The sequence below is a fragment of the Bos indicus x Bos taurus genome, chromosome 14, assembly GCF_003369695.1.
Source record: "Bos indicus x Bos taurus breed Angus x Brahman F1 hybrid chromosome 14, Bos_hybrid_MaternalHap_v2.0, whole genome shotgun sequence".
Classification (NCBI taxonomy): Eukaryota; Metazoa; Chordata; class Mammalia; order Artiodactyla; family Bovidae; genus Bos; species Bos indicus x Bos taurus.
Genome location: NC_040089.1, coordinates 12,335,268 through 12,911,983, shown reverse-complemented (window position 1 = coordinate 12,911,983; position 576,716 = coordinate 12,335,268). Strand labels below are relative to the sequence as shown.

At 46.0% G+C, this 576,716-nt stretch overlaps 1 protein-coding gene and 1 long non-coding RNA gene across 4 annotated transcripts; one reads left to right on the top strand and one right to left on the bottom strand.

Moving 5' to 3' along the window:
- The first annotated feature begins 324,020 nt into the window (after positions 1-324,020).
- On the top strand, positions 324,021-330,460 carry MYC (MYC proto-oncogene, bHLH transcription factor). 3 transcript variants are annotated; one of them, XM_027560849.1, is made up of 4 exons: positions 324,021-324,317; positions 324,650-325,048; positions 327,404-328,170; positions 329,428-330,454. In XM_027560849.1, exons 3-4 carry the CDS (start codon positions 327,414-327,416, stop codon positions 329,988-329,990), a joined length of 1,320 nt encoding a protein of 439 aa, XP_027416650.1. In that variant the 5' UTR covers positions 324,021-324,317; positions 324,650-325,048; positions 327,404-327,413; the 3' UTR covers positions 329,991-330,454. The 3 variants fall into 3 exon arrangements, with proteins under 3 accessions (XP_027416650.1, XP_027416649.1, XP_027416651.1); XM_027560848.1 differs by lacking the exons at positions 324,021-324,317; positions 324,650-325,048 and adding an exon at positions 325,103-325,672 and having other exon boundaries at positions 329,428-330,460; XM_027560850.1 differs by lacking the exons at positions 324,021-324,317; positions 324,650-325,048 and adding an exon at positions 327,087-327,188.
- A 145,428-nt stretch (positions 330,461-475,888) lies between these two features.
- LOC113904104 lies at positions 475,889-479,806 on the bottom strand. The gene is made up of 2 exons (XR_003514409.1): positions 476,426-479,806; positions 475,889-476,294 (listed from the first exon to the last, which is right to left on the bottom strand). It is a non-coding gene; the product is annotated as an uncharacterized LOC113904104 (long non-coding RNA).
- Between the last annotated feature and the right edge of the window lie 96,910 nt (positions 479,807-576,716).

The following is a 576,716-nucleotide window of genomic DNA, read 5'->3' as shown; positions in this document are numbered from 1 at the left end:
TCTTTGAGACCCCATGGACTGTAGCCCACCAGGCTCTTCTGTCCTTGGAATTCTTCAGGCAAGAATACTGCAGTGGGTTGACTTTTCCTTTTCCAGGGTATCTTCCCAATCTGTTGATTGAACCCCAGCCCCTTGCGTATCCTGCAGTAGCAGGTGGGTTCTTTCCCACTATCAACACCTGGGAAGCCCCACTTTCAGGAATGAGGAAACCAAGTCCCAGAGATGTTAACTGACTTGTTCTAATCTTACAGCTAGTAAATTGCAGAACCTAGATCCAAATCAGGCAATTTGATCTCAAGGTCTATCCCCTTAACCACATGTTTCCCCTACTGCACACACACACACACACACAAAAGGTAAAATGATACAATATATAATTAAAGCCAACACTTTGGAAATATTTCCTCTGTGTCAAGTAATTTTGGGTTAAAAAAACAGTCTAATAATGCTCTTCAGAGCAACTGGAATTTTCAAAGTAGGAAAAGACACCATGGGCAAAAGACCATAACTCCCTCACCCTCAGATGCTGAGTTATCTGTGGTGTGAAAGATGACATATCCACCAATGAGAGGACTTGTGAAGGCAACTGCTTCACTAGGGAGTAGAAAGCCTTCATGTAGATCCAAGAGGTGATGGGACCTCTCAGAGAGGAAGTTTGGAACACAGAGAATTTGTTGACGCTTCACTGTGAATTCCAGAGAAGCTCGGGGTTTAAGAGGGCAGAAAAGCTGGGAATAAATCAATTTGGGAGGCTTAGTGGCATGTCCATTGGGACAAGCTGAGAGCATTGGTCTATGATGGTGACCAAAGAATAAAGGATGGCACGTATGATTGGACAAGTCCTGGAAGTGTGAGAGCATCAGTGATGGGAGTCTTGGATCTGGGCGGAGCTTCATACATGCAATGATGGGAGACTCTCAGGGCAAGCTATCTGGTCCACAAATGTGTTTTATTGGTCTTTAGAGCCCCAGCATCCAGCACCCAGCTTGGCTTCCAGCACAGAGCTGGAGCCTATGCTTTACAAGGAATTATCTTGTCCTACCTACTTCTTTCGGAGAAGGCAATGGCACCCCACTCCAGTACTCCTGCCTGGAAAATCCTATGGACGGAGGAGCCTGGAAGGCTGCAGTCCATGCGGTCGCTGAGAGTCGGACATGACTGAGCGACTCCACTTTCACTTTTCACTTTCATGCATTGGAGAAGGAAATGGCAACCCACTCCAGTGTTCTTGCCTGGAGAATCCCTGGGGTGGGGAAGCCTGGTGGGCTGCCGTCTCTGGGGTCCCACAGACTGGATATGACTGAAGCGACTTAGCAGCAGCAACCTACTTCTTCTGTTTCATCTTAAACTGCTACCCTCCATGTTTACCCAGCTCCAACCAACTGGGCGGCTCTGATGTTTTTCCCAAATCCACCAAGCTTCTTCCAGCCTCATAATTTATATGCTTATCGTGTTATCTGTCTGGACACCACCAAGCTACCCCCAACCACTTTCTCACCTGGCTCTTTCTTACCACTCAAATTTCTACTCCAAGGTTATCACTTTATCAATAACTTGCTTGACCATCAATCTTTAACATCATACTCCAGTTCAGTTTCTTCATTCTATTTCCTTCATATCTCACTTATCACCATTTACTTGTCTATTCAGGTACATATTACTTATTCTTTGAATATTTTGTCTGTACTGAAATGCCCATGAGGCAGAAACTTAATCTGGCTGCCTATCCTCTGCTCTAGCACTTAAAATAGTAAATGCAGTAAATGTTTGTTGAAAACAAATGCCTTAATGACTGTTCAAAAAAATCTTGTTGAAATACATACAAAAGTTTCAAGTACGAGAACTCTGGTATATCTGAAAAGCCCTCATAATTCAGAACAACCCTCTACAGTTCAGCAAGATCAAAATCTGGCTCAGTACCCCCAAGCCAGCTCATCATACTACATTTGCAACTAAGTGTGTGGGTTCAGGAGCTGAAGCTGAACAATTCATAAGGGAAGTAAGCAAATATTTGGCAGGCTCATTTGCCAGAATCATTGCCACCAATTAAAAAGCAATTAATTATGGGAATTAAGGGAAGAGAATGGCCTGTAGGTCCCTGGGCCACCTTTTTCTGAATTACTCATGTGTCCCAGGGCAAGTCAAGACATAAAAATAAAAATAAACCATGTGCTCTGAAGCCACACTGAGGCTTTGACAGTAAAACTGATGAGATAGCAGGTCACAGATAAGGGGACCTAACTGGGTAGAAGATTTTAAAGAACATGCCTTTGAACTTCAAAATGAACAGAGAGAGAAAAGAGTTCTTAGAATGAAAGGAGAAAAATAATATAATTAAAAAAAATACACACCATGGGTTAAAGAAAAATAAGATTTACTGTACTGGGAAACCAAAGAGAACCCATGTAAAGTATTGTTACGGGATGAAGCAACTAAGATGAGCCCTTTCCAGCTTTTTCTCTTCCGCTTGATCCATTTGATATTTTATTTTCTGGTTAACTTAACCTTTGAGTCTTATTCAAGTGATTTTTGACCTAGTTGTGACATGCGGACCCGAAGCTCCCTGAAACAGAACTCATTTGTTTATATTGCTTGGCCACTGTGCAATTTCTTCACTTTTTTCCTATTTTTAAAAATGTTTTTCCCACCTCAATTAAACCAACCTAGTCTTTCAATCCAGGGCTACAAACAATAGCTTATTCCTTTAGTACCTTCCAAGATTAAGCAGTGAGTTTACCAATCATTCAGTTAGTTCTCAACTCTCCACCTGTCTTCTGGTTGAGTAAAGGAAGCCCCAAAATGGTGAAGGTGCTGGCTTGAGAGCCCAGTTACCTAGTGACAGCTTGGAGGTGAGAGAATTCAAATACTGAGTCAGGAGTTCTTGAGTTTGAATCCACCTCCAATATGCACTAGCTGTGTGGCAATGACCATAACTTTTGTGTGTGCAACAAACAACACTATTTCTCCTGGCTGAAATATTCCTCATCTATAATACAGTGAGAATTACATCAATTTCACAGGCATTTATTGTGCACAATCACCATTCTGGGACCTGGGAATTCAGTACAGATACAACACAGAACAGACACATGCAGTTTACACTCTTTCCATACATTGGTAACTATGACTATTTAATTAGAACTCAGTTATTTGGAGCAGGGGATTTGGGGAAGAAACAAAGAGTGCTTTCTCCTACCCACTGCTAAGGCCATGAAGCCACAACCCAAGAGGAGTAGAAGGCTTGTCTTTGTCCCTGTTCTTGGCCCTGCTGAGAAGGCTCCTAGCTCCATCTCCTCCTTCCTAAGGGATTATTCATAAAATTATACATACAAATTATTCTCTCTGCATGTTGGTATGATGTATTCTAGAACAATGTCTTCCACTTGGTGGGGGTTTACTACAGACCTTCCCAACATTTTCCATATCATGGAACACAGAGAAAATTTAGCTTCTTAAAACCCTATGACCCATTAAAAAGAATATATCTGAATCAGTTCTAACGAGGTGGATGAAACTGGAGCCTATTATACAGAGTGAAGTAAGCAGGAAAGAAAAACACCAATACAGTATACTAACACATATATATGGAATTTTGAAAGATGGTAATGATAACCCTGTATGTGAGACAGCAAAAGAGACACAGATGTATAGAACAGTCTTTTGGACTCTGTGGGAGAGGGAGAAGGTGGGATGATTTGGGAGAATGGCATTGAAACATGTATAATATCATATATGAAATGAATCACCAGTCCAGGTTCGATGCAGGATACGGGATGCTTGGGGCTGGTGCACTGGGATGACCCAGAGGGATGGTACGGGGAGGGAGGTGGGAGGGGGGTTCAGGATGGGGAACACGTGTACACCTGCGGCGGATTCATGTTGATGTATGGCAAAACCAATACAATATTGTAAAGTAATTAACCTCCAATTAAAATAAATAAATTTATATTAAAAAATAAGTAAAAGCTCAATAAATTCTACTATTACTAATTCATTAATTCTAAAAAATATTTACTGAACACCTTCTTTGTGCCATACCCCATCCTAGGGCAAAATGTTGAGTGAAATGATGTAGTTCTTACCCTGACTGAGTTTGCAGTCTACTTTCTAAACAAATATTTACAACTTATGAAACAATATGAAAGAAACAAAGTGCAGTTTGACATAAAGAACAATCTAACATCAAAGGTCAAATACTAATACTGCTTATAAGCTCCCCGAGGGTGAGAAATAAATCTTCTAGTCCTGTGAAATCTTTTTGGCCTGGCACAGTACTGGGCACACATTAATCACTTCAATGAACACTTGCTGGCTTTAATATGACAGTAGAGGGTTTATGTTGTCGTGGAGACTATGGCAAATCCCTGCCTTTTCCTATCACTGCAACTTCCTCTCTCTTTGCAGAGGTAGCAAAAATGGGCAGGCTAATTGACATGACTAATTTTGTCCTTGGCTTCAAGGCCATAGGGCAATACTAAAGCAACTTGTTCAAATTTCAGAACTCAAATGACTTTGAGAAAATTTGATGAAAAATAGTGTATCATCTCAAGGCCTTGCCTTAGCCTAGGTTCCCCCTACCTCCAACTCCTGCAAGAAAAGTAGAGTCTGGGTAATGGGTTTCAGGGAGTTTATTCTGGAGAAGTGGTCCCAAGGAACAGAAGAGGGATTTTGAAGAGGGAAACAGAGAATGAAGAAAAGCCTATGCAGGGTGCACAGTTGAGCTGGTCACCACTGTGGGCAGTTTCAGCTCAGTTCTGCTACCTCCCTCCAGAGAAACCTTGTGGAATGTACTGCATACACGCTACCTAAGGGATAGATGACATTTATCCACCTGCTTCCATCCCTGCATTGATCAGGGGGCACCAACTCACTTATTCAAGGCTGCATGTGCCCCAAATGTCTGCACAGATTCCTTCAGGGACTTCACCTTGGCCATGTCATAGATGCTCCAGGGCGAAAAGTAAGGGTAGTAGCATGTAGCTGCGGCCAGATACTGTTTGGTTTGTCCTGCATAGCAGCTGGTTACCTCAGCAGTAGGTAGAGTAGGGAATGTAGACCAACAGGAGGTAAGATGGTGCAAGAGAGATGTCCAGTCATGTATATACATTCAGCCAAAGTATAGCAGGTGCACTGAGGAAAGACCTATGCTCTACAAACAGAGATCAGCCAGCCAGCTACCTGCCAGTGATTCTCATGCCAACCTTCCTCCACTGATTACATTGACTACAATAAGGATAACAATTCACCTTTGTGTAGCATTCATATAGACCTTTAAGAACAGCTGATTTACAAGACTTGTGATGTACCTGGAGACTGAATTATTCTTCTTCTCTTTCCTCAGATCAGGAAACTGAGCTTAAATAAGTTAGAAGAATCACTTGCCTAAAGCAGCAGCAACCAATGGAACTTTCTCTGATGATGGAAATAAATATTCTATACATTATCTAATATAGTAGCCATTAGTCACACGCAACCCCTGAGAGACTGGAATATGGTTCATATGATTAAAAAACTGAATTTTTCATTTCATTTAATGAATTTTAACTTGATTTTTTTAAGTTTCCTTCTAAACGAAGTATAGTTGATTAACTATATAAGTATAGTTATATACTATATATGGTTATATAGTTGATAACTATATAAGTATAGTTGATTAACTATAGTTTCAGGTGTATAACAAAGTGATTCATGGATATATATATATATATATATATGTACACTTTTTCAGATTCTTTTCCATTATAGATTATTATATGATATTGAATATAGTTCCCTTGTCATTATTGTTTATCTATTTTATATACAATAGCTTTAGCTAAATCCTATACTTCCCTGGTGGCTCAGACGGTAAAGCGTCTGTCTACAATGCGGAAGACCTGGGTTCAAGCCCTGAGTTGGGAAGATCCCCTGGAGAAGGAAATGGCAATCCACTCCAGTACTATTGCCTGGAAAATCCCATGGACAGAGGAGCCTGGTAGGCTACAGTCTATGGGGTCGCAAAGAGTCGGACATGACTGAGCGACTTTACTTTCCTAACAAAGTGATTCAGTGATATATATATATACTTCTTCAGATTCTTTTCCATTATAGATTATTATATGATATTGAATATGGTTCCCTCGTCATTGTTGTTTATCTATCTTATATACAATAGCACGTATCTGTTAATCCCAAATTCCCAATTTATCCCTGTCCTTTTGTTCCCCTTTAGTAACCCTGTTTGTTTTCTATGTTTGTGAGTCTATTTCTGTTCTGTAAATAAATTCATTTGTATCGCTTTTTAGGTTCCACATGTAAGTGATATATGATATTTGTCCTCTTCTGCCTGACTTGCTTCACTTAGTGAGATAATCTCCAGGTCCATCCGTGTTGCTGCATCTGATTTGAATTTAAATGGCCGCATGTGGTTAGTGGCTGCCATATTGAACAAAGCAGCAGTGGACACTGTATTTTTAATGTATTGTATTCAAAATGTTTTTCACTGTTGAAGTATAATGAAAGAAATCTGTTGGCTTTCTTCATATTTCATTCTTGTTTACAGATTTAATTCTAGGTGAAACCATTTTACATATATTCTTTCCAATTGTTCTCCAGTTTTATGACAAAAAAAGGAGGGGCTCACCCAGAAACAGTGCTGATTAACTAATTCAGGCTGGAGCAGCAAGAATCTTCACAGCAACAGAACAAAGGACAGCTTCTCCTCCTCCCTCTTCCCACCCTGCATTCTCGTTTTTAGTTTGCACCTGGACACAAGACCATTTTGTGCTTACAGTATTGAGCAAAAGCACCCTGCACATCTAAAACCATAGCGTGTGCCTTAGGGAACAATGCACCTCAGATACCATTTGTATAACATATAAGACTTGCGTAATTTGGAGGCATTGGTGACTAGTGGAAGATTCGACAGATTCTAATTCTAGCCTTCTGAGTTTTAAACCCAGGACTTTTCACTTCCTATCTTACCACTTCTTAATTCAAGTATGATAAGTATGTCAAATCCAAGTACATTCAATAAATGATTCACGAGCTACTAAGTTGCAGTACAATTGCTATTTAAACATTTATGTGATGTTTGGAGGGAAAGAGGCATTTTAAATCTAAAGACAGTAGCAGATCATCCATCCTGAATTGTTAGAGAATGAGGCACCTCTCCTTCATGCATTTTTCAGAAAACTGAAGCTTACTGTAACCCTTAAAGACTAAGAATTCTAAAATCCTATCCACTTTTGCTGGAAATATTTCTGAAAGCCCACTCTCACCTTCTTAAACAGAATACTTCAAACATTTTTACTCTTTCATCCATTCACTTATGTATTCATGCTTTCTACAAACATAAAATACACATTTCTCGTGGGCCAGGCACTGAAAGGCTCTGGCTTTGGGGTAGACCCTGTAAATAATAAGTTATTCTGCCCTCAAGGAACTCAATGATCTTGAATCACCACCCTCCTATCCTGCCGTTATTACTCAGAATAATAAAAAAAAATATTGCAAGAGCTGTAATATAATGACATGTTCTGAAGCAGTGCTTTCCCACAGAAATCAAATGTGAGCCACTGAGGTGATTTTTAATTTTCTAGGATCCATGTTTAAGAAAAGTCAAGGGAAAAAATGAAAAACAGATAAATAAAATTTTTTTTGTAAGTCAAGGGAGGAGACTTCCCTGGCGGTCCAGTGGTTGGGACGTCACCTTCCAATGCAGGGGGGCACGTTTGATCCCCTGGTTGGAGAGCTAAGATCCCACACGCCTCGCGGCCAAAAACCCTAAAACAGAAGCAGTGTTGTAACAAATTCAATAAAGACTTTAAAAAGTCAAAGGAACTAGATTATAATTAATTTTAATAACAGATCTTAACTTGATTTATCCTAAATGTTACCATTTCAACATGCATTCAGTGTTTAAAAATCATGAACGGCATATTTTACATTCTATTTCATAGTCTTCAAAGTTCCACATGCATCTTATGCACACAGCACAACTCTATTCAGACTGATCACGTCTCAGATGTTCAATAGCCACATGTGGCCAAAGGCTTTTATACTGGACATCAAATTTGAGAGCTAATAAAGTAATCATGATTAATTGCCCCTTCATTAAACCAGAGCAGGCACTTAAATATTTTAACTTCACACATCTGCTTTACCTAGTTTCTCACTTCCCTGTCTTTCTCAGGCAACCCATTTTCCTCCAGTTTTTTTTTTTTTTTTCACAAATGTTTTTCTCCAGTAAATGCCAGTGTTTCTCATTATTCATGTATTTCTATAATCTAGAAGCTAGGAAAATTGGTAATAGAATGATTCTGTCTAAAAACAGGGCTCTGTTACACAGAGTTATGCGTAAGATCTAAAGAGACACATTTGTGAATTAATCATATAAATAATAGTGCATGGATTTCCTAACTTGGGGTTTGACTTCAACAAGCCTTCACCTCTCTTTCAGCCTTCTCAGTCAGTGGTTCTCAAAGTGTAGTCCTCGGACCAGCAACATCAGCCTCACTTGGGGAGTTGTTGGAAAGGCTGCATATTGGTCCCCATCTCAGACCTTCTGAATCAAAAACTCTGGGGATAAGGTGTAGCGTTTTAACAAGTACTTTGGGTCAGTCTGGTACCTGCAAAAGTTTCATAACCTTGGCTCTAAAAACTTCGCAGACTTACAATAAATAAATATTCCTTCACACTTCCATATCAGAATTTTTAATATTAACATGAGTGCGCAATAGAGCTAAAATACGCCTTTTATACATATTTGTGTAAACTATTGTTTTTAAATCAAATTTTATTGAAAAGACTTCTCTTTGTTAGGAATGGGAATTGAGAGACAGAAAATCATGGCATCCTGATTGTATGAAACCTTTTAAAAACAACCATACTTCAAACAGTTCCTCTGAGGTTTCCACTCCTAGGGACAATCCTTTCTAGAACAGCAGCAGAGGTGGTGACAAACGGCCCAATCGCACACACATTCTGAAGGCAGGGCCAAGTGGGTTTGCTGATGGCTGGTGCTTGGGAGGCAGGAGAAAGAGAAGTCAAAGAGGCCTCCAGTGCTGCCTTTTGTTTTATTCGGGGACAGTGGGGGTTACCTAACAACTGAAAGAATGGCGTTTCCACTTACTCCACGGCAGCCATTGTTCTGGGTTATTTACACAAATTATCTATTATCTTCAATTCAACCCAAGCCTGCAGGCAAGAGAGCAGAGCCATGAGAATCGACAAGATCCTGCCTGTCCCAGCGCCCTCTGCGTCACACACAGTAGCACCTCCATCACCTTGGGCAATAAGGGTTTACCTTTATGAAGGACTCAGCTTGTGCCAGGCACAGTGCTAGACCTTCTTACATTAATTTTTCTCCATATCATCCTCAAAAGAACCCCCCAGTGAGTATTGTTATTGTTCTAAGGCCCCATCCTGTCCCTGCAGAGGCACCAGTACCAGCCAGTACCACCTCCCAGCACCTCTCTTCACCTCCCTCTTTCACACTTCTTAAATCTGATGACCCCCAGCCTCCTTTCTTTCCTTCACGCTTAGGGTTAATAACTGCTTCCTGTGGTTATTTCATTCTTTTTGCTTTTGCAGTCCTCTTACACGTCACCAATTGACTCTGTTAAATTCTGTCTGTTAAAATATCTAGAGTGGTTTCTATTTTCTGCTGATAGAGTGAATCCCCGTTTACTTCCACAGTGTCGTATCTCTGCCATGTCCCAGGCAATGTGCCAAGCACTAAAGACATAAAGATGAAAAAGACCGAAGCCCTGACCTCAGGGATTCTAATGAGCTAGACAGACACATATTATCAATTCCAGTCCCTATAAACCATCATCCCATGCTGTGATTTAAAATGCCAGTACTGTCAACAAAGTGTGGTGGCAACACAGTGTGGATAGGGACCGATTCTAAATGGAAGGATCTTACCAGCTGATAATGGGGCTGCGAATTGAAAGAAAAGTGGGATTTAATTGAGAAAAGAAGAATGGATGGAGGCAAAGGAAATGGAAAGATCCCGAAAGATCAAGAATGCTTAGAATATCAAGGACTCATGAGGAGCTCAGCAGAGTGGGAGCAATAAATACTGAGTGTGATGAGAAAGTGCGGTAACTGAGGCAGGAAGGGTAAGGAGAGCCCTGGGATGGCATGAAAAGAATCTGGACTCTTGTTCTCTCAACTGTAATGGAATGTCACCAGAGGAATTTGGTCAGAGAGCCACATGGCCAGATCTGCCTTTCCAAAAATCACTCACTCTCACCCTCAGGGAAGGAGGTAGGAAGCTGAGGTATGCATAAAGCCCCAGGGAGATACAATGAGCCATGAAGTAGCTAGCATGGTGGAGGGGTGTGTGGCCGAAGGGCAGGTCTGAATGGAATAATATGTGTAAGGTAATTTTGAAACATAGGAATCCCAATAGAAAATTCATGTGTATTATTCTCGGTTTCCCTCCATCTGCCTGCTACTCCTGGTGCCAGCAGTAGTCCCATCCCAGGAGGGCAGGCAGTGCAGTCAACTTCATATTCTTGGTCTTGCCCGCTCTTCTCTATTCTCCTAGAACATTAGTGGGCATTCTGACCGGAGGCTTTTCAAATCCTGTCTTGTTCAGTGTCTTTTCTCATGAGTATACCATTGGGTCGTACTCGGACGGTAACTCCCTCCAGAGCTCAAGCCCTGTTTTGGGGAACATAGTGGATAGTGCTTAGTTTCATCTCTGAATAACTTCCTCGGCTGAAGGATCATGAACAGTACAACATGGATTGGAACTGGACCCGACTCTGTCATTTACTCAATTCAGAGAGTCATGTCAACTCTCTAAACTTCATTTTCCAATCTGTACAATGGGAATCCCAGTACCAACTCATAGCAGGTAACTTACTGGGATATAAGAATGAAATCTGGGCTTACCAGGTGGCTCAGTGGGCTAAGAATTCATTTGCAATGAGGGAGATGCAGGAAGCATGGGTTCAATCCCTGGGTCAGGAAAATCCCCTGAAGGAAGAAATGGCAACTCAATCCAGTGTTCTTGCCTGGAGAACCCCATGGACAGAGGAGCCTGGTAGGCTACAGCCCATAGGGTTGCAAAGAGTCAGACATGACTGAAGTGACTAAGCACGCACACATGCAAAAATGAAGTTTATAAGATGCCTGACATGGAGCTCAGCTATCTTGAATGCGAGGTCCCTGGGAGAAGAGATCAGTCTGCTGTGCTCTCACCAATTCCATATTTACTGACTGGCTCACCCATTCAAATTAACGCTGGCCTCCCTCTTTTCCTTTTATTTTATATGTATATATATATATATATATATATATATATATATATATATTTTTTTTTTTTTGCTTACATTTGCATGAATGTCACAAGTCTCAATTCTGCTCCGTAGAGTTTTCGTAGGAAGCAGCAGTTCTGGAGAAAGCTCAGTCATGAATTCTTTATACCACTCTGGCATCACAACATGCAGCTTCCCAAAGCCTTCCGGTTACATGAAATGAAATGACCCTTCTAGGAAGCCAAGGATGGTTATACTTATGCAAGAGAGGAAAAGGAGATCCAAGAGGGGGAGTGATTTGGGAACTCACACAGGGCTAGAATAATAATGTTGGGACTAGAATCAAACCAGGGCTTCCCCAGTGGCTCAGTGGTGGTAAAGAATCCACCTGCAATGCAGGATACGCAGAAGATGCAAACTCGATCCCTGAGTCAAGAAGATCCCCTGGAGAAGGAAATGGCCGTCCATATTCTTGCCTGGGAAATTCTATGGAGAGAGGACCCTGGCAGGCTACAGTCCATGGAATCACAAAGAGTCAGATACAACTGAGCACACACATACATACAAGCACACACACATGGAAATAAGCACCTACCACAAAACATTACTATGAGGACAAAATAAGATAAAAACACAGTGTAGCCTTAAACATGGAAGAAGATTAATTAAATATGAGTGTTTCCCTTCCCTTGCTGAGATGGAAGAGTTGGCTGTCATGTGTGGCCCACTGAAACATTTTCTTTTTTTTTTAATTTTATTTTTTAACTTTACAATATTGTATTGGTTTTGCCATATATCGAAATGAATCTGCCACAGGTATACATGTGTTCCCCATCCTGAACCCTCCTCCCTCCTCCCTCCCCATACCATCCCTCTGGGTCGTCCCAGTGCACCAGCCCCAAGCATCCAGTATTGTGCATTGACATTTTCAATCAGATGTGACAGACCTGAGGCATGGGGACATGTAACCAAACTTAAGATATCCCCCCGACACACGAGTATCTCCCAACTTGTCTCAAAGCTGGGCACAAAAATTCCAGCCTTCTTACACTCTTCATGACTCTCTCAGGCTATATTACCAAGTCACGGAGAATTATGAAAATCATACTTTGTTGGTGCCCTAAGCCATGACCTTGGGCAAGTTCTTAAGAGAGATTAAGATCTCTGAAGATTAATTAAGATTAATTAATTAAAATTAATTAAGAGATTAAGAGATTAATCTCTCTTAAGCCTCAGTTTACTCATCTACAAAATGAAAATAATATTATTACCTCTAGCTTTAGGTTATAGTGAGGATTATGTGAAATGAAAACTGTGGATTGTTTAGATCACACTAAGTGCTCAGAGTTAATTGTTAACTTTAAGCCCAATAATAGTAATAATCGAACCTACACCCCCTGCCTTGGAAGCATGGAGTCTTAACTATTGCACCACCAGAAAAGTATAACTATTGTTATTCTTTACATTTTATATTACCTTAGCTCCTCTAATCTTCCCAAATTAGAAAGGAGCCATTATTATTTCCGTTTTGCAGACAAGGAAATTGAGGCTCAGATCTGTTTCATTACTTCTTCAACTTAAAAACTGATGGAGACAGATAGGAGCTGTTTGCATGTAAAGGTTTTAGAGTTGCTTAGAGTTACAGGATGAACCTGGAAAGTAACTCCGGGTGCTGTCAACACCAAATTTGGAATTTAACACTTGCAGGTCTAGGATGGAATGTCCATCACCTAACACAACACTCAGGTCATTGCAGGAATACGAGAATTGTTTCTTTTCTGAACAGCTTTTTGAATAATAATTGACATAAAAACTGTGCATATTAATTGTGTACAATTTGATGAGTCTGAATATCTGAAAACTCTCATGATACCATCACCACAATCATCAAAGTAGAAGGCATATCAACAACACTGCCTAGTTTCTTTATGTCCCTTTGTTGTTGTTATTCTTATTTTGTGGTAACAACACTTGATACAGGGTCTATTCTCAATAAATTTTAAAGCACACAATACCATATTGTTAACTACAGGCACTGCTTTTATAGCAGATCTTTAGATTTTGTTGATTAGCATAACAAGCTTTCAGTTCAGTTCAGTTCAGTTCAGTCGCTCAGTCGTGTCCGACTCTTTGCAACCCCATGAATTGCAGCACACCAGGCCTCCCTGTCCATCACCACCTCCCGGAGTTCACTCAGACTCACGTCCATCGAGTCGGTGATGCCATCCAGCCATCTCATCCTCTGTCGTCCCCTTCTCCTCCTGCCCCCAATCCCTCCCAGCATCAGAGTCTTTTCCAATGAGTCAACTCTTCGCATGAGGTGGCCAAAGTACTGGAGTTTCAGCTTTAGCATCATTCCTTCCAAAGAAATCCCAGGGCTGATCTCCTTCAGAATGGACTGCTTGGATCTCCTTGCAGTCCAAGGGACTCTCAAGAGTCTTCTCCAACACCACAGTTCAAAAGCATCAGTTCTTCCACACTCAGCTTTCTTCACAGTCCAACTCTCACATCCATACATGACCACTGGAAAAACCATAGCCTTGACTAGATGGACCTTTGTTGGCAAAGTAATGTCTCTGCTTTTCAATATGCTATCTAGGTTGGTCATAACTTTCCAAGGAGCAAGCGTCTTTTAATTTCATGGCTGCAGTCACCATCTTCAGTGATTTTGGAGCCCAAAAAAATAAAGTCTGACACTGTTTCCACTGTTTCCCCATCTATTTCCCATGAAGTGACTCATTGAATAACAACTTGCCACCTCCACCATTCCTCAGTCCCTGGGAACCTCTACTGTATTCTTGGCTTCTGTGAGTTTGACTTCTATAGGTATCTCATATAAGTGGAATCAGGAGGTATTTGTCTTTCTGTGACTGGCTGATTTCACTTAGTATAATGTCCTCCGATTTATCCATGTTGTTGCAAATGGCAGGATTTCCTTTGATTTTAAAGCTGAATAATGTTCCATTGTACATAGCGTAGACTACATTTTCTTTATCTACCCATCTGTCATGGACACTTGCTTTGTTTTCACATCTCAGTTATTATGAATAATGCTGCAATGAATCTGGGAGTGCAGATACAAATGAAGGCTGCAATGCAAAAGTGAAAACAACGGGTAAATGTAGAGTCACACTCGGGAGACAAACTAACCCATTTTAAACTAAGGAGACAATTACATTCACATCAGCTACTCCTGCCTAGAGCTGTCTGTTGGTCTCTTAAAAGAAAAATATTGGATGCCACTGAGATTGCTTCATCTTGGGGGCTTTGAAGCCAAAACAGATCTGAGCTTAAATCTCAGATTTGGTCATTGTTAACATATTAAATCTTTGTTATCCTAATAAATACCTGTCCCCTAGGTATAAAAAGACATAGGTAACACAACTACTTCAGTCTTGTACTTGAGACTGTATGGGATTCTGAGTCATATAAAAAAAGACTTACTCATCAAGGAATCCGAGACAGTTTCCTGTTAATGCAAGTTAATTTTCAAGACAGGTGTTGTAGGATTCACTTTATTTTCAGGGAAAGACTTGTAAATGGAGGGAAAAATGTCTTTTCTAACCAAGAGGGGACTAGTACATTTTGCATCTCTTATTCAATCATTCCATCCATTTCAATCAAATCACCACATTTTATCCTTTTACAAAAACATTCAACTTATCCATGCAGAACAGGTTCTAATATGAGCCATCCTGTCACATAAGGGAGATACCATAAGTATTATATAAACTTCCATTTCTGCAAATGTTTCATGGGGATTCTCATGTTACCTACTCCTTAGAGATGGAGAAGATTTGCATTGCCTTCATACACCCCCCAAACTCAGCATGATTTGTTCAAAATTTTACTAGTCAGCATCAGAATAAAAAAATGGTACATCATGCACAATGATAAACTACCCCATGTGGTTTGGATAAATTAAATACTTTAAGCTTTCAGTCTCCCTAATGATTTGGAAATGAAACAGCCGTGATTTATGACTCTAGCTGATAGGCTAGATCTGAAGTTTACACTTTGAAAAATGCCGTATTTAAATTCTCCTATAAATAAAAAATCATATTGCTCTGAAAATCCAGCCTAATATATGTATGCAATAAATTAGAGATCCTCATATTGGGTGGGGAAATCTTCAAGACTGATGGCTTTCTTCCTTGCAAAAATGCACTGAGGGAACCAAACCTAGGTCTGTGTCTGTTGCTGCCATTTAATCAACGGTGATTGTTCCTTTCTGTCCAATCATTCATTTTCCCATCTCAGTGACCACTATCAGAGCCACCTGCATCAAGCTGTAAGAGGAACCTGATGTGGTTTTTCTAAAGCCTAGATCAAATTACTTTTAATCAGGCAGTTTCCCAGATCTTGATATGAGTACTATTCTGGGTTCCTTGTGTTTTTTGTTTGTATGTACAAATGACACAATTGCTCCTGGGCTTGGCTTTGCTTTCCAAAAAATAAAAGAACAGAAGCAGTAAGAAAAAAGATGCAACTTGGAGAAAAGCACTTGGAGAGGAGTCAGTTAGTTGCCTGGGCATCCATTTGACATTCCTGCCTTGTCACTTTGTGCTAATTTCTTGCCCTCTCTGGGATCTTTATGTTGAAGAGATTGGCCTATTTTACTCCTAAATCCCCTTCTTTCACTGCCAATTATAGCCCAATGTTTAGAGTGGAGCCAAGTAAATTCACATCCTTTGGCAAATTATTTATTCTCCCTTAGTCCCAATTCTTCCAGGTATAATTTGGAGATAATTATTCCTACTATACAGTATTGTCAGGAAGACTGGACAAGGTATTATACACAAAGAACTTACCACAATTCTGGGCACGAGTAAGTACCCAGTAAAAAGTAGCTGTCTTCATTAATTTTATAATTACTGCTAACAATATTTTCATTATTCCTCTAGACAATAACCTGCCATTAAAGGAAAAAGAAAAGCTATGACCAACATACACAACATGTTAAAAAGAAAAGACATTACTTTGCTGACAAAGGTTCGTCTAGTCAAAGCTATGGTTTTTCCAGTAGTCATGTATGGATGTGAGAGTTGGACTATAAAGAAAGCTGAGCACTGAAGAATTGATGCTTTTGAACTGTGGTGTTGGAGAAGACTCTTGAGAGTCCCTTGGACTGCAAGGAGACCCAACCAGTCAATTCTAAAGAAAATCAATCCTAAATATTCATTGGAAGGACTGATGCTGAACTTGAAACTCCAATATTTTGGCCACCTGATGTGAAAAACCAACTCATTGGAAAAGACCCTGATGCTGGGAAAGATTGAAGGCAGGAGGAGAAGGGAACCACAGAGGGTAAGATGGTTGGATGGCATCACCAACTCGATGGACGGGAGTTTGAGCAAGCTCCAGGAGTTGGTGATGGACAGGGAAGCCTGGCATGCAACAGTCCATGGGGTCACAAAAAGTAGGACATGACTGAGTGACTGAACTGAACTGAAAGGAAAAAGTGAATATCACAACCTTCAGGAGGGAGGGGACATCAAAGAAAGATCCTCCTCTTGTACCTGTGTCACATGTATGCATCCAAGCCAGAAAGTGTTAAAAGAAATTAAGACATTTACTGAGTCTTCATGACCATCAAGACTGACTCGAGGGACTTTCCTGGTGGTCCAGTGGTTAAGAATCTGCCTTGCAGTGCAGGGGACATGGTTCAATCCCAGGTTGGAGAACTAAGATCCTACATGCTGCAGGGCAACTAAGCCAGGGCAACCACAGCTACTGAGACCCTGTGTCACAACTAAGACCCAAACCTGCCTCAGCCAAATAAATATATTAAAAAAAAAAAGATTCACTGGAAATTACCTAAGACCCTCTCAGTGCATCTGTTCTCAGTTACTCAGTCATGTCCAACTATTTTTGACCTCAAGGGCTATAGCCCACCAGGACCCTCTGTCCATGGAATTATCCTGGCAAGAAGACTGGCTGCTGCTGCTACTGCTGCTGCTGCTAAGTCACTTCAGTCATGTCTGACTCTGTGTGACTCCAGAGGCAGCAGCCCACCAGGCTCCCCCGTCCCTGGGATTCTCCAGGCAAGAATACTGGAGTGGGTTGTCATTTCCTTCTCCAATGCATGAAAGTGAAAAGTGAAAGGGAAGACGCTCAGTCCTGTCTGACTCCAGGCTCCTCTGTCCATGGGATTTTCCAGGCAAGAGTACTGGAGTGGGTTGCCATTGCCTTCTCTGAAGAAGACTGGAGTGGTTGCCAATTCATCCTCCAGGGGATCTTCCCAACCCAGAGACTGGAGCCGCGTCTCCTGTAGCTCCTGCATTGGCAGGTGGATTCTTTACTGCTGAGCCTCCTGGGAAGCCCTCACAGACCTGGACTCAAATTTCATCTCTGCTACTCACCAGGTTTCGAGCTTGGGCAAGTCATATAACCTCTCTGAGCGTATGCTCAAAATGCTACAAAAAGAAGTGGCAATCCCTACTTTGTACAGCTGTAGTCAGCATTAAGTAAAACTGTGCCTTGTTGCTGCTGTTGTTTAGTCACCAATTCCTGTCAGACTCTTTGCAACCACATGGACTGTAGCCCCTACAAAGAACTCTTTATCCATCTCATAATAATTGCTCAAAAATAAAAGTTGCTATTATTATTACTCTTGTTGTTATTACTGATTTTCCAGCATGACTTCCCTGACCCTGCTAAACCCCAAGCCTATCTGTTCTTAATGCTTTCGGATATCCTCAAGGGTCCCCTCACTTCTTGCTTTTACATCACTTGCCCTCCTTCTATTTCCTTAGTTCTATTTGCTTAGTTTTTACAGAAATCCTTCACTTTCTGAGAAGGGCTCTTGTCGCATTTATGATTTATGAGGCCCTGAGTATACAGATGGCATTATATAAATGTTTAATAATCACCATATGGTTCCCCTGGAAATTCTGTCACTCAATGAGGAATACAGACCGAAATAGATAAAAAGCAGATCTCCATTCTCCTATTCCCTCCGTCACCATGTTTTCCATGAAACAGAGGGACCCAGAGCAGACCAGCCTGGTAGGTGTTTAGAGACCACCGAATTTAGGAGGGTCATAAAAAATAAATGCCTCCTATCTCATTGGAAAAGACTCTGATGCTGGGAGGGATTGGGGGCAGGAGAAGAAGGGGACGACAGAGGATGAGATGGCTGGATGGCATCACTGACTCGATGGACATGAGTCTGAGTGAACTCAGGGAGTTGGTGATGGACAGGGAGGCCTGGCGTGCTTCGATTCATGGGGTTGCAAAGAGTCAGACATGACTGAGCGACTGAACTGAACTGAACTGATACTGGATATTACGCTCTTTTGTGTCCAAAACAGCTCAGTTGCTCCTGTAATATCTCAGTGTCTGTTTTAATTATTCTATTATGTGGCATTGTTTTAAGTGGCTGAGAAACCACGGAATTTTCAGTTGGGTCCACGTCCATCGTGGTCTCGTTTCTCATGGCTGTTCCCTTAACGGGCCTTGTGGCAGCCACTTATTTGTGAGGTTCTGCACCTGTGGATGGAGAAGGCAATGGCACCCCACTGCAGTACTCTTGCCTGGAGAATCCCATGGACGGAGGAGCCTGGTAGGCTGTAGTCTATGGGGTCGCTAAGAGTCGGACACGACTGAGCGACTTCCCTTTCACTTTTCACTTTCATTCACTGGAGAAGGAAATGGCAACCCACTCCAGTGTTCCTGCCCGGAGAATCCCAAGGACGGGGGAGCCTGGTGGGCTTCCGTCTCTGGGGTCGCACGGAGTCGGACACGACTGAAGCGACGTAGCAGCAGCAGCGGCACTTGTGGATGGAGTTGCATAGTAATGGGGAGAGATGGCATGTTTGACAAATGGAAACCATGATTGTCTGGCCTCCTGACAGTTGCTGATGTGTTCTCCTGACCTGCAAATGTTGCAGCTGACTGATTACAGTAATTGATTGAGAAAACATTTGTCAATAGCTTTATAATGAAAAAGAAAGGTGAGGAGGAGAGACTGCTGGAGCTCCTAGAAGCTAGATTTTGCTTAACAGAAGGAGCACTGAACCCTATTACAGACAACACTGAACTCCATATGCCCATGTATAAAATAGAAATAAAATTCATCTGGTCGTCATTTGTGGAGCATCTACTATGTGTAAGATCAGAGATCAGAAACTGGTGATTTACAAGTGGAATAGGGCCATCAGCGTTTGTCTGGGGGTCCTGCTTAGTTAATCTGTACTGTCCTTTTGTTACAATTGAGGCAATTTGCCAACATTTAAAATCAGAATATTTCACATTCAAATCTAGATTTCTAGTGTCTCTTGGAAAATATCAGTAGTTGGCAGCACTGGGATAATATTTCTGTAGGTCAATATTTATATCAACTTGAGTAGCTGTTGCCTCTTGGACATGGGCCATGTGATTCTGAGTATCCCTTGTCCCTACCATTCCAACAGGGACTTCCCTGGTGGCTTCCATGGTAGCTCAGTGGTAAAGAATCCACCTGCCAATGCAGGAGATGGGAGGGGAAGATCCCCTGGAGAAGGAAATGTCAGCCCACTCCAGTATTCTTGCCTGGGAAATCCAATGGATAGAGGAGCCTGGAGGGCTTAATCCATGCAGTCGCAAAGAGTTGGACAAAACAGAGGGACTGCACATGCACCATTCCATTACTTCATTCATTAGGGATAACTAGCTGGGCCCTATAGGATTTTCAGTTAGAGGTTCCTGATTTAGGTTCTGAAGACACATGAGAAAATATGATCCCAGACCCTGCCTTTAAAATACTCACAGTAGTATAACTGCTTACTGTAGTAAATTTAAATTTCTAGCAAAGAAGGAAGATTAGACATTCTGGCTTATTAAAGATTTTGTATAGTAAGACCATTTGTTATCTGCCATGATGGTTACCATGTGCAAGAAACCATTTTCAATTTCTTTGCAGTACCCTGTGTCTGGTGGTGGCTGGGATTACAGTTGAAGGGGGACGATGGTACATTTGGGCATGATTTGCAGGTGTGTCACCAGGTTGCTGGTGACCTCAAGGGAGTCACTTACTTTCCTAGAAATCCTATTCCTCTAGCTCCAACAGAGTAAGATTGGAAAGTGTACCATAAGCTGTATTGCTCTGTATCGTGAACCATAAACTATGGCAAACTGCCTTTATAAATAAAGTTTTATTGGAACACAGCCACATTCTTGTTTCTATGTATTGTCCGTGGCTGTTTTCACATTATGCCAGCAGTGCTGAGTGGCTGCAACAGAAACCACAGAGTACACAAGACCTAAAATATTTATGATTTGGCCCTTTAAGAAAACTTTCCAGACCCCTTCTCTATATAAAAATTAGGGATAATAGTAATAATGCACACTATTACTGAACCCGATTTCCTCTCCCTGAAAAGGCATTTCAATATTTGCAGAGTCTATGAGTCATTACAATAACCCCCACTTTTCATCAGATTCCAGATGTGCTGAGATGTGATATGAAGCTTTCTGCTAAAAAGAGCCACTCTTCTCTTTCTGTGGGAGAATTAACTTCCCAACTTCTCCCAAAGTTTGTGGATGGTACACAGCCATGAATGAAACTTGATACACAGCCATGAATGAAACTTTGTCCCCAGCCCCACTTCTCTTCCTGGAATGACTTACGGGACCCCCTCCATCCCCTGAGACATCAGGGAGTAGGAGTCAAAAGAAGTCTTTTGGAAAAGACTTAAGAAGTACTTAACATTATGGTGCCTCATTTTCCTCATCTGCACAATGGGAAAATGGTAAGACCCATCTCACAGAATATTATAAGAATTAAGTGAGACAATGATCAACAAGACAGGGAGCAGAGGGCAGTGTGCAAATGCCTTAGGTGCACGTAAGTTCTACCAGGTCTGGTGGAATGTGACCGATGTCATTATTTCAGAATCTAAACTCCAGTACAGTGCTCCTCCAACTACAATCACCAGGAACCTGGTTCAGAAAACTCTGGGCTTATAGAAAAGAATGAAGCAATGTCATTTGCAGCAACATGGGTGAACCTAGAGAGTGTCATGTTGAGTGAATTAAATCAGACAGAAAAGGAGAAATAGCCTATAACATCCCTTATGTGCAGAATCTAAAAAGAAATGATACAAATGAACTCATTTACAAAATAGACTTACAGACTTAGAGAAAGAAGTTATGGTTGCCAGCAGGGAAGAATGGGAGTAAGAGATAGGTAGGGAGTTTGGGATGGACTGCTATATTTAAAATAGATAACCAACAATGACCTACTATACAGCAGAGGGAATTCCCACTCAAAGTTATGTGGCAGCCTGGATGTATGGCTTTGCTGTCTACCTGAAATTATCACATTGTTAATCAACTATACTCCAATATGAAAAAAAAAAGTTTTTTTTTTTTTTTAAAAAAGAAAGAAAGAAAACCCTGGGCTTTGTTATGAATACAGACCCCAAGGCCTCACCCCAGGTGTTTTAAAACAGAATTTGATCTTTGGGGACCATCAAATTCCCCCAAATGGACTCTTTACTTTAACAGGATCCCCAGATGATTTTGTTGAACCCTAAAATTTGAGAACTGCAGCCATAGGGATAGCAGTTGCCTCTTTCTGCACATTGTGCCACAAAAACTCCAAAAGAGACAGGGAATTTGTGTCCAACACCATGCGTGACAGGCCTGATGAGAGCCGGTGGCATGAATTATGAATCTCCTCTTGTCATAGAAATCCCTTCAGGCAAGAAAACCCTGCGCGGCCTGTTAATGGAGTCGAGATAAACGGAGAACCTGTGGAGTTCCTCCTCCGGACAGCTGTCTCAGGAGGCCACTCTCAGCTCACTTCCTGCTCCGATGCCCAAGCCTACTCGGCAGCTAATTTAGTCCAGATGGATTCCCACACACTGCTCATCGCACAGGGGCATTCTGGTGGGTGTTCCCGGGACAGCTTTGCTTCCTCTCTTATGGGTCCTCTTTTAATGGATGAGGACACGTGTAATGAGGACACTTCAACATGCAGAACTCATAGGGCTTAGTCATAAAATCAGTTTTCTTGCTTTTGTGCCTGACTGCTCTCTTAAACCTACTCATAGGGATAATAGAAGTGTGACATGGCTCAGTGGACAAAGAATTTGCCTGCAGTGCAGGAGACACAGGAAACGCATGTTCGATCCCTGGGTCGGGCAGATCCCCTGGAGGATGAAATAGCAACCCACTCCAGTATTCTTGCCTGAAAAATGCTACGGACAAAGGAGCCTGGAGGGCTATAGTCCATGGGGTCACGAAGAGTCAGAGGCGACCAAGTGACTAGGCACTCAGGGACTGGGTGAAATTTCAGGTCGTCCCCTGGTCAGATCATTACTATACATCTCAAATGGATAATCTCCATTCATAAATTAAAATATCCAGCTGAATAAGTTAATCAAAAACCTTGTTTCTGTTCAAGGATAAGACACCCCTCCCACTGGATTCATCCCAATACCTAAAGCCTATGGTTGGCAGGTAAACTTTCTTGGAAAGACTCACTGCTCACCTTCTCATTGGCCACCTTCTCTACTGGCTATTTTTTATTTTTGATCCTCTGTGCCTTTCAGATGAGGGTGGAAGAAGAAAGAACGAGAAGTGAAGGGGATAAGAGAGTCCTCGCTTAGCTGGTACTACTGCAAAATATCTTTGCTCCCTCTGGGTCCAGCAGACAAACCCTACGAACTCTATGCTTTCCAGAAGATCAGCTCCTAAGTGGGCCAAATGCCCCAGCAGAACCTGTCTACTGCAACTTCAATTGCATGAGACACAGGTTCATCCAAGCCCCTGAATAGAGCTCTACACTCGTCCATACTCCACACACACAGACACACACTCAGGTTGCTTCAGGGGTAGGTGTTAAAAGAGCTTCAGGCCAGCTCTCCCTCCTGTGTGTCCTTATCTGACCCAGAGGACACTCAGGCATCTTTTTTGCCCTGACAAATTGACTGGGTGCAGGAAGGTGGAGTCACTTCCTTTCATTCAGGAGTCTCCTGGAGGGAGTCAGACATCAACTCACAATACAGCCACAGCTCCCAGCGACACACATCAAGCTTTCTGAGTGGTCCCATAGAAGACTCCTCTCACTAGGCTTGCACTGAAGGGCGGATCCGCCCAAAACCACTCCTTAGAGAGGGATGCGCAGGCTTTCAACAGCTCTCTGAAATTATCCTCACATAATTCTCTCTCTCCATTTGCTCCCAGTCATTTTAAGTTCCACTGGAGAGAGAAGGTTTTTAAAATTAATAAAAGTGATTCTCAGCTATTTCTTTTGAAATTCTTTGATATCAATGTCTGACATCTGCTGAATCTTAACCTCATTAGTCGAAACTTTCAACAAATGAATCATTGGTTGTTTCTATCGTCATGATGTCTTTTTCAGGATTATTCTTGAGAAACGCACTTCCCTGAATAAAACATGTAATAAAAGTTATGAAATCACTCCTCTAGAAAAATGATAGAACATTCTAAATACTGACGTTAGCTTGGACTCCCAGTTTAGGCTTAACCTCAGCAAAATTCTAGAGTGATGCCAACACATGCAGACATCTGGATCATTCCATTTTTCACACTAGGTCACCACACCGTGGATGCTGTGTTACCTCTAGCTTGCCCTTTGCCATCCCACAGTGTGACTGCTTCCTGCCTTTCCTTACCAGACCGAGAATTCCTGAGAACACACCTGTATCTTATCTCAAGATCTCCAAATACTAGCAAAGATCCATCATGTAGAAGGCTCTACATGAATATTGTTGTTTAGTTGCTAAGTTGTGTCTGACTCTTTTGTGACCCCATGGACTGTAGCCCGCCAGTCTCCTCTGTCCATAAGATTTCCAGGGCAAGAATACTGGAATGGGTTGCCATTTCCTTCTCCAGGGGATCTTCCTGACGCAGGGATCAAATCTGTGTCTTCTGCATTGGCAGGCAAATTCTTTAGCGCTGAGCCACCAGAGAAGCCCTATTTTTGGAATAAAAATATCTTTTCTTTCCATACTCACCTTGGAACAGTCCCTTTAGCCACAGTGAGGTAGAAATGATTGCTAGCAACTTAAAGGCAGACCTGTGACTCTATCAAAGCATTAAGGGAAAGGTATAGAGTTGATAGTGAAATCAGAGGGGTCAGCCTTTCTTATCCTCTAAAATCATACCATGAGTGGGCACACCAACAAAGAAGGGCCCTCCCCCTCTTACATTTTATTGTACACATCCAGGTACATCCAGGTGTCCACTCAGAACACATTTATTACATGAGCTAGGCAGCGATCTATCTAAGGCACAGATTTCTTGCTTGCTGACTGCCTATTCCTTTTTTTCAGAATGCATCCTTAATGCTACTTCTCATAGATCATTGGGCTGTGCAGAGATAAGACAAAGCAAGTGGGACAAGGGAAGGCTATCGCTCTCCTTTTGTGAAAGTCAGCCACAGACTGGAAGGATTTGACAAAGCTCCAGAAAGTGGCATCGACACCTGTGAAAACAGGTTTTCTTCTCCTGAGAATCACATTGCTTTACCGCACTGTTCACTTGCTCTGCACTTGCAGCATTTTGTTCATCCTTCAAGCAAAGCATTTATCATGCTCTGTTATGAACAGTTCACAGGTGCCTGTCCCTTTGAGACTTGGAGCTTTTGGGGTGGAGGAGCTTTGTCTCCTTTGTCTTAGAAAGCCGAGTATCTAAAACATAATTTTTGTTGGACACTAATATTTGTTGGATGGATGGATGGATGGGTTTATCTCTTGCATATTTGCTATGTGGACATTAGAACCACACAGTGTCTCTGGCTTCCCTCAAAACCAGACAGTGATGAAGAAGGATCTGGAAATAATACTATTCTTTATCAACTGCAGCAGCAATATCTCACAATGGCATAATGTTTTGAAATGTACATGTGTTCAAGTGAGTAATTTTTATATTTAATTTCCCTTGATATTAGCATGGGAACTATGTATCCAAAGCCCACATTTTTTTACCACAACACTCCTTCACTCATCTATTCATTTATTGTCACTTGGTCTGTTATTCTTTCAGTTAGCATTTAGAGGAAACCTGTGGCTTAACTCCTGGAACAGGAAGTGTCTACAGAAAGGAATAGCGACCTCAAGAGGTCAATGAACCTCCCTAGGAACACAACCGTGTGGACCTATGTGTGAAGGACAAATCTCTTTGGAACAAATCAGCTTGAGGGCATCCCAGCACCCCAGGCTGCAAATACAGCGACTGATTATTCAAACCTCTTTGTTCTGGGCATAGCAAGGTCCCTGTGACTTCACAGAAGGACACGCCACATAAATGATGCTGTGAGCAGTCCATTCTAGTCTTCTAACCTAAAAGGAAAGCTACACGCGAGTGCACTTGCCCCCATTCTAGTCAAAGATGAGGACAGGGGGTCAGGTAGGGTTTTCTTTTGGGGAAGGAGTACCTGGGAGAGACAAAAGGGCAAAGGCAGTCTTAGTGGAGAAGCAAGAGTTATCTCTTGGGCACAGTGACAGGAGTGTCTTTGTCTTGCTTGGTCCCCCAAACAACTCACCCTTTGTGATCAAACCTGCTAGCAGCTCCTGCTTGGAGAGTTGGAGGAGCCTGTCATCTCTGCCGACAGAGGGAGGCAGCCAGCGCCCGAGGCAGTGCGGTCACCGGAGGAGAAGAGAACAACCACCTTCTTTCCTCTGACCTCGACAGCCTCCTGTTTCAGGTGTAGCCCTGCCTCGTCAGAGATACACGCCATCCCACCATCTGGCCTCCGAATGTTGACCTTCGGGGAATTCTGTGTCCATCTTGCTTTGTCCACTCCGGGATGCTTCGCCCAGCTTGGAGCAGCAGTTGGGTTCCAACCTACATTTTCAGCTTCATCACTCGCCAGGACATGCAGCTCATGACCCTTTGTTGTAATCACAGCAGGGCCCTTACCTCTGGGCCTTTTCTCATGTAGGTACCTCTGCCTGGGATTCTCTTTGCACTTCGTCCTTTTGGAAAAGTCCTACACAGGTGTCAACTCTGCTAAGAAGACTTCCCACCGTACTGGGGAATAGAGTCATTTTTATAAAATTAGAGAAGAAACCTCGACCCCTTACTTTTATGATTTCATTCCTATTGCACTCATTTTGGGAGCTTAAATCATCTTTACATATTGTTTCTGGTGCCCCTCCTCCAGGATGTCTTCCTGGTGTCCTTGCTCTTTATCCTGGGTCTGAGGCCTGTAGAGCTGCCCTCCTTCATGCTCCCAGTGATGCTCATGCTACTGGCCCAAGGATCACACTTTGAGAACAACTGGCCTACACTTAGCTCAAGCGTGAGCCTCTCCTTGAACTTACAGTCGTGTTGTAAATTAGTTGTTTATAATACCACCTCTCCGACTCAGTCAACAAGGCAATATCAGATAATGAAAAGCATTACAAAGAAAGTAAATCACAATATGGTAGTTATCTATTGTTTTGTAACAAATTATCCCAAAACTTACTTAAAACAACAGATGTTAGCTCATAGCTTCTGCAGGTTAGGAATCTGGAAAGAGCTTAGCTAGATGGTTCTGGCTCACAGCCTCATGCAGTTTCAGACAGCTGGGTCCAGAGCCTCATCAGAAGACTCAACTGGGAGAGGATCCTGTTCCAAGTTCACACATGTGGTTGGCGGCAGATCTTGCTTCCTCACTGGTTGCTGCTGGACTCTTCAGCTGCTCTCTTCTCCACATAGAACCACTCCATTGGATGCATTAATGTCCCCAAAACATGACAGCTGGCTTCCCCTAGAACAAACGATCCAAAAGAGATAGCAATACCCAAGGTAGAAGCCATGGTCATCTACAACCTAACCCTAGAAATGACATAGCATCAAATTTTCCATATGCAATTGGTCACACAGACCAACTCTAGCTCAACTAGCTCAACACATAATGGGACCACAACATGGAGGTGATGTCCATTGAATGCTGGCGACAGCACAGGGGCAGTGATAGGGAAGGAGGCAATCCTGTTTATTTAAGGTGTCTAGAGAAGATCTTTCTGAAGACTTGCTGTGAAAACTGAGACCTAGGTGAAGAAAAGCAGTCAGCTGTGTAAAGACATAGGGGTCAGCTTTTCCAGACAGAGGAAAAGCAAAGACCCTAAGGCAGAAATGAGCTTGATGCGTTTGAAGAAAAGAAAGTCAGGTTGTAGCAGAACCTACAAGAAGTCAGAAGGGTAGCCATCACTATTAATATCAACGTCAGTAACATTTTTAGAAATACCTGATGTGCTCAGGGTCCTTTTGGCAGTAAGTAAAATGCATCATCGGAGAAGGTGATGGTACCCCACTCCAGTACTCTTGCCTGGAAAATCCCATGGGCAGAGGAGCCTGGTAGGCTGCAGTCCATGGGGTCGCTAAGAGTTAGACATGACTGAGCGACTTCACTTTCACTTTTCACTTTCATGCACTGGAGAAGGAAATGGCAACCCACTCCAGTGTTCTTGCCTGGAGAATCCCAGGGACGGGAAGCCTGGTGGGCTGCTGTCTATGGGGTCACACAGAGTCGGACACGACTAAAGCGACTTAGCAGAAGCAGCAGCAAAATGCATCATTCCTAATTTCAAAGAATGGGTCTTCCTGTTGAAAAACATTCAGTGTTTTTTAATTAGCGGAACAAGAAAGAAAGTTTATATAATTCAGTATCAATAAATTCCCATTACCACATCCATCATTTCTTCTTATATAACTTTCCAATTCTTTCTAATCAACCTAACAATGAGGATTTGAGGGGGAAAAAATGTACATTGATTGAATGAAGCTAAATCCATGCTTTATATTCATCAAATTCAATGAGCTAGGACCTTTCCAATATCAGAGAGCACACGACCTAGCATCAAACAAAGCTGGAAGAGACCTTGAAGATCATTCCATCCTTCCCGCTTCAACACTGCTTTGATTTAAAAAAAAAAAAAAAAAGGAGGAAACTTAAAACAGTGAGCTCAGAAACCAGTCCTCCATCCACTAATTGAGTCAATTGACTTAATGAGCACCCATCACGTGCATGGTGCTCAGAGTAGAAGACTGACTAAAATCTAGCCTCTGGATTTCTAAGGCAGCCTGATTCCATAACCAGAGGTTGCCTTAGGTGTGGGAGGGAGCAAAGAAAGAGGAAGGAAGAGGCTGAGAAGCAGCCTCCTGGCTCTCTTCTTTACCAGAGCAGGATGCCTTCATGGACGATGTGTTCCATTTCTAAATACATCCCCTGCTAAAAGAAGTATGAAAACCACTTCACCTATAGCCCAGGAGTCAGCCAACTCCACCCCAAGGGCCCAGTCCAGCCCACCGCCTGCTTTTGTATGATGTGTGAGCCAAGAGTGGTTTTTGCATTTGCAGGTGGCGAAAATTTAAAAAAAAAAAAAAAATCAAAGGAAAAACAGTATTCTGTTACACAGGGAAATCAGGTGAAATACAAATCTCAGTCTCCATAAATAAGGTTAGAATGAGACTCATCCTCATTTAAGAATTGCCGGTGGCAAGTGTTGGTGCTACAATGGCAGAGTTGAGTGAGCTGTGACAGACCATTTGGCCACAAGCTTAAAGTATTTACAGTCTGGCCCCTCAGAAAAATGTCTGTTGACCCTGGTATTTCCAAGTGTCTGATATACGCCTTCATCCTTCCTTCACATCCTCCTTTCTCTCTCTATCCCACTTCTTCCCAGCAAAACTTTACTACAGGTTTGTGTTCAGAATATGGTTAACTGGGACATACAGGTTGGTCGTGGATGCTAGTGTATTTTGGTTTGTGACTTGGGGACATTTAATACTGTAGGGTTAGGTTCTTGATTCAAATCACCCAAATACCTATCTGCTCTTCTAAGAGAATCTTATAGTCAGAGCAGCAGAAGGAACATCCCATGGCTCCCAAAGGTAGCATGTGCTAGATAATAAACATTGCTCTTTTCCTTTTACTTTAAGCCATGAAAAGCCAGGTTACAGAAGGAGCGGAGCAGAGTACCTAGACAATGCCCCCAGCCCACAGCTTACTAGAGTCCCAAATAGCTCGCTAGGCGGGCAGAAGAGGAGAAGGAGGACTATTCTCTTTGTTGCAAGAGTGGATCACTAGGAAGAGTTCATTACTAGTGATTATATGGCCTGAAGTCTCAGCCGATGGCTTTTACCTGCATCTGGAGTAAGACAGAAAGATTGCATTTTAAAGGACTTCTCACTGCTAACCAAAGGTATGCAAATTAAGACTATATCAAAGTATAACTTTTATATCCACTAAAATAACTTTAGAGAAAATTATAAAAGTATAAAGCCCAGTGCTTATAAGACTATAGGAGAAAAGGAACACAAATATATTGAAAAAATATCATTTTAGAGATCAAATCAGTGAAATAAATTGAGTCAACATAGTTACGCCTTTTCACCAAGGAATTCTCCTGGCAACTCAAGCTAAGGCACAAATTCAAAAGAAGAAAAAGGAAAAAAAAAAAAAAAACCTGTACAAGGAAAGTTACTGTAGCATATTTACAGTTTGCTATTTAATAAAAAGAAAAAAACCCATTGCCAAGCTTTATATGCCTGATGAAATGTTTTGATTAATTAAATTATGGTAAACTAACCCTATGGAAATACCTTGCAGTCATTTGAATGACCATGTTGCAATGTAAAATTTTCCTTTTAAAAATTATATTAAAGTAGAAAAAATAGAACATTTTATATATGTTGCAGTTAATGTAAAAATATGCATGCCTTTAACTAAAATTGGGAAATGAAATTTCTAACAGTTCTTGGTTAGGCCTGGGGAGAACATGAGCGAGTAGTTTTCTGTTTTAATTGCCATGAAAGTCATCGTAATAAACCCCTTGTTTTACTATTAAGCCCACGTTTTTATAAAAGAAGAGGACAAGGCAAAGAAGGGTGAGGACTGGTCTCTGTGACATTATTTTTAGAGACACTGAGCAACATTTTATTTAAGAAAGGCTGGAGGATAACTCCTGGGGGCACCTCTCAAGCCTGTGACACACAGAACAGGATCTGAGTGGGGAACAGGCTGGGTTCTACCCACGAGCTCTGGTAACCATGGTATCCATAGAGACAGGCGCCCCTGATGGCAGGCAGTGACGGGGGCCACTTGAGAAAGTGACACAGCAGGCCCAGATGGTATTTATTCAAGAGCTCATTTATTTGGATCAACTAACATACGAAATAGCAGGGATTCTGACAAGGACACGCGATACCTCATTTCTTTGAAGATTAAGAAGCTGAAAACGCACTATCTGCCTCAGAGAGACTGGGGAAGGCAGAGGGAAGCTCAGAGGCGGCCAGGGCCATGAGCAGAGCCCATCCTCTGGGTTGACAGAGACAGAAAGAAGTGTGTCCTATGTTATGGGTTGAATAGTGTCCCCCACTGAAAGCAAAGGATATGCGGCCGTTGTAAGTCCTAGTACCTCAGAAGGTGACCTTATGTGGAAACGGGATCATTGCAAATGTAATTTGTCAACATGAGATGAGGCCATACCAGAGTGGACCAGGCCTTAATCCAACGTGAATGACATCCTTAGAAAAAGAGACGAGCCCCTACACACACAGAATGCCATCTGACGACAGACACAGAGCTGCAGTGATGGAGATGCCAGCCAGGGGGTGCCCAGGCTGGGTGGCAGTCACCAGAAGCCAGGAAGAACTGAGGAAGGATCCCCTACAAGTTTCAGCAGGAGGTTGGCACTGCTTATGCCTTGATTTTGGACTTTTAGCCTCCACAACTCTGAGACAAAATTTCTGTTGTTGTCAGCCACCCAGTTTGTGGAATTTTGTTACAGCAGCCCTATCTAGAAGCCTAAAATATACTCTAAAACCACCCTAGCTGAGTGGGTCTGCTGAGCTGGCAACCTTTCATTGATGATCTTTTGGATTGCTAGACCTGGCTTCAGCTTGCGTCTTACTGAGGTAGGGAATAAGTAGAAATAACCTAGCAACTGAAGATCCAGTTTAGGCTTATGGTAGGGTGGACTCATTGGGAAAAACCCTGATGCTGAGAAAGATTGAAGGGCAGAAGGAGAAGGGGGCAACAGAGGACGAGACGGTTAGATGTCATCACCAACTCAATGGACATGAGTTTGAGCCAACTCAGGGACAGAGTGAAAGACAGGGAGGCCTGGCATGCTGCACTCCATGGCCGCAGAGTCGGACACGACTTAGCAACTGAACAACAGCAGAGCAGAACTGTGGGCTTTGAGCTGTGTACCTTCCCCACCCAGCAGGATGCAAGTGTTTAATAGCAGACAGCAGAGGAATGAAGTCACAAATATGATGTGTGTGGTGTGTGCAGTGGCTCAGCGCAAGGTTCTGAGCTACATCACTTGACAACCTGTGATGCTACAACAAGGTACCTAACCTCTCTGAGTCTCAGTTACCTGATCTGTAAAATCCCACTCCACAGGTTATTGGGAGGAGTAAGTGACTTAATACCTATAAAGTGCCCAGAATTGTACCCAGCGTACAGTAGGTTCATAATAAATATTGCCTGCACATTTCCAAGTACAGTATTACATTTAATCTCTTAATGATTCCATGATGGAGATTTTATTAGGTTTATGAGTAAAGACACTGAGACTTAAAAAGTGAAAGATGATATACCCTAAGTCACAGACAAACAGCATGGCAACGAGAGATTCAACTGAGGCAAGAAGGAAGCAATGGAAGACAAAGCAGGGATGTGAGACATGAGTCTGGGACCTTCTAGTAAGTCAATCCAACTCCGAGCTGGGTCGCCAGGCTCCATGGTTCGTCTTCCTCCACTCCTTCATGGTCCTGATGTCCTAATGTCTGGTGGATCTGTCACCAACCCCCTGCACAGCCTTCAGGAAGTTAGTCACAATTCTTAATCAAAACCCAGAGTTCCTCAACCTCAGCACCACTGGTGTTTCAGACCAGGTAATTATTTTAGTGGGAAGCTGTCCTGGGCATCGTAAGGTACTTGTAGCATTCCTGGTTTCAGCAGACTAGAAGCCAGTAGTACTCTCCCCCAATCAAGATGAGCACCAATGTTCCCAGACATTTTCAAATGTTCCCTGGGAGGCAAAAGTGTCCCCAGTTGAGAATTATTGACTTACACAATAGGATTAAAGTTACCTGCAAAACAGTTTCATTGAGCCATTCTGAGGAACAGATTTGATAAATATGTTTTTATCTTTAAAAAGAAAGAGAATGCATTTGACAATGTCTTAGAAGACAAATTTAATATTTATTAGTTGTCACTTGCCAAGTTCAAAAAGAAAGGAGCATAAAACATCTCTTTCAAAAAGATCACAAATGAGGAAGGGAAGGAAGAAAGGAGGCAAAGGCAAGGAGCATTGTTAGGGTCATAAAGGCCTAGAAAAAACTGCCCTCAATTCAGTCAATAAGGGGACTCTATAAAGAAAGTCCCCATGTCCAAGGAGCAGTGGCTGCACGGGCACAGGAGGGCCGAGAGGAGCTGCTCCACGTTCAAGGTCAGGAGGGGCAGTGGTGAGGAGATACCCATCGTCCAAGGTAAGGAGCAGTGACTGCACTTTGCTGGAGCAGCCGTGAAGAGATACCCCACGTTCAAGGTAAGAGAAACCCAAGTAAGATGGTAGGTGTTGTGAGAGGGCATCAGAGGGCAGACACATTGAAACCATAATCACAAAAAACTAGTCAATCTAATCACATGGACAACAGCCTTGTCTAACTCAATGAAACTAAGCCATGCCCGTGGGGCAACCCAAGATGGGCGGGTCATGGTGGAGAGGTCTGAAAGAATGTGCTCCACTGGAGAAGGGAATGGCAAACCACTTCAGTATTCTTGCCTTGAGAACCCCATGAACAGTATGAAAAGGCAAAATGATAGGATACTGAAAGAGGAACTCCCCAGGTCGGTAGGTGCCCAATATGCTACTGGAGATCAGTGGAGAAATAACTCCAGAGAGAATGAAGGGATGGAGCCAAAGGAAAAACAATACCCAGTTGTGGATGTGACTGGTGATAGAAGCAAGGTCTGATGCTGTAAAGAGCAATACTGCATAGGAACCTGGAATGTCAGGTCCATGAATCAAGGCAAACTGGAAGTGGTCAAACAGGAGATGGCAAGAGTGAATGTTGACATTCTAGGAATCAGTGAACTTAAAATGGACTGGAATGGGTGAATTTAACTCAGATGACCATTATATCTACTACTGCAGGCAGGAATCCCTCAGAAGAAATGGAGTAGCCATCATGGTCAACAAGAGAGTCCAAAATGCAGTACTTGGATGCAATCTCAAAAATGATAGAATGATCTCTGTTCGTTTCCAAGGCAAACCATTCAATATCACAGTAATCCAAGTCTATGCCCCAACCAGTAATGCTGAAGAAGCTGAAGTTGAACAGTTCTATGAAGACCTACAAGACCTTTTAAAAATAACACCCAAGCAACAACCTAGATGTCCATCAGCAGATGAATGGATAAGAAAGCTGTGGTACATATACACAATGGAGTATTACTCAGCCATTAAAAAGAATACATTTGAATCAGTTCTAATGAGGCGGATGAAACTGGAGCCTATTATACAGAGTGAAGTAAGCAGGAAAGAAAAACACCAATACAGTATACTAACGCATATATATGGAATTTAGAAAGATGGTAATGACAATCCTGTATGCAAGACAGCAAAAGAGACACAGATGTATAGAACAGTCTTTTGGACTCTGTGGGAGAGGGGGGCAGGGGATGATTTGGGAGAATGGCATTAAAACATGTATAAATCATATAAGAAATGAATTGCCAGTCCAGGTTTGATGCAGGATACAGGAAGCTTGGGGCTGGTGCACTGGGATGACCCAGAGGGATGGTATGGGGAGGGAGGTGGGAGGGGGGTTCAGGATGGGGAACACGTGTACACCCGTGGTGGATGCATGTTGATGTATGGCAAAACCAATACAATATTGTAAAGTAAAAAAAAAATAATAATAATTAAAAAAAATAAAACTAACACCCCCAAAAGATGTCCTTTTCATTATAGGGGACTGGAATGCAAAAGTAGGAAGTCAAGAAACACCTGGAGTAACAGGCAAATTTCACCTTGGACTATGGAATGAAGCAGGGCAAAGGCTAATAGAGTTTTGCCAAGAGAACACACTGGTCATAGCAAACACCCTTTTCCAGCAACACAAGAGAGGACTCTGCACATGGACATCACCAGATGGCCAACACTGAAATCAGATTAATTATATTCTTCACAGCCAAAGATGGAGAAGCTCTATACAGTCAGCAAAAACAAGACTGGGAGCTAACTGTGGCTCAGATCATGAACTCCTTATTGCCAAATTCAGACTTAAATTGAAGAAAATAAGGAAAACCACCAGACCATTCAGGTATGACCTAAATCAAATCCCTTATGATTATACAGTGGAAGTGAGAAATAGATTTAAGGGACTAGATCTGATAGATAGAGTGCCTGATGAACTATGGACAGAGGTTCGTGACACTGTACAGGAGACAGGGATCAAGACCATCCATATGGAAAAGAAATGCAAAAAAGCAAAATCACTTTCTGGAGAGGCCTTAAAAATAGCTGTGAAAAGAAGAGACGCAAAAAGCAAAGGAGAAAAGGAAAGATATAAACATCTGAATGCAGAGTTCTAAAGAATAGCAAGGAGAGATAAGAAAGCCTTCCTCAGTGATCAATGCAAAGAAATAGAGGAAAACAACAGAATGGGAAAGACTAAAGATCTCTTCAAGAAAATTAGAGATACCAAGGGAACATTTCATGCAAAGATGGACTCGATAAAGGACAGAAATGGTATGGACCTAACAGAAGCAGATGTTAAGAAAAGGTGGCAAGAATACACAGAAGAACTGTACAAAAAAGATCTTCACGACCAAGATAATCACAATGATGTGATCACTCACCCAGAGCCAGAAATCCTGGAATGTGAAGTCAAGTGGGCCTTAGGAAGCATCACTATGAACAAAGCTAGTGGAGGTGATGGAATTCCAGCTGAGCTATTTCAAATCCTGGAAGATGATGCTGTGAAAGTGCTGCACTCACTATGCCAGCAAATTTGGAAAACTCAGCAGTGGCCACAGGACTGGAAAAGGTCAGTTTTCATTCCAATCCCAAAGAAAGGCAATGCCAAAGAATGCTCAAACTACCACACAATCGGACTCAACTCACATGCTAGTAAAGTAATGCTCAAAATTCTCCAAGCCAGGCTTCAGCAATACGTGAACTGTGAACTTCCAGATGTTCAAGCTTGTTTTAGAAAAGGCAGAGGAACCAGAGATCAAATTGCCAACATCTGCTGGATCATCGAAAAAGCAAGAGAGTTCCAGAAAAACATCTATTTCTGCTTTATTGACTATGCCAAAGCCTTTGACTGTGTGGATCACAATAAACTGTGGAAAATTCTTCAAGAGGTGGGAATACCAGACCACCTGACCTGCCTCCTGGGAAACCTTATGCAGGTCAGGAAGCAACAGTTAGTACTGGACATGGAACAATAGACTGTTTCCAAATAGGAAAAGGAGTACGTCAAGGCTGTATACTGTCACCCTGCTTATTTAACTTCTATGCAGAGTACATCATGAGAAACTCTGGACTGGAAGAAGCACAAGCTGGAATCAAGATTTCCGGGAGAAATAGCAATAACCTCAGATATGAAGATGACACCACCCTTATGGCAGAAAGTGAAGAGGAACTAAAAAGTCTCTTGATAAAAGTGAAAGAGGAGAGTGAAAAAGTTGGCTTAAAGCTCAACATTCATAAAACTAAGATCTGGGCATCTGGTCCCATGACTTCAAGGGAAATAGATGGGGAAACAGTGGAAACAGCGCCAGACTTTATTTTTGGGGCTCCAAAATCACTGCAGATGGTGATTGCAGCCATGAATTTAAAAGACGCTTACTACTTGGAAGAAAAGTTATGACCAGCCTAGATAGCATATTCAAAAGCAGAAACATTACTTTGCCAACAAATGTCCGTCTAGTCAAGGCTATGGTTTTTCCAGTGGTCATGTATGGATGTGAGAGTTGGACTGTTAAGAAAGCTGAGCGCTGAAGAATTGATGCTTTTGAACTGTGGTGTTGGAGAAGACTCTTGAGAGTCCCTTGGACTGCAAGGAGATCTATCCAGTCCATTCTGAAGGAGATCAGCCCTGGGATTTCTTTGGAAAGAATGATGCTAAAGCTGAAACTCCAGTACTTTGGACACCTCATGCACAGAGTTGACTCATTGGAAAAGACTCTGATGCTGGGGGCAGGAGGAAAAGGGGATGACAGAGGATGAGATGGCTGGATGGCATCACCGACTCGATGGATGTGAGTCTGAGTGAACTCTGGGAGTTGGTGATGGAAAGGGAGGCCTGGCGTGCTGCAATTCATGGGGTCGCAAAGAGTTGGACATGACTGAGCAACTGAACTGAACTGAATAAAGAAAGTAGGATGCATGTGTGTGTGTTAACTCCCTTCAGTCGTGTCCAACTCTTTGTGACCCGATAGACTGTAGCCCACTAGGCTCCTTGATCCGTGAGGATTCTCCAGGCAAGAATACTGGAGTGAGTTACCATGCCTTCCTCCAGGGGGTCTTCCCAACCCAGGAATTGAACCTGAGTCTTTTACATCTCCTGCATTGGCAGGCAGGTTCTTTCCCATTAACAACACATGGGAAGCCCCAAAGTAGGATATGAGGCACTTATTGAAAGATGGGAACAATTTCTGAAGACTGAGGTAAAATCTCCCAGGGAATGGATGTGTCTAAACCCAGGATACAGTAGAAGTCAGGTGAGGAAACAACACGTGCTGAGCTGACTTAATCTTCCAAGATAATATGCGTTTTTCTTCTGCCTAGAATGCCTTTTTCACTTGGATTCACAAACCAGATCTTCCTCCTTCCAGACTTAGCGCATCACCACCTCCTCCATAAGGACTTGTTTGAACTCTCTGATATGATATGGTGCCCCTTCTCCTTGTTCCTCTGTGGTCCCCAGTACCTCCCATCAGTGTCTCCTGTGGGGTAGCTATTGATATTTGGGATGAGGCAGTTCACCATTGAGCAATCCAGCAGGACCACCTCATGCATGGCAGGAAAATCAGCATGTCTGATTCCCACTCCCTAAATATCTAATTATATTCCCAATCGTTATGACAACCAGAAATCTCCATGCATTTTTCCAAATAGCTCTGAATGGGCAGTACCAGTTGAAATCTACATCTAAATACTTACATTTTTTCTGAAACCATGTATCTGTCTCCTCCTGCCCATGGGCCAGCTACTTCAGAATGGAAATTTTTGATTTCACATCATCCCCGCAGTGCTAAGACCTAGCTCAGTGCCGAGTTTGCAGTTGGCCCTTGGTAAATATTTGCTGACCTAATTAAAACAGAGGGTTCATCCAGGGTAAAATTGGGAACTCAAAATTGAAAGATAAATCAGGGCCAGACAGAAGGGGACTTTGCCAGATGCTGAGGAACGTGGGTTTTATTCTATTGGGTGAAATCATATGAAATTGACATTTTTGTAAGTCAAAAAAGGCCAACTTTCAAGTTTCATGTAGTTCATCCTAACATAAGGCAGTATTTACTTAACTTTCTCTTTTTCTCCCTTTTTTTAAAAAAAAGGATATTTGAATTACAATATTGTGTCAATTTCAGGTGTAGAGTAAAGTGATTTGGTGTGTGTGTGTGTGTGTGTGTGTGAGGGTGAGTTCATCCGGCTTCCCAGGTGGCACAGTGGTAAACAATGTGGTGAAGGGAAAAAAAAAAATCTGCTTGCCAGTTGAGGAGACACAGGAGACACAAGTTTGATCACTGAGTCAGGAAGACCCCTTGGAGGAGGAAATGGCAACCAGCTCCAGTGTTCTTGCCTGGAGAATCCCATGGAGTGAGGAGCCTTGCAGGTTACAGTCCATAGGGTTGCAAAGAATTGGATAATCAACTGAGCACAGCACATAAAACACACACACACACACACACTATATATATATATATATATATATATGTGTGTGTGTGACACTTTCTCTTTAAACTGTGATACTCTGTTTTTGGCTTAAATACCTAACTTTGATCCCATCTTAAACATTAACATCCATGAAATAATAGGTTAAGTGTACTATTTTTTCTCTTAAAAAATTAAAACATTTAAATAATGGATTCCTCACAGGAAGCATGGATGCCATCACTTACACACCATCCATATTCCATGTAACATCACATCCTGTGCCACATAGTAGACACAGATCCTGCTGTTGGAAACTGTGCTCTAAACAGCTGAATGGATCCATTGTAGACTGAAGAGGGGTAACACTGGTGGCCGTGAGATGAGCGGGGGGAGAGTGGCATTTCAAGAAGGAGAAGGGACAAAGTGGGAGAAGAAAGAAGCGTGCATAAAAGGAAGAAATGGAAGGGGCAAAGAAGAAGAAAAATAAGAACAAGGTAGAGACAGGAGAGGAAAGAGGAGAAAGAAAAGGAAAAGCAGATGATGGCTATGGACTTGAATTAGCTCCTCACTTTGGTTTGCAGTTTCCACCCCAGAGCTGCGGTACAATCAATGCAGAACCTGATTATCATGGCTCACAGAGTGAGCCTATTTTTAGCTGAAATTAATCATTTTCTTGTGTTATTTTTGGTTCAGATAATGGCTGGAGTACACAACCGCTTCTTCATGAGCCGACAGCAAGAATGTAAACAAGGTTGAATCTCCGCTTGGCAGGTTCTATATTCAGCTCTGCCATCCTGAAGCTGAATTCCCTGAGAAAGCAGACTCTGCTATAAAGGATGAGGGGCTGCATGGGGAGGCTTAACCAGTCACAATACTGAACAAACCGGCAGGAGTGAAATAAGTCAGACAAAGACAAATACCCTGTGTCATCACTTACACATGAAAACTTGAGAGCCAAACAAATGAGTATAACAAAACAGAAGCGGACTCACAGATACAGAGAACAAATTAATGGATACCAGTGGGGAGAAGGGAAGAGGGAAAAAGCAGAGCAAAGAAGGATAGGGGATTAAGAGACACTACTATGTGTAAAATTAGTAAGCAATAAGGATATATTATCATACAGTACAGGGAAATATGACTTCCTTGGTGGCTCTGCCGTAAAGACTCTGACATGAGAACCTTTCCTGAGTGTGGCCACACAAGACATGCACATATCAGCACATATATCAGTGTGCTGACCTCATTCACATCCACTAAGATGGGCTTCCATGCAGTAGAGAGCACAACCAGAGGCTGCCTCAAAATCGCATTCTTGGGTAAAGAGAGAAAAACAGATCCTCGCCTCCAGTTTCTCTCTGAAATGACCGCAGCGAAAGGTGCTAATTGGTTTGGCTTAGGTCACATGCTCATTCCTGGTCCAGGCCCAAATATCTGGAGTATGGTAGGCAGAGGAAAAAATTCAGTAACTACTACTACAGATAGGCTCAATTTAAAGAACTTTGAATTTAAGTGAAATTTTTTAAACTTGAGAAATTAAAAAATGCATGTATGGCAGAAACCAGCACGATATTGTAAAGCAATTATCCTCCAGTAAAAAAATGCATTTTCTAAATCCCGTCATGGAAGCAGCATCTGTCTCTTTCTTCTGATTTCCATATCATTTCATCTGTAACCCCTTCATACTCTCCATCTCCCTGAAAACTTATTTGAACTTCCCTACAAAGTATTGAGTACCCCCAGATTCGATCAGATAAGAACTAATTCTTCTCTTCAACAAAATGTGAGCTTGCTTGTTTCCGCTCCTGCATACATTGCCTTCCTGCCTATTAACACATATAAATAGTCTTGCTTCTAAGTCAACCTCATGACTTATGTTCTAGATTCCACCCCCTGTTATCAACTCAATAATTTTGCATTTTAAATGATCTCACCTGACTTTTATACCAAGCATTTCTCCCTTTTCTTGGATTATTCCAATTAACATATAAATACACTATAATTTGGGCTTCCCAGGTGGCACTAGTGGTTAAAAAAAAAAAAAAACCGCCTCCAACGCAGGAGACGTGAGAGACTTGGGCTCAATCCCTGGGTTGAGAAGATCCCCTGTTGGAGGGCATGGCAACTCACTCCACTATTCTTGCCTGGAGAATCCAATGGCTTGAGAAGCCTGGTGGGCTACAGTCCATAGGATTACAAAGAGTCAGACGTGACTGAAGCGACTCAGCATACACAGGCACATACTATAATTTCTCCCATTTTAATAAAATATGTATCTCCCTTAACCCCATGTTCCCCTACAACTACTACCCCATTTTTTTCTCCTTTTAGATAAACTTACGAAAAGTGTAAACTCTACTATTTGTCTCCAATTCTTCACCTCCCCTTCCTCCCTTTAACCTTCTTTTATCAGGATTTTGTCTCCAACACCCGCAATGAAACGGCTCTTGTCAAGCTCACCAAAAAATTCCATTCTGCCCAGTCCAGTGGGTATTCCCTGTCTGCCCGTGACTAATTTCTAAGCATTGTTTGACACTTCACTGTCCTCACCTCCCTTCTTCACTTGGCTCTGTAACAACATATTCAGGTGGTTCTGCTCTTACCTACTTGGCTACTCTTTTGAATTTCTTTTGCTGGGTCCATCATTTGTTTGCAGCTTTAAAATGTAAGGTGATTGGCTGCTTTCTCACTCTACGCTTTCTCTGGGGAAACAAAGTAATGACTATGTAAATTCTATATGCTGACTACTCTAGTTCAGAACTCTCCTTTTTCAGGTTTGTGTTTCCACCTGCCTATTCAATGCCTTCATTAGCATGCCTAATGTTTGTGAACTTACTGGGGCCAAAAGAGAACTCGTCCATTCCCACTACACACTCATTTCTTTGCAATCTGCTGCTAAGTCACTTCAGTCGTGTCCGACTCTGTGCGATCCCATAGACGGGAGGCCATCAGGCTCCCCCGTCCCAAGCAAGAACACTGGAGTGGGTTGCCATTTCCTTTTCCAATGCATGAAAGTGAAAAGTGAAAGTGAAGTTGCTCAGTCTTGTGCGACTCTTAGCGACCCCGTGGACTGCAGCCTACAAGGCTTCTCCGTCCATGGGATTTTCTAGGCAAGAGTACTGGAGTGGCTTGCATTGCCTTCTCTGTCTTTGCAATCTACCCCATCTCATTTAATGATACCACTATTCACCCAATTGCTAAGACTATAATTTTAGGAACTGTCCTTTATTCTTTGCTTTTCCTAACCTTCCATGGGGCTTCCCAGGTGGCTCAGTGGCAAAGAACCCACCTCCCAATGCAGGAGACATAAGAGACACAGGTTCGATCCCTGGGTCAGGAAGATCCCCTGGAGGAGGAAATGGCAACCCACTCCAGTATTCTTGCCTGGAAAATCCCATGGACAGAGGAGCCTGGCGGGCTCCAGTCCATGGGGCCATGAATGAGTCACAACTGAGCACACACACGCATGCGTGCACACACACACACACACACAATCCAAACACTCCACATCTAAATCATCAGCTACTTCTATTGATTCTGCTTCAAGATACATTCTGAATAGGACCTTTTCTCGCCACCCCCAGTGCTACCAACCTAGCTAATATTATTGGCAGCTCTCACCAGGACCATTGCAAAAGCACCCTAATGGTTTCCTCACTTTCCCTCTTTCTCCTCTAGAGTTCATTCTCTACATTGCTAATTCTGTGGAAAATGCTTTCAGATCATACTCTTCACTTGCTTAAAATCCTGCATGAACTTAACAGTTTATTTTTACTTAAATTCAAAATCCCTGTGATAGCCCACATGATCCTGCTTCCTCTTACTTCTTCATCCTCCCTTCTCCCATTCCCTCTGTTATTTAGCTGTTCCAACCACACTGGTCTTTTTGTTGTCCCTACATCATACCAATCTCTTTCCTTTTTCAGAGCTTATACAGTGTTTCCTCTTGTGAGAAACTGCTCCTGCCACCCCAGTTTTTCACATAGCTCTGTACTTGCCATTCAAGTCTCAATTTGAATGCCACTTTCTTAAAGAACCCTTCTCTAATAATCCTACATACACATACAACAGTTACACTAACCTGTTACTTCAGAAAATCTTATTCTATAATGGTGTTTTATTTCCTTTATAGTATTCACTTAAATTACACCATTTGTTTATTTAGGTACCTCTTTTACTTTCCATCTTTCTTCACTGGAGTATGAGCAGGTAATGAGTTTGTCTGATTCCTTTGATTTCAACTCATTTTCTCATTTGTCTAAAAGGCCTTGATCAATATCTAGCAATAATAAATTCTAATTAAATACTTGTTGAATGAAAAAATAAACTTGTGTCTCTCACTGTTTTTTCAGAATAGATGTTCAGTAACCGTTAGATGGCTAGTTGGATGGATGGAATGTTGGGTAGAAGAACAGGTGAATTGGATGGATGGATGGAGAAATAGATAGGCGGATAGATAAATACAGAAAATCAACAATTTAGTATCACCCCATTACCGGCAAATATAGAGTGTTAATCATTTTCTTTTTCTCTTTTTTCCCCCAGTTTTCATATTAAAAAAACAGCCTGAAACTTACTTGATTATCTCTCACAGTTCAGGTAGTTGACTTGGTGACTCTTCTGGTGTTTCTGATGTTGGCTAGGATGCTAGGGTAGCTGCAATCATCCGAGGACTGGGTTAGAAATGAGCATTCATGATGGCTCACTCATCTGGTGGTTAATGCTGACTGTCGGCTGAGAGTTCAACAGGGACTGCCAACCAGGGCACTCACTTACACTCGTCATCTCCAACTCACTTGGGTTTCTCCCAGCATGGCAGCTGGGTTCTGAGACCTCCCAGGAGTAACTGTTCAAAGAAATTAAGGCAGAAACTCTAAGGCTTTTTCTGACCTGCTCCTGAACGTCCCAGAACATCATTTCTGCCACGTTGCATTTGTTAAGCAATCACTTGTGTCAGCCTAGATTTAAGGTTCCACCTCCGGAAGTGAGGAGCAGCGCTGACGGCAGCCATCTTGGGTACTGCCTACCACACCTGTACACAGGCCCGCTCACTAGGTTATCCAGGGAAGTCACAGTTACCGCACAGTGATCCTTCTCTACTCTTAATGGAAACTACTTTGAGTATATGTGTCTATGTGTTTGCCCGTCTTGAATGAGTAAAAGGACATCCTTCTGAAGTCAAGCCTTCATAACTCAGCGGTTGCATAGTCATTGTCTGGAAATTCTCTCTTCAGAATTCCTTACTCTTCTTTGTTCCAAAAAGACAGTCTTGTTTCACTTTCTTTAAACTCTTCTGCGTGCTCTAACTAGGATTCTCTGTTTTCCATTTCTTCATATGTGTTACCTGTCCCCTTCCCGCTCCAACCACATCTTCTTCTCATTAGGTTTATGCAGGAAGAAAAATCAGTTATAAAATAAGAGCTAGAAAACAGGATGCGAACAGCCAAATGTGGGTATAAATCAAGGCAGAGTAATAAGAGTTGAATTACTATTAAATCAATGATTGGGTTCTATTAATATTCAATTAGTATGCCACTATCTTCCTTCCAGTGGTTCTCACTTGTACATAAAAATCCCACATGGGTGCATGCTCAGTCACTTCAGTCACAATCTTTTTACGAACCCATGGACGTAGATTGCTAGGCTCCTCTGTCCATGGTGTTCTCCAGGCAAGAATACTGGACTGGGTTGCCATGCCTTCCTCCAAGGGATCTTCCCAACCTAGGGATCCAACCTGCATCTCCTGTGGCTCCTGCATAGCATGCAGATTTTTTACCACTGAGTCACCAGTAAAGCCCACATAAAATCCTATGTAGAGCTAAAATAAATCAAAAAATAAAAATCTTGAGCTTCACCCAGACCTATGAATCAGAAGCACAAGGGCTAAGACTGGACAGTTATATTTTTTTTAATATCCACAGGTGACTCGGATGTTCTTTCAGCGTGAATTACCTCTCTCAGATTTCAAGCTACCACCTTGAAAGGAAAACCTAGTTCTTTTGCAATGATGGGTCATCTTATTAGCACATACTTATCATTTCTTCTATTGAAGAAGTGACTAGAAATATCAGCTAAGTTTCTCAGTGTGATTATATGTCCCAGTTTCTGGATGAACATATTTGTACATTTATACGGAAACTTCATAAGAAGATAGCTTTCAATTTGCAGAGATTCACTTTCCAGGCATGTTTTCAACATTGATCCACTTCTGCAAAAGACATTGACCTCACAAGAAACAGTCACAGCCAGGTTCTCACTGTGCTGAATTTCCTCAAATGCACCCCCGTAAGTGGGCCACAGCTGCAGCCAGCAGATTTTTCACTTCTCTTATTCCTGCTGAGGATGAAATGTGCTGAGGCCAATAACCTGGTGAATAATTCATTTTTCCAAAGGACAATTTGTAAGCTTCGGGACTGCTTTTTGCCAAAATAAAGAGCAAATTTAAAAGATGGCTATACTTTCTGCGTGTGTATAACCTTTTATAATTTTCTAATCATCATCTTAACAATGAAACTGTTGACCATGAGCTAGTATTTAGTAAGAGCTTGTAATGTGCCAGGTTTTGAACTAAGTGCTTCAAGATAAATCATCTCATTTAATATTCATAACACTCTGAGGTGGATATTGTCATTTTTATCTCTTTCCAGAGGAAGCAACTGAGACAAAAGTTAAGTAACTTTCCCAGGGCCATGCAAAATTAGAATCTCAGTCATGGTCATCATGCTAGTCTGCCTTCCATTTCTATACATTCCTATATTTCTATCAATCTACCAGTCTATCTACTGTATATCAATAAATCGGGTAATAGCTAGAGATAGACATAGATTGATTTTTTTTTTTAAGTCAATTTTTTTTTTTTTACTTTTTCATGTGGTATGTGATATCTTAGTTTCCTGACCAGGGATCAAAACGGCACCCTCTGCAGTGGAAGTGTGACATCTTAACCACTGGACCACCAGGGAAATCCCAAGATAGATTGATTTGATAATCATAATATCCTGGGTGATAAAGAGAATCAAGAATTATGGTCCCGACTTTCCCATGAGAAAACTTAGGCTACAGAATTAAAGCAACCTGCCCTAGGTAATGCATAAGAGAGGCAAAATCAGATTTCTGACCAGAGTCCTGTGGTCTTCCTCCAGCCCGGAGGCCTCTCCAGCAAAGCCAGAGGGGTTTCTCTAAATCTTGCCTTGCAGTGTGAATGGGGGTGGGGTAGGATATGATAATATGCTAAGCCCAGTGATGACACTTTCAGCCAAGAAGAATTCTTTATCAAATCCCCATCAGCCTCAAGACCAGATCGTACCAAGATTTTGCAATACGAACGTAATGTTCCCTACTGTCCGGGATCTAATCCTTTTCCATCCGGGAGTACATTTGCAAACAATGGCTCCTAACTGACGAGGAACAAGATCCAACTCTTACTCCACACACCAGGACCTTTACACCGCATTGGAGGCAACAGCCCTGAGGTTAAAGGGCTGTGCTGTGTCTAACCACTGAAGCTCTTGCTTGAAGAAAGGTTTCCCAAAATGAACCCCCAAAGAAACTGAAAATGGCATGAATGTACATCCTGTTACTCAACACTCCCTGGGTTTCATAACGTGAAGTCAGGAAGAAAAGGTGCCAACATTCCTGAATGTTATAATCATTAAGGAGCAAACTCTAATGTTCCCACACTTGAAAGTTAAAGAGATGGGATTATTTGCTCTCCTCCTCACTTATGGAATCACTGCAAAACCATATGGGCTGAATTAGGCATCCAACGTGAATGTTCCCTTTACCATTCCCTGAGGGGAACCTTGAGGCTCATCCCAGGCAACTGGCTTTAAAGACAAGGATGTCCTATTTGGAAACATAACCATGAGCCCTGATATTAATAAGCACTTTCTAACTTCAAAGCATTTTAATAGCCATTACCCTAATTAAATCTCATAACCTCCCAGAGAAAAGGCAGGCTTCATCATTTCTTCTTCCAAATGGATAAACTGAGGCAGAGTCCTATGGAATATGAAACCTTGATTGTGGAACCACTGGACTATTTAATGAGTTTTATGCTAAATAGAAATGCCAAAGTTGAATGTTTTTCTGTTACTATTTGGTGAAAGCCCAAAATAAGCATTTAAGAATGTATATTATGATCATGAAAAGCAACAGAACTGGTTGTATGGTCTTGGCCTTGGGATTTAACTTTTCCAAGCTTTAGTTTTGTCATCTTGAAAATGGAAATAAAAATAAAGCCTACTAAGGACTTCTCTGGTGGTCCAGTAGGTAAGACTTCGTGCTTCCAATGCAAGAGTCACAGGTTCCATCCCTGGTTGGGGAACTAAGATCCTGCCAAGTTGTACAGCATGGCCAAAACTAACCAAAATAAACAAAAAGAACAAACAAAATAAAATAAAGCCTACCATAATTTCTTTTTGTTTGGATTAAATAAATTAATGTGTATTAAAGCTTCTGGCACATAAACATTCCATAAAGTTTCGCAGTTCTTGTTAAGCCAGTTCCTTTTCCTATAGCCACCCATTGATCTTTTCATTGATTCCCTAGTATTTATTGACAGCCATCAAGTGTCAAGGGCTGTGCTGTCCAGAAAGGATATAACAGTGAATAAGATAGGCAAGGTCATTCCTGCTTATGGAGTATATCTCATTTCTTACTATAAAGTAATTCATACTCAATACAGATTATTCTTCAATAGTGATTTTGGCCGGACCCCACCCTTCATGTGGCTAAAAGACTTCATTGGTTACGCTCCCACTGGACCTTCATAGACACTGGGCAGGTTAGGGAAGCTTTGATTGAGTTCTACTGGCAAATACTGGAGAATCTGAAGGCAGTGCTCTGATCTTGGCCTTCTAACTGAGATGACCAAACAAAGCCTTGCACAATTTGATACCTACTTATTTCTGTCTCAGAACATGCAGTTGGGGAAATCTGTGTTAAGCTTCCCTTGCTGCAGACACTGTGAGGGGCTTTGCAGTGGGAAGGAGAAGCAGAAAGGAAGATTCAGGCAATGCTTTAGGGTGCTCGTGGCCATGGAGCATCAGTAGTGGTTTTAAAATAAGCAGTAACAGTATGGCATTTCATACTGTGTGGGGAGGGTAGAGAGTGAACACTTGAGGTTCCATTTGCTAGAGCCTGTTGCTTGGGGATTTCAGTGGTCTTCTCCTATATCCACAACTCTTCTCCTATATCTTCCTAATTGTATTTATACATATTTATATAATTTGTATATGTCTGTATATGCACATACACATATATAAATATATATATATGTATTTGCATAATTTTCAACAAATGCTTTTTGAGTAATAACTAAGGGAGATATTAATTAAGCTTTTATTCAAGGCCAGAAATGCTAATATATGACATACATGAGTGCATTTAATCTTTCTGAGATTTCTATGATGTAAGTGTAATTAATCTTATTTTACAGAGGAGGAAACTCATGTTTGGAAACATGACACACACGTCTATGGGAGAGTTGGAATTTACACTTACTCAAGTGAAATTCAAAGCCAGTGTGGCTAGTTGCATTAAAGTTCACTGTCCCAAAAAGGACAAGAGGGAGGAAGGAAAGCAGGAAGTGAGGGAAGGAAGAGAAGAAGAGAGGAAAGAGGATCATTAGACAACTCTAACTCAGCAACTCAAAGGCACAGTGAAAACAAACTAGTAACTCACACCCATATTTTAAGGTCCAAGAGTTTTGTGTTTGAACCCATTGAGAGAAGGCAAGGAGGAACAAACTGGGAGAAGACATGTGTTGGGAGAAGAAAGAGGTGGTGGAGATGGAGACAGACTGCAGCCGAGCCTCCCCAAGCCGCATCTGGAGAACCCAACGTTCTGAGCTTCATGGCAGTGACCACGGAAATCATATCCCAGAAGAGGACAGATCTACGCCTGGTACCTCTGAATATATAGTGCCCCCAGCCCTCAGTCCAGGAGGAGGCTCTCAAGTGTCAGTCACAGCCAAGGAACAAGCTCTACCCTGTCAAATCTTCTCATCCTTCAAGATGTAAGTTTAATTCCTTTTCCTCTTTAGGGAAAATACTCTCTCCACCTATCCCTACTCCCAGGGCTCTCTCTCTCTCACCTGAAGTCCTTGTAATTATAGAATTGAAAATAGCCAGCATTTACTGAGCATTCACTATGTGGCCAGTACATCAGAATAAACTCTAGAGGAAGTTGATTTTTAGTCCCATTTGACTGGGGCCATGATGGTTAAATAATTTCTTAACATCAGTTTGCTGCCCATGGACAGAACAAGGCTGCTGACCCAAAGCTCAGATTCTTTCCCCTGCAATCTGGTCTTCCTTGTGCATGACGGCTTGATTTAGCTCAGGTGTTAAAGGAGCAATGATGAGGAGGTGGTAAGAAATGGGAGGCTGGTTCCAAAAGCCTTACAGCAGCAAAGAGGGAAAAGAGTGAACAACTCCACACACAGAAGTTTAACCTGCTCTGCGAAGGGCTCAGGACTGTCAACAAGAATCAGAGCTGCACAACCAAGGGCAGAGTCTGATTTCAATGCCAGGACATTTCTTGAAACAAAGTGTAAGGCAACAATTATCTGCTAAATAGAAAATTTGAGGCATGAGTAAAGTCAAAGCTTAAACCTGTGAGGAAAAAACTGCATGGACTCCAGTTTCCTTCTGCTACTTGTAACTGCCAATTCAAAAAGAAGAAATCATGGAGATAGTAAAAATACAAGATCAATGGACCATGGATGATAGATGGAATGATCGATGGATGATAGATGGTAGATGCCTCTGATTCCATATGCCCCACCTCCACCCCAGTATTAGCCCTTTCCTAGCCACTGTCATGGAGAAGGCGATGGCACCCCACTCCAGTACTCTTGCCTGGAAAATCCCCTGGATGGAGGAGCCTGGGGTGCTGCAGTCCATGAGGTCGCGGAGAGTCGGACACGACTGAGCGACTTCACTTTGACTTTTCACTTTCATGCATTGGAGAAGGAAATGGCAACCCATTCCAATGTTCTTGCTGGAGAATCCCAGGGACTGGGGAGCCTGGTGGGCTGCCGTCTATGGGGTCACACAGAGTTGGACACGACTGAAGCAACTTAGCAGCAGCAGTAGCAGCAGCAGCAGCCACTGTCAAAAGCCAAACTAGTTTAGTGGAATAAGATCTGTGAGAGAGTGATCCCTATTTCTCTTCATAGGCATTTCACTGTCCTGTGAATAAACTCCAGCACTGAATGAGTTTTAGTAAAAAGAGTTTTATTTCCCTAGACTCCTTGTCCCTCTACTTCTGCCAAAATGTATTTCCTAAGTATTGTAACCTTAAGCACACACGATCTCTTGGTATTTTCTAAATACTGACTTCGTTCCTTTCTAAAATTTAGTATCCAATTAAGGTTTCCTATTTGACAGATAAGTGGTGACACACGGAAAAGGTCTAAATTTTTATTTCCCCTGGGTACAACTGTAAGACACAAGGTCAAATGTTAAATGCTCTGGGTCATACTTTACAAACCACTGCCTAATGAGATCAAACTCTGATTGCAACTTCCTTTATCCTCTGTATTTATTTCGCGCCTTTGAATTCTTCCTACAGGTAAATCTCACATCTTCCTCCTCCTCTTAATCTTCACTGCCTCTCTTGCCTGGACCTTTGTGAAGCTAATCACCTCTATTGCACGCTCCATACAGTTGCAAGAATATGGTTGTAATGTTTTCTGATCCAATAATCCTATAGTATTTTATCCTTATTCAAAAAGTACAGTGGGTTCCCATTGCTCACAAGATATTAATAAAAGTCATCCTCCTTGGCCATGCATACCAGGACAGTCACAAAGTTTAACCTCCCCTATCACTGAGGGCGTCCGTTTATCTTTTCACTGATTCATTTAAAAACAGGAAGCACCTACTCTACACCAGGGCTTCCCAGGTGGCTCAGTGGTTCAATTCCTGGAGCAGGAAGATCCCCTGGAGTAGGAAATGGCAACCGACCCCAGTATTCCTGCCTGGAAGATCCCATGGTAGAGGAGCCTGGGGGGCTACAGTCTGGAGTCGCAAAGAGTCAGATGCGACTGAGCACACACATACTCTACACCAGCCGCGCTAAGACTTCTTGTTCCCAGATACTCCCTGGCCTCTCACAGCTCTGTTTTCTCTTACAATGTTCACTTTGCCTGCAAATCCTCTAGCCCGCCTCCATCAAATTCTCATCCAGCCTTCAAGATCAGGTTTCCATGGTGTCTTCTCTATGAAGTCTTGCCTAAGACAAACCTAGACACATGCACACACACAAACATGTCCCAGACAGCTCTTTCCTCTACCACCCACTCACCATTTGTACACAGATGGACCATAACTTATATCATCTTAGGTAATCATTGTTGGTTTATCTGTTTCCTTAATAAGGAATAGGGGGAGAAATGGTGTCATATCTCATTAGTCTCTTGGCAGGACACATCTTTAAAATATAATATATATATATCAACTTATAGTCATGATGGGATCACATCTCATTTCAAAGAGTGCCCAGGACTCTGCTACCTGTGGGGTATTAGCCCTGGGAAACCAGCAACTTCTAAAGAGAAAAATGTACAACCTGCTCATTATCCTACAAATAAATGACTTTGTTCCCCTCTCCCTTTTTCTCAGGCTTCTGTTTCCCTCATATTGTGCCAGTTCCTTGAACCCTGTTATTGTAGGATATTGTCCTGACATGCCATGACATACAGCATAGTACAATTCAGTGAATATTGACACAACCAAAATGTCATCATCATGGTAAAAACATGTGCATAAGAAGAGCAAGCTAAAGAGTTTGAATATTAACTCAGGTAGCAGAACAGCCTGAAACCAGGCAGTGATGTATATTTAATTAATCTGAGCACACCCAAGTCTCTTGACCACCCCCAGCCAAGCATTATCCCTGGAGAGGGAGCAGAAGCTAAGCCCAAAGGGGTCCCTTGGCAGCATGCTTATGCAAAGTATCAGATTGTTCATCCACTCCTGGCTCAAGCCAATTACCTAGACCTGGAAGGCCTCACCACTGGCCACTATCAAAGCCACCAGTTGACTAGAAATAGGCAATTGGTTTCATTCAAAATTTACTAGTTGCTTGGCTGAATTAAACCATATGTTTGTAAGCATCTCTCCTCACCTACCTAGTGTGTGTGTGTGTGTGTGTGTATGTGCATTAGTTGCTCAGTCGTGTCCAACTCTTTATGACCCCACAGACTGAAGCCCACCAAGCTCCTCTTGTCTATGGGATTCTCCACACAAAGAACACTGGAGTGGGTTGTCATCTCCTTCTCCAGGGGATCTTCCTGATCCAGGGATCGAACCCATGTCTCCTGCATTGGCAGATGGATTCTTTACCATCTGAGCCACCAGGGAAGCTCCCTACCAGTACAGCAGTTGCTTTACATATTGACACAGTTTCATGGACTGGCAATGAAAGTTTCTTTCCTGACTTCAATGATGATACATTGATCTGCATGACTACTAGAATTATATCTGTTTTCTTTATTAGTCTGTAAACTCCCTGAAAGCAAGTCTTTTTGTCTGCTTTTGCCTCTTGTCTGCTGCTACTGCTGCTAAGTCACTTCAGTCGTGTCCGACTCTGTGCGACCCCATAGACGGCAGCCCACCAGGCTCCCCAGTCCCTGGGATTCTCCAGGCAAGAACACTGGAGTGGGTTGCCATTTCCTTCTCCAATGTATGAAAGTGAAAAGTGAAAGTAAAGTCGCTCAGTCGTGTCCGACCCTCAGCAACCCCGTCGACCGCAGCCTTCCAGGCTCCTCTGTCCACAGGATTCTCCAGGCAGGAGTACTGGAGTGGGGTGCCATTGCCTTCTCCAGGGGATCTTCCCAACCCAGGGACTGAACTCGCATCTCTTACATCTCCTGCACTGGCAGATTGGCAGGCAGGTTCTTTACCACTAGTGCCACCTGGTATGCCCCACCCTGATAACATGTCCACCCATTTCCAGAACTGTTATGTTGAATACTAGATAAAACTCTAGCAAGTGTAAGCCTCTATATACATGGAGTCTATTTGTTGCAGCAATTAGTGTTATTTGAGCCAATATATCTCCTCCCTGTGATTCTCACCTAAAGAAGACTTTGGAGGCCACATTATAATTTATGAGAGAAGGAATGGTTGGGAAAATCTTCCCAAATGACTAAGACACTTCCACCTCCACGTCCCCCATTATAATCACTGTCTATGCCTTTTCCATGGTTTACCATGAAAGCAGGGGTTCAAAGATATAATTTGACTAGTTGAGAAGCTTTGCAGATGTATGGGACACACACAGCCACCCACATGTGTGGACATAGGAGGCAGACACAACAAAAACTGTGGTTCATGATCAGTAGTATCAGGTGATGTGTTTTGATCCATTTCCTTTCAGAGCAATCAGAATTTCATCAGTGATCATTGTACGTGTCCCTGTGGAGGTGGGAGAGAGAAAAGAAAGAGAGAAAGAAAGAGAACCACGTGGTTGGTGTCCCCAGAAGAGGCAGCAAGGTGAGGTAGAAAGAGCACAAAATTGTAGTGTAAAAGACTTGGCTTCTAAGTGACTCACCAGTAGTAAAGTTATTCTACCTTTCTCTTTATTTCTTAAAAAGGAGTTTGAATTGGCAACTCAAAATCGCTGCAAGGTTCTATGATTCAGTGCATATAAAAGGTCTACTGGGGAAGAGAGACAAGTGCATCATGGACCATGACTGATGATTCACATGCTGTGGCAGAGTTAGATATGAAGCATTGTAGGAACATAGCTGGTGGAGGCTGGAGATCAAGGGGAGAGGCAGGGACAACCAGAGTAGGACATTATGTCTGATGCCAGGGCACACGTGGGATTTAGAAGGCAGAGGGTAGAGCTGCTTGGAGGTGATAACACAGAGCTTCTCAGACGTTCTGGGTCTTGAACTGAATGCTAAAAAATGACTACAAAGGCATAGGGAAGGTGATAGCTAGTATGAGACTATCAAATCACCATCATAAGTTCTCGAATACCAATTAAATTGCTAGGTACTCTAAAGTTCTGATTCGAACAGCCAACTCATGGGAAAAGACTGAAGGCAAAAGGAGAAAGGGGCAGCAGAGGATGAGATGGTTAGATAGCATCAATGATTATGCAATGAGTATGATATGAATCTGAGCAAACTCTGGGAGAAAGTGGAGGACAGTGGGGCCTGCTGGGCTACTGTGACCATGAGATCACAAAGAGTTAGATACGGCTTAGCAACTGAATAACAACAACTCTAAAGTTTGCAAAGGTGACATAGACAGAGAAACCATAGGACAATAAAGTGGAAACCACCTTAGACTGGAAGCTAAGAGCCCAGATTCTAAACTGCTCTGTGACGAGCTAAATGTTTGACCTTGGAGTATCACAAGAAATTTCCCAAGCCTCATCTCCTCATGTGAGAAATGAGGACATTGGCAAAAATAATTTCAATTTGTGTGTGTGATATTAATGTGTGATTCCATTTCTACGTTTTTCTCTTTTTTTTAACTAATTGCATCTCTCAATATAGTCTGCAGGGGGCACTAGACTAAAAATTAGAAAACCTGATTTCTCTTCCCAGCTCCACCCCAAACCAACTGTGTGACCCTGGTCAAACTGTTTAACCTCTACATATCTCAGGTCCCCATCCATAAAACAGAAGGACAAGCAAACTCTCCACCTACCACTAAGGGGTGTAGCCAGAGTTAATACCCGCATGGTTCTTTGAGCTCAGCAGATGAAAGGCTCTGAAAAAAGTACAAAGAATTTTTATGTGCTATTGACTTTATTTTATTTTCTGTAGGGGAGGGAGTCTGCCCCAGCTGGAAGGCTGCTTTCTCTGAATCAAAGGGCAGGAACCCAGCAAGTTTCTCAGGATCAGGGCCTTAGCCTGGGCTGTGTATACTGACAGAACCAGCCGATCCTCCAGTTCAGTTTCCTTTAACCTGGTGCTCCAGGCAATAACTGTGCAACTCTGCAAGTTAACAATGTGTTCTTTGTCCCACAACTCTTCTCATTTCGCAACTGCTCAGGTAATATGTTTGAGCCTGTAGGAAGAGTCAAATAGTTAATGAGGGGAAGGGCTTGGCATGCCCTACATAGGTTCTACCACAAGTCCCAACAAGAAGGCATTCTTGCTCTCCTGGTTTCCAACCTACCCCCAAAATATACAAGTGTCCCTACCAGGAATGAGCCTTCTTTCTCAGCAGGCTGTAATACCAGTTTGGCTTTTATCAATGCATTCGTGAGCTGTGTTTTGTTTATGGTTTTATACTATCTATTTTCCCAGGGATATTATGTTTTCTACAGAGCCCTTGCATTTGCGTCAGCTTTTAGAGCTACCAGCACCTTTTCAGTTCTTATTAAGCCCTTAATATGGTATGAATAGGGGAGCTATTAGACTAAAGAACCATAATCGCCCCGAGGAAAACATCCATCACCAAGCTTTATGTGGTCCCTGAACCTCTAAAAGGTGCCCTCTCTCTGGGGCGTATCTGGTGAGAGCATTTTCTGGGAGATGCTGAGAAGCCAATGCATTAGGTGGGACTTAGAAAGGCATTTTCTAACCATTACAAATTGCCTCGTCTAGCATCTCAATTTCATCTATGTGATGAGCCTTAATTAAATTTGTCGGGGTTTGATTCTTCATCCCCAGATGTAGCACTGACAGAGATTGCTGACATAAATAATGTGTGCTCCAAATGCGCTCAGGCACCAGGATCACCCAGGACAGCTGTGGATTTTTAAATGTCATTCCCAAGATACCCTGGAGGTGTTCAGCTTCCCTCTTTCTAATCTGGGGAGGGAGCCACAGGCAGCGTTCTTCCAGATGACACTAATGCATCTTGACAGAGTATTCCTGCTGGACAGGTGGGCTACCTGCAGACGCCTCCAAGAGAGGAGATGGCTGCTGTCCACAAGGATGGTCTCCCCAAAACTGAAGGCACCCTTCACTTAAGTCTTGAGTCTGATATGCTTGAATAGGCTTCCTTTAAAACGATACACACACGCACACACACACAGATCTGTAAGAGTTATCAGGGCTTGCCTTATTTAACTATTATATTCCAGGAAACGGTCCAGGTGGCAAAATCTTCTCCCAGTGGTTTCCTGGTTCCTCATTCCTGACTTGTTCTCTTGATGTCAACTGGAGCCAACAACAGAGGCTTTCTCACCCTAATAGGTGTTGGCTCATTACGGCCCGGGCTGATTTCAGCTGGCTCTGGGTGGGTTTTCTTCTGGCTGCTGACTGGTAAAAGCCACAGCAAAGTGTCCGACAAGGCGTTCATCACCCTTGGGCATACTTCCGCCTCAACTCTGGCTTGAACTTAACTGACAGTCCTACCTATTTGCTCAGAGGAGCTTTTATTGAAGGCAACATAAACCAGTGAAAAGAAGAGGCATACAAATCTTGGGCTGGCGTCTGGCTCTGGGACATGCTCGCCATGTGTGGGTACATCACTTCATGTCTGAGCCTCAGTCTCTGGACCCATGAGCCCATGTGTCACAGTGAGCGTTCTCACACCTCCCTCACAGGACAGGGTGAGGCACACACAAGCTCACATTATCTCTCCATCTCAGTGACTCCGCTGCACAAGGACCAGAGTGACTCCTGGGCTGGGCTTCCTTCAAAGAATGCACAAGGCAATCTAATGCTGGCCCGAGAAGCAAAAGAGAACTTTTACAAAACAGTTGCAACAAAAAAATATGATGAAACACAAAGCCATTTGTATTCTTCTTCTGGTAGAAATCCAGCCAAGGAGAAGTTCATTGCCTTTGACACCATCAGCTACCGCTATGCCAAAGGCTGGGAATGCTTGTTGCTCCAACACTTTTTAGTTTGCAAGGCAGATTCCTATCTATGATGCTATTTGAAACCCTGACTCTATTAATAGGACTTAAGCTTGTTTCCACTTTACAAATGATGAAATGAAACCACCACGGGGTTAAATTGCAGTCCAAAGTTCACTCAGGTCTAAACCATGGGTCAAGACACAAGGCTACATCCTATGAAATCAAATCCGGGGTACCTTTCCTTCTATTGCACTGAATTCTTGCCTCATTGACCTCTTGGTGTTCATGATATTCACTGGTATGTTAAGTGTTAGGAGAAATGTATAGTAAATTAACTATCAAAACAAAACAAACAAAAATCCTGAGACTGGAGCCTTCTTAGCACAAGAAGGATACCATGGCAGATGCAAAGCCCTTTGCAAATAGACTGCCTGCATGGTTTTCTTCCTCTCGCTTCTTTCCAGGTATCCCCTCCCCTCCCTATACCCCTCACCAACAGACTCTAGTCTCCAGCCACAGAGAAAGACCAGAAAGTCATTCCCCTAAAGATCCCATACTTCCTGGCTTCTTTGACTTCCATAGTCTGAAACTGCTCTGCCTGGAATGTCCATCACCCCTCCCAGGCTGGCAAATCCTACCTTAGCCTTCAGTACACAGTGTCCAGGAGGATGGCTATAGTCCCAGGTCCTCTGGCAAGGTTGGGCCAAAAGAGCCAAAGAGCTTTTGAATCAGACAAATGCAGCTTTATTTTTTAGTTATTATTGTTTCATTGGACTATAATTGCTTTACTGTGTCATGTTAGTTTCTGCTGTACAACAAAGTAAATCCACTATGTGTCTACATATCTTCCCTTCCCTCTTGAATTTCCCTCCCACCACCCTCATCCCATCCTCTATGTCATCACAGAGCACCAAGCTGAGCTCCCTGTGCATTTTAACAGCTTCCCATTGCAACTTTAATGAGTTCTTAATCCCAGCTGTGTGACTCAGGAAAGATTGCTTTACCTTTCTGAGAATCAGAGAAATTTTTTTGTCCTCCAGGAGGTCTATGAAGATGAAACAAGAACAGTCATAAAGCAAGGAGCACAGTATTTGCTTCTCAGTGGTGTTAGGAGGTGGGGGCCTTTCAGAGGTGACTAGGTAATGATGTAGAGCCCCCATGAATGGATTAGTGCCCTTATAGAGGAGACCCCAGAGATCTCCCTTACCCCTTTGGCCATGTGAGAGCTCAGTGACAAGACAGCTGTCCATGAAGCAGGAAGTTGACCCTCATCAAACACCAGATCTTGATCTTAGACTCCCCAGCCTCCAGAAATGTAAGGAATAAACTTCTGTTGGGTATAAGCCATCTAGTCTCTGGTATTGTCTTACAGCAGCCAGAACAGACCAAGACAAGCTCTTTGAGGAACTGCTTGTATAAAGCTCTTAAGTTTTGGTCTCAGATAGTTTGTTATGATGCAAATGAACTTATTTATAAAACAGAAAGAGATTCATAGACATAGAAAACAAACTTGTGGTTATTAATGGGGAAAGGGGGGAGGGATAAGTTAAGAGGTTGGTATTAACATATATATACTACTATATATAAAACAGATAACCAATAAGTATAGGAAACTATACTCTCAATATTTTGCAATATCCTATAAGTGAAAAGAATCTGAAAAAGAATTCTTATATATTCTTAATATACATAATATATATACAGATATACATTCAGATCATTGGGCTGTACATCTAAAACTAACATGACATTGTAAATCAATTATGCTTCAATGAAAATAAAACATTCAATAAAAATAAAAATATTGAAAAAAAGATTCTAGACTCTCACTCAGCAAGTCCATCCATAACAGATATTTTTTAAACCCTAAAAGAGATACCATGCTAGCAACACAATGAAGTAAAGCAGTGAACTGAACATAATATCAGATAAAATCTATTTTGTCCTATGGAAATTTATAGTTTAATGCAGAACCATGAAATTAAAAGATGCTTACTCCTTGGAAGAAAAGTTATGACCACCTAGATAGCATATTGAAAAGCAGAGACATTACTTTGCCAACAAAGGTCCATCTAGTCAAGGCTATGGTTTTTCCTATGGTCATGTATGGATGTGAGTGTTGAACTGTGAAGCAAGCTGAGTGCTGAAAAATTGATGCTTTTGAACTGTGGTGTTGGAGAAGACTCTTGAGAGTCCCTTGGACTGCAAGGAGATCCAACCAGTCCATTCTGAAGGAGATCAGCCCTGGGATTTCTTTGGAAGGAATGATGCTAAAGCTGAAACTCCAGTACTTTGGCCACCTCATGCGAAGAGTTGACTCATTGGAAAAGACTCTGATGCTGGGAGGGATTGGGGGCAGGAGGAGAAGGGGACAACAGAGGATGAGATGGCTGGATGGCATCACTGACTCAATGGAGTTGGTGAGTCTGAGTGAACTCCAGGATTTGGTGATGGACAGGGAGACCTGGCATGCTGCAATTCATGGGGTCGCAGAGTCGGACATGACTGAGTGACTGAACTGAACTGAACTGAACCCAAATGCTCAATAGAACAGTGGAAAACAAGTTTTGATGTATCCACACAATAAAATACTATACTCCTGATGCATAAAAGCGTATAAACTTCTGATGCTTCCTCTAACATGGGTGGCTCTCAAAATTAAATCAAGCAAAAGAAATCAGACATAGAGAGCATACTGTATGATTTGATTTATATGAAGCTCAAGACCATGCAAGCTAATCTATGTTTATAACAACTATAATATTAGTTACCATCTAGTGGCTCAGATGGTAAAGAATCTCCCTGCAATGCAGGAAACCCAGGTTTGACCCCTGGGTTGGGAAGATCTCCTGAAGAAGGGAATGGCTACCCATTCCAGTATTCTTGCCTGGAGAATTCCATGGACAGCAGAGCCTGACAGGCTACAGTCCATGGGGTCACAAAGAGTTGGGCATGACTGAGCGACTAGCATGAACACTAACTAATTGGTGGAAAAAGTTTCTGGGATGATGGAAATGATCTGTATCTTAAACTGATTTATGGTTACACTGGAATATACATTTGCAAAAAAAAATCAATAGTATTCTTAAGACTGATGCAATGTATGTTTATATATTGTGCCCAATTTTTTAAAAAGTTAAATAGGAATGTTACAGTGAAATGTGCATACTCATTATAAGGCTAGCCTCCCAGGAGATTTCTCTGCTACAGGAAAATCCTGGGAACCTGCACATACATGTTTTGGGAGAGGAAACTGCATGGCTGTGAAGAGCATGGGCGTTGCTGAGTGACAGACCTTGGTTCAAATCCACTTGCTGATGTGATTTTGAACAAGTCACATAACCTCTCTGGTATCGAGCTTCCTCATCTGTAAAATCAAGCTCCAACTTAGAGCATCGCTGTGAGAATTAAACGGGAAAGTGAATAAAGGAATTCAGCAGACTCTCTGGCACAAAGTGCTCTAAATTTAGGTTATTATCATTATCAATATTCTGCTAATCTTCCCTCCATTCTTCACATGGAATAAGTTCGGAGAGAGAGGGAAGACGAGGAAGATTTTCAGAGGGAACGGGCAGTGTCTGCGAATTCTCTCTTGTTTTCTTTTTCGCCTCCCAGCAGTCTCTTGTAGGAAAGTTCAAGGCTGCCCCCTGTGGCGGGTGTGTCCATGGACAGGACGGGAAGGCATGCAGGCCCTCTCACTGAGCAAGGTAATGGCTGCACAGCTGTGCCCCTGTGCACGGAGGTGTGGGGCTCCTGTGGGCTCATTAGTGGCTCCCTCACCCACAGCCCTCCCGAATCTGACCTGAGTTCATTGCAGAGCCAATGTGCCTAAAGGCAGGAGGTGAAACTCCCACAGTGTCTGCCATCCAGTGGCTTCCATGAGAGAGTATCGATCTCCATCAGGAGTGTTGCAAGACTTACACGCCAGGCACTAGCCCTTAAAGGCAAAGCCTCTGCAGATGACAAATCCACCAGCCATCAGTTTGATATTAACAAGCAATTATAATGTAGTGCCAGCCTGTATGGGAAAAGAAGCTAAGAAAGACTGGATATACATTTAATAGATTCACTTTGCTGTCTATATGAAACTAACACAACATTGTAAATTATGCCGTTTAAAAAAAGTTTTTTTAATACTACAAAGAAAAAAAAATAAGGCAGTGCTTGTGTTATCTTCATTTTGAGAATATCAGGGTGACTGTTTTAAGAGGAAAAAGAGAAAAATACCAAAGCAACAATGACAAGAAAAACTCGATCTGCCCAGAATGCTCCTGTAGAATCCCATCTGATGAGGACAAGGCCAGCGAGCAGCAGCCCTGGAGTCAGGAACATCGTGAGCCCATAACTAGAGATCTAGGTCCATCACCTTCTCTGAGCCTTCTTGCCTTGTTTCTAAAGCAGTGGTGCTCAACCCTGGGTGCACCTTAGAATCACTTGGGGATCTTTTAAAACTCCCAGTACCAAGGCTACCCTCCAGAACCATTGCATCTAAACTCTGGGATTGGGACCCAGATATTCAGTTTTTAAGACTCCTCAGGTTTCAAGGCACAGTTGACTACCCTGAGAACATCCACAGTGAGGTGGCTGAAATCACTGATTTTTGTGGCAGTGGTTCTCAACCTTCTGTTGCAGGTCACCCGGAATCGCGTTACAATGCAGATTCTATGTCAGTAGCTCTGACATAATATGTCTGAGATGCTGCATTTTTAACAAGCAACCAGGCAATACAGTTGTTGCTACTTTTGGGAAAATATTTGGGGGAACAAAATTCTAAGATACTTTTCCCGCCAAACATTTGCAGTCTATAGCAGTACTGTCCCATAGAACTTTCTGCTATGGAGGAAGGTTCCTCTATCAATGCTGTCCAATATGGAACAGCAGCCACTAGCTCGTACAACTATCGAGCCCTTGAAATGTGACTGGTGCAATTGAATAACCCAATTTTTTAAAATTGGGGCTTGATTCTGTTTTCTAATGCTTTATTTAGGATTTTTACATTAATATTCAAAAGTGAGAGTGGGATATAATTTTTATTTTTTAATTTCAATGTTTTAAAGATAATTTTTTTAATGTTTTCTGTGTTTCTAGATAGAAATGGTTAGAGCTAACATACTCCCCAGTTTTGATAGTCTTATATCCACTACTTGATGATTCCTTCAAGGTGTACAGGGGAATCCCTTAGTCTATTTCAATATTTTACAACCCTACTGGAAATCACTTATTTCCCTGTGATTAGATCGCATAGGTTCAAGACATCACAAGGCTTTGATGTGACTGACGTAATGTCAAAGTACTATGGCAACGCTAGTTCTCTCGTGCTGATTAGAACCTCTATGTGGCAGCAGTATTTGCCCTAGATTCATTAGAAGCAGAAATGACTGGCTTTAACATTTCTGTGTGTTTGGTGCCTTATCAAAATATGAGTACCTGTGGGGAAGAGTGCAGGTGACATCCTGTCTGGAATCCTAATTACGCATGTGTGTATCTGTTTACTATCCTCAACTTCCAACTTCTGGAACCACCAGAAGCTCCATCAAGCTCTCTGCTAATTCTCAATACATCTAGCTCCTTTATAGTTATGGCCAAGTCCATGTCTCTTCCCTTATGATCTCTTCATAGCCCCTAACATTCATATCTAGCTGCCTATGAGAATCCTATGCCTTAAAGTCCCACAGCCCCTTCTTGCTTAACCAAGTGTATCCCCTCCTCTTACAACCATGTCTTCCCTCTGTGCGTTGTTTCTCAGTGAATGCGATCAGCACCCACATGGTCGGGGGCTACCCTCTCCAGTATTCTTGGGCTTCCCTGATAGCTCAGATGGTAAAGAATCTGCCTGCAATGCAGGAGATCTGGTTTCAATCCCTGGGTTGGGAAGATCCCCTGAAGGAGGGGCAACTGGGCAACCCACTCCAGTGTTCTTGCCTGGAGAATCCCCAAGGACAGAGGATCCTGGCAGGCTACAGTCCATGGGGCTGCACAGAGTCGGACTTGACTGAATGATTGAGCACAGCACCCACATGGTCACACGAACCAAGAACCAGAGAGTCCTCTTTGATCTTCCCTCTCCCTCCCCATCTCCAGTTCTCCCTCCCATCTGTGTGTGTGTGTGTGTGTGCATGCGTGTGTGCATGCTTAGTTGTATCTGACTTTTTGCAACTCCATAGACTGCAGCCTGCTAGGCTCCTCTGTCCATGGGATTTCCCAAGCAAGACTACTGGAGCGGGTTGCCATTTCCTTTTCCAGAAGATCTTCCTGACCGAGGGATGCTCCCAAATGTTTCTCTTAAAATTAACATCACCTGCATATAACAGAAAACCTAAGCATTTGTTTAACCCCATTATTTAAGTAATTCAGCTATTTAAATATTTTCCCAAGGTAGGAAGTCTGGGCTTGCTACAGTGGCATGATGACCATCAGGACCCAGGTTGCTTCACTTTGCTTGGCCTCATAACTTGCACTTTCTATCCTAGTGTCATCTCACAGTCCTGGGTGGCCCTCGAGCTCTTGCCATCACATCTGTGTTGTAGGCTAGAAGGAAAATGGTAAAGGGGTAAGAGGTGAAAGGCTGCCAGCAAATTCAGTTTCCTTTAATGAGCCTTCCTCCCAAATTTGACATCATACTCTTGCTAATTCTCATTGGCCGTAACTTAGTGCCATGGCAAACTAGTAAATATAGTCTTCAGCTATGTGCCCGCTGCTACCCCATTAAAAAGGAGATTATGTAAGGCAGAGGTACTAAGGCAGAAAGGGAGAACAGATCTTGGAATGCAACTAGTGGTTTCTGCCATCCCAAGAATTGTTGCTTCTACCTGCTTTAGATTTAGCATATCTGCCCGCTTCCCTACACCACCAACCCCAGAAGAAGAGCACCTTAAATGACAACTGACAGTGTATACAGATGTACAGAGCAAGGAAAACAGTCTTTGTCCGACATGGAATAGCTTTTACCAATTTGCCTGTCCCCACTGAAAAAGCTCTCAGTTCAGAAGGAGCAGTGATGTAAGAAGAACTAACATTTCCACCCGCCCCTCAAGTTAATAGCAAGAGATTCCACACATCAGACAGGAAAGAGCTTGGAAGGGAAATGTGCATTATGATAAATTATTGATGTTAACGCCAACAAGGAGACAAACAATGGTGATAAATGACACAACAGAACCGAGGAAATTGTTCTGCTGTGATGTCTTGATTTCAAGCAGATTGACTTTATAATCATCCAACGCAGTTTCATCAGTAATTTCATCAATGTCAAGGCCTCTGGGCTGCCAGTCTTCTGTGTTTACTATCAGTATGTACCTGAATAACACAAGCTGGCTTTCCATTCATCAGCTAGTTCACCAGGGTGGGCTGTCTGCCATTATCTGGAGACAAAAATAGAAGATTACAGTGAGCGTTCTGCCGCTCTGTATCCCTACAGAAACCCCTTTATCTCTCTGTATCCCAATATCTCACCCAAGCACATTTGGGGATTCTTAAGAAAAAGTGGTACACCTGCCCACCCAACCCCTGCTCCCTAATATATGGACTTTTTCCAGGTGATATTTTAAATATTTTAGACCTTAAAGGAACTGAAGCTAACCACACTTATGGTGAGAGTAAAAGCTACTGTTCACTGAGAAAGTTACAGACTTTATCTAACTTAAGCCTCACCATACACTTGAGAGGAAGCTAACGACCCTGAGGAAAGGGGGGGAAGGCTGTCTGCATAGCAAGTTCAGGAGTCTGGATTTAATCCGATGTCTCTCTTATCAGAAACACTCAAGAATGGCAACTAACCATGAGAATGTGGGCAAGATTGTAGAACATCTGAGTTCCCTTTCCAACTTGTATCCTGATTCTGGAATCTAATTTTTGTGACAAGTAACTGTAATCCAAAGTGCAGAAGCAAAAATGACTGTCATGTGAAAGCTGGCAGGATGGTGTGGTGGAGACAGAAGGGACTCCGAGGTGTGTGTGTGTGATTTCAGTATCCTGACAAAGACATATCTCAGGACTGGGAAGAGGGGGGTTGCCTTGTGAAAGAACACCGAGGAGCCCATTGCTTGAATACTTACCTTGTGCCAGACACGTTACAAACAGCTTTATCTCTATGACCTCTGATCCACCCAGAAAGCCTGGCAAATTGGTTTGATATGAAATTCATTTTATGGTTGAGAAACAAAGCTTGCAGACTTGGAATATTTACTCAGGATTCCAACACAGCCCCTTATTCAAAGCCCCGTGTCTTGGCAACACCCATGAGGAATGGAAATAGAGTATTTGAGTGTCAGATACAATAGATGACCTGCCAAACCCATGGTAGTGGCTTTAAGACATGTCCACCAATCCGGTGAGATTTTTCCCTTCAAACATTGAAGACTAATTCCCCTCCTTTTGAGTGTAGGCTGAATCAGTGAATTGCTTCTGATGAACAGAATATGTCAAAAGTGAGAGTGTCTGACCCTGAGACTAGGTAATAAAAGGCACTGTGGCTCCCTTCCTGCTCTTCTTTGGTTCACTGTGGGGGCAAACAGCTGACATATTGTGAGGACACTCAAGCAGCCTCACAGAAAGGTCTACCTGGTGACAAACTGAGGTCTCTCATCAACCACCAGCAAGGAACTGAGGCCATTTCCAACAGAAGTGTGAGTGACCATTGTGGTAAGTGGCTCCTCCTGCCCCTGTCAAGCCCCTGTGGTCAGATGACCACACCTCCAGAGGTCATCTTGACCACAGCTTCATGAGAAACCTTGAGCCAGAACCACCCAAGGAAGCTGCTCCATAATTCCTGATTCACAAAAATAGTGAGATAATAAATGTGTGTTGTTTTTAAGCCACTAAGTCTGGAGTGGTCTATTATGCATGATAGATAACCAATATACTACCCAGCAACCAAGAAAGCAGTCGGGGAAGAGGTGGACTAAGCCCCCTTATATCTTCATGCAGAGTACTCCAGTCCTCAACAGTAAAGATCAGACCAGAATTAAAAAGAAGGAAATAGTGCCATTTGCAGCAACATGGATGGACCCTAGAGACTGTCATACTGAGTGAAGTAAGTCAGACAGAGAAGAGAAATAGCATATGACACCCCTCATATGTGGAGTCTAGAATGAAATGATACGAATGAACTTCCTTACAAAACAAAAAGAGATTCACAGACTTAGAATGAACTTCTGGTTTCCTGTACACGCTGTTATATTTTAAATGGACTACCAACAAGGACCTACTGAATAGCACAGGGAACTCTGCTCAATGTTATGTGGCAGCCCGGGTGAGAGAGAAGTTTGGGAGAGAATGAGTACATGTCTATGTACGACTGAGTCCTTTTGCTGTCCACCTGAAACTATCTCTACATTGTTAATCAGCTATACTCTAATATGAGATAAAAGTTAAAACAAAACAAAACAAAAAAAGAATCAGTCCGGTAAGTTCCTTTTGTCTCAACACATTCAGCCTTGTGGTTCTCTGAGGTAGAGCCATTTCCCTTCAATCTACAGGAAATCACTACAGAAAAGAACACCTGCCAGTAATGTGCACCACAAGTAGAGACGTCTCCCATAAAGAGTCAGGCAGCAGGTCACCGTGGAAACAGAACAGACTCAGGAATCATGGCCCCTGGATTGGGATTCCAGATCTGTCGCTGACGCAATGCACACATCCGTTAGCTTCTCTAAATCTTGGTGTTTTCATTCACAATGTGGGGATAATTTCTAATTCACGAAGTGACTGAAATGATTTGGAAAGATCACTTGTAAAGAGCTTCTAGCACATTTACTCCCCAACAAACATTTAATCATGCTTTGTTGTTATCGTTCAGTGGCTAAGTTGTGTCCAACTGTTTGCGACCCCATGGACTGCAGCATGCCAGGCTCCTCTGTCCTCCACTGTCTCCCAGAGTTTGCTCAAATTCACGTCCATTGAGTTGGTGATGCTGCCTAACCATCCCATCCTCTGAATCTCTTTTCTCCTTTTGCCTTCAATCTTTCCCAGCATCAGGATCTTTTCCAATGAGTCGACTCTTCACATTAGGTGACCAAAGTTTTAGGCACTGTGTTAATTATGGATGAGAATATAAGATAGAGCCATATCCTCATAGAACTTTCAGTGGAAAATAAACATAATGAAGTAATAATTTTTTTTAAAAGCATGGTAAAATGTGTGATCCACTGTAGGTCCTCACGAAATTCTTGATTTACCCTCCCTTTTACCTTCTCCTAGAGTCCTTCTTGGAGAAGGAAATGGCAACCCACTCCAGTGTTCTGGCCTGGAGAATCCCAGGGACGGGGGAGCCTGGTGGGCTGCCGTCTATGGGGTCGCACAGAGTCAGACACAACTGACGTGACTTAGCAGCAGCAGCAGAGTCCTTCTTGGTGGTGGTGTTTTTTCTTCAAGACATCTTATTTGACCACTGAAAGCATAGTCACAGTGTCCCTCCAATTTCTAGCATATTCTACAAAAAACTGAGCATTAACCATTCCCCATGATGCAAATCCTTTATTTTTATGGGAACATAGAATTTATCTTTCAACTGTGTGCCAGACCTACGTCTCAGAGGCCATGGAAGGGAGGGTGAAAACATTTCTTGCAGAATTTGGTCTGAAACTGCATCATGAAAAGCTGACATTTTTCAACGGATGGCAACAAAATCCTCAGGCTATTTGGAACTTGATGGGGAGTAGTGAGCAGGAGCATTGGTGGCAGTCAGGGCACTTGTACAAATTTGCAGTGCTTAACAGATGGCATCTAAGTCTGAAGACTGTCCTGCATCTCCTGATGACGTGGCTTACTGCTGTCTGTCCACTGGTGGCGCTTCTGTATGAAATGGTAGTGCCGAGAAATTACAGTGGACCTCAGGAAACCCGGTTCTATGAAATAATGGGTTGGTCTTCGGTGTGTTACATTTCTCCTTTCTCAGCACCAGTTTCCCCAGACATAAAGTAAAGGTAGCGGACTCCATAAGCCTTTTTCCCAGATCTACATTGATTTGATAATAGTCCCTTGTCAACAATAAGCTTCTCAGATGGCGCTAGTGGTAAAGAACCCAACTGCCAAGGTAGGAGATGTAAGAGACGCAGGTTCAATCCCTGGATCTGAAAGATCCCCTGGAGGAGGAAATGGCAACCCACCCCAGTATTCTTGCCTGGAGAGTCCCATGGACAGAGGAGCCTGGCGGGCTACAGTCCGTAGCGTTGCACAGAAATACGTTGCACGTATTTCAACAATAACTGCTACCACTGCTGAGCACTCTTCCTTACCCACTTTGAACTTTATTTACATTGTTATCCTAATCTGTAAACAAATCTTGAGATAAAGGGCATAGTGATGTTCATTTTTTAGGCACAAAAGGTTGTGTGAACGACCTCCTCAAAGTCAGGGGCAGGACTGTAGTTTGGACACAGGTCCCTGCTGTTTTAACCTAAGTGATTCTGGAGCTCAGACTTACCGAATGACAAGATATTCCAGAAATACTCAGGGCAAGCGTCATGTCCTATATCACACAAGAAGGATATAAAAATGAAAAATAATTCAGCCAAAAATATTTTAATAGGGATTTTTGCATGATTTATTAGGATTTTTACGTAATTTTTAATGTCGTTTTTTCCAGCTCCCATCTTACCATCATAGAATCTTAGGAAGTAGATTTGATATCTGTGGACTCAATTCACCCACGAGAAAAATTTTAGTAATGCTTACAACAAAGACAAAAAGACTGTCAATTAGAATAAAGAGCACACTTTTCACCTGGGGGGACTCAATATTTGTACGCCCAGAGTACCTGTCAGCTCCTTTTAAGCTCCAGTATAATCAGAAGTTGAGGATCCCCACTGGACTTCAGAGATTTTGATTTGTCTACAGGAATTGCTGAATGCCTGCTATGTACCAAGCAATGTGTCTAGTCTTCTATACATACATATTTCATTTTATCTCTCCACATCTAACCAGTGAGAGAAGTGCAATGAAATTTCATTTTTCAAATGAAGAAAATAGGGCTCAGAGCAAGAAAAGGGATTTTTCAAGGTTATACTGCAAGTAAGAGGCTGGAAAGGGATTAGAACCTAAGGCTGACAGTTTCTCTTCATTACACCAAGCCTGCCTCACATGGACGCGGATCTCCCATTGCTTTATTTGGAAAGGTCCGCTCCTCTCCCATTCATGAAAAGGTAACTTTATCTAACAAACCCAGAAGCAGATATGAAGCATGAAATGATGAAACCCAGGTGGCAGCAAGCATGGCTCTTGCCTGGAGTCAGGAGCAGGGAAGTCCTGGCAACATAACCCTGAAAATAACAACAAGCGGCTGAAACTAAGAAGGAAGAATCTTCCAAGGATCCTGAAATTGGATATTTTCTCAAGCCTCACCTATGATCAAAAATAAATCATAAAGCAGGAAAGACGCCAACCTCAAGGAAACACCAGAGTTAAACTCGTGTTGAAAAATCTGGCATTAGGGAAACATGTCATGTCGACATTTCTGGGAGATTAAGACAAACCGAATAACAATGACATCCAAAAGAAAATCAATGAAAAAACTTACTTTAAAAAGAGACATCAGTGGATTAAGGTTCAGCAGCAGATGACAAGGAGAAATAAGACTTGTATCTTATTCATAACTTATTACCTATACCCCCTAACCTCCAGTACAATCTCTATAAGATAGGTGGTTAGAATTCCCAATTTGTAGATAAGGAAACTTATCTTCAAAGTCTTCATTTGCCCCTTCAGATCTTTTCTCCACCCATCTCCATCTGACCCTTACCCTAGGAAACTGACTTTTATGGACTACATCAATGAGCTCCTTGCCTTCTGGATTCCAGTAGGCTTTTAGTCCATGGGAGCCAGCAGGGAGATTGGAAGATAGGAGGATGACATCTGGCTTTTTATTGCTCCAACTCTTTTCCTGCCAGAACTTGGATTGGCTGCAATCTTCCATTGAAAGTTACAGCTCCCCCCAGGCAGCTCTTCCCTACAGCAATAACAGCTCTCCAAGCTCTGTGAAATGACTCTTCTGCTTGTCCTCCATCCCAGGCTCAGAGTGATAATGCTTGTACTGTCACTAGCTCTGAGATGCTTCACCATTCCTTATGAGGGTCCTTTAGCTCTGCCTGCATCTTTGCAAACAGTCTTCTCTTTGAACTTCCTCAATCACAGCTTTTAAGGGTTCACGCTGGTTCCTCTGGGAGAAATCCTGACTGATGCTGAATCCAAGACACAGAAAAGTTAAGTAACTGGCACCAAGTCATATAAATAGTCTTAAGTAGCTAAGTTGTGTCCGACTCTCACGATCCCATGGACTGTAGCCCACAAGGCTCCTCTGTCCATGGGATTCTCCAGGCAAGAAAACTGGAGTGGGTTGCCATTTTCTTCTGCAGGGGATCTTCCCCACCCAGGGATTGAACCAGGGTCTCCTGTATTGCAGGCCTATTCTTTACCAACTGAGCTACAAAAGGCAATGCTGTAACATACAAACCCCTAAATCTCAGTGGCTTCAATCAATATACACTGGTTTCTGACTCACCTGAGTCCAAGATGGGGGTTCCTGAGTGGTAGGTGGCTCTTCTCCAAGTGGTCACTTAGGGAATTTAACTCTGATTTTCTAGCTCCACCATATTCATCATTCTTTAAGGAATCAACCCTGAATATTCACTGGAAGGACTGATGCTGAAGCTGAAGCTCCAATACTCTGGCCACATGATGCCAAAACCTGACTCATTGGAAAAGAACTTGATCCTGGGAAAGATTGAGGGCAGGAGGAGAAGGGGACAACAGAGGATGGGATGGTTGGATGGCATCACTGACTCAATGGACATAAGTTTGAGCAAACTCTGGGAGATAGTGAAGGACAAGGAAGCCTGGCAGGCTGTAGTCCATGGGGTCAAAAAGAGTCAGACAGGGCTTAGCGACTGAAAAACAACATATTAACATATGATTTTCCAAGGTGCCCCTGGTCATTGGCATCAGACTGAAAGATATGGAACATTGAATATGGAAGTGGTGTGCCAGGCCTGAAAGTGGCAGGCAACTCCACCACCTCTATTCCATCAACCAGAGCTCCATCATGTGACTGTCCAATTACGGGAGGCTCAGAGAAGCATTCCAGGAGGATAAAGGAAAGGGTTTTGGGAAGAGCTGGTCAGTGTTTACTTTGCAGGCTCAAATCCAAAGCTTTCCCATTCAAAATTTAAGGCTTCTAGTTGATGGTATATGCTGTGTATTGAATACGTGCATCATATTAAATATACAGCATATACCATGCACATACTCCTCTGTGAGTTCAGAGGACAGAGAGAGAGAGTGAGAACAAATTGAATACCTTTGTAGATTCTGTCAAGGAAATATCTGCTCTAGAAAGAACAAGACGGGGAGCAAGCGGCCTCAGCCTGTCTCAGTGAGCACTCGCCTTCATAATTTCAGTGTCTCACTGCCCATGAGTATGATTCCAGCATTTGTGTGCATATGTGCTAAGTCCCTTCAGTGGTGTCTGACTCTTTGCCACCCTGTAGACCCTGTAGCCCATCAGTCTCCTTTGTCCACGGGATTCTCCAGGCAAGAATACAGTAGTGGGTTGCTGTGCCCTCCTCCAGGGGATCTTCCCAACCCAGAGATGGAACCCACGTCTCTTACATCTCCTACATTGGCAGGTAGGTTCTTTGCCACTAGTGCCACCTGGGAAGTCCTTCTAGCATTTAAGGATACATATTTTTCTACCATTCAGTCCCTATTGATTGCATAGACACAATCAGAAATGCTACTGTCATAAGATGGTATGAACAAAAATTTGCATTCTATGATCCACAGTCCCTTTTAGAAATGTCAAGGGTAATTTTGATAACCTATCCACTGAATTTGGAACTTGCCCCATGTATCCCGAATCTCTGCTCCACCCAGACTGTAGATCCTTCTCCCCACTTGCACCTCTGTGGATTTCTCTCTCCTGTGTGTGGGTTTTATAGTGTCAGTACACACCCTCTGAGAATACAGACGGTGCAACTTTTTGCAGTACTCTGTAAATCTGAAGATTCACTACTCAATAAGTATTGACCTGTTGACATCACCTTTTCCCCACCTTGAAGGCATTTCCAGTTATCCAGGAATTTAGAGAAAGACCATGTTTTATGAAGTTAACTTTTCCTACCCAAATAACCTGAAGGACTCATATAAAAAAGCAATGTTATTTCAAGATTAAACAAACAATGTATTTGAATCCTTCCTCAGTAAGTAAAAAGTTCCAAAGACCCACTGTATAGCACAGAAAACTCTGTTCAATATTGTGCAACAGTCTAAATAGGAAAATGAATGACTAAGTCACTCTGCTGTACACGTGAAACTATTACAACATAGTCAATCGGCTGTGTGTGCTCAGTTGCTCCAGTCGTGTCCGACTCTTTGCATCTTCATGGACCATAGCCCACCAGGCTCCTCTGTCCACAGGATTCTCCAGGCAAGAATATGAGAGTGGGTTGCTATGCCCTCTTCCAGGGTACCTTCCCCACCCAGGGATTGAACCCGTGTCTCTTGCATCTCCTGCATTGGCAGGCTGATTCCTTACCACTGAGCCACCTGGGAAGCCCCCCAAGGCTCATACCTGGGATCAACAAACAATTTTTATCCAACAAAAAATAAGATAAATACTGAAGGCAGTCAGATGTAAAGAACATTGAATCCAGGTGGCATGTTGAAAAGTGTCCTGATACGGAGGACATGACACTTTAGATAATGGTCAGAAAAGGCCCCAACTGTGACCAGTGGGAAGAAGGAAGAGAGGGTGGGGGCAAGACAGGAGTAAGAGATCAAGAGCTGCAAGCTACTGTGTATAAAATAAATAAGCAACAAGGATATATTTTACAGCACAGGGAAATATAGCCCTATTTGACAATAACTTCAAATGGAGTATAATCTATAAAAATATTGACGGACTATGTTGTACATCTGAAGCTAATATAATATGGTAAATCAACTATACCTCACTTTAAAACAAAGAAAGGACAAGACTCCTCGGAAGGAGCAGGAGTGGGTCAGGTGAAGAGTGAGGGAACGGTATTCCAGGCATGAAGATCAACTATTTTGCAATGGCCTTGAGCTCAGGTGATTTGTGGAAACTTGGGGAATAACCTGAGCCTGTGGGACTGCAACAGAGACATTGAACATGAGGTGGGAAGGTGACTGGAGTGTTTCCTTGGCCTTTAGAGCCTGTAAGTCAGGGCATCGAGGGTTCAATTGTTCTCTGTGTGTCATAGAAAACTACAGAGGGGAGGAAAGTGAGTGATGCAGAGTTATGATCTGTTTAGGGCTTTTTGTTTTGCTTTGTTCTTGCCTGGAGAATCCCAGGGACAGGAGAGCCTGGTGGGCTGCTGTCTATAGGGTCACACAGAGTCGGACACAACTGAAGTGACTTTGCAGCAGCAGCAGCAGGAATCTCACCATCCATTCTATGCAGAATAAGCTTTAGGGGATTGACAAGGGTAGAAGCAGAGAGGCCAACTAGGAGATGAGAAATAATGCCTTGAACTGCAGAGGTAGATTTGGAGGTGGTGGCCATGGTCAGACTGAAGACGCAGTTCAGGATCTGCTGATGGATATGACATGGGCTGAGAAGGAAAGGAGGACTTTCAGGGGTAACTCTTAGGTTTGGGGCTTTGGTATCTAGCAGAAGTGTTGGCTGTAGCTGACATGGAGATCCATGGAAGGGGTGTTCCACACTAGTGGTGGAAAATCCACCACTGCCTGCCTCATGGCTTTCAAAGGGCTTCTCCGGTACTAGTCACCAGGCATTTGATGTGTATCTATTCAAAGCAAACATGGGCCCTATTATCAAAGAGTCCTAGGCTGAAAGGAGAAATGGATATACAAACAGATCATCATGCTGAGAGAGAAAGCCCACAGACATTCTAGGAATAAAGGGAGAGACAATGAACCCAGAGTGTAGACTCCAAAGGGCTTTGTGGAGGAGATGACACCTATTAATAGATAAGACGTGAAAGATAAATAAAAGCCAAAGAGATTAGGAAGGGCAATCAGACAGAGCAAACACGTGAGCAAAAGCAGAGGGTGGAACGGCATGACCACAAAGTGCATGCATTTCACCAGGACAGACTCTAAAGGCAAAAGCAGAGATGGCATGTACATTCTGTTGCCATCTATATGGGTAATTCCATCATGCTTACTGTCATAAAAGCTAGAACTTGTCAAAAATCGAAAACAGGTTTGTTTTAATTATTAATATTTTAGAAGATCTGTAGAAACCTTTTTTCTTTTGCTGTTTATACAAAGATTAATTCCACCACACATGGATATGCACACCCAGCATGCATACACCATACATGCACACACCACACACACAAGCACACACACGAGTTTAGCCAAAACAAACAATAAAAGAAGCAATTTTCAGCAACTTCTGAGCCAAAGAAAATAGAAATAAACCAAACCGTGTAATACTAATTACAGCAAAGTGTGTGGGCACTAGGGTCAAACAGTAGAATCTTGGCTCTTTTGCTTGCTGGTGGTGTGATTGTGGGCAAGCTGATTAACCATGCCTCAGTTTCCTTATTTGCCAAAAGGGTATCTGTCTCACTTTAACCTGTAAGTATCTCAAGCAAGAGTCACCCTCTGAGAAGATTCATGATACTCTTAGGTCTTCATACTGAACTTTATAATGCATTGGCTCTTTTTTGCTCAATTTGACTTCTAATCGACTTATTTTATGTGGTTTGGAAATAACAGTCTAGAATAGATGACTACCTGTTCTATCTCCAATCCCTATTAGCTTTAGTCATGAAATTATAGAGATAAGCTAACCCAAGTTTCTCTTTTTACTTTGGAGAGGCTAACTGAATCCCAGAAGAGTCAGGTGCTTTGCCCAAAGTCACAGAGCAAGTCAATGATAAAGCTGAGACAAAAAATTAAAACTTCCAGTACCCAATTCAGTGCCTCTTAGCAAATATTTGCTGAGTGCATATTAATGACCCAGGGCTGGTGGATACAGAGATGATTAAAGCACAGTCCCTGCCCACAAATGTTCCACAGTCTGGCAGACTTTATGGAACCCATCAGGTGACCAGTTGCAATGCTACCTAACTTTTTTTGAGTGTGAGTTTGAGAGGGAAAGTAAGAGCCCAGTGATTTCCCAGCTTGGGCTTTGGGCTCTGGAGAGCTGACACCCAGCAACTCAGTATCTACAACCTGGAAATCTTCTAGCCCTCAACCTGTGCCAGTTCCCAGCAGAAACTGGCACATTCGCAGCTGTTTTGCATAAGCCTCACATGGAAGACTAGGTTGTTTCTGAGGCAAAAATGCTAAAAGTAAAAAATCAAACCAATCATTTAAACCTGACAGAAAGATATGATGTATTTAGCAAGATGTCTGGAGGTGAGGTTACCAGGACTGACTCAGTCCCTCTGTGACGCCTTCTGAACATCACATTTGGTCAGATTTTACCCACCATGCCTGGGTCCTCAGAGGCCTATAACGGAGCTCTGTGACTCACCAGACCCTGGAGTTCTGCCACGCACTAGGTCTCAGAAGTTCTATCAACACTTGATCTTCAATCCTATCCCCAAATGCTCTCTAGTCCAGCCATCAGTCAAGCCTCAGAGTCTGGTCATCCCAGAACCGCAGTCCACGCCCCTTCTGTTTCTGAGAACTTGAGAACAGGAAGAGAACAGGAAGAATGTTCAGACCCCAAATTAAGAACAGCCGACTCAGTACATCAACGTAGTAGATTCCAAGTAAATTGTCAGTTGCCGAGCAACCTCTCACGATGGCGTTAATGAAAAAACTAAATTCTCAAAGCCAACTCTGGGTCCACCCCTTTGTGACTCTGTCTCCTCCTCCCTCAGCATCTCACTTGGACTATGTCAAGAGTCTGTGCCCTGCGACGCAGCTTCCCCGAATGAGTAATGACTCCTGTGAGGGGCGAGTCAAGAGTGTCCTGACGGGAAAGTGTGGCCCCCTGCCAGAGGAACTTTTCCCTTTTTCCCTCTCACACGCCTCTGCTTCCCTTTTCCTCCTAAAGGGAAAATCTAAGGTAGGTGTTCAGCTTAGTCACCCAGGGGAGTCGTTTTGACTTGTCGAAAGTAAGGACTGCTCCAACCTCACTCTGACTGACAGACAAGCATGTTGTTTCAACATCACGCTTAAACCTGCTGAAACCTTAAGGCAGCCATCCGTGTTTACCGTGTTCCAATTAGGTTGGACAAAACACTCTGGGGCAGTGAAAGTTGATGGCTGGAGTCATTCAAAACAAGCCAGATTCCCCATTTTCCAGCTCTGAGTTATTGGCCAAGTTACTCAATGAGCTTCTCATTCACCCCTGCAAAACAGCAATGACAACACTCACATTATTAGATTGCTGTAAGGATTTTTAAAACATGTAAGGGAAGCAATATAAATGCCCATCAACAGATGAATTAATAAAAAAGACGTGGTACGTATCTAGAATGGAATAGTACAAGGCCAGAAAAAGAAACAAAATTCGGTCATTTGTAGTGATACAGATGGATCTAGGGATGGATCTGTCCTACAGAGTGAAGTCAGCCAGAAAAAGAAAAGTGAATATCATATATTAACACATAGGTATGAAATCTACAAAGATGGTACAGATGAGCCAGTTTGTAGGGCAGGAACAGAGAGAGATACAGACGTAGAAAATGGACTTGTGGGGAGGAGGAAATGGCACCCCACTCCAGTATTCTTGTCTGGAAAATCCCATGGGCAGAGGAACTGTAGTCTGGCGGGCTACAGTCCATGGACATGACTGAGCGCATACAAACCTTTGGAGAACTGAGTAAAGGATTCCCAGTAAAGAAAAAAAGTGAGAGAGAGAGACCTGTGGACATAGTGGGGGCGGGGGTGGGGGGAGGGTGGAGGATGAGATGATCTGGAAGAGTAGGATGGACATATATACACTCCCAAGCATAAAATAGGTACCTAGTGGGAAGCTGCTATATAGCACAGGGAGCTCAGCCCGGTGCTCTGTGATGACCTAGAGGGGAGGGATGGGGGTGGCAGGGGAGGGAGACTCGAGAGGGAGTGGACATATGTGTACATATAACTGGTTCACCTGACCGTACGGCAGAAACTAACACAATGTTATAAAGCATTTGTACTCCAGTAAAATCATTTTAAAAAACAAAATAAATAAATAAAAATAAAAAACATCTAAGTAAAGGGCTTATAATAGTTCCTGGGACATGGCAAGTAAACTTCAAAAACCCTTACACAGAAGTGCACGTAGGCTATGAGCATGTGTTTGTGCATGGACATACAGACGTATATTGACTCATTCATTCATATATATTCAACAAAGATCTTATGCCCACTAAATGCCCAGACTTAATTAAGGTGCTGGATATATAAACACTGAACAAAATAGATAGATGTTCATCTTGGGTGTTACAGAGTGGAGACAGACAATAAACAAATAAATATGCAGTTGACAGGTGTTGATATGAGCTGTGAAGAAAAATAAAGTGTGGTAGAGGAGTAACAGTACTGGAGGGGACAAGCTGTTAATTTAAACAGAGTGGTCAGAGGCAGTCTCACTGGATGGAGACGTGAGAGAAAGGAGGGAGGGAGCCATGTGGCTGAGAGGAGAATTCCAGACAGCGGGAAGAGCAGGGGCAAAAGCTGAGGGGAAGGGAACCCCATGGCCTAGAGAGTAAGAACAGTGTGGGCAAGAGAGAGCAAGGGGGTCATGACAGAAGCTCAGAAAGGCAGTGAGGGTTGCTCACATAGGATTTTGTAAGCCAGGTGAAGGTGAGTGGACAGAGGTTTGTTATGTTCTGAATTATGTTTTAAAGGACCTACTCTGGTTGCTCTGTAGAGGGAAGATTAAAGGGAGATTAAAGTACAGGAATGAGGGGAAGAGTTAGCAGGCCTCCAGCCACAGCACAACTGGGAAATGGTGGCTGTCTGCAGTAGAGTGGTCATAAAAGAAGTCCTCAGAAGGCATTGATTAATAGTAATTATTGAGCTTCTCAGGTGGCTCAGTGGTAAAGAATCTTCCTACCAATGCAGGAGATGAAGGTTCAGTCCCTAGATCAGGAAGACTCCCTAGAGTAAGAAATGGTCACCCACTCCAGTATTCTTACCTGGAAAATCCCATGGATAGAGGAACCTGGCAGGCTATAGCCCATGGCGTGACAAAGAGTTGGACATGACTGAGCATGTATGCATGAATTATATAATAAAGGAGGTAGATATTTAAATAATGATAACTATTGAAGTCAGAGCTGAGAGATGTTGCTATTGCAACAGGCATTACTGGGAAACAAAGCAGTCAAGGATGGCAGCACTATTTACAATAGCCAAGTCATGGAAGCAATCTAAATGCCCATCAACAGATGAATGGATAAAGAAGAGATGGTACATATATACAATGGAATATTACTCAGCCATAAAAAGGAATGAAGTTGGATCATTTGTAATAATGTGGATGAACCTAGAGAGTGTCATACAGTGTGAAGTATGTCAGAAAGAGAAAAACAAATATCATAAATTAACACATGTATGTGGAAAATGGTACATCTAGAAAAATGGTACAGATGAAACCTTTTGCAGGACACAATTAGAGACACAGAAGTAGGGAACAGATACGTGGTGGACATGGGGATGGATGGTAGTGGGATGAACTGGAAGATTGGGATTGGGGTATGGGCACCATCATGTGTAAAACAGATAACTAGCAGAAAGCAGCTGTACAGTTCAGGAAGCTCAGCTCAGAGCTCAGTGATGACCTAGAAGGGTGGGATGGGAGTAAGCTGGGTGGGAGGGAGGCTCAAGAGGGAGGGGGTATGTGTAACATACAGCTGATTCACTTCGTTGCCTAGCAGGAATTAACACAACATTATAAAGGAACTAAAACCTAATTTTAGAAAAAAAATTAGGTTAGGATTAGTAAGGATTTTGTAAAAAAAATTAGTAAGGATTTTGAACTGAGGAACTCCTAGAATGAAACAATCATTTACTGAAATTGGAAAGACTACAGAAGTAGTTTGGGGTTGGGGGGAGCAATTAAGAGTTCGCTCATCCAGTAGCACTGTTATGGTGGCCCTCTCTCATTCCAGGCATCATGCCTGGCAATACAGTGACGACTGGACAAAAACAGGTTTCATACTCATGAAGCTCAAGGTGCAAAAATAGACAACATTTATTGAGTCCTTACCAAGAGTCAGGCACTGTGCTAAGTATTTTTCCTTTAATGAAGCTTACTGTCTGGTGGGAGAGACAGCCATTAAACAAATAATTACTCAACTACTTAATTATGAGTGGAAAAGTACAGGACATATCCCTAGATAAAATCTGGAAGAACTGCTCCCAAGGCGTTTTAGGGAAGGTTATACTGGGCTGGAGCAGAAGATAGCTATTTTTAAGGACTGACCATCCTGGAAAGATTTTACGTCACACTCAGATTTGAGGCCACCGATCATGTGACAGGCATATGGCCTACCCAATGGTCCCTGGGAGAGAAGCCTGAATATAATCATTTCATTCTCAGACCCACTCTCACAACTCTGCTGGGAGCCATCTCCCAGCATGACCAGCCACCCTCTCTCCTCCCTGCCTCCCTATCCCAATGGGGGCCAATCCAGTTGGAAACATCTTAATTCCAGACTGTAATGACCTCTTCCTCTGACCACCGCACTTCTTCAAAAACCTTGTTCCCCAGTCTCCAATTCACCTCTCCAACCCCACTTGGATATATTCCATCCAGCATCTGATCATGTCTCAACTTATACAATTCTGAAATGCATCTTATTAGTATTTAGTTAGTATATTAGTGCTTATTAGCACTGATTTAGCTCATTAGTATGTTAGCGCTTATTTCCCAGCAAGACTGCAAACTCCTTCGAGACAAAGACAATTCCTTGTTCTGCTTTTGTATCCTCAGCAGAACATAGCACAATGCCAAGTGCTCAGAGCTGAGATCACTCAAGAGACTGTGAACTGAAGACCTTGCTTGACATCATCTAAAGGAAGATGCTTTGGGGGAAAAAAGTCATCTTGTCAGTACCTAGAGTTCAACCTGACTCAGGCTAATCAGTATGCCTATGAGCGCGAGAAGCACACAGAAAATCAGTTTATTCATTTCCATTGGGAAACATAAATAGACCTAAATGTTCAGGTTGGCCAGTCTGAGTTGGTATAATTCCTTCCTTGGAGCCAAACCATAGGAGAGCTAAGTCACAATTAGAAATCATTTTATTTTATTCTATTCTATGTTATTTTGTTTTTATGAGAAGTCATTTACACAGAAACCAGAAAATAACTGAGCTCCTTACAATGTAGTATAGTTTCTCTGAGGGGAATCATGGCGACATAAATTACCATTTATAACTAATGGACTTATTTCTCCAACCTGGATAATCTTTCCCATGTATTTTATGGAATCCCATGTAAGACATTTCCCATGTATTTTATGAAATCCAGATTTCTGCTAACTGGAATTGGTATAGGACCCCCTAGAGCTTCTCAGATTAACATCTTTAAGTTGTAAAAGATGACCAGTAAACAACGGGGAACAGATAAGGGGCCTCCCCCTACACTGGATAGAACCTTAAAATGGGCTAATTCAGGTTCCCCTTTCCTTTTACGCAGATTTAGGGAGAAAATCTACCACGATACAGATTTCTGACTCAAGAAGGAGAAGCCGAGGACTTGTGTGTTTTAAAAATAATCTTTAGATAACGATGTTTCAGATACCTAGTTTCTGAAACTAGTGGAAATACCTTATCATCAGCAACATCAAGAAACATTAGAAGCATTTAGAAACCATGATGATTTCAGATAGGCCACAAGAAAGCTAAGATTCAACCCAAAAAGTCTCTATTGAGCATCTAGGACTCTTTAGAGTCAATCTCTCTTTTCTGCATCGTCCATCACAATTGAGAAGGTGATTTCACAAAACTTTGGCAAGGAAAAGAAAACTCACACTCAGGAGCCAGATTTCATGTTCAGGCTTTTAAGGTGTTGGAGCATATGCTCCTTGCTATGACCCTGTTGCACTACGGGCTTCCTGTTAGAAGAAACCCACAGTGACGTTGGCTGAGTTACCTCTTGTCAATAAGTCCAAAGGGACAGAGTGAACAATTGACATCAGAGTTGGGGCCCCTATGACCGAGCTTCTCTCATAGCCTACTTCTTCACCACCTAGCAGATAGCGTCACTCAGATCTAGGTTCAGCTCTGCTGGGGCTGTGGTTTCCAAACTGGTTGCACACAAAATCACTTGAGAAGCTTGTCAGACCCAGATTGCTAAGCCTCACCTCAGAGGTTCTGGGTGTGGTGTGGGCCCCAGGGTTGGGATTTTCGCTTCCAGCCCAGATCAGGCCCAGGGGTCAGCCCTGGGAAGCTGTGGATATGGGCTTCCCTGGTAGCTCAGTGGTAAAGAATGCGCTGCCAATGCGGGTGACGTGAATTCCATCCCTGGGTTAGAAAGGTGCCTTGGAGAAAGAAATGGCAACCCACTCAATTCTTGCCTGGGAAATCTCATGAACAGAGGAGCCTGGTGGGCTATAGTCCATGTGGTCACAAAACATCAGACACGACTGAGCAACTAAACAAGAAGCTGTGGCTACTCCAGGTGCCTGCATTCATAGGAATGATATAACAGGTAAGAAACAGTCTGGTTCGTGCCCCCAGGGTGCATATCTGGCCCAATTCAAGAGTAGCCCTTTGGGTGGTTAGTGTACTCTGCTTCATTTGACAGACAGTCCATGAAATTGAGGTCAATGGAAAGTTCACTGATCTTGCCATGTACAGAGAGACCTAGACACCTTGCCAGGTACTTGGACCTAGACACCTAACCTCTCCAAGCTTCAGTGCCTCCTTTAATGCAAATGGGTTACAGTAACCACTCTTATTTAGGTGGCTCGGTGGTAAAGAATCTGCTGGCCAAGCAGGAGATGCCGGTTTGATCCCTGGGTTGGGAACATCCCCTGGGAAAGGAAATGGCAATCCACTCCAGTATTCTTGCCTAGGAGAATCCCATGGATAGAGGAGCCTGGTGGGCTATAGAGGTCACAAAGAGGCAGACAAGACTGAGTAACAAAACAGCAATACCAGAGGTTCAAATAAGATAACACTTACATTAGCATTAATAGCCAACATTTATCAGAGCTAGAGGTTAAGGGCAGATTCTCGAGCCAGACTGCCTGGATTCATTCCCAAACTTCCTCTCAATGACTATGTCAACTCAGAGGAGTCACTTGTCTGTGCTTTCATGCCATTATCTGTAAAATGGGGAATGATAGTCCTAGTACCGACTCAGAGATTGTTGGAAGAACCAAGTGAACTAACATAAAAAGTGTTTAATTCAGACCTTGGCTTAATGTTAATGAGAAGTTAAGAAATGTTATCAAGTATGTTTGCAGGGCATATACATTCTCATTTAATATTCACCAACACTTTTGGCCACCTCATGCAAAGAGTTGACTCATTGGAAAAGACTCTGATGCTGGGAGGGATTGGGGGCAAGAGGAGAAGGGGACGACAGAGGATGAGAAGGCTGGATGGCATCACCGACTCCATGGACGTGAGTCTGAGTGAACTCCGGGAGTTGGTGATGGACAAGGAGGCCTGGCATGCTGTGATTCATGGGGTCACAAAGAGTCGGACATGATTGAGCGACTGAACTGAACTGAACACTTTTGATATAATTACCATTAATTTTCCTGAATTTACATTCTATGTTGACCCAGACCTCACAGCTAGCAAATGGTGGAACTGGATTCTAAACTCAGGCAGGTTCCAGAACTTGGAAGCACGATGCAATATTGCCTCCCAATACAGCCCAAACATTTGTGACAGAAACTCGTTCATAATGCAGAGATCACCTCTCCCTCTGGCTGTAGGTTTCTGAAAGGGTAAACGCAAGTCACCCTGTGTGCGCTCAGTCCCTCAGTCATGTCCGACTCTTTGTGACCTCATAGACTGTGGCCTGCCAAACTCCTCTGTCCATAGGATTCCCCAGGCAAGAATCCTGGAGTGCGTAGCCATTCCCTTCTCCAGGGGATCTTCTCAACCCAGGGACTGAACCAGCATCTCTTGTATCTTCCGCACTGGCAAGTGGATTCTTTACCTCTAGCCCCCAAGTCCCATTGTACCTCCTGCCATTTGATAGAGGCTGGCTCATGTGAGAAGATTAAGCCTTGAAACAGCTAGAAAGATGGAAAACAGGAGTAGTATTTGCCTGTATAGTGGCACACATTTAAACAATTCTGGAAACCCAGAGGAGCACTAGCCCAGTTAGGGGCCCGTGTGTGCACATTTCCTTGACAACTTTTCTTCTCCAGTCAGAGCTTAATATGCTTCCACAGAGCTCTGCTAAGGAATAGTGTGCTGTGTTTTACACTCTGCTGCTAAAGTGAAAGTGAAAGTCACCCAGTCATGGCTGACTCTTTTTGCCCCGTGGACTACACAATCCATGGAATTCTCCAGGTCAGAATACTGGAGTGGGTAGCCTTTTCCTTCTCCAGGGGATCTTCCCAACCCAGGGATTGAACCCAGGTGTTCTGCATTGCAGCTGGATTCTTTACCAGCTGAGCCACCAGGGAAGCCCAAGAATACTGGAGTGGGTAGCCTATCCCTTCTCCAGCAGATCTTCCCAACCCAGAAATCAAACCAGGGTCTCTCACATTTCAGGCAGATTCTTTACCAACTGAGCTATCTAGGGAAGCTCAATAACATCCCAAAAACTGCCGCTAAAGTCTACTGATGTGACTCTTTATGGAAGTGAGGTCTTTATCCAGAAAAATGAGTCTCCTGTGAAGGAATGCTCATACTTTGCTACATCAAGTGTTTTCTTAGTCTTAGAACATGTTATAGGCAGAAGAGACCTTTCAGCGCTACAGGTTCTAGTGTTAGTCGCTCAGTCGTGTTCTACTCTTTGCAACCCCATGGACTATAGCCTGCCAGGCTCCTCTGTCTGGGGGGATTTTCCAGGCAAGAATACTGGAGTGCATTCCCATGCCCTTCTTCAGGAAATCTTTCTGATCAGGGATCAAACTTGGGTCTCCCACACTACAGGCAGATTCTTTACCATCCGAGGCACCAGCGAAGCCCACAGGTTATAGAGTCCAACCCATTACTAGGAAAATGAAGCTCAGAGAGAGAGCTCTATATGACATGGTGGTGGGGCAGTCAACCAGACACTCAGCCTTGTCTTGGGGCCTCCAGCTGTGGGCCTCTGAATCTCGGGGAGATTGAAATCCTAGCACCTTTGCTGGCTCCATCTAAAACTGGCCTTCCCTCCCGCCGTCTGCTTTTACATCCTGATGTTCCCAAGTCAGAGAGATTTCTTGGAAACAGAGCCGGCCCTTCCAGTAAGCATATATAACAGATCCGTGATGGCAGAGAGTGGGGCTCGGTGGAAACAGAACCCAGACAAGTAAAATTTGACACCTGAACCGGCATAAGTGCCCAACACTCCCTCACAGTTCCCACTGCCTGCCTCACCCCACCTTCAGGGTGTCCATAATCTTATTTGAAAGAGAGAGAAACCACAACCAGTGCTTATCACCAGGAGCCAAATTCCCTGGCAGCAGCTTTGGTTTTAAAAGGGAGAGATGAAAAAAATTATCAGTACCTATGGGGATTTCTAACACATTAGAAGGGCCTCCCAAAACTGAGCCACACCAAGTATAATATTTTTATTTTCTTTAAGAGCTTTCTTAATTGGTTCCATGCAAAAGGCCTGCAGGTAATGAGTTTTAAATAAATAATAATTATATTCCACAATCCTGTCTGGCCAAAAAGTCAATGTCTTTTGCCCTGACTTAGTTCAGTGTGGAGATAGGAAAGAGGCCTGTATAAGAAATGTGGGCCTCACTGCCAAAGGCAGGACCTCCATTCTTGGACTCAGATGGAACCCACTCTGACTTAGGCACTCAATTCTCTTTCAGTGATTTTGTGCCAAAGCCTGGTGCCAGGTATTGATGAGATGGAGATGACGGGCAGTATATCAGGATGCTAAGAAAAATTAAAATAGTAAGTGCATTTGGGCTTCAGCCTTTCTGAGCCACTGCAGTTCCTTCTTGGCCTCCAGTTTTTCCACGTGTTGATCTCTGGTCCAGAATACCCCCCTTGAATACCCTGTTTTCTTGAATACCCTCTTTTAGGCATGGTCATCATCCCTGAAAATTTTCTGACTGCTTTTCTTTCAGGATTATGGTAATATTGCACCTCCCATTCACTTGAACTGAGCTATGGCTGTGAAATTTGACTAGATTAATAATACATAAGTGAAAACAATGCAGAAGCCATGAGAATGAATGTTTATTTTTATCTCACTCTCTCTCTTCTTTTGCCACTTTCCAGATGGTAAATTCTCCATCAGCCTGGGTTCTGGAGTAAAGAGACAGAAAGCAAAATTTTCAGCTGACCAATTATGGGCCTACTATAAGAAAGAAAGAAGCCTTCAGTTCAGTTCAGTTCAGTTGCTCACTCGTGTCCGACTCTTTGTGACCCCATGAATCACAGCACGCCAGGCCTCCCTGTCCATCACCAACTCCCGGAGTTCACTCAAACTCACGTCCATCGAGTCAGTGATGCCATCCAGCCATCTCATCCTCTGTCGTTCCCTTCTCCTCCTGCCCCCAATCCCTCCCAGCATCAGAGTCTTTTCCAATGAGTCAACTCTTCGCATGAGGTGGCCAAAGTATTGGAGTTTCAGCTTTAGCATCATTCCTTCCAAAGAAATCCCAGGGCTGATCTTAATTTATCTTTAATAAAACTTAAATCTTCTAAGATCTAGGAGATGTTTGTTACACAGCATAACCTAGTCTAGATGACTGGTAGATGCCCCCTCCACCCATTCCCATTTAACTGGCCAGGAGCCAAGGGATACAAGTGGCCTCTGGAAGCTGCCAAAGGCAAAGAAACAGATTCTTTATTAGTTCCTCCAGAAGGAACACAATCCTGCAGACACTTTACTCTTAGTTCAGTGAAACTGATTTTGGATATCAGACTACTAGAACTTTAAAAACATTAAATTTGCGTTGTTTTAAGCTACTAACTTTCTCATAGTAACAGGAAACTAATATACTAATGTTGCCACCAAAAATACAGGGCAACTAGTTAGATTTGAATTTCAGAAAAACAGTGAATAATTTTTTTAGTCTAAATATATTCTACACAATATTCATGTGTCTTGTATTTTCATTTGCTAAATCTGGCCTACCTGACCAACCAAATCCTTCCCCATCTAGCCCCTGAGTCCCCACCAATCCTATTTTCCCCCATATGCTCTAACAGTATCATTATACCTGTCACTCCAGGGTTAGTCTATGACTCAATAGACTGAAATTGTTAAGACCTCAGACAAATGGCTCTGGGGGAAAGTTATTATTCTATATCATTGCCTATCAATTATTTATAGTTTATAAAGCAACTCCATTTGTAATGGGTAATATGTTTTTCTATTGCGCCGTAATATCAGCCAACTCATCACAACAAGCATTGTGGAGATGGATTGGCCTGGTGCAAACACCAATGCCTTTTTTAAAAACAAGCTGTATGCATTTTTGAATCTAAAAATTATTGCTATTTTAGATAAGAGGAAACTCTTCTTTGAATTCAAAGAAAAGGATAAAATTCTCCTTTTCTGATTAATTCATTTCTTAAGAAATAGGGCCGAAATTAAGGTGAGGCAAATGTGATACCTAGGGCACCAGATTTAAGGACGCTCTCACTTTTAGGTGCTGACACTGTGCTTGCATGACCCAGTGAGTGAGTGCTTCCTTAAATTTGGCATCCTGGTAGCCTCACTTGCCTCTCTCTAGTCCTAGCTCTGCTAGAAATCTCATGTCAAGACAACTAACAAAAAAGCAGAGCTCATCTGGCCTTTTAACCTGGCCTGCTGCTACTGCTAAGTCGCTTCAGCCATGTCCCACTCTGTGCGACCCCATAGATGGCAGCCAACCAGGCTCCCCCGACCCTGAGATTCTTCAGGCAAGAACACTGGAGTGGGTTGCCATTTCCTTCTCCAATGCATGAAAGTCAAAAGTGAAAGTCAAGTCGCTCAGTCGTGTCCAACTCTTCGAGACCCCACGGACTGCAGCCTACCAGGCTCCTCCGTCCATGGGATTTTCCAGGCAAGAGTACTGGAGTGGGGTGCCATTGCCTTCTCCCTAGAAGAAACCAAATTCCAGAAAGTTATAGACAAGCCAAGATCTAATTATCTGAGTGACTGTGCTGTTACCCAGCATCTTTTGTACCCATCCCCCTCTGGGTTATAGCCAAAATGTTGAGCTTTTTACTTCACTTCCAGTTCCAGGATTATGCCCTGTCCCAACTTGATTAAAGCAAATTAGTATAGTTGCATATCTCTAGCCTCAGTGATTACAGACCTAAGTCAGTCAACAGATGGTCTGACCCTGGCCACCATGGTTAGCTCCAGAGTCTGCACATGGCCAGAGTAAAGCCCATGCATTTTGACTCACGGATAAAGAAAAAGATTCTTCCAGGGGATGTGGAAAACAAATGAAAAGTCTGGAACTGCTGCAACCATTTTATTATGATGAGGAAAGCCAGCATAAGAATGAAGCTGTCACATATGGAAGGGCAAATGTCAAAGAATCATAGGAAGGATGCCAGAATCTCCATCAAATCTCACCTGAAGATCTGCTAATTTGCAATGGACTACTTTGGTCATTATGTGAAAAATAAATTTTTAGATTTCAGAGGAGAATCAAGGTGACAAGTTAGGCTACTTGCAGTGGTCCAGAAAAACAGCAAAATGATGGTGACAAAGTTCAGGGTGGTGGCATTTGAAACGATGGGACATTTATTGCATTTGGGATGAGAAATATGAGTTGCTTGCTTTCCTTTGTCTTGGCTCTCACTCCTTTGACCTCAGTCCAGATAAGATTCTGAGTCAGCCTACATCCTCAGGTATCCTCTGTACCCTCACAATAGATCTCCACTCTGTTCTCTCTAAGGAATAAGATGTACTCACCCTCTGGGGCTTCCCAGTTCTTTCCATCAGGATAAAATTCCCTCCTTGCTGAATCCATCATCAGAGCCAGGGTCAGACAAAAATTAGAAGAGCCAAGTCACTTTCCCTCCCTCTTGATTTGTTTCTCCTGTGGAAAATGAAAGATTGCATATGATAGACTTTGGTGTCTCTGTCAATCTAATATTTTATAGTTGTTTATGAAAGTTAAGTCGCTCAGTCGCATCCAACTCTTTGAGACCCCGTGGACTGTAGCCCACCAGGCTCCTCCATCCATGGGATTCTCCAGGCAAGAATACTGGAGTGGGTTGCCATTTCCTTCTCCAGGGGATCTTCCCTACCCAGGGATCGAACCCAGCTCTCCCGCATTGCAGGCAGACGCTTTAACCTCTGAGCCACCAGGGAAGCCCATAGGATAAAAATATAAGGAGAAGGAGGAAGAAGAAGAGGAGGAGGTAGAATCAGAAATTTATTTTATGAGGCCAAGATGAAAATTTCTCACCACAATAAACACTATTGTCTAAGACTTTAGAAACTGGCTAAATGAAACAATAGGAACATGTACACCCACAGGCGAGGACTATGCTCAGAGCAGCATCTTTCACCCGCCTCACTTCTGATCTCCATTCATAACTCTAAAAAGACAGCAAAGATGCTCCCTAAAAAGTCAGAGTCAGAAGCCAGCTGCCTATTCTTTTCCAGGTTAATCTGAGCATAATTCTAGGCTCTGGGCCCCACGGAAAGGATTTGTCTCCTAAGCTGTTTCTGCCTGCCTGCTTAGCAGGCACACTCAGAAGTAATCTCAAGTGTCCCCTCAACCTTCAGGGGGACCTCATGCATCTTAAGAAGCAGTCATGCGGGTGGCCCAGGGCAGCCTGCTTTGCACCAGTGTCCTGATTCCCAGGGCCCAGCCTGAATGTCAATGACCCAAATCCCATTACTGACTTTCTGCTTCACTCATTACCATGAGTTCCTCATTTCTCCCTGTGTTCAGGAAAATATCATTTCCATTTTCAGGAGAAACAACTCTGCTTTACACTTGAGAATTTGCCAGGCCTTGATTTTTATTATTGCTGCAATTTTTTATTGTATTCTTTAGGTAGGATTAAAAAAAAAAAAAAAAACCTTTATTTATGTAGCTGGAATCAGGGGAATTTTCTCATTAAGACAGTAGATAGAGAATGGCAGAAAAATAAAAATTTCAAAGATTGTTTAAGATGGGGAGGGAGATATGCCAAGATGGGCTTATATTCTAGAAAAAATAGAGTGTGTCCCTAGAAAGACTAGATGGAGAAACGATTATAAATGAGAAAACCCCCTCAGAAGGAAGAGACAAGAAATAATATCACCTTGGTCTTTCAGATTGGGCCCCAGGATGGACACAGGCGCGGAGCAGACTGCTCCAGGGCCACCAGCCTTGTTCTTTACGACACATAAGCTTTCCAATGAAGATTGAGGAAAATCATGAAATCACTTCTGAATGTGCCTGGGAACAACAGGGCATTGTAGATTGCAACAACAGAGACAAAAAGCCTTTTGCACACTTCCCATGCATTGTCCCAAGTGGCCTTACAATTGTCCTCCAGGGCAGGGTGTTGTTCAGTCTCTAAGTTGTGTCAGACTCTTTGAGACCCCGTGGACTGCAGCACTCCAGGCTCCACTATCCTTCACTATTTCCCAGAGTTTCTTCAAAATCTCGTCCATTGCATCAGTGATGCTACCTAACCATCTCATCCTCTGTTGTCCTCTTCTCCTGCTGCCTTCAATCTTCCCCAGCATCAGGATCTTTTCCAATGAGTCGGCTCTTCACTTCAGGTGGCCAAAGTATTGGAGCTTCAGCATCAGTGCTCCAGTGAATAGTCAAGGTTGATCTCCTGTAGGATTGACTGGTTTGATCTCCTTGCAGTCCAGGAAAGGATAGACAGACTCATTTTAGAGTTGGGGAAATATACTGAGTACCAGTCCAAGTCACCCAATCTGAAACTGACAAGAGTGAGATTTTATTTTTTCCACCCAATCCTTCTCTCTCTACAATGCAGGACTGCTTTCTGATTGGGAATGTACCAACAGTATTCATAACAGAAATGATAATATTTTTCATTTGAAAAAACTGTTAGATACCCTACAAACACTTCCACACTTATCTTCTCACTTGATTCTCACACTAAACTTGTGGGGTAAATAGCCATCCCCTCCTTCTTGATAAAGAGATCAAGGCTGACATTCCGTGTACCTTGTCAGATGGCCCAGAATAGAGCAAACTTCATTTCAAGTCCTGACTTTGTCATTTCCCAACCTTGTGACTTTGGAAAAGAAGCATATTTTCTCAGCATCTCAATTTTTATACTTGATAATTGGAAGAAAAAAGTACCACCCTCAGGGAAGTTAATTCATTCTATAAATATTTATGCAGTTGTACCATGTCCCAAGCTCTGGGGACACAGTTATGAAACAAATATCCCTATTCTTCAGGGGTTATGTACTAGTTGGGGGGTTGCATAAAATATATATCAAGGTAATAAGAGCTAAGGAGAATAAAATAGGGAAAGAGTGTAGGGAGTTTTGGGTTAAGGGGTTCAGTTCCAGTAAGATCACCATGGAATGCACATCCCTGAGAAAATGTCATTTAGTGAAGGAGGTGGGAATACCAGATCACCTGACCTGCCTCTTGAGAAACCTATATGCAGGTCAGGAGGCAACAATCAGAACTGGACATGGAACAACAGACGGGTTCCAAATAGGAAAAGGAGTACATCAAGGCTGTATACTGTCACCCTGCTTACTTAACTTATTTGCAGAGTACATCATGAGAAACGCTGGGCTGGAAGAAGCACAAGCTGGAATCAAGATTGCCAGGAGAAATATCAATAACCTCAGATATGCAGATGACACCACCCTTATGGCAGAAAGTGAAGAGGAACTCAAAAGCCTCTTGATGAAAGTGACAAAGGAGAGTGAAAAAGTTGGCTTAAAGCTCAACATTCAGAAAAAGAAGATCATGAGATGCCAGTCCAGGTTCGATGCACGATACTGGATGCTTGGGGCTAGTGCACTGGGACGGCCCAGAGGGATGGTATGGGGAGGGAGGAGGGAGGAGGGTCCAGGATGGGGAACACATGTATACCTATGGCGGAAAATTTATTAAATTTATTATAAAAAAAAATAAACTAAATCACCCCAATAAATCATTGTCACAGACAAAAAAAAAGAAAAAGAAGATCATGGCATCGGTTCCCATCACTTCATGGGAAATAGACGGGGAAACAGTAGGAACAGTGTCAGACTTTATTTTGGGGGGCTCCAAAATCACTGCAGATGGTGACTGCAGCCATGAAATTAAAAGACGCTTACTCCTTGGAAGGAAAGTTATGACCAACCTAGACAGCATATTGAAAAGCAGAGACATTACTTTGCCAACAAGGGTCCGTCTAGTCAAGGCTATGGTTTTTCCAGTGGTCATGTATGGATGTGAGAGTTGGACTGTGAAGAAAGCTGAGAGCCAAAGATTTGATGCTTTTGAACTGTGGTGTTGGAAAAGACTCTTGAGAGTCCCTTGGACTGCAAGGAGATCCAACCAGTCCATTCTGAAGGAGATCAGCCCTGTGTGTTCTTTGGAAGGAATGATGCTAAAGCTGAAACTCCAGTACTCTGGCCACCTCATGAGAAGAGTTGACTCACTGGAAAAGACTCTGATGCTGGGAGGGATTGGGGGCAGGAGGAGAAGGGGACGACAGAGGATGAGATGGCTGGATGGCATCACCGACTCGATGGACATGGATTTGAGTGAACTCCAGGAGATGGTGATGGACAGGGAAGCCTGGCGTGCTGTGATTCATGGGGTTGCAAAGAGTCAGACATGACTGAGCGACTGAACTGAACTGAACAGAACTGAAGGTCTCAAAAGGACAATGTCACAAACCTTACAGATGACTGGAGGAAGAGCTCTCCAGGAAGAGGGGACAGCAGGTGCAGAGGACCTGAGGCATGAGGATGGAAGGGTGTGATCCAGGAACAAGGAGTCCATGTGGCTGCGCTGGGATGAACGAGAGAGAAAAAAGTAGGAGAGATGATCAGAGATGTAACTGGAGGTCCAGAGGGTGGGGCATAAATTATGTTGTGCTTTACAGGATGGTTACATGGACTTAGATTGGGAGCCACCAGGAGCTTTTGACAGAGGAGTGCTACAATCTGACTTCAGCTGATCAGGATGCTGAAACTAGACTGGAGATGTCAGGAGTAGAAACAGGACAGTCAAGGAGGAGGCTTGTTTTATCCAATAAGAAAGGTTGGTGGCTTGGACCAGGGAGATGATGATGGCTATGGGGAGAAAATAGTGAGAATCCATGTTTATTTTGAAATAGCCAACAGGATTTGCTCATGATTGTATGTGACATATGAAAGAAAGAGTCAAGACTGGAACTTCACTGTTTTCTGGTCTGAGTCACTAGAAGGAAACAGTTGCCTTTCACTGAGAAGGGAAGAGCAGCTCTAGCAACTAAGGATGAATTGAGAAATGAATGGACATTTTCTCCAGGCATGGTACCTGGCACAGAACATGTGTTCCATAGCAGTTAGATACTATTAACAATCTTGATTCTGCCCCAACTGGTTAAATATTTCTGGCGACATTTGCCCTACATCTAAGCATTCTCAGAAAACACATGGCTAGGCTATTTTCAACCAGTGAACCACAGAATCTTGGTACTGCAGTGGTTTTCAAAGCCCACTGGCCTACTGGTAACCATTGGTTTGTTCTCTGTATCTGTGAGCCTGCTTCTTTCTTGTTAAATTCAATAGTTTACTGTCAGTTTATTTGTACATTTTTCTTTTTTTTTTTTAATTTATTGGAGTATAGTCAGAGAGAAGAGGGCAGGGAAAGATAGGGGAAGAGAATTTTTTAAAAGGTTATTATAGGATTATATGAAACCATGTATGATGCTTTTGAAAATTGCAGAGTATAGAATTTAAAGAATCTTTCACTCAATAAAAAAAGTTTAAAAATAAAATGCATGTAAGACATAAAGTTGAAGGCAGGAGGAGAAGGGGATGACAGAGGATGAGATGGTTGGATGACATCACTGACTCGGACTTGAGTTTGAGCAAGCTCCAGGAATTGGTGATGGACAGGGAAGCCTGGCGTGCTGCAGTCCATGGAGTCACAAAGAATTGGACACAACTGAGTGGACTGAACTGAACTGAACTGAGAAATAAAGTAGTAACAACATGGTAAGTTATACTTCAATTTTTTAATGAAAAGAATGTAAAAAATAAATAAAATATACTTCATTCATTAAAAAAAGGGGGGGCAAAACAAAAAACAAAGCCCATTGGCGACCCAAAGTCCCTTTGACCAATCAGGTGCGCGCTAAGTACCAGGCACAATAGTGCGCATGTGCACTGCTCTCTCCACGCCCACCCACTTTCCTCCCAGCTTCTGCATCAAGGCTAGGAGATGGGATGTGAACAAAAGCAAGAGCTGGAAGTCAGTGCAGACTCAGGCTTTGGTTTTGCTCAGAGGACATCCCTTAGTGCTCAAAGAAAATCTCGCTCAGCCTCCCCACATTACAAAAGAGAAAACTGAGGACTAGAAAGGTTGCAACTCATCGTCTATAAGATTAGAGAATTGAGTGAAATAATTTCTAAAGCTCCTCCCAACTTTGAGTGCCCTGGCAAATGGAAGGCAACTATAATAACGACCAAACACCCAGGAGTCACACTGATTCTTCTTTTCCTCATCAGTTCAGTTCAGTTCAGTTCAGTTGCTCAGTCGTGTCCAACTCTTTGCGACCGCATGAATCACAGCATGCCAGGCATCCCTGTCCATCATCATCTCCCGGAGTTCACTCAGTCTCACGTCCATTGAGTCAGTGATGCCATCCAGCCATCTCATCCTCTGTCATCCCCTTCTCCTCCTGCCCCCAATCCCTCCCAGCATCAGTCTTTTCCAATGGGTTAACTCTTCTCATGAGGTGGCCAAAGTATTGGAGTTTCAGCTTTAGCATCATTCCTTCCAAAGAAATCCCAGGGCTGATCTCCTTCAGAATGAACTGTTTGGATCTCCTTGCAGTCCAAGGGACTCTTTCACATCTAAACCACCAGCAAAGTTTGCTGACCTTAACAAAGAAACATGTGCCTTTCTGTCCTGCTCTTGCCAGGATGAGTCATCACCATCTCTCAATGAACAGCTACATAAATCTCTGACTGGTTTCTCCACTCAGATTTCTAGCCCTTCTCCTACCCATCAGTATGTGACAGCTTGAATGATTCATTTACAGTTTGAACCAGATACACTTACTTCCCACCAATGACTTCACACTATGCCTTACCTGGTCCTCTCAAGCCCTACCTGAACTGACCTCTGCCTCCCTCTTTGACCAGTCCTTGCACGGCTGGTCCCCTCACTCACTAAGCTCGAGCCTGTCTGGCCTCTTATCCATGCCATCAATATGTCAGGGTTCCTCCTCCCTGTTGTAGTCAGGCTTCTATGATGTGCCCCAACCCTTGTATTCATGCCCTTGTGTAATCCTCTCCCTCACTGGAAAAGGTCAGTTTTCATTCCAATCTCAAAGAAAGGCAATGCCAAAGAATGCTCAAACTACCGCACAATGGCACTCATCTCACACACTAGTAAAGTAATGCTCAAAATTCTCCAAGCCAGGCTTCAGCAATATGTGAACTGTGAACTTCCTGATGTTCAACCTGGTTTTAGAAAAGGCAGAGGAACCAGAGATCAAATTGCCAACATCCACTGGATCATGGAAGAAACAAGAGAGTTCCAGAAAAACATCTATTTCTGCTTTATTGACTATGCCAAAGCCTTTGACTGTGTGGATCACAATAAACTGTGGAAAATTCTGAAAGAGATAGGAATACCAGACCACCTGACCTGCCTCTTGAGAAATCTGTATGCAGGTCAGGAAGCAACAGTTAGAACTGGACATGGAACAACAGACTGGTTCCAAATAGGAAAAGGAATACATCAAGGCTGTATACTGTCACCCTGCTTATTTAACTTATATGCAGAGTACATCATGAGAAACACTGGGCTGGAAGAAGCACAAGCTGGAATCAAGATTGCCAGGAGAAATATCAATAACCTCAGATATGCAGATGACACCACCCTTATGGCAAAAAGTGAAGAGGAACTCAAAAGCCTCTTGATGAAAGTGAAAGTGGAGAGTGAAAAAGTTGGCTTAAAGCTCAACATTCAGAAAACGAAGATCATGGCATCGGGTCCCATCACTTCATGGGAAATAGACGGGGAAACAGTAGAAACAGTGTCAGACTTTATTTTTTTGGGCTCCAAAATCACTGAAGATGGAGACTGCAGCCATGAAATTAAAAGACGCTTACTCCTTGGAAGGAAAGCTATGACCAACCTAGACAGCATATTGAAAAGCAGAGACATTACTTTGCCAACAAAGGTTCGTCTAGTCAAGGCTATGGTTTTTCCAGTGGTCATGTATGGATGTGAGAGTTGGACTGTGAAGAAGGCTGAGCGCTGAAGAATTGATGCTTTTGAACTGTGGTGTTGGAGAAGACTCTTGAGAGTCCCTTGGACTGCAAGGAGATCCAACCAGTCCATTCTGAAGGAGATCAGCCCTGGGATTTCTTTGGAAGGAATGATGCTAAAGCTGAAACTCCAATACTTTGGCCACCTCATGCAAAGAGTTGACTCACTGGAAAAGACTCTGATGCTGGGAGGGATTGGGGGCAGGAGGAGAAGGGGACGACAGAGGATGAGATGGCTGGATGGCATCACTGACTCAATGGACAGGAGTCTGAGTGAACTCCTGGAGCTGGTGATGGACAGGGAGGCCTGGCGTGTTGCAAAGAGTCGGACATGGCTGAGCGACTGAACTGAACTGAATTGTATGTAGTATGGACCTGGTGACTTTCTTCTAAAGAACAGAACAAGGCAAAGGGGATGGGATGCCACAGCCAAGATTAGGTTACAAAAGACTGTAACTTCCATCTTGTGCGCTCTCTCTCTCCTCACTTACTGACTCAGAAGAAGCAAGCTACCGTGCTGTGAGCTGTCCAAAGGAGAGTCCTTATGGCTGTGGGTGAAGGGTGGCCTCCAGTCAACAGCCAACAAGGAACCCAGGCTGTCAGTCCAATAGCCCAGGAGAAATTGGGTTGTGCCAACAACCATGCAAGTGAGCTTGGAAGCAGATCAGTTCCCAGTGCAACCATACAATGACTACAGCCTTGGCCAATACCTTAATTGTAGCTTGGTAAGGGGCCCTGAGCCAGAGGATACAGATAAGCCAGGCCCAGATTCCAGGCCCATAGAAACTGTGAGATAATAAATGTTTATTGCTTTAACCATGAAGTTATGGAATAATGTGTTCATGACAACAGATAAGTAAGACATCAGTTCAGAGCATGTGATCCTGCTGTTCCTTCAGCTGGAAATTCTCTTTACATCCAGATCCTCCAATCCAAGCTTCATCATTCAGCCTTTTAGCTCAGATGACCAGTTTCCAGAATTCTTTCCCTGGCCAACCCAATACTTAGCCCATTACTCTATTTTATTATATTTATCCACTTTTAACTAGCTGTACAATTGTATTTTAGATATAGATAACATCACTGACTCAATGGACATGAACTTGAGCAAATTTTGGGAGATAATGAAGGACAGGGAAGCCTGATGTGCTGCAGTTCATGGAGCTGCAAAGAGTTGGACATGGCTTAGCAATTGAACAACAACAATTGCAAGTATTTACTGGTATATCTGTCTCCCCCATCAAAATAAAAGCACCATGAGAAGAGAGACCTTCTCTGACATGTCCACAGCTGAATCCCAGCTCCTAAAACAGAACATGACACTTAATATCCTCTCAGTAAGTATGTGCTCAGTAAATGAATCAATGAGTGATGAAGGAAAGAGAGTTGTGAAAGAGAGATGGAGAGAATGAAGAAGCACTAAAACATGATTTTTTAAAAGCTCTTGGCCCACCAGCCAGCATTTGTTCTCATAATTCAACCCATCTGTCTCCTTGAAACATTTAAATTTTGAAGGATCCCAGAGTTGTTTGTTTCTTTCAAAAAATCACCCACCATCTCAATTTCCCTACTTGAGTTTCCTGCAGATTTCAGCTGAATTTTAGGGTGGCAAAAACCCACATCCTCTTCCTTCTGGCTTCCCCTCTCTCTTTTCCTCCTCCATAACTCACCGACCAGTTTCAACACATCTCCTCTTTTAAGCAAAGAATATTTAAAAGATTGTAAAGCTTATTGAACTCTCACCACACAACATTTATGCTCGTTAAGTGCCAATGACTCAAAAACAGATTAGTCTGTCCTGAAATTCATGTGGTTTTACAAATTAGGGAGAAAGTTCTAGGCTCAGAATAAATAGCCAAGTTGTAAAACCTTGTTATGCACCTTCAGAAAGGCTGTTTTCTTCCTACTTGTATTTAGTCCGTAGCTTAAGGCAATAAAGAGAACTAAATCCCCCTATCCTCACAGAGAACAGAGAATAAAAGATCAAGAGTACCTTGGAGAAAAATGGGGAATTTTTGTTTATTCTTGAATGCAAATTATAAGTGAGAACTTTGCCTTAGATGGTAAAGAATTTGCCTGCAATGCAGGAGACCTGAATTCAAACTCTGGGTTGGGAAGATCCCCTGGAGAAGGGAATGGCTACCCACACCAGTATTCTTGCCTGGAGAATTCCATGGACAGAGGAGCCTGCAGTCTATGGTGTCACAAAGAGCAGGACATGTCTGAGTGACTAACACTTTCACTTTCACTTTTCAACCCAGCTCTAGAGCAGAGTCAGGCAACTACAAATCGATCTATGAGCCAAATCTGGCCTCCCCGATTTTGTGTACTTTATGAGTTTAAAATAGCTTGAACATGTATAATATTATGTATGAAACAAGTCGCCAGTCCAGGTTTGATGCAGGATACTGGATGCTTGGGGCTGGTGCACTGGGATGATCCAGAGGGAGGGTATGGGGAGGGAGGAGGGGTCAGGATGGGGAACACAGGTATACCTGTGGCGAATTCATTTCGATATTTGGCAAAACTAATACAATATTGTAAAGTTTAAAAATAAAATAAAATAAAACAAACAAACAAACAAAAATAAATAAATAAATAAAATAGCTTTAAATGAATGTATATTAAATAGACAAGTAAGTCTTTATAAAAAGTTCTCAGTGTTGATTCTTAGCCCTCAAAACCTAAGAAATGTATTATTTGGTCTTTTATCAGAAGGAATTTGTGCTCCCCTACTCTTGAGTGTCTCAACCACTGTGAAACAGTTCCTCTCTAACTTTGAAATCATTACATGTGGCCACAAGCATAATCTGCAACCTACAGCACTAAAATAATTTACTATCAACAGAACAGTGATGTTGTCAAACTCATCCACTGCTACACCTGATTATGGGTAATGTGTGGGGTGAGGTATGTGGCATTGTACACAAGATCGCCTGTCAGTCAGGGCCATGAATACCCTGAGCGTGCCAACAACCAGCATAGGTACTGAAGCAAATGCAGTGGTAGAAGACACCATCTTCACCCTGGAGATTCACCACTGAAGTTTCCTGAAATAGAGCATTAAGACTCAAGAAAACCATTTTCTGGTAGATTATAAAGCCAACTAAAGAAGATAAATCAGGCAGACACTTAACCTCTGTGTGACTTTGAGAAATTTTTTTACCTGCTCTGTGCCTCCATTTTCTTATCTGTACAATGGGGCTGACTATGGCATAACATCATAGATACACTGTGGGATTTGATTGGGATTGTATACGTAAAGTACTTAAGTAAGTTAGCACCTTATTTGGCACACACTCTGTTCCAATAAATGGCTGCTCCTGTGCTGCTGTTTGTCTCTAAGTCATGTCTGACTCTTTGTGGCCCCATGGACTATAGCCCACCAGACTCCTGTCCATGGGATTTTCCAGGGAGGAATACGGCAGTGGGTTGCCATTTCCTCCTCCAGGGGATCTTCCCAACCCAGGGGTTGAACCTGCATTGCAGGTGGATTCTTTTTTTTTTTAATTTATTTATTTATTTTAATTGGAGGCTAATTACTTTACAATATTGTAGTCACTTTCGCCATACATCGACACAAACCAACCATGGATGTACATGTGTCCCCCATCCTGAACCCCCCTCCCTCTCCCTCCCCATCCCATCCCTCAGAGTACAGGTGGATTTTTACCGTTGAGCCACCTGGGAAGCCCAATAAATGGCAATATTGCTATTATTTTTAGCCCAGCATATCTTAACTTTGTGGCAAACGCATGCCCCTGCATATGGGCATCAGCAGGTTCACAGACACCCAAAACTACATGTAAATTTTAAACCTAATATGCATCTTTCTGGAGAGAGGCTACCTAACTTCAGATTCTCTACAGGACCTGGGACTCAAAAAATGTTAAGAAACACTGGGGTTCAAAGTGATACCAGCTGTGGCAAGTTCCAGAAGATTCTTAGTAGAAAGACATGTGCACCCCTAGGGATGCCCAGTCTGAGGGTACCATGGGAGCATGTCAGCTGCTTCTTCTCTGTCCTCTTCACCCTCAACACATACATCCTCTTCCTAGGCTCAACGATTCAGGCAAAGAGAAAGAGGCAAAAGCCAAGGCTGCACCTCTGAGGTCTCTGCTCTCTGGAAGGGGTTTCCCAGGTCGTGCTCATGGTAAAGAATCCATCTGACAATTCAGGAGACACAAGAGACATGAGTTCGATCCCTGGGTTGGGAAGATTCTCTGGGGGAGGAAATGACAACCCCCTCCAGTATTCTTGCTTGGAGAATCCTCATGGACTGAGAAGCCTACAGTCCATGGGGTCGCAGAGAGTCAGACACAACTGAGCAATGGAGCACACACACAATGCATAGTGTTCTCTGGAATTCTCCTCAGAGAGGCCATCTCTCCCAGCCTTTCCTCCTTGACACCCACTCATCATCACCATTGCTCGTAAATTTATTCCAGACCCCTTTTCCATGGATACCTGAAATCACCCTATTTATGCATTTACTTACACACTATCTCTGTCTACCACATAGGTTTCAAGATGATGAGGATTTGGTCTGTCTTGTGCAGACATATTTATTATGATAAATATGTAATCAACTAGTAAAGAGACCCAGTGGTCCACAGGAAATTTCGATTCAGCTTGAATATAAACCTTAAAAGGCAACCTGGGGCTCTTGACTATACTAGGGCAGCCAAACATTCTCCTTGACCAAAGTTGCCAAACATCAGCTAAAGGATATGTCAGGATATCCTGACATATTACGCATATTTTATGGGGAAACAGGAAAAGTGAGGGCACACCCTTTGTTACACTTGAGGGTCCTGAGTGTATAACATCCAGGTTGTTCTGACACCTGGTCTTATTTCATTTGACTGCTGCTACTCTCCTCTACTACCCTCCAGGGTAGAGCAGCTATACTTTCAAAAGTAAAATCCTAGTTTAATGAGAGGACAGATATCCTAGTTGAGACTGTCTTTTTAAAAATTCTTGAATTTCTTTTCATTTTTGTTCATTCAACAAATATTTATTGAGCACTACTTTGCCCCAGGCACTGGGGACTCAGATGTGAACAAGAGAGATAAATCTTTACACTTGTAATGTTTTATTCAAGATGAAGATTTAGTAGAACAGCCCCTCATATCTGGTTGGTTAATCAACTCCTCCCCTCAACACTTTTAGCATAAAAAGTATACACACAGACATCCCTGGTGGTCCAGCAGTTAACAATCACCTACCAATATATGCAACACGGGGTTGATCCCTGGTCCGGGAAGATTCCACACGCTGTGGAGCAACTAAGCTCGGGCACCACAACTACTGAAGCCCGAGCACCTGAGCCCATGCTCCACAGGAAGAGATGCCACAGCCGTGAGAAGCCCAGCACCACAACCAGAGGGTAGCCCCCCACTAGCCACAGCTAGAGAAAGCCCACAGGGAGCAATGAAGACCCCATACAGCCATAAATAAAGTACGTATACCCACGCATCACCGACTCAGTGGACATGAGTTTGAGTAAGCTCCAGGAGTTGATGATGGACAGGGAAGCCTGGTGTGCTGCAGTCCATGGGGTTGCAAAGAGTCAGACATGACTGAGCAACCAAACTGACGTGAACTGAGTACCCATGGTACACCAAACATCTTAGGGCCTACAGCTGTGGTTCTCAACCAGTGATTGATTTTTCCCTCCAGGGGATATTTAGTAGTACCCAGAGATATATGCGTGATCACAACAGGGGTCAGTACTGTTGGATAGAGACCAGAGAAGTGGCTAACAGTCTACAGCCCACAGGACAGCTCTTCACAACAAATTATCTGGTCTCAAATCTCAAGAGTGATGAGACTAAGAAGTCCTACAGTCTAGGTCTATTAGTAGACCCAGGCAGCATTTCAAGAAATTAAAATACATGCAGCCATGAAATTAAAAGATGCTTACTCCTTGGAAGGAAACTTATGACCAACTTAGACAACATATTAAAAAGCAGAGACATTACTTTGCCAACAAAGGTCCGTCTAGTCAAGGCTATGGTTTTTCCAGTAGTCATGTATGGATGTGACAGTTGGACTATAAAGAAAGCTAAGCACTGAAGAATTGATGCTTTTGAACTGTGGTGTTGGAGAAAACTCTTGAGAGTCCCTTGGACTGCAAGGAGATCCAACCAGTCCATCCTGAAGGAAATCAGTCCTGAATATTCATTGGAAGGACTGATGTTGAAGCTGAAACTCCACTACTTTGGCCACCTGATACAAAGAGCTGACTCATTGGAAAAGACCTTGATGCTGGGAAAGATTGAAGGCCGGAGGAGAAGGGGACGATAAAGGATGAGATGGTTGGATGGCATCACCAACTCAATGGACATGAATTTGTGTAAACTCCAGGAGTTGGTGATGGACAGGGAGGCCTGGCATGCTGCAGTCCATGAGGTCCCAAAGAGCTGGTCATGACTGAGCGACTGAACTGAACTGAAGGCAGCATTTCTACTGTCTCAGTTTTTTTTTTTTTTTTTTTAATGTTATCCAGCATTAAAAATCTCTAGTAAACATTTGGAGTTTCCCATGCTTGAGAATTTTCCACATATTTCCCACCCTCCCTTGCAACATACAACTTCAGCCCACCAATCCTAGGGCTTCACGGAGAACAAAGAGATAAGAAATCAGATAGCGGGTGAAAATCATTTTTTGACAAGAATTGAGTGACTGGCTTTTAGGAGCAACAGAAGTGAGATTTCTGACATCCTGAGCCTGATATGAGCTGTGGTCTTTGCACTCAACAGCAATGATGGGGCCTCGGCCGGCACATTCTTATGATATGGTTGGGAAGTGGCCCTTGTTCATAGATAGAGCCTCCAAGTGTGACTTCAGCCTCTCAGAAGTCCAGAAAAATATCTAATATGCTTTTTAAGCCCACTAAAATGATTCTGTTAACTATTTTCACTGTCTGATAATAGTGAGCAGAAACATGTTCATGGTCAATCTATGATCCAAAGGAGATATGTTTATATTCACTTGGATCTCAATCACTCGCTCACCCAGTCACTTTATTTTGAAGTGAGAATCACCTTGACTGCTAACATAGTAAAATATCCTAGTGTGCATTGCATGGGGGAAAAAAAAAACACTGCCGAGATTTAATAACTTAATCAACAGTAAAAGAAGAAACCTTGCTCTCGCCCTATGAAGTAGCCGGTATCTCCATCCAGCCAGGAATCAGCCCTGGCTGTAAATACTACCTACGTGCTTGTATCCCTTTTTTGCAAGCAGAAGAAGTAGGAGTCGTAAGCCACCTATGCAACCTTTCATATCAAACTTAAAAAGAAGAGAGAGTAAGATAATGAAAGAGTGAGTGGGAAAGAAAACCTCAATAAAGATTTTAAAGCCAGACTGTCTTTGAACAATCTTGAAGTTTAGTTCAAGTGGCTTATAACCCTCAGCTTACTGAGGATCTGCCCTATGGCAGGCAAGGAGGAAAGTCATTCCATGGAAGATGCACCCAATTTGTCTTTGCTACTTTGGAGAAGGGCTGATATATCAATCACCAGCCCATCTTCTGCTCACCAGCTCATCTTTTGCTAGAAGAAAGAATGGGAGTAGAATTGTGCTCATTGTCCTTGCAGTAGTAGGATAAGCACAGAGGTCGTGATCTAAGCAGTTAGTTTCATAGCAACAGTCCAATCACCCAGGAAACAGGGTCTAAAATCACAAGTATACACAAAGCAATGGCTGCCACTTATGTCTCATAAGTGGTGCCCCTGATACACTCCTTGCATTATCTCTAATCTCCAATGGCTACCTGATAAGGCATATTAGCACCATTTTATAGGTGAGGAAACTGGGCTTCTAAGAGAATATGTGATTTGCCTAAGATCCCACAGCAATATCTTAGGAGAGTCTTCTGAATTCACAGCCAATTTTTTTTTTTTTTTTGCTGTATCATGAATCATCTCCATTCCCCTCCAACTGCGTCTTCAAATCCTCTCCTCACTCACTAAATGACAACATTACACTTTCAGTCAAAGAATCTGGACAGTCATCTCTCTATCACCCCAGCAGTGATGACAATGTTTTGACTACAATGGAAGATCATTGTACAGGCTTGTCCACTGAGATCCAGTTTCTTGTCTTGGTCCCTGGCACCAAACACAACCAAATACCTATGTGCGTTGTACACTCCCTTCAGTTTCCTAGGCTTTAACGTCCTCATTTATAAAACAAGGGTATTGGATCAAAAGTCTTGAAGGATCACTTCAAATAGTTTATTTGTCTGATAAAATGCTTTTTACTAATTGTGTTGATATACTCCCCAAACACACACTTAAAGAAACACACATGTGCATATACACAAGCTTTACCTAATGGTTTTATCCATTAGTTCAATGTATAAAAACTTTCTCCCCCTGAAACATAGACACAAATATTCTGTCTATAGAAAAATATTCACCATCTCTATAGAAAAATATTCACCATTTCCTTGGCCTAATCATAAGGCAGTGGGGAGAAGCTAAGAGAGACAAAAAAAAAAAAAAGTGAAACTGCAGCAAATTGCATTTGCATTTTTTCCCCAAGATTTATTCTCCTTTTCCTTTGTATGTATAAGAAGACTATTCATCTCTGCCCATTGGCATGTGCTTGACTTGCCTCCATGGAAGAAATATACCTCTTTGTCGCATTAATAATGGATTGGTCACATGTCTTACTTCAGCCGAAAGAATGTAAGTGAACACAATTTTGTGTGCGTGTCTGAGCAGAAGCCATAAAATAATTGCCTGGTTCACGACTACCTCTAACATGGAACCAGCATGTTCTAGATAGAGACTGAAATCAGCCTTGACCCCATAGTGAGAAGATATCTGAGGCAAAGCTATAGCTGACCAGCAGTTGACATATAGCATGAATAGAAATAAAATTTTAGATGGTAAGCCATTGAAATTTTGGAGTTGTTATAGCAGCATAACCTGTCAAAGTCTGACTGATAAAGCAATATATTCAGATACAGTCAAGCCTTATCATTCACCATAGCTGTGTTCTATCAAGTTGCCACAAACACTGAATTAGCAAATACTGGCTCATTGCTCTTAGCTTAAATCCTTCAAGCTCTGGTCAAACCATTTACATCAACAAAGTAATATATAAGCTTGCTTTATGTTTGCTTCTATTTACAGACACCTTATTAAACATACGTTGTTGATTCATTAACAGTGAAGTCAAAGACAACTGTGGTGTAACTCACACCTGAATGAAGTTTATCTAACATGTACTTTCTTCATAAGGCACCTTACTGCCTTCTCACACATAGGAACCCTAAACAACATTTCAGCCCTGTGACATGTTAAACAGCCAGCTCACCAACAAGCATAAAAATGCAAAAAACATGGCACTAAATAGACCGCCAAAGAGACATTTGTTCATTATGGGAGAGTTAAAACAAGAAGGCACAGAATCTTCTTGTTCAAACTCAGTTCAAACTCGCAAATTCTCACTGCTCTGTACCTGTCCACAAATGTCCATGGAAGCACAGCCAGTATTGACTTGGTGGTTACAAGTCAACTTAAGCAAGCAGGCGAGTTCACAAAAACGAAATCCACTAATAATGAAGATCCTCTGTACTCACATGTGCTACTTCACCTAATTCTCAGAACAACTCCACAAGGTGGGAATTTTTATCACATTATTATTTTGCAAAAAATAAAAGTTGAGATTCTGAAGATGAAATAACTTTCCCGAAGACATACCTAATTAGTGGTAAAAAGCATGGTCTAAACTCAGGTCATCGGCCTGTATCCAAGCCACAGTGCTATTCCTTTTGAGTCACCATATCGCTTCCCAGAAGATGAAAGACCTACCTGTGAGGCCAGCTCTCGATTCCTCCACCTGAATTTCAAGACCCTGATTGCTTGTTCCTTGTGGCCTTTCTCACTCTCCATCCCTCCAGTCTTCACCAACCAATTTCTTCCTAGTGAAGAGTTTCTCTCCTATTTATGACCTACCTTTATTGCTAGTTCTTCTTCCACACCTAATATACTCTTCTGAAAGGTATCTTGTTCACATTTTTAAAGCTAATTAGGAACTTGGGGATTATCTAGTTCAACCTGATTGTTTTCAGATCAGACCCAGAGACTGTCATTGATTTGCCCAGTGTTAATGCGAGTTAGAGGGCTTCCCTGGTGGCTCAGTGGTAAAGAATCCACTGGCTAATTCAGGAGACAGGGGTTCAATTCCTGGGTCAGGAAGATCCCCCTAGAGAAGAAAATGGCAACCCACTGCAGTATTCCTTCCTGGAAAACCCCATGGACAGAGGAGCTTGGGGGGCTACAGTCCATGGGGTCAAAAAGAGTTGGACACAACTTCGCAACTAAAACAACAACATTGAGAGAGTCAAAACTTGAACCCAGATCTACTGATCATCAGGAATTTACCCCTAGGATTGTTTCACTCTTCCTCTGTCCCCAGAAGCAATTACTTTCAACCTCAGAGCAATCAAATGAAGCAGAGGAGGGGCAGGAAGCATGAGAAAGGAAAGCAACGCCACTCAAAGGTGACTTCACATCATTTCAAAGGGCTCTTAGGAAGGAGACAGAGCTGACAACTATGTCTGCGGGTCAGGCAACCTCCTGCTCTCAAAGAGTCCAACCAGCCACTGAAGAGTAATAGCTTAGAGCTTCTAGGTTTTGAATTTTTACAGCACCTTTCATCTCTGAATCTCAAGGCTCCTTCCAGACATTATCTCATTCTTCTTCCCAGAATACAAGCAGATGATGGTTGCAAGTATCATACCCACTTTATTGAATTTTAGAAAAACTAAACCTTGAAGACAGTAAGGGATTTTCTCAGAACTAGGCAAAACAAGAACTCATTCTGCAGAAGCAGACAAATCTTCACTAGCACCAAAGCTCAGCCCCTTCCAATCCCAGCCTAATGCTCATAAACAGCTGTCTAGAAATGAGACAGAAGCAGCACGACTAGTGTTTGTCAAAGGCTTGCTAGGTGCCAAGTACCTTACATAGAAAGTATCACTGATACTTGACATCCATCCTGTGAAATAAAAATTGTTATTTTCATTCTGCAGACAGGGAAAGTGAAGTTGAAGGAAGATTAAGGAAGAAGTTGCTCAAAGTGGTAAGTTGCATGATTTCATCATAGCTCTCCATGACCTCAAGGTTCATTGTTTATGAAAATGCAGTGTCTCATATGTGCAGAGCACTGTTCTAGGCACAGGAGATAGACAATGAAGCACAGGATGAACCCATGCAAGAACGTGTTATCTGCCAGGCACCAGAGGCCCAGAGAGAATTAGGACACCCTTCAGAAGCTAACACTCTACTTAAAGAGAGAAGAGAAGCATGTGAAAAACAGTTCAGAAAATGCTCTTTCATTTATTCAGTGACTTGTTCCTGAGTGTTTCCTATGTGCCAGGCACTGGGCTAGAGGCTAGAGATCCATCAGGAGGAAAAACACAGCCCTTGGCCTCACATAGCTGGCCACATGATTGCCAAGATAATCCTAGAAACACTGCATATCCGCCAACTCAGGGCAGTCACAGGGGAAGGGGGAGAACTTTGTGTTTTATCTCAAAGTCATGCCAAATTGTCATCCTACTTTGTATCAAGATTCATTTTAAGGTTGCTATATATTTCCTTATAATTCAACAATTAGGTCCCTTGCCTATTTTTTCACAATTTCTCAGGAAGAGTTGAGACTTTGGGATGAATAACTCTTAGCACACTGAACTGTATCACAGGACATAAGCCCAATTTAAAATGTCTGATCCACAGTCAACAGTTCAATTCCATCCAGGCTGCTTTGGTTGAATGTGCTCAGTATCTCTTATGTGCTAAGCAGGGGAGAAACAAAAACAAAACCTTGTATCCTGGAGAAGACAAACTCAAAGGATTTCTATCCACTGAGGCCAGAGTCATGCCCAAAATCGCCACAGGGGATCAGGGGAGTAAAAGAGGGGATACACAGCCTAGGCTAATAAGTTCTGGGGTCCTTTCATATTTGCACATTATAATCACACAATAAAACTTTTTCACTGATAGGTTCACTTCAGTTTTGCCCTAAGCATGTGACTCTTTGTCTCTTGCAAAGGACATGCTTACAGCTAGGCTTGCAGCTTGCTATTAAGACGCAGACATGGGAGGTCTGCTTTCTGGACCCAGGTGTCTGACTAAATGTTTCTCTGCAAGGCAGCCCAGTCCACCATCCATCCGTCCCTTACCCCACCTCGTGGACATGCCCTTTGGCAGCACCTTCAGGAGCAATCTCCTTCCTGCTGCCGAAGCAAAGAACTTTCCTCACGTGGTGATTTTATGGATTTCTCTGCTCATGATTTCTCTGGTTCTTAATCCTATTACCTTCTGGGTTGGACTGACAGCTGCCGAAAAAAAGGATTTCCTCATGCCCCTGGGAAATAAATCCTCTCTCTGGCTAGGGCTTCTTTCTATGTTGCCATAGCCAGAGCAATTGAAAACACAACAAATGAATCATCACATTCTATCTACATCTAAATCCTTTTTTTTTTCTTCCTGGTTACAAATTGGCCCCCAAACCTCACTCTGCCTACATTTTCTGCCATCGTGTATGTTCATATTCAACTAATATTTATTGAGAACTGACTATATATCTCTCATGTTTATAAATAATATTTAATTGTGTCCCTGGATAGCCCCAGGAGGCAGATTATTGTTATCGTACAGACAGGTCCCCAGTGACTGAAAGAAAGCTACTATCTCTGTTACTAATCAGTGGCAGAGCTTCCATAATTCCAGTTCAAGTCTCCAAACTCCAGGGCTCCTTTCCCAATGGCATTGTCCGGACTTCTGGATGGATGGATGGATGGAAGGATGGATTGTTAGATGGATGGATGAATAAGATAGATAGATGGATAGATAGAAATAGAGAGAGAATTTTTTTTTTTATTCTAGAGGCTCACCCTGAAACTACTGAATCAGAACTTCTAGAGTCTTAGACAGCTATCCCAGCTGTTTCTGCAAACTGGAATTTACGAGCCACCGCAGGACACTACGTGCAGTTTCGTCTGAAGCAAATTCTTCATTTCAAGCACATAGCCTGGGCAGTGGCATGAGCAGCGTGCAGTACTGCCCACCCCCAAGGGGGAAAAAAAAAAGAATGATGACGGCATTGCAAAGTGAAGATATGTAAAATGCACTATGGAAAGGAGGAAGAGCCTGATAGAAAGAAATCTTTGGATAATTTCTCTGTATTCAGAATGGGGCCTGGGGGCACCAGAAGAGAATCTGAATGAAAGAGAAATTAAAGTGAAGGGCAAAGACTTTGCAGAATTCTTTGCCTTCTCTTTTTCTCATGCTGCTTCCCTGACACAGGAAGACCTGAACTGGATAGAAGAGATTTCACAAAGCTGGCGATAAATAGAGATATGTTTGTTTTATGCATGGAATTTGGAATGATGGACTGTTTGTCCCCACCGTTTCCCACCCAAAGTTATTTCCAATGTCAAAGTCAGCCCTGGATAGACTGGTTGACGCATCCTCAAACATCCTGAAGTTATCCCACTGCAAAGGAATGGAACTGATACCAATAAACCCACTCCTTATTCCAGAAGGCCAGGGTGAGGCCATGGAAGGGAAGTATTAAGGTTGGCGCCTCGAAGAAATGGACCATCATTCCTACCACTCACGGTGTTGACCCCAAATATTGTGAAGGAAGAGTTTGGCTCCTCCCCATCCCCAGGTCCCCTCCTTCTCCACTCAGGGACCATTAGCCCTCTGCAGTCTGCAGTAATTGCTGGTGCTTTCTCTCAGCCCCTGCCTATGGAGAGAACTCTGCATCCAGAAACATCCTTCCTCTCTCCATCCGACTCTGCCATGCTCCTTGCTTCCCTGCAGAAGCCCTCCACGCCCCCCTCCATCGTTATTTCTCTAAGAGGGCTGTGTCACTCCCCTCCAACTCATTTGCCACCAGACACCTCATTCTACATTGTAAATACCCCGTCTACCATCTTCATCCATTCCCTGGTGTGGCACGTTGCACAGCCTTGGCCCCCAGTGGCACTTGGCCAGTGCGCCATCCATACCATTCCTAGGGGGCTACTGGTGGCAAGCTCATGCTTACTTTTAACCTCTCCAGGCATTTATCCTTGCCATTCTCTCTGCCTGGAATGACATCCTCAGCATCGATACCAGGACATCTACTGATGTCGATCCATGACTACGTCTGTCTTGTTCTGCCTGTGTCCTCAGGAAGCACCTCTGTGTCTAGCAAGTAAACAGGTGTTCAAGGTTATGTGTTGAATGAGTGAGTGGCATGTGAGGGAACGAGAGAGAATGAAGGAATCCTTGAAGAGCCAATACCTTCTCTTAGCAGGCTTCTCCAGGTCCGGAGGGACAATGCCACAATTGTTCCTCTGTGCTTCCACAGCACATCAAAAACCCTCAGCTGTCACCTTATCAACCCACATCACATTGGACACTAGCTTCCCTTCTTGAGGGCATTCTGTGCCTTATTTCTATATCAGTAGCACATAACAACCACCTAATCCATAATCACTAACTACTTAATTGTAGGCACCCATTTGACCTACTTTTCTTATATTCATCGCCTCTTCCTACAGCTTTGCCTAAGTCCCTGCCTTTCATCCTATTTTTCTTACCTTGAGAAGGTTCTAGACCTTACTCTCTTACTCTAGGATTACAGGCTTAAATGTCTTCCCCAAACCCTTTCCTCTGCTCATTCAAACCCTACACTGTTCACTGCTAGCAGACACCATCCCGTGACCCTCTTCACCCTTCAGAAACACCTTGCCCGGGTCACATACAGGCCTCTTTGGCAACAGTCATGCTAAGCATCATGGCAACAAGTTTTGAGTTCCAGAATGAATCACAGGTACTTTATAGAGAACATAAATGTACTCATTTCTGTAATCTCCCACACAATTTGGAAAGACAAGCAACTGAGGCACAAACGGGTTAAATACTTTTCTCAAAGACAAGCAAGTGATAAATGATAGAGGCAGTGTTTGAACCTAGCCATGGTTCATTCACGCATTCATTTATAGAACAAGTATTTACTGAGTGCCTAGGAGGTATTTCTTTCAGACTTTGACACTTTGGGGGGGAATCATTCGTCTGGCAAACATAACCAATTCTGCTGTTTAGACAAAACAAAGGCAGACAAAGGAAAGAAACCAGAAGGGATTACAGACTAATTGACCCCCACAGGAAAAGAGGATGAAGGGGGAGGCAAGTTTCAGGTGAGATCTTTGAAAAGAGGAGAGTTCTTAGGGAGTAGCTTCCCTCCTCGGGGGCTCCTGGTTGAATGAATTCCCTGAACTGAGGAACGAGTGTCGAGACTTGTTTTATTGGTATTTACAAAAGTAGGTTTTAAAGGATCAGCGATTTGCAGATTCCTTTTGGATGTGTCACACCCATCTTTCGTTCATCACCCAAAGAGAGCAGGGAAATGTGAAGGCAGAGACTTTGAAAGCCTGGAGACTGTGAGAGGGGCGACTTGAGATGCCAGTGGAGGTTTTTTCCCAGGACTTTGTTTTGTCCAGGAAGCAGCCGTGCCCTGGGCAGGGGTTTCTTTCCCTCTCTCATCTTCCAGGCAGTTAGGAGCCTGTCAATTAACCCTTTCAGGCTATACTCAGTCGGGGTTAGAGCTTAACAGAGATCACCTCTCTTCCTTGGCAGATGCAAGCAGCAACAGAAACTGCTCTGTTCATCTTTCACCTGCCTCAGTGCCCAGCACGGCACCTAGCACCACACTGATAAGAGTTTGTAGGAAGCAAGGGACGGGGGAGAGAAGAAAAGGAGGGAAGGAGAAATGGAAACCAAGGACATCTATTTGATACTTTACAAGGTAGTATTAATAGAACACACTCAAGGGTTCTGGGTTCAAATTCAAGTTTTGGTAGTTGTCTGTACACCTGAGCCGGTCACTCAGACTCTGAGAGCCTCAGTGTCTTATCTGGCAAGGTGGAAATAATAGTGCCTGTTTTATCAGGTCATTTGGAGAATGAAATGACAGTGGTTTGGATAATGCTTTGTAAAACTGTCCAATTGTATATGTTAAAATTGTTATTGATAAATGGTCTGATAAGAAAGAAATGTACCGTCAGAATTTGAAACCAGAGTCTTTTACCAGGATGTTTTCTGGCTTAGATGGGCCATGTTTCTTTTCTAAACACCCTAGGTGACCAGTAAACTCATAGCCTGAAAGGTGTGATATTTAAATAAGAGATGTTTGGAGTGTGGATCAAAGAGAAAAGCTCCAGCATACTGCTGTCCAGAGCAACACAGGCTGTGTTTGACAGTGAGTGAATCCGGTCACTTCCACCAGCGTGGAGCATTTACTATCTATGGGATTTTCAGAAGCCTACTGATAAGGACCAGAGAGCAAAATAATTAAGATACATGTTGGTGGAGGAGGATGAATTGTGAGATTAGGATTGACATATATACACTATTGGTACTATGTATAGAATAGATAAGTAGTGAGAACCTACCGTATAACACAGGAAACTCTAAGTGCTCTGTGGTGACCTAAATGGGAAGGAAATCCAAAATAAGAGGATATATGTATACGTGGGGCTTCCCAGGTGGCATCAGTGTTAAAGAACCTGTCTGTCAATGCAGGAGACCTAAGAGACGTGGCTGGGGAAGATCCCCTGGTGGAGGACATGGCAACCCTTTCCAGTATTCTTCCCTGGGGAATCCCATGGACAGAGGAGCCTGGCAGGCTACAGTCCATGGGGTCACAAAGAGTTGGATACGACTGAAGTAACTTACATATGACAAGTAACTTACATATGACAAGTAACTTACATATTACATATGTACATATACACACATATGTACATGTAAGTATACATATGTGTGTATAGTATAGTTAATTCATTTTGCAGTACAGTAGGAAAAAACAACATTGTAAAGCAACTATACTCCAATAGAAATTAATTTTTTAAAAAGATGCATATCATGTCCCGTGATGCTCAGCCTGCTTCCTCCCCTATGCCTGGTTTCTTGGTATGCCAAATAAGAGATTTGATAGAACAGTCCCCAAGAAACTCCCTAAATACTTTCTACCACGACCTTTTGCATGTAATTCTCCAGTGCCAGAGTTCAAAGGGTAACTGTAATTACCTCTTTCTAGATGATTCTTCTGAGGTAAAGCTCTCTACTAGGAACCCCAAACTGATGACAACCCCAAACAATGGCATTTAGGCAATTCACAAAGCACACTCTAATGCATTTGTTAACTGGACCCTCACCACCACCCTGCAAGGTAGTATCCTTCAAGCTACTGACAGAGGAAATTAATTGAGTCTTACAGGCAGCTAAATTATTTGCCCAGGTCAGTGAGAAAGAAATCAGCTGGACCAGAGCATGAAACCAGATTTTCTATTTCTAAACATAAATTTTTCCATCCCCTCCACCCTGCAAGAGCATTTTTTGACTAAGAGACTGAAAAGCGTAAGCTCAGGGAGGCTGAATTTAAACAAAGAAGCAGGTAGAACCACTCTGAAAGCCTGCAGATCCTCCCCAAACACTCTCAAGCCCAGAGTGGGTTAAGTCTTCCCTGGCTCGGTCCCAACAGACATTAAATTCACCTGTGCTTGCTCTGAAATAAATCAGTGTCCATTTCTGCTGCTGCTGTTGTCTGGAAATAATGTAAATGCAATTGGCCTGCACTGACATTGTGCTGCCCTGGAATGATCCACATAATAAATTGTCCCTTAATGCTGTTAAAGAGACGTTTTCCTCTTACTCAGGAGCTTTTGAGGTTGGACTGGGCGACTCACCCTGGGAGGAGGAGGCAGTGATGCCTGGTCCCTGAGCCCAGTTATTCTTGTGGCCTCTCCCTGCCCTCCGGCTCACTGCATTGCTAAGTTCAAGGATGCATTTCCCAGCCCCCAAGTTGAGCCGCAGGACTTGCCAGCAACCTCGGTGGGTTTCACCGTTCGTGATTTGAATTCACTGTGCTGTATGGGATGCAGTTCTATGTTTACTTATTCGGATGCTTGAACGCTGAGAAAAACTGGCACTCCTGGGCCACGCCATTCATCATTTGGAAAAATGCCAAGCTGTTTCCACAGAGGACAGAAGGCATGGGTCTCCCCTGCAGGAAGCCACTGCTGCTCCTTAATTGTTTGCTAGAGGAAGAATCAAGAGTAAAATTTAAAGTAAATGGCTGGCCGGGATGGACTCATTCATCAAAGCATGTTTCCAGTCGGTAGTCAGAGCGTGCATCAGCCCCCGGCACCACCACCTTCTAGGAGAAGGGGAAGCCAGCAGACCTCCAAGCAGATGAAATCATTAGGAGGCATTCGGCAGTGCTTGAAAAGCAAGGGGAGAGGAGGCGGGGATTTCTGTGCACGCTCTCTTTGGCCACATGGGGAAACACCAGTTGTCTGTGACCTAGTTATCTGGGAGAGGAAGCAGGGAACTCACAAAACTGTTCACTGCACGGGAACCCCATCCTTCAAGGCACCTTGCGTGCTGAGAAAACAATTAGAGCTTCTTAGTTTGACTCTATGCATTTCGCTTAGAAATTTTCTGGTAGTATTAAAGACAAGTCCACTTAAGATCACTTAAGAAAAGGGGGATTTTACATGGATACACCATGGACAGGAAATAAAACCCAGGTTCATTAGAGATTAGAGTGGGAACAGTAAAGCTTACAGAAAACCATCAGCATCTCCTCTCTCTGTGTCTGTCTGTCTCTCTCAATATGTGATCCCTTGTCCATGCAATGCTTCTCCATGAAGTCTCCTTGCTTTTAAGCATGCAATCATGGATTCACTCAGTAAGTATGGAATCCTTCCATGTGGCTGGCACTGTTCAGGAGGCTGGTGATGTAGCAATGAAAAAATTGGGCAAAAATCCCTGCCCTTGTGAAATGTACATTGCAGTGGGGAGCCAGACACCAAACAAGATAAATAACTCCAGTTGTGTTAGAAAGCAGTGAGTGCTTAGATCAAAATGAGAAATGAAACACTGGGAAGGCAGTTGAAGGCTTGTATAGGATGGCCATGGGGAAAATTCACCGACAAGGTTATTTTTAATAAAGATGTGAAGGGAGGAAGGGAAGTAGCCCCACAGATGACAGGCAGAGTGCACTGGGCAGAAGAAACAGCAGGTGCAAGAGGCCTGGGGTGGTTCACAGAGAAGCAAGAAGGCCAGTGGAGGGGGTATGAATGAGAAGAGGAGGACTAGTGAGAGATGAAATCATAGTCATAGGTCTTGTAAGTCATTGTGAGGACTTTGGCTTTTACCCTGAGTGAGATGGGAAGATCCAGAAAGGCCAACTCAACTTGCATCACCCAGTGGTCCACCCGATCCGGGGATTGTTTGTTACTGATCACTTACACAATCAAATTCTTTGTCTTCAAAAGAGAGAATCGAAGAGACAATGTCTGCATATACAGTCATCCTGAGTTCTCAAGAATTACCCAAGTATCTGTACTGCTAACTAGGCTAAAGTCCCACCTGGGATAATCAGTGTCTGTATAGGAGTGTGTCATTTCTTTCTGTTTCTCCTCAGAATGAAGAACAGTGCATTCAGCTAGTCAGAGTTCAGGGGTGGAGACCCAGCTACAGCTCTCAATCTCCCTGTTTCTCTTTTTCTCTCTCATCCTACTTATCTTTCTTTTCTCTTCCACCTTGTCAGAATACTTGAGAAAGAGTAGAGGGTATAGGAAAAGACTTAGTTTCTGAGAGAAAATGCCCAGCCTGGCAAACACGGGGCCTCACAGAATCCTTGCTGAGGGAATGAATTGGCAGGTGCCAATAAGCATATCTGCATATCTGAAGTTATTGATATTTCTCCTGGCAATCTTGATTCCAGCTTGTGCTTCTTCCAGTCCAGTGTTTCTCATGATCTACTCTGCATAGAAGTTAAATAAGCAGGGTGACAATATACAGCCTTTACGTACTCCTTTTCCAATTTGGAACCAATCTGTTGTTCTATGTCCAGTTCGAACTGTTGCTTCCTGACCTGCATACAGGTTTCTCAAGAGGTAGGTCAGGTGGTCTGCTATTCCCATCTCTTTCAGAATTTTCCACAGTTTATTGTGATTCACACAGTCAAAGGCTTTGGCATAGTCAATAAAGCAGAAATAGATGTTTTTCTGGAACTCTCTTGCTTTTTCGATGATCCAGCAGATGTTGGCAATTTGATCTCTGGTTCCTCTGCCTTTTCTAAAACCAGTTTGAACATCAGGAAGTTCACGGTTCATGTATTGCTGAAGCCTGGCTTGGAGAATTTTGAGTATTACTTTACTAGCGTGTGAGATAAGTGCAATTGTGCAGTAGTTTGAGCATTCTTTGGCATTGCCTTTCTTTGGGATTGGAATGAAAACTGACCTTTTCCAGTCCGTGAAGAGGAACTAAAAAGCCTCTTGATGAAAGTGCAAGAGGAGAGTGAAAAAGTTGGCTTAAAGCTCAACATTCAGAAAACGAAGATCATGGCATCTGGCCCCATCACTTCATGGGAAATAGATGGGGAAACAGTAGAAACAGTGTCAGACTTTATTTTTTTGGGCTTCAAAATCACTGCAGATGGTGACTGCAGCCATGAAATTAAAAGACTCTTACTCCTTGGAAGAAAAGTTATAACCAACCTAGATAGCATATTGAAAAGCAGAAACATTACTTTGCCAACAAAGGTCCGTCTAGTCAAGGCTATGGTTTTTCCAATAGTCACGTATGGATCTGAGAGTTGGACTGTGAAGAAAGCTGAGTGCCGAAGAATTGATGCTTTTGAACTGTGGTGTTGAAGAAGACTCTTGAGAGTCCCTTGGACTGCAAGGAGATCCAACCAGTCCATTCTGAAGGAGATCAGCCCTGGGTGTTCTTTGGGAGGAATGATGCTAAAGCTGAAACCCCAATACTTTGGCCACCTCATGTGAAGAGTTGACTCATTGGAAAAGACTCTGATGCTGGGAGGGATTGGGGGCAGGAGGAGAAGGGGATGACAGAGGATGAGATGGCTGGATGGCATCACCGACTTGATGGATGTGAGTTTGAGTGAACTCCGGGAGATGGTGATGGACAGGGAGGCCTGCTGTGCTGCGATTCATGGGGTCACAAAGAGCCAGACACTACTGAGCGACTGAACTGAACTGAATAAGCATATCAGGGCTTTTCCAGTAGCTCAGTGATGAAAGAATCCACCTGCAATGCAGGAGATGTGGGAGATGTGGGTTCAGTCCCTGAGTTAGGAAGATCCACTGGAGGAAAGACTCCAGTATACTTCCCAGGACAGTCTCAGGGACAGAGGAGCCTGGCAGGCTGCAGTCTGTGGGGTCACAAAGAGTTGAACAGGACTGAGTATGAGTGCAATGAGCATACTAGGACCTCAAGAAGTAGAGATCCCTTTTGAACATTCTGATTTTCTAGAAAGATTTTCACATCACATCTCACACAAAAACAAAATTAGAATATGTTTATTCTCAGCAATCTTCTCAGCCAGAAAGTCCTCAGATGTGGCAGAAGGATCTGCGAGAGTTGCCATGAGCAGCAGTGAGGGGTGCCAGTCGCGTTACTATGAATAGACGCCATGCTGAAATTGGACATGTTTTTCCATAAATTAGAATGAATTCAGTATTAACCCCCAAATATCATTATTCTCACTCCCCAGCATTCTAATATCCTTTCATGAGTGGAAGAAAAACAGTTGGGGTACGGCTGGACTCTCCAAACTGCACTTAACCTCAGGTGTGCCTTACATACAATAAAAATGCCCCTCACTCTTATGTCTCTTGGTGGAAAATAACAAGAGAATGATTTCCATGGGAAACCAGACGGTGCAAGAAGGTACTTATTTGCAGAATGACACTTTCTTTTCAGATGCCAGCCGTAAGGACAGGCATGTTCTAGAACTTTTTTCTCCCTTGTTCTAAGAGTACTGAGCTCATGGAATGACCAAAGAGACAAGGATCTTTTCCTAACAGCGATTTCAAAATGTTTTACGATGCCATTCTCGTAATGATATGCAAGAAAGTTACCATCTGTAGTTGAGCCATGGCTCTTCACATGGAAGAGGAAATGACTAAATATATATTTACATATCTCTCATGAATATGCATTTTGTAAATGCACAAATATGTACAATTACTTGATAGACTGTTTTGGTTCCTATCTTTCGAATATTTAATACAACTATAAATGTTTAATTCATATTTACTGGGTTGATTGAACAGTTTCCAAATTATGCCAAGTCTTGCTAGAAACGAGATTGAATGTCTCTAGCACACTGTGCAGCAGGACTTGGCCAGCAGCATCCACGCTGACTAGTGTAATGATGGTTTTCTTATAAAGTATATTGAACAAAGCTGCTGGTGAAAATTGGCTTGCTGACTCTGGCTTAGAGAAACGGCACTGGGTTTACATTTCCCAGTTGCCTAGCGAGCCCCTGGTAATTTGGCTTCTCTGTTACCTCTTTGCAGCTCCTTCCACTCTGCCCCTCATCACTCAGCCATAAACAACCCACATTCCACCCGAAGTCCTCTCCACAGGGGACCCCAGGCCCAGCATGCTCTCTGCATGGACATCAAGACTTTGCTCTCACATCACTTTCTCCATGAGGCTTATCCTTACCAACCCATTTAAACTGTAGGCACCACAGCCTGAGGACACCTGATGGCCTCTTATGCGCCTCTATTTTCACTTTTCCCACAGCCCTCACTTCTCACCCACAATATTATTTATTAATTTTAAATGTTCATGAGTTAGAGTCTGTCTCTATCTTTCTGCAGTGCAAGGTAAATACCATGAGAGCAGAAATCTGTTTTGTTCACTAAAGCATCAGTCCCTAACGTTTTTGGCACCAAGGATTGGTTTCGTGGAAGACACTTTTTCCACGGGCTGAGTAAGGGGCAGTGAGGTGGCGTCAGGATGATTCAAATACTTTACATTTAGGGTGCACTTTATTTCCAATCTAATGCTGCTGCTGATCTGACAGGAGGTACCGGTCCACAGCCCAAATACTGGTGACTCCTGCGCTGAAGGACCCCAAAAGCTGATACTTCCTAAGTGCTCCAGTGAAAGAAGGAAGGAAAGTCAAGAGACATGGGTTCAAATCCAGCATGGGAAAGAGACAAGGCCAGAACAGAACAGCAGTAGAAATCTCCTCTGAGCTCAGGTAGAGACCACCATCTCCTTGGGGTCAAGTGTTGCACATACCCAATAACAGCAAATAAGAAAGATTATCACCGCAACTATAGAAAAAGAGTAGATGAAGATGGTAGATCCTAACATGTGTATTTTCAGCAGTTTGTGACAGACTGCATCATATTTATGACAGAGTGAGAATGAACATAGTACCTCAAACCCAAACTAAAATGAAGGCATCATTAAAACGTGGAGAGAAACTGTATGCAATTGAATGGGACGGGAACACAGTGTGAGAATAACAGAGAGAGAACAAAGAACAAAGGTTGAAAGGAGGCAGCTGGGACTTCCTTGTCTGTCCAGTGGTTAAGACTTTGCCTTCCAATGCAGGGGGTTGCAGGTTTGATCCCTGATTGGGGAGCTAAGATACCACATGCCTGGCAGCCAAAAAAACAAAACAAAAAAAAGAAGCAATTTTGCCACAGATTCAATAAAGACTTTAAAAATGGTCCACATCAAAAAAAAAAAAAAACCTTAATAACAAGGAGGGGCTATCCCAGAATCAGCGTAGAGAAGATAGCCTCCCTAACTCTCCTGTATATGAATGTCACCAGTGTCCTAGTGAAGAAAATTGGTGATAATCACAGAAAGCACATACACTAGTTATAAATGAATATTATTTATAGCTTGTCATACATGGGCTTGAATGCGTAAAGGATATTTCATGAAATGCAAACAGCGTAGGTTCTGTTCTGCCTAGCTAATCATATATGCCTTAACTACATATTGTATTACTAATTGTATTACTCAAGTAAATACCAGCCTTTGATTTATCAGAAAGAGATATCTGAACTAAATGGATCCGAACAGTCAAACTCCTGTTACCCTTAAGGGCAGGAGTACTTTCATACTCTCCGAGTGGCATTATAAACTGGTTGAAAGGAAGCACACTTCTGGGAAGTCATTTTGCAATTATTTCTCAAAGACTGTAAAAATGTTCATAACATTTATCCCTTGACTCCTCTCTCTCCACTCTTGCAATATAACTTCTGGGAATACAGTCTACAGAAATGATACAAGTCCCTGGAGAAACAAAAGTGATTTGCTCGCAGGTATCTGTGACTGCAGGGTTTTGCATAATGAAAAATGAAAAACAACGTAAACATTCAATTATTTTGGGTATGGTTAAGTAGAGTAGGATGTTTCCTTTTCGTTTTTATTAAACTGAATTTATGGAGGTAGAATTTACGTACTGTTTTATACGTTTTGAAAAATGTGTACAGTTGTGTAATCACCACCACTGTTCAGATATAGAACATCTTCATTATCTTAAAATGTCCCTGGAGCAGCCAATCCCAACCCCTGGGATCCACTGATATGATTCTTTCCCTATAATTTTGCTTTTCCCAGATCATTATATGAACAGAACCATAGGGCACATAAACTGCTATGTATGCTTCCTCTCACTTAGCATCATGCATTTGAGATTCATCCAAGTCGTTGCTAAGTAGCGATTCATTACATGAACGTGCCAAAATGTGTTTGTTCATTCACTATCCATTTCATTTAAAAAAAACTTTTTTAAAATTTTGAAATAATTACAAATTCATGATCTATAAGGATTCATTATCTGTAGTAAGGTCTGGAAAGGTTCCTGTACCCTTCTCTGAGATTTCTCCCATGGGTATACCTTACGTAATTATATCAAACAACATCAAAACCAGGAAAGAACCACAGTACAAAACATGTGTACAGCGTGCCCACGACGAGTGTGCCACGTGGTCACGTGTTGACCCCGATAAACACCGCTGTAGTCAAGCTGCAGAACTATCCCGTCACAATGCCCTCTCCTGTTTCCCCTGCATAGTCACACAGTGCCAGCTTTACTTCCGTCTGCCCTCTCTTATCGATAAAATAATAGTTTTAAATATTTCCTGCTTTGCCATCCTTGATAACCACATCAGACAGTGTTATAATTTTTGTTTCAACCACCAAACATAATTTAGTAATCTCAGGAGAAAAAGGAAAGTCTGTCGTATTTAGACATATTTTTATTCTTTTGTTATCTTTTCTTCCTTTTTTAATCTTCCAAGATTCCTTTTTTGTCTTTTATTTTCCTTTTAGGGGAATTCCTTTAGAGAATTTCTTTTGCTGGTAATGAATTTCCTTAGTTGGCCTTCACCTTAGAATATTTTCACTTCAAGTTCTTTCTACCAAGATTTTCTGTCAACTGTGGTTAATAATTTTTATATTACATATTCAAAGAAAAGGACTGAAAGGAAATAAGCCCAATGTCAACAGATACTGAGTTAGTGAAAGAGAATGATGAAGTCTTTCTCCTCTGTCTTCCAATGTTTTATAGAATAACAACTTGAGGTTAAAAATATAAATTCAAAGAATAACAAAAGTGAATCAGTCAACCAGACATGTAAAGCAGAAGCTTTTTTGAAAATGGAAGCATACTTTTCAACTGCAAGAGACTGCCATTCTAAATAAAACAAAAACAAAGCAAGGAAGTAAAGGAAACAAAAATTACTAATAAATAACTAATAAATAAACAAAACGAGACCTGCAGAGGATTCCCTTCCAGAATGACTGTGTTACACATCTATGAAACTCCATTGTAACCTTCATCCTTTATGAAGTACGATGGCACTAGTGGTAAGGAATCTGCCTGCCAAATGCCAGAGACGTAAGAGACGCAGGTTCGACCCCTTGGTCAGGAAGATCCTCTGGAGGAGGCCATGGCAACCCACTCCAGTATTCTTGCCTGGAGAATCTCCATGGACAGAGGAGCCTGGCAGACTACGGACCATGGGGTCATACAGAGTCAGACACGACTGAAGCAACGTCGCGAGCATGGTTGTTGCTTTATGTTGAACAAATCAGCAGCTATTTGAATGAGGAGAGTAATATGGTCAGTGGAAAGCACTTGAACTGAATCATCAGAGAAATAAGCAAGTATTCTCTGGCACAAACGTGCAATAAATTGAAATGGATACCAACAGTTGGCTCAAAAATAATCAACTGCAAGTATGCTCAATGTACAAGCATTTTCCCTGACAGAGTCACAAGGCTTGCTCTGCATTGTTCCTCATAGCTCTTCAGAAGTTACCAGATGCAGTTCAAGCTAAAATAACACAGCGAGGTACAAGTTAATTACATAGTTACCAGCAAAATCACACACATTTTTTTGCAATAATAATGTGGTAAATAAATACACGCTCACTCCAGGGGAAATGATGGCAATTATCAAGAACACATGTTCACACCATCATATTGCTTACTGATAATTGTGCAATTAACCAATGGCAGCCAGCATGCTAAAATGGATATTTATTCTTCTTTGAGCTTTACATGCTATGCAGGATGCATGTGAAAAGCACATATGGGGAGTTTCAAGGGTGAAACTCAAGTGTGGGAGCATTTTTTGTGCTCACACCTCAGCCTCCAAATGTTTCCAGAAGGCAGCTTCTGCTTTTTAATAATGTCCATCTATTTTTAACCAATTGCCTAGCACGCAATTAATGCCCAATAAACTCTTTGTTAAATGAACTAATAAAAGGTAATAAAAGACTTGTGAGTAATCCAAAAGGAACAAATAAACTTGAAATACTTTGTGTGTTGGTATTTCGGGAGGAACTTTGCATTTGAAATCAGAAGTTCCTAATCCAAACACTGGGTCTACTGATAGCTAATTAAGGAATTTCAAACAAATTACTTCCAGTCTTTGAATTTCAGTTTTCTCGAGTGTAAAAGGGAAGTAAAGAAGTTTGTTATGTGACTCAAATGAGATAATATGTGTGCAAACCCTTGTAAACCAAACAAACATTATGCACGTAGGAAATAGTCTTGGTAATGTGTTCCTTTTTCAACAGCAGGAAATCCAGACCTATCTTCAAAGAGGTATGTGTTACCTAAGGACCTCTCATTGGTGGCAAAAGAGAGAGAGTGAGAGAGTCAGCACAATAATTAATTGGAAAGGTGAGAGGGTAGCATAGAGGAATCCATAATGGGTCATGTGCAGAGTGAAAGAGACATGAAACAAATGTTGGATGAGATGGCTCCAGTTCAGAACCAAGTCAATGGCAGGAAGCTCCTAAAAATATAAAAGCAGTGTGATTTTGTGAATTTCCACATCCGATGGCTCAATGGTAAAGAACCCACCTTGCAATGCAGGAGACGCAGGAGCCGTGGGTTTGATTCCCAGGTCAGGAATATCCCCTAAAGGAGGATATGGCAACCCACTCCAGTATTCTTGTTTGGAGAATCCCAAGGACAGAGGAGCCTAGCGGGCTACAGTCTATGGGGTCACAAAGAGTCGGACACGACTGAGCAACTGAACACGCACACGTATCATATATATCAGCTCAGACAATCTATATTTCTCATTTCAGTGAACTCATTAGGGAAAAGCAATACACTTTCCAGATAATAAGAATAAAAAAGAATAAGCATCTGTGGACATTTATTGCCTACAAACCAACAATTTCTACAGCTTTTTAAATTTCTGCTTGATGCCATCAAGAACAACACACTGATCCTTAAGTTAACTGCTTTCAGAGAACCACATCTAGAAGAGGTTGTGCAAGCTGGAAAGAATTCCACAGCTAACTTGCTCTTATTTATTGCAGTTTACCCACACAATAGGACTCTTTTATTTAATATGAATGGATCCGAAAGTCAGTTGGTTAATTAAAATTTTTGTTAAAATATATAAATATATTGTATTAATATATGTTTTATTATAGTTGAAAATATATAAATGTTCAATTGGTGACTCATCATTTAACTTAGGGGCCAAGTTTTTCCTTTATAGGTCTGTGATTGAAGACTTAATCATGTTTCCGTAAAATACACCCATTTTGCTTTGTCTTCTAGTCCTAATCTTTCCCTGAATTGGAGTGGTAATTTAAAATACTGGGGAAGAAATTTGAATACAGATTTCTTATAGATTTATTTATAGCTTTGTATGAATTTTTAAATTAATTGTTTACAGTTTCCTCAATTATACCTAATTCAATTATCAGGAAGTCTTTATTAAGACTTCCCAGAACATTCAGCCTAAGTTTCACAGACACATCAACTCTCTTTCTGTACTCATATTTCATTAGTTTACATTAATAATTAACTAACATGATAACAATAAATAATACAGCTGTCATAAACAAATTTATTTACAAACACAACCAAGCACAGAATTAAGTACCAAATGTCTACCTTGCCTTTTCTGAAAAGCGCAGAAGTACAGAATACAAAGAAAGCCTTTCTTCTTTTTTTATTTGTTTGATTTTAATTGTAGGATAATCACTTTATAATATTGTGTTGGTTTCTGCCATACATCATCACGAATCAGTCACAGGTATACATATGTCCCCTCCGTCTTGAACCTCCCTCCCAACTCCCACTCCGTCCCACCCCTCTAGGTTGTCACAGATTACTAGATTTGAGCTTCCTGCATCATGCAGCAAATTCCCACGGGCTACCTATTTTGCATATGGTAATGTGTATGTTTCAACGCTACTCTGATTGTCCCTCCTTCTCCTTCCCCCACTGGGTCTACAAGTCTGTTCTTTATGTCTGCATCTCCACTGCTGCCTGCAAATAGATTCATCAGTACCATCTTTCTAGATTCCATATATATGTGCTAATATACAATATTTGTTTTTCTCTGACTTACTCTGTATAATAGGCTCTAGGTTCATCTACCTCATTAGAACAGACTCAAATGCATTCCTTTTATGGCTGAGTAATTTTCCATTGTGTATATATAACACTTCTTTATCCATTCCTCTCTTGATGGACATCTAGGTTGCTTCCATGTCCTAGCTATTGTTAATAGTGTTGCAATGAATATTGGGGTGCCCATGCCTTTTTCAGTTATATTTTTCTCAGGGTATATGCCTGGTAGTGCTATTTCTGGGTGATATGGTAGTTTTAGTTCTAGTTTTTTAAGGACTCTCCATACTCTTCTCCATAGTGGCTGTATCCATTTACATTCCCACGAACAGTTCAAGAGGGTTTCCTTTTTTCCACACTCTTCCCAGAATTTATTGCTTGTAGATTTTTTGATGATGGCCATTCTGACCTGTGTGAGGCGATACCTCTTTGTAGTTTTGATTACTGTCTGAGCCTTCTTTCCTTTCCTTGTCCACACAAAATCACTAGAGTTTGGAATACATTTTGGGACAAATATGTACTTGTTTAATTAACGAACCTCAAAGATTTGGTAGCTGAGACGAACTGGAGAAATAAGGTGTTTTAAAACTCATCAACTACAACAAAAAAAATTAGTCTTGGTTTTCAGGGTAGTAATCAGGTATTACTGGAGGAAGTAATCAGACATTATATGCTTCAATATAGCCACCTCAATTTTCTTGAGCAAAAGCAGAAGTCATACTTCTAAGATTTTCAAGTACTTTATCAAGGGTAAGTATTCATATTCTCTTGCCCTTCAAACAATATAGGATCAGTATTTTCTCTCGGTTCCGTTGATACTAGATAGAGCTATTGACTCTTTTTTATGGCACCATAAAACATGTTGTACTGAAATAAAGGTTTACTTTGCAGCTGAGAATTCATGGGCAAGGCTTCCTGCTGACTTCTGAGAACCTTGAACAAGTGTGTCACTGCTGTTGGAGATATTTTTAGAAGGAATTAAATATCTTTTACAGAGTACACACACACACACACACACACACACACACACACAGAGAAATGCACGTGCTGTTGAAGAAAGAGAAAGTGTACCATGCACACACGAGTAATTAGATTTCTGCTAAATTAAAAGTTTGCTGAAGTTACAGTTTGCACTGAGACAATCTGTTTCCATTCTGCTAACTTCTGCTCAAAGCAGCCGCTGACCATAAAACCATCTTGCTTTCTTATTCCCCAGAGGCTAGAGAAGATTTTTGTCTCCTGGTAGGGAAAGGAAACTTTGCCAATTTTCTTCTCTGCCTGTAAAGAACAGACAGAAGACAGAGAGCATTCAAAAGAAGATATTCAGCCAAGGAACTTAAGCTAAAGACATTGACGTTGTTGTTCTTCATTCCTTTGACTAAAAGTACAGCATTTGAGTTTCAATGTTGTGAAGCAGGAAGGGAACTTTGTGTTCAGCTAGGCAGAGAGGTATCATGAAAAAGAGACGGGCTCTGGAGTCAGGATTTCTAGACTTGAGTTCCATCGCGATCATTTCCTAGCTATGTGGCTTTGGGCAAGATGCTCTGTGTCCTTGGAGGCTCATTTTCCACATCTGTAAATAGGGGACAGCAAATATTAAGGGTAACATGCTGCTCTCCCCACCAAATTGGATGGAAGATTTCGTGAGTTGTGAAACAGGTATCTGTGAACTGTAAAGAATTAGAGAAATGGACTTTGTTATTGCTACCCAGTTTCACCCCCTTTTTCCCAAAAAGGAAACAAGGACCTAGAGAGGGGAAAGGACTTTTCAAGGTCAGCAGCCTGACTACCAACTAGAGGTCTGCTCCCAGGTCAGGAAACTTCCACACAAAAGTGTACAAAGAACCTTCCAATTATGCAAATTTCTGCCAGTGGAGCTATGTTCATCTATGATGTCAAATTCAAGCGTGGGGAGCCAGTCTCCTCGAACCCAGCAGTCAACATTTAGATGGCTAACCTCAGAGTGTCCAGGCTTATACTTTTTTTTTTTTACTGTAAACCAAACCATTTAATCAAAGAACTGGAGCATTTCTTTTCCCCAGCCACCTCATTCTCAGAATTACAGTTGCTGATACAAGTGAACGACTAGTTCCAATTTGTCTAAGACTTTCCATCTTTTAACACTGAAAGTTCCCAGGAACCTTTTCAGCCATGAGCAGACTGAGACAGTTAGATACCCTCAGTTTCCACTTTTCGCTGAATGTCTATGTTGTGACAGACACTTTGCTTAGTACTTATATTCTTCTTATTCATTCCAAAAATTATGTGGGGCAGGTACAATTATTTCCACTTCACAAGATGAGGAACCCCGGTTCAGGGTGATCAAAATCATATGTCTCATGTCACACAGCCAACATGCTTTGGAGCCAGTACCCAGGGTGTTTTGAATCTAGAGTCTGTGTTTTTACCGGCACAGATCACTGACTCCCAATATGTCTTGAACATTCTCAGGAAGAGAAGAGTGGACTGCTTTTAAACCAGATTGTTTTACGATCAGCCAGTCATCATGGTCCTGGACGAGTCGGAAGCAACTGTAGTATTTAAACTCAAGTGTGTTAGTGAAAAGACAGATAAGAAGGGGTCAAAATCTCAGTTTGAGTTTCTACCGCCTTGCTTCCTGACTTTACCTCTTAAAGTCTTCTCTCCTTATCATACAAAGTGGGGCTAATAAAACCTGTATCAACGTAGTGAGACTCAAAGTTAAGTGTTATAAAAAACACTTTGTAACCAGAAAAACATTAGTAAAAAGAGGTTAACTTGTTCACTGAAGTTTAAATATGGTGTACTATAGAAAGCTAAATACTCTATCTGCCTCTATTTTTTATTTCCCAAAATGTATCCCCACTGTTGGCATCTTCCAAAAATTCTGCACCAGACACGTGTGGTCGCCTACACAGCAGGCATTCTGTCCCTTCCTCATTTTAACAGGATCCTGCTTTCCAAATGGGACCAGCACCCTTTCTGATTTCTAATTAGGCTTTATCCAACAAGAGCATGAGTCAATCAGAATCATTGAGACATACGTTAGAGCGTCTGAGAAACTGAAGTTCCCTTCACCTTCCCTGGCAAATTTTTCTCTTTCCTATTGGATATTAAGGACAGCTTGAACCTCTAAAACTAACAGAGGTCTTGGAAATACCGAATGAAGGACAGAAGACCCCACATACCATGGCAGCAAAACCCCAAACTGGAAAGGGAAACGGAATATTGATTGTATCAGTTTAGCCTAAAGTCAAATCAAGTACAAATTCCATGTCTGCCTCTTAATGGCCAAGTAACCTTGGAAATGGCCATTATTTATCTGAGTTTTTGTTTCCTCCTCCATAAGAGAGAGATAGTTATATAGTTCTCGGTATGTTGTGGTGAGTGTTCAATTAGACGAGAATTGTCAAATGCCTAGAACAGGACCTGACAATGAGTGAGTGCTCTGGCGCTACTGGTAAAGAACTCACCTGCCAATGCAGGAAATATGAGAGACAGGCCTGATCCCTGGGAATGGAGGGTCCCCTGGAAGAGGAAAGGGCAACCCATTCCAGTATTCTTGCCTGGAGAATTCCATGGACAGAGGAGCCTGGCGGGCTACAGTATACAGGGTTGCAAAGAGTTGGACATAACCAAAGTGACTTGGCCCACATGCACGCACAGCTATTGAAGGCTTTCCTCATCGCCCGGCTCCTAGAGGAGAGACCAGGGCAGTGATATTATAAGGAAAGACTCAAAAATGAAATTCTTATTTGGAGCCTTATAAGAAGCAAAGGACTTTGCTCATGCTACTCTGTGTAATATTACACCTCTGCAAAGAAAGGGAGGAGGGGCATGCTAGGCTAAATGATTTCTTACTGCCTTATTTTCATATCTGTTTGCATAGTTCAATTTGCATGTTAATTTTCATATTGATTCACTTCCCCAGAACAACCCTGGACCAATCCCAGATGTAGCATAATATGCTTGTGTGTGTGTGTTTGTGTGTGTGTGTGTAATGTAAAGTGTGTATTTAGGGAGAGGGCAGACATAATCCTGATAAACAGGTGGCTAGGAGGTACAATTTCTGATTACAACCATCCTGAACCTCCTCATTTCCAATCTCTTTGACCAAATGCTAAGGTCCTGGTCTCAGTGTAGAACTCTCTAATCTTAGTAAACGTGAGTGAGAGAGAGACAGAGAGATCTTATTCTTAGGAGAGACAAGCTCTTCTAGGTCTTCTCTTTCTGCTCAGATGTGTCTTGGAAACCCAAAGGCCCAGCTGACTTCTCTTCAACAACAGCAGTAGATAAGGAAGCAACATGTCTGACCCACTGGAACATCATCCAAAAGGAAATCCTCTCCACGCCTGCAGGAAACTCCCAAGACGACATCTGGCAAGAGAACACAGGCAGCAAGAGGCAGCTACCTTTGAGGGCAGGAGCACAAAATCAAAAACTTACAGGCAGCTCTGCCCCTACTGTGCATTTCCCCTTCCCCAGCCCCAGGTCCCTGCCTGTACAGTGGGCTCTCCTAGATAAAGAGGAGTAAGAAATGAGGTCAACATCAGCTCTACTGCTCCCAGCACAATCCTGCAAGCATGCGTTCTAGACCCATGGGACAGTAGGAGGAGTGGACCCAGCAGGACTACCATAACCACCCCAGTACCCCTTCCAGAACTCCTCCTTTTATTTCATGGGATCTTTTCTTTCCAACAAAATCTTCTCTGTGTGATATTACCAGGTAAACCCAGTCATTCTCTGCTCCCAGTCCCATAATTCTCAAAATGTCCGAAAGGTCCCAATGTATGATTGTTTTCAATGCTTGTCTCCCCTGCCAGGTTGTGAGTCTTCATTTGAATGTTTCAGAGTCTTCATCAAACCACCGAAGAATCAAAGTTCAAAACAGACATGTAGCAGAGATGTATCTTAGCTGTGAGCTGCCCCACTTCCTGCCATTAGAATAGATGCTTAGCCATGGGACCCACTTTCCAGCCATGCAATGAATATGTGCTTGCCTTCTCCAACTACGTTCCCCCCAGAGCTGCACAACACACTTGCTGAGAGCCCCATGTGCTTCTTCAGTGCAGTGGCCCATGCCAGGAGGGAAGGTACTGTCTGTCAGGAATATCACAAGAGTTGCGGGTGCATGCCCAGTGAATTCCACAGCCATGATCATGTATCATTAGTAACCAGAGTCTCATGGAAAGAACAGACCTAGAAGCTCTTTGAGCAGTCACTTGGTGTCTCCATCGCCAGCTTCTTCAATGTGTCACACTATTCTATACATAAGCACATTTCTGAAATCTCTAACACATTTCCCATGAGGCCAAAGAGGATAAGAAGATGGGACTGAGTGTGGATGAATGAGTAGATGGAGACATATAGATCCACTCAGGGCGGTTATTTCATGGTGACTTGGTGGAATGCTGTAGGACTCATCAGTGCACAGAATAGTGCTCACCTTCAAGGTGATGGTCTGGACCCTGCTGCTCCCATATCATCTGCGTGTCCTGCTCTGGTTTCTGGCTCTGTCTCTGGTCCCCTATTAACATCAGTTAGAGCCAGCACTTTACAGTCTGAATCTCTGCAACAGAAAACAGCCATTCTCAGGACTGGGTTAGCATCCACAGAAATGACAATGCACAGAAAAGGAGCACATTCTCTGGACCATCCCCTTCTGCCCTGATGAAAAACTATGAATCTTCTTTGATTTCTTTTCAGTAAATGCTGGCCCTCACGCCTCAATGGTATAGTCCTACTTTTCTCCATATCCATTCTTAGCATTTGGGTCTAAGGCACCAGTGTTCTCTACCTTTCTCCTGCACTTCAGCTTCCACCCTTGGCCCCTGTATTCCATCGTGCACCAGCAGCCAGAGTGCACTTGCAGAAACAGGAATGAGATAATCATGTCAGTCCTTTATGTTAAAATAGCTCAATGGCTTCCATCACTCTGAGAACAAAATCAAAACTGTCTACCAAGGACCACATGACTTGTCCAGCCTCCCCAACATCCTCTTGAGCCATTCACTTCCTTTGCTGTGCTTCAGCTCTGTTGTTTGCAAACATACTCATTTTGTTCCTACTTCAGGAACTTTGCACTGCTGACTCCTCCTGCCTAAAATCTTCCCCACCCTATGTCCCAGTTCTTGGGACTGTCTTCTCTTATTTGACTCTCACTAAGCTTTCTACTTTCTGCCACAAACACATCATCTAGTTTAATTCTTTAAATAATATTTATTGCCCGTGCTTGTTCTTGTGTTCAGTCGCTCAGTCATGTCTGACTCTTTGCAACCCCATGGACTGTAGCCTGCCAGGCTCCTCTGTCCATGGGATTCCCCAGGCAAAAATACTGGAGTGGGTTGCCATTTCCTCCTACAAGGGATCATCCTGTACTAGGGATCAAACTTACGTCTCTTGCCCTGCAGGCAGATTCTTTACCACTGAGCCACCAGAGAAGCCACACATAATATATCTTCAGTTCAGTTCAGTACAGTTCAGTCACTCAGTTGTGTTCAACTCTTTGGGACCCCATGAATCGCAACACGCCAAGCCTCCCTGTCCATCACCAACTCCTGGAGTTAACCCAAACTCATGTCCATCGAGTCGGTGATGCCATCCAGCCATCTCATCCTCTGTCATCCCCTTCTCCTCCTGTCCCCAATCCTTCCCAGCATCAGGGTCTTTCCCAATGAGTCAACCCTTCACATGAAGTGGCCAAAGTATTGGAGCTTCAGCCTCAACATCAGTCCTTCCAATGAACACTCAGGACTGATCTCCTTTAGGGTGGACTGGTTAGATCTCCTTGCAGTCCAAGGGACTCTCAAGAGTCTTCTCCAACACCACAGTTCAAAAGCATCAATTCTTCGGCTCTCAGCTTTCTTCACAGTCCAACTCTCACATCCATACATGACCACTGGAAAAACCATACCCTTGACTAGACGGACCTTTGTTGGCAAAGTAATGTCTCTGCTTTTGAATATGCTCTCTAGGTTGGTCATAACTTTCCTTCCAAGGAGTAAGCATCTTTTAATTTCACGGCTGCAATCACCATCTGCAGTGATGTTGGAGCCCAAAAAAATAAAGTCTGACACTGTTTCCCCATCTATTTGCCATGAAGTGATGGGACCAGATGCCATGATCTTCGTTTTCTGAATGTTGAGCTTTAAGCCAACTTTTTCACTCTCCTCTTTCACTTTCATCAAGAGGCTCTTTAGTTCCTCTTCACTTTCTGCCATAAGGGTGGTGTCATCTGCATATCTGAGGTTATTGATATTTTACCCAGCAATCTTGATTCCAGCTTGTGCTTCTTCCAGCCCAGCGTTTCTCATGATGTACTCTGCATAGAAGTTAGATAAACAGGGTGACAATATACAGCCTTGACGTACTCCTTTTCCTATTTGGAACCAGTCTATTGTTCCATGTCCAGTTCTAACTGTTGCTTCCTGACCTGCATACAGGTTTCTCAAGAGGCAGGTCAGGTGGTCTCGTATCCTGATCTCTTGCAGAATTTTCCACAGTTTATTGTGATTCACACAGTCAAAGGCTTTGGCATAGTCAATAAAGCAGAAATAGATGTTTTTCTGGAACTCTCTTGCTTTTTTGATGATCCAGCGGATGTTGGCAATTTGATCTCTGGTTCCTCTGCCTTTTCTAAAACAAGCTTGAACATCTGGAAGTTCACAGTTCACGTATTGCTGAAGTCTGGCTTGGAGAATTTTGAGCATTACTGTACTAGCATGTGAGATGAGTGCAATTGTGCGGTAGTTTGAGCATTCTTGGGCATTGCCTTTCTTTGGGATTGGAATGAAAAATGACCTTTTCCAGTCCTGTGGCCACTGCTGAGTTTTCCAAATTTGCTGGCATAGTGAGTGCAACATTTTCACAGCATCATCTTTCAGGATTTGAAATAGCTCAACTGGAATTCCATCACCTCCACTAGCTTTATTCATAGTGATGCTTTCTAAGGCCCACTTGACTCCACATTCCAGGATATCTGGCTCTAGGTGAGTGATCACACCACTGTGATTATCTGGGTCATGAAGATCTTTTTTGTATAGTTCTTGTGTGTATTCTTGCCACCTCTTCTTAATATCTTCTGCTTCTGTTAGGTCCATACCATTTCTGTCCTTTATCGAGCCCATCTTTTCATGAAATGTTCCCCTGGTATCTCTCATTTTCTTGAAGAGATCTCTAGTCTTTCCCATTCTATTGTTTTCCTCTATTTCTTTGCATTGATCACTGAGGAAGGTTTTCTTATCTCTCCTTGCTATTCTTTGGAACTCTGCATTCAGAAGCTTATATCTTTCCTTTTCTCCTTTGCTTTTCGCTTCTTTTCTTTTCACAGCTATTTGTAAGGCCTCCCCAGACAGCCATTTTGCTTTTTTGCATTTCTTTTCCATGGGGATGGTCTTGATCCCTGTCTCCTGTTCAATGTCAGGAACCTCCATCCATAGTTCATCAGGCACTCTATCTATCAGATCTAGTCCCTTAAATCTATTTTTCCCTCCCACTGTATAATCATAAGGGATTTAATTTAGGTCATACCTGAATGGTCTAGTGGTTTTCCCTACTTTCTTCAATTTAAGTCTGAATTTGGCCATAAGGAGTTCATGATCTAAGCCACAGTTAGCTCCCAGTCTTGTTTTTGCTGACTGTTTAGAGCTTCTCCATCTTTGGCTGCAAAGAATATAATCAATCTGATTTCGGTGTTGACGACCTCGTGATGTCCATGTGTAGAGTCTTCTCCTGTGTTGTTGGAAGAGGCTGTTTGCTATGACTAGTGCATTCTCTTGGCAAAACTCTATTAGCCTTTGCCCTGCTTCATTCTGTATTCCAAGGCCAAATTTGCCTGTTACTCCAGGTGTCTCCTGACTTCCTACTTTTGCATTCTAGTCCCCTATAATGAAAAGGACATCTTTTTGGGGTGTTAGTTCTAAAAGGTCTTGTAGGTCTTCATAGAACTGTTCAACTTCAGCTTCTTCAGCATTACTGGTTGGGGCATAGGCTTGTATACCGTGATATTGAATGGTTTGCCTTGGAAATGAACAGAGATCATTCTGTCATTTATGAGATTGCATCCAAGCACTGCATTTTGGACTCTTTTGTTGACCACAATGGCTACTCCATTTCTTCTAAGGGATTCCTGTCCACTGTAGTAGATATAATGGTCATCTGAGTTAAATTCATCCATTCTAGTCCATTTTAGTTCTCTGATTCCTAGAATGTCGACGTTCACTCTTGCCATCTCCTTTTTCACCACTTCCAATTTGCCTTGATTCATGGACCTAACATTCCAGGTTCCTATGCAATATTGCTCTTTATAGCATTGGATTTTGCTTCTATCACCAGTCACATCCACAGCTGGGTATTGTTTTTGCTTTGGCTCCATCCCGTCATTCTTTTTGGAGTTATTTCTCCACTGATCTCCAGTAGCATATTGGGCACCAACTGACCTGTGGAGTTCCTTTCAGTATCCTATCATTTTTCTTTTTCATACTCTTTGTGGTGTTCTCAAGGCAAGAATACTGAAGTGGTTTGCCATTCCTTTTTCCAGTGGACCACATTCTGTCAGACCTCTCCACCATGACCCGTCCATCTTGGGTGGCTCCACACAGCATGTCTTAGTTTCATTGAGTTAGACAAGGCTGTGGTCCGTGTGATCAGACTGGCTAGTTTTCTGTGTTTATGGTTTCAGTGTGTCTGTCCTCTGACACCCCCTCACAACACCTACCATCTTACTTGGGTTTCTCTTACCTTGGACGTGGGGTTTCTCTTCACAGCTGCTCCAGCAAAGTGCAGCCACTGATCCTTACCTTGGACGAGGGGTTTCTCCTCATGGTTGCCCCTCCTGACCTTGAACGTGGAGTAGCTCCTCTCAGCCCGCCTGCACCCACGCAGCCGCTGCTCCTTGGACGTGGGGTACTCCACGTGGGGTAGTAATAATATATATTACTAGCTCTTAAATCCATTGTCTCACATGTTTATGAATTGTCTGTCTCCTTCCATAAGAAAACAAAATTTATAAGAGATCAAAAGCTTTAACACCTTCATTTAAAGTATATCCCCCAGAAGCTACTACATTGCTTGGCAATGTCAATCAGTATTCCTTTAATGCATTTCTGAGTGAATGGACAAAACTCAATCTTAAATGAATGCCAGCATTTCATAACTACTGTTCTTTAATCTATTACTAAGTACTAGGGCAATGGCACTCCACTCCAGTACTCTTGCCTGGAAAATCCCATGGATGCAGGAGCCCGGTAGGCTGCAGTCGATGGGGTTGCTAAGAGTCAGACACGACTGAGCGACTTCACTTTCACTTTTCACTTTCATGCTTTGGAGGAGGAAATGGTAACCCACTCCAGTGTTCTTGCCTTGAGAATCCCAGGGACAGGGGAGCCTGGTGGGCTGCTGTCTATGGGGTTGCACAGAGTCGGACATGACTGAAGTGACTTAGCAGCAGCAGCAGCAGCAGCAGTAGATTACAGATTACTAATGCAATCTCAAATCATCAAAGAGTGACGAGAAATTTCTTAAAGAAGTGATTCTGAATCCCAGTCTTACCACTGACTCTATGATTCTGGACAAGTCTCTGGAATTCTCTGTGTTGATTGTCACTTCTAAAATGGAGGAAATAGAAGAAACAGAAATACCTGCCTTATGGAGATGATGCTGATGAGGTAAGTAAGTACAGGTTGGGTGCTCTGAACAGTACCTGGTCCAGGTGATCAACGCAGAAGTAGAATTCATAGGATCTGGCTGTTTCAGTTATTGGAGGAGTCAAAGATAAGAGGTTGAGAATTCAAATCTGGTCAACTGAAGAAAGGATTCACACACAACCACATGTCAACATGGCAGATGCTCAGGGTACAAAAAATTCACCCAACCTGTGTACCCTTTCTTGAGGAACTCGAGTTCAAACAGGAAAAATCAACAGAGACTAACACTAAGAAGTGATGAGTGTTATCTTGGAGGTATGAACAAAAGGCTATAATTCACAGAATGGGATTTGATCCCTTCCAGTCATACAAGGTTTGCATAGACATAGCAGAAAGAGCGACAGCCTCAGCCTTTGAATTGAATCCCTTACAGTGTGTCCCAGAATGCTGGTGGGGGTACCAAAAGTATGCCAAAACCATCAAGAGGAGAATCAGGAGCTAAAAGGACAATTCCACTTAGGCAAATAGCACAAGTCTACCTCTGTTCTAAGCCCCATCCATCTCAGATCTAGCTTAGCCTCCTACAGTGTCTGTCTGTTGGCCAAAGCTAGTTTACAATGCTAAAAGACTAAACTCATCAGGGTGGAAGACAGAACGAACCTGGATAAAACTGGCAACTGGAAAGACTAAATCATCAATTATAGCCCTGGTCATATAACTATATTAACATTAGTCAACAAGCATTAATTAAGTAAGTTCCCTGCATTACACTGAAAGCAAGTTATACCCTTGGAGTAAGTAACTTCCCTGGCTTGAATTTTGTTCTTTTCTGAAATCTCTAAGGTGTTACAGTTAATTGCATTTGTAAACATTTTAACATCCTTCTCAATTGTACGAAGCACTTCCTTGCTGCTTTAAGGAGAAGATATAGCCACAATTTTACCTTATCTTAGTGATGCATTGTTAAAAACATTAATTTTTTGCTCTATTTAAATAGTGTACAGCTATATTTTCTTAAGGCTCCCATCAGCTGTGTGCTTATGTCTGTTATTTTAGTGCTTCTGTCATGTTCACACTGCTAGTCTGTCCACTGTCACTTTTCCCAATACTTCATATATCTGCTCCTAAAAACTGTTCCCTTAATTCTATTGTGTTGCTTCTAATCAGATAGCACTTAGATACTAGACAAGCATGTTCACAAGAATTGTTTATCAAAGGGAGACCAAGTGTCCTGGAATAATCATTAAGACTTCCCTATTTCACTGACAAAAGTGTCTAGGTTTGTACAGTAAAATATATATATAATTATCCAATTTATTTATAAAAGCTGGGAAACAAGAGAAGAATAGAGGTGAGAAGTAAGTTTCCCAAGTTCATAAAGTGGTGACAATCGATTTTGTTTCCTGGGATCTTTTTTCAGTTTTTCAGTAAGGCTGGGAATGGTCAGGTTGTAAAAGAACTAAGTATTGGTTAGAAATAAGATTATCCATAGTAATTTTGGGGCTTCTTTGGTGTCTCAGAAGGCAAAGAATCTGCCTGCAGAACAGGAGATGCAAGAGATTCTAGTTCAGTCCCTGGGTCAGGAAGATCCCCTAAAGAACCCACTCCAGTCTTCCTGCCTGGAGAATCCCATGGACAGAGGAGGCTGGTGGGCTACAGTCCATGGGGTCGCAAAGAGTCCGACACGACTAAGCAACTAACACTTTCACTTTCGTTTTGATAGTAATTTTTAACACAGCAAACACAAGTAGGTGTATATACAATAGTAAGCCTTCAACTAACAGCAGGCTGGGAGATAAAATTCCATGTGCCAGATACTTGTTTGAAACTAGCCTACATTAACCCAAACTTCCGAAATGAATCCATTGACTTGTCTATTATTCTCACCCAAAAGAGTTTACTTTGACACATTTCCTCTTTCTTCTGATGCATTTCCTATTCTTCATCCTCTTGTTCTTTCTGCCTTGACTGGGGCCTTGCTCAGTCTTTTAACTCTTCTTGAAAGACATGACTCAGGACCATTAAAACATAATCCCACCTATACAAAAGCTGTTCACCAGAACCTGGTAGCCAGCCTGTAATATCTGAAGTATCCCTGACTTATCCCAGACTTAGCTCCATGACCTTGAGCTTTCAGATTGTCCCTTTCAGGACACTGAGGACAGTGGACAGAGTCAGACAGATAGAGGAGTCAGACAGATAGAGGCTCTAGGTATAGCAACTTTGCCGAATTTAAGACCTGGGGCAATGACATTTCTTCTTTAAGCTTCAATTTCCTAATTTGAAAAAATAAAATAATAATGCCAACCTAATAGGGCTTTTTTGAACTGTGGTGTTGGAGAAGACTCTTGAGAGTCCCTTGGACTGCAAGGAGATCCAACCAGTCCATCCTAAAGGAGACCAGTCCTGAATGTTCATTGGACAGACTGATGCTGAAGCTGAAGCTCCAGTACTTTGGCCACCTGATGCAAAGAATTGACTCATTGGAAAAGACCCTGATGCTGGGAAAGATTGAAGGCAGGAGGAGAAGGGGACAACAGAGAATGAGATGGTTGAATGTCACCACTGACTTGATGAACATGAGTTTGAATAAGCGCCGGGAGTTGGTGATGGACAGGGAAGCCTGGTGTGCTGCAGTCCATGGGGTCACAAAGAGTCAGATATGACTGAACTCAACTGAACTGAATAAATAGGGCTTTTTCCTGTATTCTCTGCCTCTCTTGGCCTTCTTGGTCAAGATGCTGGCTGATTGAAATCTAATTAAGTTCCAGGAGGTCCATGACGGGGTGAGGATTGCTATTGAAGGCAGCTCATGGGGTGAAGACTTAGAAGAACAAGTTAATTCCAGATCTTTGGGGAAATTTTAGATTTCAGTGTTAGAAGGACTGGATGGTGTCTAGGGGAACATTTTGTCCTCCTAATCATCCTCACATAAGCCAACCAAGCATCAGGCAATTGATCTGGAAACGCAGAGATCCTAGGAACCCAAAAGAATGACAGCCACAGACCATTAAAATCAGCAAAGGTCTAAGATGCAACAAGAATGAAACCAGATACCTTAAAAACTGTGTTTCCCTCTCCAAGATCCCCAGTGCAGCTCAACACCGTCCTTACTGAGGATGCTTTTACGCCAAGGGTTTGAAACTCTGAGTTATCCTGTATGTAACTGGACAAAGTTGAGATATCCAGAAGTTAAACCCTTTCATTTATCTGGAAAGAAAAATTCTGAGTTGGGGGGTTGGAGCACAATCACAGAATGCAAAAATGCTCATTTCACCAGTGAGTGCCACTGGGGCTGGATTCAGAAGAGAGTTATAAATGTGTATTACTTGATAAAGAGGCTCCCATCTGGGACACATTTTTTTTAATTGGGGTATATTTGCTTTACAACACTGTGTTAGTTCCTTCTGTACAACAAAGTGAATCAGATATGATCCAAGCAAAGAAAGCGTATTGTTCTGACACTTCTGATTGAGTTTTCAACTCTTTCTTCTCATTACCCAGATTTGGTCTAGAGACTTTGGTCCTGTCCTAAGTAGTTTCTTTTAGTTGTCATCTGGATCCCAGAAATAATTGTGAAGGCATTTAATTTTCATTTCTGTTTAAAAAAAAAAAATTGTGTGCACTATTGCTGTGTGGTGTTAATTACAAAGCTTTAGAGAGAAAAAAATACTAAACCCAAAGAATGGCAAAGAAGAATGAGTTCCACTGAGAACACTGGGAAGGAGGTGAACTCTGAGCTAACACCTTGAGAGGATTGAGTAGGAAATGACCTCTTAAGGAATCACAGTTGCTTCAGTTAAACTAATACTAATTTGGCAAAAAAAAAAAAAAAAAAGCCTCTGCCCTTGAGTAGGTTACCCTTCTACTGGAAGAACGAAAGTACACCAGGAGTAACAAATTCAAATGCCTTCAGGGCTTCCAGTTGCAACAAGATGAATTGTAACAAAGACGTGGGAATGCCTGTGAAAAAGCAGAGCATTCACACCCTTTTTAAAGGTCCTCAAAGTCAGAAATAGTTTACATTTCATGATTGGCAAATAATACCCTTTGGGTGCTGAATTTTCTTAACCTCACACAGATCCCCTTAGAACAGAGTTTCTCAACCTGGGCCCTACTGACATCTGGGGCCAGATAATTTCCTGTTACAAGAGACTGTTCCTTGTAGGATGTTGAGAAGTATCCTCGACCTTTATGCACCAAATGCCACCTGAGAAAGAAGTGCTAAATGTCACAATAGTGAAGAACAACACAAGAGGACAGCCCCACCCCCATCCAATGGTTTTGCAATCACCTTTCATCCCCCAGCAGCTGGGTCAGGAAAAACCTATTATCCTCAATGAACAAATAGAGAAGCAGATGCAGAGTCAAGTTACAGCTAGATATGGCAGCGTCACTATTTAAATCAAGCTTCTTTTGACCTAAAGCTGTGTTTTAACCCATCTGACATCGTGCCTCAAGCAGAGGATGTTTCAAAGGATAGCATCATTGAGCGGAGACTCAGAGAGAGGACTGGTCTTACCTTCTGTGTTTGAAACATCTCTCCTGCCCTTTCTCTCTCTGCTATTGAAGATGAGCTGAAGAGACAATAGAGCAGTCCAGAGGCTGCTGCGGTCATGCTGATGATAAGCAACAAGGATCTGCACTTAACCACTGGCGTAGGGATATAGAAGATACAGAAAATATTATGAAGAAAAAATTGTCAGGGCTGGTGATTGGTTAAATTAGGACACTAAAAAAAAAAAAAAAAAGAACACAGATTCCAGAATTCTAGAAGGATCTGGCATTAGTCAGATCAACATCAAAATCAACATTAGTTGATTTTACAAACATTTCAAATATCTCAGCAACTTAACAAAGTCAAGGTTATTTCTCATTCACATCATAGTCCAATTAGGTATCTGGCCAGAAGACTTAGATGCTGTAACTTGGGGATTCCAAACCCCTGCTTCCTGTAATGCCATCATCCTCCAAGTCAGAGTTCAGCGAACTATAGTCTATGGACCCAATCCGGCCCCTCCCTGTTTTATAAATAAAGTTTTATTGGAACACAGTCAAATTCACTTGTTTACATAGCACTCGTGTCTGATTTCACACTACAGTGGTAGCGCTGAGTAACTGCTACAGACACCATATAGCCAGCAAAGCCTATAATATTTACTTTCTGGTTTCTTACAGAAAAAACGACTTCTTGGCATCTTCTACTGAATACCCTTCAATCAAGCAATGACTAATAAAAGAAAGTAAGAAAGATCCCCCAAGAGGTTTTAAGCCAGGTCTGGACATGGCGTAGAACATTTCTGGGGCCATAGATCTTTTGGCCAGAACTTGTCACAGGGCTGCCCTCCCTGGCAAGGAAGGCTGGACGATGTGGAGGACTCCATGGCTAAGGCTGGGAACTACCAGTCCCATTGATCCATGGCTCTAGACAAAATTCTTTTTGCTTGATTATCATCCTGTGGTTTCCTTAGAATGGAAAAAACCCACATATTCTTGCAAAGTGCTGTAAACAACCATATCTCACTGAGACGCATTAATGACCAACATAAACTACTGAACCCTAAGTTTAAACAAATGTATTATGTGAGTTGATAATAGTAGAATAAACATGACCCCAATTAATGAATTTTCTCAAGAAACTTTTTTCTGAGGAAAATCCCGAGCAAAATTTTTGGCCAACTCAATATATGTTCTTTATTAGTTCAAATAAGGGCATAAATGAAAATTCAATGTAACTCCATAATATGAATATCTACTTCATGCTCAGCACTGTGCCAAGCAGAAAGGAAAATAAAGACATACTGGGTACCTGCTGGGGTCTCATTTTAGGCATGAAATATACAAATATAGAAAAAACAAAAGAAGCATTATTTCTATTCCAAAAGGGTACAGGTTTATCTTTTCATCAGTCTAAAGAAAGAATATACCATGAGGAGTAGGGTGGTTGAGATACACTTCCTGGAGAAGAAAAATAAAAGCCATTATGATTTTTGTGATTTCCATAAAAATTAAAATAAGAGTGAATGGTGATAAAACTTGAAAAATGCTTTGCAATTTAGAAGTCATTATCACTATGTAATATCCTTTCATATTCATCAAAATCCCATGAATTCAGTATCCTCAAGACTAACTCACTTTCACTGAGAACCAGTAAGGGGCTGAGACCTGCTCTGTGAAACGCCGCTTGTCAGGAAAACAGTAGGCCTGAAACGAGGGTTAGATTTATCTTTTTCCTTTATCTTTTTTTCTTTTCCTGATTTCTCATCCTGGGCTCTTTCAACTTTGTCACATTGTCATTAAAAAAAAAAAAAAGGTGTCCTTTGAAAGACTTGCATCGAGGTAACCATGAAGAACTCATGGTGTGCTCCAAAGCAAACAGCAGTCCGGAGAAAGCTTTCCACACAAAGACAGTGAAATTTCTATTGGCTCGAAGATGCCCCAGCCAGGGGCGAGAGAAACGAAGCCGCAGGCTGCAATCACTCCCCGAGGATTGCTCCATCCAGTTCTCAGGCTGAAGGCAGCTTTGAAGTTAAGACGCAACCATCCAGACAGGTAAAGGAAGTGAAACTCCAATGGCTGTCAGTTTTGTCAGGTTCAGATAATGAATTGGGCACAGAATAATTGACCGAGAATAGAGCAGCCCTTTGTGGATGGCTCGGAGGAACTCTGGCTCCTACCTGCTGTCATGTTCCCTGACGCCCAGGCCCCTTCCATTTGTCATCTTGACTCACAGGCAACTAAGACATTAAACTCCTGAACAGCAGAAGAGGTCTGAGTGTGTGACATACACACACACAGCCCGAGCCAGCAGCAGGCTCTCCCAGGAGGCCGGTGGAACAGAGAAATGCCATGTCATGGTGGAAGAAAGACCTGTTATGGTACATTTGAGCCAAGCATTCCCTTAGGATGAGCTAGAGCAATCACAAGGACCAGTTGGGCAAGATTTCTGTTTGGGTGAGGCTACCAATGGAAATGGGAAGTGAAATGAAATGCAGTTTGCCTTCATCCTAAGGGATGAAGTCCACACCCCTAGCATGACTATAGGCTATCCGTGTCCTGGTCCCTGTCAAGCTGAGCAATCTTTCTACACTCATATCCTCCTTCCCTGTTTTCCACCAATAGAAGCCTCTCAACACATCACTTACCACATACCTGGGCTTGGTCCCAATTCCAGTTTTCACTATTTGGTATGCCCTTCCCACTTTCTCCAGCTGACAAACTCCTATCCATCTTCCATACTCAGCATTCAATCACAGTTCATCTGTGACAATTTCTGCAACTTGTCCTTTCAGCCATTAGGAAGCCACTCCCTTCACTTTGCAACCACAGCACTTTATATGTCTCACTGCTACAGCATACATCACATTCCACTGAGAAAATGTGTGTTCTTGCCTGGCTCCCTCACTGGTCCGGAAAGTTGAGTGGCACGTAGGAGCTGACACACAAACAGAAATGAGGTAGAAAAATGAGGTTGGATGTTAAAGGTTGTGTGTGTGTGTGTGTGTGTGTGTGTTAATTGCTGAGTTGTGTCCAACTCTTTCTGACCCCATGGACTGTAGCCCACCAGACTCCTCTGTCCATTGAATTCACCAGGCAAGAATACTGGAGTGGGCTGCCATTCCCTTCCCCAGGAGATCTTCCCAACCCAGGAATTGAACCCAGGTCTCCTACATTGCAGGCAGATTCTTTGCCATCTGAGCCAGCAGGGAAGTCAAAAGGTTTTAACATGCTGAGATAAGAAACTTGGACTTGATCTGTAGCAAGTGGGAAGCCATTGAAGGATTTAGCATCCGGGAAGAACTTGGTCAAAGTTGGAGCTTGCATGCCTCAATTGATAAGGCTGTTAGGTGAGTTTCCAGCCCTTCCTTCCACGGAGGAATGAGAGACTGCAGTGCAACAGTGGCCCGTGGATAGGCTTCCAGCGGCCTCCTCATTCCAGGCAAGAAATCACCACTCACAGTCGAAGTCCTTGCAGCCACTGGAAAAAAGCAACTGGACCAGAGACAAGAATAATAGCAGATGAAAGACCCTGGAATAATCCCCCTAGTGTGACCTCTGGCCCTGGGACACCTGCCTATGAGAGAAACTGTGCCTACATCTGTGTCATGTCTCACATTCCCTGAGCCTGGACCCCTTCCAAGCATGATATGTACAGCCAGTGTCAAGCAGAAGAAGAGATAATCAAGTTATTCAGGAGAGGATGGAAAGAGAAAGATAATTTTCCAATGTGGGCTTACATAGTGGATCAGGGTTTATGTTGTTTTCTCACTTCCCTAAACCTCCATGATATCTTCTTCACCCTAAGAAAAAAAGGAATTAGGAAGTGATTCATATAGAAGGAATGGCTGTGTGAGAAGGTTGCCCGGGGAGACTGTGCCAAAACTCCTCCTGATGAGCCCCTCTGCTAATGGGACCACTTGACCAAGCAGGGCAGTTTCCTATTTTTGTTCCTGAAACTTCCAAATATCATGAAAGAGAGAACAGAACCAGACTGCAGCTTGACATGCACAGAAATCCAGAAAGGACTCATTGCCTCTCAGAGGCAGCCTCTTCTCATAGGAAAGTGTGGGTTTTCTGGGTGGACAGACACAGTTCCAAACCTAGATCTCAAACCCTACTTCCTATGTGACCTCAGCCCACTTGCTAAGCTTTTCTAAGTTTTGTTTTTCTCATCTATAAAATGAGGATAATTCTTATGTTTCTGTAATGTTATAGTTAAACTAAGTTACATATTTTAAGTGAGCAGCATGGTATTTAGAATGCACCCAACACATTATATTTATTATTAGAATAGGGTTCCCAGTTGAAAACATCACATCCAAGATGAATTCCCAGGTTCCAATTTAGTCAGGTAGGATATACTTAAAAAAAAAAAACCCTGTAACATGGAAATCTTATTGTACTAAAAGATGTTTGAGGAGGTAGCTATCCTATTACTATTCAAGATTTTTTCACAGAATCCTTGACTGGCATATAGGAGGTACTCAGGAAATTTTGTTGAATGGTTAGATAAGCAAATTGTTTACTTAAGCAATTTACTACACCATACAAGTATATGTTAAGAATATAAGCCTACAGAAAACAAGTTTGAATGTACAGGAAGTTTATATATACTGGTAAGATCACAAAGGTAAAATTGCCAAAGGATTGAAAGAACAACTCAGAAAAGAGAAATCTGAAATCCTGCAAAACAATGTTCAATAAACCCACAGTTCTATAAACAAAGATACAATAAAGTAGAAATGATTTTTAAACCAATAGCATTCAGTGATGGTCTGGGTCTGGAGAAATGAGACAATTCATTCACAGTTAATCAGAATGTACATGTGTTAAACTTTCTGAAAGGCCATTTATCAGTACAATTAAAATCCCTGAAAGTGTCTCTACTTTTTTACCCAATAATTCTACTCCTAGAAATCTATAGTAGAGAAACATTAGAGTCGTAGACAAAGAATGTCTCTATAGAAATGTTCATCATACTATGATTTATATAATAGCAAACAAAGAGGAGGAAGATCAAGAAGGAGAGGAGAATGAAAAGAAGAAAAAGAAAGGGAAGGAGGAGGAAGAGGAACGCAGAGAAGCAGAGTGGAGGTTGGTGAGATAGAATTAAGACAAGGCAGCTCTGGCAAGGAGTTAGATGAGAAATAATCAGAATTAAAGTGTTACATATTTTTATGTTGTTCTAAGGTATAGTATAGAGAAGGTAATGGCACCCCACTCCAGTACTCTTGCCTGGAAAATCCCATGGACAGAGCAGCCTGGTGGGCTGCAGTCCATGGGGTCGCGAAGAGTCAGACACAGCTGAGCGACTTCACTTTCACTTTTCTCTTTCATGCATTGGAGAAGGAAATGGCAACCCACTCCAGTGTTCTTGCCTGGAGAATCCCAGGGACAGGGGAGCCTGGTGGTCTGCCATCTATGGGGTCACACAGAGTCGGACACGAATGAAGCGACTTAGCAGTAGCAGAAGGTATAGTAAAGATACAAAATTTTGACTTTGTTAACATTTGTGTTAAAAGAGCTAGTTGACTCCTAAAATTACAGTCATAGAGCATACAACTGCCTAATGAGTAGAGGAAAAAATGGAAAGATAAAAAAATAATTTTAACAATCATAATCATAATAAACTTAAGATTGAAAAAAAATGAAACATAAAAGGACAATTTGCAAGTGCATAATCAAATTATAAAATAAATCCAAATATATCAGTGTCTTAGTGGACTCTGGGTGCCATAATAAAATACCGTAGACCAGGGGTTCCCAGCCCCCAGGCCACTTGGCCACCTCTAAGGAACCAGCACAAAGCAGGAGGTGAGCGGTGCAGGAGAGCAAGCCAGGCTTCACCTGCTGCTCCCCACCACTCCCGTTGCCCCCAAACCATCCCCACACTTCCCAATCCCAGTCCGTGGAAAAACTGTCTTGCACCAAACCAGTGCCTGGTCCCAAAAATGTGGGAACCTCTGCCATTGTCTAAGTGGCTTAAGCAGTAGAAATTGACTTCTTAAAATTCTGGAGGCTGGAAGTCTGAGATCTGGGTGCTAGCATGGTCAAGTTCTGGTGACAACACTCTTGCTGGCTGGAAGATGGCCACCTTCTCGCTGTGTGTTCACGTGGCCTTTCCTTGGTACATGCGTTCAGAGACAGAGAGGCAGAGAGGTTGATCTTCCTCTTCTTATAAGGTCGCCAATCCTATTGGAATTTGGATCTCACCCTTCTGACCTAGTTTAACCTTATGTGTGTGTGTGTGTGCTCAGTCATGTCTGAGTCTTTGTGACTATATGGACTACAAGGGGCTAGAGGCCTAGCCAGCCAGGCTCCTCCATCCATCGAATTTTCCAGGCAAGATATACCGGAATGCGTTGCCCTTTTCTCCTCCAGGGCATCTTCCCAACCCAGAGATCGAACCCACATCTCCTGCATTGCAGGCAGATTCTTTACCACTGCAGCATCTGGAAAGACCCGTTTAACCTTAATTATCCCCAGTACAGTCCCATGGAGGGAGGTGCTATGGCTTCACCATAATAACTGGGAAGGGACTTAATGCAGTTACGTACCAAAGAAAAAGCATCTTATTCTTTATCCTCCAAAAAATAGGACACAGATTTGTTATTCACATGTGATATACTGAAATTAAACCATTCCTGATTGTGGAACGGTTAAGAACTCAGTCAGAATCATAAACAAAAAGAGTCTGAAAGACAAAGAGAATGAGCAAATCAATTTTTTCCAGTAAAAACAAGAGAGAAAATATAGTTCTAATGAGATATTTACAGTAGCATTATAAAATGTAATGTACACAATAATTAACAAAAATGTGTATGCCATTTACTGGTATTATAAAACTTAATGGAAAGACATTAAAGAAAGTCTAAATAAATGTGAACCATAAAATATTCTAAGACTCAATATCTTGCAGATGTTAATTCTCCCCAAATTTGATCTATTGTTTTAATGTTATTTCACTAAAAGTCCTAATAGCATTTTTTTTCTTTTACTTGATTAACTGATTCTAAATTTGATGAGGGTATAGCACAAGGTTATGGGACTTCAAGTGTTGGACATCAAGAACTGTTATAAAAATACAGAAATTAAGCAAGCATGTTAGTGCAGAAACTAACAACAACAACAACAACAACAAAAAAAAAAAACAAGAAAACTAATAAAGAGGAAGAAAATAGCCTATGAACAGACATACACACACACAAACAGAAATTTCATTGTCACAGAATAGTCATTGCAGATGACTGGGGAAATGATAAACTATTTAATAAATTCTATCGTGATGATGGCTTATTCATAAACTCTAATATAATATTTGATCCCTTGCCAAAATTCAGTTCTAGCAAAATGAAGATTTAAATGTAAAGAATAAAACTATAAAGCTTTTAGAAGCAATATGAAAGAATATATATACAGTTTGGGGGTAAAGAAGTATTTTTTAACAAAACACAAAAATCACAAACCTTAAAAGAAAATATTGATAAATTTCCTTATCTAGAAGTTTCTAATTTTGTTCATCAAAAGACTCAATAAAGAAAGGAAAAGCTAATAAATAAATAATAATATTTTAAAATAAAATTATTATAACTTTAATCTAGGTAAAGATTTTTAAAACCAATAAAGGCTTTGTATCTGCTGAATATAAATATTTCCTACAAATCAAAAAATTTTTAAAGATGAATGACCAAACAAAAAAAAGTTCAAAAAATGTATTTCACAGAAGAGAACCAAAAAATAGTCCAAAAATATAAGATGCTTAATCTCTTTGGTTGAGGCAAATTTTCATCAAGGAAGTACAAATAAAACCCACAAGTTACCATTTCACACATAACAAAGAAGCAAAAAATTAAAAAGTGGACAACATCAAGTGTTGGTAAAATTATGGAACAATGGAACTTCTATCGCATTACTGGTGAAAAAGCGTTTTGGTATGGCCACTTGGGAATTGTTTTGGGCACTGAATGGTAAAGTCGAGCATGCACATTCTTCCCTCCTTAGTAAGTCTATTACCAGTTGCTTGTGGTTGAAAAGAGTTTCCTAGTGGATGCACTGTAAGATTCTGATACCCTGAGATCCTGGGGTGACCAGGTGAGGCCTAGGTAGCCATAAACTTTCCCATTCCAACCCAGCCCCCACCAGCATCATGCTTCAGTTTCCTTCTGAAAGATTCTTCTAGATGCAACACAAGAGCAGATGAGTGATATCTGTGATCGCTCCTCCACTAAGAAGTGCTTAGAAAGGACAAAGATGCCACCAAGGCCACTGGGTCTGTGCCTCAAGGCCACCATCCAGCAACACATGACCACTGGCTGTCAAAGACTGGAGTAAGGAAGGCCGGGTGGGGTGAAGTCCTACTGTGCACAGCTTCCAATGGTGGTCCCATATCTGCGGCCTTTCCTTGTAGCCATCACATATTCAGGTCTTTTTCCATTCACTGTGCCTTCTCAGTAGCACCCAAGCTAGCCCAGAAGACCTGCACATGAACCCTAGCTGGTGCACTCATCCTGAACCTCCACATACATTAAAACTAGACTTTGCTGCTGTTTTGAAGTACTTGATAAGAAACTGCTAATAAGATTTAAAGTGTATTTGCATCAAGACAAACAATTGAACTAAAAAGAGAGTTACTAGATCCTGTCATTGCTGTAAAATTTTAGAGCTGAACAATGTAATGTTAATTTTATATCATCTACGTGTGCAGTTTCTTGTATAGAGTGCCCATCAAGAATTTGAAGAGACTGCCCTTAGAAAATTCCATGAGAAAAGTTATATAACCACTTCAGGTGTAAAGCCTGATAAAAAGAAATGGTATTTATTTTTATCATACCTCATTTTATCATGAGGAAACAGGCTCACGTTCCTCATTAAAATTTTGAAAATACTTCTTTTGATTTTGTTTTTTCCTATCATATTTCTGTAACATACATAAAATTCATGAATGCAGTATCAGTTTCCTGTAGTTTATCCCCTATGCTCTACTAATAGTATTATCATTTTCATGAAGTAAAAAATATTAGGAACCCCCCGCCCCAGGCAGAAATCACACCTATGCACCAGGGCATACATTCGAGTGTGTCCTTTACAGTATTGTCATCATAGCAAAAAATGCAAACTCTGCCACCTGTCCATCAACCAGCACAGTATACGGTGGCCTAATCCATACTCTGCAATCTACACAGCAGTGACAAGGAATAAACCACATGTGCGTGATTGTGGACAGAATGACGAAGGAGAGAAACATATTGCAGAAGAATGTATAAAGTATAATTCTGATCACTAAAAGCCTCAAACAGAAAAAGCTAAGCATTAAATCTTTGGGAATTTTATGTAGGTGGCCATGTTATCAAGAAACTCAATGGAGTGATTAACACAAGGCGAAGGAGAGGCAAGTGGCGGCTGCCCTCTCAAGAAATCATGATATGTTCCTTAAGCTTGACGGTTGATACACAAATGTTCTTTATTAATTCAAAAATGTGTGTTCATTAATTAAATAGTTAAATAATCAAAGAAAAATAGAGGCTGTTGCATTTACCTGCAATTTGGACCAATAATGTTTAAAATAGATAACCAATAAGGATCTAATATAAAAAAATTTTTTTTAACTTTTTTAATAGTCAAATAAAATTGAAGCAGAGGATGGAGGGGTGTAAGGGAGGAGTGACTGGCAGGGAAGCAAGGGAGAACAAGAGAGAATAAAACAGATAAGTACACTGAAGTTCATTATTTAAGAGTAAATTCCCCAATGTTTCCTTTACTGAGTTCTACATAAGCTGTAACCACCTTTGCTGTAGGTTGTTGCCAGGGCTTCCCTGATAGCTCAGTTGGTAAAGAATCTGCCTGCAATCAGGAAACCCTGGTTCGATTCCTGGGTCAGGAAGATCCCCTGGAGAAGGGATAGGCTACCCACTCCAGTATTCCTGGGCTTCCCTTGTGGCTCAGCTGGTAAAGAATCTGCCAGCAACACACAAGACTCCCTTGGGTTCGATCCCTGGGTTGGGAAGATCCCCTGGAGAAGGGAAAGGCTACCCACTCCAGTATTCTGGCCTGGAGAATTCCATGTACTGTATAGTCCGGGGTCACAAAGAGCTGGACATGAATGAGCGACTTTCATTCTTTACTTCACTGGAAATTTCAACTTACATGTTGATAATGACCCTTCAAAGCACACAGTTCTAAAGGGAAAATGCTATTTTAGAGAAATAAGCCTGTTATCAAAATCCATTCTGCTCCAAACCATCCAAACACACTGGCCTTAAAATGGGAAAAAACACTTAAGAGATGAATCAAGAGAAGAAATGAACTTCCAATAAGTAGAGAAAGGGCAGTTCTAATGTGTAACTCACTCCCCATAAACCGGTGTCCTTATCTACCTTTTTCTATCACTCTGCATTTTGTGATGTCTATCACTACAGCACCAAGGCCATTAGCCAGGAGATATTAAGATTGGTAGAAAGCCATGAAATAAATAGGGCTTTAGAGAACCTAATGAAATGTACTTTCCATATACAACGGGCCCTCGGAGGGAAGAATAGCCAGTTTACAGACGATTTATGTGCTCCCTGAAGTTAGGTAGAGGCCAGATTTTCAGTGCTGGGTAAACTCACTTAATTCTATATTGATTAGGCATAGGTGAATAATTTCTGACCATTTTAATGCTGGCCCTAGTGCAGAGCAGGGAAAGTAGAAGTGAGTGCTAGGCCAAACACTGTAATTCAGCAACTGTGATACTTTGGTTGAACCGTTGAACTGAACTGCTCCTGTGTATTAATATAATCACACATAAAGCCTGCCCCACTGATCTATGGAGTTTCAGTTCAGTTCAGTTTAGCCACTCAGTCATGTCCAACTCTTTGCAACCCCATGGACTGCAGCACGCCAGGCTTCCCTGTCCATCACCAACTCCCGGAGTTTACTCAAACTCATGTCCACTGAGTTAGTGACGCCATCCAACCATCTCATCCTCTGTCATCTCCTTCTTCTCCTGCCTCCAATCTTTCCCAGCATCAGGGTCTTTTCCAATGAGTGTGCTTTTCACATCAGGTGGCCAAAGTATTGGAGCTTCAGCGTCAACATCAGTCCTTCCAGTGAATATTCAGGACTGATTTCCTTTAGGATGGACTGGTTGGATCTCCTTGCAGTCCAAGGGACTCTCAAGAGTCTTCTCCAACACCACAGTTCAAAAGCATTAATTCTTCAGCACTCAGCTTTCTTTGTAGTCTATGGAGTTTTATGTGCCTCAAATGGTTTGATAGCAAAAAAGCTTAGACCAATTAAAATGGACAATCATGTACACTGAAATTCTGGGATCTCAAAATTTTAGGGTGGGTTCCCTTCATCTTTGGGGAAAAAAAAAACAGCTGATGATATCTAAGGAGCAAGGAATAAAATTGCTGTGACCTTCCAAAGCAAGACCACTGTATGCAAGACAGCAAAAGAGACACAGATGTAAAGAATAGACTTTTGGACTCTGTGGGAGAAGGCGAGGGTGGGATGATTTGAGAGAATAGCACTGAAACATGTATATTACCATATGTGAAATAGATTGCCAGTCCAGGTTCAATGCATGAGACAGGGAGCTCAGGGCTAGGGCACTGTGAAGGGGTCGGGGGGAGTTGGCGGGGGGTTCAAGATGGGGGACACATGTACACCCATGGCTGATTCATGTGAATGTATGGCAAAAACCACTACAATATTGTAAAGTAATTAGCCTCCAATTAAAATAATTAATTTAAAAAAAACCCAGATTCCCACTTAGACTGACCAACATGTTATCTTTTAATTTTTTTTTTTTTTTTGAAGTGGACACTTTTTAAAGTCTTCATTGAATTTTCTACAATATTGCTGTTTTACGTTTGGCTTTTCAGCCCCAAAGCAGGTAGGATCTTGGCTCCCTCACCAAGAATAGAACCTGCATGCACTGGAAGAAGTCTTAAACACTGGACCACCAGGGAAGTCCCTGGACTTACCAACATGTTAATTCCAATGCGGTCATATCCTGATCTTATAAAATGGGGAGTGGAGAAAAGAAGAGGGGATACAGGGTTATAGATGCTTGTGTGCTTTCCTAATAAGTCCAATTGTACAACTGTCTCTTTAGAATAAAATCCACTATACAGTACAATAAAGTCCAAAATAGAGAGGGAAAAAATCTGCACAGAAATACTCATTGCAGAATGATTTATAATGAAAAAAGGAAAGAGGGGAATAAGCCATATATGAAATAATCAATGAATTATGAATACCCATTGTGTGCCAGCCACCCATTGTGTGCCAGCCACTGTCCTGGGCATTTTAAGCATATATTCTCATATAGTCCTCACACTTACCCTATGAGACACTTGATGGAGGAGGAAACTGAGGCTCTGAGACAGTAACTCTCAAGTAACACGTCTAAGGATGCACGCCTAGACTAGGTCTATGTGAATTCTTGCCCTTATTCCCCAGAGTGTAGACTCTGAAGAGGGGTCATAGGTGAGACTACCTATAGTTAGGTGATGTGCCAGGTATCTTCTCTGTGCCCTTTCACCTCCACTCAGCCTCCTTCTCTACCTGTGGGGGCTTCATCATTGGACTCTCTCCATCCCTCTGGCTACCACGGGGCAAGAGATCAGAAGGAGGAGACAGTGAAGTCAGGGTATTGGGTTAAGTGCTGGCCACATCCCTCACACCAAGGTGACAGCTCCTGTCAAGTGATGCTCTCTCTCCAGGTCCTGGAACTATATTTCACCTGTTGAGGCCATGGGATCACACAGTCCCACTGTGATAGCTCAGGATTCTGCACAGGTAAACCTCAGCGTCACACATTTATATAAATAGTCCCTTTCTGGAACTCCCCTTGGTTATAGAATTAGCCTGTGCCATTGGTTCCTTGTACAGACCCTGATGATACAGGTGACAAGAAAATCCGAATAGAAGATGGACAGAGATCAGAGTAGAGCCAAAGCTGAGTGAGGACTTAGGACAGCACCAGGGATCTCCCATGTGGTTCCCATTCAGCTAAGTCAGTACCACACAGATTTACTGATTCTGTATGCTCTGGTCAAGAAGATCCCCTGGAGTAGGCAATGGTAACCTTCTCCAGTATTCTTGCCTGGAAAATTCCATAGACAGAGGGGCCTGGCGGGCTACCGTCCTTGGGTGGCAAAGAGTCGGACACAACTGAGCGAGCACACGCACACATACATGCTCTGGTCCAAATGGGGTGTTATGATGGAGACACGGATGTCATAAACAAGCAGAGCAGGACGGTGACAGGTACCACACCGTGGTAAGAACAAAGTCCTGAGAGTGGATGGGAAAGGGAGTATTAACTCTGCCTTAAAGCAAAGGCTTCAAGGAGGAAATGACATTTGAAGGATGAGTAGAACTTTGCAGGCAGAAAGAGTGAAAGTACATCTAATTAGTAGGTAGCAACAAGGGCCGATTGCCCCCTAGATTCTCGTATCTAAGTAGATTCAGACTACCCTTGCCCAGCTTTTCTCAAGGGGACATTTAAGTCTCCAGACCCCGGGTTAACTCTGACAGCCTTGTTCTCAGCCCTTGGCCCAGGACTAGAGGAAGCTAGTTTCTCTGCACATGAGTGCTAAGTCACTTCAGTCGTGTCCGACTCTTTGTGACCCTACAGACTGAAGCCCACCAGGTTCCTCTGTCCATGGGATTTTCCAGCAAGAATATGGGAGGGGGTTGCCATTTCTTCCTCCAGGAGATCTTCCCAGCCCAGGAATCAAACCCGTGTCTCTTAGGTCTCCTGCATTGGCAGGTGGGTTCTTTACCACTAGTGCCACCTAGGAAGCCCAGGTTCTCTGCACAGCGAGACTTATTTTCCTGGCAGTCTTAAAGACAATCTTCTGTCATATAACCTGTCTTGGGACCAGAATTCTACAATTCTGCATTAATTAACACATAAAACCACTCAATATATACATGCTTCATTAATGTTCAGATACATAAATTCCACCCAGGGTAAGTGACACTGTCCCCTCTTAAACACAACTCCAGAGGGAATCAAGACTACAAAACCAGCTCAATCTTCCAACACATTGAAGTTTATGCCTCTCCCTCTCTACAGAGTGGTGTGCAGCTCAGTGTGCATCAAAAACAAAGTATTAGTCAAGATCAAGGTGGTCTTGGGCTCCTAAATGTCCAGAAAGCTGACCCTCTCTGGAGGATAAAAATGGTCACTGATGTTTATGGTTGAGGATTTCTTAAATTGCTGTGGTTTTATTCCCACATCCCTACTCCAGAAGCTTCAGCAAAACAGTAGGTCTGGTGACCTATTTCCCAGAGAGACAGAGCTTTCTTTCCTCTGGACCTCACAGTGATACAGATGTTGTCTTTGGCTATATTTAATCCCTTAATTTTTACCCAGGGAATGGTAATATTAGTCTAATGAACATGGCAGGTGTCTGCGCCAAGAGCAGGATTAGGGCTTGCTTGTAGCCTGGGAGTCCAACAGATGTAGACTCAGTTCCCTGACTCATCAGCTGACCTTGGGCAATCCACTTAGCAAATCCATTCCTCAGTTTCTCCACTTATAAAACAAGGATAATCATAGTTCCCACCGGAGATACTCTTTGTTAGGAACTTTGATGTCAGTTTCCATGGACAAAGAGCTGCTATAATTATCCTGGGTGCAGTAATGAGGAAGGCGAGAAGCCAGACTGATTTTTATAAGACTTCTCAGGTACCAGTTTCCGGCTGCTGTTCGTGAGTCACGCTGGACAGTGGGTCCAACCTGTCATCTACTGTAGCAGACTCCACTGGTGAGGAGCAGTGGATGCTTTTTTCAAAAGCTGATGGATGCATTTTTCAAGCTTCCTAGATTTGAAGAGCTATGATGATTGAATGAGCTTCCCCAATGGCTCAGCAATAAAAAATTCACCTGCAAATGCAGGAGACACAGGTTCCATCCCTGGGTCGAGAAGATCCCCTGGAGGAGGAAACGGCAACCCACTCTAGTATTCTTGCCTAAAAAAATCCCATGGACAGGAGAGTCTGGCAGGCTGCAGTCTGTGGGGTCGCAAAGAGTCGGGCACGACTGAGCACACACACGATGACTGAGTGAAGGCAAACATGATCTTCATAACCTGACATATTTCTGTTCCTCTGCTTACTTTTCTGTGACCTTGAACAAGTGCTTATATTTTCTGAGCCTAAGTTCTTTAACCTGCTACTGGAGGCTGATGAAAGGATCAGTGAAGTAGTGCATGCACAGTGCCCACCATAAAACCTGAAACATTCTGGATACTAAAATGTTGATTTCTTCTCTTTAAAAAAAAAAAAAGATAATCTTCAAGTAGTTTTAGGTTCATAACAATATAGGATAAAAAGTACAGAGAGCTCCCCTATATCCCACCCACAGCTTCCCCCACTATCGACTTCCACACCAGAATTGTACATTGTTACAATCTATGAACCTTGATAATGAATACTGAACAATGATAATGAACACTGATGTATCATTCTCACCCAAAGTTAAGGTTCTCTCTTAGTATCATACTTTGAATAATTTTGGAAAATGTATCAATATAATGACAAGTATCCATCATTAGAGTATCATACAAATTAGTATCAGTTCAGTTCAGTTCAGTTCAGTCGCTCAGTCATCTCCAACTCTTTGCAACCCCATGAATTGCAGCACGCCAGGCCTCCCTGTCCATCACCAACTCCTGGAGTTCGCTCAAACTCATGTCCATCAAGTCCATGATGCCATCCAGCCATCTCATCCTCTGTCATCCCCTTCTCCTCCTGCCCCCAATCCCTCCCAGCATTAGAGTCTTTTCCAATGAGTCAACTCTTCGAATAAGGTGGCCAAAGTACTGGAGTTTCAGCTTTAGCATCATTCTTCCCAAAGAACACCCAGGGCTGATCTCCTTTATTTTTGTTTGTTTGTTTGTTTGTTTTTTGATTTTTATTTATTTTTTTGTTTTGTTTTGTTTTTTGTTTTGATTTTTTTTTTTTTTGATCTCCTTTAGAATGGACTGGTTGGATCTCCTTGCAGTCCAAGGGACTCTCAAGAGTCTTCTCCAACACCACAGTTCAAAAGCATCAATTCTTCGGCACTCAGCTTTCTTCACAGTCCAACTCTCACATCCATACATGACCACTGGAAAAACCACAGCCTTGACTAGACAGGGCCCTGAATTTCCTCTGTGCTCCACTTACTCATCCTTCCCTTCCTCCTGCTGCTAAGTCGCTTCAGTCGTGTCTGACTCTGTGCGACCCCATAGACGGTAGCTCACCGGGCTCCCCCATCCCTGGGATTCTCCAGGCAAGAATACTGGAGTGGGTTGCCATTACTGTCTTCATAGCTCTGCTTTTTCTGGAACGTCATATAGATAGAATCATTCTGTATGTAGCCTTTTCAGATTGGCTTCTTTCACTTAGCAATATGCATTTAAAGTCCTCCCCCCCACCACCACCTCGCATGTCATTTTGCGCCTTGATTAGCTCATTTCTTGAGAGTACTGAATAACATTCTATTGGTTAGAGGCACCACAGCCTAAGTTTCCATTTAGAAGAACATCTTAGTTGCTTCCAAGTCTCAGCAATAATGAATAAAGCTGCTATAAACATCGGTGTGCAGCTTCTATATGGACATATACTTTCAATTCCTTTGTGTAAATACCAAGGAATGAAATTTCTAGACTGCATTGTAAGAGTATGTTGAGCAATATAAGAAACTGCCCAACTGCCTCTCAATGTGGCTGTACCATCTTGCACTCCCAACAGTGATGAATGAGAGTTCATATTGCTCTACATCTTCACCAGCCTTTGGTATTGTCAGGGTTTTAGATTTCAGTATTCTAATGGGTGTGTGGGCTTCCCTGGTGGCTCAGTCAGTAAAGAATCCGCCTACAATGCAGAAGACCTGGGTTCAACCCCTGGGTTGGGAACATTCTCTGCAAGAGTGCATAGCAACCCACTCCAGTATTCTTGCTGAAGAATCCCTACGGACAGAGGAGTCTTGCTGGTTACAGTCCATAGGGTCTCAAAGAGATGACTGAGAGACTAAGCATGATGAGTGTGTACATCCTGTTTTTAGGAATCACAAATATTATGAGATCAACCTGAGAATCTCAAACGGTCTGACATATAAGCCAAGAGACACAGAGGGGAAGTACCCCCCAATATTAATATACTCCCAACCTCTAAATTTTACAGAGCAAATAACAATTGATATTTATTTCACTTCCTGTCTCGATGGCATTGCAGTTCTTCTTTAGCCACAGACTCCCTGTCAAGTATCAGCAGATACACTCTGATCAAGCCCAGAGTGGGGAAAAATGTGAGCAAAAGTTTAGAATTACACAGCCACCTCCTTTCCATTTATTTCGTCTGAGACATCCTCAGAGTAAGAGTCAGATTCAAATTGGGCAAGGGTCGAAGTATTTCCACTCAGAGAAAGTCACATAAGCCAAGAGATTGAGAAAGGCTTGCTCTTGGGACAGGAAGATGAGGACAAGAATGGCAAAGACTCTAACCTGTCTAGACTGGAACTGGATCATGTCTAGCACCGTCTAACTGGATTAGGATCCTCAGTGCTGATCAAAGATAGTTTAGAGGAAAGGTCTGTGCTTTGATCAATACAGTTTGCATAGGGACACCTGCTGAGATCTCATGGAACACACTTCCATCTCATTTGCTATGGCACATTGCTTCCATTAGCCTGTGGTGACAGCATTTTAAAACTTATTTAAATAAAATGGAAAACAGAGCTATGTCTATGCAGCTTAACTAAAATAGAGGCCAATTTGGGTGGCCATTCAGTCCAAATATTTGACACTCTGGTTTTCTTTCTTTGTGTTTTTTATTTTAGTTTGTGTCTCTCCAAAACAAGGACATTGGAGGGAATAAAATCTTAGGTCCTTATTATTCTATGCAAAAATAAATTTGTCCTAAGGCAAGGTAAAATAATTTGTCTCATTTGACAACCCAGTATTTTGTGTATCATCTTAACCAGAAATTCAGATTAGTATATGACTGGAGAAGGGAATGGCAACCCACTCCAGTATTCTTGCCTGGAGAATCCCATGGACGGAGGAGCCTGGTGGGCTACAGTTCACGGGGTCTCAAAGAGTCAGACTCGACTGAGCGATTTCACTTTCACTTAAGGTCAAAAGGAAAGTTTATGACATAATCTAGGACAAGGACATGAGTCAAGCTCTTTGTCCGGTTATTTGCCATATTGAATACTACTAGCAAAACTGAACAGCACATTATAATTGGAAAGGTAGCTGATTTTGACTGAAAATAAAAGAGATGACTGAAATTCATCTTTCCTCAGACCATGAGAGTAATTTGCCAAGCTTTATTAATGGGCATCTTCATATTCTTAGTAACCTTAATTGCCAATTAATTAAGAGATGATTGGATAAACAATAGATTGTACTACATAATGAAGATAGTGAAATTTACTGTCATGGTGCCTAATGAACGTTCTTTATCCTATGCCCTATTAATCTTTCAGTGTCTTGATTTCTGAAGTAAAGAAACCCAAGAGCCATTTTCTGAAAATTAGAGTTAAATCAGATCAACATTAAAGGACTTCTGGGTCAAACTGTGTTGAGGGCCAGCCCCAGGCAATCATAATTTAATTAGAAGAGGAAAAAAAAAAATTCACAGCAAGTGAAACAGCCTGCAATAATGACAAGAGCCTTAGTCTTAAAATCATAATGCCTGCGTCTCATACATTTACTATTACAGATATTATTGACAGATACTTTGATTTCTCTGAGCTTCACTTTTCTCCTCGGCAAAATGGAGATGACAAGTTCAGCTGAAAGAGACACAAAATAAGAGCAGTCAAAACAAGATAGAAGTTTGTCTCTAACTTATAAAATTGATCCGGAGGCAGACAGTCGAGAACGAATTGCGGCTCTGCTCCACAGAGGTTTCCAAGCCTAGATTCACTCTATCTCGTTTTGCTTCCAGTGCCAAGATTGCCTCATAGTCTAAAAAGACTGCTCCAGCACCAGCCTTTATGACCACATTCCAGCCAATGGAAATAAATGCATCATGAAAAGGCACCAAAACATCTACACCAGATGACTACTAAGGGAAGACTGTTAGAAGCCTCCAGACAACACTCCAGCCTAAATCCCATTGACCAGAACTTAGACATGTGGCCACATCTGTCTGCAGGGAAGACTGGAAAATTTAGTGTTGTTCTGGACAGGATGGGAGGTTTTACCAATGTATGAAAAATAGGGAGTGGAAATTGGAGGATACCTAACTGTCTCTAACCCAAGACATAGCTCAAAGGGTTGTTATGAAAGGCCAGTGAAGTAATGGATATGACATAGCTAGCAAAGTGTCTGGCTCATATGTTCAATAACTGCTGGCTGAAGCTGACAGACAAAAAGAGAAAGTTCCTGAACATGTTGAACCCTCTAAGGAGTAATGGAAGTGGGTCCCTTAGAACCCACACATGCAATGGGATCTAGATTCCCCAGGGGCACTGGTGAGCCAGGGAATGGCCTGTCTGTGAAGCAAGCTTCTCTTCAGGGGACCAGGAAGTGCTCATTGTCTTCTGCAACCAATTCCTCCTCATCTCTGATTGTATGGTTTTCTCTTTCCAAAATCTTCTCTTGCTCCTTTTTCACCCCACCAGGCTCCTCTGTCCAGGGGATTCTCCAGGCCAGAATACTAGAGTGAGTAGCCGTACGCAGAATCATTTCAATATAAGGTGAGTGCATATGAATCTGATGTAAACACTAAATTTGATCTTGAGTTGCTTTAGTAAAAGCAAAGAACTCTGAAAGAGGGAGGTAGTCATTATTCTATGTGCTATCCTCATCAGAACACAGCAGGGAATATTGGATTCAGTCCCAGCAATCTCATTTCAGGGGCAAAGGAGAGCAGCCAGAATAGGGTGGGGCAAATAAAACAGGCCTGCTCCCTTCTTCAGTGAACCAGGAAATGTGGCTGGACGCCTGCTATGGTCCACACATGTACACACAGAGCTGGCTGAGACACTGATGCTTCTTTTAGAAATTGACGTTCTAAAGAAGAAGCCAATGTGTTAACATACAGTATCACAAAACATACAGGGTTGTCTTGAATAGCAGACCTGTGTTTTTGAGGTTTATGGAGTCACAAAATAAAGTATAAAGAGGTGACTCCTGTGTTAGGAGTGCTGTTCTGAATCTCTGTATTGTTCAGTTGCTAAGTTGTGTCCGACTCTTTCGGGACCCCATGGACGGTAGCCCACCAGGCTCCTCTGTCTGTGGGATTTCCCAGGCAAAAATAGTGTAGTGGGTTGGGCTGCCATTTTCTTCTCCAGGGGATCTTCCTGACGCAGGGATCGAAGTTATGTTTTAGAAAGATGACCCTCATGGCAGAAGTGGTGAGACCCTTCTGGTAACAGAAATGGAGAGGAGGGATGTATTAAGAAACAGTCAGAAATTACAAACATGGGAGAAAAGGGAAAGAAAGATATCCAGGATAAATCTAGCTTAAAATATGAGAAAAGGATGAGATAACATTGAAAGTTTAGCTTCAGAAAGAAGACTTCTGGGAGGCAGCCTGTTATTTCTATGTAAAAAGACTTTATCTCATGAAAAAAAAAGGTGCTGGGTTTCTTTTGTGTGGTACCAAAGGTTAAATCTAGAACCAGGGATGGAAATTAAGAAAAACTTTTCTTGCATGACAGGAGGAATTTTCTGAGATTTATTGCTTGTTTTGCAGTCGTCGAGTCGTGTCTGACTCTTCACAGCTCCGTAACTGCAGCATGCCAGTCTTCCCTGTTCTCCACCATCTCCCAGAGTTTACCCAAGTTCATGTCTATTGCATCAGTGATGCTATCCAATCATCTCATCCTCTGTCACCTTCTTCTCTTGCCTTCAATCTTACCCAGTGTCCAGGTCTTTCCAATGGGTCAGTTCTTCACATCAGGTGGCCAAAGTATTGGAGCTTCAGCTTCAGCATCAGTACTTCCAATGAGTGTCAGGGCTGATTTCCTTTAGGATCAACTGGTTGGATCTTCTGCCTGTCCAAGGGACTCTCAAGAATCTTCTCCAGCCCCACAGTTTGAAGGCATCAATTTATTGCTATCCAAAAATTAACACAAGTGTTCTGCAGAAGATGGTGAGTTTATTGAGACAGAAACCAGGAAGCCATTGGACAGCTATCCTGGAGGACATATATAGAGGGTGAGCCTGCCCCTTATCCCGCCTCTTCTGGTAGCATCCTGCCTGTCTTTGGAGAACCACTCCTTCTCCCTCTCAGTCCATGTGATTCAGATAAGATGCTCCACACTCTTGCTCCAAGGGTGGTCCTGTGATCCAAGTCTGCACACTCAAGAGTCTCAGAAAAGGCCATGAAGTGAGCATGTACTCCTAACCAGGCACATCAGCCCCCTCATCAGATTCTGGACAGGAATCATAAGGAAGATTTGCACTCTTTATGGAGAACAGCTATGATGGCAGATAGAAAATGAGTGTGGGGTTACCCTGGGGGTCACCCAGCCACAACCTAGTAACAGTGGTCTGGAAATAAACGTGACACAGAGAAAAGCCAATTGTAGATGAGGAGAGAGGGATTGAGACAAAGGGAAAGAGAGCTTAAAGATTCAGAGAGCAAGAGAGAGGTTGAGAGAGAGGGAGAGAAAGAAATAGAGGGAGCAGAGAGAGAAAGACTGTCTTTAAAAAAACATTTTTTTTTTGTTTAATTTATTTATTACTTTTGGCTGTATTGGGTCTGATTTCAGTGTTGACCATCTGGTGATATCCATGTGTAGAGTCTTCTCTTATGTTGTTGGAAGAGGGTGTTTGCTATGACCTGTGTGTTCTCTTGGCAAAATTCTATTAGCCTTTGCCCTGCTTAATTCTGTATGCCAAGGCCAAATTTGCCTGTTACTCCAGGTGTTTCTTGACTTCCTACTTTTTCATTCCAGTCCCCTATAATGAAAAGGACATCTTTTTGGGGTGTTAGTTCTAGATGGTCTTGTAGATCTTCGTAGAACCATTCAATTTCAGCTTCTTCAGCATTACTGGTCAGGGCATAGACTTGGGTTACCGTGATATTGAAATGTTTGCCTTGGAAACAAACAGAGATAATTCTGTTCTTTTTGAGATTGCATCCAAGTACTCCATTTTGGACTCCTTTGTTGAGTATGATGGCTACTCCATTTCTTCTAAGGGATTCTGGCCCACAGTAGTAGATATTATGATCATCTGAGTTAAATTCACCCATGCTGAAGTCCAGTGCTGGAGACACAGGTTTGATCCCTGGTCCAGGAGGATTCCACATGCCCCAGAGCAACTAAGCCAGTGCATCACAACTACTGAGTCTTTCCTTTAGAGCCTGGGAGCCACAGCTACTGAAAACCCTGAGCTCTAGAGCCCCTGCCCCAAATCAAGAGAAGCCACCACACTGAGAAGCCTGTGCAACGCAACTGGAGAGCAGCCCCTGCTCACTGAACTAGAGACAGGCCGAGGGCAGCAATGAAGACCCAACACAGTTCAGTTCAGCTCAGCCACTCAGTCGTGTCCAGCGCTTTGTGACTCCATGAATCGCAGCATGCCAGGCCTCCCTGTCCATCACCAACTCCGGGAGTTCACTCAGACTCATGTCCATTGAGTTGGTGATGCCATCCAACCATCTCATCCTTTGTCGTCCCCTTTTCCCACCTTCAATCTTTCCCAGCATCAGGATCTTTAGCCAGCCAGTTTGATAGGTTTATTATTATTTGACCCCTAAAAGAATCCTTATTGTGGATGTTGTATAGGAAATCCAAGCATAAAATGAGAAGCGGCTTCCAGACAAGAGAGCAATGTCAATGAAGCTTTGAGACTAGTCTATTTTTATAACAACTGGGCATCTTCAGGTTAAAAAAAAATAAAAAATAATATTTGACATGCTAAAAAGATGAAAATAAACCTGGACAATAATAGTAACAAAGAAACCTTTCATCACAATGGTACTTAGAGAATTTACCAAGCACCTCTCGGGGCATCAAAGGGTATGACTTTGATTTCTCTACTGGTTCCGGTGATTATTTTTAAAATTATAGTACTTCCTTTCAGGAATTTACTAACAGGAAAAAAAGAAAGAAAGAAAACAGTAAAAGCAGAAAAAGCTTCCAAACCTAAAACAACGGAATTGGAACAACTATATATATTCCATATATATGGAGCAAAAAGCATGTTTTAATTCTAAATACTTTGGACCTTGCAAGCATCATAACGTCCTGGTGTGAATCTTCCTCATTAAGGATGCCTCTCAGCGTCTTAAGCACCTCCTCCTAAGACCAATAGCATACTAAGTAGAACCGAAACCTTCTTTATTACACCACTGGATCATTCTTTTAATAGAGGATATAATCTCATTACAAGCTCTGGTAGTCACCCAGATTACAATCTTAATTGCCAGTATAGGTAAAAGTGTAATAATGTACGTTTATCCTTTTTTTTTTTTTTTTTGTAACAGCATAATTAAAGAAGAAATTTTTTTCTGTAAGCAAACCTTCTTGGCCTCAAGTTATGCTGACTTTTCCCATTTAAATGTGGAATTTCTGTGGTATCAATTCTTGGGAAACTACACAGTATTTTAGGGATTCTCTTACATTTTAGCACAGTCATGAAGCAGGTCTCTCTCTCCGCTCCCAGATGCTCTCCTTCCTTCCTTCTCATCAAACATTGCCATGTAAACACTGATAGAAAATGAACTTGGGGAGCAAAAGGTCTGTGCTCATGGGTTGGAGTTTCATCGCTTTCTACTTCTGTTGACCTTGAGTCAGCCAGTCAATGTTCTGAGACTCAGTTTTCTTCATCCATTATATGGGACTGTAAATGCCTTCTACACATGTGCACCCAATGGGGGGAAAAAAAAAACATGTAAGCGTTCTTCTCAAACCGTACACTATTATACCACTTTAAAATGAGTTTTTTATCAAGGGCTGGCTACAAGTAATACATTGAAGTCACAGTGTCATCTACTTTTCACTCTTCTAATATAGCCCTAAGAGTTTGAAGGGATCTTAAGGACTCTTCCTCTTATAGTTTCTTTTATTTCCTATGGGCTTTATTTATTTATTTTTAAATTAATTTTTATTGGAGCATAGTTGCTTTACAATGTTATGTTAATTTCTCCTGTACAGCAAAGTGAATGGGCCATAAAAATACTTATATCGCTTCCCTTTCAGACTTCTCTCCCATTCAGGTCTCCACAGTGTATTCAGTAGAGTTCCCTATGCTATATAGTATGTTGTTATTAGTTATCTATTTTATGCATAATATCAATAGTGTATGTGCATCAATCCCAGTATCCCAATTCCTCCCACCCCTCCCTTCCCCCTCTTGGTATCCATATACTTAAACCAGTGTCAAGCTGCTATAGCAGAAAGGATTTGAGCATGCAGTATGAAATAGTATGGCCAAGACTGGAACCCAGCCTTAGAGTCTTGGGTAGGAAGGTATTAGCAGGTATGAATAAAGTTCAGAAGTGGAACACACAGGAGCTAGTGATGGAAATCAGGTCAAGATGGAGGAATGGACATATGCTCAATACAGAGTACGAAGGTGATATCCAGGAGCTGGGAGTGGGTTAGAACCAGGGATCATGAGGCAAGAGACACCAGCGATCTAGATGAGAGGAAGATTCTCAAGACTTGGTAATGTTTTAGAACCTATTTGGATTATTAAACTTTTGGATATTGAAGGCCCCTAGGTGAATCAGAACAAGTTCTCAAGTCATTACTACCTTCTGCACACCTCTAGCTCAGAAAAGATCCAGGAGACTCAATTTGAATGACTGCATGAACTTTTAATCACATAATTACAGATGACTTCAAATTTCTCTAACTGCTTTTCTTGCTCTTCCCTCTTTCTGACTCTAATACTGGTACTCAATGCATAGTCAGGGTGGAGCACAGCCCCCAGCAAAAGATTAATAACTATAAATTTAGATCTCTCACGTGCCATGTACTGAGCTTAGCAAGCAAAATATGAAACTGAAAAGACAGGCATGGCTCCTCTCTCACAGAATTCATGGCTGACCGTGGAGACAGGCACTTAGAAGCAATTCTTTAAAGTAATCCTTTCCTACTGTTGGTAAACCACTGAGCGTGGAATGGGGTGGACACAAAGCGGAGACAATTCGCTGGGATGGGATTGATGGACACAGATGCAGCAGCTGGAGGAAGTGCCTGGTTAGAGGCCCCAGCCCTCAGAAGCGTGGCAAGTGCAGTCAAGTTCAGTCCAGTCATTTGACCTAAGAAAGATTGTCACTGGGGATGAGCATGAGACTTCAGCTTCTAAAGAGTGCATGTGCGCATGCTCAGTCACTCAGCGTTGTGTCAGACTCTTGTGACCCTATGAACTATAGCCCACCAGTCTCATCTGTCCATGGAGTTTTCCAGGCAGGAATACTGGAGCGGGTTGCCATTTCCTCTTCCAGGGGATCTTCCCGACCCCGGGATCAAACCTGCAGCTACTGCACTGCAAGCAGTTTCTTTACCATATGAGTCACCTGCTGCTGCCGCTGCTAAGTCACTTCAGTCGTGTCTGATTCTGTGCGACCCCATAGACGGCAGCCCACCAGGCTCCCCCGTCCCTGGGATTCTCCAGGCAAGAACGCTGGAGTGGGTTGCCATTTCCTTCTCCAGTGCATGAAAGTGAAAATTGAAAGTGAAGTCACTCAGTTGTGGCCGACTCCTAGCGACCCCATGCACTGGCAGCCCACCAGGCTCCTCCATCCATGGGATTTTCCAGGCAAGAGTACTGGAGTGGGGTGCCATTGCCTTCCTAGGAAGCCCCTTATAAAGGGTGAAGCAGAGCAAAGCTACCGTAAATGGTCACATCAGTGTGCTCAGCTCCACCGACCTCAATTCACAGCCTTGCAACCAAGAAGACAGGGCAGCAGATGTTAACCAAGGACCTAAGCGGTCCAGCAGAGAAGGGTTAGCAGAAGTGTCCCTCCTTTCAGTTTGGGCATCAATTAGGGCAGCCAAGTTAACCAATGGGATTTTTCTAGGATAAGGCATGGAGGGGAGAAGAGAATTGAGCTCCACGAAGGTTATGCTGGCCTATATGGTAGGCAGTCATGTAGGAGAATCAACAATAACCTAACTAAGATTTCCTGGACATCTACATGTCCTCAGCACTATCTTAAAATACACATATACCTAAAATAGAACATATTCAACATGTATCTTAGAACAGATATTCATTTGCGTGTGTGTGTGTTTAGGAACATTCATTTAATCTTCATAGCAAACCTATAAGACAGGTACTATATTATTGCCATTTGACAGATGAGAAAACTGAGACTCAGAGAGGTCAGATAGCTGCCAAAGGTCAGATAGCTAGGAATGGGGCTGGGCACAAACCAGGCAGTTTAGTTCCAGAGCCCATGAGAACAAGGGCCTCGGGAAGGGAGAGATAGTTAATCACCAAGGACCTAAACGGTACAGCAGAGAAGGGTTAACAGAAGTGTCCCTCCTCTCACTTTGGGGATCAGCACCTTTTGCTGTGCTTATGGGTCCTGGGGTGTATAGCCATCCTCTCAGGAATAATGTGACAGAAACCTAATTCGGAGCCCAACGGTTCATGAAAAAGGACTGCTGATACCATGGCTTCTGTCAATCTAGAAAGCCCTGGAATAACCTACATCTCACTGGATGCTTCTGAGAAGCGGCTGGGGTGGGGGTAGCTGACCGGTCTTGACAGGGGCCTCAGGCAGCATCAACACAAATAACAATTCTGAATTGGAGTTAATGTGCATCTAGCTTTGGTCAACTGTCCCAGAAATCAAATTCAGGTCCAAAACAACTAGCCTATATTAACCTTTTATGTCTCCAAATTGTAGCCTTAATCTCTTTCCATCAGCTCACTTATAATTGCATCAGAGACCCCACAAACCTATCATTATTCCTCTCTGAGGCCCTGAGGCAAATCATTTGTGTGCTCTCTGATTGCCCTGCTAGTTAAGTGCAGAAAAGGGAAAAACCTTCCTCACCACAATGCTGTGAGAATTCACAGGATGCTTACATACTGTGCTTTGAAGGTGTATTATTCCCTTCAAAGAAAACTTGCCCCTTGATTATCAGGCTGCTTGGAGTGTAGGAGAAAGGGAAAGCCAAGGTTTGTCACTGATTCTTGCTAACATAAACCTCTCATTTATTTATAAAAATAATAATAATAATTCTTGCACTCTTATTATCTACCAGATACTGTCCCAGGTGCTAAGGAGACACTGGTGAGCAAATCCCATCTTCAAACAGCCCTGAAGCAGCTGACTGGTTACTCAGAGCAGTGGTTCTTTGTCCTGGTTCCACATTGCAATAGTCTTTTTAAAAATTCCGTGCCCAGTGACCTCGCCTTAGGCCAATTAAATCAGATCTATGAAGTTAGGACTCTGGCATTTGTATTTTTCAATCTTCCTAAATGAGTGTGTTCCCTAAAAAGGCTTGAGAACCACTGATCTAGAATGAATGAATCATCCTTTCTCTCTGCCCCGGGCAGAGCTTTTGTTTGAATACTTGATTACAATTGTAGGAGACCCTTGGCATCTGCAAGAAAGACCCCCTTGTCATTTTGTCTAAATAAGAGTCAAGTGGACATTTGTAGCTTCTTGAGCCATGAGTTGGAATTCTTGAGTTGGAAGGCTGAGTGTAGAAACGAAGTCAGAACCTAGTGACCCAGCCTGGACAACTCTTGGGCACCCATGACTCTGTGAAGAAGGGATTCGCATCAATCTTCACATGCTCTGTACATAAGAGATCAATTAATACATAGGGGTGGGATGGCCATGTTTTGCTTTGATTTACCTGGATCCTTTCTTGCAAGGATTCTTCTCTACCATTTGAAGAATTCCTCCTCCTCTCTCTATATATATTCATGTGGTTTTTGATAGGGTTACCCTCAGCCTCTTAGCTCCAAAAGATATAACCAGCCCCAGGTCAAGCTAATGCGTGACACTGTATATACACTCTGCCTATGACCTATGCCAGGCCAGTTATTGTCCATCGTAACCTTTCTCTAGAACAATCAGACATCATGTCTGTCCCTGGTTACTCAGCTGGCATGTGGTAATAGAGTTGCTGGTTCTAGTGGACTTAGCCATCAACTGGGGAGATTCTGGGTGAGAATAAGGTCAAACTAGGCTCCTGATGATCTGATTTGAACACCTCGATCCAGGTGGGCTTAAACATCTACTCTTGATCTTTTCTTTTGAGATGACAATTTTCCATTTTTGGTATAGCTTATCTGAACTCGATTTCATCTCTTATAATCAAAAGAGTGTTCTCTAACATAGTATATAAGTGAATGAATTATCTACTCCCTTACTCTTCAAGTTGTTGTTGTTTGGTCGCTAATTCGTGTCCAACTCTTGTGACCCCGTGGACTGTAGCCCGCTAGGTTCCTCTGTCCATGGGACAATTTCACATCCCATTCTTGTCCAGGCAAGAATTCTTGTCCAGGCAAGAACTCAATACTGGAGTGTGTTACCATTTCCTTCTCCAGCGGGTCTCCCTGACCTAGGGATCAAACCCATGTCCCCTGCGTTGCAGGTAGATTCTTGACCACTGAGCCACCTGGGAAGCCCTACTCTTCAAGTAAGAAAACTGAAAGGAAACAAGCATGCCTTCTCCACTTGCCTTCAAAATTAATAAGGATGTGGTGACAACTGAAAGCAGTCATCTTGTTGTTGAAAAAACTTTTCCCAAAGTATGCTCCCCAGAATATTAAATTTTCCCATGTTCAAACAAGTTTAGGGTAAAACTGTTAAACAGTATGTAGAAGGCAAAATTTCTCAAACCTTAGTGTATTCATGAGAACCATAAATCTGTCCCAAGAACTGGAATATACTACATTTTCCCAATGTATTTGAGTACAGGGCTCTTTTTGGTCCTGTGTCTCCTGGGACTAGAGCTTTGGAGGCAAGGTCATTCAAGCTGCAACCTAAAGAATGTTCTTCCCTCTTCCTGGAACACTCTCCCCACATGCTCACTCCCAAGCCTGTCCAATAACTACTCAGCCATCATGCCTCATCTTAAATATTATTTTTCTCCAGAAAGTCTTTAACAGAACCACCACCCTCCAAATCCCAGGAGATGGTTATTTATACTCGTTTGTTCTCTTAAACTTAATCCTTCCTCTTTTACAGTATTTAACACGGAGAGTAAGTATTATTGAACTCTTTCACACTTAGAATGCATGGAGACCATTCTACATTATGGCCCCCAGTGTTCCTCAGCTCCTGGTCTCCACAACCTTCTGTGGCACCTCTCATAATGAATCATGGTTGACCCGATAAACTGTGGCAGAAGTGAAGATATGTGACTCCAAGGTTAGGTCATAAAAGGCACTGAGGCTTCTGCCTTAGGTTCTTGAGTTGCTCCTTCCAGTGAAGGTCAGTCACCGTGCTATGAGGACACTCAGGCAACCTTGTGAAGATGCACCAAAGCCCCTGGCCAACAAGCAGCACCCACGTACCAGTCCTGTGAGAGAGCCAACTCGGACAGGGATCCCCTAGTATAGACGCCAGAAGAATGAAGCTCCAGGCAACATCTGACTACAATCCGGTAGGAGACAACTGAAAGGTCTGTCCAGCTGAGCCTTCCCCAAATTTCTAACCTGCAGAAACCATGAGATTATAAATTCCTGAAAACCTAATTGCTTGCCATTGCACTACACTCTCCCCGACACCCAGGTGGCGCTAGCAGTAAAGAACCTGCCTGCCGGTGCAGGAGACTCAAGAGTTCAATCCCTGGGTTGGAAAGATCCCCTGGAGTAGGATGTGGCAACCCACTCCAGCATTTTTGCCTGGGAAATCCCAAGGATGGTAGAGCCTGGAGGGCTACAGCCCATGGGACTGCAAAGAGTTGGACACTACTGAGAGACTGAGCGCACACACACAGACACTCCACAACACACTTGCATAGGGCGAGCACAAACACAATACAGGGATCCCAATTACAGCACACAGAAGGCACTCAACATTGTAAAATGGATAAGTAGCAACCAATGAACAAAACAAAGTCTCTCTCTCTCTCTGCTAACTCGCTTCAGTCATGTCTGACTCTGTGCAACCCCATAGATGGCAGCCCACCAGGCTCCCCCATCCCTGGGATTCTCCAGGCAAGATCTTTCTCTCTCTCTCTCTCTCTCTCTCTCTCTCTCTCTCTATATATATATATATATACACACACACACACACACACACATGCTCTGTGCTTAGTTACTCAGTTGTGTCCAGCTCTTTGTGACCCCATGGATTATACAGTCCATGGAATTCTCCAGGCCAGAATACTGGAGAGGATAGCCTTTCCCTTCTCCAGGGGGTCTTTCAAACCCAGGAATCAAACCCAGGTCTCCCGCATTGCAGGTGGATTCTTTACCAATTGAGCCACAAGGGAAGCCCAAGAATACTGGAGTGGGTAGCGTTTTCCTACTCCAGAGGATCTTCCTGACCCAGGAATCGAACTGGGGTTTCCTGAATTGCAGGAGGATTCTTTACCAACTGATCTATCAGGGAAGCCTATACATATATATACACACACAAATATATGGGCTTCCCAGGTAGCTCAGTGATAAAGAATCTGCTGGCTAAGCAGGAGGCATGGGTTTGATCTCTGGGTCAGCAAGACCATCAGAAGAGGAAATGGCAACCCACTCCTGTATTCTTGCCTAGGAAATCCCATGGACAGAGGAGCCTGGTGTGCTACAGTCTGTGGGGTCGCAAAAGAGTTGGACATGACTTAGCAGCTAAACACATACACAAGTGTATACAGATGTAGTGGCTGACAGATAATTTGGATTATGAAGTAAGAGAGGAGAAACATTCCTTCTAAGTTATTCAATACTTAAATCCTTATAAGACTCCCAAGAAAGAATTCGAATATCTTACTGTGACAATGGCCCCAAACTAGGAAATCTGGGAGCCCTCATTTTGGCATCAGAGCTGCATGGTTCCAGGCAAGTATCATACCCTCCCTGGGTTCAGCCCCCTGAGATAGAAATGAAGGAGTCAGACGAACGTATCTTCAAAGGTCTTATCAGCTCTAATATCCTATGATGCCAGCTCGGTGGAGGTTGGTACAAACAGAGCCAGAGCAAGGGGGGAGTGGAACTCAGCTTGACTTACACAGGGTCCTTTTGTGATAGAAGGACAGAAGTATGGAAAGGAGACTATGTCACCTGCTAAAATCCTGTCTGGGCCTGCATTTCAGTCTTGGACTGGGCAGAACTGATAGGTCCCCGGTCTGTAGGAAGCAGACAGACACTGTCAGGACAATTGTCAGATCTCTGGAGCGTGCCAGCCTCCCAGGCTTGCGTCGGTGGTGCTGGTGGCCTTGGGTCGAGGAGGTGGTGGCCGTGTAGTCATCCACAGACAGACTTTGGTGCCCTAAGTCTTGGGGTCAATCCTCAGAACAGCTCCTGCCAATGGTCTCACACAGTCAGCTCTTAGCAGAAACAACAGCTGCTTTCTAAGAACACAGTGTAGCTTTTAGGCAGTCTGCCTAGAAATTCTTCTGCACCAAATTCCTGGAAGAAGCTGCCCAATTTTCTCCACACCCAAGGCTCAGAGGAGCCCAGCTGACCGGAGAGCCAAGAACCGCACCTGATGAAAGGGCGCCTGCGCAGCCTGGCTTGCCTGGGAGTGGAGGGGAGGCTCTGCAAAGATCTGGCGAGTGTCACCCAGGGAAGCAGAGCCACCATTTCCCCTCGTGTTGGGAGAGGACAGTGGGGACTGGAGTTGGGGGCATAATTTTGGCTGAGTACTTGCCTCATGTCAGGTCCATTACATTTGTATCTCATTTAGTTCTTCTAAGAGTCCCGAGAGGTATATATATTTTTATTCATTTTGGGATTCACAGAATAGTGGGTTGAGTACCCAGAATGGTCTTGTCACAGTTCACGTCCTCCTTCACCTTTAGGCTATCTTGCTTCCTAAACAGAGTCACTATGGATGTGAGTGCAAGTGTATGTGTGTACATACGGCATTGAGGAAAGGGTAGAAAAATAGACACATTCTAGAGCTGCTGCTGCTGCTGCTGCTAAGTCGCTTCAGTCGTGTCCAACTCTGTGCGACCCCATAGACGGCAGTCCACCAGGGGTTGGCAAACCATGGCCCGTGGGCCGATCCAGCAGGCCACTTGAGTTTATCAAGTTTTACTGGAATACCGCCATGCTGAGTGGAGAAGGCAATGGCAGCCCACTCCAGTACTCTTGCTTGGAAAATCCCATGGACGGAGGAGCCTGGTAGGCTGCAGTCCATGGGGTCGCGAAGAGTCGGACACGAATTCCCTTTCACTTTCACTTTTCACTTTCATGCATTGGAAAAGGAAATGGCAACCCACTCCAGTGCTCTTGCCTGGAGAATCCCAGGGACGGGGAAGCCTGTTACTGCCGTCTATGGGGTCGCACAGAGTCGGACATGACTGAAGTGACTTAGCAGCAGCAGCAGTAGCCATGCCGAGTGAAGTTGCCGTCCTAGGGGTTGTCTCACATTGTGAGCTGAAGGAGTCAGTGGCATTTTAATTTAAAAGAGCTACCGCCCTAACCCATTCTGTGGGGTGATTGAACTACTCACGAGGGCAAGAAAAAATGCTGATGAGGCTGAATCAGTGGCAAGTGTCCCAATGCCCAGCCGTCCGCCTTCCCACCGCTAGCCTGCGAGCCCAGAGCACAAAGCCCTCCAGCAGAATTCTTGAGATCAAAGTGCAAGGGAAGCGGGAATATCAGAGGTTGAAACCACAGAAGGTCTCCAAAGATCAACATCTTACAGCAGAAACAAAAGCTTTGAGAAGGCAAGCAACTGGCCCGAAGGCACATGGCCATGATGGGGCAAAAGCTGTCATCCACATTCCCAAAGCCCAGTGCAGATCTGACTCCAAGTCTGAGCAGAGATGCTCAGAGGCAAACAAGAAACTTCTCAGTGGCACCTGCTCTCTGCCCTAAAAGCACAGTATGGGCCTGGGTCAGTTGTTCCCAACCTTCAGACATTTCTGAAACACCTTTACAATTTTAACAGGTCTGTGACCTGCACATACTAGCACTGATTTCATATATTTGAGTCACTTTGGTCTTAATTTACTATAAAAAAAACAAATACCATTGCCATAAATGTGAAATCAGTAATAGTCATACTAAATAGAAAATACTATGTGAATACAGCAAAGCTATTCAGTTCCAGGTGGACAATGTGACTCGCTCTGTTCCTCAGACCTTTTCGTTCCTTCTTTAGAAAGAATGGAGCAAATGTTTGGAAAGGTTTTGGGAATGACACCAAACTGAGACTCTCCCCAGAAGTATAGAAAGAGAATTTGTTAAAGTATAACTTTCTCACAATCTCATACCATTAGTAGTCGTCTCCCCAGACATTTGGGAAACGCTGAAACCAGACAGTCTGATTTCGTGAGAATTACAAAGCCAGCCAAAGAGTTGGGAAGAGGGAGTAGAAAACAAGAAAGATTCCCTTCCTAAAATGGATTAAATCCCTCTAGCTTCCTTGTTGGAGTCTCACGCATAGCAGACACATGATCAATACTTGTTAACCCCAATGGAAATGACATTGTGTACTAGATGGAGTTTGGTCATCAGGGTCAGACCTAACTTCAGATCCTGATTACCATTTTTTGACTTCATGACTTTTCACAGGCTATGTATCCTCTCTGAGTCTGTGTTCTCCCTTACTAAAAAAGAATAGGCAGATTTGGAGGGGAATGATGGGGGAAGGGATATTAAGGAGTTTGGCATGGATGTGTATACACTACCAGGGAAGTGTTAGTCTCTCTCAATTGTGTCCAACTCTTTGCAACCCCATGGACCATAGCCCACCAAGCTCCTCTGTCCAGGGGATTTCCCAGGCAAGAATACTGGAGTGGGTTGCTATTCCCTTCTCCAGGGGATCTTCCTAAACCAGGGACTGAACCCAGGTCTCTTGCATTGCAGACCGATTCTTCACCATCTGAGCCACCAGAGAAGCCCAATGTATACACCGCTATACTTAAAATGGATAAACAATGAGGACCTACTGTATGCCACATGGAACTCTGCTCAACATCATATGGCAGCCTGAATGGGAGGAGGATTTGAGGGACAATGGATACGTGTGTATATATGGCTGAGTCCCCAAAACTATCACAACATTGTTTGCTAATTGGCTATAACCCAAGACAAAATTAAAAAAAAAAAATAGGCAGATTTGTAGGAACGTGGATGGACCTAGAGATGATCATACCAAGTGAAGTAGGCCAGACAGAGGAAGACAAGCATCTTCCTTGTCCCGTGTGTTTGATGCGACAGCCCTCTTCTTCCTTCTCTACCACGGAACAGCTGGATTTTGTCTCCTTCACAGTCTCCATTATTGGGTCAGAGATCAGGCCCCTGCTTCCAGGCTAATGAGAACAGTTGGTCCTCACCCCCTTCAGCACATCCTTTCATGTGTCTGCTATGGTCTGAACACCTCACCTGGCTCAGCAAGACTCATCTTTCTCAACCTCTGCACATAAATCCAACTCCCCAAACCTTTTATCACTCTCTACTGCTCTCCTTTTAACTGGTTCCAATCCCTCAGCGTCTGCCAGGATGTCCAGGACTGATGGCAGTCTGCCAGAAGGTCCAGAAGCCACACCAACACTGAGCAGAGTGGTTACCTGGTGGGTTGTGAAAACAAGTCTAACTGATTCCAGCAACTAGAGGATGCCAACCACGGCTCAAGGTGAAAACCTTGAAAAGTGTTGGCAAGAAAGGTGATGGTGGCTCAGCGATAAAGAACCCGCCTGCCAACGCAGGGGATGCTGGTTTGATCCCTGGTCAGAAAGATCCTCTGGAGAAGGGGATGGCTACCCACTCTAGTATTCTGGCCTGGAAAATCCCACGGACAGAGGAGCCTGGTGGGCTATAGTCCATGGGGTCACAAAAGAGTAGAATACCACTGAGCGACTAAACAACAGCAAAGAAACGTAGATAGAAGCAACCCGGTTGTTCACAGGTGTGAACATGGAAGTCAAACCCATGCAACAAAAGCACTGAATGCTAAGTAAGCAGAAGGCATGTCCGGGGTACAAAGATGAGGAGAATTGAGATACAAAGAAAAATAAAACACCTTTCCCTTCTCTGAAGGAACTCACTGTCCAGCTCTCCACTGGCCAGCACGCAAGTCACTTGCCAAGTTGGTTAGCAGGACCTAGAATGAGGCTGGTTGAAACTGAGATGTACTGTGATGTGTGCCCTCGAGTTTGAAGACTTAAGATGAAAAAGGTATGTGAAATACTGCAGTAATAACCTTTACACTGATTACCAGTTGAACTGATTCATATTTTTAATATATTGGGTTAAATACATTATTAAAATTAATTTCCTCTGTTTCTTTTTACTGTTTTTTTTAATATGAGGCTATTTGAAAATCTAAAATTAAAACAAAAAGAAAATCTGAAATTGCATGCGTGGCCCACACTATATTCCTGTTGAACAACACTGATCGACTCAGCAAGGTTGGCATGGGGTCGACACACAAAACTAGTCAAATGAGGACACATATTTAACCAGACACAATTCTCTATCATGGGGAGAGGGCCGGCAATCCAAGTGAGGAAAAGCACAGTGTTCACTTATTTACATAATTCACATCATCTTCACAACTATTTCCTGCCAAGTTTTCTTTAACCCTTTTCTGATCATTTCCGTTATGTATGGTTAGATTAGTACTCTTGCCTGGAGAATTCCATAGACAGAGGAGACTGGAGGGCTACAGTCCATAGGGTCGCAAAGAGTCAGACGCAACTGATGCAACTTAGCATATACGCACATGGTTAGATCAGAGGAAAAAACTCTGCACAAGATGGTATTGTCTTCATTTTTTAGTCATCCACCACCCAGAAGCTACTACAATCCAAGGCACATAAGAAATGCATGTAGAAGTGGATGAAGCCAAGGCATGTTTATCTAGATCTTATTTCACATGAGCCAGTTTCTATGCAGACAATGTAGCAGGACATGTAGTAGAAAAAGACTATTGACTGAATGTAGACAGAATAGAGACCAGGAGTTTATCAAAGAGAGGAGCAGGGGCCTTTGCTGCTTGTTACACATCAGGCTCTTAGCTGGGTGCTTAGTGTATAATAGCTGACATGAGCTTTAAAATAGACCCTGTAAAAAAGCTAATCTTATCCTATTTTACAGATGAGAAAACGGAGGCCTCAGAGGTCACACAACTGCCTTAAGAACAGTTAATAAGAGGGCAGTGCTGGGAAGAGATCGAGTCTACCTGACTTCAAAGCTCAGAAATTTTCTCTTATTGGGCTCCCGACACCAGGATGTCAGCTTCTGCTTGAGATAATACTGCTGACTATTGTACAAGCAATTCATCTGAGTATTTGGGGAAAGGTGTATAAGCACCCACGTCCTCTCTATAGGAGGAAAATGCAGAGGGATATAGGTGGAGTGACTCTGTTCTCTGCTGGGTCCAACTGCCAAAGAGTAGCCTTCCTTTGTGACTCCAAACCATGCTTTATCCCACAGGTTCAGAGGGTTTGGGAGTCTATGTGTTTAGACTCCCAAACCCATAGCCCAGGACTTGGATACCAGCCAGTGGGAGGAGGGAGGAAAAGAATCTTTTCATAATTGCTACAAGAACTTTCCAAGAGCTATTCCTGGAGCTGGGGAGTGTTGACACCAGGCTGTCAGAGAGAGAACAGGGGAGGACTCTAATTTGGAAACATTTTACACTGTGTGCTTGACAATGCATGCTAGGTGTCAAAAAAAAAAAAAAGAAAAACCAGTGACAGAGACAGACTGGGTAACTGGATACGGGCTGGTTCATTGGTGGCCTGGTTAGTACAATAATCCCATCTAACGAAAGGTGGAGAGCCACTCTGTAGTGACCTAGAGGGGTGGAATGGGTAGGGAATGAAGGAGGCTCAAGAGGAAGGGGATATATAGATATAGACATTGATATGACAGATTCACACTGGTGTACGGCAGAGATCACCACCACATTTAAAACAATTATGCTCCAATTAAAAAAATGTGATGTGGGGTATTGGTTAAACACAAAAGTGTTAGTCACTCAGTTGTGTCCAACTCTTTGCAACCCCATGGACTGTAGCCCACCAAGCTCCTCTGTCCTTAGGATTTCCCAGGCAAGAGTACTGGAGTGGGTTGCCATTCCCTTCCCCAGGGGATTTTCCTTACCCAGAGATCAAACTCTGGTCTCCCGCATCGCAGGCAGATTCTTTACCGTCTGCGCCATCAGGGAAGCCAAGGGTACTGGTTGGTGGGGTTCAAATCCCAGCTTTGCTGCTTGCCATCCAGTTGACTTTGAATAAATCAAGCTCTGTATACCTCATTTCCTCATCTATAAAATGTGAGCAACAATAATCTCTGTCTCATGCAGTTACTGTAAGATTTAAATCCATGTATATATTGTACTTTCAATAGCGTAAGTGGTAGCTGTTCTCCTTATCATCATTTTTAGTGGGTTCTCCTAGCTGATAGCTCCAGCATCTTCAACAGAGACAGATAAAACCAGCATCACACTGTTCAAAAACACGCTCTTCCCAATGACGGATGGAAATGGTGATATGTTCTTCTTATATCTACACTTAGCAAGGAAAGAAGTAGAAAACATTGGTTAACTATGAGAAAGACTGATGAAAACATAAAGGACTTAGAAACAAAAGGAAGAAATTATTAAGAATGTAAATGTTTTTAAAAGAATGTAAACTTTACGGAAGATGGGCTCTTAAACTTTCTAGGTCAGTGTGATCACAATCTTTCCCCATCTCCATGCCTCTTTTGGTTATTTCCCCCCTATACACCATGTTTTGAAATGATGGATCCTTATTGAGTAATAATTGCAAAGCTAAAAATACTATGTATTATTTAGAGGTGGAACTGACTGCCCAAAAGAAGTCCTGAAAAGACTGAAAGCACTAAGTTCTCTTGAGTTGATAGAATTCTCTTGGAAGAATAGTGTGGTATCATGAACTGGACAAAATGTCCGGTGGATTCTTTAAGAATCTGAAGCCGATTAAACCCATCACGAACAGCAGGCTGAAATAGAATGTCAGGAACCACTGTATCTGGAGCTATTTCTCTTCCCCTGATTCGTCAGAAAGAGCTCAGACACAAAGCTCTGAGTAATTGCAGAGCTGGACAACAATTTTCAGATTGATGGTGTTTGGACCCTAATCTGTAGCTATTTCACAAGCGATGTTTGCGTTGAACAGCTATTTTCATATAAAGTAATTTTATATTACATCTCACTTGTTTTTAACACTGGAGAGAAAGATAAACAGGGGAGTGAACAACAAGGAAATCACTCTTTCATGACTGCTCCCTCCAAGTAGGTGTATGCCTTTTCTGTGTGATTAGTGTTCAGCGGACAAATAGGACTTTCTTCAGTGAAACGCCATTACCACCCCTCATCACAGAGTGACCGCAAAACGTCCAGTTTCATCATGTGTGAAATGACGCTTAAAGCACTGACTCTTGATATGAAATTTGAGGATCAGATCTGCACCTTGAATCTATGTTTGTTCTTTCCTTCTCCAAGAGCTGCAGCTAAACAAAAAAAAGCAATCATGGTTGAGATCATGGGATTTAAAACCAACTCTGAGGCCTGGATCCCAGCTCCATCATCTCATCTCTGTCACCCTGGGGAAGTTTCTCTCTCTGAGTTTCCTCATCCCTAAGGTGGTGCTCACCCAGTTGTCATGAGGACTTCGGGAGGTGTTAAGTGATGGGCACGCTGTCTGACAAATAGTGAGCAAAAAATTCATATCAGCTATACTCTCATTTTTAGCTGATGAATGAAGCTCTGATAAGGTCAGCACGTCTTTCATGGATGTCAGTAGAGACAATGAACCAAAGTATTTGAGGCATTGTGTGCTAGAGCCCAGGGCAATGGTCTAGCAGGAGAAGTCCTTGATACAATTTCTGCTGCTTTTGAATGTCACAGGTCACCAGGCTACGTGATTAAAGCCCAGGCGAGCCAGTATCTTGGCTTCTCTTGCTTGAACTTCCCCCACTCAAAGGATGTGGAAGAAGAAAGTCACTCCCAGCTCTCTCTGAACTTCCAAATGTGTATGCTAGAAGGAGGGAGAGGTCCTATTTGCTCATCCCTGTCTCATTCCAGCCTCTTTCCTGAGGACGCTCCATCGCTGAGTACCTGACCTCTGATTAGCCAAGCCCACTTTCCAGATGAAGGAGGCTGGCAAAGAAGGGGCTGTGTCATAAGAAGGGGCTCACACCAAAGAAGAAACCTGCGGTAGGCTTGGGAGGCTGATTGTATTACCTAATTAGGAAAGTGCTAGACACAATGGAAGCTAGCACTGTAGAAGATACAAATGGGTTCACCAAGTCAACAGTGAAAACAACTCAAAAGCCTCCAGCCTGACCCTGGGGGACCCTCATGCTTTGAGTTCAGTCCAGAGTAATCTCCCCACCTCAAGATCTTTAATCCTATCTGCAAACTCCCCTTTTCCATGTAAGGTTACATATCCACAGGTCACAGGGAGTAAGATGTGGACATCTTTGCTGGAGCATTTCTCTGCCCGCTACAGTGATTGATGACAATCCAGGAGATAAATGAGATCATTTAGAGGGGATGTTTGCCTCTGAAAGAGAAGTGAGAGGAGAATAGCACTTAAGGGAACATTTAAATGAAGGGTCAGCAAAGGAAGGAGATGTTGAGGAAAGCTGGGAGAAGAGCAGGTGGGTATATTTCCTTCAAAGAGGGAATTTCCAAATTCTTGAGGCACAGAGTCAAGTTCTCAGAAAAAGGAGAGGGCAGAGGGCTTCCCACGTGGCACTAGTGGTAAAGAATCTGCCTGCCCATGCAGGAGACATGAGACACAGGTCCAATCCTTGGGTCGGGAAGATGCCCTGGAGGAGGGCATGGCAACCCACTCCAGTGTTCTTACCTGGAGCCTCCCATGGACAGAGGAGCCTGGCGGGCTACAGTCCACAGGATGCCAAAGAGTCAAACATGACTGAAGTGACTTAGCATGCACAGAGAGCTACAATGTCATGTGGACACCCACCAGTGACCTTAGCAAAAGGGAGGTTTGGGCAGGGGGTGGTGGCAAAATGGAAACCACACTGCTTGGTCGGGCTCAGCCCAAACCCTCTGCTCAAGAGAAGCCCCCCACCACTGCCTCTTACCCTGGACCATCCCTCCAGACTGTGCACGAAGCTTACTGGGACACAAAGCAGGCAGCTGTTGTGTGTGCCTGTGTGCTCAGTCACTCATTTGTGTCCATTCTTGGAGACCCCATGGACTGTAGTCTGCCAGGCTTCTCTGTCTATTGGGATTTTTCAAGCAAGAATACTGGAATGGGCTGCCATTTCCTCCTCTAGGGCTCTTCCCAACCAGGGGATCGAACCCACGTCTCCTGAAACTCTTGCATTGCAGGCAGATTCTTTACCGCTGAGCCATCGGGGAAGCCTGCAGCTGTCACCCAGATGTAATTTGAAAAGTCAGGAGTTAACCTTTGGAAAAGTTGCTTCAGACAGCAAGAATGTTTTAGCTTAGGGAGAAATATATTCATCTGATGAAAGGGGTGGGGGCCAGGGACGGGAGGGAAGCAAGATTCCCTCCGTACCTCCTGGAGCCTCTGCAGCCATCGTTTTATTTTACATGGCATCGCTGTCATCTTCTGAGAAAAAATGGCATGACTGTTCAATGCATATTTCATCGTGGAGGGGTTCTTTTCCCTGCTGTGCCTTCAGTCCCCTGGCTCAAGTCTTTCTAAAGTCAAAACTCCGCTTATCAGACCCCAAAAGCGACAGCTTCTCCTCTCCACGCTGGGACTGTGGCACAGACTTCAGTTTAGGTTCTGAGCAACAGATGGCTGATTAGCAGCAAGGGACATTTTGCAAAGATACCAATTGATGGAGGTCTAGATTATCCCCAGGGAAGACCATTAAATCTCAGAAGCCATTTGGCAGTCCTGTGGAGGCACCTGGATGCAGAGGTCGCAGCCAACAAACTGGTCTCGATTAGGTTCACGCAAAGCAATTTCTCCCTGCTGTCCTCACTGACCTGTTCAGAATGCCGAGAAAGAGCTCAAGACACCCACTGAGTGATGGAGAGAGAAGCAAGTCTGATGAGATTACAGGGGAAATCTTTCCTCCACCTCCACTTGGGCGGAAGAAAGGAATGCAACAACACCTCTCGCTTTAGGAAGGTGAGAAGGATCATAACAATAGACAACTGGCATTGTTCTTGTCCTTACTACACAGCATCCCATGACACACCCATCCCAGAGATGCTGGACTAGTTTTATCCCATTGTTAGGTAGGTGGAAATTCAGGCTTAGATAGGTTAGGCAAGTCTCTGAGTTCCCAAATATGATGAGTCACAGCATCAACGTTCAAGGCTCAAGCTTTCTCTATCTGATTCCAGGGTTGATGTGAGTATACACCACAGTGCACTGATCCTTGTAGGGCCAGACTTTGAGGATGGAGCATGGGAAGGAGGTTCAAGAGTGAGGGGATATATGTATACGTATAGCTGGCCACCTGATGTGAAGAGCCAACTCATTGGAAAAGACTCTGATGACTAGGGAAGATTAAAGGCAGGAGGAGAAGGGGACGACAGTGGATGAGATGGTTGGATGGCATCACCGACTCAATGGACATGAGTCTGCGAGAACTCCTGGAGATAGTGAAGGGCAGGGAAGCCTGGCATGCTGCAGTCTATGGGGTGGCAAAGAGTCGGACACGACTTGGCAACTGAACAACAACAAATGGCAGATTCACTTCATTGTACAGCAAAAACACAACGTTATGAAACAATTATATCCCCCCCAAAAATAAAAGTCCTTAAGCACAAGATCTCTGTCCTGTCTCACTTGTCATTTTACCTGACTTGCTCCCCACCCACCCACCCACCAGGCAAGCAGAGGGCCAGGCATGATGAGCACTCTGAGCCAGGAGTTCTCCATCTGAAAAATGGAGGTGAGAACACCCACCAGGGGATGCCGTAGATTCCAGTCCATCTTCATGAAAGATGCCAAGGCCCGCATATCTCTGCAACAAGCACTGAGCAAGCACAGCTGTGGGTGCCGGGCTGGGAGTGGTGCACAGAGTTAGGGAGATGGCCATAACGAAGGCTCAGCAGGAAGACGTGCAGCACTGCTGCTAAGCCCTGCCTGTGCTTCCACTCTGCTCGTTGCTGTGCCAATCGCCTTGCACTGCTGCGTGTTTTTCAGTCGCTAAGTCCAGTCTCTTTGTGACCCCATGGACTACAGCACGCCAGACTCCTCTGTCCTCCACCGTCTCCTGGAGTTTGCTCAAATTTGCGTTCATTGAGTCAGTGATGCTATCTAACCGTCTCTACTCTGCCTTCTCCCTTTGCCTTCAATCTTTCCCAGTATCAGGGTCTTTTTCAATGGGTCAGCTTGCATGCTTTATCTCATTTAATAGGGGTGTGCGTGTGTTTGTGTGTATGTGTGCACATGTGCGTGCCTGTTCAAGAAAAAGAGAGGGAGAGGACATTCCTGCTGGGTAAATAGGAGGAGCAGAGGTTCCAAGGTAGGAACGTGCAGTGCATGTAAAGAGGACTGAATAAGTTCAGAACATTCTTTCACTTATTTGCTTAAATATTTACTGACATTGTCTATGTATCAGGCAGAATGAGAAAGGGCAAAGAATCAGATATGGTCCAGGAGGGCGATTGATAGCAAACACTTTGAAATCACCATAACTGTGATAAAGTTACAAAGTTAATGAGTAAGAACACAAGATGGTGGAGAGGTAAGGGGTTCACCTTGTCTGGGAAGTTAGGGAAAGCTTCATTGAAATGACAGTAAGTATGAAAATAGGGCTTTCCCCTCCTGGCTATGGGGTAAACATTAATTTAGCAAGAGGCTCCTGAGGGAGCTAAGTCTTGGAATCTGGCCATGCCAGCACTGGGGTGAAATGGGAAGCAGGAACTAGCCTGCAGCTTCGTCTGCAGCCAGAAGATGTGGCATCAATCAAGTGAGACTCGAAGCAGGATTGGGACTGCAAATCTCAGACCAGGGCCAAGAACACAGGCCTCCCAGGAGGGTGCCAGGCTCATGGAAGAAGCACCGTGCATTTGAGTAGCTCCAGGACCTTTTCCAGACACTTTCCCTCTGGATGTTTAACACGAATTATCTCATCTGAGCCTCATGGCAGACGAAAGGAGGTGGGAGTGACCAGAAGTGTCCTTACCTGACCCTGGAGAGCCCAGACAGGAGAGCTGCCTGGAGGCACCACACTCCTGGGATTAGACACGGCCCTTTCCACCCTCAACCAAAACCCCAAGCGCAGACCTTGGTCATCAACCTGCTACTCAAACCCACATGCTACTTTTGTTTTCTGTTAATAATAACCACATAAACAACATTTGCTTCCTATTTCACTTTTATTTTCTTAGGCACTCTCCTTTCCATTTCTCACTGAAGCATTCTCAACAATTCTGTTATAAAGGCTAAAAAACAACAACAAAACCCCACAAGGTTCAGACATGTAATTTGCCCAAAGCCACTCAAGTAAAACAAAAGGGAAAAGAAAGTGAAAGTCACTCCGTCATGTCCGACCCTTTGCAATCCCATGGACTGAAACCCATCAGCGTCCTCTGTCTGTGGAATTCTCTAGGCAGGAACGCTGGAGCAGGTTGCCATTTCCTCATCCAGGGGATCTTCCCAACCCAGGGACAGAACCTGGGTCTCCTTCAAGGCAGGCAGATTCTTTACCATCTGAGTCACCAGGAAAGCCCATGGTAAAGCAATGGAGAGACAAATCGTGGATTCAGGCGCTTCCAGAGAACACTTTGCTCTCTCTGATCCATCCCATCACACTGTCCCTCGGTCCATTTATCCCACAAACACTCATTGAAAAGCTCCTTTGTGCCAATCACTGTTCCAGGCACTGGAGATGCAATTCTTTTAAGGAATTCACAGTAGCAGACAACCTGACCCATTCCTGAATCAGGGTGGCAGCTAAGTGCTGAGGGTTGGGGTATCCAAGGAGCAACAAAGCCTGAGTGATGAGGGCACAGGGAAACGGGGAGGGCCCCTAAACGAGCAGGCACTGGGGCTGAGACATGATAGAGGAGGGGAGGAGCTGTCCAGGCCAACCCAGCAGGGCAAATATTTGAGGCAGAAGGAACTAGGGCACAGTTGTGGGGAGGCTTGATGACGATTTAGGGAACGTGGCTAAGATTGGGGACAGGAGACTGATGAGCTAAGAAGCCGGAAAGGAGGGAGCCGGATTTGATATCACAAGCAAAGGAAGCCATGGAAGTGTTTTCAGCAAGTGGTACCACATTCAGCTTTGTGATTTGAGGAAATAGGCAGTGTGGAATTTGGAATAAGTGGTCAGGAAAGAGCCTAGAAACTAAAAACTCAGGTAAATGATGAAGGGGCAGTGCAGAAAGGATATTGTACCTAAGAGAAATCTGGGACCACACTGAACAAAACTTAGTGACCTATTGGCTAAGGTTATGAGAGAGAAGTGACACCAAGCCTTCCTTGAGAGGCTGGACAAGCAGCAGAGTCTCTGAGAAGATCCATTTCCTCAAAAAAAATGCACACAAGCACACAATACATAAATAAAAGACAAATGGAAATACATCTGCATGTCAGCTATACTTAGTCTTGAACAACAAGTACTTTCCAGAAATATCCAAGTGTTCTAAAATTAACATGTGCTATTCTTGCTTGGAGAATTCCAGGGATGGGGGAGCCTGGTGGGCTGCCGTCTATGGGGTCGCACAGAGTCGGACAGGACTGAAGCAACTTAGCAGCAGCAGCAGCATAATCAGAAAAGGTAACATTATTTTTTAATTTCTACCCATAATAATAACTATGTTTTTTAGTATCTTCTACATCCTCACATTTTTATGAGCTAAGGACATTATCCCCATTTTTACAGAGGAAAAGCTGAGACTCAGAGAAGTGAAGTAACCTTCCTGACCACATATACCTCTTAAGTGGCCAAGTCATGATTTGAGTCCATCATCTGTTTGACTCCAGAAGTTGAGGTCCGACAGAATACCCAGTGCTGCTGTACGAAGAACCTGAAAGTCACTGGAAAAGGTTTGAGGCATCCCAGAGACAACTGGAGACATCAGAGGAGCAGGTTAAATTTTGAACCTGGAGTTGGAGAGGAAACTCCTCATTGGAAATGTGGATTCAGGAGTTATCTCCACAACAATGGGAAGAGAAAACCATCCAGGTACAATGTACAAACAGAGAAGACTAAGAAACTGCCCCAAAGAGAAGAGAAGTAGCAGGACAAACATGAGAAGCTTGGAAGCCAAGAGGAAGGGGAATTTTGGTGATCTGAGAGTGTGACATGGAACAGAGTGGTTTTTGGCGGGAGTCTTGTGATGAGCTTGACAGAGAGCATAAACCAGGCTGCACCAGGTCAAGGTGGGAAGGAGAGAAAGTCTATTCAAGAAAGGGGTTGATTAGGGCTTCCTTGGTGGCTCAGTGGTGAAGAATCTGCCTGCCAATGCAGGGGACATGGGTTCAATCCCTGGTCTGGGAAGATCTCACATGACATGAAGCAACCAAAAGGAATACATTTCAAAGTCTCCGAAGTTGCCGTCTTTGAATAGTGTGATTTTTAGCTTCTATTACTTATCTGTATATTTTGTTTGCATCTTATATAATGATGATTTATTAGAAGCATTTTTTAATGAAGCCATTCTCAAAGGAGTTTAATCAGCCCTTGGACTTGACCTTTTTCAGGACAAGTCCAGGGGCGGCATCAGCTGGGTGGAAACAGAAACTAAACATCTGCCAGGCACGTACCAAGGGTTGCATACTTGGCACAACCTTGTCTGAGAGATGAGATTCCCACACCGTGGGGTTGAATCAGACCTCACGCCAAGCAGAGGAACTGACATGGGCTTAGAAGGTCATGAAGATGCCACATCGCAGCGGGGGTGAGGAGACCCAAAGTGTCACTGAGCATCACGCCTCAGCATTGAGTGCACCGGACTGTGGCCAAATGCCCCAGGTCAAAAATCTTGCCTGCCTTTCTTGACATAACAAACTTGATGCTGGTTGAAGGTCCTTTCTATCTTTTGAAACTCCTCTAAGATGTTACCAACTCATACTTTAAAGACAGTAAGTGCATCTTAGAACCACAGTAGCCTCTCCCCTGAGATCACAGCCCTAGCCTATAAAGATTTAAATTAGGGTTTTATTTGTGGAAAGGAAAATGTCATCATTATAATGCAAGTTGAAATTTTTAAATAGCAGGTCTTGAATTTGCTTTCAAGGAAACATAAAACATAGGTTCAAATCCAACTAAGCCTTATTGAGAACAGTGTCTGGCACTGTGCCTGGTTGCTTGCCATAAATGTGTATTTCTGTCTTCCCAGTAGTCACCCTGCCTTCCTCTGTCAACTCAAAACCAGGCGGGGCCAGACAGCGTTGTCTGAATTCAGTGGCCACATTCACCCAGAATCTAGTTGACCTTGGTTGCACAGTGTATTGGGGTGAGGAGTCCGGGGACCAGCCTCCGCTTAGACACTGTAACACGAGGAGAAAAGGCTGAGGAACAGGACCAGGTGTCTTCAAGACCCTTCCAATCCTAAGTGTCTGTGCTTCTTCAAGTCACAGATACAAACCTGTCTCTTGTTACATCATAGACGCCCTTCATCTGTCATCCGACAGCTACACACCCACAAATTACCCCCCAGGAGACACACAAACACACCTTCACACACACACGCCAAACCACACCCTTGCAGCCAGCAGCCCCACCCAGGTTCACCCACCAGGAGAAACCACCAGCATCAGCAATTGACCCTAGCGCTCCCAAGAGGTTGTTCCTCTCAGTTCTTCCAGGTAGAAGAGACATATTCTCCTGCCTGAAACTTCCTTCCCATAAGAAGAGGGTTGAAGCCCCCTCTACTCTCTGCCTCCTCCTTATCTGGAATTTCACCCTATTTATTTTAATTGCCTGTTTACCTACTTATATGTTTCACCAGACTGTGAAACCCATAAGGAAGAGCTGTGTGTCATTTTATTGAGTGTTTTGGCTCCAGTAACTGGCTTGAGCTGGGGGTAGAGGAGTGCGTGCTGGGTGTTGTCATTACCTCTCCAGAGAGTGTTAGTGGCTGTCCGTCATGTCCAACTCTTTGCGACCCCATGAACTGTAGCCTGTCAGTCTTCTCTGTCCATGGAATTCTCTAGGCAAGAATACTGGAGTGGTTAGCCATACCCTTATCCAGGGGATCTTCCTGACCCAGGGATTGGACCTGGGTCTCCTGTATTGCAGATTCTTTACCATCTAGGCCACTATAGACACCCCCATCACCTCTCTGGGCCCACACTCCTTGTGGATGAAAGATGGCCCCGTGTCTGAGACTTCTCCCATCATGAGGTGGGGTCTACATCCTCTTCCCTTCAGTCTGGGCAGGCAGATGTCAATCTTATTATTCCTGGTCTATAGGCAGGAATCTGGGGTGCAGAGATGTGAAGCATCTTACTCAGGGCCACTCAGCTAACAGGTGGTAGAGACAGGATTTGAGCCAAGTCTGTCTAACTCCAAAGTTCAAGTCCTCTGTAACCACTCGGGCATCTCTCCTCCTAAACAAAGGTGCTGAGAGTGCATGACCATGTGACATTAAGGGAAGTACAGAAAAAGACAAACACCTCCTACAGCAAGCGTTGACAAAGGACAGCCTCTGGGTCACATCCAGCCCGTGTTTATAGATAACATTTGATTGAGATGCAGTCAAGCTCATTTCTTTAGATACTGTCTGTGGCTATTTTCACACGGCCACAGTCAAGCTGAGTGGTTGCAACAGAGACCATGTGTTCACAAAGTCCAAAGTGTTCACTATCTGATCCTTTACTGAAGATTTGCTGCTGCCTGTTCTCAAGGACCAGGGAAAAGCATCACTGACATCCCAGACTCGAGGGTACGACAGGCCTTGTTCACCAAAGTTCACCTTGTGTGTGATTTGTTTTTAATTTTTATTTATTTGGCTACACTGGTCATTGTTGCTTCACACCGGCTTTCTCGGGGGCTACTCTTGGTTTCGGTGAGGAGACTTCTCACTGCAGTGGCTTCTCCTGTGGCAGAGCACAGGCTCGTGGGCTCGTGGGCTTCAGTAGCTGAGGTGCATGGGCTCAGTAGATGTGGCTCCCCTGCGGCACATGGAATCTTCCCAGACCAGGGAACCACGCACTGGCAGGCAGATTCTTACCCACTGCACCACCGGGCAAGTCCAGCGCATCATGTAGTACATCTAGCGATCACCTTGTCCTCGTTTGCCTGGGACTTCCTTGTTTTTCTTGGGGAACCCCCACCTCCAGCCCTGTCCCGGGCAAACCAGGACAGCTGGCCACGCCCATTCTACATCATGCAGCACAGACTCCAGGCAAGGGCACAACCCTGCCCCAGCTGGAAATGCCCTACCCCCTGCTTCCCTACATGCTGATGGGAAATCAACGCCCTGAGCCCAGGAAGGCATTTCCTCTTCTCCCCAAGTCCTGCCCCAGAGGTGACCCAAGGCAAAGCTGCATTGTTAATGAACTTAATTAGATTGTGCCAGCCGGGCCATGAGCTCATTGTCCCTGTCAACGCTTTGCCTTCAAGAGCCAAGAAAAATTCCTGGAGGAAGCAACGATGACACGCTGCCTGAGCCCTTCTTCTCCTTCCCTCCCCACCTGGAGCCTTCCAGTAGCCCGGGACAATAGGAGTGATTGTCACTGATGCAAACTTCTTAAGAAGTTGCATCTGAATAAACAACAAGGACCTACTGTATAGCATAGGGAGCTATATTCAATATCTTATAAAAGCCTATAATGGAAAATAATCTGAAATATATATATGTATGTATAACTGGATCACTTAAATTTAACTTAATACTAAAATAAAGTTTGGGGTTTTCCTTGTTTTTTAACTATAGAACTATCTTTTTTAAGATTTTTTTTTTATTTTAATGTGGGCCATTTTTAAAGTCTTTATTGAATTTGTTACAATATTGCTTCTGCTTTATGCTTTGGTTTTGGCCATGAAGCATGTGGAACTGAACCCGCACTCCCCGTATTGCATGGTGAAGTTTTAACCACTGGACTGTCAGGGAAATCCCTTAACCACGTGACTTTCAGGTTATTGGAGTGTGTTTGATAGGATCAGAATAGGTGGCTGTGAGTCTGAGAGACGTGTAGATGTGTTGTCTATGCAAATTTGTTTTCAGAAGCACAAATTTTGTAAGCTGAAAGCCTCGGGGACTGCTTACCTTGAGATTTGGTTCTTAATATGTAGGGATAGATATAAATGAAGTTGTATGGACAAGCCACTGGTTAGTGTAATTGTCAGGACGTGGCACTGACTAGCTGGGGGCACCTGAGATTGAAGTAGCCCTGCCTGTACTGTTAACAGAGGGAGTCAGGACTGTGTGACTAGGATCAAGAACAGTGCCACTAGGATCAAGAACAGTGCCTCGTGCCTCAAGTGCTAAGCAAGGGTGTCACTCTCAAAGGATGGGCTCAGCTTCTGCAGTCCCAGGGACAGAGCCCGAGAAGGGAGAAAAGCCTAGAACAGGGAGAAAAGCCTAGAACTACAGACTGCAGGCCACATCTTGCCTGCCATCTGTTTTGGTACAGCCCAAGAGCTAAGGATATTTTTTACACTTTTAAGTTCAAAAAAATTCAAGGAAGAATATTTTGTGAAATGTAAAAATTATAGGAAATTTAAATTTAATCCCCATCAGTAAAATGTTATTGGAACACAGCCAAGTCCATTTGTTTTTATTTCATCTGTGTCTGTTTTCCCATTTTACAGATGAAGAAACTGAGGTTCAGGGAAACAAAATAAATAAATTATTCCTAGATAATTTGAGCCCAGAACTATTTGTCAACAGACACACTGTAACTCTGACAAGTCTTCTTCTTGAAAGAGTCAAAGAAGCTGGCTCTCAAGTGAGTGAATGGGTGGAGAATGACGGACAAGAACACAGGCCTGAGATACAATTCAGCTTTAATGGCCATCTAAAGTGGAATGCTCAAACAGAAGAAAACCCAACAGACACAGAAAGAGACACTGAAAAATACTCCACACAAGCCCTTCATTTTATAGACAGAGAAAGAAAACATGAGAGAATTTGCCCTAAAGCATCCAGGCAGTCAGAACAAGATGCAGAAACCACCTTATCATCAACTCTAAGAGGTGGGAATTGGAAAGCTGCTGCAGAAACGGAGTCAGATGACAATCTACCAGCAGGCAAGTGCTCTGGCGGGCTGATTTCATTTCCACAGGTGACCCCGGGCAAGGTAAGAGATAATATGTGAGTCAGAGGCCGAACTGAAACAGAATCCACTACCCTTATTTTTCCAAATTTCCAGAAGATAAAATAAATTACTATTTGGAATAATACATGTGAAATAAATTGCGTATGGGAAACTGTGATCTATTTGAAAAGGAAATGTCACGAGAAGGACCCCACTTCGGAGCCCGCTATTTACACTTAGAAAGTGAGCACCATTGACCAACTCCTTCCATGTGTGTGAATTGTATCTCCTTTTCCAGCTTGGACAGACCAGAGAATCAGAGGCTAGAACACAGAGAAGAAAGCTGTGTGCAAAGGTCACCAACCCCGAAAGCAGGCATCAGTTGTACACTGGGTACCCTGTGGTGCAGTGTCATCGCTCATCCTGATTAGGATCCTGACGGGCAAGTGATCTTCATTTTAAAAGCTTTAGTTGCTGAGTCATGTCCAAATTCATGTGCGAATTTGATTCATGTGGCAATGGCAAGGCCGTTGACAATAGCCCGCCAGGCTCCTTTGTCCATGGAATTCTTCAGGCAAGAATAGCGGTGTGAGCAGACATTCCCCTCTCCAGGGGATCTTCCCAACCCAGGGGTCAAACTCCTGCATTGCAGGTGAATTCTTTACCATGTGAACCACCAGGGAAGCCCCAGTTTCCATTTTACTGACAGAGGAACTGAGGCTGAGTGGCTGTACCGCCACTAAAGTCACGCAGCGAGAAGGAACCAGTGCCGGAAGCCTCCATACTGAGGGAGGGTTGTTGTTATTATTCAGTTGCTAAGTCATGTCTGACTCTTTGCGACCCCATAGACCATGCATGGATCCCTGCCTTGTGGCAAAGGGGCTTGCATAGCTCAGTGAAGCTCTGGGCCATTCTGTGCAGTGCCACCCAAGATGGATGGGTCACAGTGAAGGGTTCTGACAGTATGTGGTCCACTGGAGAAGGAAATGGCAACCCACTCCAGAACTCCATGGGCATTATGGAAAGGCAAAAAAAAAAAAAAAGACTCCTTTCTCCCCTGTCAGCTGGAGTCCTCTTCACCTGGAGGACATGGCCAAATCTTGCCTCCTTGGCAGGATGTCCTCAGGATGTCTTCTGTCAAGAGCTGATGACTGAAACCAGATTACTGGGGGGAGAGGTTGCAGCCCTGTAGAGTTTATGCTCAACAAAGGCAGATAAAAGCTCTATAATCACCATCAGATGATCCAGATTCCTCATCAAGGTCAAATGCCACCACAAATGTCTTTCTGATACAAGCTCAAGGAGCTGATAGTATAAACCTTAATAAGCAGGGCAGGGCACTTTTCATCTCCCTGCAAGCAAGGACACATCCCAGGATGAAATGGGCCGCGGGAAAGGCTTTGCAACTCAACTCACAACTCCAAAGGTTCCGAAAGATAAGCTCTCGCCCTGTGCAAAGTTACGACAGGAAGCCCCACGGGGCCCTTGTGATAAGTGCTCCAAGCCCATGACCGGTGACTGACATTTGTTTGACAAAGGGGTGGTGTTAACACTGCTTCAACTGTGACTTTGGACCAGAGAGTTTTAACAGACATGCGTGCCTCTCTCAGGCTGGTTAACAATGCCCTATCTGGGCTTAGGGCCTGGCTGAGATTGCTCCAAGAGGGAAATCGATGATGTTAAATCCCTACTTGCTGTGAGTGACAAGCTAGTGGCAGGTGACAGCCCTGGATACGTGTCAGAGGAGTGAGGGGACACCCACTGAACTGACTGCGATTGGGTTCTGGACTGGGGAGTGGTGCCTGCACTTTGAGGTCTAGAACCAGGCTTTCCTATTCTATGTAACAAATGACTTCCTACTACTCCCAATATGTGGTGTGTGTCTAACCTTCTCAGAAAACGTATGGGCGTGCATTTGCCCAAAAGCTTGTGGAATCCTGTTTTGCCCCCTTTGGGAGAGGAGTTACACTGGACACCAACTACAGAGAAATGCTGAAGACCCTGGCATTGCAGATCATGGAAACCTGCCCAGCCCATTTCTCCAAGGCTGTCATAGCTGATCTCCTGGGTTTGGTTCTGTGCTTCAAGAGCACAAAATTTCTAGGAGTTCGTACACTTACACAGCATGCCCCAGGGCCTTTGCACATGCTGTGCTCTCTGTCCAAAACTCTGTCTCCCTACTAGTCCACTTGCCCATCCTCTCCTCCTTCCCCATAACTTGGCTCATACATCTTCTCTAAGCTGACCTTCTCCTGTTCCTCCAGGATGAGCTGGTGGCCCCTCTCTGTGCTCTCACCATGACCTCTGTCTCTCAGTACTTCTCCTCTGCTTTTAGACCAGTCTTCACCACCAGACAAGCTTGCTGAGAGTATAGGCCTTGTGTTTATCATTCCCATAGCTGCACATGGGCACTTGGCCACAGGAGATGTTCAATAAATGCTTCCTTAATGAAACAATGTGAAGAAATGAAATTACAGACCAAATCCAGCGTGGTCCCTTTTAGAAATCATCTCATTCATTCATTCAGCAAATGTTTTTTGCACCCTTGAGGGGTATGCAGAGAGACAGCACCAGAACACAATTGTGGGCACAGCAGACCTGGCCCCTGCCCTCGGGGTGCTTCTGTGCAGGCAAACCACAGCACAGCTACTTCCTTCATTGGAGATGTGATTCATGTAAGAGCCAGGCCATGATGAAAGAGAAACTAGAGGCACATTTGCTTGGGGTGCAATATTAAGGAGTTGTCAAGAAAAAAAAAAATAAGTTGCTTTAATGCAATATTTTTAAATCAAAATTGATAGAGAAACATCCATGCAGAACAAAATATCCAAAATATAAACACAGACTAGTGTCTCTACAACCATGACATGAAGTCCATGTGAGCAATAAATTAACTTTTCTTTGTTAAGCCACTGATTCCTGGGTTTCTGTGCATCACCGTAATGAACACGAGAAACTATATCTCCCTTTTGGAGTTGTGTGGTGACTGAATGAAATGTTATTTGATGGTGGTAATGGTATCACTGATATATGAATATGTCCACTGTTCCAATTATATATCAATACATAAATATGTACAGCTTATTCTGTAATAACCTATATGGGAAAAGGATCTGAAAAAGAACGGATATATATGTATAACTGAACCACTTTGCTGCACACTTGAAACTAACACAACATTGTAAACAACTACACTCCACTATAAACTAAAAATTAAATTTAAAAATATGTGCAGCTTTTTCAGCTATCAATTATATGGGCAATAAAGTCGCAAAAATAAATCTTTTGGAGAGTAAGTGATCAGAATAAAATTACAATTCATTAAAATTTTCATCTAAAAAAATTTTTGTTAAACCAGTTATTGAAAGAGACACCACGTGCCTGGGAAAATATACCCAAGACAGCCAAGATAGTAACATGTTCTCATAGATCTACTGTTTTCCAAAAAGAAAAAGAAAATAATTTGAGTACCCCCACCCCAAAAAGAAGAGATGCTGCATTCAAACTGTTTAGCGCACATGTGCCTGAAGACTGTTAGCCGTTGTTAGTGATTATCACTTGTGGCAGGTGCTAGAGATGGAGAAATGGCTTCTCTGTCTGGCTCTGCAGGGCTTCACAGTCTTGAGCGGAAGACAGATGGAAACAGATGATGACAGAAGCACAAGAAGGGCTGCGTCTCAAACCTGTGCTGGGGAGCTCACACCTGAATCCACCTGGGGATGGAATAAAATGCTTCAAGGTGGGAGTGAGGCTTGAGTTGACTTTTGAAGGATGAGCAGGTGCTCCTAGGCAGACAAAGGGGAGAGAAGCATTCCCAGCAGTGGGGTTGAGCATTTACAATAAAGTAGGGCAACTCTTCTCTGGGCTCCAGTGGTCCCTGTAGGTATTTACATAAGGATTCACATTACCTGTTGTATCGGTGACCTCCAGAGTTTAGAGTCCCACCTGCCACCTGGCTGCATGGCCCGAGACAAGCCATGAGACCTCTCAAACGTCGGGGTCTGCAGTGGTTGGGCGGGAATGATGGCATCTTGGGGTGAGAGTTTGATTTCAGGACTGGGCGGCACAATACCTGGTCAGGGTCGATGCTGGATTCCTGTTAGCCCTTCCTCCTTCCTTCCATCCTCTCTCCATCCTACCCCAGGGCTTCCCTTCCAGAGAATCAGCTTCAAGAGCTCCTTGTGAGTGTGTGTGCTCAGTCGCTTCAGTCGTGTCCTACTCTTTGCCACCCCATGGACTGTAGCCCACCAGGCTCCTCTGTCCATGGGATTCTCCAGGCAAGAATACTGGAGCAGGTTGCCTTTCCTCCTCCAGGAGATCTTCCTGACCCAGGGATCAAACCCATGTCTCTTGTGTCTCCTGCATTAGCAGGTGGATTCTTTACCATTGAGACACCTGGGAAGCCTTCAGAAGCTTCTTGGCTGGTACCAAAAGTTCTCATCTCCCAGCCTTCTTAAATGCACTGATTCCATCCAAACCAGAGCCTGAGCCACTTGCTATGGGCCAGGCACTCCCATCAGCTCTGTGACTATTCCTCCACAGGCTCCTACTAGAAATCCCTCTGCTCCTCCCCTTTCCCCCTGACCTGCTCCATCCCTTAGAGAAGTTTGAGGAAGTATTGTGTATCTGATACAAAGTGGGTTCCAGTCCTCTGGTGGCCTGTCTCTCTTTTAGCAGTCCTCCAGCCTCTTGTGTGACTCTCCCGAGGTCCTTGGTTGCCAGGTATTTTCAACAGCAACAGGGATGTGCCTGGGTACAAGTAAGATATGCGCTGAGTCCCTTTTACCTAAATATCTGTGGCTCCCAGCCAGCAAGTCCAACAGTCCAACCTTCTTTCCATGAACTTGTTTCTTCTTCCCTATTCCCCAAGCCCTTTCTACCCATACTTTTGGTTCACAGCCAGGAAGGATCATTTCCCTTTCCCCATAAACCAGCAGGGAGAAGCTCCCCTCTCCAAACACAGGGAGACTGGAACAGGAGGGGTTGTGGGACTATATTGGGCATTTCAGCTCAGCTACTAAGAGAGACACACACACACACACACACACACACAAGAGAGAGAGAAGGTTTAAGACTTTAAAGATTAAAATTTTGTTAAGAAACCACAATTTAGGGCTTGAGTCTTATAAGTCAAGTTTGATGGCCATGGCTAAAAAGGGGAGCTAAGATCTGATGCTTCTGAACCCGAAATGCAACAGCCAAGTGGTGACCCTCACCACAGAGCATGTGAGGAAGCCCTGGCTGGGGAGTGAGTGCCAGAGTTGGGTTCAGATTACTCAACTTCTCTCTGAGCTTCAGTTTCCTCATCTGCAAAATGGGATTATGAGTGATGCCTTCCTCACAGTATTACTGTGGGCCGTTGACGAGGTAATGTGTGGAGGTTCTTCTCACTGCCCAGCTCACTATGAACAAAGATGGCCCAACTGTTCATCAACAATGAACGGATGAACGGATGAACGGATGGTCTATTCATACAATGGAATATTGTTCAGCCATAGTAAGTATGGCTTACTGGGTCTGGAAGATCCTGTGGAATAGGGAATGGCAACCTACTCCAGCATCCTTGCCTGAAGAGTCCCATGGACAGCAGAGCCTGGTCTTTTCCAATGAGTTGGCTCTTTGCATCAGGTGGCCAAAGTATTCAAGTTTCAGTTTCAACATCAGTCCTTCCAATGAATATTCAGAACTGATCTCCTTTAGGATGGACTGGTTGGATCTCCTTGTAGTCCAAGAGACTCTCAAGAGTCTTCTCCAACACCACAGTTCAAAAGCATCAATTCTTCAGCGCTCAGCTTTCTTTATAGTCCAACTCTCACATCCATACATGACCACAGGAAAAACCATAGCTTTGACTAGATGGACTTTTGTTGGCAAAGTAATGTCTCTGCTTTTTAATATGCTGTCTAGGTTGGTCATAACTTTCCTTCCAAGTAGTAAACATCTTTTAATTTCATGGTTGCAATCACCATCTGCAGTGATTTTGGAGCCCCCAAAAATAACATCTGTGGCTGTTTCCACTGTTTCCCCCATCTCTTTGCCATGAAGTGATGGGACTGGATGCCATGAAGTGATGGGACTGGATGCCATGATCTTCGTTTTCTGAATGTTGAGCTTTAAGCCAACTTTTTCACTCTCCTCTTTCACTTTCATCAAGAGGCTCTTTAGTTCTTCTTCACTTTCTGCCATACGGGTGGTGTCATCTGCATATCTGAGGTTATTGACATTTCTCCCAGCTATCTTGATTTCAGCTTCTGCTTCATCCAGCCCAGCGTTTCTCATGATGTACTCCACATATAAGTTAAATACGAGTTAAATAATTTTACCTCAGTTTTTCTTAAATCAAGCTTCACTTTTTCCTGGCCCTGGTTGGCTTGAAATTAGCACTAGAAACCACAGTGCCAGGCCAGAGCCCTGGGCACCTGTACAGCCTACAGTTTCCAGCAGAAATACAGAAGACCACTCCAACCCTGTGAAGTTCATAGACAGTCTTAATGCTCCCAAATTATAGAGCTAGCTTCTCTGGATGTGTTCTGCTATGTGCTTAGTCGCTGAACCATGTCCAACTCTTTGTGACTCCATGGACTGTAGCCCACCAGGCTCTATCCACAGGGATTCTCCAGGCAAGAATACTGGAGTGGGTTGCCATGGCCTTATCCAGGGCATATTCCTGACCCAGGGACAGAACCTGTGTCTCCTGCATTGCAGGTAGATTCTTTATTACTGAGCCACCAGGGAAGACAATCCAGGATGACCTTCCATTAATTATTTCTACAAAGACTCTTTCCAAATTAGGTCGCATTCACAGGTTCTTGGAATGACAACATGAACCAACTTTTGAGGGGTCACCATTCAACCCAGTATAGGGGATACTCAGGTAAAGTTCTTTTGGGGCACTTGGTATATGTCAGATATTTCATCGTTGTCATTATTATTATCAGCTAGGCCCTGTCTCAGTCTCTCTCTAGGAGAGTAGGACAGCAGCCGGTTGACATCTTCAACTCACCAGAGCTCCTTTCAGGCCTCAAGCCTTCCACCTTCTTTGTGAGGCGGCTACAGCTCTCCTGGTGTGCCCTGCCCAATCCACTCCCATTCCTAACTAGATTCTCACTGGATCTTTGCAACTTTTCTCCATCATTATCAACAACCAACTGAAGCCTTCCATTTCTGGGTCCCACCCACTATTGATGGAGCCATCCCAGACAGTGCTACTGGGTAAAGAATCAGCCTGTCAATGCAGGAGACATAAGAGACTCAGGTTTGATCCCTGGGTCAGCAAGATCCCCTGGAGAAGGAAGTGGCAATCAACTCCAGTATTCTTGCCTGGAGAATCCCACGGACAGAGGAGTCTTATGGGTTGCCGTCCATGAGGTCCCAAAGAGTCAGACACGACTGAAGTGACTTAGCATGCACACAGGCACACACCCACTACTGAGATATTAGACCTCACATCCTGATCCTGGTTCATCCCTTGGACCCCACATCCTAGACCACCCTGATGGCCTTACAGAGCTGACCTTCTGCAGCCCCACAGCTTTCTCAGCCCCATTCCTTCCACCTGGACTCTTGCTTTTATCTTGGTTGCAGTTAAGGGACCAGCATGCCTCCAGTCCTTAACAAGGGAGCTCATAAAAATCTAAGGTCCAGAATGGACACATGTATATGCATAGCTGAGTCCCTTTGCTGTTCACCTGAAACTGTCACAACATTGTTAGTCAGCTATACCCCAACACAAATGAAAATGTTCAAATTAAAAAAAATCTAAGTTCTAGGCTGTATGCCCAAACCAAGTGCATCAGAACATTTTAGGATAAAACATAGATATTCTACTCTAGGGCATAAGTACTCAAAATGGCATTGCCCCATTGCCAAGCACTTGAAATCCCCCAAAACTTCCATGGGGCTCAACCCATTGAGTAGATATTATACAGAAAGGCTGTGATCACTGGATAATACTGGAACAGAAAGAGATACCATGAGAAAAACTTGGGTTTTGGTGACAGTCTTGGGATCAAATCTTGCCACCTACTCAGTTGTATAGTCTTGGCCATGACCCTTAACTTCTCTGGAGCTCTGGATTCTTGTGTTTAAAATGGAGATAATAATACTTATCTTAGAACTGGTGTGCCTAAGTGAAGGATATTAAAATCTAGCAGAATTTCTGGATCACAATAGGAGGGATCAAAAGTCTTTCTCCTTCCCTTCCTCCTGGAATTTACAGTTTAAATCCAGTTGCAGACGCCAAAGCTGTATCTTCTATGAATGGCTCCGTGGCCCTGGAAAGGGGTTAACTGTTTAGCCTAGATTCTTTAACACGTGTTCACTAGATTAGTTAATTCCAGAAATTGACTCCTCAGTGATTAAAACAGGGTGGGGGAAGAGTGGAACTGATTTGGCTATGGCTTCCAGCCACTTGGTGGTGATTTGACTAGGTTAACACAGGCTGCAGCACAGAGATCTGGCCCCATGACAGGCTCCACAAGCTGCAGACGTTCTGAGTCTCAAACTCCTTGCCAAAACCCTTGTTTTCCTGCCAAAGCAGAGAAACAAGAGGCTCTGGTTCTCAGCTGCTTGGTCTTCCGAAGGAGCCCAGAGTCCCTGCTCCTGACCACACAGTGTTTTTTTCTGTTGTCCCTGTGAATTGGGAGGCAAACTCCCCTGTGAAATCTGAAGCCAGAATCCACTAGGAAGTGAAAAAGTCAGACTCTTCAAACGGTCTCAGTGATGATGTTGCATTTTGCCTTCCCCATGAGCACCCTATGGAATGCTGCTGCCAAAAAAAATAAAAAACAACACTCAAACCAAATTCCCCTTCCTTTGCACTTTCCACCTGTTCATTCTTCTAATAGGCAGTTTGCAAATAATCTTATTACCGTCCCCCTATGAGATAATAAGGGCTTCTCACATGGCTCCAGTGGTAAAGAACCTGCCTGCAAAAGCAAGAGACATAAGAGACACGGGTTCGATCCCTGAGTTGGGAAGATCCCCTGGAAGAGGGCATGGCAACCCATTCCAGAATTCTTGCCTGGAGAATCCCATGGACAGAGGAGACTGGCAGGCTACAGTCCATGGGGTCACAAAGAGTTGGACACGACTGAAGCAACTTAGCACATATGCACATGAGATAATAAAGACATCTTTATCTTTTCCCCATTTCTTTCTCCCCCACCTCCTTTCCCTAGTACCCAGTTGAATATCAGACACATTCAAACATTCATTTACTCAGTAAGTATTGATGAAACACCTGTTGTGTGCCAGACACAGCCCTTTACCCCCTGTGCAGGCTTAGAAACGGACACACAGATGGTGATCTACCAAGTGATCATTGTAGAGACCAAACTTATTTAGAATGCAGTTACACAAGTGAAGTAGTTGACAGATAAAATGTTAGCAAAACGCCAGCGGGCCATGGCCTTCTCATATGTCCTGAGTAAAATGTGTGATCCAATAGGAAAGCTGATATTGGTACTTTCCATCTTCATCATGAAAGGAATCGTAGCGTTCACTTAGTTCATTGGATTACATCTCTGGATCTCCTGGTGATTCCCAAGTACTACCAGGGTTAAAAATTATTCATCTAATCCAACCTCTCATCCATAACGCATGTCCCTGATGGGGCTTCCCATGGCCCTTTTTATAGAGAACCCAACTGCCTCACCATGGTGTACATGTGTCCTACACGATCTTGCCGCTGCCTGGTTTCATCTCCAACGGCCCCGTCCCTCTGCTCACTAAGTCAACCACACTGGCCTCTCTTCCTACTTGAGCCCATCAGTCTGGACCTTTGCCCTTGCTGGTCCTTCTGATCATCCAGGACTTAGCTCACAGTTTATCTCCTCAGAGATACTTTCTCTGACCGTGTGCTGTAAAGTATGATTCATTCCACACACACACAAGCACATACAACATACAGGCACACAGAAACACGCACACAGTCATCCTCATATACCCTCTTCTTTTACTCTTTACACCCTCTCTTGTAACACCCATCTCCAGCTGCAACTATCTTCATATCTATTTATTCAATTCCTTCTTGACGGTCTCCACCATGAGAAGGGAAACTGCATGAAAAACTGCATGAGGAACACCACGAGAAACTGCATGAAAGCAAGGATCTTATGTCTTTTTCGGCATTGCATCCATGTATCAACCACACAGAAGATGCTTAAGAAGTACCAGTTAAATGAATGGATCGATCAACAAATCATTCCTTGAGCTGGAAGAGGGGGCTCCCTGGGCTGCTCCTTGCACACTTTCTTGCACATTCTAGACAGAAGCTTCTCTCTCCCACCCAAGGTAATCTCGCTTCCTTGTGGACCAGTTGAAATTGTTAGAAAAGTTTTCCCAACACCAAGCTGACACGTGCCTCCCTCTCACCTCCAGCCACTGGTGGAACTTAACTCCCTATAGCTGGTTCCCCCACCACATAACAGTCCCTCAAATATTTGAAGACTGTTAACTGTCCTCCCAGCCTTCTATTGTCCAGGTAAACGTCCTCTGGGAGATGTTGTCAAGAAATGCAGCCGTGTTTGCCCTCGATGACTGCGCCTATAAAACACTTCAGTTTCCTTCATCGGTCAATGGCCTGAGTTTTTATTTTTCAGAACAGCTGCCGATACATGCCAGGATGGGGCCGACACTTGCATTTTCCCATCTCAGAACTGTCACTGGTAAGGGTTCAGGTGTCCTCTTCAGAGGTCCCTGAGAAATATGCCTCTGGCTGTGTCAATTTTTATGAGAGGTTTTGGGGACTTCTAACAGAAAAACAAAGAGAAGGGTGTGGAGCAGAGAAGCCCCTGCAGGAAGCCCCAGCATTGTGGGTGTAGTGAAAGGAGAGTAGGATATGTTTTCCTTCACCCTTTATCTTGATCTTCTCCACCAGCCTTCCCATCTTCCTTCCCAAAAAGCACACACACCCCACCACTGCCGATCATCTATCAGCACTTTCCATTCAGCTCCAAAGCTTTATTTCCTTTACAGCATATGGCTCTGTTTACCTATTTGGTCTCTTGTTTGCTGTCTGTTCCCTTAACTAGAACAGAAGCTCTATGAGCATAGGGACCTCACCTGTCTGATGGAGCAAGGTATCACCAGGCCTGGAGTGGTGCCTGGTGCAACATCAGTGCTTCATAAGCAAAGAAAGAAGGAACGGAAGAATGCATAAGGGGTGGTGAGACCTTAGACACGTCACCTACGTTCTCTGAGCCTCAGTGTCCTCTTCTGTAGAATGGAGAGAAGGGACAGTAATTCCCTCCTCATCAAGCTTTTGTCAGGATCAACTCAGACGATGTCTGGAAATCCATCACCAGCTAATAACTTCATCAATGCTCATGTTTGTTGTGCTGTATTGCTCACACAGGGCTGGTCCTCTAGCACAGAAAATCAGTGGTTGATCTTTGAATGTGATTTGAAGAGCCCGATTGCCCAGAAAAGTTTGCTTTTCTAGTTTGACTGTCTGAAAACCCCACCATTAGCATTCTTTTCGGTAAAGGCAGCGTGTTTCCACTGAAACAGAAATTCTTCCCTCAGTTTGAAGACGGGAGGGTAGAGATAATGCAGGAGGACATAGCTTTCTTTCTCTTCATCTCTGCTTCTACCTTTCAGCTCCCAAGTCTTGCTAATTTTTGCAGCACTTCAAAGTCGGGAGCCTGGATTCCTTTCACTGCCAACTGTTCTTTAAATGGAGGAATCGCCCTGACTATCATCCACCTATCTTTCCAGCCTGGCTTACTTGGGAGGCTTTTTTCCATCTGGCTCTCAGTCCCCTCGCAACACACATTCCATGCGAGAGGAACCTCACCATGCAAGTGTTTCCTGCTGCAGTCCTGCCAAAAGAAAACCGGACTCCAAAGATGGGACTGCAGGCAGAGCTCCGGCCCAGACGGGTCAGGCAGGATTATCACCGTCTGGAAGCAGAGGCGGGGTATACCCCGTGCTTTCAACGGTGGCGGGAAGAGGAAAATGTGGAAGAAGCATTAAATCAACTCCCCAGGGGGACGCCCACATCCCAGTCCACCCAGCTGCCTGCCCTTCCCATAGCCATCCTGCCTTCTCCCGCCTTCCGACCTCTTTGTGATCCAAGCATCCAAGGCCAGTCACTTTAACAAGCAAGGGTCCAGCTCCTGCTCTGATCTGGAAGTGCCGGGATGGTGTTCTCCAAGACCTCAGAGTCAAGCAAGAGGAACGGAAGAAAATGGCAGGCGGAAAGCAGGGCAATGCAGCTATTCCTGGGGCAGAGATGTTCAGAGGATGAAAACTGAGGAGGGTGAGGCAGGAGGGTCTCAGAAAGTTCAAGGATGCTTATGACAAGAGGGATGAACTGAGTCTTAAAGAACAATGTGTGCTGTGCTAAGTCACTTCAGTTGTGTTCGACTCTTTGCAATCCCATGGACTGTAGCCCAACAGGCTCCTCTGTCCATGGGATCCTCCAGGCAAGAATACTGGAGTGGGTTGCCATGTCCTCCTCCAGGGGATCTTCCTGACCCAGGGATCAAACCCATGTCTCCTGTGTCTCCTGCTTTGGGAAACAGGCTCTTTACCATTAGCATCACCTGGGAAGCTCCAAATGTGCACCAACCCAGGACAAATGGGAAGAAGGGCGCTGCAGCCCCAGGGAATAGAATGTGCAAAATGAGAGCAGGACGTCTTCAGGGAAGTGAATGAGGCTGGTTTGGCTGAGAGAAGGCTAAGTATGAGGTGACAGCCAAGAGGGGCTGGGAAAAGCCACTAGGATCAGACGAGAAAAGCTTAGAAAGGTATGCTGAGAGGTTTGGGCTTATGTCATAAACCAAAGTGGTGTGTCCCCTGGATCCTATAAAGGAAGTCACTGAAGGAATTTAAAATTGACCCGTGCTGCATTTAGACAAATTATCCAGCTGTAGTTTGGAGGATGGATTCTGAGGAAGGAGGTTTGATGGAAGAGTGGGAAAAAGGAAGGAGCTGTAATTAAAAAAAAAAAAAAAAAACACCTGAATGATGGTGACAATTACAATTAGGCAGTGGCTGCTGAGGGAAGGGGAAGAGCTGAGCTAAGAGCATCTTCAGAGTCAGATGGACTGGGATCCTTATCCTGGCAGTGCTTTGCCCACTGGTATGGCTCTGAGTGAGGCAACTAGCTTTCAACCCAGTCATTTTATCTGGAAAAAGAAGATGATAATACCCATCTTGCCAGATTCTGAAGATCTGAACTGCAAGTGCCAAATGTCCAGAACAGTCAGGCACACAGGAGGTCCTTGACATGCACTAGCTTTTATGTTTATCCCAACTGTTGAGGAATAGAAGACCACAATGCTGCATTGTTAATCATCTACTTTGGCGATGCCAAGTGCAGGGGTTATGGGCTACCCAACGTTGTGTGAGTCTTGGAACATCATCTGTCCTTATGAGGTGTGGGCAATTTATAAATAAAGGCACTGACTTAATAAGGGACCTGAGCCACCGACAGCCCATAGACATTCTGCCTGCCTAGCCTGGGGCCAGAAACAACGGAGACCCAAAGAGCACAACAAGGTGTTGGGTGCAGCTCTTGACCTCAAGAAGTTTCTGGTCTGTTTGGGGAGATGAATCAGAAACCCATGAAACCACTGAAGAACAACGTCTCTTTTCAGTTCTTATCGTGGACTTCTTTATAGCCTTTGTCCCTCGTGACCTTGCCCTCCTTCCTGAAACTTACTTCACCCTTAATTTCCAGGGAACCACTCTTAATGCTGATGCATTTTTTTTTCCGTCCTCTTTTCCTAGTTCTTCTTCCATCTGCTTTTAATGGTTGGTATTCTCTGGGGTCCTTCGGTCTTCTTTTCTTCTCACTGCACGCAGCTTCCTACCCTATTCACAGCTACACGTCCATGGGCAGCTACCTGGACCTCCGTACTGAGGTTAGAATGGAACTACTACCCCACCTTCTAGGTGATGATACTTGGGCACCCTACACATATGCCAGACACAATATTTCCAAGGCTGACCCGTTGTTTTTCCCTCAAACCTGTTCCTCCTTCAGGCCTCCTGGCTTCATGACTTTACTGTCCACTTAGCTGCCCAAGTTTTCTTGACCAAGTGGTAGAGAGCACAAACTTGTGTTTAATTTGGTTAAAACACAAGTACTAGGACTAGGTTATCTGGGTTTAGTTCCCAGCTCTCCTTTCCTGATTTGCTCTGTGATCTGTAAGTTAGTAAACATCTCTGTCTCAATTTTGTCACCTTTAAATGAACACTGTAGTAGAACCTATCTGGTAGAATTGTTGAGAGGACAAAATGAGTTAACATCTATATAAAGTGCATTACAAACTGGTACACAGGGAGTGAAATATCAAGATTTACAATTATTATTACTGTCCTCAACATCATCTTAGATTCCCCCTACTCCTTCAAACCTCTACAAGTGATTGACTCTCACCTCCAGCAAATGCATCCTGTTCAGATTCTCACTTCTGCAGTCAAAGTGCTGCCGTCTGTGTTCAGGTCTTCTTTATCTACTGCGTGTGTGTATGCTAAGTCAACTCAGTAGTGTCCAACTCTTTGCAACCTTGTGGACTGTAGCCCACCAGGCTCCCCTGTCCCTGGAATTCTTCAAGCAAGAATACTGGAGTGGCTTGCATTTCCTACTCCAGGGATCTTCTCAACCCAGGGATCGAACCCACATCTCTTAAGTCTCCTGCATTGGCAGGTGGGCTCTTTACCACTAGTGCCGCCTGGGAAGCCCCACTTTACCTACTGCAGGAGTTGTCAAAGTAGCTGCAACTCATCCCACACCTACCCAGTGATGGGCCTTAGGGCTTGAGGTCCAGGTGTCATCTCACGAAGCTATTGTCAAGACCTTCTAACTCTCAGGTTCTCTGGTTCTAGAGCCTGATGTCCAATCCAGGTAAGCATGGGTCAGTGTCGAGTCAGAAAAGCCCCCTCTGCTTTCCCCCAATGCCCCCACTTAAATCCACTCTCCTATAAGCATTCTTCCTACTTTGCTTTTCTTCCTTCAGCCCTTTCTTTTTCCTTGGTCCTTTTCGTTCTAAAGACCAGTGGGAAAAAGAAAGCAATCAGATCTTTTGACTCCCTCTTGCTCTCCCCAAGGCACCGCTCCTTCTGAGTTGATAAGGCTGAGAACGGTCGAGCCACAGATAAGACTTCAGCTCCCCAGCAGCCTCCACTCCCTTGGCTCAGCTTTGAAGTTCCCCAAACACTGCCCCTGTAACCTGATTGTGTTATCTTGGAAGCCAAGGTAAGGGAGCCAGAATGACTTTATGGCTTCCCGTAAGCAGTCTTCCCCGGAGCCATGATTTCTTATAATGGGAGGGAAAGGAACTGGGGGCTGAGGATTGGGGAGGGAAGACCAGCAGCTTCTTAGCAATTAGAGTACTGGCTGGCCTGGACTAGGGCTTACCTGGTGGCTCAGTCAGTAAAGAATCTGCCTGCAATACTGGAGACCGCCTGTAATGTAGGAGACCCAGGTTCTGTCCCTGGGTCTGGAAGATCCCCTGGTGAAGGAAATGGCTACCTACTCCAGTATTCTTGCCTGGGAAATCCCGTGGACAGAGGAAATCATCAGGCTGCAGTTCACAGGGTCACAAGGGTTGGACATGACTCAGTGACTAAGCCACCACCACTACCTGGCAGGGAGTAGGGGCCTATGAGGGTTTGGAGAGTGGAAGAGAGGCAGGTAGCAAATACTCAATTGACATCAGAGCAGCGGTTTTCAATCAGGATGACTGCACTCTCCTAGGGAAATTTGGCAAAGTCTGAGACATATCATTACAGCTTGGGGGATGCATGTCACTAGCATCTGGTGGGTAGAAGCAGGGAATTCTTCTAAACATTCCACAAAGTATGGAAGAGCATCCCTCATCAAATACTTCTCAGGCTCAGAATGGAATAGTGTGGAGGTTCAGAAACCCTGCTTTAGAGATTGGAGGAAAAAGAAAAGGAAAGAGAGAAAGGAAACACAGAGATCTCACTTTCACTGCTCCCTTTTTAAAATTAGAGTGGGATTTTGGACCTCTTAAGAATGCAGATACTTGAAGATTAAAACAAGAGAACAAAAATGCCAGGGTAACTTGCCTTTATATTAGTAGAAAGATCTCTGTGCTTACACTCCATTGGTCAAAATTAGGCACCTGGCCACACCCAACTGCCCAAAGCCTAGGACAGGGAACCTAGCTGTGTGCTCCAAAGAAGGAGCAAATGCATTGGCATGAGGCCATGGCAGGTTCTGTCACAAGGGTTTGGTGCTCTGTATGGGGTCCTTGACTTTCAGAGTGACTCGGTGAGAGTCTGCCAAACACTCCTGTGGCCTCAAGAGGAGATCTGGCTGGCCCAGTCAGGATTCCAGCCAGTAGATAGAGGTCAAGGTCAGATTCCATAAGACTGGAGCTGGGATCCAGAGGAGCAAGCAAGCCAAAGGCTACTGGGTGGGGGAAAACTGAATTTGAATCTTGCAAAGACCAGAGTCCAGAGGGAGGAATTAAAGTTGAGTGGCAAAGCCAGAAAATCAAAAGACAGGAAGAAGAAGAGGAAGAAGAACAGGGAGAGGAAGGGGAGGTGGAGAAGAAAAAGGGTAGAAATTGGGAGAAGAAATGAGAGCCATTCCTAAGGGAAAAGGGGGGAAGGATGCAAGCACAATGAGCCCCAACTCTAATGGAGGTTCCTGGGCCATATTTAGAGGCCAGTGGCTGTATAGTGGGGACACAGGTTGGATTGGCTCAAAAATCTAGGATGAAGAACTTTCTGGAAGAGTGAGGAGAGGAGAACATAGTTGACTATCATGGTCTGAATTGTATCTTTCTCCAAATTCATATATTGAGGTCCAGACCCCCTGTCCCTCAGACTGTGACCTTATTTGGATGTAGGGTCATGCTATATGCATTAGTTAATTTAAAATGAGGTCATAGTGGAGTTGGTTGGACTGCTAGTGCAATCTGACTGGTATCCTTATACAAAGGGGAAATTGAAACTCAGACACACATGTGGCAGGAACGTCATGTCAAGATGAAGGCAGAGATCAGGGTGAGACTTCTATAAGGCAAGGAATGCTAATGATGGCCAGCAAATCACAAATCACCAAAAGCTAGGTTGCGAGGCATGGAACAGTCTTCCTCACAACACTTAGGAGGAGCCAAACCTGACAACACCTTGACCTTGTACTTTTAGCCTCCAGACCTGTAAGAATATAATTTTTTTGTTTTCAGCCACCCAGCTTGCAGAACTTTGTTCCACCAATCCCGGCAAACAAATGCCTACGATGTTGCAGAGGGAGTGTCCAGGGAGTGCCGTGTATGCACTAAGTCACTTCAGTCGTGTTCCACTCTTGCGACCCCATGGACTGTAGCCTGCCAGGCGCCACTGTCCCTGGGATTTTCCAGGCAACAATACTGGAGTGGGTTGCCATTTCCTTCTCCTGGGGATCTTCCTGACCCAGGGATTGAACCCACGTTTATTAAGTCTCCTGCATTGGCATGTGGGTTCTTTACCACTAGCGCCACCTGGGAAGCCCCACCGGAGTGCAGAGGAGTTGAACTCTGCCCAGAGTGGACACCATCTCTAGCCATCCTGGGACAGTATAGGACAAAAGAATGCTGGGGCAGAACCAAAGCAGGGCCACCTATTGCCACTGACTGTTACACTCTCTTTTCTATCAATTCACTTTCAGAATAGACTGTGCTCCCCGGATGTGCCTGGCTCCAAGGATCTAAGGAAAGAACACAGTTGGTGCTGTGACATCATCTTGCCAGGCGCATCCCCACTGAAGGAAAGCTGGCGTCTTCATAAAAGTTGTCATCTGAGCGTCTGAGTCAGCAGTGGTGAGCAGGAGGACAAGTACCAAATATAAAGAGGGGCTGAGTGAGTGGAAGGGAGATCAGAGGAGAGGGAACTGGCTGTGCCCAAGGCTGGAGGAAATGGGGACTGACCTGAGCCTTGAAGGTTGAGTTCATCAGGAAAACAGAGAATAGAGAGAGAAAATTCCAGTGCTGTGGACCTCTCTGTAGTACTCCTGCCACACATGGTACCACTTCCTCCTCCATCTCTGTTGTAACTATAACAACAGAGGATGCTGAACAAGCCGGCTTCATGGGGTGCAAGCTGAAAGTAACGTCATCATGCTCTCACTGTCCCTTTAAAGTATATTCAGGGACTTTCTGGTGGTCCAGTGCTAAGACTCCACACTCCCAGTGCAATAGGTGACCCAGGTTCAATCCTTGGTCAGGGACCTAGATCCCACAGGCCGCAACTAAGACCCAGCCCAGGCAGATAAATATATAAAAAAACAAACTTAAAATGTATTCAGCTGGGGAAGGCAATCATGCTCTAGAAGAAAAACGTATACAACCCAATGAGTTCTCTGGTCACTCTTAGTTTATAAAAATTGATGTCCCTTTACACCACCAGAGTCTGTATTCAGATATTGGAATGTCTTGTCATACAAGGATTTTTACTCCAAATTGATTCCAAGTTAAATCATGTCTCCTTCCCGAGGTAAGGTTTGTGCTAGATGAGAAGCTTAGACCTGGGGTTCTCATTTTCTTCCATCAACCTGCTAAGAGGTTTCTTTCCCTCCAACCCCCACCACCCATCCAGAATCAGAGGAAGGGGAGGAAGGGAGGTAAGAAATGTGTGAAAATTCTTGCTTGTCTGGTGTTGCTGTAAACTGGCTTCATGCTATCTGAGCCTAGCAGATATTTAACTCTGACTTGTTTTCTTAAGGGATGCTTTTGTGAGTCCTTTGGTCCCAATTGCTGAGGAACCCTGGCTCATACCTCCCCCTTGATGCTGGAGATGGAGTGCTTTAGTTCCAGCTAATGGATTATTCCTTCCACATGTCCCAGGAATATGGCCATAGTGTCAACTGAGATCCTAGGTAGCCTTCGGGAACAGAATCAGCTACGATCTCACAGCAGCTCTCTTGCACATGTACCCCAGTCTGGTCCATGAAAACAGTCATGCTCCCTTATTGCTGACAACTCCCAGAGAGTCAGTCTTGGGTCCAATGCAACCTCTAACTTCTAATCACTCTTCTGGTGGTCCTGCCATAGACCCCCTCCAACGATATAAGGTGAGGCAAAGCATCTTGCCCCTATCATTTCAGAGCATCACAGAGCTCAGCAAGCAAGCTGTTCCTGCTTCCTTCCCATTAAATCATCTCTTCTCACAACACCTTCATACCTTGATGTGGGTCAGGGGCTTAAGAGATAGCTAACTGACTCTTCACTGCACACTTTTTATAAATTCTTTGGATGGTGCATTTCAGCACATCATGATGTATCAGAATCTATCACCTTAGGGTCTCAACCAAAACATCCATGTTAATGTCCTCCTATAACTCTTCACTCTTCTGTAAATTCCCCACAAGCAAAGTCCCCATCTTTTCATCTTTGTAGCCCAGCCCCAGACACACAATTCAAGAGTCATTAGTTGAATGAATGAACTGATGGATATTGGAGACTTCTACAAAGCATGTTCCTCAAACATTAAGACAGCAACCTGGCTGAAGGAGAGAGTTTGCTTAGGAAGGATCAGGAGCTACGTTGGAAAGATTCAAAAATATTTGGAGCATAGAAAACTATAGATTGGAGACTGGAAAGCAGAGCAGGAAAAGCATGAACTTCAGGAACAAATGAATGCAACTGGACACAGCTCTGTTGCTGAGGTTAACTGTATACCGAAGGCAAGTTACCTAACTTCTGTGACTCTCAGTATTCTCACTGCAAAATAAATACTACTGTTCCTATCTGGTAAGGTTGATACGAAGTTTCATGGAAACAGTGGGTACAAAGCACCTGCTGTGGGGCTTATCACAATAAATGATTGACATATGGTCATAATAACAATTTAAAAGCCATCTTTGAGTGCTTGCTATGGGTCAGAGACTGTGTCAAATGCTTTTCAGGCAGTATTTATTTAATCCTTATACAATACCCACAAGACAGGGAGCATGTTAGCCTGATTCTAGTATGAGGAATTGAAGTTCAGCACCTTGCTCAAAGTCACCAAGCTAGTGAGAAGCAGACTTGGGATTCAGAGGCACATGTCTCCTTCTGCAGAGCTGGCTGTCTGTCAGCCTGACTTCCTCATGCATCTTTAACTAAGGATCACTGCATGTCTCCCATTTAGAGACTCGAGGAAACACGTGAGAAACGGAGCCACATCTTAAGGCGCAGACATGCTTCAGCCCCTACCCTAAAAGCAATTATGAATTCTCTTCTTTTAATTAAGAACAGATCAGTGATGTTGAGAAGGAAATGGCACCCCACTCCAGTACTCTTGCCTGGAAAATCCCATGGACGGAGGAGCCTGGTAGGCTGTGGTCCATGGGGTCGCAAAGAGTCGGACACGACTGAGCGACTTCCCTTTCACTTTTCACTTTCATGCATTGGAGAAGGAAATGGCAACCCACTCCAGTGTTCTTGCCTGGAGAATCCCAGGGACAGGGGAGCCTGGTGCGCTGCCGTCTATGGGGTCGCACAGAGTCGGACACGACTGAAGTGCCTTAGCAGTAGCAGTGATGTTAGGACCAAAACACGTGTTGAAACTCTCTAAAGACAAGGGACAATAATAGTGTGATTGAACCACACCCTGTGGATAGTGGCCCCTGGAGAGGGTCAGGTGAGAAAAATGGGTTAAAATACTTGGAAATCTGTGAAGTGCTTTTAAAGAGGGAGGCAGAAGCTTTCCAGAAGATTTGGGAGAGCGAGGTGACTCTCCTGCAGGCTTGAGTCCAACTCTCCCATCAAGATGTTTCTCCCATTGAAAGTAGAAGTTAACACTAAGGAGAAAATGAAAGGCCAGGAGAGGGGAGAATATTGTGAGATTCCCTTTCCATGCCTGCTATGCCCCAGTCACTGTTCTAGCTGTAGAGAATACAGCTATCATTAAAAAAGCAATCTCTGCCTCAGGGGATTTATAATATAGTGGGTGCAGATAGGTAGATAGGTAATAAATACACATCAGGTTCTGTTAACCTCTGCGGGGGGAAAAAAAGTGATGAAAAGACACAGAGGAAACTTAAATGTATATTACTGAGTGAAAGAAGCCAGTCTGTAAAGATTACACCATATGATTCCAACTATATGCCATTCTGGAAAAAGTAAAACTATGCAGACCATAAAGAGATTACTAGTTGCCAGGGGATGGGGGTAAAGGAAGAGATGAATAGATGGAGCACAGAGGATTCTTAGGACAGTGAAACTACCCTGTATGATCCTATGATGGTGGATACATGGCATTATATATTTCTCTACATTCACAGAATGTATAACATGTACAGGGAACTCTAATGTAAACTTGGACTTTGGGTTATAATGATATACCAATATAGATGATATACCAATATATAATGATATACCAATATATTTAGATGTAATAAATGTACCACTCTGGTGAGGAATGTTGATAATGGGAGAGGCTGTGTGTGATGGGAAATCTCTATACCTTCTTCTTACTTTTACCATGAGTCTAAAACTGCTATAAAATAGATGGGTGAACGGATAGATAGATAATAGATAGGTGGGTGGATAGATAGGTAGGTAGATAGAGCTGGAAAAGAGACTGAGCATGACAAAGAAAATAGGAAGTTCTTTCTTTTCAGGTGGGTGTTCATGGGAGACCTGCCTGACAGAGTGACATTTGAACAGAGATGCGTGAGACAGGGTGCTCAGGGCTGGTGCACTGGGATGATCGTGAGGGATGGGATAGGGAGGGAGGTGGGAGGCGGATTCAGGATGGGAAACACATGTACACCCATGGCTGATTCATGTCAATGTATGGCAAAAACCATTACAATATTATAAAGTAATTAGCCTCCAATTAAAATAAATAAATTAATTTTAAAAAAAAGAAATAAGCCACCCACATGGAAATCCAAGGGAAAAGTACTCGAAGCAGAAGGAACTGTAAATGCAAGGCCCTGAGGAAAAGCAAGGAGACTGTGTGCAGAGTGAGAGCAGGAAAGAACCATGAGTGATGAGATCAGAGGTGCAGCTGCAAGGGGTGTCCATCAACCCTGTAAACCACCAAAAAACTTTGGATTTTTCTCTGAGTGAGACAAGATGTTCTTGGAGGATTTTGAGCTAAGGGGTATGATAATTGAACATTTGTTTTTAAAATGTCATCCAGAGAATAGGCCACAAAGGGAGACAAATGGAAGCAGGGGGAGGAGTAAAGAGGTCACTGTAATAGATGAGGCAAGAGAGGAAGGCTTAGACAGGGTGGTAACATCAAGGTGTGATAATTGGTCAGATTCTTTATGTATTTTAAAGACAGAACCTCTGAAATTTACTAATGGATCCAATGTAAAGAGAAGAAAAGTCAAGGATGACTCTAGATCACCAAAGTGATCACTTGGAAGAAGGAGATAGTCATTGGCTAAGAAAGGAAGACTGGAGCAGGTATGGTCTTGGGAAAGATGGGGAGTTCAGTGTTGAACATACTATGTTTGAGATGCCCATTAGGCCAGTAGTTGGATGTATAAAAGTCAGCAATCCAGAGGAGAGATTCAGGTTTGAGATAACAATTCAGGGGTCATAAACATACGGATGACATTTTAAAATGTGCAACAAAGAGAAGAGAACACAGACGAGGCCAGAGCTCTGCTGAGGCCCTCTAACACTTAAAGCTCTGGAAGGCAAGGGGGAACTTACAAAGTGAGACTGAGAGCAGCCTCTGAGGTGGAGGAGGACCAAAGGAGATGGGGGTTCCAAGTGAAGAGAGGATTCCACAAAGAGAGAAGAGTCAACTGTCACTGATGGCAAGCGAGGCCACTTTAAAGATGGAAGATAAAGCTGAGGCTGAGGGTGCTGAATCAATAACTGGATTGAACAATGCGGAGGCCACTGGTGATGTTGATAGAAGCTGGATTTAGTGGAATCATGTAACCAAGTTCTGCTTGGAATAAGTTCAGAGGGACTAAGAAGAGAGGAAATAGTGACAGTAAGTCTAGACAACTCTTTTGAGAATTTTTCCACAAAGGTTTATAGAGAAATGTGGTGGTTGCTGGTGGGCATCCAAAGTCAAGGACAAACTTCAGTGTCTTTTCATTCCATTTTCCAAAGACAATAATTGGAGAAAAAAAAACAAAACATTAATTTCTAAGGGCTAGAAATGCTCTACCGATTGATCCATGCTGACTATTTAATTATCTAGGGGTCTAGACTAATGAGACAGTTCCCTGGATGAGACACACTGGACTGACCATATTTATAAAGACCAAAGAGGTCATGTTGAAAGTGTCGCATGCTGAGGTGGGCACAACACCAATTATCTACAATATTCCTAAAGCGGAAGGCAGGAGCCCAGTTTTCCTTTGTTTTTTGAATGGAGCGAATATATAGGACTAGGAAACTATTAAGATCAAAATTCTGAAAATTTTATCAAATCATTGTTTAAAAAGAAACATTCTCCTCACCAATCTCCAGGCCTAAAACTAGACAAAGGGTGGACTCATTGAGTCTAAAAGCATCATTTAACATATATGCACCATTATGTATAAAATAGATAACTATTGAGAACTTCCTGTATAGACGTCTACTCAGTGATCTGTGGTGACCTAAATGGGAAGGAAATCCAAAAAAGAGGGGATACATGTTTGAGTATAGCTGACTCACTTTTCTGTACACCAGAAACGAATGCAACATTGTAAAGCAACCATACGCCAATACAAATTAAACAGATAAATAAATGTCTTTTACATTTACATCTGCTAACACATTAAAGCCACACAACAGCCTGGTGATGTAGATTAACTGTTGCCCTGCATCTGCTGTGTAACAAGCAAGCCCCAGTGCAGGGATAAGATCACAGCTATTTTACTATACAAACAGAATCTGTGGGTCAGGACACACAGAGCGTAGGGTGGGATATGGCTTGTCTCTGCTCTTTATTGTCTGTAGCCTCAGGTGGGAAGATGCGTAGGGGCAACTCAAGGAGCTGGGGACTGTACTCATCTGACGCTTATTCATTCGCAGGTCTGGCTGCTGGGCTGGGAGGACTCAAAGGTTGTGGACCGGAGGCCTCTTCAAACAGGCATTCTCATCGTTCTTGGTTTTCTTATATGCATCTCAGAGCTCCACAAACAAAAGTTCCACCAAATGAGACTGAAACTGCTTGACCTTTTAAATCCCATCTCGGAAATTATAGCCTCACTCCTTTTTTTTTTAAGTTATTTACTTTTTAACTGAGGGATAATTGCTTTCCAGAATTATGCTGTTTTCTGTCAAACATCAACAGAATGAGCCGTCACAGCCTCACTTCTGATGCACTGTGTTGGTCAAAGCCGTTATCCAATTCATCCAAATTCAATTCCCCCAATTCAATTAAACTCTGCCCAAATTCAAAGGGAGGAGACACAGACCTCTCAAAGAACTTGCAGCCATGTTTTGAAATGACCACACACTATTTTTGCAGAGGGAGGAGAATTAACACCAGGTGCTTAAGTAACTTGCCCAAGGTCATAGATCTGGGTTAAGTCTATCTGAACTACGCACCGTACTCCTTCCTGATCTCCTCGTACAAAGCAGCAATCCCAGCCCTCTCCCCAAGATTTACCCTGGTTGCATCACTTTTTTTTTTCTCCATAGCACTAATCACCCCAGACATGACCTATGATCACGGGGACTTTGTCTCATTTACTCTTACATTCCTGTCTACCAAGACAGTGTCTGGCATGTCTTTTAAAAATGATGCTTTAAAAAAAAGAGAGAGAGAAAAAAAATCTTTATATTTTACCAATACCAAATATTTAAGGAAACTCTAAAATTCCCAAGAGGTCAATCTTTCAAAATTAACTTTTGCTCAACCACAAGCCTTAAAGATAAAGATTATAAGCCCTTCAAACACTCTCAGCTTTATCTCTATAGACTCCTGGACTCATAATACCGGAAGGCTGCATATTTATGGGACATACTTTTTACTACTAATAAAGAAACATAGTTAATTAGTTCAGTCGCTCAGTCGTGTCTGACTCTTTGCGACCCCATGAATTGCAGCATGCCAGGCCTCCCTGTCCATCACCAACTCCTGGAGTTCACTCAAACTCACGTCCGTCGAGTCAGTGATGCCATCCAGCCATCTCATCCTCTGTCATCCCCTTCTCCTCCTGCCCCCAATCCCTCCCAGCATCAGAGTCTTTTCCAATGAGTCAACTCTTCACATGAGGTGGCCAAAGTACTGGAGTTTCAGCTTTAGCATCATTCCTTCCAAAGAAATCCCAGGGCTGATCTCCTTTAGAATGGACTGGTTGGATCTCCTTGTAGTCCAAGGGACTCTCAAGAGTCTTCTCCAACACCACAGTTCAAAACCATCAATTCTTCGGCGCTCAGCCTTCTTCACAGTCCAACTCTTACGTCCATACATGACCACTGGAAAAACCATAGCCTTGACTAGACGGACCTTTGTTGGCAAAGTAATGTCTCTGCTTTTGAATATGCTATCTAGGTTGGTCATAACTTTCCTTCCAAGGAGTAAGCATCTTTTAATTTCATGGCTGCAGTCACCATCTGCAGTGATTTTGGAGCCCAAAAAATAAAGTCTGACACTGTTTCCACTGTTTCCCCATCTATTTACCATGAAGTGATGGGACCAGATGCCATGATCTTCATTTTCTGAATGTTGAGCTTTAAGCCAACCTTTTCACTCTCCTATTTCACTGTCATCAAGAGGCTTTTGAGTTCCTCTTCACTTTCTGCCATAAGGGTGGTGTCATCTGCGTATCTGAGGTTATTGATATTTCTCCCGGCAATCTTGATTCCAGCCTGTGCTTCTTCATAGAAGCCACCAAAACAGAGACCAGTTTAGTTAGCCTTTCTAAGAGCCTGTGGTTCTCTTCTACCTGCTAGATCATTTGCTGAGACCCTGTGACCCTGAGACCCTCTCATCCCTTCCCTGCATCCAGCATCAGTCTCTCATCTGTCCAACTCAGACCCAGTCATCCCCAAGTCCTTATAGTCCCCCAGAGATATCATGTTTCACCTTTACCAGAATGTGTTTCCCTCCACTCTTCCTTGCTTTCCTGGCTCAAATGAAGCATAGTCTTCCACAGTGGGCTGAATGGTGCCCCCCAAAAATGTTAGTTCCTAATCCCTGCAACCTGTGACTGTTACCTTGTCTGATTAAAAAAAAAAAAATTGCAGATGGGGATTAAAGGGAAGATTTGGAGAAGAAAGGATTAGCCTGATTTATTCACGTGGGCTCTTCAATGCCATGATGAGTATGCTTAGAAGAGAGAGACAAAGGGAGAACAGATACATAAAGAAGAGGAAGTGGCCACATGAGCCCAGAGGAGCAAATCGGAGTCATGTGTTAACAGTAAAACAAACAAACAAACAAAATAGCAGCCACTAGAAGCTAGAAGAGGCAAGGAGGGATCCACCCCCAGGACCTCTGAAAGGAGCCTGGCTGACGACACCTTGATTTCAGCTCGGAGCACTTGATTTCCAACCTCTGGCTTCCCAAACTGTGGACCTCCAATCACAGCTCTGCCAGCCCCCAGCGGTTAGTTACCTTCGGCTCAGACTCCAGACACTGAGAAGTAAAGACAAGCCATCCCTTCTGTGTTCCTGCTCAGATTCCTGACCTGCAAAATCTCTGAGCCTAGTGAGATGGTTGCTTTATCCCCCTAGGTCCAGAGACAATCTGTAACTCAGTTTATAAGTCACGAGAACATGCTGCTACTACTACTCAATGCCCTCTGTTTCCCCCCAGTGACATGAGTGCCTAGATTAGCTAAATATTCTACTGTAAAAAATCCAGAGCGTTTCTTCTGATTTTTAAATTTTAGTGACTAGCCAAAACTTTTTCTAAAATTCAGTGGAAGCCAGAGAAATTCCATCTGCACTTCCCAATTGGCCCATGAGTCACCGGTTTGCGAACTCTTAAAGGAAATGACAATCCACTCCAGTGTTCTTGCCTGGAGAATCCCAGGGACAGGGGAGCCTGGTGGACTTCCGACTATGGGGTCGCACAGAGTTGGACACGACTGAAGCAACTTAGCAGCAGCAGCAAACTGTAATTAAGTACTACCTGTCATTCCCCCAGAGATTTGTAAGCTCACGAATATTTATCTTCATGTCCCTCCCACTTTACAGCCTGAAGATGAGGTTAACCAGGGACTTGACCTCCAAGCCCTGGATGACGTCAGGAGACCTAACCAGCAACGCAACCTAGGGCTTCCCTTCTCTTCCCTTAACGGACAAGTGGGGGCACAAGTACCGACCTTCACTGCTTCGTGGGCTGCTGTGAGGTTAGTTATAAACAAGCATGTGTGTATAAAGAAGCAATTTGTAATGGATGATGTGCTAAGTACTTTTAATGGGTGCATGGTGGATCCCAAAAAGACGTGTCCTAATCCCCAGAATCAGTAAATGTGACCTTGCTTGGAGAAAAGATTTTGCAGAGATCAACCAGGCCCTAAATCTAATGAGAAGTGTCCTTATGAGAGACACAAAGGGAAACATACATGCGCACAGGAAAAGCCCACATGAAAATGAAGACAGAGATAAAACATGCAGCCACAAGCCAAGGAAAGAGAGAGACCACCGGAAACTAGAAGAGACAAGGAATGAAACCTCTCCCTGGAGGTTCTGGAAGGATCACAACCCTGCCGATACCCTGATTTCAAACTTCTGGGCTCCCGAGCTGTGAGAGAATAAATTTCTGTTGTTTTAAGTCACTGTTTGTGGTCATCTTTACAACATCTTTTTAGAATACTAATACAGAACATAGCAGAATGGTCATGGCCTCACTATGGATTCCTTTGAGTGTTGCATCTTGTGGGCACTTTGTAATCCATTGGTCATCTGTCTGGCCACCCTAGCTCAAGGAGACTCCTCCCTGAAGTCACCCATCTGGTCATTAATCAGTAATGCCTTGTGAAATCACATCCGTTCTGGGAGGAATTACTCAAATCATGCATTGTTGTTCAGTATTATATTTTCTCTCCTAGTGAGAAGCTCCTGGAGGTGGTGAGTCATATAACACAGGAGACGTCCTAGAAAAGTGGTCCCCAAACCACGCTCATCAGAACTGCCTGGAACAGGTCCTAGAAATGCTGAACCTCAGACCCTATCCTAGACTTAGTGAGTCAACTGCCAGAGGTGGGTAGGATAAGAGAGGGGATTGAGAATCAGTAGTTTGAATAAGCTCCCTAAGTACCTGCTATGCTCACTAAAATTTGAAAAACACTAACATGGGAAGGCAGAGAAGGCAGTGGCAACCCACTCCAGTACTCTTGCCTGGAAAATCCCATGGATGGAGCAGCCTGGTCGGCTGCAGCCCATGGGATCGCTAAGAGTCGGACACAACTGAGCGGCTTCACTTTCACTTTTCACTTTCATGCATTGGAGAAGGAAATGGCAACCCACTCCAGTGTTCTTGCCTGGAGAATCCCAGGGACGGGGGAGCCTGGTAGGCTGCCACCTATGGGGTCTCACAGAGTCAGACACGACTGAAGCAACTTAGCAGCAGCAGGAACATGGGAAGGAGCTATCATGGCCTTCAGTCAGATAGCCTGGGGCTGATTTCTAGCCCTGCTCATCACTATCCATAAAAGCTTAGGCTCTCAGGGACTTCTCTGGTGGCCCAGTGGTTAAGACTCCATGCTTCCAACACAGGGAGTCCAGGTTCAATCCCTGGTTGATGAGTTAAGATCCCACCTACCTCATGGCCGGAAAAATAAAACTTAAAACGGAAGCAATATTGTAACAAACTCAACAAAGACTTTAAAAATGGCCTACAACAACCAAAAAAAAAAAAAAAAATCTTAAAAAATAAAAGTCTAAGGGTCAGTTTACTCCTCTGTAAAATAGAGATAGCCAGGATGGCCCATCGAAGGGTTGTGCTTGCATAAATCATGCATGCAAATTCCTAGTGCAGGTGTTTAATAAACTCCAGATATTGTTAGCCATGATGGGGGTGGCGATGATGACCCTTCCCCCACTAAGCAAATAGTCTGAGGTCGCCCATATTTAATACCAGGTGAGCCTCCTGAGTGGTCCCCTCCGTTCAAATCCACCATTCGCCATCATGAGTCATTCACTGAAAGTTCTAATCTGATCCCATTTAACTGATTAAATTTGTATCACATTCTCCAAGAAAGAGGATGAATATAGTGATGATTCAAATCTCTCTCTTTTTTTATATCTTCTAAGACTACTATAAGTCTTTGGTATATGTTGCTGTGCTTAGTCGCTCCAACTCTTTGCGACCTCAGGAACTGTAGCCTGCCAGACTCCTCTGTCCATGGAGAGTCTCCAGGCGAGGGTACTGGAGTGGGTTGGCATGCCCTCCTCCAGGGGATCTTCTCAACCCTCAGTATATGTTCTTAAGGGTAAAAGAAGAACATCTTGACTCTGTCAGTCTTTTGCTTCAAGTCGTCTGTCTGAGCATAGCACACAGTAGCCCATGCGACCCCTTCAAACCACTTCCCCCAACTCATCTCATTCTGCCTTCTTCCTTGAAACATTTGCAACTTCTAAACAACCTGCTACAATTTCAACCCCCCGTGCCTTTCTGCCTTCTCTCCCCTCTACCTCCGATGCCCTCCTCCTTCCCTAGCCCTCGTCCATTCATCTGTAGGATTCGTATTCACTTTGCAGGGCTCAACTAAACCGTCACCTCCTCTCTGAAGCCTTTCCTGATTCCCCTATATTACTCCAATGATCCCCATAACTGAGCTCTTCTTTCCTTCTCTGTTCCACCCTCTTTCCAGTACGCACACTACATAGAACCTAGGGTCTCGGTTCTATTGCATAGAACCTAGGATCCCAGGCTAAAACCACAGACTACCTGTCTTTAAATCCTAGGACCATGACTTAGTAGTTAGTTGCGTGACCTAATCTTTCTGGGCCTCTGTTCCCTGATCCATACAATCTGAATTGTTGCAAACCTTCAATGAAGTGACTCTTGGTAATCATTGAACATGGTGCCTGACACATAGTAAGTAACTAGAAATATTTACCACTCTGGCTATTATACTTTGGCTTCATCTAAAAATATAAGTAAAGTCACCTCTTTCTTTTGCTTTCCAGACACCCACAGAATAGTTTTAAAGACCATCAGTGATTCGATGTGTGAGTCATAGAAGCCTGGGCTTGGAAGGAACCTCAGGGATCATTTGCTCCAACTCACTTTTAACCACAGTAGGTCAACATCACTGTCACTCAGGGTAGAAGCCAGAGGGCTCTGTTTACCTAACTGACGGGCCCAAGACAAAACAAAACACCCTGCGAACTTCACCGCCACAACTTCCTTGAGAAACAGGTGTGGAGCAAGGACTCAGAGCCCCAATTTCTAAATGAAGAAACTGAGTCATGGTAAGGTGACCAGCAAAAGGTCACACAGTCAGCCAGGAGGGCCAGTTCCTAGAGAACCTCCTCCACCTATCAGTTGACAATCTCAAGACGAGGAAGTTGTTTGGGTCACAAATAATGTTCTTGTGGGAAACGAATGTGAGGAGATAAACATGAGGTTATGAGAACCAGAGCAGTAAGGGAACATTCTGGGTTGTTCTTTATTGAACATTTGCTTTCATTCCAGAAAAGCCTTGTAATGAGAATAGGCGAGGAAGCAACTCGGAAAGCAGTGTGGGCTCAGAGGAAATAGGGAAGAGTTATCATTAGACAGAGCTCTGCCTCAGTCCCCACACTGCCTGGCACTGGATGGATGGATTTGGGCCCATCCTGCATGCTCTTAGAGCTTCATCTTCATCTGTAGGATGGCAGTAACGGTAATGCCTCCCTTATGGGGTTGTCAGTAGAATCTTGGATGATATATCTAGAACCCTTGACACATAATAGGGGCTCTAAAAATAGCTACTATTGCTGTGATTGGGGGTGTTAGGACACCTGTAAATGTAAACTCTTTAGAAGGAGGTGGAAAGTGCTTGAAAAGACTGATGAGTGTTAGTGTTAGGGAGTTAGTACGTCCAGGAAGTAAATATTTGTGGAGCACCAGCTATGTGCCAGGAACTGTTCTAGAACCCTACAAGTGTGCCTTCACATTTGTAACCTCCTCCCCAGGTACCGTGCCTAGGAAGCAGTCAATAAATATTTGTTACTTATTGCATAAGTTGAAGGTATGAATTGAATGAACCATTCATTCATATAATCCTCACAGATCTACTAAATAAATATTATCATTTGCACCTTAAACATTTAAAGAACAGAAGCCTGGAGCAGAGAACCCACTTCTCCAAAGTCAGATAGTAAGCAGAGGAATTGGCCAGGTAAGGCCTCTTTCAAAAGTGTTTTTAACTAAAACCTCTGGTGGCTCAGACAGTAAACAATCTGTGTGCAATGTGAGAGACCCAGGTTTGATCCCTGGGTCAGGAAGATCCCCTGGAGAAGGGAATGGCTATCCATTCCCAAATTCTTGCCTGGACAATTCCATGGACAGAGGATCCTGACAGTCTATCATCCATGGGATCGCACAGTTGGATACAACTGATTGACTTTCACCTTCAGAAGGTGAGATGGATATAGCTAAGGCAAGAGTACAAGGAAAGAATTGTAGGTAGAGGAAACAGCCCACGTGAAGGCTGTGAGGTAAGCTGGAGACCAGCATGTTGGAGGAGCAAAGAAAATGCCAGTGCATCCCGAGCACAAGGACTGTGGTCTAAGATGAGTTTGGAGGACTTCTCTCATGGTCCAGTGGTTAAAAATCTGCCTTGCAATGTAGGGGACACAGGTTCGATCCCTGGTGGGGGACTAAGATCCCACAGGCCACGGGGCAACTAAGCCCATGAACCACAACTACTGAGTCCTTGTGCTGCAGTTACTGTGGCCCAAGCACCCTAGAGCCCAGGCTCCGCAACAAGAGAATAGCCCCTGCTCACCATGACTAGAGAAAGCCACACACCGCAATGTAGAGCCCGTGAGCCACTACAAAGACCCAGCATAGCCAAAAATAAAAAATAGTAAGATGATTTGGGGGAGCAAGGTGGAGCTCAGAGCAAGTAGGAGATTATGAGCTTCGGTCAAGACTTTTGGATTTCATTCTAGGCACAAAGGGAAGCCTTGTCTTTAAAGCAGAGAAGAGACATGATTCAAATCTCATCTTGGTGTTGATTAGAGAATGGCCAGGATGAGAGCCAGGAATAGACTCCAGCAGGTTGTCAGAGCAGAAGCCCAGCCAAGCACTGCTGTGGCTGGTCCCAGGTTGAAGGAGTAGAGATAAAGTGGACAATCGGGAGGAAGCCTTGGATAGTGTACCCAGCAGATCATGCTGATGGTTGGTGTGAATGGTTATGGGAAAGTGAAAAAGGAAACACAATCCTCTGGCCTAAGCCATTTTGTGAGACTCTAAAGTCTAAATGAAACGCAGATGGAGGGAAGATTAAAAGCCTCATTGGGGCATGTTAGGTTGAAAGGCTTGTGAGACACCCAAGTGGAGGTGATGTGATGAAACCTAAGCATTAGCTGGAGACGTGCCTTAGAAAGTTCTTCACATAGGGATGATATTTAAAGCTGTGGCAATCCATGAAACCACCTGGGTTTGGAGTGGAGGACAGGGGAGTTCAATATAGCATAAGAAGTGGACCAAACCCTGGGGAGCTTTCCTGGTGGCTTAGATGGTAAAGAACCTGCCCACAATGCAGGAGACCCAGGTTCAATCACTGGGTTGGGAAGGTACCATGGAGAAGGAAATGGCCACCCACTCCAGTATTCTCACCTGGAGAATTTCATGGACAGAGAAGCCTGGCAGGCTACAGTCCATGGGCTCACAAAGAGTTGAACTCGACTGAGCAACACTTTCACTTTCAAATCCTGGGGAACCGTAACAGGTAGAGTCTGGGAGGAGTGGGAGAAGGAAAATAAGAAGCAATTAATCACCAAGCAGGAAAACCAAGAGGGTCTGGGATGCTTCAGAAACCAGGGCCAGTAAGAACAGCCATCATCAAAAAGCCTACAAATAAATACTGGAGAGGATGTGGAGAAAAGGGAACCCTCCTGTACTGTTGGTGGGAATGTCAACTGGTATAGCCGCTATGAAAGAGGATCTGGAAATTCCTTTTAAAAAATTAACAATAGAGTTACCAAATGATCCAGCAATCTCACCCTTGGGCATCTATCTGCAAAAGACAGAACTGTAATTCAAAAAGATTCATGCACCCCAATGGTCATAGTAGCAGCACTGTTTACAATTGCCGAGACATGGAAGCAGCCTAAATGTCCATCAACAGACGAATGGGTAAAGAAGATGTGGCATGTGTATACAATGGAATATTAGTCATAAAAAAGGGGAATATTGCCATTTGCCACAATAAGGATGGACCTAGAAATATCGTACCAAGTGAAGTAAGTCAGAAAAACAAATGTTAGACGATATTACTTATTTATGAAATAAAAAATACAAATGAACTCATTACCAAAACAGAAGCAGACTCACAGACATAGAAAACAAACTTATGATTACCAAAGGGGAAAGGGTAGAAGGATAAACTAGGAGTGTGAGATTAACAAGGAAAAACAAGAAAGAAACCAGGAGAAACACTGGCACGGACTCAAAGGACACAGAAGCCTAGAATCAGAAGGTCAGGTCAACTCGCTCAACTGCCTTGTTGTCATATGGGAATCTGCAGTGCAGATAGGGGAAACGGCTTGTCCGAGATCACACAATTAGATAACCTCAGAAGAACTTTCTAACAATGATAACTATCACCCTGTAGTGAAATAGACTCTCTCTCCTCAGGCAGTGGACCCTTTGCCACAAAGAGAAGCGTCCCATGTCTACAGGGTAAGAGGTGGTGGTGATTTCTCTCCATTTTAAGGTTGTTAAATAAGTGACTCTCAAGTATAACTGGAAAGCCAGAGGTTTCTTGCAATGAATGAAAACTTCAAGATCCATAAATGCAAATAAATGACCTCTATTGATGAGCAATAGAATATTTGCCCAAATCTGTTTGCGAAAAGCATGTACCACAGAAGTTTCTGGCTGAGGCTAACGATGCCAGGAAAGAGATAAAAGGTATTAGCAGGCTTCCTTGTGGTTGTCATAGCAGAGATGGTTGGATGACATCACCAATTCAATGGACATGAACTTGGGCAAACTCTGGGAGATGGTGAGGGACAGGGAGGCCTGGTGTCTGCAGCCCATGGGGTCACAAAGAGTTGGACACAACTTGGCAACTGAACAGCAACCATAGGATTGTCCCCTCTGTTGGGGAATCTCTGGACCTGTACTATGACTGAAAAGTATCAAGAGCTTAGACATGGAAGACTGTGCATCTCCAGTGTCCCATGAACTCCAGAGGGGAATCCCAGATCCCACCACTCCTGGGAGCCCTGGTGCACCCTCCCCACCAGGGTTCACGGGCTGGGGCTCTGCAGGCATCTGGGGGAGAGAGCATGTTGCCTCTGTAAACCTTATCTTCCTAGCTTCGTCATCAGACAAGCCGGTGAGGCAACCCAACGTTTGGAGGGAAGCAGGTGAAGATAAGGCCACTGAAAGAACCCTCAGAAGTAAACCCCTCAAAAAAACCTTAGAACATTTTAGCCAAGGGCTTGGGGGGTGGAGGGGACTAAGCACCTCTCTCACTCTTCTTGCTTTTGTCACCACGTCTCTAGCCTTCCAACAGGTTTTCTCTTTTGCTCCATCTCTTCTCTCTCCTCCTCCTCCCTTTCCTTCTCTTAGGATCCTGTGCTCATGTCATCTGGCTGCTCTGTGTAGTCCCAGGAACTAGGAGTAGTAGTTTCTGATATGACAAAGGTGATTTGGTCCCTGAAACTTAAAATAATGAGGCAAAGGTGGGTGTGAATAAGACATATAAACACTCTTGACACTATGTATAAAATAGGTAACTGATGAGAACCTATTGTATAGCTCAAGGAACTCTATTCAATGCCTTAACCTAAAGAGAAGAAAATTTTAAAAAGAGGGGATATAAGTTTAAGTATAGCTGATCTACTTGCTGAAGAGTAGAAAAGGACACAACATTGTAAAGCAACTCTGCTCCAATAAAAATTATTTTTTAAAAAAACTGTTTAACTGTGCAGGGGATGAAAGAACCAGAGAGAAACCACACGGGGCAGTGATTCTATTTTCTCACAAAGTAACAATACAGGATGAGGAAGCTGAATAAGAGCTACAGAGGAGAATAAAGAGTGAGAGTGGGCCGAGGTCACCACGAGGACTGTTAGAGGGCACCTGGCACCAGCTGAGTCACGATGCTGGGGAAGTGTGGTGGCACCAATCAGCCTAGTCGTGTATTTTGCTCAATAGTGCTCAGAAGTCAGGGTACAGGAGGCTGTACCCTGATCACAGATGGTCAGGCTGGGAGTTTCACTCAACAGTAGTGGCAGAAAACCAAGGAAGCAAAGGTGTTATGCAGAGAATCCTTCTGATAATCAACCAAGTGGTCCAGGTTGAGTGGGCAAGCAGCCAAGGTGGGAGCCACTGACTGACCGAGAGGAAAATGGAGGAGAAACCCGAAAGGGGCCAGACATTTGGAAGCCAGAGTCAGAGGAAGAGAGGCTGACGGTGAAGGTTTCAGAGCTGGAGCCCTTTGGCGCTAACGTGAGATGAGGTATGACTATGGGGTCGGGATGGAGCAGGTGTGAAGGCCACTGAGGTCAACAAGGTCAAGGAATGAGGAAGCAGTGATGCTGAAGGCACTGTTTCATTGCCACTGAGGTCAGTTGTGATGATGGGAAAAGTGAGATGAAAGGAAAGACTCTGAGCCAGGACCAGTCACCAGTGAATGGCGGGGAAGGGGCAACAGCAGTTAGAGGCTGGTGTGAGCCTCCAAGGAGAAGGCAGCATGATAGGGGAAGGAGCAGCAGAAGTCTGAAAGTAACAATGGGGAGCAACGAGGGAGCTGGCCCACCGCTATGAACCGCCCCCCCCCCCCACTGGGTGATGGGTTCATGCAGGATTACTATGCGATTAGTCTCTCTGTTTTTTAATTCATTGGAAGTCTTCCATAATAAAAAGTTGGTGGAAAATGGATTTTGATGGGATAAGACCAACAGGAAGATATTTTAATGGGCATACATAAATTCTATGTTTGAGCTCAGAGTGGGAGAGGGAAACCAGGTTTCAAGAATTCCCATGACTATGGTCTGGAAATTATTTGGCCCCAAATCAAAGGGTCAGTAAAGTGAGGCATCTGTTACAAAAGTCAATCCCCCTTTTGGCCAAGATCCCAACAGGATCCTCTGGGTCTAGGTTTGCTAAAGCATGTTTGGGGTAGTATGCTCAATTCTGGACCCAGAACTTACAGGGGACATTGTCAAACTCAAAGCTACTTACTGCCAAGTTCAGCCTGGAGAAAAGAAGACTTGGTTAAGGACACGTAAGGACATAGTGGCAGAAGGAGGCAGCTTTGGGCTACGTAAAGGGATTTTTTTTTCCACATCAGGAAGTAATCTGGGACATCACAGTGCTGCTTGACATTTTCCACTCTATCATCCCTAAGAACAAAGGAGAATAAATATATCCCTGGAGGTAGCAGCACAGACTAGAAATGTCTCAGAAATGTGTCTGGTCTTTAAAAACCATGTGGATTTGCATTCTATTCAATCTTGAAATGGCAAAGATGGTGATCTAGAACCTTGCCTTCACCATGCAGCTTCCTCTGCCACTGGCTCATGATCCCATAATGGGATGTAAGTGGTGATTTACCCCAGGGTTAGATTCATAGAAGTGTAGACAGAGCTCCTGCCCCTTCCCATCTCTGTGCTCTTGAGCACATGAGTTAACCTCTTTGAATCTCAGTTTTACTCTTCTGTAGATGAGATTCTTCATTCAAATGTCACCGGGTTTAATGAATGGATGAAAGATACCCGATGGAACAATTACTAGGGTTCTTCATTGAGCACTTACTGTGAATTCTGTATAGTCAGTTCTGCTACAGCACTTTTTTGGAAACATGAATTTGTCTCAGCACAACTGATGTATCAGAGAACCACCGGAGCGTGGGGCAGAGTCTGTTTTCTTATGTGAGATTTAACATAAGCAGCTGGATACACCCAGCTGAACCAGGCTATGTTGGAGTGCGACAAACATCTGCCAGTGATCTCAGTTGCAAATGCAGGGTGTGTGTGATGAGCTACACCTGTGCACATCTGGTATAACAACTTTCCTCTTGACTTCAAATAAGCCTCCTATCACTGCTCCATGGTAACTCACAAACGGCAGGGCTTCTGACACCCACTTAACCAAGTAAACTCTAGGTCTCTCTTAAGATAAAGTATCCTACTTATTGGGGCTTCCCAGGTTGCCCAGTGGTAGGGAATCTGCCTGCGAATGCAGGAGACATGCAGGAGACACAAGTTCGAAACCTGAGTCAGGAAGATCCCCTGGAGAAATAAATGACAACTTGTTCTGTATTCTTGCTGGGATAATTCCATGGACAGTGGAGTCTGGCAGGCTACAGTCCATTGGGTCTCAGAGAGTCAGACATGACTGCGCACACACACCCTATTTATTTTTATTTTTTTACAGTATCTAAGCAGTTCTTAGCCATTTAACGTGTAAAACTGTATTAACCGTTTTATTAGGTTTGTATATCTATCTATGTATTTTTGAGTGTTTTCCCTTAATCCTATTTTCCCACAGGCCCTGTGGTTTTCATTGTGTGATTTTTTGCATAGCACAGTGATTTTTAGGAATGCGTATGTCGTGTTACAACAAAGCTGGCTGTACTAAGCAATTTGCATGCTTTCCATTTCCACTAACTCAATGAGATGGATGCTATTATTGTCTTCACATTGTAGGTACTCAGTAAATGACAGCTGCTGGTATTACTAATAATAACATGAAGTACATCCAGGATTGTTAAAAAGCGCCCTTGCCAGCTGTCGTGGCACTTCCCCTTATTGATGGTCAAGCACTTGAATGATCAATGATGAATGATAATTTGGATGTCGTGGGCTCTTCCATTGCTCAGTCTCCAGTTTTGGAGCTCTCTGACCAAGGAGCCCTAATCAGAGGCCTCGCTGAGCCAGCCCCTTGGCTGCCACTCACCCAACAGACAGGTCAGGCAAGTCCATAGCCTGGCGGCTCTCTCTTGTTCAGGCCTGAGAAATGTCTTCCTAATCTATGCCTTCCTCTGTGATTCAGAACTTGAAAGATCAACTTGATCAATTTGTTGCAAGACCTTATTGCAAATCTGTCAAATACTTTCCATAAAATCTGCATGATTACTTGTTGCCCAGATGTCTGAAACATCTGTCACTTCCTGCCCTGTGTTCTCTGTGAAATGAAGACCCAAAGTGAGCCACTGGAAGATTCATGCGGGGGACCAGGGTCTGCTCCAGAAACCCGCCCAGGACCTGTAATTCTCAGTGTTTATGTCTACCGGCTACCCTTCTGTATGGCTCTGTTGGAATAAGTAACCTCTTGAAATCAAAAGCTAAGAAGATCGTCTGTTCATCAGTCAATACATTTGATTGAGAGCCTCCTTCATGCCAGGCTCCATGCAGGGTCCTGGGAATGGAGCTCAAGCAGCACAGCTGACACTGTCTACCCACCTGCAGCATACAGTCTAAGGAGCTCATAGGAATAATTCAGCACAGTCTACATATGTTAGGCATGTTTTCAATTTACACTGTAGGAAGGATGCCCACAACTCTTCTCTTCACTCAGATTTCTAGGGCAAAAAATTGCAAGTTTTAACTGTCAGATTTGTAGTTTTTCAGATGTATTACCTTGAATAAATATTTGGGTTATTCCATCTAAGCCTCTGTTTTCTCATCTGTGAGATGAGCCTATAGTGAAGTGCTGCTGTTTGAATTACAAAGTATATGGTATACGAAGCATCCTGCAGGGCTTCCCTGGTGGGGAATCCACTTGCAATGCAGGAGAGCCAGGTTCGATCCCTGGGAAGATTCCCTAGAGAAGGGAATGGCAGCCCACTCCAGTATTCTTGCCTGGAGAATCCCATGGACAGAGGAACCTGGTGGACTCCATGGAATCGCAGAGTCGGACATGAGTGAGCGACTAAGCACGCAGGTGCAAAGCATCCAGCACCATATTAGATGACATTGCAAACATATTAGTTTTCCTCCTCTTTCAACACAGTTGGCCCTCATCCTTTAGGGTAGCAGACAATTAGCACAGCGGCCTCCAAGCCGCATTTTCTGAATGTTCATCATGAAGGAGGGCTTCCCTTAGACTGGGAGCCTCAACCCAGCACTGTTTCTTGTGGATTGGGATTCAGAACAAGGAAGTAGCCTCAGGTTACATTTAGGAAAAGCAATTGGCCAAAACATCATGGCCTGAGATAGCCTTCCCACTCTTCAGCCTCCCCAGCTGGACCCCGGAAGAGCCTACAGTGTTCTGGATGTGATGAAAATCAACCAGTGGCTTGGACGGGAAACAAAGAAACAGAGGGACTTCCCCGGTGGTTGGACCTCTGCGCTTCCACTGCAAGGGGGTGCAGGTTCCATCCCTGGTCAGGGAACTAAGATCCCGCATTCCACACAGCACAGCCACAAAGAAAAAAAAAAGAAAGAAGGAAAGAATTTCACGATGGTGACAGCAGAACATTAAATCAAGTGTGGGACTTCTTTTAAAAAAGAGAGAGAGACAGAAAAAACAAATGAAAAGAAAGAAGCAACAGAAGCCATGGCTCTCCCCCTTCCCCATCTGCTTTTGTTCCTCTGAAACTTGAGTTCTCTTCACCCTTCTTAAATGGTTATTTTAATCTGTGAATCCACTTCTTACCTGTTTGCCACAGAAACGTTTAGTTGCTGACTCATTTTTCGCCAGGGGCTAAAGAGAGAATGAATCTGATAGCCATCAAGTTCACAAAAGATTTTGTTTTTGTTTTTCCCTTATGAAATAAATGATACCTTATTTTCCCAACATTGTCAGGAAATAAGTTGTGAGAAATTAACACCTGTTACTTACAAGCTGCGACTTTAGGTTTGCATCTAGGTCCGCCAACATGGGAGAAAATTCCAACAGCAGCGTCATCCCACTTCAGTCACTTTTCCTGAGGACTTGCCAGTTCTGCATTAGAAGATACTGAGTGCACTATGTTCTAGAAACTTTCCGTACATTATCTGTAAGCTCTCCACAACCCTTGGGAATAAGAATGATTATTTTCAGCTTACAAACAAGGAAATTGAGGTCCAGAGAGGTTGAGACCAAAAAAGAAAAAAACGCTTACCAGCTCACTTCCTGGAACGAGTCAAGAAAGAGATGGCGTTTCTTGACTCTTTTGGGTCCCCAAAGAATTTGGGTCTAGCCCTCCCAACTATGTTCATATGATTAAACTCATTGAAATTGTGTTCAACAATCCATTTCGTCTCTTGTTAAATGCCCGTTTTTCTCCTAGTCAGCAATCTACATGGGTAAGGACGGTGTTTGTTTTGCTCATTTGGTCAACAACTATGTGAGCCCCCTGGACACCAAACTCTGGTCTCATTGCTGGGGGGTCAGTGGTGACCATGGTGGGGTTGTGTCCTCGAGACATTGCAGTCCAGCACTGAATGCTACAGCCCCAGCTCCCAGACCAGAACCTGGCGCACTGTAGGCTTTCAGTAAATACCCTTCAATTCATAAATGCCTGGAAGTCAGGTTCCCTGCTTGAGTCCTCATGTGCACACACCTTCACCAACGTGCCTCTTGGTGTGTCCTTCGCAGTCTTTTGTGATCTGACTACTTCCTCCTGCTTCATTCTCACCTTTTACAGCCCAGTAGTGCCAAAGCAAACAAACCTTAATCAAACAAGTCTCTCTCACATCTCTCTGCCTTTGACCATGCCATTCCCTCTGCATGGACTGCAAAACCCATCTGATCAAAAGTCCACCTAAAGCCACCTCCTCTCCGAAGCTTTCCCTGACCCTATGTTGCAGACCAAGCTTACTCCCCTATGCCCTCCTGAAGCGCCTGGTTTGCAGCTGCATTCAGGTGTGTATCACACTGTGCTGGCATCAATTACTGCTTTGCTACTTTTGCAACCAGGCTGTGAGTTCTTGGTGGATAGAAGGGCTCCACATGTTCCTCACTTTTGCATCATCTTGCATGTATTAGAGATAGTGGTTCAGTTGTGTCCGACTTTGCAACCCATGGACTGTAGCCTGACGGGCTCCTCTGTCCATGGAATTCTCCAGGCCAGAATACTGGAGTGGGTAGCCTTGCCCTTCTCCAGAGAATCTTCCCAACCCAAGGATTAAACACAGGTCTCCTGCATTGCAGGCAGATTGCTTACCGTCTGAGCCCATGGAAACCCTGGATGTATTAGAGAGCTTCCAATTATAATAGCCAGTGCAACTAAGTGGTGGAACAATGAAGACATTTCACAAAATAAGAAGCCTTGCAATAAGAGACAGCTTAATTCAAACTCTCAATGAACCCTTTAGGATCTTCTCCAAAGACCCTCTCTGTCTTCCCTATCAGAAATAGATCTCCTTATCATTACAGGATGGTGGTCAGAGCTTTGGCATCACACGAGAACACAGCAATGCCTGCAAGGGAAAATGTGGAGAAGGGGAAATACCACCCCCACACATGGATGTCTCTAAGACTGATAACTTTCTCAGTTATCCAAGCAGATTTCCCCTTATTTATAGGCCATAAATATGTCACATATGCATATCGAAACCAGTCTCTGGCCAGAACAAGACCACTCTGATGGCTGAAATAATTTTTTTCTCTCCTTCTGAAAGGTGAGTGAACAAGATTAGGGCTCTGCTAATAGGGAAGAAGGGATGGGAATGGATTAAGTTGGCACACCAGTACGTGTCTGAAACACCCTTTATGACTCTTTACTATACAGATTCACTATTCTTTTAAATAACTCAGGTATGCTGGCTACAATGAAACTCTTGCTTATGGTGGCATTCATTTAGTCGTGAAGTCATGTCTGACTCTTTGCAACCCCATGGACTGCAGCCCACCAGGCTCCTCTGTCCATGGGATTTCCCAGGCAAGAATATTGGAGTGGGTTGCCATTTCCTTCTCCAGGGGATCTTCCTGCCCAGGGATGGAGCCTGCATCTACTGCACTGGCAGGAAGATTCTGAGCCATCAGGGAAGTCCATTTGCCTATAGTAGACTTAGGTAAGAACTGGCTGGTTTATTGGAGAAAGCTACCCAGTCCCTTCTAGTTAGCCTCCTCTATGCAGGCCCAACTCCATCTAGGTCCTATGGCTTGCTCTGGATTTGTGCTGTGAACTTATTTGTTTGTTAAGCAGAACTGTGTTGAGTTCCATCCTTGCTCATGAACAAGGTATTGGGGACTCAGGAAATAAAGTCACAGACTTGTCCTCAAGTAGCTCTGTCTATTGCTCAGTCTCATTTGATTTTCCCTCCAAATTATGAGATAGGCAGTGGAGAAGGAAATGGCAACCCACTCTAGTATTCTTAGGGGCAGGGAGTAATTGTGGATGACTTGGAGAAGAGAATAACAGCAGTGTGTAGGGTTATAAGAATGGGCTTGGAAGCCAGATCAACCTGAATTTGAGTTCAGCTCTGCCAGTGATTAGCAGGGTGATCTTGGGGGTGTTAGATAAACTCTAATCCTCAGTCCTTTTATCTGTAAAATGGGAATAATGGTGTCTACCTCATCAGGTTCTGGCAAAGATTTAATGAGATAACTCTTAGATTCTTAGGACAATACTTAATATAGTCAAATCCACAGTGAATGGCACATATAATCACGCCAGAGTTTACTTTGCAAACTAAATCTCATGAGCGCTTCTGATTCTTACCCCTCCTCACACCATTCTGACCTTCTTTGGCAAGTCTGCATCTCCTGGCCTAAAAGAGACTACTGGGTCCTCGGTGAAGTGAAGGAAGAAAAACAAAGGAAAAGATAACAAGCGACAGGTGTGACAAGCTGTTTCTTTGGGAGCTGCTTAATCATAGACAGGTCAACCCTAGTGACATATGCAAATGGCATGCCCAGGACAAGTAAATATACCTTGGCCTCCTGGTATCCAAATCTGGCTTTGGAAGGAGAAAAAAATTCTTTCAGAATTCAAAAAAAAAAAAAATGAGGACGTGGAGGCTTGCAAGGGGAAGGTTAGTATGGAAGCCTCCATATTCTCTGCTACCAGCCTAGGTTATGGGGAGGACAGGCCATTCTCACCCTCTCTACTCAAGGAGGAAAAGCAGCCTTGTTATCACAAGTTCTAATTGTTAGGGGCCCTGGCTGTGTGCTTCTCCTTCCTCTTTGATGAAGGGGGCTGGTTTCAGCAACATGAACTCATGCACTTGCAAACCACATCAAGGTCATTAGCAATGGAGAGGTTGTCTCACCATGTTCAGTGATGACCCATTGAATCTTTGGGGTAAGAAACCATGTAAGAAGCATCTTAGGGAGCCCTGGGACTCAGAGAGAAAGAGCAGGAGGTTCAGAGGAGGGGCTCTGCTTCTCTTGAGAGTGTCTGCATGAGGTTCTGCGTGTCAGGAGTCACTGAAGCCTCTGCAGAGCTATTTATCTTTCTGTGCCCTGCTGCTATGCGTGTGCTCAGTCATGGCTGACTCTTTGAGACCCCATAGACTGTAGCCCACCAGGCTCTTCTGTCCAGGGGATTTTTCAGGCAAGAATACTGGAGTGGGTAGCCATTCCCTTCTTCAGGGGATCCTCCTGACCCAGGAATTGAACCCTTGCCTCCTGTGTCTCCTACATTGCAGGTGGATTCTTTATTCACTGAGCCATCAAGGAAGCCCCCTATCCTGCTTCTGCTGCTGCTGCTGCTGCTGCTAAGTCTCTTCAGTCGTGTCCGACTCTGTGCAACCCCAGAGACAGCAGCCCGCCAGGCTCCCCCACCCCTGGGATTCTCCAGGCAAGAACACTGGAGTGGGTTGCCATTTCCTTCTTCAATGCATGCAAGTGAAAAGTGAAAGTGAAGTCACTCAGTTGTGTCCGACCCTCAGCAACCCCACGGACCGCAGCTTTCCAGGCTCCTCCGTCCATGGGATTTTCCAGGCCTGCTTCTAATTCTGTCCAAATCCAGAAGACAAGGAATCTCTGCAACAGAGGCATTGCCTAAATGCTTACTGTGTGCAGAGCCCTGGGCTAAATCCTTAGAGTCTACTGTCTACCTGCAACCCCATGAGGTGGCTGCTGCTATTGCTCCCATTTTCCAAATGAGGAATTGAGGTTTCAAGAGTTGAAATAATTTGCTCTAGAATGTATGTGTAGTGAGTATCAAAGCTATGATTCAAAGCCAGTCCATTTGACTCTTGCCTGGTGACTCAGACTGTAAAGAATCTGCCTGCAGTGTGGGAGACCCCGGTTCAATCCCCGGGTCAGGAAGATCCCCTGGAGAAGGAAATGCAACTCACTCCAGTATTCTTGCCTGGAGAATCCCATGGACATAGGCGCCTGGGGGGTACAGTCCCTGGGGTTGCAAAGAGTTAGACATGACTGAGCAACTAACACACATACTTGTTGCACTATAAGGACTTGTGTTGTGGAGCCAAGGAGAGCACCAGCTGTGAAACCTGAGAAACTGTAGGAAATGCATCTCTTTCCCTGGGACCAGATAAGTCCGCGATCTGAAGGTAGCCCATCAAGTCACGTGGCTCATATGAAGAGACCCAAATCACCAGCAAGAGGAACAGATGGATAAGAAGCAGCATCCTCCCAAGTCGTCCTCATCCCTGCTCTATTTGCCATCTTCTGCAGTATCACCTCTGTCCCTCGCCAGCAGCTACAGTTGATACCATAGCCATAATAGCATCCACCAAGATCACTTAGGCAGGCCCCACCAGGACTGACACAGATCATAAGAAATACAGAGTCTCAGGTTCTAGAAGGGGCAAGAGGGGTGGGATCTAGACAAACAAACACAGAGATGCTCACAAGACAAAAGATAACCCTCTAGTTGCCATTCATCCCAATCTCTGTACTTAACATGTGAACTTTCATCTGTATGAGATGTTCTTTTCACCTCCCCTTTATTACACTATACCTCTATCTCCCCCATTGGACGGAAAAAGTGTGTATTACAGGGAGTATGTTTTATTCATCTTCAGGTGCCTTGAACCCAACCCATTGTAGTACCTAGTGAGTGCTCTGTAATTATACAAATGAATACTATTGTTCAACAGAGTCCTGGAACTTCATATTTCTACAGCACTTTCCTGATGCAAAATGCATCTTTGTGCTTCTCAATAACTCTGCAAGTCAAGCAAGGCAGGTTGTATTCCACTTTTTCAGAGAAGAAATCAAGCCTTCAAGATGTCAAGTGACTTGGCCAAGATCACCAGTCAGCAAGGTGTACAGCTGAAAACCAGGTCTTGTTAAACACACAGCAGGAACATAATAAATACTTATTGGGGAGATAAGGAAGAGAAGAGGAAAAATCAACAGAAAGAGGAAACACAGGGGTGATTTGGATCCAACTCCAGTGCAATAGTCTGACCATCTGCCCATGATAATCTGGCAATATCCATGTTGAGAGACTGAATCAATGATTGTTTTTATAGCCGGAGATAAGTGGACACATTTTCACTTTGATGGATTATCAAACGGCAATTTTAGTAATGTTGTTAGACTGCAGTAGAGATAGAATGCAATTTAGATATGCATATCCTCTTTCTAATCATCATTTATCCATCAGCCTTGGAGGTCAAGTTGAGTTTAATCTTCCTCGATGGCCGTACTTTCGGTTTCCGTCTCCCCATAGTCACAGAACCTCCTGTAACTTCCATTCCAGCACATAATGGGAAAGGCATGTGTCCAGAGTCTAGGAAGGTAGAATGATTCTTTAAAAAAAAAAAAAAAAAAGACAAGGAAGGTTTGTTTGTAACACTGGTTTTCCTCAGATACCCAGCCTTGTCCACACCTCCATAGATATACCCACTTGAATCTACCGCTGTATATTTTAGGAAACTCCTAATGGTTCTGCAAAAGGAGATGGCTGTTTGCATGGAGGTTTTCAGCAGCCTTGACAAGCATGATGTTGGGAATCTTTGGAATCATCTATTTTTTATGTGTAAATAAAGAGTGGGAGGAAAGGAGAGGCATCCATACAATTTTAATGAACAAGATTCTCATTGGTCATCAAAAGAAAACAAAAGACAGCTTAATGGGCACAAGGAAGCTATTTTTCTCGTAATTTTGCTGCTCAGCTCTCCTGGGATGAGGAGTGGCTTCTAAACTAAAAAGAAAAAAGAATATATTTTTTTTCTGCCATTTCATTGTCTTTGATCTTGCATTTCCTAAGAAAGAGGCACTTAACCTCAAGTGTCAGATCAATGTCGGAAATGCATGCTTTATTTTAAGATCCTCTTCTAGTACCTAGAGACTCTGTGAATTAGGCCACATCTATATCTTCACCTATGAGCTTAAACAAATTCAAACAGTGGGTGGCATTCAAACAACCAATATGCTCCAATCTATTGACTGAATTCAGGCATATAGCTGGATTTTCCATCCACTCAATGAATTATTTTTGAGATAGTAACTATCTTTCAATAGGATGTATTTAACTAAATTTAACCAGTCAGAATGCTTTAAAACCAGTTCACATGTGAACACTAACCAAGTAGACTCTCTATTCACCAAAATAGCAGATTCTCCACCGATTTCTCCTGAAGGGAGGTGAAAGCCCCCTCCAGTTCCAGCAGTCTATCATGGATCTGTTTGAATTCCCTTTCCAAGTGAATGAAGTGTATTATGTTGCCAGAAGGATACTCCATCATCTATAATAAATATTCATCTGCATGTATCATGCACTTAAGCTGCATGACTGATGAACTCCAGCTCCGGAAATGAATGGGAAACTCACTAAGACAAATGTCACCTTTCAGTACTGTTCTTACAGATAAATTGCAGTTAGATTTAAACAAAGTCAGTAATTTCATGCTTTCCAACTGGTACCTGATTCAGTTCAGGCAGCCCCCAACGTGTTGTATAATGATGCTAACACCCAATTTGATCTGTTGGATTCTGGCAAGCTCTCCAGGGAATGGTCAACAATTTCTTCTCAGTGGTCTTATTATTGAAATACAATTATGTTAAGTACACCTGTCCATGTATTTATGCAATCTGGCTAGTCTAAAATTTGGGCAGTTTTCATTTATGGTTGGAAGGCAATGGCACCCCACTCCAGTATTCTTGCCTGGAAAATCCCATGGATGGAGGAGCCTGGTGGGCTGCAGTCCATGGGGTCGCTAAGAGTCGGACATGACTGAGTGACTTTGCTTTCGCTTTCGCTTTTCACTGTCACGCATTGGAGAAGGAAATGGCAACCCACTCCTGGAGAATCCCAGGGACAGGGGAGCCTGGTGGGCTGCCATCTATGGGGTCGCACAGAGTCGGATATGACTGAAGCGACTTAGCCGCAGCAGCAGCAGGAATATACAGATGTACAGCTCTCTTGGAAAGAAATTTGGTCACCATGCCATAAAATTACATTCACCCTTTGACTCAGGAATCCCCCATGGGATTAAATCAAAGTATTTCTAATGGGGTCCACTTACCTCCCAGTCCTCTGGGTTCTTTTTATGGAAAGAAATTCTTACCCTAGAAGAATCTGCTTCTTGTCCTTTCTCGTGCTCTTCTTCATGGAAGGAGAAGACTCAGCTGATGGGTGCATTTGGGAGGGCGGGTCCAATGAGACCCTTCTCGCAAGTCACACTCCCTTTCTCCAGGCTGCCTTTCAGGAGGTTTGATTCATTCTATGCTGAGCAAGAAGAGATGTGAAGTTCAACTCAGTGGGGAATGTCTTAGGAAATCCACAGAGCTGATGTTTCTTCTTCTCTATTCATCTAACTCTAGCATCTCTCTCTTCTTGTGTTGAATCTTATGAAAGGAAGAGAAAAGTTTCATATATTAGTCTTCGTCAAACACCAACAAGCATTAAATGCAGACATCCACTGTGGAGTTGTTTATTAACTAACAACGGAAAAACTGTAGGAGCATGATCCACTCCAGGTAATGCACAATGTTAAGCAGCCATTGGAAATAATGTCAACACAATGTTTACAATTTGCTTTAAAATAATAAAGCAAAAAGTGGAAGGATGGATAAAACAATACTGGCAAAACATCAGTAATTGTTAAAGCCACGCGATGAAAATGTTAGTGCTATCCTACTCCCTTCTAAAAATAATCAGTATACAAATGAGACAAGCATCATACTCATTTAACTTCTATGAAAACTATTTGAATATCTATTTTGAAATGAATTTTGGTTCATTTTTTATATACAGTAATAAGTGGTGTTCTTTACCTGCAGAGAAAGTTTTATAACTTGTAGTAGGACAGAATGGGCAAAGTTCACTGATGTGATTTAGTTCAAAACAGTGTGTACTGAACCATTCAGACGTGGAGAGTGCTATGGAGTGTACGTGCCAACGTGTTCACTTTATTTACTGTTTCAAGGAAGTAGGAATTGATACCTTCACCTCCAGGCACCTCCCATCCTGCCCCCATTGAAATGTTTCAGGTGTAATTGTCCTTCTAGAAGTTTGTAGAGAACCCTTAAAAATAATGTGTATCTCAATTTAAGTTAACAAATATAAAAGCAAAAGCTTACACACAATTTAACAGTTGTGTTCCTTGTTATCTACCCAAGTTAGTTGACAATTTAATGCTCACAAAAGCTTGCTTGCAAGTATTTATAAGCTGTATTCCAGCATGGAAGCAAATAAGATGTCCTTCAATAGATGAGTGGATAAATACACTGTGATACATTCAGACAGTGGACTATTATTCAGTGATAAAAATAACTGAGCTACCTACCTATGAAAAGACATAGATTAACCTTAAATATATATTGCTAAGTGAAAAAAGCCAATCTGAAAAGGCTATGTATCATATTATTCCAACTATATGACATCCTGGAAAAGGCAAAACTGTGGAGAAGTGAAAAATCAGTGGTGTGGCCAGGGCCTCAGAGGGAGGGAGGAAGGGATGATTACAGGACCACACAGGAGTTTTCAGGCTGTGAAATTATCCTGTTTAATACTGTAATAGTGGGTACGTGTCATCTGTTTGTCAAAACCTAAAATGTACAACACAAAGAGTGAACGCTAATGTAGACTGTGAACTTCAGTTTATAATAATATGCCAACATCCGTTCATCATCTGTAACAAATATACCATACTAAAGCAAGAAGTTAATAATACACTATGAGTGGGAGTGGGGAGAAATAAGGAACTCTCTACTTTCTGCTCAGTTCCATAGACCTAAAAATGTACTTGAAAACGGTTTAGTAATTTTTTTAAGTGATAATTCTACCATGATGGCTGTGATATCAACTCTGCAACAAAACACAGAGAGGTGACATCAAGTAGTTAAGAGGATGATGGAGTCAACCAGCGTGACTATCAGAGCATTGCTTCTCTGATACATTCCTTTCATGGCCAAGGCCAAAAGAAGTCCTCAGTGACATCTGAGATTTTGCCTCCTTGGATTCTGCCACCTCCTCCAGTTCCTTGAACTCTGGGGAAAACGTACACATTTGGGAATAAGTCACAGTGCAAAGCATTCGAAAGATGTAAAACCAGACAACTCAGATATTCAACAAAAACATCTAATTGATGATACCAATATTACCTAGTAAGAATAAGCAGCGACATCAAACTGCTTACGTAGTACTGAATTCATAAAGGGAAACACAAGGACAGAAAATCTTCTGGGCATGAAAAAATGATGAGAGTGTGTTCTGAATTGAGTGTTAATATCTTATTCAGGACACCTGTGGTCCTAAAAAAAATCATTATGTGTGCAATTTAATGGCAATTACAGTTAAAACTGCACTTGAAAATGTAACAGGGGAGAAAAAGAGGACAGGAAGAAAAATTCAAACTGAGAGTTGTGATGTCAAGATGCTGGGCTGTGTGTGATGACAGCATGTCAAGACCTGGTTTCGATCCCTGGGTTGGGAAGATCCCCTGGAGAAGGGAAAAGCCTACCCACTCCAGTGTTCTGGCCTGGAGAATTCCAAGGACTGTATAGTCCATAGGGTCGCAGAGTTGGACACAACTGAGCGACCTTCATTTTCACTTTCATACAACTTGGACTATTTAAGTGTATTTTGGGGGGAAGTTGATCATCAGTCATTTGATTGTTAAACAATGATTCTATATAGGCACTATGCATTCTTAAGAATTGAATCCTTTGTATGGCAAGCATCTTCTATGTTTCAGGCTCAAATGTACCATGAGGAAATTAAGCCCAGAAGTTTGCTGAAGTCCTGTTGTTTGCAGAACCGGTACTAAACTGTAAAGCTCAGTTCTTAATTCTATTCTTGGGAAAACATTTTTCACACGTACTGCACCAGTCCTCGTTGAAACACTTGTCTACAGACCCTACTAGATCGTTAGTCACGTTCTTCTGATTCATTTCTATGTCACGGTACTTAACATGGTCCCTGACATATAACAGTTGCCCAGTAAATGAACAAATGATTTCTATTCAGTAATACCCCTGTCTTGTCTTTGAGTTGATTCCTCATCAAGAACTGCCGAAACTTTGACATCTGGAATGATCTCACCTCATATTTTTTAGCATCTTCCCAAAAAACACAATACAAGCCAAGTAAACTGTCAATAAATTGATTGGTGTTTGAAGAGAACTTTTAAAGCTGACCAACTTACCAATTCATTTGGCCTCATTGTCAATCGCTGCCCTTGAACATTTTAAACCCTACAGAATTATAATAATGCTTCACACTACTATGCTCCAGACTGGGGCATTTTATGTACAATTTCTTAATCATCACAGTTCCATGCAGTAAGTATCACTCATGCCTCTATTTCCTAGTTGAGTAAAATGAGGCACAAAAGAGCTAAATCCAAAGTTCACAGGAGCTAAAGTGTAAAAAAGCAATTCAAACACAGACCCCAGAGTCCAAGTTCATAGACATCCCTTTAGTCATACCTGCTCCTTACAAGTAAGACCTTGGGAGACACCCTGATGCTAGAAAAGATTGAAGGCACAAGGAGAAGAGGGCAGCAGAAGATGCGATGGTTAGATGGAGTCACTGACTCAATGGACATGAATTTGAGCAAACCCTGGGAGATAGAGGAGGAAAGAGGAGCCTGGTGTGCTATGGTCCAGGAGGTCTTAAAGTGTCTAGCGATTGAATAACCACACCAAGATCTTCCCTCTTGTAGAATTTTCAGGACAGGAGTAAAAATTTTATCCACAAAAGATCCTGGTATGTTTCTGTGATTACCAGATAAATTTAACTGGCATTCTAGTATATTTCATCCTGGTTTCCATACAGCATGAAATCTGCCAACGGGCTGCCATACTATTTGACTTAACATTGACACAGAGAGATGAGAAGTCAGATCACAGAGGTAACACTGTCTTGATTTCCAGACAGATGAAGTCTGGCAAACAATATATTTTTCCACTCAACACTGACGCCAACTCCAAAAATTTCTGAAGCTGGCAGGAAAATGGCAAAACAAAATGTAAACATTGTCAGTGCTTTTAATAAATGATAGTTCATAAAACCTGAAAAGATTATAGCTCAGAAACTTAACCTCCTGTGTTTCCTATTATTTAATAATTTATTGTATGGAATCCATTGACCTTTCAGTGGGCTTTTTTTTTAGAGGAAGCTGGAGCGTTAATTATGGTTTAGCTACTTTATCGAGCAACATTAGCATACAAATAGGACATCAATAACCAATTACAATCTCCATCTTGGCAAAGTAGGTCTCTTCCAGAGCCTCTGTGACTGCTAAGTCAGCCACTTAAAGGTCTCAGAGCTTAATGATGGTGGTGTTCAGGGCACTTCTCAATTGACCCCCAGGGACTGTCTCCAACCTGATGTCTATAACATCCTGTTCCTCCCTCTGGCCAAACAGGTCCACCTGCTACAACCAAACAGAGTCTGTGCTCACCAGCCAGTTCCTTATCTCATGCTAACCCAGTTCATGCCATCTCTAACCCTTTGATTTTTTGGCTCCATGCACCTCCTCTCCCATTCTTCATTCATTCAACAGATGTTTATTGGATCTTGGCTAATACCAGTCACTGGGTGACTTTGGGGAAACACCAGAAACGAAGTAGACATGAGCCCTCTCCCCACCCACGGGCTACAGGTTCAGTGAAATTTCTCTCTAAAGAACTAGGTAGTGAATATTGCAGCCTCTGCAAGGCCATACAGGGTCTACCCCAACTACTCAGTTACGCTGTTGCGGTGAGAAAGTGGCCACTGACAATACATAAATGAATGACTGCGGCTGTATTCCAGTGAATCTTTAATTGCAGACAACAGGTAGGATGCTGGCCTTGGCCTTGAGGACACAGTTTGCTAGCCTCTGCCTTAAAGCCTGGACTCTTGAGTCAGAGAGAGCTGGATTAGAAGTCCAACCATGCTGCCCACCACTGTGTGACCTTCTACAAGCTGCTCTGTTTCTCTGCATCTCAGTGTTCTCATCTGTGAAATGGGAATAATGAAACAATCCATCGCAAGGGCCTTGAACAATGTCTTTCACCTGTGTCTCTTAACCTGTTCATAACCAGTCTTCCGTCCCTGACTCTGTTTCTACCATGCTGATCTGCTTTCTGAGCCCAGGGCCATCCTGATGTGGTCCCCAATGCCCAGGATTCTCTCCTCCCTACTTAGCACATGCTCAGCTCCCACCCACCAGAGTCCAATTTCCAGTTTCCTCTAAGGGGCCTGCTATGCCATCCCATCTAAAAGTCCCTCATGCACACAGGAAAATATGCCACCAGTCGTCTGCTGTCTCTGCCCCTCATTTCTCTCTTTTGGAGCACTTAACACAACTTGTGTTTGCTTAATTCTTCATTTTATGTCCGTCCACTAAAGTGTCAGTACTTTGAGCACAGAGGCTTCACCATTGTGTCTCCAGCATCTAACCCAGGGAATACCATGAATCACCAATCAAATAAATATTTGTGTCACTAATAAATAAATCAATAAACATCAGTGGGTAAATGCATCTCTGTCAAGGAAGTGGCCTGGTGTTTTCCCTTTCCCACTGTGACATCAAGCGTGGTAGACCACAACTTATGTTTCTTAAAAAACTTTATCTCCTTTAATATTGATTCTACCTTATTGCATGGCTTTTTTTTTAGATTTCTGGAATGATTAAATTACTGACTGCAGCATTTAATTTGAGTGTGCCCTCAACATCCCATGCTGAGTTACCTCTAGTGTTCCTAGGGCTATCTACTTATTTATTTCTGGTGAGATTCAAGGACCAGAAGGATCAAGGCATGAAAAGTGGAGAGCCCTAGGTTCTGCTACCAGCTCTCTCCAATTAGTTGCGTGACCTTGGACAATTCAAGTTACCTCTCTGAGCTCTGCTTCTTCTACTCCGAAGGAAAACCATGGACAGTTTTAGCAACAACAGTTGAATACTCTCTGAAGCATCCTTGAGCTGTGGAGCCACTGGTGTGGGCAGATAAAAGTAAATAAGAAGAATATTTGAACACCCCTGCTTCTTAGGAACAAACTGATTCAAAGCACTTATACCAATGCTATCCACTCTTGTAGAGTTCTCAGCCAGAATGGACTTTCCGAGGCCAAGCCAGTCTCTGAAATGATTAATTATTGTAACAGCAGAAAGGTAGTTGAAGAAGCGACAGATGGCCTGTGTGAAATCGTCTAGAATCACCTGCTATGAAATTAATTCCACGTCTTGGAGGCTTGGGGCTCAGAACACTGTGCAAAAAACTGTGACTGTTGATAAATCGTGTGTGTTTGTGTGTCAGCCTCTCTGCAAACACCTAAATAATATATGTTGCGTCATGTTTCTTTCCCCCATCTCGTTTTAATACATTATCACTTATAGAAAACTGTGGGGAACTGTGGAACATCAATCAAGCCATTAATTCCTGAGATTATGCTAATGAGATGCCTGGAGTGTTTGTTTCCGAGAATAGCTGCTCCCCTGGGGGAAGGATGCTCTCGGCGTTCCCCAACTCAAGCCTCCCTGCTTCCATCAGGAGCCGGCGCCATGGTGTTCTTAAAAGGGCACCCAGCACGTCGGCGCTGGCATGGGAAGGGTTTACCCAGCCAGACAACAAAAGCCAACAGCTTCCCTGGCAAACTGCAGATGAAATGGGAACATTGGAAACACGAAGGGGAGAAAGATGTGAGAAACCAGCTAATGAGCTTAGAAAACCTCTGCCAGTTTTGCTGGGGAGCAGAGTGGAGGAGGAAGACAGAAATGAAAGAAAGCCTCCCCAGAGAGATGCTCCGTCAGCTGGGATGGCAAGAGGGGACCACAACAGCCGTGAATTCTATCCATGCAGAAGTGAGAGGGATGAAACTGAAGCCAAAGGAGAAAATCTCAATTATATTGATAGTAACTGCCACTCACTAGGCACTGCTTGGCTGCTATACCACAAGGCTGCATGTCGCTGCAAGTGCGTCACCCCTGCTTATATCATAGGGATTGCAGGGTGATACAAGGTTGCCCGGCTGTGAGGAGCTCTGCTGTTCCTCAAACTCAGGGATGCTGGAGTCCAGAGTTTATGCTCATTCTGTTTTGTGTATCATATACATATTACAGATGTGAGAGATGGACCATAAAAAAGGTTGAGCACCGAAGAATTGATGCTTTTGACTTGTGGTGCTGGAGAAGATTCTTGAAAGTCCCTTCGACAGCAAGGAGATCAAGCCAGTCAATCCGAAAGGGAATCTACCCTAAATATTCATTGGAAGGACTGATGCTGAAGGTGAACCTCCAGTACTTTGGCCACCATGAAGAGCCGACTCATTGGAAAAGACCCTCATGCTGGGAAAGATTGAGGGCAAAAGGAGAAGTGGGCGACAGAGGGTGAGATGGGTGGATGGCATCACTGACTCAATGGACGTAAGTTTGAGCAAGCTCTGGGAGATAATGGAGGACAGAGGAGCCTCGTGTGCTGCAGTTCATGGAGTCACAAAGAGTTGGATATGGCTTAAAAACTGATCAAGAACAAGAGAAACAGAAAATGTATTTAATGATCAGCATCTTTAAAATGCTTCAAAAGGAAAATCACAGAGTAGCTAAGAGCAGCAAAAGGGACCAGTGTGGTGAGGGGCAGTTCTCTATCTTGACTGTGGTAATGAATGAATGGAATCTACATATGTGATACAATTGCTCAGAACTGCAGACGCACATGTACACTCAGGAAGGCAAGAAAAATGGGTGAAGTCCAAATAAACTGCAGGTTGAACCAATGTCAACTTCCTGGCTTTGATATGGTATTTTAGCTGTGCAAAATGTTATCGTCGGGGGAAACTGGGTGTTGGGTATAGGAAATCTCATTTGTTACAGACTGAATGTTTGTATTCCTCAAAATTCATATGCTGAAGCCTTCAGCCCCAATTCAATAGCACCTGGAGGTGAGACCACCGAGACTTGATTGTGTTTTGATTAGGTCAGGAGGGTGGGGCCCTTGTGATGTGATTGGTGTCTTTATTAAAAGAGGAAGGCACACCAGAGCTTCCTCTCTCTTTCTTTCTCCCTCCCCACTTCGTTCTTTCTCTCCCTGCTCCCCACACCTCCCACTATGTGAAGACACAGTGAGAAGGCAGCCACCTATAAGCCAGGAACCAAATTTCTCAGCCACTTGATCTTGGGCTTCCAGAACTGTGAGAAATAAATGTCAAGTTTTCCTTTGCGTCAGCCTCCACTTATTCCTGTCCCCACTACTGCCTTTGCTTCCCTCTTCTTATCGGTACATAGATCAGCAGTAAGAATCACAAGAAATTTAATCTATAAACGCAAAGATGGTAAATTTGACTCCATAAAATATATTTTTTTACACAGACACCATAACCTACATGAAAAGATAATGCATACAGTAGAAGAAAAAGTTGCAATACATATAAACAGAATGAATAATCCAGAATGTATAATCATATATAGAAGACATGTGTATATCCAGAATATATGAGATACTCCTAGGTAACCAACAGGAAAATAATAAACAACCCAATCAAAACTGAGCAAAGAATAAGAAAAGTCAGTGGAAACACAATTGGTCAATAAACACAAATAAAACGTTCACCCTGACTAACAATCTGTGAAATATGATTTTTTTTATTCCACTATAGTTGATTTACAATATTATATCAATTTCAGGTGTAGAATATAATGATTCAATATTTTTATAGATTATATTCCATCTAAAGTTATTATAAAACAAAGGCTGTATTTCCCTGTGCTATATAATATATCATTTTAACTTATTTATTTTATACAGAGTAGCTTATAACTCTTAATTCCCTAATCCTATCTCATGCCTCCCTCCATCCTTCCCTCCAGTGGTAATTTCCCTCTAGTTTTTTGGTTATTATGCCACTTCCCTGATAGCTCAGTTGGTAAAGAATCCGCCTGCAATGCAGGAGATCCCGGCTCGATCCCTGGGTTGGGAAGATCCCCTGGAGAAGGGAAAGGCTATCCTACTCAGTATTCTGGCCCGGAGAATTCCATGGACTGTATAGTCTATGGGGTCACAAAGAGTCAGACGTGACTGAGCTGTTTTCACTTCACTTCACAGTCAAATAACATAGGGATATCAGACAGAAAAATGCCAGGGGCAAAAGCATCCCACAATTGTCGGGCTCAAACATATGCCATGTTTCATTTGACCTTGACTGTAACCATAACCAGTGAAGGTCATCGTTAGACCCACTGTACAGAAGGAAAAAAGGTAAGATAGCCAGAGGAACAGTCACATGACAAGATACAGACCCATGAAAGGGAAGAGGTGGAACATAAACTCAAGGCTACTGACTCCAAAACAAGAGTCATTTCTTAAGCCATATTACAGCAACTTCATTTCCAAAAGCACCTCTCCTATCTGATCAATGATATCTTCCACTTTTTATAGTTCAAACAGTTGATTCACTAGTAAGTTTCAACTTTTCCCCGAACCCAAGCAATGACTTTTCTCCTTCTTGACAGCAGTGTTCAGCCTAGCCCCAGCTAGCAAGCAAGATGCTTCTTTCTCCAGATCAATAGCACAAACACACCAGTTAGGAGGCAGGTACTGTAGACTCCAGTCAGAGTTCCCTTATTAATCTGCTGGATGGCTCATTTCGTTCTGCCTTAGTTTCATCAGGAATCATCTCCAAACGGGAACTCCAGCCCTTAACCATCTCATAGGGTTGTTGTGAAGACAAACTGAGATAACATATGCAAAGCATTTTGTAAACATTACAAGCACTATACAAATTTAGGCGTCATTATTACAAAGGCAATAAAAGGATTGATCTGATAAATGGTGAGCATGTTTTCGTTCCTGCATAGTTTCCAAGAATGGCAGTAATTGCACTTGGCAGACAAATCCGCGGCAGTTAACCAAAGCCGAGAGTATTGGAGAAAGGCACAAGTTGGCCAAATCCAAATGATTTTAAAAGACTCTATAAAAATAAACACGTATTCCAATATAATTAATTCCAGTTCAGTCAATCCTGCCTGCTACTTGCAGCAATGTAGCTTGTTATGAAGCAATTATCCTTTGAATCCTTTTAATCCCTTCTGACCATTTTCAGCTTTAATTGTCTTGCTGGGTTTGAAAGTTGTTATAGTTCAAATACAGCCGATTAGCACAGGCCTGGCCATCTCGTGATGATTCTCGTGCAAAGAACACTCCTTGAAATCCCTGGTGGACTTCGCTCCAGATTTATCCGAGTAACCAGAGTTTACATTCTCAGGTGCTGTTTGGGGGAGGAAGGGCCAGTACAGACTCAAGAGAAAGCACCAGGAGCAGTGGGCCATGTTCACTGGGGCTCCACAAAAGTGCACAAAACCCCTATAATGCTAGTGTCCCAGGGTATCTGGGCAGGATGCAAGCCCTTGTCACTGGAGATGTTTAAGCAGATGACAGGGGAAGGATCTGAGCGTCTAGTTTGGGGTGTGGAGAAGCAGGAAGGTGCCCCTAATGATCACAAACATTTCTCCCTTCCCTTAGGGTCTATGATCCAATGTGATTTGGTGAGGCAACAAATATAGCAGAGAAAAATGGTGGAGAGCTTAATAAGAGTCTCAGCGTCAGATCTGCCATCTACTAACTGAAAACGTAAGATTCAGAGTAAGAGGGTACATCTCTTCAGGGTTTGTTCCATTATGATAAGAATAGTTGGTATTTAACCTCTTCATGCCTTAATATCCTCATCTGGAAAGTGATAATAGTAGTATTCACGTCGTAAAGTGGACCTGAATATTGAATGAGTGAGAATATGTAATACATTCAGCACAGTATCTAGCACCTAAGTGCCCAGTCCTGAAATCATCTCATCGCCATCAATCTATTCTCTCTTTCAGTGGCATTATAATTGCTGTTCCTACTTCCGGCCCAGCCCCTGGCCCCCTGCCCTCTGTCCTCCACATTGCTGCTGGATGCTCTCTCTAAGTACAAGTCCAATCCTCTTCTTCAGTTGAATAAAGCCCTTCTGTGGTTGCCCAGCACCTACAGGATAAAGCCCATGTTCCTGCTGTCGTGGTTCATTTGCTAAATAGTTGTCCAACTCTTCAAGAACCCATGAACTGCAGCATGCCATGCTTCCCTGTCCTTTACTATTTCTGGGAATTTGCTCATGTCCATTGAGTCAGTGATGCCATCCATGTTCCTGAGCCCAGTGGATAATGCTCTTGAGTAATGCCCCTCTCTCATCATTATCATTCCTTCCCTCCTTCCTCCCACCTCCCTTGCAGTTTTTTTCCCAACCACTCATTGCTCTCCAGGTCTCCAGTGCCTGCCACACAGTAAGCGCTTAATGCATGCTAGCTGTCTGGTTTTTAAGTCAATAATCTTGGCACATCATTGGGATACTTACAGAAGGAGTTTAAGTATTAGGAAAAGTATGAGTCTAAATCTCAGTTCTTCCGGGTAGCACTGGAAAAGTGTCTTAACCATTTTGAGCTTTCATTTCTTCATTAGGAAGAGATGGGAATGATAATTCCTTTGTCGTAGATTAATGATGAAGAATATGTGGGATAACCTGTGTGTTGGTTCTACTGTGATGCTTGGCACACAGTGGGAGCTCTGGAACTGCTGGCTTCCCTCCTTTCATCCAAGTCTTCCCTGGAGCCAATAAGCAGAGCATCACCAGGAAAGACCTAAACACCCAGAGCAGCTTCACTTGGCAACAGATTTGACTGTAGAAATACTCAGTGGTCAATGACCGATACAGGCACTGACACAGACGAGGAGCACAGACAGGGCTCCCGTTTGGGGGCAGTTTAGTTGCACTTGAAAGACCTCAAGCCAGACCTGAAGCAGGCTATCACTGGCAGGCTCTCAGAGGGCATGAGTTTGAAAATCTAATCCTTCCCCAAATTGGGGAGAATTACGCAAGCTTGTCATTTCCCTCACTAAAAGGCCATCAAGAATGAGGGAATGGAGATTTCCCTGGTGGGCTAGTGGCTAAGACTCCTCACTCCCAACGCAGGGGGCCTGTGTTCAATCCCTAGTTGGGGAACTAGATTCTACATGCTGGCACAGCCCAATAAATAAACATAAACAAACATTTTAAAAAAGAATGAGGGAATGATGTCAGTGACCCCTTCAGGGACTTCCTGATGAGTGAAGAAATTCAGACCACATTGACGAAGGACATACTCTAAGACATCACCCTACATGCCACCCTAGCCAGCTATCTTATTCAAATCTGGAATAAAGAGCAAATTATAAAAAGACTAATGCTAATGCTAAGTCACTTCAGTCATATCCACTCTTTGCAACTCTGTAGCCCACCAGGCTCCTCTTTCCATGTGATTTTCCAGGGAAGAACACTGGAGTGGGTTGCCATGTCCTCCTCCAGCAGATCTTCCAGTCTCATGGATCAAACCTGAGTCTCCTGCATTGGTGCTAACCACTAGCACCACCTGGGAAGGTGATATGCTACTTTAAGGCACCACCCTACATGCCATCCTACACAGCTATATTATTATTCAAATCTGGAACAAATAACAAATTATAAAAAGACTACTTGCCTGATACTTTTGGGATCACTCCAGGTTGGTGGCATCCAAGGGTGCTATGTGTTCTAAATCCATCATCGGCCACAAACCCACCCTTACCATTGGGTGCACCCACTGCCCCACCCTCTTCCAGATCCTTCCCTCCCATTGTATGTATGTTGGATAGACTCCTTTTCCCTTCAAGGTTGATTTTGACACAGATTTTAATTTTATTTCACCTGGTCATAAGTATTATATGGGAAAGCATGAAGCTTGACTTATTTGTCTACATTACAATACTCCTGGGGGCTTATGTGGTACCTGAACTCCCATTCCCTTTCCTGAGAAAAGCCTGGAATTTGGGGAAATGGAAGAGAGAATGGGTGAGAGAGTTAAGAAGAAGAAGAAAGGAAGAAATGAAAAGGACAAAGCAGGGAGGGAAGAAAGGGGAGGAGGGAAGGAAAAAGGGGAGGAAGTTCACCGAATTTTGACTCTGAGGCAAAGAGTACCACATGCATGTAAGTCATTGGAAGCTCTTTGTAATGGAAATTCTAATAATATTATTTGACTTTCATAAACAATGGCATATATTAATTGAACTAAACTAATATACGGTTTTAACTGTCCAGACGTGACTGGGCACCCATGTACAGATGCAGACACTGAGACGAAGATGCAGCAACTTTCCTAACACTCCACCACTGGATGAAGAAGCAGGGAATCTAACCCAAGTCTTCTGAGATCAGGATTTTAGCTCTTCCCTCACCTAGAAGAGGGTATTTGTGTGACTTCTTACTTGATCCGCTGCCTTGTTCCCAAAAGGATTTAATGCCCCTTCTATAGCTTTTTCTCAGTCTCAGAATCCCAGATTTTCCCATTGCGTCATCCCTGCAAGGAAGAGCATATGATTGCACTCAAGGTCAGACCACTTTATCCCTGTGTAGAAGGAGCACCCCTTGGTGAGGTCAAGGTTGCCACCCTCAGACACTGAGTGGGGCCCATGTCAATGTGACCATGAACATCAGAATCTGGGGCAGAATTTCCCGAGTCCCTTTCTGAGCTATTTCCTCCCTGATTCTCCTCCACCTGGAGTCACCCAGAAGGTTTCCTCTCCAGAAGTTAAGACTAAAATTTGGAAGAAAAGAAGATAGAGATTATCGGGAAGATCCACTAGCATAGAAAATAACACCTACTCCAGTATTCTTGCCTGAGAAATCTCAAGGACGGAAGACTCTGATGGGTCACAGTCCAGGGGGTCAAAAAGAGTTGGACATGACTGAGTGACTAAAATAACATCAGCAATTCAAAAATCTACACTGGTATTTCTGAAACACCAATATCCATACAAATACCTGACATCTTGATAAAATATAGGTTCTCATCCAGCCCATCTGGGATAAAGCCTGAGATTTTGCATTTCTAATAAGCTTCTAGAGCTTGGATACTGAGCTGTGAGCCAAAATTTGAAAAGCAAAAGTCTACACAACTCATGATTATTTCAATTCAAAGATGCCCAGTAGGCTTCCATTTCTGGCCAGGGACCAGATTTACCTTCCAAATGTAAGTTAAAAGAAAATAGGCAAAGCAATAATTTTCAAGATGTTGGCTATCAGGCAGTGAAGGTCAGTGATTCCTGGGAGGTGGAAAATCAACAAGGTGAGGCCTTGTATTTGCCCCAGCTTATTGCCTGGAGAGAGCTTCCAGGTCCTAGTGCATGGAGGGACAAGCCAGGTGGAACCTGGTGCCCCTCCAGAGTTGAGGAGATGGAGCCGAGAATCCAGAGAGAACAGGGTGGCTAGACTTTGCAGGACTGAGGACCAGGGAGGAAAGATCTACACAGAGTAAGAAACCCAAAGGACTGTATAGAATTCCCTGTAAGTATTCAGCAAAATATAATTTAGGTCTTGTTTAAGGAGACTCCCCAAGTCCAGGGGAAGAACCACTTGCAAAGACTGGTGGGAACAACCCACAGCACACAGTGCTCTTATGGAATCAGAAAAAGTGCCCATTAGCACCAGCCAGACTAGAAAACTCCATAACTCATGGGACATTGCGTGGAATACTCAGAAAGGTTTTGCTTCACTGGGGGAACATTAGCCCTTCACTAAATACAGCTCTAGTCCCACCTAAAAACTCTTAAAAGCTAGACCTAAAAGAATCAAGTTATTTCCAAGGAACTTAACTGCATCCCAGGACCACACTCAAGAGTATTTATAGTAAAACAAAGCTATCCAACACAGAACAAGGTAATACTACATTCACTATGTCTGGCATGTGATCAAATATTATCAAAAATTACCAGTCAGACAAAGAAGCGGGAAAATATGACCTCTACTGAGGAGAGAAAGCATTAAGTCGAAGCAGACCCCAGGGACTTCTCTGATGGTCCACCTACCAATGCAGGGAAAATGGGTTCAATCCCTGGTCGGGGAGGATCCCACATGCCATGGAACAACTAACCCAGCTGTGCACTGCAGTTGCACAGAAGCCTGACTGCCCCAGGGCCCATGCTCCACAGCAAGAGAAGCCACCACAATGAGAACCGCCCACAGTGAGACTAGAGAGCAGTTCCCCTTTACCACGACTAGAGAAAGTCTGCATGCAACAACAAAGACCCAGCACAGACAAAAATGATTAGTAAATAAAGAGTTTTTAAAAAGCAGACCCCAAACTGACACACATACTAGAATTAGCAAACAAGAATATGAAGGATTTCAGTAACTGCACTCCCCTTTATGTAAATTTTTAGAAAATGCAAACTAACACCAAGTAGAGCAGAGAGCAAAGAGAGGAGAGACTCCAAGGAGACAGGATATCTGGGGGACTGATGGATATGTTCATTATCATAGCTGTGATGATGGTTTCATGGACGTAAGTGAAAATGTAACAAACGTATAATCTAACTGGGCCGATGTAATGTGTATCAGTTATACCTCAATAGAGCTGACTGAAAAAGAAAAGATGCCTGACCCACTGGAAATAGTGTCAGATGAGAAAAGAAACAAAAGCAAAGAGATACATAAGATCGTGTAGGGGGAACCTGAATCTTGGGTGCAGAATCCTGCTCCCCAAACCCTTTATCCTTTATTGCCAGAATCAGACTTTGATCTGCCAGAGTTCAGCAGAAACAAAGCAGACTGAGAAAATGCTGAGAACAGATCAATGTGCTATAGCCTCAGGTAAAATCCAAAGTATCCGGGCAGAGCCGGTCTCCTCAGAGATGTGTATGACCAAAAAATTTGGATGACTTATTTAGAAGAAATACATACACACACCATACACACACACACACACACACACACACACACACACACAAGCTTAAAACAGTGCCAGCAATCAGTGTGAGAAGATGAGAATACATTTAAAACCAACCAATCATTCTGTGCCTCTGATCCTACTGATATGACAGCCAGTGGCAGGTGGAAGATAGAAATGTGAATTGAGAAACCAAAGAGGTCTCAGTAAGTCAAAGGGTTGGACCAGAAAGAGGACAGGAGAGGAGGCTGTGCGGGGTAACAGCAAGGGAAAGATCGAGCAGACCTGTGTTCATTTCACTGCCCGGAGGTGCTGCTGAAGCGACCAATGGACGAGCATCCGAGGACTTCCCTGGTGGCCCAGTGGTCAAGGTTCCACCCTTCCACTGCAGGTAGGGCAGGTTCAATCCCTGATCAGGGAACAAAGATTCCACATGCCTCCCAGCCAAATGAAACAGAAGAAGGGTATAATTTGCAAAGCATTTTCACATCCATGGTGTCATTTGATTTTCATCTTTTGCTGCGCTTAGTCATGTCCAACTCTTTGTGACCCCATGGACTGTAGCCTACCTGGTTCCTCTATCCATGGGGTTTCTCCAGGCAAGAATACTGGAGTCGGTTGCCATGCCCTCCTCCAGGGGATATTCCCAACCAAGGGATCGAACCTAGGTCTCCCACATTGCAGGCAGATTCTTTACCGTCTGAGCCAGCAGGGAAATCCAAGAATACTGGAGTGGGTAGCCTATCCCTTCTCCAGGGGATCTTCCTGACTCAGGAATTGAACTAGGGTCTCCTGCATTGCAGACAGATTCTTTACCTGCTGAGCTACCAGAAAAGCCCTTGGTAAAATGGTAGAAAACAAAGAAGAACTAAAGAGCCTCTTGATGAAAGTGAAAGAGCAGAGTGAAAAAGTTGGCTTAAAACTCAACATTCAGAAAACTAAGATCATGGCATCTGGTCCCATCACTTCATGGCAAATAGATGTGGAAACAGTGACAGACTTTACTTTTTTGGGCTCCAAAATCACTGCAGATGGTGACTACAACCATGAAATTAAAAGACACTTGCTCCTTGGAAGAAAAGCTATGACCAACCTAGACAGAATATTAAAAAGCAGAGACATTAATTTGCCAACAAAGGTCCATCTAGTCCAAACTACGGTTTTTCCAGTAGCCATGTATGGATGTGAGAGTTGAACTATAAACAAAGCTGAGTGCCGAATAATCGATGCTTTTAAACTGTGGTGTTGGAGAAGACTCTTGAGAGTCCCTTGGACTGCAAGGAGATCCAACCAGTCCATCCTAAAGGAAATCAGTCCTGAATATTCATTGGAAGGACTTATGCTAAAGCTGAAACTCCAATACTTTGGCCACCTGATGCGAAGAACTGACTCATTTGAAAAGACCCTGATGCTGGGCAAGATTGAAGCCGGGAGAAGGGACGTCAGAGGATGAGATGGTTGGATGGCATCACCTACTCAATGGACATGAGTTTGAGCAAGCTCTGGGAGTTGATGATGGACAGGGAAGCCTGGCGTGCTATAGTCCATGAAGTCTCAAAGAGTCGGACATGACTGAGTGACTGAACTGAACTGAGAGGAAAAAAACACAGTGTTCTGGAAAAATGAAGCATGACCTTCATCTTAACATGCTTCATTTTTCTCAGAACTCTATGCTTTTTTTCTCTACCATTTTGCTAAGGTATATTATTCACAGGTAAGGAAAAAGAGGCACCGAAAGCTTTTGAGGTGTCTTAACCCAGGTCACTGGAAAAGGAAACAGCAACACACTCTAGGATTCTTGTTTGGGAAATCCCATGGACAGAGGAGCCTGGCAGGCTACAGTCCATGGGGTCACAAAGTGTCAGACATGACTGAGCAACTGAACAACAGCAAGCCCAGTTCGGATGCCTGGTTAGCCACAGACCCAGGACTTGTGCCCCATTTTCCTGGGACAGCTCTTCCTTGCTTTCACTTATGTACAACCCTGTCTTTCTACCCACTGCCTTCACAGAAAGCTGAACTGCAGTTGTTTGCCACTTTACTAAGGTTGGTGAATACTGGAGCACTTGCCCAACTTAAAATAATCCCTTTAATTTTTTCCACCCCCTCCCATCCAAACAAAGGGCTCCGACCAACCATACTTGATGCTTGCCCCTGCCTTGGTGAATTGAACCAGCTATGTGCTTCTGGCTCAAGCTGAGCTGATCAGATTCTCTGCCTTAATAATTTGGAGTTACACTGTGCAAACATCTTTCCTCCGTGTGGCCAGAGCTGTCACATGTCTACTTGGAAGCTTCGTCGTAGGTAATAATAATGTGGAAATCGTCACAGTGATGCTTGCCAAGTATTTCCAGCTCCCTGATTTTGGGGCAGGAGGCAGGATTGCATTTTCTAGGCCCCTTGTGATTGGGTGGGTCCCTGTGCCTGGTGGTGCTGATGAGTCGTGAGTGGATTTGCCGCTTGTACTCCTGGGCAGGCTCATTTAATCACCACTTCAGGACCTTCCAAATTTCTCTCTCCCTCTCCCTCAGAGGCCAGAAATATTTGGCTGCTTTTTCAGCCTGGGTTCCAAAGCAAAGAATTATGGGGTGGAGCTCCCAGCCAACTCACAGTGGATATGCAGTGTGAGCAAGTACAAAACACTTCTACAGATAAATCACTAAAGCTTTGGAGCTGTTTGTTAATGCAGCATAACCTAGCCCATTCTGATGGATAATTATAGAAATAAGAGTAACCCTCATAAACCAATAAGCTTTGGGGGTTGAAACTGCAGCATAACCTAGACCAAGGGATAGCAAAGTATAGCTTGAGGGTTGTAGTTTTAGAAATAAAGTTTATTGCAACCCAGCCATGCTGATTTATTTACATATTGTCTATGGCTTCCTTCTGGAGAAGGCAATGGCCACCCACTCCAGTACTCGCCTGGAAAATCCCATGGACAGATAAGCCTGGTAGGCTGCAGTCCATGGGGTCGAGAAGAGTCGGACACGACTGAGCGACTTCACTTTCACTTTTCCCTTTCATGCATTGAAGAAGGAAATGGCAACCTACTCCAGTGTTCTTGCCTGGAGAATCCCAGGGATGGCGGAACCTGGTGGGCTGCTGTCTATGGGGTCACAGAGTCGGACACAACTGAAGCAACTTAGCAGCAGCAGCAGCATGGCTTCCTTCACGACATAACAAAAGAACTGAGGAATTGCAAAGTAGGCCTAATGGCATGGAAAGCCTAACAAATTTCCTATCTGGTTCTATCTAGAAAAAGTTGACTGACCTTTGACCTAGAACATCCTGATGACAACAATTTGTATGTGCTCAGTCATGTTCGACTCTTGGATCCCATGTACTGTAATCCACCAGGCTCCTCTGTCTATGAAATTTTCCAGCCAAGAATACTGGAGAGGTTTGCCATTTCCTCTTCCAGGAGATCTTCCTGACCCAGGGATCAAATCCGTGTTTCCTGCGTCTCCTGCATTGGTGTGTGTGCTTAGTCACTCAGTCATGTCTGACTCTTTGTGACCCCAAGGACTGTAGTCTGCTAGACTCCTCTGTCCATGGGGATTGTCCAGGCAAGAGTACTGGAGTAGGTTGCCATGCTCTCCTCCAGGGGATCTTCCCAACTCTGGGATCGAACAGAGGTCTCCTGCATTGCAGGCGGATTCTTTACAGTCTGAGCCACCAGGGAAGTCCCTACAACAACAATAGCAAATAGTTTATATGTACTGTGACTATGACAGGTGCTATTGTATGCATCTGACATGAATTAACTCATTCAATCCACACACTTAAAAAAAAAAATAAAATCCACACACTTACCCTGGCTTCCCTGCCCCCAGGCTTCCCTTCCTTGGCCTTCTAACATCCATTTATGGAAATCAAATCATGTGGCTTTAAATTCACTCAAGATCACCACCTTCTACCTGCTATTTAAAAAAAAAAAAGAAATCCTAACTCCTTCTGTTGCATACGACAGCCTCCATAATCTGAGCCTCTTTTCTCTCTCCTGCTTCATTTTTACCACTCTTGTCATGAATTTTATCCTCAATACTTTATGCCCATTCTGTGGATTCTTCCTGGAGCATCTTTCCTTCCCCTCCTTCTTGGCATAATTAACTCCTCAAGTCTTGGATCAGATTCTACCTTCTACCTTAAAATCTTCCACACTAACCCCTCCAAGACTGGCCATGTGCTCACACTCCGGGCCCACATTGTTCTGTTTATCTTCATCTTAAACACTTAAAACATTCTTTTTAAAAAACTAGTTCTTTACCTAGCAACCCCTTGGTGGACTGTGAGCCCCCTGAGGGCCAGCTGTGTCTTGTTCACATTTGTGACCTGAGATCAGGCACAGGTTCTAGCTGGGAGTAAGTACCTGCTGAAATAATATCCATTTTCTTAGAATCCATTTTGATATTTATTTCTATGATTATTGACTTGAGGAGGAGAGAGAGGCATTTCCTTTCCGAAGTTCAGAACTAATGGAGAAATAAGACATAGAAAACCCTGATGGAGATCAAACCATCTTCCAGATGGAGATGTGTTACTGATAAATCAAGTAGGAGATAAATTAAGCTTTGGAGCTATGGTGTTACAAGCCAGTGTGCCGCTTTAGCTCCCCGAGTTAGGCAGATTTACCACCCGTCCTGGCTGAGTTGGAAAATTTGGGGTGTCCCTAGAGCAGGCAGAGAGTGCCCCAGTGAGCTTACAGAGTGGAGGACGGAGAAGGTGGGTGTCCTAGGCGGGCTGCCCCCAACAAGGCAGAAAGGTGCTAAGACAATGCTGCTCAGACCTTCTTCCAAGCTGCCCTCCTTAGTGAGTGTGAGAGAGGCGTGTCCAGGAATTCCCTCCTCATGCAAACAGGAAGCCTGGGAAATGGGGATCCCCAGTGTTATTATTTGCATCTACAGAGAAATTTGCAAGTAATGCAGTGCTATGAAGTACACGATCTCTTCTGCTCACAAATAGTGTAAACTGGGGTGTGCCTGTAAGTGGATCCAGCATAATTCTTCTTCCAACCATAAACCGGTTAGCTGAGGGGTGGCTGCGGCTCCTATGTGGCCTGCTGGCATGGATTTAGTAGACTTTTCCAAAGGTGGTGATGATGTCAGCTGGCATTCTAGCCTTCAGCATGACCAGGGGCAGAGGGAGCAGGCAGGGGCCTTTGCAACATTCCCTGTTACCTGCCACCATGAGATCTGGACAAGATCTTCAAAGGCTGAGGAGCTGAGGGGCGGGATTTGGGAACATGAGAGAACCAAGATTAAATCATGGCACTGCCTTTACTGGCAGTGCGTGCCCGGGCAATTGACATGCTCTCTCTGAGTCTGTTTTATTTTTAGCCAAACCATTTCATGGGCTACTATGATTGTTTCAGGCAGGAATAGTGGGAGTCAGAACTAGGACTGTGATGGAGAAAAGGGAAAAAGTTTAAAAAATACTTCAAAGTAAATTCCACAAGATTTTGGTGGTTATGGTGAAGGTGAGAGAAGAGAGAAGAGTCCAGACTTCAAATTGGGAGGATTGGATGCATGTGACTCTGTGCTTAATTAAGATCAGCAGACAAATTCAAACTGAGGTATAAAAAACAATTTGTTGTTATTCAGTCAATAAGTTGTGTCCAAGTCTTTGTGACCCGTGGACTGCAGCACATCAGGCTCCTCTGTCCTCCACTGTCTCCCAGAGTTTGTGAAAATTCCTATCCATCGAGTTGGTGATGCTATTCAACCATCTTATCCTCTGTCGGCCCCTTCTATGAAGATTATTAATTCGGCTTGGGGCATGCGGAGTTTAAGGTGCCTGAGGACATCCAAGTAAAGGTGTCCAACAGACAGATGACCCTAAGGCTTAGGAAAGAGGACCAGGCTGGATATGGGGGAAGGCGTCATCATCCCCATGTGGGATTTACAACAATGAGTTAAGTTTCAATAAAATATTTTAATACAGTCATCCCTCCCCCAGATCCCATTTTATTGTCTTCATATCATTTATTATCACTGATAGACTATATATTTTATTTGAATGATATTATTATTTGCCATCCTCCACTATAGAATGGCTCAGACTGTAAAGTGTCTGCCTGCAATGCAGGCGATCTGGGTTCTATCCCTGGCTCGGGAAGATCCCCTGGAGAAGGAAATGGCAACCCACTCCAGCACTCTTGCCTGGAAAATTCCATGGACAGAGGAGCCTTGTAGGCTACAGTCCATGGAGTCACAAAGAGTCAGACACGACTGAGCGACTTCACTTCACTTCACTTCACTATAGAATGTGACCTTCAATGGAGTGAAGATTTTTGCCCAATTGTTCACTGCTACATCCTAGTATCTGGAGAGTTACCTGGCACATAGTAGATGCTCAAGACTTGGGGTTTTTAAAGACTTTTTTTTTTATGTGGACCATTTTTAAAGTCTTTATTGATATTGCTTCAGTTTTATGTTTTGGTTTTATGGCTCTGAGAAATGTGGGGTCTTAACTCCCTAACTAAGGACTGAACCCACATCCTCTGCATTGGAAGGCAAAGTCTTAACCACTGGACCATCAGGGAAGTCCCTCAAGACTTTGCTGAATGTATATATAAGTGATCCTACCATGGAAGTTCACCACTGTGTTAGTTCAGGAATGTAACAATGTAGCTACTGTAGTAATTCTCAAAGTCTCAGTGATCCTATTGACATTTTTGTCCATATGCTATTTTGGTTGTGGGATGTATAGCAGTATCCCTAGCCTCTACATACTGGATGCCAGTAATATGTCCCATCTCCCATTCATGACTCCAAAACGTCTCCAGACATTACCAAGTGACACAGTTTGCTTTTCAGTCACACCTCAGTTCCTTGTGTATGGTCCAGTAGACTCCAGGGTACCTATTTCAAGGACTAAGTCTCCTTCCATCCTGAGGCTCCACCATTCCCTAGGGCCTCACTCTTCCTTGTGGGATGCTCAACATTCAGCCAGAGAGGCGTAGAGGATTACGTGAAAGCCAGGCCTAGAAGCAGCATCCATCATTCCACCCACACGCCCCACCTACCTGCAAAGAAGGCTGGGAAATGTGGTCTATCTCTGTAATGGAAAGCAAACGAACTTGACTAAAGAACACTTGTACTTTGTTAGTGGAAATGTAAATATGTATAGTCACTATGGAAAACAATAAGGGGATTTTTCAGAAAATTAGCAATAAAACTACAATATGATCTAGCCATTCCATTTCTGTGTATTCATCCAAAGAATGCAAAAACACTAATTCAAAAATTATAGATACACCCCTATGTTCATTGCAGCATTTTTTACGGTAGCTACAATATGGAAACAGCTTGTGTCCATCGACGGATGACTGGATGATGTGTTATATACATATACATATATATACACACACAGTGGAATACTACTCAGCCATACAAAATACAGTCTTGCCACCTGTGACAACATGGATGGCCCTTGAAGATTTTATGCTAAGTGAAATAAGTCAGAAAAAAACAAATGCCATGTAATTTCACTCATTTCACTCATGTGTGGAATAAAAACAAACAAACAATAAATGAATCAAACAAAAATAAAAACACAGATGACAGAGACTTGAGTAGTGGTTACCAGAGGAGATGGGCGAGTGGACACAATGGGTAAAAGGCGTCAAAGGATGGTGACGGATGGAAACTACAGTTTTGTGGTGGGCACACTGCAGTGTATACAGAAGTAGAAACAGAATGCTATTACACACGAAACTCATATAATGTTATAAACCAGTGTTAGCTCAATCAATTCGGAGAAGGCAATGGCACCCCACTCCAGTACTCTTGCCTGGAAAATCCCATGGGCAGAGGAGCCTGGTAGGCTGCAATCCATGGGGTTGCTAAGAGTCAGACTCGAATGAGCAACTTCACTTTCACTTTTCACTTTCATGCATTGGAAAAGGAAATGGCAACCCACTCCAGTGTTCTTGCCTGGAGAATCCCAGGGACGGGGGAGCCTGGTAGGCTGCTGTCTATGGGGTCGCACAGAGTTGGACACAACTGAAGTGACTTAGCAGCAGCAGCAGCTCAATCAATTAATCTATCTACCTATCTACAGTCCATGGAATCACAAGAGTCAGACGTGACTTAGAGACTAAACCACCACCAACCGTCTATCTATCCAGCTTTGATATACTTGTTGCTGAAGAACTCAGCAAACACAATGCAAAGGATTCCTGAAGCCAGCCACTGTGTAAGGCATGGAGACCTTTCTGTCTCTAGAAGTATTCATTCTCCCTAGGTCCACTGCAGGCTGTTTTTAAATTAAGGTGGATCATACACATACAAGACGTACCTCAAAGTTCATTATTGGATTACCACCCTTGGCATCAAGGGAGGAACCACACTGGTTAAAATGATCTGGTTTGCTCCACCTAAGAATCTCCGGGGTTTTATAGTTGACCTCCAGGTACTATCTGACTTATCTTTAGAACTCTAGTGCTTCCTTCCCTAAATCCCTTTACATTTAACAAGTAAAAATATACGTACTGGCACAACATGCCAGTACATAGTAGGGCCTCAATAAATATTTATTAAATAAATGAATGTTTATTATTTTCATGCCTAATTCTGACTTCTGAAGACAGTGCTAGGTGTATCTCCTACTTCAGTCCATAAAGAAATATTGAACATCTCCATCTGCTTCCCTAACCACATGAATGCCATCAAGCAATTCCCTCTGAAGCCGTTCCCACTGCTAGGATGCTATGAAAAGGGTTGTTCGGCTCACTATGTGGTAGCTGCTGTGTCATTTTTAAGTAATGTATGTTCTGAATTTCAAAGGAAACGTGTTATATAAAAAGGAACATTGGGTCGTGAATTTCCTCCAACATTATCGTATTTACCTTTAAACTGGTCTTATGTGTTTAAACTTGTCTCTGGAGTCTTAGTCACTCAAAACACCAACACATACTTTGCAGAGAGAGTTTGCCACTCATAAGATCCACAGGCATTTGATGATTTTTTTCTTTTTTTTTTTTCAACATACACTTTGCTCTTCTGTCACTCTAAGCTTAGTTTAGTTGTACCTACGCTCCCTTTTGAAATGCTATCTCCATGAATCTCATCCTGCTCATTCTTTCAAGCTGCTGTCTTTCAAGAAGCATCTCAAGGGAAATACACCCTGAACAGCCTCATCAGGCCTCAATGATGTCTTCTGATTATACATTCAATCAGTACAGACTCCGTTTCTGTCTTCTGCTTTCCTCATCACAGTAACTACAGTCTCTCCCAGATAACATCAACACACCAGCCTCATAGGGTCATAATGAGGAGTCCTTTCAGGAGATTAGACCAAGCATCTCTAGTTGGTCTGAATTTCATGACAAGAAGCAGAGGAGAGGAGAGAGGGTGGGAGGTTGAAAGCACCCAGGACTCCTTTGAACAGCAGCCTGGGGCATCACCAGGAACAGGGACATGGTTGGCTGGAGAGCACAGGGTCCATCCCCAAACACAATCTCTGTCATTGTCACTTGTAACCCATTTTGATATATGTTCATTCCCACAAAACAACAGAAGCAGATGAAGTCTGAGGCTCAGAGAACAGTAAGATAAGGGAAAGTCTAACTAGAAATGCAAAGGCAGATTAGGGAGGCCAGTGGAAGCTGGTGAACACAAGTCATCAGGCCACAGAGAGCAGCAATATTACACAAGGCTCTGGAATAGGGAGGAGGGGACAAAGTGAACAAGGATACCCAAGGGAACTTTGCGGTTTTGTAAAGAATTTTTGATGTGGACCATTTTTTTTTTAAGTCTTCACTGAATTTATTACAATATTGCTTTGTGTTTTAAGATTTGGTTATTTGACTGCAAGTCATGTGGGATCTTAGTTCCCAGACTGGGAATCAAACCAGCACCCCCTACATTGAAACGCAAAGTCTTAACCACTGGACCACCAGGGAAGTGTCCCCCCCGCCTCGCCCCCTCCCCCACCTCGCTCCATGAGAACTTGTAAATCATGCAGAAATGTATATTGCTGGCCTGGGACACTTACCCAGTTTTAGCCTTCTCAAAGACAGTGCCCCTATGTCACAGGCATGAACAAGGATTCATTTGCCAAACTGGGCGAGAGCAGCAGGTGCTTCATCTAGGGAGTTGGGAGGCTGGGTCTTAGGATGAACATCCTGATATGACTGGTAGAAAGATGAAGGACTCTTACCCATCTGGATAACAGCACAGTGAAGGGGCATCGAGGGCTTCCTGTGGGCCTCCATGCAGCAGTTTTGTTCAGACCTTGCAGCGACCAGCTGAGGTCGGTGTCTTTATCCCCACTTGATAGATAGGAAGACTGACACTCAGCCAGGTTAAGTGGTGGCTGGAAGACCACCTAGCTAGGGAGTGGTTGCCTGTTCTCTCCTGCCCTGTGTCCTCCTCGACTGCCTGTGACACATGATGCGTGAGAAAACATTTTGATATGTGTTTCTTCTTCTTCAGTCCCTAAGTCATGTCTGACTTTTTGTAATCTCACGGTCTGCAGCACGCCAGGTTCCCCTGTCCTTTACTATCTCCCAGAGTTTGCTCAAACTCATGTCCATTGAGTCAGTGATGCCATCCAACCATCTCATCCTCTGTCATTCCCTTCTCCTCCTGCCCTCAATCTTTCCCAGCATCACTGATATTTATTTAATGCCTTACAGGTAGAAACACAATGATCACTATTCAGAACTCCAACGGCCAGAGGGGTCCACAGTGAAAACGGCTGCCTCCAAAAGTTGTCTATTTGCCCGCCCCTCACTGACAGGTCACAATACGGAATATGACCTCCGGAGGTGGAGCGGGTACCTTCATAAACCCACCTCACTCTCCTGTTCCATCCAGAATGGTTTGACTTCACCTGTGGTTCCTTGCTCCTCACCTCCCCGCCACACCTACCATGCCAAGCCTCACGTATCTCTTCCTTCTCTCTTCTTAGCCCCTCCACTTTCAATCACTCTGCCTGGAGTCTCCCCACTCACTCCTACTCTGGGCAACCTCCACGTATCCTTCTGGACTCAGCTCAGAAGCCCAAAAACTCACCATGGCTTCCAACGGTGGTGTCACGCCCCCTCTGCCCCTCTACCCGTGTGTTGGCATCTCTCTCTCCCCGCCACTGGGCAGTGACTGGGGAAGCTGGGACCACATCTCACAGGTGTATGCCCTAGTGTCCAGCACAGAGCTGGCCTCGTCAAGACTGACATGCTGATTTTACACTGAATGCACAATTACAGACAGAACTCAGGCAGTCCGTGCTCGCTCTGATGTCTCTTCTCCTCTCTCAACTCCACAATTCTACACCCAGACTTTTGATAAAGATGATGCCAACAGCAAACTGCAGATGTCTTCTCCTCATCTGCCACTCTTCCAGAAAAGTTCACCTTCTGCAAAGTCCAACTTGCAGAGTGGTAGAAACAGGGAGATTCACAGCCAGTTCCTAGCTTTGGAAGGATCTGATGGAGCCTGAGGAGATGGTTGGGCTCTTTTTTCTTCCTTAAATAGAATTTTTTTTGTCTGAGGCCAGAAGTCTCCAGCTGGGCCCTGGTTTAGTCAGGCATCTCCCAGATTTCCTCTTGTCCCAGGGCCCCTTTGAGATTTCACATGCAGTCTGCATATACAGTCCTGGAAAACTTCAGTCGAAACGAAGCAAACTGGAGAGTCCTTCCAAGGTGGTGGTGGTTTAGTCTCTCAGTCATGTCCTACTCTTTGCAACCCCATAGACTGTAGCCTGCCAGGCTCCTCTGTCCATGGGATTTCCCAAGCAAGAATACTGGAGTGGGCTGCCATTTCCTTCTCCACGGGTTCCTTCCTACCCAGGGATTGAACCCACATCTCCTGCATTTCAGGGGGATTCTTTACCAACTGAGCCACCAGGGAAGCCTGTTCTTCCAATTGGCTTAGCCAAATAATTAGAAAAGTTGGTCTGGAAACACTTTGAACATTCTGACCTTTATGTTATTGGAACAAGCAAGAAGGATCCAGACTTCTAAACCTGGAGAACCAGAGAAGGACATTCCCAAAAATGGAACATGAGCTATAGGTTCAGTATTCTACCTGGGAACAGAGACACAAAGAAAACCACAAGTATATTCCACATTTGTAAAGTGAGATGAGAGGCATGGGCTGTCTTTGGAAGGCAGAGAAGTAAGAAACTGTCCTTTCCCTGGAGGAATTCATAGTAATTTTAAAAGAGGAAAGTCAGAAGAATTATATAACTTAACATCCTAACTCCAGGCCCAATAGACTTTCTCCAGCTTACATACTTATCAGATGTTCATTCACCCAGGGCCTTCCACATTTTCCACACTGTGGACCACTTCATAAAGGGCAAAGACCATGAACCCCATCAAGAGCTATAGGAGAAAAAATTACTAAGAGGGCTGGGATAAACTTACTTGCAATGTTAGTGAATGCTTTCTTCTTTCTGTTCATGTTACAGTTGAATTAATTGTTCACACTCAAAGCCAGTATGACAAGAGGCCAACCCAGAGATCACCAAAAAGACTACAGTTGGAAAGCATTCGTTTCCATTTCTCCTTCCAGACTCATGTGAGATTTCACTTCTTCCAGGAAGCCTTCCTTGATTCCCTGCTTTATTCAACAGAATGAATTCCTCTTTACCCTTTGAACATGCTGCGCCATCATTTCTCTTTGTTTATTTGTGTATAAGTCCAGCCTTGAACCCTGAGCTAACTTCCCAAGGGCAGGACTGTCTGCCCTTACCACATCCCCAGGATTTATCACTCTGACTAATGGCATCCATGAGGCCTAGTAATGCTCTGTTGAATCAAACTGACATGTGTATAGGAACCCAGTTCCTATGAACCCAGTTCATAGGTTGTCAGGTCTTACATATGAACCATTTGAATGCCTTACCCTCTTCCTCAGCACAAGTCAAGGTGCCTTGGAAAATCCATTAACCTGGAAAACATAGGCCAATTAGAGGGACATGTTGCCTTGCTGAGCCACCAGCTGAAATGCCAGCCAGCCTTCACCCCTTTGAAATCACCTACCTGCGTGAAATTAAATTTTCCACTTTGTTGCTGTTGTTTAGTTGCTAAATCATGTCTGACTCTTTTGTGACCCACAGACTGCAGCTCTCCAGGCTCTTCAGTCCATGGGATTTCCCAGGCAAGAATACTGGGATGGGTTGCCATTTCCTTCCCAATCCAGGGATCAAACTTGCATCTCCTACACTGGCAGGTGGATTCTTTACCACTGCGCCACCAGGGAAGCCCAAACTCTTCACTAAGAGCATGGCAAAGTCCGCTGAGTCATTCTTGGCTGAAATGTGGTTTCCAGTAACCTAAACTTCTGCCACAAAGAGATGATCCATCACATACGCAGGTTCCTAATTCTCTCATGGGGAGTGTAAGAGATTGGCTATTGACCAGAGAAATCATCCAATTAACCCTCCCGCTCAGACCTGATTCATGCCCTATGACACCTGCCAGCGGGTCCCCTGACCTGGTTCCCAGGGGAGGACAGGGCAGCCTAAAAGAGCGAGGCAGGGAGGCAGGGCGGGGGCACCACTCGCCAGCGGGGAGGGAGGCTTCCCTGGAAGAGGGACATAAGCCCGGCTCCTGGCACACACAGAGCCTGTGTACCTGGGAGCCTGACACTCCGTGTTGAAAGAGTTCCTCCACCAACAGATTGCAGCCTGCAGATTACTCAGCAGCAGCGTGGGGGAGCCTGAGGGGAAGCAACAGCCTTCACAAGGAAACCAGCCCACGCCCAGGTTGCACCTTTTACCCGGGGAACTCGCCCAGGGCCAGTTCCTATGCCTGCTGCCAAGACAGCCAGGTTGGCCTGTGCGCAGGGAGGTGGAGCTGGCTGGCAGAGCTTCTGCAGGCTGGTGATTTATGGCTCATCCCTTCTCCATTCTCCCTCCACCAATTTCTCCTACATCTTCCTAAGGTCTCCCCTACTGAGAGCCCAGGATGAACCAACAGAGATAAGAACGGAGGTCCCCACATGGAACTGCTCAATGTTATGTGGCGGCCTGGATGGGAGGGGAGATGGGAGGAGAATGGATACGTGTAATGTTATGTGGCGGCCTGGATGGGAGGGGAGATGGGAGGAGAATGGATGCGTGTCTTTTGTTGTTGTTCAGGCACCAAGTCAAGTCCAACTCTTCTTGACCTCGTGGACTGCAGCATTCCAGGCTTCCCTGTCCCTCACCATCTCCCGGAGTTTGCCCAAGTTCATGTCCATCGAATTGGTGATGATATGTATATAGGTATGACTGAATCCTTTTGCTGCCTACCTGAAACTATCGCAACACTGTTAATTGGCTCTGTTAACATTGTTAATACAAAATAAAAAGTTTCAAAACAGGAAAGTGAAAGTTGCTCAGGTGTATCCAACTCTGCGACCCCATGGACTATACAGTCCATGGAATTCTCTAGGCCAGAATACTGGAGTGGGTAGCCTTTCCCTTCCCCAGGGGATCTTCTCAATCTAGGGATCGAACCCAGGTCTCCTGCATTGCAGGCGATTCTTTACCAGCTGGGCTATCAGGGAAGCCCTCAAAACAGGAAAGGTGGTCCCAAAGAATGTTTTCCCCAGGGAAGATCACAGCAGATGCTTGCAGCAGCCTTGACTGCCCTTGCCCTCAACCCCCATCTTGCATCATCCACTCCATCTTCCTCGAAGCTCCAGAGTGAATTCTCTAGAAGGCTCATCAGAACCTCTCACTCATCTTCAAGGACAGCTTCAAAAGTTCCTTGTTTGCTCTCATCAGAACTCATTAGCAAGACAGACACCGCCTTGTCTGCCTTCAGTCTCCCCAGATTTGTCTCCAAGTTCAAAGGAAGCCCCGAGGAGCGAGGGGGAGCTGTGATCCCATCGCCTCCATTAGTGGCGCCCTATGCATGCATGTTTGGTCTTTCTCCAATCTCACGTAGAAGGCTGTGCCCACACAACTTCATGGTCCTCTCAGCTACCCCACAAAGCCCCTCAGTACAGAGAATTTGGACCCCTAAAATGCCTCATTGCATTTTAGGCTCCAGTTAACCTGCACTCCAGTTAACAGTCACTCAGTCATGTCTGACTCTTTGTGACCCCGTAGACTGTGATCCACCAGGCTCTTTTGTCCATGGGATTCTCCAGGCAAGAATACTGGAGTGGGTTGCCATTTCTTTCCCCAGGGGATCTACCTAACCCAGGAATCGAACCTGCATTTCCTGTGTCTTCTACACCGGCAGGCGAATTCTTTACCACTGAGCCATCAGGGAAGCCTTTCAGATTCCAGAGTATAAGCCAATTTACAGTTTCCCAAACATACCATGCTGATTTTTAGCCATCAGATAGCAGTGTTTCTGGAGCGAGGCACTGGCAATACCATCAGGAACCACAAGCAGACCCGGTGTTCTCAGATTCCCCAGAAGGGAAGATGATGCTGAACAAGCAGCTGTACCTTTGCCTACCTGTTCCCTCTGGCTGGGGTGCCCTTTCTCCTCTGCTTCCTGGCCAGGTCACAAATTCCCACTCCTTCTTCAGGAGAGTCTAGGGACTTCCCTGGTGGTCCAAAGGCTAAGGTTCTGGGTTCCCAATGCAGGGATCGATCCCTGGTCAGGGAACTATTAATAAATTCCCACAAGCTACAACCGAGAGTTCGTATGGCACAACTAAAGATTCTGAATACTGCAACCAAGACTGAAGATCCTGCATGCTTGCAGACCAGCCGCAGCCAAATAAGGGCTTCCCGGGTGGCGCCAGTGGTAAAGAACCCGCCTGCCAATGCAGGGGGTGTAAGACACATGGGTTTGATCCCTGGGTCAGTCCATGGGGTCAAAAAAGTCAGAAACCCTGGGTCAGTCTGTAGGCTCGAAAAAGTCAGACATGCTTCACTGACTGAACACTCAGGCACGCTCAACCAAATAAATAAATATTAAAAAAGAAAGGAAGACAGCCTAAATGCTGTTCGGTGTAGGTCATTCTTAGCCTTCTGCCTTCAAGATTCTCATCCTATCTTGGTCCACTTTGCTGTGTTTCTCCCTGTTATGAAGAATGCAACCTCCTTGGTGATAGAACCCACATGACCTCGTTTCTGCCTTCTCATGATACATGCCTAAAAAATACTGGTGGGTTGACAGAGCACCATCTTGTAGCCTTCTGGATTACCTTCCTCCACCCCTTCTGCTAGTGTCCAAGGCCCCCTGGACCTCCTCAGCCACCACCTCCTGGTGTCTCTGCTTCCAGTCTTGATCCCTACAGATTCCCCATACAGAGGCCAGTTCGACCCCTTGCAGCATAAATCCCATCACATGGTTCCCAGTTCAAACTCCCCCACACTTAGTCTTACCCCAGTCACCACCACTGTCCGCAAGACCCCATGTGAACAGGGCCCCGGGTTATTCAGGTACCTCCCCTCATGTTGCCCCCACTTCCTGTACCTTGTGGCAGCCACCCTGACCTGCTTCTGAAACCCCCCAAACCTGCCCCACCTCCCTGCCTTTGCCCTGCCATCTCCACTGCCCAGATACATTTCCTTTGACACCCTCACACCCCGCTATTTCCTTTCCCCAGTTCTCAGCGAGCTTCCCTGGCGTTGTATCTGAATCATCCCATCAGATGATGCGTGTCTCCATCATCCCACCACCCTGTCCTCTGCTTCACTGCTGTGTTTCTAGCGCATCTCATCCTCATCGCTAGCACCAGCCTTGCTGTATGTGCTCATTGACTTGCTCTTGGCTGTTGCCCACACTCCATGCCGTTGGAGGCCTGAGGTTTGCCCCAGGTTATTCCTGCAGCAATACTCTGCTACATCCAATCACTGGACACCCTCAGTGCTTCCCCCTGGGGGCAGACACTAGGGGATCTGAGGTGGGTGAGACCACCTTTTCCTTCTTCCCTGTTCTGAAGCCACGATCATGGAGCAGCAGAAAGGCTGGAGGAGGCCACCTGCAGCTTGCCGCTAGCCCTCTCTCACCCCGAGGGCCCGCTCGGGAAGGGGGAGTGTAACCCAGATACCATCGGGCTTTCACAAAATCACACTCCTCAAACCATTTCCTGGCAGAATATGGGGCAACTTGAAAGGTAAGGACTACACAGATTCACCAGTGTCTACACGGCAGCCAGGGCCAGAATCTGGTCACCATCTTCCTCTGCTTGACAGCCCCAAAGAACCCCCGCCTTTGCTTCTTTCTGGGGCTTCCTGGAGCTGACAAGACTTTCCAGATATGGCTCCTGACTTTCCACGCCCAGCTGTCCACACACTCAGCAACTCTCCCCAGTTCTGACATTCACCCCTCCATGCTGTTTACTCCAGTTCTCCTAAGAACTATGGTTCCCTGAGGTTCCAAGCTCTCTCAAGCCTCCACACCTCGGCTTAAGCTGGTCCCACTGCCTGGATCACCCTTTCCTCTGTCTTTAGTGAATATGACCCATTCATCTTTCAAGCCTCAGCCCGAAGACCACCTCCATGAAGTGTGCTGACACCTCCTCCAAGTGTGCCCCGACCAGGCACAAATGCTGTCCTGGGTGCCTTCCTGGAGCTCCAGGAGAACAAGATCAAGCAAGCAAATACAGTGCAACCAAAGTAGGCTTCACTGGGACTTCGCTGGTGGTGAAGTGGTAACGCATCTGCCTCCCAATGCAGGTACATGGGTTCAATTCCTGGTCAGGGAACTGAGATTCCACATGCCACCGGGCAACTAAGTCCATGCACCACAGCTAAAGAGCCCTGGCACCGCAGCAAAGACCCAGCACAACCAAAAAACAAACAAACCAACCGTAGGCATCATTGGCGACTGCCCCATAGCTAAAGACTGAAATGCTGTGGGTTTTTTATAAGCAGATTCAATTTAGTTCAACAGGCATTTATTGTATAACTGCTTAAGCCAAACACATTCACAAATAACTACTGCATTATAACTGGTCCCTATACTTATTACCTGGATAACCAAAAATTGGCTGCTTTTAAAGTTCAAGACATTTTTTAAAAATATTCTTCAGCTTCTATCATCTTTAGCCATGTTGCTGGAGTCTCATTGTCAGAACCTTTGATGGAAGGAAGGCTAACAGACTTTCCTGGAGTCAAAGCACAGATGAGCTAATTTACATACTGCTTGAATATAGTTAGTGTTGGATGCAGGGCTGTAACTTTAAGCTCATAAGAAGATGGAAAGAAATTAAGTGAGAATCCACCCAACGCTATGGTGGACACAGCCACTGACACTTTAAGGAAGTGTGGGTTTTCATAATTGAAGAAGACACATGTACCCCAATGTCCATTGCAGCACTGCTTACAATAGCTAGGTCATGGAAGCAACCTAGATATCCATCAACAGATGAATGGATAAGGAAGTTGTGGTACATATACACAATAGAATATTACTCAGCTATAAAAAGTAATGCATTTGAGTCAATTCTAACCAGGTGAATGAACCTAGAGCCTATTATACAGAGTTAAGTTAGTCAGTCAGAAAAAGCCAAGTATCGTATATCAGTGCATATATATAGAATCTAGAAAGACGGTACTGATGATTCTAAATGTGGGGCGGCAAAGGAAACACAGACATAAAAAACAAACTTTTGGACATGTTAGGGAAAGGAGAGGGTGGGATGATTTGAGAGAACAGCATTGAAACATACACATTACCATATGTAAAAGAGATTGCCAGTGGGAGTTTGCCAAATGATGCAGGGATCCAAAGCTGGTGTTCTGTGACCATCTAGAGGGGTGGGAAGGGCAGGGAGGTGGGAGAGGGATAAAAGAGGGAGGGAACATATGTATACCTACAGCCTGTTTCATGCTAATGTATGCAAAAACCATCACAATATTTTAAAATAATTATCTTACAATTAAATTTTTTAAAAGGTGGGTTTTGACTGAGCTTACTGTGTACATTTGAGAGAGCATGTGTTTATGGCTACCAACCTTCCAAGTAGAACCAAAACCCAAGGAGGGGAGTGACTTCCTTTGTGTTGTTCACTGTATCATCTCCAGTAACAAAAATAGTGCCGGACACATGCTAGATGCTCAAGAGATATTTGTTAAACTGTTGAATTCATGATGACACACTGGTAACCTGCTTAGGTCAAGTGAAAATCCTCATTTTCCTGCAGGAAATACCGCAGGCCCCTAGCTATTAGTATCAGAGCCCCGGTAAGGAACCTCTCACTTCATCATAAATAACCCAGTCCTTTTTCTTCTTATATGATGAGGGCCAGAGACGGGGAGCATAGTATCTAACATCACGCAGCTCCCCAGCAGCAGAGCCGAGAGGGGAGGAAACCAGTCAGGTTAGGCGTAATCTTCAGCGTACTACTTGTAAGCTTTCTGACTTCTAAATAACCAGTGCAAATTTCTTAACGTTTCTGAGTGTTTTTTCATCAGTAAAAAGAAGATGGTAGGGCTATTTCAACAAATTTAGGTGGTTACATAAAATAACAAGTAGAAAGAAGTTTGGCAGATAGTATTCAATAGGAGCTCATCAAATCTCAGGAAACACTAAGAGATGCTCAGAATAGATAACCTGCTGACAATAATAACAGTCACATTTTGTTGAGACTGACAATGTCCCAGGCACAATGGTGGGAGATTTCACCTGCAGGAGTTCATTTAATCCTTACAACACCCACTGAGGTTGGTACTGATGCTGTTCCACTTGACAGCTGAAGAAACTGAGGCTCAGAGTGGTTTCCTAGCTCACCCAAGATCACCTCCCATTGGTCTGACCCTGGACTCTGGGCTCCCAACCATGATGCCACATTGCTTGAAGAGCATGACCAGTGTGTCCTTGGAGCTCTCTTTAATATCAAAGATTTGTGAAGTAGAGAGGATGCAGGACCAGGCTAAAGGCATTTCCCAAGTCTGAGAATCGCTAACCCTCTGAAATGTCTGTGGAGATCTTTCAGCTGCATTAACTATATATTCCTGGACCTCTCAGTTTGAAAATAGGGAATAAAATTTGCTATCATTTAAGCCCATCTTTCGGGCTTCCCAGGTGGCTCAGTGGTAAAGAATCCACCTGCCAATGCAGGAGACACAAGAGATGTGGGCTCGATCCCTGGGTCAGAAAGATCCCCTGGAGGAGGACGTGGCTACCCACTCCATTGTTCCTGCCTGGAAAATGCCATGAGCAGAAGAGCCTGGCAGGCTGCAGTCCATGGGGTCACAAAAGAGTCAGACATGACTTAGCAAATAAACAATTACCCTAGATGGGAAAATTTTCTTCAGGAAATAAAGTCTCTGTCTGGTCTGTCTTTCCCTCTGTCTCTGTCTCTCTCACAGACACACCTATATGCTTATCTCTCCCTCACCTTACTGCACTAATCTCTGTAGCCCAGTAATTCTCAAAGTATAGTCCGTGGACCCATAGCAACAGCATCATCTGGGAATTCACTGGATGCGTGGAATGTCAGACCTACAGAGTCAGGCGCTCTGGTCTCGCTGTTCCAGTGAGCCCTCCAGAGGATCTTACACACACTAGAGTCTGAGCACTGCCACGTTTGCCGAGGAAAATCAAACCTCTCCATCCTCCCCGCCCCTCTTCTCCGAACCGAGCTGGAGAATAAATCACGGCTCTTCTTGGCCTTTAAATGTCAAGGATCCTGAGCTCAGAGAACAAGGACTCAAAAAGGCCAAACCAAAGCCCTGGTCTGGGAGGGCCAGGCCTCGGGCTCAGCCAGGGCCCACTCCAGAGTCACAGCTTCTCCAAAGGCGCCTTCCTCTCCCTGAGAAAGACAATAAAATCCGCAGTTGGAAGGACAGTGTACAAAAACGGACCTGGGAGGGAGGCAGCAGCTGGCTGCAGGGAGGGGAGGGGCGGCTGAGATGAAGGGCCCCCAGGGGCCTGGCGGCCTCGCAGAGTTACCCGTAAACCTCCCTTCCCTCAGCCACCAAGATGGCCTCATTCCGTGCCGCTCGCCCACTTCAGTCACATAAAGAGCGATAAAGGAAGACAAGGGCGGAATAACCTCTAAATAAAAGATGAGGTAATTTTGAAGGCACATTAGGGTTTTATGTGTATTATGGCTTGTGGTTTTTTATTCAAACCCGGGGAGGGCCGGCCACTCCACCCCGCGCAGGGCAGTCACCCTCATAAAGCACCACGGCTGGGCCCGCAAATGGCCCAGAGCTGGGCTATGCGGCTCCAATGGCTTGGGGAAGGATGGGGGGAAAGGCGGAGAAGGCATAGAAGGCATTTTTCATCCCCTTAGCCTGAGTGTTATTGCAGCAGGCAATGCTGCCGCTAGAATTAAAATGAAACCATTCTGGGCTCTGCCCCTCCTCTCGGGTTTGTCTCCCAAAAGGGAGAGTCCTAGGGAACCCTCCATAGTACAAGAGAGGCCAGTCCTGAAATGACTGGCTGGCTAACGGTGGCCTGGTGCAGCTTGCAAGTTCCAACAAAGGATAAAGAAAGGTACTACTTGACAATTCAGAGAGCACTGCGTTTGTAGAATCAAAATGTTCAAATGCCCGGAAACGGACAAGAAACACCTTTTCCTCCGGGCCAAGAAGGTTCCAGGTAGGAAAGCTTGGGAGGGCAAGGTGGATACCCTGATACAGGGTCTTTGTGCCTGCATGCATGCTAAGTCACTTCAGTTGTGTCTGACTCTTTTCAACCCCATGGACTGTAGCCTGCCAGGCTCCTCTGTCCATGGGATTCTCCAGGCAAGAACACTGGAGTGAGTCGCCATGCCCACCTCCAGGGGATCTTCCTGACCCAGGGGTCGAACTCATATCTCTTATGTCTCCTGCACTGATAGGCAGGTTCTTTCCACCAGTGCCACCTGGGAAGCCCACAGGGCTATTCACCATTTAGTGTCAAGCTCCTCAGTACAATTAGACTATAGCCAGAGGACAGTAGCCCTAAAACTAACCTCAGGCTTCTTTGGTCCCTGTTTAATCACATATGAAACTGGGACTGGGCCACACACTCACAGCTTAATCATCATCCCCATGGGCCTCGTCAAGACCAAGGGTGTTCCCCGAGCACTTCTATGTGTCTGCCCAAAACTAAGGGCCTTACAGGCATATCTTCAGCATCCCATGGAGTAGAAACTTTATCCCCACTGTACAGATGTAGAAATCAAGGCTTACAGAGATGCAGTAAATCACCCAAGACACAGCAGAAGAGCTAGGACTCAAATCAGGGCCTCCTTGACTCCTAATATATGCAGCAAATGATTTGAAGATACTAACTTAATAATATTAAGGATAGTTAACACTAGCAGAAGACTTACCAAGTGCCAAGTACGCTTCTAAATTCTGTATGACCTCACTTAATCCTCGTAACAGTAGGAATTGAGGCCCAGAGAGGCAGATTGAATAGTGGCATCCTCCCAACAAAAACGCGGAGCATCCCGCCCATGAACCACAAGGGAATGTACATGAGAGTCACATGATGTTCATCACTTTTCACTTTATTAATGTGTTTACAGCACCTCCTATATACTGAGTGCCATGGCGGGTGCTTGGATGGGATGGAAGCCCATTAAGATGAGTAAGACCTGGTCCCTGCCTTCAGAGCAGCTTCTAATCTAGTGAAGGGGAAACAGAAACATGCCAACAGGGAATGAAAGGGGCAATTTCTACTCCCGTCTTCTGTGAACCTGAGGTCTTCTGTTGACAGGCTTTGCTGGATTTGTTCCCATAGATACACATAGATACAAGCAAGCTTAGAAAGTCCCCAACGTCAGCCAGCCTAATTCCCTGAGTCAGCAGCAGCGAAATACAGATGCTTCCTGAATCGTTTCAAGGACAAGTCAGTCCAGTATTTTCCAAACCCAGGAGAGGGTATCCAGGTCTCCACTCCCACCCTGAAGATGCAATAACTATGGCTTCAAGGTTGTCTCAGGCTTCCCTGGTGGCTCAGATGCTAAAGAATCTGTCTGCAATGCTGGAGACCTATGTTCAGTCCCTGTGTTGGGAAGATCCCCTGGAGGAGGCCATGACAATCCACTCCAGTATTCTTACCTGGAGAATCCGATGGACAGAGGAGTCTGGGGGGCTACAGTCCGTGCGGTCATAAAGTCGGACACGACTGAGCAACTAACCCTTTCTGTTTCCCTCAGGAGACATGAGTTCAATCCCTGATCAGGAAGATCCCACACGCAGTGGAGCAATTGAGCCCATGTGCCACATACTATTGAGCCTGTGCTCTGGAGCCCAGGAGCCACAGCTACTGAGCTCATACCCCCTAGAGCCTGTGCTACAAAACAAGAGAAGCCATGGCAATGAGAAGCCCAAGCTCTGCAACAAAGACTGGCTCCTGCTCTCCGCAACTAGAGAAAAGCCCACATAGCAATGAAGACCCAGCACAGACAGCAGTAAATAAAAAAATAAAACCTAAAAAAGATAATCATACTCCCTCATAGGGTGTGAGGAATAAATGAGTTAATGCATGGTAAGCTCTTAAATGAGGGCCTACCATCTGGAAAGCACTCCACAGGCATCGCTCATTGCTATTCCATTTACAAACATCTATTGAGGACCAGCTAGGGTTGGGATGACTGCTGTGCACACGATCCATACAAAGCACAATGCCACGCACGTTTCTGGGATGCAGCAGTTCTGGGATGAGGAGTCTCAGGATCTTCGCAGGAGAAAGTCCCAGCATGAAGAGGCCAGCACTTTCTCAGTGAAGCTCAGTTGTCCACAAGCACCAGACTGCCTAGGGTCACATCTTGATTCCTCACCTACCAGCTCTGAGACCTTGGATGAGCTAGTTTTCTGCTTCTTCATCCATAAAGGGAGGGATAATGACAGGACTGTCTCCTGAGGTATGTTTCACAGAAATGATCCATGAACAGTATATAGTACAGGACACAGAGCAAATGTTCAAACACAGGAGCTATTATCATTATATTATTGTTATCTGACCCATCTTTTCCAAGCCAGCTTAAATGGCACCTCTTACAGGCAGCCTTCCAAACCTTCTCCTGTTAAAAGTTTTAATTCCTTCTGTCAATCTCCACCCCTCTCTAAGAGAATGTAAGACTTTTTATTTGACTTAAATTTTTATCTTTCTGCTTTATCCACCCCACAGGACTATGGGCTTCTTTTTTTTTTAAGATAATTGTTTTTGATTTTCTAAGTTTTCACTCATGCAACATAGTAAAGGCAGATTAATGATATCACATTTTAAAAAAATATATTCCCCCAACATCTGGGCAGTAGTATATAAATATTTGCGGTGAAAAAATAGGCAAGGAAAAAGTCAATCTTCATTATTCAAGACAATTTCTTTCCAAAGCTTATCAGAATCCTGAAAATAAAATACTTCATTAGCTTTAGAGGCATCTGTAATTACACAGTGATTCAGGGGGATGGTTCAAGAAATCCTGCTCTTAGGACTGTGGGCTTCTTGAGGGCAGAGACTTTGTTGATTTGTTACAATATACTCTGACCAGTTTTTGGCAAATGTTTTTCAATCACTAAGTCATATCTGACTCTTTGTGACGCATGATGGACTATAGCCCACCAGGTTCCTCTGTCCATGGGGTTCTACAGACAAGAATATTGGAATGGGTTGCCATTTCCTTCTCCAGGGGATCTTCCCAGACCAGGGATCAAATCTGTGTCTCCTGCATTGGCAGGTGGAGTCTTTACCACTGAGCCATCAGGGAAGCCCTATCTCTCCTTCCAGACATAGCCTAATCACCTTTCTCATTGAATTATTTCTTCATTCATTTATTCAGCAAAACTTATTGGGTATCTGCTGCCTGCTAGAAGGGCTTCCCTTGTGGTTCAGTGGTAAAGAGTCTTCCTGCCAATGCAGGAGACATGGGTTCTATCCCTGGTCCAGGAAGATCCTCTGGAGAGGGAAATGGCAACTCAGTCCACTATTCTTGCCTGGAGAATACCATGGACAAAGGAGCTTGGAGAGCTACAGTCCATGGGGTCGCAAAGAGTCGGATGCACCTTATCGACTGAAAAACAACAGCAAAGAAGAAGAGGTAGAGTCATGGCAGGTCAGAACTGCGATAAGAATAAAGGTTTACAGACACGCAGGACATGTGGGGAAAGGCCCCAGGCAGATTTTTGTGTTTTACTTTGAACAGACATGTTGTGCCAGAAACTTGCCTAAGGTCTTTACCTGTATTAAGCCACTTCCCCCTCTCAGAAACCTGGTGAGCTGATTTCAGTTACCATCCTCGTTTTGCAGATGAGGAAACTGAGAAAGAAAGAATAATTTACCATCGCTACACAGCCAGCAGGAGACAGAGATGGGATTTGAACCCAAGCATTTGGACTACGGGTACCATTCAGGTTGACCGTCATAAGACACAACAGCCTGTGAAATAAGCTGCTCAAGACCCCCCAGAGAGGGTGGCAGCCCCTCACTGCAACTCTAGCTCCTTCCTTCTCTGGCTCCTGGGGACCCAGCCCTTCCTGTTGCCACCTCCTCCTCCAGGGACAGAGTCAAGAGCCCTAATCAAAGGTCTCCCTGAAACAAGCCCCATCCAGAGCCAACCGCTCAGCATGTATAGCCCTGCAGCAAATTTAGCAAACCCATCCAGAGTGGAAGAAGTGAGGAAAGAGCCAGCTTGGGGTTGCCAGATAAGTGAGTGTGGCGGGAACACCCTTTGTGCCGGCTGGGTTGAGCTCTGCACACCTGGTCGCTGGCAGCTCCGGCACTTTTCATTGTGACAGCTGGAATCCTGGGAACGTGGCCTCTGCTCAGTCCAGGGCTCCCAGGCAGCTCAGGGGTAAAGAATCTGCCTCCGATGCAGGAGATGCAAGAGACACAGGTTTGATCCCTCGGTCAGGAAGATCCCCCGGAGGAGGGCATGGCAACCCACTCCAGTGTCTTGCCAGGAGAATCCTCTGAGCTTGTTGGGCTACAGTCCATTGGGTCACAAAGAGCTGGACGTGACTTAGCGACTGAGCACACTCAGTCCAGACAGAAACTCCTATTCCTTATTTGGTATCTCCACTTAGCTGTTGCAGACCTGCCTCTGGGTATGGCAGAGGGATGGAGGGTGGAGCCAGGGCACAGCCACCACACCTACCTGGGGAGCTCCTGGGAGAAGTGGCATTTCATTTCTTCCCCTGAGCCAGACCTTCCGGGTGGATGTCCCATTCAAGCATCTTCTCTCCATCTAGCCCCAAATCTGTGAGCCCCTCTCCAGCCTCTGCCTGCACCCCACTACTCACCCAGGAAGCCCAGGTTCTCATCAGAGGCTGTCCATTTCCTTGAACCTCAAGCCAATCAGCCAGCCAGCAAGTGTGCAGTGAAGATTCCCACCAGCCAGGGCCTCTGCTAGACACTGAGGGCCAGCCCCCAATTTCTGGCCCAACAAGCATTAAACCAGGGTTCCCAAATAGTTAACAACTATGTCTTGAGCGTTGCAAGACACCAGACACAAAGGGAGAGTGGAGGGGGAAAGGCATTTGAAAGTGGAGAGCCGGCAGGGAATCATTAGCCGAAAGCTTCTAAGTTCTGGGAGGGACTGGTTTCCATCATTTTAAAAGGCTTGCCTGGTGGTGTATGTGGACAAAACACCCCCGTGTGATCCACGTGTTGTGGAAGGCAGACGAGATAAGGCCTCTGCCTCCAGGAACATAGCCTTTGATTACTCATTAACCAATATGAAGATGGTCAATGAAAGCTATCAGAAGGTTCATGTCCGCTTATCCAGGGGAGTTAGTCAATACTCACCTAGTGCTTCCGGAAAGGAGCCAGGATGCTTCGGCTCCAGCAGCCTAGCACTTGGGAACAGAGGTGTCCGGTGCATGACTGACCAATAACTGAATAAGTACATGATTCAGAAGAAAGTGAGGACAGACAAAGAGTCTGAATCCAACTAGGGAAAAGGATGGCTTGTGGGTAGGATGACTACACATCCCAGTCGGCCAGGGACAGTCCCAGCACATACCTGTCATCCTAATGTCATTATGAATCACACCCTTTTCACTCTCAAAAGGGTCCCAGGTTACATGACCGAGTAGATGGTCACCCAGTTTAAAGTGTGCTTTGCAAAGAAATGCAGCTTTGTTCTTTTTTGATAGTAACTGTGGGTGCAAATAAACATTACCTACTACAGGTGAGCTGCAAAGACAGGTTGGCCAGTGGCGGCTTGTGCCAAGGGACTGGGGTACGCGCAACAATCTAATCTCCAGCAGGGAACTTTGAAAAACTCTAAGAAGGATGGAGACTTGGGTAAAAACAACCCACAAGAAGCAAATTCTAAATGGATGGACCCAAGAGTGAGGTCTAATAATGTATCATCAACAATGGGCATTATGTCTCACAAAAAGCAAATCGTTCACTTATTTACTTTTCTTGAGCTTCAAGTTTGTGATCTTCAAAACATGAGTGACGCTATAGTAGCTGTCCCACCTCCTTGCAGAGCTGTTGTGACTATCCAGTGAGTTCATGCATATATTTTCTAAAGCTTGTAGTGCTAAACCAGCAAAAGGTGTTATTAGTTATCATTAGTTAGATATCATTATTAAGGCTGAACTACTCAGTTACATCAGGGCTTCCCCCCATGGCTCAGTAGTGAAGACTCCACCTGCAGTATAGGAAACGTGGGTCCAATCCTGACATGGGTTTAATCCCTGGGTCAGGAAAATCCCCTGGAAGAGGAGCAATCCCCTGGCAACCCACTCCAGTATTCTTGCCTGGAAAATCCCATGGACAGAGGAACCTGGTAGGCTACAGTACATAGGGTCGGACAGAGTCGTCCATGACTGAAGTGACTTAGTACACACACATTCAATTACACGGGGCCATCGCTGATGGCTCAGTGGTAAAGAGTCCACCTTCAATGCAGGAAATGTAGGTTGGATCCCTGGGTCCGGAAGATCTTCTGGAGAAGGAAATGGCAATCCACTCCAGTATTCTTGCCTGGGGAATCCATGGACAGAGGAGCCTGATGGACTAAAGTCCAGGAGGTCACAAGAGTCAGACACAACTTAGTGACTAAACCACCAGCACCATATAAATATACACACACACACACTCATTTAATCCTCCCAACACACACACACACACACACACACACACACACACACATATATATAAGACAACACACTGAGGAAAGATTTTTATTTTATAGATAAGAAATATGATACAGAGTTCTTATATCTGACATATCAGAGAAACTCTTAGCAGAACAATTTTCTCTACCACATTGCCCACAAGTTCTTAAAAACTATGAAGAGACACATACATTTGAGAATACATTAAAAAAAAAACTCTAAGAAATAATATTTTATGATGATGAGTCTTACTTTTCTGTCCTACTTTTGTTTCTTATCCATATGAGGGTGCAGGAGGGGGAAAGCAAAGGGATCCGGTTTTGTTTTCCTGCTTTCTCCTAAAACTGTGCTCTGACTCTGGCTTGAAAGTCCAGAAGCAGGATGGGAAGGTAGTCACCCAGGCACCACCCTGGGCAAATCATTTCTCTTGTGTCTGATTTACACACCTACAAAAGGTGGATAAATAATACTTATCCCACTAGGGGTAAGTATGTGGGGTAAGACAATGGCACCCCACTCCAGTACTGTTGCCTGGAAAATCCCATGGACGGAGGAGCCTGGTAGGCTGCAGTCCGTGGGGTCACTAAGAGTCAGATACGACTGAGTGACTTCACTTTCACTTTCCACTTTCAAGCATTGGAGAAGGAAATGGCAACCCACTCCAGTGTTCTTGCCTGGAGAATCCCAGGGACTGGGGAGCCTGGTGGGCTGCCGTCTATGGGGTTGCACAGAGTCGGACACGACTGAAGTGACTTAGCAGTAGCAGCAACCCCACTAGGAGTTTGGAGATTTAATTAACGCTTGCAAAGCACTTTGAGATTGGAGATGAAAGGATCTTTTTAAGAAACTGTTAGCGTCAGCACCTAGGAGCACTTGGTCTCCCGGGAAATATAATTGGGGTGAGGGACCACAGTGCAGGCATCTCTTGGGCTACACTTTTCTCCTTAAGAAGCTGTACTGGGCTTTTCACTGTTTCCTAAACCTGGTGTTCTTGCCACCAGTTCCTGTCCTCAGTCCCCTCCCTTCCCTGCACATATTGCAGCTCTCCAGGAACACTTCATTCCCATCTGCTCTGCCATCCCCCCTAACCAGTCATTCATTCAACAAGGTTTCATTGAGTGCCTACTATGGCACTGGGAACCCTGTTAAAGAATACTGTCCCCATACAACAGAAGTGGAGACTGAGGCTCAGATAGGTTATACAATCCATCCAAGATCACACAGTGAGTTAGTGACTAAACCAGGATTGAAACTCACATTTCCCAAGCTCCAAATCCCATAGCATTTCTTTTACTTTATGCCACCTCCTACTACAAATTAAAGTACATGGTCCAACAGGGAATGAATTCTGGCTCACCTAATTATAATTTGCAAGCTCAGTACAAACCAGGTGGCTAAATCTCACACATGGACTGTCCTTGCCATTCCTTTCATAATTATCTAGGTCCCTCCCCATCATGTCACCAAGGGAGTGACTTGAGGTTGGAGACAGAGGAAAGCGAAGTACCTCATTCTAAGAAAAAAAAAAACTGCTCACTCTACATGCTCCATTTCACAATCCCGCTGGACTATGCTGCTTCCAATCAGATTGACACTGCTGAGTTCCTGTCAAATGAAAACTCCAGAGACTTCATGCTCTCTCATTTTTGATGCCAGAAAGAAAATACAGGGGTGTAGGTAGTGATGTGGGCTTTGAACAGACCAATAAGAGATTCCTGCCTTGTCTCTCAGAGAAGGCAATGGCACCCCACTCCAGTACTCTTGCCTGGAAAATCCATGGACTGAGGAGCCTGGTGGGCTGCCGTCTATGGGGTTGCACAGAGTCGGACACAACTGAAGTGACTTAGCAGCAGCAGCCTTGTCTCTTACAGACTGCAAGATCTTGGGCAGATTAGTAAAATTCCTTGGGACTCAGTTTCCTCATCTGTCAAATGGGCACAATTATGGAGCTTAGCACCCTCCCATGGCCACACATCAAGTATCTCAAAAAGTCATATAAAGGAGCCAGGCCTTGAGTCTGACTACAGGTGTTGTCCTCAAAAATGCACACAGGTCTTCCTGTCCAAAGTGTCCAACTACCTTGCATCATACAACTTTGCTCTGACACTTCTGCCCTAAGAGTATTAGGCCACAGACAGCTTTGCCTAGGTGCTGTGGAATTCTGCACGTAGATTCATTCTGACTTCTCTTCCTCTCACTGGAGCTCAGTGGAGTTCAGGTGTTACTTGCCCTCTTTTAGAAAACCATTGAGACAGTTAATCATTGCACCAGTCACCTGGGACACAGGCTGTCCAGGAGGCAGAGGACAAAGTTTTGTGGCCAGCATGCAAGAGAAGCTAAGTTTTCCCCAGATTCATAAAGAGCTCTTGAACAAGAGGCTGCTAGTGAGGGGCATGTGGCCACTAAGAAGTTTGGGTTGGTCGCCTTTTGAAAATTAGATTTTACAATGAAAATTCAATTTCTGGCTTCTCTTGACAGGTTGGGAATATCTGGAAAATGTGGGTCTATATTCTGGCATGGCAGCATTCATTGGGGGCTAAGGAACCTCGGCTATCTACTTCTCCCTGCTCCAACCTCAGGTAGAGGACACCACAATGGAAGCCGTCTGCCTCACTCATGTGTATTTCTTGTTTGTTTGTTTGTTTGTTTTTGGTTTTGCATTCTTCTTGTCATGCAAAGTCTTTTAAGCCTGGTATGCAATGCAGTGTATGGGGCTGAGCCAGTGTTAAAGAACCTGCCTGCCAATGCAGGAGACATAAGAGATGTGGGTTCAATCCCTGGGTAAGAAAGATCCCCTGGAGGAGGACACAGCAACCCGCTCCAATGTTCTTGCCTGGAGAATCCCACGGACAGAGAAGACTAGCAGGCTATAGTCGATAGGGTGGCAAAGAGTCGGACATGACTGAAGTGACTTAGCACACACAGCACATGCAATGAACACTTACAGAGCATCGGATTAGTTGCATTTCAGGCCCCTAGTAATCATCACACTGGGCCACAAGCCTCAGAAGTTCCCCGTCTTCTCCCTTCCACCCACCCAAGCAGCAAGACCAAAAGATGGCAAAGTGATAACCCTGCTATTTTGGTGCAGAGAAGCAAAATTCAGGAGGATGTGAGACTCTGGGATGCTGGGAGTCGAAACCTCCCCAACTGCATCCTGCACGGCCTTTACCCCAAGAGGGCACCCAGGACTCTGTGAGGCAATTCTGTAGATGGCGCACAGAAACCACCAGATCATGTATATTTCTTGCCTAGGCTTGGCAGGTATTTGTTTTCTATGCCTAACTGAACAGTATCTGAGACTTAGAACATACTGTTGCTTCTGCCTGGAAGGCCCTTACCACCCTAACACTCTTTCTCAGCCACCCTGACTCCTACTTAGGAGTCCTACTCACCCTTCAAGACAAACTCATTGATCACCTCCTCCAGGAAGCCTTTCCTGATGGCCACCTCCACTCTTCCCTGCCTGGGTTCCTGAGTGTTTCTGTTATCTACTGCTGTGTAACTAATGCCTTGAAACAACAATAAACACTTACTATCTCCCAGTTTTAACGGGTCAGGAATTTGGGAGCAGCTTGACTAGATGATTCTGGATCAGAACCAGGCTGTAATCATCTGAAGGCTTGACTGGAACAAGGCTTGCTTTTCAGATGACTCATTCATGTTAGGCAAATTGGTACTGACTGTTTATTGGAGAAGTCGATTCCTCACCGTGTGAACTATCTATAGGACTATTTACGTGTCCTCATGACCATGACGTGGCAGCTGGTTTTTACTAGAGAGAGTGATTCCAAAAACAGGGCAAAAACCACAGAGTTTTTTTTCTGATCTTGCCTTGGAAGTCATGCACCATCATTTCTACAATATCATGGTTTTTTTGTGTGTGGGGGTTGTACCATGTAGCATGCGGTATCTTAGTTCCCTGAGCAGGGATTGAAGCTGCACTCACTGCAATGGAAGAGTAGAGTTTTAACCACTGGACCACCAGAGAAGTCCCTACAGTATCATTTATGCCTCTCAGGTCAGCCTTTTAACAGGAGAGGGGACCAGCTACATAAGGGTATCAGATATGAGGACCTCTTGGGGTTGTCATGGAGACTGGGTACCACACTGAGATCCAGTTGGCTTTCTACCTCTATCCTGGCACTTTTCATGTAGTATTAAAGTGTATTATTGCCTTATAGAGCTCTCCCCCGAAAACTATGACTTATTAAAGGATTCTCTTTGAGCCTGATATTCCCTGTGCTGGTAAATAGTAACTATAAGCTCGCTGAGGAAAGAAGTCTTTGTCTCTCTTATTTCCTGATAAAGCTCTATCACCCATAACACTGTAGATGCTCAAAAAATTATCATTGATGTGAACAAGTAGATGAACCAATTTACTTGTTACCCCCAAGTCTAGAGGTCAGAAAATCTGCCATGCTATTTTAAATCAGAGATGAAGAAAATTCAAGATTCTACTTCAGTTTCCAGAGAACGTTCTGGCGATGCTCAGAGGTGGATCAACGCATAAGCATTTGTTCAGGACACAAAATGAGGTCATGGATCAGAAACCTAGCTCTGTGTTCAGCATGCAGGGGGCATCCGCCCAGGCTAGGCTCCTTTCTGTCACCTGTCACCACCTGAACAGGGGTGACCCTCCACCCAGCTGCAGGAATCCCCATCAGTCCTACAGTGCGATGTTCAAGTGTGAGAACTCACCGAGGATGACTGGGGGTCAATCCCTGACTCCCCTCCTGATGATCTAAAGGAACTTCAGCAAATTATTGAGCCTCTCTGTACCTCGACTTTCTCATCTGTGAAATGGGAATTGAAACAGGTGCCTTCTCACACATTTGAGGTGAGGACTGAATGAGATCATGTGATCATGTGTTTCCTTTAGCACCATGCCTGGCGCAATTAAAGGAAGCCTTTAATAAATGCCAAATATCATCTTTATTCAGCACTGACACAGCATGTGAAAGACTGTATTAAAAACATCAAAAAGATAGATTTAATAAACAAACAAGGTTTTTAATGGCCACATTAGTATGGATTAGAGGATTAAATCTATTCTAACTCCTGCTGACTGGTTAACATGCCAGCTGTGCGTGTGTGCTAAGTCACTTCAGTTGTGTCCAACTCTCTGTGACCCCAGAGACTGCAGCCCACCAGGCTCTTCTGTCCATGAGATTCCCCAGGCAAGAAAACTGGAGTTGGTTGCCATTTCCTTCTCCAGCGGATCTTTGCGAACCAGGGATTGAACACACGTCTCCTGCGTCTCCTATATTGGCAGGCAAACTCTTTACCACTAGGACCACCTGGGAATCTCCAATACGCCAGCGAGGCATCCTCAAATACAAAATCACTTTATCTACCTTTCATTTAAAGGAGGGGGCGAAAATCAATGAATTTTTGTTTTCCTCTCTTATCCTTTGCTTACTTACATGCCAAAGAAGGTTATTGTGCAAAACACCATGGTGTGACCTCTGAATGATCACCAGCCCCTTTGTGTAGCCAATATCAGCGCAGAAAGGTTCTGAAAGGATTTCTTTTGTCGAGATCTTTTTTACTGTCCCAGATCTGACCCTAAACATAAATATTGGCAACCTGGTTGGCATATAAAGGCCCGGTTGACCCACTGACCCAGTTTACAGAGACAGCACCAAACAGAATCACTTTAGCCCTGGCTGCTGAGGAACCTCCTGGCCACACAAGCCTAAAGCTCCTCATTCATTCACTCTGATTTGTCCTGGAAAACCCACCATCTGAGGGCTCTGGACTCAGAGATACTCGTAAGCTGTGCCAACACCCAGCTCTGTCCAGGGCTGACTTGAGACCTGTCTGTTATGAACAAAGAGTAACAGAGGTGTTTCTGATGTCCCTAAGAGAAGCAGCTGATTGTACTGCTTCTAGATCCAATGAAAAAGCCCACCTGAGTCAGCGCCAAGGTCCATCTCTTCCCAGTAACAGAGCAGATCTTCTGTCTGGAGCCAACATCCATCTTTCTTTCAGTTTCCCTTGTCTACTGTGTTATTCTTGCCGAGTAGAACAGAAAAGCAAAGAATCTCACCCAACACAGCTCATCCCCACAGGAACAGGAAGCTGAGATAACGGACAATGTGAGCTGTGCTGCAAGGATCAGCTTAAAAATAGTATCTCAGTCCTACCACCTCAGCTCGTCTTCTGGAAGTTGACTGTCAGGTAATCATCCCAGCTTCTCTGTCTTGACACCTGTTGGAACTCAGAGTCCCAGTGGCACTGAAGGAATCACAGCCAGTCTGACTTCTGGCAACTTCCAGCTGACAAAGCGCTATCCCGTGTTGCTATTTCATTCGATCCCATGACCACTCACTCAATTTTGTGTGTTGTCCCAGGGTACAGATGGACGCACTGAGAACTGGTGAGGCAAAGTAGCTCGCCCAAGGCCATGTGGTTAATAAACAGCAAATTCATAAGGTCAAACCATGTTTATCCATCCTGGGCCTTGTAGTATGACAGAATGGTTACCTGTGTGGGCCCTAGAGCTGGCTTGCTGCTGCTGCTGCTAAGTCACCTCAGTCATGTCTGACTCTGTGCGACCCCATAGACGGCAGCCTACCAGGCTCCCCCGTCCATGGGATTTTCCAGGCAAGAGTACTGGAGTGGGGTGTCATTGCCTTCTCCGAGAGCTGGCTTACCTGGGATCAAATTTGAGCTCTTCTCTCAAGCTTCCTCATCTGTATGTCTCTTCATTTGGTTCTTGCTGAGTTGTATCTTTTATAATAAACCAGTAAATGCAAAAGAAAAAGAAACGTTGGTTTAACACATGAATGGAGGAAAGAAGGGAGAGAGGACAAGAGGAACAAAGGAAGGAAGGAAAGAAAGAAAAGAAGGGGAACATCATTGCTCAGATAAGCAGTAACATTATAATAATAGTCATGTGTTGAGAATCAACATTTCAGAACCTTTACATCCATTTTTTATCTCATTTAATCTTCACAGTGATCCTGGAAGATAAGAATTAGAAACCCCATTTGACAGGTGAGGACCCCAGAGACTATGTGACAAGGTAGTATCCTCTAGCTAGTCAGAGGCATTGCTTGGGTCCACACTTGGGTCTTCCTGACTTTCTCCAAAGACAGCTAGCAGCTACCCACTGGTATTGACCTGGGTGTTTGAAATCTGTGTATCTCTACCTGAAAGAGTTCATAAAAGTTGGTTAAACCCATTGAATATCTGAACAGCCTTCTTCCTAGTTGATCGTTAATTCCTTAAATATTTTCCCTACCTTAAAAGGATGACAGGTTCATTAAGCTGTGAGATAGTATCTGTTCATTAATGTGTGCTAAATTGCCATGCAATTTCTATTGAATTAAATTACATATTCAATGAGTAAGCAAATAATTCATCAAGACTAATGTGACTTCTGTGAATGCCAAAGCAAGATTTGGGCCATTTACTTATCAAATGCTGATTTCTTAAAAAAAAAAAAAAAAAACTCACAATGAAATAATAAATAATCAGCTTGAAAGTTTCATTTGGTATTCTGGTTCAATCAGGAACATATGCATAGTACCCAGGATCCTCATTGGCTTCCAAATAAGGTAGCACTCAGAAATATGAGCCCATTCATTTTCATTCAGCTGTGTGATTACAGGCTAAGGCTGTACAGCTAAAACACACACACATAACCAAGCATAGCATCTAGGCCACTTGATGGGAGCCATAGGCAAGGGCAGTGAAAAGTATTCAAGCCAATGTGGTATTTTATGGGATCTGCCTGACCTGAGCACCAGCAGATTGAGATGGAGAACAACAGGGTTGCCTCTCTGCTCTGGAGTCTTCCAAGTGTGGTCACAAGATCAACAGCAGCTGCATCAACTGGGAACTTAATAGAAACTCAAATCTCAGGTCCCACCCTAGACCTTCTGACTCAGAAACTCTGGGGGTGGGGTGATTCCTCCAGGTGACTCTGATACAGCAAATGTTTGAACCACCAGCCAACCTGTAAAAAAAAAAAATACCAGAAGAGCATGGGGTTTCCCCTTATGTAGATCTAGGTTTGAATCCTGATGGCTACATACCAGTTGCATAGCCCTGGGCTGGCTATTTAACTTTTCTGAGCTTTGTTTTTATCATTTTTTTTAAAGGTTAAAATACGAATGTGACCTGCTTCCTAACCTTGCTGGTGGCTCCATGGAGATGACATGGGCAATAGGAACACAGGGAGCCTTGGCTTTCTCCCTTGTGTGGAGATGTCTTGAAAGATTCAGCATCATCTCTCTCCCTGCAAAGTTCACCTCCTGGCTGCATAAAGGGAGCCGGGCTCGTTTCCTGGATTGCCTTTCCTTGTGTGGTTCCTGGGGAGAGCTGGCCAGTGAGAGACCCGATCCTGGAAAGCACAGGGGAGGAGGGACTGTTGGCTTCAGAGGAGGGAGTAGCAGCCAGGCTGTGAGATTCGCAGCAGCTTCCCAGAGGGCTCCTGAGAACACCCGCTTTCCTGCTGGAGCCCAGGAGCTTCGGGTTGTCGCTTCCCAGACACACTTGGGAATGAGTGCTCATGAGAACCTTTTGGCTGCTTCAGGCTAAGACTAGCCATGGTAGTTCTCCTCCTCTAGCTGTTCCAACAGTCTTACTTGCCCCTAATTCCTTTTAGTAAAACCCCTTTTCCCTAGAATCTACAGAGTAGCTCTTGTTCTCCCAACCAAACCCTGATTTATTCACAGCTCTTGGGTTGGCCGATAAGTTTGTTCAGATCTTTCCGTAAGATGTTATGGAAAAAAAAGAACAAATTTCTGGCCAATCCAACATTTCCCTCCCTCAGAAAAATCTTCCCATGATGAGTGGAAGGATTTCACTTCCTTCAGAATTGGGAGGCTATCCTAATTACCTAAGGGGACCCCCCCACTCCCTCCAAAAGCATGCAGCCCCACTGCACACATGGAATGTTCTTCCAAGAATCCAGTATGTTCACTGGCATGTTACACTCATATTTCTGGCCTTTTTTTTTTTTTTTTGGTATTTAAAATAACTGCTTAAAGATTTTCTACACTTCTGAGTGTGATTTCACATTGTTGCAAGCCCCCTGCCCCCATAGAAACCAATCATCGTTCTTTATGCAAATCAATGGGGAAATATGATTCAATTAACAGAAACTGGCTTAACAGTCATCAGCAAGGGCTTGTTTTTTTAATTTGACTTTTAATGTGTTTATAATGTCAGATAAGCCATTTTTCTCCCCTCTTCCAGAAAACGATTCTAAATATAAAAGGCAAAATAATAATGAAACCTCAAATAGGTGAAGCACTGACAGCACTTCAAAGCCCTGTGATCTTTAATCTCCGGTTGTCAGGTATTCTCAGCCTCACACAGAGGAAGCCATTGAGGCACAGAGAAGGCATGAACATGACATTAGGTCACACAGCTTGTGAGAAGAAGAATAAGAGTACTTCAGTTCCCCAAATACCCCCAGCAAATCCCAGGTCCCTGTGGGTTGGAAATAAGTCATTGATTAGATGCTACATAAATTATCAGTCCTTAGTAATAAATCCATGATTAGCAGAATTTAGTCCAGAATTGCAGAAGTGGGGCTCACTCTCCTCCCCCCCTTTGGAATTTTACTCATGCAAATCTGAACACGGATTTGAGTTCTTTGGCTAAAAGATCTTTCCCAGAACATGGGCTGGTTTCCAGACTTCTGTTTTCTAGTGAATATGCCCACTGTTTTGGACTCCTTGGTTTTCCAAGGTCATGGCTACCCAATCTGGCTGTGGTAGGGACACCGATACACTAAATCCATGAAGTTCTGTAATGCAGAATGTTTTTCAGAATGAATTCATGGAGATGCTATCATTGAGAATATGGAGGAGGAGGGGATGTCCTAACCAAGGCATTGGTCACATTGATTTTCGAATTGGACATAGAAAATATATGGAGGTAAAAAAATGGAAGTCAGAATATTTTAAAATGAAGTCTTTAAACGAGATGCAAAAGATAATCAAAATAAGTGGCAAAAAATCTGTAAGTAGCTTGTTTAAATCTCTGGTATAAAATTGAGTGTACAAAAAGGATCAATACCACAATTTGAGCCACCAGGGAAGTCCAAGAATACTGGAGTGGGTAGCCTATCCCTTCCCCAGCAGATCAAACTGGGGTCTCCTGCATTGCAGGCAGATTCTTGACCAGCTGAGCTACCAGGGAAGCCGAAAAGCCCAAGAATACTGGAGTGGGTAGCCTATCCCTTCCCCAGGGGATCTTCCCAACCCTGGGATCAGACCCAGGTCTCCCACACTGCAGGTGGATCCTTGACCAGCTGAGCTACCAGGGAAGCCCACCACCCAGAAAATGATGGCTTTTCTCTTCCAGGATGAGCTGGTCCCTCCAGGTCACTCAGGCCCTAAAATGACCCCACAGATAATCTCTCCCTGGTCCATAGAAAGTATAGAGACTGACAGAGGATCCCAGGAGATTTCTTTCAAGAGAGCTATTCCCCCACCCAATGGGAAGTTTGATTGGCTGTCTTAGCAATCCTTTGTTATAGGTTATACCATCCCACAGCTGAGGGCTCAAAATCACCATAATGGTTGGTGATCCCTCATGGTTTTGTACGTGAGGATTTAAGTCAGCTCTGGTTTGGGATCTCCTGTGGTTGCAGTCAAACGTCACCCAGGGCTGCACCATCCAAAGTCTCCACTCTACTGGGGCCAAAGGATCCACTCCAAGGTGCTCACTCACATGGCTGGCAAGTTGGTGCTAACTTCCGGCCAGGTCTTTTCTGCAATGTCATCACCATAGGGCATCTTGAGTGTCCCGACAGCATGGTAGCTGGCTTCCCCTGGAGAAAGAAAACCAAGGGACCAAAGACCTGCCCTTGGATGCCACACCCATGGCTTCCACAGTATTTTCTTGGTCATACAAGTCAGTCCTAGTTCTGCACCAGAGAGTGTGAAAAACAAGAAGCTGGTATCCTTGAGCACCATCTTGAAGGCAGCCAGCACTCAGCACACGGCACATGACTTTTGCTGAGAAATCTAAAAGGGAAAAGGCTGATGAAGCAGTCGAGTCAGCAAGTGTGGGGTAGAGGATGTGGGTTTCCCATGGACCAGATGTGGACCTCTCTGCGAAAGAGCCCTGCTGAGGAGTCAGATTAGAAACGTGATGAAATATAACGGGGTTATATTCGTCAGGAGAGGCTTCATGCAGGGCTCTCAGAAGGGCCCCACACTTGGGTTTAATGCTCAGCTACTGTCATTTTGAGATTCTGAATACTTTTTTTAACAAACAGCCTGATGCTTTCATTTTGCACCAGGCCCCACAAATTATGTAGCTAGTCCTGGGTAGAGGCTAAGGAAGAAGATAACCATCCATGGACATAAAGATGCCATTGCTCTGGCCAGGAAGTACAGGTGAGCGATCCCCAGTGATGGGGTTCCCTGAAGAACCCGTGAAAGCACCTCCAAAAGAGTCAGTCTTAAACTGTTGAGAAATCTGAAAAGGTATCTAATGGATAGATTTCTGTTTTAGCCCACTGATGTTATTCAGTCACTAAGTCATGTTCGACTCTTTGCAACCCCATGGACTGCAGCACGCCAGGCTTCCTTGTCCTTCACTCTCTCCTGGAATTTGCTCAAATGCATGTCCATTGAGTTTTAGCCTGAACACCTCCAAAAAGAATAGCTTAAGACAAGGGCTTGCAGGCAGGTAGTCCATTTGAGGAAATGACCACTAAATACAGGTTTGGGAGTTCAGAAGGAGCGCAGTGTGGGGAGGAGGAAATTATGGTCCATGGTTGTTTCACTGGGCTCACTTCTCTAGGCAATCAGGGCTTTGTCTCCCTAGGAACCGTCCCAGAGGTTTGTAGGGTGCCCCTTGGATCAACCTTCTGAGACATGGGAAAGGAGAGCACTAGTCCATCAGGAGCCACCCCCACTCATCAAGGGTTGCCCCACTGGGTTCTCATCCCTCATGCGTACATTAGAAAGGCTGAGAGGATTCCTTCGGCATCGTGGACAGTAACAGCAAAGAAACTCTGGGACCAGAAGCAAATAATAAGCTTGTGTTTCCAAGTTGCTCCTACTTGCCACTGGTTCTTGAAGCAAAAGATGGAGTAAACTGTGAGGCTGAGTGGTTCACATGGCAGCTCATTGGTCTCCATGCAGCGTCAGTAGAGTGAAAACCTTCCTACCCCTTCCTGAATTCCAAAGCTGGAAGGCGCAGAAGCCTTGACAGGAAGACAAGGACCAGCAAAGGATTGGAGAAGCCAATTCTCTACCCCTTCCCCAACTTCAGGCTTCCCTCTTGAGCTGGAGGAAAAGTAAAGTCTCAACTCTCATCAACTTAGAATTATATTGGGTGACTCCTACACTGTTGGTGGAAATGTAAATTGGTGCAGCCACTATGGAGAACAGTATAGAGGTTCCTTCAGATCAGATCAGATCAGTTGCTCAGTCGTGTCCAACTCTTTGCGACCCCATGAATCGCAGCACACCAGGCCTCCCTGTCCATCACCAACTCCCGGAGTTCACTGAGACTCACGTCCATTGAGTCAGTGATGCCATCCAGCCATCTCATCCTCTGTCATCCCCTTCTCCTCCTGCCCCTAATCCCTCCCAGCATCAGAGTCTTTTCCAATGAGTCAACTCTTCACAGGAGGTGGCCAAAGTACTGGAGTTTCAGCTTTAGCATCATTCCTTCCAAAGAAATCCCAGGGCTGATCTCCTTCAGAATGGACTGGCTGGATCTCCTTGCACTCCAAGGGACTCTCAAAAGTCTTCTCCAACACCACCGTTCAAAAGCATCAATTCTTCGGTGCTCAGCCTTCTTCACAGTCCAACTCTCACATCCATACATGACCACAGGAAAAACCATAGCCTTGACTAGATGAACCTTTGTTGGCAAAGTAATGTCTCTGCTTTTGAATATGCTATCTAGGTTGGTCATAACTTTCCTTCCAAGGAGTAAGCATCTTTTAATTTCATGGCTGCAGTCACCATCTGTAGTGATTTTGGAGCCCAGAAAAATAAAGTCTGACACTGTTTCCACTGTTTCCCCATCTATTTCCCATGAAGTGGTGGGACCAGATGCCATGGTCTTCGTTTTCTGAATGTTGAGCTTTAAGCCAACTTTTTCACTCTCCTCTTTCACTTTCATCAAGAGGCTTTTGAGTTCCTCTTCACTTTCTGCCATAAGGGTGGTGTCATCTGCATATCTGAGGTTATTGATATTTCTCCCGGCAATCTTGATTCCAGTTTGTGTTTCTTCCAGTCCAGCGTTTCTCATGATGTACTCTGCATATAAGTTAAATAAACAGGGTGACAATATACAGCCTTGACGAACTCCTTTTCCTATTTGGAACCAGTCTGTTGTTCCATGTCCAGTTCTAACTGTTGCTTCCTGACCTGCATACAAATTTCTCAAGAGGCAGATCAGGTGGTCTGGTATTCCAAACTAAAAGTAGGGCTAACATGTGACTACAATCTCACTCCTGGGCATATACCCAGAGAAAACATGATCCAAAGGATACATTCACCCCAACAGTCATTGCAGCACTGTTTACAATAACCAAAACGTGGAAGCAACCTAAATGTCCATTGTCAGAGGAATGGATACAGAAGATGTGGTATATACATATACAATGAAATATTACTCAACCATTAAAAAGAATGAAATAATGCCACTTGCAGCAATATGGATGGACCTAGAGAGTGTCATACTGAGTGAAGTCAGCCAGAGAAGGGGAAGTACCATATGACATCCCTTACATGTGGAGTCTAAAAAGAAATGATACAAATGAACTTACTTACAAAATAGAAAGAGACTCACAGACTTAGGAAAAAAAAAACCTTATGGTTGCCAGGGGAATGAGAGAGTTAGGGAGTTTGGGATGGTGAGGTACACACTGATATATTTTAAATGGATAACCAGACAAAGACCTGCTGTATAGCACAGGATACTCCACCCAGTGTTATGTAGCAGCCTGGATGGGAGGGGAGTTTGGGAGAGAATGGATACATGTGTATGTATGGCTGAGTCTCTTCACTGTCCACCTGCTATCACAACACCGTTAATCGGCTATACTCCAAAACAAAATAAAAGGCTCAAAAGAAAAAAAGTAAAAAGAAAAAAACAACAGCAACAGAAAAAAGTCATACTGGGTGAGACATTGTAATTCTGCCTTCAAAATGCTGTTTGATGATAAAGTGAAAAGACACCAGGGTAATCCTGGGGCCTGAGTTTTCTCCTAGGACCAGAAGGGTTAGCAGGCTCCCAGAGTGGACTTAAAAGAATGGAAGGCAGGCCGAGTAAAGCTCCTTTGTGATCACCCACAACAAGTCATGCTTGCTCAACCTAACAGAATATATTCAAAATATATTTGTACTGATGGTACTTGGGCAGAGCAAGAAAATGAAGTTAACAGGGGAAATGTGTTGTTATAAAAATCTCCTTTATACCACTGAAGTGGAAACCAGAACCCGTGTCCCTTTCACAGCTTCCTGTTTTTCCATAGGCTCTTATTCTGCCTAAAACCTCTCCTCCACCATCCTATTCACCTCTTTTCTAACATGTGTCAGCTCAAGGGTCTCTTTCTGATGGTGAGGAGGGAACGTGTATTGTTATTTTTGTTTTTGTTATATCATCTTTTTCTGCCTAGAGCAAAAATATCCCAGGAAATCTTAAAACAAGGACAGAAATGACATAAAAGGTAATGAGAAGGAAAGATAGCAGCTTAAGAAAAGATAGGAAATTACAACAGAATCTAGAATGAACTCCTGTAGCTCTATGTACGCCTTCAGTTACTGACAGGTGCAGTGGGGTGAGCCAAAACTTTGGCTCAAATTTCATCAACAATTGATCTGTAAAGGGGCATCCAATCTCATCCCAATCAAGGCAAAACTGAATCATTTCTCAGGAAAGAGATGTGTTCTTGATGCTGAGGCCAGTTGGTCAATTCCTCTCCCAGAGTTCTCCTAAAGAGGATGCACAATGTCCATGTGTTCAATACCATTCTCCACAGCATCTTCTCACCAATGATTTTTTATAAGGTCCCTCCACCTATGACAAAAACACCACAAGCAGAAAAGAATCTCCAAGAGCCAGGTTGGTTGCCAGCACCTTCAGGCCACACTAACACCCCTTCAGAGCACTTACCATTTCCTGTTGTAATAATTTCTACACCTATCTTTCTCTCTTTTAGTCTGTGAGTATCTCGAGCGTTAAAAACCATGTCTCGCATATCCCTGTGCCACCACTGGCAAGCATTTTGCTTCCTATACATGCAAGGAACTCATACATATTTTCTGCTTAAATGGGAAAATTACAGATTAGCACTGGTAGAGTATATGGGGCAACATTCAAGGCAGGAAACAAATAAATAGGTGTTGCTTAGTCTGGGGCTCTGGAGTAATTTGGCCTCTAAAATGTATGAAACCAGGTGGGAAGAACAGTCTGAGTAAGGGAATCCGAATACAAAATGCAGAAATCTTTTGGCTGCAAAATTTCTCAAAACTTGTGTCAACATCCATGTTGGTTATTTATTTCTCCTTGCCATTTCTTCATAGGAATGAGTGGCAAAAATTCTTTTGAAATAAAAATATCCTTTTTGTTGGTCTTGAGGCAACAGAGAAGAAAAATCTGTCCCACAGTCTGCATTGCTCATCATGTTGAGTGAATCTGTCCCTCCAGCATTTAGGTTTGTGTGCTGACCAATGGTTTTTGACCTCCATTCCCTCAACAGACATTAAGTGAACCCTATTCTTCTTAGTACAGAAGATAAAATGATAATCAAGACAAAGCCTTTGTCCCCAAGAGACCCTTGTCTATTTGAATCTTTTTACTGATGAACAAGATTTCTTCAAATCCTAGTTTGGTCTTTGGTTTACCAAAAAAAAAAAAAAAAATGATACAATTTACTGCACACTTAAGTCAAAACCCACACCAAGAACTATCACACAATGATCTTGTGAAAAAGACATGTTGGAGTGAAAACCAGACATGATATGGATCCTCAGAGGACTGTTAACCCTTGCTTTCTGGTTTCCTGCTCAGATCTTGTATTTTCCCACAGCTCTATGAGATACACTTTCAATGCCCCTCTTGGGTGATCATGTTCTGGAAGATTCCTGAAATACGGAATGAAAGAACTAAGGATGAGTTATAACAACTACCTTCTACTCAACTTTAATTGCAGAAAAAGCAAATCCCTTGCTCCCCTCACTCAGATGGGAGGGAATTCTCTTCCATGGTGTCACATTTTTTCCTCCTTATACTCCTTATGAGTTCAAAGGTGATGTGCCATTTTCAGAGAGAAAGTTGGCCAATGTGCCCATCCCAACACAAATGTGTATTATTAAATAAACACTAAACAGAACCCCAAACCAAATGTAAGTGTGCTAAAAAAAAGAAAAAAATATGCTGGGCTGGTTTAAAATATTCTGAGAACCAAAGCAACTACTCTCTTCCAAAAGCACTGGGGGAAAGATTGTTACACAAAGTCTCCTTGCTGGCCAGTGAATATCTGAACAACGTATCTTACTATGAACATAATTTGAGAAGAGTGGCTCCTGTCTAAACCCCTATTTTTGGTTCACTCAAAAAAGAAAAAAAAAAAATTCTTTCAGCCTTAAGTTTCTCTGTCTCGGTCTCTAGTCTGAGGACCATATCCGTTTGAAGACTTCGGCAATTTCTGTGGAGCCATGTTTAAATTGGGTGAGTGAAAAACTAACTCTCTTTAATAAAAGTGGCATTGTTTTGCAGTCAGGTAATTCCAAGTGGGCTCACTTTTTACTTTCCATGGGAATAGTCCTTGAGGAAGAAAGGACCTTTGTTGAGTTTTGTTTTGTTTTGAGAACAGTCAATTGGTTCTTTCTACCCTTCCTTCTGGGGCACCAATCTCTCCAAGAAAAACCACAAAGTTCAAGCAGAAGTAGTGAAAAAAGAAAGAAAAGAAAGAATCTGTGCTGGATGTAAACCCAATTTGTCATTATCTGGGGTTGTTTTGTGTCATTATAGCCACCCCCACAGCTTCCCCAGCCCATACCTGGCAGAGAGTCAGAGGACCCCTCACGCAAAACTCTGCTTTGTCCTCATTTCTGTACATAAGGGTGTGTAGAGGTGAAACTTTGCTATAAACGTAATTTCTCAAGTAATCCTGCTTTCTGAGTTTCTGCATAAATGACTTCTTACCTTCAAACTCACAGAAGGTCTTGTTTGGATTCAGATGAGTGGTTGAGATTTTTAATTGTTCTCAATTGGTCCATTTATCAGTACAACTGTTTCAGTTTCTTCAAGACAAATGATTAGGTCCTCCAGTCTTTATCAGCGTGTTGCAGTGTGTTCTTCAGATGTGGACTCAACTTTGCCCTCCACTTCCAGCAGCCATTCCAATCCTTAACTAGGGTATAGATACTTTGAACACACACGCACACACACACACACACACATTTGCTCTGGGTTATTTTGGAAAGTTTATTATCTACCACTGACATCAAACCAACCACAAAAGGCTCTGTTTTCTCAAAAAGGAAGCAATATTCTATATCTGAGTATGAATTGGGAATGGAGAAAAACAAAAGAAATGAATAAAGCAGAGAGTGATAGGAAAAACTAGGCATTCTCAACAGCTGAGAAAGAGAGAGAATAAAGTAGATGAAGTGCCTATAAGAGGTCAGGGGCTTCCCAGGTGGTGCTAATGGTAAAGAACTTGGCTACTATACATCAGTGTCTCTTTTGCTGTTTCGTACACAGGGTTATTGTTACCATCTTTTTATAGATCAGTCTTATGGACTCTGTGGGAGAGGGAAAGGGTGGGAAGATTTGGGAGAATGGCATTGAAACATGTATAATATCATGTATGAAACGAGTCGCCAGTCCAGGTTCAATGCACGATACTGGATGCTTGGGGCTGGTGCACTGGGACGACCCAGAGGGATGGTATGGGGAGGGAGGAGGGAGGAGGGTTCAGGATGGGGAACACATGTATACCTGTGGCAGATTCATTTCGATATTTGGCAAAACTAATACAATATTGTAAAGTTTAAAAATAAAATAATATTAAAAAAAAAAAAAAAAAGAACTTGGCTACTAATGCAGAAGACTTAAAAGACACGGTTTGATCCCTGGGTGGGGAGGATCCCCTGGAGGAGAGAATGGCAACCCGCTCCAGTATTCCTGCCTGGAGAATCTCATGGACAGAGGACCCTGGAGGGCTACCGTCCATGGGGTTACAAACAGTCGGACACGACTGAAGCAACTTAGCATGCACATGCCCAGCTGCAGAAATTGAGGTTCAGAAAGATGAGTAGTGGAAGGGACTGTTAAAAGCGGGGGGGGACATGTGTGTACCTGTGACTGATTCATGTTGATATATGGCAGAAAAGAAAGAAAGAAAGATGGTGCTAAGTTGTGTCTGACTCTTGCAATCCCATGAACTGGAGCCCGCCAGGCTCCTCTGTCCATGGGATTCTCCAGGCAAGAATACTGGAGTGGGTTGCCATTTCTCTCTCCAGGGGATCTTCCCGAGCCAGGAATTGAACCCAGGTCTCCCACATTGCAGGCAGATGCTTTGCTGACTGAGCTATGTGGGAAGCATATATGGCAGAAGCCATCACGATATTGTAAAGTAACTATCCTCCAATTAAAAATACAATAAAATTTTTAAAAAAGAGATGAGTAGCTTGCTGAATGTTATATAAGCAATAAGCGGTGGAACCTTGCAATAAGCCCAATCCCTTTCATTTTTTAAATAAAAAAATCATTTATTTATGTGGCAGCATCAGGTCTTAGCTGCATCATGCAGTATCTTTCACTGCAGTATGCAGACTCAGTAGTCGGGGTACTTGGGTTTAGTTGCTGCCCGGCATGTGGGATTTTAGTTCCCCAACCAGGGATCAAACCTGAGTCCCCTCCACTGCAAGGTGGATTCTTAACCACTGGACCACCAGGGAAGCCCCCAGTCATTCCTTCTTATTAGCCAAGAGAGCAATGGGACATAGTGGAAAGAACCTCAAGCTAGAAATTCATGGATCTGCATTGTAATCCCAGCTCTGCTCTGATAAGCCATCCCTCCAATGTCCCTCTTTCACAGTTTAACAACCGAATGAACTGGACAAGATGTTCTGTGGCTCCAAGAGCAATGTGAGAGATTCTACTGTAGACAGCACATACACAATAACTATTTACTGAATTAGTTCTTGACTGACTGATTACTGAGGTGCGTGGCAAGGTAACAACCTAATACCTGCAGCATGAGGACGTGGATATCAGAGAAGACCACAGTTACATACTTCACTTTAAATTATTTGATCAAAAATTATCTCTTTAAATGCTTGATCCCTGGTTGGGGAACTAAAATCCCACAAGCTGTGAAACAACTAAACCCAAGCACAGAAACTTCCCTCCCGGCAAGTTTCCTGAGAGTAGGGGTTTTTTACTGGTTCATGGCTGTGGCCCAAAACCCAGAAGAGTATCTGGCACATAGATGGTGCTCAATAAAATGAACAAATGAGTGGATGAATACACTAAGACTTTACAGAGCAAACCAGGGAAGGTTTACAAAGGCAGGAGCATTTGACAAGAATTGAGAAAGAGTGAGTCTTAGAATTTCAAAAGTGAAACAAAAAATTTGTTTTAGCACTCACCATGTGTGAGCAATATTACAATGGATTATTGACCAAAGGACTAAAGTTGGAAAACAGTCCAGGACATAGATTGGAAGAGTCAGATTTAGAGAGCCATGAGTGGGACAAGGCAGTAATATATAACAGCTACCTACTGCTGAATACAAACCAGACAAAAATATAGTGCCTTAGGAAAAAAAAGAGTAACTTTATGGTGGAGAAACCTGGCAAACACTCCTTTAACCAAGTGTCAAGGTTAACATCATCAGTGTTGTCAAGCGGATCTCATGATAAGAACAACTCACTTCTGCAGTATTTTAAAAAATCCATAGCCCCAGTCTAATCGTGAAAAAAAAAAAATCAGACAAATCCAAATTGACATACCATCTACAAAACTCCCAACTAGTACCCCCTCTAAATCTCAAGTCATGAAAACTAGGAAGACTGAGAAACTGTCACAGATTGGAGGCGACTAAGGAACTACATTAACACAACGAATTTTGGAGTCTTGTTTTGAACCCTAGAGTAGAAAAGGGAGATTAGTGGAAAAACTTGCAAGATCTACATGATATCAACAGTTCTGTTCATAGTGATATGCCAATGTTGGTGTCAGTTTTCACAAATGTACCACAATAATATATAAGATGGTAATATTAGGGGAAATTGAAGCTAGGTGACAGGCATATTACCTTTTCAACTCTTTCAAAAATTTGTAATTGTTCCAGAATAAAAAGGCTATTTCAAAAACAACAGCCATTCATTTAGTGCACAATTGCATGGGTAGGCCGTTTAGGCTGGGCTCAGCTTAGTGGTTCTTCTAGTATTGGCTGGATTCAGTCATGCATGCAGTCCACTGTAGCTAAAGAAGGCAGCTCTGCCTCTAGGGCTTCTCTCGCTTTGGGCCGAGGCATCTTGGTTCTGTTCCATCTAATCTCCCATTCTCCAGCACCATAGCCTGAGTTAGCCTGAGTTTGTCTTCATGGCATCTTGGCAGGTGTCCAAGACAGAATAAACAAAACTTCTTGAGACCTAGAGATGAAAGTGGCATGCCATCAACTCCACCTTGTTTTAATGGCTAAAGCAGGTAATAGGGCCAGCCTAGATCCATAGGAGAAGAAATATACATTATCTCTTGACTAGGAGCTGCACCAGCGTAGTGCAAACGCATTAATTCCTGTCATTTCTACAACCCGTCTTACATGTGGTGTCATTTTACCTCATTCTTCTTGATCCTTAAAGCACTTATGTATGGTCAAGAAAAGTTCAGTGAAACAGTTTCTTGTCATTTGTTTGCAGCCATTGGTAAATAGAGTCTCGGAGTGGGGAGATCCAGCTTTAGCAATTCCCATTAGGACTCCTGGCATAAGCAGAAGAACACAGACATTGCAGACATAAATCTGAATCCCAGCTCTTCCACCTATGACTCTGTCATCTTTGCCAAATTTTACCTCTCTGCAACTCAGTGTCCTCCTTTAAAATATAGGGATAAGAGTAACAATGGTAAAGTGTTGTTATAAGGATAAACTTTATATAATGCAGGGTCTGGCCCCACCTACATCCCTCTTTTCAGCATGGGCTTGACTGTAGGTGAGGAAAACATCAGATGCAGTTCTCATTGAAGAATTTTCAAGCACAGACACATCACAGCTCTGCCAGAAAGGGCAACTCAGAGCAGCTTCTGGTTCTGCCGGGTCTCTTGAAAAACCAGATCATCCTCTGTGGAGTTTGAATTGAACAATAGTTAACTAGACACCAGACCTCAGGTTAAGACACCCATTTGAGAGGTGCTACCATTCTTGCTTTATGGAGAATGAGGAATGCAGAGCTTGTCATATTGCTATGAAGTGAGAGAAGGCTATGGAGGCTTAGAATCAGGCTGTTGGACCCCAAGCCCAAGCTGGCAACTACAGTTATTGTCTCCACCCCAGCTATATGATCCTTCATCACCCAGCCCCCACCTAACTACAGGCTCTGTTCCAAACATAGTAGAGTCCTTGATGAAGACTGGGGTGCCCCAGGGACAAACTCTGAGCAGCATTTGGTCACTTCAAGGTTCTACATTAAAAACTCCAAATACTCTTCACTTTCCCCAGTGGAACTATTACCAACACTGTTATTCCAACACCCCTTGCCCGAAGAACTACATTTATTTAGAAGCAAACACTAGGGAGTAAGATAATGAGACTTTGAAATTACCAACATGATTCAACCCCAAAGCTCAAATGGAAGCATTTGCAGCTTCCCATCCACCCCCACTGATGTCAGTGTCTCTCTGTCACCACTGAGGAACCAGGAGAGGTGTAAAGATGCAAAACCCTACACTTGCAGAGCTGAGAAAGGAGCTAGTCCACTGCGTGGCTAGCCCAATGCTTTTATTGCACAGATGCAAAAAAGTAAGCCGAGGGAGACCAAGGGACTTGTCCACAAGGCTAACTGGAAACATGAGAAATCCAAAGTGTTTCTCTGCCCAGGATTGCCTGTGACAAGGACATTATGAGGCAATAAGACACAAAGTGTTATTTTGCAAAAGAGAGGCTGGGTTGGCAGATCAAGAGCTTGCAGAGGATCTGGGCAGAGCTGGGAATAAGACTGCTGATGCATTAAATAGATTCATCTGACTTAGTTCAGTTCAGTTCAGTTCAGTCTCTCAGTCGTGTCCAACTCTTTGCGACCCCATGAATCACAGCACACCAGGCCTCTCTGTCCATCACCATCTCCCAGAGTTCACTCAAACTCACATCCATCGGGTCGGTAATGCCATCCAGCCATCTCATCCTCTGTCATTCCCTTCTCCTCCTGCCCCCAATCCCTCCCAGCATCAGAGTCTTTTCCAATGAGTCAACTCTTTGCATGAGGTGGCCAAAGTACTGGAATTTCAGCTTTAGCATCATTCCTTCCAAAGAAATCCCAGGGCTGATCTCCTTCGGAATGGACTGGTTGGATCACCACAGTTCAAAAGCATCAATTCTTCAGTGCTCAGCTTTCTTCACAGTCCAACTCTCACATCCATACATGACCACTGGAAAAACCATAGCCTTGACTAGACGGACCTTTGTTGGCAAAGTAATGTCTCTGCTTTTGAATATGCTATCTAGATTGGTCATAACTTTCCTTCCAAGGAGAAAACGTCTTTTAATTTCATGGCTGCAATCACCATCCGCAATGATTTTGGAGCCCAAAAAAATAAAGTCTGACACTGTTTCCACTGTTTCCCCATCTATTTCCCATGAAGTGATGGGACCAGATGCCATGATCTTAGTTTTCTGAATGTTGACCTTTAAGCCAACTTTTTCACTCTCCTCTTTCACTTTCATCAAGAGGCTTTTGAGTTCCTCTTCACTTTCTGCCATAAGGGTGGTGTCATCTGCATATCTGAGGTTATTGATATTTCTCCTGGCAATCTTGATTCCAGACTCTATACATGGACATCACCAGACGGTCAACACCGAAATGAGATTGATTATATTCTTTGCAGCCAAAGATGGAGAAGCTCTACACAGTCAGCAAAAACAAGACTGGGAGCTGACTGTGGCTCAGATCATGAACTCCTTATTGCCAAATTCAGACTTAAATTGAAGAAAGTATGACCTAAATCAAATCCCTTATGATTATACAGTGGAAGTGAGAAATAGATTTAAGGGACTAGATCTGATAGAGTGCCTAGTGAACTATGGAAGGAGGTTCGTGACATTGTACAGGAGGGATCAAGACCATCCCCATGGAAAAGAAATGCAAAAAAGCAAAATGGCTGTCTGGGGAGGCCTTACAAATAGCTGTGAAAAAAAGAGAAGTGAAAAGCAAAGGAGAAAAGGAAAGATATAAGCATCTGAATGCAGAGTTTCAAAGAATAGCAAGAAGAGTGATTCTTCAGCAATCAATGCAAAGAAATAGAGGAAAACAACAGAATGGGAAAGACTAGAGATCTCTTCAAGAAAATGAGAGATACCAAGGGAACATTTCATGCAAAGATGGGCTCGATAAAGGACAGAAATGGAATGGACCTAATAGAAGCAGAAGATATTAAGAAGAGGTGGCAAGAATACAGAGAAGAACTGTACAAAAAAGATCTTCATGACCCAGATAATCACAATGGTGTGATCACTCACCTAGAGCCAGACATCCTGGAATGTGAAGTCAAGTAGGCCTTAGAAAGCGTCACTATGAACAAAGCTAGTGGAGGTGACGGCGTTCCAGTTGAGCTATTTCAAATCCTGAAAGATGATGCTGTGAAAGTGCTGCACTCAATATGCCAGCAAATTTGGAAAACTCAGCAGTGGCCACAGGACTGGAAAAGGTCAGTTTTCATTCCAATCCCAAAGAAAGGCAATGCCAAATAATGCTCAAACTACCACACAATTGCACTCATCTCACATTCTAGTAAAGTAATGCTCAAAATTCTCCAAGCCAGGCTTCAGCAATATGTGAACTGTGAACTTCCAGATGTTCAAGCTGGTTTTAGAAAAGGCAGAGGAACCAGAGATCAAATTGCCAACATCCACTGGATCATCAAAAAAGCAAGAGTTCCCGAAAAACATCTATTTCTGCTTTATTGACTATGCCAAAGCCTTTGACTGTGTGGATCACAAGAAACTGTGGAAAATTCTGCAAGAGATGGGAATACCAGACCACCTGACCTGCCTCTTGAGAAACCTGAATGCAGGTCAGGAAGCAACAGTTAGAACTGGACATGGAACACCAGACTGGACTGGAAAAGGAGTCCGTCAAGGCTGTGTATTGTCATCTGACTCCTGATCCATCAAATAGACAAGACCATGTCTTGTCTTGACTTCGACTTGTAACTTGTCTTTAGGTAAATCAGGACTTCTCTGAACCTTAGTTTTCTCATCTGTGAAACAGGGATAAATATGATCATACCACAGAGCCACTGAAGGAATTAAAATGAAAGAATAGGGACTTCCCTGGTGGTCCAGTGGTTAAATCTACCTGTCAATGCAGGGGACACGGGTTTGATCATTGGCCCTAGAAGATTCCTCATGCTGCAGGGCAACTAAACCTGTGTGCACAAATACTGAAGTCCTAGAGACCGTGCTTGGCAACAGGAGAAGCCACCACAGTGAGAAGCTGGGGCACCGCAACTAGAGAGTAGCTCCCACTTGCCACAGCTAGACAAAGCTCATTCACAGCAACAAAGAGCCAGCACAGGCATAAGTAATAAATAAAAGAATGGCGATGGTGCTCCCTGATATTTACTCAAAGCAGCTGAAAACTTATGTGCACACGAAAACCTACACACAGATGTTTATAGCAGCTTTGTTCATAATCGTATAAACATGGAAGCAACCAAGATGTCATTATGTAGGTGGATGGATAAATAGAGTGTGGGACCTCCAGATAATGGGTATTATTCAGTACTAAAGAGAAATGGGCTAAGAAACCATGAAAAGATACAGCAGAAACTTAAATGCCTATTACTAAGTGGAGAAAACTAACCCGAAAGGGCTACATACTGTAGGACTCCAACTATGTGACATTCTGGATCAAGCAAAACAATGAAGATAGCAAAAATATCAGAGTTGTGGGGTAAGGGGTTGGGAGGGGGAGGATGAATAGATGGAATACAGAGAATTTTTAGAGCTGTGAAAATATTCTGCATGATACCACAATGATGGATATATGTCATTACACATCCATCCAAACCATAGAAAGCACGACACCAAGAGTGAGTCCCAAGGTAAAGTACAGACTTTGGGTTTGTATGCACCAGTGTGGTATGCATCAGTGTAGGTTAATCCTTGGTAGAGATGTACTATTCTGGGGAGTGTTGTTGATAATGAGGGAGGCCATGTCTGAGTGGGGGCAGGGAGTATACGGAAACTGCAGGCATCTTCCTTACAATTAGGCAGGGAGCCTAAAACTGCTCTAAAAACTCTCTGTAATTAAAAAATAATAATAAAATGAAATAATGGTGCATTGAGCTCTTGATGCAGAATGTAGCAGGTGACGCATGCTACATGAGTGACAGCTGGTTATATGATCATTTTAGTTCCAAACCCCAAATTTTTACAAAGTATTACTGAGTAATGGAATATGACTCAGTCATAAAAGAATGAATGAATGCCATAAAAAGAATGAAATAATGCCATTTGCAGCAAGATGGATGGACCTAGAGGTTATCGTACTAAGTGAAGAAAGACAAATATCATATGATATCACTTTCATGGGGAATTAAAAAAAAAAGAGAGAGAGAGCAATATAAATAAACTTATATACGAAACAGAAACATATCCAAAGACACAGAAAACAAACTTATGGTTACCAAAGGGGGGAGGGGTGTGGAGGATAAATTAGGAGTTGGGAATTAACATATATGCACTATTATATATAAAATAGATAACCAACAAGGACCTATTGTATTGCACTGAGAACCATACTCAATATTTTGTAATTAACCTATAAGGGGGAAAAAAGCTGAAAAACACTAAATAGATATATGTAAAACTGAATCACTTTGCTTTATATTTGAAACTAACACAACATTGCAAACCAATTATACTTCAACAAAAATAAAATTTTAAAATATTTTGCCTTATCTGGAGTTTTAAAAAGGTTTTGATGGGCTCCCTGGTCTCCATTCAATTCTTTTCCTCTTTCTTTTTCCAGGGTAATTTAAAGTGTCAGTTTCAAGACACTGAACGTTTGTTTGAGCTCTGATGTAATATCCAGATGATTTATTCACAGAAGCTAATCTGCTAACTCAGGCACCTTGTTTTATGGTCCAAACTCTTTCCATCTCATTCAACTCAGCTCTAGCCAGTTCCCCAGGGACAAAGTCTAAACACTGCTCTCTGAGACAGAGATCCCTACTTTGATCCTGAGCAGCAGAAAAGCACTAGATTTTGTTTTGTCTTGTCTTGTTTTATTTTGTTGATCCTAGACGGCCTACAGGAACACAATTCACAATCCATGCTGAAAGGCCTTACGTCTGGGTGCATCCTAGCCTGTTCCCAGTGGACCCTGGGTCCCCCTTTCTCCTGATCTATCTCTACACGTTAGATAAGTTCTGCAGTCCTATCTCTCAAAAATTCTCACCAGTCAACACATTTCACAGCAAGAGGCTTTGTAGTTAAAACCTTTGACCTCAGAATTTTATCTTATCCCCTTCCTGGGTCATCCAAGACATTTCTACCAATCCCATAGAGTACAGGTGAGGCTAAGCAAATATTTGTTGAAAGAAAGAATGACTAAATATTAACAGCTAACATTTATTGAGTATTTATGATGTGCTAGGCAGTAGAAGCACATTATACGCAGAATCTGACTTATTTTTTCTAAGAATACTATAAGGTAAGTACTGATACAATCCCCATTTTAAAGACAAGAGAGCTGAGGCTCAGAAATTTTTAGTTCAGATTTACAGAGCAGGGACAGCAGGATTTGAACCCAGGGGCTTCTTTTCTCTAACCACTCATGGTTAGAACCACTCTCTGCCCACTTCCTGGGTTATGAATATGAGAATATACAAGGAAATGGATAATTGATAGGAATGTCCCAATTCTTTCTTCAGACCTTGGCCCTCAGAAGCCTATGTGTGGGTCTGTTGATCTTCCCTGATATCCTATTTCAGTTCAGTTCAGTTCAGTTGCTCAGTCGTGTCCGACTCCTTGCGACCCCATGAATCGCAGCACACCAGGCCTCCCTGTCCATCACCAATTTCTGGAGTTCACTCAGACTCAATGTCCATCGAGTCAGTGATGCCATCCAGCCATCTCATCCTCTGGCGTTCCCTTCTCCTCCTGCCCTCAATCCCTCCCAGCATAAGAGTCTTTTCCAATGAGTCAACTCTTCACATGAGGTGGCCAAAGTACTGGAGTTTCAGCTTTAGCATCATTCCTTCCAAAGAAATCCAGGGCTGATCTCCTTCAGAATGGACTGGTTGGATCTCCTTGCAGTCCAAGGGACTCTCAAGAGTCTTCTCCAACACCACAGTTCAAAAGCATCAATTCTTCAGTGCTCAGCTTTCTTCACAGTCCAACTCTCACATCCATACATGACCACTGGAAAAACCATAGCCTTGACTAGACGGACCTTTGTTGGCAAAGTAATGTCTCTGCTTTTGAATATGTTATCTAGGTTGGTCATAACTTTTCTTCCAAGGAATAAGCGTCTTTTAATTTCATGGCTGCAGTCACCATCTGCAATGATTTTGGAGCCCCAAACAAGAAAGTCTGACACTGTTTCCACTGTTTCCCCATCTATTTCCTATGAAGTGAAGGGACCAGATGTCATGATCTTCGTTTTCTGAATGTTGAGCTTTAAGCCAACTTTTTCACTCTCCTCTTTCACTTTCATCCAGAGGCTTTTGAGTTCCTCTTCACTTTCTGCCATAAGGGTGGTGTCATCTGCATATCTGAGGTTATTGATATTTCTCCCAGAAATCTTGATTCCAGCTTGTGCTTCTTCTAGTCCAGCGTTTCTCATGATGTACTCTGCATATAAGTTAAATAATCAGGGTGACAATATACAGCCTTGATGTATTCCTTTTCCTATTTGGAACCAGTCTGTTGTTCCATGTCCAGTTCTAACTATTGCTTTCTGACCTGCATGCAAATTTCTCAAGAAGCAGGTCAGGTGGTCTGGTATTCCCATCCCTTTCAGAATTTTCCACAGTTTATTGTGATCCACACAGTCAAAGGCTTTGGCATAGTCAATAAAGCAGAAATAGACGTTTTTCTGGAACTCTCTTGCTTTTTCCATGATCCAGCAGATGTTGGCAATTTGGTCTAAAACCAGCTTGAACATGTGGAAGTTCACGATTCACGTATTGCTGAAGCCTGGCTTGGAGAATTTTGAGCATTACTTTACTTATCCTATTTCAACTGATTTAATTGATATCTTTCAGGAAGCCAAGGTTGGCTCATCTGTTTTCAATGAAAATTCAGCCTTTTTTTTTTTGGCAGGAAATCTACCACAAAAGAATGGATACACATATAGGTATCGCTGAGACCCTTTGCTGTTCACCTGAAACTATTACAGTATTGTTAATTGGCTATAACCCAATACAAAATAAAAGAAGAAAAAAATTCAGAAGAAAAAAAAATAGACCACATTTTCCCAGTGACTTAATCATGATTTTTGCTCTCCAGTTTTTTTTATAATGTATATTGTATTTATTTATCTGGTTGCATTGTTGCACCATGTGGGATCTTCACTGCTGTGTGCAGAGTCTTTAGTTACAGAATGCAAACACTTAGTTGCAGCCTATGGGATCTAGTTCCCTGACCAGGGATGGAACCCAGTCCCCTTGTACAGAGAGTCTTAGCCACTGGATCCCCAGAGAAGTCTCTTTTGCTCTCCAATTTGAAAGTCTCCATTCTGCCCTCTTCACACTGCCTGAGTTTGAATCCCTGCTTCATTGCTTACTAACTGTTTGATCCTAGGCTGATGATTGAACCTCCTCATGCTGCAGTCACCTCTTCTGCAAGGTGGAAACAAGAATGATGATATGCCTCTGGTGGGGTTGCTGTGAGGTCTAAGTGCTGAGTACATGTCAGTACTTGGAAGAAAGTCTAAAGATGGAAATATGCTCTCCACCCTTTCAGTGTGTCTCTGGAATTGCATTTATAACCTCATCTGGAGACAAGGGCCAAATACTCTTTGTGAATGAGGGAGTGGACCAAATGGGCCTCCTGCTTCCTCCTCCCACTCCCCAGCTTAGGTTCCCTGTTGAGATATCACAGAGAAATAAAATATTCCCCATGTGTGCATGCTAAGTTGCTTCAGTTGTGTGCAACTCTGCAATTCTATGGACTGTAGCCAACCAGGCTTCTCCCTGTCCATGGGATTCTCCATGCAACAATACTGGAGTTGGTTGCCATGTCCTTCTCTAGGGGATCTTCCTGAACCAGGGATCAAACCCACATCTCCTGTCTCCTGCATTGGCAAGTGGGTTCTCTACCACTAGCACCACCTAGGAAGCCCCCAAATATTCCCCAGGTAAATCAAACTAAAACAAAACATTTGAAGACTCTTAACCTCCCAGAGTTCACTAAGGCTTCTCCAATCGCAGCATTTTCCATCTTAAGTGCCATCACACATGCCTCCAGCAGCTCTGTCACCTGCAGTGTGTGGATTTTTTCCTTGCACTGTCCAATGTAGCCATCATTCACAGGGGAGTAGGCCTCTCTATTCTGATAAGGCGTAGAATATGAGCTACAGAGTAATAGTCCAGCCATATGTCCTTCTGCCTTATCTGCAAATCCCCTTATCAGCTGTTTTATTGAGGCTGTTCAGGACACCTGATTATCCTATCCTCACCAGAAAATGCCCTCATTCTGTCTTTCTTGGGCTCCTGCAGGAAAATGCACCAATAATGTAATATCTGCTTTTTTTTAATTGGCATATCAATTAAGACATGCTACCATTGTTTGTATAATTATTAGATTTGTCCCCACTGTTAATCAAAGAAATGCAGATTCAGGCAAAGCTTTTCTTAGAATCATAATACACCCAGTGCTGACACTGTTATATATATTGAGGGCAGTCTAAATCACTGCAGTATCTTCTCCGGGCTAGTACTTTAGCAATAGACATCAAGGGCCTTCAATGCCTCTGACTCAATAATTTCACTTCTGAGACTCTATGCTAAGGAAATAATCCTAAACACAGAAAAAAATCTTTGTGCCCCAAGATGTTCATGTCAGTGTTATTTACCATAGCAAAAGCAATGAAACCATATAAAGACTTAAAAAAAAAAAAAAAAAAGGAAATGGTTAAATGAGCTACTTTATAATGACCTCATAGAATACTTTGTAGCCATTTAAAATGATACTTTCAATTAAGTTGACAATTTTTGTAATATCACATGAAATGGGGGGAAAGGCAGAATACAAATGTACATATATTGTTGTTTTTCAGTTGCTCAGTTGTGTCCAACTCTTTGTGACACCATGGACTGCAGCACAGGAAGCTTCCCTGTCCTTCACCATCTCCCAGAGCTTGCTCAAACTCATGTCCATTGAATCTGTGATGTCATCCAGCCATCTCATCTTCTGTCATCCCCTTCTCCTCCTGCCTTCAATCTTTCCCAGTATCAGGGTCTTTTCCAATGAGTCAGTTCTTCGCATCAGGTAGCCAAAGTATTGGAGCTTCAGCTTCATCATCAGTCCTTCCAATGAATATTCAGGATTGATTTCCTTTAGGATTGACTGGTGTGATCTTTTGCTTAAAAGAAAGATGAGAAAATATAAAGACACTAATGAATGAATGCTGTCACAGTAATGGTTCAGAGTGCTGTGAGAGTGGATAAGTGTTCAGATTTAGACTGGAGGATCAGGGAAGCCTCTCAGAGAATCTAGAAGTTAGCCAGGGAAAAGGACTACTCAAAGAAGAGGAAACAGCACGTGCAGAGGTTCTGAGTCAGGAAAAACATAACAAATAAACGTTTTTGAGGCGCTGGCTACTGGGTGCTAACAACATATCAAAGTCTTTGTTTTAGATTTGCTGTCCTGTCCAGAACCAGGAGCTAAAATTTCTTTGTATGTAATAAGGATTAATATCATCTGCTGAAAGTGAAAATCACTCAGTCGTGTCTGACTCTTTGCAACCCTATGGACTGTATAGTCCATGGAATTCTCCAGGCCAGAATACTGGAGTGGGTAGCCTTTCCCTTCTCCAGGGGATCTTCCCAACCCAGGTCTCCCTCATTGCAGGAGGATTCTTTACCAGCTGAGCAATCAGGAAGCCCATCTGCTGAAAAGACACTGGCAACTCAGTCTTAGCTTGGCATGTCATGGGGAAAGGAGCAGTAACAGCACTTGTCACCTGCAGTTGTCATGGGGCTGAGGATTCCTGCACTTAAGCCCTTAAAATAGGGCTGGCAAATGGCCAACAAGCACATGAAAAGATGCTCAATATTACTCGCCATCAGGGAAATGCAAATCAAAACCACAGTGAGACACCATTTCACACCAACTAACATGACTATAATAAAAAAAGACAGATAACAACAAGGGTTGGTGAGAATATGGAGAAATCAGAACCCTCATACACTGCTGGTGGGGGCACTGGGGGCGGGGGCAGGGCAAGTTGTGTCCTACTCTTTGTGACCTCATGGACTGTAGCCTACCAGGCTCCTCTGTCCATGGGATTTCCCAGGCAAGAATATTGGAGTGGGTTGCCATATCCTGACCCAGGGATTAGACCCTGGTCTCCTGCATTGCAGGCAGATTCTTTACTGACTGAACCACTGCAGCTCAGCACACTGCCAGTAGGAATAAAAAATGGTGCAGCCACTTGGGAAAACAATTTGCAATTTCCTCAAATGGTTAAACATAGAGTTACCATATAATCCAGCATTCCCACCCCCAAGAGAAATGAAAACCTACATCTACACAAAAATGTGCAGAGGAATGTTCATGGCAACATTACTCACAATAGGAAGAAGTGGAAACAACGCAAATGTCCATCAACAACCCAATGGATGAAGAGATAACAGAGATGTGATATATCCATACCATGGAATAGTATTCATTAATAAAAATAAATTAATTAAATAGAAATGTAATATCAATAAATGCCACGACATGAATCTTGAAAATATTATGCTAAATGAAAGAGGCTGTCACAGAGGACCACATGTAGTCTGATACGATGAACATGAAATGGCAAAAATATACAAACTCATGGAGATAGAAAGAGTACTTGATGCTCAAGACTGGAGTGTTGATGGGAAATGGAGAGTAATTGCCAACAGGTATAGGGTTGCTTTTGAGGGTGATAAAAATGTTCTAGAGTTGACTGTGGTGATAGCTGCATAACTCTGAATATAGGAAAAAAACACTGAACCATGCATTTTTTTTTTTTTGGCTGCTATCTCACAGCTTGCAGGATCTTAGTTCCCTGACCAGGGACTGAACTTGCACCATCGGCAGTGAATGGGCTTTAACCACTGGACCACCAGCGAATTCCTTGAACCATGCACTTTAAACAGATGAATTGTATGATATGTGATTTTTATCTCAATAAAGTTGTTATAAAAAATAGGGTCAGACCAATGGGCACATAGTGTGTGCTTAATGTTGGCTAATATCATCACTATTCAATAAATATCTCTTTTCTCTGGATGAAACTTTTCCTTATAATGACAACTGTGAATCAACCAGGAAATTTTCTGAATCGGGGTCATAAATTCAAAGGCTTACAAAAAACATGCAGAAGACAGAAAAAGGTCATAAAGTGAAGGTGCCCAGCATAAAGGAGCGGTGGAGACTGAGTCAAAATGGAAAGCTGATTGCTTCTCACCTCCATCCACATGGGAATCTAGGCCCAAAATTACCAGAGCTGACTTATCAAGGGAAGGCAGACTTTCAGATTTTTATGTGAAACCTATTGACTTCTAAGTACTGGCATGCATACCTGCGTGCTCAGTTATGTGCAACTCTTTATGACCCCATGGCCTGTAGCCCACAGGCTGCTCTGTCCATGGGATTTCCCAAGCAAGAATTCTGGAGTGGGTTGCCATTTCCTCTTCCAGGAGATCTTCTCCACCCAGGGATCAAGCCCACATCTCCTTCTACTCCTGCATTGGCAGGTGGATTCTTTACCACTGAGCCACTTGGGAAGCCCAAGTATCGGCACCTACCTTAAAATGTTATAAACACTGAGAAGGTCAAAACTTAAACTTGAGCCGACATAGCAGCAGGAAAATTTCAGTCTTCAAGTTGCTTTGTTGTCTCTGCTGACAGTACTTTAGCATGATTCCCAAAATTGTCCCCTGTCCACTTCCCTCCTCCTAAACTCTGGTTTATTCCTCACTTCCTCTGCCAAAACCTATCCAGGCTAAAGAGACAGAATTCATACATAAATAGTTTCTAAACATCCTGGTAGATGCCAAAGTTAGAGTACAGTAGCGTGGAGAGGGATTGGGGGCACACAGCTTTTGATTCCTAATCCAATTAGAGAATCCTACAACAGAGTTTTTATTCAAAGACCAAATTTAATGTACAATCCTATATCTCCAGTAGGGCTTCCCTGGTGGCTCAGATGGTAAAGAGTCTTCCTGCAATGCAGGAGACCAGGGTTTGATCCCTGGGTCGGGAAGATCCATCCCCTGGAGCAGGAAACCCACTCAGGTATTCTTGCCTGGAAAATCCCATGGACAGAGGAGCCTGGTGGGCTACAGTCCATGGGACCGCAGAGTCGGACACGACTGAGCCACTAACACTTGCATCTGCAGTGAAGCCGGTTTGCATTAATTTCCAGCACAACATTCAGATATACTGGCCAGAACTTCAATATGGTCTTATTTAGTGTTCAATCCTTTAGAGCATTACAGTTAATTATTTCAGTTTTATGGCCCAGTGGAGGCAACAAGCATCCAAGCAGGATGCCTTCTGCCTCTCCTCCCACCCAGTCAGCCCAGGGAGGTGTCAATATAATTATTTAAGGAGTTGAAAGGTAAAGGGCAAGGAAGAGGAAGGGAATTGAGCCAGCAATTATGCACTAATGCTTTGACAGAGAAGCAGATGGCATTCCTTGCATAAATTATTATTTATCCGCGGAATTCCCCTCTGCCTATTACCAATTCCACCCCTTTAAAAAATTCTTTGTTGGGCCTGTGAAGTCCCCTGGCCAGTGTCCAACGTCAACTGCCTCCCCCACATCCCTCCCGGTAGAGACGCAGCGAGGGTGAGAATTCCAAGATGGCCGCAGGTGGGCCGCAAGAGTTTCTGAGGGCATTGATGTTGAGGTCACAGGGAGGAGTCCACTTTAATTTGCAGGCTGGAGGCAGGGTGCAGTGACTGCCTGGACGTGCAAGCAGAAAGTGACGAGCAGGGTTGCCCAGCCTCTGCTTCACCCTCAATAATGAGACTACATTCCCTGGTGGTCTAGTGGTTACAATTCAGTGCTTTCTCTGCTGTGACCCAGGTTCAATCCCTGGTCAGGAAAGCGAGATCCCCCAAGCCGTGCAGCATGGCAATAATAATAATAATAAGACCTACTACATATAGACACCCACCAAAATGCCAGCTCAGGCAACATAGCTTGGAAATTACTATGCATGCCCTCATAGAACCCTTGCATCAGCCCCCAAGGCAAGCAAGAGCACTTCATTGTGGAGAAAAAAAAAAAAATGAAGAAACCGAAAGCTGTGAGATAAAGAATTCTGCTAATCCTAATAACAAGACACCTTTTTTTAAAGACTATATAGCTGCATTTTTCGTCTTCCTTTTTTTTTAGCTTGTACAGAGTTATAAAAATCATCTCTACCTTTTCAACGATATATTTTTTTAATTCTTATATTTTTCTGAAGAGAACAAGACTTTTAATCCATGTAATTAAACGCAAAAAAAAAAAAAAAAAACAGTTCTTAATTCCAGAATACTAAAATGAAAACAAAATCCCCAAGACAGTAATGATACCCAAAACACCTATGGTTTTTTAAGACAGATGGTATTCTCAGCCAACCTTCAGGACAACTCTGGGGGGGGTTACGCTTGTTACGATTTCCTACAGATGGGGGCACTGAGGCTCTGTTCATTGAAGTCATTTCTCAAAGCCTCCAAACCCACAGTCAGCGTGATGTTTGAACCCGGACTTACAGGGATTCCCAGGACAGCCACAGTGTAGTCTCTCCTCTGTATACCACCACCGCCCTCACCCCCTCACCAACAGAAAAATCTACTTCCCAAACATACATATTAGCTGTCTCCCGACATTTTTCAGCAGAGAGAAAACTAAGCCTCTTGGAGGGCAAAGATTGTCCATTTCTCTGTGTCCACTGTCTTGACACTCATGCTCTTCTTGCCTCCTTGGCAATTATACACCAGGATATAATGGGTATATATAAAAGGGTGTACATATGTAAGGGTAGCCATGAGAAGCCAAGTGCTCAATTTGATCCCACTAGCATTTCCCAGAGAAAACTGGCCCTGGCCAGCAGCAGCAGAGACATGGCAAGCACTGGGCATCAGGGCTGACTGAGGCTTGTGGTGGAACAGATGAAGCCAAGACTGTGGCATCAAAAGGGTTTGGATGCTGAACGCCACCTCTACCACTCACTGTGTGAGTTTGAATAAGTCCCTCCGAGGCGTTAATTTTCCCCATCCGTAAAATGGAATATTAATCTGCACCTCATAGGATTACTGTGGAGACATAATGGGATAATGCAGTGACTTTCTAACATTTTTAATACATAGTTAGAGATGCGGATGGAGTCAGCAGTCATGAAATTAAAAGACACTTGATCCCTGGAAGGAAAGCTATGGCATACCTAGACAGCGTATTAAAAGGCAGAGACATCACTTTGCCGACAAACATCTATATAATCAAATCTATGGTTTTTCCAGTAGTCATGTATGGATTTGAGAGTTGGACCATAAAGAAGGCTGAGTGCCAAAGAATTGATGCTTCCAAACTGTGGTGCTGGAAAGACTCTTCAGAGTCCCTTGGACTGCTAGAAGATCAAACCAGTCAATCCTAAAGGAAATCAACCCTGAATATTCATTAGAAGGACTGATGCTGAAGCTGAAGCTCAAATACTTTGCAATCTGATGTGAAGACCCAACTCATTAGAAAAGACCTTGATGCTGGGAAATATTGAAGGCAAAAGGATAAGGGGGCGGCAGAAGATGAGATAGTTAGATAGCGTCACCAACTCAATGAACATAAATCTGAGTAAGCTCCAGGAGATAGTGAAGGACAGGGGAACCTGGCGCACTGGAGTCCATGGGGTTGCAGAGCATCAGACACGTTAGTGACTGAACAACAACAAAAGAGATGCAGTGCATTTCATATCATAACCAAGTTCGTACAGAGAGAAGGGGAGATTCATAAAACCATACTTGGTAATATTCTTTGATAGCTTGGATACTTTCTATGCTAGTCCACTTTTGTGAACTACCACACTACTACCAGTTAAGTTGACTTCATACCCAGTGAAGGATCTTAACTTTTCCCTGTGAAAAGCCAGACACAATAAGCTTCTCCCTGCCCAGCACCAATAACCGTGTTCGCACACCTCCTTTCTTCTGCTGGATTCTGGTAAGAATTTCCTTTGGGTTTGATTATAGACTTGTGAGGAAAAGGACCTGCAGGGGGCGCTGTTTTAAGCGACTGTGAATTCTGGTTTCGTTTTTATTTTACCCTTTTTGTCTGTTGGTCACCGAGTCCAGTTCTGCTTATCTGGATGGCTTCTGTCTTCATCCTCCTCCTCAACCATCTCCAGGCTTCAACTATCCTCAAGGAATGTGAACAAGACCCACCCATCGGTGGAACTGAAGCAAGGAAGAATTCTCAGATGGCTCTCTTTGGATTAAAACTGGGCTGGGCTGCATATGTCTTCCTCTTGGGAGCTCCCTCTGATAGCACTCATTCAATAAACATTTACAGGACTTCCCTGATGGTCCAGGGCTTAAGACTCCATGCTCCCAAATGCAAGGGGCCCAGGTTCAATTACTGGCTGAGGAACTAGATCCCATATGCTTCAGCTAAGACCTGGTTCAGGCAAACAGAAAAATAAAAACAATAACTTGTACATGAGTGTTCATAACAGCACTATGAGTAACAGCCAAAAAAAAAATGCACCAGGCAGTGTGCTAGGCCCTGGAGACCACAGACTCTGCAAATGGCAACGCGGAGGCTTTCTTGGTGGGTTAGTCCCTCCTAACCCCAGAAATTTCTGGGCCTGGAATCACAAAAATCCATAAAAGCAGTAAACTGTTAGATTTCTTACCATAAAAGCATGGACAGTTAAGACTCTCAAGGGGAACTTCCTTGGTGGCTCAGTGATAAAGAATCTGCCTGCCAGTGCAGGAGACATGAGTTCGATCCCTGGTCCGGGAGGATCTCACATGCCAAGGAGCCCACACACCACAACTAGAGAGTGTCCCATGCAACTAGAGAAAAGCCTATGGCGCAACAAAGACCCAGCATAACCAAAAAATAAATAAATAAAATAAAAAGACTTTCAGTGGGAGGGGAAATATTATCAGAAGAGGAACATTCTTTAGGTGGCTTATTAACATGTAAAAGCAGAGATCTCAGACAGGCAGACTGAGTGCTGAATCTATCCCACAAACGGGTTTCGCTTCCATATATAATCTTCCCTGGTGGCTCAGCTGGTAAAGACTCTGCCTGCAAGGCAGAAGACCCCAATTCGATTCCCGTGTCGGGAGGAAGCCCTAGAGAAGGGCATGACAACCCACTCCAGTATTCTTGCCTGGAGAATCCCCATGGACAGAGGAGCCTGGCGGGCTACAGTCCATGGGGTCGCAAAGAGTCGGATGCGATGGAGCAACTAAGCACAGCACAGCATAATTTTTCAACTGAGTTGCCAGCATTTGGTATTCCACCTTCCCTGAAATTCCACCTTCCCTGAAAAATTGGAAGTGTTGGCACCAATGGGCCCATATTGAAGGACAACAACCCACAGATGCCGAGTAGCAACTGCCAGCTGCATACAGACAAATGTTCTCCCGTCTGTCGCAGTCCTCACCACTCCCTTCAGGCTTCCTCATCTACATTCCCTGTTGGGGCCCTGGAAGCATTCTAGTTTGCACCCCTTGATCTAAAACATGATGAAGGAAATGTGTATTCGAAGTTGGAAAGAGCTTTCAATCAGGGTGTCAGTCTATGCTCTAAAGGAATAGTTTTTCCAATGTCCCTGTCAGTTCACCAGGGCAAGAAAATAGATGTAGATTTCAGCAGAAGCTTTGTTCAGCCAGGAATTCACTCAGGGGTTGGCAGGCCCACACTGATGGTCAGTTACTAGACAGTATGTGAATTCAGTCAAAGGAGGGTAATTCTAACAGAATGCCTGAATTTGTATTAATTAAGAACAATGCATAATTCGACCTTGCAGATCTTCCAGAATTTTGCTGTTTCTGGATGAAGGGATCTATGAAATAGCTTAGAGTTGGAATAGTCAGTCAGTCTTACAGCAGATGGAGACAGGCGAGGGGTGGGTTAGGAATTAGTCATCAAACATTATGTAATCTCTCTGGGAGAAGAGACACCCCCTCCAGGTCTCATCTGTCCAATGTCACATGTGTACTCATCCACAATTTTTCAGGCTTGATGAGGTGATAGAGGCGAGAAATGTCATGGAACTCTCTGGGAAGCACTATGACATACTAATACATTAAACTTAAAATAACTCAATCCATAATTTTCTCTGAAAATTCTAACAATTGCAAGCATTTACTGACCATAGGCCAAGAATTAGTGTGCATGTGTGTGTGTGTTCAATAGAGTCTGACTCTTTGTGACCCCATGGACTATAGCCTGCCAGGTCCCTCTGTCCATAGAAATTTCCAGGAAAAGATATTAGAGTGGGTTGCCATTTCCTACTCCAGTCCAAGTACCAGGTTCTGTATCAAATGCATTATCTCATTTAATCTTTATAATGTCCTCAATAAGAAAGATGCTATCCTATGTACAATAGCCAGGACATGGAAGCAGCCTAGATATCCATCGACAGATGAATGGATAAATAAGTCATGGTACATATATACAATGGAATATTACTTAGCCATTAAAAGGAATGAATGTGAGTCAACTGTAGTGAGGTGGATGAACTGAGAGCTTGTTACAGACTGAAGTCAGAAAGAGAAAAACAAATACTGTATACTAATGCATATATATGGAATCTAAAAAAAAAATAGCTGATGAACTTATTTACAGAGAAGAAATGGAGACACAGACATACAGAACTGACTTGTGGACACAGCAGGGGAAGGAGAGGTTAGAACAAATTGAGAAAGTAGCATTGACATACATACGTTACCATGTGTAACACAGATAACTATTGGGAAGTTGCTGCATGGCACAGGGAGGCCAGCCTGGCCCTCTGTGACATCTAGAGGGGTGGAATGGGGAGGAGGAGGCTCGAGAGGGAGGGGGTATATATACAATTATGACTAATTCTCATTGATGTACAGCAGAGACCACCACAATATTGCAAAGCAATTATCCTCCAATTAAAAAGAGAGAGAGAGAGACTATGAGGACAGTAGTCCTGCTTTACAGATGAGAAAAGTAGTGAGATTCCGAGAAGTCATGGGATTTGCCAGATTTAGCAATGAATGAATCAGTGCACAAGGTTAAATGGAAGGGGACCCTCAGAACCATTTGGAATCCACTGCAAGCCAAGTCTAGGAGCGACCTGTAGTGGGTAGAGGATAAAGAAGAGTCAATGGTGGAAATGGAAGAAGCAGCTGGATATGTTAATGTCAGGAGAAGGAGTCACACTGGGATTCTCACTCTGACATATCAGGGCTGACACTGTTCTGTTGGGGGGCTGTCCTGGGTACTGTTGGACATTTAGCAGCATCCCTGACCTCTACCCAGTGTATGCTAGTAGGAACACTCCTTGGTAACAACCCCTGAACGTCTCTGCTGCTGCTGCTGCTGCTAAGTCACTTCAGTCGTGTCTGACTCTGTGCAACCCCATAGACGGCAGTCCACCAGGCTCCCCCGTCCCTGGGATTCTCCAGGCAAGAACACTGGAGTGGGTTGCCATTTCCTTCTCCATTGCATGAAAGTGAAAAGTGAAAGTGAAGTTGCCCAGTCGTGTCCGACTCTAGCGACCCCATGGAGGAGCCTGAACGTCTCTAGGCATTTTCAAATGTCCCCTGAGGGCAAAATCACCTTCAGTCAAAAACCACTGATTACCAAAGAAGCAGTCATCTTCTAAAGCCATCAGTTTCCCTGGCAGCAGCAAAGTTAAGAAAATGGGAAAGGGCCGAGGTGATCCAAGGGCACCAGGTACTTTCAAGAAATTCCCTTCTGTCACAAAATCCATTTAAAAGTAGTAACAGAAGGAACAGAATTTAAAAATATGAGCAACCAAGGGTGAGCTATTCGCACAAAGTCCAAAAGCCTTGGTTTGGGATTGCCACAAGCCTGTCCAAGGAGTAGTCTCCCATGCCCCTGGCTTCCAAATGAAGGTCAAAGATTGAAAAGTAGAAGTTTCTACCCAGTGAGTCTCCATTTCAGTCATCTCCCCACCTCCAACCCAGCTAGGGTCCATCCTGGAGACAGATGTTGCCCAAAAGGACCATGGCGAAGACAGGCCAAGTGAGCGAAAGTGTGGAAACTTCTGAGATTGGCTTGGGTTTGGCACTTACGGAACAATAAACGGAGCCTTTGAAGAGGCTAAACAAAGGAACCATTTGTCTATTCTAGCAGCTACAAAGCGAGGCAAGATTACAGCGAAGGACTAAGGAGCAAAAGAAGAATGCCAAGCTGGAGAGGAGACCAGGGTTTACCGAGTCCAACTCAGACCCTCTGCCAGGATCTAAGGTCCGTGGGTAAGACAGGCAACTGAACATACTTAACGCGACAGAGAAAACACAGGCTCTAGAGCTTTATGTTAAAAACACTTGCTAATTTTTTTTTTCTTCCTCAGCTTCTTTAATGTATGCAGTATGCTAGAAGCAAGAGTGGGGGGAGAGAAACAACATTCAAAAACATGCATTTTTAAAAAGGCACAAAGCTTTTCTTCACTGCTTTTTTTGATATCATTCCTATGAATTAATGATGCTGGATTTTATTTGCTTGTCTGTTGGAGAGCTTTCCTGTACTTCTCTCACTGGGAAAAAGGTTGGCATTAAAATGCTCGTCAGACTTTCCCTTCTTTTAACATTCCCTGGCTAGCTTGGTTTTAATCTAACAGTCCTTTCCAAATGATCTTTCTGCTGGAGCTATGTATGTATTTATCATTCTCCCCCGACCCTTTCCTTGACAGTCCTCAATGACTTGAAGGGTTTTTCTTTCTTTCTTTTTTAAAGCCAGTTACTTATTGATTTTGGCCACAAAGCATGTGGGATCTTAGTTCCCCAAACCAGGCACTGAACCCAGGCCCCCTGCAATGGACACACAGAGTCCTAACCACTGGACTGCCAGGGAAGTCCCTAAAAGGGTTTTGAAATAGCATCCCAATCACCTTTGAGGGGCTTTCTGTCTCATCTCCAGGTTGCAGCTAGCTTTTTGATCAGCCACATCCAGTTTCTTTCCACTGCTCTTGTCTATCGAAGATCCATAGGAAAGTTTCTCAGGGTGGGCTGGAGGGGGAGAGATATTCAAAGAAGGGGAGGAGACTGGTGTTACCTTATACAAGTCACACATTCTGAATCTCACCATCCTGTGCCTGCAAAGAAAGGAGAAAGAGTGGTCAAATTGCTCATTCTTTCTGTACTTCATTTTTCCTATAAAACTGATACATGACTGTCATTGTAAGAATATGCAGAGATCGAATCACTTCCAGTTATACCATCCTGAAGGAAAAAAAAACAAAAACATGTTTCCTGCAGTAACACAATGTTCTCTTCCATGAGGCAATCATACTGGACCTGGAGTCCCTACCCTGTGGGTGAAAACAGAGCTGCCGTTTGGGCGATCTGTCTCTTCTTAGAAACCCAGCAGCACCCCAGAAAGGAAGGAGATGCTCAGCTTGGGAGCGTCCTTAGACCAGCAAACCAGAAATGTTCATTTAATAGACACCTTGCACCGACTTCCAAAAGGAAGTAGAAAGACCGAGGCTGTCCCTTAAAAACCTTTCTTAAAAGACAAACTTCATCAGCTATTTCCGGGTGATCAGGATCAGAAACTCTTTATGTTTTATTCTAAGTTCTGTTATTTTTCTATTTATAACTTTTATTTTACAGTAACGTGCATCTCTTGGGTCATCTCGAAAGATATTATTAGTTTTAAATTCCCTTGCCATTTCTCAACCCAGAAAATGTCTCTTCTAGGTCAAATGGCTCTTTAAAATTACTAAAAGAAAGATAGAGAGGTCCCTTAAGACAAGCCTTGCTGAGACATGGCTTTCCATTTCTTCGGCTGTGAAATGGGATGGCCCCTACCTTATTTGGAAGCACAAAACTCCAGGCTGCTACTTGAAAATAACACCACAGTTGATACTACTAGCCTGGGAGAGAAGGCTGAGTCCTGAACCCACCAACAGCATCTCTGCTTGGGGTTCACATCACCTACACATGGCTGGCATGGTTTGGTAGTCAGACCTTAAGACAGGTATAACAGCCATCTTTAGCAACTTTCAGAAACTACCATCTGAGGTCAAACTAGACCTACTTTTATTGTTGTTGCTTGATTTATTGGTTTTGAATTTGTGTGTGTGTGTGTGTGTGTGTGTTTCTTGCCACAGTAGAGAGCAGTCATTCAGGCTCCATTCAGTCATTCAGATTCCTAGGAAAACAACCCAAGAGACCTCTTCCAGGAAGGAGTTCCTGCTGTCACATTTCCTGAGGATCTATCAGGTGATAAGACACTGTCAAGCATCCTTCTGGTCACAGAGACCTATCTGAAATATTCACACTCATTAAACATGCTATGTAAATTTCCTGCTCATTTACTTCCACCTTTATCGCTCAGTTGTTTTGATATGAAAGCTTTTTATTAAAATGATCCTTTACACTTTTTTCCCAGTGGAATCCCAAATGCCCCCCCTTCATCGTTATGAAAACATCTGGCTCTTCACCAATTTTTTTTTTTCATTTAAATAAAGCAGTAAGCAAAACTAACTCCTCACCTTTCCCTTTGACTCCACTTCCCCAATAAATCTAACGTCTTTCTCTAAAACTTGGTGGCTAGATGATTGGTTTCCACGGTGTGTAGTCTAATGCGTGTTTTGCTGCTTTAGAATTTTGCTGGAATATTTTTCATGTGTATACTTGTTAATTATTTCACCGTTTCCCATAAATGGAATCAGCTCTCTATAGGGTGATGTTCGTTGTCTGTAAGTGCCTGCGTGCTCAGTTGCTCAGTCATGTCCGACTCTGCGACCCCATGGATGATAACCTGCCAGGCTCCTCTGTCCACGGGATTTCTTCAGGCAAGAATACTGGAATGGGTTGCCATTGCCGCCTTCAGGGGATCTTCTCGACTCAGGGATCGAACCTGCATCTCCTGCGTCTCCCGCATTGGAAAGCAGATTCACCACTTAGCCACCTAGGAAGCCTGACCGTGTAGCTATGGGTTAATTTTCACCACCTCTTATGCAGTTGGACAGCCGCCTCTGAACCACTCTTCTCTCCAGTGATTCCTCTTCTTTCCACCTCTCTGCAGTTGGCCTGAAGGAATCATAAAACGGCGGCTGGAAACTCAATTTAAGGAACCGCCCCTTCCTCAGCCCGGTGCTTCGGGACGCCCCTGCCCCCACCCGACCCGCCAGCCCTCAGCTGGCATCCGGACGCAGCGACCTAGGCTGCCAGTAGAGGGCACACTTACTTTAACTTTCGCAAACCTGGGGCGCGGGTGCAGCTCTGGGAGGGGGCAGGGAAAGACGCTTTGCAGCAAAACCCTGGCTAGGGATTGGTCACTTGCGTTTTCGGCAAAGACCTGGAGGCTGGAGGAATTTGCAGTCCTTAAAACCGACTTGTGCCTTGTGCCTGATTTGGAGGAAGTTACTACTCTTTTAACAATCGAACGCCGAGCAGCAAACTCAACGGGTAATAATTTATCTCAAACACAAGCATGACATAGGCGAGCCCTCCCTGTCCCGAATTTTTTTTTCACTTTTGGAAGGAGGGGGAAGAGGCGTGGAAAAGTTTACTTATAACGCCCTTGGATGAGGGACCGGGGCTGGGATAGAGCCTCTGTATAATGCAGAATAGTAAATCCCTAGGGGATATGCATTATATGTTAAATATAGATTCATTGAGGGAGTGAACAAATCATGTGTCGTGTTGGGCAAAATTCTAGGTCGACGTGAACATGAAAGGTATACAGATGTACGTGGATTCTATTATACATACACACTTACTATGGTATTCAGAAAAAAATTTAAGAGTCAGTGAGCTAGGAAATCAATGCCTGAAATTCGGCCAATTTTTAATTGGCTCAAGACACTGCCAGTCCCCCTCCACCCCAAGAAACGGAAGTAATACTTGGCTCCTCTCCTTAGATGAGAATCGATGCATTGTGTGTGTGTGTGTGTGTGTGTGTGTGTGTGATTTCGAGTCCAATGATAAAGAGAAAAGCAGACCCAGAAAGGAAGTCAACGTCCGGTTTGTCCAAGCAGGAAAGAGTTAACGGTTTTCCTTACCGGGGACTCTGCCGACTCCCCAGGCAGGATCCGCCGGCTCGCCCCCTTCCCTCTTCTGGGGAGTCTGGTCCCGCGGCTCGCGCCCCACTCCCCCGGGCTGTATCCTCCCGTCTAGCGCCTTTCATTTTTCCCCAAACCTGGGAGCCCAAGAGTGGTGCAAACCGGCGCCACGGGGCGCAAAGAGGATTCGTCTCTTTTCTGAAACCTGGCTGCGGAATTGGGAACTCCGAGAGAGAGGCGCGGGGGTGGGATGGGGGTGTAGACGGACGGGGGTGGTCCCCCGCGGCGCGCACCCGCGGGCGCGCTCCTCCCTTACTCCAGCTCCGGAACCCGCAGAAAGATCTCAGGGATTAGCGCGTACCGCGGGGAGGCTGGGGGAGAGGAACGCTGGCCCCCGCGGAGATACGTGTAGGTCTGCGCGGGCAGGGCCAGGAGTGGGGGCCCTCTGAGACTTTGGCAGCAATCGGGGGATTCATTGTGGGTGGAAGGTGCCCAGTCGAGAAAGCTGCGCACACCCAGAATGCATAACACCCCCAACAAATGCAATGGGTGTTTATTCACAACGCGCTCTCCAAGTATACGTGGCAGCGCGTTGCTGAATTATTTTAGTAATTCCAGGCACCATTTTTCTTCCGTATACCTCTGATCAGGTATCCCATCGACACTTAAAAAACTCCCCGGCAAACACACACTCAGAGCGCGCGCCCATCAATACCCCTTCTTTCCTCCTCTCTTCGCAGGAGTCATTTTCCAAAGGCTGCCCCTTCCCCGGCCTTAGGGAGGCGCCCTTCCACCCGGACGTGCATGGCGCAGCCGTGGGTACACGGTGTATTCTCAGCGTCGAGGGATCAGCGGTTCTGCCCCAGATGATTTAAGAACACAGGACAAGTATGCGGTTTGTCCAACACAGCGCTGCTCCAGAGGAACCAAGCAGCGCAGAGAGACGGTTTGAGCGGGAGCAAAAGAAAATGGTAGGCGAGCGCAGTTAATTCATGCGGCGCTCTGACCGTGTTTACACCCGAGAGCTCGACGCAATGGAGTGCCAGGCTCAAAGAGCTGAATCTCCTCCCCTCCTCACCAGCGCCCCTCCCGGGTTCCTAAAGCAGAGAGCGGGGGAGACAGAAAAAAGATCCTCTCTGGTGAGTCCCCGCCCACCAGCCCTTTATAGGCGAGGGTCTCCGCTGCGGAGGACCCCCCGGCTGCGCATCTCGCGGCTACCGCTGCGGCTGGCTCGCCGCGGCCGCCGCCTGGCTCCACCACTGCCTGGAAGGGCAGGGCTACTCTGAGGCTTGGCGGGAAAAAGAACAGAGGGGAGGGGCCGTACCTTCTCGGTATAAAAGCCAGTTTTCTGGGCTTTATCTGACTCGCTGTAGTAATTCCAGCGAGAGGCAGAGGGAGCGTGCGGGCGGGCCCTCCAGGGTGGAAGAGCCGAGCTAGCCTAGCGAGCGGAGTCGCGCTCCGGGCGCCCGGGGAAGGGAGATCCGGAGTCAAAGGGGGGCTTCTGCGCCTTCAGCCCGGCCGGCCCCCACCCCACCCACCCCGCGGACCCCTGCTAGCGGTCCGCCACCCGCGCCGCATTCGCGAAACTTTGCCCACTGGAACTTACAACATCCGAGCGACACCAAGACTCCCCGGACGCAGAGAAGCTCTTCTGCCTTTTTGGGGAGACACTTTCCCCCGCCGCTGCCCACGACCCGCGCCTCTGAAAGGCGCTCCTCGCCGTTTTTTGGACGCTAGATTTCCTTCGGATAGTGGAAATACGGGTGAGCACCCGGACCTATTGGCCTTTTTCATTTATTTTTGCTACCTCCTTAACGCCGCGATGAGCAGAACGCCCGAATCGAGTGTCTTTTCTCCCATTCCTGCGCTATTGACACTTTTCTCAGAGTAGTTGTGGCTGGTCGGGTTGGAGTGGAGAGGAACCAGAACTGGGTCGGGGTACAGTGACTTGTCAAGATGGGAAGAGAGAGGAAGGCAGAGGGAAACCGGGGGTGCGTTTTCTGAAAGTAGCCTTTAGAGGTTTTTCCTCGCCTTAGATGGACGCTGACCCCGGCCGGGTGGACATTCATGCTTTATTGCATTAATTGCTTTTTTGCCTTTTGTCGGGAAGAAGAAGGGTATGCTTCGCGGTTGGCAGAAAACCCTTTACATCCTGAACTCCTTGGAGTAAGAATTACACATTGCATATGTGAGCGAAGAAAGCTCCGCAGCCGCTGACTTTTCCCTGTCTGGAAAAGGGCATTTAAATTTCGGCTTACTGCATTTCTGACAGCCGGAGACAGACACTGCGGCGCGTCCCACCGCCGATCCCCTCGGCGTCTTCAACGCTCCCGGCTCCTTTTAGAAGTTGGCCTTTGGCTTTTTTTTTTTTTTTTTTTTAAGGATAATAAAATTAAAGATTTTGGTCTACAGAGAGGTTAGGATTCGGTGTTGGGAAGGCGCGGGGACGGGGAAAAGGAAGGTGGGGCAAAGATGTGTCCGAGTCTCCTGGAATTATTGACTCGGGGTCGGAGGGAATGAGGGCAAAATCTCTGCACCCAGCCTTGGCTCCCCGGCCGCCTCCGGGGTCCCCGCGCGGGTGTCCCTGCGCCCCCTGAGATGCGGAGGACGGCCAGGAGCGGGGCTCCGGGCTTTTCGAGAACAGCTGCTACCCTCGGCGGGTGAGGGGGAAGACGCCAGGCTCCGGGCGCAGAATCGTAGCAGGGTTTCTGGCGCAGTTGGGTCGCCGTATTGAGTGTTGAAGGGAGACGTCTCTGTTATTATTTAACACTCTCCTTTTATTTATGGGGGGGAGGGGGGGGCTGGTTGGAGAAGGGCTAAGGCTCAAAGCTGAGCTAGCCACCCCAGCCGGAGAGAGAAGGAAAGCCCGCAAAGGAAGGAAGGGGGGCGCGCTGGGGGTAGGGATGCGGGAGGCGGAGAAGGGAGGCTGGGAGGGGCGGCGGCGCCGGCAGGGGAAGCAGCGAGACGAGGGCGCGCGAGTGGGAACGGGCGCGGCGCTAGGGACCCGGGAGCGGGAGGGGGCTGAGCGCAACCGCTCCAGCCATGGCGCCTCTCGCCGCCTCCTTCAGGTGGCGCAAAACTTTGCGCCTCGGCGTTTGGCAGATCCTATTCTCCACCGCCGCCGCTGCCACCGCCGCCGCCGCCTCCCCCGGCCTGTGACGGAGGCCAAAGCTGATTTCGATTGCTCGGCGGTGGCGGGGCAGACTCCCGGGCTTCGCGCTCCAGGCTCCCCGCCGGGGAGCAGAAAAGCCCCGCGGCGCTGAGGAGCTGGTTCGCCAAGTGTGTGTCTGAGATAGTAGAGGGTCACTAAGAGCGGGCTAAAAGGGTGCCTTTTTTGTCCGTTCCCCACCTCCCATCAGCCCCATTTAGGGATAGCGCTGGAAGGGGAGTGGTTCTGGATTGTGGCGCGCGGTGCGCGCTGCGTGGGGTTTCAGCACCATCCAAGACCCCTTTAACTCAAGACTTGCCCCGTCTTTGTGTGCCCCCTCCGGCAGGCTTGCAGCGATGCCCCTCAACGTCAGCTTCGCCAACAAGAACTATGACCTCGACTACGATTCGGTGCAGCCTTATTTCTACTGCGACGAGGAGGAGAACTTCTACCACCAGCAGCAGCAGAGCGAACTGCAGCCGCCGGCGCCCAGCGAGGATATCTGGAAGAAATTCGAGCTGCTGCCCACCCCGCCCCTGTCCCCTAGCCGCCGCTCCGGGCTCTGCTCGCCGTCGTACGTCGCGGTCGCCTCCTTCTCGCCCAGGGGAGACGACGACGGCGGCGGCGGCAGCTTCTCCTCAGCGGACCAGTTGGAGATGGTGACCGAGCTGCTAGGAGGCGACATGGTGAACCAGAGCTTCATCTGCGACCCCGACGATGAGACCCTCATCAAAAACATCATCATCCAGGACTGTATGTGGAGCGGCTTCTCGGCCGCCGCCAAGCTCGTCTCGGAGAAGCTGGCCTCTTACCAGGCTGCGCGCAAAGACGGCGGCAGCCCGAGCCCCGCCCGCGGGCACGGCGGCTGCTCCACCTCCAGCTTGTACCTGCAGGACCTGAGCGCCGCCGCCTCCGAATGCATCGACCCCTCGGTGGTCTTCCCCTACCCGCTCAACGACAGCAGCTCGCCCAAGCCCTGCGCCTCCCCGGACTCCACCGCCTTTTCTCCGTCCTCTGACTCTCTGCTCTCCTCTGCTGAGTCCTCCCCGCGGGCCAGTCCCGAGCCCCTGGCGCTCCATGAGGAGACCCCACCCACGACCAGTAGCGACTCTGGTAAGCTGGGACCCTCCAGGCGCGTCAGAGGGGTCGGCTGGCTGTCTTTCCTATTCTCATTGGCTGCCAACTCAAGGGGCCACACTTCAGTTGCCCCCACTCCCCGCCCCCCGCCCCCAGCCTTTTCCCCCTTATATTTGGAAAAGAAATGGAAAGTCTGGAAGGATCTGGGAGCTCACCATCCCTGAAACACTGAGCCTTAGTGTTCTTCCCACTCCTTCCCCTAAGATAGCCCTAGTGGCCAGTCCTCTCCTTTCCCTTCCCTCCCCTTAGGAATTTCTTTTGGGTTTTTAAATCTTCTAGCTTATCTAGCAACTCAATCCGCTCCCTCTTACCCCTCTTAAGCATTTTAATTGCCCTGGAAGGGGGCGGGGCGAGTCGTCGTCGTGGAGTTAAGAGAGGATTGATCTCTCCGAGAGTGAATGAATTACCTCCCTCCTCCCTTCAGAGTTGTTGGGATCTAATGGACTACAGATCAACAAAAATGAAGAGAGTCAGTGTACAGAGACCGGGCAGCCTCCCTCCTGAGCGCTGGGAGCTAGTGAAAAGTGCCTTAAAAGTGTATGGACTGAGTTGGGATCTTTGCACCTCTTTTGAACACTTAAAAGCCAGACCTTTCCAAAATTGGACTTCGTTTTTTCCTTCCCCCACCTTCTAGGACTTTTGGCAAAGCTGCAAGACTTTTTTTTTTTTCTTTTTGCACTTCCAGTAAGATAGGGGGTTGCTAAAGTTATACCAAAGATTCGCAGCTATCATTTGCAACACCTGAAGGGTTCTTGGTAAAGATAAAGTCCCTTGCAAATAGGAGGTGCTTGGGAATGTGCTTTGTCTGGGTGTGTCCAGGGCCTCATTAAGTCTTAGGTAAGAATTGGCATCAATGCTGTATCCTGGTAAATTGTAATTTTCTTGTCTGTGCCATAAACCCAGCTGTCATTTTCCTCCCTGAGACTCTGTCTTCTTGAGAAGAAAAGCAGAGATGATTGGCTACCTGTCTGGGAATAACTTTGTGCCAGGGTCCTTTTTATTTTTTTAGCCACACCCAATGGCATGTGGGATGCTTAGTTCCCCAACCAGGGATCAAAACTTGCCCCCTGTGTTGGAAGCATGGAGTCTTAACCACTGGACTGGCAGGGACGTCCTCCGGGTCCTCTCTTACCTAATAATCCTTTGTATTGGCATAGCATTAATTTCATCTGGTCACTGATTGCTTTAAGGAAACCGTTGTTAACTGGGTGATTTTTTCTTTCTTTCTTAAAGAGGAAGAACAAGAGGATGAGGAAGAAATTGATGTTGTTTCTGTGGAAAAGAGGCAGCCCCCTGCCAAAAGGTCAGAATCGGGGTCACCCTCTGCCGGCAGCCACAGCAAACCTCCTCACAGCCCGTTAGTCCTAAAGAGATGCCACGTGTCTACCCATCAGCACAATTACGCAGCGCCCCCCTCCACTAGGAAGGACTATCCCGCCGCCAAGAGGGCTAAGTTGGACAGTGGCAGGGTCCTGAAACAGATCAGCAACAACCGCAAATGTGCCAGCCCGAGGTCTTCGGACACGGAGGAGAATGACAAGAGGCGGACACACAACGTTTTGGAGCGCCAGAGGAGAAACGAGCTGAAACGCAGCTTTTTTGCTCTTCGTGACCAGATCCCAGAGTTGGAGAACAATGAAAAAGCCCCCAAGGTAGTTATCCTTAAAAAAGCCACAGCGTACATCCTGTCGGTCCAAGCAGAGCAGCAAAAGCTCAAGTCAGAAATAGACGTGTTGCAGAAGAGGCGAGAACAGTTGAAACTCAAACTTGAACAGATACGGAACTCTTGCGCCTAAATTGACCTATTGGAGGGAGGAACTGGACTCCCTCAGGAAATTCTCATTTGTTACTAAGGGAAAGTGAGGAAAAAGGTTCCCTCTGTCAACTCTTTACATAGGAACGTCTTTCATATGCATGAACAACCTCACAACCTTGGCTGGATCTTTAAGACTGAAAGATTTAGCCATACTATAAACTGCCTCAACTTTGGGCATAAAAGAACTTTTTTTTTATGCTTACCATTTTTTTTTTCCTTTAACAGATTTGTATTTAAGAATTGTTTTTAAAAACTCCTGAATTTCACCCAATTTTCCTTTGTAAATATAGCCATTAAATGTAAATAACTTTAATAAAATTTATAGTAGGTATTCCTACTATAATATAGGTATAATTTTTTTATTTAAGTACATTTTCCTTTTTAAAGTTGATTTTTTTTCTATTGTTTTTAGAAAAAATAAAATATCTTCAAATATATAATTGAGCCAAATCTTAAGTTGTGTTTTGTTTCTTTCTCTTTTTTCCCCCCTCATTCCCTTTTCATCAATTGCAAATTAACAGTATTTGGCCCTTAAGGGAAATGAGCTTACAAGGATAGGAAAAGAAGTCATTTAAGAAAGGGTGAGGGCTTTTCTTTGTTCTGATGGGTCTGGGGACTTAAGGTCTTTAAGTTCTCAGGGTTATAAGATGCTTCCTGGAGATCTGTGATAAGGGCCAGAGTTGATACTTCAAAGAATGAAAGGGCAATAGGCTATTGAGAAGGTTAGAGGTAGGTAAAAGGGATGCTAGAAGTTAAAGATAACAGTTATGAATACAAAGGAAGGTGAGGACTGGGGATTTGGAAGAAGATGAAGGAAAAACTCAGTTTGGAGGTTCCATGCCATTCCCCAGCTCCATTGGAACCTGGGGTTCTGCCCATTGAAACAGTCAATGGCAAAAGAGTAGGAACTGACTTTTGCTGCTAACCTGCAGTAGCAGGCACTCTGGGAGACAAGTTATTAACCCTATTTTACAAAAAGGGGAATATAGAAGCTCAGAGTGGTTATAGAACTTCTCCACAGCTACACAGTAAAAGGCTGAGTCCAAGTCCCGTATTTATTGAAAAGCACTCCACACTTGGCTATCATGCTTGAGTTCTTCCTGTGTTGGCAGTACTGAGATCAAGGATGCTTTGGGGTTGGGGCCTGATGGGCTGACACAAGAAATAACCATATTTAGGTTTCAGGCATTTTTCTAAGCATTCTCCTTCTCGTAACTACCCCCAGCAGCTGTATGAAGAAGGTACTGTTGATTTCTCCATGATAAGGAAACTCATCCATGTGCCTAAGGTGCACTGATAAATGAAGAACAGAAGCAGGATTCCAAGGCAGGCTTAACCTGTGCTAATCCACCTCTCAAACAAGCCAATAGCATTAAACTGGCCGGTCTCAAGGACCTGAGGTTTCAGCACTTAGACCTGATGGAACCTCAGTTCTTCTTTTCTCCTTTTATTTTGTATTTGTTTGTATTTTGTTGTTCCTTGCTTAGTTTTTCCTTTCACAAAAAGAAACTCACAGCTCATTCACGCCTGTTGTTGTTCAGTCACTAAGTCCTGTCTGACTCTTTGTGACTCTATAAGCTGCAGCAGGCCAGGCTTCCCTGTCCTTCTCCATCTCCTGGAGTTTGCTCAAAGTCATGTTCATTGAGCCAGTGATGCCATCCATTCACTCCTACCTTAGTCATTTGTTAAATGAGTCTCACCAGTTGCTCCTGGAAAGCAGCCAGTATGGAAATGCTACTGTCCAGATCATAAAACATACTTGGTCTTCATCATGTGAGTCATTATTATTTTGGAAATGACAAACTCCCCTTCCTTTCAACCCCTTTCACACAGGGACACGCATGATACATGCTCATCACTAGAACGTGAAAGGCATTTTTGAATGTAGATTTTAGGCTTCCCTAGTGGCTCAGAATGGTAGGGGTAAAGAATCTGTGATGAAAGAGACCTGAGTTCGATCCCTGAGTTGGGAAGATCCCCTGGAGGAGGGAATGGCAACCCACTCCAATATTCTTGCCTGGAGAATTCCACGGACAGAGGAGCCTGGCAAGCCCCAATTACTGACTAACATATATATACACACGTTATTAATTATGAACCTTTGAAAACCCCACAGTCCAAACCAGAAACTAGAACATTGACGACATAGGTGAATGGAAGTTACTATCACTGTTATAATTATATCATTGTCTCAGCATCAGAGTAGATCTTCAGATCCCTGTACTTACTTGGGAATTTAAATCTACCATGACCCATAAATCGACAAATAATTACTGTCTTTGGCTTTGACCTCTAAAATAATTTGTTCAAGTCCTTAATGTCTTTTTCCTTGAGGCTTTATTCTGGATCTTAAGTCCTACCCTAATAGCTTCAAGCTGTCACAGCCTACATCCTAAATTCAAAGGAAGATACTATCCACAGAGGTGGAGTAGTTCAAAGTGTTAGAGAAGCAGAGGCAAACTTACAGCATTCACTCTCTGCCCCTTTGTGGCTGGAGTACAGCCCTGGAGTGAGTCACTGGGGAACACGGAAGGTGTTAGTTTAAATCACTGAGTCTGGACAAGCCTGTGGAATAGGAGAGAGTGTTTCTCACTAGAAAAACAACTCCCCGTTCCAAATGATCAGGAAACAACTTTTGGGATGCAGACCTTGGCTGTGGAGAAGAAAGGGAACCATTCCAAATACATATCAGGCTCCCCCACCTCCTTAGGCTTGTGAAGCCAGGGAACATTCTGAAAACAGACTAGATGCCAACTTCTTTCCAGAAAATCAGGCTGACCCTGACCCTCAATAAATTGGTCCTCCTAGCCAATCCAGAGCATCCCCAGGGTTTATGCTGTTGTGTAATCTTATTTTGTAGGTAACAATGATCAAGAACTGGAGAAGGAGGGATGGACCTTATGATTCGGTCAGGAATATACAAGAAGGAATAAGTTAATATTAACTATACCTTTAACCCAGGATGCTGTCCAGGAATTAATGCCTTCCCCAGGGGATTCCTGGAGTGGTTTTGCTTAGGGATGGAATGTATAAAGAGGAACAAAGTGTTATTTTATGCTGCCATTTGGATAGAGATCCACATTATAAAAACAATCAATCAAGCTTTTAAATGCACAGTTTTCACAATCTCAGCCTCAGAACTGGGTACTTACAGCTAGGATGTGTAAGTAGATTTCTCTGCTGGTCTTTAAGACAAAGTTTGGGAAAGAGAACAAAATAATCATGTTAGGGTTTTGTTTTGTTTTGTTTTGTTTTTTGTGTTTGGTGTGGCTTGGTTGCAATAGCCCATGAGAATTTGTTAGTGTACACGCTGAGGGCCTCTGAAACATTTCTTCCCAACAATGCATAAACTTTAGGTTAGAAGAGGCTGAAAGGTGTCCCCTGAGACTATAAATGCATTTGTAGCTTTACAAAAGGATCCTCTTTTAAGATATAAACCTTTTGTTGTTGTCCTTTAGTTGTTCAGTCATGTCCAACTCTTTGTGACCCCACGGACTGCAGCACACCAGGCTCCCCTGTCCTTTACTATCTCCCAGAGCTTGCTCCAACTTATGTCCATTGAGTCGGTGATGCCATCCCACCGTCTTATTCTCTGTTGCCCCCTTCTCCTTCTCCTTCTCCTTCTGCCTTCAATCTTTTCCAGCATCAGGGTCTTTTTCAATGAATCGTCTCTTCGAATCAGGTGGCCAAAGTATTGGAGCTTCCTATTCAGCATCAGTCCTTCCAGTGAATATATATTACATGCCAGTTTCAAAGAAGGAGGTAGACACAGCTAACAGAATGAGAACAGGTACCTGTTTGGAAAAAAAGAAAAACTACAAAGACTCTACCACCCACCACAAAAGCTGTAGCAATAATGTTTCTCTAGTCTAGATCCTTCCAGGGTGAAACTAGACTAATTCTATTTATTTATTTTTATTTTCATCACTCTAGAGATTAATTCCAAATGTAAAAGAAATACCTAAGAATGCTCATTTTGCCAAACTGGTTTGAAGTGACTCAAAATGACTCTGAGTTGATTTCTCATTTTGTTTTAAATCTTGTTTCTTTCAATATTAGTCTACACTAAATTCTTTAGGAAGACACAGTGGAGGGGATGTTAATGGTGTGTAGACCTTCTGAGGCTAAAGGAATGTGCTTTGTTTTTACACAATGCCTGGGAGCAGCTCAACAGCAATCCCCAACACTTTCTTCCTTTGTCAGCCCATCAGCCCATCCAGGGATAAAACAGGCCAGTGCAGTCAGGGGTGTCTCCGGACTAGGGAATGGGAGAACTCAGGGAGAGAGGATTAACCTTCTTTACACACCTCCTATCTACTTCTATCTCTCGGCCCCTCCCAGCAGCCCACCTAGAGAGTAATTTTTTAATGCGATGACACTGCAGTTTAGACAAGTTCTCCCAAAGTCACATAAGCAGCCAACAATAAAAAGAAAACAACCACAACAGTAGTCAGTCTACTGTGAATTTTATATACAGTTTTCTTAGTTCACCACCCCCCAAGCAATGCGTAGAAGATAAATTAAATTGCTAATCCCTAATTTACATATAAAGAGATTGAAAACTTCTAGAGATTAAGTAATTTGCCTGCATTCACAGAGCTGGCAAAATGGTGAGAGCAAGATGAATTGTTGTTTGTCCATAAATATTTACTGAGCACCTACTAGGGGCCCACAGTGTGCTGGGGGTGTGAAGAGATGCTGAGATAAATGAGACAGATTAGGTCCTAGCCCTGAGTCACCTATGGACTAGTGGAGAACGAAGGAACTGAAGACAATTTGACTCTAAGTTATTTCACACTTCCAAAGTGTGCTATGTGGCAGGAAGGGGTTCAAGCTCTGGGAGCTGCTGAAGACCATCCCAGGCCCCCAGGGTAAATGGAATCTGGGAAAGAACCCAGGAAATGCTGTAAGGGAAACAAAGGAGAAAACACTTATTACTTAGGAGGGAGAAGGCTCTAGGTGGAGGGCCTTCTATCAGAAGTATCAGAGACAGCAAGAGGGGAAGCAGGATGTACAGAGAATGGTTCCATGGAATTTAGCAACATGGAGGCATCTTCTTGACCACACCTCATCCACCCAAGATCCGTTCTCTTCTTCATTCCTTTCATTCAATCCTTCACTTAAAACAGCAGCCTAATCATTCTTCCAGCATCCTCAGTTCAGTTCAGTTCACTCAGTTGAGTCCGACTCTTTGTGACCCCATGGACTGCAGCATGCCAGGCTTCCGTGTCCATCACCAACTCCCAGAGCTTGCTCAAACTCATGTCCATCAAGTCGGTGATGCCATCCAACCATCTTATCCTCTGTTGTCCCCTTCTCCTCCTGCCTTCCAATCTTTCCAGCATCCTGGCTTCCCATAATACCTTCTCCAAGAATTCTCCAAGTTTGATTCCTGGACCATCAATACTAACATAGCCTGTGAATTTGTGACAAATTCGAACACATTGTCCCCTGAATTGGAATTTCAGGAAATGGCTCCCAAGCTTGGGTTTTAATAAGCTGCTGCAGGGCTTGAAAAAGTTGAGAACCACTCACTGTTTTCTCCATCACTGCCACTCCCAGGATCTGTCTAAATCACAAATGTAATTACGCCCTTCCCTTGCCTTCCACATATGAAGTCCAAGGTCCTCCACGTGCTGGCTTCCACTGACTCAAAGATCTCATCACTCTGGTTTTCCAATATCCTATGAGCTTTTTCAGATATTTTGTCCCCTCTGCTTAAAAACTTTTGACCCACATTCTATCTGTCCATCAACACAACACCCACAAGCCCGGCACGCTCTTATTCATCTTTCATGGCTTACCTCCTAATGCTCTAAGGCCATGAGACAAGGTTCCCTAGGAGACCAGGATTGTCTGCCCAAACACTCTCCACTCTTCATAAAATCTCTTGTCTTGCCTTGAGGAATGGAATCACATCAGTCCTGTTCAGCAGTGAATCTTCATCAGTGACAACATAAATGCCTGACACTGAACAATGACTCAACAATTCCTCGGTGAATGGCTGAATGCGGTGCCATTTTCCTGGTGGTGTGGGCTTTGACAGTGAGTAGAAAGCAAAGTACAGAGTACAAAATACCACAACTTTTTCAAGAAGCTAGCTCTGAAGATAAGGGAAGAGATGAATTTGCATTTGGTTGATTTTCCATCCTAAAGGAGATCTGTCCTGGGTGTTCATTGGAAGGACTGATGTTGAAGCTGAAACTCCAGTACTTTGGCCACCTGATGCAAAGAGCTGACTCATTTGAAAAGACCCTGATGCTGGGAAAGATTGAGGGCAGGATGAGAAGGGGGTGACAGAGGATGAGATGGTTGGATGGTATCACCGACTCAATGGACACGGATTTGGGTGGACTCCAGGAGTTGGTGACGGAAAGGGAGGCCTGGAGTGCTGCGGTTCATGGGGTCACAAAGAGTCGGACACAACTGAGTGACTGAACTGAATTGATTTGCTTGATTGGATCTCAATTTTATCTTATTAAAGATAAGTGAAGTCGCTCAGTCATGTCCGACTCTTTGTGACCCCATGGACTGTAGCCTACCAGGCTTCTCCATCCATGGGGTTTTCCAGGCAAGAGTACTGGAGTGGGTTGCATTTCCTTCTCCAGGGGATCTTTCCAACCTAGGGATCGAACCTGGGTCTCCTGCATTGTAGGCAGATGCTTTACCATCTGAGCCACCAAACTTCCTTATTAAAGATAAAGAGATTATTAGCTTGTAGGCTGATGGGATGAAGGGCAGAAGTGAAGATACAGGAGAAAAGGGGTAATGTATCTAAATGTAAGCATCTTGAGGGCAGCTTCCATCTTTGTCGCCTGGTGCCAAGCATGTTGCCTGGAACCCTAAAGGGGAAGATAAGGATTAGGTGGACTAGGTGAGAGGGGCATGCCTTCTTGAACAACACCCACAAGTCACACCCCTTCAGTGTGACTCTTCCCAGTCATGACGTCAAAGACCAGGCCAAGTCTCTTCTTCTAGGCTCACAGGACATGTTCATCCATATAGAAATAACCTGTTTAATTCTCTTTGTCCCTTGCTAGACTCTAAACTCCTTGTGGACACATACATGACTTTTTCCATCACTGTATCCCATAGGGCAGACGTAGTATCTAGCATATAAGATTGTGCTGATGGAATGAATGAGTGTGTCGACAAATGAATGAATGAATGAACCTATTTGCATATACTTTCAGTTTCTAAACCCTGGAGTTGCCCATCTTTTTTACCCCATTCAATCCAATGCTCTGTGCTCAGTTCCTGCCGAACCTATTCCCTGCTATAATGTCTACCTAATTCATTCCAAAGAGCAGAAGCCTCAGCAACAGCTTCTCTGAGTCTCAGTCAGAATCTAGGTTGCAAGCAACAGAAACTCAACTTTAGCTTGTAGACATGGACAGTGGGGGGAATGTATATAATTAGTTTTTGTAACTGAAAAAGGCCAAGGCTGACTGAATCTAGGGGCTCAAACAGACAGTGGCCTCAGGATTCTTTCCATACTTCCATCTCAGTCAGGATCTGCCCTCCTGGGGCAAATGGGTGCCAGCAACTATAAGCTAACATAGGCTCATCAAAGAAAGCATGTCCCTCTTTCCCTGATTGTTCTTCTGGGGTCACTTGCCCACCCTGAGGTTTGGCTCCCAACCCTCCTCCTTGGGTACAGTTGGGGCCCTGAGTGTGACTAACAGCCTCCCGTCCAGCAAGGGAAATACAATTAATTCCTGAAGCACAAAGATGGACACACACAAAGAAGAGCCATTCCCAAGATTGACTCACTGGGTAACAGTGATGCTAAGCCCCTCAGAATTGCTTGGAAGAGGCCAGATGTTTTAAAAACCTGACTCAATCTCAAAATCATCTGAGGATCTTTTTATAAAAGGTCCGCCTCAGAGCTACTAAACCTTGTCCAGAGGGTGGAGACAGGAACCCCATTTTTTCTTTTTTTTAAAGTTCCACAAGTGATGGGGATGAAGAAACGAGTTTGAGAACTAACAGCCATCATGAACAAAGGCATCTGGCGGCAGGAGTCCCACAGACTTCAGTTTCAGTCCAGTTGTATCACCAGCTGGCCGTGTGATCCAGGGCAGAGGACATCACTACTCTGAGTCTGCCTTTCCCAATTTGAAGGGAGAAGAAAGTAAAGAGGAGGCTGGGGGTATGTGGGAACCATACCTCTCTGCCAGGACGGTCAAGAGAATTAAATGGGATTGTATATGGGAAACGGCCCAGCAGGGCTCAGTAAAGGAGCGTTCCCTCTCCCACTTTGCCCCCTCTCCCCCTCCATTTCTAACACATTAGCAAGTCCTTCAGACGCTCCCTCCTTACCTCCGCTCGGCTCTGATCCCACGTTTCACTGATGACAGCCACCCCATCTTTCTGCCCACCACCTTGTGCCTGTCTCCACAGTAGCGGCTCCCTGACTCTAACATGGTCTCCTCAAAGCAACAGGAGTGGTCTTCTTCAAAAGGTGACCGATCTGGGACTTCCCTGGTCATTGGGGTTAAAGAATTCGTCTTGTAACGCAAGGGAAGTGGGTTCCCTCCCTGGTCAGGGAGCTAAGATTTCACTTGCCGCAGAGCAACCCAGCCAATGTGCCTCAGCTGCTGAGCTAGAGCGTCACAACTAGAGAGCCCATGTGCCCTAAGGAAAGATCCCGAAACAAAGACCCAACACAGCGAAATTATTAATTTAAAGAAGACGACTGACCAGATCCCTCCCTGACAGATGAGAATTCAGGAGTCCTCCTTACTCTGGCTATAAAAGTATAAATATCTTTGTACCTCTTCCTAACCTGCCCCAGCTTACCTGTCCAGCCTGCTGCCGTATCACCCCTTACAACTTTATTGAGGCAATTTACATTTTTCTTTTTCTGAACTGCCAGGCACATTCCCTCCTCTGGATCTCAGTTCCTCGACCTGCCTGGTGCTCCTCACACACTTCCGTGTCTCATTTTGAATGTCACCTCTTCAGGGAAGCCCCTCAGATTGCTGCTTCCTCAGTTCTCTTTTCTACACCTTTGCAACTAATAAGAGCTAAGCACCATGACACCCTTCTCATTCCGCAGGTCGTTTGCCTGTCTTATGGCTCAACATCCTCATGAGATGAAAACACTTACTTCCTCATCACACACTTCAGGGTCCTGAGTTTCGAGTCATTGGATGGCTTTCTCAGGGTCGTAGAGCTAGGCAGTGTCAAAGGAGCGGTTCAGCCTAGGTCCCCTGATCCCGCATCACTAGGCTTCCCTACTTCCTGCTGTTTCCTATCGAAGAGACCCCCCTCAAATCGCCCAGGTGCTCCTCTGGCCTCCTCAATGGAGTTGGAGCTGCTTGCTGATGTGCCTTGATATCTCCAGTGCTAGGCACTGACTGGGCACATAGAAGGTACTCAGTTAATGTTGCAAAACAAATGCAACCGATGAGCTTCATGGCCAGAAAAAGGCAATAGGTTGATGCTTAAAGGAATTTGTTCTTGCAGTGCTCCTTGAGGGACACATGACATAGAGCTGGAGGTAATGTAATCTTAGCCTTGGCTTTCTAGAAGAACCCACCAGAGAAGACATAATCTTCCCAGAGCCTTCTACTCATTTTTGGCTGATTTGGTTCAAGTCTTTCAAAATAAAGGCTTTGTTTCCTTGCCTTATCTGAATCCAGGATAATCTTCTAAACTAAGGACATCTGGAGAAGGCAAGGGCACCTCACTCCAGTACTCTTGCCTGGAAAATCTCATGGACGGGGAAGCCTGGTAGGCTGCAGTCCATGGGGTTGCTAAGAGTTGGACACGACTGAGCAACTTCACTTTCACTTTTCACTTTCATGCATTGGAGAAGGAAATGGCAACCCACTCCAGTGTTCTTGCCTGGAGAATCCCAGGGACGGGGGAGCCTGGTGGGCTGCCGTCTATGGGGTCACACAGAGTTGGACACGACTGATGCAACTTAGCAGCAGGGACATCTTACCACTGGGATGGATCTTCCAAACTGGCTCAGTGCCAAGGCCATGCCAGGTCTGATCCCCACCCCCAAACCGCCCCCATCAACAAATATTTATTGTATTACCACTACATACAAAGTAGGTACCAGTGTGGAAGAAATAGCTTAAACAATCTAGTGAAGACACAGGATATTAAATAAATATTTACACAAGTAATTAAATAAATTCAAGAACCCAGTGTAGTAAGGTGAGGAAGAACAGAGTGTTATGGGGGTGCCTGACAGCCTAGAGGTCCAGGGAAGGTATTCAGCTAAAACATGGAAGATGGGTATGGGTTGTCAAGTCAAATATTTCCAAGACTCTGCTATGGAAGAGAGGAAGAACCTAGAGGAACCACAAAATTGGAAGGAACGGACAACACAAGAAAAAAAACATCCCTGGGTTGGGTTTAAGGTGTGGGCTCCAAGCCGGATCATCCAGGGGCCACGTGAAGGGGTTTGGACTTTGTCTAAGGACAGACTCTGCAGTGGGGAAGGTCACATCATTCCCACTACATTTCTCTGAATCCTTTGGTCATGCTGGCACCATCCCTGGGGCCTTGGGTTATGGTCAAGTTGAAAGTCATGGTGCTGAGTACTGGGACATGAGATTTTCCAAACGGCTGTTGTGCGAACAAGTTGTATTCTGTACCTTTGTCTGTAATGAGGATCAGTAAGCCCGGACCAGGTAATCATAAGTATGATATTCTTTCCAACTGGGACATAGCAATAAAAATCCTAATAATAATAGCAACATTAACATAAATCAAGTGTTTTCTAAGGGGCTAGTACTGTGCAAAGCACGTCACATGCATTTTCTCCATGAATCTTCACAATAAGCACACAAATAAAGGACTGTGATTATGTCCATTTTACAGATGAGAAGAAAGATGCAAAGAAAACTTAAGAGAATGGCACAAAGTCCTTTAACGAAATAGAAGAGACAGGATTCGGGCCCAGGCCTGCTCCATTTCCCTGTCTGACTTTCTTACCAGCCACATCATACAGTTGTCATCCTTTAGAAAGACTTGCAGCCTCAAGCACCAAGATGATTTGTGCCAGTCTAACCACAAGGGCTTCCCAGGTGGCACAGTGGTAAAGAACCTGCCTGCCAGTGCAGGAGCTGCAGGAGATGTGGGCTCCATCCCTGGGTCAGCAAGATCCCCTGGAGTAGGCATCCCACTCCAGTATTCTTGCTTGGAGAATCCCATGGACAGAGGAGCCTGGTGGGCTACAGCCCGTGGGGTCACAGAGAGTCAGATGCGACTGAACAGGTGCACAACCATGTTTAAGGCCATTTCGGGTTCTTTGAAGTTTTGACAAAGTACCCCGTGTGATGCTGGAAGATCCTAGATGGAACGCTACAGAAGCATTCTATGAGGCCTGGGAGCCAAGGCAGACAACCCCACAGTGTGAAGAATCTGGAGTCCCAACCACCACCAGATGAATCCAGACCAGACAGGCATCCTGGGCCCGTTATTTCCAGGAGGCTGGCATGCCCCTCTCCTCTTCTTATCAAACTAAGCTGTCGTTTCCCTCACCTCACAAATCTCCCTCGCAGGCACTGAGACTGCTGCCTTTTCCACAATACATTTGGAAACTTATCATGGAATGCCTCCCTGGCTGGCCTGGGGGATTTCACCAGCAGGGCACTCACTGTTAATGGGCTCATCAGAAAGGAAGTCAGTACTGTGAGCTGGGGGTGGACCGATTAAACATAATGAAATAGGAGATCAGAGCAGTAGAAGCGGCCAGGGGGTGTAGAAACATTCTGCATGGGAAGCCCCTAATATCTGGTGAACTGACCATTTTTTGCAGATGAAAAAGTTGCAGTGAGGCAGGGGAAGGGCTGTGTCTAGAGTATTCAGACTTTCAGGGGCACCCTGGGAGAGTAACTCTCGAGTTTCCTACGCCCACTTTCAGGAGCCCTCGGGGTGCTGGGGCTGCAGGCATCCTCTGTCCTCTTCGGATAAAGTACCCCTGTCCCCTTTTGGAATGTCCTTTTACCCAGTATAGGTGGTCTGGGCAGGTTCAAGGGAGCCCTGGCCTCTTCCAGCCATGTAGATGCCCAGGGGAGACTAGGCAGATTTTTTTTTTTTCTCCCAGTACTTTGAGTCTTGACTGGAGTGAACCAAGAACAGGAGAGAGAGGTCTGAGTGTGTTCTTTCTGGTCACTCACTGTCCCCAGGGAGACCAAGTTGTCTGGCTCTGGAGGTGCTTGGCATTGCTTCCCAGGTCTCCATCAGTTCTGGGAACTCCCCAACATCCTTCTAGAAAATTATATTTAGGACTCAATGACTCAGTAGGAATTTCTATTTCTTATAGCTAACAAGCCCAGTATGACGTGAAGCTTGCTTCAAATTTGCCCCCACAATAGGATACTGCCTTGTTCTGAGGGCTGCTGCTGCTAAGTCGCTTCAGTTGTGTCCGACTCTGTGCGACCCCACAGACGGCAGCCTACCAGGCTCCCATCCCTGGGATTCTCCAGGCAAGAGTACTGGAGTGGGTTGCCATTTCCTTCTCCAATGCATGAAAGTGAAAAGTGAAAGTGAAGTCACTCAGTCGTGTCCAACTCTTAGCAACCCCATGGATTGCAGCCCACCAGGCTCCTCCGTCCATGGGATTTTCCAGGCAAGAGTACTGGAGTGGGGTGCCATTGCCTTCTCTTGTTCTGGGGACAAGACAACAATAATGTTCACAAAAAAAAAAAAAAAAAAGGCAAAGAGTGACAGAGGACTGAAAGCCATAACAAGGTGTAAGTACAATGAAATCCTGAGCCCTAATATCCTTTGAGTCGCATCTCGTTAGCTGCATATTTTGTTCTCTGCTTATCTACAATTAGGGATAGTTTGCACGGCCATCCAGGCCAACAGATACAACAACAGCAGGCCGTCTGGATGCTGTAGTGTCTCCACTCCGCCTGTCCAGGAGTTCTTCCTTCATGCAAACCCAAATGAACCCTGCACAGCTTAAATGCAATCCTTTTTCTCATGTCCCATGTAAGAAATAATTGTTTTGTGACAGGTATTGCACTAAGGATTTTACATATATCATTTAATCATCTCAACAATTCTATGAATTACGTACTGTGATTAGCTCCATTGCATGAAAGAAAAAAACTCCAAGATTGGGGATAGGGATAATAAATGAATTGCCAAGATCACAAAGTGAATAGGTGGTAGACCTTAGATGTTAACTCAGTTTAGTCCAATTCTGGAGGCTTTGCTCTGAAGCCTGAAAACTGAATTGTCTGCAAACTGACCAGAGACAGTTCATTCAAGTGGTTCTCAGTCAGGAAACCCCCTTGAGGTAGGAAACCTGAATACCAGAACTTTCTGGGAAATTGTTGTTTGAAAAACATATGATATTATAATTTCATATTTGAAAAGTAGAAAATCAAAGCAATCCTAAAATTTTGCTTATTTTTTTATTTTACTTAATTATTTATCTGGCTGATCCACATGGTAAATGGGATCTTAGTTCCCAGACCAGGGGTTGAACCCATGTTCCATACAGTGGAGTGTTAAACCACTAGACTGCCAAGGAAGTCCTAGATATTTATTTATTTTGTTTTATTTATTTGGCTGCTTCAGGTCTCAGTTGCAGCATGCAGGAACTTCAGTTGAGTCATGCAAACTCTCAGTTGCAGCATGAGGGATCGAACCTGGGCCCCTCGCATTGGGAGCACAGTTTCAACCACTGGACCACCAGAGTAGTCCCCTCCCCCACTTTTTTTCTGGCTTGACTGATTTTTAATATAAACCAGGGCACCACTGAGAGTGAAAGGGGCTGCTGTGAACAATCAGGTCTGGGTTCCCCCAGGAATACCTCGATTTGTGATCACCATTTCACAGGTGAGGAAACAGCCTCAGGTAGAGAAGGATCTCACAGCAAAGAAGTGATTGGGTCAGAGCTGAACCCTGAAAGAAGTAGAGGAGGCCCCCTACATTCCCCTGGATGACTTTTCTGAGAGCCTCTGCTAATCTTTTAAAACTCGCTTATAGAGGAAAGGGGCTTCCCTGATAGCACAGTTGGTAAAGAATCCGTCTGCAATGCAGGAGACCCCAGTTTGATTCCCGGGTCAGGAAGATCCCCCGGAGAAGGGAATGGCTACCCACCCCAGTATTCTGTCCTGGAGAATTCCATGGACTGTATAGTCTATGGGGTCACAAAGAGGCGGACACGGCTGAGCAACTTTCACACACACACTTTCACTATAGCAGAAAGCCCTTCCTGATTCAACATAGTTGATTTTTTTTAATAACTTACCTTGTCCTGCTTTTCATTAATTCTCTCTTGATTATGAGCTGTCTGTGCTTTCCCCGGGGATGCCGGGAGGGGGTGTGTCCAGGCGCGCTTGGTACGGTTCCACTGTAACTGAGACTGGGGCTCAGTTACCGCAGGGCCCGCAAGGTGCCGTCGCAGTTCTGATTTGCTCGTGTTTCGGTTAATACAGTACCTTGCAAAGTGAGGGGTGTCAGCGTTCTGTTTTTCTCTTACAGCAGTATATCAGATTTGGGGGGCTGCCGTAGCAAATCACCCCAAAATGGATGGCTCACAGAACAGAAATGTACTCTCACAGGTGTCAGCGAGGCCGTGCTCTCTTTGTTTAGTTGCGCAGTTGTGTCCGACTCTTTGCGACCCCATGGACTGTAGCCCGCCAGGCTCCTCTGTCCATGGGATTCTCCAGGCCAGAATGTTAGAGTGGGTCACCATTTCCTCCTCCGGGGGGCTCTTCCCAACCCAGGGATGGAACCTAAGTCTTCTGCATTGCAGGCGGCTTCTTTACTGCTGAGCACCAGGGAGGTCTCTGAAGGCTCCAGGGGAGAACGTTTTCCGACCTCTTCCTAGCTTCTGGTGGATTCCAGCAATCCTTGCCATGCCTTGGCTCTCAGCGGCATCACTCTAGTCTCTGCCTCTGTTGTCACACGGCCTCTCCCCTGTACCTGTGCTTATCTCTCCATCTCCCCTCGCCTTATTATAAGGACACCAGTCATTAGATGGGGGCCCACTCTAGCCCAGTATGAGCTCATCTTAACTAATTACATATGCAGAGATGCTATTTTCCAAACATTCTGAGATTCCTGGTAGACATGAACTCTGGGGCGGGGGGAGAGGACAGACACAGTTTAACCCAGTGCAGGTGGGTCAGCCCTCCAGGGCTGGATTTGTGGCATCGATGAACTCCAGTCTCAGTGCCCAAAGTGGGGAGCACGTCACAGGCCCTTCAGGAGCCTGGTGGGGCCCATTGATGAGGGCAGAACTTAGGGAGGGCAGCCAGGAGCTCAGTTCACTGGAGGCCAGCTTTCTCTCCACACCAACGCTCTGCACAGCAAACCGCTCCCACGTCCCTTTCCTTCCTTTTTCGATGTGGCTTTCTCTTTCTGCCTCCTACCCTGCCTTGCCTCCTTCCTCCTTGTGGCTCCCCACGAGTGGCTGAACCCACAGGGGGATGTGTGTGTGTGTGCCTGTGTGTGCCTGTGTGTGTATGTGTGCTGGCGAGAGGAGAACTCCCTCTGTTTGTTGCCTCTGTCCTCGGCAATTCGAGTTCCCTCACCAATCCAAGCATTTCTTTGCTCTGCGCTCTGAGGGGACAAGGCCATTCCTGCCCCTGCAGAAACTCCAGCTGAATTCTCAGCCCTTAGTCAGATGGCCTCTCTCAGCCACATACCCTTCCGAAATTTTTTTTCTCTAAAAGCCCCAAATGAAAAGTTCCCTCATGGGGAGTGCTGCCTGTGTCTTCCTCTTTCTCTGGTTTCTGGACACCAGGTCACTTTTTCTGATTAAAAATGAATAACATAACAAAAAAAATGAATAACATGTTGTCACTCATGTGAACTTTTAGCCTGTGCCAATCTGTGCCACACATATCACACTCGTTAGGTCACGCACTCTGTTGTTTTGTTTTCCTATGTTGATTTTTTTCTTTATTATTTTTTTATAGAGATAAAGTTGATGTACAATTGCTTTTTATTTTTTTGTCCACACCTTGTGGTTTGCGGAATCTTAGTTCCCCAATCAGAGGTTGAACCTTGGACCTTAGCAATGAAAGTGAAGAGTCCTGATCACTGGACCACCAGAGAATTCCCTGATATATTGATACAATATTATATGTTTCAGATGTATAATACAGCATAGTGAGTCACAATTTTTAAAGGTGATAGTCCACTTGTAGTTTTTATAAAATATTGGCTATATTCTCTGTATTATGCAATATATCCTTGAAGCTTATTTATTTTATTGAAGTATAGTTAATGTTTAATGTTACATTATATAAGTTTCAGGTGAACAAAATAGTGATTCACAATTTTTAAAGGTTAGGCTTCACTCATAGTTATTATAAAATATTTGTTGTATTTCTCAGGTCATACAGTAAGTCTTTGGAGCTGATTTTATACATAAGAGCACGTACCTCTTCTTCTCCCATCCCAAGCATCGTTTATTCTTGACATGATTGCCATCAGACAGATGAGATGAGGTCTTAAGCAACTGTGTAGTTCACCCCGGGTCAGGCAGTGAGCTCAAGGTAGAGTCAGAATTTGAACCTACATCCATCAGATTCCCCAGCACTTTCTCTTCCCCACCCTGGGGTTATGAAAGGAATTCTTGGAAATTGTCTTCCTTCACATTGCTTGCCAGTAAAGCTTCTGGAAAACATATGAGACGGTTGAGTGTGATCTGTTGCTTTCTTTAAAGGGTTGGACAGACTCTTTCCATTTGCCATCTCCTCTGTAATCATTGTGGGGTGGAGTTGCTATAAAATGCTATTAAAAGGGAACCCTGCAGACAAAGTGACAGCCTGCAGATCTTTATCAAAGGTTCTCTTAGAATCCATTTTTCTCAGAGCAGCTACTTTGGGCTTCTGGCTGCAATAACTTAAGCCCTAAAATGCAAACTTCTCACACTTTCAAAAAGCTTGTTGGCAGGTTTCCACTGAACTTGATTCAGCATGTTCTGCATGCTGGGGACAACCAGCCAGTGTCTCCTCAAATCAGAGTCACTCAGCCTCACATACCCAACACCTCAACCCTGGCAAATTTCTTGCAGTTTCACAAACAAATCAGTTTACTCCTGTTTGTTCGTACCTGTTGGTCCCTCTGCTGAACGCCTCCCACTGAATACAACCTGCTGGGGAGTTTGCCCTTCAAGGCACCACAGCACCAAGGAAAGCATTTCCCCACCATACTGCAACTTAACCCTGGAATAGGAAATGGCAACACTCCAGTATCCTTGCCTGGAAAACCCCATGGACAGAGGAGCCTGGTGGGTTATAGTGGGTTATAGTCCAGGAGGTTGCAAAAAGTCAGACATGGATGAGCATGAGTCTGGCACACACACAGTGCACCTTAAGGAATTCTCATCTGAACCCCAACGCAGCCCCCGGGTGGGTCGGTCTCAGGGTAGTAGCCGGGAGGGGATTTCAGACTCTAAGATAAAGTCTGGAAAGAGTGTATCTTAACTAGTTTTCCAGGCTCTTGGGAAGATGTCCTAGGCTGAACCTCCAGCTTCCCATAGTCGTTCAAAATTTTTGTCCTTACTTAAAAAAAGAAATTAATAGACACTCACACTGGGCTCTCTGTGTTCCAGGGACTGTGTGCATTTCACACGATCCATTCTCACAAAAGCCAGAATAACCCAGTGAGGAACACACCCATTAGCCCTATTTTTCAAATGAGGAATGATGATGTGTGTGTGCTCAGTCATGTCCTACTTTTTATGACCCCATAGACTGTAGCCCGCCTGTCCTCTGTCCATGAGATTTCCCAGGCAAGAATATTGGTGGAAACTGAGGCATGAAAAGATTGAGAAACTGGTCTGAGTTTACCCGAGGAGTAAGTGGCAGAACTGGCTTATCTGTGGATTTCTTTCTTTAAGTCATCTCATGTTTTTAATTTAAGTAAGTTATTTGAATTTAATGTGAAATCCATGAAGGCCAAGATTTTCAGCAGTTTGTTCACTTCTGGACCCTCAGTAGCTAGAATAGCGACCAGGTACAGAGTAACCAACCCTGTATATTTGTTCAACGAATGAGTAAATTCAAAAAAACAAAAACATTTAGCATGAGATTGAGACGTTGGATATATACATTTTCTCATTCATACTCGAGGCACATTGACATATACAATTATTGCTACTTAAACAGTGTGTACCATCTAAAGTGAAAGTGAAGTCGCTCAGTTGTGTTCGACTATTTGCCACCCCATGGACTGTATAGTCCATGGAATCCTCCAGGCCAGAATACTGGAGTGGGTAGCCTTTCCCTTCTCCAGGGGATCTTCCCAACCCAAGGATCGAACCCAGGACTCCCACATTGCAGGCGGATTCAACAAAGAAAGGAACCCCTCATTTGATCTGTTGCAATAAGGAGGTGTGAACTCTGCTCTGGCTGACCCTTGGTGCCCCAGAGCCTGTCTTCTTCGAGCTTGTGGCCTTTCTCAGTCTGTAGAGTCCTTGTAGATAAAGATTGTGTCCTTCTTGTTGCTCCGCATTGTATCTTCAGAACCTACTTAGTGCCTGGTAGATAGAAGACAATAAAAACTGTACGGACTGCCCTGGTTGTCCAGTGGATAAGACTCCATGCCCCCAGTCCAGGGGGCCCAGGGTTTGATTCCTAATCAGAGAACTAGAACCCCATGCATGCTGCAACCAAGAGTCATGTGCCACAACTAAGAAGCCTGCATGCCACAGTAAAGATCCTGAAAGCTGCAATGAAGACCCAGTGCAGCCTAAATAAACAACTTTTTAAAAAGATAAGTGAATTTAAAAATTGTGGGTTGGATGAATAAATAAAGGAGAAATTGTTAAATACGTTCTCACAAGAAAAGCATAACATATCTTCCCACTTACTTCCCTATTTTCACAGTCTCCTGGCTCTAATATTTCCATGTAAAATACTTTTGTGGGAGGCAGTTGGGTTGGAAAGGATGACCTGAAGTTGTCTGAGAAGAACATTTTACAGAAGCTGGAAGAATAATAATATAAAATTGGGGGATACTGGAGATTGTCAAGGAGAAGATTCTGTGTCCAGCCTCATCTGAAGCCCCACGAGGTACCTGAACTCCATTTTCCTGACTGTCAGATTCTGGGGTTGGTGCAGTGACCTCACCAGACCTCATGTGCTCCAGCTCATTACTCAGAATATTGGTTCTGCTTGGGACAAGATGCCAAGGAGAGTATCATAAGCTAATGACAGGGAGCCAGGCAGGCAGGAAGTCAATGGTAATTAAACTTTCCTTGGTACACAGCAGCCAAGGCCAGAGCACAAAAGAAAGATAAAGGCAGAAGCTGCCAGGAGTTGAGTAGTGAGGAGGGCATGAAGACACAGGAGTTAAGAAAGCATTAAGGGTCCCATCTTTGTAGGGAATACACAATTGTAAATAATATCCTGATTGGATGGAGCAAAAACCAGGCCAATGGGAAACAAGAAAAAGAAGGCTGATGGACACACATCAGATCAGCAGAAAGATTAGATGATGTGTTAAATTCTTTCCAACCCTGAGATTCTTGATAGAATGACAAGCGCCTGCAATAGCATGTACCCAAAAACTTGTGAATTCCTTTGCATCAACAAAGAGAGTCGTCATCTTCTAATATATCAAAGAGCCTACACAGGGTCAGAGGAAGGGAAAGGAAAAGAGAGAGAACAAGCAAACTTAGAGAGTGTTTACAGTCACCAGGCCAGATGTGTTCTTTTTTTTTTTTTTTTTAATGGGAACGGAGAAGGGAAGCCCAGTCACGGACCGTAGCCGGCACTCTCCACTCCTACCGCCACTCCACGCCTCACATTCAAACCCCGGCAAAATGGCGCGGCAGCCAGATGTGTTCATATGTGTTGTTGTTTAGTTGCTAAGTCATGTCCAACTCTCTTGCCACCCCATGGACTGTAGCCTGCCAGGCTCCTCTGTCCATGGGATTTTTCAGGTAAGAAAACTGGAGTGGGTTGCCATTTCCTCCTCCAGGGGATCTTCCCGACCTGGGATCAAACCCATGTCTCCTGTATCTCCTGCACTGGCAGGTGGATTCTTTACCATTGAGCCACCAGGGAAGCGTTCATATGTATAAAAGAATATTAAACTATATCTCCCAGGGAGGTACATCGTATTACAAGTGCCTTCTTGTACATGAGAAAGCTTATATGGGTTGAGTTGTCTGCACAAGGTCACCCAGTCAGTGGATGGTAGAACTGGGATTTGCCAGCAATCCCATTGTGGAAAGCAGCCTCTAAACGGGCCCCCGTTCCTCACCTCCTGGTATTCTTATCCTTGCCTAGTTCCTCTCCCCAGGTGTGGGCTGAACCTAGTGACTCACCTATAACAGACATACTATGGTAGAGGTGATGGGATGTCACTTCTGAGGTTAGGTCATAAGGGACTGTGGCCCCATCTTATGTTCTTGGTTGTTCTTCTTTAGACGACTCACTCTGGGGAGAGCCAGCTGCCATACCATGAGCCTGCATGATGGAGGGGCTTACTTGGTAAGGAGCTAATATCTCCAGTCACCAAGAAGGACCTAAGGTCTTTCAAAAGCCACAAGAGCAACCATGGAAGGGAATTCATTCCCAGACCAGCCTTGAAGTGACTGCAACTCTGACTAGTCCCTTGAAAGCAGCCTCAAGAGAAACCTTGAACAAAAGTCACCAACTGAGCCTGGATTCCTGCCCCTGTGAAACTATGAGATGAATGTTTTCATTCATTGATTTTGGGGGTCATCTGTTACACAGAAGTAGATGACTAATACACCTATTAAAAACAATTACTCCATAAGAATAGTCATTAATTCTGTTCAGCAAATAGTTCTTCCTCCTTCTGGGAAGGTTACAGGATTACTTTTCCTATCCTTTGAGTTGAGTGTGGCCAAATGATCTGCTTTGACCAACAAATTGTGAGTGGAAGTGACACACGCCATCTCTGGACAAATTTTTTATGAAACAATACATGCAAGTCACTATCTTGCTTTTTTCCTGTGTGGCAGTACTAGAAATATGGTGATAGGATCTCCCCATCTGGTCTCCTGCTGAGGATGACAGAGCAGAACCACCCAGTACCCCAGGAGTAAGTCCTGAGAGTAAGGAAAAGCCCTTGTTGTGGCAGACCTCTGAGATTTTGGAGTTATTTGTCACTGTGGCATTACCTAGCCTACTTTGACCACTTTATCACCTTGAGAATTAAAACTTAACTCAACCTTCAGTTCATCAACAAACCGTATTATTGGCTTGCTTACCTGAATTGTTAACAATATTTTCATCTAAATCAAAATTTACCTGTGATCACACGCTATCACAAAGTAGGCATGTCAGTAAGGATTGATACAGTCACTATAGTCACATTTATCTGAATCCATATGTAAAACCTCTTGTCTGTCTCAGGGCCAAGATAGCTCTTCTTTTTGGAGACAGAGATTACAATTGATTTTTCATGTGTTTACTTTATTTTAAACTCCAGAGGCATTAGGGAAAAAATGATGGATGCTATTTCCTGCTTCGCCTTGGTTGCTGAGAAGCTCAGAGTCAAATCAGTGTCCATCTGTAGCAAGCATATGATACTTTAAGGCATTTGTTTTCAGTATTAACCTTGTTCTTGGCTTTATTTTTCTTATCGTTGTTTTCCTTACACTAATTTCTCTACTTAGTCCTTCCCTTGGTATAATATATATCCATAAGGTATATCATCCATTTTGAAATGAAGGAAAAAGTAAAAATAGAAAGAGCATCACTTGGGAACATCAGTGACAGAACAAGCTTATACATTGACATTAGAAAAAAAAAACAATCAGAGTTTCCATCCCAGTTTGACCACGTTAGTAGCTGTATGGACTTATAAGAATTATTGTGCCTGAGTTTCTTCTTTTTCAGAAAAGCCTAGGGTAGAGGAAATGCTAATAATATCTCCCTTGAATCTTTGTGTTGAGGATTATGTTGGGGAAAGTGCCTGGCCCTTAATAAGTGCTCTTACCAAATTTTAGTTCCTTCCTTCCTCGACTCAAAACCCCTTGAACAGCTATTTGCTCTTGGACTTGCTCAATCATGTTCCTGGGTGACCTGGTGAGCTCAGAAATATCCGTTGCTGAGGAAATGGATTTTAGCTGCATCAGGAGAACCTTAAGTCAGAAGGAAGTGGGGAGAAAGGGCTGGATTGAGAGGAAATTACAGCTGTACAGTGCTTGCTAAGGAATTTAACATATACGAGCTCACAGGATCACAGTGGGAAAGAGAGAGCAGAAATTCACAGCTGGGAGACACTGCAGTGTGTCCTAAGAACAGCTAAGGGGCTGCCTCTAAGGGGCTTCCTGAAAAAGAACCTCTTTAGTGTGGCCCTGTTGGAGAACAGGGGATGGTTATATCAGTGAATATTTAAAACATATTTTCTGCTCCTAATCTCCCAATTAGTCCCCCTCTCCCCTTCCCCTACTGTACCTTCCTACTGGATCCACATGTCCTTTCTCTTCATCTGTGTCTCATTCCTGCTCTGGAAATAGGTTCATCTATAACCTTTTTCCAGATTCCACATATATGTGTTAATATATAATATTTTTTAACAGAAACTAGCACAATATTGTAAAGCAATTATGCTCCAATAAAAAGATAAAAAATATTCTCCATATGTGCAATTTTGTATGACAGAGTATAGAGCCCTATTGACACTTTGGGTTTGAATGATTCTCTGTTTCAGGGGCGGGGGGCTGTCCTGAGTATTGTAGAGTGCTTACAGGATCTCTGGCTTCTACCCACTAGAAGTCTCCCTCACCCCGAGTCATGACAATTAAAAATGCCCCTGAGTGAAGTCACTCAGTCGACCCCATGGACTGTAGCCTACCAGGCTCCTCCATCCATGAAATTTTCCGGGCAAGAGTACTGGAGTGGGTTGCCATTTCCTTCTCCAGGGGATCATCCCGACCCAGGGATTGAACCCAGGTCTCCTGCATTGCAGGCAGACACTTTACCATCTGAGCCACCAGGGAAGTTCCAAAAATGCCCCTATGCTATGCTATGCTAAGTCACTTCAGTTGTGTCCGACTCTGTGCGACCCCATAGACGGCAGCCCACCAGGCTCCCCCGTCCTTGGGATTCTCCACACAAGAACACTGGAGTGGGTTGCCATTTCCTTCTCCAATGCACGAAAGTGAAAAGTGAAAGTGAAGTCGCTCAGTCGTGTCTGACTCTTCTCGACACCATGGACTGCAGCCCACCAGGCTGCTCCGTCCATGGGATTTTCCAGGCAAGAGTACTGGAGTGGGGTGCCATTGCCTTCTCTGAAAAATGCCCCTAGAGATGGCCAAACATCCCTTGGTTGGATGGGGGGTGGGGGAAGACAAAATTGCTCCCTTGACTTCTCTGAGAGCCACCCATGTCAAGTAACAAAGTATCTAACATCCTTCAGCATCTACTAAGTGAAGCATCTGGGGAGACAAGAATGCTTACAATGTGGTTTCAGTCCTCAGGCAACTTGGAACTCGCGCTTGGTTGGGGAGGTGGACAAGCAGGCATATAATCGCCATTAAGTCAGGCCAGCACATCAGCAGAGCAATAAACTGGGAATGCAGTACACACTAGGCTCAAAGTTACAGCGCTTTGGAGGGTGGAGAGTAAGCTTTCCTGAGAATGGGGTCTTGCCCTGGAACCACTGACCCCCTTCGCCTAACTGGCCTCCTTCCACCTTTGCGATACTTTCTTTCAGTACTCCGTATGTTTCTTTCATGGCAATGACTATAATTTGTAACTGACATTTTTTTGTTTCTTTGCGATTTCGTTTGTTTACCTCCTTCCCCAGACTATAAATTCCATGAAAATAAGGATCTTCCATCTTGTCTACTCGAGATATCCTGGCCCCTGGCACAAGGTAGAGCCCAAAACAGGGACTCGGCAACTATTTACAGAGGAAGAGCAGTAGAAAGGAAGGAAATGAAGGAGGAAGGAAGGGAAGAAAAGAAAAAAGGAGAGAATAACTTGGGACTCCTTGGGGCACAGGAGGTGGGAAAAGCATTCCAGGCAAGGAACAGTGTATGCAGAGGCATGGAGAAATCAACAAGCTGGGCTGCATTATTTGTCGGGCTAAGGTTAGAGTTAGAGTCAGTGCAAAATGAAAGTGCAGGACCCCCTTTTCAAATGTTATTATGACTTTCATAGCAATAGTAACAGAGCCTCAGAACAAATGTGGGCCCCTCGGCATACAGGGCCCCATGTGACTGCCCAGCCCATCTGTCCATGGAGATACACATCCTGGGTCACCATTGTCTGCAAGGTTTGTCTCTTGGTCCACACACTGGTCCCACGGGGTCATCAACACGACCTCCAGCCACCACACCACACATGTTCGGCCAGTCCCTTTCCCAGAAGAGAACAGAGTCCGGGTGAGTGTGTTCTTCCAAATTCGATGTTGATTTTGAGAAACACCGCAGGACTGGGGGAGCTAGACACAGGTTCTGCAAAGTGCTGCTTGGCGGAAAGCTCGAGACACCCTCAGCAAGAACCGAACAAAGCTGCAGTGTGTGGAGCTCTGGATCCGAGCCTGGGAGCTGCAGGAGGAAAGTGGACTGAGTTCCTACTTAACCAGGCTCATTCAGAGTCTAGTCAAGTCTTCCTGGACCCTGAGCCTGGAGAACACGACAATTGGTTATCAGCCCCCAGTGTGAGCTGTGGATAAACACCCTCTGATCCGGTCTTTGGTAAAACTAAAATTTGCAGGTTATCTGAAGGGATAACTTTAATTAGGATGTACCCGTTGTGTTTTCCTTCCAGTTGTGGTTACCTAAGTCATTTGCTCAAGTCCATCTAAATTTAGGGCTGAGTGGTAATGGGGCCAGTGACTACTTTGTGTGTGCTGTGAGTGGGTGTTCATGAACACACACGTGCCCTCTCTCAAGATTTGCACATACAGGAATATGAAAAGGAATGATGACTATACTTACCTTTTCTCTTGTAAGCCTGGAAAAAGTTGGTAATCCAAGAACTGTTAGAAATGAGCTTTTCTCAGGTCATATAAATTATAACCTGATTATTAAGATCTCCTTCTGGAATGGAGGCTTCCCTGGTAAAGAACCCGTCTGCAATGCAGGAGACTCTGGTTCAATTCCTGGGTCAGGAAGATCCCCTGGGGAAAGGATAGGCTACCCTCTCCCGTATTATTGGGCTTCCCTGGTGGCTCAGCTGGTAAAGAATCCACCTGTAAAGTGGGAGACCTGAGTTCGATCCCTGGGTTGGGAAGATCCCCTGAGAAGAGAATGGCTGCTCACTCCAGTGTTCTGGCCTGGAGAATTCCATGGACTGTACAGTCCATGGGGTTGCAAAGAGTCGGACACAACTGAGCAACTTTCACTTTAACTTTCTGGAATGGAAAGGAGAAGGAAAGAAAATCTCCTTTCCTGAGCATTTACCTGCCACGTGTCAGGCTCTTTCATGAACATGATTTCAGGAACTTTCACAAGAACCCATTTTACAGATGAGAAAACAAAAACTCAGGGTTTTGGTGATACTCCCAGCTCTAGCACCACTTTAAGATTGCCACCCAGGACTTTAAAACTCATATTCTTGTCATGAAACCACATTATCTCTCAAAGGGGGTGAAAAAGTGATAGAAGAGAAGAGGAGAGGTCATTTCTTTTTCTTGAGGATTAAAAAAGCACACAACACAGTCCCATGACTTATGCGTTATTAGTCCAGACCCAATGCCCTACCTCACTGGTATTGAATGTCCTCTTTTGCTCTACTTGTTCAGGTCCAGAGAGGCAGTGGGCAATCAGTTAGGCTGCTTATAATCCATGGTCATGGAGAAATCCAAAAGAATAGTAATCTGGGTAGTGAATGATTTCAGAAGACATTTTTCACTGCTCTTCGGTGTTGTAACTCTGGTCATTCCCAACATTTTCAGTAATCCCTGGATTCCACACTGTTCTCTCATTCTTGAGACTCTAATAGCTCTGTCTGCTCCTACTCTTTGACTTTCAAGTTACAAGAGAAAATGCCAGGTCCCTCCCTGCCCACTCTCAGAGGAGGGAGCAAGGATGCAAGAGTCTGGCTTGAGGAAGGGGGGATTATTTGCTCTTCTTGTGGGTAACCTGAATCCTGCCCAGACTTCTGCTAGAACAGAGGAAGCAATGAGACCCCAAGTCCTAAATGTGGATTGGAGGACCAGCTCTGCCCTGTACCAACAGCGTGATCTAGGGGAAATCACTTACTGTCTCTAGTTCTCAATTTTCTGGTCCTTAAAATGAAGATATTAATATACAAGATCCACATATTGTGGTGGTGGTGGTGGTTTAGTTGCTAAGTTGTGTCTGACTCTTTTTTTTTTAATATAAACTTATTTATTTTAATTGGAGGCTAATTACTTTACAATATTGCATTGGTTTTGCCATACACTGACATGAATCTGCCACGGGTGTACATGTGTTCCCCATCCTGAACCCCCTCCCACTTCCCCTGTGTCCAACTCTTGCGACCCCGTGGACTATAGTCTGCCAGTCACCCCTGTCCATGGGCTTCCCCAGGCAAGAATACTGGAGTGGGTGGCTGTTTCCTTCTCCAACGTAATGTGGATGAAGGAATTTTAAATTGTATATATTTTGGCCCAACAATTCCACTTATAGAAATGTATAAAAAGGAAATATTCTGGCAAGTACACAAAATGATACATGTACAGAGATGTTTCTGGGACACGCTTTACAATATTGAAAGATTTTAAGCAATCTGATGCCTGTCCATATGGAATGTGTTAAGTAATTATGATATATCCATGTGTTGCAACACATGTGGGCATTTAAAATGATGTGGTAGTTCTCTATTGGCTGAATTAAGAATTTATAGGTGATACTATTATATGTGCAAAGATTACTTCTGGGGTTATATAGGGTGGGAGAGTGAGAAGTACAAACTAGTGGGTGTAAGATAGGCTATAAATATTTATTGTACAACATGGGGAAGACAGTCAATATTTTGTAATAAGTGTAAATGGTGTGTAATCTTTAAAAACTGTATAAAAAATAATGAAAAAAAAAAAAAAAAAACCAACCCTGGTAGACTATTCAAAAGCCTGAATATATTGGTTAATTCAAAGAGTAGAACTTGGGATTTGTAAGAGAACATTCTTTCACTGGCTATCTTTTGATATTTTTTGAAGTTTATACCTTGTGCATGATCTGCCTGATAACTGCTTAATTAATTAAAGTATTTAAGAATTTTAATGTAGTTTGCCTGTATATGAAAACTCATAGAGACACGTGCATTACTGGTTGTCTTGCATTGTAGATCACATGGAATATTTTTCCCCTTAAGTATGCTTTTCTTTTCCAAAAGATTTTTCCAAAAGGATTTTCCAAAATTCTTTGCGATAAGCAGTCATAATCTACAATAATGAAATAAAACAAAACAATGAAATACTTTCTGTTTTAGAAAAGCAAAAGCCACCTACTAGCTCTAAACCCTTTTACTTATAGGAAGCTTAAAGTAATTATATTACTATATTGCTGTATAACAGATTACCCACAAACTTAGCAACTTAAACAATAATAAACACTCATGATCTACAAGTGTTTGTGGGACAAATTTTAGGGTCAGCTTAGCTGAGCGTTTTGGGCTCAGGATATTTCTTTTAAAAAGAGAGAGCTCCTTTAGGAGCTCAGAGTTGTATTAATATTACTCTGTACACCAAGGGTTTGGTGCACCACTGTCTCAGCAGCTGCTAAATAGTTGCTTGCAGATTTAAAGCAACATAAGGAATCCATAGTCTGAAAGGCAAGTCTGCAAAAAAGTAAATGCGACTGATGGCAAAATGATCGTTTGACCTCATCAAATCTCATCTCCAGTGTTCTGCCTGCTCTCGTGTTCTCTGATCTTCCTTCCATCTTGCCTCCATCTATTGCTCATCTGCCCTTAATTCCCCATCTTCATCTCCTTGGTCTGATTCCTGGTCCAGTTACCCATTAGCTATTTGATTTTGTGCAAGTTTCTTAATGTCTCTAAGCCTCAATTCCCTGATCTGTAAAACACAGATAATACTTGCACAAAGAGTGATTTTTAAGCTGGAATTGAAGAAAAGTACATAGAGTGCCAGGAACTTAGGGGAAGTTAAATACATATGATTTCCCTCTTGCTTTTTATGTTGTCATGAACTAACAATGTGCACATTTCATTTTGGGTTGACTTGTGTCACTAAATATGATTTTGCAATCATTTTTATAAGTTGTCACCTGATGTTCACAGTTATATTTTTTACTGTGTAAAATTTCATCAATCATTTCCAGTTATGAGACTTTTAAAGTCTTTCAAAATTTTTGTTGTTACCTATGAAATGTCCTCTTGGAATCTTTTTTTTTTCCCCATAGGATAACTGCCCAGCTTTGATATTTTCTGTCTATAAGGCAAGCTGAGTTTGAACTTATTAATGTATAAAGTTTAAGTGTCATTTCCCCAAGTGGGATTTATGCCCCTCAACAGCAGGGGTTATATCTCATTTTCTTTAGTATTAGTGTTCTCCAGTTTGTGGGTCACCCACTCGGCAGGTATGAAATTTGGTTTTATCATGATTGTGACCCTCCTACCATCTTGCTGCAGCTTCTTCTTTGTCTTTGGACATAGAGTATCTTTACTTGGTGGATTCCAGTGTCTTCCTGTCGATGGTTGTTCAACAGCTAGTTGCAATTTTGGTGCTCTTAGAGGAGGAGATGAGCACATGTCCTTCTACTCCAGAAGCCGCCCCCGCCTTTTTTTTTTTTGGTCCTAATACACATATTGAGGAGGTCATGGCAACCCACTCCATTATTCTTGCCTTCAGAATCCCATGGACAGAGGAGCCTGGCGGGTTATAGCTCATAGGGTCGCAAAGAGTTGGATACAACTGAAGCGACTTTGCACATACGCAATATATAGATTTTATTGAAGTACAGATGACTTACAATGTTTCAGGTACACAGCAAGACGAGTCAGTTATACAAATACACATATATTATTTTTGAGATTACTTTCCATTGTAGGTTATTACAAGGTGTTGACTATAGTTCCCTGTGTTATACAGTAAATCTTTGTTGCTTGTTGCATATTTATCTTTTTTTAAGTAGAAATCTAGCATTCCATTCATACGAAATCAAACAAGTAGAGTGAAAATGCCATAAACTTTTGAGTTAGGCAAAAGTTAAGAGGTTTTCTAAGATTTATATTATACATATTATTTATGTATATGAAAGCTTTTATACTACGCTTGATAAGGGTTTGAGAAGGAACATCTGTATCTCATTTCCAAAGGGCAGTAACGTGTGGTGTGCAGGGCCACAAGATTCAGAACCAGACAGAATCTGGAGACTGGCTTTGCCACTCACCAAAAGTCAGCATTCCCTGTTGTAAACTAAAGATACCTACACATTGGTATTAGTACCCATTATGTATTGGTGCATTACAAAACACTCAAAGTCAAATGCCTTAAAGCAGCCTCATTTACTTGGTTCCTGTATCTGCAACTGGCCAGCACCCAGCAGCAGGGACATCTCATCTCTCCCCAATGCAGTGTGAGTTGAGGCAGCTTGAGGGATCCCCTTTCAAGATGGCCCATGACTGCCAAGGAGACTGGTGCCAGTCTATTAGCTGAGAACTCAATGGAGGCTGTGGTCTGGGGTTCTTGGTTCTCCTCCATAGGGGTTTTATCATAGATCTCTTGTATTTTCTCTCAATATAGTGGCTCATTTCCAAGAGTGAGTCTTCCAGGAGCTCAGGTCTTAAAAATCTGGCCTTTTTATGACTATACTTCAGAAGTCACATCATGTCACTTCCATTATAATCACAAGCCCATCTAGATTCAAACAGAGAGAATGCTGACCACACCTCCTGATGGAAGGGAAGCCAAACTGTACTATAAGAAGAGAGCTGATGGGATGGGATAGTTTGCTGAGGTTATTTTTGGAAAGTAAGTTCAGGGATTTAAAAATTAAATGAGGACTTTCCTGGTGGTCCAGTGACTAAGACTTTGCACTTCTAATGCAAGGGGTCCAGGTTGGATCCCTGGTCCTGGAACTAGATCCTACACGTCGCAACTAAGACCTGGTGCAGCCAAATACATAATTTTTTAAATTAAGTGAATAATAAGTGTTTAAATGCCTAGAAGAGTACCTGGTTCATAGCAGGCCCTCAACTCATGGGGGATAGTCGACATGTAAACAGGGAACCAAGGGTAGCAGAGACTCAGGGTGGAGCTCCAATAGGCCTTCAGGGTTGAGAGATTTGTAGATTATCTATGTTGCCGTTATGAGGATCACCTTTCTTCATCTCACAAGAATAATGAAGAGCTTGTCTGTCCTGATGTTTTGCTTACTCAAATGTTTTCATTTACACGTTCATAACTAGCTTTATTGGTCAGTCGTGAAAATCACTAGAAATAGGCAACAGTGTGGCCTATTTGTGTCGTGGTTGGGTCTTTCCAAACTGTCCTGTATGGCTTGACCTTAAAATAGTTTGTCTACAATGTGTGAAAGAGGATGTTAGTGATAACACAGGATGTGGACCTGACCTGCTGTCAGTCAGACAGGAGGTTTTGGCTTGGACTGTTCCTGAGTTACTTGGTCTCAGCAGCAGAGATGCCAGTTGTCAAGCACAACTTTCTTTTGTCCACTTGGGTTGAGTGGGGCTGGAAAGAACCATTGAAAGGGGTCTGGAGACAAGATGACATTTGCCCAAAGTCATAGAGCAAGTTGATGTCAGAGTCACTGATGAGAGCAGGGTTTCTCAGGCTCAGTACTATTGATATTTCAAACTAGATGATTCTTTGTTATGAGGGGCTGTTCTGTGATTTGTAGGATGTTTAGAAGCATCCTTGGCTTCCACCTATCAGATGTATTCCTCCCCCCTCATTTGTGACAACCAGAAATGCCTCTACACTTTACCGAATGTCTCCTGGGGACACTACTGTCCCCAGTAATGAACTACTGGACTAGAATGCGGGTCTTCTGGTTACCTGTAAACCTAGCCAAGTAAAATGCCATTTCCATAGATGCCAAGTAGATTTACAAAGACTAAATTCAGGGCTTTTGAACAAATCTTCGTGAACTAGTAAAACTTGCTGGGGAAAGAAATTCCCCCTCCCTCCCCAAAAGGCAATATAGGACATTCTATGAAATAATTGCCCTGATTGCTTCAAAATGTCAACGTCATGAAAGAAATGAGGTGAAGATGACTATTAAAGATATAAAAAGACTCATTATCTTGTCCTTGATTAGATCTGGTTAAAGACATACACAGTGCTATGAAAGATATTTGAGGAAAAATAGGGGAAGTTTGAATATTCAATTATTGTCTAATTTTTAGTTGGATGTGGTATTGTGATTAAGAGAATGCCCTTGTTTGGGGGAGATGCTTGCTGAAATATTTAGGAGTGAAATAAGTTATATCTGTAACACTGAAATGGATCAACCATTAAAAGTAGGGAAATATGTCAAAATGTTAATCATTGATGAATCAACATGATAGAGCTATTCTACTCTTTTTTATTTTTCTGCATATTAGAAACTTTGTCTGACTTATAGTGTTGGGAAAATAAGTATGTGCAAAGGTAAAAGGAAAAGCCAAAAATGGAAACGTTTATGGAAAAAAAAAACCCTCACATATAGGCACAAAGATATTCACTGCAACATTATGCATAATATGAAAAAATCAGAAGCAACCTCCCTAAGCAATAAACTGTGACATTCTACATGATGCAGAATACCATGCAACAGTTACCAAGAGCAAGACACAAACCTGAATCTGCTCACAGAAGCAAAAATATTCTGCTCTTGTAACAACTGTCAGGGGTTTCCCTCCTCCTGGGACACCAGTTTTCATGACTCACTGACTCTCATTCTCAAGCTGGTCATCAGCAACAAAGGGCAGCCGCCACAATGATGCCGAGCACTACAGATGAGACCCTGCAGAGTGGAAATGCAGGTCTCAGTCCAATAACAACCCACCAGGCAAGAAATGAAACTTTTATTTTTCTAAAATATACTTTGCATTTTAAGCTTGCATTCCACTGAGATGGTAAGAGTTCCACTTTGAGCCATTTAGCATTCCCATTTTCTCTGGAAGAGGTTTGGGGTTGAACCATCTGAAGTGGCTAGTATTTTTACTATTACGAATGTCAGTTTTGTGCAGTACAACAGAAAGCACAGACCATCTTTATTTGACTGGAATTGGGGAAGGGACTGGGGAGAGGGAAGAATGAGGTTGATTTATTAATAGATGCCTACTATGGATGGCTTTTCAAGATATATTGCTGAGTGTTATATATATGTGTGTGTGTGTGTATATTTAGTGCAAATAGATAGGTTGCAGATCAGAGAGTAAAATAAGGGCATATATTTTCCTGAGTATTTGTGTGTATTGGTTTCTCTCCTTAATCTGACTACTTATTATCATCTCCCCCTGCATCTTCCCTGGTCCAAGCTAAGATGTTTGTGTTACTGCTTCCACCTTTGACTTCAGACAGCCATTCATGTAGCAGGCAGAGGTATCCTTTTAAAAGCTAAGTCATAGTCACTCCTCATAACAATGAGATATCACCTCACACCAGTCAAAATGTTCATCATGGAAAAAAAGCTCACAAACAACACATGCTGGAGAGGATGTGGAGAGAACCATCCCTACTGTTGGTGGCAATGTAAATTGGTACAGACACTGTGGAGAGCAGGATGGTGGTTCCTTAAAAACTACAAAGAGCGCTACTGTATGAGGCTGCAATCCCATTTCTGGGCTTATATCCAGAAAAAAAACATGGTCCGAAAGGATACATGCACCCCAATGTTCATTGCAGCACTGTTTACAATAGCCAAGACTTGGAAACAGACTAAATGTCCGTCAACAGAGGAATGGATAAAAAGATGTGGTGTATATGTATACAGTGGAATATTACTTAGCCATTGAAAATCATAAAATAAGGCCATTTGCAGCAACATGGCTGAACCTAGAGATTGTCATACTGAGTGAAATGTCAGAGAAAGAAAAGTATTGTATGATATGGCTAATATACAGAACCTAAAATGAAATATACAAATGAACTTATTTACAAAAAAGAAACAGACTCACAGACTTAGAGAATGAATCTGTGGTTACCAGGGAGGCGGTTGAGGAGGAGAAGGGATAGTTAAAGAGTATGGGATTGACATGTAAACACTGCTATATTTCAAATGGATAACCAACAAGGACATAATGTGTAACACAGAAAATGCCACTCATTGTTATCTAACAACCTAGAAAAAGAATTTGAAAAAGGCTACATGTATATGTATAACTGAATTACTTTGCTGTACACCTGAAACTATCGAAACATTGTTAATCAACTATAATTCATTATAAAATAAAAAGTTAAAAAAATATGTATCTGCTGAATGAATACAAAGAAAGAAAGAAGAGTCAATTTCTCATCTCTCTCTTTACAGTTTTTGACACATTGCTGAGGCTCAATGCTAAATAAATCCAAATGCTCACAGGCTATTAAAGCTTTAAAGATCCCTAGTGATCATCCTGTATAGTACTTCCATGTTACTGATGAGAATCTGAGACCCAGAGGTAGCAAGTGTCTAATCCAATAACATTAATAGGAGCAGAATGTTCTCTTTCCTGGCCTTTTAACCACGACCACTGTCTTTGTTATATGTAATTTTCCCAGTAGCCAGGAAATTCCATGATGACAATTTAAAAGCAATCAGCTTCTTTGTGTTTGACCAATGACAGATGGGCACATGGTTCTGTTTGCCCTAGATAAACTGGGATGATCAAAACATCAAAGACAGCACACCTGCCGGGCCAGTCCAACCAGCCTACGATACTTGGGGATGATGTCAATCCATTACAAGCGGTGATAAGCCAACACCATTAATCTGGGACATTTATAAGGAAATGCTTCTGTTTAAGAGAACCTGTGCTTCTGGTTCTGGACAAAGAATTGCTCAATCAGGACCTCACAGTAGGGCAAAAACTCACAAGATCTTCTACCTGGCTTGTATTACCTGGGATGTTGGAGGAAAGGAAACATCAGTTTCAGAGGTGGAACACCTGGCATAATGCCTGGCACTAAGTAGGCCCTCCAAAGATATTAGCTGAATCTAAATTAAAAAAAAAAAAAGCAAGTAAAATGTTCTAAAATGTTTTTGCCTCTTTCTTCAAAATCTAGTGTTTATAATTATGGACCCTAGATGCAGCTGAATAATCTTGAACAAACCCACTGAAGCTTTGGGTGCCTTGGTTTCCTCTTCTATAAGATGGGAATAATAATGTTAATACTTCTGACCTCATAGGTTGTTGGGGCTTCCCTGGTAGCTCAGTTGGTAAAGAATCCACCTGCAATGCAGGAGACCCTGGTTCGATCCTTGGGTTAAGAAGATCCCTTGGAGAAGGGATAGGCTACTCATTCCAGTAGTCATGGGCTTCCCTGGTAGCTCAGATGGTAAGGAATCTGTCTGCAATGCGGGAGACCTGGGTTCAATCCCTGGGTTGGGAAGATCCCCTGGATGAGGATATGGCAACCCATTCCAATATTCTTGCCTAGAGAATCCCCATGAACAGAGGAGCCTGGCAGACTGCCCTGGAGTCGCAAAGTGTTGGACAGTACCAAGCGACTAAGCACAGAACAACACAGCATAGGTTGTTGTAAGACTTCAGTGTGATAACCCACAAAAATCACTGAGAATAGTGTCTGGCACCTAGTAAGCTCTACATAAGTTTTGCTATAGCTTGTCCCTTGGCTCACCCATACATTTATTCAACCATGTATTAACATACATGAAGGGCCTGTTTTGGGTTCTAAGCTCTGTTCTGGGCACTGAGGAAACAAAAGTGCAAAAAAATGATCCTACGCCTCTGCAGCCTGCAGCCCATGGCAGATATTATTCATTGAGAATCCACAGACCCATGAAACTGGGGGCACAGGTTTATGACTCCGAGGTTGAGGACTCATAATCTTCATTATTGCTCAAAGGGATGCATGACAACCTTCAAAATAGAATTTTAAAAACTGGTTAAGAATCTTCATTGTTTGTAAAAGAAAACAGAAAAACTTAATGCACAATCCTAATGCAATATGGGAACTGCTATCCGCATGACACAGAAAGGAACCCAGAGGACCAAAGTCTCCCTTCAGGTACCTGGTCTGGCTTCATGTAGGAGGCCATCATCTTAAGCACATGATGGCATATTGGTGCCTTTTTTGAGAAATGAAGAACCCGAGACACACATGGGAAGGTAGGAGAAATGAGAGAGAGAATGTAATAATGCTCAAACGTATGTTTGCTCTGGTTTCTGGAAAAAAAAGCAAACTCACAACACAGTGAATAGGTCTTTTTGCAATCTGACTTTGTTAAGAGAGGGGCAAGTTGGAAAGGGCTTTCCTGATGGCTCAGATGGTAAAGAATCTACCTGCAATGCGGGAGACTCAGGTTCGATCCCCTAAGTAAGCGAATGGCTACCCAGTTCAGTACACTTCCCTGGAGAATTCCAGGGACAGAGGAGCCTAGCAGGCTACAGTCCATGGGGTCGCAAAGTCAGACATGACTGAGCGACTAACTCTTTCACTTCACTTTCACCCTGCTCTTACACTCTGATTTGAGAACAATTTGTCCCATGTATAAGCTCGTCCATCAGTTCAGATCCAGGATCAAGTAGGCAACCCTGAACCAAGTTGAACACAGAACTGCACATCAACAAGAAAGTGAATTGTCAACCACTGAAACTTGGGGTATATTTGTTGCTAAGCAAAAGCTGACTAGTATACTGACACATAATTTCTGCTCAATAACTAGTCTCTCCCCCTTTTTGCTTACCAAAAACAAAACAGAGAACTTGCGGTGAACTGCATAAGGATATTGAGGCTCTAACACGTGAGCTGTTTGAAGAAATATTGAAGAAATGGGGGTTTGCTGCAATTGATTGGAGTGTGTTCCAAGACAAATCCATCTCTTTTGGGGGGCACACAGTATGTCACTGAGTTCTGGTAAAAGGAATGTGGATGGATGTGATGGGAACCACTTGTGGTCTGGCCCAGGCTCACTCCTGCCTCAGGAAAACCAGAATGGCGACCCCCAGGACAACTTGGAAGTTGCATATTAAAGATGCAGAGTTATTATCAGCCTAGAGCCCCAGTGACTGCCTGGCAATGCTGCCTCTCCACCTGGCCGTCTGTTGCGGACTATTACTATCAAGGGCTTCCCTAGTGGCTCAGTGGTAAGGAACCTGTCTGCCAATGCAGGAGATGCAGGTTTGATCCCTGGGTCTGGGAGATCCCCTGGAGAAGGGAATGGCAACCCACTACAATATTCTTGCCTGGGAAACCCCATGGACAGAGGAGCCTGGCAGGCTAAAGTCCATGCAGTCACAAAAGAGCTGTACACAACTTCATGACTAAACACCAATTGCTGTCAAAGATAGACACAGGCAGACGTTAGTTAAAGCAGTGAAAACAGGTATTATTCAGTAAATGCTGACAGGAGGGGAAGAACTGAGCTCCATTCTCACTCGTACGCAGGTGATGGAGTATTTTAAAGGGAGAAGGAGGCAGTAGAGAAGTGAGTGGGGGCTCAGTAGAACCAGGAAAATGAAAAATTACAAAAATCAAGAAGTGGAAGGGTTGGTAGTCCATGTGAAACCCATCTGGGTTTGCTAACTGGCGCTTATTGAAATTGGGGTCCTGCTCTCCCAGCAGAGGCTGGGAAACAGGGATGTATCTTCAGGTATTGTCTGAAACAAGCAGTCTGTTCTTTGGCAGCCTTGAATTTTCTCAGACTGATATTTTCACAGGGTTAGGGTCTTTCTAGCAGTGCCATGTTGAGCTTGTAGAGACTATGCTTGTGTTTTGTTAAGCCTTTGCAGTCCAAGGTTAAGGTCTAGTAGAGAAGAGAGCTCAGTTCAGCCTGGCTAGAGTTTAGTCAAGGACAAAATCTTTGCTATTTTCTCTGCTGAGTTTGTTCCATTCATTTAAAGTGAAACCCAAGAGATACTGACGCACATAGGTACAGGTCAAGGGTTTAAGTACTGATAATTCTTAACAACATTTGTTAAGAGTTTACTAGATGCCAAATGCTGTACCACAACCTATTCCCACAAAGTCTCTTTTAGCCCCATCGTGTGAGTCTCTGAAACACATGTTATTATTCAATATATAGATATAAACACACATAATACACATACAGGTGGAATATCTGTGTGGTCAATGACATTTTTTATCATGTGTCTGGAGACTGGCAGGAGCAGACTGGAATCAGGTCATTTTGGCTCCAAATTCAGTATCATGACCACACACAGCATTGATTTCTTGCGTTCTACAAGTGTGGAAAGACATGTAGATGTCAGGTAACCCATTCTGACCTGAGACCCAAGTACAAAGACCTAGGATGTTGAAAGGAAAAGATTCTACTTCTTCAGGGACCCTTGAACCTGAAAGACCACTGAGTCTGGATATTGGATATAAGTGTAGAGAAGTTAAGAATGACAGAAAGGTAGCGACTGAAGAATCAGGACTGAACCAGTATCCACAGGAACATGGTGGGAAGGGACAACACTTGCCTACAATGGACTGGCTAAATGGAGGGCAGGAGGAGAAGGGGTTTGACAGAGGATGAGATGCTTGGATGGCATCATTGACCCCATGGACATGAGTTTGAGCAAGCTCCAGGAGATAGTGAAGGACAAGGAAGCCTGGCATGCTGCAGTCCATGGGATGGCAAAGAGTCAAACACAACTGAGTGACTGAATAACAACCAAATGTTTAATTATGAATCAAGCCATAAGTGTCACATGAGAATATTCATCTAACTTCCTTTAACTATGTACATTGGAGTATCCCTAATTTCTCCCCAAACAGAAATGGTATCTACACATTCAGATGGTTTGGAGACTGTTCATTCATCTGACTTCCCTTGTGTGGATTGGAGTGGCCCTAATTCCTCCCAAAACAGAGAAATAATACTTCTGCATTCAAATGGGTTAAAACCCAGTGGACAGATGAAAGGCAGAGGTACAACCAGTGAAATAGTGCCCCCAAAGACATATACAGCAGAGGAAAGGGGTGTTGAGAGACACTTAGCTATAATCCTGTGTTGGCCTGTAACATGCTCTGTGACTGTGGGCAGGGCAGTTTCAGTTCTCAGAGCTCAAGCACACACAGGAGATTGGGTTGGGAACTTTCCAAGGTCTCTTGAAGGCAGGCCAGTCTGGTCGTTGGCAGTTGCTCATCTAGGCCAGGTTCCATGGGAGCACAGATCCATTCTCTCTCCCCTGGCAGGACAAGTAAGATAAAATGTGTGGTCTTTCTTGTATTTATTTATGTTGGCTGCACAACGTGGCCCGAGGGATCTTAGTTCCCTGACCAGGGATTGAACCCGTGTCCTCTCCAATGAGAACGTGGAGTCTTAACCACTGGAGCACCAGGAAGATCTCTCCTTGTGTGTGCTCTTATATAGAGAGGCTGCAACTCATTCAGAATCACAAAATTGTACCCTGCAGAAGAGCTAGAATTGATTGCCTCCTTGGGCCCTTTCACTATACGGATAAAGGAATAGAACAGAAGCACAGAGAGAGAAAGTCATTTATTTAAATCACGCAGGTCTACACTAGCAAGCTTGTAAGTTGGGCCCTGCTTAGATAGTTGGTCAAAGTTCACTGCAGATCCCATTGCAAATCCTCTCTGGTCCAAAGACCATGCCTTGAGACTTCCCTGGTGGTCCAGTGGCTAGGACCCCACTCTCCCAAGGCAGGGGACCCGGGTTCAATCCCTGATTGGGGAACTAGATCCCACATGTATCAAGCAAGAGTTCACATGCCGATCCCATATGCTACAATGAAGATTGAAGATCCCTAGTGCTGCACCTAAGACCTGATGCAGTCAAATAAATAAAAATAAATAAATATCATGCCTTGCTTCACTGTATCTTGTATTGAGTTTTTTTAAAAAATGAAAATATGTACACCAATATATACACATTGGTGCATGTCATAGCTGATTCAGATTGGATGTTTGGTAAATGGTAGCTGATTTTTTTCCCTTGCAGTTCTTGTCTACTGGAATCATTTTCAATGTCTCAAACCCAATGTCTCTTTTAAAGATCTCACACATGTCAAAGCTTATGAGACTGTATATCTTAAACATGAGCTGTTTTGTATATTAATTGTACATCAATAAATATGGTGAAACCAAACCAAAAAAAAAAAAAAAGATCTCACTCAATATGGAAGGCTCCTGACACTCTCTGTGGGTAGAGGCTACCACAAAGAAAAAGAAAAAAAGAAACAAAATTTCTCTGTGCTTGGAATTACTAACTTGGAAGCTAGGGAATGGACCCTACAACTTAAGTAAGACTCAGGAGCATTGACTGTAATCTAGGATGCTAAATCACCCAGTCCAGGATGAAATTCAACAACAGCTCTCCCCATTGTCCTGACCTTGCAGGTAAGATGGAAGACATGGCTTTTTCAAAGACCTCTGAACTTCAGCATTCAGACTGTTTTGCAGGATTCTCTGTGACAATGTGCAATGTTATATTTCAAGTTACTAGTGGGGTTCCTATTCTCTCCTGCAAGGAAAAAGTTTCAGAATTCTATATCCTAAGAAAGATCAATTTAAGACAGATTCAAAAGTTAAGAAGTTAAGTAGAAAACTATTAAAGCAACCAGAAGGAAAAAAAAAAATTCAGGTCTTCTTACTTAAGATTCTCGCCAAACAACAGAAACCTCAACTGAAACCGGTGAGGCAGACACCCTGTCCTTTTTTTTTTTTTAAAAAATATTCATTTGTTTTTATTATTTTAATTTTTGGCCGTGGTGGGTCTTTGCTGCTGCAAGTGGCTGGTGGGGGCTACTCCAGTTGCGGTGTGAGGGCCTCTCATTGTGCTGGCTCCTCTTGTTTCAGAGCACAAACTCTGGGGTATGTGGGTTTCAGCAGTTGCAGCTCCTGGTCTCCAGAGTGCAGCTTCATTAGCTGTTGGCACCTGGGCTCAGTTGCCCTGAGGCATGTGGGATCTTCCTGGACTGGGCATTGTACCAGTGTCCCTTGCATTGCAAGGTGGATTCTTACCCTCTGGACCACCAGGGAAACTCCATACCCTATTCTTAATCCCTTCCCACATGGCTCTTTTTGCTGCAGAGCTTGGAAAAACCAAGTACTTGCTATTGTATCTTCACTTGCAACTAGCAGAGGCCATGTGACAGTTCCCGCCAATGAGACTGGATGTCTACCAACAGCTGCTGGGAAGACTTGCTTTTTTCTGGTAAAAGGGTCAGACTTGGCTGATGCTGCTCATTTCACTTTGTTCTTCTTTAACCACAAACGTGATGCCCAAGGCTGCTACAGCCACCTGATAGCTACAAATGAGCCACTGTACTAATACCAAGTAGGCTCCAGACTACTGGTTAGCGCAAAATGCAAATCCTTATTTGTTTAAACTCCTTTCTGTTCCCTGCAGCCAAAAGCACTCCTAAGGGTGACCATTGTCTTAAGCAACAAAGAAATGTATATATATATATTTTTTTTAATCTAAGAAGGGAAATGATACCTTCTTTCATCTCTTCCCTAGGCTTAAGTTTTCACAGCGATTCCCTAGTAGCTTTCTTTTACATGCTGTTGCCTAGAATTGGATCAGCCAGTCCATGCTTGAACTGATCACTACCCAGGGAGACAGAATGACATTCTAGATTTACACTGATTGTTGAGTGGAATAGACATTTATTTAGGCATCAGCCAAACATGCTCGAAAGTGGGTAAATGTGATCACGGGTTAGGTAGGGACTTTCTGAACATAATAACAACAGGAACACAAGGCACATTCAAAGACTGGTAGACGTGAGCTTATCGAAATTAAAGAGCCTTCGTAAGTGACCCATTACAAACAAAAAGAAAAAGCAAACGAGAGACCAGGGAGAAATACTTGCAATTTATACGGCAAATGAAGTGTTAATACCTCATGAATCACTTATGAGAATTTACCCTAAGGAAATCATTAAGGACATATGCAAAGATTTAGTCACAAGGATGTTTGTAGCAGCACTGTGTTTAATAATGAAAATTTGCAAGTGAGATGAACTTCTAGCAATAAGGTACCAGTTAAGTAAAATATGATACAAACTTACAATGGAATGCTTTAGGACTATTAAAAAGTAATGCTGTAGAAATATATGTACAGCCATGGAAAGACCATTGCAATGTATTATTAAGTGACAAAAATAGAGTACAGATTATGTGTATCTGTGATTCTATTTTCCTGAGGAAAGAAGTAAGGGTGTCTGTGTGTACATAGTATCTAGGATATATACCCCAAAGCTAACAATAGCTGTTTCTGGTGGGTGATACATTTGTTGATTTGTTTTTATAATGAGATGCTTCTCTCTCTCTCTCTTTTTAAAGAATAAAAGGGGATAAAAAGGAATTTAATTTGGGGAACAAATACCAAGAAGTACAAGAACACCCCCACAGAAAAATGGGCAGTGGGTCTGAAGCAAAATATGTTCATGAAAAAATTACAATGAGCCAAAAAAACACATATGGGAGTTTTCATTTTTGGTAATAATCCAACATGCAAAGAAAATGAAACTGACATGCAATTTTTTCTTTTCCTCCCTTCCTTTTTTTCCTTTCTTTCCTGCCCTTTGAACTGGAGTGTTTCTCCCACAAGAAAAGAGAATGCCATGGCTGGGATGGAATGAAACATGCAAGCTCACAGGTAAAAGTTTTCTATGAACAATTTGTCAACAGACAAGGTTTCAAAAATCTTCATTCACAGGGACCCCACAAGTCCATTTCACAACATGGAGTCTATGGAAGGGATTAAAGTTTCCCAGTAAGGCTCATGCCCAGAATTTCCATGCCAGTTTTCTATATCATAAAGAATGACTGATCAGAAATAGTCTAATTTGTTCAGTGAGAGAAAGGGCTAAATCTCTTATTCTGGATGCATATGCTATATTATTAAGCAAGTGTTTGAAAGCATATTGAAATGCAGATGTTTCAGGATATGAAGATGAGCTAAAGCCAAGCAAGTTATAAAGAAGTGTTTGATATACTAATTTCAAAAAGACATAAAATTATATTCATATGCTCCTATTCAGTATACCTTTAAGAAAGATGGAAATAGTATGAGTCAAATGTTAATGATAGGTATCTCAGGGAGGGAGGTTATAAAGAATTCTGGTGTTCTTCACATTCTGTACTCTCAAATTTTGCATAAGAAACATTCCTCTATACATTACTAACCAGAAAAAAGTCCAAAAAGGCTATAAAGATATCCAATGAGCCTTATGTGACAAGCCTTGTTGAAATTCATAAGCACTAATATCTTCTAGGTACCTATAAAATGCCAGGAACTGGGAACCGATTTTATAGATAAGGAAATCGAGGCACAAATAGCTGAAGAGATTTGCTCAAAGTCACTCAGCAAATGGACTCAAGCTTAGGTTTGCCTGTTTTCAGAGCCCATATTCTGCTGTTTTTTTTTTTTTTTTTTAATAAATATTTATTTATTTATTTGGCTGTTCAATGTCTTAGTTGCAGCACATGGAATCTTCAACCTTTGTTGCAGCACGTGGGATCTAGTTCCCTGACCAGGGATCAAACTCAGGCCCCCTGCATTGGGAGCACAGAGTCTTAGCCACTGAACCACCAGGAAGTCCCCAGAGTCCATATTCTGAACCAACTTAGAAAGACACTGCTTCTCTAGAAGGAAAGTAATAAGTACACATTTTTTTGCTCCTTACCTTTCTTGATTAGCTATTATTTCATGACACAGGTCAAGAATCTTCTGGGCTTTGAGCTATTCAGTTGTGATATAAACAAGTCCTCTGTGAAAATTTAGTAAAGAGGAAGAGTTTTTTCTTTCTCCTAGAGTCACTTTTTAAAAATATTGAGATATAATTGATACAGAATGTTTTCTAAGTTCAAGGTGCACAGCACGCTGATTTGTGACAACCTGTGATATGCTTACCCCCTAGTGCTGGCTAACACCTGTATCACATCACATTATTATCATCTCTTTTTCGTGGTTAGAATATTTAAGAGCTATCTCTTAGCAACTTCCAAACACACAATACAGTATTGTTAACTATAGTTACCATACTGTGCGTAGATCTCCAGAACTAATTCATCTTTTAAATGCTGAGGTTTATCCCTTGACAAAATCTTCCCAATTCCCCCATCTCTCAGCCCCTAGTACCATTCGACCGTCAGATTCCATAAGTTCATATTTTTAGATTCTATGAATGCAACAACAGTTGCCTTTCTCTATCTGACTCACCTCACTTAGCATAATACCTCTAGGGTCCATGCACGTTGTTGCAAATAGCAGAGTTTCCTTCTTTCTCATGACTGAATAATATTCCAGTGGGTATATGGACACAAGTTGTTTCCATATTTTGGCTATTGTGAACAATGCTGCTATGAACATGAGAGTGTAGATATCTTTTCAACATCCTGTTTTCATTTCCTTTGGATGTATACTCAGAAGTGGGATTTTTGGATTATACAGAATTTCCATTTTTAATTTTTTTTGGAGGAAACTCTATACTATTTTTCATAATAGCCAAACTAATTTATATTTTCGATAACAGTGCGTTCAGTTGAATTTAGTTGCTCAGTCATGTCTAGTTCTTTGCAACCCCATGGACTGCAGTGTGCCAGGCTTCCCTGTCTATCACCGACTCCTGGAGCTTGCTTAATTAAGTCTTAGCATTACAGTGCATAAGGGTTTCGTTTTCTCCACATCCTTCCCAGCATTTGTTATCACTTTTTTTCCCTTATATTTTTTATGATAGCCATTCTGACAAGTGTGAGGTGATAGCTCATTGTGATTTTGATTTGCATTTCCCTGATAAGAAGGGTTTTAAACTACTGACTTAAATGCAACTAAATGATCAGTTTTGATCAAAGTTCATAATATTCTCAAAAAGTAGCTGGACTTAGCATACCAGGCAATCCAGGAATCAATGTTGGAGAGACATAATCTTAAACTACAATAGCTCATTTAATTACATATAACCTGTGAAATAGTTATGTCCCTTTTTTTACTGATGAAAGTATTAATGCTAAGACTTAAGCATTAGAAAAACATCAGACAAACTCCATATGAAGCATATTTCATATAATATTGTTGATGTTTAGGCAATAAGCTGTGTCTGACTCTTTTGTGACCCCTTGGACTACAGCCCCGTCAGTCTCTTCTATCTGTGATGTTTCCCAGGTAAGAATACAATATCTGACAAATAATCAAAACTGGCAAATTCATGAATAACAAGGAAAGTCTAAGAATCAGACCAGAAAAGACTATGGAGACATACTGACTAAATATAATGTTGTATTGTAGATGGGATCCTTGAATGAGAAAAGGATATTAATGGAAAAACTGGTGAAACCCACATAAAGCCCGGCATTTAGTTTTTAGTAATATTCCAATGTTGGTTTCTTAGTTTTGACAAGTGTACCATAGTAATGTTCAGTTCAGTTCAGTTCATGTCCGACTCTTTGTGACCCCATGAATCGCAGCACGCCAGGCCTCCCTGTCCATCACCAACTCCCGAAGTTCACTCAAACTCATATCCATAGAGTCAGTGATGCCATCCAGCCATCTCATCCTCTGTCGTCCCCTTCTCCTCCTGCCCCCAATCCCTCCAAGCATTAGGGTCTTTTCCAATGAGTCAACTCTTCTCATGAGGTGGCCAAAGTATTGGAGTTTCAGCTTCAGCATCAGTCCTTCCAATGAACACCCAGGACTGATCTCCTTTAGGATGGACTGGTTGGATGTCCTTGCAGTCCAAGGGACTCTCAAGAGTCCCTCCAACACCACAGTGCAAAAGCATCAATTCTTTGGCGCTCAGCTTTCTTCACAGTCCACCTCTCACATCCATACATGACCACTGGAAAAACCACAGCCTTGACTAGATGGACCTTTGTTGGCAAAGTAATGTCTCTGCTTTTGAATATGCTATCTAGGTTGATCGTAACTTTCCCTCCAAGGAGTAAGCATCTTTTAATTTCGTGGCTGCGATATGTTAATAATAATGGGGCTTGGGAATTCCCTGGCAGTCCGGTGGTTAGGGCTCTGTGCTTTCACTGCCAAGGACAGGGAACTAAATGTGGCCAAATAAAGATGAGACTTGGGTGACAGATGTAAGAGAAAGTTCTATACTATCTTTCAACTTCTCTGAAAATCTAAAGGTATTCCAAAATAAAAAGCTTATTTAAAACATCTGAACCAGGAACTTCCCTGATTGTCTAGAGGCAAAGACTCAGCACTCCCAATGCAGGGGGCCCAGGCCCAACCCTTGGTCAGGCAACTAGATCCCACACGCTGCAGCTACGAGTTCTCATGCCACAACTAAAGACCCCACACGGGGCAACGAAGATCAAAGAGCCTGCGTGCCACAACTAAGACCTGGGGCAGCCAAATAAATAATTGAAAACAACAACAAAAAACAAAAACAAAAACCATCTGAACCATCTGGTGAGTCCTAAAACATTTAAAACTGGAGTTGCAATATGATCTAGCAATCCACTTCTGGGTATATCCCCAAAATAATTGAAGGAAGGATCTTGAAGAACTATTTATACACTCATGTTCATAGCAGCACTATCCACAATCATCAGATGATATAAGCAAGCCAAGTGTCCATAGACTAATGAATGGTTTGACAAAATGCGGCATATACAGAGAATAGAATATAATTCAGCCTAAGAAAGGAAGGACATTCCGAAACATGCTGCAACATAGGTGAACCTTGGGGACATTATGCTAAGATGAAATAAACCAGTCACAAAGGGATAAATACTGCATAAGTGAAAGTCACTCAGTCCGATTCTTTGTAACCCAATGGACTATGCAGTCCATGGGGTTCTCCAGGTCAGAATATTGGAGCGGGTAGCCTTTCCCTTCTCCAGGGGATCTTCCCATCCCAGGGATCAAACCCAGGTCTCCCACATTGCAGGCTGATTCTTTACCAGCTGAGCCACAAGGGAAGCCCAAGAATACTGGAGTGGGTAGCCTATTCCTTCTCCAGGGGATCTTTCCAACCCAGGAATTGAACTGGGGTCTCCTGCATTGCAGGCAGATTCTTGACCAGCTGAGCTATCAGGGAAGCCCAAAATACTGCGCGATTCCACTTATTTGAGATGCTCAGTATAGTCAAATTTATAGAGACAAAAAGTAGAATGGTGGTTGCCAGGGGATAGAACTGGGGGTGGGGGACCAGGAAGTCATTGTTTAATGGCTACAGAGTTCCAGCTTCTCAAGAGGAAAAGAATTCTAGAGTTGGTGAGGGTGTCACAACAATGTAATTTGTACATTTTTAAAATGGGTAAAAGGATACTTTAATGTCATGTTTGGTGGTGATTTAGTCACGAAGTCCTGTCCGACTCTTGAGACCCCATGGACTGTAACCTGCCAGGCTCCTCTGTCCACGGCATTTCCCAGGAAAGAATATTACAGTAGGTTGCCTTTTCCTTCTCCAGGGGATCTTTCCAACCCAGGGATCAAACCCCATCTACTGCATTGCAGGCATGTTATGTTTACTTTACCACAATTAAAATAATCAATCTTTTCAAATCTGAGACTTTGATGAAGTAACTCACTAAGAGTCATTTGATAGCTTTTGGATTCAAATTCAGATCTTCTTGACATCAATGTTTTTCCAGTGCCCCCAGTGGTATGTTGACAGGCAGATCCGTCTGGTTCAGAAATGTCCATGCATTGAGAGCCCACTTTCTCTTTTCTTTGCACCCCAAATATACCCTGACCTGGTTTAATTTCACCTGGAGGCAGATGAGCTGTTGGCCACCTAGGCCAGTGGACTTGGTGTCCGGTCCTGGCTCAGCCACAAGCTCGTGATCTGACCTTGGTCAAGAGCAGTGAGCTCTCTGGGTCTCAGCTTGCCTGACCGACTCGATGAATGAGAGCTGTGGCAAAGTCTCTGCCCAGGGGCTATTCAGAGGCTGAAGAGGGAGGCGAGGTTGACTCAGTAACTCCTAGAGACTGCCAAGCAAGACTGGTGAGAATGTGACCGTGAGTCCAACCAGAAGAAGAAGGTGTAGCCTTAGGGTATTCTCTGAATTGCTCATGGAAGAAGAGATGCTGGGACCAATCCACGAAAAAGCACAGGTGACCCCTCACGAAAGATATTCTAGGAGAAAGACAAAGCGAAGGAGATGAGACACAGAACAGGTAACAGGTTGGGGGAGCAGGTTGGGGACAGTGGAGAGGAGAAACTTGCTTCTTCTTAAGGTAAATCTGCAGAAACTACTTTTTTTTTTGGCTGCCCCTCGAGGCTTGCAGGATCTTAGTTCCTTGGCCAAGGATTGAACCCAGGCTCTCAGCAATAAGAATATAAAGCCCTGATCACTGGACTGCCACGGTATTCCCTGGAGAGACTACTTAGAGGCTATCAGAGTGGAGCAACCGCAAGGCAGAGGGACCAGGTAGGTTGCAGAATCCAGGAGGGAGAGATAGAAGCCTCTTCTCTATCCATGACTGTGAGCATCAGGAAAGATGGGTGGGTGAACCTATAGGCTGTAATCACCTGATAAACCTTGGGAAGAGGAGAAGATGGAGGTTCCGTACCCCAGCAAGTGATGGGGCCTCTTCTCATTGCTATTCAGGCCTGTGAGTTCAGGCAGAAAGCAGAGGACCATAGGTTTACAGAGAACATTCTGAAAGCAAGCAGCTTCCTTCTTTTTCTGGGGCTTCCCAGGTGACTCTATGGTAAAGAATCTGCCTGCAAAGGCAAAAGGCCAGGAAACTAAGATTCAAACCCTGGGTTGGGAAGATCCCCTAGAGAAGGAAATGGCAACCCTCTCCCATATTCTTGCCTGGAAAATCCTATGGACAGAGGAGCCTGGAGAGCTACAGTCCATAGCAACGAGTCATACACGACAGAGCAACTGAGCACCAGCACCTCCTCTTTCTGCCCCATAAATGTTTGTTCCTCTGAGTTTGACCCTTGGCCTCTCCCTTAACATACACTTCCTGCCTGGGCTCAGTCTTGCTCAGGGTATCCACCATCCAGGATATGGAACACTGGGAGCCACCTGCCTCCGGGGCATCATCTGGAAGGACCAAAGGTTTGTGAAACCCTCCCAGTCCACAATGGAGGCATCCCTTCCCCGACCCAGGCCTGCATCTTCCAGTGAGTTCCCACCCAAACAGTGACACACCCCCCCCATTTCTGAAATCCCCAATCTGGCACTTACCCTTGAGTCTTCCCCTGCTCTCCCCCAGATTTACTTGGTGAATGTGTTTTCCTAAGCATTTACCTCTTTCTCTTCCTTCCTAAGGCAGCCTTATTCTGGTCCAAGCACTCACTGTTTCTCACCCAGGTCCTAAGCGGCATCTTCCTTTAAGTCAAAGGCGAGATTACTTAAAGTTCAAGGTCTCTCACAATCTGAACTACCTTCCTCTGACCCGATTACCCTTTCTTCACTTTTCCAACAGTGATTTCATACTCCAGCGATACCAGACCACTCAGAGTTTGTCAGACTCCACAAGGATGCACGTTCCTTTTGCTCAAACACCCCTACTCTCCTCTCTGTCCAAGCTATTTTTCAAGTTGCAGTCTTTACTTCCCCTGGGGATTCTTCTCAGCCTGTGCCAAACAGATGCCTCTCTTTTGTGTTTCTATTGCACCTGGCACTTTTCCACTCTCATTCTGCTGCGACAGGATCCAGGGTGTCCTTCAATCATTCACTCATTGGTTCTACATGTATTCAGCACATTGGTGCGGGGGGTGAATTGGGGAGCTGAAGACATGTGATTCCTGCCCCAGTAGAAAATGATGTCTGCAACTGTTTGCCTGTCTGACTTCATATGCCTTTGTGGTATGATTGATGATCTTGTTTTCATGTGCCTCCGGGCTTGACCCTTGTGGTTCCCTCGGCCTGGAACACCCTCCCGTCAGTCTGCACAACTGGCTCCTTCTTGCTGAGACTGTCTGGAGTCAGTTCCTCGCCTGCCCCCAACCTCTCAGCTCTTCACCCAGATTTACCCATCTTGATAGCATTTATTGCTGTTGAAATTCCCTTGCCTGTTGGCTTATTTGTCTGGCCTTTCTCACTAGAATGAAAGGTGCTCAAGAAAAGGGTTCTTGTCTGTCTTATTGCCACAGAGTCTAGGGTATTAATTCGTGCCTGGTACTCAATGGGGGCTCAAAATATGTGATAAGTGAATGGGTGGATTTTGCAGATAAGGAAGCAGATGTAGTAAAGGGAAGGATTGGGACTTTCCTGGCAGTCCAGTGGTTACGATTGCATCCCTCTAATGCTGGGGGCTCTGGTTCAATCCCTGGTTGGGAAACCTAAGATCCTGAATGCCGAGAAATGTGGCCAAAAAAACAATAAGTAAATAAATAAATTTTATAGAAAGGAGGACAAGGGAAAGATTGATCATGAGCATGAAATTATGTGATTATAGACCCAGTATTAAATGACCATGGGAATTTCAGTTATGGAATGGAGGGTGGCGATTTAAAAACATTAAGAAAATGAAGAGATAAAAGTGGTGAAGTAAGGGCAGGTGGACGCAAGGAATTGCCTGCTCTCTAAGAGAAATTTATAATCAACATCTTTTAATATGTCTGTTGGCTATTTGTATGTCATCTTTGGAGAAATAACTACTCATAAATAATTAGATGGAGAGACCTACAAAGAAAACACCATGACTTCACTCTCCTTTTGTTCATCTGACCACTTGCCAAATTATTTAGGAAGTGATATCTCTCACATGGTAAGGAAAGACTTAAAGTTTAACGATTCCTTCAGCTTCATGTTGGCTTCCTTGTCTTCTACTCAAAGAAAATGAAATGCCTTACATTTAAAAATAGCAACTACACAGTATTAAGATTTCAAAATCAATATATTTTTCCTGTCAATCCTTCATCTAGCTATCCATCTACCTGGATACATAAATAAGTATGCCTAAAAAGATGTCTTGGATTTATAGAATATTTATGGAAGGTATTTCTGGCTGATAAAAGTTTTATTTCTTTTTATTTTCTATACTTTCTTGCGCAGTTTTAATTTTTTACAATGTACTCATACGGTATCCCTTATGCAAGAAGAGAACAATTTTAAAAACACAATGGAAGCAGGTATACCAAAATGTCATTTTAGTTAATTTTGGATGGTAGGAATAGTAAGATATTTTCTTTGCAATTCTTCTGGAAAAAAAATTTTTTTAAAGAGGAATTAAAAAAAATGGAAAAATGTGAATTTCAGATGAATATTTCAGGGAGGGATCCAAAGAGAGCAAGCAAAGTCAAGGTCAACGTGTAGTGAGTCCTGGGTCAAGGTGTCTTTTCAGCCCAGAGAGGCCCACAGGAAGGATACAGTAGCCAAGCTAGGGTCTCAGAGAATGGAATTGTCCTTGGACACCCGGCCTCACCTGGCCTGCAGACGCCCAGCAGGAGTACTCCAGCTTCCCCGGGATGACAGAGGTCGCTTCCAGGGAGAACTTGTAAGCAGCTAGCCGGCTGTTCTCACAGCTCCTACAGTGCCTTATGCAGATGCTGAGGTTTGCCCATCAGAACTCCGAGACCTGTCCAGCCCATGACAGGAAGCCAGGCACAAAACAAGCGTTTAGTGGTTATAAATGAATCTGTGTTTCAGATGGTACAGGGAGCATCACCTGAAGTTTTGCCTTTTTTTTTTTTTTTTTTCAAGAGAGGGGAACCAGTCAAGTCAGGAAGAAGCCCTTGGAATAGGAGAAACGGAATAGAATAGAGCGGGAAGGATGGGCCGAAGGCTGCTGGGTGTGCCGGAATGAGAGGAAGGGTAGCACACTGGGTCGCGCAGAGAGGGACAGTCTTTGCTTCCAGAATTCTGAAATCACCCACTTGCGTGTCCATCTTTTCACCGGACTGTGACCTCCTTCTACGGTTTGTATCCATCTTGTCTTTCAGTCGCTCCTCCCAATCGCCTAGCAGGGTGCCTGGTTCCCGTAAGGGCTCATGAGATGATAGAGTGAATGGAGGCAGCTCCTCGCTTCGGTCCAGTCCCGGGCTTTTGTAGAGAAAGCAAGATTAATGCTTTCCCTGCAGGAGGCCAGTGTTCTCTCTTTCCTTCGGGCGGGGAGGGGGCGGGGAACTGGACATTCGCGGGGGGCGGGGGGGAGGTGGTAGGTTAATACACCCGAGGGGAGGCACCTGTGTAGACAGCCGCTCTCTGCACGGATGTGCCAGCCTCAGCCCTCGGGGGCAGCTGGAGACGTCGAAGGAGGTGAGAAAGTGTGTGCGCCCCTCTTACCAGGCCTGCGGATGCTGGTGGTACCCAAGAAGGCGCTCGGATCTCTAGAGATAGAGCTAAGCCAGGGTCTGCTGCGCGGAGAGCTCCCATCTCAGAGCATCTCGGTCCATCTTATTTCCCTAAACTCGCCTTCCACATGTGGCAAGTGGGAAGACTCCAGAACGCCAGGGTAGGGGGGTTGGTGTGTGTGTGTGGAAGTGGGGGGAGGAGGGAAGCTGAAAGCGCCGCGCACAAGTGAATGAGCACCATCGCCGAGTTCGAGCTGACTCTCCCCCGGCCGCGGTGCGAACGCAGCCAGGAACCCCCAGCGCGGTGCGGAGCGCGCCTTCCCCCGCGCCATCGGGGCCCCTGGCGGCCCAGGCCCTCCCAGCCTCCGCGCGCGGCCCTCCGCGGCTGGATGCCCTGAGCTGGTCCGGCCGCGGGCGGAGGGGCTCGCGGGGCGGCGGGCAGGGCGGCGGGCGCCGGCCGAGCCCGGGCAGAGGACGCACGCGGCCAGCCGGGAGGCGCGCGCTTTCCCCTCCCCCGCGGCCCGGAGCGCGAGCCGCCGTGACGTCAGGGGCCGCCCGCCTGCCCCGCGCTCCAGCGGGCAGAGCGCGTGCGGCCGCCGAGCACATGGGCCCGCGGCCCGGGCGGACTCGGGGCGGCGGGGCCCGGGGGAACGGCGAGGGGCCGCGAGCGAGGATGAGTCCCGGCACGCCCCCGCCCCGGACCCCCTCGAGTGGATTTCCACGCGGAAAGGATGTTGGCGGTCCCGGTGACCTGCGGAGACACGGTTGGAGCCACCTTTCAGTAAGTTACAATTTTGTCCTCCGCCTTTCTGGAGAGTCGGCAGCCTTGGCCTTGCGGGGAGGGATGCGCGGTGGGCAGCTGGACCGACGGAAAGAGCTTTCAGATCTCAACGTGTTTGTCAACCGTGCACTTTCCTCATCTTCAGACTCTAGGCTGGCAGCGAGTTTGGGGCGTTTTGGGGCGGCGGGGGGAGGGGAAGAGGGTGACATCAAATAGCCATTGCAGAGAGATAATTCCGGATTTGTGGTCTTGATGAAAAGTATTTATCATTTAACCTCCAAATATAGACCCCCTCCGATCAGTACTGATTGGGATTCGCAGACAAGGTCGGGAGGCCCCTTTTGCTAACTGAGAAGCCTGCGAACCATATGATACACCCTCCATCCTTTGCCCATCTCCCCACCCTCCCAACCCCCACCCTCCATCCTTTGCCCATCTCCCCACCCTCCCAACCCCCAACTCCCCAACAAGGTGATTTCCGAAAACTCAGCAACTCTGGTTTTGGAAACTTTCTCTTCTTGTGCGTTGCATTTACTGGTTTTCCGGGTGCCCCCACACCCTCATCCTGGTAATTCTATTTGGATGGATTGTTGGTTTATTTAGGTTTACCCTCCCAAGGCTAATGTGCTTTTATTTATGCCAGCGTTTGTGGTCCAAGCCTAGACTTTCGGGAAGGGCAACCAGGAGGGTGCATGTGTTCGGAGTGCAGATTATTTTCCCGAGAGTTGGCAGGCAAGGAATATTCTGTTCACTCGAGCCCCTGACTTCAGGCCCGTCTGTAAGATGAGAGAAGAGAGGAAATCCCTAAGTGAGGGGTTTGGGGGAGAAGAGGGTGAGGTCTGGGTGTTTCTTTTCCGTCTTCTATTTTCCAAAGAGAGGCTGGCGGCCCCTCTCGCATCCCCCCTCCCCCACCACTTTGCGTCCTGGCTCCTGGAGCTGCTTAGTTGTTGGAGCAAAGCGGGAAGAAACGTGTGTTTGTGTGTGGTGGGTGGGCGGAGGCTCTGAGGAGGTAGGGACTGTGTCTGCTGCGCTGTTTGTTATAGGATGTTGCAGTCCTCTTTTGCATACTGGCAGTGACAAGTTCAGGCTTGTTCATCTGACACAGTCCTGTGGTCACAACGAATCTGTCTGAACCAATGGAGAAGGGTGTTGGATGGATCCTCTGAACACTCAGTGGGACTTCCTGAAAGATTTATTAGGAGAAAAACCTTCCTGGAAGCAGCAGCAGAGCAAGCCCAGAGTGGCTGGGCTGGGCAGGAGCCTCCTGGCCTGATCGCCACTGTTTGGGAGCAGTTACATCCTGGAGGTGAGGAGTACCTCGTGGTCTGAGGCCTTGGTACCGGGCGACTGGGATTCTATGGATAGGTCTGGTGATGGCGAGGCTGAGAGGGTCCGGGGCGGATCATAATGCTGTCCCCAGTGAATTCCCGAGGAAGGGGCTGGAGGAATTTGTTCTGTGGTCATTTTTGTTTTGCCTGGTGAAGGGTGACTTTTTATTGTTGTTGTTGCTTTACTGCTCTGAGTGCAGGATTTTGCATCATCCAGGCTTCTCTTGAAAAGGAGAAGAAATCAGTTTCTTTTTCTGATTGATTCCCTCCCACCCCCGGCGCATGCTGTCTGGGCTTGCCCTTTCTGTCTGGGGCTAGAGCTTTTCTGGGCTGGAAAGAGGGAGTTCTTCTCGATTCTGAAATATCAGACAGACCCTAATCCCCCGAAACGGATTTGTGAGTTTACTGATCTAAAAACTGGATAAATTCTCACTAGCCACATTCAGCTGAGCTCTTGTGCTTTAGTTTTTTCTTTTCCTCCTGAATGGCAGGAAAGCAGGCAGGCTGGGTTTCAGAGCCTGTGTCCCAGGGCTTTCTGCCTGCCTGGGAGGGACATTTTTTTCTCAGCTCAACTAAAGAGCCTCCCGGATGATATTTATTCCTCTCTGTGTGAGTTTCCCTGAAAGTGGTGATACTGATGGCAGGTGGTTGAGCCTTCCTGTGGGAGCAAGGACCTTGGATGGTTGCTGGCCCACGTTCCTCGGTGAGGTAGCCTTGGGCCTGCTAATGGCTGCGCTTCTCTGTGTGTTTTAGGTGTCAGATGGCCTCTGGATGCTCAAGCTTTTTCTTTTGTATTTCCTGTCCTTGTTGGCTGTGGACATGGTGTTCTCCCCACCCACCCCCTTTAAAAAAAAAACAAGAAAACTCTGGATGCAGGTTTGTGATCTTTTTAAGAAACCAGGATTGTTCCTGCACCTACCCCGGGTCAATGGGGGGGACTCCTGACCCAAAATGGAATAATTTTGCCTGTGGATGAACCCCGTTGATGGTTATTTCTACCCTTTCCCTAAAAAACTTCAGGAGTTTGAAGCCTTACAGGAGGCACTGCCAAGATGGATCCTTTGATAGACTCTGCCTCTGTCTCTTCTATTTTTCTGGTCCCAACTAATCTAAGACTCTAATAACAATAATAGTAAATGATCATAATGGTAGTGTGTAGTTTCTTTCTTCCCCTCCCCACCCTGTTTTTTTTTTTGCCATGCCACGTGGCATGCAGGATCTTAGTTCCTCCACCAGGGATGGAACCCTTGCCCCTTGCAGTGGAAGCATGGAGTCTGAACCACTGTACTGCCAGGGAATTCCCAATAACAGTAGTAGTTTTTGTAATAACACTGAAATCTTATATGAGGCCGAGCTTGTTCTTCCCATTTTATGCTTCCTATAGCCTCACCAAGGCAGTTACAATAAAGTGTCCGGCAGTAATGGAGTTCTTATTGTGGGCCGGCCTTGAAATGCTTTATATTTGTTATTCATATAATCTCCCAGCTATTGTGTTGTTGTTTAATTGCCAAGTCGTGTCTGACTCTTTGCGATCCCGTGGACTCTAGCCTGCCAGGCTCCTCTGCCCATGGATTTCAAAGGCAAGAATACTGGAGTGGGTTGCCATTTCCTTCTTCAGGGGACCTTCCTAACCTAGGGATTGAACCTGGGTCTCTGGCATTGGCCACCTGGCAAGCTACCTGGGAAGATAGAATTATTGTTATCATCACGGTTTTGCAGATGGGGAGCCCACGGGTCAGATTAAGGATCCCCCCACCCCCCACCCTCAGGTCACACAGCCACGGAGTGTCAGAGACACCCGGATTTGCCCTGGCCATCTGCCTCCCCAGGCCCACTCGTAGAAGTCAGAGGACCGTGAAACTAAAGACAGACAAAGATGCTGCTCCGCCTGGAGCAGGAGGGTCAAGCTCATTCTCCAGTCGTCCCTCCTTGCCCAGGCACAAATCCCACACCTCATGTGAAGACACCATCTGCCCAGACTGCTGGCCTGGGTGGGGTCAAGAAGCCACGAGAGTGGGGCTTCAGTGCTTAGGAAATTCTAAACTGGAGAGTCTGGGCACCTCTAGGGCCCGGGGCCAGCCTCTGTCTTGGTGCAGAATCTATGGGCTTTTGCAGAAAGCTGTATCCAGGTGTCCCGCCTGGCTCTGTGACCAGCATTTATTACTAACAACATTCACAGCAGATGGGAGACAGAGCTGTTTCTGCAAATGATCACAGACCCTCCACCTCCACGACCTGCCCCCGCCTCCACAATCCCGAGTACCTTCCTCTCTCCTAGGTGTGTTTTGGTCCTGTAACCACCCTAACAATACAAAGATTGTATTGTCCCAACCTCGTCCTGAAAAACAAAAACAATGCCAGCCTATAAACACAAGATTCACAGTCACGAGGCCCAAATAGTCTCGCTTATTTGTTTAATTTCAGAGTTCTGAATTTTCTTTTATTTTCTCTTCCTCTTTTTTTCTCTCTTCTTTTTTGAAGGGGGAGGCAAGGAGTAGGGGTGGTGGTGTTTAGTTGGTGCCCGGTGGGTAATCAGAGCCCCTGTTATATCTGTTTCTTTTCCCTCTTGGACCACGAACTTCTTGGGAGCAACAAAGGAGCAGGGATGGGCCTGGGGGGGTGGTTGCTGTCTCATCCGGTGGTTCACACAGCCCTGAGACTGGCTCGCAGGTGGCTATCGAAGAACTACTTTATTTTTAAGTAAACAAGCTGTGCCCGTCCTTCAAGTCATTGTCTTCTTTAGATGTGGAGCAGCCCATCAGGATGGGAGGTGGAGGGTTTGCCCCCCGAGGGAGGAGATTCTGAAGAAAGGAAGGAAGCCGGAAAGCAGTGGAAGGCAGCTGGGACCACTGAGGGGTAGTGCAGACCTGGGTTACTGTGGGGCAGGTCACGTCACCTCTGGGAGCCTGTCTCCTCACCTGTAAGATGGGCACGATAAAGCACCACCTCTGCCCTGGCTGAGAGGAGGAGATAGAGGATGCCCAGCAGGCAGGCATTCAGCAGGGTGCCTGGGCTCCTTCTTAGCCCTCAGCAAAAGGTAGCTGATATTATTACTGTGACAATTATTGGGTTTTATTACTTCCTGTGGCTGCTTGGAGCTGGTGGTTTCTGAATACATTTTAATGTGTAAAAGTAACATTCTGGTTACATAGATCATGAAGTGACCCTGTGACTTTACTAGTGTTCTTTGCAAGCCTCTGAACACAACACCGGCTAATAGAAGAAAGATAAGAAATCAGGAGACATCTCAGAAAGGACAGAAATCAGAAGGTACCCCTTGGCTGGCAGCCTGTTTTTGCAGGTTATTTCAGCTCTCAGCTGCTACGCAGGGAGGAGAATAGTGTCTCCCTCTTAGGCATGATGCAAGAAAAAAAATTTGCACTTAGCACAGAGGAAGTAAGCTCTTGAGGAAGACAGAAAAAGGATTGTTTTTACTGGTTATTCTTTAGGGCTGTCTTTCCCTGGCTGTTGTTGTTTAGTTGCTAAGTCATCTCTGACTCTTTGCCACCCCGTGTACTATATTGCTTGCTAGTAGCCCTCCGGGCTCCTCTGTTCATGGGATTTACCAGGCAAGAATACTGGAGTAGATTTGCCTTTTCCTTCTCCAGGGGATCTTCCTGATTCAGGGATTCGGCCTGTGTCTCCTTACATTGGCAGGCAGATTCTTTTACCCCTGAGCACCAGGGAAGTCCTCCTTGCACTGGTACATTGGCCTTAATATTTGCTACTCTGTTTAAGGTGGACTGACCGAACTGTTCACTTACTGGGCACTTGCTGTGTAGCGGGCACTCTTCTAGATCCTGGAGGTCCGGCAGAGAAGCAGAGAGCTCTCCTTGTGTTTTCATTTTATCCAAGTCACACAGTAGGGACAGGGTGGTCCCCACAAGGCGGTGGAGAACAGATGGATGCAATACAGGCAAATATTACGGCAACTCCTGACACCACTGTATTAATAGATGTGAGGTGCTTAGCACAGAGCTACATGTGGTAGAGACTGTGTAAGTGGCGGTTGCTATATTTGTTATTGTTTTTCTCTGGCGGCTGCCTCATAAAATAGCAACCTCCCCTCCTCCTATTTCCATGCCTGAGTCTTACTATTGTCTGTGGTACTTATTGTGGACTGAATGTCTTTCTGCAAACTACATATGTTGAAATACGAACTCTCAGTGTGATAGTATTTGGAGGTGGAGGCTTTGGGAGGTAATTATGGATCAGTTCAGTTCAGTCACTCAGTTGTGTTCGACTCTTGGCAACCCCATGGACTGTAGCATGTCAGGCTTCCCTGTCCATCACCAACTCCCGGAGCTTGCTCAAACTCATGTCCGTCAATTCGGTGATGCCATCCAACCATCTCAGTCCTCTGTTGTCCCCTTCTCCTCTTTTTATGGATTATGGATAGATGAGGTCATTAGGGTGGGGTCTTTATGTGGTGATTAGTGCCATTATCAGAAGAATACCAAAGAGCTTTCGTCCTCTCTCTGGCTCTGTGAAGACCCAGCAAGAAAGTAGCTGTTTATGATATTATACATGTTTCAGTGTATAATATCATATAAGAAATGAATTGCCAGTCCAGGTTCTATGGAGGATACAGGAAGCTTGGGGCTGGTGCACTGGGATGACCCAGAGGGATGGTATGGGGAGGGAGGTGGGAGGGGGGTTCAGGATTGGGAACACATGTACACCTGTGGCGCATTCATGTTGATGTATGGCAAAACCAATACAATATTGTAAAGTAATTAGCCTCTAATTAAAATAAATAAATTTAAATTAAAAAAAAATAAAAGAAAATAGCTGTTTACAACCCAGAAAGAGAGCTCTCATCAAAATCAGATTGGCCACAACCTTGGTCTTGAACTTCTTAGCCTCCAGAACTGTGAGAAATACGTTTCAATCATTAAGCTACCTCGTCTGTAGTATTTTGTAATGGCAGCCTGAGCAAACTGGGACGGCACTGATCATTACCTGGTATACTGTATATCTGTCTTCTCTCCAGAAATTGTCAACTTGGTAGGGCTCATGGCTTCATTTATTCATTTCTTAAAAAATTCCTCTGTATTACGTGGCATGTAGGGTCTTAGTTCCCCAAATAGTGATCAAACCTGTGACTCTTGCGTTGAAAACTCGGAGTCTTAACCATTGGACCGGGAAGGTTGAAGCCAGGGATGGCCCTATTCATTTTCATTAATTCAATACATTGCATACCTGCTCTGTGCCAAGCAGAGTTCTCAGTGTTGGGAATGCAGGAAGGAGCGAAAAAGAGGTTGCATGAACGGTGCTTGCATTATAGCTAGAATAGACATCGGAGCAGCAGACACAATAAACTGAGGATATTAACGGTGTATTCGAGGGGAATGTGTGCTGTGGGAACAAGTGGTGCAGGGTCAGGGTCTGGAGTGTTAAGGTGGCTTCAGGGCAGGCTCCGCTGAGAAGCTGATGTTGGAGCAACCTTGAAGGAGGTGAAGGGTTCGTCTTAGAGGATGGTGTTTGAGCCCAAGGAAGAGCCAGGTGAGAGGCTGAGGGTAGGGCTGGACTGTGAGATGGGGGAGCAAGCTGAAGAATGAATTGGAGTGGTGTGAGTGAGGCGGACAGAGGTAGGAGGGGAAACCTCTCTTCGATGGTGCTACTTGTAATGGCTCTAGGCCTTTCTAAAAGATGCTGTCTTGTACACCGTAAAATGGGGAGACACGGAAGGGTTTTAAACAGAAAGATGATTTGGGCTGATTTAGCTTTTTCTTTTAAAAAAAAAAATAATAATTTTGGCTGTGTTGGGTCTTCATTGCTGCGCCAGGGCTCCTTTCTCTAGGTGATGCAAAGGCTTCTCAGTGCTTGTGGGGAGCAGCTTTAATGACCAGGCAGAAGTGATCTGAATGGGTCCTGCTAACCCTGGGATTGTAGCTGAGGACCAACTTCCCAAATTTACATTTAGAAAGATAACAAATTCTATAGAGGGTAGATCTTAGAAAGGAGGTGCCTGAAATGGCCCTGGGTGGACAGAACTGTAATTAGGGAAATTGGAATTATCTTTTGTACAGATTAAAAAAAAAAAGGCCTATCTCTAAACATCTGAGGGGACAAGTCTATAAAGATAAGTGTTATTTCTTGAGTTAAATGCAATCACTGTTTTGTCTTTACCGTGGTTTTTTAAAAAAACAGTTATAATTATGGTATGTATGTTTATGTTTGAACTTTTAAGTTGTAAGCATTCTTGAACATTATTACATATGCTTTTGTCCATGTGATTTTTGGGAGGGGTATGAAGGTGTCATGAGGCATGTGGGATTCAGGATCTTAGTTCCCTGACCAGGGACAGGACCTATGCCTCCTGCAGTGGAAGCTCCGAGTCCTAACCACTGGACTGCTGGGGAAGTCCTTGTCCATGGCATTTTTATATAATATATTATAAGAAAACCCCAATATATTGTGTGATAAAATAGTATAAAATAAATTATAAAATATAATATAAATCTTTATAAATATATATATTTATATTTTTCATTTAATTTTTTGGGATAAATCCCCAGTCCTAGGACTATTGCATCATAGTGTAGTATAGTGTTAGTCCTCTTGTCTGACCCTTTGTGACTCCATGGACCAAAGCTCACTAGGCTTTTCTGTCCGTGGAATTCTCCAGGCAAGAATACTGGAGTGAGTTGCCATTCCCTTCTCCAGGGGATCTTTGAGATCCAGGGATCAAAGCCAGTCTCTTGCATTGCAGGTAGGTTCTTCACCATCTGAGCCACCAGGGAAGCACATTGCACCATAGCATCTCAGTATTTTAAAACTTTGAGGTGAATATTGCAACTCATGAGATTTGTACCAAAGCCAAACTCGCTCTTATCTGTTGAGACATGTGGTGTCTATTGCTGTCCATGATGCGCTGTGTCATGAGCAATTACGTATGGTGTGCATTGTGTGTATATGTCCGTATACGTCATATGCATCTATATTAGCTTTTTTAACTTCCATTTATTTAACAGATATCCGTGGGATGGCCGTTGTGTACCAGACATTGCTCAAGATTTTGGATCTTCAGCAGTGATCACAACAGATACGGTACCAGTTCTAAAGGAGCTTATTACTTAGCGGGGAGACAAGCAAACATACACCAAAGTGTAAGGAATATGAAAGAATATGAAATAGAATAATATGGATGAGAGTTTGAGATGAAGGGATTCACACTGAAATGCTACATTTGAGTGAAGTATGAGGATTTTGGGGAAGTTAACCAAAGAAGGAGAAAAGCACAAAGGTAAAGGTGGATAAAGATGAAAATAGTAAAGAAAAAAGGAATATCTAAGTTAAAAAAAAAAAGCTTTCATGATAAAGAAGAGTTCCCCAAAGTCAATAACAAACCAAACAGCCTCATAGCAAAGTGAGTAAAAGATATGAATAAACAGTTCTCAAAAGAAAAAAGCAGAATGGACAATATATGTGAAAAGATTCTGAATCTCCCTAATATAGTTGCGTGTGTTGAGGTCTGATCTGTTGATAGTAGAATCTACTTTTTTTTAGTAGGTAGTGGTAGGCAGTTCAATAGAGGCACACAGCTCTGTAACATCATCTTGGAATCATCACCATCAACCTCAGGAACATCTCCATCACCCCCCAAACATCCCTCCTGCTTCTTTGTAGTCAGTCTCCTCCCTGGTCCCTAGCTTCTAACAACCACGAATTTGCTTCCTGACCTCACAGTTTTGTCTTTTGCTTATAGGCGGGGTCATCCAGAATGCAGTTTTTGAGTCTGGTTTCTCTCATGCACGTGAGCTCTTCCATGTTGTCTGTGTCAGTCGTTCGGTGGATTAGATTGCAGATGAGTGTCCTGTTCTCTGGATATCCCACTGTTTCTTTACCCATCTTCCACCGGGAGGGCACTGGAGTTGTTTCTGGGGCACATTTCTCCCCGTGTTTCAAAATGTGCCTGAAATAGGAGGTCTGACTCGAGTCTTGGGAAGGCTGTGTGTGGCCTGGGGTCCCCTGACTCAGCTAGTGAATGTGAGGTCACTTGAAAGACCAACTGGCAGCTTGCAGTGAAATCGAAAACACACGTGCAGCCCCATGCCTTGGTACATTTGAGAATTCACAGCTCATGTTCTGTGTTATTGAAGGATACTTAGAGGTGGGTGTGAATGTCTAAAAGAAATGGAAGGATCTAGATCAAAGGATCACTCTCATCCTCCTGGGAGGGAGAAGAGGATGAGGCGGGTGGTGTGCTTTGTAGGGGAAGACTATAGACACATGTATCACGTATGCATTTTGAAACTATATAGTAAGGAAAGCAGCCTGGGTGCATCCATGGCCGTGTGTTCATGGTTGTAAATTCAGGCTTCTTTGTTGTCCAGTCACTAAGTCATGTCCGACTCTAGAGACCCCATGGACTGCAGCCTGTCAGGCTCCTCTATCCATGGAATTCTCTAGGCAAGAATACTGGAGTGGGTTGCCATTTCCTCCTCCAGGGGATCTTCCTCACCCAGGGTTCGAACCCCTGTCTCCTCTGTGTCCTGCATTGCAGGCTCTTCTTTACCTAGTGAGCCATTAGGGCTAGATATTACCCCATAGTCCACTTAAGTCATAATTCATTCATTGGGGGCTAGGGCAGCCTTGGGATCATTCAGCCAATCATCTCAGAGGTTTCGAGGAGAGATCACTCCTGTCCTTGTCATGTGTTGCTTCTTACAAAACAGACAATTGATTGCATTTGGTCCAAGAAACAAGCCTGTGAGGTGAAGGCCACACTGACCCGGCCGGGTTGGCACTCAGAGGACACCTCTGGTGGGGATGGCGTCCTGCTCATCAGCCTTGCAGGGCCGCCCTCCCCTCAGAGCACGGGGGGCGGGGGAGTATGGGGAGGTCAGTAGAGAGAGATGGTCTCCCAGAAGGGGCTCTCGAAGTAGGAGGGCTCCCCTTGGCCTTTGCTTGAGCCTCCGTTGTCTTCTCCCTATGCCTCAAGGGTGGCCCCAGGCAGTATCTCTTCCCTGTCATTTGCCTGGACAATCCATACATGCTTTCTGGATTGCAAACATTCCCCACATACTGAGGGATGCCAAAGGACGGGGGCGATCACTGTATCAGTCCTGGCAACGTGTGGAGGTGGTCTTGGCAGCCACGCCTTAGACAGCACCCTATGATCTTTGCGTTCTATACCTGAGCAGGTGTGGACACCTTTGATCTGTGACTATGCACTCTTTCCACTTTGGTCCAGCAGCCCGATCTGACATCACTGGCTCCAGAATGCACTGCTCACCCCCACCCCCAAAGCATCCGCCACCAGCCCCAGCTGTCTCCCTGCTTCCCTGCCTGCCTTCCTCCTGGCTTTCAAAAGGGCAGACTAGACCCTGAGACTCAGCGACTTAAAAGCTTTTAATAGCTTCCCATTATGAGTTCGAGTACCTGCTGTATAATAGACCCTCTATAGATTGAATTGCTGAGGGATATAGATCCATGGATCTGGGCTAAGGACCCCGCTCTCGCCAGCCCTTCAGGCTGAGTGCTTCCTGCCAGATGGTTGCCTCTGCTCGAAGCAGAAGGAAGGCTTGTCTGATCAGAGGCAGCTGGGGAATGCGGGGTCTGCCTGAGGAAGGTTTGGAATGATGTGATTCGTTTAGAGGATGGGGGCGTGCGGATTCAGTTCTGACATCTGTGTTTCATCCAGCTGGGGAAACGGGACAGGTTTCGGTTCCTTTCCCCACTTCGTCTCCAAACAAAATCCTACTGATAATTTCTGACTGGGCTTAGGGGTCACCTCCTCCAGGAAGCACGCCTCCATCCCCTCCCTGCACCCTGAGTTATGACAGCTCACATCCCGTTGTTTTGGGTTGCGGCCATGGGTTCCCATCAGGGCTTGCAGACTCAGCTGCTTAGGAAGATGATCAAATGATATAAATGTACTGTGTGGACTCCAAGGAGCACAGGGGGACCTGTGCGGACTAGCCCACAACTGGTCCCCTCTCCAAACCCAGCAGCTACTTTTTGAGTCAGCTCCTTCTTCCCAGCTCCCTGTTTCCCCCAGGCCACAGAGAAGATTCAGTGTTGCCAGACCTTCTACTTGTGAAAGAGAAGCCAGGGATTTTTTTTTTTTTAAGGAAAGTTCTAATTTTCAAATGTTTCAATTTAGATTTTTGAAGACCCCTCACAGGTCAGACTAATCACGTGAGGGCCAGCTGTGGCCCCCAAGCCAGCAGTTTGCAACCCCTGTTTGTGGCTCTCCCCGTCCCGTTGCACAGGTTCCACCACACCCGACAGGGTCTTTGCTGTGCCCTCAGTGCCTCGCAGGCTGCAGGCTCGGCTTGGTGGGCTTAAACCCTTATTGACTTATGTACTGCAGCAGAGCGCCTCCTGCGAACATGTGATTCACTTTCTTCCCCTTAGAGCTGTTTGCACACGATGCTGTTCTGGGTTGCTTCTTCAGTCCCTTGATTGCTTTTGTGATAGGCTGCATGTCCTGGAAAAGTAATAATTTCCTAGATGTTGACTGCTCTTTTCCTTTTTCCCTTTCCTCTCCGCCCCCTCAACACATGTTGGCCTTTTTTTTTTTTTTTTTTTTTTTGTGGAGGAAGCCAGACCTTTTGTATCCTGCTGGGCTCCAAAGTGTTGGTCGGCTGCTATTAGGCAGTGGTGGTTTCCGGCCAGCTCACTGATGTTTGCCCTCGAAGTTGGTGAGCCTTTGCTGATTTCCATCAGGGGAAAATACATGCTTTTCAGATTTCTCTTCCTTTAGGTGAGCCATCACAGCCAAGTTACTTAAAGAAACAAACTGATCCAGAAGAAAGCAAAGCCCTCTCCCCATCTTGTGCAGTGTTTCCGTCTTGTCATCTTTCTTCACATTATGGAGGCAAAATTCATTAAGGATATGACTGGGAGCTCTAAGCTTCCCCGGTGGTTCAGCAGTAAAGAATCCGTCTGTCAGTGCAGGAGATGCAGGAGACGCAGGTTCGATCCCTGAGTCGGGAAGATCCCCTGGAGGAGGAAATGATAACCCATGCCGGTATTCTTGCCTGAAATATCTCATGGACAGAGGAGCCTGCTGGGCTACAGTTCAAAGGGTTTAAGAGTCAGACATTACTGAGTGACTGAGCACACACATCTGGAAACTCTAGGAGCTGAATATGAACCTGGAACTGGCCAAGGCTCTTGGGGAATAAAAAAGAACCATGGCTTTGATAGTTGGGTAGATGCATCCTTGCCTCTAGAGATGCAGAGGGCGAGAACAAAGCCACCAATGGTGACGATTCTGTGTTAGTGCAGTTATGGTGTAGCATCACAGTCCTTATTCAGCATTATTAGGAGCTGCAGTAAAATGACTTCATAGAGTTATTAAGCCCTGACTCTATGCTGTTGTTAAGAACTTGTCCACGTTAATCCATGTAATAACTCTGAACTAATTACACAGAAAACTCCCAGTGGAACAGGGCCATTCAGTCACCTGGGATTTACTGCGTGTGACTCGCTGGCACTGTGCTGAACTTGCAGCTGCATTTGGGGATCCCTCTAAGAACCCCCACCTCCCAGTCCAGTGCAGGAAAACAGACATATGCTTTTTGTGCATGGCGACAACACCAGGGCGAAGTCTGGTTCTCAGAAGTGGACAGAGTGATGCTGGTGCTCGGGGGTTGAAGTAGCTGAGGAACAGGTTTGGCTTCAGATGGCAGATGCCTTAAATAGGCCCACAAGGACAGGATGACTGAGGTCCGGCTGGTCTGGGAGGCCTCTTCTAGAGGAGGTGAGCCCAGCAATGGGATTGGTGAATGGCAGGAGGAGATGGGTATGCCTATTGTAGAAGGGCTGCAGTCTCTGTTTCTTATTTCTGAGTGGGAACACTATCTCCTGCCTCTGGTGGGTTGTGAAGATTGGTAGTAAAAATAATAATATGGTTGATAACAACAGCTGGCATCCTGAAAGCCTACTGTGTGATGGGTATAACGCTGAGGGCTTTCCTTCCATTATTCCATGTATGCTCAGCAACTCCTTATGGAATAGGAACCATCATCAACCCCATTTTTCAGATGGGACAAACTGAGGCTCAGAGACATCAATTGACTTGCCCAGGTTCACACAGCTGTTAAAAGGTAGGTTGGAACCCAGGTCAGCATGCAAAGCCTGGATTTGGAACTAATCCATTAACCAATCTCTTTATCTATTAACTCTATACCCAGGAAGTATAAATATGAATTCTTTTCCCTAGAGGAAGTTTGTCTTTATTTCCAGCCCCACTTTCCCATTCCCTGTTCTTCATACCTCAACAGGGTAGGCAGTTTTGACTGCAAATTTTAGCTATGATAACTCCTCATCGCTGGTGCAACATTAGATGATCTCTGGATAGAGATTCAGAGAGAAAAGGGGAAAGTGAAACTAGCAGTTGTCCTAGGTGATGTGAGTTACAGTAAAAGGGGTTCCAGGTTTTATTTTTTCTGTGCCGTACACCCATTTTAATTATACCTAGAAATTGGTGGTGTTGAGCAAGAGTAGGGGTGGGAGGATGGGGTGAATAGATTGACAGAGAAGCTCCGATGGGAAGGAAAACTATTAGGTACCCAGACCAGCACTCTCTTCTCTTGCTCTGCTCATTATCATAATGTAAGCTTCAGACAGCATGGGTGATTCTGTCTTCTCAAACTCTGACTGCAGACTGTCTGGTTGGAATCTTAGCTTAGTCACTAGAGAGCTGCATAGACTTCACGTCTCTGTGCCTCAGTTTCTTTGTCTGTCAAATGGGAATAACCGCCTTGCTGTTCTGGGATGGTTAAGAGGATTAAATGAGTGAATACACAGAAAGCCCCTGAGTTTGCCCAGTTTTTTGTTTTTTTTTTTTTACCTTGCAGTGTCAATCTGTGCTTTCCTGGGGAGATCATGTCATTATAAATGATCATTGGTGTGGCTCTCCGTGGTTCCCTAAGTTCTTCCCGCAGCAGAATTGTCTTGGTGAAACTTAGGTCAGATCATGTAAGTCCTGTTCAGAGCCCTCCGCTAAGCCTTGGGCTCCCTTCAGATGAGCCCATGCCTGCACTGTGACCTGGTCCAGCTCTGGGACCTACAACAGTCTGCCCCTCCCACCCCCACCATCCATGTCACTTTCCCTGTGGCTTCTCCACCTTCACTGTCACTCATCCAGCCAACACGGCGCGGTCCTTTGAGCTGTTTCGTTTCCCTGTTTACTACCTGCCACGGTGTAAAGTCCAGTCTGAGTTATCTGTCTTGCCTGCTTTCCGTAGCCCCCAGTAGAAAATAAGCCTCAAGAGATTTTTGTTCACTTTATTGTCTTCCATTTTCCCCAATGTCCAGCCCACGGATCATTGGCTGAGTGAATGAATACAAATGATCTTTGCATTTTAGTCTGACAGCTGACCTGTGAATTGGGGATTATGAGCTATGTTAGATAGATAGGAAACTGAATACCGTTTCTGTAGTAGCTGCATCCTTTTATATCTCCACCAGCCGTGAGCAAGGGTTCCCAAATCTCCACATCCTTGATAAGACTTGTTACGTTCTTTTAAAAAAATTTATAATAACCATCCTGAAAGTATGTAAGTAGTATTTCCTAGTGGTAGTGATTGGCATTTCCTTAGTGACTAGTGACGTTGAGCCTCTTTATATGCTTATTGGCCTGTTGTATTATCTTCTTTGGAGAAATGTATTTTTTTGGTTGTTGTTGAGCTCTTCCCATTTTCTGGATATGAATCTGTTTTTAGATGATTTGCAAATATTTCCTCTTGTTCAATGGGTTGTTTTTTCACTCTTTTGAAGATGTCCTTTGATGCAGAGGGGTTTAAATTTCGGTGAACTCTGGTTTATTTAGTTTTTCTTTTGTTGCTTGTGCTTTTGATGTGAGGTGCAGACAGTTGCTTTTGGATTTTCCTGGGATCATAGACTTTCAAAATCGGAAGAGATGCCTTTGGCCACGGACTATTGACCCTCATCATGATCTAAAAAGAAATGCTATTGGTGTGATGGTGAGGAACGTGGTTCCTGGAATGGAGTGGCTGCAGCTTCACTCTCCCCTTGGCCTCATTGTGTTACTGAGTTCATCGTGCAGAGAACTTAACTTCCCTCTGCCTGATTGCTCAGCTGGGAACTGAGTTGAAAAGATCCACAGTAGTTTAAAGTTTAAATGAGATGGTACACAAAACTTGATGAACTCATCTGGGCTGGAGTGATAACAAACACTGAATAAGCCCCCCCTGCTGTTAGCATTGTTGCTTGTGGGTGGTTCAGGATCTCTTATACCTGCCCCAGGCTGATGCTGGGGTAGAAACTGCTGCCCAGAAGGGTCCTGAAACAACTCTTGGTCCCATCCAGGTGGACCCAGGACTCCAGGCAAGTTCCAGGTCCAGCTGGGTCCCTGCTCTCCCTCAGGTGATCTTGACCTCCCCAGGTGGGATTTCCCCCTCTTTTCCATCCATACTTACCAAGCTCTTGTGCGTGGAATGTAGGAATGTAAGGCACCTCCTCCAGTGTTTACAATAGCCCTCAGTTTAGATACACCCAGCCAGGATAATCCTTTCCAAAACAGATAAACTGACAGATAAACCAACAGCAGCGGAAGAGAATAGGCTCCCCGGAGAGGCTTCTCCTGGCTTGGAAGCCCCCAGGAGGAAAATACTATACTTCATCCCTCCGCTGCTGCCTACCTTGCCCAGCCTAAATCATGGGAGCAGGGCGGGCAAGTCCCTCTTCCAGGAGAGGGACTCGCTTCATCAGCAAGATTTATTCATTCATTTATGGCTGAGACCCGGAGCCTGAGCTTTTTTACACCTGGGGCCCTCTGCCTGGCATTTTGAATCATTCTGATACTCCGTAGCAGAGGCCACCCAAAGCCACAAATAATCACTCACCTGCCTGAGAAGCATAGAAAAACAGCTTAATGGATAAGAGCACAGTATTCTCTTTTGTAGAGCAGCGGCCTGAGATATGTCTGCTTTCAGAAGTCTCAGATCTCCCCATCTTGAGTCTTAGGTTCCTCATCTGTAAAATGAAGCAGTTAGTACTACCAACTAGATACTTTATTGTGAGCATTGAACAAGATTTTGTATATTAGCGGCTTGCTCCAGCACCGTGTATATTAGGTGCTTGGTAAGATCTGATTGTTGACAAAGTAATGTCTCTCTCTCTCTCTTTTTTTTTTTAGACAGCATATTAAAAAGCAGAGACACTACTTTGTCAACAAAGGTCTGTCTCGTCAAGGCTATGGTTTTTCCAGTAGTCATGTATGGATGTGAGAGTTGGACTATAAAGAAAGCTGAGCGCCCAGGAATTGATGCTTTTGAACTGTGGTGTTGGAAAAGACTCTTGAGAGTCCCTTGGACTGCAAGGAGATCCAACCAGTCCATCCTAAAGGAGATAAGTCCTGGGTATTCATTGGAAGGACTGATGTTGAAGCTGAAGCTCCAGTACTTTGGCCACCTGATGTGAAGAGCTGACTCATTTGAAAAGACCCTGATGCTGGGAAAGATTGAGGGCGGGAGGAGAAGGGCAGAGGATGAGATGGTTGGATGGCATCACCGACTCAATGGACATGGGTTTGGGTAGATGCCGGCAGTTGGTGGTGGACAGGGAGGCCTGGTGTGCTGCGGTTCATGGGGTTGCAAAGAGTCGGAAACAACTGAGCGACTGAACTGAACTGAACTGAAGATCTGATTATCAGTATCCAGTTGGCCTGTGAGCCCCGAATAGGCACAGGAGTACTGGGTCTCTGGCCTCCAGGGGTTGGTTCATGAAATGTGGGCTGAGTGATGGAAGATGTTGCATACTTTCCAGTTTGAAAAGCCCACTGATATGTGTTGCTTTGCTTCTTAAATTTCCAGCTTTGGAGTCTAGTCCATGACAATCATCACTTCCTTCCTTCATTCTCTGATCTGCACACTCTTGTTGGCTCTCAAGTGAATAGCTCTGCCCATGGGCTGGCCTCAGAGAGTATTCTGCCTCTATATCTAATCTGTGTATTTAATCCTTACAACAGTGTATGCTGTCAGTATTAATCTCCCCATTTTACAGATGGGAAAACTGAGGCAGAAAGGGATGTGGCTCTCCAAGGGAACAGCCACTAAGTTGCAGGACCAGAACCAGGATTTGAAGCCAGGCAACCTGCTTTCAGGATCTGAGGGGTCTAACTGGTTTGCTCTCCTGCCTGTTGAATTCGTCTCTCCCTCAGGGCTCCAGGACATTGATTGTGAAATGAGGAAGAGCTTGGGTGCACTGAGAGAAGTTTACTAATGGATCCTACTGCCTGGCCCTCAGGATCACAGAGCAGTGGAGGGAAGCCCCCCAAGGTAAGCTGAAGTGGCAGAGATGGGAGCAGATGACAGATGGCCCTTAGGTCATCTTCTGTCTTTGCTCTGTGCTTGGGACTTAATCAGCACGAGAGGATTACTGGCAGGCTCATTCCATTTACTGTAGTAGGTCAGGCGACCCAGGCAAACACTCTGCCTCACAGCCTTTACAGCCTTTACAGCCTTTACAGCAGATAGCTATAAAGTCACACCCCACCCAGCAGATAGTGGTTTTCATTGCTGGGGTCATGAATTATGCTTCTCAAGGATGAATGCATCCTCCAGTTGTTACTTGTTTTAGATTTTTAGATATTCCTCTGCCGAGGAAGCAGAGAAGGGTGCATGATCGGGTCTCTAACAGCTGTCACACAGAGACATGGATGGACCTAGAAACTGTCATACAGAGTGAAGTAGATCAGAAAGAGAAAAACAAGTGTCGTGTAGTATCGTTTATATGTGGGATCTAGAAACATGATACAGATGAACTTATTTGCAAAGCAGAAATAGAGACACAGATGTAGAGAACAAATGTATGGATAATGAGGGTGGAGTGGGGAAGGAGTTGTTGTTAAGTTGCTGAGTTGTGTTTGACTTCATGGATTGTAGCACACCAGCCTCCTCTGTCCTCCACTATCTCCTGAAGTTTGCGTAAATTTATTCTGTTGAGTCAGTGATGCTATCTAACCATCCCATCCTCTGCTGCCCACTTCTCCTGCCCTTAATCTTGCCCAGCATCAGGGTTTTTTCCAATGAGTCGGCTCTTCGCATCAGGTGACCAGTGTGTTGGAGCTTCAGCTTTAGCAACAGACCATTCAATGAATAATCAGAGTTAATTTCCTTTAGTATTGACTGGTTTGATCTCCTTGCCGGAAGTCGGGGGAAGGGAGGGGACGAATTGGGAGATTGGGATTGACGTGTGTACACCACTGATACTATGTGTAAAATAGAGAACTAATGAGAACCTACTGTAGAGCACAGGGAACTCAGTGCTCTGTGGTGACCTAAATGGAAGGAAATACAACAAAGAGGGGATATATGTATATGTACAGCCGATTCACGTTGCTCTACAGTGGAAACTAACACAGCATTGTAAAGCAACTATACTCTGATAAAAATTAATAAGATGTTGCTGCACAGAATGGCTCATTAAATTTCAACAAGTTGCCTGTGATTCCCCAAAGGAGGGAAGGAAGAAGGGACCCATTTGCTAGTGTGGTAATAGTAAGTGAAGATAAAGTGAACTGAATTTGTAGGCAGGAGGCCTGCCTCCTGGGTCACGCTGGCTGTGTGACTTTTTTTAGCTGAGCGGACAACCACTCTGAGCATCTGGTTTCTGAAGCATGTTTTAGGAACTAAAGGAAGCATTGTTGTCTGGTACCATCCGAAAGGGGCTGTGTATATGTTAACTCTTACAGTCAATGAAAGGTTGTTGAACTGCATTTGACGATGAAAGAAAACAGATTAACTCCATCCTTGTTTTTAACGTAGGACTAGAGTGGCCAGAGAGTTTGGGCTTGTTCAAGTTATGGCTAGACCTGTGCTAGCCAGTATGATAGCCAGTGTGTGGTTGCTGAGCACTTGAAAGATGGAGAAGTCTGCACTGAAATGTACTGAGAGGGTCAAATGTGCACCAGATTTCTAAGTCTTAGTACAACACAGAGAATATACAATATCTTTCATAAGTGTTCCTTTTGATGACATGTTGAAATGATAGGATTTAGATATATTGTGTGTGAAAGTCGCTTAGTCGTGTCTGACTCTTTGTGAGCCCATGGAATAGTCCATGGAATTCTCCAGGCTAGAATACTGAAGTGGGTTGCTGTTCCCTTCTCCAGGGGATCTTCCCAACCCAGGGATCGAACCCAGGTCTCCTGCATGGCAGGGGGATTCTTTACCAGCTGAGGCGTCAGGGAAGCCCAAGAATTCTGGAGTAGGCGTCCTATCCCTTCTTCAGTGGATTTTCCTGACCCAGGAATCAAACTGGGATCTCCTGTTTTGCAGGCGGATTCCTTACCAGCGAGGTTAAGTAAAAATACCTGATTAAAAGTAATTTCATTTCTTTCTTTCCGTGATTTATTTATTATTCGTGGCTACTATAAAATTTTAAATTACCTACATGTGTTGCATCGTTTCTATTGGACAGCACTGAACTAAACTATGACACGGACAGCAGGCTGCTGTATATACACCCAGAGTTCAGCCTTCTGTGCTTTATCTGCAGGATTCATTCTAAAAGTCGCAATGCTGGTAAACAGTGTGCGATCACGCCTCTAAATGGCCTTCCTTGCACATCCAAGTGGTGGATGACCATGTGTTCTGTCTGGACCACTGTCTGTTTTGGGATTTCAGATTGCTTCTCCTTCTTGAACCACTTGGCTTTATCCTGAGAGTAGCTGTGTTTTGAACTCTCAGTGGGCTTCCTCGCACCCCCACCCCAGCCGCTCCCTTGGGCCCTTCCCAGCCCTCTGCACCCCAGGGTTCTGGTTACTGTGGCCCTGCCTTGAGGTAGACAGTTTCTGGACCACCCTTCTCTGTTCTCCACGGCTCTTCTGGGCTTGAGACACCTTTGACTGGACTTCCCCATCAGTCTCTGTGTTGGCTCTCTTATTTTGCAGGATCTTGTCCTTCGTTAGGAGCATACTCTGAAAAGGAAAACAAGTTCTTCTCTCCATCTTAAATTACACCTGTTGTTTGTTGTATCCAGGAGCGTGGGCCATCTTTTTTTTCAAATAATGCTTTTCTCTTTTCTTAAATAACGCTTATTTTTATAGGAATGCTAGGTCTTAAAGAAAACTGGGGAAATATTAAGAGTATAAAGAAGAAAACAATGTTAACACATTTAGCTGCACTTCCTTTCTTTTTTCTGTGTGTTTTTCTTTTAAATGTGAGAGCTCTTCATGTTGACACTTTCATTGGGTTTTTCTTTAATGTAATAGAAGTATTTCCACATGGTGTTAAAAGCAGGCTTTTAAGTATCACTTTGCAGGCAACATAATGTTGTAACATTTCCATTGCAAGGATATTTTGTCATTTTCCCAATTTTACCTGTAATTTTGAGGATTAAGAATATTTCCTGTAATTTTCCCTCACAACTAGTGCTGAGATGCATGTTTGTGTATGTGTATGTCGGTGTGCACCTGTGCGAGTGAAGCTAGTTCCATCTTTCGGATTTCTTTAGGATAGATTTATGCAAGTTGAATGATGAAGTCAAAGGTTCTAGGCGTTTTTAAGGCTCTTGATGGTAATCTAAGTTGCTTTCCCATTTGGTTTTGCCAAATTGCAGCTACGAGATGATGTCAAATTGCAGCTTTGAAACGATGTCAGACGGTTGCCCTTTGAAGGAGTTGCTTTCTCATTTCGTTGGGTTTCTGAGCCAGATGTGGGTCTTGGTAGGGGTGGGGGTGGGGAATGGTTCTTTAGTGCTGGTCATTGCTTCTCATTCCAATTTTGGATTTTCCTTAAATACCACCCTTTGTTGCTTGAAAGATGGGAGCAGCTTTTGTAGGCCTGCCATGAAGGTTATGCCCTGAGGTTTACTGTGGTTGGGTGAAAGACTTCTGGCCTGAGCCTGATGACCAATCATTGTCAGTCTCACCTAAGAGAACTTAGGAAGGTCCCTCAGCTTCCATCAGCCTTGATTTCTCATCAGTAAAGGATAGATGATGACACCTACATTAAAAGCTTGCTGGAGGGTAAAACTAGCTAATGTAAATCTGACTGCTGAGAAGGGCACTACCATATTCTGTTTTCAGGCTGCTTTAGCGATGCTCAAAAGCTTGGGGCTTGGATGCAAAGCCAAAGGGTTTAGGTCCTGCCTTTTACACGTTTGGCTGGTTGCGTGTTCCTTGCAGTCAGCCAGCCTTGCTGAAGATACATACCTATGTCACGTGGCCTGCTCTCTTCCTCTCCCCCCAGCGTACGTGTCCCCTCAAATGATGAAAAGGAGAGAAGGGCGTTTGCATCCTACTTACCTACCATTTGGGCTTCCCTCGTGGCTCAGTGGTAGAGAATCTGCCTGCTGATGCAGGAGACACATGAGACTGGGGTTCCATCCCTGGGTCAGAAAGATCCCTTGGAGAAGGAAATGGCAACACACTCCAGTATTAGAGGAGCCTGCTGGCCTACCCTCCTTAGGGTTGCAAAAGAGTCAGACACGAGCTAATGAGTAAACAACAACTACCTACCATTTACCAGCTGTGTGACTTTGGACAAGTTGCTTTGCTTCTTGGACCTTAGTTTTTTTTTTTTTTTTTAACCCTTTAACATGGGGATAATAATGCCAGTCCTTTCCTCCTGAGGTGTTTGTGAAGGTTGGATGAGATGGTGCCTGTGACTTGCTTGGCCCAGCACCTGGCCCTGGGGAATGCTCAGTAAAGGTTAGTTTACTAGTTAGTTAGTTACTAGTGTACTTCAGCAGACCTGAAAGTTCCCAAGAATTTGAGTCAAACCAGCCTGCTGGTTAGCTTCTCCAGCTGGTGCCCCATGACTCACGGCAGGTGGGTTCATAGTTTGGACTCTTCCAAGTCAGGAGGGAACCATCCACATTTGTCATTCGATGGGTGACAGGCTCAGGCTCTAGATGGTGAGTTGTTCTTGGAGTTTCCTCCCTGTTACCGTTTATGTGTAAGAGGGAGAGCTCTCCTCTCTCTCACACACGCAAGGACTAGGTCAGAAAGGATGCAGCTGGAAATGGTACTAGAGGCTGCTTCTCAGAAGGCTTACCGGGCAGGAGGGAAGCTTAGCACTGGTCCTGTGATTCTTCTCATCTTGTTGCAAGTTTTTACCAGGTGCACATGTTAGTTCTTCAGTCCATAAGAAACAAGTTCTAAAAAGTCCACCGGGTAGTGAAAGATCTTTGAATGCCATCCTGCTTGCTAATGCATTAATAAGAAGCCCTGTGTGTGTGTGTGTGCTCAGTCCCTCGGTCGTGTCCCACTCTTTGTGACCCCATGGACTATAGCCCGCCAGGCTCCTCTGTCCATGGGATTTTCCAGGCAAGAATACTGGAGTGGGTTGCCATTTCCTCCAACAGGGGATCTTCCCGACCTAGGGATGGAACTCGAGTCCCCCACGTCTCCCTTATTGGCAGGCAGCTTCTTTTACCATTGAGCCACTTAAGAAAAAAAAAATCTGTTTTTGAAAATCTCTGTTTTACAGCTGTCCATCTAAACCCACATTCCCTGAACCCCAGACCAGGGGGCTTTTCTCCACTCACACAGACTGTCTCCCACCCCCTGGCTGGCCTCCCTTTCTCCTTTCCAGGATCTGCCAACCTGAGTCCTAGATACCCTCGGCCCCCAAGCAGCTGACCACCCCTCTGTCCCACCCTCTGGGGTGGCCTATGTGGGCAGCCCCAGGCCTGACCGAGCCGGCCTGAGGTTGGAGGCCGTGGCTTCCCTCTCCCAGCCCCATCCTGGCCCCCGGGCCTCCCAGGGCGGAAGAAGGAGTCTGTGCAGCCTGTTCCCTACCCTCCTTTGCCTCCTTTGAACTGAGCCTTGTTCCAAGAATTTGGGGCCGCTCTGGCTGCACAGCAGGGTCGAGCTGCTCCCTCAGGCCCCGTGCATGGAGCTGGCAGCTCCCTGGGAAAGTTTCCTTTCCCTTTTCTTTCTGGCACACAAAGTGGATTCCCCGCCCTGCCCTGGACCGTGCATCCTAGGGGTTATTTGAGTTGAATCCCAAAGGAGCATCTTGTTCTGCCGCATCAGTGGGGCAGGGGAAGAAAGCTGAAAACCCCTATCTTCCTCCCTCCGAAAAGCCTTTGATCACCGCCCCCCATCCCCCCGCCGGCCTGGGCCCGAAGCCCCCTCCCTCATTCCCCCAGCCTTGTTTTCACATCTGTTGAACTGAGTCACTAGCCTCCTTACTGTCTTTGGAGGTCATCTAGTTTAATGGTGAGCCAGTTTTTCCTACCCGATGACCAATTCAGGAAACATGAAGGCATTTATGGGCTCCCTTTTTGTTTTTCCATCTATGTTGAAAATTACTCTGTTAGATCCAGGATCAGGCCAGTGGTGTATCTTCTCACTACTTGGATTATCCACTTCCTGGAAGGGAAGACCCTTATTAAGAAGGGCCAGTGCTTATCGGCCATTCATACCTGGACACTTTTCAGCAGCGTGGGCGGGGCCAGCCTTTCCCGCTCTTCCTTCTCAGAGTAGATTTCAGGCCACGGGCTTCTGACTGTTGGTCTAATTCCTTGCTGGACAGATGAGGGACACTGAGGTCCAGAGTGGATGTGGCATTCCCGAGGGAGAGACTCTTGTAAGATTCCCGGTAAAACATTATTATTATTGATAACAACAACATGTGTGCTCAGTCGCTCAGTCATGTCCGACTCCTTTTCGCACCCGTGGACTGTAGCCCGCCAGGCTCCTTTGTCCATGGGATTTTCCAGGCAAGAATATTGGAGTGGGTTGCCATTTCCCTGACCCAGGGATCAAACCCAGGCTTCCTGCACTGGCAGGCGGGTTCTTTACCACTGAGCCACCTGGGAAGCCCGGTAACAACAACAATAATAACACTGAGGAGTAGCAGGAGCCTCTGCAGAGCGCAAGGCTTGTACTTTTCAGCTGGGACAGTGAAGGCTCTGGCTTCTCCTCCCTTGTGTGTGGCAGCCCAAGCCTTGTGGTGTTTGTGTTTCTCCTCAGCCAGGGATGTACTTTGCAATTTAAATGATAAAACAAACAAGCCCTGTTTTCATAGAAGCTTCAGAAAACTCGCATGAAGCCTCTCACCATGGTTTGGGGAGCCCAGATAGGCCAATAGGCCAAGTTTCCCTTGAAACGTGGGGCAAGAGGGACATTGAGGACAGCCGGTCCATGGAGAGCGTGAATGACCGCATTCATCTGGATGAAGCTCAGAGCGTTAGCACAGGGACGATGCGCGCAGCCCACCCAGCCCACCCTTTCATGTATGTGCTTGTGGCCAGTTTGTCTCCACTCGAAATGGAAGGCTGACAGGATGGGCTATTTTTTTTCCAGTTAAAAATAATTACACGCCAGATGCCGTTCCAAGTTCTGTGCCTCAACCAGTTAAAGATTTTTGGATCTTTTGCCCAGAAGGCCTGTTCAGAAGGTAAGCTTGTTAGCATCTGAGCCAAGTGAAATAATAATGATTCGGATTAGGGGTTACAGAGGACTCTGGGATGAGCAGAAAAATAATTATTGCATATTGCATATCATGAAACCTTTTAAATATGTGTGTACACACGCATACCCATATCATATATATATATACACACACACACACACACACACACACACACACACACATACACACACAAGATGGGGTGGCCCCAGTGAGAGATGTATGTTATAACATCAGAATTAAACCTCTGTCTGCCTTGGTTTGTGTTAATGTTTGTTACTGTTTTTTTCTGTTGGGTTGTAGTGGATCTTCACTGCTGTGCGGCTTTTCTCTAGTTGCGCTGCATGGGCTTCTCGTTGCAGTGGCTTTTCTTGCTGCAGAGCATGGACTGCTCCCAGGCTCTAGAGCACAGGCTCAGTAGTTTTGGGACATGGGCTTAGTTGTCCTGGTGCAATTTTATGTGGGATCTTCCCAAACTGGACATCGCATCCGTGTCTCCTGTATTAGCAGGTGGATTCTTTACCACTGAGCCACCAGGAAGCCCCCTCGGTTCTCAGAAGCAGTTCCTCACTCCATGTTCCCAGAAACCCTTTCTGACAGAAGAGCTGCACAAGGCCTTTAAGGAAGCAAGGCATTCTTTCAGGAGTTGCTTCACAGGCCTCTTTTTTTTTTTTTTTTTTCTGCACTTATTCTCTAAAAAAGAGGGTACCTGCTCTGTCCAGTGTCAAGCACTGGTTTTCTGGAGTCAGACTTCAGTTGGATCTCAGCTCTGCCTCTCATTGGCTGTGTGAACTTGAACCAAAGGTCCTCTGCTTCCCATCTGGAGAGTGAGATCCCTGCCTGTGCAGGGTTAGGGCAGGGACTGGAGAGAGTATTTATAAGGTGTTCCATTGGTTTCCCAGGGCTGCCTTAATGCTGGACCACAAACTAGGTGGTTTACATCAACAGATATTTATTCTCTGTCAGTTCTGGAGGCCAGAGGCCCCAAATCAAGGAATGAGCAGGGCTGTGCTCTCTCCGATAGTTCTAGGGGAGAATCTTCCCTGCCTCTTGTAGCTTCCAGTGACTGCTGGAGATGCTTGGAATTCCTTGGTTTGTAACTGCATCATTCCAACCGCCACCCCAATCTTCATAGGGCCTTGTCCCGGTGTGTGTCTCTGTGTCCTTTGCTTATACGGACACCATTAGGGGCCACCCTAATCCAATATGGGCTTCCCAGATGGCACTAGTGGTAAAGAACCCACCTGCCGATGCAGGAGACATGGGTTCAATCCCTGGGTCAGGAAGATCTGCTGGAGGAGGGCATGCAACCCACTCCAGTATTCTTGCCAGGAGAATCCCATGGACAGAGGAGCCTGGTGGGTTGCAGACCATAAGGGTCGCAAAGAGATGGACACGACTTAGTGACTTAGCAAGTACACAAGCACTAATTCAATATGACTTCACATTAACAAATTACTCTGCAAAGTCCCTTTCCAAATAAGGTCACCCTCTGAGGTTCTGGGGACACATGCATTTTGAGGGGGACATTATTCAACCTGGTAGAGAATGGCTTGCTCATTATGGCAGATAACTTGCCACATGACAGCATTGGGTATTCCTAGGATTATTCCTTATCAGAGATCTGGATACGTGTGTGCTAAGTCGCTTCAGTCATGTCCGACTCTTTGCAACCCTATGGACTGTAGCCTGCCAGGCTCTTCTGTCCATGGGCTTCTCTAGGCAAGAATGCTGGAGTGGGTTTCCATTTCCTGTTCCAGGGCATCTTCCCAACCCAGGGATCGAACCCGTGTCTTCTGTGGCTCCTGCATTGCAGGCGAATTCTTTACTGCTGAGTCACTGGGAAGCCCAGAGGTTTGGATAAATATTTCTTAAATAAGATGGGAGCCAGCCTGGCTATTTGGGGAACAGAAGGACTGCCAGACAGCAAGGCTGATGAAGGGAGGGAGGTTGGATTGGTGGTTGGAGAGGAGACAGGATGGCATGAAGCAGCTGGCTGGGTCCATGGACGGGGTGGCCCTGGAGCTTGGGAAACCAGATTTGCTTCATTCCAGGTGAGAGCAATGGTGGCCTGGTCAGGCTGGTGGCCAAGCAAATAGAGAAGATAGTGCATTCTGGATTCCATGATTCCCCCATTGGTTCTCTTGGCCACTCTGGGCCCTGGAATCTGCCTTGCTGTGTTATCTTGGATGATGAGCATGGAATGCTTTAAAGTCTATGAGAGCAAGTCTGACCCCAAGGGCCCTTGAAGGGAATTGCTTTTTATGGCCTCTGAGCCTGGGTCCTGGCTCTGTTACCTGCTAGTTGCTCATCGTCCCCTGGGCCCTGCCGAACCCCAGGGAGCACGTGGTCAAGGGGAGGAAGTGGGCAAGGGCTACAAGGGGTGCCGAGGGGTTCGGCCAGATTCCATAGGCCTCTTCTGGTCAACCAGCAGGCATCCTACCAGGATGGTGCTCCCCAGGACTCTGAGACATTGTCCGCATTCTTCTCAGGGCACTGGAATGTGGCCACCGTGACGGTGGCTCCAGGGCAGTTGGAACCTTTCCTGGTCCACCTGCCCTCTGCTCTGCTGCCGCTGATCAGGTCCTGCTGGTTCTGCTTGCTTGGCCCTGTCCCTCCCACTTCCTCCAGCTGGCCCCAGCTGGGGCAGGTACACATCGACCCCACGGACAATTATTTTCCAGAAACCAGCCTCGAGGATCTTGATATCTTGGTGCTGGGGCTTGGAGTTTGTCTGGTCCTAAGGGCAAGGAATATTCCCCGCTGGGGACATTCCAAACAGGACCGGTCTTCCTGTCCAGTGCTTCTCAAGCACTTGAGTGGACGTTAGAACCACCTGGAGGGCTTGTTACAACCCAGGTGGCAGGATACCACAGCCAGGGCTCTAGGGTGAGGCCGGAACATCAGAATTCTGGCAAGCTCACAGGTGGTGCCAGAATTAAGGATCTCATCTCCCGTTTTGAGTAGCAGAGTCTAGACCATTCTCCCTGCTCAGACCACTCGGTCTCAAAGACCCCTTCCCCAAACCTCTGTTATTCTGAATTACCAGGTGCTCTTGATATTCCTCGCAACACCAGTCACCGTCTTCAAACAATCTTCATTGATTTATTTTGCTTCAAAAAAAAACCTTGTTTTTGATATGTCTCCTCCACGAGAGGGTAGAAGCCGTGACTGGGTCCTTCTTGTTCTCCACATTCAGTGCTTAGTAAGAGGTTAATAAATATTCTTCAATGAATGAATGAAAAATGAATGAACGCAGACTGTAGAGAATCAGGTGGAGGCTAAACCATGTTGTCTGACTTTCAAGGGACTGCAGTGAAAGCTTTTCATTGTGGAAGGAAATGGGATGCCCCCATTGGAGAGATGACCAGAACTAGACAGTTCCAGAGGCTAGGTGTGGTAGGAAAACGCTAATTGCTAATCATAAAATAAGAATTTGGTGCTTGAGGGCTTCTCTGGTGGCTCAGTGGGAAGGAATTTGCCTGCAATGCAAGAGACGCAAGTTCTATCCGTGGGTCAGGAAGATCCCCTGGAGAAGAAAATGACAACCTACTCAAGTATTCTTGCTTGGGAATCCTATGTATGGACAGAGGAGCCTGGCAGGCTGCAATCTATGGGGTCGCAAAAGAATTGGACACAACTGAGCGACTAAACAGCAACAACTGAGTGCTTGCACTGTGTCAGGCACACTTTTTGTGTATTAAGTTTCCATTAAGAAACTTGTTTCCCACACAGTAAGCAGGGGAGCCTGGCTTCAAATCCGAGCACCACGGCTGCAGGGTGACATACCACAGTTAAGGAGGCTGTGATGAGGAAGTGAAGAGAGAGGAGATGGTCCTCTCACTTGCTCTCTTTTTACAAAGCTTCCATGACAGGTGATGCAGTGAAGTCCTCTAGGTGGAGGGCAGGTGGACATGGCTGGTTCTGGTTACAATTGCCTTTCACTAGCCTGTGTCTTGCTGGAGAACATGGACTCCCGTTCATGGGACCAGAAGCCAGGGCTCCCAAGGCTGAGTTATTATTTACCTGGCAAATGCCAGAGCTCTTTGGAGTCTTGTTCTATTTCATGACTGACAAATGCCCCCTTCCCCAGGGCAGCTGGAATTACTACCCGGTGCCCTCAGGCAAGCCATGGATGACCTGACTAAGGAGATGGTGTCTGGCCGGGGCCACCAGGTTGGGGAGAAGAGGCTGCGGACTCGCCTTCCATGTGGTCCAGGACTTGCTGGCGAAGGACTGTGGGCTTCCAGCAATACTTTTAACCTGGAAAGAATAAAAGAGTTGAGGGTGGACCCCTCAGCTGCTGCTGCTGACATCTTATCACTTAAGCACATATTTTTCTGAATACCAGAAATTAAGAGGAAATTTAGAAACTACATTCTGAAGTTCATGAACCATTGCTCTTGGAAGATGGACTTTTGAAAAATTCCCTTGATGGCTTTTAGGAGGCTGTGGATAACTTTATATTATTCCTGAAAAATTTCCTGAGCTTTCCATGTCAAATATTTAGTTTTATGAGGGATAGAGAACTAAGATTGATTGAGCCCATCTTGTGTGCTGGGCACAATGGTCCTTTCACTTTGGTTTTGCCTTTTGCAGAGTTATCCTGGGAGGCAGAGAAATGAGTATCCCTGCTTTACAGATGAGGGTGACCCCCGTGGGGAGGGCCTTGCTCATACCCAGGATTCACACTGGGTCCCAGCTTTTGTAAGTGTGGGGTTGCCAGCGGTGATAAGTTCATGTATTGCTCTCTTGACTTTGTTTTCGGTGGGATTGTGGATATCAGATAAAATAATATATGTATATGTATCATATCTGTCCCTATGTAATATATTAACAAGACTGGATTTTGAAACTGAAGCCCCAAAACTTTGACCACCAATGCAAAGAGCCAACTCATTGGAAAAGATCCTGATGCTAGGAAAGATAGAGGGGAGGAGGAGAAGGGGGTGACAGAGGATGAGATGGCATCACCAACTCAATGGACATGAGTTTGAGCAAACTCCACGAGGTGGTGAAGGACAGGGGAGCCTGGCATGCTGCAGTCCATGGGGTTGCAAAGAGTCGGACACGACTGAGTGACTGAAGAACAAAATGCGCATATCATGTGTGTACAATTACTTACTGCATCACAGTTTGCATGGAAACCAAAAGCGTTTTCAAAGCAGTTGTCTTGAGGGGCTATAGGCAGATGTCAACAGTGGGTCTATACTCAGAAAGTATTGGGAACATGTAGTTTGAAGGTTTGTCATTTGGAGGACTGTTGAGAAATTAGAGCAAGTGACTCAGTCCAAACCATGTGGGATCAAAACAAGATCTGATTCCAATGATAATAGTTCTAATAATAGCTTTTATTTATAGCATGTTTACCACATGTCAGGTGCAAACTCCTTTTGTTAAAAATACTTTTTTGATGTGGACCATTTGTAAAGTCTTTATTTAATTTGTTACAATATTGCTTCTGTTTTACCTTTTGGGTTTTTGGCTGCCAGGCATGTGGGATCTTAGAGCCCTGACCAGGGGTCAAACCCACATCCCCCTGCACTGGAAGGCAAAGTCTTAACCAGTGGACTGCCCTGGAAGTTCTATCAGTTGCAATTCTAAGTGCTTTCTATCAGGTAACTCATTTCAGCCTCGTAACAGTCCTATGTTCTAAGTACCGTTATCACCACCCCCATCTTACATATGAAGAAGCTGAGGCACAGAGAGGTTGATTAAGTTGGTCCAACAGGTAATAAAAGGCGGAACTAGGATTTGAACCCAGGCACCGCAGGCTGGGAGGCACCAGAGACTGAGAGGTTAACTGCTGGGTTAATATTCCAGTGATGGGCCTGCCTTTCTTATGGGTCTCATGAACACGCTCTGAAGGTTAAGCACAAAGAAGCTTTTGTTCATTTGTTGAAGGGACTTTTCTGAGTGGCTTGACAGGTTGTCAGGCACTGTGCTAGGTGAGCCAGGTTAGAAAGAGACATAAGTAAAGATTCCTGGCTTAGACACTTTCCCGGTTCAGAGTCACTGTATCACTGCTCCCCTTTAGATGGGTGGGGATACATCCCTCCTCCTAGAAGTGAGGCTTGGTCATGTGACATGCTCTGGCCAATCAGATGTGTACAGAAAGGTGTGCCTTCCTGATGGAGGCTTTGAGAGTCTCCTAACGCTTTTTCTCTCCACTGCGGCAGGTGGAGGGCTTCCAGATGGCGGCTGCAGAGGGCACAGGAGACCCCCAGACCAGGCACGAGGAGCTTGGATGAGTCAGGGTCCCAGTGGGCTCAGCGGAGGAGGGTTTAATGAAGGGCGGTGGACAGAAGCAGGGCAGAGTTAGGAACCAACATGGGGCACCATTCAGGCCCAATCCTGGCAAGAGGGGAGGAGGAGGGATCACTCAGCAGGGCTGTAGTGTGGGGGACCCAGGCTCTGCCGTGTGGAAGGGGGCCTGGGATTTCTACCCTGAATGTTTCCTCCTCCTGCCCTCGAGCCTCCTGATGGTGCTTCCCACTGGCTGAACTCAGCTGACAGCCGGTGCATCCGGGGTGGCACACGGAGCCCTTGGCTTGCCAGGTGCAGAGTGGGATGGAGAAGAGTAAGCCCTGGGTTGGAGTTGGGGGGAGGGGGCAACAGGAAAATAAGCCAGAGAGTGAGGAAGGTTCACGTGGGAGAGAGGCTGAGCTGGTGAGGGAGGGATTAGGGGGCAATCAGGGAGGATGGGGGTCCGTGCCATTGGCAGCCTTTGGGCTTTCTTAGGGGGGATGTGCGAAGCCAGTGGATTGGAGCAGATGTGCTTAAATATCAACACGACTCTCAGGGTAACGTCTCTGTGGGGGGCATGGACAGAAGCCCCCTAGCATGAAGGCTGGGACTCCAGAGAAAAAGGTCCTCCAGCAAACCCCTGCGTGAGGCATTTGCCCGGTCTACGTGCTATTTGCCCGCCAGCCCATAAAGGACAGGAAAGAGAAAGGAGCAGAGCGGCTCGAGAGAGGATATTCTGGAACTCTTGATAATCAAGTCCCATTGTAAAGTCATGCTTTGAGTTACAGCGCTGAATATCTTTGTGCCAGTGGAAAACTTTTACAGACTGTCCCCGGCGAGCTCAGAATCCTGTTTGGATCTCAGAAGGTCTTAAAATAGTACCAGATGCTGGTAGACAGACTCCGAAGGGGAGAGGTCATGGACTCACTGTGCTGGCCACACCTGGGTGGGACAGCCCCGGCTACTCCCGCCCCCAGAGCTGGGTGCATGGAGGCTTTCTTGTCTGGTCAAGTTCCCCAAAGCGGCCTTGCCCACGTGGGAGGTGGGTCCAGCCCGACCAGGCATGAAGCGTTGCCTGGCGTCTTCTCAGGCCAAATGGCAGCTCTTGGTCAGCTAGTTCTGATGGGATACCTGGGGGCGGGAGGGCACACTTGTGGGTTTCGGGTCCATTGCAAGTGGGATTCCAAGTGAGGAGGGCGGGCTGGGATTGAAACAACTTCCTGTTCTACTTCTGTGGCCAGGAACACCAGAAACCTTTTGCTGACTGGAATCTTTCTTTATCCCCTATAGCTTGCCCTGGGGACAGATGGTTTGGGACCAAGTGCTTCAAGGTCCTTAAGTCTTGGTCTGCTGCTGCTGCTGCTAAGTCGCTTCAGTCGTGTCCGACTCTGTGCAAGCCCATAGACGGCAGCCCACCAGGCTCCCCCGTCCCTGGGATTCTCCAGGCAAGAACACTGGAGTGGGTTGCCATTTCCTTCTCCAGTGCATGAAAGTGAAAAGTGAAAGTGAAGTTGCTCAGTCGTGTCCGACTCTTCCCGACCCCATGGACTGCAGCCCATCAGGCTCCTCCATCCATGGGGTTTTCCAGGCAAGAGTACTGGAGTGGGGTGCCATCGCCTTGTCTGGAGTCTTAGTCTATACCCCTGTAAAACAGGGATGATATAGCTCTAGGGATGTTGGGAGGGAGGCAAGGTGTCTAGTACAAACTTGTGCTCTGTGAATTTCCTTTCAACTGAGAATCAGATCTTTGTCTCTCAAAGGCCAGGAGGAAGGGGCAGAAGGTACTGCTGGCCCCATTTGATAGGCAGTCAGATGAGAAGGCAAGAGGCTGGGTACCCTGTCTGAAGTGAGATCCATGTAGAATCCAGGTTTGACCTGAGAGCCTGTGTGCTCCTCATCACAGCAATATTTTTGTAATCCTGTCATCTGACCAAGGAGATGTACACCTGCATTTTTATTTGCGAAGGCAATTTGATGCATTTTTGTGTTGTCTGAAAATAATTTATTTTGTTATCTCCTACTATTTATTCATTTTTAAATTATTTTTTAAGTTGTATGGTTTATGTTTACATCATTGGAATTTTATGTCTCTCCTATATTACCATTTATCCATTTTGGATTTTTAAGATAAAATCTGGAAAACTGTTTTGTCCTTTGATGGACTTCACGCTGAATTTGTTGATGCCCCAGTTCCAGGCGGCAATTCCAGACTCTTCTTGAAAAAGCCATGTCTCTGTGTCACATTGTTCTGCTCCCAGACCCAGCTCCTTGAAAGGTCATCTGTCTCTTCCTTCCTGAGAGGGCCCAATGGGGCCCCTCGTAACTGATGTGCTTCAGAAAAGACCTGGTTCACCCCCCAGATAATTAATCAACCTTACAGCATCAGCATCTTGACCCAGCTTGGTCACTAGTCCTTTGCCGGGTACCAAGGGGAGTTGGACTAAGTGGCTTTCCAGGGATCTGCCCAGCTCCAGACATCCTAGGATTCACCAGTGGACAGCAAGTAATGCTCAAGGGACAGGTCAGAGTCCTGTCTCTGGAACTTTCTGTCATATCATCCAGCGAGTCCTCAGGTGAGAGCGCCAGCTTCCTGGTCTGCACAGGCCAGAGGCAGGACCCTGCTACTGCTCAGGTGGCTGTGAGGGTGGAAACAGGTGATGTGGTTGGAAGAGGTTTATAATGGGCCAGGAGTCCATCAATCACATGCTTCGTAAAGGATGCTCACTTTTGTGTACAAGGTTGGAATTATCTTCTTGGGCAGACTTAGAGGTCCTCAGGTGGAACCCAGGATGAATTCCTTGAGAGAAGCTCTTTCTTTCCAGAGTGCAGCCTCAAGGGCCATGCTTTCTGAAGCTGCTAAATCCCGGGCAGGGGATTCTTGATATTCTTCGTGTTTCCTTTGGGGAAGCCTCCGGGCTTCTGAATTATTGATGCATGTCTACATTATTAAAAGGCGCTATTTGCATTTCTTAGCTGAATTCGGAGCCCCTGTGAATAAGAAAGCTGCCTGGGGAGGCCAGTCCTGATTGCAGCCTCATGACTGGTCTGAGGAAGTGTGGACCAGTCTGGGCTCTTTAGTGTTCCCACTCCAGCTGTATACACAGCTTGTTTCTGTCCTTTCCCTTATCCACTGGGCCTTGGAACTCCACTCTTCTCCTATGCTTCTGTAAGCCACACAACCCTCCTGCAACCTGCAGTCCTCTTAGCCTCTTAAAAGTGCAACTCAGATGCCACCTCCCCTAGGAAGTTCTCCCTTCCTTAGGATAGACTTAAGATAGCTACCTGCATAAACTGGGAACAGAGACCGTCTCATCCCCTTGTATCAGGATGTTTTTCATATTCTAGACTGAATTTCGTGGGGATGAGACTGTGTTTTATGTACATCTCATTGCCTGAAAGTGGTACCTGACACCTCGTAGGCGCTCTTCATGGGGTGTTGACTGCAGTGGTGGGGAAAGATTCCTTCAAGAAGGTAGGATTGGATTTGAGCCCTTCCTATAGTCTTAAGCTGAATTGAGACGTGAACTTTATTTTATTTGGCTGTGTGCTATTCACTTAGTCATGTCCGACTCTTTGCGACCCCATGGAATACTGGAGTGGGTAGCCATTCCTTTCTCCAGGGGATCTTCCCGAACTAGGGATCGAACCTGGGTCTTCTGTGTTGCAGGCAGATTATTCCCTGGTAGCACAGCTGGTAAAGAATCCACTGCAATGCAGGAGACCCCAGTTTGATTTCTGGGTTGGGAAGATCCACTGGAGAAGGGATAGGCTACCCACTCCAGTATTCTTGGGCATCCCTTCTGGCTCAGCTGGTAAAGAATCCATTTACAATGTGGGAGACCTGGGTTTGATCCCAGGGTTGGAAAGATCCCCTGGAGAAGGGAATGGCTACCCACTCCAGTATTCTGGCCTGGAGAATTCCATGGACTGTATAGTCCATGGGGTCGCAGAGAGTCACACACGACTGAGCGACTTTCACTATGGTCTTAAGCATTGGTCTCCGACCTTTTTGGCACCAGGGACCAGTTTTGTAGAACAGTTTTTTCACGGACTGGGAGAGAGGAATGGTTTGGGGATGATTCAAGTGTGTTACATTTACTGTATACTTTATTTCTACTCTAACGCTGCCGCTGTTCTGACAGGAGGCACCGTCCACACCCAGAGGTTGGGGACCCTGGGTCTAAAGAGTGCGGGGAGTGGGAGTGGGGAGGGGGTGTGACGCTGGAGGACAGAAGCAGAGGCTCCCTTGTGGGTGCTGAGATGACTCCTCTCTCTGCAGCTTGTGGTCTGAGTAGGGCTGGTGGGGATGAGCTTGGAGAGAGTAAAAGGCTGGCTTACTGATGCATTAACAGCCTGAGTGAAGAGTGTGGTCTTGAGTCTCACCGAGAGGAGGAGCGGGCGAAGATAAAGCAGGAGAAGCCGTCTAGATGCACTTGACAACCCAGTGTCCCAGGAGGGAGAAGGAATAAGGGGACAGAGATATTATTTGAGTCTGGAAATTGAAGAGCGCTCACCCTTGACCCTGAGCACGCATCTAGCTGACTCAACCTTGCCATTCCTCCGTCTGCAGGAGGAGGTTATGAAAGTGACACGACCCTGCGCATGCTGGGAGCTGGCAGGAGCATAAATAATACATCCGATATGCAGATGAACAGCCCAGGGTGTCTGGTCTGGGGAGAATTCTTAGTAGACCTGAGATATTTGTGAAACTGAATGTTCTGTTTCCCGTCCACAGCCTCAAGGCATGGCCCCTATTCCTGCGTGTGAGAGAGATTCCGACATGGACATCTCCTCCGCACCAGCGACTGTCTCTCCTGAACAGAGCTTGAGGAAAGGTCATTACTGTTTGTGAGACCTTCACCTTCCTGTGTACCTTGTGCTTCTGAAAAATCCTGCTGTCCCTGGGAACCCGTGTCGGGCTGTCCTGGTGCTTGTCAACCTTGGGGCCAGAGGTGGTCCTTTATCAGAGGTGTCCACCCACCTGAGAGCCTTTGCAAAGTATGCACCCCAGACCCCACTGAGGACTGGAAGATGCGCTTTTAAAGGCCTTTGGGTAATTGAAGCTTTGAAAGCCACTGAACTAACCAGTCATAAAAGTGAATACAATCACTGCCCTCAAAGCAGCGATAGAATGTGAAGAAAGGATGTTTGCATTCCTCTCCACTTGCACCATGAGACCCAGTTCTGTGGCTTGATTGGTGTAACTTCGAGGCCTTGGCCGGCGTCTGTGCTGCCTTTGGTCTTTCTCTCAGAACAGACCCCAGAAATGTAATAAAACATTGTAAAGCAACTATCATTATTCAGTCGCTAAGTCATGTCCGACTCTTTGCGACCCCATGGACTGCAGCATGCCAAGCTTCCCTGTCCTTCACTGTCTCCTTCAGTTTGCTCAAACTCATGTCCATCGAGTCGGTGATGTCATCCAACCATCTCATCCTCTGTTGTCCCCTTCTCCTCCCACCTTCAATCTTTCCCAGCATCAGGGTCTTTTCCAATGAGTCCAATAAAAATTAATTTTAAAAAGTGGAGACGCAGATGTAGAGAACAGATGTGTAGATACCAAGGGGGGAAAATGGGGGTGGGATGAATTGGGAGGTTGGGGTTGACGTGTACACACTATTGATACTTCGTATAAAATAGATAACTGATGAGAACCTGCTGCATAGCACAGAGGACTCAGTGCTCTGTGGTTACCTAAATGAAAAGGAAATCCAATAAAGACGGGATATATATACATATACATACAACTGATTCACTTTGCTGTACAGCAAAGACTAACACAACATTGTAAAGCAACTAGACCCCAATAAAAATAATTTAAAAACCAATAGAATAAACAGACCCCAGAGTCTGCTGTGTCTTCAGATCTCCCTGGAACCTTTATCCTAGCGAGGTCCTTTCCTGTCTGCCTGTCTCTCCCAGGAAAGAAACCTGGATGCGGTGGCCCTCTAGATGTAAAACCTTCCCTCGAGACTCTAGCCACAGCTGAGCTTTTCCTTTCCAGAATGGTCCTGATTCTTAGCCCTGCAGTCTCGCCGCTTGCTTCCTCAGGCTGTGTGCATAGCTGAGCCCGCGTGACATATAACACCCACGGAGCCTGGCCTGTGGCCGCAGGGCCGCCCTGGATCTGAAGACAGTTCATAGAAGGGCATCTCCATTGGCACCTAAACGTAAGATCATCTACCCAGTCCTAAAAAGGGAAATGGCAATGAAAAATGCCTCCTTTTCCTGTGAAGCTCGCACAGAGCACAAGGTGGTCGTGTCTTGGATAAGGTGGTCGTGTCCTGGATGGTTGACAGAGCTTCTGAGAAGCAACTCTGTGAGCATCCATTGCTGGGGTGTGTGTAGGGGAATTGCATTCCACAGAACCACGGGGCGGGCACTGTGGCTGTTCCTAACCAAACTGCATGTGCGGGTGCCCTTTGACCCAGCAACCGCCTGTGGGGATGTTTTCCCCAGAGATATACCTGAAGATGTTTGTGCAAAATGAACAATGCACACGATTATTCACAGTATGTGATAGGAGTGGGGTCCCCAGGTGCCTTGGTGTTAAAGAACCTACCTGCCAATGCAGGAGACATAAAGAGATCCCTGGGTCTGATCCCTGGGTCCGCAAGATCCCCTGGAGAAGGGAATGGCAACCCACTCCAGTATTCTTGCCTGGAGAATCCCATGGGCAGAGGATCCTGGTGGGCTGCAGTCCATGGGGTTGCAAAAGATCAGACACGACTGAGCGACTAACACTCACAGTAATATTAAGATGTTAGCAGGGATGGAGATATATGATAATATAATTTTCTGTGGCGTGTGTGAACTCTCTGTACTATATTCAGATTTTCAGATTTTTCTATAAAATCGAGAACTATTCTAAAAATTTAAGATTATTTAAAAAGAAGCAGAAGGACTTCCCTGGTGGTCTAGTGGCCGTCCGATTTCCATTTGGAAAGTGTTGGGGGTGTATGGTTATTGAGCATCCGCCGTGGGCAAGAGCCTGTGTTGCCAGAGCCTGGAAGCACACAGTGGGAGGAGAGTGGGTCTTGGGGGGAACCTGGGCTCCAGGAGAGCAGGGCAGATGGAATCACCTAAAGAACTAGCAGCCGTGGAAATGCAGAGCATGAGTGAGAGCGGGTAGGTGAGTCGTCCCAGTGGGAGGCCAGGAAAGGAAAGGGAAGGGCTGGATCTCTGGCAGGCTGCCTGGAAGAGGTGACCTGGGATTGACCTAGGATTTTGAGTCGGGGGGAAATGGAGAGTGGGGGCTTCTGCTGGTAGAGGCTCAGGTTTACAAAGAGGCTGCAGGGGATGATGCCCCAGCGTGAGCAGCAGAGGCTTTCCATAGGGGAAATGCTTGTGACCAGACTATCTGAAAAGGGATGAGAGGTGGGGAGGAGGGGGAGAACAACCAGGGCAGGGAGGGGGCGAAAGAGAGGGATTCAGGGAGGGAAGGAGTGAGGGGCAGGGTGCTAGTTATGTCTCTGAACCACGTACAGAGTAGCTCACATCGCTGGTGGCCACTGTCCCCTGGGGCCTGCTGCGTGCCCTCCCTCCTCTGTCCTGCAAGCCTGTCCTTTCTCTCCCTGGCTCCTCACTCCCAGGCCCCAGAAGCCAGTGAGCGGGCATCCTGGCCATTTCCAGTCCCATGGGCCGCCCACCCTCCTCTGATTCCAGTCGCCCTGTGCAGGCATGACCTCACTCCATGGCCTGTTTACCCTGGCGCAGCGACAGGACAATCGGGTCACGTGGGGGCCCCTGGCATGCCAGCCGCATGAGTTGCCGGCTGTGGGCACAGGCGGGCAGGTCGGGGGGGGGGTTGGTGAACGAGGGGGCATTCCTTGGGGCTGACTGTCCCAGCCCGCCTGGCAGGGGACCCCCTGCTTCTGGAGGCAGCTCTAGGGCACTGGGCCGGCCCAGCTTTGCACTGGTGTGCTGAGTCATGGCCTGCAGCGCGGCCATGTCCTGTCCTACACGACTTTGTGAGAGTCCTTTGTGGGAGTCTCCAGGGCCCGAGGGGGCACATGACCCTCTGTGCTGCTGGCCACCCTCCCGAGGTCTCTTGCCCACCCTCTCACCACCCCCCCATCCCCCCATCACCTTACAGGCCCTTCCAACGTCCGCCTGGTAGGCTCAGTTATGCCCTTTTGAGATCCAGAGCCCATGAGTTTGACTCTAGCCGGCAGCTGAGTTACGGGAAAGAAGCGTGGGCAAGTTAGCAAGTCAGGGCGGGAGCCAACCAGGCAGGATCTGGAGATGGGGAGGGCCGGGGCGTCTGTCCCGGCAGAGTCACAGGAAGAGCTCACAAACTGCCTGTGTCTTGCGTATTTTGTGAGTATCTTGAAATGACCTTGAAAACCCACCCTGGGAGGGAGCACTGCATCAGTAACATCAGAACCAAGAGGGCTGTGGGCAGCTAAGTCCTGTCCAAAGACGTCAGTCTCTGTCCTTATACCCATTTCCTGGTGGCAGGAACGGAGGCTTTAGTAGAAGACACTTGCTTGGGGTCCACAAGCTAGAAAGTGGCGTGTCTGGAGTCTGAGCCCACACCTCGGTTCTGTAATTAGACTCCCCGAGTCAAGTTCATTGGATGTGCTCATTTCATCCTCTCCTTTCCCTTTTTCTTCTTCTCTCCTTTGCCACTTGGCTGCTGGAGTCCTTCGCACGGAAGGCAGCTGTCAGCTGTGTTAAGGGGAAGCCACTGTTAAGGAGAAACCAAAGTGGTGTTTGGAGTCCTGTTGTCAGTGTGGGTTCAGCCTGCAGGCTGAGCCCTGGGAGCAAACTGGGCATTGACTCCATCCACTGGGATGGAGAGAGAAGCCAGAGGCCTTGACAGTGAGGACCCCCAGGGGGCTGTGTCTGGGAGGTGGGGAGGGGTTGTGGCTCAGTGCAAGGAGATGGGGGTAGCTCCTTGACTATGAGGACCCTCAGGGGTCTGTGTCTGGGAGGTGGGGAGGGGTCGTGGCTCAGTGCAAGGAGATGGGGGTAGCTCCTTGACTGTGAGAATCCCCAGGGGTCTGTCTGGGAGGTGGGGAGGGGGCGCGACCCAGTACAAGGAGATGGGGGTAGCTCCTTGACTCTGAGGGGAATTCTGTGTTGAGGCTGGGGAAGCCCCCTGGGGTTCAGGTACTAGATGTATCCCCTGTTTGTCAGGAGGCTTTGGGAGGGTTGTTTTCTTTCTGCTGTTCTCAGTTATCTTTTGCACAGAGGAAGCTGGGCTAGATGAGGGGGTCTAAAGCATCCCCCGCCCTTTTACCCTGGGGGCGGGGCGGGGCGGGAAGGAAAGTGGGGCATCTGCAAGAGGGTGAGGGGATTGGAATCTGCATTTGTAACAAGCTCCCAGGTGAGGGAACCCTCTTCGGGACAGCCCCTGAGATGCAGGTAGGACCTCCCTGTCTTCCTGTCCTTGGTGGTCTCAGCCAGCAAGGATGCTCAGGGCTGACCGGCTACACAGAGAGGGTGTTGTCGAGTCTGTGTTTGAAATCTCTCACTACAACAGTCCATCTATTTCATATAAAAACTGGGATTTCTGGCTTTACTTGGGGTGGATGGGTGGGGTCCTGTGTTCCCAGGGTCACCCCTGCTGGAGCTGCCTGTTCAGGCCTGGGGATTCTGAATTCAGATGTTATCCTCAGAGGGTAAAACGCCAGGAGACTCAGGCCAGCAAGGTGGCTGTCAGGTCTCTGTGAAGCTGAGGTCCTCGCCTGCAGCAGGTGTGAGTGAGATGGGGAGCCGTGTTGAAGTAGATGCTGCTGGAAGAAAGGCCAGATGTTGACGTGGGGCTTCTGGTCTTGATTCAAAGTGTCAGGGCGGTCTTTTTTTTTTTTTAAACATTTCTTTTTTTGGCTGGGCTGGGTCTTAGTTGCAGCACATGGATCTTCTATCTTCCTTGTGATTTGTGAAATCTATTGTTGTGACATGTGAGATCTAGTTCCTTGATCAGGGTTCAAACTGAAGTCCCCTGCATTGGTTAGCCACAAGACTACCAGGGAAGTACCCCAGGGCCATCTTCTGTAAGGGAATGGTAGTGATAATGAGCTTCTAGAACTGTGGCTGGCCCGTACGAGGTGGCCAATGTATGAATTTGAGTGAAATCTGATGTAGAGTACGTCTGTGAACTTGGGCTGCCACGCCTTTCCCCAACCCACTCCTACCTCTTTCTCCTCTTGCTGCACCTGAAGACTCGTTTTTAATGGCACTTTTAAATGAGAGGAAAACTGAGTATTTATTTCCTCCCAGTGTTATCATGCTTGTTGGCAGTTGAGTGTCTTATTTTGCACAGTTTCAGGTGATGGCTTGGCTGTCCAACCACTTAACTGTATTCTTGCCTTCTTAGCAAATACAGAACAACTAAGTGTGGGCTCTTACCTTATTAGGAAGTGGAAGGAGAAATAAGAAACATTTCCTGGATGGCCAAGCCGTGCACACATGGTGATATAGGTTATTTACTGAGGTGACTTGTAGTTTGAACAGGTTGGTCACGGACAGGAAGACTCAGAGCCAAGATCTGAGCATCTCTGTCTCTTGAGCTTGCTTTCTTCCCACTACCCTGGACTAGTTCTTCTCCTAAGTAACTAAGTGGCCAATCTAGCATGGACCGTGGTACATACGAAGCCCCGAGGCTGGGACAGAAATGTCCATAGCTCACCTGTGGACGGTTCTGATTCCTCACTGGGTCTTGTTCGGTATCTTTGTGCTTTCTCTCCGGATGGAGTTAGACACGTGATGCTGAACTTGGAGGCACTGGTGCAAAGTCAGATCCAGGCTGGAGTGTCATCTGAGGTTGATCTTGGGCCTTTTTTTTTTCTTTTTTAATACTTATTCATTTGGCTGTGCGAGGTCTTAGTTGCAGTGCTTGGTTGCAGATCTTTAGTTCCATGTGGGATGACCAAGTTCCCTGCCCAAAGGTTGAACCTTGATCGCCCCTTGTATTGGGAGCTTAGTCTTAGCCACTGGACCACCAGGGAAGTCCCTTTGGGTCTGGTATTTATTGAACCTGCCTTAGCCTCAGTTTCCTTATCTGTGCAGTGGATGTGATAGCACCTAGGTCAAGGTGGTTAGGATGAGCCTCTCCGGGATGAAGCATCTGGTACGTGGGAGGCCCTCAGCCATCACTTCTTCATCCCTGCAAGTAACGCATCTGACTCACAGGTGCCTGAGGGACTTTCTCTCCCCTCCTTCAATGTGTCATCTCCCTCTCCTTAAGCTTGTATTATCTGGGTGTGGTGAGTCCTGGGACTGAAGCCGCCCTGCCAGCCGATCAGTGACATAAAACCCGGGAGCACCTCCTTTCACGTGGGGCCCCGTGACTGGCTGGCAGCTGCCAGCGGTGACGGGAACTAGCGGGGCCCCGGGGGCTGCGGGGATCGGTGTGTGGGGATCTGGGCAGGGCTGCTGGATGGAGAGAGGAGGCTTAGGGTTTGGCAGTGGATGTTGTGCTGCAGGACGCAGGCTCCTCCTGGCACAGTGGATTTCCAGCTGTAGGCACTGGGGTGCGGTATCCGACCGGGAACCGGCTGCTCCACAAAGGCACCTTTGGGAGGCACAGGGAGGGCTGGGCATCCCTGCTGCGGGTGTTTAGGGAACAGATTTCTGAAGGCTTAGGAGTGGGAAAGGGCGTACCTGGGAAGGCTCACTGGGTTGGTCGCCTGCTGTGTGGTCTTAGAAAGAAGAGGAGTTGATAACCTCCCTGTACTAGCGCGTGAGTTCTTACTATCCTGCCGAGTTCATCGCTTGGCTGTGTGATGGTGCCTCTCTCTCCTGCTATGTGACCTTCCCAAGAGCAGGCGAGTTTCTTGCAGAGCGCCCTTCCCATTGAAACATGTCGACGGCTGGTGACAATCACAGGCAGGACATGAACTCTGGGATGCCCCTGGAGATCTGTGTCCTTGCTGCCTCTGTCTGCTGGCGTCTTGGCAACGTCTTCATCTCTTTCTGATGGTTTCACTTCCCTCTCTCTTTTCTTCTGTGCTTCCTTCTGACCTTCCATCACTTTTTTCCTTCCAACCCTCCTTGGTGGCTCAGATGGTAAAGAATCTGCTGCAGTGCAGGCGACCCAGATTTGATCCCTGGGTTGGGAAGTTTCCCTGGAGATGGAAATAGCAACCCACTCCAGTATTCTTGCCTGGGAAATCCCATGGATAAAGGAGCCTGGCCAGCTACAGTCCATAAGGTCGCAAGAGTCAGACATGACCTTGCTTGAAGGCATGGATGGACTCGGTCCAGAGGCCCACCTGTAAATGTTGGTTCGATCTTTGTTGCCCAATACACAGTATGGTCTTGGTAGCCATTAGTTACTTCCTTTGCTAAGAACCTCCTTGTGGTCCTTTCCAGAAGTGAGCTCCTTTCGCATACATGCCCTTGTCTAGTTGCTGGACTGGTGAGTTAGCAGCTGCTGTGAGAAGTACATGCCCTAGTGGGCTGAGGTGGGCCATGTCCTGGTGGAATAGCCCTGAATCTCCCCTTTCAAGCCCACCCTCACTTAAGCCCCACTCACAGAATCAGGGATGGGGTGGGGGCATGCACAGGCAAGCAAATCTTTTTTCTTTTTTTATTGCCCCCACCAAACTTGCTTAGTGGCCAATAGTTTGGCCACCTGATGCGACGAACTGACTTATTGGAAAAGACACTGATGCTGGGAAAGATTGAGGGCAGGAGGAGAAGGGGCCGACAGAGGATGAGATGTTTGGATGGCATCACTGACTCGATGGACATGAGTTTGAGCAAGCTCCTGGAGTTGGTAACAGGCAGGGAAGCCTGGTGTGCTGCAGTCCATGGGATCTCAAAGAGTTGGACATGACTGAGCGACTGAACTGAACTGAAGCTTGCTTACTTGTAGAAATGGACAATATAGACGTTTTATAATCCTAACCCTCTGGAATAGCTACACTTCCCTTCCGGCCCTCTTGTCCTGCTTACGATAGGTTTGTATCTCTACTCTGCTCACTTAGCATTACAGCCTGACCATTTGCCAGTGTCATTCAGTTTTAAAAGCTTGTTTTAAGCACCTTTCCCATGTTTCATCACACACTTTTTCTTCTGCTGTGAAAACGAGGAGAATCATAGCCCCTCTCCCCATGGGGCTGATGTGAGAGAGAGGTGAGGAAGGTCCGTCCGGGTGCCCCACCTCGCATGGCACAGAGCTCGTGCTGCCAGGATTGCCGTCCTGGTCAGCTCAGCCAGGTTAGCACATCCGGGCATTCAGATCTTCTTCTGCTTTGTCTGCTATAACGCGTAGACCTTTCCCCATATCCCTGGTGGTTTTCCTGGCAGAGCCCCCCAAAAGATCTGGATAGCATCTGTCCTAACTCTCCAGGTATACAGTTCACCAGTCACCCCTCCGCACCTGGTGCTAGCAGTTACTGGGGCAACTCCTGATGTGTGAGCATCTTAATTCAGGCAGCAAACTCCTTAGCGGGCATGGAGCTCTGTGATCCGCAAACACCCAAAACAAAGCCGTGTTCCTGTTGCTTTTCTTTGACGACTGCTGTAATTGACCAGCTTTTCATGTGTCTTGCCTACTTGTGTGTTCTCAACCGGTCATTTCCTTTGCCATGTTTAGGAGATTTTCCCCACCCCCCGGCCCATGAATAGGTAGGGTCTGTCTGGACCAACTTGTGGATTTTACAGATGGGGGACCTAGGGGAGTCCCACTGGACTCTTTGTTAGGCATGAGGTTCCAGGAAATGACACCTCCTCCATTTCTGGGGGTATGGAATCTGCATCTGATTGTGGGAGCGAAATCATGCTTTACAAATGAATGCAGGGGCGCCTGTCTTCTTAACCTGAGCTCTTGTCAATTTTAAATATTCCTCCCTAAGTGGTATTTGCCGGGAGCTTCTCCCTTTTTTCTTCCTTCCTTTCCTCATAAGCAAAATAAAAAATCCTGCCAACTTTCAGGTGTCATTGTAAATGTCAGCTCTTTAGAGACCTCCACCTGGAACCCCCAGATTAACTGCTGGGGGTGGGGAAGTTGGGCTGGCAACTCCTTCACTACATTGGTTTGTAGGAGCATTTGCTGAACGTCTGCTTCTGTAGACTCCAGGCACGGACCTTGTCTCTTACTGCATCGTATGTGTTCCCTCAGCCCCTCCTGCGGGGCTTGGAGTGGATGCCCAGAGTAGTAAAGTGCCTTGCGTGGATGCGGCTGACCCAGAAGTTGACCGGGCATGTGAGCCCACCTTTAAGCTGGGTCCCCCGGAACCCTTTGCCTCGGCAGCCAGCCAGAGCTTGGCTTTGGTGTCTGGGTGAGCGGAGCAAAGGTCTGCTGGCATGGCAGGGCTTTGTCCCTGTGCCCCACTGGTATCAGTCACTCCGGGTTACTTTGGCTCAGTGAGGCCAGAGCGAGATCCAGGGGAAAGGTTGGGACTGGCCTCCCGGAGAGTGCCCAGTGACAGCCAGCCGTGCCCTCTGCTTGACTGCACTCAAGCCCTGCACTTGGCGAGGCTCCTGCGGGCCTGCCGTGGAAGGTGAAAGAAGCTTCTCTGTCACAAGCCGAGGCTTGAAACCAGCTGAGAACTCCGGTTCCACCACCTCAGGACCTGTCCTGCTGGCGGGAGGAGCCTGGGGTGGGGTGCGGATTGGCACTGGGGGAGGGGCAGAAGGAGGGAGAAGAAATCTTCGGGGTGGTCTGGTAACTTCCTCGAGGGCTGGAATGCTGGGTTTCCTGGTGGTCAGAGCTGGAGGAGGCCTGATGGAGCGCAGAGAGCACCTGCCCAACTGGAATCCTGGTGCTGCCAACCCCCTGTGGGCGTGGTACCCACCTCTGGCAGCCCCAGCCTCCCCTCAGGAGAATGGAACTAACCAGGCTTGTGGGCAGATGCAGCGACCGGGTGCGCCTTCCTGGCACTTCGCAAGCACCTGGTGGATGCTGCCTTTACACGTGCTCTGCCCACCCACCTCCATAACGGACACACATTGACTTTGGCAGAAAATTGCTCACCTTGGGGAATTGTCAGCGGAGTCAGTGAGAACTCACATTGCAGGTCCCCGGGCCATCAGAGCACCCAATGAGGCTGCCCCGGTGCTGGGAGGGACCCCGCCAGGAGGCTGAACTCGCAAGGCTGGCACCAGTTTGAGTCCTTGGGGTTGGTGCGGGGTGGCAGAGAGCGGGCAGGCTGGAACCCCATGTTCCAACCCCAGGCCTTCTACTTGAAGCCGAGTGACCCTGGGTGGGTGTCTTGTTACTCTTTCCTCGTCGTGAAGTGGGCAGAGGAGGGTCCCTGCACCACTTGTTGGAGGGAAACCCTCGGGATGGGGAGGTGGTTGAAGCCATCTGGGAGATGCTGGGATCAGGGCTGGCCAGGCTTTTTCATGGAGGGGGTGGTAGGCAGCAAACTGAGGGGCTTCTTTCTGAGCAGCTCTTCTGGAGGCCTTGCAGACACACAGCAGCTCGAGGCCTGGCATAGATATGGATGTAGTTGGCAGGAGATTTCAGTAATGACCTCTACTCCCCCAATATGTTCATACCCTAGTCCCTGGAACCCATGAATATTCCATGTGGCCAATGGGGTATTAAGATTGCAGGTGGAAGGAAGGATGACCTTAACAAAGGGAGATTATCTGGGATTTTCCCGTGGGTCCCGTATCATCACAAGGGTCCTTAGAAATGGAAGAGGGAGGCAGAAGAGGAGGTCAGAGTGATGCGATGTGAGAAGTTACATCACTGCTTTGAAGATGCTGGACGAGCTGTCAGGCGGGGAATCCTTCTTGGAGCCTCCAGAAAGGAATGTTGCCCCGCTGACAACCCTTTAGACAACCTCGTGAGACCCCTTTTGGACTTTTCATCCCCGGAACTGTTTTCAGTTAATTTGTGTGCATTTAAGGCCCAGAGCTGGTGGTTTTTTGTTCCGACAGCCCTGGAGTCTAATGCGATGGATGAAGCATTTGAGGGCCACACTTCATTTCCAGCACTGTGAAGGCTGGGGGCTGGGGATCGGCAAAGGGGAATGTCCTTTGGGGATTGGCACTGGCCACAGAAGATGAGATGCTTGGATGGCATCACCAACTCAATGGACATGAGTTTGAGCAGACTCCGGGAGACAGTGAAGGACTGAGAAGCAGGTGTGCTGCAGTCCATGGGGTCGCAGAGTTGGACACGACTGAGCGACTAAACAGCAACTGGCCCACAGCCCTGTATTTGGGTGTGATCCTCGGTGACTGGGTCCACAGAGGCCTGCCTGGTGACCTTGTGGGGGCGGCTCGGGTAAGCAGGTATGCTGATATCCTGTGATAAAGGCCTTGTGTAAATGCCGCATGCCCATCACCTCTCGGATAGCCCAGCCTTCAGCTCCGGCAGCCTGGGGAAAACAGTGTAATGGTGCGTCAGGTGCTGGGAGGCACCCTTCCTGTCTTGCCCTACTGTTTCAATTGTCGGTCTGTTGGAGGTATTTCTTCAAACATCTTGGGAGTGGTTGGCAGGTGCACACGAGCCTCAAGTGATGGCCTGTCTGTCCTGCACACTGGCTGCTCCTGGCCTCAGGGCCCAGCACTTTCTCAGTCTTTACTGACAGGCCCTCCTGAGCTGCTGTGCTGGGTGGGAGGCCAGCACCCGCCCCCTACCCCCATCCCCTGTCCACTTTACTGCAGGAATGGGTTGTCAGGCAGCAGTGGGGGCTGGATGGAGGTGACCTCGACCTCGCTGTCCCAGTCTTGGAATGCAGGCCTGGGTCCTTGTCTCAGTGTGGTCATTTTAGAAGAAGGCATGCTATATCTGCGAGGGCTTTTGCACTAATACTGTGTGTGTGTGTGTGTGTGTGTGTGTGTGTGTGTTTCACGGTTCCATGTATAGGATGACATGGACTTCCCTGGTGGATCTGACAGTAAAGAATCTGTCTGCTGATGCAGAAGACACAGGTTTGATCCCTGGGTCGGGAACATGCCCTGAAGTAGGGAATAGCAATCCACTCCAGTATCCTTACCTGGAAAATCCCATGGACAAGGAGCCTGGAGGGCTATAGCCCATAGGGTTGCAGAGTCAAACACCATTTAGCCACTGAACAACAACATAGGATGACATTTAAATGCCTCCTTAAAGCCAAACCAGGACAGCGCCCTGCCATCATCACCTGAAGCTGGCAGGTATCAGGGCAGAGTGTGGGCTGCTCTCCTGAGTGAGTGGCTTTCATCCAGGGCCAGCTCAGCTGCTCTCAGGTGCTCTCGTCCTGCTCCAGAGCTGCCTGCAGCTTCCTGGGGCTCAGCCACCCGGAACAGGAGGAAAGGCTGGGGATGCTACCAGGCTTGAGTTTGGCCCCCACCAAAGTCAAATTGAGAGTCCCTTGGACTGCAAGGAGATCCAACCCTTGGACTGCAAGGAGATCCAACCAGTCCCTCCTTAAGGAAATCAGTCATGAATATTCATTGGAAGGACTGATGCTGTAGCTGAAGCTCCAATACTTTGGCCACCTGATGCAAAGAACTGACTCATTGGAAAAGACCCTGATGCTGGGAAAGATTGAAGGTGGGAGGAGAAGGGGGTGACAGAGGATGAGACAGTTGGATGGCCTCACCGACTCACTGGACATGAATTTGAGTAAACTCCTAGAGTTGGTGATGGACAGGGAGGTCTGGTGTGCTGCGGTCCATGGGGTCACAAAGAGTTGGACACGACTGAGAGACTGAACTGAACTGAACTGAAAGTCAAGATGTCAGGCAAGATGAAGCAGGAGAAGCTCCCTTGCGGAGAGGGAGAAGGAGGGGCCCAGACTGCCGGCTGGCAGCTCTTTTATATGCAAAACCGATCCATCAGCTCCTCTGCCCTGACGGCTCCCATCCTCTCCTCCCCCAGTTAGGGGGTGGGAGGTGAGGAATTTCATGGGGGGTATTATCTCTGATCTTGGTGCTACCTTCCTCTGCTGCATCCTGCATCCTGGGGTTGGCGGATGACGGGCAGACACCTGGCTGGAATGACAAAGAGCTGTCCTGGAGGATGCTCCTTGAGGAGGGCTCTGCTGAGCCAGCGTTCGCATCTTTGCCTCTCCAGCTGGGGCGCCTCTCCTTCTCTGACATAGGCCAGGCCATCGAGATGGTGATGGCCTTGGCTCCAGGTGAGAGATGAGCCTGGAGATCGTCCTTGAGGCTGTGCAGTCTCATTTGTTTATGCAGATGTGTCGGGGTGGAAGGAGGATTGGGGCACACGGGGAGAGTGCAGACAGGCAGGGCCCGGGAGGTCCTGAGATGGTCCCAGCCGTCACCCCTCGGGGGGCATCCCTTTTGATGTTGGTGTCCCAGGTCACCCACCCTCCGCCCTCTGATAAAATGACCTTGTGCTGCTTTGCGGTGGATCTGAACTGTGCCTGTGCCTTCACCGAGGTGGGAAGTCCCCCCGGAAACCCTCATGAAAAGAAAATATAAGCAAAGAGCAACAACAGAGACCAGGCAGCATTATATTCGGGCTTCTGTGATGCTGTCTTCACCAACCAATGGTTTTTTCCTTGACTTTTAAAATGATAATGTGTTTTCCTTATTATAAAATAATTCTTTGTTTTGTTTGACAAAGAATTGTGTAGCACTTCTTATGAACTAGCCAACCTTTCTAAGCCCTTGGCAAATATCAATATGAACTCATTTAATTTAACCCCACGGCAGCCCTGGGAGGTGGTGCTGGGCAAGAAACGGAGGTTACGTGATGCTGCTGAGGGCGCACGGCCGCTGCTGGGGGAAGACCAGGATGCTGCCCCAGGGTCTGTGGCCTTCTCTCTGAAATGCAGAAAACTAAAAATGTTAGTTCTGCCAGCCAGAAATAAATGCTCTGAGTACTTCCAGAATTAGGGGCATAGTGTAGCTGTACCCTGGTTTATTTAACCATATTGCATGTCTGACTCTTTGCAACCCCTTGGACTGCTGCCCACCAGACTCCCCTGTCCATTGGATTTCCCAGGCAAAAATACTGGAACGGGTTGCCTTTTGCTTCTCCAGGGGATCTTCCCCACCTGGGGATCAAACCCTCGTCTTTTGTGTCTCCTGCATTGGCAAGTGGGTTCTTGAACAGTTGAGCCACTGGGGAGGATTTATTTCCTATAATTTGAATCTGTCACTTAAAAAACTAGTTCTTGCATATATATTCATGTATCCTGGTCTTTCTTCTTCACTTTTGTTTTAGTGCCGTCTCTTTACTTTTGAAAAGTTTACTAGACCTTAAGAATAGCCTAAAGTGAAAGTAAAGTCGCTCAGTCATGTCCGACTCTTTGCAACCCCATGGACTGTAGCCTACCAGGCTCCTCTGTCCATGGGATTTTCCAGGCAATAGTACTGGGGTGGATTGCCGTTTCCTTCTCCAGGGGATCTTCCCAACCCAGGGATCGAACCCGGGTCTCCCGCGTTGTAGACAGACGCTTTACCATCTGAGCCACCAGGAAAGTCCAAGAATAGCTTACAATTCCCCCAAACACACCCACAGGCACTCCTCGAGGCAGTGTCCTCAGCGTATCCTCCACTATTAGGAAGTTGCTTCTGGTGGACAGAGGTTGGCAGCTTTGGGCAGTGATGGCGGCCACGATGAGAGTGACCAGAGGTCTAGGGGCCAGGAAGTCCAGTGATTAAGTTAACAAACTTGCAGGTTGCATATTACATCTTGTAATTAATTATTTAAGCAGTCATTAGTAAATCATGAAGCTGACATTATTATTCTTTATTATTAAATAACAGGATGTTGCTAAGGCTATTAAGTATTAATTATTTAAGTCTCGTTACTGAGTATTACGCTTTGTAGTGTTTGACTAACATGGAAAGTCCGAGGAACAAAGCCGGTGTGAGGCAATGGCCGCTGTTTTCCATTAGAGGATTTTCTCCCTCTTGGTTTCCTGAGAGCTTGAGGGCCTGGTTTTATCTTACCTTACCTTGTAACTCCATTACCCGAAACTTCGGGAATGTTTGTCAGATTTTAGTTTCTAATGGAAGGTCAGCGTAGACAGCCATACTGGAGTTGAGTAACATTCTCCCCAGGTTATATCTGTCAGAACCTCAGAATGGTGTTGTTGCTGTGTAGGGTCTTTGCAGAGGTCATTAGCTCAGATGAGATCTTACAGAATTAGATGGGTCCTAAATCCAGTGATTGGTGTCCTTGGAGGAGGGGAGAGGACTAAGATGGAGCGACACGGAACAGAACGCTCTGGAGAGACACGGGGAAAGGCCTTGTGACAGCTGAGGCAGAGATGCAAGAGGGGCGGCTACAGGCCCTGGGAGACCCAACGTTACATGGAGCTTCTGGAAGCAACGAAGAGGCAAGGGAGGATTCCTACGACGCCACCAACACAGAACCAACCTCCCTTTGCAAAGGACAGATGGCTGGGAGGACTAACAGCTCTTCCTCTCTTAGGTAAGTGTGCGGCGTGCTCAGTCGCTCAGTCGTGTCTGATTCTTTGTAATCCCATGGGCTGTAGCCCGCCAGGCTCCTCTGTCCATGGGATTTCCCAGGCAGGAGTACTGGAGTGGGTTGCCATTTCCTCCTACAGGGCATCTTCCCGAACCCAGGGATCGCCTGTGTGTCCTACTTGGCAGGTGGGTTCGTTACCACTGGGCCACTTGAGAAGCCCCTCTTAGGTATAGGCACTCAGTTAATGTTTGCTGAATGAAGAAAGACTGAGAATTCGGTGAAGCTGGTGATTTCATTCTTCATGCCCTGGCCATGGCTCTGGGGGCTCTTGAACCTTCCAGACAAGTATCCTCTTTTTGGATAGCTAAAGGAACGTCATCCTCCCACTTAGTAGCTGTGGGAATCTTGAAAAAGTGGCTTAGCATCCTCAGATCTTGGTGACCTTACTAGTAAAATGTATGAAAGTGTCCTGGGTCATGGTGATAATTATTTGTGATGATGCTTGTAGAGCCTGAGGGCATGGTTATTACCTGAGAGCGTTAGCATTTATTACCATTATTGGCAAAGAAATGAGCAGTGTCGCTGTGTATGCCCGTTTTTCCCTGGTAAACCTGAAACCACCAGAGTCACATCTGCTTCCTGACTTTCTCCTCCTGTTCCTCCACCTCCCCCACCTTCCTCCTCTGTCCAGGGACAAGGGAAGTCAGGAAGCCCCCAGGGTGACAGTTTCTCTTCTCTTAGACTGTCTTCCACGTCACCTGAGTAGCCATGTCCTGTCTATGTCCTTCACAAGGGAAAAAAAAAGAAAAAAAGCAGAGCAGAAGTAAGCAGTGAAGAGGAATGGTTATTGCTAGATGCGGGGGCTCCTTCAGGCCCACCGGAGGGAAGTGGGGGGTTGGAAATGGACAGTGCACAGCAGATGCTCCGTGACCCGCGTCATCAAAGGCAGCTGTCCTGCTGATGCCTGGATCCCGGGAGTTGCTCCCAGGTGGCTGTGACCTCGGGCTAAACTGGAGGGGGGTGGGGAGCAGTGGATATGAAAATGTTCATAATCAAATAAACATTAAGGAGCAGAGGGAAATTCTCCCACCCCGTGTCTCATCACACCTCCTTGGGGTGGAAGAGTTTTAGGGAAGTACTAAAATGTTACCTCCTGCCATTCCCTGCAACAATCCTGTCTTCTGGATTAGGAAATGTGGTCTCAGGTTATTTTGGTTTCCAGGCCTTTTCCCAGAGCTGCGGAGGAGCTCCCAGTCCTGGCTCATGAGGTCAGGGGGCTGATGGCCTGGCCCTGCAGATTCAGATGAGCCCTGCCCTGGCTGCCTGCTGCTTCACACGGTAGGTTTGTGTGATGTCTGCCAAGCTGATTGCAGACTCTGATTTCAGCCTTGTTGCTGGGAGGGGGGCAGGATGTGCTAGACTCCTGGTGCCTGGGACCCCAGGCTTTCTTTGTCCTGAGGCGGAATCCCTCAGATCAGGTGAGGAGTGTGACTGCCTCTCAGCGTGGGTGGGACATCTGTCATGCAAAGAAATGGATGCACTTCTTTGATGCCCTGGACCTACACAGCCAGGAACTGTTCTGGTTCCCCAAGAATATCTGTAGATTCTAATGCCAAATACGGATTCAAAACAAAACCAACAAAACATAATTTTTTAAAACTGTTTGTGTCAATATACGCTTGTTGAAAAATGACCTCCACAGACTACAGAGATGTAACAAAGAGGAAGTGACCTTTCCGTGTAATGTCACCCCTGTCCTTTGGCAGAGGACGTTTATGTAAGGAATCAAAAATTCTTGGCTTGGAATCCTGCCATGACCATTTCAGTTTTTAAAGGTCTCATGTGAGGGAAAAGTCCTACCACCCTCTAGGGCCTTCATGAGCGTTACAGGAGATGTTTGATGAAATTCTGTCCAAGTCTGTCTTTCGTCCTTTGTGGGTTCAATGCATGTTCTTTGTCCTCATCCCTGCCCCTTGCTTTTGATCTTTTAGGAACCCAGACACCTGAGAGCATCCATTCCCTGATCTGCTGTCCTCTCCAGCTCTGCCTGCTTGCTTGCTGGGTTGGCCATCTCTGGCTTTCCCACTCCAGTTAGGCAAAGCACAAGACCTGGGCCTGCCTCCAGGCATGTCCTCCTGAGGTTTAAGAGGGGGTCCAGGCAGATTCAGATCAAATGCACACTCCTTTCGAAGGGTCCCATGACCTGTGTGTGCTTGGTACACCTTGAATTACCTGCAGGACAACACTTTCTCATCCTTAGCTAATTTGGAAAATGAATGGAAGGGAAGTCCCTTTGAATTTCTGAAAGTGTGAGCAACATGTCCGTCATTCAGGTGTTCTTGGCTGCTAAGAAATCATTTTGGTTAACTTTCAGTTACTGAGATGCTGGGGGTGGTAGTAATAGCTAATATTTATTGGGTGCTTTCTGTGCGTGAGGGACCTGCCATGGGCTTTGCTTGGATCATCACATTTTATCCTCCCAGCAGCCTTATTAAGTAAGTGAAGAAAGAAAGTGTTAGTCACTCAGTCGTGTCCAACTCTTTGGGACCCCATGGACTGTAGCCCACCAGGCTCCTCTGTCTATGGAATTCTTCAGGCAGTAATACTGGAGTGGGTTGCCTTTCTCCTCTTCAGGGGATTTTCTGATCCAGGGATCGAACCTGGGTCTTTCGCTTGCAGGTAGATTCTTTACCAGCTGAGCCACCAGGGCTTTATTAAGTAAGGGCAGGTGTTAATTTCTGAAGGGGAAGCTTCAAATTGCTAAAGGTGCTGCCTGATACACATAGTGAGCAAGGAGGCACGATATGGGAGGGCTGGTGTGATTCCAGAGCCTGGGTCTCCAAGGGGGATTCCCTTCCAGAATCTCTGTGCATCTCTCTGCTCCACTCCTTCTGTGAATCAGTGATTCAGCATCGTTCACTTTTCCTTTGGAGTCTTTCAGCCTTCTCTCCACTAGAAGCAGTTTCCATCATTCTGGCCGAGCACAGTGCCTAACACAGTAGGTTTACAGTAAATGTCCAGTGGATGAGTATCCAGGGTAGATGTTAACTGAGCACCTACTAGCTGCCAGGCCGCAGTGGGGATGGGTTCTGGAAAACGAGGAATTTAGGGATAACATAGTTGTTTTCCTCAAGCTGCTCACTCACAGCTTTGTCATGGAGAAAGCCCAGGTACAAGTGACAGATGCTCCAGGTGGGACTCGGGCCTTGGTGAGAATAAGGCCTGTGTGCTTTTAGAGCATCCCAGATGTCCATGTTGGGTCACTGTGCCAAGAACGAGCGGGCCACAGATGACAGGCCTGGGATTTGAATCAAAAAAGGTGTCTGTGTTTATGCTGTGAGAGCACTGGGGAGGGGGCAGCAGCGGATTTAGCTGTGAGGGGGATGATGAGAAGATTGGAAAAGGCTGCACAGCAACCGAAAAGGCTTTGCAGGATGAATAGAAGTTCACTGAGAAGACTGAGCAGTTGGAGGGATGGCAGGAGCAGAGGCCCCAGAGTGAGTCAGTGAGTGACCTGTCCAACGTGCCCAGACACAGGGTGGCTGTAGCTGAAGCTGCAAGTTTAAGAGCTTGGACCCTGGGACGTCAATCCCAGTTCAGCTTATTATTACCTGTGTTACGGATTTTGTGGTTTTGTCAATATACCAATCTGAGGTGTGTGCTGCCTCTGACCTAGAAGACAGTCCATAAATATTAGCCATGGGCATTCTCTTCAGCCTGACTGTGAAGCAGTGAACTGTAATCCTGCAGATTTGAGACCGAGAAGTGATGAGAAATGTCACGTGACCCTGTTCATCCTCCAAAGGAAGGTCCTTGCCCTCCTCAAGGCTTGTGCCGCCATGCTGCTTCCGAGGGGTGGGCAGGCAGGAAGCAAGACCCTGAGCATTAGGAGCTCAGCTTGGGGCTGGCCCAGAAGGGTGCTTGGTAAGGGCAGCCCCCTCACTCCCTTCCCAGCAGCAACCACTCATACTCTCATCACTTTATCTCAAAGGCCTCACACTGAAGAGAGAGCAGTCAGCCCCTAGGAACAGGGCTTTTCCAGTGAGTCCTGTGGCATCCTGGCATCACCCTGGCCCCACATCACTGCATCACCCTGCATCACTGAGATGCAGTAACCCTGTATCTCTGCATCACGCAGCATCACTCTGCATCTCTGCATCACTCTGCATCTCATCCTTTATCACCACAGCCCTGCATCATTGCATGACTCTGCATCACCATGACCCCACCTCACCATCACCTTGCATGTCTGCCACCCGAGGGACCTGTAGAGTAGACCCCACTCCAGCCTGTGGTGGACCTTGGAGGTCTGTATTGTGGTGATAAGACCCTAGGTGATTCTTAGGCCCACTCAGGTGTCAGACCCACTGGTCCAGAGAAATCTTTTGTGAGCCTAGTACTGAAATTTACACAGTGAAGGCATTTGGTAAATGTGGAGAGATTCACATACACCATCCCCAACAGCAGTGTGTGTGTGTTGTGCTGTGTATGATGTGTATGTGTTGTGTGTGTTGTGTGTGTGACATGTATGTTGTGTGATGCTGTGTGATGTGTGTGTTGTGTGTGATGTATATCTGTTCTGTGTGTGTGATGTGTATGATGTGTATGTGTTGTGTGTGTTGTGTGTGTAGTCTGTGTGATGTGTGTTGTGTGTGTATGATGTGTGTGTTGTATGTGTTGTGTGTGATGTATATCTGTTCTGTGTGTGATGTGTGTGTTGTGTGTGTGTTGTGTGTGTATTCTGTGTGTGATGTGTGTGTATTGTGTGTGTGATGTGTGGTATGTGATGCGTGTGTTGTGTGTGATGTGTATTGTGTGTTGTATATGTGTGATGTGTGTATTGTGTGTGTGATGTGTGTGTTGCATATGTGTGATGTGTGTATTGTGTGTGTGATGTGTGTGTATTGTGTGTGTGATGTGTGTGTTGTCTGTGATGTGTGTGTGTGGTATGTGTGATGTGTGGTGTGTGTGTGATGTGTGTGTTGTGTGTGATGTGTGGGGTGTGTGTGTGATGTGTGGGGTATGTATGTGATTGTGTGTGTAGTATGTGTGTGATGTTGTACTTGGCTTGCCATGAATGCTGTGATACCATTCAGTTTGCACGGAGCTCTGGAGACTGAAGTTCCCCAAGTCAGGGTTTTTATCTGGACTGTGATTCTGATGTGTTTTTAACACCTTTGAATTTCTACTGCTTATTTTCCCTCCTTTTCTGCCTGCCTTCCTTTCCTTCTCCTCAATCACGTTCATGTTCCCCATGCATTCTGTCTCCTGACCCCGGATGCTGGGGTGTAAGTGGGGTTTGCCTGCAGCGTTCAGGGGAAGGGAGGAGGGCTCTAAGCTGCTCTGCCTGTCCGGATCACTTGTGGATGCTGTAAACCCCTCCCCTCCTCCGCAGAGCACTGGTGATTCAGGGGATCACTTCCCACGCCTCCCTCCTTGTCTGGATTCTTGTTCTGTCATCTCTTCCTCCTGCCCCACCGCCTCCACTTTGGACTTTCCCAGTGCCCTCTGGGCAGGCAGCTCGCTGCCTGGGTTTACTTCGTGACATGTGCCCCTGTGACTTGAAGGAAAGACCTTTTCTGTGAAAGTCAGAAGTGCATTCCGGAGTCACAAGCGTGACCTCTCCGGAAGCCCAGCTAATCCAAGTATTAAGAGGAATTGGAACAAAGGTGATGACTGAGGGATGTGTATGATAGGATGTGGGGGAGGGCAGGTGCAGCAGGGCTGCTGGCTTGAAAGCTGTGTCTTGAGGAAGGGAGTCCCCAGCCCTGAGAGGCCAGGACCCAAGTCCTAAAGTGAGGCCAGGTTTTGCTGTGACGATGGATCTGGAGGAGGCTTGTAGTGCAGTGGTTTGAGTTCAGTTCCACTTCTCGACAGCTGCGTAACATCAGGCGAGACGCCTACCTGTTTGTTGTTCAGTCGCCAAGTTGTGTCCTACTCTTCGCTACCCCGTGGGCTGCAGTGCACCAGGCTTCCCTGTCCCTCCCCACCTCCAGGAGTTTGCCCAAGTTCATGTCCGTTGAGTCAGTGATACCATGCTGATGTTTCTGTAATTTGGGGATTTGAGACCTGTCTCTGGGGATGTGAACATTAGCGGGGATTAAATGGGAGAATTAGAAAGGCTATCAATAAATGCCAATCTCGTCTTCCTCCTTAATTGGAGCGTCACTCCTCCCCCTACCCTGAATATCTTTTTTACTTCTTCCCAACTCACTCACCTCTCAGGCTGCATGTGATCCATCCATGAAAACAGCTCCAGTCTGGCATGGAGCTCCCCAAGGTCCTGGAGCCTGCAGCTTTGGACTCCGTCCTTTCGTTGACTATTTCTCATAGCCCCGTTGCTTTAATGAGATTTGAAGCTCTTTGCAGACACGGTCCCACGTGAGATCTTGAGTCTCCTTCAAAGTTACTCTCTTGGAGAACACATGCTCCCTAGATCTTCTCTTTGTAGTTTTTAAGGGTAGATCCCACTGTCCGGTAGAGACTCTCTCTCTAGTCACTATTGGGGGTTCGGTTCCATGACACTTTGCCCCCTTTGTTCATGGGATTTGATTAACAGTTGGGTCCTTGCTGACCTTTCCCTGAGGTTCTTTGTGGGCAAAAGCAAACAAAAGGAACTTTTAAAAGAACTTTGAAGGTTTGTCATTTGTACAAGGAAAGTGTTCCTGACTTTCTCAGCTCATTTCAGTATTTTAACCACCTTCAGGCTGTGAAGGAGCATGGAGGTGAGCTGATTAAGTGAAAGGTTTTCTTTTATCGAAAGAAAACCTATTATGTGTAAGGGCTTGAGTAGATTAATTCTAATTCTTCCCCTAATTGTGCAAGGCAGGACCCGTTTTGCAGGGAGGCATGTGGATTCAAAGAACTGAAGTTCGAGGTTTCACAGCTGTTTGGTAATCACTGGAGCCCGCCAGGCTCCTCTGTCCATGGCATTTCCCAGCAAGAATACTGGAGTGGGTTGCCATTTCTTCCTCCAGGGGATCTTTCATAATTTGGATCGAACCCAAGTCTCCTATATTGGCAGGTGGATTCTTCACCACTGGGCCACCAGGGAAGCCAATGATCTGGTCTAGTTAGTGAAAAAGAAGGCTGTTGTGAAGTAATCCTGGAGATGTGTAATCAGGACACCTGTGCCCCAAAGCTGGTGGCTGTGTCGTAGGACAGCCTGTGATCAGTGTCCACATTCCACCTGGGTGAGTGCTGCCCCCGGTTTCTCTGGGATCATCTGTCTTCTCACCTGCAGGTGGGGAGAAGCAGTCAGGCATCAGTGGTGTTGGGGGAGACCCACCTCCCCATTCCCACCCTGTCATCCCTGAGCCTGGTGGGAACAACGTGATGGACAGACATCCAGCTCTGATGAGGAGCCGCCTGGAGAATCGTCTTGTGGATGACACAAGAGACACGTACCTCGGGAAAAGAGTAAGACCCACTGACAGGGCATTGGGCGGGGGCGTTCTGGTCAATGGATATTGATGCCTCCGAAGTCTCCATTGCCTTTTCTAGTGATCAAACTCCCACCCTCTGCTACTTTGTCTTCCAGAACCTGTCACCCTGCCCCCAGTCTTTCCCACCATACACCCTGCCCCCAGTCTTTCCCACCATATAAGCCTTCTACAGCAGGGCAGCCTTGTGGTTAGGCAAAAAGGCCGTGGGGGCTGAGTGCCTAGGCTCCCATCTCAGGGTCTCTGACTCTACGCGTGACTTTGGGTGAGTGACTTGCCGTGTGCCAGCATCCTCGTTTGGAAATGAGTTCCTCCCTCACGGCACTGTTGACTTTACCCAACATAACACAACCAGCATCCTTGGAGTGAGCACGCAGGAGATCAGGTTATTACCTGCCCCTTGGGCCTCCAGTCACGCAGCCCTCTGACCGTGGCCTCGCACCTGGTAACTTCAGGAGCAGCTCCTCCTGTGCCCAGCACCCCCCTCTCAGTTGAGATTTGCTTCTTACTCTGCATCCCACAGGTCTTAGCTGGGCACCTTGGGCAAGTCACTTGACCTCTCTGGGCCTTGGTTCTCAGCTGTTCAGTGAGGAACCAGATTATTCCTGAGGTTTCACGTGCTCTGACATACTGGAACCTCTCCCATTCACTGGTTCAGCCTCTCCTTCTCTGCCTAGCACCCACTAAGACCCCAAGGGAACTCGGACATCACCCACGTACCCAATTATGGCCATGCACTGCCTCTGCCTGTTCGCATCTCTGGATCCCTTGGTGTGTAGCCTGGAAGCTCCTTGAAGGCAGGAATTCTGTCTTTCTTGGTTGATGTGATTTCCAGCTCCTAGCGCCATGCCTGACATCATGAGCATTCAGTGTACAGTTATAATTAATCACTTACTATTCCAGCCAATGTTTCAGTAAACGCTGAGTACTCCAGGGCTGTGCAGGTCTCTGCAAACCTGGCTGAACCCAGCATCAGAATTTTTAAAGAATGCCTGTAATCAACATAGGTGGAAGTATTAATGTATGCGTGCTAAGTTGCTTCAGTCGTGTCCAACTCTTTGTGACCCTATGGACTGTAGCCTGCCAGGCTCCTCTGTCCATGGGATTCTCCAGGCAGAAATACTGGAGTGAGTTGCCATTCCCTTCTCCAGGGGATCTTCCCAACTCAGGGATCGAGCCTGCATCTCTTATGTCTCCTGTATGGGCAGGCGGGTTCTTTTGGCAGGCGGGTTCTTTACCACTAGTGCCACCTGGGAAGCCCCAAAAGTATTAACACTTGGCCTTAGAAAGTGTGATGCAGAAAATGTAAGACCCTCCCTCACTTTATTGAGTGGGTTGGGGTGCGGTCTGCACCTCCCAAGCAACCGTACTAGCTGATCAGGGCTGTTGAGGATGATGCTGGCCTTCTGCTGAGTAGAGAGCCTCCGTAGGCAGGTCTGGCCACTAAGCATATTATATACAGTTTCTCCTCCATGTATGAAGCCCAGAGGACATGCATTTCAATTCCTCGTTTTCATTCAGCAGATGAGGAAGCACTTCCAAAGAGCCTAAGGGCTGTGCCCGTGGCTGTCGAACAGCTGACCGCACTGGGACTCACACCCTGGTTTATCTGGGCCCCCAAGCCCCCATCCCCTGAATGAGGAATCAGGTGAATGAATGCCAGGGGGTGGAGGAGGCAGGGGGTCGCGTGCTAGAAGGCTTGGGAACTCCAAGGCAGCTGATCTGTGTTACCCCAGCACACACTGGAGAGAAACCGAAATGAAGCAAAAGTAGAGTCTGTCAGCAGTGGGACAGCTGCCACTTGCCCTGGGAACAAATCTCCTTGATTTATCTGCCCAGGCTTGGGCAGGCTCCAGCTCTTGGGATATCACTGAGAAATGACATGGACACGGCTAGAGAAATTGCCACCTCTCCCTTCCTCAGAGAAAGACGAGGCAGACACCTGCTTGGTAGCATCAGTGTTGAGGAACGCTGAGGGAGAGGGCTGGAGGCCAGCTAAGAGGGTGGGAGCTTCACTGACTGGCTCCTCCCCTGGGGACCTGGTCCCTCCTCCCCACAGCTGCCCCCTCGGCCTCCACTGACTGTTGGTGGAGAGTACTAAAATCAAGCCTGTGACTGATCGCTGCTGCAAGAGAGGGGAAGACAGAGAGAGACCACACACACAGAGGTGCAGAAGCAGAGAGAGGGCATGACACCCAGCCAGACACGCACCAGGAGATGCTCTGGCTCCCACCATGGACTATGCTTCTCTCTGGTTGCTAGTGCCAGGGGCTGCCTGACCCAGCTTTGCACATCCCTGTGTCTGCCAACCCTGATCCCTGAAGTCTTCCTGTTCCCAGAGCACCCCTCTGCACACCCCATATTTCGGGGATGATGGCTTTTTTAGTTTTTTTATTTTACTGATTATTATTATTTTTAAAAACTTTTTATGTTTTTGAAATTATTTTTATGAAAAGTGAAAGTGTTAGTTGCTCAGTCATGCCTGACTCTTTGCAACCCCATGGGCTGTTGCCCACCAGGCTCCTCTGTCCGTGGGATTCTCCAGACAAGAATACTGGAGTGGGTTGCCATTCCCTTCTCCAGGGGACCTTCCTGACCCAGGGATTGAACCCAGGTCTCCCGCACTGCAGGCCAGATTCTTCACCATCTGAGCCACCAGGGAAGCCTGTTTTTATATTGGGGGTTAGCCGATTAATCATGCTGTGATAGTTTCAGGTGAACAGCAAAGGGATATGCTTGTATCCATTCTCCTCCAACTCCCCTCCCATCCAGGCTGCCCTGTAACATTCAGCAGAGTTCCATGTGAGGCTAGTGTTTAGAAAGATGCTCTCTTGGTGTTGGGTAGGACACAGAGGTGGCAACCTACTCCAGTACTCTTGCCTGGCAAATCCCATGGACAGAGGAGCCTAGTAGGCTACAGTCCATGGGGTCACAACGAGTCGGGCACGACTGAGCTACTTCACTTTCACGTTTCACTTTCATGCATTGGAGAAGAAAATGGCAACCCACTCCAGTGTTCTTGCCTGGAGAATTCCAGGGACAGGGGAGCCTGGTGGGTTGCCGTCTATGGGGTCGCACAGAGTTGGACACGACTGATGCAACTTAGCAGCAGCAGCAGCAGCAGGACACAGAGGCAGGCTGTTTCTCAGTTTTCTTTAGCATGTTCACTGCCAGGTGGGTCGGCTGTTGGAAATACCTAGTGGGGAGGGGTTGGCTCTTGGAAATACCTAGTAGGGAGGGGTTGTCAAGAACCAGATGACCTATTTGGGCCTGATGGAGGCAGAGGCTGAGAGGAGAGAGACTCAGGCGGCAAGAGAATTGGCCTGGGGGCTGTGTTTTCTTGTGGGGGCAATTCCCCGTCAAATTCCATGTCACCAGCCCGGGGTGCTTACTTGTGAAGTGTTCCCCTGAGCGCCCTTCCCAGGGCAGGGTCAGCTATAAGGCAGCAAGGCGTGAAAAGACACAGCAGGGAAACCTGGAAGGGTCCGTTCCCAGGCCTGAGGGGCTGGTTCCACGTCTTCAGTATTCGAGCAAACGTGCTTTCACAGGAAGCATTAACAAAGGTGTTAGTTAACTTTTTAAAAACGTATTTATTTGGCTGTGCTAGGTCTTAGGTGTGGCATGTGGGGTCTAGGTCCCTGACCAGGGATGGGACCTGGGCCCCTTGCATCGGGAGTTCAGAGTCTTAGCCATTGGACCATCAGGGAAGTCGGCTAGTAAACTTTTATTGAGGCTGCGTGCATTAAGAAGCACACGTATCATAAGTATATAAAACAGCTTGAGAAGACATGCAGTGTAGCGTCCAGTGGGCACTACTGAGAAGCCCCCTCCTGACCACTTCCCGTCACTGTCGGTCCCTTCCCCCCTCACTCAGATAAACCTTGTCCTGACTTCTAGCAGCGTCGATTAGGTTGACATGTTTATGTTTTTAATATAAATAACATCACAATGCATTCCCTTATGTCTGGATTCTTTCACTCAAAATTACATTTGTGAGATGGATTCACAGGCTGTGTGCAGTTGTAGGTCATTTTCATGGCTCTGTATATTCCTCTGTGTGTGCACACACGTGTGTGTATGTGTGCTTGTGTGTTACGTGTACGTGCGTGTGTGTTTAGAATCCATTCACCCAGTGGCAGGCATTTGCGTAGTTCCCAGTGTGCGTGGCTGTTACGAGCGGTACTGCCACGAACATCTGACAGCTTATCTTTCGGTAAACGCGTACACATTTCTGTGAGTTTATGCCTAAGCGTGGAATATGTAAAGCATATACTCAGCTCTAGTGGATTATGCAAGACAGCTTCCCAAAGTGGTTGTCTCTCTTTCTTCAGAACGTCTGTGCACCAGCTTGTATGAAAATTCCACTTCCCCATTAAGGCCAATCCTGGGTATTGCCTGTCTCTTTTATTTTGGCCAGTCTGTTACAGAAAGAGGAAATGACCTGAAAGGACTCACCTGGCAGAGGAAATGCAAATGCTCCCCGGGAGAGGAGGGCGGCTGTGTGTGATGGTTCTAGAAGCCGGGGTGTGCAGCGCCCCGCATCCTGCCTTCCTGCCGCTGGAGACCGCGGTGGGGCTGTCTTCTCGCGAGAACAGCAGCGCTGCCCCTGCCCCGTGTCAGGGACCACCGCTCGGGTGCAGTAATACCCAACAGACCATGAATAACTCTTCCCCAGGTGACAGAGCTCTAATGCACCGGACCCCAACAAAACAAACTTGGCTTCAGATTTGCCCGTGGGCCTCAGTAAATATTTAGCAGACTGTGTCCCCTCCTTTCCTTCCCTGCCGTTAACTGGGGCTGGTGCCGTGAATCCCTGCTTCCGTTCCTGCCGTAAGCAGCCCCTTAGCTGACACGACTCCGATTCTGACTTTCTGGTGCCATGCCACTCCTGGGCTGGCAGCTCTTGGTAGTTTCGCTGTGGAAACCGAGCAGGAAAGATGAGTGGGAGGGGCCCTGCGACAGACTGGCCTCAGCTTGACGGCGGCCACCTCCCTTTGATGCGTGATATAAGGGCTGACCTTGAGCTCTTCGTGTGTGCCCACAAACATGGTGATTTGTGTTGATTCTTTCATGTCAGCATCACAAAATTCTCATGAAGTGAGTAGTTGTGGTTTATTCCCATTTTACAGATGAGGAAACCAAAGGTTAAAAATATGTCCCCAGAGAAACCCAGCCAGTAAGTTTGGCAACTTGACCTCAAACTCTAATGTTTAACCCGCTCTCCTGTGCTTTTGTCGTGTGCTGTGCGTGTGCTCAGCTGCTGAGTCGTGTGTGACCCCGTGAACTGCAGCCCACCAGGCTCCTCTGTCCGTGGATTTCCCAGGCAAGGATCCTGTAGCAGCTTACCGTTTCCTCCCCCAGGGGATCTTCCTGACCCAGGGATTGAACCCACATCTCTTGCATTGGCAGATGGATTCTTGACCGCTGAGCCACCTGGAAAGCCACATACGCTTTGTCATAGGGGCTGATATTTAGACATGTAAGCTTCCTTTTGAACCCATCTTTCTCTTGGGTCTAAATGCTGTGTCAGGTAGGTTTACATGGAACAAGAGGAGCTCACTCTGTGACCCCTGGTCACTCAGGACTACTTAAGGGCTGAGGATGGATGCCCTTTGTCATGGTCGTGACAACAGATGGAAAAATGACCCTCAAAGATGCCCATGTCCTCGTCTCCAGAACTTGTGACAATGTTACTTACATGTCACAAGGGACTTTGCAGATAAGATTAAGGCTCAGGGCCCTGAGACAGATTATCTTGGATCATCTGAAAGGGCCTAGTGTAATCTCCTTAAAAGTAGAGGAGGGAGGCATAAGAGTCAGAGGAGATGGGATGATGGAAACAGGGTCCGAGAGATGCTGTGATGGAGGCAGATGGAGGAAGGGGCCACTGGCTGAGGAATGTGGGTGTCCTGTAGAAGCTGGAGAAGACAAGGAAATGGATTCTTCTCAGAACCTTCAGAAAGGAACATAGGCTGCCAACACCATTTTTATCTCAGTGAGACCTGTGTTGGGCTTCTGGCCTCCAGAGCTGCTGGCTCATGCTGTGTTGTTTCACACCACTAAGTATTGGAAAGTCTGTCATTACAGCAGTGGTTGCTGTTGATTATAATTGGTGTAATGGTCAAGCTCATGGGCTTTGGAGTCAGGCTGCCTGACTTCAGATCCTTGTTCTGTGATTTTTCTAGCTGTGTGACCTTGGGCAAGTGGCTTAAGCTGTCTGGGCCTCAGCGTTTTCATCTTTAAAGTCAGATAAGAGTGTTCTATAGCACATGTTGTTGAGGTGAGGATTAAATGGGGATTCTATGCATGTGAAGGGCTTCCCTTGTGGCTCAGTGGTGGAGAACTGCCTGCCAGTGCAGGAGATGTGGGCGGATCCCTGGGTCAGCAAGATCCCCTGGAGAAGGAAATAGCAACCCACTCCAGTATTCTTGCCTGGAGAATTCCACAGACAGAGGAGCCTGCCGGACTCCAATCCGTGGGGATGCAAAAGAGTTGGCATGACTTAGTGACTCAATGAGAGCAACAGCAGTGCATGTGAATTGCCTGGAAATAGGTTTTACCCATGGATCAGGGTGCAGACTAGGAAGACAGATTGTCTGGCCTCAGAGTCAGGTTTTACTCTTACTAGGTGTTTATGACCCTGTTTCCTCATCTGGAAAATGAAGGCAGGAGTCCCAGGGAGGTTGGGGATGTATTAGATGGGGGCCAGAGCTTGAAGCAAGGTGAATAACTGCTCTTCCACAAGGGCAGTTATTGTTATCATCGGTGGGCTGCTGGCTTTCTGGCCCCAAACCCTAAGCATTGTGGATCCGTCTGCTTATCAGTTACCTTTAGAGTAATTCGAATATGCTGGGTTGAAGTCCTCTTGGTCCCCCCTTATAGCTAGAACAGTACTGGGTACCTGGTAGACGCTCAGTAGTTGTTGAATGAGTGAATGAAAAAGGAAGAGGCCCCAAGCTCTGCCCTGAAGAGGCTCACAGTGCAGGAGAAGCCCTGGAAGGATGCCAGGGCTTCGTGGTTATCTTTAAAAAGAAACAAAGCAGAGAACTACTTCCTACCAGCTGACCCCACACCCCCTCAGCTGGGACCTCTGGGCCCTGCAGGGGAGCCCAGGGCTGTGTGCCAGGCCTGCCTGTGCTGGTAAGTCCCCAAGCCGGCTACCTAACCCTTCTGGTACTCACTGTCCTCCTCTTTATAATGGGCGTACTTCAGCCCCCCTGCTGCCCTTGGGTAATTCCTAAGGAGGAACCCTAAGCAGTGAAACTCCGTTCCCTTTGCAAGAGGGCTTTGGTGCTGGTGGGTGGTGACACTCCCCGGCCTCACCTGTATTTACGTGTCAGAGCTGCAGGGCATTATTTTTAGTGAGTTTCCCTCTTTGTCCATGTGTGTGTGTTAGTTGCTCCGTCGTGTCTGACTCTTTGTGACCCAGTGGGCTGTAGCTCGTCAGGCTCCTCTGTCCATGGGATTCTCCAGGCAAGAATATCACAGTGGATTGCCATTCCCTTCGCCAGGGGATCTTCCCAACTCAAGGATTGAACCCTGCAGGCAGATTCTTACTGTCTGAGCCACCAAGGAAGCCCCTCCTCTCAGTCCATTAGGTCAAACATAAGGAAGGAAGAACAATTGCTGCTCTGGGTCCATGATTGTAACGAGATTAGTTTTTCTCCTTCTCATCCCCAGGCCTGATCTTTTGACCAGAAAGGAATTAAAAAGAAGGTCCCGCATGATGGCTGCACCTGTCAGCTGCAAGGAGCTTCCTTTAAGGATCTTCTGAGTCTTGTGGGTAAACTCCAGGAGTTGGTGATGGACAGGGAGGTCTGGTGTGCTGCAGTCCATGGGGGTCGCAAAGAGTAGGATGCGACTGAGCGACTGAACTGAACTGAACTGAGTCTTGTGGATTTACAGCGATACTCAGCCGCCTGCGTGGGGACTGATGCTGGTGGAAGCAGGCTCTCAGGGACACACACCGGCCACATTTCTGGATGCTCATGGTGGTTTTAGGAGGGCCCTGGCTGAGCACCTCGTGGATTCCTGCAGCCTGGATGAAGACAGGAGACAGAGGACCGACGCTTCCTGCCTTTCTCACTGACGGGAATGTTCAGTTGGAGCTCTGCCAGCTCCCCTGGGGGCTGCCTCTGAAACCTAAGACCCACATCCTCCTTGAGCAGGTATCTCCCGCGTGTTCGGTCTAGCACACACCTGGGCTTCCGGTGCTTCTACCCTGGCTGGTGGGAGAGGTCACCATCGTGCAAATGGCTCTATTCTCATAGCTGGGAACCAAGAACCAGGTGTCAGCTGGGTGCCTTGGAGCCAGAGGATTCTGGGCTGGAATCTGTAACCCACATCCACCCAGTGACTTGAGGACAAAATGACTGCTGGGTTCCTTGCTTCCCTCTCCTCGGTGGGGGTGACGTGTCATCATCCTTCGTAGGATCGGTGTTGAGGATCCCAGAACACTTGTGTGCGAGCGGCCAGCCAGCATGGTACCCGGCACACAGCTGACGCCCAGCCCGTGATGGGAGTGTTACTCCTGGTTGGAGGGAGGTTGTTGCTTGGGCCTTGGAAATCTTTCTGAAAAGAGCTGGTGGCAGGGAGCTGTGCTGGCCTTTGAACTAGGCCCTGCTGGCTGGCGTGGACAGTTGATCAAAGGTCCCAGGTCCCAAAGCCTGTGGGAGGGCTGAGTGCCTGGCTGGCAGCAGGCAAGGGAAGGGAGCCTTGTGTCCGTGTGAGGGAGGCGGACCAGGAGACAGAGGGTTCTGGTGGTTCTGCAGCTGACAGGCTGTCCAGACCCGGCAGCTGTGACGCTGATGACTGAGGGATGTTGCCTTAGTGTTGGACTGCCCAGAGGAGAGTGGCAGCTCTAATAGCCAGTGTCCCGTGCGCTCAGGTCACCTGGGGTTGCCTGGCACTTGCCTGCAGAGAAGGCATGTGGGGTGGGTCCTGGGGTTCCGTTTTGGTTGGGTTCCCGGTTCTGCTCACGCCCCGTGGCACTTCTCAGCTTTCCCTGACCTTCTCGTGGAAATGACATCCCTCTGGTTACTGCCCACTGTCCCAGCCCACAGCTCCTCCCTGTGTCGAAATATTATATCCATCTATGCAAGGTGTTCGATTTCTTGTCATCCTCCCATCCTAGGAAGTCGTCCGAGGTCGAGAGACACGTGTGCCTTGCTCACAGCTAAACATGCAGCGGGCCCCTTATTCACTGCATCGGAGTTGATCAGATCAGATCAGATCAGAAGCTTTTCTTTCAGCTTCTGTGAAAAGGACAGACGGAAGGGAGGCACGGTTTTTGAGCATCTGTAGAACTTAACCAGCCCAGTAGTTCCACTGGGTGGGCAGTGGTGTGCCCAGTTCACAGCTGAGAACTTTGCCCAAAGTTATATATCCAAGAGAAGGCAGAGGAGGAGGGTGTGTGTGTGTGTGTGTGGCATTGCTGCGATGGAATACTCTTAGGGTCCCTAGGTCCTTTTTGTCATCTGGAGAGACAGACTATTAGTATGAACTCTGTGCCCCCCCAGGGAGGAGGCTCCTGGTCCTCTGGGACTAGGTGTGATGGGAACTCAGTGCAGCCCTGGAGGTCTGCTGGGAGGAATTGACAACACAGCCTGACAGGTGCTCTGTTCACTGCTGCCCATGGCCAAGCAGGGCAGGGGGAGGAGTCACCCTGGGAGGGGGCTCTTGAGGGCCTGGGGGGACTTGGAGGCTTGGGAGGTTTGGCTGGTTTTGCAGTGGCCATCAGAGCTGCCTTGGGGATGCCAGGCGAGTGTGGACACCCAGGCACAGCCCTGGCCCTTCCGGTTTCACCATCACACCCCCTCTCGTCTCTCCTGCCATCTCCCCCCACCCTCTCACTGCAGATCGGCGCCCTCGCTTATCACACAGCCTGCAGCCCTGCCTTTTTCTCCTTTTATCAGCGACTCCCTAGAACAACCCCATTGTGGTGGTCTGGGGTTATCTCAGGCTCCTCCCAGGAGGGGGTGGAGGGGCTCGGGTACCCGAAGGCACAGAACGGTCGCAGCGAGAAGTGAGGTGTCCGCTCCCCCTCCCCTCTGGCTGCTCTGAGCAGATGCCCCGTGTCTGCAGGGTTGCTGCACGCTGTGGGCATGGATGTCCAAGAAATCGCCATTTGTTAAGCCATGTCCTGTGCAAGGCACGTGGCAGACCTTACTCCGTTCCAGCCCCAGACCAGACCCACGGGGTCGGCACCGCAGTGATCGTTTTTGGTGCCCGAGTAGCTGGGGGCCCAGACTGGCGAAGCAGGTCTCCCCAGGCTCCACAAGCGGGACCGGAACACAGTTGTCACTGATTGCAGAGCCTCGGGGCCGTCTGCCTGGGACTGAGCAACACAGCTCCTGCTCCCTTCTTGCTCCCCGCCCCCGCTGGCGACCATGTGAGCTCGGGCAGTTCCCCTCTCTTCTCTGGGCCTTGCTGCCCTCGTGGGTAGGGAAATGTCTGATTTCTAGCCTGAGTGCAGAGGCAGCAGCACTTAGTCTGGGATGACAGGTGTCAGCCACGAGGCTGCTCCCGTGGGGCCCTGGACCGTCAGGCGCTCGGTGGAGGTGCTGCCGGGCCCGCCAGCGGCGGTGGTGCCGATGCTGCCGCCAGAGCTGCCATTTCCTGGCCCACATCGGCTCCTCCAGTTTTTCCTTTGCAATCGAGTGGCCACTTCGCATTTCTGCTTGGCCTGATCAAGATCCCCTAGAGGAGGGCATGGCAATCCACTCCAGTATTCTTGCCTGGAGAATCCCATGGACAGAGAAGCCTGGCGGGCTACGGTCCATAGGGTTGCAAAGAGTCGGACATGACTGAAGCGACTTAGCTTGTGCATACACAGCCTCCTCATCGCACAAGTCTGTCTTTAGCTTCTTGGAAGAACCCGTTTCTCTTTGAGCCCTCTTATCCTAGGCTGCTGCTAGAGCAGGCCTGACCTTCTTTTTTATTTTTTTTTCAAATTTAATTAACTGATAGGCCCCTGTGAGGATTGGAGTCGAGGGAGAGGGTCTGGGGTCAGTGCTGCCCCCTACATCCACAGACACCCCAGCCGGCATTCCTGTACATGGCTTAGTGACCTGGACCTTTCCTCCATAGCGGGGCTGGCCTGGGCCCCTGGGGTCTACCCAGGCTGAGTCTAGACTGATCCCAGTGAATAGCCAAGGGGTTGCTTAGTGTTTATCAATGCCTAATCAGTCTTCCAACCCAGGGAAGTGGGTGGCACCCCACCTCTACACGTGAAGAAACTGAGGTTCAGAGAGATCCAGAGAACTGCCAAACTTGTCTCAGGAGAGTGGAGAAGCTGGTATGTACCTGCCAATAAGTCACTTTTAGCCTCCCTGCTTCTGCTTGGCTGGTGGTTCTCACGCATGCAGTGAAGTGTACAAGATGCCTCTAGCTTACACGGGGAGCAGACTTTAAAAAAAAACATTTTATGTTTATTTTCATTTGAATTAGAGAAAGAGCATGCCTGTGATTTTACAGATATTACTGCTTAAGACGTATTAATAGTTACGGAAGTTGGGAAGAGGTCAGTTTGGCAAAAAAGTTAAGGTGGCAACACCTGGACGCAGCCCTCCTGCAGGGAGCTCAGTTTAGAGCGCACATCCTTGCTTCCACTGCTGGCACTTGGGCTGTGTGGCTCCGGCCACATCACGGGAGATAAGGGGTCCCCCAGACTGACCGAGTGGCTCTGTGTCCCACCTCATGCCAGTTGTGATGTTCAGTCCACCGTGATCCTCCCTAAATCCAGAAGATTCATGATGAAGTGATTGCACAGCTCAGTCTGAAGCTAGACTGAAAACGAAAGGAATAGTGAATGATAGTGCTGTAGAATCCTGTAATTCTGCTTGAATAGACAGTGACTGCTGATCTCGGCTCTGCCAACTGTATTCTATTTATTGAGCACCAAAGTTTTCAGATCAGCTCCTGTATTACTCTCTGGGATTGGATTATGAAATAGTAAATATTGCTACATGCAAATCAGTCGACTCATTCACTTTTTTTTTCCCCATTCATTTCTCCTCAGTAAATAGGGGATAATATTACCTACCCTGTGGGTTTATTGTGAGAATTAAATAAGAGACTATATTGAAGGGATTACTCAGTGCCTGACGTATGATCCTCACTCAGGGATTCTTAGTTAGAAGATCAAAACATACAGACCTACGGAAATAAAGACCATTGAGGATTCATGAGTTACTAACATTGAACATTAAATTTAGTTCTGACTTCCTGGTTAGCGCAACATACTGAGTCTGAATCAAGGTTTGGCAAATCTTTTGTTCCAAGGGCTGGGTAGTAAATAGTTTAGGCTTTGTGGGCCGTACGGTTCTGTCATTACTAGTCAGTTCTGCCTTTGTGTCTGGAAAGCAGCCATAGTATGTAAATGAAGGGGCATGGCTGTGTTCCCATAAAACTTTATTTATAAGAACTAGCAATGCACCTACAGGCTATAGTTTGCCCCTTGGTCTCAATGAAAGAAACCTGTTTGTTTTTGAAAAGGAGAGACTCCTCCTGGATCATAAACACTGAGGAAACCTTGTTACAAGATGTAGTCTTTTGTATGAGGCTTGTTAAGCAGCATATGGATGATAGGGTTCTCATTCACACTCTGGGTTCTCTTCCCGTGTGGATAGCAGACGTTTGTTGAGGGCTTACTGTGTCCCAGCCTCTGAGGCTGACCCATAATAAAACCCACAGACATGTGCATTTTGGCAGGGAGTGCTGTGTTAGCAAGGGGCCATCTTGCTGGCTCTTTAGGGTATTGTTTTTCGTGAGCTCCTTAATGTTTTATTCTGGAAAACATCAAAATTGTACAAAAGTCAAGTATCATAAATAGGGTGTCATTTCAGAGGAGTGTGTTCAGTGTTGGATGCCTTGTCCAATCCTGGAATTCCACACAGGCCTCCATGCTAATTTCAGTGGCAGGCCCGGACCCCAGGATCCTGCCTCTTAGGGTGGTGGGGATCAGCTGGGACATTCTTGCCCTCTTTTGGCAAAGCACTGCAGTTTTTGGGAGACTATGGTTTTGGAGCAAGACACAGCCAGGTTGTGAGGCTTTGCTGTTTCACAGCTTTGTGACCTTGCTGTGGTTCCTAAACCTCCCTGAGCCTCTTTCATCATCCGCAAAGTCAGAGCATCATGCCTCAGAATCTTAACTTCTTACCAGGGTTTTTGCTCTTCCACTGTCAGTTCCTCCTCGTGGGAGGACAGAGGCTGCTGGCCTTACCCCTCTCTCCTCCCAGGAAACCCGGTCCTGGCTTTTTCAGCTGGAGCGTGGGGTGTGAGAATGGCCGTGCCCTCCTCCTGGGTGAGCCTTTAGTGTAAAAAGGCTTGAGGAAACACTGGCCTGCGGAATTCCGAAGTTAATGAAGGGGGCAGATTCCAGGAGAGTTCTGTTTGACCTCTCACCCTTTCTCCAACACCCTGTTAATCCCTGAGCGCATTCAGAGGCAATGGAAGGTTTATAGCCGCTGCACAAAGAACTCTCACGCAGTGGGGCAGGACCGTGGCCATGGCCCCTGGAAGCCAGGGTCAGGGCGTGTGAGTTTGATCTTCTTCCCTGGTTAACCTGGTTAATGAGAAAGGCTTTGGGAGTAACCCAACAGGGCAAGGAAGGCCATGGTGAGGGGAAAGAGGGGCAGATTTGAAAAAGTTGGGGAATGATATTCAATTTCTCCAAAGGAGGGCGTTAAAATAAAAAATGGAGCTTTTTTTTTTTTTTTCATTATTCTGACATTAGAACCCATACAATCTATTCACTTAGGACTACTGGGGTAGGATAAAGAGAACAGGGTTGTTGTTTGTTTTTTTTTTTTAATAAAAAAATTACTAAAAAACATTTATATTGGAGTATAATTAACAATGTTGTGATAGTTTCAAGAGGACAGCAAAGGGCCCCAGCCATACATATACATGTATCCATTCTCCCCCAACCCCCGCCACCCCCCACCCCCAACTATCCCTTCCCCATGAGGAAAAGAACAGGTTTCTGTGGGTGGTTGCAGTTTTAGGAGCTGTTCTCTATTTCTGCTTTTGAGAACTTTCTGAGAAAAGGCTTCAGAGGCCAGAGCTGGGCAGTGATGTGCCATAGCTTAGGTGTCGGAGGCCAGAGTCCCACTCTGCCTGCGTCTGCAGCCCGAGGACTTGGGTGACTGTGGTGGGCCCATGAGGAGCTTCAGGGTCTTGGCTGTGCGCTTGTTTTCCCGTCCTCCCCAGCTCGCTTCCCGCCCGCCGCCTTGCTGGCACTCTGGTGGCAGGGGAAAACTTGGTCCCCCTTCTTGTAAAAGTGTCAGCCACTAATATCTGGTTGTGTAGGGCAGTTGCTGGCAATGGGTCTTTCCCTCCCGTCTACCTGTCTGCTACTCTCTGTGACTCCGCACCGGCTCGGGGTTTCTAAGGAGAGGGCTCGGCTCCACCTAATTACCAGGAATGGCCCTGACCCTCCCCTCCTGCCCCTGTGGAGGCTTATCTGGCTCCAGCCCAGAGCAGCTGCTCTCGGTGAGGTCTCTGAGTCACTCTGAGTTTCAAGACTGGGTTTAGCAGGTAGTTGAGGACATAAACAAATAAACATTAGCCAGGACAAGCTTCCAGCCCTCTGTTCAGCCAGGGGCCCTGGAAGCTCCTTGTTGCACGTTCAGGGACTGTGAGAATGGCCCTGATGGGGACATGCTGCAGGAGGATGATGGGGGCATGTTTGAGAGCCTGCTGTTTGCTGGCTGTGTGGCCTTGGGTAGGATGCTTGGCCTCTCTGGGCCTTCCTTGCCTCCTCTGGGAAGCTGGTTATCATGAAAATGAGATGAGCTGAGTTGTAAAATCTGGCTGGAGGTTAGTCACCCCCCAACCTCAGATCCCAACACAGAGAAAATCCTGGACATACGACAGCTTTGAGAGGCAGATTGCTTTTGAGACTGCCCTGTTTTCCATGCCACTCTTGGGACTTCTCTGAGGTTCCAGCTCCTCATCTTTTAATGAGGGGGTGTTCCTTGCCTCGTGCCCCTCACGTGCTTGTTGGGAGGACCTATGAGTCACCTCTGGGAAGGTGCCCGAGAGCTGGGCAGCCTGGCCGTGCCTGGCTGTGCTTTTCACGCCGGTTCCCCCCGGGAGGGAGTGTGGTGGGGGCGGAGGCCACTCTGTCCAGCACATTCCTTAGGGCTAAGGCCAGGCGGCTGTGGACCACCGCGTGCTCGGGACACAGGCAGCCCCGCCTCCCTTTAAAGTAGCGGAGCCCTGGGGGTCCTGTGGGTGCCCCCAGCTCTTGCTGTCCTCCGTCCTTCTCAGTGACTTGCTGGACCTCAGAATCTGCTGAGTTTGGGGGTTTCTTTGTGTCACGTGTATCATCCAGGTCTGAAACACAGAATGAGAAGCCACAAAGGACCGCTCCACCGCGGCCCTGTTCCCACCCCCAGGATTAACCAGTGGTAAATGAGGAGGCGTGTTTGGTTTGAGTCCTTGCTTTTGTATATATTAGGAGAAAACTAGAGATAAAGTGAATGTTGGTGGGGACTCTTCTTCCATTCTGTTTCCTTCCCTTCATAGAAGTACTGCTCTTCTGAACTTGGGCTATAATAGGTCACCTTCTTATGCATGTGTGCATGCTCAGTCGCCTTAGTTGATTCTGACGCTTTGGGACCCCGTGGACTGTGGCCCACCAGGCTCCTCTGTCTGTGGGCTTCTTCAGGCAAGAATACTGGAGTGGGTTGCCATGCCCGCTTCCATCACCTTCTTATACTTGGATTACAAATCTATTTGGAGGGCATTTGGAGGCACGCGTTGTATATTTGAAATTCTCGTGGAAGTGGCGTAAAAGTAGGGGTGTGATGGCTGCAGTTTGCTTCACCCCACTCCCTGTGTTATGTTGGTGATGCCATTGCTGTGTATGTTCCTTCCTGCCCCCCATGATGGATTTTGGGTTGTTTGCAGGATCAGGGGGCAGCCCTGGGGTGAGCTTCCTTGCACACATCTCTGGGTGCACATATGGGGGTCCCCAGGAGGATAGGGCACAGCAAAGGGACACTTTCAGTCTTGCCAGAGGTTGCCACGCTGCTTTTGTCGGAACTGTTTGCCTGGTGTCTCCCTGGGAGCCTGTGCACCCCCTTGGCGGGGGGGCGGTTTGTGTGATGTCCTGTATCTCTATGGTAGGTTACGCTGTTCCCGCAAGAGCCTTGAGAGCTGGAGGAAGACAAAAAAAAGAATGCCCAGCTGATGCTTGTGGGGTTCATGGAGCCACCCCTGAGTCTTCCTTTGCTCCCTAGCACTGAGTCCACATGGCTTTGAGGTTTCAAGTTGACACTGCATTTGAACTCAGATAGCCCTGGCGTTTTGCATCCTCCTGAGGGTGACACATCAGTTCAGTTCAGTCCAGTCGCTCAGTCGTGTCCGACTCTTTGCGACCCCATGAATCGCAGCACGCCAGGCCTCCCTGTCCATCACCAACTCCCGGCGTTCACTCAGACTCACGTCCATCGAGTCAGTGATGCCATCCAGCCATCTCATCCTCTGTCGTCCTCTTCTCCTCCTGCCCCCAATCCCTCCCAGCATCAGGGTCTTTTCCAATGAGTCAACTCTTCGCATGAGGTGGCCAAAGTACTGGAGTTTCAGCTTTAGCATCATTCCTTCCAAAGAAATCCCAGGGCTGATCTCCTTCAGAATGGACTGGTTGGATCTCCTTGCAGTCCAAGGGACTCTCAAGAGTCTTCTCCAACACCACAGTTCAAAACCATCAATTCTTCAGCGCTCAGCTTTCTTCACAGTCCAACTCTCACATCCATACATGACTACTGGAAAAACCATAGCCTTGACTAGACGGACCTTTATTGGCAAAGGAATGTCTCTGCTTTTTAATATGATGTGTACTTCGATAGAAAAAATACAGTAATGGTGAAAAAGAAAATTAGGGGAGATTCAGGCTCAGACTTTGGTATGATGAGGGGGTGAGAGAGGATTATGGACACGACTGGGTCTGGCATTCTGTGCTCCCAGGTGTCCGGAAGAGAGAGGCATGAAGGGGAGGACTCTTCTCTTGCTGCCTGGAGAAGTTTTCCTGATGCCCCTGTGGTTCAGAGTGTGGGTCTTGTTCCCAAACGATTCTGTCAAGTGGTCAGGTCTGGCTTGGTGGGCATAGAGGGTGTCCGTGTGTAGACACTGGTGGAACAGTGCCTGCATGTTTGTTACGCTTTTTGGTTACCATGTGCCAAGATCGAAATAATCCTCCCAGCCACCCAGCAGGTAGAAATGCTTTCTGAGTCTCATGTTACAGGTGCGAACGCAGAGGCTCGTGTTCAGACACCCAGCGAGTAAGGCTGCAGCTGGGATTCTGAGCTTTCCTGGGATCTTGTTCCCTAGGCTGCCTGCTCCCTGCCCCAGAAATGTCAGATTGCATCGAGGGAGAAGGAGTCCCAGGTGGACAGAGGGGGCCCTGCGGGGGGCCTGGCTCTCCGTGCCTGATGAAGTGACACTTGCCTGCTCTGTTTGCAGTCCCTGGTTCTCCCCGCCACCGTGTCTCCGGAAGTCATGACCCGCTGGCCAGCACTCGGGGAGGACAGCACAGGAAGCTGTACCCAGCTCTGCTGGCCTGCCTGCGGGTGCCTGTCAGCCCAGCTGCCACAAGGGAGGGGGGTGGAGTGGGCAGGATGGGTGGGGAGGGGAAAAAAAAACAACACAAAAAACCTACAGCAAGCAAACAATTTAGGTCGTGCAGTGGACAGACCCCTGGATTGTTGTGAGATGACTCAATGACCAGACTGGGCTCAGGAAGCCTGGGCTGCAGAAAGATAATGTGAAATCTTTGTGGATTTTTTCCGGGAGTTCTTGCCCTTTTAAAGGATTTTGTTTTCTGCGTTATCACCCTGGGAATCCTGGCTGTGGGGTTTTCTAAGGCAGGGGTTTATGGAGAGGATGGGGCAGAGTGGGGGAGGGGGAAGGGGAAGAGGAGGATGGGGCCGGAATGGCCACATTCCCCATCCAGCTCCTTCCGGATTCGGTTTCTCTCCCAGGAACAAGGGGCCAATTCACGTGGCTCCAGTGGCCTCACTGGCCTGGAGTTGAGCCCATGCCTTCTAGTGACTAAGGAGGAAATGCCATTCCACTTATCCCGCGGGCCCTGCGTCCCTAGGCCATTCTCTATCGTAGCTTTGTGTCTGCCTCATCTTTTTGGCATTTGCCTCTTTGCTTTCTTTTTCTGGGTAATACGCTGAGGTTATGTGGGCTATGATTCCACAAAGCCCCACCAGATTTCCGTCTTCCACACACAGTTGCTTTCGGGTGACCTGGGCTTCTTGTGTTGAAGACGGTCGGCACCTCTCCCCGCCCCCGCTGGTCTTGGCTCTTCACCCGGCCGGGGGGTCTGCAAGGCCTCCTGGCTTTCCCGGCAGAGCCAGGGGGCTTCATCCTCTGTGGTCCGAGGCTCTGTGCTCTGTTCTCTGGTGCTTCTGCCACGTGGGTCCCTCTCTGCTGGGAGCCCAGGAGCATTCCTGGTGGGAGGACGAGGCTTTGGCTCACCTTGTATTCAAAGCCCTCCACGCGGGCCAGTCCATGTTTGCTGATGAATGTTGACCTCTCCAGACCTAGCTGTGACCTTTTCAAATTAAAGGGGATGGGATCCTGCAGGCCGCATTTCCCTCTGTGCCTCGGGCAGATAATCACTGGTTAGAAGTGGGTATCTGCTGTGTTCTCAGGGTCAATCCTAGAAAGACATGCCTCACCTTCACTAAATCAGAGGAAACAACAGGAAAGCTGAGTGTGTGTGTGTGTGTGTGTGTGTGTGTGTGCACACACTCATTTGTGTTTGACTCTTTGCGACCCCATGAACTGTAGCCTGCCAGGGTCATCTGTCCGTGGGATTTTCCAGGCAAGAATACCTGAGTGGGTTGCCATATCCTACTCCAGGGGATCTTCCTGATCCAGGGATAGAACCTGGGTCTCTGTGTCTTCTGCATTGGCAGGGAGATTCTTTACCACTTGAGCCACCTGGGAAGCCCCTTGAAAATAGTATAAAAGGTGTTTAATAAAATGATGTGACTTAGAGTGAGGAGGCCTGCGTTGTTACTTATGAGTAGGTGACCCTCGACTGAGCATTTCTCTGAGCCTCAGTTTCCCCACCTGCAAAATGGGAGCAGTGCTAGAGCTACTCCCCTCCAACCGCGCCCCGCCGCCCACTGCCCCCCAACACACACACACCCTTGAAGGATGGCTTCCTGAGCTGGCACGTGCATGTTTAGTACAAGGAAGGAGCTCTCTGGGGAGTGACCCGTGGACACTTTTTTCATATATGAGCTCAGCGGGTGGGATGGACCTTTCAGAACCACCAGGGCTCTGCTAGGGGGCCTGGCGTGCCGGGTAGGTATAGGGGCCTAGGAGTGGGGAGGCCTGCATGTTGCAGAGCCAGGCAGTGGGCAGCCCCTGCAGAGACACAGTGACCAGGCATGTGGAGAGGAGGATTCTGAGGAGCTGTTTGGCCAGAGGATTTTGGAAGCAGACAGAAGCAGGGCCCTCCACACTCTTTCTTGTAGGATTGCTGGCACATCAGACCTGCAGGGGCCATGGTGATCCCCGCGGGTGGGATTCACTGTGCTCTGCAGTACAAGAAGAGGGGGGAGTCTTTCTCATTGAGGGGAGGTGCAGGGGGCTCAGCCCCAAGGGCTCCACACACATTGTGTCCAGCTTCAGGTCAGCTCTGCTCCATTAGGGTCGGAGGAACAGGTGTGGGTATCCTGGCTGTATGGAGGGGTGTCAAGGGCAGGGGGAGAAGGATTGGGGTGGTGGGGGCCGGCAGGGGGTGGGCATGGAGTGATGAGGACGTGCTTGGCAGGGTGACGCTTTGGAAAGCTGGTCTGTTTCTTAGCACAATTCTTGCTCTGTTGCCTGGGCCCCTCTGAGCTTTGGTGTCGTGATCTGCAGACTGAGGGTAGGGACCTCCGTTTTACGGGTAAGTGGGAAATCCTGACCTGAAATGGAATGGAATGTAGGTAACCAGCTGACCCCTCCCTCTTTTCTTCACTCTTCTCTGTCGCCTGACACTCCTTGAAGCCCATACCAGTCAGATCAGCAAAATTGAATGCCTTCCTGATCAGAGCTGATGTTCATCTAGTGTTTATGAAGTCCTGGGCAATGTGAAACAGACCTCATCTGTTATATGATTTAATTCCTGCCGTCATCCTAGGATTATAGTGCCATAATTGGCCCCCACTTCACAGATGAGTAAAACTGAGGCTCAGAGAGGTTGAGTACAGTGTCTGAAGCCACACAGCTAAAAAGTGGCTGCATTGGTATCCCAGCCGCAGCAGTCTGGTTCCAGAGCTTGTGCTAGTAACCACTGTACTAGCCTGCCAGGAGGAGGGAGAAACTCTGTCGGGGTGTGCGTGTGTGTGTGTGGTGGAGGGCCTTAGACATCATTGTGAGGCATTCCTGTGTTAAGATGTTAGTGGGCCAGGCTTGCTTGCAGAATCTCTGACAAATACACCACAGAAGATGGTTCTCAAGGGCTGGGGATGTGGGCTTTACCCGGTAGTTAGTCCCAGGACCTTTGCTGGGAGAGTCTGGGGAGGCTGGGCCTATGGACCACCCGCTTCTGCATCTGCTCTTCACGGGGGACGCAGAGGAGGCTGGAACCACCTGACCTCCCTCCCTGGTCTCCACTTCTGCCCAACCCCTCTCAGGAACGTCTTCTGGTTGACAGCTGGGGTCCTTTGTTCTGGACATGGTTTTTTCAGATCTGTGTTAGTTGAGTGGATCCAAGTGCACCTGTAACTGGGGACACCCCCCTCTCCCAGGAATGCTGCCTCCTACCGGAGGGCCCCGGACCCCCACAGCAGAGTACTGTGGCCATGCTCCCGGCTCCCAGGTCTAGCCCACTGGCCTCGCAGCAGCTCCACGGAGCCCAGCCCTGGGGCCATGGATCCTGAACGTGGAGAGCCCAGCCCTGGGGCCATGGACCATGAACATGGTTACTTGGGTGCAGCATCGGGTGAGCCGGGCAGTACTTTGTTGTTGCTATTGATCAGTCGCTCAGTCGTGTCCAACTCTTTGCGACCCCAGGGACTGCAGCACACCAGTCTTCCCTGTCCATCACCAACTCTCAGAGCTTGCTCAAGCTCATGTCCATTGAGTCGGTGATGCCACCCAACCATCTCATCCTCTGTTGCCCCCTTCTCCTCTTGCCCTCAGTCTTTCCCAGCATCAGGGTCTTTTCCCAGTGAGTCAGCTCTTCGCATCAGGTGGCCAAAGTATTGTATATATAAGTAAATACAATATGTAAGAATATATATCAGGGCACTGCCTGGGACTCCCTACATATTCTGTTTCACAGACAAGAGACTGAGGCCCACCCAGGGAGGTTAAGGAAATTGCCCAAAGGTATAGCCCCAGAGCCGAGGCCAGCCCAGCTGTATCTGTGGCTCGTCCTGCTCGTCCTGGTCTGGGAAATCAAGTGTGTCTGGTGTGACAGGGGGGTCAGGGCTGCAGGGGACGTCCTGGCTCCTTCCAGATCTCAGATTCCTCTTATCTCAGGCGAAGACAGAAAGTGCGGCTTTCCTTCTTATAAACTGTTTTAACTGAACCTCACCGCAGGTCCTGGGCGGTGCTGGTTTCAGGATGGATAAGGAATGGGTGCGGCTCAGTGTGGGATGTTGGCCAAGGGGGGTGGGCAGGGGTGCGACCGGCCTTTGGCAGAGACTTGGATTTGAGCGCCCCCGGTTGGGTAAGCCTTGGGCCCTGGGCCATCTCTTTACTGCCTTTAAGGGAGAGTCCATTTTTCAATTCTATGATCCTGCAGTTGGAGCATTTGGAGCTGGGACTCAGCTTGCTGTTCAGAAATCTGTACTTTCATAGGCAGTTTAGGAAGAAGGATTGTCTGTCTCACTGAAGGCTATGTCAATTCATGAAACCCACCACAATGAACTGCTCTGCAAGACTGACTTTATTATCACCATTCCCATTTTACAGATGAAAACACCAAGGCTCGGGAGAGTTAGATAACCTGCTCCAGAGATCCCTCAGCTAGGAAGCGGCCGAGTGGGGATTTGAACCCAGGGAGAGGCTGCAGAGTCATGCAGGCAACACTCTCCTGGTTTTATAGAACTGCATTCCAAGAGGGTCCAGCCGTTTGGAGCTGCCTTTGCCTCGCATTACTGGAGAAGCTGGTTTATCCCCATTTTGAGAGATGAGTAAAAAGATGGCTCCGAGTAGTTAAGGAATTTGCCAGTATTCAACAGGTTGTAAATAGCAGTATTAAGATTGAACCCAGGTCTACTGACTCCAAATATAGAGGTACTCTTTTTTTTTAAATTTTAATTAATTAATTTATTTGATCTTAGTTGGAGCTAGCGGGATCTTCGACCTTTGTTGCAGCATGTGGGATTTATTTGTTAGTTGTGGCATGCCGGGTCTTTAGCTGTGGCATGTGACCTCTTAGTTGCAGCATGTGGGATCTAGTTCCCTGACCGGGGATCGACCCTGGGCCCCCTGGATTGGGAGTGCAGAGTCTTATCCACTGGACCACCAGGGAAATCCCTTGGGTCCCTCTTACATCGCTTCCTCCCTTTCTTGCTAACTTGGAGGCTCATCTCATGTCACTTTGTCCTGCTGGCCCTTCTGTGAGGTGCCTGTTCTTTGCTGGTTTGGAGCAGGGGGTTTCCCCAGTGGCCTCCATGTCTGTCCCTTGGGGTCAAGCACAGTGTCTGCTTTGCTTCTGCTCCCCCAGCACCTCACAGGCAAGCCAGGGCTCCCTCCGCACATAGGGTGATCAGAAAACGTGGTCCACTCAGCTGGGCGCAGTGTGTGCGCTTTGGTACCTAGAAGCCACACAGTGTTGAGATGAATGCCGGGTCCTGTGTGACCGTGGCTGCTTCCACCTCTTTGGTGACTGTTTCCACAGGGCCTAGTAGCTTGAGAGACTGTGTCAGGGCTCTGCTGCTTGAGTGGGTCCTGTCTCCCCCATGGGTGGTCTTTGCTCTGTGCCAGGTGTTAGCAGATTCTGCCCGTTTAGGGGCCTTGAAAAGCTCTGCAGCCCGGAAGCATTTCCCTTCTGCTCAGCCTAACCCGCTCCCCGCTGTGCACATTTCCTTCTCTGCTGTGGAAATGGGAACCAGCTGGCCACGATTCCTTGAAATCACCTCCTCAGCCTCTCCAAGTAGAATAAGCCCCGAAACGGCATAAGCCACTCCCAGACTTCCTTCTCTTGTCCTTCTCTAATACTTTCTCCCAGGTCCTGCTCCCCAAGCCATTTTAGCCATGTCTCTGCTCTCCTGGGGCCTTCTCCAGAGCCTCCAGCAGCTGTGTCCTTCCCCGGCCCCTGCCTTTCTGGGGGGCCCATCCCCACCAGATCTCTAGTCCTGGGGCAGCTTTGGAGTTGGCTGCTCCTTTGCGCAAAGACAACAGAAGACTCAACCACAAAGAAAACAACCCAAGTTAAAAATGAGCAAAGGACTTGAATAGGTAGTTCTCCGGAGCACCCCACTCCAGTACTCTCACCTGGAAAATCCCATGGACGGAGGACCCTGGTAGGCTGCAGTCCATGGGGTCGCTAAGAGTTGGACACGGCTGAGCAACTTCACTTTCACTTTTCACTTCCATGCATTGGAGAAGGAAATGGCAACCCACTCCAGTGTTCTTGCCTAGAGAATCCCAGGCACGGGGGAGCCTGGTGGGCTGCCGTCTATGGGGTCGCACAGAGTTGGACACGACTGAAGTGACTTAGCAGCAGCAGCAGCAGCAGCAAGCACAGGAAATGGGAGAAATGCAAACCAAAGCCTTCTTAATACCTCCTAGGATGGCTTTGATAAACAAGAGCAACAAACAAGTGTTGGCGAGGATATGGAGAAATTGGAACCCTTGTGTGTTGCTGGTGTGGATGTAAAATGGTGCAGCCGTTGTAGAAGACCGTTAAGTGAAACATAGAATTACCATATGGCCCAGCAAGTCTATTCTTAGGTATTACCCCGGGGAGTTGAGAACACGTGCCCACGCGAAAAACTGCACCCGAATGTTTATAGCATCACTGTTCACAGTAGAAGGTGGAAACAACCCAAATGTCCATCAGTGGATGAAATGAGTGTGTAAACAGAGTGTGATCGTGTGTGTGCATATATCTGTATATACAGGTCCACACAATGGAACATACATATTATACATAAACATGCACACACACAACAGAATACATATATGTATGTGTATATGTGTATATATATATATAGTGGAATATGTAGTCCATTACCTATCTATACACATGCATACCTACACACAATTAAATCTAATTCAGCCGTGAGGTAGTGAGGTACTACCTCAGGAGTGAGGTACTAACGTGCTGCAACATGGATGAACTTGGAAAACACAATGCTAGGTAAAGAAGCCAGACACAGAGGGTCATATATTGTGTGATTCCACTTATATGAAATACCCAGAATAGGTAAATCCATAAAGACAGAATGCAGATGGTGATGACTGGGGGTAGGAGGCAATGGGGAGTGACTTAGTGGGTGTGAAGTTATATTTTAGGGCAATGAAAATGTTTTGGAACTAAAGGTGATGATTGTACGAGATTGTAAAATGTACTAAACACTCCTGAATTATATACTTTAAAACAATGAGTTTTACTTTATGTGGGTTTCACCTCAGTTCAGACACACAAACGTGGTAGCATTGAAGGTCCTCTTAGGCAGTAAAAAGAGGAGGCGTGGGACACTCGATTCATGCCAGATCAGGTGTGCCTGACATCTGATTCACTGAGTTCTATAGCGAAGGGATGGGCCCTTGTATTCCCGTTTTCCAGATAAGAAAGTAGAGGCCCATCTACGGCACTCCGTTTATAGTGGCCCAGACACAAGCGAACCAGAGCTTGTCTGACTCTGACCTGCCTCTGATCACTCTTCTATGCACCTTCCCTGCAACACAGAGACTTTTGTTTCATGTTGTTTGTTTTAGATACTAAGCTCTGTGGATGAGCTGCGCTGACCCTGAGGAAATCAGTTCTAGGTCCATTTGTGAGATGCCTGCTCTTTTCTTCCCACTGGTCCTTTGAGGTCCAGCCCACTCTGGCCACTCATCTACAGCGGTCTTTTTCTCACATGGACTCCTCACATGCCTTACAGGGAGGCAAAGATTTGTAGCCGGAGGAGACAGAAGATGGGGGTTTGAGTCATGGTTCTGCTGTGTGATCATGGTTGTGTCTCTCAAACTCTCAGGCCTCAGTTTCCTTGAACATGCGATGGGAGATCATAAGAACACCCACCTCATCCTTCCTGGGTCATCCGTGCAGGGTAAGAGCTCTGAGCATGGAAAACATCATATGGACGCGAGTGATGGGAATGATCACTTTGAGTCAAGTTCAAGCTTCTTGCATATTCAGCAGAGAACAGACCTAAACTCCAAACTGTAGCACAGTTGGCTGTAGCATGGCTGGCGCTCAGCAGTGGTTTGTTGCACGAACAATTCGATGAATGAGCAGCATAGGCAGTCAGGGATCTCAACTGTGGGCTTGGTCCAGGAGTTAGACTTGTGACTTGTCCTTTGTGGGCTGCCGGGGACGGAAAACACCGAAGGTCGTCAGGAAGTAGTTGTCAACGGGTCTGTCTGCACAGGCGTGCCTCGTTCCATTGCGCTTCGTAGGTGCTGTTTCTTTTACAAATAGAAAGTTTGAGGCAGCCTGCGTCTAGCAGGTCTGTTGGTGCCGTTTTTCCATAGCATTTTCTCACTTCGTGTCTTTGTGTCACATCTTGGCAGTTCCTGAGATATTTCAGACTTTTTCATTGCTGTTGTATTCGTTACGATGATCTGTGATCTTTGATGGTTACTGTTGTAATTGTTTGGTTTTATTTTTTTTAATTAAGGTATGTATATTAGAAATAATGCGGTTGCATGCTTAATAGGCTACATATACCACGGTGTAAACGTAACTTTTTAAAAAGAATTCTTTAAATTTATTTTTAATTAGAGGATGATTGCTTTACAAGGTTGTATTAGTTTCTGCTATTCAGTGACGAGAATCAGCTCTAAGTATATGTATCCCCTTCCTCTTGAGTCTCGCTCTCACCCCCGATCCCACCTTCTAGGTCATCACAGAGCACTGAGCTGAGCTCCCCGCACCTTACCGCGGATTCCCAGCACCCATCTGTTTTACACAGGGTGCTGTATATATGTCAATCCTGATCTCGAGTTTGTCCCACCCTCTCCTCCCCACCGCTGTCCACTAGTTCAGTCTCTACATCTGTATCTCTGTTGCCGCCCTGTAGATAGGTGCATCAGTGCCGTTTGTCTAGGTCCCATAAATATGCATTAATACACAGTGTAACTTTTATGTGCACTGAGAAACCAAAAAAATTCACGTGACCTGCTTTGTTGCCATGCCGCTTTATTTCTGTGATCTAGAACCGAATCTGCAATATCTCTGAGATGTGCTGGAGGTGGACAGTTCCCTCCCGGTCCCTGGATCTGAGCCGCTTTTCCTTTCTTAGCGGGAATTATTGCAGGGAGACGGGATGGAGGAAGATGGAGGACTCTGCTCCCATCCCCCCTCACCCCAAAGAGGGCAGAAGCAGGACTGGCATTCCTGGTGGGCCATTGTCAGCCCGTCACCTCAGGCTGACCTTGTAACGGCGGGAGACCTGCATTTCTTCTACCCAGATTCTATCAGGCTTTTAGGAGCAGGAGCTTGACTCTGTGGAGGCAGTGGCGGTGTCTCCCCAAGCACAACTCGGGGGAGCGTGAGTGTCATCCTGGCTCCGCCAGCAGGATGGCTGGCCGTCTCTCCTTGCTGACCGAGGCTGCCCAGGGGCCCTGGGTGTTCCTGTGGATTCGTTCACCCTCGGCCACATGACCTTGGCAAGGTCACACGTGTTGTCGGAGTCTTAGTTTTCACGTCTGCCAAATGAGGAGTGGGCGTGAGGCTCGGAACATCTCTCAGGTCCTTTTTGGCCCCAGGGTTGGTGATGCCCTCAGGCCTCAGTGGGCGCGTCCCATGGCCCTCTGCTCTGTCTTGTCCTTTGCTGCCTGTACTCCCATCCTTCCCTCTGCTTATCCTCCCACCCACCCCTTTTTACCCAGCAGCCCCTCTGGACCTGGCCTTATGCCAAGTCCTGAAGATACAGAGATTCAAACAAGCTCCCTGGCCTGACATGCTCACAGTCACGAGTGGGCCAGAGTTGTCTGAAGAAAAGAGGACTGTCAAATGGAGTGAGTGCTGTTGTCCAGAAAGGGGAGACTGGTAGCCACAAAGGAGGCTGGCAGCCACTCCTTAAGATCCTCGAATGGAGACTCGGGCCTGCTCCTGCGGCAGCTCCTGGATGGGCTTGTCTTGATGGGGAGGCTCGGTGTCGGCGATGACCTCAAGTGGCCCCTTTCGGCCACAGGAATCTTTGATGTGGAATGCTCAGTTGCTGCCTTTGCTGGAGAAGAGGGAGAGAAAGAAAGAAGGGAGAAAGAGGGGCCGGCCGGCCCTCCTGCACATTTCTGTTCGTGGGACCAGACCTCTGTTTCCTGGGGCTGCAGGCTGTGTGTGTGGGAGGCGTGGTGGCTTGGCTGGCCCCGGGGACGGCCGTCTGTCTCCGGGGACGGCCGTCTGTCTCCGGGGACAGGGCCCTCCCCACGCAGCGGTGATAACTGGCCCAGACAGACCTCCTTTCTAGGCCCTGTGTCAGCACCTTGTGGTCGAGGGCAGAGTGGAGCCTGAGTTTCCAACAGCCCGGCCGCCCGGCAGAGTGATGCTCAGGATGCAGCGATTCTGAGGGTGACGCTGGCATTTGCCCCTCAACCCCACCCCCCACAAGGGAGGTTGTGGACAAGACAGCTTTTCTAATAAGCAGCCTCTGCTTGCCCGGTAGGAGATGAAAGACTGTGTGTGAGAGTGGGTAATTTGGGGTTTTCCTGATGAAAGCAGCTGACATTTGTTCGGACCTCTGCACGCTGCAGCCCTTGCCTTTCATCTCTGCTATCAAAGCCCAGCTCATATTGGCCTGCATCCGGGGCGGGCAGTGCCACCGGAATTGAGTTGGGCAGAGACATTACTTTGCCAACAAAGGTCCATCTAGTCAAGGCTATGGTTTTTCCAGTGATCATGTATGGATGTGAGAGGTGGACTATAAAGAAAGCTGAATGCCAGAGAATTGATGCTTTTAAAGTGTGGTGTTGGAGAAGACTTTTGAGAGTCCCTTGAACTGCAAGGAGATCCAACCAGCCCATCCTAAAGGAGATCAGTCCTGAGTGTTCACTGGAAGGACTGATGCTGAAGCTGAAGCTGAAGCTCCAATACTTTGGCCCTCTGATGCAAAGAGCTGACTCATTTGAAAAGACCCTGATGCTGGGAAAGATTGAGGGTAGGAGGAGAAGGGGATGACAGAGGATGAGATGGTTGGATGGCATCACTGACTCAATGGAGAGTAAACTCCGGGAGTTGGTGATGGACAGGGAGGCCTGGCATGCTGCAGTCCATGGGGTCGGAAGAGTCAGACACGACTGAGCGACTGAATTGAACTGAACTGAACTGAATGGTAAAATATAAAGGAAATAGTAAAGTGACCCTTGCGATGGATGGTTTAGTGGTGGCCTCGGGGCAAGTTCGGACTCTCCTGGTTGGAGGTGGGGGATTTCCCCCTCTGGAGCAGGTTGTGTATGACTGTCCCCGGTGGGGCCCTTTAAAAAGAGCGTGCCTTTTGGAGTTGGGTAGGGCTGGCTGGATTTGAATGCTGGATTCTCCACTTACTCTCAGAGTGAAGGTAGGAAGTTTACTCTCTCTGATCTGTGTCAGGAGGAATAATATGATCACCGACTCTAGTGGTCTTCACAGCTCATCCTATGTACCATCTGAAGCCCAGGAGACTCTCAGAAATGTTCATTAGCTTCCACCCTAATTGATAAGCTTGACACATGCTGTAGGCATTAGAGGACTGGATCTGGGACTCGTATTATTCACTGCCTTGTCCATACACTGCTTAACACGTAGTCAGGCCTCTGTGAGTGAATGGCAGATGCTCCATGAAGAAAGGAGTCTTTGCTATGCCACCCATACAGCTGTTCTGGCTTTGCAGGGTGTGGAGCGGGGAAAGAAGGAGGGAGAGAGAGAAAGAGGGAGTGTGTGTCTGTGTGTGTGTGTATGTGTGTGTGTGTGAACCAACCAAGAGTTAGGCTGTGTTTCTCGAGTCTCTGAAACATGCTAGGTTGTATGACCTTCACCATGTGTATTCCTGATGTAGGGAGCAAATGCTTAAGATGATGCATTCACAGAACCCCTGCTGCACGCCCATCTAACCACCTCTGAGATAAGTTGAATCCCGGTTGTAGCAGCCTGGCTTCTGGCCTGTCCCATCAGCCCTTGAATACCTCCCCTGATGGGGTGATCACTGCCCCTGAAAGATGATGTTGACAGTTCTACTGGTCCTCCTTCCCAAGGCTTGCATGCACTGCCCTAGCTCTCTGGGTTCTGATCCTTGGGGTCCTCCACTGCAACAGGCCCCCTCTCACAGAGAACTTTCAAGTTGATGAAGGCAGATGCCATGTCCTTTCTAGGTCTTCTCCATTGGGTTGACCGCCTACTTAGCTGGGTGGCATGGCTCATGTGGTGTGGCTTATGCCCCTTGACCTTGTGTCTCTGGTTCCCCAGCCCTTGAGCACTATTTAAGGCCAAAGCTAAGTGACACATCACCCACATCCAGCTCACAGGATGTACTGGGGACATCTGTTCAGCCGGCCGAGGAGCTGAAGGTCCCTGAGTTGCTCTTTGATGCGGATGATTTCAAGAAATACAGAGAGAGGTGACTTCTTCTACCACACGGAAGGGAATCAGGTGGCAAAGTCTCTTCCCCTTCTTAACTCTCTGGCCTGGAAAGTGACTTATTTAGTGACAGTAAGTCAGTCTGTCTGGGTTTCAGGAGGTGGCCCTTGGAGACTGAGCGTTCCTCCTTCCTTTTGTGACCTTGCTGCGGGGGGCCTTCCACTGACCACTCAGGCTCAGTTGGGGACTGTGGCCCAGGGCAGTGGAAAGGGCATGAAAATGAGAGACTGGGGATTGGGCGCCTTGTCTCTGCTCCACCTGGAAGAGTCTCTGTGCAGGGTTTTCATTCTCTAAAAGGCCTTACCTGTTTAAGGTGTGGAGGGTCGGCCTTTCCGAGCCCAGCAGTGTGGGTGCCCTGGGGGGGTGCCTGAGAAGGTCAGAAAGTGGAGAGAAAGCCCCCAAGGCCTCACTTGTAAGCTCCCCACCCCGTTTTCAGGTTTCTTGCCTCTTTCCTCCTGTACCGCCTGCATGCCCTCAGTTAGGGGGCGTCTCTGATTCTCAGCCCATCTACTAGGCGCTTCCGCCGGCTGGGAGCACTCTCTGGCCAGTCTCTCTAGACAGGGTTGGATCCAAACCCCTTGGCCTGCCACATCTGCCCTTAACTCTGAACCCAGCCTCCTCTCTTGCCCCCCTCCTCCCACTAGCAGTTCCTGCTCCAGCCACACTGAAATTGAGGGGGTCCCCCTATCTGTGTTCCTGCAGACAGATTATACTGGGAAGCAGAAGTCATCATAACACAAAACTATGCACTCATAAACTCCCTGCTCATGTCCAGCCCACCCACATCTGAAGATAATCAGTCATTTACTGATTGCCAGACGTTGTAAACATCTGTCAGTCCAGGGCAAGGTTAGAAGAAACCCTTAAGTGACCTCCGTTTGGCTTCCTCGCTGCCCATTCCCTCTGCACTGCAAACCGAGTGAGGCCCCAGGCCCACTGAAGGCTCACAAGCCCAATTTTCCCAATTCAGAGTTTTGCCCTGCCCCACCAGCTGTGTGACCCTGGGCAAGTTAAATAACCTCTCTGTGCTGGTATGCTTTATCTGTAAAATCAGAGTAACGCTAGTTCCTGCCTGCCAGAGTGACTATGGCATTAAGTGAGTTAATACGTGTAAAGGCTTAGAACAGTGTTTCTTGGCACAGGGTAAACACCCGTTAAATGTTAGCTATTGATACTGGTGTGTCCTCACAGCTTTTTACTACCCCTTGACTCATGTACTGGCCCAAAGCGAGTTGTGTCGGTAATTATGTATTATATAAACCGATGAGAACGGAGCTGTTTCATGAAAAACGAGGTTGAGCACTTTGGAAGGCATGGATAACGTTGATTTGCTAAAAACTTGTCACCAAATCATTGAGAGGCAGAACAGCTGTAAAAAAAAAAAAAAGGAATAAAAATAGTAAAACTCGAAGGAAGCTGTATTCCATATGTTTGGCTGATGACTCAACTTTTGCACTGCTTTAAAGAAAGGGAAATCAGAAACTGTACAATCAGGAGGATGTGTTTCGCAAGAAAGACCATCTGCATCTCTGGTCCATGGGCCAAAGAAAGACGCTGTTTCTTGACTGGCTCATTAATGTGCAGCTATAGTGAATACCTACGTGTCGGTCCTTTACGTTGCCCACTTGCTCGGTGACATGGAACTGGGAGAGACGGGGGACAGGACTAGTTCTGTCCAAGGGAGGGGGGCCACGACCAGTAACTGCACGTCTTGCCCAGACTGCAGACAAAGGTGCTGTGGGCAGATTTCTTGAGTTAGCTGCATTTGCCACGAGCCTCCTCTGAACCAGGCACTGATCCAGAGTCTGATAATACCACAGGTGACCATGGGGAGTGGCCAAGAAAGTGGACACAAGTCCCTGCCCTCCTGGGACCTCACGGTGTGTGGGGGTGGGGGGCTGTAGACAGAAGTAAAGGGCAAATATGTGGCACTTGCTCCAGCTGCTTGCTCTACACCAGGGGTTCCCAGCCGCCGGGATCTGATGCCTGATGATCTGAAGCGGAGCTAAGGTGAGAATAATAGAAATAAAGGCACAGTAAAGGTAATGCACTTGAATCATCCCCAGAACGTCCCCCCTCCCCACCTCCCCAGTTTTTCTGCAGAAAATTGTCTTCCACGAAACCCATCCTTGGTGCCAAATAGGTTGCAGACTCCTGCTCTCAGGGGAAGAGAAGCAGGAAGAGACTTGAGTCCTGCTCTGGGGAAGTTCTCGGGGACCCGGGCAGAATCAGGCCAGCTACCATGAAAAGGAGATTAAAAAATGATGGTGACCCTCTAGGTAAATTACGAGAAAGTGACTTAAAAATCCAAAAACTTAAAGAGGTCTTAGGAACATGAGTGAAGTCTCGAAAGGTCTTTTGCAAATGATTCTTTTAATTATGAGGAGTGAAGAAGTTTATGTTTTGTGAGAAAACTTGCTACAACGGGCTCAGTGTAAGATTCATTCATTCTTTTTTTTTTTTTTTAAAGGGAAGTATAGGCGATTTGATTCATTGTTTTGGGGGACAACACTCAGAGCAAACTTTTAAGTGACAGCTTCAGGTTTAAGCATAAGACTCATTTTATATTTAGAATTAGTTAAATTTAGAATTAGTTAAATGAGAATTAGACTCATTTATATTTAGAATTAGTTATCAGTGATATAGTATAGTGATATAGTATACACTTACAATGTGTAAAAAATATATGATTAATTTATGAATATAGCATATGTTGTATTTATAACTGTTTCCTTTTTCAAGATAGCCTCCTAAACAGACTGTAAGCCAAGTAACAGGAGTGGCCCAGGATCGCAGTCAGCGGTAGAGATGGGAATCCGAAGCAGATGGTGGCAGTTTGCATTTTCAAGATAAAGTTCCTCCCCACACAGGCCCTATAAATATCTGGCCCTTATTTTCAGTGGCTTCACTTCAAGTGGCTTTTTTCTGGGCCCTCTTCTCCACGAAGTCTCAGCTCCCCAGGTCTTTGCTTCCACTGTACCCACTTCCCTGCTCGATCAGCACCTCTCAGCTTCCTTCCTCCCCCGTCACTGTCTTCATCAGAGATCCCCCAGTGAGTTGGCTCACGTGCAGGGGAGAAGCCCTGTATGCCCGTGTCCCCCCAGCTCAGCACTGCCACCAGAGGGACAGGGTGGCAGGCTGGCCCTCCCTCTGCCTTGACGGCCGGACAGACCTGGGGAAAACAGGATGGGTGGGGATCCCCAGAATGAATGGCCAAGGCGGGTTAAAGGCTCTGGTGGAGCCGATCCCCGGTGTAACAGGCAGTGTGATCTCCGCATATCAGCTGCTGTCCCGAATGTCTAGGCCCCAGAGGGCTGAGGGGTCCCGGAGCTGGGGAACGTTCGTGGCTGCCTTCCCACCCTGCAATTTCCCGGCAACGCTGAGAGTGCCTGACGTGTGTTTTGGGCAGTGTTTGGTACTCCACAAGGAACATTTCCTCCCTCTGTCTGGTGTGTGCTTATATGCCGATTAGCCATTGCAGAAGGCAGGGACAGTGACCGGAATCGCCAGGGGTCACAGCCAGGTGAGGGCTGAGCCAGGAATCGGAAGCAGGCGGTGGTGGTCGCCCTGCTCAGCACAGCAATGATGCCTTAAAGCAGCAGTTCCCAACCTTTTTGGCACCAGGGACCGGTTTCACGGAAGACAGTTTTTTCCATGGCCTGGGGCGGAGGGTGGGAGGGATGGTTTGGGGATGATTCAAATGCATTACATTTATTGTGCACTTTATTTCTGTTATTAGTACATTAGTTTTATCTCAGATCATCAGGCATTAGATCCCAAAAGTTGGGGACCCCTGCCATAAAGGATCATCTTATTAAAGCTCAGGAGTAACTCTGGGAAGCAGGTGGGGCTTTCCGGCATCTTTTGCAGTGGGGATAACTGAGATGCATCAGGTTGAAAGGAATGTGAGGCCCGGGAGTTGCTTGCGAACATTCAGTTTTGTTGTCTGGTGTTCAGGTTGGGGCTGCCTGAACAAGCACGAAGGGGATGACCTTGGGGAGGCCTCAGAAGGCGTTCCTGGTCTCCATATGCATCTTGCTGTTCTGGCCTGGAGCCCCCCACCCTTTGTGTGTGGTGGGGTCTATGGAAGGCAGACCTTGACCCTGCGGCACCCCACTTTCACTGAAACTGCTTTATCCCAGTAAGAGCCACGTGCCCTGTGGCTTTTGGAGGAAAGGACTATTTTGTCTTATTCTACGGGCGCTGGGAAAGAGGAGACTAAACACTGGAGACCCCCCCACCCCACCCCCAACCTGCGGGCACACTTTGAGGAGGAGGCGAGGGTGGCCGGGCTGGGCTGGAAGGTGAGGCTGGACTCCTGGTAAGTGTCAGGCTCCCTGGCACAGGGCTTCCCTGTGTTGTATAATCAGCTGTCACTTCAGCATTTCCCTGCACCGTGCTTCGCAAGTACAGATCGAACATTAAACAAACAGTGACTGCTTTATAAATATTTAACTCCCACTGTTTAGGAATTGCTTGAGGCAGGAGACAAAATAAGAGTTCCTGGCGGGCTGCTGCGTGGCCCCTCTTTAGTGGCTTTGGATTGTGAAGATCAGGGTGTTTTGGAGGTTGAAGGGCAGCTGTATTCTGAAAGCCTTTTGTCCAAAGGCTTTCCAATGGTGGTGTCTTCTCTCTGTTTTGGGTGGGAGGGTGTGATCTGGGGACTTGTTCAGGCCTAGCACGCTGTATTACAGAGGCCACCAGCTAACATTTCTTTCTTTCCTTTTTAATATATATTTATTTATTCAGCTGTGCCAGCTCTTAATTGTGGCCTTACTTGCTGCATGTGGGATCTAGTTCCCTGACCAGGGATTGAACCCCGGCCCCCTGCATTGGGTGCACAAAGCCTTAGCCACTGGACCAGCAGAGAAGTCCCCCAACTAACATTTCTGTACAGTGAATGGAACCCATCATTGGTGGTGTTACTGTCATTCCTTCCTATGACAGCAGAACTTTTTTGTTTTTTTTAAAGTAACAGCTTTAATGACATACCCTACAAGTCACCCATTTAAAGTGTACAGTAAGAGGTTTCAGCATGCTAGGGGAACTGTGCTACTATCCCTGCCGTCCGTTGTAGAATATTTTATCACCCTCAAAGATTGTCTTCATTAGCAGTCACCCCGCCCCCACCCTAGGGAACCACCTGTCTGCCTTCTGGCTCTGTGGATTTGTCTCTTCTGGCCACCTCATACACATGGACACATACTAACTTGTTTCCCTTAGCACAGCTTTTCCAAGATTCATCCCTGGAAGTTCTAGCATATATCAATTCTTAATTCTTTTTCACGGCTGAATAATATTCCATTGTGTGGAGAGGGCTCCTTTTGTTTATTCTCATCTGTTGCTGGATGTGTGGAGACAACAGAAAAAAAAAATCAGGATGTGGCCGACTGAGAACCATCCAACGGCGGCAAAACTCACGCACGAATGAGGCTCTCCACCTCATTTCCACCACCTCTCTGGGAAAAGTTTAGGAGGTCGTCGTTAAGCCCGAGGCGGAGGTTACAATCTGTACAGCTGACAAGCCACTCAGCTTTTATTTAGCTCTAGCTGCATGCCAGGCATAAACCCATTGGTAATTCATTGGAAATATCTGATCATATAATCTCTTGCAGAGATCTACACGCTTATCATAGACCAATCCTGCTGGGTTTTTTTAGGTGGGAGAGTTAAGTCCGTGTTCTCGGCCTGTTTCCTTTGACTTCATATGCTGGCCCTCTCTGGGAGGGAGGAGCAGAGAAGAGAGATGACCTTCAATCGGCCTTCGTGTCTCACGCCCCGCAGACGCGCGTCTCCGTCCGGCCGTCTTCCCCTGGGGTTGTGCTCACCCTCGGTGTCTGTCACTTCCCAGATGTTTCCACACTCACTTGGAAGGCAGATTCAGCCCTGACCCAGGCTCTGGCTTAGGCAGCCCGACTCTGCAGGAAATGTTAAAAAAACGGGGCCTGTTGTCCTTCCTGGTCATCTCCCAGTCATTAAATTATGACTAATTGTAATAAATGCTGTTGATGTCCCACCCGGACCCCCTTTACCGGACCGGCACACTCACCCCCCAGCTGTTCAAGTTCACGGTCTGGCGTCCGCTTCTCTGGAGATCTGCTGCCTCATCCAGGAAGTTGCTCACCCCCCACCACCCCCAGTCTCTGCTGACTCAGGGGTACAAAAGGCCAGACCCCCTGCTTCGAAGTGGGAGTAAGCCCTGTGGTCCCATTTAACTACCAGAGCTGCTGGTGAGCTCAGGCTGAGGCTGGAGTCCAAGCCACGCCCAGCCTGTGGGTCCTGCATCCCTCGCTCCCTTTCTCCTGAGCACATTCCCCTGTGAGCTCTCACACAGGGATCTTCATCTCTGTTTCTGGAGTGTGCAGCCTGATACCTGACCTCTGAGCAAAGTCCCTTCCAGAGTCCCTTCTGATGACGTCTGGTCTTGGAGATTCTCTGCCTGAGCTTTCTGGCTTGGCTCCCTGAGTGTTTGGTTTTGTTGGTTCGGGTTTCAAAGTCTTTTCAGGCTAATCGGACCCTCAGAAAGGTCTGCACTGAATCACAGTTCTGGCATGTTTTCCCTCCTTCCTCCCCTCCCTCTGTATTTCCTTTCTTTCTCTTCCTCCTTTCCTTCCCCACGAGCATCCTCTCCTGTGTCCACAATGACCTCAGCAGAAAGGAAAAAGAAAAAAAAAACTTGAGAAGGCAGGTGGATAGCTCACTAGCCTTAGTACCCAATGGCCCTGGGTCTGGTGTAAGCCCTGCCTCCCTGTAACCAGGGAGTCTGTAGTGGAGACTCCTCTAATCCTTGGTAATCTCTACTTCTCAGCATTGTCACGAGGATCAGGATGACCCAGAGGGGTGGCACAGTGCAGTGACTGGCAGAGTCTAAGTTCAGCACGCAGGACTAGGAAAGCGTCCCAAAGGACTGTTGGATGTCCTAATACTGGATACCCTGGATACTCCGGGCTTCACCCTTGGCAACCAGTTATTATCTGTCTATTCAGGCTTTAGTTCGCATTGTACTTTCTTCCTGGGCCCCTCTTCCTTTTTTCTCTGAGCCCCACTGAAGGCAATGTTCAAATGCCACTTCCTCCCTGAAGCCCTCAGGTACCTGGCATGTGGGATCAATACTTTCCAGCAAAGCGCTACTTCACTTCCTGAACAAGGGGTGTGTGTGGAGGGTAATGACGAAATAGGAGAGTGTGTCCTGGAGTCAGACAGGTAGGCGTTGGAATTCTGACCCTGTCTCTCACTAGCTGGGTGACTTTGGGCTGGTCAGCTGTCCCCACCACCCACTCAGACCCTGTGCACGTTATAGATGCGGTGTCAGCAGTGATTTCTCCACACCTGTCACCTCCGAGTCCGCTCGCAGTTAGTGGGACGAGTAAACAACAGGCAAGCAGTGTGTTAGTCGTCCAGTCATGTCCGACTCTTTGCAATGCTGTGGACCGTAGTCAGCCAGGCTCCTTTGTCCATGGGATTCTCCAGGCAAGAATACTGCAGTGGGTTGCCATTCCCTTCTCCTGGGGATCTTCCAGACCCAGGGATTGAACCCAAGTTTCCTGCATTGCAGATGTATTCTTTACCACCTTAGTTAGCAAGGAGTGGGATTAAGTAAATGCAGTGTTGTGTGAGTTTAACACCAAGCTAAGGGTTAAACATTTTCTAAAGGTTCTGTGAGTCACTGGTGGGTGAGGTGGTCTCTCTGGTTGCCTTATCTTAGGGGGTTGTCTCCTGCCGCCTGCGCTCCGCTTGCTGCTCCAACACTCAGGCCCAGAGAGCTGAGCTAAGAGGGGGACAAAAGGGATCACCTTGTCCCTGGAAATTGGAAACGAGGCTTGATTCTGAGATGTGGTCATTGTTTTCAAAGGTAGGCCATGGAGGAGTTCACCGTCTTAAGCACCAGCCCCCAAGGTTGCCCCCATGAAACAGGAGGGCGACGAGTCACTTCTCACCTCCCCCCTCTCTCTGACCTCTGTCTTGGGCGCCCCTCGCCTCCCTTCGAAAGGAACCCAGTGCTGCTCACGGCCCGCTGCGGTGGCTGCGGAGAGGGGCCGAGAATAAGCTCGTGTTGGCGGCAGCCCTCCAAATACAGCAGGGCTGGGTTGACCTTTAAATAGACGGGCTCTGGGCCACTCAGTTCCTGGAAGTTTGAAGAAAGTCAGCCTTTCAAGTGATGCGACTTCCAACCTCAGGAAAGGTCCCTGTGTTTGCGAAGGCCATAATTGACTGTTGCTCTTACACTTCATTATATGTGGCCGTGCAGCCGCTGGGAGTCAGCATGCCAGGGCGAGGAGGGGAAAATCCTCAAGTATTTTAATATCCCCCTTCTTAGAAGCAAGATAAACATACGTATTGTACTTTGCAACAGAGGCGGGGGCTCGGAAAGGGAGCAACCTGGCACCGTCTGAAAGATCTTTTTAAGCCGATCTCTGAAGTTTCTCTCTCTTTTTTTCTTTCTTTCTTTTTTATTTGTAAGCAAAGCTGGCATGAGTGAATGATGCCAGCATCTCCTCGGCTGTATGGAAACCATCGTCCCTCTCCAGACTGCAGACCATCCATTCCTTCCTGAGTCTTAGACTACTCTCCACTTTTTTCCCCCCAACCAGTGAAAAATGATGGGATGAAGGTTGTCATCAGGATCATAGTTAACTTAGAGGATTTACTTTCATCCAGGAAATCTTCCTTCCAACTCTTACTTTGCAATTATGCAAAAAAAAAAAAAAGAAGATACAGATCATGAATATAATCAGGGGAAACATCTGATAAACCTAAGTAGAGGGACATTGTTGTTCAGTCGCTCAGATGTGTCCAACTCTTTGCGACCCCATGGACTGCAGCACGCCAGGCTTCCCTGACCTTCACCATCTCCTGGACTTTGCTCAAACTCATGTCCGTTGAGTCGGTGATGCCATGCATGTGGGGGATGTGCTTCAAACTAAAGACATGCCTTATGTGTCAAGTATCAAGGTTGTGCGAGTTAGGGAAAGACAGAGGAAGAGTTCCAGATTGAAGGAGACTGAAGAGATGTGACAACTAGATGTAACACTTGATTGGAGACAGTTGGTGACATTTGAATCGGGTATGAGAACTGGATGTTAGTTACGTATCAGTGTCAGCTTCCCGATTTTGCTGGGGGAACATGGTTCTGGGGAGAATGTCCTGGCTTCAGGAAATAAATATACACTGAAATGTTCTGGGGTGATGGGGTGTCAGACAGTCACTTGCTCCCTGTGTAAAGAAAAAGGATCTGCACTCTCCTCCCAACCTTTCTCTACGTTTGTGGTTATTTATTTTGGCCGCGCTGGTTCTTTGTTGCTGCACACATGCTTTCTGTAGCTGTGGCAAGCCGGGTCTACCCTCGTTGCAGTGCACAGGCTCCTCGTTGCGGCGCCTTCTCTTGTTTCAGAGCGTGGGCTCTAGGCACGCGGGCTTCAGCAGTTTGGGCACGTAGGCTCAGTGTTTGTGGCACACAGGCTTAGTTGCCCTGCTGCATGTGGAATCTTCCCGAACCAGGGATTGAGCCCATGTCCCCTGCCTTGGCAGACGGATTCTTCACCACTGGACCACCAGGGAAGTCCTGCGACTATTTGTAAGAATACTAGTTATTATGTGTGCCAGCGGATTCTGACTAGACGCACTCTGATCATTTAACAATATTTGTACTTAGCAAATCATTATTTGAAGCTGATATAACTTTGACTAATATATGTCATTTATGTCTCACTAAAAAAGGAACTCTAAACAGAATAGCGATAGTAATAATAATTTAACCAACCAGCAGAGGAGGAAAAAAAAAATCCCTTTAGTGGAGAATAAAACAAACCTGGATTTGAATTCTGAACCTTTAAGCTTAACTTAAACTCCATGTGCCTCGATTTCCTCATCTTTCAAAGTAAAGGGTGTATGTGTGTGTGTGTGTGTGTGTGTGTGTGTGCATGCTCGTGTATTTGTGTATGTATGTGAGATGGGATCTCCCTGAAGGGGTGGTGGTGAGTAGGAAACAGCACAGTGAATGTGCCCAAATGGCATCGTGGGTCTCTCCATTCTCCAGGACATGTATCGTGTACATACCAAGAAGTGGGTGGATTTACAGAGTCCCTGGATAACTGACTCCCTTTGGGCATTTTCTGTCCACCTCAATCATGGCATCATGATCATGACCAACTGCCAGTTGAATTGGAGTGAATTTTGAGATTTTGTTAAATGCGCCTCTCGTCTTGCGATGTCTCCAGCAAGAACTTAAAGTTTATTTCTCTGCCTCCCTCCTCTGCTGGCTGCTTCATAAAGGTCCTTGACCGTTTCTTTTCCAAGGTGCCCAAGGGAAGTGACCCTTCTTTTTCTCCATGTGCAACCACTAGACCCTGTCCAGTCTGCCACAGACCCTAAGACCCTTCATTTTACTTTGTATTTTATTATATGTCCTCAGAGGTGGGGGTTGCATGACCTTTATCCCCAGGACCCCACTTGGACCAATATCTAAAGCTTGTTTTGTGTGATGCATCATTCTGAGCACTGAGTGCGTTTGATCCCAGTTCAACCTTAGCAGTCCTGGGATTCAGGTGCAAGGATTTCCCTGCTCCAGGCGAGTGAGGCACACACAGAGCAGTTGAGCAACTTGTCCAAATCACATCACTGGTAGCTGGTGGAGGAGGAGTCTGGCAGCCTGGGCCCCCGAGCCCAGACTTACCCACCGGGTCTGCATGGGCGCTCGGCGGATGTGAGCTGTCGGAACGAGGCTGTTGAGACTGAGTCAGTTTCACTCCTAGCACGGAGCCAAGCAGGACTCCGGTCCAGACCTCTCTCCACCACCCTAATAAAGCCAGTGTTTACACAGGGTAGAGGTGCTCATCAAATGCTTTTGCCAATCCCCAAATACGGCCATGGCCAGAATGCAAGGGAGGGGGGAGGTTTGCCTGTTATGTAAGGCCCTCAGCTGGTCCCCAGACAATGCCACTTCCTCGCTTGGCGATGTGTAACTGCCTAACAACGGGTTACTCATTTCCTCTGGAAACCTTGGCAGGGCCACTGTGCCCCATTTCCTCCTCCTGCCACATCCCAGGGCTTCCTCTGTTGAATGGGCCCCAGATTCCCGAGAACACCCCCACAGAAGGCCTGCGCTGTGGATGGGAGGGGGCGTGAGGAGCAGAGCCTGCATTATTGCTGGGGTCGATGTGTACTCACAGCCCGCCTCCCGAAATTCCAACGTTGGCAGCAATTGGGGGTCCAGCCACTCGGGTGCAGAGACTTCAGGCTGCAGTGTGGGGGTTCAGGTGAGCAGCTCAGGCCAGGTGTCAGCTCCTCCCATCCCTGACAGGTGTGCACTGAATTGAGTATCCCCCTCCTTCTCTGCCCCTCTTCTGGCCAAGGGATGGATGAAAGCATGAAGGAAAGACAGAGGAGCAGTTCAAGATGGATTTTCTCAGGTGGTCATGAAACAGTGGGGCTTCCTGCGTAGCTCAGTCAGTAAAGAATCTGCCTGCACTGCGGGAGACCTGGCTTTGATTCCTGGGTTGGGAAGATCTCCTGGAGAAGGAAATGGCAACCCACTCCAGTATGCTTGCCTGAAGAATCCCATGGACAGAGGAGCCTGGTGAGTCCATGGGGTTGCAAGAGTTGGACATGACTTAGCTCTGTCTTTCTTTCACGAACAGTGTAGGGCAGGTAAAAACACTTTTGTTGTGTGAGTTTTCTTTCCATCCTGTTTGCACGACTTCAAAGGTGAGTCCTGAAGGCAGTCAGCCCTGTTCACTTCTCTCCTAGCAGCAGCTTCATCAAACTCCCACAGAAGTGGTGGAGTCCTAGCCTTCTGCAGGCAGATCAGTGGATTCCTATTAACTCTGTGCAGATGCGATGTTTGGGGTCAGTTTCCCTGGTGAGTACGGAGTATGGCTTCGCTAGCTGCATCTTAGGCACTTCTCCCATTATCAGTTAAAAACAACCACATACACACAATTGTGTCTTGATAAGAATGTGCATACATGCACATGTATACCACATGCACGTGTGCACACAAACGCATGTATATATGTTTGTTTACCCCTCATGCATGCGAGGGTATTGTGCTAAGTTATCTCCATACTTGATTTTACTGTGGTGTCGGAGAAGACTCTTGAGAGTCCCTTGTCCATCCTAGAGGAAATCAGTCCTGAATATTCATTGGAAGGACTGATGCTGAAGCTGAAACTCCAGTACTTTGGCCACCTGATGCAAAGAACTGACTCATCTGAAAAGATCCTGATGCTAGGCAAGATTGAAGCCAGGAGAAGAAGGGGATGACAGACGATGAGATGGTTGGATGGCATCACCGACTCGATGGACATGAGTTTGAGTAAGCTCCGGGAGTTGGTGATGGACAGGGAGGCTTGACGTGCTGCAGTCCATGGGGTCACAAAGAGTTGGACACGACTGAGTGACTGAACTGAGCTAAACTGAATTGAATTTTTCTTTGTGTTGACCAACCATAAACGTTGTCAGGAATTAAGGATGTATTTATGATACCAACCAGGACCCCAGTTAAAAGTTCTTTTCCTGGATTATTTTACCTTTTCATCAGCCTTGGAGGTGATACTTGTTCTTCCCATGTGACAGATGGGACTTGATCCATCCTGTGACTCAGTGTCACTGATTTTTCTTAAGTGCCTTTTGTGTGCTGGGCACTCGTAGGAGTGCCCAGGAAAGCAGGAAAGCCCCCTGCTTTCCTAAGAGAGACACCAGCCCTGTGACCACAGTCTCGTGCAGATAGCTCTCCAGTAGGGCCGGAGGCTCTATGTGTGGGGGTGAGTGGGGCATGGGAGGCAAATGAGGAGCTGATGCTGTCAGGCTAAGAGGTCTTTCTGGGCTTGGCGGGCGGCAGACCCTGTGACTCCTGCCCAGCGTGTGGTCACCTTGAGCCTGCTGGGGCTCTGTTTTCACTTGCTTTCTGCTTCCTCTGGATCTGACCGTGCTTCCTAGAGCCGAGTAAGAGACAGGCAGGGCCGGGAGCAAATGTTGCCTCCTCCGCTCTCCAGACGAGTGACTCAGCCACCCTCGCCTGGTCTCTCTAAGTCTGGGCCAGGCTCGAGTTCTGTTGGCCACAGTGCCCTGGAGCTGCTTGTTTTCCTCAAGTCAGCATTTGAAGTCACCAGACTCAGATTGCTCCGCAACGGGGCGTGACATGCATTTCATGGCATTTTAGCGGGTCTCCTTTGCTCAGTTTTGGCTGTCTGCTGAATGCAACGGAGACTGTGTCCTTCATATTTGCCGAGGGATGGAGCAGCCTTCATCTCATGGGGCATTTTCCTGGGTGGCAGTGAAGAATACGAAAGTGAGTTGCTTGGTCTGTCCAACTCTTTGTGACCTCATGGACCGTCGCCTGCCAGGTTCCTCTGTCCATGGAATTCTCCAGGCAAGAGTACTAGAGTGGGTTGCCATTCCTTTCTTCAAGAGTTCTTCTCCACCCAGGGATCAAACCTAGGTTTCCTGCATGACAGGCAGATTCTTTACCAACTGGGTAGTTGTTAGGGGCCAGGATCTTGTTTATTCATTTATTTAACAGAAATTTATTGGAGACATGGTTTTCCCAGGGACCCGTCTTGGCAAAGGGCAGTAAATAAGACAGCTCCATCTTCATCTGCATGAAGCCACCAGGTTGGTGGGGGCACGGGATGGGGGTGCCCCGGGCCACTCGGCCCCTCGCCTGTGTGCTTCCTCCTCTCCAGGAAGGTCTGGACTCTGGGTGGGTCCTGACTGCCTCCTTCATGCAGCCCCGCCTCCCTTATCTCTGCAGTGTGTTTGCAGGTCCCCTCCACAGCTTTCAAACAGGGCTAGGACTTCATTCTTCAGGGTATATAGATCCACCTCAAGGTCCCGGGGAGGTTGAGAGGCTCCTTCCAGATGTTTCCTTGTCAGCAGTTTATCAGAAAACCTGGCTCTGGGATGGGATTTTTCACTGTTTAGGCATTCTGCACCCTGGTTGCCTTGGCTTTGGGTGGGGTTGGGTAAAAATAACATTGGATAGTTTTGGGTTTTGTTTTATCTTCATTGATGCACCCAGATGCTCGAATATGCAATCCAACCACGTCTTCCTGAATTTTCTCTTCTTTTTTGGCCTCTCTTCTCTTGGGAAGGAAGGAAACTGCATAATCAGCATGCCAACTGGTTCCCCAGGCGTTGGGTGTCTTCGGGTGTCTGTGGGCTGCTATTCCTTTCTGAGGGGCCTCTCAGCTGGTGCAGTGGTAATGAATCCATCTGCCTGCCGATGCTGGAGATAGATGGTTGGGAAGATCCCCTAGAGTAAGAAATGGCAGCCGACTCTAGTAGTCTTGTCTGGGAAATTCCATGACCAGAGGAGCTTGGTGGGCTACACACCATGGGGTTGCAAAGAGTCGGACACGACTGAGCATGCATGCATGATTCCTTTCTGAAGTTTAACTCGTTTGCCTTTTTCGAGAGGTCAGCTCAGTCTGCTTGCCTGTCCGTCTGTCTGTCTGTGTGTATGTCTGTCTCTCTCTCCCCTCTCCTGCACGCTCACTGAAGATGCGCCATTTTTAGCATCTGCTGGGTGCTGTGGGTGTCTTCATTCATCAGCACTGAGGCAGCCAGGGTGCGGCGCAGGTGCTGTGATGGTCTCCTGTTTCGGAGGAGGAAGGGCTGCTTCAGAGAGAGGTGGAGGGTCTTGTCTGAGGTCTCGTGGCGTCGGGGTCTCCCTTAACCGAGGGGTCTGGTGCTCAGAGCAGGGGAAGGTCACGTGGGCACAGCCCAGTGATGTGCACTTTGGGTGCATGGCCGGAGCAGGTTTCTGAACCTCAGAGAACCTCAGTGTTCTTCCCTGTCAAGTGGGAGAGCATAGTACTTGCCCCAAAGAGTCACTGTGAGCATTCACTGAGGTCAGGTTGCCCACAGGGAGCGCCGGACAGTGCCCAGCAGGCGGTGCGTGCTCCGATAATCTCAGCTCTTGCGATCATGCTGGTTCAGGTGAATTTGACAAGAGCTGTGACCACTGCCTGGGACCAGATGATTCTGAAAGGTGTCAGTGGGAACATTGGACCCAGGAAGCAGGGTTTTATCAGGGGAGGCCAGATGGCTAAGGGAAGGCAGAGGGGTACAGGTCTGAGGGAGGAGTCTTGGAATAAGCACGGGGAGGACATGGCCCTCTCCAGCAGGACCGAAGCCCTGCCTGGCCCAGGCGAGAGCTCTCCTCTGTGGCTCCGAGCTCCCCACCCTGCCAGCGGCTTTCGTTCTGCTTTGATGGTCTTTCTCAGAAAGGAGGAAGGCTGGGCTGCTGGGTGTGGCCTCTGACTTCCTATGCTGCCCTAATGCTGGCCGCGCTCTGAATTTGGCGCGCTGTTGCTTCAGTGGCTCATCCCAGCCTTTGGCACAGGCCAGGTCCCCTGGCTGTGGTCCTGGTGGCATTACTGCCCTCCTCCATGGGTATCCATCCTCAAAACCACACAAGGGAGTGAGGTGAGCGCTGTTTGCTTGCCTGCGGTCTGCAGGGCAAGGCTGCCTCCTCTCCAGCTTCTGGGTGACTGGGTGACTTGACGCCTTTCCAAGAGGACCTCACCCTGAAGGGAGCCGGAGCGGGTCTTTGCACCACAGCCTTGCCTGGGAACATACCCTTCTTTGTGACCTGGCTTAGCTCCCACCCCTGCAGGCCACCTGCCCCACCAAAGAGCCTCTTCCTCCTTAAATACCTTGGTTACCTTTGCTTGGATGATCCAGACAAGCAGGGCCAGCTAAGCCTTGCCCTGTGTACATTCATGCATGCCCTTGGGCAGGTTTTGCACACACAAAAAAATCAGGAGATGACCACTATTGTCCTCCTCCCCATCCCCGCCTTCAAGTCCAGACTGAAGTCGCTGAACCTCATGGGCCTGGCGTCGGCATCACTGGCCAGGTGGTAATCTTCAGGTACCCGGTTCAGTCGCTTTGTTACAGACACCCACTTGTCTTCTCCAAGGACACTGTGAGCGCAGTGACAGCAGGGACAAGGCAGCTGACACGTCTCAAGTGCAGGTCTTGAGACGCTCAGCCACATCATCTCATGTAATCTTTCTGAACGTCAGGCCAGGCTGTTGTTGTTAACTAGGGCTGCAACCTTGAAGGCCAGAGAAGACACTTCTGGTATTACCCATTGGGAAAGTGATGGAGCTGGGGTTTGAACCCAGGCGTTTCTGTCACCCCAAACCATGACCTTTCCCTCGTTCTGTCTGGTTTGTAGCCCATTTGGAGATGGATGATAAAGAACCCCAGTCTCTCTTGACTCTTCCATTCTTGGTTCTTGTCCTGCATCTTCCACTCTTTCACTCTAGGCTGAGGTCCCTGGAAATCCATGGCTTTGTAGCCAACTCAAGAAACCTCACTGGGACATTGACCAGAGCAGAGCCAATCAGAGGAGGAGTGTGCCCCTGCACAGGGCTGGTGGGGGGTGGTGGTGTTCTCTTCGGTGTTTTGGAGTGATGTCGTCACATCACTGTAGAAACTGTAGCAGCCTTGATTTACCAGCTGCCGCTGAGAGGAGAGGGTGGTGATCAGATGTGAGCCAAGTTGAAAACCTTGGTGCTTTCCAGGGGGGAAAAAAAGTGACTGTGCGTGGCTTCAAGCCCCGCCCCGCCTGAGGAGTTCCCATCCTGGAGAGAAGAAGCCTGAATCGCATTATATTTCTTCTTGGCCAGAGATGAGCCTTCTTCATTTCAAACATCCATATCCCTTGCCTGCTCCTCAAGAGCAGCTGTTCAAGATGAAAACGAGAGATGCCCCTAGAGTTTTGAGAGACTTGTGATGGGAAGGAAAGGTTTTACCCTGCGGTTCCATCCTGTGACTCCAAAAAAGTATATATTTGAAAGCTCCCAGCGATACAGATTACACAGAGGTTAAATGTATGATTCTTTTGGGGACCTGATATTTCTTAAAATGTGTTTAAAGAAAAAAATGACACCTTTAAAAACCAAAACCCATTTGTTCTCAGGGCTGCAAAACTGAGAAAGATGGAAGCCTCCCTGGGAACGGATGAAAATTGCAGGCTGTTTGTGCAAATGGCAACACCTTGGGTTGATTGCACTTTTGTGACTTTGTCTTGGGGTCTGCATTCTGCAGGTATGTGGTCTCTGTTAGGGGGTGCTGTCATCAAGTGGCAGGACACACTTGACAGTTCACAAACGTTATTCCCAGATGAATCTCTCTGGAGCAGCCCTTCCCTGCTGGTGAGGTGCACAGGGCAGACATCGTGCCCATTTGATAGATGAGCAAACTGAGGCCAGGTGGGATTGAGTGATCTGGGGCTGCGTGATATCTTAGAAGCCCCTTCCTTCTCTTTTCTGGTGTGTGATTCCTCTCCTGGTGAGGTTAGATTGGGATCTAGGGATCAGGGGGTCTTCTTGTTTCATCTTTGTCTGTGCCAGAGCTTTGTGGTTATTGAAAAGGAAAGAGCTGGATGTGTTCCAGGTGCCCTCCCACCTTCCTTCTCTTTAACCAACATGTGTTAGGAGTCCCCCACTGCAGAGGCTGGGCTGGAGCCCTGCCCTCCAGCTCTGTAACTCTGAATTCTGAGTTGGGAATGGAGATGAACCATAGTTCATGGACAGGAGATGGAAGAAGGGACACAGGTGGACAAGGATGCTTGCAGCTGAGCCAAGTAAGGGGAGGGGGGTGTCTTCTAAAGCCCTGAGTCTCTGGGTGTGCTGCTTTGTGAAGCTTGCCTTTGGTTTGCTTTTGTTTTTGCAATTACCCCACTTCCCAAAGCCATGTCCTGAGGTGCCCGTGTGTCCTTGGCACATACCATCCATCACGGTGGTTCTTGTCATGTAGGGATTGAATCCACAGGATCTCCACTTTGAACTGCACAGTAGGCAGCCTCCTTGGGGTCTGCATTTTGCCACAGGGGACACTGAGATTTGGAGAAGTGAAACGGCATCCCCAAGGCCACATGCTTATAGGCGATGACAAAGTCAGGCTCAGGGCCAAATCAAAGGGTCTGTGGGTTTTCCTTATACTTTTCAGACCCTCTGAGGCCCTGAAGACCGGAAGCTTTTCCTTCCTTTCAGGAAGGAGGCCACCTCTGTGCAAGAACCAGTGTTTTTTACCTTTCTCTCAGTCTCTCTGGGGGTGATGTTCAAAATATTCAGGTCTTTGCAATCAGGATGCACAGTGCCAGGGTCCAGGACTGTCCCAGCTGTGCCAGGCCTGAACCCTGCACTTTGTGGAGGTCTAAGGGTGGTGGGGAGGCTTCCCAGGTGGTTCAGTGGTAAAGAATCTGTCTGCCAATGCAGGAGATACAGGAGATGCAAGTTCAATCCCTGGTCCAGAAAGATCCCCTGGAGGAGGAAGTGGCAACCCATTCCGTTATTCTTGCCTGGAAATTTCTATGGACAGAGGAGCCTGGCGGGCTATAGTCCATGAGGTTGCAAAGAGTCAGACGCACTGAGCGACTGAGCACGCATGCAGGGGCAGGGGGACATGGCCCAGGAGGCAGGTCCAGCTGCTGGAACAAGAGGTGTCCTCTTGGGAAGCTGCTTTTTATCCACTGCTGTGAACACTTCTCTGTTATTTTAACTTGACTGCACGGTGGGTGATTTTCTGAAGGACACTGGGCCTGGTCTCCCTGGGCACGTTTTATTACCATCTTCCAGGCAGAGGCAAGACAGAATCTCCCCCTTCATTTTCCTGAGGCAAGTTGCAATTGTGCTGCTTTGTATCAGTATTCTTTTTCTCAATTTCAGTCTTTTAAAATAATAACTATATATATTAAAAAAAAAATTTAGATAAGAGTAAGTCCAAAATGCATTGCTCTCTGGGAACTTGATTTGGAATCATTCTCCCATGAGACTGTAGAGTAGGGTCGAGGAGGCCAGAGGTCTCTGGAGCCTGTCTGCCACCCTCGGGTCCTGGCTCTCCACTTGCTGTCTGTGTGGCCTGAGGCACCGTGATTCATCTGCTCATCTGCATTCATGGCTGTGAATGCATTTTATTAGTTTTCTATGGCTGCCGTAACAAATGCAACACAGATTTATTGTCATGCATTCAGTATAGCTCAGAAGTCTGATGCAGGTCTCACTGGGCTGAGATTAAGGTGTGTGCAGGTTGTGCTCCTTTCTGGAGGCTGTAGAGGATGCATTTCCTTACTCTTGCTGACTGTGGCAGAATTCAGTCCTTGTGGTTGCAGGACTGAGATGCCCTGTATTCTTGCTGGCTGTCAGCTGCACTAGCGCATCTAAAAAGCACTGTTTTTAGAAGCTGCCCACGCCCCTTTGCTGGTGACTTCCTTCCCCGTGATGAGATCTGGCAGTGGTGGGTCCAGTTGCTTTCCCGCTTCCAATCTATTCCTCTTCTTCTTTCTCATCTCTCTGATCCCAGCAGGGAAAGTTTCTTTGATCTTTGATGATTAGATTAGCTCCCTGTCCTCCTAATAATCTGGAATAATCCCTACCTCAAGGCACAAGGCACTTAACCTGAATCACATCTGTAAAGTTCCCTTTATCATAGAGGTAATATCCATATTTAGCCCTGGGATTTCTTTGGAAGGAATGATGCTAAAGCTGAAACTCCAGTACTTTGGCCACCCCATGCAAAGAGTTGACTCACTGGAAAAGACTCTGATGCTGGGATGGATTGGGGGCAGGAGGAGAAGGGGACGACAGAAGATGAGATGGCGGATGGCATCACTGACTCGATGGACCTGAGTCTGAGTGAACTCCAGGAGTTGGTGATGGACAGGGAGGCCTGGTGTGCTGCGATTTATGGGGTCGCAAAGAGTTGGACATGACTGAGTGAACTGAACTGAACTGAACATCCGTATTTTGTTATTGTTCAGTTGATAAGTCATGTCTGACTCTTTGGGACCTCATGGACTGCAGCACTCCAGGCTTCCCTGTTCTAGGATTCCCTGTCCTTCACTATCTCCTGAAGTTTGATCAGATTCATGTCTGTTGAATCAGTGATGCTATCTAACCATCTCATCTGCTGCTGCTCCCTTCTCCTTTTGCCTTCAGTCTTTGCCAGCATCAGGGTCTTTTCCAGTGAGTCAGCTCTTCACATCAGGTGGCCAAAGTACTGGAGCTTCAGCTTCAGCATCAGTCCTTCCAATGAGTATTCAGGGTTGATTTCCTTTTGGATTGACAGGTTTGATCTCCTTGCTGTCCAAGGGACTCTCGAGAGTCTTCTCCAGCAGCACAATTTGAAAGCATCAATTCTTCGGCACTCAGCCTTCTTTATGGTCCAACTCTCACATCTGTGCTATGACTACTGGGAAAACCATAGCTTTGACTGTATGGATCTTTGTCAGCAAAGTGATGCCTCTGCTTTTTAATTCCAGTCAATAGCCTACCGTGGTGTGAATCATTGTTTACGCCATTCCAGGAGGCAGGAATAGTGGAGCCCTGGCAGTGAGACTCTTCCAACAGAGCCTTAACATCCAGATGACTGTGAACCTTCAAACCACGGTAGGCCATTGTCATAGCTTTTCTTCCAAGGAGCAAGTGTCTTTTAGTTTCATGGCTGCAGTCACTGTCCTCAGCCCTGACAATGTGTACCTCTCTGGTTTTAGAAGGCAGGGGCTATTATTCTGCCCACCATACTTCATAAAACTTGCTGTGAGAATTAAGTTAATTGATACATGAAAAGTGCTTAAAGTATTAGGTTAAATGCTATGAAATTGCTTCAATTCAACTGCTCGCTACAAGAAGTCAATCTAATTATATCTGTCATTATTCTAGTGGTGGAAATGTCATGCTTTATTTAACCAGTTTGCTGCTGCTCTGGTTTCCTATGGTCATGCATTCCTTTCTCAAGTGAGTTGTTGTTATTTTGGTACGGTAATGTCGATGTGAGCATCCTGACACATCTCCATTATCATGTCTTTCACAAATTAGGGACAGCTCATCTGGGGAGTGCCTGTTTCCTCTTTGCCATCCTTCTTCCCCACCCCATGCACAGCTCACAGCCCTGCACCCGCTTCTGCTGACCTGGAAGAATCCTCTTTTTCTTGCCTGGCCCCTTGTCCAGCACTGGCTTGGCTCTGGAGTGTGGACATGGGCCAGGACCCTGCTCCTGTGGGAGGTTCATCCTCTTGTTCTTCTAGGGACTGAACCCCTTCCCTTCCTCTGGGCCTTTGGCTTTCTGAACCGGGCCTGGAGCTGCCACTGTTATGGGCCCACGTTCAGGGATCAGTAACACTGTGACTGTCTTTGCACGGGCCGCCTGAGTCCCAGGCACCCATCCCCACAAACTTTTGGCTGCCTGGGAGTGTGGATATGTATCCCCAGTTCTGTAATGCCCTGTGTGTGGCTCATGGACGTATTGAGGGTGGACCCTGGCACCTGACAGTTCGTACTGGTCGCGAGGTCTCGCCTGTTACAGATTCAGTGGATCTCTGAGAATTTGTGCCACTTGCCTAGAGGGGTCAAGCCAGCGTCTCCACCCAGATTATCTGCCTGTGACCAAGGAGAGGATTCAGATGCGGTTCTTTTTCACTCTCCTGTAGCTGCCTCTCGTTAATGCTTCCTCTTCCACGTGTGACCCCCTGGCCAGTGGAGGGAACGTGCCTGAACTCCGGCTCTGTGCCCCGAAGCTGGTGACACCACCTTCTCAGCCCATCACAGCCCCCATGGGGGTGTGCTCCCCAATTCTGCAGGTGGAACCGGGTCCCTGAGAGTGTCCAGGGCTGCTCTGAGGTCATACCGAGTCCCAGTGACCTGGAGCCACACAGAAGGCCTGGTTCTCACCTATGCCTGTCATTCCTGGTTCAAGCACATCCAAATGCCAGTGTTGAGGGGGGAACCTTGAGTTCCTGGGGGAGGCGGAGAAACGTATGCATCCTCCTTGATGGGTGTCTCTGCCACAGCTGTCCTGTGGTTTTTATGGGGACCCGAGCGAGTTCCATTCTGGTGGATCAGGCTTCTGGAGGAAGCATGTCCCCCAAATGGAGACAAAGGCAGCTAACTTGTCTGCTGCAGTGCCAGTGCCCAGGAGGAAGATGCCAGCCACGGGAATTGTGGCCATATGGCCGGCAGGGTGCCTGTTTGGGAGCAGTCAGCCCGGCCCCTTTGAAGCAATTTTAAGACCAATTTGGTAACTTGATTTGGAAAAGGGTATCAGTGACTTCAGGGCACGGGCTCATTAGCTGTCTTCTGGGCCCTGCAAATTGGGTTAAGTGGAATGAAATCGGCTTTTCCCCCTCTCTGGGCTCGTGGCTGAGGTCCAAGCCCCATTGTAATGGGAACGTCTCCTGGGGAAAGGACACTGAAAAGCTTTCCGGGGAGTCTGGCGCTCTGTTTTCACATGTGAATTCTGCTTTCCCCTGGAGGGCAGGGCAGTGGGCTGATAAAAATGAACCTGGAGTGGGCCAGTGAGCAGGTAGGGGGTCGGGGGTGAAGAGGATGAAGGCTGACTAGTTGAGGAGTGCTCCTCAAGCACTGGCTGTCCTCCTGCTGTGGGATGCTGTACGTGACACCTTTTCTTTCCCCCCCCACTGTGTGTGCCGGGACCCTCCTTGAGTTCCCTGGGGCACATGTGAGCGCACCTAGGGTTTGTACCCAGAGCTGACACTGCTGCCTCTGGGGCATTCCCTGTGTTCCAGATGGTACCAAATTGCTTTCGAGAACAGCCCCTCCAATTTACATTCCCGCCCGCCGTGCCCCAGAGCCCTGTTTTCCCTACTTTGTCACCCACCTTTGCTGTGTGAGGTTTTTGCCATTGTGCCAGTCTCATCCGTGAGCCACAGTTTCTGGTTGTTTCCTGGACGACCAGGAGGCGGACTGCCTGTCCTTGTGCACTGACCCTGTGGGGAAGGGCTCCAAAGGCAGCCTGCATCCTTCTAGCCCACCTGCCCACCCCCCCCCCCCCGACCCCCAGGAAGATGGGCGGGGCTCATTCATTGCTTATCTGAAACGGCTCCCTTCCCAGTTCAGTTTTGTTGCCAGCAAGCTTCTGTTTTGGACCCGCTGCTAAGCAGTTTTCTCTACTGTTTAGGTGCAGAGAGGGCTGGAGCCGTGTGTGTGTGTGTGTGTGTGTGTGTGTGTATCTTTCTCTCTTTTCTCCCCTCCCTTTTTGGGTCCCAGTTCCTCCCTCACTGTTACCCCCCATCAACCTCCTCTCCCTATTTATTCTGCCCTCCCCCGCCCCCATCACTGGTCTTAATTGACTTTGGCTCCCGTCCCAGACCTCAGCCTGGCACCCAGACCTGCCGTGCTATCGTAGCACCTCAGATGGTTAAACAAACAGAGGGTGGCATTTATTGAATGCCAGTCTGAATGGACAGACACCCGCGAGTCTGTGCTCTCCTCGCCAGCTCCATCCTCATCTTTCTCACCATTTGCAGTGTTGAGGGCTGTGGAGTTTCAGCCTCTTTTACGAAGCATCGCTCATTGCTGGCCGCTGAGTGTCAGGCCCCAGGGACCCGGAGGCCGGCGCTGGCTCTGGAGTTCCCCGGGCCTTACGGTAAAAACGCATCACCCTGAACGTGGGCCAGCCGAGGCATCGGCCCAACTCCGCCCCGCCTGCCGAGCAGCTGGATCCTGCCCCCGAGCCTTAGTCACTGGCTGGAGAGACTCTCCCTGTTCAGGCTGAGTACAGCCCCTCCTCCCACAGCCCGGGTTCCTGGAAAAACTTCGTCCGTGGGATGTGGACCTCTCCTCCTACTTGAATCATCAGAGCTCTCATTTGTTGAACACTTATTAAGTGTCAGAGACTGCTAAGCCCTTTATGAGCATCTGCTCATTTAATCCTCTTAATAATCTCCCATGGCAGGTGTGCTTTTAATCTCCTTTTCACTGATGGGAATACCTGCTCAGCCAGGTGAATACTAACAATAGAAAGTGTCACACCTTTATTAGGTGCTACTGTATGCCAGATACCTGGCTTAACTCCCAGGAACCCTGCAAAGGCATGCTGTTGCTATTAATATTATGCCCATTTCACAGACAGAGACACTGAGACCCGGGGGTGTCTGGGTCCCCTGGCTCGTATGTGCAGTCTGCCTGTTGATCGCTCAGCTACAGGGCTGTGCTGTAATGAGATGCAGACAGAGTTTCCCAAGTGAGCAGGCCTGGCTGGTACCCTGACTCCAGAGCTTGGACTCTCCCTACTGCTCCATGCTGCCTCCAGGGGATAGACCCAGGGCTGGGCGGAGTTTCCCACTTTCCCAGATGGGCATCAGAGAGAGGGCTGTGTGGTTGCCCAGCATACTCAGCAGGATTTGCTCAAGGAACTCTTGGGAGAAGAGCAGGCCAGAGGTTGAGGATGTGGCAGGGAGCCTCTGAGGGGAGAGACTACTACAGATTGACCAGGGGAGGACTGACCTTCCATTCAAAGGGGCCTGGGCCCCCCGCTTCCTGTCCTTTTTGCATCCAGCCCAGCTTCGGGCTGCAGCTGTGGGACCAGGTCTGGTCCGTGGATTCCTTGGAGCCCATACTCTCTCCCTCCCATCTCACTTCTCTGGTGACCAAGAGGAGCATCCTCCCGCGGGGAGGTGGGGTGGGAGGATGGCTGACATAGCCCTCGCCTGCTCAGCACTTTTCCAGTTTATGAAGCGTTTCATAGATGTGATCTCATCCCATTCAGCAGTCACGTGGGGATTCAAGCCCCCGTCTACCAAAGGGGGCCCCGCGGCTTCTGCAGAGAGAGTCCTGCTTTTTCCACCCCATGGTGCTGCTCAGTCATCCCAAAGCAAGGGGTTCCCCGCACAGGCGTCCCTGGTTGGTGCAGGGGTAAAGAACCCACCTGCCAATGCAGCAGACGCGAGAGACACAGAATCAATCCCTGGGTCAGGAAGATCTGGAGGAGGAAATGGCAACCCACTCCAGTGTTCTTGCCTGGAGAATCCCATGGACAGAGGAACCTGGCGGGCTACAGTCCATGGGGTCTCAAAGAGTCAGACATGATTGTATGACTATGCACTGCACTGTTCAGGGCTGTGGTCATCATTCTACCCGAGCCCCAGCAGTGGCCTGTGGAGCAGGAAGCCCAGGCAAGGCCATTGGGTGGAGTTGATGCAGTCTTAGTATGAGCAGAAGGAAGATCGCCTCACCATATGGGGCTGATGTCTCAGGAACCTCCGGAGGCCACGGAGTGGTCTTGAAACTAGAGCTGAACGAAGACTTCCAGAAGGAGAAATGAAGGGGCGTGGAACAGAGCCGTGTGATAGCAACAGCGCCATCCCTGGGGTCCACGTGCCCAGACTTCCCTTGCTGCGAGGGTCCTCTGAACAGCCCCCCGCAAGGGGAGGGCTATTTGCCCCATTTTGAGACTGGGAATCGCTTCCAGGATTAACCTCAGGGGGCTGGCCCCAAACCTCCCTTCTTCCCTCCCTGCTCTGCTCTTTAGAAAAACAAAAACAGAATTTCTTTCATGTCATTCTAGTAAATTCAGTTTTTAAGAAATTAATTTCCTTCTCTGATGCCTGGCTCGTGACAGATCGTAGATCAGAAGGCAGGTCGTGGGTCTTTGCCACTCAGACAGGCTCAGAAAGGCACCCCGCCCCCCCGAGTCCCTCCTGTGTCAGGGGAGGCTGGGGAGCCGGCAGTTTCACTGTTTCAGCAGATGGAAGAACCTGTTAACCTGCCTTAGAAGCTAATAAAAAAAAAAAATCCCAGTGAGATCATGTCTGTTAAAGCCCTTTGAGCCCTTGAGCTCAGAGGCTGTATTAACGCACGCTGCTTTTATTGCTTACTCAGCAAAAATGTCCCCAGGCTGCAAAGCCCATTCCCTCCTTCCAGCCCCTTTGCTTCCTTATGCGTTTTCTTTGATGCTTCCTTTGCATCTTGAAGACCTGCCAATTTCCAGGTTCACCTGCTGTACTAGAAGCATATTGTGGGTGCTAATTTCGTGCTGAACCTTTTTTTATTCATTGACTCCTTTGACCCTTACAGCCATTCTACGAATCTCTGTGTATTCCCATTTTTCAGGTGAGGCAAACGAGGTTCAAACTGGGGAGGTCAAAAAGTCCCACAGCCTAGAAAGACAGACAGGGTCCCCTTCCAGGTTATGTATTTTCCGGCTCCTGCCTTGCCAGAGTCATGCCTGTGCTGCTTTCCTTAACTGGAGGAGAGAAGGACCCTCCTGGAATTGGGCCCTGAGATGATGCTTACAGTATGGGAGTCATTTTTGCTGCTAAGGGTGGGCTGGACCATGTCTGTCCTTTTTGTTCTAGAGACTCTTGGCCCTGATTTGTTAAGAGGTCACCCCACTGCACGCCCCTCCCCGCACACCCTGGTGCAGGAACGCCTTTGCTTGACTCTCTGCATGAGATGGACAGACAGGTAGACCTGAGGTTGGAGACACCAGACTGTGACTTGTCCTGAGAACCTGATCTGGCCCCACCACTGCTGTCTCCAAAGGCAAAAATCAAGCTATTTGTAATATCTTTATCAGAGGTTGGCTGTGGAGATGAGAGGAGGAATAGTTAACAATAACTAATATTGGTCGAGTGTTCACTATAAGACAACCAGGCTTCTAGATGCTGTCCTCGTGTTTGGTTTGCCAGGAACAGCCCTGGTCACACCCTTCCCATCTTACCATAGGTTTAGCAGGTCATTTGCTCTCATTTTACAGATAAGGAAGCTGAGGCCAGAGCTCAGAGCTGCAAAATTGGGGCTGAAATGAAGATTGCCTGACTTCAGGGTTGAAACGTTCCCTGAGTGTCACATTGTGAGACCCTTTCTGTGTGGATTTCCTAGACAGCTGGAACTCTCTCTCTCCCTACCTTCCTCTCTGTTTTTGGACTAGCCCAGATAGGTGGTCAGCAGCCTTCTGGCACACTCTTTCTCCTTCCTGGTGGAATTTTATCTACAGAAGATGCATAGATAAAGACAAAACTTGGCTAAAGGAGCTGGCTTCCGGGCTTTGGAGAAAACACCCACCAAATTTCAAAGAGTAATGATCTTGAATAACTCTTAGTTACTGGCATAGAGACCACAAATGTGTGCAAATCTGGAAGCAGAATCATGGGCTTTTGTCCTTACTTTGGCAAGGACCCAAGAGAAGGCTTGCCAGGGAGGTCAGGCTGACCTTTTGTCACTCTTAGCCTTCCTTTTGGCCTCAGAATCACTATTAGAGGCAAGAGAGGCCTGGTAGTGCCTGTAGAGATGCTTTTTTGATGAGCTCGTACCTAGCTGTGGTGGTGTGTCCATTGTGACTTAGACTCGGCGTGCAGCCACTTGTACGCGTGTTGTGTCTTCAGGCCCTGCAGAGCCCTCCCCAGGGGGCAGTGTGGCATGCATGGCCTGGGCCAGAGTACCTCCAGCAGCACAACCCCTCAGATGGAGTTCTCAGAGTTCTCCATTTCTCATTCACATCGTGCAGGATGGACGGTATGTCTTAGTTTGTGATGGTCTGAGATTTGAGAAGAGCACCACAGGGCGTGTATCATACCATGTTCTATGGGCTGAACTGTGTCCCACCACCATTATCTGTTGAAGCCCTATACCCCAATAACCCAGAATGTGACTGTATTTGAAGTTAGGGAATTTAAAGAAGTAATTAGGGGCTAAGATGGTTAGATAGTATCCCTGACTCAATAGGAGATAGTGGAGGACAGGGGAGCCTGGTGTGCTGCAGTCCAGGGGATCGCAAAGAGTTAGACATGACTTAGTGACTGAACAGCAACAGCAAAGTTAAAATGAGGCCCTGATCCAATCTGTCTGTGTCTTTATGAGAAAATGTGGACATGCAAAGAGACACCAAGGGCGTGCACACAGAGGAAAGACTGTGGGAGGATGCAGTGAGGAGGTGGCCGTCTAAAAGCCGAGGAGAGAGACCTTGGGAGAATCCAGCCCTGCCTACACCTTGATCTTGGACTTCAGACCTCCAGGACTATGAAGAAGTTAATTTCTGTTGTGAAACGCACCGTCCCCCCAGTCTATGATATCTGATATACTGTGTATCTGGGGCCATGCCATCAACCAAGTTAAGTGTGCTATAGTTAAACATATTCATTTTCATATTAAGTGAAAAAAAATCTGTAAATTGCCTCATGTTAGTTCAGTGTTCAAAACTTAAACAATTGAATGTGGATCTTGAGAGCGTCTTAGATCTGGGAATTGTGCACGAGGCTGTATTAGTCATAATTACTGTTTTGCAGATGAAGGTCCAAGCTTGCAGAGGCTTAATAACTTGCCCAAGGCATCGCCTTAGTTAATATGAGAGCTGGATTTGAACCTAGGTAGCTGGGCTCCAGAGCTGTGAATTTACACACAGCACTCGACCACCTCTTGACAGAGATTGCCTGGGACAGTGGCTTAGAGGAGCTTCCAGTGTAGACAAGTGAGTCAGCAATTGCGGTATAGTTAAAATGGAATATGAGAAGGGTGTCTGGGACTCATGTTCAAGTGGGGAGAGCCCCGGCTTTGGCCCCAGCACTCAGCTGCTGCTCCAGACTGAGCCCTAGGACGTGTGCCCCAGGGAGGACCGTGCTGAGCCAGGCTGGTGGGACCGGGGTGGGAGCCTGGCCGCAAATGAGCCACTGCTCCCCTGTCTAGTGCCATCAAAGGCTGTTTCTTGGCTGGTGTGGCCGGAGCAGCAGCTCACTGCGTTTGCTCTGGACAGAGCCTGCTCTGTCTTTCCAGACTGTGTGGGGACAGGCAGGGAGCTATGGCAGGGGAAAGCCCAGCCACATCTTTGCCATCTTCTCTGTGAGAGGGAAGACACAGCCCTTCAGTTTAGATTTGTTTTCATTAAGTCCTATGTGTCTCTGCAAAAGAATGAAGACAGAGTCTGCTTTGAACCTAAGCTAGAACCCACCTCTTTCTGTAGAGGCTCCTCCTTGTGTATCTGGTTGGTTTTTTAAAAGAATAGTCATTTGACTTCTAATCCAAAAAGATACTTGCCTTCCAGTGTTCATAGCAGCACTGTTTATAACAGCCAAGACATGGAAACAGTCCAAATGCCCATGATGATTGCTTTAAGAAGATGTGATATATATATGCAATGAAATACTACTCAGCTATAAAAAGGGATGAAATATTGCCATTTGCAGCTTCAAGGATGGACCTAGAAATTATCATACTAAGACTGGCAGAGAAAGATAAATATTATATGATATCACTTATATATGGAATCTAAAAAAGTAATACAAGTGAATTTATTTATGAGAGAAACAGACCCACAGACAAGGAAAACAAACTTATGGTTATCAAAGAGGAAAAGGTTCAGGGAAAGGGAAAGATACAGAGCTTAGGATTAACTGTTCCATACTACCGTATATATAAAATAGATAAGCAACAGAATTTATTGTAGAGACAAGGAACTATATTCAACATCTTGTAATAATCTAGAATGGAAAAGACTCTGAAATATATATACCCATATATACGTATATAACTGAATCACTTTGCTGAATCTTGTAATGAACAAAACAACTTGTAAATCAACTATACTTCAATGAAAAAAATAGTTTTGACTTTCTTAAAAGAAAAGAACTTTTATTTCATAGACTTCACTTTTATGATGGACACTGTTGTTATCATCATCACTGTCATTATTATTTTTTTTTCCTTTCTGTAGAAATTAGCCAGCAATGCCGGCCTGGTTGCTTGTATCTTTTATTTATTTTTTTTTTCTGGTCGCACCTTGAGGCTTGTGTGATCTTAGTTCCCTGACTAGGGATTGAACCCAGGCCCTGGCAGGGAAAGCGCATGTAGACTGCCAGGCAATTCTCTTGCATGGTGGTTTTTTTTTAGTTTATTTATTTTAATTGAAGGATAACTGCTTTATGTATTGTGGTTGTTTTCGCCATATATCAGAATGAGTCAGCCACAGGTATATATATGTCTCCTCCATCCTGAACCAATCCCTGCTCCCCACCTCCCTCCCCACCAATGCTCTTCAAAGAGCATTTGCAGCCTTTCCCCTCCTGACCTGTCAGGAGAGAGCATGCCTCATGCTCAGTTCCCATCCCCAGTCTTCTGGGTGCTTCGGGCCAGGTGTCCAGCCTCCCTGAGCTGCGTCTATAAGACAGGGATAACCATGTGCTGTCGCATTTATACAGCGGGGGTAACGGTGCCTACAGCGCATGCCTGGCAATCCACATTCTCTTCCAGGCCTCCTTCCTCCCTTCTGCTCTGCCCAGTGTCTCAGCGGCTTCTCTCCAGAACCCAGCACAGCTCCCCTTTAAGAGTCTGGACGAGGATGCCCCAAGGAGAGCAAACCCCGATGCTCTTTGTCTTACACATTTTACCAGCTGTTCCTCTAAGTGTTTGTGTAGCTCATCAACCATGGCCACAGGGCGGCCACCTTCCTGCATGCCAGCCCTGTCCAGAAATGGGCCAGTTTTCACCATAGACCTTGGAGAAAGGTGCTATTTAGCATCCCCATTTTATAGCTAAAGGAGACAGAGGCCCAGAGAGGCCGATGCATTTGTTCAAGGCCACACAGCGTTTATGCAGCAGCGGGAGGAATCAGCCCCAGGCGGCCTGCCTTCATTGCTGGTGCTGCAGCCTGCAGTTGGGCCAGAGCTCATCTGGTTCCAGGGGTGGCGGCGTGCGTTGTGCAGCTGATCTGCTGTGATGACCAGCGTGGTTCACAGGCAGACAGTGTTTCCAGCAGGATGGGGACAGAGGGTACGGGGTGAGGTTCCCAGGTTCCCTGTGGCTCGCTGTCCCGTCGGGTAAGCCTGGGTGGTGGGAGCAGCGTTGAGATCTGTGGGCTCAGCCTGTTCTCACATCTTGGCTGTGGTTTCTAGTTCTCTGGCACCAAAAGCCCAACTGAGTGATCAAAGCAGACTGCACCTGAAAGAGAGGGTGCGGGGACAAATGGGGATGACTTGGGCTAAGGGGGGGGGGTGGTGGGCAAGGAATCAAACAGAAACGGACAGAGTGGTTGGTTGGCCGAGTGATCTAAGCGTGGGTGAGGTTGTAATTCATTCATTTAAGTAAATATAGCTACTTAACACCTTCGGTACCCACCTTAAAAGCTTTATGCTTTCTGTTTTATTTGATCCTCCCTTTGGGGAAGACAGAGAAGGTTTATAGATCTGCTTTCCAGGTGAGGAAACTGAGGTCCAGAAGGGGAAAATAATATCCCAGAGGCTTTAGGGGGAAAGGCAGGATTTGAACCAAGGATTTAGGATCCAAGTACAAAGTTGAAGTGTGTCTTGACCTCTGAGATCTAGATTTAGGAGATGTGTGCCTTCTATCGCTCAGCGACTCTTAAACTATGACTGCCCACCTCCTCACTGAATAACAGCAGTAAGCATCATAATTATGTAGCCACTGGCATGGATACCATGTGTGCCAGACCCAGTTCTGAGCACCTTACATGTATGGACTCATAGGGCCCTCATAACCTTCTATGAAGCTGGCCCTATCGAAATGGGGACATTGAGGCTCAGAAAGTTGTCCCTGGTCACACAGCTTGTCATCGGCTGTACCAAGAACGGAGCCCAGCCATTGGCTTGGGTCCTTAAGCTCTTGCCGCCGCCCTGCAGTGTCTCTGAAGGCCGTGTCTTGAGAGCAGCACCTCCGAGTCTGTACAAAAGGAAGGGCAGGAAGGGGTGGGGATGTCTGCTGAGCGCTCAGCCAGTGTGCATTTGACACCATCCTCAGGTGGCTTCCTGTCTATGTTTTCATCTTATTCATGCTTTTACTGAGCATGTACTAAGCAACGGGTGGCGCAGTGGTAAAAAGAATCCACCCGCCAGTGGAGGAGATGCTGGAGATGCGGATTCGATCCCTGGAGTAGGAAATGGTCACCCACTCCAGTATTCTTGCCTAGAAAATCCCATGGACAGAGGAGCCTGGCGGGCTACCGTCCATGTGGCTGCAAAGAGTCAGACAGGACTGAACACACACATACACATTAAGCGACTGCGGTCTTCCAAGTATTGCTAGATTCTGAAGCTGCAGAAGGTATAAGACTCAGTTTCTGCACTCAAAGGAGCTCTTCCTCCTTAAGGAGAGGAGGCAGGAAGCCGACATGGGTTCTATGCCGGGTGCTGCTTTAGGACATTACAGACATTCTCCCTTGTATTGCTCAGCATCTGAGAACAAGTCAGGTGGGAAATGGCAGGAGAGGGTTAGGACCTGGGTCAGCGGGCCCCTCACGAGCCTGTGTTCCTGCTTCTCTACCAGCCCTTCCTCGCCGCCCCAAGAAGATATAGAAGCCCCGGTGGAATTCTTACTGGGTTGAACTCAGGTTCTGGGAGTTGGTATTCATGTAATTGTCCCTAAATGGAGGCTTTCTCTGGCGCGTCCGAACTTGCCCTGGTCTTTCCCAGATGCAGCAGATGATTCTTGTTTGGACATTTCTGCACACAGGGATGCGGTCATCTGCAGCAACCCAGGATAACAGAATTCCTGGAAAAATCCCTGATTTCTTTCTGCCAAACAGTTCTCTTCTGCAGGGAGGAACTGACAGAGGCAGTCATGATGTCAGTTCCACCTGTCCAGCTTGGCCCCCTGAAGTGATGATTATTATTGCAGTTGCCAAGTAGGAGGGGCCTTGGTCGCACCCCTTTCCTTATCCAAAGGAGAAAACAGGCAATCATGAGCCCCTGAGAGATGGGCTGATCCAGGGCACACAGCTGGAGAGGCAGCCTGCAGCAGGACCCAGGATCAGGCCTCGGCTCCCTACCATTTGCCTCCCTGGTCTCTCGCCTCCTGGAGGTCTGTAGATAAGAGACACCCTTCCTGGAAGGACAACAGTTTGGGGACTTGGCAGATAAGGCGGAGTGGGTGTGCCTGGCAGGCCCAGAATAAAAGGATTACCGAGAGAAGTTAGGAATGGACCTTCCTTGAGGTCAGTCCTCCAGATAAGGATACTTTTGAAGTTCGGTTGGCAGGAGGTGGGATCTGTGTGGCAGAGCCTGTCACCCGTGAGCCTTGTGGATGGATGCACCCTGATAGGGAAATCAGCAAGCTCACGATAGGCAGAGAGAACACTTATCAAGGGAGGCGTCTGCAGGGTTTGCTTTGAGGTACTTCCTTCCTGCCCACCGGCTTCTGGAATCTGTCTCCACTTTGCAAATGCAAAAACTGAGGCATAGATAATACTTCTCTGTTTTATTGTGTTTTTTTTTTTTTTTTTTAAATCCTGATGGAGATGTCATTGTTTCAAATCCTGGGACTCCTCAGAATGTTCAATGCTTCTCTTTAGGCAACAGTTTAATTGAGCGTATACTACAGGCCCTGGGTGTGCTGCCTTCTCAGAATATGGAAATATATAGGACCCTCTCTTTTCCTCTAGGGAACTTTGGTTCTCCTGGCAGGGGAGTTTTGTTTATTTATTTAAACTGTTTATTTTATATTGGGATATAGCCGATTAACAGCTTCGTGGTTGTTTCAGGCAAACAGCTAAGGTGCTTAGCCATACTCATCTAAACCTGTATCCACTCTCATCTAAACCTGGCAGGGTGGCTTTAGTTAAGAAATCAGATAATCACAGCAGAAGGTTCGAGGGCAATGCTGGGGATATTGGTTGCCCTAAGCACACAGAGTGTCTCACAGTGTGGACTTGGAGTGGTCAGGAAAGGAAGAAGGGGGCCCAGAGGGGAGACGGGCAGGAGTTCTTCAGGTGAGAGGGGAGAAAAGAGGGATTTGGCAAGCAGAGACCCGATCCTGGAAAGGAAAGTTCATTTTGCCTTTGTGCCGAGGGCAGTGGAGAGGAGACGGCTACCTGAGGTTTAAGAGGATGAAGCTGGCATTTCAGAAAGCTCATTACCCTGACTGATCAGTAAGACGGGATCAGAGCAGGGGCTGAAACTGGCAGTGAGTGCTGATGGGGGCATCAGTTGAGACGGATGGGAAAGGCCCAAGAGAGACAAAATCCCCTGAAGGTGGTACGTGATGAGCTTGGGGGTTTACGGGAGACAGAATTAAGTGTCACCTGTCTGGCTTAAGCACCTGCACAAATTTGATGCCACACACTGAGTTGGGACATGCTGGTGTGTGTGTGTTGGGGAGGGGGTGTGAGATGAGCTGGTGGATCTGGGGGGCCCCCTAATGCAGTGGTGGGTGAGCTGCTGAGGGCTGGTGAGACCCCTGCCCAGGGCCCAGGGCACCAGCCTAGGCTAGGTTCTTCCCAGCAGTTGTGTTGAAAGCTCCTGAGACAAGACCTGCCACCTTGTCAGTGCCACCTTGGGGGAGCCTTGGGCCCCTCCCCCAGCATACATTTCTCTTCCCCCAACCATTGAATAGCATGAAGGGGTGTTTTGCAAAACAGAAAAGCAAAACCCCTTCCCTTTGCCTGTCATGTTTCTCTTTAGTTTTCTTGTCTAGTCTTTGTAGGAGGGAGCGATAGGGCTCCAGGGTGCCCCTGCCTGGGCCTGACTCCTGGCTTTGGTGGTGACTAGAAGTATAACCCACTCCAGTGTTCTTGCCAGGAGAATCCCAGGGATGGGGGAGCCTGGTGGGCTACCGTCTATGGGGTCACACAGAGTCAGACACGACTGAAGCAATTTAGCAGCAGCAACAGCAGTATGACCTCAGTTCCAGTCTGTGAAATGGGTATGATCATAGTAGCTCTGTGTCTTACGGTTTGGTTGTATGGCCGGGGGACTCCAAGTGTAGCACCTGCCATGCCTTTAGGAGGTTGTCCCTCCCCACATACACCGCAATACATGGCTTTCCAGCTTGATGGACTTTTAACACTTACTTTCCTTCTTCATCCTTAACCCAGTGCTTTGAGATAGGTGTCTGTAACTCACTGATTTTTAATTTTTTTTTTTCAAACTTCCGCTGCATTACTGAAGCTCATCCAGTTCTGCTCTGACCTTTCTTTGTCACTATGACGACTGAGGATCAAAGCCTCTCTTAGGGGCTTGGAATTGTGCATGCGTGCTCAGTCTCCTCAGTCCTGAATAACTCTTGGCGGTAACCTGAATAACCCCATGGGCGGTAGCCTGCCAGGCTCCTCTATCCAATGTATTTCCCAGGCAAGAATACTGGAGCGGGTTGACATTTCCTTCTCCAAGGGATCTTCCCAACTCAGGGATAGAAACTGTTTCTCCTGCATCGCAGGCGGATTCTTTACCACCAAGCCACCAGGGAAGCCCAGGGGCTCAGACCTGCGTCTCCTCTGTTCCAGTTGGCTTTTTTTCCCCTGTGTTCTGGGAGTTCTTTTCTATTTTAGTGTCCCGCTTCTGCAGAGGAATGGGCTGAGACTTGCAGCCGGGTGACTGGCATCAGATCCCCACTGGGGAAGTCAGGGGAGAGTGTGGACCTTCACCCTATGGAATCTAGGTCTGACCCAGGTCCAAGCTCCTTTCTGTCTCTTTCAAAATCGGGATCTCACCTGGCCCAGAAGCTCCATCTTCTTCATGGAGGTGTCTTTCAGGTTCTGATATCTGACACCACCCCCAGGCAGCTTTCTCCTCCCCCTGCCTCAGGCTGCCCCCTCTCTGTTGTTCTGGGGTCCGGGACTCCCCTCCATCATTCACTGTCCCTTTGGTAACTGTCTGCTCTTTCCTTCAGCTGTGCGTTCTGTGCCAGCAGCTGGGCATCTGCAGTCTTCAGGCCCCTCGGGTCTCTGTTGGTCTCAGGCCCCAGTGAGACACGGTGCCTGCGTGGTGAATAAGCGATCTTAGGCCCTAGTGAGACACGGTGCCTGTGTGGTGAATAAGCGATCTCAGGCCCTAGTGAGACACGGTGCCTGCGTGGTGAATAAGTGGTCTCAGGCCCTAGTGAGACACGGTGCCTGCGTGGTGAATAAGCGATCTCAGGCCCCAGTGAGACACGGCGCCTGCGTGGTGAATAAGCGAAAGCAGTGATTTTCATTAGTTGTTATTGGACAGCGTTCAGTCCTCCGCTCACCCTTTCCTGCCTTCTCGGAGGAAAGCATGGCACAGCAGTTCCCAGAAGTACGAACCCAGAGGGAATTAGTGCCTTTAGTTTTTATTTTTATTTTCCCACTCAGAAATCTGTCCCCGTTTTTGAGCAGCATTTCTAATATTAAGACCAGTTTTTCATACCCTTTCCCCACTTCTGCCCAGTTCTGGGTTCATTTAACGAATGCTCGTTCAACAGATACATTCCATGCACCTACTATGATCCAGACCTTCTTAGTACCCGGGACACTTCAGGGAGTGATCTGTTGAGCAGGAGGCTGATGCTGTAAGAAGTCCAGTTGGCCAGAAGCAGTGGCAGCAAGGCCTGGAGTCTGGGTGTCCTGGGACCCCGTTCTGCCCAATCCCTCCACTTCTCGGGTCCTTGGTTTGCATGTATGTGAAGTGAGTGGTTAAATATATCTTCAGGGTCTTTTCCAGTTCTGGAATTATTGATTCACCCAGAAACGCTCATCGAGGGCTGGGGACAGTGGGGAGTGGAGGCATCTCCACCATCAGGGAGCTCTTGGCCAGTGGAGGGGAAACCCGGTCAGAGTCAGGGAGGGAGAGCACAAGTGTAGGGGGCAGGGGGGCGGGACCAGCTGGGCTACAGGACTGCAGTCAGGGTGGGGAAGGGGCCAGAGAAAGGTGTGCCTGCACCAGGTCCAATGACAGCAGCTCCTGCCAGGAGCCCTTTTCTCCAGTTATCCTTCCAGACTCGGGGGCCTCGTCCCCACTGTGGGCCTGCTTCTCGAGGTCAGAGCAGAGGGCAGCAGTTAGTTCATCCAGGACTGCTCATACCTCTTCTGCCTCATTCTCAGCTCTGGGTACAGCCGCCGACCACCCAAGGCACTGACGGGTCTGGAATTAGATGACGGAGGTTCTCAGCACGCTCTCAACCCCTTTAGGCTTCAGACCTCCGTCCCGAGTCATTCCTGCTTCCTTCCTATGTTGGAGGCAAAAGATCCCATATCAATTTTCTGTGGCTGCCCAAATGACTATAAACTCAATGGTCTAAAAGCATAGAAATGTATTCTCATAGTTCTGGAGGTCAAAACTTTGAAATCAAGGTGTTGGCAAGGTCGTGCACTCCCCAAAGGCTCTGGGGAAGCATCTCTGTCTCTTCCAGTGGCTGCAGGCATTCCTTGGCTGTGGCTGTATCATCACTCCACTCTGCTCTATCTTCCAGCTGGTTAAGGGCTGGCTGGCAATTCTGAGCGCTTGCAGGTGGACCTTGGGCAGTACCTGCTCATCGCTCCTTTCTGAGCTCTGGGTTCTGGTTCTGGTGGGATGTGAAAGTCAAGTTTAGGCCATCGTGGGGTGTAGGAAGGACTTCCATGGAAACCCCCTGTCTGTTGGATTTGACCTTGTTTCTTCTACCTTCATAGCAGGTGAACCCTGCACGTGGGGACATCAGAGTGATGTTCCTGTCCCTCAGATGTGCTCAGACTCCTTTCCCTCCACCACGTGGTTCCCTGAGCCATGGCAGGTGTGTAGTCACCTGAGCCAACCGAGTCCCAGACCCCCTAACCCCCTAGAAGGGAACCCCCACCCCCACCCCCCATCAGTAGGCTGATGCTGCCCTGGAAGGCTAATTGGAGGTGGACCACCTGACAGTTCCTGGGTAATGAGTTTGTTTCTGGAGGCTCCTGGGACATCACCCCGGATGATTGTAGGTTGTGTGCTTTTCAGGATGGGTATCCACCCACCGTGACGGAGGGAGAGGTCACAAGGAGGGCAGGGCCTTTCCTCCAATGGAAAACCAGATCTGAGGCCTCCAGTGGGAGATCAGGAATGAACTGGGCATGAATCGGGAGGCAGGGTGCTTAATATCTGGTGGGCTTGGAGGAGGGGTTAAGGGAGGAGAGGACCCAGGCATTAGTCCATGAAGCCTAGGTCTCTCTCTCCTCCCCTCTCCCCCCATCTCCCAGGTCTGCAGGGTCTGCATGTGGCCCTGCCCATCCCCCACCAGGCGGCTGGATCTGGATGGGTCCAGAGTGTGCTCCATGGTCCAATAACAAGGCCACTTCGGGGAAGGTTCACACTGGCTTTTCCCTGCCTCCACTGAGACGTCTCCCAAGGAAGAGACAGCTTCTGCGGTCACTACCACCCCTTCCATAATGACAAAAAGGAAGCATGCCCCTCTCAATCTCAGGCTCACACATGTGGGCGAGGAGAGGGGCCCACACACGGGGGTCCTGAACTCGCTCAGCAGGGTGGATGGGAGGTCTGCGTGAGCACACGCAGCCCTCGTTTATGGACTAGAAAAGTCTGTGTGCTCAGTTTACCACAGCTCACAGTTACTGACCCTGTGGTTCTGCTCGGGCGCTTCCTTGAGGGGGGCTTCGCAGGCCTGCCATCCCTCAGCCTTGGAGCCCAGTCCTTCTCCGTGTTCTGCTTTGTTCACATGTCTGCCCAGCCAGCAGTCACACAGGAGAGTGGGGCTTGAGAAGCGTTTGTGGAAGAACTGCCTGGCCGATTGGACCAGTGGATTTCACGGTTCTCCAGATGGCAGCTGGGGAGAAGCTGGGGGTCTTTCAGAGCCAGGCGGAGCCTCCTACAGACACCCAGGAGCACATACACCTTTCCAGGGATATCTGCCTGCCTGGCCTCTGGGGCAACAGGCTCCATGCTCAGCTGTTCCTTCCAACAGGTACAGAGATCTGGGGATCTCTGTGGTCCTGGATCTGGGTGTCTCTTGAGCACAGAACTCTGGACCCACTGTAGAGTGGGGTGGGGGTGGTCCCCTTTCAAAAAGAGGAAAATGGGTCTGGGCACAGAATGAGTAGTGGTCTTCACTGAAGACTCTTACCCTCTTCTGTGTTTTGTCTTGTGAGTGACTTAGCTCTTCAGAAACGTTTGTGTGTTGCTGTGAATACAGCAGTTCAGAGTTCCGGAGCTGGGCGCCAGGCCGGCACATGCGACCCCTGTGGTCTTACAAACATACTGTGCACCTTTGCTTCATCAGAATTCATTCTGTGTTAGGGACTCCACGTGTCCCCATTAACTGAAGACACTGGGAGGTCACAGCTAACCCGGACGATGGTTTTAGTGAAAGCAGACCAGGGGAGGAAGTGGTAAAGGGGTAAAGTGGGTGGGATTTGTACCCCATAAAGACGTTTTCAAACCCTAACCCTCAGTATCTGTGAATGTAACCTTATTCGGAATTAGAGTCTTTGCAGATGTCACTGAGTTAAGATGAGGTATTGGAGTAGGGTGAGCCCTAAGTCCAATCCACGGTGCTTTTGAAGAGAAAGGACACACACACACACACACACACACACACACAAGAGGGACAAAGGCCACGTGAGGATGGAAGCATATTAGACCTCGTGTCTATCAGCCAAGGAGCGCCAAGAATTGCCAGCAAACCAGAAGCTGGAAGAGGCCGGCAAGGATGCTGCTCTAGCATCTGCTGAGAGAGCATGGCCCTGCTGACACCTTGATTTTGGGCTTCCGCCCTCCGGAACCGTGAGAGAAGTGAGTTTGTTGTTTTAAGCCACCTGGTTTGTGGTCACTTTTTAAGGAAGCTCTAGGAGCCTAGCACCGAAGGGAATCCCATCATGTCCCCAGGCAAGGGCTTTCCCAGGCCCCATTTGGAGCCTGCAGTTCTAAGTTTGGAAGTGCACTTTCCTACGCGCCTCTGCTGTTAGATTTGGCATTCCCTCACTCATTCACTCATTATCGTTGGGCAGTTAGAGTGTCACGGGATCTGTCTTGAAATCTGCTGAAAGCTCTTCTTCCTTGTCCTACTCTCCAAATCTCAGCCTATCGTTTGCTTCAACCAGGTGGTGGCCCCATCCTATGGCTCTCTTCTGATTCATGCCTTCCTCCTTGGCTTCCCTGACTTACCTGAAACCTCCGCATCCATCTCAGGGGCAGGCCCCTCCCAAGATACCTTCTGAGACCTCTCAAGGGCTCCCCACCCCCGTTCTGAAGCCCAGCAGGCCTCTGAGTTGGACTACCTGTGGCTCTGGTCCTCAGCCTGGCATCGGTCTTGCATACGTGTCTCCTGCCTGACAGTGAGCGCACTGCAGACGCTTTCTCATTGACCCCTCACGGCAGCTCTGGAAGGGGGGTCCTGTTATCAGCCCTGCCCTGCAGAGGAGGGCCCGAGAGGGGTCAGCCCGGGTCATAGCAAGTATGCCAGCAGATGGCTTTCATACCCAGGTCTGGACCCCACAGGCTGCTCCCTGAAGCCCATTCCTATGGCCCTCAACCTGTGCCCAGCCCCTGCAGGAGGTGGCCCCGGTCCTCACGGCTTAGAGAGGTTTTCATGGATACTTTATCTGTCTAGGGTTGTTTATGACGGATTTAGGAATATCTGATTAAGTGAGCTCTTGAGGGGGTGGATTGTATCTTTACTCGTGGAGAGTCTCTGGCCCTCTGCCCTGGGCTGGCAAAGAGCAGGAGCCCAGTGATGCAAGAGCAGGAGCCCAGTGATGCAGGCAACCAAAGGGAAGACTTAGAGAAGGAGCGGCCGTGGATCCAGGGCGCTGTGGTGTCGCACAACAGAGCCTGGCTCCTGGAACCCCTGAGACTCCAAGATCTGGCTCTGTCACATGACCTTGGGCAGAGTATCTGCCCCCTCGTGCCTCACCTTCCTCATCTGTAAAATGGGGATAAGAATAGCATCAGCCCCCAAAGTCTGCTCTGAGGGTTCCGGGCTTTACTGGGGTAAAGTGCAGAGGAGGTTCTTAGCCAGTCATCAGTGTGATGGAAGCTCGGGCAGCGTCTGTTGAGGCTGCTTTAGGAATGGAGACAGAAGAGCAGCTTCCTGGCCTTTGAACAGCCAAGCAGTGAGACCTCTGGGCAGGTCAGAGTGTGGTACACGGTCTACAAATGTCTCTTTTTTTTCAGGCACGGCCAGGCCCAGCGCCCTGGTAAGGGAGGGCGTTCTGGTCCTGGGGCCGTCCTGCAGACTCATCGGCATCTCTTACTGCGCCGCTGGGGCCGAGGTGGAGGCTGCAAGGCCTGGAAGCCTGCATGCTGGGGGAGGAACGTTCATGTTTCACACAGGAAGAAAGGTCGCCGTATCTCCCTTCACTGGCATTTCACGCCACCCGCAGCTCCTGCCACATTAATCAAGAGCCTGGCCCGGAGCACTCTCACAGGCCCTCTGCGAGGAAAGCTGTGCCCATTTCTCAGATGAGGGTCTGGTGTGGTCCCCCTGCATAAGATACCTGCCTCCTCCAGAGATGCTGGGCTCACACCCTCTGAAGTCAGTGCCCCTCCTGGAGGCTTGTCTGCTGTCTCTGTGGCAGGGACGCTCAGCGAGTCTGCTGACGTGGGGAAAGAGGCTGTGGGTGGCTGGGGGATTTGTAACCACTCCCGGCCCATCGTTGTCGCTGTCTGCAATGGTCAGGTGCTTCCTAGTAGTCACTGAAGGGCAGGGCACTCAGCTGGTCCACTCCACTGCCTTGCAGGAAATCACCAGGTTGAGCAGGAGGGCAGAAAAAGCAGGGGAACCCTTTGCCATCTGCCCATCACTCAGAAAGTACTTGATTCTCTGAAAGGAGCTGCTGAACTATGGCCTGAATCAATGAAGAAAGACTCCTGCCTCCTGCTCCCTCAGGCTCAGGGCTCTGGAGGGGAAATTACTGGTCACTCCCACCCAAATTAGATGTGCCCCAGGCCAGTGGCATGGTAGATTCAGCTTTACAAAACAGCTGTGCCAAGGTCCCTGCCCACAGGGAATTGGATATAATTGTGCTGGAAGGAACTGGGGCATCTGTGCTGTTTGAAGCAACCAGGTGATTTGAATGTCAGCCCAGGTTGAGCTGCATGGGGTCACTTAAAAGTGTGCCCTCCCTCACCACATAGGCACATGTGGTTCGGGAAGACCTCCCACAAATCTGCTAGACAGGAGACTCCAGAATAACACTGATGATGGAAGCAAGGAGTGAGTGAGCGCCCGCAGCCGCCAGGCACTGTGCTGAGTGTGTGTACTGCTCTCTGTCTTCATCATGCCTGTCTGAAGAAGGCTCTGGAAAATCCCCATTTTATGGATGCAGAAACTGAGGTCACAAGGGTGAAATACATATCCAAAGGTACAGGGCTGGTAGGGTTGGAGTTGCGCTTGTCCAACTGTGGCTTCACAGTGCTGACTTGACTGCCCCTGCCTGTACTGGGAGCGGTGGGGACAGCTGTTCACTGAGATGGCTGTGCGCTCTGGAAATCCTATCTGGATCTGACCCTATAGAAAATGAAAGGTCCATGTGACCTCGAGCACCACATGTAGAAACTGGTCTTCAGTTCACTTCAGTTCAGTCGCTCAGTCGTTTCCGACTCTTTGCGACCCCATGAATCGCAGCACGCCAGGCCTCCCTTTCCATCACCAACTCCCAGAGTTCACTCAAACTCACGTCCATCGAGTCAGTGATGCCATCCAGCCGTCTCATCCTCTGTCGTCCCCTTCTCCTCCTGCCCCCAATCCCTCCCAGCATCAGAGTCTTTTCCAATGAGTCAACTCTTCGCATGAGCTGGCCAAAGTACTGGAGCTTCAGCTTTAGCATCATTTCTTACAAAGAAATCCCAGGGCTGATCTCCTTCAGAACGGACTGGTTGGATCTCCTTGCAGTCCAAGGGACTCTCAAGAGTCTTCTCCAACACCATTGGTCGAGGTTGCCTTTTTGAGAAATCTCATTGAGGAAATTCAGTATTTAAATGATGTCTAGGTTTCTGAGCAGCGTTTTATGTTTTAGGAGGGTGGATATTTATATATACACAGATCCAGGGGTTTCTATTCCTGTTTGAGTGCCGTGGGCATGGCGGAGAGGAGGAAGACTGACTCTCAGAAAGCTCAGATGATCAGATACTGCCGGATGCTCTCTGGGGACTGGAAGGTGACGTTGCTGATACGTGGCCCCATGGCTGCCTGTATTTTCCATGCTCTGCTTAGAGATCACAGTTTCTTTGTGTTGATCTTCAGATGCATCTGGGTTTGATCATTTCTCGTACCTTGAGTGCTGTTTCTAATGCCCTGGAGTTCTGCTCACTGCTTTTCCATACATTAGTGAAGTTTTACCAGTGAAAATCATCATTATTGTGGTCATTTGTTGCACAGATAATGTTGTGATTGCAAAGAACAGAAATGAAATAGAAAAGGAAATCACTAACCACTCTCCCCTTAACCAATCAGATTGTTTTCAGACATCTGATATGTCTGTCCATATATTAACAATCTCTTGTTGTTTGGTCACTAAGTCATGTCCGACTCTTTCAGGACCCCATGGACTGCAGCCTGCCAGGCTCTTCTGTTCATGGGATTTTCCAGGCAAGAATACTGAGGTTGCCATTTCCTTCTTCAGGGGATCTTCCCAACCCAGGGATCGAACCCACATCTCCTGCATTGCAGGTGGATTCTTTACCATGAGCCACCTGGGATATAAGGATAGGTGCCTATATAGTGCCTTGATATAGACAAAGGTGTAGGGACTACTCTGTAATCTGACATTATATCCTAAGCATTTTGTTCAAGCACCTTACTAATGATCACTTTTAAAAAAAGATCATCATGTTCTAAACCAGTGCTGTGTTGTTACAAATGAAGGTTCCTAGGAGTTTGCTGTAATACTTAAGGGTGCTCTGAGATGCTTTGTGTGTATAACTCTTCTCTTCTTGGAAAATCCTTTGGACACATTCTCAGCAGAAGGATTACGAGTCAAAAGGCACAGTTTTATGAGTTTGATGAACACTGCCAAATTACTCTCAAATAAGGTTTTTTGATGCTCTTCCCATCAATATGTGGACCTGCCCGATTCACCACAGCCTCATCAACACCGGGTATTATTAGCTGAAAAAAATTATAATTCAATCGGTGCAGAACAGTTCTCTCATTACATTTATACTTTTTTATCCTTAATGAGGCCAATTATTTTTTCATCTGCTTGTTTACCAACTCTCTTGGGGAGTGCTGATGTTGGCTCCTCCTGCAGCCAAATTCATGACTTTCCATGTGAACGCCTTCAAGCTGAGCCAGTTGCAACTCAGTCTTTACTGAAAATGAGTGAGCTTCAAAATCGAGCCTTTGTGTGAACTGCTGATCAGCACACGGGCTTCTGGGTTTGGACACTGGGGCTGAAACCCCCAGCTCCTCCTGTGTGTCGTGGAGTTCTGCTTGCAATCTGCACTTGCCCCTGTAGTCTTCATGACTTCAGACGTCAGACTTGTTCCCCTAGATTTGTCTTCGGAACAAGGCAAGATTTGTCTTCGGAAAGCTTTGCAACATAGTCTTTCAACTATTTTTGGGCTTCCTAGCTTTAAAAAAAAAAAAATGAAGAAAAGTCTCTCTGTTTCCTGTTAAGTCGCTTTATTTGTGGTGCTGTTTGCGTTTCTAGATAGCTTTCTCTGATTTTCTTACTTCTTCACCTCGCCACATCCTGTGGGGCTGGGAGGCTCCTCCAAGCCCTGTTTAACTCTGCCTGTCTGTCATTGGTGCCTGGCGTCCTCGCCTGGCTCCCCAGCTAGAACCTTCCTCCCTGGGATGGCTAAGGCCAGTTGGGAGATGCCAGGATGGCTATTAAAGAGCCTTGTTGTCCCTAATGAAGAGCAAGGCTTACATTGGTAGGAGAGCCTGCATTCAACTTAGGGGGAATAATTGTATGGGAATTGGATTTCAGTTTAGACTTAGAGCATGCTAGGGTGAAAAGAAACCTCCTGTCCTCCTCTGGAGCAGGACTCCCACCTGGGAAGTGGGTTTTTCTTAGCCCAGGTTGTGCAAGAAGAAAGTGAGAGACCCCAGATCACTGAACAGGATGGGCCGTCTGCCTGAACTTGAGCTTTACCGCCTCCCTGTGACCTGTGCCTTCACTCTGACACTCAGCATTCCCCTGGAGGTGTGTCTCCTCTGCCTTCCACCTGTGATGGCCCCAGCCTTGAGCTCCCAGTTCAGGGGTGAGTCATGGGCCAAAGTCATCTGTGTTTTCTAGAATATACTGTACTGCATAACAGATAGCTTCTGAGACATCACTCATTTCGTAATTTTCCCAAATAAACTTTATCCCTTCCACATTGTCTTCATCACTTACTCTTGTTCGCACAAACACCAGGCTCCCATTTATTCCATTTTCCTTGGCACTGCGATCTGTTTCCCCAAGCATCATCCTCAGAGAGGAGGACTCTCGCTGGGTGAGGCGGGTGCCTGGGTGAAGGTGACCCCCGAGATCTGTATATTTCCTAGGAGGACTGAGTCTGGCATCTGGGGTTCTCCCATGTTGATTCTTCTCCAGAGGCTGTTTTCTCAGAATGGAGCCTCTCCCAGATCCCCATCTACTAGGTATCCCGGGCAACTGCCTACAACCTGAACGATGGATGACTTAACAGATCTAGCATCAGTTCTGAAGCTTTGGTTGCAAACACCTCGGTTTCATGACCTTGATGGCTTCCTATGGCTGTAGGATTAAGTCTCCAAACTGCAGTGTGCAGGACCTTCCATCAGTGTTACTCCCCCTGGTACAGGGAAGTCACAGTTCAGATTCATGCTGGTGGATGCTATGGTTATGGAAGCCTTCCCCTGCCTTATGTCCTGGACTGTCCCAGCAGTCTGGTGAGAGAATGGTTATGTACTGGGTATCTGATGAGCAGTCAGATCCCAACTGGCTGATGTTAGCACCTCATTTCTCTTGTTTCATATGCCTTCTTAAATTTCTCACTTCTTTAAAGGTGTTGATCACAGGTCACCTTCTCTAGGGAGTTCTCTGTGAGTGGCTTACTTGTCATTTTCGTTGTGTGAATGTTTCTCAAGGACCATGGTAAATGCTTACACAGATTACATAATTTAACTTATTCCAAGTCATTATCTTTCATTTGTTGTCTAGTTGCTTAAGTGTGACTGTCTTGTTCAACCCAATATATCTGTTTATATATCCATTGATCCATTCCGCCATCATTGAATCAGTCAGTGGAGCTCTTTTCCTGTTTTAGGTGCTAAAGAACATAGATGAGGAGTATGTCTGTTCCTTAAGGATCTGGGACTCATCACACATTAAAACAACTACAGATGTTTGCTAATTCACAGCTCTCCTTTGTCAGTCGAAGCCCTGAGCTTGGCCTTGGCATCCTTGTCAATAAGCACTCTAAGGAAGCTGTTCCCCACCAGGGATGGTCTGTTCACTTGCCTGGTCCTGACGCCTTCATCCTGGTGGCACAGGGCCTAATCATCATTCATGAGAACCATCTTGCTGTAGTTGGGTTTCCTGGGAAGCGGATGCTAATGTTGTTCTTATTGTTGTTCATTCGCTAGATCATGTCTGACTCTTTGCAACCCCATGGACTGCGGCACGCCAGGCTTCCCTGTCCTTCACTATCTCCCAGAGTTTGCTAAGATTCATGTTCATTGAGTTGGTGATGCAATCTAACCATCTCATCCTCTGAGATGGGATGTTTATTACGGGGTGCCTTTGGGATCAACAACTATGAAACTGATGGAGAAGAAATCAAGATGGAGCAGAGGGAGAAGCTGAGCAGGTAGAATGACTAACCAAGACCCCAGGCCACCTCCCTAGGAGCCCTGGTGCTAGAATGGCCTTTCAGAATTGTCCAGAATCGAGATGAGGATTGGTCAGTCATTGTTTGAGGGCTCCCTTGGGAGGGGGTGCCACCCTGAGCAAGGCAATGTCTTCAGCCAAGACGGTCTCCAAAGAGGACCAAGAAATGAGGCCATCTTCTGCCAGCATGTTCAGCAGTTGCTTTGGTGATGGCTGGATGGATCGATGTCTGCTTTGTTCACCATTTTATTCCTGGTACCCAGCAGTGACCGAATTTGTTTTCCTGGGCTCCAAAATCACTGTGGATGGTGACTGCAGCCATGAAACTAAAAGACGCTTGCTCCTTGGAAAGAAAGCTATAACAAACCTAGACAGCATATTAAAAAGTAAAGACATCACTTTGCTGATGCAGGTCCGTATAATCAAAGCTATAGTTTTTTCAGTAGTCATGTATGGATGTGAGAGTTGGGCCATAAAGAAGGCTGAGAACTGAAGAACTGATGCTTTTGAACTGTGGTGCTGGAGAAGACTCTTGAGAGTCCCTTGGACTGCAGGGAGATCCAACCAGTCTAGGACTGATCTAAAGGAGATCAGTCCTGAATATTCATTAGGACAACTGAGGCTAAAGCTGAAGCTCCAATACTTTGGCAACTTGGTGTGAAGAGCCAACTTATTAGAAAAGACCCTGATGCTGGAAAAGGTTGAAGGCCCAAGGAGAAGAGGATGGCAGAGGATGAGATGGTTAGATAGCATCACCGACTCAATAGATATGAATTTGAGCGAACTCCGGGAGATAGTAACAGGGGAGCTGGCGCGCTGCAGTTCATGGGGTCACAGTCAGACACGACTAATGGACAGAACAACAACAACAGCAACAACCCAGCACACAGCTGGCAACCAGTATTTTGGGGGCTGGAATTGCTCAAACTTTATATAAAGCATGATTAAGTCGTCCAGCAAGTATTGACTATTTTAGCAATAATTTTTGAGCATCTCTTATATACCAGGCACTATTATCGTGCTTTTGGAGTTCATAATCTAGGGGGTTTGGGGTGGGTGGTGGTTCAACTAGGCTTCCTGGAAGAGGTAACATTCAGTCTAGGGGTGTGACTTCCTGGAAGGTGGGCCCTGGCCCAGTGTTGGACCCAGTGTTTCCTTGGCTCCCTAGGAGATGACTTTTTGAGATGGAGAGTAAATGGGTAAGGATGTTTTTCTCAGGGAGAGAGGGGACTCTCCATCCAGCCCACCTGTCGGGGCACCTGTCCGCCATGGGAAATTCCCTGCTCAGCTCGCGTCCACTGTCCTTTGAACTCCCAGTAGCCTGGAACTTCCCCAGGGGTCCCATTGGCCCAGTGACTTTTGAGTAATTGGAGAGTGGAGGGACCACTCGTGTAAGCCGAGTGGAAACATGTATTTCCTCTTTTGTGAAGTCACCAAAAACTACAGCCCTGGGTAGTTGCTTTTTTTTTTTTCCCTGTATGTAAATCAGCTTCAGCTGTCATTATAGTTCAGGAAGTTGAGACTCTGAGCAAGGAGGGCGAGATGGGATCAGTGAATTTTAGATCTGAAAGCGGCCTAGAGGTTGTGCGGTCCAACCCCTTCCTTTGCAAGAGGCCCCAAGTGGAGAAGGCACTTACAGGGTCACCTAGTGGACTCGGAGAGAGGGGCAAGGCATTTGACTCCCTGTAAAGCACTGGCTGGTGCATTTGGCGGTTTCTTCACAGTCCACTCTCTGCCCCACGGGCACCAAGATACACTCTGCAGCCTGGCCCACGGCAGGTTGTTTTTATCTGCACGCGTCGTCACCAAATGATCTGAGAGGCTGTTACCGAAAGCGATAGCTTTGATGTTCTGGGTGACAAGACCCAAGTACCGTGGCAGGAAGGGAGGTTTTAGGGGTTTGGAGAATCGAAAACTATTTACCTTGGGGTTGATTTAATAATTTTACATCTTTGGGGTGGTGAGAGAAAGTTGAATGCAAGTGCAGCTATGAAAAAGCGAGTTTGGGGTGGAGGGTTAGGAAGTAAAACACTGTCAGGCTCCAGGGAAAGCAGCCCAGTAAAGGGTAACCCTCCAGAAGGCTCTTCCTCCCCTGGCTGCCACCACATCCTCTGTTTTGATGGGAGGATTTGCACGGTACTTTACAGTTTACAAAGCATTTTCACAGATACCTGCTTTCATCAACACACGGGGTGGTGCTTTCCAATTCCGTCTGTCCCCACACTTTTGCACCATTTTGGGGGAGCTTGCCTGGAAATCCAGGCATCTCTGACTGCAGTTCCTTTCTTCCTGGGACAGGGTGGGTCCTCACTCTCCTTCCTGGGGGAAGTGTAGGGCTTAGGAGCTGTGTCTATGCTCCCTACCAGCCTCTCCCCTTGCAGAGGTCTTGAGCATGGTTTTCAAGCACCCTGTTCCTTTGTTTCTTGAGCTGTAAAATGGGCAACCTAAGAGACCTCCTGGCTGAGGGCTCTGCCCAGTTCCTGGCGCTGGAGTTAGAGAACCCGGATGGGATTAGTTCAGGTGATGTTCCCACCTTGCTCTCACAGCAGCTCTGCAGTTCCAGGGACCTATGGGCTGGTCTCTTGGCGACCAGATCTCAGCATCCTCAAATATAATGGATGCTGCTGCTCCTTCTGGGTCTTTAATCATTCTGGTCCCTGCACCTCTGAAAACAGGAGGATGTGTGGTGAGTGACAGCTGTGTATGGGGCCATGGCATTGTCAAGCAATCACAGAAAGGTTGATCCTCAGAGCAGACTCTCACCGGAACTGGGTCGATTTCTTTTTCTCCCTGTATATTAAAAACAACATCAAGCAAACCTTTTTGAAGAGATAAGCCAGTCACAGGACCAAACACAGAAGGGATAAAAGTGTTTTCAATCAGGACCCCTACCCATCCTGTCCCCAGACCCTTTTTTCTCCTCATTGACGACACTGATGTCCCCAGTTGCCTGGGTCCCCCAGAGATCATCTGGATGTTGCTGAAGCTGCTTGAAAAGGAAGGTGTGTCTGTGACCACATCTCCAAACAGGGGTTGGGCATCAAGTGTATGTAGTGTAGAGTGGCCCTGGCGGGAGAACACAGGGCAGGGAGCCTGATCTCAGGCCCCTTGTAGCTGCATTGGGACCGCAACCTCATGGTGTGGGGGGCTGCACCTCAGCTTCAGGGGCAAGATGGGCTCGGTGCTGGCTGCTCCTTGGCCTGGAGTGCCAGCCTCCCTCCTGCCTGTGGAAATCCCGTGGATGCAACCTGGGCTCATCCCAGCTCACTCATGCTCCAGATTAAAACCCAGACAGGAGCCTCCCTCCAGCCTCATTTTCCCACAGTGAGGAAGGAGAATGTTGTTGTTCAAGTCTCTCTCTCACTCGTGTCCAACTCTTTGCGACCCCATGGACGGCAGCATGCCAGGCTTCCCAGTCCTTCACTATCTCCTAGGGTTTGCTCAAACTCATGTCCATTGAGTCAACAATGCCATCCAACCGTCTCATCCTTTTTTGCCCCCTTCTCCTCCTGTCCTCAGTCTTTCCCAGTATCAGGGTCTTTTCCAATGAGTCGGCTCTTCACATCAGGTGGCCACAATATTGGAGCTTCAGCATCAGTCCTTCCAATGAGTATTCAGGACTGATTTTCTTTAGGATTGACTGATTTGATCTCCGTGCTGTCCAGGGGACTTTCAAGATTCTTCCCCAGCACCACAGTTGGAAAGCATCGCTTCTTCGGCACTCAGCTTTCTTTATGGTCCAGTTCTCACATCCATACATGACTCCTGGAAGGGAATAACAGTAGAATTTGCCCAAAGGGTTCTTATGGGGATCAGATGACTCAAGGTGCAGACAACTCTCGCAACGCTGCCTGACATATAGCAAAAGTCAGCCTTGGCCGCACTGGTCCCTGCTGCCTCTGCCTTCTTCCTCACCCTCCCCCTCCGCCGCCCCAGCCCAGCTCGCTGCTGGGTGGCAAGGATGTGGGTCCTCCAAGCCTGGTCCTGGGGCATGGCAGTAAAAGTAGCCACCCATCTGTCTTTCTTTTTCTTGGCGGGAGTGGTGGTGGTTCCTTTGTAGTACCCTGGTGGCTCAGATGGTAAAGAGCCTGCCTGCAATGCAGGAGATGTGGGTCCGATCCTTGGGTGGGGAAGACCCCCTGGAGAAGAGAATGGCAACCCACTCCAGTGTTCTTGCCTGGAGAATCTCATGGACAGATGAACCTGCTAGGCTATAGCCCATGGGATCACAAGGAATTGGACACGACTGAGCAACTAAACCACCATACAGTGAATTGTAACACTTTTATGTCTGGTTTTGGTGAAAAAACCTTGTGTTTTGGGCCTGCACGAATGGTCTGTACTAGACCTTTAGGCCTGTTCCCACCTTCTTGTTCCTCAGCTCTTGGTCATCTTTTACTTGAGTGTGATTTCAGAACGATAGGAAAAATTACAAGGATGATTTCCAGGTCAGGAGTCCCCACACAGTTGCTCACTTCATGGCCGGCTTCCTGTCTCCTGCCAAGAAGCCCAGGGCTCTGCCTGTGGGGTGGGCTGGTCCTGACTGCCATCAGTGTGCCCAGGTGACCTTGCTGCCCAGGCAGCTTCCAGGTGGCTGGGGCCGGCTGCCCGGTGACAAGGTGGCCTTGCTCACAGCGGAGCTAGTGATTAATTATCCAGCGCTGTATGTCACACTCTGTGCCCCTTGCCTTCTCGTTGGAGAAGGGATGATCGTATGGTTCCTTTTTTCAGGCGGTGGATAGGAGTAGACACTCTGGAGGTGTGATGCAGAGCAAGGGAGGTCCCCCTTGAGGAGCTGGGGTCTGGGCTCCCATCTGTCTCTCACTTCCTCGGGACCTTGGGGGGTAGTGGGTCTGCCTGGCACGGGCACTCAGGCTCCCCATTCATCAGGGCCTAGCACTGGGCCCAGCAGTGATGTTCCTCCATCCCAAGTGACATCAGGGAAGTATTGTCGGCATCCCCACGGAAGCCCGTGGTCCCCTGGCTCAGGTTCAAGCGCAGAGCATCTCCAAGAGCCACAGTGCAAGTGAATGTCTGTCGTCTGGACAGAGTGTCAGGCAGGAGGGTCTGAGAGCAGCAGCCCCCTCACCCTTCAGACCCCGGCTCCTGGCCTCTCCCCCACCCCCACCCCACCCCCTCTTCTGCTGAGCTTGCTGGATCCCTGGGAGAAGTGGCCCTGCATGCGCTGTCACCCCAGGCCAGGCCTGTCTCCTCTCCCCACGGCTTGTCTCTCTGTGACAGCCCTGCCTGCTGGCTCTGGGTGCTGAGGCTGTGACCCGCCCACTCTGGCCCCTGGCCACCCAGGCCGCTGCCCCACCATGCTCTGGCTGGTCTGACTCTTGGGGAGAAAGTTAGAAACTTTAGTGCCTTCATTTCCACAGAACATTGCTCCATGTGTGTGGTTTAAAACATTAATTAAAAACATTAATCAGTCTGGCTGCCTCAGAATGAGGTTCTTTTTCTGCAGGAGCTGATATTCTTGTTCCCGCAGGTTCCTTTCGAGGATGGGGTTGGGGGAGCACGCAGAAATGACACTTCAGCCGCAGATTTGCTGTGGTGTCAGGCAGCCTCCTTAGCTGAGCTTTAGTTTCCACATCTGTAAAGTGGGGATGATGGTTGTACCTGTGGCCAGACCTCCTGGGGTCCTGATAAGTGCTCAGTGAGGTCTGGGGGAATATTCCTTAGCAAAGGGTCCCTTACCAAGTGTGCTTGTAAACGGCACCATTATGATGAATTACATGAACTACATCCTTAATATTGGGGTTTTCCAGAGCCCCTTTGCATGAACTCTTGTTTAATCCTGGCAGCATAATGGGGAGATAGGATAAGTGTCATAATCCATTCCATTTCACAGATGAAGAAACTGAGACCCGAGAGTCACAGCCAGGTCTGGAGATGAGTGGCTTTGACTCAAACCTCAGCTTTTCTCATTGTTTGCCTTGGCTTCATTTATTCCCTGAGCCCCCACACTGAGCAAGTCACGGTGGTGAGCTAGGAAGAGAGGAGACCTTATTTTCCCCTCTTATTGGGAGGAGACTGAGAAGTTAGGGCCCAGGCATTGGCTTAAGTTCAGTACTAACGATAACTGACATTTCTGAGGTTCCTAATGTGCATACCATGCCAGGCCAGGTGCTGAGTTCTGCAAAGATTCTCACTAACACGAAGAACAAACCTCGAGGATGAGAAACTGAGGCTCAGAGAACTGGTCACTCGCTCAGGCTCCTCACAGGATTTTTTCAGGCGTAGAAGTGGGGTGTCAACCCAGGCACGCTGACAAGAGCCCACAGTCAACCAGGAAGCCGGGCTGCTGCCTTTTGTGGGTAATGAAGTGAATGCATTTTGACAATGAGGCAAAAAGTGCTTTCCTGGTCAAAATGCTGGAGCAGCGTGGGAGGCTGCCCACGGCTCAGTGTGGATGTGCTGAGGAGGGCATCTTTCTGGGTGCATGGCTAGTCAAGGGAGCCTCTCTGAGGGAGGGGGCGATTAGCCCTCTCCTGCTGGGAACTGGGACTCAGATGGATTAAACTGGCACCTGATGGGGGGAGACAGGAACTCTCTGGGGCTTGCAGAGCTGTTGTAGGTTGGTCTGTGATGCTAACACATCCGGAGGAGGTGTGTGACAACTGGTGGGCCTCAGAGAGGCAACCTGGGTCCAAGATTTCATGGAGGAGAGAGAGGGACTTGATGGTGGGGCATCCAAGCCACCTGGCCTCCTCTCTCGGCTGGGACAGCAGTGTCCTGAGCTGCTCTGGCTTTCCAGACTCCAGGGCGAATTCCCCTTCGGGATTTGTCAGCCTTCTTTCTCCTGAGTGTGGGCTCGCTGAGCCCCATCTCCTTGATAATCTGGCTGCCAGGGTGTTGGGAGTTTTTACAGGGGCAGGACAGGAAGGAGGTCTGGAAGGGGAAAGGATCACCCCGTTGTCAATGTGATGGTGGGTGCCGCACCTTTGAAGGAGAGGACAGGGTCCATGTCTGTGCCCGCCTCCCCCTAGCTGGGCGTTCAGCCCTGATTCCAAGGAACTTAGGAGGTCCTCTCAGAGCTGGTGAACTAGGGGCAGCCCCTGATTGTGAGTTGTCCCTCACCCTGCCCCACACTTTTGGCCTCTTCTTGTAAGCCACCTCCATCAGCAGTTAGGATAAGAATCTCTGGCCAGGCTGCAGTTTTGGTTCCCTGAGTGATGCACAATGTCCACTGATTACATGTTACTACATGACAGTGTTGGGTGCGGATAAAGCTGCAGCCAAGTTAATCTGATATAGCTCCGTGGTTCACAAACTCCCCACCATCCGTGGAATGGGTTGGGCTTCCAGGGACTGGCCGTTCTCAGAATGAAATTGTTGGTTATGTTTCTCCTTCCCTTTTGCCCAGAATTCCTGGAATCAGATGAATGAAAAAGCTTAAGTAGGGAAGGAATGGGACTGCGATCGGCAGATGGAGGCTTGGGAGTCAGGAAAACCTAACCTGACTGTGACCTGGGTGTTTATGTGACTTCTGAAACTGCCACTACCAAGACCAATCTCATAGGATCAAATGGCTTAAGGCATCCAAATGTCCAACACAGTGCTTGGCACATAATTGCTGTTGTTTTATTCACTAAGTGGTGTCTGACTCTTTGCGACCCCAGGTAGCTTGCCAGACTCCTCTGTCCACGAGATTCTCCAGGCAAGAATACTGGAGTGGGTTGCCATTTCCTCCTCCAGGGGATCTTCCCGACCCAGGGACTGAACTGCATCTCCTTCATTGGCAGGCAGATTCTTTGCCACTGAGCCACGAGGGACACCTTGGCACGTAGTAGCTACTCAGTAAATGCCTGCTCTTCTGATGCTTCTCATTTAGCACATAGTAAAGATGCACTTCTTACTTCTTTTAGTGAATGAAATATCTCATTACCAAATTCATTTGTGTGAGCACTGACACTGATAGTTCCCTTTTCTTGTTTATTCTAGAATCTTGTTACACCTGGGATTTTGGTGCCTTTAATCTGAGAAAAAGTACATATCCATTCAGTAATCCAAAAGGACTTGAAACTCTTCTTCTCTGAACTAAAGCTAGAGTATCATGGGATTTAAAGAATCAAGGTAAGAAATTTTTCTCCTCCCGAGCCTTTTGGAACCAATGATGGCCACTGGAATTGGTGATCTCTTGCAACACAACTTGGGGTGTCGTTTCTGACCACTTACTGTAAGCCCACCCTGGTACACAAAACCCAGTTCTCAGGGTTTGTTCACCTGGACCTATTGCCCCGGGGCAATCCCTCTGTCCCCAGCTGGGAAAGGGGTTCACAGTCTCCTGGTGGATACCCCACACTTTTCCTTCTGGCGAAAGGTGAAGAAGCTCAGGCCACCCTGCTGAGGTGTATGGAGCCGGCACCAGGGAGAGACTGGATACGTTTGGTGGGGTTATGTGATCAGGTCAGCAGATCTTCATGGGTATCCAGATGTAATCTCTTCCTCTCTCCCTGCCTTCTTGAATTGCCTGTGCCAGCTTCCAAGTCTCAGGCTGCCTGTGGGGCGAGGGTAAGAGGTTAAAACTGATGCCTTCAGGCAAACCTCGTTTTCCTGGTTTTGCTCCTCACCTCACTCAGCCTCCCCAAGCCTTGATTTCCTCATTTATAAAATCAGCATCCTATTAGTGCCCCGGGAGGATGTAGGTGCTGAGTGATTTGGGGAGATAAAGTTTACCCTCCTGCCTTTCATGGAGGAGGAAATGCTCCAAAACGGAAGAAGGTTCTTTCTTGGGTTTGTTTTCAATTCATTAATGACACCATTTCAAGGCCCTGCCAGGCAGCAGGCTGTTTCCAAGTCCTTGGTCTGCGGCTCTCTCTGCCTTTCACCTGCCACCAAGTCTGCCTGGGAAAGGGCTGGTCGCGCGTGCATAGCCCCTTGCCCCGAGCAAAGTCGATTTCTCCCTCCACTGGACTGGAGCCGGCCGTTGAAGGCATGCCTTTAGGATGCCATGTGATTTCCCCACCCTTCCCCGTCCCCCTGGGAGTCCCTGTGGTCACTGGCGAGCTTGAACTGCCTTACACATCCTGACGCCCCAGGCTTGGGCCTCCCATGGTGGACGCTGACAGAACAAATGAATGAATTATCGAGGAGGAGGGTTTAGAGAGGAAAAGTTCCCACTCCTTCCGGCGTGGGAACCAGAAGGAGAAAGCTTTTAAAGATTTAGAGCGAAGAGTGAGGTCCGTTGTCATTTTTTTCTTCAACGAGGTGCTGTAAGGAATAAATAGCATGACAGAAAAAGGAAAAGTGAGTCTCACCACACATGGCGAAGCTCTGCAAGGGTGGAGAGTTGGGTGACAGAGTGGACTGGGGAGGAACCTGTTAGGGTCGCGCTGAGGGACTCCCCTCGTTATCTTGCCTCCTGTGTCTCACATCTCTTCAAAGTGCGTTTGGAACTCTGACCTTCTGTGGTGTTGAGGAGCCTGTGACCCTCAGTAGGGATAAACACGAGGCTCTGCCCTTCGGTTAAGGTGGGAGCCCTGACACACAAAGGCACTGCCCTGGCTCAGTGGTAAGAACCCACCTGCCAGTGTAGGAGAAACAAGAGATGTGGGTTCGATCCCTGGGTTGGAAAGATCCCCTGGAGGAGGAAATGGCACAACCCACTCCAGTATTCCTGCCTGGAAAATCCCATGGACAGAAGAGCCTGATGGGCTACAGTCTATGGGGTCTCAAAGAGTTGGACCCGATTGAGCCACTGAGCATGCAGGCGCTGCAGATTCACAGATGTCTGGGAGGCCTGGGGAGGGGCCCTTGTTCATTCCAGAGGCTTGCTGCCTCTTGAGACTCTCGGATGGTACGTGTGAGTAAGAGCTACCTGGAGCTGAGCTGCTGAGCGCTAGAGGAGCCTTTCCCCCTTCAGGCGCTCCGCAGCCCGGCGCACTCACCTCCCCCATTCGCGTTTTTAAAACTGTATTTGGGTGCGCTGAGTCTTGGTTGTGGCACATGGGATCTCTGTTGCAGCGTGTGGGATCTATTACTAGTTCCCTGACCAGGGCTCGAACCCAGGGCCCCTGTGTTTGGGAGCATAGAGTCTTAGCCACTGGACTGCCAGGGATGCCCTCCCCCAGTTCACTTTTATTTCAAGATCTAATTGCTCATTCTGGTGTCAGAAGGCCGCTGAGGAAGGTGCAGCTCACAGGCCTTCCTGTGAAAGTGCTGCACACCTCTTCTGGGCCCTTGAGCACACAACCAGTCCTGAAAGCTTTGTTTCAGAAGCCCACGCTCTCGGTCCAGGCCGTCAGCTCAGGGAGCAGGAGTGTCAGCAGACACACAGCCACCTCGCCCAGCATCCTCCCCGCTCCATGTAGCACCTGCAGGGCCAGGGTGCGCTGTTCCCGCGTCCAGGGAACCGGCCGATGGGAGTTCAGGCACTAGGGTGGATGATCTGAAAGCTGGAAGAACTGTTCTATTGACGGAGGAAAGGCTTGGCAGGTCTGTCTGGGGGTAATGGGAGAGGAATTTCCCTAGAATTCAGCCGCTGGGAGCAGACAGAGCAGGAATGGTTGCTGAGAATCTGAGACGCAAGGTCCTGAAGGCGTCCCCAGGCAGGGCTGCTCTGTTCTCAGGGTTCCGAGAAGAGCCCAAGCTTTGTGCTTGTGCCTGCAGTCCTAGGTGTTCTGAAGATGCTGCTCTCCTCCAGGGAGCCAGTCTGCCTGCCTCCCTGCCTAGAAGTCCGCTCACCTGGGCTGCACGCCAGCGAGGGCATCCACATCTGTGGGGCTCTTTGCACTGTTCTTGCCATGGAAGAGAAGTACCAATAACCTGGGTTCTACCCCAGTTCCGCTTTCCAGCCCCGCTGTGACCCAGGGCGAGTCCTTTGCAGCTGTCCATGCTCTTTTGCCTCAGCTGCTGAATCTGGCCGGAGGAAACGGTCAGTTAGGTGTCCTTGCTGTTTGCTTCTCCCCCACCTCCCTAACCTGTTTGGCTCCCAGACATGTTATTCTGTCTCCTCCCAGGCCCTCCTCGCGCCTGTGCACGGGGTTGCCTTCTTCCCTCTGACCGTGCGTTTTTGGACTCCTCTCCCACCCCCGCCTCCCTCTGGAAACATCTCTTGGCTCCTGATGGATCCTCCCAAACCAGCCCTCTCTGGCCATGGGTGAGAGGGCATTCGAGGGCACCTTCCTGCCTGTCCTTGGACTCCAGCCAGCCCCGGGCTTTAGCCGTAGGGTACGTGTATCAAGATTGCTTCCTTTATTCAGTGTCCACGGTATCAAAAGAACTTCTGACCCACTCGGAACTCTCCCCTTGAAACAGAAACATTCTCAAAACATCTCTGCTGCTGGCCTGTTTTACTATTGCTGTTTCTTGTGGTTTCATAGTGAGGTTTTTGGCTCATTGCATTTGACCTGGTGTTTATTTTTAGTCGTGAAGACAGAGTTCAATTAATGTCAAAACGTGAGGGCAAATGCAGAGGAGGGATTCGTAAGTCTAGGGGAAAATGTGCCTAATTTTGTTTCTTCTGATAACATCTGTCACACCAGCAGACGCTGAGCTTCCTCGGCGCTGCCTATGATGGGCTTTGCAGAGGCAGCGATCCAAGCCACCCCCGAAAACGAAAGCGTTTCTGGGTCTCTTTCACTCCGGTTTATCCAGCAGCTGGCCACAGAGCTGAATACTGACCACAGTTATCATTACGAGTGATAATTATTATAATTAATGAGTAAAGGCCAGCCTTTGGAACCTTCAGTTCTTTTTTTATGAGAAAACTTTTTTTTTTTTTAATGTGGACCACTTTTAAAGTCTTTATCGAATTTGTTATACAGTGTTGCTTCTGTTTTCTATTTTGGGTTTTTTGGCATGTGAGATCTTAGCTCAACTAACACCAAAAAAGTGTTAGTTGCTCAGTTGCTCTTTGTGACCCCGTGGTCTGTAGCCCACCAGGCTCCTCTGTTCATGGAATTCTCCAGGCAAGACTACCAGAGTGGGTTGCCATGCCTTTCTCCAGGAGATCTTCGCAGCCAAGGGGTCGAACCTGGGTCTCCCACGTTACAGGCAGATTCTTTACCGTCTGAGCCACCAGGGAAGCCCACTTAGCTTCCCAACCAGTAATCAAACCCTCACCCCCTGCATTAGAAGATGGGGTCTTAACCCCAAGACTGTCAGGGAGGTCTTATCATCTCCCCCATGGATTTGGTTTCCTTCTGTCTCCAGAAGCAGCATCCAACTTCCTTGAATATCAGCTTGTCTCCCCAGATCATAAGTGTTTTGAGAACAAACTCCGGGTCTTGCTCCCTCTTTGTCCGCAGCTTTTGGCATCGTGACATGCTTGGGGAATGTCCTCTTAGATTGCCTGCGTTTTTGGACACCGAGTTGGGGTTAGAATGTCAGATATCAGGCAGAGAGTGCTCTTCCTTCAGGGGCTCCCCAGTCTGCTCTGGGATCTGAGAGGAAACAAAGGTCCGCTTGCTTAAGACTTTACAGTTGATAGAAGTTCTTTCTTTCTTCGATCCCATAACTGTTCTCTGAGAACCTGCAGTGCGCTACCCTGCAGAGTGCTCGCAATAAAGGACGAAAATCACCATTCTTGCTCTGAAGGAAATCTGGAGACAGAGGCTGTCTTTATGGATTCCCGTTGTTCTCGACCGTGCATTCATGTCCATCCCGTCCAATTCAGATGTCAAACTCTAATCCCCAGTGTGATGGTGTCAGGAGGTGGGGCTTTGGGGAGGTGGCTGGGTCCTAAGGGTGGAGCCCTTACAATGAGATTAATGCTCTTATAAGAAGAGGCAGGACAAGGGAGAGTCCTGTCTCTCTCTGCTCTCTGAGCTAGGCGGACATAGCCAGAAGACAGTCTTCCGCACCAGGAACTGAGCGGGCTGCATCTTGGTCTTGGACTTCCAGCCTCCAGAACTGTGAGGAATCAATTTCCATTGTTTTCAGCCACCCCGACTGTGATGTCTTGGTATAGCAGCCTGAGCAGACGAGCCACCTGTATTTCACAGATGAGTGAATTGGAGACTCAGAGCAGTTGTGCTCCTGTGAGCGCCCTGCTAGCTGACGGTGGGTCTCACAGAAGCGCATGGATCTTCTGAATCCAGGCCCCTGAACCTGCTTCCCTCCCACCACCGTCTCCCACCACCCACTACCCAACCCGCGCTGATCTGCATTCATGTCTGGGTTTTCTCTTTGCTGCTTCTCACTGCTCCATCTGTCTTTCCATCCTCTTTCCTCTCTTCCCGTCCCCTCCTTTTCTCTGCTGTCTCCCTTTTCCCTTTTTCCAGCTCTTTTCCTTTTGAAGAAGAGGATCTTTCTCTAAATATTACTTTTTTTTTGGTGAAAGGGACCTGATGATAAGGGGGCTGTGTTCCTGCTCTGCCTGGGGTGGTGTCTGTCTTGGTGAATCCACCTCCCCAGCACCTACTGTGGTGACTGGCACGATATATCCCGCCCTCCTGCCCTCCACGTGTCCTTCTGCCCTCCTCCACTTTCCTGATGTGAGCCAGGCTTTGCGCTCATCTATGGGAGACAGCAGAGTAGGTAAAAAATGTCCTGGGGAGAAACACTGTATTCAAACCCCTGTTTGCACAGCCTTGTGGATGGGATGTTTAGGTACCCTCCAAACCCCAGATTCATAGACTGAAGCCCTAACCTTGAGTGCAGCTGTACTGGAATTGAGGGACTAATTAAGGTTAAATAAGGTCATCAGGGTGGGGCCCTGTTCTGATAGGATTAGTGTCTTTATAAAAAGAGACACCAAAGACCTCCTCTCCGTCTTTGTCATGTGAGGACAGGGTAGGAAAGCCACTGTTTGCATGCCAGAGTGAGAGTGCTACAAGACACCAAATCAGCCGGACCCTTGATCTTGGACTTCTCCAGAACTGTTGTGTGAACCACAAAGCCTCTGGTGTTTTGTTACGGCAGTCTGGGCTGACCAAGCCACATGGTGGATACACGCCTCAGGTCACAGGCTGCAGGCTGGTTTGATTGCCTTGACTCCACAGTCTCTGGGGTTGAGATGAGGCTGTTGCCATTGAACCTTCCCAGCTCCTAGTGTTTAAAACTAGGAGCCCAAACCGAGTTCTCATCCTGCTCTGTCTGTATCCTGATGTTCAAGGTTTCCCTGAGCTAGGCTGAATTCTTTGTTTTCTCCCTTCTTCCTTGCTAAGACATAATCAGGTATATGCTGGGAGGGATTGGGGGCAAGAGGAGAAGGGGGCGACAGAGGATGAGATGGCTGGATGGCATCACTGACTCAATGGACGTGAGTCTCAGTGAACTCCGGGAGTTGGTGACGGACAGGGAAGCCTGGTGTGCTGCGATTCATGGGGTTGCAAAGAGTTGGACACGACTGAGCAACTGATCTGATCTGAATCAGGTATATATACTGAACTCTCCTGTGGTCATAGCACCAGGTTCCTGGAAGTGGAGGCAGCTCTGGACGCCTGGTCTTGCTTTTTGTGATCCAGTGGGCTGCCTCCCTTTTAAGATGCTCTCCCCATATTATAGAAGAGGGTACCTGTTCATTTCGTTAGTCGTTTGTATATTCTACTGGTCAATCAGTTTGCCTCTGAAGTGCTAAGTAGTAGTTATTCTAACAGCTCCTATTAGGCACCACCAATAAGGCCCACCAATAAGGAGTGCGAGTAGTGTGTGTGGAATGATGAAGGTACTGCTACTAATACTACCAGTGATAACAGTAAAAATAATAATAGCTCAGATGTGTTATCCACAGTGTTCCCAGCACTTTACATGTATCATCTCATCTGCTCTTCAGAGCATACAGGGAAATAGGGATTAACTAACATGCCGAAGACAGCAAATGAGAGCATCTCCCCATGGAATGGATACGAAGCACACACCAGCATATTCATGCTTTGTGCTTTTGCACAGTCTCAAGCTCTTTTCCTTTCTAAACTTGAGGCTAATGTTTAGAATCTTTTACTAATGAGAAGACTGTCAGCTAAACTGATGTAAGTGCCACACATCACCAGTAACTCCATCACGGTATGTCTCTTCGTGCCTCTGACCATGTCCCCACACACCACCTGCTCCCTCATGGGACCTCCCAGCTTGGGCTCCAGGTTTTCTCCAGGACTCACCCATCATTTTGTGCTCCCATGGGACCTAGGGATACCTGGTGGAACTGAACAGAGTCTGAGGTCCAGCAGGTTTTATCCTTGGTCTGTAATGGAGTGAATGACAGAACCCCACAAGGTACACAACTCTGTAGCTCCCTAACTGGTTCTGGGGTGCAAGGTGGCTTTCAGAAACCCTGAACTGCCAAGCCTTGGGCCCTTGTTGTTTCTCTGGGTATTATTGCCTGGTCTGCTGAAAATTCACATTCTTTGGCCCCTAGCCGTTTTCTCCCCAGTCTTATCTCTCTTCTGCAGCTAGTTGTAATGGGTACCTTTATGAAGTGGGTACCATTGTTGGATGCAAGGCATCCAGTGGATATTTTTTTTGCCCTCCAAAGGTGGCAACCATAAGACTAAGGGATCCACCTGTCCCAGCATCGTACAGTGTTTGGCCGCAAGGACTCAGAGGGGCATTTTCCTGCTGTTGAAAAGCAGAGACAACTTGGCTTCATTCCTGTGGGAAATGAAAAGTGCTTAGTTGCTCAGTCGTGTCTGACTCTGCGACCCCATGGACTGTTGGCCACCAGGCTCCTCTGTCCATGGGATTCTCCAGGCAGGAATACTGGAGTGGGTTGCCATGCCCTCCTCCAGGGGATCGAACCCAGGTCTTCCACATTGCAGGCGGATTCTTTACCATCTGAGCCACCAGGGAAGCCCGGGAAATCAGAAAGGGGACTTACAAAAAAATGTTGGGTTAAGGAAAAGTTTCATGAAAATAGAAGTAAGAGGAAAAAAAGGAAAACCAATCTGAGCGTCACCCTCTCTGAGCTGGCTTCTTCGCTGAGTATCAGCCCTACCCCTGCTGGAGCGGGAGGGACTTGGGAAAGTGACTGGCCATGGTGGGGATGGGGTGGGGGTGGGTCATGGAGGTGGGGGAGGGACACTGCACAGAAAACAGTAAAGGAGATTGGAGCCTGGGGTTCTGCTTTGCCACTTGCCAGCCCTGGGCTGGGATGAAGGCTTTAGGCGCTTCTGAGCCTCAGTTCCCTGTTCTGAGGACCAAATGACATGATCGTCTGTGACTCGTCTAAGTCACTGAAGATGCTCCACCCACAGGCACTGTGCTGAGGAATTTATTGGCCGTTTGCTTTGTGTCTTTGAACTTCATTCTCCTTACCATTAATTGAAAGCAGAGGTTGCCCCGGTCAGTCGGTCCCTCCCAGCTTACACATTTCATTTTCATGCCAATTCCCTTTTCAGGCTGATAAATTTATTTTTAACTACAGTCTATACATGAGTTTGAGTAAACTCCGGGAGTTGGTGATGGTCAGGGAGGCCTGGCATGCTATAGTCCATGGGGTCGCAAAGAGTCAGACACGACTGAGCAACTGAACTGAACTGAACTGGCAGTCTATACAGACCATACCTTTGTTTAGGTTCCATTAATTTTTACCTGAAGTCCTTTTTCTGTTACAGCATGCCATCCAGGATCCTATATTACATTTAGTTATTGTTTCCTTGGGCTTCCCAGGTGGTGCTGGGAAAGTGGTAAAGAACCCGCCTTGCCAATGCAGGAGACGTGACATGCAGGTTCGATCCCTGGGTCGGGAAGAGCCCCTGGAGGAGGGCATGGCATCCCACTCCAGTATTCTTGCTTGGAGAATCACATGGACAGAGGAGCCCGGCAGGTTACAATCTGTAGGGTCGCACGGAGTCAAACACAACTGAAGCGACTTAACATGCACACACCCATTATGGTTCCTTGGGCTCCTCCTTTGAAAAGGTTTTTTCAAACTTTTCTTGTTTTTGATGACCTTGATAGTTTTGGGGAGTGCAGGTCAGGTATTTTATAGATTGTCTCTCTTAGGATCTGTCTGATGTTTTTCTCATTATTAGTCTGAGATGATGGGTTTGGGGAGGAAGACCACAAGGGTAAAGTCACCTTGATCACCTGGCTATGGTACTGTTTGTTAGATTTATCCACCGTAAAATTACGCACCCCCGCCCCAATTCCTCATCATGCTCAGAAGTATGTCACATCTTTGGAATGGGACGTTTTGCTTCACCTCAGAGGTGGAGTATTTACAAAAATTGTCTGGAATTCTCCGTGGGAGATTTTTCTCTTCTCCCCTGTTTATTTATATCCATATGGACTGGTGGTTTGTTTGTTTGTTTTAATAGATTTTGGATTCTAATTCAATATGACGTTATGTTGTTGCTCAATGTTTATTAGCTTTGGCCTTTGGTAATTTCTTCAGCTAGCTCCTGGTCCTTCTGCTATACCCCCATCATTGTAAGGGGATTTGGTTTTGGCTTTCTGATTGTCTGTGTGCATTTCCTTACTTTCTGGCACTACAAGGTGCTCCAGGGTCATCTTGTATATTTCCTGCCCCAGGCCTAGGAGCCGCCATTTCCCTAAGGAGCCCTGGTTTGCGTTATTGGAACATGGTATTGTTGTTGTTCAGTTGCCCAGTCGTGTCCGACTCTTTGCAGAGTCACACGACTGGGTAACTGAATGACAGCCTGGTTTGCTTTATTGGAGCATGGTATTAGAAATCAACAAATGGGTTTGAGATGTGCTCATTGCTGCTGGGGTGTCACTGCTTCTAGGCCCTGGTAGCCGACAGAGCAATGAGATATGTGTGAATGTCCTAACCCATGTGTATACGTATACACATGTGTAAATATTTCCATAGATACCCATCGTATCCATGTTAAGCTAACCATGAATTCATCCTGATGTTCCAACTCGAATCCGTAACTACTCCATACACTTTTGGACAAACTTATTTTTGCCTGCATTGGCTGGCAAGAGGCAGTACTGAAGAGTGAATTCTGCAAGTCCACCCGGGCACAGGGCGGTGCCCTGAGAACACTGGACTTTTCCTTTTGGGGCAGCGTGGTCTCGTGAACAGAAGTCAAGAGTTGGAGTTGGACCCTCACAGAGACTCAGAAACGCCTCCTGCCTAGAATGCTCACACACCAGGCTGCTATGTGCCCTTCCTGGTCTCTGGGCTTTCTGTCCTTCTGGGAAGCCTTCACTGTTCTCCCTCCCTTCCCATATTTCCCCCACTACATATGTTCATCCCCACACACGCCTAGAGTAGCCTGGGCTTACCCCATCAGAAAAGGACCCACTTTATAAAACTCTCTGCCTGTCCACTCCTCCCAAGTAGACCGCATCCTTGAGGGGAGCACCATGTCCCCCAGGCATTCCCTTGCACAATCCCCCCAAACCAAAGCAGAGTTCAGTTTTGAAGTTGGTTGGGGCAAACAAAGCAGTGGGCGAGACACACATCCTTGCCTTGTGGAAAGTGTTGTTGTTGTTGTTGTTGAGTCCCTAAGTCATGTCCGACTCCCTGTGACCCCATGGACTGCTGCATGCTAGGCTCTTCTGTCCTCCATCTCCCGGAGTTTGCTCCAATTCATGTCCATTGAGTTGATGATGCTATCTAACCATCGGATCCTCTGTTGCCCCCTTCTCCTCCTGCCCTCAGTCTTTCCCAGCATCAGAGTCTTTTCCAGTGATTTGCTGTTCACATTAGGTGGCCAAAGTCGTGTGGCCTTGATAGACACAAATGGGAATGAAGAAATCCTCATATAATACAGAATCCCCTGTCTCGTTTACTTTTTGGCTGGGGTCAGGGTCTCAAACAGCTGTCTACAGGGGCCGGGCAGGCGATATAAATAATGATATGGGCCTGGTGGGCAGTCAACAGGGATTGGTGGGCAACTGGAAGGCGTGCATGGCTGATGAAGAGCCAGGATGTATATTGTGACACTCTGGCCTGGCCACCCACCTTAGTTCATCATCCTGCCTGGTGGGCTGAGGTCTGTGCCTGACCAATTGTTCCTAAGGTTTTTGACCATCATCCCTATGCCTGCCCAGTGTAAAGGGGTCAGTGCCTAGTCCATGGTTGCTGATCATGGTCCTGGACAACCGCTGGCCCAGTGTGGCTAGATCTCACTATTCCAGGGAGACTGGAAGCGGGGCAGGTGGGAGGGTCTTGCCCCGTTCTGTTCACTTCTGTTCGTTCCTGATTTTCACGGTAGCAACACTTCTTCCCCTGGCAGCGGCACTCGGTCCCAATAGCAATAGTTGTTTCCAGTTTACAGGGATTTTTTTTTTTTTTTGGCCCCCACTCCCTGAACCAGCCTCATTGACTGCTCCAGAGATGACACCCCCAGCTGGGGCTCCCCCGGGCTCCCCAGGCTTCTCAGTTCTGATAAGTCTACCCTATGCCCCATCCCTAAAAAGGTGTGCTTGCTCTCTCTGCAGCCCCTACTTCTCAGATACCTCGGAGTCTCCCTCTTGTCTTTTCAGTAAATGGTCCATCCTTTACCTGAAATTCAGCAGGTATGTTTCCTCTTCCCTTGTTGAGCCTTGATGAATACGCAAGGAGTATTTCTGTATTTCCGAGCCTGTCCCTTTGAGGCCCAGACTGCCACCACCACCCCCAGCCCCCGCCCACCGCCCACCTGCAGCCCCATGCCCGGAAGCCCTATGTCTGATGCTCGCTGCTTGCCCACAACCACGGCCACTCCCGGGGGGCTTGCCGGCGCCCCCTTTCCACAGCCTGCTGCGTCTGGAGGTGATGCTTTGGGTTTTCCATGATGAGCACCGACCGGTCCCCAGGGTGTGCTTGTCTTCTCTGTGTCTACACATGCTCAATGGAAACAGCCTTGTCAAAATAAGCCTGGGCTGTGCTGACAGGGGGAAGTGAGGCTGGCCTGAGGAGAAAACGTGGGCTGGGTGATTCTTGGGGGTTTTCCTCCCTGCCAGTGCCCTGTGCAAGGCTGCCTCTGCCATGCCTGCTGGACCCCTGACTCCCCCATGGCCCTGTCAGACCCGAAAATCCCTTGCTCCCTCCCCACGTTAGAGCCATTCACTCAACAGTGTGCCTTCAAACCAGCTTTTCTGCACAATCTTCCCCTGGGCTCTGAACTCGCCATCCTGACCTGACACGTTGACAGCCCTTTTGTCGCCCTGATGCTGAAACTTTATGTTTTTCAGGGCACGATGTGACTGGTTATAAATCATACTAGTCCTCACAAGCTCCCAGTTGATCACGATCACTGTGATGCTCAACTGTATCCAGTGTTGGCCTTTGAGAGCTTGGGAGGACTTACTGGGGTGTGTATTAGTTTGCTTGGGCTGCTGTAACAAAACAGCATGCGTTAGCTGGCCCAAAACAACAGAAATATATACTCTCCTGGTTTTCCAGGCTCAAAGCCTGACATCACGGCGTAGCAGGACTGCCTCCCATCCAAAGGTTCTAAGGAAGAATCTTTCCTTTCTTCTCTCCTTATTGTTTGGTTGCCAAGTTGTGTCCAACTCTTTGCAACCCCGTGGACTGTAGCACGCCAGGCTTCCCTGTCCTTGGCTGTCTCCTGGAGTTTGTTCAAACTCATGTCCACTGAGTTGGTGATGCCACCCAACCATCTCATCCTCTGTCACCCCCTTCTCTTCCTGCCTTCAGTCTTTGCCTGGTGGTGGTTGGCAGTCCTTGACTTTCCTTAGATGGTGGTGCGTCAACTGCAGTTTCTGCTTCCATCCTTACCTGGATTCCTCTCCCATGCATCTGACCTGGATCACCCTTTTCTTCTGAGTTAGGTCCACCCTAATCTGACCTCATCTTAACTTGATGACTTTTGCCAAGATCCTGTTTCCAAATTAGGTCACACTTACCAGTCTGGAACTTAGAACGTCAGCCTAACTTTGGGGACGGAGGTGTGGACACAGTTCACCCTGCATCCAGGATGTGAAGAAAATATTACAAGTATTTTTGTCTCTTTCCTATAAAATGTTATACATTTTATAATAATAGAGCCAATTTCGTGTGTAAGTTATAAACACTTCTGCAGATATTGGGCTTTCCAGATGGTGCTAATGGTAAAGAATCCACCTGCCAATGCAGGAGATGTAAGAGATGTAGGTTTGATTCTTGGGTTGGGAAGATCCCCTGGAGGAGGGCTTGGCAATCCACTCCAATATTCTTGCCTGGAGAATCCCATGGACAGAGGAGCTGGCAGGCTACAGCCCATGGGGTTGCAAAAAGTTGGACATGACTGAGCACACACACACACACATACAGATGCTGGGGGCGATGCTCAGTGAGTGATGAGGACATAGTTTAAAAACAAACCAATCAGGCCACTGGTCTGGTTCATTGAGGGCTCGGCTCTTTGTCAACCTGAGTTGCCATAACACAAAACCGTAAATTGGGTGGCTTCAACAACAGAAAATTTATTTTCTCACAGTTCCGGAAGCTGGGAAGTCCAAGATCAAGGTGCAGCAGATTCTGGTGAGAGCTCTCTTCCTGGTTTGCAGACAGCTACTTTCCTGCTGTATCTTCACAGAAGTGGGTGGGGGAGGGGAGGCACTAGCTTTCTGGTGTCTCTTCTTATAAGTACACTAATTGTGTGGATAAGGGCTCCATTCTTATGACCTGGTTTAACCTCAATCACCTCCATAAAGGAGGCTGCTCTGAGTTCTCCTGACTCCTGCCATTCCCGCTGCACCTGCCCAGGGGCTAACACAGACCTGACTGGCCTCCTTTGCTCCCACGTTAGGCATTCTGCCAGCTTGTAGTGATGAATGTTGTTGGCAAAGGAAACTGGGTCTTCTTAGGCACTGGTGGGTGGTGATGAGTTGGACCAGCCTCACTGAAGGGGGATTTGGCAGAACCTCTCAAAGTTGTTGTTTTTAATTATAAAGCAGAGATATCAATTTGCCAACAAAGGTCTATTTAATCAAAGCTGTGGTTTTTCCAGTAGTCATGTATAGATGTGAGAGTTGGACACTAAAGCAGGCTGGGTGCCAAAAAATTGATGCTTTCAAATTGTGATGTTGGAGAAGACTCTTGAGAGTCCCTTGGACTGCAAGATCAAAACAGTCAATCCTAACGGAAATCAACCCTGAGTATTCATTGGAAGGATTGTTGCTGAAGCTCCAATACTTTGGCCACCTAAGGTGAGGAGCTGACTCACTGGAAAAGACCCTGATGCTGGGAAAGGCTGACGGCAAAAGGAGAAGTGGGTGGCAGAGGATGAAATGGTTTGATAGCATCACCAACTCAATGGATGTGAATTTGAGCAAACTCTGGGAGATAGTGAAGGACAGGGAAGCCTGGCATGCTTCCCTGGGGGTCGAAAAGAGTCGGACACGACTTAGCAACTGAGCAACAGCAGCAACAACTCACAGTTTACAGTGTGTGCTCCCTTTGACCTCAAAGCCCCCCACCCTTGCCAATGAATCTGTCCTCTAGAGATAGGAAAGTGCATTTCAAGACATGTTTGTGTCAGAGCATTGACAAAGCAGCAGAGGCTGGAGGATAGCTTCACTGAGTAACAGTGTCATACTCCTTAGTCACAGAGAAGAATGAGGTCTTGTGACCTTCTCTAGAGTAGATCCGGAGGTCCTTGGTGCTGGCTTGTCCCAGGACTGATGATGTTTGCCTTGATCTCTTGATGAAAGTGATGTCTGTAGACTTTTCCACCATCAAGTTACTGTTAATCCCTTTGTAATCAGTAAGTATCTTATCAAGAGATACTTTGATAAGTATATAAATATCATGTTTCTCAGTATATTTTTACTTAACTAATCTTAGCCTCCATTGATAATTCTTGCCTGAAACTATTATTACTGGTATTGCCAAACAGCATCTGTTTCCATCATCACTTCCACATTATCAGTTGGAGTTCTAATGTAAGGAAGAATTTTCCTTTCTTTACAAATATTGTGTTGTAAAGAATCCGCCTGCAATGCAGGAGACCACAGAAACTTGAGTTTGACTCCTGGATTGGGAAGATTCCTTGGAGGAGGAAATGGCAACCTACTCCTGTATTCTTGCCTGGAAAATCCCATGGACCAAGGGGCCTGGCAGGCTACAGTCCATGGGGTTGCGAAGAGTTGGATATGACTGAGAACACACGCATGCAAGATGCATGAACTCATAAATTCTTAATTGGTTACAATGTATGATTACATTTTTTTTCCCTCAAGTTTTCCCAGATTTGACCACTGGGATGCCCTTCAAGTTGGGTTCTATGTCCTTTTGACATCTCTGGATCATTTTTTGAGCTCTGCTTTATTTTCTAGTGCCAGGAGATGTTCCAGGCTGATGCTGTGCTCTCTCTGTCCCAGCCCTGGAGTCCGTCATTGCTTTTGTGCTGTTCTCGCCAGAAGTGCATAGATCTCTGGATTTAATCATGAGGAAATACCAGACAAACACAAATTGAGGGACATTCTGCAAATCACTGGCCAGTAGGAATGATGCCAGATTTAAGAAAACTAAGGGGTGTGATGACTAAAGGCAGCGTGTGACCCTGGGTTGGCTTCTGGGTCGGAAAAAGACATTATTGGTAAAATTTGAGTCATGTCTCTGGGTTAAATGATAGGAGTAGTTAAGTGTTAATTTCCTGGTACAACTTGATCATTATAATGTGGTTATACAAGATATCAATATGAAGATCTGAAAGGCTGTGGACGTTCATTCTGTTTTTAAACTCTTGTCACTGTGAAATTATTTCAAAGTGAAAGTAAAAACAATTTAAATAGATGCATTTATATATACTAGTATGGAAAGGTATTCATAATCAGTTATTTGAATAAGAAAAGCTGTAGTCTTTTTGGTGTAAAATTAGCCCACCTTTGTCAAAACAAGACAGAGCAAAATAGTACACATGCATGTTTGCACATGAGAGAAATTCTGAGAAGGGTATGAGTTTCCTGTTGACAGACATTTCCGGGAAATGTAATTGGAAGGTGTGAGAAACTGGGAAATTTTACTTTGTGAATTTTTTTAAAAGCAAAGAGCATACTTTAATACTCTAATGGGAAAGTGATAAGCATGTGGTTTGTGGGGAGTGGGGTGCGCTTTTGCACGTGAATGCTTGTTTGATGTCTTCCATCCAACTCAATTTCTATTGTATTTTCTTCCACACACTGTGAACGCCCTGCAACAAGTCTTAGCTCAAGGATACTCACCCGTGTTTTGCCTCATGATCTGCTTTCTCACATCTGATCCTCAGCAAAGCCTGTTGGTTGTGGAAACAAAGGGAGGCTGCAGACCATGCTGCTTGATAGTAATGACAGCTAACTCATCTTTATCCTATGGAGCTGGCAACTGTTCACTCTGGAACACTTTAGAGAGAACTTTATTCCTAAGTGAATATCCTTCCGGTCTCCCCAGAGGCATATAAATTAGAAATCTGCCAAGTGACAGTCCTAATATTTGCTCTTCTAAGGAGCAAGGATTCGTTAAGTGATGCTGGATATCTATAAAGCTGATTAATTAGTATACCACATCAGTTTCTCCCAGGAATTTTTAATGATCACTAGGCTTTTATAGTTCATGTAAAATTTCACTTAGATTTATTTGTATGTATAGTTCCTGATGTTCAAGCTGGTTTTAGAAAAGGCAGAGGAACCAGAGATCAAATTGCCAACATCCGCTGGATCATGGAAAAAGCAAGAGAGTTCCAGAAAAACATCTATTTCTGCTTTATTGACTATGCCAAAGCCTTTGACTGTGTGGATCACAATAAACTGTGGGAAATTCTGAAAGAGATGGGAATACCAGACCACCTGACCTGCCTCTTGAGAAATCTGTATGCAGGTCAGGAAGCAACAGTTAGAACTGGACATAGAACAACAGACTGGTTCCAAATAGGAAAAGGAGTCCGTCAAGGCTGTATATTGTCACCCTGCTTATTTAACTTATATGCAGAGTACATCATGAGAAACGCTGGACTGGAAGAAACACAAGCTGGAATCAAGATTTCAGGGAGAAATATCAATAACCTCAGATATGCAGATGATACCACCCTTATGGCAGAAAGTGAAGAGGAACTAAAAATCCTCTTGATGAAAGTGAAAGTGGAGACTGAAAAAGTTGGCTTAAAGCTCAACATTCAGAAAACAAAGATCATGGCATCCGGTCCCATCACTTCATGGGAAATAGATGGGGAAACAGTGGAAACAGTGTCAGACTTTATTTTTGGGGGCTCCAAAATCACTGCAGATGGTGACTGCAGCCATGAAATTAAAAGACGTCCAACCTAGATAGCATATTCAAAAGCAGAGACATTACTTTGCCAGCAAAGGTCCGTCTAGTCAAGGCTATGGTTTTTCCAGTAGTCATGTATGGATGTGAGAGTTGGACTGTGAAGAAGGCTGAGCGCCCAAGAATTGATGCTTTTGAACTGTGGTATTGGAAAAGACTCTTGAGAGTCCCTTGGACTGCAAGGAGATCCAACCAGTCCGTTCTGAAGGAGATCAGCCCTGGGATTTCTTTGTAAGAAATGATGCTAAAGCTGAAGCTCCAGTACTTTGGCCAGCTCATGCGAAGAGTTGACTCATTGGAAAAGACTCTGATGCTGGGAGGGATTGGGGGCAGGAGGAGAAGGGGACAACAGAGGATGAGATGGCTGGATGGCATCACTGACTCGATGGAAGTTGAGTCTGAGTGAACTCTGGGAGTTGGTGATGGACAGGGAGGCCTGGCATGCTATGATTCATGGGGTTGCAAAGAGTCAGACACAAATGAGCGACTGAACTGAACTGAACTGAACTGATAGGTTTGTTTTCCCATCTCAGAGCAGATGCTCCTTGATTCAAGAAAGGAGAAGCAATGACAAAAATAACATGTCTTGAGAGCCTACTATGTGTTGTGAGCTTTTACCAATGTTGACTGATATAACCTCCTCTCTACAGTCCAACCTCTGTATTCCTGGGCTCTGCATCTGTGGAATCAACCAACCACAGATTGCAAATATTTGCAAAAAAATTCCAGAAAGTTCCAAAAAGCAAAACTTAAATTTGCTGCATGCTGGCAACTATTTACATAGAATTTCCATCATATCAGGTATTATATGCAATCCAAAGGTGATTTAAAGTATACAGGGGGTGTGTGTAGGTTACATGCAAATGCTACACCATTTTTAAAAAATAAGAATGACTCATTCTGAAATGAGCCCTTTTTGTGTATTTTAGATGAACCAATCAGTAGGAGGCTGGACTGGGTGGTCTGCAAAAGATTTTTCCATTTTTTTTCCTTTTTTAGGGGAAGGGACATGCTGTGCAGCATGTGAAATCTTAGTTCCCCACCAGGGATTGAACCCATACCCTCTGCAGTGGAAGCATAGAATCTTAACCGCTGGATCAGCAGGGTTAAGTGGTAGCCACTATACCATTTGATGCCAGGAACTTGAGCATCTTCACTTACTAGTATATGTGGAGGGCCTGGAACCATTCCCCCGTGGATACCAAGGGAGAACTGTACTAGGTAACATCCTTTGAATTAATCAGTGACAAGTTCAGTTCAGTTGCTCAGTCGTGTCCCACTCTTTGCGACCCCATGAATCGCAGCACGCCAGGCCTCCCTGTCCATCACCAACTCCCAGAGTTCACTCAAACTCATGTCCATCGAGTCAGTGATGCCATCCAGCCATCTCATCCTATGTCGTCCCCTTCTCCTCTTGCCCCCAATCCCTCCCAGCATCAGAGTCTTTTCCAATGAGTCAACTCTTCGCATGAGGTGGCCAAAGTACTGGAGTTTCAGCTTTAGCATCATTCCTTCCAAAGAACACCCAAAACTAACCCCCAAAAGGTATGCCTGTAGCTTAGAGCCTGGGGTCTGGTGCAGACGGCGCTCTGTCCATAATGGATGGATAAGGATTTCCTGATTTCAGCTCAGTGGTCATCACCTCTATAATAAAAGCTAATCAAAGAGCAGGGCTGTGCTTCCTTCCTGCTGTCACCTCTTCGACTTCTTTGTGAACTTCCTCTCCCCATTTGTGGCCCAGTCTTAGGATCCAGAGACCTCTTACGTGTCAACAGTGAACCTCTTTGTGTCTTAAGGGCAGGTAACACTTATCTGTTTCCTTGGCATATACAACCAGTGCTTAGTAGCCGTTGTGTACACCTGGTCAGTGTCTGAGTAAGATTTGCTTTTGCTTAGCAAGAGAACCTTCTGGGGGGATGTGCTATGGGCTGAATCGAGTTCCCCCCAAATTCATTCATGGAAGTGCTGCCCCACAAGGGGATAGAGTTTGGAGATGGGGCCTTTGGGGCTGATTAGGGTTAGGTGAGGTGATGAGAGTGGTGCTCCTGTGTTGGAATTAGTGCCCTGAATAATAAGAAATGGAGAGAGCTTTATTTCTCTCTCTTTCCCCAGTATATGTGGACACAGTGAGAAAGTGGCCATGGTGCATCCCAAAGAGAGAGGCCTTGGAAGATACTGGACCTGCCTACGGACCTGCCTACACCTTGACCTTGGACTGCAGTTTCCACACTTCTGAGAAAGAATTTCTGCTTAAGCCACCCAGTCTATGATATTTTTTTATGGTAGCCTAAGCCAACTGAGATACAGGGTCTAGGGCCGACTTAGCATCACATAGACAAGACTGGAGGGACGTTGAGTGATGGAAGTGGACTTCCATGATGGTTGTCTCCAAATAATGAAAGGCTGAGAGAAAGGCAGTAGGTCAGACTTGTCTTTTACGGCCCTGAAGATCAGAACTAAGATGGGAAAGAGCTGAGACTGAGAGGGATCCAACATCACATTGTATATGATTCTGTAAGGTCCCCATTGGCCCTAAGGTTCCATGAACCCATAATTAATCATTACAAGCAAGAACCATCTCCTCTCATTTGTAGAACAGGTTGCAACTTCAAAACAGTTCATATGTTCTATCTAATTTGATTCATAGAACAACATGATGGTTGATGCCCAGTCCAAGTTTGCTGAGTGGGAGGATGAGTAGGGGGTCCACTGCTTTACTGTGGATGACAGAAGAGGCAGAGTGATTTTTTGACTCAAAAGTAAAGGCTAAGTCTGGCTTGAGCCCCAATCTCTCCTCAACTTCTTCCAAGTTGGCGATGATAACACCTTCTCTCAGAGTGGTACTTTTCTGGTTTTGTTTTTCATCTTAGTAAATTCTTCAGCATCTATATCACCTTCAACCCTCTTAGTAGCCCTCGGAAACAGATATAATTATTCTTACTTTGCATAAGAGAAAATTGATGCTCACAGAGTAAGGGGACTTTTGCCAGGTCTCCAGCTCCTATGGGGCAGAGCCTTCGGTTTGGGGGCTGTGGGCATTGTCTCCAAGCAAATGCGAGCCCATCATCTTGGCACTGGTGGGCATGCACAGAGTTCTTGGCCACAGGCCGAGATGATGCAGGGCCTGTTTCAGGTTATAGCTGTAGGTGAATTGAGTAGCTAGTCTAGGGAAACAGTAGTCCAGCACTGAAGTCATTTTTTTCTTGTTGTACTCATGCCTGATTCTCAGCGATCTGTCTGCAGTTCCTCCAGAGCCCTGCTCCGTGCTCCTGGGAAGGCAGTGGAGTTTCTCAGCCCTGGGTGCATGCCATAGTCACCTGGGAGCTTGCAGAGAACATCAGGACCTGATTTCTTTCGCCAGCTCTCCTAGCACATGCATGTTACATGCTCAGTCATGTCTGACTCTTTGCGACCCCAAGGGACTGTAGCCTGCTGGGCTCCTCCATGGGAGTTCCCAGACAAGAATAATGGAGCAGGTTGCCATTTCCTGCTACAAGAGATCTTCCTGACCCAGGGATCAAACCTGGGTCTGTTGTATCTCCTGCATTGGCAGGCGGATTCTTTACCACTGCACTCCTCTGCCCGTGGGATTTTCCAGGCAAGGATACTGGAGTGGTTTGCCATTCCCTTCTCCAGGGGATCTTCCCAATCCAGGGATCAAACCTGTGTCTCCTGCACTGCAGGCAGATTCTTTACCTACTGAGCTACCAGGGAAGCCCTGGCACTGCACGACCTGGGGTTTAATTGGCCTATGGAGGAATCTGGGCCTCAGGGTTTGTAAAAAAAATCTCTTCAGATGGTTGAGATTCAGCAAATTGGTATTTGTGGGCAGATCTGTGCATGCAAGTTGTTGTGATGAGGTGTGAAGGCCATAGTCTGCTTTGTTCCCAGCGTCTGTCTAGCTCTGTGCTGGATGCTTTCTGCTGTGCACAAGTGATTTCATTTCTCCTTCTCTCCAGTTCTCTTGACTTGAGGTCATGCTTTCACAGGATACCATGAAGTCACACTGTAACTCTTGTCCTTGCTAGCTGTGTGACCTTGGGAAGCCAGCTTCACTTCTCTGTGCTTCTGCCTCCATCTCCTCCTGTGAAACATGAGAATAATACTGCCGATTTCCTCCTGAGGCTGTTGTGAGCTTTACCTCGGGGACCACACCCAGTGAACAGCTAGGGCTCCATAAGGATGGGTTGTGGTTGTCATTGCGGTAACCACATGTTATGTATGTTTATATATCCTTTATGTTTCCTTCATGGCAGAGTCAGCTGCTGCTTCTCGTGTGTAAGCATATCAACACTGTCAGTAGATAGACAGATATTTATATCCATTATAGAATTGGAATGTGCCTTTGTGTGTCTAACTTGGAATATCCATTCCAAAAATGTTCATGAGCACTGCTGAGTGCTGGGGAATGGACAGGAGAGGAGCTGTCTCTGCTCCTATGGGAATTTTGTCTTTGAAGGGGACAGATAATGAGCAAGAGGTTTTAACAGTATGCAGTGAATACTGACCTGATGCTAGGAAAGACTGAAGGCCAAAGGAGGAGAGGGTGGCAGAGAATGAGATGGTCGCATGGCATCACCGACTCAATGGACATGAATTTGAGCAAACTCTGGGAAATAGTGCAGGACAGGGAAGCCTGGTGTGCCGCAGTCCACGGGGTCACAAAGGGTCAGACACGACTTAGCCACTGAACAACAGCAAAGTGGGTGCTCTGTGGGGGCAGGTCAGGAAGCCATGGAACTGCTAACCAATGGTCCTAACTTGTGCCTAGTTCCCATGGGGAGGGGTTTCTCTGAAGGCTCAGCAGGTAGGAAATCCACCTGCAATATAAGAGGCACAGGAGACTGGGTTCAGTCCCTGGGTCAGGAAGATCCCACGGGGTAGGAAGTGGGGACCCACTCCAGTATTCTTGCCTGGAGAATCCCTTGGACAGAGAAGCCTGGCGGGCTACGGTCCATGGGGTCGCAAAAAGTTGGATGCGACTGAGCGCGTGGCACACACACTCCATGGTGTGACTCCTCCGTCCAGAACTAACAACTTCTCCTGCCGTGTTTCTTTACGTGTCTTATGTTCTTGGGTTTACTGTGATTATTTACCTATGCATCCTCAGTATTAATCTATTCTCATTACCTTGGGCTTCAGAAATGTGTTTTGTTCATTTTTGTACTCCCAGTGTGTTTCACTCATTCATTCATTCGACTCAGTTCAGCCCACACCACACACTGTGAGGATCTGTGTTAAATGCTGGGGTCACACAGATGAAAAGAACTTCACAGAAATCCTCTTAATCTTCTGGGGAAGACAGACGTGTAAGCGGACATAGGTTTGGACCATCGCGGCTGCTATGATTGCTGTTGGTCCAGTGAAGAGTGGGGACCCAAAAGGAGTGCGTCCTTGAAAATATGTGGACCTGTGTCTCTCCTTGCGCCCTGGGTTTTCAAGGTGAGGAATCGTGCCTCCCGTGGGTTTTGCTCGCAGCCTGACATGTACATACCAGGTGTACATCAACTGCACGGAGAGTCGCTGGACAGACTAAATATCTTTTCTCTGGGAGTTCGTCCTCATCTCTAAACTGAAGGTCAGTTAATGTTGTGAAGCTCTCCATCAACGTTCACATTTGAGGGTCCTGTGGTGGAGGCTGAAGTGATCTTTCCTCACTGGAGTGACCGAGGAGGTCACTACTAGGAAACACTCTCAGATTCTAGTCATTGCTAGAAGCTGACTAATTATGAGCGGGGAAGTGAGGGCCTTGAAATGCCCCTGTCTGCACAGCTGGCCTCGCTGTCAGATCCAGCCCTCATTTCTGATAACTTCTTTGGCTTCTGTGAAGCCGCCTGGTCGTGCCTGGCTGTGGGCGGTGCTCACAGTGAACTCTTCACGAGGACAGGCTGGGGTGGGTTGGGGAGGTAGGGCCCCTGTAGGTGGAGAATATGGCTTTTTTAGCCCATTTCAAAGTAACAAAAAGGCTTTGAGAATGGCTGGTGATGCCTGCTACCACATTCGCTTTCTCTGTTTCCATTGAAAATGAAATTTTGGATGGGGTAAACTTGACCAAAAAAAGAGAAGGTGGACAGGAGAGCTGATGATAAATGCGACTTGGTTATTTCTAGAGTGCCTTGTACTTTTTAGAGTATTTTCCCCCCTGAACTCTTTTTCATCCAGACACTCAGAGCACTTAAATAGCTCTTAGCATGTCAGTAGCTGGGTGTTACAGAAAGAACATTGGGGTTTCCCTGGTGGTCCAGTGGTTAAGACTCTGCATTTTCACCGCTGGGGGCATAGGTTCAATCCCTGATCTGTCAAGGAACTAAGATCCTGCATGCGGCAAGGTACTGCCAAGGAAAAAAAAAATTAAAAAAGCGTTATCTTTATAAGCTTTCCATGGAACTCAAGAAAATCAACACTTTTCCATCTGTGTAATCTTGTCAAGTTTAATTTACTGCTTTGAGTCTCAGTTTCCTCATCCAAGGGAAAAAAAAAAAGATGAAAACGTTTCGTTTGAGTAACTCTAGATGCTGTAGCAAATAAGCCTTAACATCTTAGTAGCTCAGCACAAAAGATGCCTATTTCTCACTCTAAACATAGCCCAAGGAGGACGTTCCTCATCAGTGGGTGGTGTTTCTTCAGACACTGATTAGAAGATTCAGGTCTCTTCCAGGTTGTTGGGCCGCCATCCTTCAAGGACTCTGATATCCACCAGGCTGGCAGAGGCGAAAAGGTAAGGTAGAGGGGCCTAGACACCGTGTCCTGAAAGTGGCACCTGGCCACTCTTTTTGCAAGAAGCCGTCTCCTTGGCGGACCTCAGCTGGGACCTCGGTGATAGGCGACTTAGTTTTTTTTTGTTTTTTTTTCCTGTGCCTCTCAGGAATGTTGATGAATGGCTGTAAAAGTGCTGAGACTTTGGGGCTACAGATAAATTTTAGCGAGTGGATGAACGGCAACCCACTCCAGGATTCTTGCCAGGATCATCCCATGGACAGAGGAGCCTGGGGGGCTACAGTTCAAAGGGTCACAGAAAACTGGCCACAAATGAGTGCCTGAGCACAAATTCACGAATACAGAATCTACAAATAGCGAGGACTGACTAAATGTATCATCATCAAATGTGAGACTTAGGACCCCCGTGAGCCGGAATTCTGGAGTAGGTTTCAAGAATTGTTTTCTGGAAAGATTTCCAGAAAGCCAGGGGTGGAAGAGTTTCTGTGCAGAGGGTAAAGGAGTAAGTATTTTAGGATGGGCAGGCCACACCATCTCTGTGTCATTGGTGTAACACAAGCAACTGTGGACAGTATAGAACAAATGGGCATGGACGTGCTAAGTAAACCTTTATTTTTGCACACTGAAATGAATTTCACATAATTTTCATGTCACAAAACTCTATTCTTCTGATTTTTAACCCCAGTCACTTAAAAATGTAAAAACCACTCTTGGCTAAAAAAAAACAGGTGGTAGCCAGATTTGGCCTGAAGGCCAAAGTTTGCCAGCTCCTGCCTTAGACACTGCTAGAAAGGGAAACTTACTAACTATGAAAAAAGTGAAATAATTCAGAACAGGACAAAGGATAAAGTTTAAAAATTCACCTAAAATCCCAAGACCCAGGGATTTCCACACATGGCACCCATGTTGAGCAGGACCATTCCTCTGGGCCTGTAATGAATTTATGCCCAGAGAATATGTTGTGGGCATCTTTCTGTGTTAGTAAGGCTAGATCTCCATCATAAGGGTGATAGCTCACTGTCCTCTTCCGTAGCTCGATCATGATTTATGTTAACTCGTTCTTTGCTGGTGTCTTTTAGATTATTTTTTAAATTTGCTATTACAAAGGATACACAGCATGAATTCTCATACACACTGACCACTCAGCTAGGATCATAAGGGAGGCAGAGGTGAGTCACACACATATTCGGCCCTCAGGACACTTAAAATTCCACAAGCCACTCAGGTGACACGGGGTAGTTACCCTGCACAGACAGTGGTGGTTCTCCAAATCAGAGCTCCAGCACTGTGGAGGTTGCGAGTGCACACGATCCTGGTCTAAGTGAGGACACTGGCTCCTGCCTTTCTGGGGCCAGCAGCTGCCTTTTCTTGGGTTGCAGAGGCTCATAGAGCATCAGATAAAGGATCTCAGATGTCATCTCAGAACCGTCCACCTAGAGATGGAAAGACAGAGATTCAGAGAGGTTGAAGGACTTAAGAAAGGTGAGTGCAAACCCAGCTGGCCTCAAATCCAGGTGTCCAGGTGAGTTGGGCTTCCTGACCTTGTATCATGCTCCCTGAGTGCTGTTCTTCTGAACGCTGCGTATGGACCTCTCCTGGACCATGTCCAAGGGACCCTGCAGGGTGTTCCAGAGCAGTGATAGGATAGCTGACAACGGGTAGGTGCGTGACACCCCAAAACTCCTGCTGTCCCGTTCATGATCAGTACGAAGTGTGTCAGCTGCCTCCTCCCGGGCACCCACACCCTATTTACATTGGCGGCCATCCTCAGCCAGTCGCCTGTCACCTGTAGATAGGAGCTTGGTCTCTGGTGCCCTCATTTCCCAGGGTCAACTTCGACATGACATGCACTGAGCTGCCGGTATTCTGGGAGTTGGCAGCAATCAAAAATTGGTAGTTTTGTTTCAGAGTAACTTTTCAGCATTCGGTTGTGCTTGTGCACAAAGATGTTGGCTGTAGCCGTATTTGTAACCGTGAAAAATGAGAATAAGCGCTCAGTGTCGTGGAATATGGGAGTGGTTGAGGGAACTGTGGCATGTGCAGAGATTTCATTGTTGGCCCACTTAGACACGATGATGATGGTTAATAATGGCTCCGTGATGGAGAAGAAAGACAGGCTGTAAGTTGCTCCCATGCACGGTGATATGATAAGGGAAGACAAAGATGCTGTGAGAGGTCAGAGAAGATCACCCTCTGCTCAGCAGTCATGTCATAATCAAGTGCAGTGTGCCAAGCATCCGGGCTGGGGGGTCTGCGGAAGTTCTCCAGGAAATGGGCAGCCATTTGCCTGTGCCTTGGTTTCCCCCACTCGGCTGGCCCTGGCAGTGTGGCTCTGAGCTGCCATCGTGGCTGCGTGTCATGGTGTGTTCACCACTGCATGTGATGGCACTCTGTGTGCTCACTGCACTGAGAAGTCACAGAGGAAATAAGTCATCAGAGAGATGCCAGGGGGAAGATTCCTCTGAAATGTTCCTGGGGGAAAAGTCTCTGGTCCAGGTGGCAACAGCCATGAAATCGGGGTAAACCAGGGAGTGTCTGCCTGGAGGAGCCTGTTAGTCTTCAGCTGGGTCTCCATTCAGCTCCCCAGGCAGGAGCCCGCCTTCTCCTATCCAAGATCCGGGGGTTCCGGTGAGTGTGTTGCTGAGAGAGACAGTGATAAATGAGAAAGCTTCACATCCACTGGGCTGGTCGTAGGGGTTGAGGGGTCTGCTCTCTGTGGCTCAGGGACCTCACCACCGCCTTCAAATTCTCTGGATCTGGCAGCACAGGGGAGGGGCCGATCTGGGAGCAGAGCTGGAGGGCCCTGGAGAAGCTTTCTTGTTCATTGATTATCCGAGTCTGATTCACGATGATTGTAGCAGATGAGGCATGAGGCCTGGGGCTGAGATTGCAGTTGGTGAAGACTTTTTCCAGGGACGCATGCCCAGCCTCCCCAGAGGACCTGGGGAGGACCCCAGCCTTCTGGGCTGCCCAACTCCCAGCAGTGTGGTTGGTGGCGAGGAGCACCCCATTATTGATGGGTGGTGCTTCCCATCTGCCTGGACCAGCTGGAAGCAGATATGGTGTTCAGGATGCTGAAGCCGCATCCCAGGCAGAGAGCCTTGAAAAGGGGGTTCTAGCACACTGCAGTTTGTTTTGCATTCATTATTTTTAATATCTGGGAAAGTAATTTAAAAAATTAATAATCGCTTTAATTGCACTACTTTTTAAAAGTAATAATATAAGGAAGGGAAAGTAACCAACACCACCATGAAACCTATCCCACCTCTTCCTGAGATAATCCCTGTTATCAGTTTGGGGATTTATTCAAACCCAGTGGTGCACCGTTTGACCGCTCAGGAAGGAATAAAAGCCGTGAATTGTAGGTTTGTTGATTTCTGTGGGGAAATCCTGCCATGGCCATTTTCAGGCTACCAAAGGTTTAAAAATCATTTTGCAAAAATTTTGAATAGTTGACGATTGACTTCCCCAAGGCCCTGCATTCTCACAAGCGATCACTTTCTTCTTTCCTTTGGGAAATTGGAAATTTGTCCTGCACACTGATCTGCATATCATTTGTATTTCCAGTATCACAGACCTCTGTCCAGAGCAGCACCTGCAGTGCAGACTTACTTAAATCCTTTCCTTCATGGAGTGGAGTTTCCATGAAGGTAACTGTGTTACTTCTGGATGGTTCTTAGAAAGGCAGAGTCTCCTGACCAGGAGTGGGGAGAGGGACAGCATCTCTTAACCTGCAGAGGGGCTGGCTCCTGCGACACTGTCCACATCTCCGACCCAGGGTGTTTCCTTGCAGTTTAGCTTCTGGCCTCTTGTAAATATGGTATTCTAATAATCCACAGGCTAATTAAGTCTGGGGGTGACACTTCCCTTCGCTCCTGTTCATCCATAGATTCCATTAGGTAATCTCATTTTTCTTCCGGGAAGCCTTTCCTGTTGTTTAGTTGCTCAGTCACACCTGACTCTTTTGTGACCCCATGGACTGTAGCCCACCAGGCTGCTCTGTCCATGGGATTTCCCAGGCAGGAATACTGGAGTGGGTTGCCATTTTCTTCTCCAGGAACTCTTCCTGAACCAGAGATCGAGCTCGAGTCTCCTGCATTGGCAGGTAGATTCTTTACCACTGAGCCACTGGAGAAGCCCAGCATGCCCTGATATTCCCCTACTTCCTGATCATCAAGGTGGCAAAGTGCCTCCTCTCCAGGATTCCTCAGAACCGAGGACTATCATCTGTGATCATGCTTACCATACCTTATAGTTTATTGTATGATGCTTACCAGTTTCCTATTGAGAAGCAAAGAAGCCTGGTAGGCAGAAGAGCTCCCTATTCTAACCCTGGGTGTTATGCCTGTGAGTGTGGTACTTCACATGGCACAAGTGACTTTGCACATGTAATTAATGTTAGTAATCAATGGGCCAGTACAGCGGGGCTATCCTGTATTGTGCAGAGAACTATCTCTGAATGGAATCACAGAGATACGTCCAAAGAAGAGTCAGAGAGACTCCAAGTGTGAGAAGGCTTTGCTGTACTGCTGCTGACTTACAAGTGGGGTACATGCATGCCAAGTCACTTCAGTTGTGTCTGACTCTTTGTGACCCCCATGGACTGTAGCCTCCCAGGTTCCTCTGTCAGTGGGATTCTCCAGGCAAGAGTACTGGAGTGGGTTGCCATTTCCTGCTCCAGGGAATCTATCCAACCCACTGATGGAACCTGCATCTTTTACGTGTCCTGCACTGGCAGGCGTGTTCTTTACCACTAGCAGCACCTGGAAAGCACTGGAAGTAGGGACCCACCTGCAAAGAGAGTGGTGGCCTCTAGTTGCTAGGAGTGGCCTCCAGTCAACTTCCAGCAAAGTAATGGGGCCTTAGCCCTACAAACTGAATTTGACCAAAAACTTTATTTTGGGGAAGTATAGTGGACTTACAGTACAATATTAGTGTCAGGCGCATGATATGGTGATTCAGTATTTTATAGATCATACACCATATAAAGTTGTTGTGAAATAAAAACTACATTCCCTGTGCTGTACATCAGATCCTCTATCTTAGTTTTTTATTCCTAGTAGTTTGTGCCTCTTAAACTTCTTCCCCTGTCTTGCTCCTCCCCCAGTCGTTTCCCCATTGATAAACAGTAGTTTGTTCTCTGTTTCTGTGAGTCTGTTTCTGTTTTGTTATATTATTTTTTCGGGTTCCACACGTAAGTGAAAACATACAGTATTTGTATTTCTCTTTTCTGATCTCTTTCACTAAGCATAATGCCTTCTGGGTTCATGTTGCACATGGCTAAATTTCATTCTTTTTCACGGCTGAGTAATATTCCTGTGTGTGTGTGTGTGTGTGTGTGTGTGTGTGTGTATCACATCTTTATCCATTCATCTGTTGATGGACACTTAAGGTTGCTCCCAAATCTTATTTTAAACTGCTAGATTTGTTCTGATTCACACAGGCAGCTGTAGAAAACTAATACAGAGTCACAGTGTTGGGAACACACGTTTTAGGCTCTTTTCTGGCTTCCAGAATGTTTGCTCCTCGTCAGCAGACCCTCAGGTCCTAGTGTGCCCCTTGCGCCCAGTCCCAGCCCAGCTTCCAGCTCTCCTGAATCAAGTGATGTGCAGTTTGTCTCCGCTACCGTCCACTTGTCACCCCTCAGTGGATTTTATCATCACAACATGGGGGTCAGGTCCTGATGTCACTGAGAGGCTGCAGTAGCCCCCAACTCCAGGCCTTGCCTCCTCCCAGCCGCTGTCTTCCCACCCACCCTCCGCACTGCCCATGGCATCTCCCAGAAGCCCAGCTTGGCTTGCATCTGTCCCTTCCCAGTGAAGGCATGTGTGGTTTTCCTGTTCTCGCTGACCCTGAGGTCTACAATTCAAGTCCTTAGGACAGAAGCGTGCCTCTGCAGCCTGGCCTCCCAGGTCCTGCTCTGTGCATTTGCAGCCTGCTCTTATCCCCTAGCAAGCCCAAGCATTCCCAGCCCCACGTCCCATGGATCCACCAGCCCTCTGGGCCCTGCTCCCGTGCCGTCTCAGCCTTGCTCCCCTTGAGGAACCCCCACTGAGATGCATGAGGCACCAGGTGCATCTCCCCCTTGGATGGTACGTGCTTTCGAAGGACCTTTCTCCCCTGTCCTCCCCCAGCACCTCCTGCACTGCTGGAGACATAATGACACCCGCCACCCTTGCTTACTACCTGGTCAATGGGGTTCCAGAATGACAGAGGAAAGCAACAGAACCCTGAGGGTCTGTCTCTCCTGTCAGGTCTGCAGTTGCTCATTAAAATACCCCTTAAATGAGTATTCCATGGATTCCTTTTGTATCATCTTAAAATGGATGCCTCTAAGATCTTGAAACATGAAGTATTTATATCTCCCCCTCCTGGCAACAACTACTCTGCTTGTAGGAGCAGCTGCTACTGAGTTCAAAGATGACCTGAACATTGATGAGTAATATTTTACTATGTATGACTGTCATCAATTTTATAATAATCACTGACACATATTGACCACGTATCGATCATCATTAATCCTCAGGTCATTAAATCTTTACACAGTGCACTGAGGTTGGACTATTAGTATCTCCATTTTATGGATGACGAAACTAGGGCACAGAGAGATTGAGTGACCTGCCCGAGGTCACACAGCAGTAGAGCACAATTTCCCGCCTAGGTAGTTTGTCTTGAGAACTTTGCAGCCGCATCCTGCTGTGTACCTCCCTTTACAGCCACCATTTTGTCCCACTCATCAGAAAGGGGTGGCCATTCCAGTATTCTTGCCTGGAGAATTCCATGGACAGAGGAGCCTCGTGGGCTACAGTCCAGGGGGTCACAAAGAGTCAGACACGACTGAGCAACTAACACACACACTCAGAGGGAGAAATGATTCTGTGTCCCTTGGGTCAACATCATTAACATTGCTCCTGTAATTGGCTGGTTGTTGCTATTTTTAGCCCTTCACAGGGATGTGAGGCTGGTGCAAGCAGCAGAATGATTCCCACTTCACAGATGTGTCCCACGTGAAATGCTCAAGTCCAGGGTCGCAATCCCACTGAACCCCACTGGGTACCAAGGACTTATGCCCCAGGACTCCTTGCCCCCAGGCTGGAATCTCTTCTTCCACAGGGACAACCCCTGACCCGGCCCCGCTCCTAAACACTACCGTTCCCACACCAGGCCGACCATAGTAGCGCCCACGACAAGTATCCGCACCAGCCTGAATGGGAAACAATGATGTTCTCTTTAGAATTTCATTTCTGGTCTGTGGATTTTCCATTTGTGAGTTCTTATCCTCTGTTGGGATAGGGAGGTCCATATTTTTTTTTCTTTCTTCCCTTTTTTCCCAAGGTGAGGAAACACGAAGTAAGGAGGCGAAATATCTTTCCCTATTCCATCCTAGGGAAGCCCGCCAAAAAGCCCGTCCTGCCAGAGGCTGGCTTGAAGCCCGTCCCCGTCCTCAGAAGCCGCGTCCGCTCCTGGAGCTTTAGCCAGCGCCTGGCCCCGGGGAACTCCACGGGGCCCTACGCGTCGACGGCTACAGGCAGCCCGACCCTGTCTTGGAATGTGCCCTCCAGAGCACAGCATCTTCTTGGCTCCAGAACGCCCGCTCTGCTGAGAAGCTGAAGACTTCCTATTCCCAGTCCTGCCCCTCCCTCTTCATTGCTTTTAATAACCACGCAGGAAGTTTCTCTCCCTCCAGGAAACCATGGTCATCACACTTTTCAGCGTATGTCTGGATGTTTTCATCAAATCTCCCAGCCCCTCGACACGAGCACGTGAATCACATTTTAGAACAGCCGAGAGCTCTGGATCTAGAGCAGATGAGACTAAAGTTCAAATACGGGGCTAGGCCTTGGCCTGGCTCTCTGAGGCCTCTCTGAGGCGCCTTCAGTTCCGTGTTTGCCAGAGGGGAGATTTTGGTCCCAGCACGTCTATTGATAAAGCTGTGTTCCTCGCCTGGGTGCACACACAGCGGGCCCAGGTGTAATCACCTTCCTCATGGCACCCCCTCTTTGGATGATGACTTCCCAGAAAGGGTGGAGGAAGCTGGTGCGAGGAGGTGGGCAGAACATGACACATAATGTGATGAAGCCGTTTCCCACTGAAAAAGTATTACAGAAGGTAGTTCATGACCGCAGTTTTGCTCTAAGGCGCTGGGGCTACACGCCAAGTTCAAGAACTTTATTCTCCTGTGTTTAATGGCGTTGAAGGACAGGCTGGAGTTTCTGGTGGCAGGCAGCACCACCAGGCAGAGTTAATGCTTCCCCGCCTCTGCAGCCCTGGGGTCAGACCTGGGCTGGCCCTGCTGACTCCACGTTTACCAGCTCGGGCCCTTTGGACGCTTGAACTTCTCTGTGTCTTTATTTTTCTCACCTGAAAAATGGCGCTAAAAATAGCCCCACCTCACAGTTACCGCGAGGCTTAGATGTGATAATGTGAGCCCAGGTTTAAAATGCCACCTGCCGTATGAAATGTGTGTGCTTGCGAGCACCGTCATCACAGCTTTCCCTCTTTCTTTGTACACCTGGGAGGGTGTGTGTTTGCGTACACGCTTGCACATGGGTTTATTTATGTCTGTTTCCCACTAGAATGTGAATGCTTTAGGGCTTGGAGCACATAACATCTCAGTGAGATGTGGAGTGATTGGACAGCTGCATTTCTTTGCCCGTCTTGGGGAGAAGGGGGTCAAAATGTGAGCTGAAGAATCCCTGTGCTGGAGTTGATGGAAAATGCTATCTCCTGGGCCCCAACCCAGCACCACCGGATCAGGTGCTGGGCATCAGCTGGGATCCCCATCTGCCCTTTTCTTTCTAGTCTCAACCCAGCAGAGGCAGGAGAGCCACAGACCCCTTGCAAAGTGGGGTTCGCTGCCCCTCTTCTCATCTCCAGTAAAACCAGGGCGTGGTGGGGTGGAGATGGGAGGAGGTGGATCAAGGAACATGGAGCCTTTGCTTGCCCTTGAGCCTGGATTTATGGAGCTTGGAAATGCAGGGAAGACTGCATTCCTTTCTCTGGAACTGCTTCCTTCTTACCCACGTGCTCAAGTAGGGCTGCTGGTTGATTCCAACTGTTTGACTCACAGCTATTTGCGCTCATCAGGTATTGGGGGAAGGAGAACATTCAGTGACCAGAACCTGTGTGTGTTCTCAGCCTGCAGGTCCCTTCTTGGGCAGCGCTCCCAGCTGTCACTACCTCTCCTCTTTGCCTGTGCTCTAGTGGCAGTGGCGTAGGACTTAGCACTGGGTCCCAATCCTGACCGGATTGCTTAGCTCAGCTGTTGTTTACTTGCTACGTCATGTCTGTCTCTTTTCGCAACCCTATGGACTATAGCCTGCCAGGCTCCTCTGTCCATGGGATCCTCCAGGCAAGAATACTGGAGTGGGTTGCTATTTTCTCCTCCAGGATATCTTCTCGACTCAGGGATGGAACCCATGTCTCCTACATTGGTAGGTGGATTCTTTACCACTGAGCCACCAGGGACTCCCCCTTAGCTTAGTAGCTTTATTTAACTATATGCACCCTGCCTTCTCTCTCTAATAAGCAGTGCGGTGAACTGACTTCATGAGTGGTCCAACTCATAACCCGTTCCCTGTATTTCTGATGCTGGACTCCATCATGTGACTGGTTTTGTCCAGTGAAGTGTTAACAGGTACACTGCAAGGAGAGCTTTGAAAAGCGTTTCCATTTGTGCTACTGGACTCTGTCATCACCACGGGAAGGACATTTCCAGACTGGCCTTCTGGTTCCAGGAGAAGGATGAGAGACACATATAGAACGTAACCAAGGTGCTTTCATCATCCTAATTAAGACCAGCCTAGACCAGCTGACAACCAGTCAGCTCCCAACCCCCTGAATGAGCCCAGCCAAGATCGTCAGAGCTGCTGCCCTGACCACCCAGGAGCATGGACACTTAGTGCTTATGCCACTGAGGCTGTATTGCTATGTGGTAATCTTCGGTGATAGATAGAATGGGAAGTCTTTAATGACTGTTAGATGAGCTGAATTCTGTAAGGGCAGGGGTTGTCCAGTACCATATGCATTAACTGATACATCTGATGTATGATTGACTGATTGACTGATCTGATGAGGATAAATCAGGTATCCTCTCTGTGAACATGACAAGCACTTGCTGTTCCCTCTACACAGAGCATCTCTAATAGACTGGGATCACTGCCATTTCCCTATTCACTTGGTTTCCTATAGGAGCAGAGGTGCCATTAGTGGATATGCATAGAGTAAGGGGAGAGAGAAAGAGGGAGTGTGTGTGTGTGTGTGTGTGTGTGTGTGTTGGGAAATAGGGTAGCCATGGTCTTAGTTTGCAAAAGCTAAAGGGTAAGCCTCAGCTGATCTGCTGGGTTCTTTGGGCCCCAGACCCCGGGGAATTCCTGTTTTATTCCTCAGGGGGAACATGATTTGACACAGATATTAGTTTAAGAACCTACCATGGATGAGTTAGAGAAGTGGCTGTCCCCATATTTTGGGCACTTGCTTCCCAGCAGGCCCTTTTTAACCATTCTGGTTTGATTTTTCACAAGACTCTGCAGGGAGGAATTGCCTTTCCTATTTTAAGATGAAGAAACTCAGAGACATCAAATGAATGACCAGGGGCACACAGCTAAGAAGGTGGCAGAGTGAGCTTTTACCAAAGTCCAGGGAGATAGTGAAGGACAGGCAAGCCTGGCGTGCTACAGTCCATGGGGTCTGCAGAGTCGGACACATTGAGCGATTGAACAAGGGCTGCCTGACTTCACGACAGCCTCTTGTAAATGCCATCGCACTCTGCAGGGACCTTAGCTGTCATCCAGGCCAGTCCCTTCATCACTTGGAACAGGAAACCTCACCTGGAGAAGGGGCGTGGCTTGCCCAAGGTGCTACATTCTGATCAGGTTACCTGACACCCCTTCTAGGGCCCTCAGGGTTGAGATCTCATTGGTCAGCGGGTATCATGGAAGTGCCTTGGTAAGTTTCCCATGAAGGCATTGTCATTTTTCTGCGCTTCACATCAGCACCTTTAAATGCATAGTATAGAACAGTATGGGCTTCCCTGGTGCCTCATATGGTAAAGGATCCTCCTGTAGTGCAGGGTTTGATCCCTGGGTTGGAAAGATCCCCTGGAGGAGGGCATGGCAACCCACTCCAGTATTCCTGCCTGGAGAATCCCATGGACAGAGGAGCCTAGTGGGCTACAGTCTGTGGGGTCACCAAGAGTTGCACACAACTGAGCACCCAAGCATAGCACATAGAACAGTATAGAATGCTGTTTGTGTGCTGTTTCCACCCCACCTAGGGGCTGCCCCGAGGAGCCCCCCATCTAGGCATTGGCTCGCCCATCCTCCTGCCTGCCAGCTCGGAGAGTGAGAGCGGGGCAGGCGCCAGGGAGGTCACGGGCCTTGGCTCAGGCTGGCGCTGGCTGGGCGGGAGGTGGAGGGAACAGCGGGCATAGGCCCTGCTTGGCCAGCTGCCCCGGGCACCTGCCATCCTTGTGTGTTTGCTCAGCGGGTCGGGAGAGGAAGCAGGATGCTTGCCGTTGGGCCCTGGGCGTTCCGGGCCCCGGGGGCCAGCTGCTGGGGCTGGCACCTTCTCTGAAGAGCTGTCTCTAGCCCTCTCTGTACCTCCCTCTCTCAACTACCTGACAAGCAGGTGATAATCTGACCAGCACCTAACGTCACCCTGGGGAGATGGCAGGAGACCTGGGTAGGGTGCACAGAAGGAGCACTGGCAGGGTGCCCGAGAGCTCGGCATTAGGCCCATTCAGCCCCAGAGGAAGAGAGGTCCCCCTCTGGCAGGGCAGCACTCCAGGCCCCTCCAAGTGGCCCACTTCGTGCCATTCCCAGCCTGTTTTGTGCCATGTCAGCGAGTGTTTGCTGCAGTTCTGGCAAGAACCTGCACTGACACACTGCCGGCCTTGGATTAGACATCAGGAGCGATTTCAGTTCATCCAGAGTCTCAGTATGACTTCCTTCCTGCTAGAACCACGAGTGAGGTTGGTTCCGAGGCCACTTCTTCTGACAAGAGGGCTGCTGCCTTGATAAGTACTTTCTCATACTTGACCTCGCCATGAATCTTCTACACCCTGTGAATGAAGGATTGTTAATAGCCCCATTTTACAGGTGAGGTACCTGAGGCCAAAAGAGCTTAGGTAACTTACGCAGTGCCTTACAGGTAGACAAAACAACACCGCAGCAGAGACTGGGAGCCAGGTCTTGCCCTAAAAAAGCAGCCTTCTAATTCACTGTTTAGCATTAGGAGACATTAAGGAAGACATGGGTTTTCTATCCAGGGGCGTTGCACCCCAGTAAAGTCAAGTAGAGAGAAAAGGAATGAACGTTTCCCTGAGTTGCTTTTTGTTTAGGCTCTACCACATGTGGTGTCAGGGTTTCCCCAGTGGCTCAGCAGTAAACAATCTGCCTGCAATGCCGGAGACACAGAGATGCAGGTTCAATCCCTGGGTCGGGAAGATCCCCTGGAGGAGGAAATGGCAACCCCCTCCAGTATTCTTGCCAGGAAAATCCCATAGACCGAGAAGCCTGTTTGGTTATGGTCCACAGGGTTGCAAGAGTCAGATACAACTGAGCGACTCAACAACAATTTGTGTTGTCCCATATAGTCTCTGGAGGCAGGTATTTACCCTCATGTTACCCCCGAGAAGCCAGGGCCCCCAGAGGTGATATGTCTTTCCCCAAGTGCCGATTACTGTGGACATGGGGGCAGAAATCGGGCAGGTCTCAGCCTCCAGTGCCTGCCCCTTCCTCTCCACGTGCCACATGCCTGTCTGCTGAGACTGATGTGCCAGGGCCGGCCAGTGGGGTGAGAACACTGGTGTACCTCCTGCCGGGGCTGGGTCTGCACCCAGAGCTGCAGATGCTCTGCTGGTCCTTCCGCAGGAAAAGCTCTGGCACCAGCCTCCTCTTTATAGCATCCCTGCCGCCCTCTGGTCCAGCCTCATGAATCTGTGATGTGGAAGGACCTTGTAGGTCCCCTGCTCCAGGCCCTTCACTTACCAATCAAGAAGACACTCTGGGGGAAGGGGGGATGGGACTGCCCACATCCCATGGAAGGGATGGCAGAGCTTGGGATGGAATCTGAGACCCTTCTGCCTCCTGGGCCTGTGTGTGCTCTGAGCTCCTTTCCCCTCCTGCCTCCTCCTGGTCTCTCTATCTATGCTTCCTCTGATCCCTCATGCTCTCCTGAAGGTCACCTGTTGGGACCCTTAACCACATGCTGATGTGTGTGGTACCCCCAGTTCCATTTATGCTTGATCATCAGCTCCAGGAAGAACATCAGGACCTCAGAGGTGGGGGCCAGGTGTGGCTGTATCTTTGGAACTGGCTAAACACTGGGACTGTGAGTCGGAGGTTCCTGCTTGGCCTGTGTGCCTGAGGACAAGCTGCCTGTTGTCTCTGTAGTGACTGCAACCCCCCACCCCCCATTGTATTCTCCTGCAACAAGGACTGCAGCTTCCCATGACTGGGTTCTTAGAATGTGCCAGGCTGTCTAGGCCCCCATGGTGTTGGTTTCCTGGGAGCTGGCAAAATGCAGTTAGAAGAGCGTTTTGTTGGGGAGAGGAGTCCTGCATTGAGGGCTTACTCCCACCTTCCAATGTGCTGATGTACTCCCACCCTGGGACGTTTATTGAGCACTTATTGTGTGCCCAGTACTAAGGCTTGGGGGTCAGTCACTTGTCCAAGATCACAGCTGGTGATGTAGTCAAGAGGGGCGTCCAGGTGTCTGTCAGGTCCCAGACTTCTGTGGCTTCTGCCCTCTCATCTTGGAGAGACCCTGGGATTGCACCTGCACAAACCAGCCAAAGCAGGGCTCCTGTTGTTCTGGCTCATGGCTGGCGTTCAGCGACACAAGTGTCTGGCTCCTGGTGGCTGGGTGGGCACATTGGCCTAGGGGACAGACGGATGAATTCTCTGCAAGGCACAGCCCCCAAGTCCTACAGATCCCTGACAGATGCAGCATGTGGCCTTGAAGCTGGCCGCCGCCACCTGCCAAGGTGCCTTTCCTGGGCCCGGATTCCTGTGCGCAGAAGCCATGACTGGATCCTGCCTACCGCCCCGGCCGCCCGCACCTTGGGGCCTCCCGGTTCCCGCCCTCCTTCCCGCCAGGGCTCCCGCCCAACCAGCCCACAACGGCCTCCTTTTGTTCTCCAGTCTCGGTTTCAGGCAGACCCGGCCAGCCCGGCCCCCCGGCTCGCTTCACCCACCCCTTTGAAACCTTGATGGGCAGCCAACGGAGCTGGCCGAGTGCACACGGCCCGGGGCTGGTGCCAGGGCCCTGGCAGCCCCTTCCCGCCTAGCTGGCTCCCTGGAGCTGGCCGGGCCCAGGCCCCCGCGCTCGGGAACAGGAAATGCCCGGATGTTCGCGCCTTCATCCGGGGCGGCCGGATGGGCTCTGGGTCCAGTTCCCAGGCCTCCTCCGTAGTGAGACTCTCAACCCCATCCCGGGCCCCCTGGGCCCCACAGAGGAACAGGAGCAGCCTGGCCGGGTTCCGAGCTCTCTAAGGAAAGGCAGGACGGGGGCGGGGAGCGGACCACAGGCCTTGGCTCCGGACCTGCGTTGAGTGCCTCTCTCTGCCGTCCCCAGCCGTGGGACTCACCTGCCTTGTGCCTTAGTCTCCTCTCTAAGGCGGAAGAACAGAACATCCTAGTTCACAGATGTCCAGGGAGGAGGAAAGCCGTCCTGTCGTTAGCCCGTCGTGGAGGTGTGCCTGCTAGTTGCTGGGGCACGTTGTGACTCGGTGGTGATGGTCACTGGGGAGGATGCAAGTGTCGGAGCCCAGGAAGAGCAGGAGACTGTGGGCGAGTCCAGCGCGGCCTACCCCTTGCACTCCCAGGCTCCCGCCCCTATTATTCCTGTTAAACACCCAGGGGACAATCAGGGGTCCTCTGCTCTTTGTAAATTTGAAAGCATCTCCCGGCACCTGCTGCAAGGTGGGCCTCTGTTGGCGGTCACTGAGTGAATGAACAAACCCCGCTTCCTCTGTGGTCCCATTTCTCACGTTTAAGGGCTTTCCACGTGGCCGCCCTCAGCTTGTCTACTCCTCAGGCCAGGGCCGTGTCATTCATTCCAGGGGAATGTCAACAAGTGGACATTTCCCTCTGCCCAGCTCCAAGGCCAGGCCTGGAGCAGGTGTTCAGTAAATGAACACTGGGTTGCAGTAGCAAGGGTCTCTTCGCTGTGGATTTGTGGCAGTGCCCTCGCCACTAACCTATTTTGCCCTCTTTCATCACGGGCAGCGGTCCAGTTCCCCAGGCCTATCGAGTTGCCAGCGATCTTCCTACCATCACTGGTCCAGACGCAGCTTGGACTTCAGCCCCTGCCCACCCCACCTGGGCTTGGCAGACCTGGACCGGTTTGGAACAGAGCTCACGGCTGAGGGTGAAGTCACACCTGGAACGGTTGTAAGACCGGGCACCTCCTCTTTGTGACTCTCCCAGGCTGCATGGCGGGTGGTGGGTAGCTGGCAGGGGAGATGCCTTGGCAGCGCTGTACTCTTGTGTCTGCGGCCAGCGGGGCCTTTGATGCCCTCCAGGGCCGCCTGCCCGGCCGAGTGCATTTGTGGAAGACAAAAGCTGCAAAAAAAAGCAGCACAAATAACTTTAAAATGACTCAGAGACTGCCAGGGAGCTTATCAACCTGTTTCCTGGGTTTTGTTGTTGGAGTGGGGAGGCCAGGGGAGCGATTCTGGCCTGCACCTTGCACAGGCGCGATGCGGCGTTAACCTCAAAGCTAGCGACCCCTCCCCTGCTCTGTGCTACGGCTCTCTCATGTGTCAGAGGGGTTTAATAAGACCAAACTCTGTGTTCTTGTGAGGATTAGAGGCTGGGAGGAAAGAAGCTGCAGGGCAGAAAAGCAGAGCCCTCTTCTTCCCAGGGGTGCAGAGAGACACCAGTATCCCTCAAATTTCCCTCTAGGCCAGCCTCCCCCCATATCTAGGATAGAACATAACAGAAGATTCCTCTTGTAACTCTGGGGACCTTTGGAAAAGGAGCTTCTGAAATGTCCCTGTCTTGGGGGAATGAGGCCCTTCAGCCATTGATTGACCACAGCATGCAGACTGGGGCCTTGCCAGATATATCTCCAGCCTGGAGGATGGAAACTCAGTCGGGGCTCTGACTTCAAAAATGGCCTCTAAGCAAGTGGATCCTCCTTATAGGTTTGGAGCTCTTTCTCCTCCTGCCCTGCCCTGCTTCACCCAGGGCAGAGCCCCAAGGAATAAAAAAATGCCAAATTCAGTCTCTGACCTCCAACCTGGAGGCTGGTTCTTAAGAACACTGTTTTCTGCTCACTCTCCTTGGGCCCCCGTCCACGCTGCTGTCCCAGGCCAAAGACACGGCTGAGGGTGATGGCTGGGTGGCTGGATTTGGAAGGCTGGGCAGCCATCTGCTTTGCAGGCCCACCTCTGTGCCTCTGCTGAGCTGTGAGTCTGCACCTCTTTTGCCCCAACTTTGGCCTGATAAAAGCAAAGTGCGGAGCCTTGAATGGGGGAGATAGAAACCAGAGACACCCCCTCTCTCCCCTCCCTGCCTCCTCTCTGCACTTACTCTGTGCCAAACATCAACCCAGGTATTTATTTACTTTTTCAAGTGAACTAGAGGTTTATAAAGAGGATGCTCTTTCCCCTGCCAGAACGAGCCTTCTCTTCCTCCCAGAAAAACTCCTATTTATCCTACCATACCCGGCTGCAGAGCCCCCTTCTCCACGAGGCTTTCCTGTCCTCTGGCTAGAGTTGCTGCCTCTCTGCTTAGGTCCACCAGGCCTCTAGGGCCCTGTTTTAGCCCAGGTGGTACTTCCTACACTGTTCTGGTTTATCTTTGTGCATGTCCACCTGGCCCTTTGAAAGGAGCAATGGCAACTCCTTTATTTAACTCAGCATCCCCAGTGCCACAGCGCCAAGCACACGTGGAGTAGACTTGTGTGTTTGAAGTGGGACTGTGTGAGTGGGGACGCCCTCACCTGGTTCAGCCAGGGCTGGGGCTTCAGCTCACTCAACTCTGGAGTGGAGGCTGGAATGACTGACTGTCACACCCAGCACCATCTACAGACAACGCCTGTGACTCCGTGCTTGCAGTTTGACCCTCATTCTTGGCAGATTTGTGTCGGAGTGGAAAGAGCCCAGCCTTAGAACTTGATAGACTTCTTCTTTCTGCTTATCTCAGCTGGTGATTTGGAGTAAGTTACTTCTGCCCCGTGCCTCTGTTTCTCCACCTGTAAGATGGACGTAGGAATGTTTATTTTGCCTGATTTGTTGAATAGAATAGAGATGATGTTTGCATTGCCCTGGTGTTAGCAGTAACTATCATTGTGGTCGTCTTTTCTCTGAAAAGGAGCCATTCTTAGTATCTCTTGGGGGTGAGCGGAGGGACGACAAAAGCATTTGTGGCAAGGAGACAATATTTGAGGCTTCTCTGGGTTGGTTTTGGGGTAAAGAACCCACCTGCCAGTGCAGGAGATAGAAGAAATGCAGGTTTGATCCCTGGATCAGACAGATCCCCTGGCGAAGGGCAGGACAACACACTCCAGTATTCTTGCCTGGAGAATCCCATGGACAGAGGAGCCTGGTGGGCTACAGTCCATAGTGTCGCAAAGAGCTGGACATGACTGAGCATGCACGCATCCCCTGAGTTTGTTTCTTGTGGGAAAAGTGCCTTCATGAGCATACAGCAGTAAGTCTGCTGGCTACTCCAGCCCTGCCTGGGTTCCCAGGAAGTGGGCAGGATAAGAGACACCTGTTGCTTGCTGGCCTGCTGTGGGAACACATGGAGACAGGGGAACAAATGTTACCCATCAGGGACTTCCTTCTTCCAGTAAGATGCCAACACCTTACACTTTGTTCCTTGAAGATGCTGTTCCTCATAGATGCGGATCTCCTAGTGGAACTTTCTCCTGCTTGCACTTGGGACTCAGGGATGATGTGGGGTCAGTAGGATTGTGTTCCTTCCCTGGACCCTCCCTTTTTCTTCCCAGCCTTCCCTCCATCTGCATTTCCTGGGCACTCACTGTATGGCAGGCACCATGCGGTGTGCTGGGAACATGATGATGCGTGACACATGCTGCAGGAGAAAGACAAGTCCACGCATGTGGTTGGTTCAGTAACAGCCCCCCAAAGATATCCGCATCCTAGAGCCCCCTCCCAGATGATTGTCACTTTCCATGGCCAAGGGGACTTGGCAGTGTGGTGAAGGATCTTGAGATGGAAAGACTATCTTGGATTGCCTGGGTGAACCCATTGTTATCACAAATGTCTTTGTGAGAGAGAGATTTGACAACACAAAAGGACAAGGTATTGTGATCGTGGAAGCAGGTATTGGAGTGATTCTGCCAGGAGCTGAGGAATGCCCACAGCCTCTAGTTGTGGAAGAGGTAGGGAACGTGTTTTGCCTCCTGGGGTCTCCAGGAGCTCAGTTGGTAAAGAATCTGCCTGCAATGCAGGAGACCCTGGTTTGATTCCTGGGTTGGGAAGATCCGCTGGAGAAGGGATAGGCTACCCACTCCAGTATTCTTGAGCTTCCCTTGTGGCTCAGCTGGAAAAGAATCCGGCTGCAATGTGGGAGACCTGGGTTCGGTTCCTGGGTCAGGAAGATCCCCTGGAGAAGGGAAAGGCTACCCACCTCCAGTATTCTGGCCTGAAGAATTCTATGGACTGTATAGTCCATGGCGTCGCAAAGAGCTGGACACAACTGAGCAAACATCACTTTCAACTAGCACTTGAAGACGTCTGGATTTCTGACCTTCAGAGCTGTAAGAGTCTAGAACATGAAGCGTTTGTCCAAACATTTACCCAGCTGAACAGCTGTGGGGCCAGCATTCCAGTGGGGTCCCCCGTCCCCATCCTCTCCCTTTCTGTACTCTGCCGCCTCCTGGGAGCAGCTTGCTGGGGCTATAAGAGGCAGTTCAGATGCTTAGAGGAAAACACAAAGAATGTGAAGTACAGGGGACCTTGCCTATTTACACTAATTAAATGAGGAAACAATTTAAACATCAGCATCCTTTGCTGTGATGAGGCCAGAGGAGAGCAGGTACACATTTATGCTGCTGTGGCAGTTGGCAGAACGCAGGAGTGGGTTTCCTTAGCAGTGTGCACAAATGGCCTTGACGGTGTCTGTGTATTTTCGTTCTATTACCTCATTTCTCAGTTTTATCCGAAGGGGATAATCCAAAGAAAGAAAAAAAAAAAGCACTCATTTGTGAAAATGTCCATTAAACCATGATTTTTTTTTTTTTTTTACTTTGGATTATAGAAAATTTCAGACATCCAGGAAAGTAGAGAGAATAGTATAATGAACACCCATTTACCTATTTAACAATTATAAACATTTGTTTTATTTACTTCATCTTTTTCTAATATATTTTAAAATAAATTATAGACATCATGATATCTCACTTCCATATACCTCAGGTAACTTCAGTTTAGGGCAATAAAAAGTGGAAACCAAATGATTAAATTGAGAATGGTTAAATCCACTATGATTATCTACCTAGCATAATATTATGAGATCTTTAAAATGATCATTCTTGAAGTTCCCATTACAGGCTGTCTTAGGACTCTACACTTTCCCTTTATATGACTTGCCATGCTTTGTAATCATTTAATTACCTGATTATCAAATTAATGTCTGTTTCCCCAACTCATTTCATGGGGACAGTGCCCATTTTGCTCACCACTTTTTTCTTGACTGCCCGGCAGGGTGCCTGGTTCATATCAGATGCAAAATAAAATTGGTTGACTAGATGCCACCTGAGCATTTTTAGATCCTTGAAATAACATGCTGAGTGATGCAAGCAAAGCACATCATCTCGTATGTGCACGATGTGAAAATGAAAATGCGGGTGCATACAGATGACTTCCAGAAGGCAGCACTGGGAATTTCATGTGTTTCTGCCTGCACGTTGGGACAGGCAGGTGAGATTTGTTCCTCCTGCTTTATTTACCTCCATGTGGCGGTCCTGCCCTCTCTGTCATCAGGGAGGTACCCGCTGTCCTGCATCCCGTGTGCTTGGTGCAGTCCAGGAGAAGAGGTTCATCCACATGGAGTAGGAAGACTTGGTTTTGAAGCTGACACTCTCCTTTACCCACTACAGGACACTGAGCAATCCCTGAATATCTCCGAGCTTAGTTCCTTCAAGCTGAATAGGTGATCATGGTACCTGGCCCTCTGTCTTTTTCTAATTAGATGAAATAAGGATGGCTCATGGAGGGGAGAGCACCCTGTACTGTGTTCCCAAGGTAGCTTCTCCCCATCCTCCTCCACCATGACATCTCAGCCCCTGGCACTCAGAGGAACCCTGCCACTGCCCCCATGCCCTCTGGATGGAGGAGTGAGAGGCTGCCCAGAGGTGCACAGCGCGGTCAGGGTTCTTCGGTGTCCGTCTGAAAATCCCTGTTGACCATAAACGGGAAGGTGACAGCTATATAACTTGGAGTGTTTTCACTGTGCTCAGTCATCCTGCTAATTGATGGGTCCATCAGTCATCCAGTGGTGTTTACTGAGTGCTTACTCCATACTGATTGCATATTCATTAACTTTCGGTGACTGCTGAACGCACCCAGACTCTGGCACTAGAATCTCTGATGGGGGTTTTCCAGGTAGCTCAGGGGTATATAAAGAATCCATCTGCCAATGCAGGAGACGCAGGAAACATGGATTTGATCCCTGGGCCGGGAAGATCCCCTGGAGGAGGGCATGGCAACCCACTCCAGTATTCTTGCCTGGAGGATCCCATGGACAGAGAAGCCTGGCAGGCTACAGTCCAGGGGGTTGCAAAGAGTCAGACATGACATAGCACGCACCATGGAAGAAGTTTCCTTTGAGCTCCAGGGCTCTCCAGGAGTCTCCTTCCTGTCTTCTCCCCATGCAGACTTGAGCAGCATTATTGCTCAACACTTACTTATTCAGCACTTTCCACACACCTTGTGCTCCCCTGGGCATGAAGATGCTACAAGGAGGGCCTGTGATCATGGGGAATATGCTGGTGATAAACTGGAGCCTGGGAAAGAAATCAGAGAATTACCAGTGGTGGTACCTGCTAAGAGGGGCTGCAGCCCAATTCATGGGCTCGAGGGTGGTAGTCTCTGGAATTACAGGACCCTGTTAGTAATCAAGACACCCTCTCATCAGCTCTGCCTTCCTGCTCAGTCCTAGTTCAGCCCCTTTCAGGATCATTTCCATGTATTCATGAACAGTTCCCATCAGTTGCCTTGTCGGGGGCAAACTCCTTTATTGTTTAGAAGAACAAGCTCTGGAGCAGGCCATGTCCCACTCACTGAGAGTCTCCCTGGGTGCAGTGGCGGAAGGCCCCACAAGGACCTGGAACCTGGCCTAGCTGATGAAACACCTGCAGTATCTAGGCAGGCCCTCGGAAGTCTGCCCAAGTTCTAGAGGACGAAGGATGGCAGTTGCTCTGTCCCTCCCCCAGAGTCTTCAGACAAGGGCTCAGAGGGAGAGGGACTCAGGATGGTGGGGAGGGAGAATGAGTTCCTTGGCCCCGCCGCCCACTTGGCACCATGCCCCGCCCCCGCTCTGGCCCATCGGGAGGCTTTCTTCCTCCTGGCCACGGTCAGATACCACATCTTCTTTCTGTCTTTGTTCTTTGGCTTTCTCCGGCCATGGCTGCAGATGTGTGAAACAGTAGCCCTTGGCAGCGTGCTCTTAGAAGATGCCGCGCACCTGCATGAGTTCTCACCCGGCACCACCACCCCCACCTCTTACCTGGATGCCACCTAATTCTTCTTTTACAACATGATTCAGAGAATAATCCACGCCAGCTGCCTTAGGAGGCCTTTCAAAGATGCACACCCCAGCTTGCACCCTCCTCTATTTTAGTTAATATCCTTCGGCTCCCCGGGCAGCCTCCCAGTATGGTCCTCAAGATAATGCCCTAATGGTCATTACTTGGCTTCTGAGGCCCTGGTGGGTGCTGGCTGGGCTTCAGGAAATGACCTAGCAGGATACCGAGAGCTGGGCAGGCCCCCACCCCCGCCCTGGGGAGAAATGTGGTCCAGCCACAAAGATCAGGAAAGACTCAAAGATGAAATAGTTCTGAGGAGGTCATAGAACGGATGTTGGCTCTTGCTCTATCAAGATAGGGCCGTTGGAGGCTTCAGAGCAGATCTGACTTGTGTTTTAACTAAATCCTTCTAGTTTCTGTGCTGGCAATGGACTGAAAATGACAAAGACAGAAGCAGATGAACCAGTTAAGAGGCTACTGCAGAAATCCAGGGGCGGGATGATGGTGACTGTGGTCACAGAGGATGCTGTGAGAAGGGATCAGTTATGACTGTATCATGAAGATGGAATTTGCCGGTGGATTGGATGCAGGGTATCAGATAAAGGGTGATCGCAAGATTTTCCCTTGAACAAGTAGAGAATGAAGTTTCCATTTATTCATAAGGAGGATCAGTGGGTGAGTGTGGTGGGTAGGGATGGATTCATGCTTGAGATATTAGTCGGACATTAGACATAAAGGTGGAGATATTCAGGGAGCAGCTGGGTGTATGAATCTGCAATGTGAAGGTTAATTTCACATCAGCTTAACTAGGTATCCAGCCGTTTGATCAGTTTAGATATCACTGTGAAGGTGTCTTTTGGATGGCATTAACATCTATATCAATAGACTCTGAGGGAAGCAGATTACCCTCCCTGATGTGGGTAGGCCACATCTAATCAGTGACGGCCCCAAGGGAAAAAGACCGAAAACCTCCAAAGAAGTGGGGATTCGGCCTCCAGACAGCCTTTAGACTTGAGCTGCAGCATGTCCTCTTCCCTGGGTCTCCATCCTGCTTGCCCACCCTGCAGATTTTGGATTTGCCAGCCTCCACAATGAATGTTTAAGCCAATTCCTTAAAATGTCTAAAGGAGATCCAACCAGTCCATCCTAAAGGAGATCAGTCCTGAGTATTCACTGGAAGGACTGATGCTGAAGCTGAAACTCTAATACTTTGGCCACCTGATATGAAGAACTGACTCATTTGAAGAGGCACTGATGCTGGGAAAGATTGAAGGCAGGAGGAGAAGGGGACAACAGAGGGAGAAATGGTTGGATGGCATCACTAACTCAATGGACATGAGTTTGAGTAAGCTCTGGGGGTTGGTGATGGACAGGGAGGCCTGGCATGCTATGGTTCATGGAGTCACAAAGAGTCGGACACGATCAAGTGACTGAACTGAAATCTGTCAATTCTCTCCCGTTATTTCTTTGCCTGTTTATCTGGAGAACCCTGAGAACATGGGGTAGGACATGGAGTAAAGGGATATATATTTGGGTGCCTATTTAGGAGTCATGTTATTTAAGCCTTGAGACTGGGCATGAACACCAAGAGGGCACATATGGACAGAGAGAATTGGTCTACTGCGCTCTCCATCTGAAGTTAAGAGATTCAGAAACCGTGTATGTGTGTGTGTGTGAGAGAGAGAGAGAGAGATTTATGGAGCCCTTACCATGCACTGGGCATTCCCCATCACTGGACGCTGCCTCTTCTTAAAGCCAGACCCATCTATCTCCTTGTTTGTTCTGGAAGGTTGGGAAATGATCCCAATGGAGCCACTTATTTATCTGACTGATGTTTTGCAATTCCTGTGTCTCACCTCCTCTGGGCAACAGAATGGAATCAGCTGTTCGTTCCCTGCATCAGGAACAGATTATCTCAGCCTCATCTTCCTGCCAGGCCACCTTCCGTTCCCTAAACCTCCAGCCTCTTGAAGCCATGTAGTGTCTCTTGACAGCCAGTAATAGCATTTATTAAAACCTGTGAAACCTCCTTTCTAGCAAGTGTTGGTAAAAATAGTTCTGCAACTCCAAGGAACAGGGTCATTTGAACTTGGTGACTCAAAAAACAAATAATGAAAAGTACACAGGACTGTGGTGATGAATTTTTCCTGCCCTCTTTGTTCTTCCTTTTTTTTTTTTTTTTAGTGTGTGTGAGGCAGAATGCTTAACCCATATTTTCCAAGAACTGTGTAGGTGGGTTGCTGGGGACAATTGATTTTTAGGGAAGTATTGGTCTTCTGGATGTGGAAACCATGAAGCAAAGAATAACATTGCACAAGAGGTGCTCCTATGACCAGGTCTGGGCTAATTATGGTGCTGTGTGCTTGCGCCCCTGTGTCGTCTGAGGCGTCACTTCTGCCTGAGTTGCATTTTGCTCTGGACTCAGGGTGATCCCAGAAGCCTTGTTCTAGTCAGCCGTCACGTGGATCATCTACTTTCTAAGGCTGTGCCTGGTTCTGAACAAGAGGAAGTGCAGCCTGGCAGGTAGAAGGGACACAGGCCTTGATGTAAGGAATGCCGAGTCCTGCTTCCCATCCTGCCACTAGTTTGCTCTGTGACCTCGGGCAAGTTTTCTCACCTCTCTGAGCAGTGATGTCTTCCTCTGTGTTGAGTTTGGGCTTGGTTGTCTCTGAGGGATAGGATTCCAACCACCCCTGGGAGGCCTGTTGTTCAGTCACTTGAGTTGTGTCCAACTCTTTGCGACCCCAGAGACTGCAGTCCACCAGTCTTCTCTGTCCTCCACTATCTACCAGAGTTTGCTCAAATACATGTCCATTGAGTCTGTGATGCTATCTAACCATCTTATCCTCTGGGAGGGTACATACCTTAAATAAAGGACCACCTCGCCCTCAGCATCCTGCCGGGTGTTGCATTGTGTGGGACCATTGCTGCCAAATACATTTTTGGACTTTGTAAGGAAATTTCCTGGATTTTTAGATGTAAGCAGTGAATTCAGAAGTATTTTAAACATCCTATGGGTGAAATTTGTAGCCAGAAAGAGCCCATAGTTCTTCAGTTTGTAACTCTGTATACATGCAGTGTTCTTCCTGGGTTATCATAGGCTGGGGGCTGGAAACTGAGGAATGCTCATTTGATTTTTTTTTTTTTTTTTTTGTCTTGAAACCAGTACAAGTATTTTCAAGGTACTGTGGAAACAAAGTCAGACTGGAAACCGGGTCATAAGATGGATACTGCCTGGAGGCCTAGAGGGAAGCGTGACCTTCCTTTTCTTGTGGGTGTGAGTATTTGCAAGGCAGTGAACTCGGTCAGCTGATCTCCTTAGGACTTAATCCCAGGTCCAGCCACCAGCCTTGTCCCTGATTCCATGGACTCTGTGGCATTCAGAGTTGGAGGAGATCAAATATTTCAGTGTTTTCAGTATTCACTCAGCAGTATATCTTGTAGCTCTTCCCTGTGTGTGTACACACCTTATTCGTTTTTAACTGCTGTGTAGTATTCCTTGTTTCCCAGCCCTCCCCTCCCCGCCCCCCAACTCTTCCATAATAATGGATGGGCTTCCCGGATGGCACTAGTGGTAAAGAACCCACTTGCCAACTCAGGAGACACCAGAGATGCAGGTTCGATCAGGAAGATCCCCTGGAGGAGGAAATGGCAACCCACTCCACTATTCTTGCCTGGAGAATCCCATGGACAGAGGAGCCTGGCAGGCTACAGTCCATAGGGTCACAGAGTCAGACACAGCTGAAGCAACTTAGTAGGAACACATATTAATGGTAATACTTTGCTTTTATCTGTTTTCTGCTTTTATTCCTTCCTCTGCTGATGTCAGGTCATAGGTTGTTTTTTTTTTCCTCACCCTCCTGCACACCTTCCTTCCTTTCCTCTCTCCCTTTCCCTTTTCTTCTTGCCTTGCATCCATCCACCTCTGGATCCACTGGTCAGGCACACTCTCCCTACAGATGCGAGATGTGCAGGGCAGAACCCTGAAGCCTTGCCTCCAGGAGCTCCAGTCCACTGGGAAATCAGAGACAAAGCACACTGTGGAGACTTCCTGGAAGCAAGTTCTCCGACAGTCTTTACAAAGGAGCCTTTTGGAGTATGCATCTCTGAGGCAGGTGCCTGTTTTTCAAAGGAGGAGTCAACTTTCAAGCCTATTGTGTTACCTCGTCTGCTTCCTGGGACCTCGCAGGACCATCACGGGCTGCCCAGCCTTCCCTTCCTCCTGTGCCAGAGGCTGCAGTTTTAGCAGAAAAGAGCCAGTGCTGGCTCTGAAACGATGGCCCTGAGAAGAGCACGAGCTGTCCTGGGCTTTTTCCTTTGGTGTGGGAGCCAAGAGGACCTTGAACAAAGTTGCAAATCAGAAGTCAGCCTGAAATAGAGGCGGAACATCAGGTCTTCTTCCTTCAGAGGAAATTAAGGTGAATAAAAAGGGAGCGAAGGTGGAGCATCTCAGAGACAGAGAGGGCCAAGAGCCTAGTCTCCGCCCCTGTATTTTCCAAATGGGTTTCAAATGTGTGTTTTGTGCCGTGAGTCGTTCTGTGCTTCCCTCTCCTTTCATCCTCTGCCCTTTTCCCTTCTTTTCTTACGAGCCTCTTGACAGTGATCACAGTAACGATCCACAGCGCCTCACTCTCTGGCAAAAGGGGTTCTAGGAATGGAAGAATTAATGTGTGCGGTTCAGAGGCCCGCAGCCTACTCTGCTTTTCATCACCTCGGTCATCTGAGCAAGTCATTTAAGCAATCTGTGTCTCAGTTTTGTCCTGTGTAAAGTGGAGAAACTATCACTGTTCTTTCTAGGGATGTCAGCAAGGCACATGAGTTACTGTGCATGAAACACCTAACCGAAGCCTGGGATGGCTACCTGGAGTATGGTAAATGCTCAGTAAATATCACATACGTGCACATGTACACACACACACGTGCACAAACGTCTCCTTACCTGAGAGATGTTTCTGGCCACTCTTGTATAAACAGTACCCACCTCACCCCCATCTCTCTCTGCCTTCCTTCCTCTGTTGATCTCTCTTAATCTGACCCTCTGTGTAGTTACTTACTTGACTATCTTCCCTAACCCTACCCCCTCTCACTCCCTGCAAATGCTGAGATCTCTGTTACTTGTATTTAATTCTTTTTATAATTTATTTTTTAAAAGTCTTTATTGAACTTGTTACATTATTGCTTCCATTTTTATGTTCTGGTTTTTTGGCCGTGAGACGTATGGGATCTTAGTCCCCTGATCAGGGATTAAACCTGCACCCCCTGCATTGGAAGGCGAAGGAAGCCTTAGCCCCTGGACCCCCAGGGAAGTCCCTGTTAGTTGTATTTAATGTTTTAGTCCCTACTATTTAAATAGTAGTAAATACAGGCTAAATGGAAGAGTGTCAATTTTATTTTTAAATTTTTGGCTGCATTGTGCAATATGCACGATCTTAGTTCCTTGACCTGGGGTCACACCTGTGCCCCCTGTAGTAGAGTCTTACCCACTGGACCACCAAGGAAGTCCCCCAGGAGTGTGTATTTTAGGGATGACCTGCAGCCCGGACTCAGGCACAGAGAGTAAAGTGACTAGCTCAAGGTTGAGCAAGTGGGGGAATCTGGAGACATTCAAGTCTAATGCTTTAAATTCTGATTTAAACCATGACTGCCTTCCTGCTGGTAAACAAAAAAGAAAAACTAAGCATAGTGACTGCAACAAAGTCAGGATTCAGTAAACATTAACTGAAGGTAATAGTGGTCATCGTTCCTGCAGCAGCTGCCCCAGGACACCCCTGTTTGGTTGTACCCCGGCTTTCTGAGCAGAACTTGGGCAGCGGTGGCTGCCATCCTGAGAGGGTTAAGGGGGTGGTGCCCAGGTAGGTGGGCAGGTATGGCAGCAGGGTTGAAGCGAGCTCTTGCCCTTCTCGAAGGGCTGCCTATCCGAGGGAGGGAACCGGCGCTCTGTGGAGACACCACGCTTCCCGTGTGGTGTCTGTTTCCACGCGGGAGCTCTTAAAACGCGCCAGTGTCTCCCCTGGGTGTACTTCCATTTGCTGTTTTCTTTCCCCCAAGATCTGTTGGGGAGCGTTTTGCAGGGATTTTAAAGGTCAAGAAATTGTCTCTGTGTCCTGGATCTTGTCCCAGTTTTCTCAGGTGGGTTTTATTGCTCCCATTTTTAGGATGAGGAAACTGAGGTTCAGGGAGGTATAAATACTGAAGCCGGGATTCAACCCCAAGCCTGCTACTTCCCAAATACCTCCCACCTCTGCTCCACGGCTCAGACGCTGTGAGAGTTGGATGCTGGTTTGTCAGCACGTATTGAGTGATGAGCCCAGGCTGGGCGCCAAGCCTCATTTTTTTTTTCTCTATTGTTTGCTTGTTATGGTTTTTAAACTGTTTTGTTGAAGTGAGGGGGACAGTACTTGTAGGAGGTTCAGGGGGGAGGGTCCTCTGTCTTATTCTCACGTGACTCTCTGAATTACAGCAGTGAGCCATGGGGAAGGAGCTCAAGTGTCAGAGCACTGCTGCCCTGAATTCAGATATGAGCCCAGCCTCCAAGTTGCTGTGTGATCTGTGTCGAGTCATCAGCCTCTCGGAGCCTCAGTTTCTGTATTTGTAAAATGGAACATGGACTCTTGCT

What these genes read in the sequence shown, in the direction of transcription:
- MYC (XM_027560848.1), top strand. Translation starts at nt 327,414, where the DNA reads ATGCCCCTCAACGTCAGCTTCGCCAACAAGAACTATGACCTCGACTAC. An exon ending in CACGACCAGTAGCGACTCTG is followed by an intron (nt 328,171 to 329,427) that starts GTAAGCTGGGAC and finishes TCTTTCTTAAAG; the next exon opens with AGGAAGAACAAGAGGATGAG.